Genomic DNA, 548661 nt, shown 5'->3' on the forward strand with positions numbered 1-548661 from the left:
TCTAGATTTAGATTCCTTATTTTCGTACGCAGCGCAAGTTTGCCCACGAACCGCACAAAACTGTGGCCCCTACAGCTTTAGAGCTAGAAAAAAATTGTTACTGAAATGAATAGTTCTCGTCAATACCTATCGATCGACTTAAAAAAATGTTCCCACGCCCAATCTTACACCATAAGCTGGCCAAGACTGTGGCGCCCACAGTTTTCCTGCTACACCAATTTTTTTAGCCAAAATGTATTTGTTTCGTTAATACCTATGGTTAATCAAAAAAAAAATTTGCCACTCCCACTTTAACGTCCACAAACGTTTCAGTCTGTCTGCCGCCCACATAACCCTTTATTGAGATCGCGAGTAGGTGGCGCTTTAAAATCTCGCATTGCTGCTTGTACATCTCCATCAAACAATAGAACCAAAAACAGCAACTTTGGATACTTACCCGCCATCCTCATGTTCTAAAAGTTGTACTTCAGTAACCTTCGGAAAAGCCCGGCAAATGCATCAACCTTTCTCAAAGCTTTGAGGAGCTTTTAACACCCTTTGAAAGAGTATATTGGTATTATAGTCAAGCTTATATTTCGATTTATAAATGGTAAGCTTAAATTTATTTTGAATTTTTTTATTTCAACCTATTCTCTAATTTTAAACGCTATCAGAGTATTAAAACTTTTGATAAGCACAGCAGTTAAATGGCAAACACCACAGAGCGCCAATAAAAATGGCAAAAATTGCAATGGCCTAGGGGTGCGATGAAAACCAAAAGAGCAAAACAGTAAAAAACACACAAAACAAGGCGAGGGGTGAAATCTACAGAGGGTAAAAGTTTGAACTTTGGACGACCAAACAGAACCAGCAAACTTTAATTTGAATTGAAATAACATAAAAAAAGCACATTTATACGCGAAAACAAGTGGGGGGGGGGGGGGGGAAATGGCGAAGGAGGAAGTAAAAGTTGGGGGTAAAAACTGGTAACACGAAAAGTGAAACTGACAACGATGGAAAAGTTCCGGCTTGTTGTTCTTGCTGTTGACGCTTATGGGCGACGCAATGGCGACGGAAAGTTCAAGGTCAGGTCAAAAGGGGGTTGATGGTCCTAGTATTGCGACCATACCCTTTTGGGGCATCCTTAAAGCCCTACAATTGGCCAACAGGCATGGGTCAATGGCCCACATTAATTAAAGGCACATCTTTTGACGTTTTTCGGGCTGATTTGATTAATGTTGGCGGTCTATCCAATAAGTGTCAATTACAGAAAAGTTTTGGAAAGGGATTTTGGAAATATTAGCTACTTTGCGGTTCACTTTGCCATATACGTGACAGCGTATCCTTCAATAACCATGCTGTTACTGTAATTTTCCTGGAAACGACAACTGACAGGGCCAACACACCCACAATCCCGAGACCTTAAAATGAACTCCCAACAAAATCATTCGGTTGTCTGATGTCTAGCCTGTCTTGTCTTCATTTTTTAATTTATCAGTTCAATTTGCAAGTGGTTGTATGTGGGTGGATTTTTCCCAGGGGACTTGCTATTTTTAACAGCGAGCTAACGAGATTTTTGATTATTCTCATTTTGAGCTTGAAAATTTCGAAGAACTCCTATCATTGGTTGGCTTTAAGAGGAATAGATTAAAGCATTTTGCAAATGCAAACATACACTCCTCTTCAATAAACATTGACACAAGCTCTCATAAACCTAATTAATATTCTTGTCCCACTACTAAAAATTATTAGGGCGTAAAATTTGTTTAATTTACATGTATATACAATCCTGCAAGCCAAATAAATGCTTTTCTCGGCTTTCTCTTTATTGTTATGAACACAGGAAATCCAAATGAGAAATGTAACTCGAAATGGAAGGTCACTGCCACCACTTGACTTCTTTTGATTGCCTTTCAATCATCATAAACCAGAAGATGACTGTTGTCCCCCGTAAAATATCCAAGCCACTCAATGTTATCATTATGGCAGATTAGGGTGGCCCATCATCCTCGAACATTATTAAAGAAAAATGAAGGCATTTTGTTTTTGTACGTATTTTCATTACCACCGCGCGTGTAATTATTAATATTTTATGCACTCTTCCTTTTCCGCAAAGGACACCCCCTTCCATGGTCCTTAAAAGGGGGCAGACGTCTCATCAGCACAATGGAGCAGACAGGAAGTAAGCGACAGACAAGTGCTGAATGGCACGGGAAATGGGGTGGGACTTTCCCTTCCTTTCAGCCCCTGGACACCTGTTCATCCCCTCTAAGCGGGGCGTTCAAAGCTTCAGTAAAGCGAAGATAAACACATGTTAAATGGGAAAAAACAGGAAAGAACGCTTTAGACGAGTGCTATAAATGTGAAGTACCCTTTACTACAAAAAACACTGTTTTTAGCTGTGAATAGTTGCATCCTTAAAATATTTAATGGTTCCGAAATGGAACATAAAAAATTCTCAAAGAAAGGGTTTTAGTTCAGAAAATACTTGGTAAATCTATTGGATTTAAACAATATAATAATCATATATATGATTTTTATTAATCAAGTATTGTTAAGCACTTACCCATCAGTTATAGTTATACTTTTTATCATATCTCTATAATCGTTAAGTACTTAAAAGTGAAAGCGATATACCCTTAAAAAACAATTACCGTGTAAGGTAAAACAAAGGAAAAATGGAAGAATGGGGAACGGCATAAGCAGAGCTATGAGGAATTTGCAAGAGACGTGCAAGAAATTATTACAAGAAACATTTATTTTTATTAAAGCCAGGACATGGCAGGTGGTTCTGAGGAGAGGAGGTGGTAAAAGGATCTGCTTTCCCAGCACGTCACACACAAAGTGATCTCATAATCATCTGCCGTGTGTATTTTGCTTGGCAGCGATGCCAAAACGCCAAACAAGGCGCATAATTTTAACACAAGACATCCTGCACCCCGAAACCCTCTGTCCCTTGATTCTACCATATTTTCCCCTGCTTTTATTTCCCTTTTCTTGGTTGCAACCGGAAAAGTAGGAAAATGCCGCGCTGCCTTTGCTGTTAAGTTTAAGCGCGTGTCTGTGTGCAGATTAAATGTTTGTCGTATTCTTTTGGTAAAAGAAAGGCGGGTATTAGCCCAGATGGAAGGATTTGATATGGGGAGATGGGTGGTGCACGAGCAGCCCAAAGGACATCAGTTTATTACGGTTTATTAGTGAGGATGGCAGGAATTTCTATCAGCCCCTTTCCGCAACGATGTTGCAGGTTGAACAGGAATGTTGCAAGTAAAACGGAGTAGGAAATCTACCTTTTGGCTTGCAGCCAATAGATATCAAGTCCACAGAGATATAAAGATAAACAAAAACATAGACATAGACCCAACTACAAGTGCACATACAAGTGACTACACCCTACAAACCATTTAAAATAAAATCTGGGAATAAAGAAAACTTTAATTCTAGTAATAGGATTGTATTCCCTGACAATATGTTTCAAATTTGTTTTATAAACTTAGCAATATCAAAAAAGAATAGGTCTTTGAAATATTTCTAACGCATTTGTACTTTGATAATTCAAGCCATTCTAGTGTTGTTCTATGAATAAATCGAACAACAGAAAATGTAATATGTTCTTATTGTCCACCAAAATTACCCTAAGTACTTACTTCAACTACAGCCAACCCTTTCCACTTCGATGTTCTTTCCTGTGTCTTTCACAATCTGAATTCGTAGAGCGTTCGGATCTCAATAATTGGTGCAACATTGGGCACCACGTTGCGGCCATTATGCTGCATAGTTAAACATACAACTGGCTTAAGTAATTAGAAGTCGATTACCCAGTCCGTGGGAGGCATTTTTGCTGACAGAAGAAAGAGGTGGTTACGGATTTTGCCAACCAACTTGCCAACAAGTCGGGCGCATTCAAATGCGAACTAGAATTGCAGCTGCAAGTCAACTTCAACTTCAAGCAGAAAACTGCGAAATGCAAAAATCCAGGCAATTAAAAAAAGGGACTAAGAAAAAAGCCAAGTGGAGAGACGGCGAGTCGGCGCCAAGGCAAACACACAAAAAAAATGAAAATAAAGTCACTCTGACAGTTGGAAAATGGCGGATAAACCAGGAGGTTGAACCAAAAAGGTGCAAACAGTACTGCTGAGCAGAAAAAATGCCTCGAGCTCTGCAACAATTAGCCAAAGTCCGTACCCCCATATGACCCCAAAGAGCCCGGGAAAGTTGAAATATTTGCACACACATGATGGTGCGGGGTTTTTTCTTTATCACGTTCAGAGACCACGACAAATTGCCCACAAATCCTGCCCAAATTTAGCTGACAACTTTTTGTAGGGCTACGTCTGTTTTCCAAAAATTTAAGGCTTGGCTTTAAAAATCGTTTTGGAACAAAATTCCTTTGGCAAGCATTCTGGACTGCACTTTGCCTAATTGAATGCGTGATGGCATCGCAGACTGCGTGGAATGTTCCCGGTTTTTTGGTTCCTCAAAGCCTCACGACAGCCAAAGAAATCGCTGAAAAACGTAGACGGTGAGTACATTTCGTTCTTCGAGAAAATCTTTCCGCATTTTTCCTCTTTTTGCCATGAACATGACAGACATTTCACAGTTCAAGCAACTTTTTGTCAGCCAGTCAGGTTAATCAAATTTTGGTGGACGAAAGAAGGGGTTCTGCAATAGAAATTCGTAGTTGTTGCCGTCTATTACTGCATGTTCAGAATTTTATTTAAATAGTAAATACTTTAAACTCAAATAACCATTTCAAGCTACACGAAATTTAAATTAATTATTAAGCATAAAGTGTGTACATTAAAGTTCGTTTAACGTGGAATATAATATAATATAATATAATATAATATAATATAATATAATATAATATAATATAATATAATATAATATAATATAATATAAATTAAATAGTATAATATTATATATATATATATATTATTTCAACTATTATATTATTAATATAAATTCAATATTTAATTCTTTAGTGTACATTTCAATTTTCATTAAGTTATAAAAACTGTGAATAAGCTCAACAAATATTTTAGTCTAGTGCGAGAAAATTTAAAACTTATTGTAAAACACTTACATCATGCGTTCAATATGTAAAAGTTTTAAAAAAAATATTTATTGACTCACTGTTCAATAAGCAAATCAATGATTCTAAAAACAGTAAATAAATAAGATTAATTTTAAACTTTCTTCAAACCACTTTAGGCAATTAATGTCATTTATCAAATCAATTAGATCAAGTGGCATTCTATGCCCCAGAATTCTGGGCCCCATGGAAACTCTCATTTTTAATGCAATTACCCCACCGAAAAAAAATACAAATATGCATTCACAATGATACCACTGCATGAAAAATATTGTCTTTATATGTGCAAAATGGAATTTTTAGCAAAGTGCCCGGCGGCCGATTTCATAGAAATTGAATCCCCGATGCGAAATGCTTTTATCAGACAACACAAGCCAATCAAACAAATAGGCAAACAAATCTGCAAGCTAAATAAATTCAACTTCCCTCCACTCACACTTTTTAGTTTGGGCCATTCATGGGGCGGTAAAAACAACACAGCGCTCGGAAAATGACCAAGGGCGATTGGGAAAACTGTGAAGAACTCCAGCTCGAAAATTGAAAATCCAACCAAAATAAAACCAGAACCAACTTTGAACTAAAAACGTTTCCTGTTGACTTTTGCAAACGGACACCCACACACACGCACAAGAAAACACATCAAAGGATTGTATCTTTGGGTATTCGTGATTGTAGATTTGATTGTGGGCGTGGTAGGGTCAATCAACGCGATTGAAAAGTTTTTCAATTAGATTTATGTTATAAATAAACCGATGTCAGTCGCGCTTCAGATGGCCGAATTGACCCTACTAAGCGGGGAAATTAGTTTGAAAATTCAATCCCAACTACTTTTCCGCAAATGCAAAACTGAATGACAGTGGCTAGATTGTCGATTTTTTACCTGTCAGCTACTTGCATTCAAATTGACAAATGTCACTCAATGCAGACATCGTAACTGGAGCGTGGTTTGGTTGAGGTGAATGCCATTCGAAACTTTCTGAGCGTTTTGGGAGGGACAACATCTAGAAGTGGGGTTGTGGGTGGTTCGGCATCCCACATGACATCATTAAAATGCAAAACGCAAATTGCATCCATGGCAGTGAAATTGGCAATGCAAACAAACTTTGCGGAATGTCAGAAAAGGGCTTTCGATGGGATTTTGAACAGAGATCTGCGGCGACATGGTTGCAAATGGAAATCGAACCACGGCATTTCCATTCACATTTTGGCTTGTTTTGTTAGAGTTTCTGAAATGTTGATATTTTTAATCTGTTTCAAAGTGCTTTATATAGATGTGATTACCGATCAGTCATCATGTGTAAGTGTGGCCTTTTTGGGTGTATTGACTATGTAATAACAGCTTGAATTTTGAAAAAGTAATGGAAAATTAAAAATGTCTGTTTAGTTTTATATATAAATTTATAAAATGTGGTAAGGGTGGTCACTTTTCACTGGGTTGACATGACCTTTATAAATGAAACATAAATATTTCTCTAAATTTAATTTAGATTATAAGCCCATAAATTAGGTTTGTAATTATCTTTTATCATTTACATAAAAAACAAGAAAGAACTCCTCATCTATTAGATACCCTTTACTCAGTTAAGGAAGTGCGGAGGAGATGGAGATATGCATGCAGCAAATTCGGCTGTTTCCAAAATTGAACACTCTATTTGCTTATAACTTTTTAATGAATGGTCCAATTTTAAACATTTTTATATGTATATGGCTAACATACAAAATTACATTTATACTTTCACAAAATATTGGGCGCTAAACAGGTTTTAGCGGTATGAGGTACGCAAGAACCTCAAGAACCTGGATGACAAATCCTCTCATTGTAGTTTTTAGTTTCAGAGTTCGTTTCGGCTAGAATATACATACTTTATAGTGTCGGAAATGCTTTCTACTACCTGTTACATACTTTCCGACGAATTTAGTATACCCTTTAATCAGTGGCAGATCCAGAATTTTGGTTGGGGGGATACAAAAACATTTGTTGAGTATAAATCTAAATTTTTATTACATATACTTTTTAACCCGAGTGGGGGATCTGTCTTGTATAATCCCGCCGTGTATTCGAGCAGGCCTTTAACTCGTCGAGTAGCGGGTATAAAAATAATTTTCAATCACTTAAACTACGATTATCACATATGTACCTGTATTTACATACCTTTCAATAGGTTTATTGTCTGTACCGGCCATTTAGTTTACTCTCGCATCATGTTCATAACTATTGTGTAATTGATGTATTGCGGTTATTACTCATTTCTTTGCACTGAGGCACTCGACCATTTGTTTATTATTTCGCAAGCACTTTCATCAAACCACTTCAATACAGCCACAGCCACAAACACGTACCAAAAAGCATTGTCCAAGTCGCAGGTCTTTAGTGATTAGCATGGTCAATAAACCGAAACCGAATCAGAACCACAACTTGACGCCTTTTCAAAGCAACAACACATCAACATCAAGGGCTTAATGAGAGGGACAACCAACCGCGGGAGCCTCTTCTGACCCTATTTAATTTATGCGGGCCCAATCGGCCAACAGCGGCAGATGGGAGATGGAACACGAAGTGGCTTAGAGTCGGTCTGGGACTCGATAATACATACTACCAAAGGCGATTACACTAATGGTGATTGGCTTTATGCTTTACGAGGGACAGCCAGAGTGCAGAGACAACTTAATGGTGACAAGTTTGGCCTAACTGTTGATCACCAGTCAAGTTCTGTCGGGCCCTAACAAATCTTTCTCTTTTTTTTTTATTTTTTCCGCCATCTGAACTACTTACAAAGTCGTGACAAAGTCATTGACTGTATGGTATTTGCATAGAAATGCAATTTTCGGCCAAACATACACACATTCATGCACATACAACGGAAACCGGGGAAGCCGTCGCCAAAGTTCTTCCTACCATTTTAGCCACATAATTTCTGGCTTAGAAAGTTGTCGCGCGCGTAAATGGGGCTTAACCCCCCGAAATCGATTTCCCCAGGACCGCTTAACAGTTTATCTGTATCTCTATCTCTGGCTTCCCGAAAATTGCTCGGCTAATAGTTGGTCCCGGCATATTGACAACTTGTTTAATCATAAATTCCATAACCTAAGCTCGCCGGCTACAAAATATGGCCAGGAGGAAAAGACAATTCCTTTATTTTTCTCGCTGGCCTGGAGGAGGAAAAGTCGGAAAATGGTTGGGCAAATTGGAGGATATTGGCCAGCTTACAGATTACCATGTTAAATATTAAAGTTGGAAATGGATGCTGATTCTTTGGTCTCTGTGGATTTAAGGTTGGCTGTAATATTTTCGCATCGAGTTAAGTTTATCCTCAATTACTCAAAATGTCACGAACATAAATGCAGTTGAACTTCAATATTTTTTGTATGTCTTTAATATACTCGTTAAATGCAATGGCTTTTATCACTTCACAAAAGTACTGTATAAATGGCATACACACAAAAACAGGCAACATAAAGAAAACAATTTACAAGTTTTTTGTCGAAAAAAGTTCAATAAAGCTGGAAAAAAATATGAAAAAGGAACCTTTTAATTAAATGGGGATTGGAAACTAACATTTTGGACAAATATAGCCACAAACGTGGCCAGTAAACTAATGGAAATATTTAATATTTTACTAAAACAATAAATTTCTTACAGTACAAAAACAGTGTTCATTTTATTGCAATATATATAAAATTCAAACAGAATATTTGAACTTCGCCCATTGCTTTAATAGTAAATATCTGGGTACAATTTGCAGTAGTTTTGGCATTCGTAACAACAGCATATGTTGTATAGCCAGGAAAATTAACACACTCGTAACAAAAACCCAACCACAGAGGGAATAAAAATGGGAAAAAAGGGTGGAAAACGTTCACAAAATCACGTTGCTGATTTTTGGCCAATTGAACGAAACGCTCGCTTGACTATTGAGATAAAAACCATTCGGATTCATTCATTATTTCCACAACGATACGCGAAACAATTCGGTCCCCGTGGAAATTTAAAACCGAAAACCCAACAATTTTGGGGCTTTTAGAATAGCATTATTTTTCGCTTATTTTTTGAATTTTTTGCTGTCGTCTGCTGATTGGCACAGAACTTTACCCCAATGGAACTGCACTCGACATTTGACTTTTGAAATGACCGCAGCAAGCCCACGGCGGAATGGGAAATGTGGATAACTTGCAGGAGTGCGCACTCCCCAATTTTGCCACATTGACACAATGAGGCCAAAACTGAAGCTGCAATTCGGATAAGAACAACGGAGCGGCGAACTGGCTGCTAACTCTATTTTAACCATTGCATTTTTAATGGCTGCGAAATAGAGCCAAGTAGCATTTCCATTCACTGAAACCCATCCACCATTCAGAGAGAAAGCCTCCCTGGAGCAACAAAATCGATTGCATTTTTGACTTTCTGCTCAACGGCTTTATTGTTTGCCCATTTAAATTCGTTCCGTGACCCAATTTTTAACCAAAAGTTTGCGGTTAAATTCAATATAGTATGCAAACTACTTTGAATATGCAAAATATTTCGGACATTCGTTCTTACAAAAATAAGCAACAGCATGCTCTGAGAGGTGTTACATTTAACGATCGATATAGTTCAAAAATAAATATTTATTTGATTCGTCGGAATATTCAAACAGGTAAAACAAAAGCGTTTCCGACTCAATATAGTAAATATAATATATTCTTGATCAGGATGACCAGTGGAGTTGAACTAATCATGTCTTTCGTCTGTCCGTCCGTCCATCTGAACGCTGAGATCTAGAAAACTATAAAACCTATAAAACGCATGCAGGTTCTAGAGATTCTTGCGCAGCTCAAGTTTATTTTAACGGGATGCCACACCTATTCTTACAAAGGCTCATAACGCTATCTAGCGCCCACATTTTTGAAGATTTTGTAAAAGTGTAACTGAGATTTTGTTTTGATTATCATTACCTATCTACATGCCAAAGATTGTTCAAATCGGTCCGTCTATTAAAATGTTATAAACAAATTAAGGAATTGCTAGGTGCAATCTTGGGAACAATTCACACCTTAGCTGAGTAACTGGTAACGTTCTCTGTTGGTACTTATCAAGAAGATTTCCATTTGAATTCAGAACTACATTTTCCTACATTTTATCAAACACCTGAATCCGTTTATCGGCATAATTTATGTTCTACATGTAACCCATTTTCGTAATATCAACGCATCAAACTGCGTTGCATTTTCTTGAGTCGCTTGACATCACAAAAAGTAAGTAAAATTGGCAAAGAAATAAGTAGACTGAGGTGAAAATTCAGTAAAAACAACAGAGGGATTTCGGCACACCTCAAACCCTTTTCCCACAACATCGAACTCCACTTTTGCCCAAGACCTAAGCGCCGACATAACTTAATGACGTCGTTTTATGTTTCACTTTGGCAGCGATGGCAATAAATTTCCCGGTCTTTGGTTCTTACATCAGTGCTTCAGTGTTTTTGTGGGCCTGTTGTGCAATGCAATTTCACCCTGACTTACGAACCCACACTCCGCCAAAAAAGAAGGGAAAAATCCGGAAAATTCATTGCGTTCGGTGCTGGGATTACCGGAGTCGACTTCAGTGTCTGCTGTGAAAGTGAAATTCCTGGGGCCTGGAGAAACAGCATAGTGCATAGAGAAGGTGATTCAACACCTGGGCAAATATTTCACATGACAAGCCAAGGTGAGAAGGTATGTTAAAGTGGAGGGCCAACGGGCTGTCGTTAGTCTGATTTGCACTGTGGTCGCTTGAAATATTTGGTAATTTCTGTTTGCCCAGAAACGCTTTAATTGGCTTTAAGACCCACTTAGGTAAGAATATTAAAGAATATTTACAATTTTGCTTTGAAATCAAGGGCTTAACTACACAGATCGACAGATTATGACTCTACATTACGTCATAGTCTTAAGTAAATCTTTGTCAAAGTAACAAATTTAGTAACAGCTAAATCATTCGAATCCCAGAACAAGAGAATAGCTGAAAAGGTTCATTGAACCTTGATTCAAAAGGAGGCGTTCAACTATTAAATAACTATACAAATATTATTTATTGAAATAAAACATATATTTATGCTTATTGCGTGATTACCGAAGGGCCATTAGTCAATGAAAATGGGAAGAACAATGCAACCACTTTTCCAACAATGCATAAATGGCGGCTGTCAGTTGCATTTGCAAAGAGTAGAGTGTATTGTTTTTTTAATTTCATTGGCACTGCAGAAATAAGCTCGAAACTTGCCTGCACTTCCTGATATGCCAGACACTGAAAGTGACAGAAACAGGGAAAAACAACGCCAAGTTGAGTGGAGGTGGTTGCATTTTAACACCTGAATGTTTTGCCAGTGGCAAGTTGAGCTTAACTAGACAGACAGTTGGTTTATCCAAAAAGCGTCAAAGAATTCTCGGCCTCATTGTGGATAAACTGTTTTTCACCTGGCTTTCACTGCTCAAACTTCTCTGGAATTAGATCTCATCACAAGGGCTTTTCATTGAAATACCTTTTATATATGTACTAGAATATGCTTAGATGGCAGAAAATTTTGTAAATATTCCAGGTAGATTTTCCACACAAACTATTTCAGGAAATTTGTTTAAACACTCACAGGCACTTGGGTAAAATGCTCACGTAGCCACCGCAAAAAGAGGTAAAAACTTGAGGTAAACTATCAGAAGTAAAAAGAGCCACATTACACGGCCAATTGGGAACTGATTGGGTCTGATTCTGATCCACTGAGGCGGATACGAGTGCAGCTCGACCAGATTGATTGCTGTCTGCAGAGCTGGCGAAAAACCCGCCAGGCTTAAAACCCCCAGCCCCACCCAAAACTCAACCCCATCACCTCAAAACCCGTCTCGAAATCCTGCCTGCTCTTGAAGTGAAGAGCATTTTGCCGCTGGGCCGCCGCAAAGTATGCAGTGAGTTTGCAGCGAGCTTGCTACTACTGTGTCGTGTAATCTGAGCGTTATAAATAAGTAATTAGCACATAGTGAGCAGGTGCATGACACGTCAAACATTCTGCATCGCACACACACTCCTGCGATCGTACATACACGTATTTCCCTCATCATTGCACCGCATTTAATGGCCTCCGTGAAGCGCAATTTAGTTTTCAGGACCTTTGTTCTTGCATAATGATGCCACAACCGTATCTTTCACACGTGCTAAACATTGCATCCTTTCTTCATGTTTTCGGTTTTCCTCACAGCTGAGGAGGAGCGACCTTCGGAGGCCTGAACAAAAAAATGTGAGACTCAACTCAAATGTAAACTTGCCTTGATCATATAGAATGCATGAGGGTTTAATAGCTCTTAAGACTTTAAAAGACATCTTTTAGGTGCATTCAAAGTAACCCTGAGCAAGCAGTAACCCTTCAATAGAAAATTACATTTTCAATCACTGAGGGAAAAATCATAACTATCAGGTATTAAAATCATGTTTTCGTTCTCATCTGAGTTGAGAATGTTCTTAAAAATAGAACGAAATTTGTAAAGTTGAAAATGCTTTCATTGTGCTTGAACCAAGTTGAAGTTGCGGTATTTTCATTGTATATCCTGTAAACTATAGTTTTTACTTGTTAAAAATATGTTCAATAAACTCTATTTAACTTTATTCTTCTCACCACTTCGTTCTAATATTGAGAACATTGATACCATAATGCACTTACACGGTTTTCAAGAACGAATGATCTCAACTCAAGAACAATGTACTTTAATATTTCTCGCTGTATACCATTTATTTTGAAGGAAAATATTAGAATATTAAAAGAATTTTTAATTGTATAATTTAAAAAATGTGTTGAAAAAGTCAAATTAAAGACTCAGCTAAAGGAGATCAATTTTCCGAAATTAAGCCAGGCGCAATATGTCTTAATAAGATTGCCGGCAATGCATCCCCGGACAAGGACACCTGAAATGGACCGAAAAGGAAGCTGTCACTCCGGCGACTTAATATGAAAACGGAAATGAAATAATGGCGGCAAAGTGGAGTTTCAATGGCGCTCGAAATTGGGATTGTCGTTGGCATATATGGCCTACCATTCAATCAGGCAATTAACATTAATTATGATATATGTACGCTCGCCAGCTCATTTTCCTTCGGCCAGTCATCCCGTATACTTCAACGCATTCGATTCGCATTAAAAGCATTTTTGCGGCAACTGGTCCCGAAATTCAATTTCGGTTTCCTTTCTTCCATGGTTTTCATTACATTTTGCCTGCGACAATTTGCGCTGCTGATTTCCCCACAGGCAATCGGTGGGGGCTTGTAATTAATGCGGATTCCATCGAGAAGTCGGGGGAACATGTGAGTCGAGCCATCAGCCATCAGCCATCAAATATGTGAATATGGCAATCGATGTGACAATTTGGTGCATCCATTTTCAGCAACTAATTGGAAGGCAAAATCTCTGGAGAGGTGGAAACCAGTTGGTATGGTAAATATTATGTTTTGATTGCCGCCATTGTGAACTAACATTGAATATGCAAAAATGTTCACATAAAAATTAGGTGAAAAAGTGCTATTAATTTGCCCAACATTTTAATAGATTTACTCCTAAATTTGTATATCATTTTATAAAGATAAAATGTCTGTCACACTTTGTCATTCCAAATTGAAATTTGTACCTTAAACGAGATATTGTATATCATTTTGCCTTCAATTTATTTCCATTCAATTACCATGAAACGTTCCTAGGCAAAGTAACCTTGTATTTTTTCCGTATCTATGAGAAATGTTTTGTTTCTTTTTGGTTTGCCTAGCAAGAAGTTTCATCTCTGATAACTCATTTCATTTGGATGCCAACTGCAAACGCATTTTTTCCCTTTGAAAGTGAATATGGCGTGGAAAATGTACATATAGTACATGTGTATATAAGACTTCTGCACATTTTCAAACTGTTTTTTATGCTCGCTCTGTGTCACAACGCGAACTGGACTCGTTACCTTTTACAGTCAATTAGTTTAATTAATTTGACATAGTGCCATATCTTTGTAACCAGAAAAACAAAACTGGGTAAATTCTTTGCAACTTGTCGCTCTCTGTGATATTTCAACTCACATTTTTTAGGCGTTGTGATTTAAATTGATCACCTGGTAGGGCTTTAAGACAGGTTCCAGTTTTGATACAATTTACCTTATTCATTCTTCGTCATTTTGACTTAAAATCCAGCTATTCTTTCTCCATTTACTTCGATCCAACACCAATAAGTGGATTAGACTTTTAGTTGAGTGGCTTATAGACAAAAAAGGGGAAAAAACTGAAAAGTCTGAAGAATCTCCCTGCTTTCGCTAAGCCCCTGTTAAGCGGCAAATGTGGTACGGCTAATGTGTGTATTATTGGATTTATTATTTCACGGCAACTAAACAGAGAATTTAACCCCCTTACGGTTAAATAAAGAACGCTGTGCTAAAAGTTCACGAGACAATTAAGTGCAGTACAAAAGAAAGTCTCTCTCAAATTCCCTTTTGAAAGACTAAATGCTGCAATCAGACGGCCACTTAAGCAACTTCCTGAATCAATTGGCTTTTCTGTTCCCTCAGTTTTTTCTTTATTTATGCAAATGGTTTTCAACTTTAAATTAAAAAAAAAAAACTAAAGGGAACTCGCCGTTCAGGGTCTTATTACTGCGGGATAAACTCCCTTTTAATTATACAGCTTTAAAATTAAATTAAGCGTACAATTTTTAATCACATTTTGATTTAGGTACATCACAATTAATAGTTATTTGTTTACCGGGACACGGGATCGTATTTGTATGTTCTGACAGTATTTTCAAGCTTTGCTGAATATATTAAGTAAACTTAGTATCACTTACCTGAAATAGGTAAACAAAGTCCACAAATTAGTTACAGATTATGGATTAACCGTTTTATGAACCATATATAAGTGATATATAATTTGTATTTCACAAAAACAGCATCCAGAGCGGGGGCAATACTATATTCAATGCCATGATAAAGTGGATTTGGCTGCTGTCCCTTGTCTTGAATATCTATAATATCAAGGCTTCAACAGATTGGTGCGCAACTGATCTCTGCAATGGACAACATGTCCTTTGCAAAAACAATAAGGTGAGTGGAAGATTAGATATCCAAGAAATAAAGGATCTGTTTAACTTGTTGTCCAGAAATTTCATTCACCTTGTCCGAACCACGCCACAGCGATGGTGATGATGAAAAAGGATATGATTAACCTAATCCTGGAGAAACACAATGATTATCGCAATAAATTTGCCGCCGGAATAGATAATCATGCGAAGGCAGCTAGAATGGCCACAATTCAATGGGATTGGGAACTGGCCAAAGTTGCTGATGGCCTGGTACGTCGATGTGAGCCCCTCAGAGATGAGTGCGTTAGAACCCCGAATAACCTTTACGCAGAAGTGAGCTACTCCCTCGAAAAGTACTACTGCATGACCTCTAAAAAGGATGCTCTGAGAAAACAACTAGACTACTGGTTCGATCCGAAAAGAAAAGATGAATCGCATAAGCTATTTTTCTCTATCAAGGAAAATGAACAGTAAGCCCAATCTATATACTATACTAATACAATAAGATATTCTATATTTTAATTAATGATCTCTCTAGGGAACTTTCGTTGAACTATTTTCAGGTACTTAGGGATCGAGCAAACCGCGTGGGTTGCGCCATAGTTGAATATATTCGCCCAGCACTCGTCCATCAACTACTAAAATGTGTTTACAACTGTGGCGTAACTCTCTGTGAGGACGATCATAATCCTGTCTACGAGGACACCGAATATGATGCAGCTGAAGAATGTGTGATGGGATCACATTCTAAATATAAAAATCTTTGCCACGAAGATGAGCAAGTTAAAAGCTGCGATGGCGGAGATCTCCTCGTGGAAAATGAAAATAATAATGAACCTCCTCTCACTGCAACTACGATTCCACTTCCATCTTATAATATAAGTGAGTTCTTACCAGCAATACCGGATAATCCCGATCCGTTCCTTAGTTTTGGTGAACTTCCGGACAACCCCGACATATCATTCAGAACAAACAGAAATCATTCACTCTTTGCCAAACATGGAAAGAACCTTGAATATAAGCACTGGTTAACTAAGTTAATACCAACGAGACCGCTCAACCCTTATAAAGTAACCAAAAGAATTAAATAACTAGCATTTTGTTAATTAATATTATTAAATATAAATTAATATGTATTAAATATTGGTGGAAATTACTTGACTGTTTATTTAAGAAAGTATTATAAGACTGTTTTTTATATTTAATATATACAGAAGTTTACTGGTGATATCACGAGATAAAATCCCTAAGATTGACATTCAAAACTGCATACGATTTTTAGGTATTAAAAAACAATTTAGTTGGTCTGTTTACATCAGTAGATCAGAAAGCAATAATCTGTTAATTTGAAACCACTCTAGCATGGGTAACTAGAAAGTAAGCTCAAAAACCGAAACCAAATCGGATTCATATCCGATTTACAAACAGAGGCCGATGCCAACTGCACTTTTCCAGCTTCTTTGGTTTTGATGTGTGTTATCTGTGGGAAATGAGGATTTTAGAGAAGGGCACATGGAACGGTCAGACAAAAATATGAAAATATACGAAATGCAGGCTCTCATATGAACATGGTTTTCTGGCAAGTGGGATCCTTGGCCACCGTATATGGCACCTGGGGAAATCAAGCAGCCAGGACTCTCTCGTTCCGCCACTTCAACTGCAACTGTAAATGAAATGAAAACGACCACAGACAAATAACAAAACATGACAACACGTTGGTTTTTCCCCCTTTTTCCTGTGCTTAGGCGCATTTCCCATGAAAAGAGTTGCTTTTGACAGTCCACTAAAGTCCTGGAATTTATCAAGAGAGAAAACTGCAAGGGGGGGAAAATTCCTTAGTTCGTAGAATTTTCAGTCTCCTAGTTTTCATTTCGATTGGGTGCAAATGAAAACTAAAACCAATCAATTTTAGTAAATAAAAGTCCTACTCCATTACGCATTTCAACAGAAATATTTTCAGTTATAGTTTTTTCCTCAGTTTTTTGGACAAATAAAGGGTAAGGTGCAGAACGTGCCTGCTTTAAGGTTAAAATACGGGACACAACTTGCATAGTTTTTTGTGGTTTCTGATTTAGTGAAATAAAATAAAGTACAAAGATACAACTGTTTAAATACTGGCTTATCTATAACTTGTCTATACTACCATAGACAGTAGTTATAGATAAACCTGTATAAAAACCATTGTGGTACTTCTTATACTTCATAAAATCAGAAACCCCTTAGACAGCAGTTTAGATTAACCCGTATTTAAACAATTGTACCCTATACACCTCAAAACATTATGATTCAAGTTTAGTTAACTTTTATTGCAGACATGCTCTTTAATACCAGGTTAACCCGTGCGACTAAAATGTCAAAACTGTGGAGCAGCCAAGCTGACTTCTAATTCCAATTTCTGGTGCCAAGTTTCCCCACCAAGATGTGGGTGGTGTTCTTAACTCCAAGGAAAGCCCCTCCTGAATAGCTGTCGCAACGCATTAAAATGGCCAACACGGCTTTTGGGGGAGGGAGTGGATGGGCAGACGACTAGCTCCAACCACAATTTATGTCGACTTCACTTCCGGTCTGTGGGAAATAACTCTTGTTAGGCGTTCAGGAGCCAGAAGTCCTGCCCTGTTGTACACTGTGTGTGTGTGTGTGGGTGCGGTATTTCTTGTCATCATTTTCAGGCAGCTGCAAATTAACTTGCATAATTTAAGCGTCAGTCGGAAAATGTGGTCTTCAGTTCATCGGCGCATTTAAAGCCTGGCCAAGACTATTATGGCCTTTTGGCCTTGGCTCTTAAATCATGAGCGCACTGGGCGCATAAATCAACACAATGCTCTGTTCCGTTCTTTGGCTCAATTAATAAGAAATTTCCATAAATGAGCCTTAATTAGATTGGGCGGTTAATTGAAATTGGTTAACTTGTATGAAGGAACCTGTGTAGGGATGTTTCACACATTTTGATAAGGACAATTTGTACTTATAGAAAATTAAATTTTTTATTTTTTGGTAAGAAAAATATAGGTAAAAGGTTATTTTACTAACACTTGAATATGTAAGGAACCACAGAAATCACTACATGGGCGTCTAAGAGTATGCAATGGAACAGGACTGTGAACTATTGTATTTAAAATATTTTGTAGCATACTTACAGACACCTCTATAAGTGATTTCAAAACCGTAGTATTTTCCTTTGGCATTGTAAATATAAAGAAATATTGTAGATTATTTCAAAATATTTCCAAGCTGTAGGAATTACTTCTCATTATGCGTAGTCAGTATAGAAATGACGACAGACTCTTTGTCCTTGGCTGTGGCGCCAGAAAAATGTCAAGTTTCGGCAATCACATAAATTCTATGGCGCGTGCGGTTTTCGGGACTCTAGTTCTGGTAGCAGTAAATCTGCACATTTTTAAGCGCTATCCGAAAATCGGGAAGGCACTGCAAAAGCCAATGACTGCCACTTGGCTACATTGGGAATTGAGAGCAGAGGAAACGGAACAAAAAATTGAAGAAAGGGAAATAAAACATAAAATGTGAATGCGAATGCGAATGCCAGTGCTGGCGGCTTGTTGCCGGCATTGGAAATTTACGAGTGACACAAATGGCCTTCCTGCTGCATTGCAGTCGGTTGGTAGTGGAAATGGTAATGGAAATAGGAGAAGCTGCTTTAATGACATGACAAATTATGAAATTTTTAAGATGTTTAACTTTCCTGGCAAGCTTTCAGATCGAAAATGAGTTTATGGGAACAAGAACAAGTAGAAGACAGTAATAGGCATCAAAGATTTATATTATTTATTTTATGGCTTTGTCTTATGGGTCAAAGTGTTCTATATTTCAATGAAATAGTTTTAAAAAGGGTACCAATAATAAAAGAGGTCTCAATTGTTTAATTCTGGGTAAATAAAAGAAGATTAAACAACTAAGGGAATTTTTAAAAGACCTATTTTTAACCATGGTTTTAATGGTTGGGATAATTTAAACTTCAAATTGAATAAATTTTACAGTGGTCACCTGGAAAGCAAAACTTCCCATGTCGACAAGTGCAATCCAAAAGTTTTTCAAATGTAGCGCAAACTTTAAAGGCAATGCAATCTCTCGGAAATCCGCAAACAAAGCCGCCTGTCGTTCATAGAACTTGGTCCTGACTCAAATCATGGCATAACAATAAAGCACAAAAAACAAAAAACAAGGCAAAAACCACACAAGAAAGCGCCAAGAAGCGACCAAGTTAAAGACAAAGGCTCTTGCCACATATTGTCTCCTGAAGGAAGATGAAATGGAGACGAAGATGGAGCAACTGGGACAGTTCGAGTTCCCAATTCACGTACATATGGCCGTGTCAGCAGAAAGATTAACAACAATAAGATATATCTCGACCTATCGAAATTGAAGTGACAAAGTGTGCGGCGGCAGGGTCTTGCCAACCAGAATCTTCCTTCATTCAGTTAAATTCAGTGTGTTGGGTACCCCAAATCTCAGGACCCGACTATTGTTACCAAGTAGGATATTGTGGCTGACAGGAGACGACAGCGTTTGGCCAAAATTGATGTGGGTGATGCCTACGGATATTTGTATTTGCCACTCGAAACAATAAATCCACTCGGGGCAAACCCAAAACTGAATCAACCATAATAACCCAAAGGCAAAGATCGCAAAAAGTGAAAGAACCCGACGACCAGAAAGAACCAAAGTATAAGAATTATGGCCAAAGTTCGACAAGGTGGACCAATTGATTTGGGTTTATTGTGTTACAATTGAGCAAGTGACCTACACATAAAGAAATATTCAAGTACATTGTTCTTGAACTGAGAGCATTCGTTCTTAAAAACCGTGTAAGTACATTTTGGTATCAAAATGGTGAGAAGAGAAAAGGTAAAATGAGTATACACTTCTGACTGGAATAGTAGTTTAGTTGTTAAGATATACAATGTAAATAACGCCAATTCAACTTAATTCAAGCAGAATAAAAACATTTTTAACTTCAGATGAGAACGTCAGAATTCTCTCTGCGTATGGATCGAGATTATTTCCATGACTAAATTACTTCGCTAATACTTTTTAAGTACATTATAATTACACATTGGACATTACAAATTATTGGTATATAGCGCAAATCCAGATAATCCTTAAAAAAATATTACGTTTCTTTCCCATTCCCATTAGGAATCACTCTACACTCAACTGGTATTAAGTTATTCAAAACCAATTAATGCATTGGCAATGAAATCCAATTAATCAATCTGCTTGCATACAACAGAAACCAACTTATTTGGTACTTTGATTAATTGCTCAAACTGGGAGAGGCGAATAAAAATGCATTTCAAGACTGGACGAAGCTGTCCAAAAGTAAAATCAATCTTCGTTTCAGAAAGTTTTCGTGCTTTTGCTTTTGACACTTGCTCGGTCGTATTTTCTGGCCAAAGCAAAAGGTTGGCCATAATTGTCAGGGGCAGATTTTAGTTGGGCCTAAGATTGGGTAAAAAAGTGGAGAAGGGTTGACCTCAAGCCGTGATTTGTCTTGTAAGATGACTTACAAGTATACATAATATAAGGTATCAATATTAATAATTGTCAAATGACCAAACATTTATTTTTATTAGTTATGAAAACAATGTAAAATTCATACATTCCCTTGTTGATTATCCTAGCTTAATGCTTTATTAATTAAATATAAATTTTAAATGCATCCTTGTACCCAAAACAATTATGTTCTGTATGAGTTTCTTTGTATCTCATTTGAATTCCTGCTTTAATATGAAGAAAGTACAAAAACAATAAGGCAGTGTGAATGTCGCATTCAAGCCTGTCGCAATGTTTTTGTTATTGTCTGGCAAAGGCTCTTGAGACTGACATATAAAACATGTCTAGCTCGAAGTGCGTGAGTTGCTGTTCCTGCCTGAATACTGTTAGCACAGGAATCACCCGGGTAGCCATATTTTCCCATCCCCATCCATGAACCCGCCCATCCATCCCCATTTCCAGTCCATTCCGATGGCCAAGCTCTCTTATTGTCACAGGCAATTTGATGAATGATATTTGTACCATTTAGTTCAATCAATTTGTCACAATTTCCGGCAGTGGTTGATAAAAAAGGAGAACGCCGAATAAGCGCCCTGAGCCAGAACCTATTGAAATCTAATGGGACACACAGCTCGGTTTCAGGGAAAGACGATAATGGTGGTGGGTGGACGTGGTCGTGGATTGCTCGCAGGTCATTGATCAGATCTACGCGACAAACATAACAATGTGGGCTGGACCCAACCGAAACTGGCACGTACTCCGAAAATTTGTAACTTGTTGAAATAATTTCCTTCTGCTTAACCCCACAATGCTCAAAATGTGGTTGTCCCCCGATACTAAAGATGGTAAATGTCAGTAAATAACAATAAAAATGTTAGGCTTATGGAAAGGAATTTTATATGGTAGATGTTAAGATAATAACAAAAATGTTTGTAAAAAATATTTCTTCATAAATATATTTTATTATTCTAGTTCAACATTATATTTTAACGATAAATAAATGAACCAGGGATATTCTTATATTATGCAAAATAAACCAACACATATGGTAAAATAATCCTCCAGTAAAGATGGTAGGTTTATGTTATAAGTAGGGGTTAATATTCTATATATATTTTTAATGTATGTCCCATTGGTTTCAACTGCGCTTTTCTCTATATCCCAGCTTTTTTATTCTCCGCTTCTTTTGGTATATTATTTCGTAACGCCGAAAAACTGCAGAGCGTTGCATACCTGCAGGCGCATTCGTGAGTTATGACATAATGGCAACACACATTTTGGCGCCTTACCCTCCTCATCCGACCCCTTCAATCTCGAGCTCTCCTGGCTGCTGCAGTTTCTATTAAAATTCAAGTGCGCTGCACCACAGCACAAGTGAGTAAGGAGGTTTCGTGTCCCCTATGCGGAAATTACATAGTAAATTTTACCACAAAGTCCAGGCTAGGCCAGGCCAAAAATGGTACAACTAAAAAAGAGCCAAGCAATTTAATTAAAAACCGAGGGGCAAGGACAGAGGCAAACAAGTTTTCGGCTTTGTTTGGTGTTTTGGAGTTCCATATTGTGACCCCTAATTAGTTAACAATCCATAAAGGTCAAGAGGGCAAAAAGTATTTCGTGCTATTCAATCAAATAAAAACTTGCTAGATTTATTTTAAGCAACTTAATATTAATAATTTACAACACTAATACATTTAAAATTCTAGTCACTACACAAAGAGAATTCTAACGTTCTTATAGAATCTTTCAAGACGATAATGTTCTCATTGTGCTTAAATCAAGATGAATTGGCGGTATTGTATATCTCAACAACTAAACTATTAGTCCAGTCAGTAATGTATACTTATTGAAAAGTTGTTTAGAAAACTCAATTTATCTTTTGTCTTCTCACCATGTCGCTTTAATGTTGAGATAATTGATACCAAAATGTCCCTACAAGGTTTTTAAGAACGAATGTTCTCAAATCAAGAACAATGTATCTAATTATATCTGTCTGTGTACTTCCTTTGCTTTAAATTCGATCTAAAATTATGAAATTATATTTTTTTATTATAATTTTCTTTTGATATTTAGAAGAAAACTCTCATACACTCGTTGTAAAACACCTTAAAAGTGTAAGGTTAGTATACAAGTAGATAACCATCCCTAACGCACTCTGCATTTGTCGTTTTCCCGTGTTAAGCCGCCACCTTTTTTTATTGAGCACTTAAAACCTTGATAATGGGTCAGAGTAAAACCCCGAGGATGGGGTAATTTAGATCCGTGTCTAGCAGCAGCTTTGGAAGGGGTTAAGTAAAGTGTTTTGTCGGCCGCCCCATAGCATGTGACCATCGCGTTTAGGTCGACTTTACAGGCTTAAAAGTCCATAAAAAATCTATGACAGGGAATCCATGGCATTCGTCACGCGATTTTAGCAAATTTTCACTTCATTCACTTGCCAGTTGCGTTTTGTGCTTTTAATTTTTTTTACTTATTGCCATTTTAAATTCACTTTCACTGTGGCTCTACATTGTTCTACATAAGTTCAAGTATCCAATTACTTTGTGATGAAACTTTCACTCTTTGTTGCAGTCAAATGCAGATATGTATTCGCTTAGGTGCAAATTATAATAAAAACATTGAAACTAATAAAATGTAAATTAATTACAGCTCTTAAAAGTTGGTTTAAAGCAAAATGGGTTAAAAAATAAATGAAAACACGAAGAAGCCACAACACAACGAAGAGTTACCAACAAAATATTCACGTCACTTTGATAAACATTTTCGAGCAATAAATAGCTGGCTTTTACAACTTTATTATGGACCACACAAAGAACCGGGAAGCACAAAAACAAAAGCCAATTTAAACGTAAAAGAAAAATTTCGGAAAATAAAAATAAAAGCAAGTCAACCTGGCGTTTGTGCGGTGTTAAACTTTTTATGACTTCCCTTGGGTTCTTCATTCCCCCTCTGAGCTATACTTTCGTTTGGCTTTAACCTACTTTGTAGAATATAAATATTTCTGTCTCGCCAACTTTATCGTTATGGGTCCATTATCAATTGTATCATTATTATGGGCAAGCCCAAGCCGTTAGACTTTAGAGAACAGCTTGTTCCAATTAGAAATGGACGATTACAAATTTGCAGTCACTGTTATTTACCTTTTATAATTGAAGACAATTTGGCCCTGCCTTCTTATTGCGACTCTTTCAAATGAAGCTTCTTAAAATATTGAAGAAGTCCTTACTTTTTACCTTTCTCCTATATATATATTGGTGAACCATTTTAGGAGCTGACAAAAAAATTTTAGATGCACTTTTCTTCCACTTATGATATTAGCGATGGTATCAGGTCAAAATATTTTATTTCTTGTTTAGTTCCTGGCAGGAAAAGCCAATTTAAGTACTTCAAGAAAAATGAACTTGAAAATGGAATATAACTTTTTTACAAATTATGATAGTGATGTTATAGGGTGAAAATATTATATTTCTTGTTCAGTTCCTCGCAAGAAAATGTGTAGAAACTTATTCCCCCCATGTAATGTCATCCATTATGTTCCTTTACTGGATTTCAACTTTTGTGCCCTCTTATTAATTGTATCCACATTCATACATCCAAAAGGCAAGGACACGCAAGGATGCTTGATTACAGGCGATGCTTGGCCAGGCCAAGAACTAGTTGCAGATACCACGAGTGCCAGCTTTAAGAAAAGCCCAAGGGGAACTGAGGTGCAGCCCAGAATATTGCGTATACACAAAAGTAAAAGTAGTTCTCAAGTGCCGCACACTTCCGCACAATGCGACAAAGTGAAAAAAGGACACCGGGCGCTGCTGCAGGCAGGAAAAGACGGATCTTACGGCGAAACAAAAAGTTGCAAGTCGGAGACAAAGTGGGGCACAGGTCCAATAAAAAGCCAAAGGATGCGAAAACATCAACATCGGGGTGGCACAAACGAAAGGAAGAGGGAAATCGAGCCAGATACAGACAGCAACCGAAACCGATGTGCGTTTTCCACACTCTTTGGAAACTGAGATGCATGAGACACACTACAAATATGTGAGCCGCTCCTTGTGTCCTTGTGTCCTTTTGTCCTCCTGTCTGTGTGCTTGCTGACAGCAGGATGGCAGAAATTCAAGTCAACACTCACAAGTGGAAATTAAAATAAATCCAAAAAAATAATGTGCACATACGACTGCATACGAGGAGCATATGTAGCGCATATGAATTACCGGTGTACTTCATAGAAATCCAATAGCCTTGTTAAGCTTAAGGTGCTAATATTTAAAAAATCATAAATTCAAAAAATGCAAAGGATACTCCTAAAAATGTTCTTATAAAAGCTAATAATAATGAAGAAGTTTATTTTGAATATTTAATTAATAATTTGACTTTTCATCTTAAAAACAAGGAAGAACGCTATAGTCGAGTACCTCGACTATCAGATACCCGTTACTCAGCTATATGGAGATATGCAAGCAGCAAAGTATACAGATTTAAGCGTTATGGGCGTTAGAGTGGGCGTGGCAATCTTTTTTTTGGGTCAATCGATAGGTATTGATGAGAACAATACACTTCAGTTAAAATTTTTATTCTAGCATCAAAACTGTAGGAGCCACAGTTTTGGGCGGTTTGTGGGCGTTAGAGTGGGCGTGGCACTGTGCCGAAACAAACTTGCGCTGCGTAAGAAGCTCAGGAATCTTTACTCCAAATCTCAATAGCCTAGCTCCCATAGTTTCCGAGATCTCAGCGTTCATCCGGACGGACAGACAGACGGACAGACGGACAGACGGACAGACGGACATGGCTAGATCGACTCGGCTAGTGATCCTGATCAAGAATATATATACTTTGTGGGGTCGGAAACGCTTCCTTCTGCCTGTTACATACTTTCCGACGAATCTAGTATACCCTTTTACTCTACGAGTAACGGGTATAATAATAAGCTGTCTATAAACTGTACTTATCAACTGGTTATACGGAAACAAAAGGGCTGACTGTACATTAAACAAAATAAAATTGAACAAAAATCATTTATCCTAAAAATATAAGATCTTTATTGTATTCAAATATTTAAGACAAATATATATTACCAAAAACAAAATATATTTTTAATGGTTAATCGTGGTAGCCTTCGTTATTTTAAAAGTTTTCAAGGTATTTCATCTTTGTAATTGGTTGAAATTCGTATAATTTGTTAATCGCCAGGTTCTACTGTAATTTGCGATGGTTATGTATTACAGCAAGGACATAACTTGGTCGCAGCAGCTTGTGTGCAATGCGTATGCAAGTTTGCTCGTTTCTCCACAGAAGAAGCCACTTGCAGCCGACGAATGTCACGCTCACACAGATACACACGCACACAGGAGCAGCTTGTAAGAGGAAGCAGTCGATCCTTGAGTTTTCATATAAATCTATAGCAGCTTAAGACCGAGAAATGCGTATATATAAAGGCAATCCATATACATGTATGTATCTTAAGCACTAGTGCACACTTAGGCAGCCGAGACAACTTAAGGGATTTTTATAGCTGAATAGCCTCGATTCATCTCCATTTCCATATCGGGACTGTCTGACTGCAGTGTCCTTTGATTGAAAATAACTGTGTGAAAAAGGTTTAAAAAGAACTGAGAAATACAAAAGAAGACTTGGAAAGAAAATTACTTTAGCCTAATTTATACAAATGAAAATAGAACTTAACCTTGTCTTTTCTATCCATAACTTTTTGTTTTAAGCCCAAAAACAAAGCAAATCGGAAGACTTTTTTATATTGTTCAAGATATTGTAATAAATACGTTTACAGTGCGCGCCTGATATTGTAAGCAAACCAGTTCGAATAAAACAGGAACTGTAAGACCGTTTTGAAGTTGCGTGCTTATAAAATTTATTGGGACTTTTTCCACAATAAGATGCTGCTGCAAAAGAAGCAGTTATCATGAATAAAAAAGGTTACCCGGTATAGTACTTGGACTCACCTCAAAGGGACAAGATACATTCATATTGGAATTACTTTTAAAGAAACTGTGAATATAAGCTGCAGTTGGATTGGATTTAGGGTTCTTAAGAAATCTGCAGGCTTCTACTGATAAGTTGTAGAGAAACGCTTTATAGCCATTATATCTTCTCATACTTGTCATGTTACCCTGAAGCGAAAACAATTTAATGGGAGTAAAGAGTAATAATTTGAAAATATACCAAATTTTACTCTGGTAACCGGACCTTTTACCAACTGCAATTTTAGAGAGCACTGTTTATATGTTCTATTCTTAGATTATAGAAACCTATAGTCGAAGTAAGCAAAATCAATGTCGTAAGAAGTGCATTTAATCTTTGTAAACTCCACTTTAGTTGTTATCTGAAACATTGTTTAAGTCCGTTATAATAATGATTTCACTTATCAGCAAATATTCTTACTTGTTTAACTAAGAATAGGAAAAAAATAAGTTGAGCCAGATGAATACAAGATGCCATTTTTGACAACAACGTCGAACAGCTCGACATTAATGAGAAATAACCACATGCTTTTGGCAATATATTTCAAATAGTACTTAAAATCATCAGTAATCCAAACAATCTAATTACATTCAATAATACCCGTAAAAAGCTGAAAATCAGATTATTGAATTTTTTAAATTGCCGTTTTAAAACGCAGTTTAACCATCCTCTTATGCCCAAGTGGTTGGTTGAACTTAATTTAAACACTGCCATTTTAAGGCCATTGTTCCCACTGCCTTAAAATATGTAATATCAAAAAAAGGGTTTTGCTCTTTTTTCAGTTCCGAGCGATTTCACACCCGATTTCTTATAATGTGGAAATACATTTAGCTTTTTTTATTATTATATTTCTAGATTAAATATATGAAAATGAGATCTACCTTACTGCTCAATTTTTTAGCTGCACATATCCATAGCCGGGACATGGATAACCCAATTTAATAAGCACATATGGATATATAAGGAGTGCACTTCCCATCCCCGATAAACTAAATCAAAATTCCTCCAACTGTCGCTCGGTGTAAGCAACAGAAGCAACAGAAAGTAGTCAAAAGTTATAATTTAAATTTCGGCAACAACTGAAAACTTTTGGTAGCTCGTTGGTGACTCTTGGCCAAAACATCTAACAAATAATTAAATAAGAAAAAAGTCGCCAAGGGATCCAACAGGACGAGAAGCCAGAGTTAAATGCTAAACGGGTCTCAAGTGAATCGCGACAAGCAAGCCAAAATGAAAAAAGAGAAATAATAATAATAAGAGAAACTGCAATTGCAACTGCAAGGACCAACAATTGCATATGCACTTGTATCCATTCGTGGCACTCCAAGATCCGCAGGACCCTCCGGTCCTGGTAAAAATCTGACCGTTGGCATTGGAGAAGGGGAACGGAAAAGTTTTTCAATTAAATTTGTTTAGAATTTAACTTGGCAATTGGCTTGAGCTCTGAGTCCTTCAAGGAAGTTTGCAAGGAATACATTTGGACATTGGGTTGGAGGCCAAAGTGGAGCTCAAGTGTTTTTTACCAGGCAAAGTAAGGGACAAAAAATGTTGCCAATAAATAATTAATCCATTTAGTATTTCATCGAAATGTTTGTTTGCCAATCTGTTGGGTGTGCGCAATTAAAAATTGATACGTTCATTGTGGCATTAATTGGTATCGAACGTGAGTGGCATATCAAAGTGCCTTGTTTCAATTAGGTCTGATTGATGGCTGATCCGTGCATTTCAAAGTACACTGCCTGAAAGTAAACAAACATGCAGTAATGCTATCACTTAATTACACGCGTGATTACAAAGGAAATCAGGAATGTATATAATGTTGACATAACCTAGTTATGGCCTAAAATAAATAACTTTAAGACTATAATTGATGGATATTCAAATATATTATCATCCAATAAAATATATTAAATATTATTTTTATAAAGCCCACTAAACATGTTCCCTTTTCTTGTTCATGTCAATTTGCTTTTCAGTTCGTTGCGTGTCTCTTGAATATTATATCAACATGAAGGATTAATGTGGGAAAAGTCGAGAATCAGGTCATGTATGCTCAGTTTTAATTAGTCGCCCAATGTGCTAACTATTGTTGTTTGTAGATGGTTAAAGCCAATCCTTGTTCATGTCCAGTCATCTGTCGCCTTGTACATATATACAAGCCCTTATCTTTCCCTCACCTCTCCAATAGTCAGCCTTATCAGGGCGTTAAATCCATTTTACATGCTTCATGAAACAAATTGTGCCGCACACACGGCATTAATAAATTACATGGAATAATTTTGATTGTGTGTCTGTCTGAGTGTCATTAAGAATTCCCATTGAATTTACATTTCGCAAGCCAAACTTTATATTACATGAATGTGTGCTATTGTTGGTATTGACAGCATGAAGCTTCCTGGCTTCGACATAAGGCAAAAAGGAATTATAATTAATAAATAAGTTTAAGTTATTGATGTACTTTCTTAAACAATATGCTATGTTCATGCTGTGCTTATTTCATGAAATCATTTGACGAAGTGAGCAAAATCGAGTGTTGACTTTGAATTCAGTCTCAATGACTGAAATGCTGAGAAATGCTCAACCATATACATATATATATTCTATAAAAAAATTTTAAATATCCCTGATAATATTATTTCATGAATTTGGCTGTGCTATATAAACAGGAAATTCAAAGCATAAACATATTAAATAATACAAAGAATAATAATTCCTAAAAATTATAGCCGAGTACATAATTTAAAGTGTGCTGATATGGTGTAGAAAATAAATTATCAAATCATAAATAATGCTTTCCAACTATAAGGGTAGGAACTAATGATTGATAAATTATTTCTGATAATTTTACTTTTATATGATCTGACTTCAATCCTTTTAAAATCCTTTAAACAATATGTGTTTTAGTAAGAAAACTCCAAGCTAAAAACAAAATCCAATTCTTTTAAACCGCAATTAAACTTTACAAGACTTTCCCGTATACTCCGTTTTGAATACCACTTTAGAGTTCTTTCATTGCTACCTAATTCATAAATATTTACATATTTTTATGCAAAATTAGGCAATGCGGGCCAAAAACTGAAGAAAGAAACTAATGCCCTAAGCGAGTACCATTCAGTTGATTGGCCAGCACGACACCCAACACTCAGAAAAAAGCGCATCCTACATTTAGTACTAATTTTTGTGGGTTTTATTTTAAGAATATGCTGCTCGTTCTTGAATCAAGAATATCTCATTCTTAAACACAAATTCATCCAAAAATGTGCTTGATTCAAGAACATTATTCAATAAACAGGGCAAAACCAGTACGTATCAACAATAAACCTAAAAGAATATATATTCAAGAAAAAGAATTTACCTTGGTAAGGGCAAACATTTTTCAATTAGTCACTAAAAGTACTTGATTAAAGAAAAAAAGTATTTAATATAAAAATATAAAATATTTAATATTTAGTATTAAGATAGAAAGGACGAAGAAATTGCACTTAACTAAGGTACAGAAATATCAAGAAACTTTTAAGAATTCTAAAAACGAGTACTTTTTGTACTTAAATTAACTATGAAATTAGGTATGCAGTCCGTGAACTTGAGGGATCGAGTCCTACTAATCCTTATACATTTATCAGTTATTTTGTGTAAAATTAATTCAGGCTTGGTTTAAGAAGAAATCATACTTAATTTAAGCATAATAAATTTTAAGTTGAAGAACACTTCATAAATGTTTTCTCACAAAAGTGTTCTTAAATTAAGAAGGCTGGGTTAAAAATGAAACGTTCTTGATATGAAAATTTATTTACCTGTGGCATTTAAAAGCTCATTTGGGCTTGTTTCAAGCCTTTGTTTTTTTCTGAGTGAAGATATTACAAACAAAATGCAAAAAGACAGCAAACAATGTTGCAAAAAGTTAACCCAGCAGAGGCGGCAGCAGAAAATAAAAAAGTACACAAAAGTGGAGGAGGAAGAAGGAACTTTATGCTAATTTCAGTTTTCTTGAACGAAGGATAACCCAATTTCTCCCTCTGGTTGTCTCCGTTTTTTTCTTATTTCCATCCAGACCCGCCAGATAAATGGCGCCAGAAGCCGAGAAGTGTGTAACTTGAGGTGCGGGAGAAGGCCGAAATGATAATTTCCCACATTGAAGGCCATGCAAGGATGCGACAGGATCCGAGTCGAACATGAACCAAGAAACGAAAGTGATGGCTCCAGGGATGCAATCAAGTTTGAAATGTAAACTTTAGTTTTCCATTCAAGATAACAATGCTTTTGGAAGATTTGGTTGGCTCAAAAAACTTTATGTGTCATAGGTCAAATTGTAAATTACAATTATTTATTCAAATATTTCACCAATATTAAAAAAAATACACCAAAATTTTCAAAGATTTCGGTTGAGAATGAATATAAAGAGAAATCTTCAACTACACTAAAAAAAAAGATGGAAAAACTAAAGTCAGCATCTGGATATTGAATTTTACGTTTCGTATTACCAATTTGAATAAAATAAAAAAACCATAACTTTTTATCATATTAAACTGCTTTATTTTATTTGAAAATATTTAAGTCAAGTCAAAAAATATTTGATATGGTGTTATTCAAATTTACTTTAAATTTTTTCTGTCAACTAATCAATGTTTTAAATATTTTAGCTATCTACGATTACTAAATTTAACATTTTCTTTATGAATTCTTGAAATTCCATATGCAGATAAATAAAGTTAAATCAGAATTTTTTAATTTCACAACCTATATATTTTGTATTCCATTTATAAAAATGCTTTTAAATACAAATGTTATATTTATTTTGCTTAATTTATGTGACAGATCTTTCCCAAATATATAGGCTATTTTTACCCCTTCAATGTATACTTTGACGATAATGGGTCAACTTAAAATTTTGCTGAGTAGTTGATTTGGTGGGAAGGGCCAAATACAAAATGAATAACTAATTAAGAAGCTGCAAAGGAGCTGTGTTTAGTAGCGGGAAGCAAACAAATACGGCTAATTAACATTTCTGCTGTATTTGAAACGTCATCAGTCAGTCTCTTAGAGCCTATTCTTATGAAATTCTCGTGAAGGATCCAACATTAAACTTGACGACAGTCCAAACACAGGACGACTGTTCCATCCAATTGCAGTTGAATACGAAAACCCACAGGACTCGGTTTATTTTCACATGCGCAGATTCAAGCTCCGCTTATAAACAACTGGCAACATGGCTCATCAACATTGCTGCGATTTTCCCCTTCGGTTTGAGTGAAAAGTAAAGAACACGTTGCGTGGTGAGGTGAATGTATAGAATGCTTCCCCCTTCGGTTTGAGTGAAGCTCGTAACTGTCCGTCGGCGACAAAAGTTGCTAGAAACGCAAAAGTTGCAACACAAGTTGCTTGCAACACCATGCTCCAACAAGCCCCGAGTTTTGAAAACTTTTATAAACGACAACCTTTTCAAAATAAATTACAGTTCTAAAGTGTAATTTTTTTATATTTATCGTTTGAAAAAATTTTAAACAAAAATAAAATTAAAGAGTTTACCGAACTTATAAGCCATTTACCCTTATAATTTGATAATTTTTCGAAGATGAAGCACTCCGCTTTTCTAAACGAGATTTCCAATCAACTCCTTCGTCTCGAGAACTATAGTTCCGGTATGGAAATGATTTTTCTTGAATGCATTATAAAAGTAAACCAAACAAAAAAAATATTTTCATAGCACATGAGAAAATTTTAGCGCTGGATCCTAACCTCGTTCTTGATAAACAAACACCAAGAGAAGGATTTCGAAAGTTTCTCCTTGAGAGTCGAAAAATTGTGTTTTAAATTTTTTTTGAACCCCTATAAGTTCAAGAAAAACCAGAAACACAATTTTTTGATTCTGAAAAGGAAATTTTATAAAATCCTTTTCTTGGAGACCGTTTTCCTAGTCGAATTCGTGATTATTGCATCAAAATATATAAAGAATCTAAGCATTCATTTAAGCATTCTTGTATTTAACAACAAAAGGGAAATAAATTTAAAAAAATTTTCCAATTTCTTGAATTTTTATATATTTTGTTTGTTAAAGCAACGTATTAAGGGTACTGTGCGCTGTGAATTTTAAATGAGCATCCTGTTATATCCTCTCCCATTAAAAATTTAAATATATTTAAAATATCATCGATTAATCGATTTTTTAAATTGATAATTTCAAATATAATTATGACATTTTTTTTAAAAACCAAATATCATCGATACGATATTTTTAAAAAATTCGAAAACCCACATGTTCTGGCTCCACCTATTGAGATATTTACATTGGTGGCTCCTCCTATTGCCATTTTGTAGTGACGGTGGCTCCACCTGCCAGTAGATTGAGACTTTGGTGGCTCCGCCTAGCGAAATAGCGTGTAGGTGTGTATGTAAAACGTATTGTAAATTTACGTTGGGGCGATTTCCGAAGTAGACGGCGAATTCGAACGAGGCAGGACGAATTGAAAAACAAGTTCTACCTCTTGTTTTCTTTTCTTTGCTTTGTACCTCCTCCTCATCAAGCTAAAAAATGCTAATAATAATTTTCAATTCAAAATGTGGCGCGCAGGAACTGCCAGGAATCGCGTAGTAACGCCAGAAAAATAGCCCGTATATAGACATTTTAAACTCTCTTTAAGGGTTGTCATTATTTTGAAATAATATAATTTTAATTGCCAGGACTTATTTAGGCAGATTATTTATTTATTCGCCAACAGTTGATACTTTTACTGGCTACTCAACTATTGTTTAACTAAATACTACACAGAAAAAAAACCGAGCCAGGATCAATTTGATATGCGCATGGTAAATTTGTGTTTTTTAGACACATATCATTTTTACCATCAAATAATGTCAAATTGATACCAAAAAATGTCAAATTGTCGATTTCTCTCTTTTCGGAAATTTCTTGACATCGAAAAAGAGAGGATGTAGCAATATGGCGACATCAATCACGTGAGTGGAAGCGAAAAGGATATATTCGAAATTCGAATTGGGCTAATTCGAACATGTTGTCTCGCTTGCACTAGGATGCGTTTTAGTGGATTTTTTGCCACTTGAATTTTATTTTGATGCAGGTCGGACGTGCATGGTCAGTGTAGAGTTTCTCCAAGTTGAAAAAAACAGGTAAGTAAACTTCATATATAATGTGTATACGTATAAAGTGTTATAAGAACATAATAAGTGGAAAAAAATAAAATCGTGTGCGGTTTTCTGAGTGGCTTTTACTATACGACTGCCCTACGACAAGAAAAACACGTGCAACTATGTGTGTACATACATACATACGTACGTATGTAAGCGTGCGTATATGTAGAGGCTGCGCCGGCGTGAAAACAAATTTAACAAGTAACATAACATAATTGCATTTAAAAATTAATTTTTATTTCTACGCCGTCCTGCAAAGTCGCTTCTCATACACACTTATGTATGTATGGACAGATGCACGTACTTTTCATTGTCGTAAGAATGTGCGTGTGGGTAGTTTAAAAAAATGCATAAGTGAAATTTATATATCGAGAGTTTATTTAATTTCACTTGTGCATTTTTTTGCTTCTCACACGCACATTCTTACGACAATGAAAAGCACGTGCATCTGTCCATACATACATATGTATGTGCATGCGTAACTATGTGTGTATGACAATGTGTGTCTTGATTTAGCGAAAATTTAGTTAGTTTCACTTGCGCATTTTTAGTTTCTCACACGCACATTCATTCGTATGAATAAAAATTTACAGTGTTTTTGCGCTCAAACACGTACACACAAATGTAAATATTGGCCCTTTTTTTTTTAGAAAAAATGACGGAGTCTGAAAAGGAAGGACTATTAAGTTTCTTGACTGATCAGGACCTACCAATGTCCTGTTACGACTGTCTTATTGGTAAATATAAAACAAATATAGTGTATTAATTTACAATTTTGGTTTTCAGATTGTTGTTTTACTTTCCAAAGGCTCAAATATATAAACGATAGCGACTTGCTGCATATATTCCCAAAAAGAGAGCAGTGCGGGATTCTGGATATTCTGGAAAGTTTTTGAAAAACAATTTTTGTTATTACCCAGTTAATTGAAGTTTCCAATTTTAGCGAGCATTATCAAGCTTATGTGGTGGGTGCTGAATTGGAAAATTATAAGATTGATAATATAGAAAACTTTGAGGGCCCGCCGATTCATTTGTACATAAACTCTAGTAATAAGCTAATAAGAATAAAGAAATTTTAGTTAATAAGTATATATAAGTACAAAAATAAAGATTCAACGTAAATATAAAAAAAAGTGTAGATATGAAATATATATTTAAGTACAAAAATAAAGACTCAATGTAAATATAAAAGAGGTGTAAATATGAAATACAAATTCTTTGTAAAAACTGTAATAGGTAATAAAAACGTATAATCAAAAAGATTTGGCATATTATTATTTATTTAAATTTGTGTTTGACATTATAATATCAAATTTACAATAATATCATTTTGGTATTTTTAATATCCAATCTACTACAATGTAGATTTGAAATTATAATATCAAATTTACAATAATATCAATTTGATATTTTTAATATCTATTCTACTACAATGTACATTTGAAATTACAATATCAAATTTACAACAAAAACATTTCAAAAAATTGATACGCTATAATGTAAAAATGATATTACCGAAATATCGTTTTTACAATTTCGAACATATCAAATTGATATGTGCCGTATCTAGGCCGAATTGATACTGGATTTCATCAAGTTGACCATCATATCATATCAATTTTTTTTTCTGTGTAGGGGACGAAAGGTAATTGTGGAGGGTTTTCTTAGTTAAGGTGTAATACTGTTAAAAAATCGTTTTTTTTTTTTAATGCCAATTTTCAATCTATAACATTTAAAAAAACCTTGTGTAAAAGGATTTGTGTGAAACCAGCTTAGTTTGTTAGCTGCTGGGCCAGGAAGCGTTAGCGTCCGGTTTGGCCACCCACCGCTATTCCATTGAAAAGAAGTGATGACCGTCATGAAATGACAGTTTCGTGTCCAATTTTTGTGTGACGATTGTGACTGTGGTCCACTGGTTTTAGATGCTTTATGGTCCTGGAATCGCAGATTGAATGTAAGTTCATAAAAATGATTATACATCACATCCGTAAACTTTAAATGCGTTTTTCTCGAAACCGTGTTTTTCAAGGTGGTGTACAGGATTGCGCAAAATCTATTCGATGAATCAAGCTGAAATTTTGTGGGGTATATATATAATATATATAATATATGTATAACCCGATGTACTGACGTAGGGGTTTCTTATAAAATTTTTTTCACATTGTTTTTCACACTTTTATATCTTATAAAAAATGTGAAAAACGAATTTTTTCTTCCCAAAGTACGCCATTTTGACAATTTTCAAAAATTTACGAAATCCCTACGTCAGTACCTCGGCAACTTGATTACGAGTAACGGAGTATTTATGCCCGTTACTTATGAACAAATTTTGCTATTGTATATTTTATTATTAGTATTATTATTATTTTTTATATTATTTTTTAATTTATTTTTATTTATAATTATTAGTATAAGCTTATTAACTAAATTAAAAGGGTTAAAGAAGATGAATTTTATTTATTATGCTTGTTAATGAAATTCCAATTGTTTATGCAGTTTATTATTATTGTTGTTATTATTATTATTCATGCTATTAATATTCTTGTTATTATTATTATTTGTGTTGTAGTTATTATTCCGAAGAAAAATGTATATTATTATATATTTGTCCGCCATTTATTTTGACACTTTTCTCATTTTGTTCACCGTACATTGACATTTTTATACCCCTGCAGAAGGTATATTGATTTAAGTCAGAAGTTTGCAACGCAGTGAAGGCGACGTTTCCGACCCCACAAAGTATATATATTCTTGATCAGCATGACTAGACGAGTCGATCTAGCCATGTCCGTCTGTCCGTCCGTTTCTACGCAAACTAGTCTCTCAGTTTTAAAGCTATCGGGCTGAAACTTTTCCAAAAGTCTTATATCTTTTGCAGGTAGTATATAAGTCGGAACCAGCCGGATCGGACAACTATATCTTATAGCTCCCATAGGAATAATAGGAAAAACAAATTAAAAAAAATTATATCTTTGGTGTTTTTAGCATATAACCTCTTAAGCTTGGAAATAACATTTTTTAATTAGTTTTGAATTTCGAATTTAATTTTATCAAAATCGGAAGACTATATCATACAGCTGCCATAGGAACGGTCGTAAAGTTGGTGGAAAAATAATATGAAACAAATTATAGCTTCGGTGTTTTTCAACATATAACCTCCTACGCTTGGAAATAACATTTTTTAATTAGTTCTGAATTTCGAATTTAATTTTATCAAAATCGGACGACTATATCACATAGCTGCCATAGGAACGATCGGAAAATTGGTAGGAAAATAATATGAAACAAATTATAGCTTCGGTGTTTTTTGACATATTATCTTATACTATTGGGAATATAATTTTTTGTTTTTTTTTAATTTAATAATTATAGCTGCAAGGGTATATAAGCTTCGGCTTGCCGAAGCTAACTTCCTTTCTTGTTATATTTCGCACACATACATTTTGTCCTCCGAAGACTGCTTCTGAATCAAAAACAGAACGCGTTCATGGCCAACAGTTCTTTATTGTTTCAGCCACATTCGTGGCCACGAACAACTTTAATAATTATAATTGTCAAATTTTAGTAGGCGATAACTATAAAGTAAGTTTTTTAAGGTTGTAAGTTTTAGATTTAGCAACTAAGCTTAATATAATATTGGATTAGATTAGATTAGATTGTTTCGCTCTGAAACTAGGACATTTCTTAGTTTGGCGAAAAATTTGGCTTGTAAAACAAACAAGCAAAGAGAAAATTGGTAGTATCGCAGTCTAATGTGCTTTTATTTTAATAATTTTTAATAAGTTATTATTTTAAAAACAAGAAAGAACGCTATAGTCGAATACCTTGACGATCAAGTACCCGTTTCTTAGCTAAAGGAACCAAAGAGAAATGGAGATATGCAAGCAGCAAAGAGAGATTGAAATGCGCAACCTACCCGCTACCTCAATATATGGTTATGTGGGCGGCAGACAGATTTAAGCGTTATGGGCATTTGGGTCAATCGATAGGTGTTGACGAGACTAATACATTTCAGTCAACACTTTTTTCTAGTACGCAAATTGTAGGTGCCACAGGCTTAGGCAGTTTGTGGGCGTTAGAGTGGGCGTGGCATATTCTCGTAACAAACTTCCGATGCGTACAAGGCTACGGAACCTAAATCTGAAACCCCAATTCTCTGTCTTTGATAGTTTCCGAGATATCCGCGTTCATATTTACGATTTAAGTTTGTGGGCGTTTAAGTGGGCGTGGCAAACTTTTTTTTGCTGAAACAACCACACGCTGCGCAAGAAGCTCAGGAATCTGCATGGCAATGCCGAATAGCGTAGCTCTTATAGTTTCCGAGATATCAGCGTTCATACGGACAGACGGAAATGGCTAGATCGATTCGTCTAGTGATCCTAATCAAGAATATATACACTTTTCGACGAATCTATTATACCCTTTTACTTTACAAGTAACGGCTATAACAAACGAAATATCTGTTTTTGTTTTTTTCTTACTTCCGACCGGTTTTTTATTCCCGGTCGAGATTTCTACCGGGAACAAAAATGAACCGGGTGGGAAAAAATACGGGCAAAAAAAATGTATGGCAACGCTGATTTCGGAAGTTATTTTCAAAAGGCACTGAAAATAGCGCTATATGGCAACGCTGTTACAGCAACAACGACGAAAACAATATTCAAAACGAAATAGCAAAGATGCAGTTCACAAACATCAATTTGTAAAAAAACGGAAACAATGCCATGAAAGCGGCATTTGGGAATGCTAAAAATCATCAGGGGGACCTTAAGAAGGGCTCCCTGATGATGACCAGTCAGTTCAGCCCACTTTTGAAAAACCCGCGCCCGTTCTTCATAATCTTCGACGAGTTCCACCTTAAGAAAATACCTGCGTGGAGATTCGAATCCTGGAAGGTCATGGTGGTGGCCATTGCCACCTTCGACGGCAACTTTTTGAAGATCGTCCACATCCAAATGGTAAGTTTAAATTTATGTGAATGTTTATTTTAGTCTTAGCTTTTGCATTTAGACGGCCGCGCGCGCACTGTTCTGTTAGAGATGCCATCGGATATCGTATATCGTAGATATATCGGCACCGTGGCAGTGCAGTGAAATCTACTGCCAAATGTAAACAAATTTGAAAAAAGGCGTTATTTTTTTTTAATGCTATTTTTAATGCTATTTATTATTTTCATATTTTATATATATACATTATATTATAATTTTTTCATTCATTATATATATATGTTATATATTATTATTCTTTATTTTTTTTTAATATTTATATTTTTTCATAGATGTCTCCAGAGATCAGCAAATTGGGGAAGGTGGAGATAAAGGACGGAGTGAGGGAAGTCTATTACTTCGCAAAACGAAACGGGCTGCAGCACCACCTGGTAGGAGCCGTGAGCGACGGAAATGCGGCGAACCAGGACGCCATCCAGTGGCTCCTGGGGAAAAATGTTCCCAGCATGTACGACCACCGGCACTTGTGCGGGCGCCTTGTTCGGTTGGGGGTGGCTGACGGTTTGCTCAGGCACACATATAGGCACCTCAAATTCCGCAAAGGTACCTATATGCGTGTCCTGGGCGAGATGGCAGCCAAAGCCACAACCTCCATCTCCAACCACACGGCGCTCGCGCACTACAAGGACGAGTTCGGGAGGATGGAGTACTTGCTGCGGAACATCTACCAGGTGGTGCCGGAGGAGGAGGAGGTGTCCCTCACCAGCATCAATTCTGACCTCTTGGAGGACATCGGCCAGAAATGGGCCTTCTTGTTGGACGAGGCGGTCAAGGAAGCCCTGTCGGTGTTCCCGGAGGTCAGGGAGGATGAGGAGCAGGCCCTCCTCCTCGTCGGAGTTTTGGTGACGGTGATGGCGATCTCCGAGGAGCCTTCAAATTTGTAAAAAATAATAATAATAAAATTTAAAAAAATCAAACACTTTAGTCGTATTTTTAATTTTATGTAATATTAGAAAATTTACTTTACAGTAAAGTAGTCTTTAATTTTAAAGTAATAAAAAAATATTGATCAAAGCTCTTAAAGCTTTCGATCATGGAAATGTTAAGTTTTTAACAGGAGGGAACGGGCCAGCAGCATACAATTTAGAGCGAGACGACTATGTAAAGCATAGAATGGTTATTGCGGTAAATTTGTTTTTTAAATTTCTTAAGAAGAAGAAAGTGACGGTGAAGACAAGGAAGGTTCAGTGAAAAGTTAAATCAAAGAAATTAAGGAAATATGGATAGAAGACAAATTAATGAGGGTAAGTAAAAAATCTTTCTAATGAATGTTTTTTATGAAAACGTTTATATTCTTTTTTTTATTTGCACAATTTAGCAATCCAGGCGATGATGACAGCGATGGCCAATGGAATGGCGGCGGCGTCTGCTGGTATGGCGGCGGCGGTGCAGCTTATGAACATGGATAATCCGCCGCCACCACCACAGGCGGCCATACAGCAGGCTCAGAATCCGCCGCCACCACCACAGGCGGCCATGCAGCAGGCTCCTCCGACGCCACCACCAGCGCCGGCGCCACGTCCGGAAGGAAAATGGACGTGGACGCCAGCGCAACAAGAGCCAACACCACCTCCACCTCCGGCAGGAAAGTGGACGTGGACGCCAGCAGAACAGATGCCGCCACCACCACCACCACCACCACTTCAGGCGCCACCGCCAAAAAAGGGGGTGTTGGAGAAGGTGTTGGTGGAGCCGGAGGAGCAGCCGGAGGAGGCCCAGGCTGCCAATCCCCCGTTGGTGGAGCAGGAGGCCCAGGCTGCCAATCCCCCGTTGGCCCCCCTAATTCTGTCGCCGCCGGGGCCATCAGCAGGGCGTAGGCGTCCTGTCGCTCCTCAGGAGCGGCCAGGGCGTAGGCGTCCTGTCGCTCCTCAGGAGCGGCCAGGGCGCCCATATCCAGCACTGGGAACGCCCCGTCTTTCGTTGCCTCCCATTGCCATCGAAGTCTCTAAGTGGCCACAGCTCCCCACGAAGGAGATGCAGACTCACTTCGATGGCAATGGAAGGCAATGGACGTCGGCGCCTTACCAGTGCTGGCAGAAATGCGGTCATCCATTTAGAGCCAGGCGCCACTCCTGCTTGGCCTCGTCCTTTACGTATTCTTGCCCATATTGCCCCTTCAGTTCCACTTCGAAGAACCCTAGTGGGCACAGGGCAAAGTGCGAAGGGGACGGGGTCACGGTTTACTTGCCGGATGGCCCACATGCCACCCTGCGGGAACACTGGGCGGAGGTTAACAACGGGGTGATGCAGCCTGCTTCGAGGGAGTCGTCGATGTCCCCCCAGTCGCGGCAAATGACGGTTATCCTGGCAATGACCAATATTCATCTCCAGCAGATTAAAAAAAATTAAACGCAGATAATTTCCCTAAATGTACAAAAACTGTCTTCAATGGACGAAATCAAATCCAAAAATTAGCAGTACTTCAAGACAAAAATTTCTAGTTCCTTAGAGAAAACCCACAACCGACCCACATGCGGTCAAGAAACAAAATGATTCTCTTCTTGATGAATCCCGAAATCGACAAGGGTCTATCGATTTTCTTGAACAACGGCTATCGATGTATGGCCAACGTTGCCATTATTTCAAATGGAATACTCACCTCTGAAAAATGGCAGGCTCAGTGGCAGCCTCGAAGGGTGGCAACGTTGGCCACACATCGATAGCCGATATTCAGGAAAATCGATAGACCCTTGTCGTTTTCGGGACTCGTCAACAAGACAACCATTTTGCTTTTATCACCGCAAGCGGGTCTAACCGCAAAAAATTAAAAATTTAAAAAAATATACACCTTTCAGACTGATGTGTAAAGTACAACGCGCAAGCACATTAGGACGCTAAGCTACCAATTTTAGACTTGCTTGTTCGTTTTTTTAGCCGAAATTTTGCGCCGGGACATGTCCTAGTTTCACAGCGAAATTTTTAATAATCTAATCTAATATTTAGCTTCTATTATAATTAATTTATTCAATTATCTAAGACTTAAAATATTTTAAAACACTTCATAATAGTTCCCTGGCCTGGAAGCGCACAGTGGTCGGTCTTGTATGGAGCCGCGGCCATAAATACTTCTAGACGTGCTATCGGCATGAAACTTTCACCAAAAATCTATAAAAATATAAATATATTGTAAAAGAATTGACCGGATCGTACCACTATATCTTGTCGCTTCCATGGCGCAGTGGTCGGGCATGTATGGAGCATGTATGAAAAGCTCCTATAAATTAAATAAAGTATAATATAAATTTAAATTATAAGTTTGTATAACATATAAACTCAAATGACAATCACAAAACAACACAACAAAACGCACGAAGACGAAGACAGAGACAGAGATAGACGCCACAAAAAGCACAGTTACACAAACGAAAAAAATGCTCGAGAACGGCGAGACCACGTGGTTCTTTTCAAGCTTACGCAGCGGCTAGCAAAAACTAGCAGCTGAAATTTTCTCTAAATAATCTGTAAATATTCGTTTATATTTTATTATAAGTTTGATCATTAACTTCGATTAACTTCACAACTAAAAGTCTTAGTGAAACTTTAACTTACAAACAAATTTTATACAAAAGTGGCCTTTCTTCCGCTTCAGGAGCGGCGACGATGAGTCAGCACTATCTTTCGGAGAACATGACAGCTGGCGATGTGGCATTGGACGAGGCGGGCCGCGGCTAGTGGAAGCATTTACCTGGCTGTAGATCGTACCCCTCCCGGCGAAAGAATGGGTGCGACTTGTCCCGAAGAACGGTAACGAGGACCTGGGATCAGCTCCTTGCTCTACTTCCTCTTGCCCTGCTCCCCATGAGTCTCTGCCACATCGCAATTGACGGCGTTTTTAAAAACAAGCTTTTTTGAAAAAATACAAAAGTTTTGATATGTCCCTTGGGCGGTGTGTTGGCTTTTTAATTCTTGTTTTTTTCTGCTTTGTACATAGGGCTGCACTGACCCACCCACGACTCCACGCTAAAAAATGATAAATAATTTGTTACATTTTCATTTTATTGCTATTAGCTACAAAAGTAGAAAACAACTTTTCATAAAGTTCCTTTTTTATAACAACGAAAAATATCACCCGGTAATGTAACACAAATGCATGCCAAATGGTACCCATATGTAAGTGAGCAGCTCGTGCAGACGATTGTTGTTGTCATTATTCTTAGTTAATATCATTTGAATTGCCAGGATGATGCCTATTTAGGCACATTATTATTATTGTTGTTCTTATTACTAATGTTGTTATTATTATTATTTTGAATCAATTTCATTATTATGCTTATTAATTTGCCAAATTGTAAGTTTTACATTTAGCAATTAAGCTTAATATACTATTAGATTAGATAAGATTGAAACACTGTGGATGCGGAATCCATAAAGCTTGCCAAAGAGCTCATTAAAAATCCTCAGCATTATCGGGATTTTATATTTATAAAATCAAAATTTCAGAGAGTGGCCGGAATTATAACTTCCTTGGAAGCGGGGGGTTACCATTGGCAAAATCAATGAATTTATTTAGGAAAGCCGAAAATATTGTTAAAAGTATTTCAAGGGATTTTGGAAGAGTTAAACCAAAAATTTTAAATGATTTTGAACAGAAACCCACACTTTCAAATTATATCGGAAATCAAAAATATTTTACAGTTTAATGGTGAAATGTCTGAACTTGGACAAGTAAAAAATCAAAACTTTGCAAAATATAAAATTGCTCCAACTACACCGTGTGACATTGAATGACGCTTTTCGGCCTACAAGATGGTTTTTAGTGATAATCGTCAATGCCTTACAAATTATAATTAAAAAGAAAATGATGATCGTTTATTGTAATGCATATTATTTTAAGTAATTTAATACATGTATTTACAAATATTAAAGACAAAAAAGTTAACAATTATTAATTAAAATACAATCTATTTACACCCACAAGAATCGCTTTAACTACATTTTTTGAGTTGTGATTATCATAGGCATATTGTGCATATATTTTACATATTTGCATATATTTTGTATATCTTATGCATATGCATATTATGCAAATATGCAAAAAAAAATATGTATGGCGTTTTTGACTCTCTATTTATTGATGTGAATTTTGGTGTTATCGGAGTTGAAATAACTTAATTCCATAAAAATTGAGTTATCATGTCAACCGGCCAAGTTATCGCTTTGAGAAAAACTCGATTGAAATGCGAAAGGTAGGCTAAAGGTCCAGAAGAATATAACATTCAAAGACTATATCCAAAGTTATTGGTCTGATCGAATTGAAGTGCTAAAAAGAGATGGGAAAAGTCGGTACAACTCTCTTTAGCGGAAAATGGGACTACACACGCAAATCGATTTAGTATTCCAGTGTTTTTAAGTACTTTTTACGAGTTTGGTCGATTTTTGTACCTGGCGTTTCGGGATTTCTTTGAGAAGGAAATGCTTTTGAACTCCAATGGCGCCGTCATAAGGAAGTGATTGTTGGTGCAGGCCCAAGAAGCTTTTCAACGGTTCGAAACTCAGCATTTATTTCATCTTAAAAAAAATGTTCCCAATGCTTTTATTTATGGCTTATGTCCTTCTTGGCAAGAATTGACGCCATTCGCATCAAAACGTGCATTATTTTTTTAAAGAAAAAATTATTTGATTATCTACCTCCATAAATGGTTTTAAAAAAAGTATATGTTCAAAGAACCGTATGCGAGGAAGGTGTCCAAACGTCACTTTCACTTCCTACTTGTGAAAAATCCGGTAGCGTCACTATTGGCTTACAAAGTTTACACAAAGCTTGCATAAATGGAAATCTCATCATTGATTAATTTGCTAATAGTAATGAAATAATCATTTGGTGAGCGCTACAATTGTATTTAGTTTTGCGTGTTGCTGTTTTGTATTTTTTTTCGGTATTTGCACGTCCTTTCCCTTCCGATACGATTCGCTTCAGCGATTTTCTGTGTGAACAAAATCGGATGTCTGCAGAGGCTATTACCAAACATAATACAGAAATATTTTAAAGTCTTTGCTATCACCTATCAAAATAAAAAATGGTGAATTAGACTAGTGGTGTGCGAAAAAAATTATTCTTGGGCAAGTCTTTGGTATTTTTGCGATAACAACCGTATATTTCGATTACTCCGGGCTATCGTCGGCCATCCATCTCTAGGCAACACACAACAACTGATGGAACACACGAGTCTTGTCTATGGTCAATGTGGTGTTGCTTCAGCCAACAAGGCGATCATCCCCTCGATGATTTAAACCAAAAGAAAAAATCTGGTCTTGATTGGAGTCGTCGCGTCTCTTTCGGACCAAGTCCGAAGTCGAATAACAGAATGCAATTTTTCATTAACAAACATATTTTATTTTAGAGATAATGACCACGTAAACGAATGGTCAGCCAGTTGGGCCCCCTCAGCGTCCTTCAACATTTCTCCCATCTGTGGTTCGTTCATTAGTTTGGTCCGAAATTTGTCCGGCTTGTCCGCCACCTCCACTGGTTATTCCTTCAGGTCTTATGACCCCAATCTTAAAGATAAATAGTTTTACTAGTTATTATTTATTAATTCGGCCAACAACGAATGTACCTAGGTCATGGACCCCAGGCCGTACCGTCGCTAGCTGCCTGGTCAATTGCCTAGGCTCTATCGATCAGGGTCAAGCTCGTTGTCTATTTCTGGACTTTTGTGTTTAGAATGACGGTGCAGAAGATCGTGGCTTTGATAAAATACCTAGGGATGGCTTGCCTGTGTGAAGCCCACGTCTCCAGTTCACCAAACCAGTAGGCATAAGATTTGATTCCCCAAGGCATTATTCAATTATTTTATGGCAATTATCAAATCTTTCATATCAATAAAATAGGAATTCATCCCTTGTAGCTCTGTACTCTAGGATGGCTATTTCGCCATGCAATTTGTTTTTTGTGAACTTATATTTTGCCAAAACTATGTTCAATTAATTTTTCCCCATTTCAGGGGAAATATTTTGTGGAGACCAATCTTTTATAGTCTCTTTTAAGGAGTAATTTTATTTAAAGAGCGGCTCTGAAGTGGATTCCCAACATTTTACTTGACTATCTAAATGTTCATTTTTCTTCATAAGCGATGGAATCTCGTTTTTAAGGAGTTTTTTGTTCGGTTTTATATCAACGCTTTCTTTTTAGGCATTTGCACAAGGCGTTGCACTATTTCAACAACTTCATTTTTTTTATTTTGCCTATCGGGACTTACTACATTTTGACAAATTTCCACAAAGTGCGTTTCAGCACCACTCTCAAGCTGCACTTTTTCATGAATTCCTCCTTCTCCTCTTCTAGTTGCACCATTTCGGCAAGTCCATCATCAAGTATTAGAGTTTTGGCCGCTTTATCTTCTAATTGCACTATTTCAGCAAATCTATATACTTTTTTTTCGTAATCAGCAACTCTTTCATAAATATCACCATAATAATACCAGCAACTTTGGCACTGCTCCTATACGCAGAAAGTTGCTTAAAGTGGAATTTACTTTGGCTTACCAAGTCATTTTAACCAAGCCAAATTAAAATTCTGCTGTATAAAGAAAGGAGAGTCCAATTCAACTACTTTTACATCTCCTATAGCCGTGTCCATTCCCTTACATTTCTGCATGGAACACATAATGGGCTTTGATAGCCAAAAGAAATCGGGGAGTGAATCAACGGGCTCATATCCTAGTTCTTCAGTTGGTATACTGGTTTTCCTAAGGCTAGAGCCCGTTAGGCACTCGGGCTTAAAGTGCCTCTTGCACACACGAACATTAATAGATACATGTTGTAATTTTAAATTTGCTTTCCTTGCTTAACCGGAGTGGCCATGATCAGGTCCATGGCCCTCGCAATTCTTTACAACACAGTTGCCAACAAAAATAAATAATTAATAAGTATAATAAATAATTGAAAAATATAAATATATATTAGCTGAACCGGTTCTCACTTTCGACTAGTTTAATCGAATTCAAAACAAAATATCCATAAAAGAGAGTCAGAACAGGCCGCTTGTGTTATAAACTTAAACGTTAAAATTAAAAAATTAGATTTAAACTTAAAGGACAATTAACTTTAAATTGTAGTTAATTATCATAAATAATATTAACATATATATTATTTTCCAGCCGAAACTGTCTCTATAATGAGCTTATACTCAAAGTGTCATACCCGTCTGGTCTTCCAAGACGGACACCTTTAAGTGCCTCATGCCTTTTAAATGTGTTTTGAATACTACCATTGAACGAAGTGTTTTTGTAAACTAGATTATTATTATTATTATTATTATTATTTTTAGCATGGACAAAAAGTATTTTTGTGGTATTTTTGGCACATTTTCATGTTAAAAAACACCTAATAGTCTATTCAGACTGAATTCTTATGGTGTCACTGTTGGCCCACAATAGTTTCTGTAAAATTCTCACTTTATGGAACTCTTATTCTTGACTCATAAGCTAATATCAATAAAGAAATTTTTAGCCAAGACAAACATTTTACATGCTAGCAATGAAACCCATTTTAATTTCAAAAAAACTAAATCCGCTTTGAAACAATATTAAGTAGCTTTGTCTAGAGGCTATTAGGCAAAAAAATAGAGATTGGTTAAGTTTTACAGTGCAGTCGACAAATTCTTTCGGTATTTTCTAAACTGTTGAATTTTCAACAAACCAAATTGGAGCAATCGAGGGAACGACCCAAAATTCTTAGCGTTGAATTTTCAAACAGATGTGACCAGTTTTCAAGAAACTAAAATGTTAGAGTTGCCTTGGCTTATAAATTAAATAAGCAACTAGCAATTCAACAGATACGAGTTTGTTAAATTGCTGAAAATTCTGAAAATGGAGTTTGTATAGAGCAGGTGTTAGCGGCTGAGCAAACTCACACAATTCAGCGATACAACAGTTTAGGGAATACCCTAATTATATCCAGAGGCCGTTATGCTCTCGTTTTTTTAAAGGTCTACTTCGATTTTTAATTTTTAACGTCAAAAATAACGCCGTTCTACTCTTGACGACAATGTATAAAACAATTAGCAAATTTGGAAAAAAAGACCTTAGTTACGCTTGACTCTAATTGTAAAAAAATAAAATAATAAACTGCCAGTTCTAAAAAATTTTGTCAGGTTATTTCTAAAAAGGGGTCAATCATTCCAAGAGAATTATATAATCATTTACCAACATTTAATATTTAAAAAACCGTTACAGTAATTCGTTGGCAGAATCTGTTAAGTTAACAGTTAACTGTTAATAAATCAGTGTGACCTGCTGGCAAAGGTATTCCAACCTACTACTGCCAAAAATACCCTATCGCCACAGCAATTTTCATAATATTTACCGTCGCATCGCATTAAACTAGTTCATCAATTACTTAAGCAAATCGTCAAATTAAAGCACAAGAAGCACTTCACAAAATCACCCAAAGCCGGAGAATGTAAATATGTTAAATTACATCAAGAGGCAAGCCAGTGAGTGCACAATTTTCAACGATTTCCGCTGCTGTTTTCACCCAACTCCCCCGCCCACCTTCTCTTCTTCGCCCTTTTTGTTGACACCAATAACTTTGTTTTCTTTTATTTAGGCCGCCGTCGCAGCAGCCAAGATGCCACGGATGCCAATTGTGGGCAAACAGCCGATGATGTGGACACCACCGATGGAGTTATGGCCCACAAGCGCCACTCCCTGCGCTCGACAACCAGTTTCTGCGACGAGGTGTTCCTAGAGGCGGAGGAGGTGGGAGGAGAGGGGGTCGTGGGACCCGGCGGAGGAGTGGGTGCCCTCTCCGATGGTATCAGTCTCTCCAGCAACGATGGTAATTACCTCACCGTTCATTGTTCAATTGCTCATCACGTTCTGTTCAGGGTGGGAATCCCACTAAGATTGGCAAATCACTTGAGTAACATTTCAAAATCAGATACTACAACATGTTATCCTAACTTACATGTATTGCAAGAGTGTTTTAAGGGCTAAAAAGAAAGCTAAGTGGTGAATAGAGGGAATAGGAATCTGTTCCTGGTGCATATAAAGTATCAAGGATATTTATGTCATATGCCAAGGAATATATTTCTGTACATCCTTTGTTGGCATTCTTAAAAAATGTCTTATAGTTCCTAAGAATTACTCATACTATCTCTATAATTACAATTTCGTAAAAGGCTCAACGAATTCGTGATTCACAATTTACGATACTTTATGAACAAAAATGTTTTTGTTTGCTGTTAAGAGTGAACATTTGATTATGTGAATGGAAAACACAATATTATAAAACAAAAAACCGAAAGTTAAAACAACTCAAATGGAAGAAAACATTATAACATTATAATTCTCTTTTTTCCCCAGACATTTTCACCTACAACTCTCGCCTTTCCATGAACCTGACTTCCATTGTCAACGATCCCAACTGCCTAAGCTTTTTTGTGCAGTATCTGGACACCCGACAGGCCCTGCCCCTGATTAAATTTTACTTGGACATCAAGAACTTTAAGCGGGCGGCGCTCTCACAGGAGAGAGATGAACCGGAGGAGCCTCCTAGGAAGGCGGAACCGTCTTCTCCGCACAAAGATGACAAAGATGTACCTGAACTGAAGACGCTATGCGATCTGTCCATGCGGAAACCCCTCACGGACGACGAGAAGAGCCGCATTTATGCGGAGACCAACAAGCAGATCAATAGACAGAAGTCTGGAACGAATTCCGAACTTTCCCGGGCCAGCATCAGTGATGCCATTGCCATTTACCAAAAGTATCTGATAGTGAACGCAAGCTTGCAGGTGGACCTTCCCATCGTCATACTAGCGCACATATCTCTTCTCCTTTGCGGGAGAGATAAATCAGAGTGTAGTAAACCAATTCCAGCCAGCTGCTTTGATGAAGGCATGGAGTTTGTGCTGGAGCAATTGGAGCGGGATCATGTGCAGGGATTTCTGCAGAGTGGCTATTATTCAACCTACTGTTTGGAGCTGATCGAAGGCGGTTCGATTAATATTTACGACGTTTTGAACAGCGAACTGGCTTTATTTTACTTCACCGAGTACCTGGAACAGCGGCAAGAGCGGGAATGTCTGGAGTTCTGGATCACGGGCATAAACTTTCGCAAGAGTTTTGCGTCTGGCGAAGAGAAGGAGGAGGATAGCAAGGCGGCCCAGAGCGATGCCATGATCATATACGACAAATACTTCTCCCTGCAATCCGAGTGTCGTCTCTGGATGTCCCAGAAGCTGCGCTTGCGGGTGGAGCAAGCCATCTGTGCTCCAGGTGAACAGTGGCAAGCTTTCGATTTGGCCCTCTTAGTTACGGCCAAGTATCTAGAGCAAAAGTACTTTGCTGACTTTTTGAAGTCGCATATTTTTGACAACTATGTAAACGAACTTAAGGTTAAACGAGGTTTGTCTTGGAATTTAAACTTGTGTACAAAATTGTGTTAACTTAAGGTAATTTTTTATAGATAACTCTACTCCTCACGCGAATCTTCAACAAAAACTAAGCCTGCGAAGACCTGGAAAAACTACGAGTGCCCAGCAGCGCCATAGAAAAACACTATCCATGTCAGACTGCACACACATTTCGCAGCACAATACTTTGCTGGCTTCCATGGATCAGATGCCATCAAAAACATCGATTAATCATCAGTCTGGAAACCTCAACATCGATGCCAGGCAGTTGACGAACCCCCAGCTTCTTTGGCAGCGTCCTGTGGGAGCACTTAAATTCGGGTTTGTTAACTCCCTGGGACGTTATGAGCGGGACTTTGAGGCTGTGGATGCAGTGGCTATCAAATCGCAACCATGGTCACTAAGTGTCAGCGGGAACAAAATCAAAAATGCAATGCGAAAGCTTGTGAATCTGCCAGAGGATAATGTGCAAGAGGAGATCGCCTGGCAGGTGGCCGAGATGATTGTCAAGGATGTTACGAGTGTCACACTCAGTGGCAAGATTCCGCCGCTGGCCTAATGCGCTTCACTATTATGGAATTTATTTCTGATCTAATTCTATTTAAAAATTATTATTTTTATGCTCAAATGAAAGCGAGAATCTCCCCGAAGCGTGCACAACTTGAAGTCGCAACAGAAGCTCTCTACCACTACTCTATCTTATGTACAAAATATGTTGAACAAATCAAAAATATTATCTTAACTTATTTTCGTTAATGCTGTGGGCTTTGAAAGCTTATTATTAACTAAACTGTCGCTCGCTCATTTGTTATTTATCGCAACAAAACCCAATTCTCAAATATAAAGCAGAAGCTAAATCGCTCTCCAGTCTTTACTTCATTCCGTTTTAATATAATTAATAATTTGTAATATATAATGTATATGAATATTTTTGCATACTGATGGTAACTACAAAGGAAAATTTATTGTTATTAATAAACTTTTTCTATAACCGACGTACTTTTTTATTGGGATTATTCCCAAAGAAAAAATTTGTAAATTACAAAAAACTTTGTTTCAATGATCATAACAGTTTGAGCATTCAAACTGTCACTGCCCACTATTATAACACAAAATGTCGTCAGCGGAGCAAGTCTTTGAATTGCTGGAACAACTGGAGAAACATGAGGAGGAGTTAGAGCGTTTGGAGCAGGAGCCGACGGAGGAGTCTATTGACAGTCCGGAAGAGCAAGTACGCAAGCTAAAGGAGCAACATTCGCAGATGATGCAGCTCAGCACTCAACGTCGTCACATTTTTGACCAGTTGCAGCTCGAGATTACCCGGTGGTCCCGCTCACAGCAGCCCTCGTTCTTCGGCGAGCACCGCCTCCTCACAGAACTGCGCACAATAAGTCATCGACTAGACAGACTCACCGAAGACTCCACCTGTTCGATTTGCCTGTCTCCCTGGACAGCCGAGAATGGTCATCACCTAGTTGCCCTGCGGTGTGGGCATTTGTTTGGCAGAAACTGCATCCACACGGCCATTAGAAGGTTCCATCGTTGCCCCATCTGCAGGCGCCGGGCCTATCATACCGACGTACGCAGAATCTACGGAAGAGGTTCTGCGACCCAATAACTAAAGAATCCATATTGCCCTGTTTGTTAACGCTTTCCTATGAGTTCGTCTAGATTTTTTTATAACACTATGTTAATTGAAATTTTGAGTAAACATAAAACACATTAAACAACCAATTGGTTCTTGGAATTTAGTGTCAGCGATGGACAAACTATAAATTATTATACTAACAAAAACGCGACAGCGTTTTGGGAAAATTAATTTCCATTTTATTTTCCATAAAATCGGAAACGCAAACGCCAAAAATGTTTATTTCAAACGCATTAGCACCTTTACCGAAAACGAAACTAACTTTTTACTTCCTCATTTCACTCTCCTTATATTTATTGAAGCCAAACTTATACAACTAAGCCACTTCCTCCATGGGTACTTCCCCCGTTTCACTGAACCACCGCAGGATGCGCAACATCGTTTTGGCGGAGTAAAGGCAAAAGGGATACTCGGTAAAGCAGAGCTCCGGGGAACCCCTCAGTGCCAATCCCCGACTGAAGGCCCGGCCTATCTTAACCGGAGCCATCTCCACCGATGATTCCAGATAATCCATGAGCAGCTCAGCCTCCGGAACTTTCGCTTCAGCTCCGGACATAAGCTGACAGATCAGGGACTGAAGGCACTCGAAGGGATCCCTTGACAGGATCCTTTTCCAATCGATGGCGGGATGCGGTCTATGAACCACTCCTCCTGCAGCACCAACCTTTCCACTTCCTCCTCCCGAATCCTGAGTCCTTCGCACCCAACCAAGTTCATGATTTAAATTCGCCTCTCTTCTGCTTCGAAATAGATTCAGAGCTCCACTGGCTTGTTGGATGGGAGCAATAACCTGCTGAATTGGTTGGGCGGCCATCCCGGCAAGTTGGGTTATTCCCCGGATGGGTCGGATCTTAACCCAATCCTGGGCCAAAAGATGCATCATGTACATGGCTCCCAGGCCGGTGGCAGCTAATAGCACGATTCTAAAGATTACAAACGGGTTTAACATGAAACTATATTAGCATTTATGGAAACTCTCTAACTTAAAATGCAAGAAAATTTGAAACCGATACTTAGGGTCCTAAAATTCTCACTCTATTTCAAATACAGAAATTCAACTTTTTTTTGGGTTGAGCTCTTTGTCAGTTTATCCTATGGATATGCTCACCTGAAACCCATTTTTTGGACTAAACTGTTGTCCTGTCACGTCTTTGCAGCTCGGGTGCCAGCCTTCAAATGGGCGATCCGCGAGTGTGGCCCCATGTTAAAGCCCCAATTGGATGCCAAAAATCGATGTTAGCTCCACTTTGATCGCATGAAACGGCAAAATCCCAAACCAAACCGGAACCAGCGGAGTTATCATCAAAACAAAGTCCATCCCACCGCTTTCCGCAATGGCGATGGCGATGCCGATGACATAATAGCCTCATCCAGACGAGTTGTCCAGTCAGCTCCTCCTCCTGCTTTGCCTCTTTCCCAACATCTCCATTTGTTTTCCCTTTCATTTGGAGCAAACGGGTTTTTTCTATTTGCGTTTTCGCGGTTTTCTTAACGCAACAAGTTTTCCTTGACTTTGGCTGTGATCCAGTGGATTTGGCGTTGTCCATGACCATTAAAGTCGCTGGTTAGCGGCGATTAAACGCAGAGGAAAATGTGGTTGAACTATCCACAAGGCAGTGGGTCAGACGGGTGAAGATTTGGGTCTTTGAGGCTGGAAGGAAATGGTTCGAGTTAAGGTTGTTGCATAATAATGCCTTTGGGAATTCTCAAAAAAGAGATATAAAACTTACCTTGCTTGGAACTTACAAAATGTTGGCATTGAAAAAGACAAAATTTTCTATTTAATGAAATATTTAAACAAAAATATTTAGATATTTATTTAATAGCATAAATTTAATTCAATACTCAAATTTCATAAAGAATTCGACGCTTAAAAAAATAATTACAATTCTAAACACACTCGATTTCGAAAAAACAATATGTTAAACTCAATGATTTCACTTATTTTACTTAAAATGTCCGAAGTTTTTAGTTAGAATTTATATTCTAAACTAATCTTAAAACACTTGATTACTACAATTACATCAGTATTATAAAAGTTCAAGATCAATAGCGAAATTCTCTTATAATTTTCTTAGCTGGTAGCATAGAACATACCGAAATTCCAACTCAGTTACCTTCCGACTTCCATTTCCCAAACTCCCAACTCTTGCAAAAACTTTAATGGCCAAAAGAAAAATCAAACAAGAGGAAAAGCTTTTTTTGCACGACGTCTATAAAAGAAAGACCCAACTAACCGAGCGGATTCAGTCGATTTGGGTGAACGTCAGGTGCGGGATCGAACTCTGGACTGGATCACCAGGAAACTGAGGATAACATAGCCACTCCAAACTCCAGCTCAAAAGCAAGCCAATATTGCGTAATTGGGAAAAGTGAAAGCAAAGGCAAAAACATGTTTTATGCTGTCATCTGGATTTTTTGCGCCACTCTCTTGGCCATCTTTTTTGGAGGAGTGCGAAAACCGAGGCGTTTTCCGCCAGGACCTCGTTGGTATCCGATAGTAGGAAGTGCCCTCCAGGTTTCCCAGCTGCGATGTCGTCTTGGGATGTTTTGCAAAGTGATCGATGTATTCGCCAAGCAATACGTGAACCCCTATGGCTTCTTTGGCCTAAAGATTGGCAAGGATAAGGTGGTCATAGCCTATACAAACGACGCGATTAGCGAAATGATGACAAATGAGGACATTGATGGCCGACCAGATGGCATATTTTATCGCCTGAGGACCTTCAATTCCCGATTGGGAGTGCTTTTAACCGATGGCGAAATGTGGGTAGAGCAGCGTAGGTTTATCCTGAGACACTTGAAGAATTTCGGATTTGCCAGAAGTGGCATGATGGATATTGTCCACAATGAGGCCACCTGTTTGTTGCAGGATCTTAAGGATCAAGTGGCGAAGTCTGGAGGCAAGCAGGCGCGGATTGAAATGCACGATCTGACGGGTGTTTATGTCTTGAATACCCTCTGGTGCATGCTGAGTGGTAGGAGATACGAACCAGGATCTCCGGAGATCACGGAGCTACTGGAGACCTTTTTTGAGCTTTTCAAGAACATCGATATGGTGGGTGCTCTCTTCAGTCACTTCCCGCTTCTTCGATTCATAGCTCCGGACTACTCTGGCTACAATGGATTCGTGGAAAGTCATCGTTCCTTGTATTCCTTTATGAGCAAGGAGATCGAGCTGCATCGCTTGACCTACAAGAACTACGATGAGCCCAGAGATCTGATGGACTCTTATCTCCGTGCCCGGGAGGAGGGAAATGATGAAAAGGGAATGTTCAGTGATGAGAGCCTGCTGGCCATTTGCTTGGATATGTTTCTGGCTGGTTCGGAGACGACCAACAAGAGTCTGGGTTTCTGTTTCATGCACTTGGTGCTGCAGCCGGAAATCCAGGAACGGGCCTTCCAGGAAATTAAGGAGGTGGTGGGCCTGGAGCGCATACCTGAGTGGTCCAGGGATCGCTCCAAGCTGCCATATTGTGAGGCCATCACATTGGAAGCAGTCAGGATGTTTATGGTGCACACTTTTGGCATACCGCATCGAGCAGTCTGCGATACTCGATTGTCGGGCTATGAAATTCCCAAGGACACCATGGTAGTGGCTTGTTTCAGGGGAATGCTGATGAACCCAGTGGACTTTCCCGATCCGGAGGCATTTGATCCCGAGAGATTTCTGTTCGAAGGTCATTTGAAGCTACCCGAAGCCTTCAATCCCTTCGGATTTGGTCGTCATCGCTGCATGGGCGATTTGTTGGGGAGGCAGAATCTGTTTATGTTCACAACCACAGTGCTGCAGAACTTTAAAATGGTGGCCATTCCTGGTCAGGTGCCGGAGGAGATTCCACTCGAAGGAGCCACTGCTGCCGTAAAGCCATACGACATCATGTTGGTAACTAGGGAGCAATAATAGGATTACATTATTTTTTCTTGTACGTTTCAATTTGAATTATACTTACCTCGTCATGGATTAAGGTGTACAAAGACAAGAATATATATATATATGCTTTCCGTTTGGATTAAAAAAAAATATATAAAACACCTTGCTTTTTAATTTGTAAAGCAGATCTCCACTGTTTTAATGCGTTGCGCGATTGAGTACCTATTTATCCTCGAAACCCCTCTCACTTTCTTCACATTCAATAAAATATATATCAGTGTATATTATACAAATCATGTTTACATTCTCTAATTAAACATTTAATTATCAATATCATTATAATTATTATTGTTCATTTGTTGTTGAATTGTAGTTTACAAAGTTTTCACTTAGGTCAATTCAACTTGGCTGCTGAGCAATTCCAACAGAAGCATTTATCTATGCGGTATACAAAAGAATGAATGAATATACAAAAAACTAGCGTACAAATAAATATTGCCACACAAATGTTCAGTTACACAATGAATTATAATGCGAATGGGTTTTGGCTTTATCCTCTTCTGTTTGTTATTTAAAGCTATTTGTTTATATGCATACGCTATTGTTAATGGAAAACAATGTTTGCTCCTTCGCCTCGACATCTACGTATATAGTTATTTAAAAATTTAACTTTGTGTTGTTTTCGTTTTACATAGGTTTTTCTTCATTTTTCCTTTGATATTTTCTCACTCTGAGCCTGCCGCTAGACACTGGGCTTACATGATCTAGATGTGTATATAAATATATGCTCGTGTTCGTGTATATAATATATGTAAAAACTCTAACATTCGTTACACAAAAAGCAAGCCAGCCAATTGCCAAAAAACTTTCAACTAAGCTGCATTTCCAAGCACTTCTATTTGTAAAGTAAATCTGCATTTTGATTCGCGAAACTTAAGTATCTGCACCCTTATGAACGTGGTGAACATTTGGGGCTGCATTAGCATTACTGGTTACTGTTGCACATAACTTTCTTGGTCCGTAATTCCCAACGCGCGAGAGGAAGAGTATGATTATTTATTACATTGAGTGGTAGTTGATTGATTAAGGTTGTGACGATGTGAAATAAATATAAACGAGTGGGATAGGTAAGGGTCGATATTGTAGGTAGTGAACAAATCTTTGGACAATTTAAATAACTTTTGACAGAGAAACTAAAGGTCTAATATCAAACTTCTTGTTTAATGCGCTCAAAAATAAAAATAATTTTCTAAAAATTATTATGTCAATACAAAAAAATATGTTCAATGTTAAGTTTCTTTTAGACTTGATAGCTTTATAAATCGGCTAATCTGGAAAAATGCCAGACCATTTATTCTTAAATATTGTTTCTGGATTATCTTTGGATTTGACGTTGTAAACTTTTTAAGCTGATATTGGGCCTGTAGTCTCTATTGCACAATGCCATATATTTTTCCCTAGATTTTCTGTGAAATAAATCGACCCACTTGGGCTAGGATATGTTCAGTTCAAAAGTTTAGACTCTAACGGGCGACTAGCAGCCATTCGAAATTTGCGCAACATCAAACTGTGGGAAACTGACACAGCTTCGTACTCCCTCCTCATTACACACATTGACTAAAACCTAATGAAATTCCCTAAAACATTGCACCAGTTTGTCTCTGGTTGTTTTCTGCCAGATCCGTAACTTCTCCCCGTCTATCAATGTTTCCGGAATCCAAAAGTGGGCAACTGCTGGGCACAACAGCAGGCCACGATGTACAAGATGCCAAAGAAGAAGTTCAGCTTTGCTGTTTGTCGTGGCACCAAGTGCATCGTCTGCTCGTTGCGGAAACGTTTCTCTATCTGGAAGGCTTGTGGCAGGGTCACCAATGGTAGCAGAAACCAGAGGGAGTACTTTAAACCGAAGATGAAGAACAGCGAGTAGGGTGCGAAGAGCAGCATTGCGTACAAAACATGGGAGGCAGTGCGTCCTATTAAAATTGCCAGGGTTACGATTCCAGCCCGGCGATCGTTGTCCGCATCTCTGGTATTATTGCTGTGCAGGATGGCCTCCGTATTGAGGGCCAGTGGAATCGCATAGCCCATAGTCGTCCAGTCCACGTGACCTGTTTGTGACATGAAGGCAAAAAGCACTGAGATGGGTCCAAAGAGTATCAGTATCACCAGATCTCCCAGGGCGATGTATTTGAAACCAATGCCTCCTGTATACAGAAAACTCGAAGACAATCCACCAAAGTAGATCAGCGCAAGGTGTTCCATTTTGGCGGGACTGAGCACAGCCAGCAAAACGAAACCCCCGCAGCCGGCCATGTACAGTATTGCGCCCAGCGAGACCACCTGAAAAATAACAAAAATGTTGTGTTAAACGATCGAAATAATTTAATTGCCAGACATTTAACTTCTGAATGCCCAGTTCTATACTCTAGACGTATATAAAATCCAAAGAGACCGATTTTAAGAAATATAAATTGGAAATAACCTTTCATATTATATTACATTGTTCTTGTTATTCGTTTTCAAACTCCACATATAATGGTTTAAAATCTCAAGACTTATATTTCTGCCCTTGACTTAAATTAGTACTTTGCTAATTGCCTAAAGAATGTGATATTTAGTATCAACTGTCTTCACAAAATGTTTTATGACCTCAACACGATCTTTCTCAGCGCAGTTCTAAAGAATTTAATTTATAGTAAAATTCATTTCAATACAAAAGAAATATACTTTCATTGCCTCACTTTTTAAGTGTTTACTTTTTATAAATGAAGATCGAAGAATCCACAAAGAAATTATTTTAGAAATTTCCTAACTTATGCACCACCATGCCAATATCTTAGTTCTTTAGCTGTGATTTGAGAAATCACGTTTTGCATTAATGATGAAGAATTATTTGAAAAACCTACTTCATAGTTTATACCTTTTAGCCTCTCCGCATGCGAGGTGATTAAGTAAATCGTTTTGTTAATAAAGTACATGCAAATGGAGAATTCTTGAACGTGTGATTTAGGCAAATCGATAAATATATGGGAATAATTTAGTTTGTGTGTGACTACGAAATATTTGAGGCTAATTAAAAAATAATTGTAAATCTATAATTACTTTATATTTTAGGAATTTCAATAAAATTCAAACTGTTGATTTTGAAATACTTTCAACTTATAATACTTTGTATTGTAAATTGTACAATATACAAGTAATATCACGCTGCTGCAGAAAGCACAGGATTTCTGGGACCCTATATCTACTAAGATACATTTTAGTGCAAGACCTGGTCACTATTAACCGATCCAATCGATTGGCTCACCTCATCCTTGGTGAGTATGTGGTCCACCAGCGTGCGGTCATCGGCCTTCTGCTTGTCGATTCCCTTGATGAAGTCGAAGTAGGTGTTCACCACGTTCCCGGCGCAGTGGACGGTGACCACGGTGAAGGCGGTGAGGAAGAAGGTGGCCAGCGAGAACTCCGCCGCCCACTGGGAGCGGTGGGCCAGCGCCGAGCCGAGGAGCGTGGGCACCAGACTGGCGGACAGCGACCAGGGACGAAGAGCTAGGAGATAGGTTTTCAGTTTCATAAAGGTGCCGGATGTGGATGTGGATGGGTGTCCTGTTAGTCCTGTTAGTCCCGTTAGTGTATCCCTTCCAGCACCTGCACTAGTTCCAGATCCCACTTCCACCTCCTCCTCCTCATCCTCCCTTTTGGTCTTGCCATTCCTGGACAGATTGCCATTGGGCAACAGCTGGCTTGTTGTGGCCATTGCAAGTTGCACGGGACTACTGGCACTTTGGGGCGAAACGAAACGAAACCTATTCACCAGGTATTCGTATTCGTCGGCTTGTTTGACCTTGGTCTCCGCTCCACAATTTGTTTACAAAAGCTTAGATATTAAATAGTGTTTTTCGGATGCCGGCACATGCGCTGCCTGCTTTCGATAATCGCTAATATTGTATACACAGCATCTAGCCAGTGGGTAACGGATATATTGTGGGGGGCTGCGGTCGAGGGGGTCCCGAAACCACGAAATTTCACTCGCTCTCTCTCTTTCCCTGGTCCGCTCCGCCGACCGATCTTCCTGGATTATACTCTTCTCTTTTGCGCACTCAGTCTTCTTTTCCGGCTACCGATTCCGGTATAATTTGGTTCCGTCACAAATCAGTTTATCTGTGATTTTTCTCTTATTTATTTTAATCAAACAAATCAACTGTCACGTCACGTCAGCGCAAAAACGGAAGAAGGTCACACCGTTTCGCCAGGGGTGGCAGCAGGTCTGCATTTGTGCAGCCCTGGTTATAGTTGCGGTTTCAATTTAATTTTTTTAAATTAAAGTAGTCAAGAAATTATGTAATGCAAATTTAAATATGGCTTTAATGAGTTACTTAATATATGTGCAATTTAGTTGAATTAATAAAAGCCCGTTTCGAAATCTATAAATATTTATCGATATCTAAGGGACAGGTCGGACAGGGCACATCGGCTACAATGAACATCAAAATAACAATTCGTCACAATACCAACTTGTGAAAACATATGCATACATGGTACTTAAGCCTATTTAATTTTAAGGCAATTAAATATTAATTAAAATCAATAAATAACATCCAAAATAGTTCATCGCAATGGTGCGTTGACTGTTCTCTTGCAGCCCTGGTCACAATCAGCTGTTGATAAAAAACTCGAACACTGATTGTTTATTTCTGTTAAATTGCTTAATAAAAAGATGGATTATAATATACATAAAATATGTCGTGTTTGCCTGGAGGAGCTACATCCGGTGACATCGATTTATAGCACAGACTTTGCCATGATGCCCTCAGTGATGCTGATGCAGTGTGCCAAAATTAGAGTGGGTTTTAAATGAGCAACTTAAAAATAAGAAATAATATATTCAAATATTGTAGGTGCTTAAAACCGATGGCTTGCCTTCGGTCATCTGCAACAATTGCATTTACCGGCTGGGAGTAGCTTTCCACTTCAAACAGGAATGCGAGAACAACGATCTGCGGCTCCGCCAATACTTGGGCATCTTGGAGTCCTGGCGCCAAGATGCGGCAACCAACACAGACTTTGTGGAGAAGCCATCGCTTCCGCAGCGCGACAGCGACGAGGAGGAGCCGGTGGAAACCAAGGGAAGCAAGAGGCGATCCCGGTACCAAAGGAAGCCGCCGGAGGAGCACAAGAAACGGGGTCCCAAACCGGTGCCAAAGATGCCTCACACCTGCTACGAATGCCACAAGAGTTTTAAGTGCATCGCCCAACTGACGCAGCACATAAGAACTCATACGGGAGAGAAACCCTATCAATGCAGCTTTTGCATCCAAAGATTTGCCCAAAAGTACAACTTAAAAGTCCATGAACGGACTCACACGGGCGACAAGCCATTTCAGTGTGAGATATGCTCCAAACAGTTCTCCGCATTGGGCAACTTTCAAGCGCATCAAAAGATTCACTTGGGAGTGCGGGATCAGATATGCTCGCTCTGTCCAAAGGCCTTCTACACAGCCGGCGATCTCTCCAAGCATATGATAACCCATACTGGTATTAAAAACCACCATTGCGATGTTTGCGGCAAGGCTTTCAGCAGGCGGAGAGATATGCGATCTCATAAACTGAAGCTTCATCCTTTGGAGTCTAGTACGAATCATGACATAGTGGACGATGATGATGACGAGCCCATAGACACGGATCCCGTGGGTCTGGACACCCTGGATCACGCACACTTTAAGTGCCCGGACTGCGACAAGGCTTTCGATACGGCGGACAGTCTTAGTTTGCATTTCCGCACACATGCGGTCAACAATAATCTGCTTAACTTGCCACTTCCACCTGCGCCACCCATGTCACATCACTACCATCACGATGCCCTGCATCATCTGGGACCACCAAATCCGGCCACCCAAATGGGAATGGCTGCCATGGCTCATATGTTGGCTCCGCCGCCTCCTCCACCGCCCACGCCGAGCGAAGGACGCTACACGATGCTGCACCACACGGCGGCTCAGAGATTGCATTACTAAAGTATTACAGAATTAAGATGATATACAAAAGAAGTACTTTAAAACCTAAGCTAGTTTAGTTGATAATATAATAATAGTTTGTACCTTGAAACAAGGTATTGCTATTTTGGTCAGACGTTTTTTACAAACAGTCCTGATCAACAACGATTTTTTAATATTGAACACTTTTATTTAGTTTGTCTATATAAAATGGAATATTCTTGTCATGTTTGCTTCAACATCTTTACAATAAATACATGTAGAAATTTGGCAAGCACAGCTTCTTTTAAGATTATTACTTAAATGCAAAACTAAAATCACTAAGAACTTCTCACGCATACTTGTCGCATGCTATCGTCTATATAAAATTGTCATTACGTTGTATAAACTTAGCTTGATTTGTGTTTTCTGTAGGTAAAAATTGTCGTATCTCAATATTGGTTTGTTTGGTATTGGTATGCATCGTTGGTATCGGCTTGATCCAGTTTGAATATGTCTATAAAAAGCTCCAAAATAAATCGAAGAACAATCATAAAATATTGCTTTTGACAACGGCCCGGAATGGTTATCCCAGAGAAGGTAGAAACCTCTCTACTTGAGCTTGGCTTTCAGCCACTCCTCGGTGAGTTCGTCCAGCTCGCGAATTTCGTAGACGCGAGTGAGATCCACTTGGCGCTGAAGGGCGCTCTTTGTGCAGGCGTACATCATCTGCAGTTCGATCTAAAATCAAATAAAAGTTCTTCATTCAAATAATTTTTAGAAGTGGTTGTTTACTGACATTTAATATTAAGGAATAATATCTCTTACTAAATTTAATTTTTTAAATAATTTAAATGAAATATCAAAGAAAGTTCCCTCACCTGACTATCCCTTGGTGTGTAAAAGATAAAGCACATCGGGTAGGAAACGCGCTGATCGTCGTGCACCATCTTATAAGTATAGATCACATATCGGGGCTGGTGTCCTGGCAGTGTTTCCTGCAGTTCGTCAACGGAAATATCGTCGATAAACTCATCCAGAACCACAGACTGCTTCTCCCGGTCAACTTTCACTGGAATGTTTTAAATGAACCCTAGGTTATAGAACCTGTGTTTCCATGGCAATAATTACTTACATATCAAAGCGGCATTATTTTTGCTCTTGCTGAATCGAAACTTCTTCAGTTCCTCCAGAACTTCGTTGCTAATATCGCATATATTGTTATCACCCTGCAAATACCGATTTAATTGATTAATGAACTGGAATCATCAAAGTTATCTGGGGACAACAATCGGCGATCGAAAAACACAAACAAAAACACGCCCACTCTCCTATATTAGTCATGTTTTCAATTTGGTAATTGATTGTTTTTCGACATGTCTTAAATCTCTTACCATAGCTTAGTTCTTTAGTATTCTGGGGTATCTGGGAAGGGGCCTGCGTATTCTTTGGCAGTTGTCGTAAGGATTATGTATCACTTTTCTTTTAGTAAATGTTCAATGTATTTTTCCTGTCCTTTTATTTTTGGTTTTTTTGTTGTCTTTCCTGCAGTGCGACCGTTCACTGAACGCCAAAAATTATCACGAGTTAACCAAAAATATCGCGTAGTTTTACGAGGCGATTGTTCCATATAACAATCGTATAGAATAATTAAATAAATATTTTGTATTTTATCACACACAGGTTTATTCATATTGGTTTCTTAAAATGTTGGAAACTTTTTATTCATAATTTTAAAAGAACTTTAATTTTGATTTTCCTTGAACGTCAATGTTTGGATTTTAAAATACCGATACGATATTTTGATCATTTCTGTCACCTCTAGTCTCTTTAGGGCTGCCAAATAGAAAGTACCGTTAGCTGAGGGCTACTACGTACTACGCCGCCATTTTAAAAGTTCAACTTTTTTGGTAATATCTTTTTAAATACCCTTTTTGGGTACTGTTTAAGTGTTTAATGTAGTAGATACGATGGCGATTCCAAAGCTGGACTTAGATTTATTTGAGGGAAACATCCTCGATTCGTGTTGGAAAGTGGGAGGCCGAGGCCGCAAGTCCCATTCATCGGCCTTTGCACAATTCGATCGGAATGAGATCGCCGCTGTGGATATTGTCGCTTGTTGGTAAATAAAGCTGTACTTAGCTAATCATTTCAATTTCCCAACTAAATTTTAAACTTTTAAGCAAGCAAATCACTAATTTAATAGAAGAAAACTCATTTAGAGCCCGCCGATCAAATCTATTGGCAACAAGGAAGAAGCGAAATGTTAGTTTCAAGGATCTTTCGCGCTTGGCATACGGCGCTACCAATATTTATAGATGCCAGGTGGACATACTTTTAGGTAGGCGTTAGTTTGAATATTAGGGAACCGCTTACACATATTTAATTCATCATGCTCCTAGGGGATACCATGCTTTTGATGGAGCAAATGAAACGTACCAACATGGATTTGGTTGTTACAACCACGAAATCTGTAATGGTTAAGGAATCTGGGATTGGAACCCAACGCAAACGGAAGCGCGTGATTACCAAGAAATCAAAGGTCACCGTCTCCAAACGTCCCAGATTGCAGGAGTCGGAGCTTCTGAACAAATCCACTCAGGAGTATTACGAAAATATACTATCAGAATGTCAGTTGTGGCAAACAGAGTACACACAGCAGGTGAAAGAGGACTTAGACGAGGTGGGCCGCCAATTAAAATCTTAAACACTTTCCTTCCTAATATACTTAATTTGTATACCAAAAGTCCATTGAACCAACCAGAAGCTGTACGCAATCGAACTCATATCATGCCATTACCATTACTGAAGAAATTCAAATTCACGAAGATCAGAGCCATATTATGCCATCTGATGGTTTTGGCGACGGAGAAGACTTGGATTTAACCATTTTCCAAGAACTTTTTCCCAAAGGCGATCAAACGAGAACCTGTAAGCGATCCTCCAGTTAAAAATGATTCATCTAATTTTCATCTATTATTTCATCTAATTTTTCTTTATTTATAGTAAAGCGGCGCTCAGTAACCCAAGATTCAACTGACATTTTACCAGATAAAATGCCGAGATTGGATGAAATGGACGTTTTCCAAGCTGACAATGCTATTATGACCCAAATCTTTCCGCATAACATTGAGCCAGCCGACATATCTCAAATATGCTGCGAACCATCGGTCCAGTATGTTTTGGAGAATTTTGAAGAAATCACATACAGCAAGCCCAAAAATCCTCGCAAAAGAAAACTGATAGTAGATAAGCGTATTGAATACACTAGAGAACAACTGGCAAAGCAAAGACTTAAATATATGAATGATTATTCGTCTAGAGAGGTTATTGTAAAAAAGCCATCCAAACAACTAAAATCACCGAACGAACTTTTATGTAAACTAAATAACAAGTAAGTCATTCTTGAATAACAATTTGAATACCCTTGCAGAGCGTATTGTGGTTTCAGTCGGACGTTTTTAAAGCAGTATAGGAGACATTTTCGACATTTCACTAGACGAATCAATCTACCCGCGCCTGCCTGTTCGTCCGTCTGTCTGTTTCTAAGCGAACTAGGCAGACAAGACAACTGTATACTACATCGTTGTTTTTGATCATATTCTCTTCTACTTTGGGTACATCCTATTTACCGATTCTAGTATTTTTAATAAAATGATTTTATAATAAGTCGACTATATCATACAGCTGCCATTGGAACGTTTTAAAAATTAATGATAAAATAATCTAAACTAAATTATAGCTTTGGTTTTAATCATATGCTCTTCTACTCTGGAGCAACAACAATACATTTTAAGATTTCTGAGTTTCCAATTTTGTTTGTACATTTCTGACAAAAAATCTGTAATAGGAACTATCGGTATATTTACTTTCAAATCGTTTGAATATGCGATTTCAGTAACATATACGTGAGTAGTCATAATATGCACAGTTTGAGCTGCAAGGATACATTAATTCGGCTTGCCGATTTTAACTCTTAAATTTTTCTGTTTAGTTTATTTTGTTCAGCTATTAATAATTACATCGGCATTAACTCAAGTGAAGATCAAATGCAAGACGAGTCTGAAAATACATTGAGAACCATATTTGGCAGCGAATTTACAGAGACGCTTTCCAAGAAAATCTTTGCTCAGCTAGCTGGCAAGATAAGTTCAAGAAATATAGACGCATATATAAATCAACCTATTCCCCTCGAAATGGATGACATCTTACTAACTCCTGAGCCACCTAGCAACGTAATTGGTAACGATCTACCAATCAATAATAACAATTTCTACGAACACAGTATATTATGTCAGAGTAATATTTTTGGTGAGATTAACTCATACAAGATACATGTATATATAACTAAAAATTTTAATTTTCCACAGATACTTATAGCGTAATGATGGATCTTTTAAACATTTGGCGTAATAGTCCAGAAATCACTGGAATCAATGCCAATGATTTCATCAAATCTTTTGTTGATCGCATCAAGGCTTCGCTAGCTTTTCTTCATTTGTTGTGTAGGCTAAAATTATCTATAATTATCAATTTTAATACGAAATAACACAGAAATTTAATTTCAGATCTAATCCGCGGCAGGTTCATAGAGATTTCAAAGCGAGCTAACTCCCTTGAAATGGACCAAATTACTCTGGGCAAAGAGTCCGCAAAGCTCATAGAAAATCTTACGCAAGGCGAGACTTTCTAAACATTTTTTAAGAGTCTACAAGACTTTAAACTATGGTTTTCATGGCTATCGCCACAATTTTGTAGTTGTTAGTTCAGTCAATAGTGCCTTCAAAATGTAGCATTCTGTTATCGTTATGAGTATAAGCTAAAATGAGCAAGTGGCAATCCTTTAAGAAGCGGTCTTAAACTATTCATTACCATCTTGTTATTGTTAAATCGGGCAAGGATGCCCAAGTCAAATCGTTTATCTTTTCCTTGTCGATGAAATACTGTCCAGTTTCACTGTACTCATTAAAACTCGTGTAAATATTTTTGTTACTATTACGTTATCGTAGCTATAATTCATTAACATTTGGGGTAATTCTCTAAACCGTAATTGTTGTCTTCGTTACAAAATCTCATTCTCTCTGTGACAACATCAAAAATAAACAAATTACAAAACAAAAAGGACACAAAGAGTGTGGCACAATCATTTAAATTCCGATCTGCTGGGCCAGACCCGAGTAGATGTGCAGCGTGCAGAATCCAATTATGGCAGCCACTAACGCTTTCACAGCCACCGTCAGCCAGGGTCCAAGGGTCAGGATGTGGAGCATGCCCTCCAGCCAGACGCCTTTGAAGACAGTCACCGCCAGCAACAGGCTAACCAGCGGTTTCAGCGCCTTGTTCAGATCGTGACGGGTGAACAGCCAGATCAGAGTGGCCGTGGTTATGTGCTGCACCAGGAGCACATTCGACTCCAGACACTTGAGTATGTAGATCCAGCTGAACTCAGTTCCTCGGGCTCCTACCCACAGCATAATGCCTCGGGAGAGAATCACCTCGGCTGTGGCCCCTGCAAAAAAGTAGTATATCTTTAGTTTTAAGTGATCTTGGGTTTCAGCGGTAGAAAACCTTGAGAAAATATTTCTAAGGCAATGTAAGTAAAATGATAAAACAAATGTTGATTGGCTAATTCCATTTTTCAATATTTTATCAAAGGTAAAATACCATTAGTATCGGTTGAGTGAAGTTCTTAAGGAACCGAAAACTTGAGAGTAAATAACACAATTTGAAAAAATGTCGACGAAGAGAGGAACTCTGAACTATGCTAGCTGAGGATCTAATAGTATGTATAAGATAATGGGATACAAAAGTAAAACTACCCTCATCATCGGTTAATTAAATTATTTGGTTCAACCTACATCCAAGTCCAGCGGTAATAAGTTTGGAGTGTCCCTTGCCGGGAATGCGACTCAGGATAAGAGCGAACCCTAGCAGATCGGCGATGTCCACGCTGCACCTGAAGATCTCCTAAAACCAGAAAGCAGACAGCTTAACCTCAGCAATTGGACAAAGGTAAATAATGATAAGCACACGCACCGCGAAGAAGTTGAACTCGCCGCTGGAGGAAGGTGCGTCCGAGTAGAAGAATGTGGCCAGCACGAGCATCTTGACGAGCTGTGTGAATATGTAAATGCCGCCGGCCTGCACGCACTTCCAAAAGGCTCCATATTCTGATCTGTGAAAAACATAAAAACCGGGACAATTCATAAATGTTTTCATTGACCTGGCGGACCTGGCAGTTTGCAGAGGATAAACAGCGGGAAACTCACAGGCCGGAGTATTTGTAGGTGAAGTAGTACGGCGTCAGCAGGGCCACGCAATTTCCAAAGTGATACAGTGTCATTTTCTTTGATAAACTATGGCTATTTTGGTTGGCTTAATTAAGAGAAGAATTAAAAGTTGAAAAGAAAAAAACTAGCGTTGCTCGCCGTTGGTTATCGATATGTGTATGTCAGTGTTGTCGTGGCTTATAGCTGTTTTTATGGTTAAAATCAAATAAATTAAAAGCTTAAATGACGACAAAATTAGTTAGTTATTCTGAAAAAAGAAATTAAAATAAGGGCATTCCAGTTATCATTGTGTTGAATTTTAGGTATTGGTTTTCATATATCAAATAGCCAATTCAATGGTTTATTACTTATAGCCCAAAATAACTTATATTAGGTACTGTTACTTTAAATAAAAGATTTTTCCTAACTGTAAAAATATTTGCAGAATACTTAACATGCAAAAATGGAAATCGTTGAGCTAAAACATAGTTTTAATTGTTTGTTATAGTTCTCAAAATAGCTAAATCTGACGGGAAAACCGAACAGCCGCGAACTCTAGGGCCTATCGATAGTTGCTTAGATATCAACACGTCATCGTCATCTGTCATCTGTGAGGTGTGCTCGTGTGTGTGAAATGAGTGTGTGTGTTGGTGCGTGTGAGTGAGTTTTCTGCAATCTTCAACAATTATTATGAATTTTAGGCAAAACCCAGGAAAAATGCTTAAACAAAACCAAAATTATATTTTGTCTAGGACACACAGGACTGCCAACTAAGTGCCGAGCGGGAAAACGAACGAAAGGAACAGTGCTTTAAAAAGGAAAACAAAGGGGGAAAATTTCGCCAATCGCAGGAAAGTCCAACAGATCAGATCGTTTTTGTGTGCATATGAGAAAACGGCAACGTCAACTCCCCGGGACAAGCTGCAATCTGAAATGAGATGCAAACCCGAAGACGCCTTCATCAAACGGACCAGCAGGATTACAGCAGCAGTACCTATACCATTCAAGAGGATCAGCAGGGAGGAGCAGGCGCAGGATCTGGGGGAACGGGAGCAGCTGGCGGATCGGTAGGACTCTTAGCACAGTCCCTGGTTCAACCACCGTCTGCTCACGAGGCGGCCATCCAGATAGGAGACGCCAACCAGTCGGGGCAATCCCTTGCAGCAGTCGACTACTCCGACGACAAGTACGGCAAGGCTGCTCGCCAGTGGAACCTTCGAGCCTTCTCTGGCCAGGCACTGCGCACCTTGACTGCCGCTGCCGCCGTGGTCACCGGCAATCAACCGGGCACTAACGACAATAGCCAAAGCAGCTACAGCTACCAAGCTTCCATTCCGACCAGTTCGCAGTTTTACCAACCGAGGGAGGAGCACCAGGAATCGGAACCCGAGCCGGAGATCTTCGTCATGGCTGCCCGCGACCGGACGGGCGAGTTCGCCAACGCGATTCGATCGCTGCAGGCACGCAACATCACCAGGGCAGTCAACATCCGCGATCCCCGCAAAGCCAAGCAGGTGCAGAGCTATTCGGAGTTCATGATGGTGGCCAGGTTCATCGGCAAGAACATAGCCAGCACCTACGCCAAGCTAGAGAAGCTCACCATGTGTAAGTATGTGGTTTCTCAGGAAACCGATTAATGTTACACATTCAAATTGAAAAAATATTGCCTAATATTGGTGGTGACACAGAAGTCACCGGGTGTCTAAAAGGATGCTACAAAGTATTTTAAGCTGAAAAGTACAATGAAATCATTTAGAAAGAGTACTATGTATATCCTTTATTTACTCCATACTTTTAGACACCTAAAATTACAATTACATTTCTGTGGATCCCTCCCTTAATTAGATTTCTGTTGGTTTTATGTCCTTAAATTATAGATGTTCCTCAAATGTTTTCAACAATAAATAATCTTATAATCTTTATAATACTGTTAATTTCAGTGGCCAAAAAGAAGAGTCTATTCGACGACAGACCGCAAGAGATCCAGGAGCTGACCTACATCATCAAAGGCGACCTTAACGCGTTGAACCAACAGATCGCCCGACTGCAGGACATCTCCAAGGACCAGCGGCGTCACACGAACGGCAAACACTTGGTGTCACATTCCTCCAACATGGTACTGGCCCTGCAATCCAAGCTGGCCAGCATGAGCACGGACTTCAAGCAGATTTTGGAGGTGCGCACAGAGAACCTCAAACAGCAGAAGACGCGTCGTGATCAGTTTAGCCAGGGACCAGGTCCATTGGCTGCCCACACCGTCTCGCCGTCGACGGCTAAGCAGGGGTCGCTGCTCCTCAGCGAGGAAAACCAAGCAGTGAGCATAGACATGGGAAGCAGCGATACAACACCACTGCTGTCAACCCAGACACAGATGGCAATCTACGATGACTCGGATAATTACGTCCAGCAGCGGGCGGAAACTATGCAAAACATAGAATCTACCATCGTTGAGTTGGGTGGCATATTCCAGCAGCTGGCGCATATGGTCAAGGAGCAGGAAGAGATCGTGGAGCGTATTGACACGAATGTGGCGGATGCGGAATTAAATATTGAGGCGGCCCATGGCGAGATCCTGAAATACTTTCAGTCCGTCTCCAAGAACCGCTGGTTGATGATCAAGATATTCGGCGTTCTTATATTCTTCTTCCTGTTCTTCGTTGTTTTTATGTCGTAATCAAACGCCAGTTGCCCATTAAACGCCCCATGTACCTACCCATGTATACAGCATTTTAATTTAATCAAGATTTAATCACAATATTGTTTATTCCAAGCTGTGGCCTCCCGGAACGATTGTAAAATAAAGTTATAAATACGTACGAAAGCTAAGGGGATTTATTTGGGGAACTAGAGGGTGACTTTGGATGAGCAGCAACATATGTATATGAGTAATTTTCAAAATATGGTTTATGCTTTCACAGTAGTCTAAAGTATTTGTTTCATCAGCAATCATACAACTTTTATTTATTTTAAATATTTCCGTTAAATCTAGATATATAATTCAATGGGATACCATATTTGTTATTTAAATGAGGAAAATGTTTACATCGTATGATGCGTATATCTGAATAAATTTTTTTTGTTGATGTTGACTAACAAATTATGTACATGAAAAGTGCTTACTAATCATTAGCACCTAACTATTTTAAATACTGGGGCTATTTCTATGTTGGCCCTGCTGATAAGGTTAAGCACCTTTCGCAATCTTTATTATCTAAAGTTTTGCTCCACGTTCCTCGTGTTCAGTCAAAAACTCCGCTATCCCTTAAGCTAAACAGGAAAAATAAAAATTGGTTACTTCGATTTGATTTTTATTTAATGCTTAAAATCCAACTACACCAAGTATGCGAAATGCAAAAATCAAAATAAAAACACGTTACAATCTCTTACTGCACACAATAGATTAAATATTATAAAAAAACAAAGCTGTAAGATGTTTGTATGGATTTACACTAGAATTTACAAGTGAAGTATTGTTCGCGGTTGATGGAGAGTCTCCCCTAAAAAGGGAGTCTCTTCCCGAGTTATGACAACTAATACACGATGCGGATGCACTGGCGCCAACAATGAGATCCCCAGGCAGCTGCCTCAATGCCCTCTATGTCGAGATGAGCGAATAAACCATGCTAAAATTAGCGAGAAACGTTAGACAAACGAGGACCCGGCCACCCAGAAATCAATTATAATTACCCGTATATGTAGTAGAAGAAGCTGATCAAGTAGACGGCCAGTTTAATCCAACCCTCTCGCATATTCCGGGATAAAGTGTCGGTTTTTAGGACCGTGGTGGGATCGTACAGTCCGGGTCCAGACATCACGGGGCGATTTTTGTAGCTGAAAATTACAGAAACATTAGTAACACACAGAGTTTATAGTTTTCCTTTTGGTGTCCCATTTCTGCCTCGTAAAATGAGTCACTTACCGCCAAATATGATAGGCTATGAGGGGTATGTTGATGCATAGTGAAAACCATTCACCGCAGAACAAGAACAACAAATTCAGGAAAATGTGCAGCAAGTACTCCGGTAAAACCAGCTGAAATATAATAATAACAATTAAATGACTAACTTTAAGTGGAAGCACCAGGTTTACTGACCGGGTTGAGGCTATTGCACTGATCAATTGGATTTTTGTAATCAGTTTTCAACTCGTCGAACGCAATAACATGAAATATTGCAAAAAATATTAAAAATGCATCACCGATCAGGGCCACAATATACGTGAAGGCGGTGAAGTTGAAGGCCATCTTGTAATATGGCTGGAACACGTCTTTCAGGCGCTAAACAAAGTGACTTGCTAATTATTTACGTAAAATTCGGCTTCCAATTGTACGAAAAGACTCACTTGTTTTTTACAAGGGCGGCGATGATGACAGCTGTGCGTCAGGGATGCATAAAATTAGAGGGACATGATAAAAGGGGCACACTAAAAAATTAGATAGTTAAAGATAATTATAAAACCTAATTAAATATTTTAAAAAGTAATCCATGAAAATGAAATATTTGTTTTATTTGAATATTTAAACAAAAATTCTTTAAAAAAACTTTTACATTTTGTTTTATTATTTAAGTACAAATGATCACAAAGAAATTTAAATTTTTTATTCATCAGTTTTTATGTTTAAATAAGGATAAATAAACTTATTTAGCACCACTAAATTTTTAGAAATGAAACATTTTAAAAATGGGTTACAACACCATTCTTTTTTAATTGTTCTTTCTGGTATATTTGGCAGCCATTAAAAAATACCACTTGCAGGTAGGCAGCCTGCGGTCACATTGCAATTCCAAAACGAACCGCCATTTATGTTGCATCCCGGAAAACCGAAGAAAAATCTGATCTGAGTGATCTATGAAGTTCAAACGACTCTCGTGCAATTAATAGACAATTGTGTTATAAATACAGAAGCTACCTGACACCCTAAAACATCGGAAAACCATGTCGCAGTTCAATTTTGTGAGCGACTTGCAGAATGCCTTGATCATGGATGGGGAGACGCGCGGACCTCCGCCCCGGTGGAAGAAGAAGCTGGAGGCGTCTCTTAATGGAAGTGCCAGTACCACCCGATCGGTTCTGTCCGTCTCGTACAACACCAGCTTCTCAGGGGTCCAGGCGCCCGCGAAGACCCCTGGAAAAAGCAGCGAGGGCAAGGCCAAGAAGTCCACAACCACGCCGACCAAGACTCCTGGCGGCGGAGATCGCTTCATCCCAAATCGGGCGGCCACCAACTTTGAGTTGGCGCACTTTCTGGTAAGGATATATGCATATAATCCGGTCATAAATGTTAATTTGTAGTAAACTTTGAGCTACATATATTATTTAAGTCATTAACGAACTGGTTTTTTAAATCTCCAGTGGGTCAATTATATTTTATTTTGCGAGGAATTTTGTCATATAAATGATATTATATTATTTCCGATCTTAGGTAAACAAGGAGTCTGACGAGGAGAACGAAAAGGCCACCTCAAGTAACAGCAACGAGAGCAATGTCCAGGCTTCTGCTCACAAGGGCGAACGGCAAAAACTCATCTCCGAGGTGGCCCAGATCGGCGACTCCAAAGGTGGCCGCATCTTATGCTACCAAAACAAGGCTCCAGCTGCTCCGGAAACGCACACTAATCCTCTGAAGGTGGTGTACTCTATTAAAACGCCCATATCGACGAAAAGTGGCTCACGCTATATACCCACTACATCCGAGAGAATTCTGGATGCCCCTGATTTTATCAACGATTACTGTAGGTTTATATTAGATGTATTTATTTGTTACAATAGCTTATCTATATTTCTTCGTGATCAGAAATCTGAGTATAGGGAGACAAATCTTTAGATGATGCTTAAGTTAATAATCTAATGTTTATAATTAATCATTTATTTATTTATTTAATATTAATAATTCTAAAATGTTCGTAACAAATTATTGAATGCAAGATGTCTCATAAATTATCCCTTTCAGATCTCAATCTTATGGATTGGAGTGCTGACAACATCGTGGCCGTCGCCTTGGGCAGTTGCGTCTATTTGTGGAATGCTCAGTCTGGAAATATCGAGCAGCTCGCGGAATTTGAGGAGGGCGACTATGCAGGGTCTCTATCGTGGATTCAAGAGGGTCAGATCCTGGCCATTGGTAACAGCACTGGTGCCGTGGAGCTGTGGGACTGCGCCAAGGTGAAGAGACTGCGAGTGATGGATGGTCACAGCGCCCGAGTGGGGTCCCTGGCCTGGAACTCGTTCCTGGTATCGTCTGGCAGTCGGGACGGTACCATTGTCCACCACGACGTCCGTTCGCGGGAGCACAAGCTGTCGTCCTTGGCCGGTCACACGCAGGAGGTTTGCGGCCTGAAGTGGTCCACGGATTTCAAGTATCTGGCTAGCGGAGGCAATGACAATCTGGTAAATGTGTGGTCTGCGGCCAGCAGTGGAGTGGGAACTGCCAGCGATCCTCTGCACAAATTCAGCGATCATCAGGCAGCGGTGCGTGCTTTGGCCTGGTGTCCCTGGCAACCGAGCACTTTGGCCTCTGGCGGTGGTACCGCCGATCGCTGCATCAAGTTCTGGAATGTCAACAACGGCACCCTGATGAAATCTGTGGACTCCAAGTCACAGGTATGCTCGCTGCTGTTCTCGCGGCACTACAGGGAACTAATCTCCGCCCATGGATTTGCCAACAATCAACTGACAATTTGGAAGTATCCCACAATGGTAAAGCAAGCCGATTTGACTGGGCATACATCGCGTGTCCTGCAGATGGCCATGTCCCCGGATGGCAGCACCGTAATCAGTGCTGGAGCCGACGAAACCCTGCGCCTGTGGAACTGTTTTGCCCCCGATCCTTTGGCGGCCAAAAAATCTGTTTCGAACAGCAAGGTTAAACAGAGCGTCTTCCGGCAGAGCATCCGTTAAAGGGGATTTATCCGACTAGAACTGTTTAGCCCTTTATTGAATTAAGAAGTTATGTTTAACGGGTGGAGCTGTTTTCCCCCCTCCTTTCCAGACTAGACAATTATATTTCGAATGCATTGCCTTTTTATTAGTTCCCGTTCCATGTTTCGTAATCTTGTAATTATGGATAGTTCTTTCAATATGTGCCCCCACCGACGATATATGGATAATACAATTTTGTCAATTACTTTTATTTCTTAGAGTTAAGTTTGTGTGCGTATAAATAAAATGCTTGACATTCTGCATCCTTGTATGCTTTATTTCGCTCTAAATACTATCGTTAACACAAGCAATTCAATTCGTTTCGGGCTTCCACTTGCTGGGATAGTAAGTACATTATGTTCCAGTTCCTGAATCTGTTTGTGAACGTGTGTCAATGTGCAAACATGTCTGGGCAGGAAAGGCGTGCTTTTGGGAACAGCAATTAAACCAGGTCGGGAATTCGGGTTGTGTTAATCATAACGTGTATGTTTAGTCTAAGTCGTATGTACAGATTGGGTGGGGCATTCAGGCAACTGTCATGGGATTGCCACCGTTGTAGCTGACAAAGTAGCGCGGATCGCCAAAGCGATCGTACATCTGTAAGTACAAAAGGGTCGCAAAAAGCAGGTTAAAATTAAGTTAACAAATATGTGTTAGGTAAAACTTTAATCTCTTAAACAAAAGCCACAACAAGCCACAGAATAAGCAAACAACATAACAAGAACAAGTAAATTATAAAGTATGAAAAGTTTCAAATCTAGACAGAATTACAAACCTTTTAGACCCACACAACATCAAATTCAATTTAAATTACCAATTTATTTGCAAATTTTTTGTAGAGTAAAATATTTATTTTGCAACATCATTTCAGTCAGAACATGAAAACATCAATTAGATTTAGCTAACTTAGTACTACGATTTATGATTCCATTTTTAAATGATAAAATATTAGTTTGTTGATTCACGCACACTCGCACGCACATACAAAATTACAAACACTCAGACACAGGCACACAAATACATAGAAGTAGGTGAAGAGAAATAGCAACAAACATCGTGTTTTACATTGGACAACTTATTATAATATAAAATGTTACAGTGCATTTCCCTTACGAGTATAGAAGAATTTCAAATTTAGAACGCACACAAGATGACCTGACAATAAGTATTTAGCTACGGTTGGTAGAGCTAGTTGCAAACGGCGTTTACAACCAGCATTATTGGTTCGATTTGTTTTAAATGGGCTCTACTAAAACATAGATCCCCTAATCAAATATGTGCGGATATATTCTTTACTTGCTGCCCTTCTGCTGTTTGCTTTTCTTTTGTTTTTCTTTGTTAATTTTTTTTTGGTTAACAATACATAAGTGTTACAATAGTTCTTTGCTCAAGTGTAACAATTTGTTTTCCAACTGAATACCAGTTCAGCTTGGGACTTCTTTCTTATTTAGATTTGAACATTTTGGAAGCTGGTGGTGGCCCATTTCAAATTGTGTCTTACGCTCTACGATCCCAATGATCTTTTCTTGGTACATTTTCTTAAGCAGTGACGCTCACCTTCGTATCGTCTAGATCTTCGATATCGCTACTGTCGTAGTCACTGTCTGGAGGCGTTACGGTCTCCGCTCCGCGTTTCTCTAGGATGTTTTGCATGCGCGACTTGTTCATGATGCACGCGAACTGGTAGGCCGTCAATCCGGCGAAGGTTGCCGTCTCCAGGTTGAGCTTCTCGCACTCGTCGAGCAGGAAGTTGGCCAGATCCTCGTTGCAGCCCTCGATCGCAATGTGCAGAGGTGTGCGGCCCGATTTGCCCTCCTGTAAAAACGATAGTTGGTCATTAGTATGCTTATTCGGGAATATGTGTTAAATTTTAAACTTACCCTAGCGTTAATGTCGGCTCCATGGGATACCAAAATGCGTAAGATATCGATGTGTCCCGCCTCGGCAGCCAGATGAACACAGCGCTCTCCTGGAATAAAAAAAGATAGATTTTGGTTAGCAAACTGGCTCAAAAGGTTTTATATTTGGTACTACGGTTATTAAAATATAGAAGCAAACGTCATAGATTGTAAATAATTCAAACCTTAAGTTCATCACACCTTTTGCACCACAGGGCGACATAAAAATGCTTATTGATACTCGTCATACGAATGACCAAGAGTGGAACGATAGTTACTCATTATAAAAAAGCTTAAATGTGTTTAAAAATATGAGTGTATCAATCAATACTTTCAGTTTGCATACTATAACCACTATTGTGGATCGAAAAAGCTGTATTTATGAATGAAACTCGATCCCTGTCCCGAAGCTTTACCTCAGTGCAAAAAAACAGCTTTCTGTTGTAAAACAAGTAGCGTTTTATAATACGAACAAAAAAGCTTTGATTACGACAATGGCCGGCTGGGTGGCAAAAGGGGGTTTTCGCCAAAAGGGGGGACTGGGTGCCAAGTGGAGGCTTTTGCCTTATAAGACAATATGACAACCCGTTGACTTCGCATGCGAGTATCTGTGTGCCCGATCGCCAGGCATTGGTGTGCGTTGAAAAACCCAAGAAATTCCCACAATAAAACAGCAGCAATAACACACCAGTAAGCAACAACAACAACAAAGGCGAGTGACGAGGTAAAGCGGGAAAAAAACAATAAAATAAAATACAAAAAAGTCCAACAGTTGGCGTTAAGTTAAGTTAACAAACCAAATACAAAGTTGGCTTTTGGGTTTCTGCTTCGGCAACAAGTTTGCTCAAGTTCAAATTGGTTTGAGCATATAGAAATCTGATATATGGATGGATACACCAACACAAGTGCTTGAAAATAATAATAAAAAATGTGCAATAATTCAAATGACATTTTGGGAAGAGAAACGAGGCGAATTCTAATCATGTTTCATTCAGTTTCTATCTTGGTTACTTTTTGCAATTGCTTTCGGCTTTATCAGAGTATAGTATAACAAAGAAACTACATGTTTATATGATTCTTTGAGAAATCGTTTCTAAATAGTATGACCCATACCCATCTTTCTACAACATAAATTTTAATTAATATAAACTGAAGTAAATAAATAAAGCGAGTTAGGTTTTATCTCTTTCATTCTAATCTGTTTTCGGCTGCTTCTACAGATTCTTCCTCAATGTATTCTCGTATTTTCATATCGAGTTGTTGTTCGCATACAGATCAAACGACTAAGAAACTAAAAAAAGACCGAAAACAAAGGTGAATTGTTTAGTTTCTGTTTGTTTTTGTATCCCATGCCTTCGCTTTTATGGCTTTATGATTAGTGGACGTAGTGGTTGTTGCTGTTACTGCTTTTGCCATATTTTTGCCCGGTTTTTTGTAGTTTTTTTTTGCGGCTGGGCTACACGTGCTGTTGATTGACTTTCACACACAAACAGTTGGCACATTTGCATGAATCGCACACATTTACATGGCCAGTCAGAGATTTCCGCTAAGATACTGTTGTTGTCTTTAAGCCGAGAACTATCTGTGGTAATACACTGAAAATTCCACCCGTGAGTCATTTGAAAGGAGAGATAACCTCAGGGGAACTCTGGAAAAACAATAAAACGATTGAGGTTATCGTACAATGATTAAAAAACCTAAGTACTCACGGGATTTTGAAAACCCAAATCTGTTTTTGCAAAAGAAAGCGGCCCAAGAAAGCCGGCAGTCCAGTTTTTTGTGTTTTTTTTTTTGTTAATCTCGGACTTGACAGCTTACAAAAGCAACAATTGTGTCACAAGATAAAAATAACGATGACCACATGGAGATTTTTAAGCTCGACTAACTAAAAGAGAAGCCGATGAGCTAGTAAAAGACAATCCTCATTGTTGTTGCCTTTCAGCACAGCAACGTGCCAATCGTTAGCATACGATTAAAGACCCTTGTATACACAACGATATTAGATATTAATAGACGAACGGCCAGTGCCAGTATAAAACATGAAATATGAAACACAAAAGTTTGTTTCAAACTTTGTTTTGCTCTCGGGAATTCCCCATCGCGGGACAAAAGGCTGCGTCACAAGATCCCAAGTTTATAATCCGTTCTCTTAGCCAGCAAGTCTGAGGCGAAGACACGTCTACAGAAAGCAGTTAGACCAGAAATGAACGCGGCGATTGCTCAATAATTAGATATAACCGATTTTAGCATGTTTTGTACCGGTCGAAAAACGTATAAAATCTGAGCGTTTCGTTTCAATTTATACAAGCAATTGATATTTTAATGGGTTCAATTGTCACAAATATTTTTAGCTTTATACTTTTATTGGGGCATAACTTTTCTGACAAAATCACAAAAATATTATCTCCTTGGGAATATTTTTAAGCTTGATGTCACGCCTCGAAAAAGGCAAGCTCGAACTAGAAAAAACAGCTCGCATTTGAGATAACAAAAAGTAGAATAGATTAGATCTTTTTGACAAAGAAAATCAAATTGTCAACTGCCTGCCTTTGGAAAACAATGCGATTTTGAAAGTATTTGTTTTTGCAGTGGTTATAACTGCAATCGGATTCGGGCTTTGGCAACTAATGATCGTTATGAAATCGTTTATAACTGCGCACTATGGGAAATTCTATTTGCCCGCCACTTAACCACCTAAACACTTTCACAAACGGCACCACCACCGCCCACTTGATCCGATCGCCCCTCCAACCGCCCCTTGCAGCACCCCAATATCACACACCCATTAACCTGTACGACGATATGATGTCGTTACTATTTACACAGGCGGCAAAAAGGCAACGATATCGACAACGACCTTATGAGAAAAACCCAACGGCGCAGTTGAGAGTACTCCACAAGTCACCCGAAGTCGCAAAGTTCATAAATTTATTGACAGCGCAAATATTAAACGCAACGCTGTCTTTGCTTAATTTTAATTAATTGAGTTTATTGTCGGAGCAGAGTTTTGGTATTTCTACAACGGGTTTTTCGCGTATGGCTTTTGTTTCCGTTTTTTTTTTTATTTCCAATATTTATCTCTTGTATTCCCTTATTTGTCCTTCAGTTTGGGTCACCGATTCATAATTATACAATTACAAACAGTATTGGAGTGGGAATATCTGAAAGCTGTTTCCAGTTCTCCCCACAAACGCGTGCCAAAAGAAGTTACCAGGCCATTGGGGAAATACCTGGCCCAAAACCCACAAAGGCCCACAAGATATAGACATGGTCGATCAAAACACACGGCAACTGTCCAAATACGACTGACTGGCAAATACTCCCAAAATATATATACAAACAGACAAAGGCGGGGAGAAAAGACAATATCAAATTAAAAGTTGTTTACCCCCAAGACTTCTGGGCGCCGTTGGGTTATTTATTTGCTAATATGAAAGTACACACATATATTTATGTGTTCGAACTTTCCCAATGTGGAAATTAGCTAAAGTGAAGTGAAAAACCCAGGTGGCGGGCTGCAGCCGGCCGCCAAATGAAGCGAAAACAAACAGCACAATTTAGCACAATTAAAGCCATGGATTTTCCATGCCATGACTACGACGACGACGACGACGACGACTGACTTGGCAATGAAAGTGTTTTGAAAGCAGCTCGAGCTCGGCTCAGCTCAGTCCGCCCCCCATGATCGCCCTCCTGGCCAGTCCTCCACATATCACTCGATCGTTATGTCAGCGGATTCGCCTTGTTGACTTTCTTTCGAGCTATGAATGCGAATGCAAATAACACCCGACCCAACCAAAATCGACCGGGGATCGTCAGCCACGTGTGGGACTGAATGAAAAAATCAAATAAAAGAAATATGTAAGTAAAAAAGAAAACACAACACTCAATTTGTGGAGAATCCCCAAAGGGGTCAGCATTGTTGGAAGGAGATCAGTTGTAGGTTTTTCTGTTTGTCAACTCGGTTGCAGTTAGGATTTTCCTTTAACGTAAGGTATTATTCATTGCGTTACTTCACTTCCGTCACTTTGTTTTTATTTTTTGCATTAGCATGAGCTCATTGTAAGTTTCTGGTATTATTCTTAAAGTGCACACAGTACTCACAATTATTCAATGAGGAAGTATTATGTTTAATAGCTTTAAATCTATTAGATCTCTAATTTTTTAAAAGTTGTTGAGGAATATTAGAATACGGCTATTTCAATCACTTTAAAGTCAATAAACTGATTGAGATCCCTTAGATTATTTAAAGCTGACAGTGGATTATTGGCCAAATGATCAAAGCCAAAAAAGGGAAGTACACATTTCCGTTTAAAAAACGTAGTTAACCTTGTTCGCTGCCCGTTAAAGTGAATAAACTTTGAGATCTTCAAGCTACAGTTGCAAAACTCGCAATCTAAGCTGATTCTTTAAAAGTCCCCAGTCAAAGGTTTATCAAAACCAAAGAGAATGACATCCGCTTTCCGTTAAGGTTGGATCTTTTGGAGGTGAGATATGGGATCTTTTCAGTTTCAGTCAGTCGTCTGCTTCAAGACAGCTGCGAAAACGGGAGAGTCCCGATTTAACCTTGTGTCTCTGTCAATTGTCATGACTAATTTGTTGTTGTTTATGGGCACTATATGCATCGATGTAAAGCTCATTAATAGTCGACAGATTCCAGAATGTCGTAGATCTGAGATGTCAATAAATAGCGAACACTCAATTAATACCAAAAACGGGTTTTCGATGGTGTAAGGCTGAGTAAACTTGGCCCATTTGGTAGGTCTCCAGTCGATATTCTAGTACCAGGTGCAGTCGAAAGTTCAAGTTGTTTGCCTGTAGAATCCCAGTGACGCTCGTTGTGCACTTATTTCTTCCCCATTCATCATATTGCTGTTTTTATGTAGTAATTTGAAAGGTGCACAAAGTTCTGTTTAGGTTTTTCAGAATTTCTGTCTACTCATCATTTAACAGCGGGTTTCTACGGTTCTCATTTTTTTAGAGCACGAGACCTTTACTACACATATGGCTAAAATCCCTGACAATAGCGTAATATTCGAGCGGTAAAACCTGCACCCTGATAAAATGGCCAGTTATCTTCTTTAATGCGAAAGGGGGCCAGGGCATTAGAAAGCGCTGAATGTGGAGGGTACCAAATAATCGCACAGTAAACGACCACCTATGGGGTTTTCCTCGGTTCAGTGCTGATAACGCACGATTTCCAGTTAGCAATGTCTGCTGACGATCGAACACCGCTGGACATATCTCATTTGCTTTTTGCCAGCTTATCAGCCGGGGAAGTACGGGAATAACTGCTCTTAGTTGTGATTTCAGTTGCCAGGCCACAGATTCCATGGGTTCTTCGCTTAAATAAAGATATGTACTAGTACCAAACGCCACACATGCAGGACAAATGTGTGGTTCTGAAATTCCCTGGTTCGGTTTACCCGGCATTTGTTTATTGATCACCAGGAGACCGATAAGACCAGAAGTTTTTGTGTCTTCCCCATGCCCCGCGGGAAATTTCTACGTTATTTATTGGAATTAATGCAGAGTCCACAGTAGGATTTTCTTCGAAATTTATAAAACCCGGCTTGATAGGCGCCAAACCGTCACGAAATTCGTACCGCGACAATAGTTTATTTTTACAGATAACCGAGTCACAATCATGTTTACTATCAACAGTGGGAATTTCTGGCATTCTTGGTTTTCCAAAGAACAGGGCAAACAAAGTTGTCAAGCGAACTAGGGAAGGAAGTCCTATACTATTTATAGAGCCCGTCCTAGAGAGCCTTGCGTGCGTTTATTTATATAATAGCAGTCCATTTCCCAGTTGCGTGCCAGGCGCGTTAATGAGGCCCAAAAATGGATTACGGCCCAGTTACGGCCGGTTGGTCGGCCCCATAATTACTATAGTGGGGATTTCCAGAAAGTACAGAAATATTATTTCGGAGGTGGCCTCTGTGCCTTTGATAACGAACCTTTCCCAATTTCCGTTTTTGTCTGCGCCTTTAATCGGCTTATTGCTATCATTATTTCATTGGTATTATTTGTTTTTCTTTGCTGCATTATTTAAAAGTCTGCTCTTGCTTGGCTCTCGGCCAAAATGGAAAATGTGGCCTATTTTTGTCGCAAACGCTAAAGTTTTCTGTAGCATTTTATCTAATTTAGAAGGGAATGTCTAGCTTTTTTAAATTCGGATTGGAATGACTTTAGATTTAGCATGGCAACACTAGAATTCCTTAGTTGTAAAAAAATGATGGTTATTGTCCCACAGGGAGCACTGACGCAAAACTATAAATACATTTTTATAAATACATATATCATAGGTTCTTTGCCAAATAAATACTAGAACGTTATCCTAAAAACCGTATTCTATAGGGACCCAACCCCTCATGTATTTGTATTCCCGAGGTGTATTGATTAAGGCACTTTAAAAAGGATGGATGTTGCCGGAGAGAACTAGAACAATCTGTTGAGATCTGGGGGTGTGTTTATACCTCAGGGACAGAGATGCTGACGTCAATGCTGGAGTAGATTGGAAATTGGACCACATATTGCTAGGTTCTGGTGTTTACATAGTAATCTGCCTTGTGTACACTGAGAGCTGCCCCCAAAGTCCCGCCCCGAATAATTTAAATTGCTTTCGAATTTAATGCTGTGGCAGTGGGAAAACCCAGAGATTTCAAAAAGGCGAAATGCTCAAAAGCGTCCGACCGTCTCGTTTCTTTTTGCTTTGTCGGTTTTTAATAGTTTTTGTCGGAAATGTCTGCGCTGTTGCTTTTGGCTAGCCGAAATACATTATGTGTCTTGTATGAGCAGGTTATATATAGCATCTATATATCCACAATATGCGGAGCAGCTGTTTTGTGAAGCTTCAAACCGGTTGGCACTGCTTAAAGCTGGCCGATGGTTACAAAAAAAAATGTTTGTTCACCAAATGTTTGCCACTCACGAGTTCGGATTTTATTTTTGGCAAGGTTATACATAGCAAAAAACCTAAGAGGCAAAAGGCCAATAGAAATCGATTAAACAAACGAAAGGTTAAAAGCAAATAACTTTGATTTTGCAACACTTTCTGACAAGTTTATTAACCTCACTGGAGGAGTTCCAACGATAATTACAAAACTTTTACTTTCCCTTGAATTCAAATTGAAATACGAATATTTTTTAAATCCTATTTTTAGAAAATAATTAGAATTATGTCATATTAAGTAATTTACTAGTTCAAACTAGCGTTCAGTGTGCTACAAAGCATGCATTATTAATGAAAATTCAAATTTAGAACCCTTTTCGATTACCCCCACATATGATATACAATTTGTGTGGGTGGCACCTCCACATTTGTACCAGTAGCTTTCAAATCGATAATTCGATTTCTGGTCCGCGAATACAGAGCAAAAACAAATAAGGAAACAAATGTTAATGATGGGACACGCCTGCCTTTACGCATGGAAAATAAATTTCATTTCAGATTATTTCCTCGATGCAATGCATTCGGAATTAAGTCGGGAGATTGAAACAAAGCAAATCAATGAATTTCCATTTCGAAAAGAGCCTTACGTAAATTAGTTTCAGATTCTCCATCCGCCAAACAGATAAATATTTACCTATCCTTGTATAAAATCGTTTTTATTATACTTTGCTGACGTCTGAAACTTTGCCAATGTTCTTTGCGTTTTTCGTTTATTTTGGTTAATCAATAACGCAAATGGGAATCGCAATGGGAAGGGGGTGGAGGGAGGTTGTTGCTTTAACCATTTGATGAGCGAAAAATTCAGGCGCAATGTGTTGGGGAGGCCAATGTATTTTTGGCATCTGCTCAAAGGCGTCCATAGCCTACAGCCATATGTAAGCACGTCTATAACGTATATACATTCTATATGGCAGACGACAATGTCTCGCATTGTGGCTAGCCGTTGGCGGGACACCAGTTATATATAGAGCTATATAATGTGTACACTTTTGGCACAGATTCATAATTCCCATGATAAATGGCGGAAAATGCTGGGCCAAAAATAATCAATTCACTAGAACGAACAAATTCCTACATTTTTGGAACGCATATAACTTTGCCTTGCTAATAAATATAACAGATACATATTTGACTTATCTTACCATCATAGTTGCGAATCTCCAGATCGGCGGGGAGTCGGGCGTAGCTCAGGGAGCTCACCGCCTTGTCGTTGGAACGATGTCCGTATTGTCGGTGGGCTTCGTGGATTTCCGTGGCTCCAAACTTCTCTGTCAAGGCCCGGACGCACTGTTTCTCCCCGGCGATACAGGAAAGATGCAGGGCTGTGTTTCCATGACGATCCCGCACCGTGGGCTATTCAAATGAGTAATTATGACGAAGGAGTTGTAGTATTTCGGGATTGAAATGGTTGATAAAGTTTAAATGTTGATGTAAAGAGAATTATGAATGAATTTCCGCTTTTATCGTTAAAATATTAAACTTGGACTTAGGAATGCAATTATATGTTATATAAAAGTATTGCCAGTTTATCAGAAGAAAGCATATCTTAGCTTTCTTTGATGAAATGTTAGTAATGGTTATGAATTAACAAGCATACAACTCGACACAAATCTTCAGATGCTTAAGATATTCAAAACGGTATACATTTTATAAAAGATGAGTGTTTTTAGCGCTTTCTTTAAGATTTCTTCTGAATATTACCTCAGCTCCAGCCAGTAGCAGTATCCTCATGATATTCGGCTGGGCCGTGAGGGCGGCCAGGTGAAGGGGTGTTTGGGCCACATCGTTCTGGATGTTCAGCAGACACGGATGCGGGGCCATGCGAATTAGGGCTGCCACCACGTCCACGGATCCCGAAATACAGGCCAGGTGCAGAGGTCTGAAACAAGAGACAGAGCAAAAGATACAACATGAATTTGTGGGTTTATTTACCTGCCGCTCGGCACCCGCACATTCTTCCCTTCCTGTACACTTGTCGTCTGCCATGTGGCGGCGTAAAAACCCAAGTAAGTTAAGTTGAGGCAAAGTAATGTGAAGAAAGAAGAGGTGCCCCGAAAAACCTGTTCCCGTACCTGCCCACATACCAGGAAAACCCCGAAGCCTGACTAAAACACATGTGTCAGTCGCGTTTCTCGCCTCAGACAATGGTCTTTGAGTGATTCACGAAACTCTCCCCTTAGCTCGCTTGGTGGTCAGTGCAATTTCGCGGTGTCTCTGTTATTTTGGGAAATTTTGAGATTCTCATCGGAAATACAGCACGTATAGGTTCAAAGAAACTTGATTCAACAATGATTCAAAGGTTGTGCCAATAGTCTATAATCGCATTCATCACGTGAACTTTCCCAAAATGAAATTTATACTTTAATTGCCATTAGCCGACTAATTTTAGAGCTTATCATTGAAAAAATTTACAAAATTTATTTATATTCGCTATACCAATTAAGAAGCAATTCTCGTTCAATGACTATTTGCATAATGTTTATTCAAAGATTATTCGCTTTTAATGGCTGCTTATATATAGACGATTTGTTATTCCCAAATCTGAAGAAAAAAAAAACTTGACTAGGGTTGATAACATATTTAAAATTCATGTTATAGAACTTGGCATTGATAATTCCTAGGCATAAAGTTAAGCTGTTATAAGGTTAAATCCTGGGAAGTTCCCAAAATTGAAAAAAACCTCAGTAAATCCGCTTTGATGTTATCTATAGGTCACATTGTGCATATGTTGAAGAATAGGAAATATTTCTGTTTTTCTGTTCCAAAAGTCCAGTGCCCTTGGGAAAATACCCAAATAATTAAAGTTATCTATAAGTTAGTTTGTAATTGGAAGAATCAGCAGTACTTCTGTATTGATTTAAAAATAAAATTGGTATTTATAAGTCCAGTGACCTTTATAAAACAGAATATAATTTTTTAGATTTGGGATTGTGCCGATTTCCGATTATGTTATGGTTTATTTTTCATTTAAATTCAAATAGAAACCTATTTATAACATGGGCAGATTTAATTATGTTTTATACTAAACCTAACGATAACTTTTTCTGACTATTTGCTTTGAAAGCGGGTTTCCCATTTAGTTTACTTACGTGTCGCCGTCGTCGTTTTGCTGATAGAACTGCTCCCAGGCGTTCAGATTGTTGATGCTGCTGGGCGGAGCGGATGAGGTGGCTCCTGGTCCCGAGGGATTCTGATTCGCGGTGGTGCTGGCTGTGGAGGATTGGACCTTGCTGCGACCGGAGATCTGGGTGCTGCTCTGGCCGAGATTGTTGAGCTGTTCGCCGCGGCTGACCAGGTGGCTTTCGACGGTCCATTGTGGGATGCCTGTGTCCGCGCTGTGTTTGAGTCGCATTGGATCGGCGCTGGTGTCCTGGTGCTCCTCCTCCTCCTCTTTGTTGTCCTGTTCCTCCTCCTGGTCCTCCTCTTCGTCGATAATGCCGGAATCGAGGACGACGGGCTGCACTTTTCGGGGGTCCTCCTGGTCCTGTTTCGGATCCTTCTGCTGATCCTTCTGCTCCTCCGAGTCGGGGCCTATCTCCTCGCTGAAGATCTGCGAGGACTGGGGGCCGGAAATAAAGCCCGAGTCGCTGGTCTCGTTTGGCACGCAAAATTCCTTTTGCTTGTTAATGGCGGCCGCTGTTTGATCTTGTGTTTTGCCGCCAAATTTACCGCTAGTGGGTAGTGAGGGTGAGGGGTTAGCTGCGTTTGCGGGGGCACGCTGCTCAACACTGGCAGCGCTGCAGCTGCAGTCACTTGTTGCTTTTGCCTTTGTTGCTGCCTCCGCTGCTTTTGTTGGGCTCGGCATTTTCGTGCTTTTCCGGGCTCTCTCAGTTGGGCTGTAAATATATATATATATATGTTATATATACACACACATATATATATTTTCTTTTTTCGTTTTGAACTTTGCTTTTGAGCTCAGTCTTGAGCGCTCTGTCGCTCTTTCTCTCCTTCACATGCACACGCACACTAAGCGCTCAACTGCTCGCTCCAAGTGCGAGTGAAACAAACATATGGACTTCAACGAACAAGTGAAAACGCAATAATTTTGTAGATTAAAAATAATAATTTTACATACAAGTGTAGCCACAGAAACATAAAAATTACGGTTTCACTATGGTTGGTTATTTTTGATTTTGCAGTTTGATTAACGTTTTTATTGCCTCTTCACGTTTGTTTCACCCGCACACCACACACATGCACACAGGGGGAGATTTTTATCTCTCCTTTAACACAGCTTCCTTTTTCAATTTCTTTTTAATTGCAGCTTCTTTGTTTTAAGTTTGGGCACTATTTTCTATATTTTTCTCACTACCTTGCTGTTTAATTGTCTTGCAAAAATTGCCTTTACACGCGGTTATTCTGTATTTAACTCAAATGAATTTGTAATCTACAGTTCGCATAGTACCCGTGCGACGTCTGCTTTCTTTCACGTTGCGAATTTGATTGGCATCGGATCGAGAGCGAGTTTTAGACTATATGGCATCAAATCGGGGAGCGCTATATATGTATACGTCTCTTTATATAGTATCAAAACAAAACGAGAGAGCCAAAGAGAGTACCGTTGCGCTTGGGTTTTTTAGAGCTGTTTCTGTGTGGGTGTGTTGAGTGAAGCCCACGGAGTTGCCGGATCAGCGGCAGAGCGCCAATTTCAAATTTAGCAGCAGCAAAAACAACAACAAAAGTAGCTCAAGCAACTACAGCTGCGATATGTGTGTTTATTTATACTTTACTTGCCGATCGGATTGGCGAGTTCTAGAAAGCGTTCCGATGTTCAGTGCTCTGTGGACGAAATGCGTATGACGTATGACCGATCGGAAATCGTTTCGCTTTGGCCTGCCGCGCAGGATCTATGTCTATATATGTATATATATATACCTGCTGCTGTTCTTCACAGCTGATGTACTTCACAGCATCTGGGGTATTCTCTGCGCTTGATTTGTCATGCCTCCTTTTTGGGTTTTTTTTTCATATTTAAACAAACGTAAGTGCTTAAGGGTGAAGTACCTTTTTTTCCTTAAATATAGGAGGTCTAAAAGGTCGTGCTAATAGTATGATTCCAAGAATCTCATTCTTAGATTAAGATTAATTCAATTACTATGAATTTTGGGAGTTTTCAGTGTTTTTTTTCTTGGGGTAGCGCTTTTAAGTTAACTTGATTGAGTGGGAAATATAATTAGACTATGTGTATATACTTGTGTTTTTTAAACAAAAATGTATGTCTTTGGTATTTTTGCGATAACAACCGTATATTTCGATTACTTCGGGCTATCGTCGGCCATCCATCCCTAGGCAACACACAACCACTGATGAAACACTCAAGTCTTGTCTGTGGTCAATGTGGTGTCTACAGCCAACAAGGCGATCATGCCCTCGATGATTTAAGCCAAAAGAAAAACTCTGGTCTTGATTGGAGTCGTCGCGTCTCTTTCGGACTAAGTCCGAAGTCGAATAAGAGAATGCAATTTTTCATTAACAAAAATATTTTATTTTAGAGATAATGACTACATAAACGAATGGTCAGCCAGTTGGGCCCCCTCAGCGTCCTTCAACATTTATCCCATCTGTGGTTCGTTTATTAGTTGGGTCCGGAACTTGTCCGGCTTGTCCGCCACCGCCAGTTATTTCTTCAGGTCTTATGACAACCCATCTTAAAGATAAATAATTTTACTTGTTATTATTTTTATTTATTAAATCGGCCAATGGCGCATGTAGGTCGGGACCCACAGGAAGTGGCTTAAGACGTGGTTCCTCAACTTGGTTTTGTTTCCAGTTCCAATTCCACAGATTGGACACATCGCTTTTACTTTCGAACTAAAAAAATTTTCAATTTCCTTTTCCTGGACGTGGTCGTCCGACTTCTCGAGATCAGCTAGGGCTTTGTAGCTCTGAAGGATGACGCCTCACTCCAAGCAATCATGTATCTTCTCTGTCCTGATATAGCTTTCGGATCTCATCCACGTTCAGTTTCCAGGTCTTGGCTTCGGGGAACCATGAGACCTCGCCGTTTGCTTTTAGGTCCTCGGTGTTTCGTACTGAAAAATAAGGAAGACTGTACATACTGTACGTACTCATGCAGTAGGAGCAATATGAATGTTCTTACTCAGGCCCAGGGGCTGCAAGGGCGACGAGTGGGCGAGGGTCTCTGTATCGGGTGAGCCGGTCTCCAGCTCCTCGAATGAGTGGTCAGGATAAGGTGGTGACTGGCTGGAGCCACTGTCCTCCAGGTCCTCGAATGAGTGGTCAGGATGAGGTGGTGACTGGCTGGAGCCACTGACCTCCAGCTCCTCGAATGAGTGGTCAGGATGGAGTGGTGACTGGTTGGAGCCACTGGCCTCCAGGTCCTCAAACAGGTGGTGCGGATGAGCTGCTGACTGCTTGGAGCCCACGTCGTCGAAACTTAGTTTCCGCCTCGGGTGTCCTTTTTTTCGGGTGTCTTGGGCTGCAAAGCAATCAAATATTTATGTAAAATTAAATATATATAAAAAAATACTCTATAACAAGAAAGGAAGTTAACTTCGGCAAGCCGAAGTTTGTATACCCTTGCAGTTATAATTAGATTTAATTCAAAATTCTTAAAAATTCAAAAAGTTTTATTCCCAATAATATAAGATAATATGTCAAAAAACACCGAAGCTATAATTTGTTTCATATTATTTTCCCACCAATTTTCCGATCGGTCCTATGGCAGCTATATGATGTAGTCGCCCGATTTTGATAAAATTATATTCGAAATTCAGAACTAATTAAAAAATGTTGTTTCCAAGCGGAGGAGGTTATATGACGCTGATCAGGAATATATATACTTTATGGGGTCGGAAACGTCTCCTTCACTGCGTTGCAAACTTCTGACTGAAATCATAATACCCTCTGAAAGGGTACAATAAGTGGCTCTACCTCTTCTTCTTCCCTCCGCCGCTTCGGGACATGGCCAGAATTTGCATCTCCGGCTGGCTCGGACAATTCCTTGAGGGACTTCAAGATGTCCAAAATGAAGGTGTTTTGAAAGAGCGCGCCCGATCCCATGATCTCGAGCACAACGTCTAATAACAGCTCAATAATTCGCAAATTTCAAATTAGTTTTGCACACTGGTTTTATTCTTTTCTATCGGTATCGACTTTAACTTTTCGAGCCTATCATTGGCGATTCACCATCAACTGATTCGCTTGTTTCGCAAAAGTCAATGGAAAAAATAAAATATTTAAAAGAATTCATTATTTTTGCAGAATAGAATGGAAATGCTATTGTTCACTTGTTCTGCAAATTCAAAGTCGATTTCCGATAGGTATTTTAGCAAAATAAACGGTAATTTTCTATCATCCTTCCCAACACTGGCGATGGCTTTTTTTTGTTTATAATTTGCAAGCGGGACGAGAACGTGAACGTGATGGACGTGGATGAAGCTATCGAGCTCCTAGAATCTGATAATGTTGATGTTCCATGGTAATGGTAATGTTGATGTTCAGCCGCCTGGTCGAAGAGCTATGGTTTCCGAAGGTAAGTTATTTAAATGCATGTATTGTGTGTGGGGTGCCTTTAATTTTGTATTTGTTTTAAGAAAAAAGTGTATTTATACCACTTTACTCGTAGAGTAAAAGGGTACAAGATAGAAAGGTTAGTCATCTCTTGATGGGGGTTATTTCTGACAACAAACCAGTTAATGCTAAAAAGGTAGATTCTCAAATCCCAAGACTTTAGGACTATATTCATTTAAAGGCAATTACAAATGTTTCGTTTACAGAGGTCTTGTTAGAAGACTTGTATACGAAACCACTACTCAAAAATAATTTCAGACGTTTTAAAAAATTTTTTTCATTTGAATGAGAACAACGCCACCTTTTTTTAAAGAGACTTTCAAAACAAAAATTTCTAATCTTCAGATAGACACCTAGATTTTTTAAAGTCTCGCCTGGGCCTGATGTTTTATTCCTATTCTATATATTTGAAAAACAATATCCTCGAGTCTGTAGGCCAGAGAAAGAGGCCACAAATCAGCTTTGGAGGACCTTAAAATACCGAGAAATCAACTCGAGTCCCATAGTGCGGAATTTTACACACGGATCTGGGCGTCCTTTGCGGCATTGGAATTTCGAGTTGACGTATTCAAGGAAGTCAAAGATGAAACTGAACCAACTAGGAAAGACCAGAGCACGCAAACGGAGGGAATATTTATAGTATAGTTAAATATATATTTCATATACTACCAATTGTATTTTAGTTTAGAAATGAAACTAACATTTTTATTTTATTTTTTTCTAAATGTAAATATGTTACAAAGTCGATTAGGCCCAGTCGTATCCCCAGACTATAAAAGAACGCGCCTACAGCTCTACCTCCACGGTGGTGTGGAGAAGAGCATATTTATATCCTTTCTATTCACGATCAATGTATGATAGAGGTGCCAGGATCACTACAGTGTCCCGTCTACAGATTTGATTTACACTTGTGGCCGCTTTACTACAATTTTCAAGATATTAGATTTTCTTTTTCAGTTCAAGATGTCCGAGTTTTTGCTTACTTTCTTGGCCTACGTCTGCTACCACATGTGAGCAAAGTTTTTAAGCTTTAATTGGATGTAACTCATTCACTTCTAGCACTTAAACTTTTTATAATACAAAAAGAACACAAAATGGCCTAAATTTGCATCAGAAGAAGAATGCGTACAAATGCATCTGTAATGCATTATGACTTTAGTTTTCCCTCCAAAAAGATTTCGTCATTTGTCCTCAATATTGACTGAGACACGAGAGTTGACAAAGTTGTGGAGGGGAAATCAATTTTTTTTTTTTAAAGTTATGTCTGGTTTGCATGGTCGTACGAGTAATTTGTAAAGAAACTTTGAGGCCGTTTCGCAATGTTTAAAACACAATCAATAAAATGTTAGTTCTTGAATACACACTTTGCACACTTTAATCAAACATGTGAAGTGGTGAGAACCAGATTTAATTTTTTGTACCGTTCGACACGTTTTAGGGGTTTTCTGTTTTGTCATTTCCTGTTGGGATTTTTGCTAATTTTATTTGTTTTAAGAATTTTCTGCGTGTCATGAATTCTCCAAAGCTTGTTAAGAAAAATGGTAGTACACGTGTGAGGAGTTAGTACTTTGGGTTGCCAAGTGAAAAAGCTCAATAGATAACATCTTTTTGGACTGTGACGTCCGCTTCCTCGCTGCCGCTGAGGTCGCCGTCGTCTTCGTCCGCCGGATTCATCGCCTGCATCCCTCTGCTTAGCGACGCGTCGGTTGAGTAGCCATCTTCCGGTTGATGTTAACTAAGAATAATGACAGCAACAATCGTCTGCACGAGCTGCTCACTTACATATGGGTACCATTTGGCATGCATTTGTGTTACATTATCGGGTGATATTTTTCGTTGTTATATAAATGGAACTTTATGAAAAGTTGTTTTCTACTTTTGTAGCTAATAGCAATAAAATGAAAATATAACAAATTATTTATAATTTTTTGCGTGGAGTCGTGGGTGGGTCAGTGCAGCCCTATGTACAAAGCAGAAAAAAACAAGAATTAAAAAGCCAACACACCGCCCAATGGACATATCAAAACTTTTGTATTTTTTCAAAAAAGCTTGTTTTTAAAAACGCCGTCAATTGCGATGTGGCAGAGACTCATGGGGAGCAGGGCAAGAGGAAGTAAAGCAAGGAGCTGATCCCAGGTCCTCGTTACCGTTCTTCGGGACAAGTCGCACCCATTCTTTCGCCGGGAGTGGTACGATCTACAGCCAGGTAAATGCTTCCACTAGCCGCGGCCCGTCTCGTCCACTGCCACATCGCCAGCTGTCATGTTCTCCGAAAGATAGTGCTGACTCATCGTCGCCGCTCCTGAAGCGGAAGAATGGCCACTTTTGTATAAAATTTGTTTGTAAGTTAAAGTTTCACTAAGACTTTTAGTTGTGAAGTTAATCGAAGTTAATGATCAAACTTATAATAAAATATAAACGAATATTTACAGATTATTTAGAGAAAATTTCAGCTGCTAGTTTTTGCTAGCCGCTGCGTAAGCTTGAAAAGAACCACGTGGTCTCGCCGTTCTCGAGCATTTTTTTCGTTTGTGTAACTGTGCTTTTTGTGGCGTCTATCTCTGTCTCTGTCTTCGTCTTCGTGCGTTTTGTTGTGTTGTTTTGTGATTGTCATTTGAGTTTATATGTTATACAAATTTATAATTTAAATTTATACTATACTTTATTTAATTTATAGGAGCTTTTCATACATGCTCCATACATGCCCGACCACTGCGCTATGGAAGCGACAAGATATAGTGGTACGATCCGGTCAATTCTTTTACAATATATTTATATTTTTATAGATTTTTGGTGAAAGTTTCATGCCGATAGCACGTCTAGAAGTATTTATGGCCGCGGCTCCATACAAGCCCGACCACTGTGCAACGGTGAGGTGGCAAGACTGGACTAACGCACCGCTTCCAGGCCAGGGAACTATTATGAAGTGTTTTAAAATATTTTAAGTCTTAGATAATTGAATAAATTAATTATAATAGAAGCTAAATATTAGATTAGATTATTAAAAATTTCGCTGTGAAAATAAGACATGTCCCGGCGCAAAATTTCGGCTAATAAAACGAACAAGCAAGTCTAAAATTGGTAGCTTAGCGTCCTAATGTGCTCGGGCGTTGTACTTTGCACATCAGTCTGAAAGGTATATATTGTTTTAAATTTTTAATTTTTGCTGTAAGACCCGCTCGCGGTGATAAAAGCAAAATGATTGTCTTGTTAATGAATCCCGAAAACGACAAGGGTCTATCGATTTTTCTGAATATCGGCTATCGATGTGTGGCCAACGTTGCCACCCTTCGAGGCTGCCACTGAGCCTGCCACTTTTCAGAGGTGAGTATTCCATTTGAAATAATGGCAACGTTGGCCATACATCGATAGCCGTTGTTCAAGAAAATCGATAGACCCTTGTCGATTTCGGGATTCATCAAGAAGAGAATCATTTTGTTTCTTGACCGCATGTGGCTCGGTTGTGGGTTTGCTCTAAGGAACTAGAAATTTTTGTCTTGAAGTACTGCTAATTTTTGGATTTGATTTCGTCCATTGAAGACAGTTTTTGTACATTTAGGGAAATTATCTGCGTTTAATTTTTTTTAATCTGCTGGAGATGAATATTGGTCATTGCCAGGATAACCGTCATTTGCCGCGACTGGGGGGACATCGACGACTCCCTCCCTCCCGTTGTTAACCTCCGCCCAGTGTTCCCGCAGGGTGGCATTTGGGCCATCCGGCAAGTAAGCCGTGACCCCGTCCCCTTCGCACTTACCCCTATGCCCACTAAGGTTCTTCACCACTGAGCTGAAGGGGCAGTAGGGGCACGAATAGGTGAGGGACGAGGCCAAGCAGGTGTGGCGCCTGGCTTTAAACGGATAACCGCATCTCTGCCAGCACATCCAGCACTGGTAAGGCGCCGTCGTCCATTGCCTTCCATTGCCATCGAAGTGACTCTGCAGCTCCTTCGTGGGGAGCTGTGGCCACTGAGAGACTTCGATGGCATTGGGAGGCAACGAAAGACGGGGCGTTCCCAGTGCTGGATGCGCCCTGCTGATGGCCGCGGCGACAGAATTATGGGGGCCAACGGGGGGATGGCAGCCTGGGCCTCCGGCTCCTCCTCCTGCTCCTCCTCCACCGCCTTCTCCAACACCACCTCCTGCGGGTGTGGGTGTGGTGGAGTTTGTAGCGGAGGTTTTACCGCCTGCGCTTGATGCATCGCCTGCGCTTGTGGCATCGCCTGCGCTTGTGGCGCCTGATGTTGTGGTGGCGCCACGTATCCCTGCGCAGGATGCCACCCTTGCGCAGGGTACCACAGTGGCGGTGGTGCTCCAAATACTTGTGCAGGATACGGATACCACTGTGGCTGTGGCGCCACATATGTCTGCGCCGGCTGATACCACCACTGACCAGGTGGTGCCGGCGCGACATATCCCTGCGGCGCAGGACCCCCCCACCATTGCCCAGGTGGTGGTGGTGGTGGCATCATCTGGGGGGTCGCCGCACTTGTTGCTGGTGGCGGCATCTGCGTCGCCGCCGCACGTGTGGCTTCTGCCACAACCGCCAAACCAGCAGCCTGCACTGCTGCCACCGCTGCCTTTATTGCTAAATTAATTAAATAAAATAAATAGCTCTAAATAGCTTTAGCTCTTTGCTTAGTGTAAATGCAAACTAAGCAAATACTTAGTAAACACTAAGCAAAGAGCTAAAAAAGTGCTGTCAAATAGCAAAAAAAAAACATTTGGCTGCCGTGTGAATGTATGTTTGCGACCCGGCCATAAGAAGTACACACTGGTCGGGTCGGCAAAGCTATACAGCGGTGTTCATTCAAAATAACACTTTTCACTTACCTTCGTTGATTTGGTTGTCCATTATGTTGTTATTTATAATTTTCTTGCCTTCTGGTTTTTTTGGTGCTGTTGCTTCTTTCTTCGAATTCGCCGAATGTTTTTAAAAAAACAGTTTACCGCTGTTCTATGCTTTACATAGTCGTCTCGCTCTAAATTGTATGCTTGCCCCGTTCCCTCCTGTTATAAACTTAACATTTTATCGATAATAATAATCAAAAGCCTTAAAGCTTTTATCAATATTTTTTTATTATTTTAAAAATAAAGATTTTAAAGTAAATTTCCTAAGATAAATTAAAATTAAAAATAAGCCCCTGTAAATAAAATTTTATAAAATTATATAAAATTATGTAAAATTAAAAATAAGAAAAATGTTTGAAGTATTTTATAATATATTTTATTTATTTATTTTTACGGACCGTACGGGTCCTCGGTGATCGCCATCACCGCCACCAAGTTACCGACGAGGAGGAGGGCCTGCTCCTCATCCTCCCTGACCTCCGGGAACACCGACAGGGCTTCCACCATCGCCTCCTCCAACGCGATTGCCCATTTTTGGCCAATGTCCTCCAGGAGGTCAGCATTCAAGCTGGTGAGGGACACCTCCTCCTCCTCTGGCACCACCTGGTAGATGTTCCGCAGCAAGTACTCCATCCTCCCGAACTCGTGCTTGTAGTGCGCGAGCGCCGTGTGGTTGGAGATGGAGCTTGTGGCTTTGGCTGCCATCTCGCCCAGGACACGCATATAGGTACCTTTGCGGAATTTCAGGTGCCTATATGCGTGCCTGAGCATACCATCCGCCACCCCCAACCGAACAAGGCGCCCGCACAAGTGCCGGTGGTCGTACATGCTGGGAACATTTTTCCCAAGGAGCCACTGGATGGCGTCCTGGTTCGCCGCATTTCCGTCGCTCACGGCTCCTACCAGGTGGTGCTGCAGCCCGTTTTGCTTGGCGAAGTAAAAAACTTCCCTCACTCCGTCCTTTATCTCCACCTTCCCCAATTTGCTGATCTCTGGAGACATCTATGAAAAAATAGAAATATAAAATAAAAATAATGAATAATAATATATAACATATATATATAATAAATGAAAAAATTATAATATAATGTATATACATAAAATATGAAAATAATAAATAGCATTAAAAATAGCATTAAAAAAAAATACCGCCTCTTTTCAAATTTGTTTACATTTGGCAGTAGATTTCACTGCACTGCCACGGTGCCGATATATCTACGATATACGATATCCGATGGCATCTCTAACAGAACAGCGCGCGCGCGGCCGTCTAAATGCAAAAGCTAAGACTAAAATAAACATTTACATAAATTTAAACTTACCATTTGGATGTGGACGATCTTCAGAAATTGACCGTCGAAGGTGGCAATGGCCACCACCATAGCCTTCCATGACTCAAACCGCCAATTTGGAATTTTCTTCATGTGAATCTCGTCGAAGATAATGAAAAACGGGCGCGGGTTATTCAAAAGTTGGCTGAATTGGCTGGTCATCAACAGGGAGCCCTTCTTAAGGTCCCCGTGATGACCAGCAGCATAACCAAATGCCGCTTTCATGGCATTGTTTCCGTTTTTGTACAAATTGATGTTTGTGAAGTTCATGTTTCCTATTTCGTTTTGAATATTGTTTTCGTCGTTGTTGCTGTAACAGCAACAAGCGTTGCCATACATATATTTTCATTGCCCAAATTCCAAAAGCAGCGTAGCGTTGCCATACATTTTTTTTTTAATTCCCGGTCGCTTTTTCCCGGTTGCGACCAGGAATAAAAAACAAAAACAAGAACAAAAACAATAACAGACATTTTTTTCGTGTGAAATTATAGCTGTTATCGAATATTATTTGAACTACGTTTCGATTTGTATTCTGTAAGTGGTTTTAGGACTCCCCAAGAAACTCCAAACATTATATAAGTATTTCATCTATGTAGTTCCTAGCAAAACACATTCTTCACGCCAAAACATACTCATTTCTCGAATGTCATTTTGAATAGCGAACATTTTTGGTGAAAATACACAAATTCATATATAGTACAGGATTAAATACCATGTGGACCAATGGATAAAGACGTTGTCCGTCTCAGAATTGTTGGAAATTGTTTAACTGTTGTCAAAAAGTAGTTGATATATACATATAGGACGTTTGAATTGAAAATATCGGTTCTACCCACTCTTAATGTATTGAAATTTGATGAATAAAAGTTTTTGGGAAAAGCCGTTGATATCAAATGTAATTTTTATATTTTTAGAAAATTTACAAATTAGGTTAAATACCCTTGCCTTCTAAAATATACAATAAAATATACAATATTCAAATTTTTAATTCTAAATAGATTAATAAATTAAACAGATTTGTCCGCTTACAATATTTAATTGTAAAATACAATGTATTTTCCTAGGTCTTTTATATCTTTTCAAAAAGAAAACAAATTGATGACAAAAGTTTTTAATAGGCCTGGCAAGGGTATTTACAACTTCGGACCACCGATGTTGTGTCTCTCCTTCCAATTTTTTGTCTAGTTTCCAAGCTCCTTTTTCCCAAAGTTGGACATCAAATAATGTAAGTTGATATTGTCTGCTTGATGTTGTAATTTGCTTTTGTCCTTTTTGAGTTTCCCCAAATTGCTTTAGTTTCACCTCAGTTTCGCCTCCATTATGTTAATGCTTTATGTGGTTTACTGTTGCGTTTAATTAACGTTTAATTTGTTAACATTTAAATCATACGGCTAACACGGTTTTATACAATTTTTCTAGGCCAGTATGCGGTTCCAGCTAGGCGTCCTCAGAACCATCTCACCATCCTTGGACCAAAATATTTTCTTTGTAGATTTTTTCATAAATAGCCTTTCTTGAAATAAGAAAATATTTCTTAACTTTGGGCGATATCATTTTTATGGCGACTTTTCCTGTACTTAGAAAAATAATTTTTTGAGTGTATCCTTGAATCTTAAACCATATCATGCCTTTAAAATCGTACGTATATTACAGAAACCGAAGATTTCTATATCAACTTACCGATAGTTCCTACGACAGCTATTTAACATAGTCGTCCGATTCTAACAATAAAAAATTCAAAAATTTGATTTTTAAAATAATTCTATATCCCAGAGTGTAAGAAAGTATGATCATACATATATTTTAATACCCGTTACTGGTAGAGTAAAAGGGTATACTAGATTCGTCGGAAAATATGTAACAGGCAGAAGGAAGCGTTTCCGACCCCATAAAGTATATATATTCTTGATCAGGATCACTAGCCGAGTCGATCTAGCCATGTCCGTCTGTCCGTCTGTCTGTCTGTCCGGATGAACGCTGAGATCTCGGAAACTATAGGAGCTAGGCTATTAAGATTTGGCGTGCAGATTCCTGAGCTTCTTACGCAGCGCAAGTTTGTTTCAGCAAAGTGCCACGCCCACTCTAACGCCCACAAAGCGCCCAAAACTGTGGCTCCTACAGTTTTGATGGTAGATTAAAATTTTTAAATGAAATGTATTGTTCTCATCAATACCTATCGACTGACCCAAAACAAAGTTTGCCACGCCCACGTAAACGCCCACAAACCGCCCACAAACTTAAATAAATCGTAAGTGTGAACGCGGATATCACGGAAACTATCAAAGACAGAGAATTGGGATTTCAGATTTAGGTTCCGTAGCCTTGTACGCAGCGGAAGTTTGTTACGAGAATATGCCACGCCCACTCTAACGCCCACAAACTGCCTAAGCCTGTGGCACCTACAATTTGCGTACTAGAAAAAAGTGTTGACTGAAATGTATTAGTCTCGTCAACACCTATCGATTGACCCAAATGCCCATAACGCTTAAATCTGTCTGCCGCCCACATAACCATATATTGAGATAGCGGGTAGGTTGCGCATTTCAATCTCTCTTTGCTGCTTGCATATCTCCATTTCTCTTTGGTTCCTTTAGCTAAGAAACGGGTACTTGATCGTCAAGGTATTCGACTATAGCGTTCTTTCTTGTTTTTAAAATAATAACTTATTAAAAATTATTAAAATAAAAGCACATTAGACTGCGATACTACCAATTTTCTCTTTGCTTGTTTGTTTTACAAGCCAAATTTTTCGCCAAACTAAGAAATGTCCTAGTTTCAGAGCGAAACAATCTAATCTAATCTAATCCAATATTATATTAAGCTTAGTTGCTAAATCTAAAACTTACAACCTTAAAAAACTTACTTTATAGTAATCGCCTACTAAAATTTGACAATTATAATTATTAAAGTTGTTCGTGGCCACGAATGTGGCTGAAACATTAAAGAACTGTTGGCCATGAACGCGTTCTGTTTTTGATTCAGAAGCAGTCTTCGGAGGACAAAATGTATGTGCGCGAAACTTAAAAATGTCAATGTACGGTGAACAAAATGAGAAAAGTGTCAAAATAAACGGCGGACAAAATACGCATAACATTAAAAAGGCACAATAATAACTTTTCTTAATGATATAAATTCAGAGTAATATAAATCAAACAAAAACACCTCTTAACGAGGTAAAATGTAGTGGCGAAAGCGCTTTTAACAAAAATTACTGATACCAACAATTGTGACGAAAAATGATATTACATTCGATAAAATAAATAAACTATATTAAATTTAGGATTTACCGTTTGAAAAATCTAATAAGAATTTTATCATCAAATTGGTTTTTTTCTTGTTTATTCCAATAAGTATGAAATATTTCGTATATGGAGCTGAAACGAGTTGCACTTTTTATCGCTTAATATCTTCCAAACGGTAATTTTTAGGGTAAAAAGTGATATATATCAAAAGTTGAGGAATCTTAAGGGCTAAATGATTTGATTATTTGAAAAATAAAAAGAAATCGTTCGACTCAATTTTGAGAAAATAGTCAAAAAGTGGTTTTAAAAAATAACTTTTTGTCATAACTCTAAATCTACTATACTCAGACAATTTTACTTTATGAAGAGTATTTAGCAAAGTTAATTATCTTTTCAGAGATATATAGCACGTTTCTGTAGCTTTAGTTGTTTAGATACTATAAGCATTTTAAATCTGCTTTTTTTTTTCGCTAAACTAGCGGGTTTTTCCAAAAGTCGTAGAACAAACGTTTTCAATTTCAAGCTGCTTTATACACCCATAGAGTTTCCAAAACCCTAAAACTAAGATGGGATGCATACAAACCCACAAACAAAGGGACAAACATTTTCATTTTGGGAATAAGAAGAAAATCTTGTTTTTTGAATTACTTTTGAACGGAACATCGGATTTCAACAAATGAGGTGTCATTCGACGCGTATTCTTTGTAAAAATAAAATTAGCAAAACAGCCGGGGGCTTTTATCCCCACCGTATACAGCAGCTCCAATTTTCTACATTTTTACTTTTACACTTTCACCGCTTTTTCTCCCAAACAAATCTATATTTTGAAAGTCTTGTATGCAATCTTCTTAGTTGGTGCGATACCTTTCGATTGGTGTATCACTCGTTAGGATCGGACCATAACTGCAGATTTTCAATTCTGCGGCCATATATAGTAGTTGTCTTCGCACGCTCTCTTGCGCGTGATAATAATATAAATAATAATAGAAATCTTCCTTCGGAATAATAACAACAGCAACACTAATAATAATGACAATATTATTAATCTCCATAAACAATTGGAATTTAATTAATAAGCGTAATAATTAAAATTCATCTTCTTTAACCCTTTTAATTTAGTTAATAAGCTTATACTAATAATTATAAATAATAAAAACAATACTAATAATAATAATAATTCATAAGCATAATAGACGCATTACAATGTTGTTGATTAAAAATAATAATAATAACAATACTAATAATAAGAACAACAATAATAATAATTATTACTTGAACAAACCTCCATCGCACCTGCGGCTGCGGCTAATTAAGAACACCCTCCACAATTATCTTTCGTCCCTTAGTATTTAGTTCAACAATAGTTAAGTAGCCAGTAAAAGTATCAACTGTTGGCGAATAATTGAATAATCTGCATAAATAAGTCCTGGCAATTTAAATTATATTAATTCAGAGTAATGGCAACCCTTAAAGGGAGTTGAAAATTTCTATATACGGTCAATTTTTATGGCGTTCCGACGCGATCCCTGCAGTTCCTGCCCGCCACTATTGCGCGTTTGTTTTAAGAATTGAATTAATACACATTTTGAATTGAAAATTATTTGTTTGGCCAATAGAAATTTCGTGGTTAATAAAAATGCAACTTTTGAAAAATAAAAAATAAAATGAAAATTAAACAAATTATTTAGCATTTTTAGCTTGATATTCGTGAAGTCTTGGGTACAAAGCAAAAAAAGGAAAACAAGAAGATTTTTTGATTTTTAATTCGTCCCGCCTCGTTCGAATTCGCCGTCTACTTCGGAAATCGCCCGAACGGCCTCTGGATATAATTAGGGTATTCCCTAAACTGTTGCATTGCTAACACGTGCTCTATACAAACTCCATTTTCAGAATTTTCCGCAGTTTAACAAACTCGTATCTGTTGAATTGCTAGTTGCTTATTTAATTTTAAAGCCAAGGCAACTCTAACATTTTAGTTTCTTGAAAACTGGTCACATCTGTTTGAAAATTCAACGCTAAGCATTTTGGGTCGTTCCCTCGATTGCTCCAATTTGGTTTGTTGAAAATTCAACAGTTTAGAAAATACCGAAAGAATTTGCCGACTGCACTGTATAACTTAACCAATCTCTATTTTTTTGCCTAATAGCCTCTAGACAAAGCTACTTAATATTGTTTCAAAGCGGATTTAGTTTTTTGAAATTAAAATGGGTTTCATTGCTAGCATGTAAAATGTTTGTCTTGGCTAAAAATTTCTTTATTGATATTAGCTTATGAGTCAAGAATAAGAGTTCCATAAAGTGAGAATTTTATAGAAACTATTGTGGGCCAACAGTGACAACATAAGAATTCAGTCTGAATAGACTATTAGGTGTTTTTTAACATGAAAATGTGCCAAAAATACCACAAAAATACTTTTTGTCCATGCTAAAAAATGTTGTCCATTCATTCGCATGACTGGAAAATATACTTTTCATCTAAATAACTAAAGCATCGACTGACATTTCATGATCAAATTTATTATCAAATTGAATAGACTATTAGGTGTTTTTTAACATGAAAATGTGCCAAAAATACCACAAAAATACTTTTTGTCCATGCTAAAAAATGTTGTCCAATCATTCGCATGACTGGAAAATATACTTTTCATCTAAATAACTGAAGCATCGACTGACATTTCATGATTATCAATAACGGCTATTAGGGCTTTGTCTTACAATTTTACGTGCGATCAAGAACTTATTTCCTGTCTGCAAAACACATAATTTCGAGTTCAATAATCTAGTTTACAAAAACACTTCGTTCAATGGTAGTACTCAAAATACATTTAAAAGGCATGAGGAACTTAAAGGTGTCCGTCTTGGAAGACCAGACGTGTATGACACTTTGAGTATAAGCTCATTATGGAGACAGTTTCGGCTGGAAAATAATATATATGTTAATATTATTTATGGTAATTAACTACAATTTAAAGTTAATTGTCCTTTAAATTTAAATCTAATTTTTTAATTTTAACGTTTAAGTTTATAGCACAAGCGGCTCTGACTCTCTTTTATGGATAATTTGTTTTGAACTCGATTAAACTAGTCAAAAGTGAGAACCGGTTCAGCTAATATATATTTATATTTTTCAATTACTTATTATACTTATTAATTATTCATTTTGGCCACTCCGATTAAGCAAGGAAAGCAAATTTAAAATTACAACATGTATCTATTAATGATCGTGTGTGCAAGAGGCACTTTAAGCCCGAGTACCTTACGGGCTCTAGCCTTAGGAAAACCAGTATACCAACTGAAGAACTAGGATATGAGCCCGTTGATTCACTCCCCGATTCCCTTTGGCTATCAAAGCCCATTATGTGTTCCATGCAGAAATGTAAAAGAATGGACACGGCTATAGGAGATGCAAAAGTAGTTGAATTGGACTCTCCTTTCTTTATACAGCAGAATTTTAATTTGGCTTGGTTAAAATGACTTGGTAAGCCAAAGTAAATTCCACTTTTAGCAACATTCTGCGTATAGGAGCAGTGCCAAAGTTGCTGGTATTATTATGGTGATATTTATGAAAGAGTTGCTGATTACGAAAAAAAAGTATATAGATTTGCTGAAATAGTGCAATTAGAAGATAAAGCGGCCAAAACTCTAATACTAGATGATGGACTTGCCGAAATGGTGCAACTAGAAGAGGAAAAGGAGGCATTCATGAAAAAGTGCAGCTTGAGAGTGATGCTGAAACGCATTTTGTGGAAATTTGTCAAAATGTAGTAAGTCCCGATAGGCAAAATAAAGAAAATGAAGTTGTTGAAATAGTGCAACGCCTTGTGCAAATGCCTAAAAAGAAAGCGTTGATATAAAACCGAACAAAAAACTCCTTAAAAACGAGATTCCATCGCTTATGAAGCAAAATGAACATTTAGCTAGTCAAGTAAAATGTTGGGAATCCACATCAGAGCCGCTCTTTAAATAAAATTACTCCTTAAAAAAGACTATAAAAGATTGGTCTCCACAAAATATTTCCCCTGAAATGGGGAAAAATTTATTGAACATACTATTGGCAAAATATAAGTTCATAAAAAACAAATTGCATGGCGAAATAGCCATCCTAGAGTACAGAGCTATTTTATTGATATAAAAGATTTGATAATTGCCATAAAATAATTGAATAATGCCTTGGGGAATCAAATCTTATGCCTACTGGTTTGGTGAACTGGAGACGTGGGCTTCACACAGGCAAGCCATCCCTAGGTATTTTATCAAAGCCACGATCTTCTGCACCGTCATTCTAAACACAAAAGTCCAGAAATAGACAACGAGCTTGACCCTGATCGATAGAGCCTAGGCAATTGACCAGGCAGCTAGCGACGGTACGGCCTGGGGTCCCCGACCTATGTACATTCGCCATTGGCCGAATTAATAAATAATAATTAGTAAAATTATTTATCTTTAAGATGTGTGGTCATAAGACCTGAAGGAATAACCAGTGGAGGTGGCGGACAAACCGGACAAATTTCGGACCAAACTAATGAACGAACCACAGATGGGAGAAATGTTGAAGGACGCTGAGGGGGCCCAACTGGCTGACCATTCGTTTACGTGGTCATTATCTCTAAAATAAAATATGTTTGTTAATGAAAAATTGCATTCTGTTATTCGACTTCGGACTTGGTCCGAAAGAGACGCGACGACTCCAATCAAGACCAGATTTTTTCTTTTGGTTTAAATCATCGAGGGGATGATCGCCTTGTTGGCTGAAGCAACACCACATTGACCATACACAACACTCGTGTGTTTCATCAGTTGTTGTGTGTTGCCTAGGGATGGATGGCCGACGATAGCCCGGAGTAATCGAAATATACGGTTGTTATCGCAAAAATACCAAAGACTTGCCCAAGAATAATTTTTTTCGCACACCACTAGTCTAATTCACCATTTTTTATTTTGATAGGTGATAGCAAAGACTTTGAAATATTTCTGTATTATGTTTGGTAATAGCCTCTGCAGACATCCGATTTTGTTCACACAGAAAATCGCTGAAGCGAATCGTATCGGTATGCAAATACCGAAAAAAAATACAAAACAGCAACACGCAAAACTAAATACAATTGTAGCGCTCACCAAATGATTATTTCATTGCTATTAGCAAATTAATCAATGGTGAGATTTCCATTTATGCAAGCTTTGTGTAAACTTACTTTGTAGGCCAATAGTGAAGCAACCGGATTTTTCACAAGTAGGAAGTGAATGTGACGTTTGGAGTCCTTCTTCGCATACGGTTCTTTGAACATATACTTTTTTTAAAACCATTTATGGAGGTGGAAGCTCCTTCAAATAATTTTTTCTTTAAAAAAATAATGCACGTTTTGATGCGAATGGCGTCAATTCTTGCCAAGAAGGACAAAAGCATTGGGAACATTTTTTTAAGATGAAATAAATGCTGAGTTTCGAACCGTTGAAAAGCTTCTTGGGCCTGCACCAACAATCACTTCCTTATGACGGCGCCATTGGAGTTCAAAAGCATTTTCTTCTCAAACAAATCCCGAAACGCCAGGTACAAAAAATCGCCCAAACTCGTAAAAAGTACTTAAAAACACTGGAATACCATTCGATTTGCGTGTGTAGTCCCATTTTCCGCTAAAGCAAGTTGTACCGACTTTTCCCATCTCTTTCTAGCACTTCAATTCGATCAGACCAATAACTTTGGATATAGTCTTTGAATGTTATATCCTTCTGGAACTTTAGCCGACCTTTCGCATTTCAATCGCGTTTTTCTCAAAGCGATAACTTGGCCGGTTGACATGATAACTCAATTTTTATGGAATTAAGATATTTCAACTCCGATAACACCAAAATTCACATCAATAAATAGAGAGTCAAAAACGCCATTCGTATTTTTTTTTTGCATATTTGCATAATATGCATATGCATAAGATATACAAAATATATGCAAATATGTAAAATATATGCACAACATGCCTATGATAAACACAACTCAAAAAATGTAGTTAAAGCGATTCTTGTGGGTGTAAAAAATACAATCTTTTTAATTAATAATTGTTAACTTTTTTGTCTTTAATATTTGTAAATACATGTATTAAATTACTTAAAATAATATGCATTACAATAAACGATCATCATTTTCTTTTTAATTACAATTTGTAAGGCATTGACGATTATCACTAAAAACCATCTTGTAGGCCGAAAAGCGTCATTCAATGTCACACGGTGTAGTTGGAGCAAATTTATATTTTGCAAAGTTTTGATTTTTTACTTGTCCAAGTTCAGACATTTCACCATTAAACTGTAAAATGTTTTTGATTTTCGATATAATTTGAAAGTGTGGGTTTCTGTTCAAAATCATTTCAAATTTTTGGTTTAACTCTTTTCCAAAATCTCTTGAAATACTTTTAACAATATTTTCGGCTTCCCTAAATAAATTCATTGATTTTGCCAATGGTAACCCCCCGCTTCCAAGGAAGTTATAATTCCGGCCACTCTCTGAAATTTTGATTTTATAAATATAAAATCCCGATAATGCTGAGGATTTTTAATGAGCTCTTTGGCAAGCTTTATGGATTCCGCATCCACAGTGTTTCAATCTTATCTAATCTAATAGTATATTAAACTTAATTGCTATATGTAAAACTTACAATTTGGCAAATTAATAAGCATAATAATGAAATTTTTTCAAAATAATAATAATAACAACACTAGTAATAAGAACAACAATAATAATAATGAGCCTAAATAGGCATCATCCTGGCAATTCAAATGATGTTAACTAAGAATAATGACAACAACAATCGTCTGCACGAGCTGCTCACTTACATATGGGTACCATTTGGCATGCATTTGTGTTACATTACCGGGTGATATTTTTCGTTGTTATAAAAATGGAACTTTATGAAAAGTTGTTTTCTACTTTTGTAGCTAATAGCAATAAAATGAAAATATAACAAATTATTTATCATTTTTTAGCGTGGAGTCGTGGGTGGGTCAGTGCAGCCCTATGTACAAAGCAGAAAAAAACAAGAATTAAAAAGCCAACACACCGCCCAATGGACATATCAAAACTTTTGTATTTTTTCAAAAAAGCTTGTTTTTAAAAAAGCCGTCATTGGCGATGTGGCAGAGACTCATGGGGAGCAGGGCAAGAGGAAGTAGAGCAAGGAGCTGATCCCAGGTCCTCGTTACCGTTCTTCGGGACAAGTCGCACCCATTCTTTCGCCGGGAGGGGTACGATCTACAGCCAGGTAAATGCTTCCACTAGCCGCGGCCCGTCTCGTCCACTGCCACATCGCCAGCTGTCATGTTCTCCGAAAGATAGTGCTGACTCATCGTCGCCGCTCCTGAAGCGGAAGAATGGCCACTTTTGTATAAAATTTGTTTGTAAGTTAAAGTTTCACTAAGGCTTTTAGTTGTGAAGTTAATCGAAGTTAATGATCAAACTTATAATAAAATATAAACGAATATTTACAGATTATTTAGAGAAAATTTCAGCTGCTAGTTTTTGCTAGCCGCTGCGTAAGCTTGAAAAGAACCACGTGGTCTCGCCGTTCTCGAGCATTTTTTTCGTTTGTGTAACTGTGCTTTTTGTGGCGTCTATCTCTGTCTCTGTCTTCGTCTTCGTGCGTTTTGTTGTGTTGTTTTGTGATTGTCATTTGAGTTTATGTTATACAAATTTATAATTTAAATTTATATTATACTTTATTTAATTTATATGAGCTTTTCATACATGCTCCATACATGCCCGACCACTGCGCTATGGAATATATTTATAATATTTTTATAGATTTTTGGTGAAAGTTTCATGCCGATAGCACGTCTAGAAGTATTTATGGCCGCGGCTCCATACAAGACCGACCACTGTGCGCTTCCAGGCCAGGGAACTATTATGAAGTGTTTTTAAATATTTTAAGTCTTAGATAATTGAATAAATTAATTATAATAGAAGCTAAATATTAGATTAGATTATTGAAAATTTCGGTGTAAAAATATGACATGTCCCGGCGCAAAATTTCGGCTAATAAAACGAACAAGCAAGTCAAAAATTGGTAGCTTAGCGTCCTAATGTGCTTGCGCGTTGTACTTTACACATCAGTCTGAAAGGTGTATATTTTTTTAAATTTTTAATTTTTTGCGGTTAGACCCGCTTGCGGTGATAAAAGCAAAATGGTTGTCTTGTTGACGAGTCCCGAAAACGACAAGGGTCTATCGATTTTCCTGAATATCGGCTATCGATGTGTGGCCAACGTTGCCACCCTTCGAGGCTGCCACTGAGCCTGCCATTTTTCAGAGGTGAGTATTCCATTTGAAATAATGGCAACGTTGGCCATACATCGATAGCCGTTGTTCAAGAAAATCGATAGACCCTTGTCGATTTCGGGATTCATCAAGAAGAGAATCATTTTGTTTCTTGACCGCATGTGGGTCGGTTGTGGGTTTTCTCTAAGGAACTAGAAATTTTTGTCTTGAAGTACTGCTAATTTTTGGATTTGATTTCGTCCATTGAAGACAGTTTTTGTACATTTAGGGAAATTATCTGCGTTTAATTTTTTTTAATCTGCTGGAGATGAATATTGGTCATTGCCAGGATAACCGTCATTTGCCGCGACTGGGGGGACATCGACGACTCCCTCGAAGCAGGCTGCATCACCCCGTTGTTAACCTCCGCCCAGTGGCATTTGGGCCATCCGGCACGTACGCCGTGACCCCGTCCCCTTCGCACTTACCCCTATGCCCACTAGGGTTCTTCACCACGGAGCTGAAGGGGCAGTAGGGGCAAGAATACGTCAGGGACGAGGCCAAGCAGGTGTGGCGCCTGGCTTTAAACGGATAACCGCATCTCTGCCAGCACTGGTAACGCACCGACGTCCATTGCCTTCCATTGCCATCGAAGTGACTCTGCATCTCCTTCGTGGGGAGCTGTGGCCACTTAGAGACTTCGATGGCAATGGGAGGCAACGAAAGACGGGGCGTTCCCAATGCTGGATATGGGCGCCCTGGCCGCTCCTGAGGAGCGACAGGACGCCTACGCCCCCCTGCTGATGGCCCCGGCGGCGACAGAATTAGGGGGGCCAACGGGGGATTGGCAGCCTGGGCCTCCTCCGGCTGCTCCTCCAACACCACCTCCTGTGGTGAAGTTTGCTCCTCCAACACCACCTCCTGTGGTGGAGTTTGCTCCTTCAACACCACCTCCTGTGGTGGAGTTTGCTCCTTCAACACCACCTCCTGTGGTGGAGTTTGCTCCTTCAACACCACCTCCTGTGGTGGAGTTTGCTCCTTCAACACCACCTCCTGTGGTGGAGTTTGCTCCTTCAACACCACCTCCTGTGGCGGAGTTTGTAGCGGAGGTGGTGGCGCCTGCGCTTGTGGCATCATCGCCTGCGCTTGTGGCGCCACGTATCCCTGCGCAGGATGCCACCCTTGCGCAGGGTACCACAGTGGCGGTGGTGCTCCAAATCCTTGTGCAGGACACGGATACCACTGTGGCTGTGGCGCCACATATGTCTGCGCCGGCTGATACCACCACTGACCAGGTGGTGCCGGCGCGACATATCCCTGCGGCGCAGGACCCCCCCACCATTGCCCAGGTGGTGGTGGTGGTGGCATCATCTGGGGGGTCGCCGCACTTGTTGCTGGTAGCTCTTTGCTTAGTGTAAATGCAAACTAAGCAAATACTTAGTAAACACTAATCAAAGAGCTAAAAAAGTGCTGTCAAATAGCAAAAAAAAAACATTTGGCTGCCGTGTGAATGTATGTTTGCGACCCGGCCATAAGAAGTACACACTGGTCGGGTCGGCAAAGCTATACAGCGGTGTTCATTCAAAATAACACTTTTCACTTACCTTCGTTGATTTGGTTGTCCATTATGTTGTTATTTATAATTTTCTTGCCTTCCGGTTTTTTTGGTGCTGTTGCTTCTTTCTTCGAATTCGCCGAATGTTTTTAAAAAAACAGTTTACCGCTGTTCTATGCTTTACATAGTCGTCTCGCTCTAAATTGTATGCTTGCCCCGTTCCCTCCTGTTATAAACTTAACATTTTATCGATAATAATAATTAAAAGCCTTAAAGCTTTTATCAATATTTTTTTATTATTTTAAAAATAAAGATTTTAAAGTAAATTTCCTAAGATAAATTAAAATTAAAAATAAGCCCCTGTAAATAAAATTTTATAAAATTATATAAAATTATGTAAAATTAAAAATAAGAAAAATGTTTGAAGTATTTTATAATATATTTTATTTATTTATTTTTACGGACCGTACGGGTCCTCGGTGATCGCCATCACCGCCACCAAGTTACCGACGAGGAGGAGGGCCTGCTCCTCATCCTCCCTGACCTCCGGGAACACCGACAGGGCTTCCACCATCGCCTCCTCCAACGCGATTGCCCATTTTTGGCCAATGTCCTCCAGGAGGTCAGCATTCAAGCTGGTGAGGGACACCTCCTCCTCCTCTGGCACCACCTGGTAGATGTTCCGCAGCAAGTACTCCATCCTCCCGAACTCGTGCTTGTAGTGCGCGAGCGCCGTGTGGTTGGAGATGGAGCTTGTGGCTTTGGCTGCCATCTCGCCCAGGACACGCATATAGGTACCTTTGCGGAATTTCAGGTGCCTATATGCGTGCCTGAGCATACCATCCGCCACCCCCAACCGAACAAGGCGCCCGCACAAGTGCCGGTGGTCGTACATGCTGGGAACATTTTTCCCAAGGAGCCACTGGATGGCGTCCTGGTTCGCCGCATTTCCGTCGCTCACGGCTCCTACCAGGTGGTGCTGCAGCCCGTTTTGCTTGGCGAAGTAAAAAACTTCCCTCACTCCGTCCTTTATCTCCACCTTCCCCAATTTGCTGATCTCTGGAGACATCTATGAAAAAATAGAAATATAAAATAAAAATAATGAATAATAATATATAACATATATATATAATAAATGAAAAAATTATAATATAATGTATATACATAAAATATGAAAATAATAAATAGCATTAAAAATAGCATTAAAAAAAAATACCGCCTCTTTTCAAATTTGTTTACATTTGGCAGTAGATTTCACTGCACTGCCACGGTGCCGATATATCTACGATATACGATATCCGATGGCATCTCTAACAGAACAGCGCGCGCGCGGCCGTCTAAATGCAAAAGCTAAGACTAAAATAAACATTTACATAAATTTAAACTTACCATTTGGATGTGGACGATCTTCAGAAATTGACCGTCGAAGGTGGCAATGGCCACCACCATAGCCTTCCATGACTCAAACCGCCAATTTGGAATTTTCTTCATGTGAATCTCGTCGAAGATAATGAAAAACGGGCGCGGGTTATTCAAAAGTTGGCTGAATTGGCTGGTCATCAACAGGGAGCCCTTCTTAAGGTCCCCGTGATGACCACCAGCATACCCAAATGCCGCTTTCATGGCATTGTTACCGCTTTTATACAAATTGATGTTTGTGAAGTTCATGTTTCCTATTTCGTTTTGAATATTGTTTTCGTCGTTGTTGCTGTAACAGCAACAAGCGTTGCCATACATATATTTTCATTGCCCAAATTCCAAAAGCAGCGTAGCGTTGCCATACATTTTTTTTTTAATTCCCGGTCGCTTTTTCCCGGTTGCGACCAGGAATAAAAAACAAAAACAAGAACAAAAACAATAACAGACATTTTTTTCGTGTGAAATTATAGCTGTTATCGAATATTATTTGAACTACGTTTCGATTTGTATACTGTAAGTGGTTTTAGGACTCCCCAAGAAACTCCAAACATTATATAAGCATTTCATCTATGTAGTTCCTAGCAAAACACATTCTTCACGCCAAAACATACTCATTTCTCGAATGTCATTTTGAATAGCGAAAATTTTTGGTGAAAATACACAAATTCATATATAGTACAGGATTAAATACCATGTGGACCAATGGATAAAGACGTTGTCCGTCTCAGAATTGTTGGAAATTGATTAACTGTTGTCAAAAAGTAGTTGATATATACATATAGGACGTTTGAATTGAAAATATCTGTTCTACCCACTCTTAATGTATTGAAATTTGATGAATAAAAGTTTTTGGGAAAAGCCGTTGATATCAAATGTAATTTTTATATTTTTAGAAAACTTACAAATTAGGTTAAATACCCTTGCCTTCTAAAATATACAATAAAATATCAGTACCAATCTAGACTCCGAAGAGTAAAGACGTGCTATAGGCAAATCCACGCAAGTGTAATCTGCAACTATTACCTACCAATTTTGTCAAAACAAATAAGACCTCAAAGCAAACTCGCCAACTAAAGCAAAAACAATTACTGCATCTGAACAGTTACAAAAGTGCAAGTGCATCGGGCAGCAGCCCATCAACAACAACCATGACACGACCACCAGACATAAACCAAACCACACCGCGAGAAAAACCTCCTTTCCAAACTCCCAAATTCATCGTCATTAAAAGAAAAGACAACAATGCATCCTTTGAAAAAGTTAGTCCATTCATTATCAAAAAAGTTATTGACTATACATGCTGCGGGGAAGTAGCGTCAGTTTCAAAAACCAAAGCAGGTACTCTGCTTGTCAAAACCAAAGACCTACTCCAAGCTCAATGGCTAATGAAACTCACCAAATTCCACGACTTTGAAGTTGAAGCATCTGAACACAAAACACTCAATTTTTCAAAAGGAGTCATCTATTCCAATGACCTCCGATACATAAACAACGAAGATATTCTCAATGAACTCAAGACGCAAAACGTCACTGAAGTAAATAAAATACTCAGAAAGAAAGACAACAATCTTGAAGAAACCGGACTCATCATTCTCACCTCCGCCACCACCACCTTACCCGAAACCATAAATATTGGATATGAACGTGTCAAAATTCGACCACACATTCCTCGACCTCTTAAATGCCGAAACTGCCAAAAAGTTAATCACCCCACCAAAGCCTGCAACAACGAGAAAACTTGCTCAAACTGCTCTGAAGTTCACTCCCCCGACGACGAGGACTGCACCAAGCCGAAATTCTGCATCAACTGCAAACACCTCGACAACCCTCATCATAGCCCATTGGACAATAAGTGCCCAACATTTATTAAACAAAAAGAAATAATGGCTATAAAAACAATAGAAAATGTTGACTTCAAAAGCGCATCAAAAATCTACATCCAACGTCACTTCCACAAGGCCACTCCTTACTCCCAAGTTGCAGCACAAGCCCCATCAAATTCTATCGCCCCAGTTCTGGATAAATCGGTTACTCGGTAGATCACGACGACATCATGGAACCTACCCCACAAACTCCAAGCGAGGACGACATCGAAATGGATACAACCGAATCTATCAGAACCAGTAAAAACACTACAACCTTAGACCGCACTCTCAGAAGCTACAACAAAGAAAAAACCAACCCTCTGGCTATACCCCTAAAGGCTAAAACCAAAGCAGACAAATCGAAAACAGTAAATACAAACCAACTAAAACACTCGAAGTAACCCAAACAACACTCCCAAGGAACTTTATTAATTAATCACTCAAATTAGTACTAAGTAATACACCTTCTCTTTACATTTAATGCTTAAAATTATTCAATGGAACATCCATGGATATAGAAATAACTACATTGAACTCCAAACCCTGATCAAGACCTTTAACCCCATAATTCTTGCCCTACAAGAAACACACATAACCAACTTTAACTCTCTACCCATTCCCATTAACTACACACTATACCAACAATGCTGCACCAACTCTTACGGGGGCGCAGCTCTACTGATACATAACTCAATATCGCAAAGACAAATCTCAATCGCCCAAGACTTCGAAGCTACTGGAGTCTCAATAGATACAAAATTAAACTAAACCTAATATCAGTCTACATTTCACCAACTAAGTCCTTTAACAGAAGTAACCTAGAAAACGTCCTCTGCTTCGACAACACACCCACTTTAGTCCTCGGAGACTTTAATAGTTGGCACCCCTACTGGGGCTCTCCTAGCCCTAATACCAGAGGCAATATTATTGCCAAATTCCTAGACCGTTCAGATTACATTTTATTAAACGACAAAAGCCCCACCCACTTCTCCACTCACAACTCTTTCACACATATAGACTTATCCTTTTCTTCATCCACTATAGCCCCAGAATTTCTGTGGGAAACAATAGACGACCTCTACGGAAGTGATCACCTCCCTATCTTAATCTCAATGAACCTTAATGCCTCCCCCTCATCCTACACCTCCAAACCCTCCTTTAACTTAAAGAAAGCAAACTGGGAAGCATACAAAAAATCTTTTCGTAACAATTCTACTGACAAGCCACCGAGCGAAAATGTCAATAAAGAAGCAGCTTTGTTAAGAAAAATTATTATCCACAGCGCGCACCAATCAATCCCCCAGAACTCTACTTTTCAATTCCCTAGAACAGTCCCGTGGTGGAATCAAAACTTATCAATTTTGAAGAATGCCAAATCGTCTAAATGGTCAATACTAAAACGTAACATTACTACGTATAATATAATAGAATACAAAGGAGCCAACGCTAAACTAAAGAAAGTGAAATCGCTAACACTTTTGGACTTGCCTGGTCCAAAGAAGCCGACGACGGTAACTTTTCTCCAACTTTTCGCACTAACAAATTCCTCTTAAACCACACATTAGACTACCAACCCTCCAAAACTGCACTAGAAATAGAAAAGGACATTTCGTTCATCGAATTTAGCAGCGCACTCAACTCCTTGAAAGGCAAAACTCCAGGCTTAGATCGCATCTCATACATTATGATCAACAACTCCCCCATATCATTCAAACACAGAGTCCTTAACCATTTTAACTCAATCCTAGATTCCTCAATCCCTCAAGCCTACAAACATAGCCTTGTACTTCCCATTCTAAAACCCCAAAAACCCAAAACAGACATTAAATCGTACCGCCCGATATCCCTAAATTCATGCCTAGCCAAAACACTTGATAAGATTATCGCAAAGAGACTGTGGTGGTTTGTTTTAAATAACAACCTAATCAACAGCAATCAGATTGGATTTAGAAGGGGAAGATCTGTTATAGACAGTCTACTCTTAGTAGACCACATAGCAACAAGATCCCTTTCCCTCAAGAAGCACGTCACATTGATCTCTCTTGATTTCAACAAGGCATTTGACAAAATAGGCATCCACTCTGTAATTAACCAGCTGAAGGAATGGAAAATAGGCAAACGCATATTAAATTACGTCCTTAACTTTATGACAAACAGAAAAATAATCATAAAATCCGGCAACAACCTTTCAAACATTTTCCCACTTAACAATGGCATACCCCAGGGGTCTCCAATCTCAGTAATTCTCTTTCTCATAGCTTACAACACTCTCTCCCATATTATCTCCTTACACAAAGAAATAAAACTAACAGCATACGCCGATGACTTCCATCTTATAATCGAACACAATAAACAAAAAAACCCCACTACCAACCTCCAAACCCTATTTACTCAAATAGACGACTGGTGTACGTACTCTGGATCAATTCTATCAAAAGAAAAATGTCAAGTCCTTCACATATGCAGAAAACATAACTGCTCTGCCAAGATCCTTACAGGCGACACAAATCTTCCCAGTACCAACTCCCTCAGAATACTATGACTTACTATTAACAACAAATACACCTGGAACACCCATATTACAAAATTAAAATCAGAACTATCAAAAACTCTAAATATTATTAAACATCTCTCTTCCCTTAAATATAACAGTAACACAACCACTCTTATCAATACTATTAAATCTATCCTCATTTCAAAAATCGATTTTTGCCTACCTATCTACGGATATTCTCCTAAATCGAAATTAAACTGTTTAAAAACAACAATAAACGCAGCTCTAAGAGCAGCCCTAGGAGCCTACCGAACCACACCAGTAAACAACTTACTACTAGAAACTAAAACAAACACATTAGAACAAAAACGAAACTTCCTTACAGCCAAATTAAGTAAAAATATCCTTTTCGCCCACGGCACCCATATAACAAAACTAATAAAGCCACATAAAAGAAAATACAGATACCCTAGTACCATAGACAGAATAATCCAAGCATGCAACCACCTATCCCTCCCCGTTTCTCCTATCCGAATCAGTAACTGTAAAAAATTTAATATGACTACCATACATAAAGCTATCGATACCAGTCTGTCATCTCATAATAAACAAAATACCCCTGCAACAACTTACCAACAACTTTTCAGGTCCTTACAATCCTCATACCCACAACACAAATTTGTATATACTGACGGTTCTAAGGCTGATGGCATATCTGGATTCAGTATTACTGATGAAAATAACCATTTAAAATCCGGTCTACTACCAATGTACTCTTCCTCCTATACGAGCGAGACCACTGCCATCCTAGAAGCCACAAAACTTTGTCAAGGAAAGTCTGGAAAACACGCAATCTGCACCGACTCCCTCTCCTCCCTTAACTCGATTAAAAACCTCAATAAACACTCCTACTACATTACATCAATAAGAAACATCATAACCAAAAACTTCCCAAAAATAAGCCTTATTTGGATTCCTAGCCACATAGGAATTAAAGGCAACGAAACTGCTGACTCATTTGCCAAACTTAGCCTTCAATCCCCCCTTATATACACCCCTAACTACAATTTTACTGACATCGCTCGCCACCTAAAACAATGCTTAGATAATGAACTGTTAAAAACCTTGGAAACAGCATCTCCTTGGTACCAACTTATAAAACCCCTAACATTCCCACACAAACACGAAATGAATAGAAGACAACAAGTTATTATTAACAGAATACGACTTGGACACACCAAGTTCACCAATGCGCATTACATTGATAGAAACCTTTCCTCTATCTGCCCCCTGTGCAACATCAGCCCAATAAGCCTAACCCATATTATTTCCTCATGCCCCGCCCTTACTCTCCAAAGAACTGCATCGTTCAACTCCCAAAACCCTTTCCACATTATATCAAATCCTACTTTAATCAATACCCAGAAAATCTTACTCTTTCTTAATAATTCGAACATATTATATAAGATATAATAAATTGTAAAATATAATAAAAATAATAATCATCACTACTAAATTACCAGAAGCGAGCTTAAGGCCTTTTGCTGCTATAGCTCTAGAATAAACCCACTGTTAGCTTAAAGTTTTAACTATAAGTTAGCATTAGATAATAATAATAATAATAATAATAACAATAAAATATACAATATTCAAATTTTTAATTCTAAATAGATTAATAAATTAAACAGATTTGTCCGCTTACAATATTTAATTGTAAAATACAATGTATTTTCCTAGGTCTTTTATATCTTTTCAAAAAGAAAACAAATTGATGACAAAAGTTTTTAATAGGCCTGGCAAGGGTATTTACAACTTCGGACCACCGATGTTGTGTCTCTCCTTCCAATTTTTTGTCTAGTTTCCAAGCTCCTTTTTCCCAAAGTTGGACATCAAATAATGTAAGTTGATATTGCCTGCTTGATGTTGTGGTTTGCTTTTGTCCTTTTTGAGTTTCCGCAAATTGCTTTAGTTTCACCTCAGTTTCGCCTCCATTATGTAAATGCTTTATGTGGTTTACTGTTGCGTTTAATTAACGTTTAATTTGTTAATATTTAAATCATACGGCTAACACGGTTTTATACAATTTTTCTAGGCCAGTATGCGGTTCCAGCTAGGCGTCCTCGGAACCATCTCACCATCCTTGGACCAAAATATTTTCTTTGTAGATTTTTTCATAAATAGCCTTTCTTGAAATAAGAAAATATTTCTTAACTTTGGGCGATATCATTTTTATGGCGACTTTTCCTGTACTTAGAAAAATAATTTTTTGAGTGTATCCTTGAATCTTAAGCCATATCATGCCCTTAAAATCGTACTATATTACAGAAACCGAAGATTTCTATATCAACTTACCGATAGTTCCTACGACAGCTATTTAACATAGTCGTCCGATTCTTACAATAAAAAATTCAATAATTTGATTTTTAAAATAATTCTATATCCCAGAGTGTAAGAAAGTATGATCATACATATATTTTAATACCCGTTACTGGTAGAGTAAAAGGGTATACTAGATTCGTCGGAAAATATGTAACAGGCAGAAGGAAGCGTTTCCGACCCCATAAAGTATATATATTCTTGATCAGGATCACTAGCCGAGTCGATCTAGCCATGTCCGTCTGTCCGTCTGTCTGTCTGTCCGGATGAACGCTGAGATCTCGGAAACTATAGGAGCTAGGCTATTAAGATTTGGCGTGCAGATTCCTGAGCTTCTTACGCAGCGCAAGTTTGTTTCAGCAAAGTGCCACGCCCACTCTAACGCCCACAAGCCGCCCAAAACTGTGGCTCCTACAGTTTTGATGCTAGAATAAATATTTTAACTGAAATGTATTGTTCTTATCAATACCTATCGATTGATAAAAAAAAGTTTGCCACGCCCCCTTTAACGCCCACAAACCGCCCAAACCTGTGACGCCCACAATTTTCATGCTAGATTAAAAATTCTAACTGAAATGTATTGGTCTCGTCAATACCTATCGATTGATAGAAAGTTTGCCACGCCCACTCTAACGCCCATAACGCTTAAATCTGTCTACCGCCGGTAGGTGGCGCATCGCTTTGCTGCTTGCATAGCTGCATTTCTCTTTGGTCCCTTTAGCTGAGTAACGGGTATCTGATAGTCGAGGTACTCGACTATAGAGTTCTCCCTTGTTTCCTATTAATTTTCCGATTGGTCCTTTGACAGTTATGTAATATAGCCTTCCGAGAGTGGACTAGAATACGATCATTATTTACTTATTATAGATGCAAGATATTTATCGTCATGGATCTAAAGCTAAGAACTTAGCAAAACCATTTAGCTTTACAAAACGTAAATGTATTGTTTCTGCAAGTGGGTCGCCATTCAAAAAAGGGCATTGCAAACAACGCAATGGCGCCAGTTCGTAAACGTAACAGCTGTTACGTTAGCAACGACGTAACAGCAACAGAAATTAAGTTGGCAGCACAATACGATTATTTGCACAACTCTAAATGTTTTATATATTTTTAATATTTAATTAACAAGAGGACAAAAAGGCATGCTAAGAAGGATGAGCACTTATAGTGGTCAAAAACTGGCGACAGTGGTCAAGGAGCTGGAGAGCTTTGCGCCGATTTCGTGGGCTGAGAAGTGGGACAACGTAGGGCTCCTGATTGAACCGCACCGGGAGAAGCAAATCAAGAGAATTCTATTAACCAATGATTTAACCGAGCCCGTGATGAGCGAGGCACTGGCGAAGGACGTGCAGCTCATAATCAGCTATCATCCACCGATTTTCAAGCCGCTGACAAGGATTACGCAGTCGAACTGGAAGGAGCGCGTGGTGGCAGCCTGCTTGGCCAATGATATAGCTTTGTATTCGCCCCACACGGCGTGGGATAAAACGCTCGGCGGTGTAAACGATTGGCTATCGCAGGCAGTGAACAGGATCATCAGTATCCGCCCCCTGGAACCGGAGCTGGGAGCTCCACCGGGCACCGGATCTGGCAGATATATAGAAACCAATTTGGAGATCTCCCATCTGGTGGAATCCCTGCAGAAGCACATCGAAAGCAGCGTCCACATTGCCTTGGCTGTGAGCCACCAGCCAAAGACCATCATCCAATCTGTGGGCATTTGTGCCGGCTCCGGAGGATCCCTGCTCAAGGGCACTAAAGCGGATCTCATCATCACCGGCGAAATGTCACATCACGAACTGCTGGACTTCACCCACAATAACACCACCGTGCTGCTCTGCAATCACAGCAATTCGGAAAGGGGATTCCTTAAGGATTTCTCTCCTAAACTTGGCGAATCCCTGAAAGGAGCTTGTGAGATCTTGGTGTCTGAAACGGACAAGGATCCTTTGGTCACCGTGGCAAAGGATGTAAATGAGGAACAAAACATTTTTGTTGACTGCTACAAACAATAAACTAAAGCATTTAAATTGCGGGCAAGCAATGTTGATTTTTAAACATTAACATCTGATGGATAATAAAGCAACTGAATAATTTAAATTGTACAGCTTGAGGATCTTTACAAGACATTTTATTAGGTTTTAGGTTTATCAAGTTGATCAGCTTGGGAACCAAGTACATTTCATACCCGTTTATACTGTTTATCATAATCACCTTCGCCGATGCTTGATCACGAATGGTAATAACTTTTAACTACAAAACAGTGCGGTCGAATAAATGAGCCCACCATTTATAAATAAACCAAGTTGGGTTTGTGCAGTAGTTTCGTTTACCAATATGTTTATTATTTAAAATGAAAAAAGGTACTCGCATTTGCAAATGTTTTATACCAAATCTTAAACATTTCAGTAAAATATTTAATGCATTCTAAAATTGATTCTATTGTAGGGGAGGCTTGGTTCAGAGTTCAAACCTGCTTTGGGGTACATCAAATTCTCAAATCACTTAGTTCACTTAAGTTATTTATAATAATGTTGAGGAAAATGTATATTTATTTTTTGGCAGGTTCGGTTTGCTGATTTTGTTTTACTTTTGAGCTCCCTCAGCTGCCGTAGATGGAACTGGCAGTTCCATGTTTATAGCGTTTTGAAAGGGCATTGGCTGCAGCTGAACAAATTGGAATGGAAAGGAGAAAGGGAGTCCACGAAAAGCGTTAACCGATTCCTGCGGACTTAGGTCTACGTTTGAGCTATTAACAAACTCTGGAGCTGAGTTGGCGGTCTCCAAATCTTTTCCAGTTATATTGAAATGAGTTGGGGGGCCCACAAGCTTAAGAGAAACCGAATCACGTCCAGAAGAAGTTGCTTCAATATTACCTTTGGTTATGTATTCGTGCTTAAACTGCGGTTCAGTACTACTTTTAGTTATGTATTCGTGTTTAAACTGCGGTTCAATGCTACTTTTCGTTACATATTCGTGGTTATACTGCGGCTCAGGACTACTTTTTGTTACATATTCGTGATTATACTGCGGCGGAATTGAATTTTGATAATCTTCTAACCGCGGAGGATGGTCTAGTTCCCTTGATTTGTATATCCGATTATAGTAATTCGACGATGGTAGCGAAGAAGGCTCATGTTCTCTATGTTCTCTAGGTGGCGGATGATTCATTTCCCCACTGAATTTTAACTCTTCAGCATGGGGATAGTTTTCGAAAGGTGATGGCTCGAATTTATATGGCTCGCTTGATCGAATGTAAACGGGAACCTTCCTTTCAACCTCCACCTTGTAGGGGACTGGCACTTTATGGGGGACTTTGATTTCCACTGGATAGGGCACAGTCCGAAGAACGGGATACGGTTTTGGGACATGCACTATTTTCTCAACGATTTTTTCGACTACATAAGGTTTTGGAACTTGGACAGGTTTGGGGATGTGTATCACTTTCTCCACAATTTTTTCAATTGGCACGTGTATTATTTTCTCAACTGTAACATTTACAAGCTTGGGGACGTGCACGATCTTCTCCACAATTTTCTCAATGGGGACATGCACAACTTTTTCCACGGGATAGGGTTGAGGTACGGTTTTTATCATTTCCTTTATATGGTTATGATGATGGTGGTGATGATGATGCTTGATCTTGACTTTCATCCGCTTGTTATCCTTCTTACTTGAGTGTTCTTCCACGTGTTCACTTAGGATGGATTGCGTTCCTATTTGCTCAGATGCTTGGTACTGTCCATCATCCTCATCTATGTGTTCATGAATTTCTTCAAAAGTATGGTAATGCTTATTTTCCGAACTGTCATCCGTGTAATGGGGACTGACATTTTTCCTTAAAGCACTTGACGGCCTGTATTTGTTTTTATGTCTCGTTATTTTTTCGGATGGTTTTTGATAATTTCTCACACCGCGTTTTAATGTCACGTTTCGATCAGCCTCTCGGTTATAATGTTGTATCGCCAGTTTGTCCGGTCGTCTTCCGGTATTATGAATAGATTCTTTTCCAAAATCAGGATAGCTCCATTCGTTGCTTTCAACATTTCTGCTTTTATTCACAGCATAGGAGTCACTGTGCGCCGAACTTCCAAAAATGATTAATGGTATAAATAAATATCCAGGAAAGAAAGTTATCTAAAATTGAAAAATCGTATTTTATTAAATCAGTGGGTTTGAATTTATGATTACTAGAGGTTTTTGAAAAACAAATGTGGAGTGTAACTTACCATAGGATTCATTCTTATAAATGTATTTGGTATGGTCTCGCTTGGGTTTGTTGATGTGGTTTGTTCAACGCCTTTAACAGAAATGATTTTTTCGCCATTCCAAGAAACTATTTATATGAACATGAAACATAATTAAAAATGTATTAAATTTTATTTCTTGAACCGACTATTAAATGCCCTATATTTTTGTAAATTTTTAAGTAATTGTGTTGTTTTTAGTTTTTTCATTCGAGCTGTTTCATTTAAAGTCAAAAATCCATTTAGATAAAAGAAGTTTTTGTATGCTAATAATAAAATAATGCTAGGTTTGGCGATGGCAAACATCTTGAGAGGTTTAACTTGCATATATAAAGTGTATAGCACTGCAAAAGTTTACCTTTATTTTTTACGATTGAGAGCCCGCGGTCGCGTGACGCAGGTTTAATATGTATCTGTACGAGTGTACAAGAGCAATATTTTTATAAATGTTTGAAATTTCTCTAGGTGAATATTTCAAAGAAGCTCGTATATGTAGTAATTAAAGTGCATTGAGCTCCCAGTTACGGAAATGCTATGAATTGTGTAATTTCCTGCAGTATCTATTGCAGATTTCAAGTGTACATAGATTGCATTTTCCGGATGCCCATGTTTTGATAATAGAACAGGGTTAAGTTATAGGCGGAAAACCTTTTCGATACACCAACAACCTTTACCATAATGGTAAGCACATCTCCTTAGAGATCCTCTTGAAAGACAAATAAACAAGCTTATAAGATCTATTTAAGTTTTTTGATATATTGAAAAAATGAATTAAACAACAATGGAACTTAGTCTAACTCGATTCTATTCTCTAAAAATAGACTTCCCGTGTGCATCTTGGACTCCTTAATTTTTAAGTGTGAGCCTAGCAAATCATCCATATTGATGCTGACGTTATTTCGATCGAGAGCTGCACCCGATGGGTCACTAGACGTGATGAGCTGCCTCATCCTGTAAACTGATGCATTCCGGCACATTTCCCGAAGGTCAGAGCCGGAAAAGCCATTTGTAAGCTTGGCCAACCGATTCAGGTCGACATCTTGGTTTATTTCCTCCGACTGCAATATCAGTTTAAGGATGTCGTTTCGCTGAGTCTCGGTAGGAAGGCCAATGTGGAACTGAGCTGGCATCCGGCGGACAATGGCCTTGTCCAGGTCCTGAGGTCTGTTTGTGGCGCCCATTACAATCACCGTCGAGTTGGAGTTTGTGCTGAGACCATCCCACAGCATCATAAACTGGGTCTTCATCATGGCGGTGGCCTCGTGGTCGTTCAAGTTGCGGGATCGCAGGAAGGAATCAATTTCGTCAATGAATATAATGCATGGTTCGATTTTCGCAGCCAGTGAAAACACGGCTGATGTCAATTTCTGGGATTCCCCGTACCACTTGTCGGTCAGAATGGCGACGTCCAAGTTGATAAAGCGCATTCCCGCCTCCTTTGCCGTCGCCTTCGCTATCAGTGTTTTTCCGCAACCCGGAGGCCCGTGCAGAAGCACGCCTTTCGGCGCCTGCCAAAGCTTCGAGCGCTTGAAGAGATCTTTGTGCTGGACCGGCAGAACCACCGATTCCCGGAGCTCCTGAATGACACTATCTAGTCCGGCTATATCTGACCAACTGACTGTTATATCGGCCGGTACAACAAGATGTGACGCAATCATCAGCTCATAGTCGTTAAATTCCTGCGCATTCAGCTTGAACCCATCTTTCTCGGCCAGCCTGCAAGACAAGAAGTCAGGTTAGTGCCATAGGTAACGTTATTCTCTATTTAAAAGATATAGAAACCTCTTCAACTGCTCTTCAGCCAGGATTTTGGCTTTTTTCTTGTTTTTACTAGTCGGGTCCATCTGGTTCATCATCCATTTCACCGAATAAAACGTTATCAGCGAAGCTACCGAAAGACGTATCAGCACTTGGAACATTTGTCCTTTGCTGAGCTCGACTCCTCCAAAGCCGAAATTATCCATGTCCGAGCAGATATTCTATTCAATGCAGAAGTTTTGATTTGACAAATCAGATTTTTTTTATGCATGCACATGAAGTGTGGCTGTATGCTGGTAATGCAATAATCGTTATTGAAAAAAGGTATTAACAATGTATGGGGTGTTCAAAGTAGTGTGGCCGCTGAATTATTTTCTATTTCTTTCCCACTGTTCCTATTTCAAGTGTTCGCTTATATTTTAAAACAAGGAAGAACGCTATAGCATATACCCGCTAAATTTAAAGTAGATTAAGATACGCGACTGTTTCCGAGATTGCAGAGAGCCACCTAGCGGCGATCTCAACATATATTCTTGAACAGTGTAGATAGTTACTGACAACCAAAAGAAAATACCATTGACAAAATCTTTAAAACTGTGGGCGCCAGACAGGTTTTAGCGTCAATCGATATGTGTTGACAAAACCAATGCAATTCTGTTAAAATTGTTGTTCTAGCATCAAAACTGTGGGCGCCACATTTTTAGGCGGCTAGTGAGCGAGTGGGCGTGAAAAATGTGGGATAATCGATAGGTATTGACTAAACCAAAACACTTCAGTTAAAATTTTGATTCTATCACTAATACTGTAGTAGCTACAGTTTTGGGCGGTAATTGGGCGTTAGCGTGGCAGCGGCACTCTGCTGGAATAAGAATCTCTAGAATCTGATTGCTTAATCCCAACTTTGTAGCCCTTATAGCTTCCAAGATTTCTCCGTTCCTACGGACGGACAGACATGGCTAGTTCGACTCGGCTGGTGATCCTGATTAAGAATATTTATACTCATAGGTTCAGAAGCAAACATAACGCCAAAGTGTGTCTAGCGCCCAAAAGTGAAAACAAAATAAAAATAAAGTACATTTATAAATTATTTAAAGTTAAAAAATCTTCAAAGTAATTCAAGAAAATTTTGCCAGCGGTAGCACCGAACCCGGTCGAAAGGTTGATCGGACTTCAAATAGAAAATCAGCATTTTAATCTACTGTAGATAAATGTAGTTTTTCGTATAAACTAAAACAACAAAACAAGAAGAAACGCGAAAGCCGATGGCCTATTAGATACCCGTTACTCAGCTAAAGGGTGTGCGAGGGAGATGCAGACATGTATGCAGCAAATCGGCTGTATCCGAGATTGCACACTTTATTTGCTTATAACTTTTAAATTAATGGTGCGATTTGGACCAATTTTGGAATGTAGGTGGGTATTGATAATCAGATAATCCCATTTACACATTTTCAAAATATTAAACTTGATAGGCTTTAGCCTTATAAGCGTTTGTGGATGTTAGAGTGGAATAAACTTGCGCTCGCGATATTCTTAGGAATCTGAATGGCAAATATAAACTCTGTAGTTATACCCGTTACTCGTAGAGTAAAAGGGTATACTAGATTCGTCGGAAAGTATGTAACAGGCAGAAGGAAGCGTTTCCGACCCCACAAAGTATATACATATATTCTTGATCAGGATCACTAGCCGAGTCGATCTAGCCATGTCCGTCTGTCCGTCTGTCTGTCCGTCCGGATGAACGCTGAGATCTCGGAAACTATGGGAGCTAGGCTATTGAGATTTGGCGTGCAGATTCCTGAGCTTCTTACGCAGCGCTTCTACAGGCTAGAATACAAATTTTAACTGAAATGTATTGTTCTCATCAATACCTATCGATTGACCCAAAAAAAATGTTTGCCACGCCCACTTAAACGCCCACAAACCGCGAAAACCTGTGACGCCCACAATTTGCATGCTAGATAAAAAATTTTAACTGAAATGTATTGGTCTCGTCGATACCTATCGATTGATCCAAAAAAAATTTTCCACGCCCACTATAACGCCCATAACGCTTAAATCTGTATACCGCCGGTAGGTGGCGCATTTTAATCTCGCTTTGCTGCTTGCATATCTCCATATAGCTGAGTAACGGGTATCTGATAGTCGAGGTACTCGACTATAGCGTTCTTCCTTGTTTTTATATACTATGTTTATGCTAAGGGTTTCATGATTTCTTAAAAGCGTGAAATAAAATTTGATTCTGTTTATGCGACACAGCCGAACTCATGCTTTTTATCAATCTCAGCTGACAGAGATGCCGGACCGGTGGAAAAAGGTGTTAGCGATTATAACACCCAATATATTTTTTCGATTCGCATGAAATAATCTTGCTTATATTAAAGATAAAGTGTGTGCAAGCCAGAATAACATTTATTTACTGTCCAAATAAAAGATTATAACTAGTTTCCATTGGCACTGAATGAACAAAAAATTTGTTACATGTAAGGTGTATTTATGTATTTGTATCGATCTGGCAACTCCGATAATTATATAGAGTTACCGGAGTTTAATTGTGACCATTTCACTCTTTCAGGTTGAATTCATAGTCAACTTTCGTGTGTTGCCGAATTCACGAAATGGCGTTTATGCACACACGAATCGGCTGAAATCGCGAAATGAAAGCGTGAATTCTGCATCGCATAAACACAGTAATAGTTTCCGAGATCTCAGCGCTTATTCGGAAGCACAGACAGACGGACTATATACATGGCTAGTTCGATTCGGCAAGCGATCTTGATCAATATGTGTTGTTTATAGGGTCTGAAAAGCTTCCTTGTACCTGATACATACTTTTCGACGAATCCTGTTACCCTTATACTCTACAAGTAACGGGTATATTTCGATTTTTAAAGCCGAGACATGGGTGATTCCCCTTAATCCGCATCGATTTTCCTTCGATAAGAAATCCGCATCTTTTTGGCAAACTCCTAAATTTAAGAAGTGCATTGGGTCAAGGAAAACCTAGCACGCATATCAATATTAAACTATTCTATACCTGATGGAGTTTTTTTTTTTAAAACGACAAGTTATGGTTCAGGCAAGCCCGATTTCTAAAATCAGAGTTAATACTTAATGTACCGACTTGGGTCATTACAAATAAATGCATTAATTTTGACTCGTATTTCTTTGTCACATACTTCTTGAGGATAACAGGTTAATAGTAGTGAACATTAATGGTTTAGAAGTCCCGATTATAAAAAATCAGCATGTTTAAGTTTTTCGAAGAATCCTAAAGTTGGACAAAGGGGCAGCCCATCTACATTGCAATCTAAAATAAGCTCTCTTCCATATATAATGGGATCCTAGTTTTCTCTGTGTATTACCATGAGTCTCGAACTATAAAAAAATCCCATAACTATATGGAATACCCCGGCCTCATGTCGTGGAACAAATTTTAAGTAACGCTGTGTTATTTTTATAAGGGAATTGCGAAATTCAATGCTCTAGTACATGCGAGGCAGACAAATGTGGGCGTTAGACAGGTTTTTAGCGTTATGTGCGTCTGTGGGCGTTAGAGTGGGCGTGCTTAATTCCAACTTTTTAGCTTTAATAGTTTCCAAAATTTTAGCGTTCATATGGACGGACGGTGTCTTTGTGCACGACCACCTTTCTAAATTAAATCTAAGGGTGTGCCTACCACTAGAAAAAATGATCAAAGTACCTTGCATAGTTCAGGAGTTATTAATTTATGTCAAACAAACAGGACAAAGGCTTTGCTCCTGCCGGACGTCTCCTAGCAAAAAAAGTATGTTCTGGCCAACAGAATTTGGTTTGTACTAATACAATTTTTTTAGCTACTTGGCTAGTTTTATGGAATAGGCAAGACCTGGCAAGATTCATTATTTATTCAAAGAACCCATTTGAAGGCGCTTCCATATTACAAAATTGGAAACAATTTTTTTTTCTAGAAAAAAACTGCTTTTAATGTAGTAATTATTTGTTTATATTTTTGGTCAATTCTAATAATTCAAGTTTGTTGAGTGTAGTAAGTTTTTAATTAATTATATATTGTATAATTCGCCAACGCACTCCTAGAAGCATTTGGAGCTGTCCTGAGCAGTTGCACACTTGGCCCCACAGGATTTGTAATGTTCAAATTGGCACTGATTACTAAAGAGGAAATCAAACAAATCCTAGCCCTTCCAAAACCAGAAAAGCGTTACTAACAAACGATTATTAATTACATTTTTTTCCAGATACTTTTATTATATTAATAAAAAACTGCAAAAAATCTTGGTTCGTACCGATTCGTATGCTCCACGCTGCCAGGCTATTGAGTCACTTCAACGGGACCTGATATTCTTGACCCAAGTAGATATTTTTGGCCTCGTGGCATTGATGGCCGACATCCAGAGCCTTTTTTGCTCATAGGCGAAGGCCAGACTCAACCAGATATCGATCCATATCCTGGCAAAGGTAGCTGGTTTTTAGGTAGTAAATCCCGGAGACATCGAATTCTCTAGCTGCATGGAGACTCCTGGTTATCCTTTTGCAATTATAACAAACTCGAGGCTGTTAATTTGCTGATTGCTTATTTCATTTAAGAGCCACGGCAATGACCTACTTTAAAATCAATAAAAATAAGTGTAATTTTGGTCCTTGTTATCTAATTAATATTTTAAGGCCTACACTTATAACGAAAAATAATGTAATAAATAAATAAAGTATTAGAATTTTTTTAAAGAAATCTTGAAAACTGGTCACATTTCTTTGAAAATTCAACGCTAAGAATTTTGGGTTGTTCCCTCAATTGCTCAAATTTGAACTAGCCTCTGAACAGAGCTACTTATTTTTTTGTCAAAGCGGATTTTGTTTTTTTAAATTAAAATGGGTTACAGCGCAAAACAATTTCTTCGCTAGCATGTAAAATTTTTCCTTGGCTAAAAATTTCTGTATTGATATTAGCTTATGTGTCAAGAATAAGAGTTCTATAAAGTGAAAATATAATAGAAACTATTGTGGGCCAACAGTGACACCATAAGAATTCAGTCTGAATAGATTATTAGGTGTTTTTATACCCGTTACTCGCAGAGTAAAAGGGTATACTAGATCTCGGAAGTTATAAGAGCTATGCTATTGGTTTGGCGTGCAGATTCCTGAGCTTCTTATTCAGCGCAAGTTTGTTTCAGCAGAGTGCCACGCCCACTCTTACGCCCACAAACCGCCCAAAACTGTGGCTCCTACAGTTTTGATGCTAGAATAAAAATTTTAACTGAAATGTATTGTTCTCATCAATACCCATCGATTGATCTAAAAATTTGCCACGCCCACTTTAACGCCCATAGCGCTTAAATCTGTCTACCGCCGGTAGGTGGCGCATTTTGATCTCTCTTTGCTGCTTGCATATCTCCATTTCTCTTTGGACCCTTTAGCTGAGTCTGATAGTCGAGGTACTCGACTATAGCGTTCTTCCTTGTTTAACATGAAAATGTTCCCAAAATTCCACAAAAATACTTTTTGTCCATACTAAAAAATGTTGTGCCTCAGATTTAATTTTAAATTAACTGTCCAATCATTCGCATGACTGGAAAATATACTTTTCATCTAGTTAACAGGGTTACAATTTTTTATTTATTATCAAGCATCGACTGATTTTTCATGATTATCAACAACGGCTATTAAGGGAATGTTTTACAATTTGACGTGCGATCAATAACTAATTTCCTGTCTGCTAATCACATAATTTCGAGTTCAATAATCTAGTGTTCAAAATACATTTAAAAGGTATGAAGCACATGAAGGCGATATTCGAGTCTTAAGACGGTGAACACGTGGCCCGGAAGTACTCCAATTGAATCATACTGCCTAAGGGTGCGATAGTCACTTTAAGCCCGAGTGCCTTACGGGCTCTAGCCTTAGAAAAACCAGTATACCATACATACATATACTGAAGAACTAGGATATGAGCCCGTTGATTCACTCCCCGATTCCTTTTGGCTATCAAAGCCCATTCTGTGTTCCATACAGAAAAAAAGCGGCTAAAACACTTATTATAGATGATAGATGATGATGATGAGAGTGATGCTGAAATGCATTTTGTGGAAATTTGTCAAAATGTAGTAAATCCCAGTAAGCAAAATAAAGAAAATGAAGTTGTTGAAATAATGCAACGCCTTCATGTGCAAATGCCTAAAACAGAAAGCGTTGATTGCATCGCTTATGAAGCAAAATGTCAAGAAAAATGTTGGAAATCCAATTCAGAGCCGCTCTTTAAATAAAATTACTCTTTAAAAAAGACTATAAAAGATTGGTCTCCACAAAATATTTCCCCTGAAATGGGGAAAAATTAAATGAACATAGTATTGGCAAAATATAAGTTCATGAAAAACAAATTGGATGGCGAAATAGCCATCCTAGAGTACAGAGCTACAAGGGATGAATTCCTATTGTATTGATATAAAAGATTTGATAATTGCCATAAAATAATTGAATAATGCCTTGGGGAATCAAATCTTATGCCTACTGGTTTGGTAAACTGGAGCCGTGGGATTCACACAGGAAAGCCATTCTTAGGTATTTTATCAAAGTCACGATCTTCTGCACCGTCATTCTAAATACAAAATTCCAGAAACAGACAACGAGCTTGACCCTGATCGATAGAGCCTAGGCCATTGACCAGGCAGTTAGCGACGGTACTTCCTCGCGTCACCGACCTTTGTACACTCGCCATTGGCCGAATTAATAAATAATAATTAGTAAAATTATTTATCTTTAAGATGTGTGGTCATAAGACCTGAAGGAATAACCAGTGGCGGTGGCGGACAAGCCGGACAAATTTCGGACCAAACTAATGAACGAACCACAGATGGGAGAAATGTTGAAGGACGCTGAGGGGGCCCAACTGGCTAACCATTCGTTTACGTGGTCATTATGTCTAAAATAAAATATGTTTGTTAATGAATAATTGCATTATCTTATTCGACTTCGGACTTGGTCCTAAAAGGAGGCCGCGATTCCAATAAAGACCATATTTTTTTTTTGGCTTTAATCATCGAGGGCATGATCGCCTTGTTGGCTGTAGACACCACATTGACCACAGACAAGGCTCGAGTGTTTCATCAGTTGTTGTGTGTTGCCTAAAGATGGATGGCCGACGATAGCCAAAAGCTATCGTATATTTCGATTTCGTGTTATCGCAAAAATACCAGAGACGCGACCAAGACTTTTTTTGCACATCTTAAGTCCGATTCATCATTTTTGGTTTTGATAGGTAATAGCCTCTGCACACGGCCGATTCTTGTTCACATAGAGAATCGCTGAAGCGAACAGGTGATTTTGCAAAATGTGTTCCAACGTCCAAAATTGGGATTGTTTTTGTAAAATGTAAAAATTCCAATTGGATAAATTTTTATTTATGAAATGAGTTACAAAATCTTTGATTTCTAGTGTGCTCTGAACAGCAATAAGTCAATAAAAATGAAGTTTAACTAAAATCGAAAAACACAAAACTAAAATGAAAACCATAAGCCCCTTGATAGTTTTATTTATATTATGATCCATTGTATAAAAATAAGATACTCAATGATTTCATTTCAGTTATAAGATCTTGGTTTAGGGTGAATAATATTTGGGGTCAATGTTCCAAAGTTTCAATTTTTCGTCAATCCATTGACGAAGTTTGGCCACGCTAGCATAAACTCCGGGTATGTTTTCTTGTCCACAGCTTACCCCCCAGGCAACAATACCGGCTAACACAAAACGATTCTTCTGGCCCTTTATAGGACACACTAAGGGGGAACCTCCGTCGCCCTTGCAAGTATCCTTGCCCTTTTCACCTCCAGCGCAAATGAAGCTGTCATGCAAAATAAAGTGCCTTCCAAGGCGAGTTTCGCGCAGGTTTGTCTGACACTGTTGTGCTGGTACCACTGGCATATCCACCTTTTTCAGGATAACTTGGTACTCCCCGTCCTTGCCAAACTTGTTCTTACCCCAACCGGTAGCAAAACAACGATCATAGTCAAAGTTTAGACCAACGTCGGGCAGGCAAACAGTTTGTATGTTCGGTTGGAAGGTGAATGGGCTTTCCAACAACATAACAGCAATATCGTTGAAAAGGGCTCCCTTATTAAACTGTTCATGATACACTACTTCCTTCACATACTGGTCCTCATGTGATAAAACTTCTAGTTCTATTTGCGTATCCCATTCCCCTGCTCTCACTGAAATCAACAGTTTCACATAAGTTATCTCATTAACAGCACTTACATACTTACCAACAATAGATCTTGAATGTTTGTTATGAACGCAGTGGGCTGCAGTAAGCACCACATTCGGAGCTATTAAAGCTCCCCCACATTCGTACACGTTACGTGGTCCCTCTTCTAGAAGAATAGCTAACATCCAAGGGAATTCCCCGAACTCGGCCTCTTGGTTCTCAGCTCCAGTAATTTTAAAGCCAACGCCGTTTTTATTCTGGTATCCGCAACCTTCAGGAATTTCAGGGGTAAGAGGAAATATAGAGTCGGCTCTCTATATTACAAAATTGGTTAAAAATCGGAGTATTAGCATTTTGTAAATAGGTTACCTTGCTTAGAAGATCACAGCACTTATCCAAATAGCTTTGGCATTCTGAGCCCGTATCAATTCGAACATCAATCAAATTATATCCATCGGTGTTAATCGTGCTATTTTCACACAGCCAACGGGGTACACATTCTTTTTGATCGCCACAAGACTGGTATTGGGCTGATCCAGTTCCTGATGAATCTTTTGGACTGAAAACTGGAGTGCTTCTGGTGGTGGGTGCTTTATTGTTTTCAAAAGTTTTTGCAATTAAGTAAGTCAAGGAATTGTCTTGCGCTCTACAAGTGAATATGCAGGCGCATATCATAAGGCCCTTTAGTAATATCATGTTACTGAAGAAAAACATAAGGAAATAATAATAATATGTTGATTAGTGTACTATAAATTGTTTCTTAATACCAAGTTAAAAAAAACAAGGAAGAACGCTATAGTCGAGTACCTCGGCTATCAGATACCCGTTACTCAGCTATATGGAGATATGCAAGCAGCAAAGCGAGATTAAAATGCGCCACCTACCGGCGGTATACAGATTTAAGCGTTATGGGCGTTAGAGTGGGCGTGGCAAATTTTTTTTTGGATCAATCGATAGGTATCGACGAGACCAATACATTTCAGTTAAAATTTGTTATCTAGCATGAAAATTGTGGGCGTCACAGGTTTTCGCGGTTTGTGGGCGTTAAAGTGGGCGTGGCACTGTGCTGAAACAAACTTGCGCTGCGTAAGAAGCTCAGGAATCTGCACGCCAAATCTCCATAGCCTAGCAATAGACAGACAGACGGACAGACGGACAGACGGACATGGCTAGATCGACTCGGCTAGTGATCCTGATCAAGAATATATATACTTTGTGGGGTCGGAAACGCTTCCTTCTGCCTGTTACATACTTTCCGACGAATCTAGTATACCCTTTTACTCTACGAGTAACGGGTATAACAATATCTCTTACACTGCTTAAAATATTTGACATAAAGTTGGTATTTTTAACACTTTTTTCTTTAAAATAAACTATAACCGCACTGACAATTATTTATTTATATACAAAAGGTAATAAACGAAAACATCATGCGTTTAAACTAGACAAATAACTGGTATTGGCTTCAATGTAACTTATGAATTATACAATTCATACATTGTATTTGGTCATAAATGTACGTTAGGCAGAGCTATTCTGTCCACTTTATTCATTGAACTTTAACATCTGACAGATTGATTGCTCTTGCTATGGATATTTTTTAAACATCGCTTGCAAAGCTTATACCATTGCCTACCACGACTTTATATTATTTTTTAAATGTTTCGTTTTAATTTTAAGGAACAGTTTGCTCGGAAAAAGGGTTTAAATCATATTGAAGTAAAGTGAAATGGTTTGACTTGTTGGAAAGTACCAGTTTGAACAGTTGGTTCCCGGGATTTTTGTCAACCCAGCTGAGGAGCAGGAAAATGACCTTAAATAATTTCCCTTTAGCAGCTCTTAAATTAAGTAAAGCATTTTAGAGCACAAATATTCTTAAATTTCCAAAAGATTCAATTTTTCTGCAAGGATATAACATAGTTACAGAAATGTTAAATATTTAGCTTTGTAACCTATTATCAAAATTGAGTGCACACAGTTACATAATGTCAACCTTAACATAATACAGTACTTACTCTTTTACTCAGGCTCCTTTAGTTTGATAACTTAGGGAAACGTTCGGCATGCGATGAATAAAAAATTAAACTGAGTGGATTTTAAATTCAACCTTATGCTTAAGCCAGCTATCTTTGCTTCTGACATTACGACAAGAAGCTTTAAAGCTGACTTAAAATAAAGTTCCCAGCAATTATTTTACACAGTGAAAATCTGTTTGCATTTGGTAGAAAACTACATTTTCTATGTTAAGCTATGGCCTATGAATAAACGTGTGTGCTAAGTAATCCAAAAAAAATGATGTCTGATCTCCTGGGTTGCTTTCTAAGTGATATTAAAGAAAAGTCGTCCTATCTTAATTATGCAGAAAAATTATTTTCGCATTAAAATGTACATTTTTGAACATCTCGGCGATAGGTTTAATGACTGTTAAATAAAATTTCGGTATGTCACAGAAACCTGTACGGGAAAAATTCGGTTGAAATGTACATACCTTATACGTAAGCATCAATACAAGTTTTGACGAATTTCTGTGACATTCCCAAGAATAAGACATATCTATCAGGATGCAACAGAAATCACATCAGCGCTAAGTCTTGTATACATGTATTATATTGATGAACTTAAGAAACTCACCGCCATTAAAATTTCTGTGCCACCCCTGAAAGTTTGAATTTCTTGGCGGGACGAATTAGAGATGTACTAAGGCCTACGCCGCAATCGATAGTCCATAGGTGAATGATGCTATCGATGGTATGAACAAATAGGGTATTCTCTAAAATATTGAATGTCAGTCAGCTGCTAATCAGCTGTTCCAACAAATTCAGTAGCCAGAAATGTCTCACTTTAAAAACCTCGCACTTCGCATTTTTTTACTGTAAAAACCAATACTGGAATTTATTTTCAGGTTCGCTTAACTCAATTAAAATACAGTCACTGAGAACAAATTATAAAATAATTTCATAAATGTGACATCTATTCACAGCGTCTTGAAAATTAAAATAGTTTTTCACGGCTATTCACTCTATGGTGAATTTTTCTGATGAATTTTTAAGAACTAATCTATTTAACATAACAAAATTATTTTTTAATATTTTCATATAGCTTGACTTTTATCCAAACGTATGCAAAGGAACAAATGGAACTGAAACCATTTTTCGATAACGCTGCGTTACAATCGAAAGCATCAATGTGCCTACGGGTTTTGCTTCTAAACGTGTGTGCGTAATATTCGATGCGGTTACACATACATATGATGAACAGGAATTCTCATTTTATTCATCAAATGAACACAACTTTGTAACTCCAAACAAAACGCCGATTTCAATTGTTAAGTACTTACAGAAACATGGAATCGTTTAAGCAGACTGACGGCAATCGTGACGAGTTGATAATTCAACAGCAACGGGACATTGAGAAGGAGGTGAGTGTGCAGAAAGACATTTGTATAAAGAATGTATAGGGGAATAATGCTAGATTTTAATAACTACAGATCAGCGATACCACTCCCTTGGTAAGCGAGCAGTTGCCGCTAACTTGTTTGTGGGCGGAATACAACGGCGACGAAATCTTCACTGCTAAGATCCAGGACCTCTCCAAAAAGTACAAGTTCATTCGCCGCACCCGCCCCGATGGCAATTGTTTCTTCAGAGCCTTCGCTTATTCGTACTTGGAGTACTTGATCTCAAACAGCAGTGCCTATCAGGAGTTTCGAAAGCTGGCCGAAGAGTCCAAGGAAAAGCTCGTTCAGCTGGGATTTCCCAGCTTTACATTAGAGGACTTCCATGAAACCGTAAGTCCGTCCAAACAAATGGGATTAATGTATGCTTATGTCTTTTTGAATTTCTAGTTTATGGAGGTCATCAAGCGTGTTAGTCCCGACAATCCCGGCGGACTCAGCCAAGTTCAGAGCGAATTGCACAAAATCTTCAATGAGCAGGGATATTCAGACTACGTGGTGGTTTACCTCCGCTTGATTACCTCGGGAAAACTGCAGGAAGAGGCCGACTTTTACCAGAATTTCATAGAGGGGGACCTAACCATTGAAACCTTCCGACATCTTGAAGTAGAACCGATGTATAAAGAGTCAGATCACATCCACATCATCGCACTTTGCACCGCCCTCGGGGCAGGGGTCCGTGTTGAGTACTTGGATCGAGGAGAAGGCGGCACTGTCAAGGCCCACGATTTCCCCGAGGGAACTGAGCCCAGAATTTACCTGATATATAGACCAGGCCACTACGATATACTGTATCCAAATTAAATTGCTCTTAATAGATTATGGAACGTTTTATGTATATAAGATGTAAAATAAATTACCATTTATTTGCATGTAAATTAAAATGGGCTAATTCTTATAACACCCTCCAGAACATCATGTGGATTCTTTGAAATGGAAGGCAGTCATCCCACGGACTAACCCCAGAAATTCGAAACGCACTTTTTACACATATCGTAGATGTTAATTTATTTAAACACTAATCTTTATTATTTGATTTGAACGATTGTGATAGTGACATAATGAAATTGTCTAATGTTTTATAAAATATTAAGTTTTATTAACGGTATTTCGCCATCATTTCTTCGGGAAATTTCTGGCGATGCGCAGACAATGAGAGGTTGACAATAATCTCCCGGTCGTCCATCCGTCAGGCGCCTCCACAGTATGATTTAAGTGTAGGATGATATTGACCACAAGATTTCAGCTCAGTAAAGACTTCCGTAAAAAATCCAGGCTCAGCATTGATTTTAAGCATTTTATCACTTAGCTTGTTTACAATGACGAGGCACCTGTAATAAAAGTACAAAACAATGTAAGATTAAATTTTATGAAGGTGAAAGATATTTTCGATGCTTAATAAATAAAGATATAATTCAGGAAGTGTTAAGGAAACCATCTTACCTGTCCCAAAACTTCTCCTTCGAGTCTTCAACCAAAAATGGTTTGAGAGGATAGCTGATTTCATTGCCCATGTACGAGTAAGACAGATACAAACAGGTGAGTACTGAAGCCTGAAGATCTGATTCCTTGCTTTCTTCTCCGCTAACAAGTTCGCGAACAAGCATGTAGACAAATACCACGTTTGCCGGGTTTATAAACGCTACATCCTGGAAATTAGGAAACATATTTGTTATAAAAAAAATTTGTAAAAATTGTATTTTAAATTCGTAGTATTGGGATCATATTACCTGCCATCCTTGGAGCAAAAGGCTGCGATCCACAGCTCTGAGCCACATAACAGCATCTCCGGCATCGAAATTGTTTAGTCTTTGACAACGACAGTGCAAAAACATTCCCAAGCACTTAAGCAATTCTGAAGTAGATGCCTGCAAACAAGTTGGTCGAGTTCCGGTTATACAGAATTTCAATAACAACTAAGACTTTTATTAAAATATAACAAACAAAAATAAAAAATTTAAAAAAATTTGTATACTTGTATCTTTAAAATCATTTAATAAGTACTTAAACTTATTGATGTAGCAAGATTTTTACAAAACTAATTAAAAAAGATTGTAGTTGCGACGACTTTTCTTAAAAACTTTTAAAATTTTTTTTGCCTTAAAGAATAAAAAGAAAGTAGTTTTAACACGACTATGCTAGAAATATAATTTAAAATAAATATTTACCATGTTATATTGGGGCTATAAGAATGTTCAATATATACACGACTATATTTAAAAGTAATACAAATATATTTACTCGAGACCTTCTTTCTGAACTAAGTATGTATGTATGTTTACTGAAAAATTGGTTCCAGTTCCAAAATGATCTAAACTTGCAAAGTAAAACAAGTATTTTTGTATTAAATTTAAAAATAGGTTTGACCTTTCTTAGAAAAAACATAGACGTCTATAATCAACCGACAAAAAGTGTAAAGCCCTTGTTGTACCAGGGGGTAAGACGATGATTCAGTTAAAGGGTTGAAACAATTCTTAAGTGTAAGCCATTTTAGGCTCTCCCAAAAAAATCAGTTAGGATTTGTACCTTAAGTCCTGCAAAGTTACTCACCTGAATGACGGTTTTGCGAGGGATCTGGTTGGTATTTTTGATTTGAATGGACGATGCCTGGACTTGCTGGGGCAGGCTGAGCGTCAAGGGCTGCTTTTGGATCAGCTTGTTGTGGTTGGATATCGAGTTCTTGTTGTTGACCTTGACGGGGTCTTTCGCCTTGGAAGGGTTCTGCGATTTGCTGGATGGTCCGGTGATGACCTCCTCCCGGATGTCCTGGGCCTGATTCTGGTGCTGATGCTGGTTGCAGTGCTGCTGGTTGTGCTCCTCGATGCGGTTGCAGTGCAGCTGGATGTTTCGATTCTTGTCCGATGAGGAGGCGAAGGAGGAGGACTCCAGGAGCTGGGCCTTGAAGCAGGCCGTGGGCAGATTTGCACACTTGTTCTTGTTCTCGATCTTCTTCTTGTTATGCGATGTGGAGAGCTTCTTCCAGGAGAGGGCGTTTATGAAGATCGAATGCTTCTTCAGGTTCTTCTCGAAGGAGCTCTTCTCCGCCTTCAGGACCGAGTTTTCGTTATGCGTGTCCAGGACATTGGTAATGGTATCCTTCGAGGCATTTGACAAGTTGTTCAAGTTGTGCGAACTCAGCTGAGTTTGTGTCTGTAGGTTTATGTGCACTCCTCCACAAGAACCAGGCTGCCCTATTACGTTCTTGGACATCTGGTGGCAGGCCGACTTCTTGTTTTCCCTGTTCTTCGCGTTATTTAATTGCTCGTACGAAAAGTTATTCAGATGTGAATCAATTGAACCTGTACTGTCGTTTTCGTTTCGAATATCGGTCGAGTGATTATATTGAAAATTTGGCTGAGATGAGTATATGGGATGCCGATCCCGCGGATTAAAACTCAACACCGTTCCCATGGTGGCTGGAATTAAGGTTTAAATCAATAAGACCCTCGAACGCCCTTCCTTGCTCTTGTTGGTAAGGTTATTTTAGAATATTGATTTTTAATCAAAGTACTCATGCTCATATGCATACTCTGCATAGAGGCAGGAATGTGCAAGAAAAATCACATTAACAAAAACTCTTTGCTCAAAAATAATATCTCAAAGTTATTTTATGGATACTACAGGCCAGTTTTTACCTTATTAGTTATATTTAACTCGGGGGAAAAATTCTGCCAAGACGGTTTAAGAACGCGAATATCCTTTTGTAGAAGCACGATGTTATGCCATTTTCAACGGCTGCATAATTGTACTTATCTATGGACTCTGTTTCCACCAATCATATATTTTTTAGCACAGATTTCAGCGTAGCACTTGTTTATGAAAACATCTTTTCGCTACAAGCTTATGAAATAAGTACACAGTCTTAAAATCGATACAAAGTATGCGCAGGCCCAAAAGCGAGGGTGGGCACTTTTCCTTTTTTACATTTCTGAGCATGCCCAGTAAAGGTGTTTTGTACCACTATTTGAATATTGCTAGGACTCAAGCTTACAATGCCCAAACCCTAATTAAAATCGGTAATATTTTTTATGTTTGGATTTTCAATGTTAGATACATTTTTTTAGAAAGTGTATTCAGCTTTAAAGTTTTAATATTACATTTTATATTACTCTTATATTATTTTAATTAGTAATTATTAGTTATAATTTAATTGAAATATTTAGATCCCGTTTTCAGACAACGGCTTTAAAGTTTTAAGACAAATGTACATACTCATGTACAAATAGTGTTGTGTAACTTTTAATGTCTCTGGCAGTGCTGAAAACGCATTGCGGCTGTTTATGCTTTTTTGATTGAAGTCTTTAAATATATGAGGACAATTTCTGTTGCAAATTATATTAATAGCAAGCTATAGGAAATCGAACTATAAAACTTTAGAAATTAAAAAAATTGAGCAAAATGATTCAAGCAAAGTAGACGGTCAAGTTTTATTGGTTTCCTCGTGAAACAATCACGGAACAGTCCCAGAAGGAAGGATATTAATAATAATAATCTAAATTCTTGAATTAAATGACAAACTTCATAAATATATTCTTTATTTCAAAACGGTAACAAATTCAGAGTTAATATTTAATAACAACAAGCTTCCTGAGCAAACCACACAGACGGTGATCGCAAGATCTCCCAAAAGGGATTGAAGGATGAAAAATATACTGCTGAATTGCTTAATTTTGCTGGTAATATTTGGATTGATGAACATAAGCAACATTGGTCCCACGCTGGGCGGTAAATGGTCGCGTTTATGATACTGCAGAAACGCAAGTTCTAAAATCACAAAGAGCAGAACAGGAAAGAAAACGCTGCTATTGGTGTATAGCGCCAACACGAATCCGACGCAAGCCGCCAAAATAATGTGAGCTCGGCTTTTCAGCAACACACTTGGAGGACTGACTTTTGGAGGTGCAGACTGTTCCGGTAAAAATGAGCGTTTAATGGGAACATCCGGCTCTACCTCTGGATCAGAATATTGGGTGTTCGTAGGTCCATCGACTGAAATAATAAAAGATTAGCATATGTGGTTGTTATTATATGAAAGGAAAATATTTCAAAACGCTTATGTATGTCAATAGTTTCTGGAACTATCACAAGACTTTATTTATTTACATATGAATGATGTATGAAAGTAAGTACAATGTACATACAATGTGCATAAAATATCATGTGTTACCAATGTTTTCTTTCTGTATTGCTGAAGCTCTGCCATTTAATTTGTCGAGTCGTGACTTAGAGGCTTCCAATATCTTCTTTCTGCGTAATTCTCGCCTCAAAGCAATAGACTGCTGAGCGGAATTTTCATCCGCTACCAAATCACTATTATCCATATTTATAAACACACGAATAATTTAAAAATGGATAGATTTTGTATGACCGTTTCGAAGTGAAATATGTCAAGATACCGTCGATGGCCAGGGCTAACTTGAACCAACGGAATGCTTACAAGATAGATCCCGTTTCCAGCATTCCATATTTTCATCCTTTTTCCGTTTGAGGTGCGTTCAACCCATACAAAACCAAGTCAGTTTTTCGGAGATTACAAACTATTCGATTATAATTTTTTGTTTTCTAGCGGAAAAGTTTTTATTTATGCTATGCTCTGTTATGAGTCGATTTTTGTTATGCGATTTTTAGAAAATAGTTTGCAGCGCGAATGCAATAAAACAGATTCAGCTACTCTGATAATTTTTTGTACAAAAACCCAAATATTCGAAAAAAAGCTATTTATAGCACTTGTACCACATCTAGGCCAAATATCTGGCGGTTCTCTAGTAAAAAAATAAACGCCTGAGAAATATTTGGTTGATATAGAAAATAAAAGTTTTTTTCAATTTAGCTTTAAACGTTTTGTATCGGAACATTTGTTCTTATCGTTTTGGTAATGTGTCTACTTTGTCCTTAATTAACTAGTTTAACATGTATATACGAAAAATTCTTTTTAAGTGTATTGATAGGTTTTGATAGGCTTCGTTGACTTTCTACCGCAAATGCCCATATTGATTTTTTTGATTACAAATACAATTTTTTTTTCATCTGTAGGACCCAGAAACAACTGAGTGGAGCTAGTCATGAACGGCTTTATTGTGTTTCTATAGCTAACTATTTCAAGATAATTTACAGAAGCAGGGCATACACGGATTCAGATTTTAATTCGACTGTACTCCTGTCTTCGGTGTACAACAACTTAGGTATTAAACTTTCGATCCATTAAATGTAAAACATTTTTTACCGTGTAAAACGTAAGCTGGGGGCTTCATTTTGCACCAGCTTTAAAGCTTCTCGCCGTCTCGTGGGAAGCAAAGATCACCTCACATTTGAGGTTGAATCAGAAATCAAATCAGTTGAGTGGATGGTTCATTACTTGACGAACGTTTAGCTTCCTTATCAAACTAAAAAATTAAGGTAATAGTGTACGTATTGTATTAAATTAAAAAACATTAAGATTAAGATTAATAAAATGCCATTAAGGACACACTCTTTTGCTTCATACTATCTGGATATAATACTCTACATGTTTGTTCTATGTAAACCATCTGCAATGAATATACATATATGAATGCATGTGTATTTAATTGAAATCAATCTGTGGGATGTTAAAGTTCAATGAAAACAAGAAAGGAAGACAACTTCGGCAAGCCAAAGTTTGTATACCCTTGCACTTCTAATTATTAAATTTAAAAATACAAAAAATTATAATCCCAATAGTATAAGATAATATGTCAAAAAACACCGAAGCTATAATTTGTTTCATATTATTTTCCCACTAATTTTCCGATCGTTCCTATGGCAGCTATCTGATATAGTCTTCCGATTTTGATAAAATTAAATTCCAAAATCAGAACTAATTAAAAAATGTTATTTCCAAGCGTAGGAGGTTATATGTAAAAAAACACCGAAGCTATAATTTGTTTCATAGTATTTTCCGATCGTTCCTATGGCAGCTATATGATATAGTCGTCCGATTTTGATAAAATTTAATTACAATTCAAAATTAATTAAAAAATGTTGTTTCCAAGCTTAGGAGGTTATATGTTAAACAACACCAAAGATATAATTTAAAAATAAAATTTTTTACGATTATTCCTATGAGAGCTATAAGATGTAGTTGTCCGTTCCGGCTGGTTCCGACTTATATACTACCTGCAAAAGAAATAAGACTTTTGGGAAAGTTTATGCCCGATAGCTTTAAAACAGACGGACATGGCTAGATCGACTCGTCTAGTCATGCTGATCAAGAATATATATACTTTATGGGGTCGGAAACGACTCCTTCACTGCGTTGTAAACTTCTGGCTGAAATCAATATACCCTCTGCAAGGGTATAAAAATGTAAAATAGCTCCCTGTATTTTTATGAGTAAAAATCAGAGACAATGGTTGATATATAGTGTATGTACAACCATTAATTTATATGAATTGTATAATGCACACGTTAACTTGATCCAAAACCGGTTTGTCTATTTCATTCGCAAATAAATTTCTGTTTTCTTCTAAAGAGAAGAGGTTTAATTGCTATTTCAACCAGCATCGTTAGGTGATAAAAATTATAAATAAAAGTAGGGTTAAGCAAATAGGCATGATTGCAAACTGTACTTATTTATGTAATAATTGTGTATTTTATAATTTATAAGGTTGTATTAATTAAAATCTTTTAAATTGATGGGGAGAAAGATTTAATGGATCCCAGCTTAAAGCCTAGTACTCACATCGATGAAAACCGGGAGCTAACCATAGAAGGACCAAATACGCGGCTAACGCTCAGATAAGCTAAGGAAATACCAGAAAAAATACCAGAATTAGCGAGTGAATTTCGATGAACGCCGTTAGCTGCGGCCCAAAAAATAAGAAGTGTAATCTTTGGCGGTTTTCGTGCAAAGGCGGTATGAAAACTAAAAAATAACAATTTAAGGAAAATCCAATCGACTGCAGGAGGTCAGTGCAGATAAAAAATAACTCGTATTCCAAGCTGTTGTCCAAATTTTGTTTCTTAAAAGTAATTTTTTTTTTATTACTGCCCTAAACCAATTTTTCAGTAACAGAATATTTATTTTTCTTTTACAGTAAAATGATATTACTTAATTGCCTTATAATATGCGCCTGCATATTCACTGGTGGGGCTCAAGATCGTACTCTGGACAACTTGATTGCAGACATTTTCAAAGCCGATGAAACACCCAGCTCCTCCACAACAATCACTCCAGTTGTCAATCCCAAAGATCCGTCAAGCAACTCAGGAACAGGAACAGACAAAGGAACAGAAACTGGAACAGGATCAGCCCAATACCAATCCTGTGGCGATCAAAAAGTGTGCGTACCCCGTCGGCTCTGTGCAAATGATACGATCAATAACAGCGGTGATGGTATAATTGACATTCAGCTCGGTACGGGCTCACAATGCAAAAACTATCTGGATGTGTGCTGTGATCTTCCAAACAAGGATATCGTCGATGGACAGGGTTAACTTGAACCAATGGAATGCTTACAGAATAGATCCCGTTCTCAGCATTCCACATTTCCATCCATTTTCCGTTGGAGCTACGTTCAACCCATACAAAATGCTCTGCAAACGGTGTTATGCGATTTTAAAAAATTGTTTACAGCGAGAATGTAATAAAACAGAACAGCTGATTTCCCTTATACTTTTCTGTAAAAAAAGACAAATAATCAACAAAAAAATAAATTTATACCACATGTAGCACACCTAGGACCAACATCTGGCGGCTCCTTTATATAAAAATAAACGCCTGACCATTACATACGCAATGTACATTGTGCTTACTTTAAAAAAACACGTTATATTAAACCTAATTTTTCATTGGGACTTTCGATCAGATGTAAAATGCAAAATAAAAACGATTTTATTTTTTATAATAGGCATTACATTGCACGTTTCCCTTGTAAAATGTTGAATTTCTCCAACTTTTGGTTCTCAAGCCATTTGACATGCGGATAATTATTCAACATACGATTTCTGCGTATTTTTATGGAATATTTAAATGCAATTTTTTAGAATGTTATTTCGCTTTTAACTTTTTGGCTTGGGACATTTATTTTTTCCATTTCGGTAAAGTGTTTTCTTTGCCGTTAATAAAATAGTTTAACATGTAAATACTAAAAATACCTTTTAAGTATATTGATTGGATTTGACATAAAAATTAATTAAATTATATACAAATTGATTTGCTTAATTGAGATACCACCTACTTATGAGCTAATAACGAGTGAAATCATACAGAAATATGTTTTTAAAATATGTATGTAAAGCTTTTTGGCTCGGTTGACTTCCTAGCGCAAAGCAGCCATCGGCGGGATGGCTACCTCATCCACTTCTATCCAAGCTCTACACAAAAACCATCAGGAACAAATGAAAGACCTTATTAACCCTTGAAATGCTCTATGTTAATAACGATCAACTGGAAACTGGGCTCAAATGGGTGACCCATCACAATATCGAGAATCTGGACCGACATATTACATATGAATAAACACGGCATATTTATTTATTCAGATTATATTTCGACTACACACCTGGCTTCGGTTTGTAAAAAATTACAAATAGGTATTAAACTTTCGATCCATTAAATGGAAACAATTTTTTACTGTGTAAAACGTAAGCTGGGAACTTCATTTTGCACCAGCTTTAAAGCTTCTCGCCGTCTCGTGGGAAACAAAGATCACTTCACATTTGAGATTGAATCAGAAATCAAATCAGTTGAGTGGATGGTTCATTACTTGCCGAACGTTTAGCTCCCTTATCACATTAAAAAAGTCAAAGTAATAGTGTACGTATTGTGTTAAATTAATTAACAAAAAGATTAAGATTAAGATTAATAAATGCCATTAAGGGCACACTCTTTTGCTTCATAATATCTGGATATAATACTCTACCTGTGCGTCTTATGTTCTATGTAGACCATCTGCAATGAATATATGTATATGAATGCATGTGTATTTAATTGAAATCAATCTGTGGGATGTTAAAGTTCAATGAAAAAAATGTAAAATAGCTCTCTGTATACTTATGAGTAAAAATCAGAGACAATGGTTAATATATAATGTGTGTACATTGTACATCCATACCTTAATATGAATTGTATAATGCACATGTTAACTCGATACCAAAACCAGTTATTTGTCTATTTCATTCGCAAATAAATTTGTGTTTTCTTCAGAAGACATCATTAGTTGAGTCGTGTGTCTTTTGTATGTAAATAAAAATAAGTATATGTATATTGGAGACAAAAAAGGTTTAATTTATATTTCAAGCAGCATCGTAGGGTGTTAAAAATTATAAGTAAATGTAGAGTTTAAACTCTAAATTTTCATAAGTTTTTTAGGTTCAAGCCAGCCTTTAGTTGTCCATAAGGACGAGAATACTGTATTTGGATTGCCTAACGCACTCCTTTTTTGTGTATTGTATTGTTCTTTTGCAATATGACATAAAAAGTTGACCCACCCTAACACATGTCCATTTGTAGGCCCGTAAATACATGAATTTCTTATCGCACGAACTTATATTTAAACCTAAAAGCAAATAGGCATGATTGCAAACTGTACTTATTTATGTAGTAACTGTGTATTTCATAAAGAATAATATATTGAAATAATGTATTGAAATTCAAGAAGAAAACAGGACCAAACTGAAAACAAAATAATCTTTTAAATTTATGGGGAGAAAGCTTTAATGGATCCCAGCTTAAGCACATAAAGGTATCCGTATCCGCTTGTTTTGGCCGAATAAGATGTGTCATTCTTTCTGGGGGATTTACATTTACCTCGTTAAGTGCGAAGTTCCAGCCAAAACATAAGTCGTTAGTCACCAATACCTTGTTCACCTTGTGCTGGCGATTTTTCGATTAAATCAACTCTTTTGACCCAAATTTGGTTTCCTAAAAGTAATTATTTTTTATATTAGTACCATAAACTTACTTTTCAGTAACAGAATAATTATTTTCACTTTTCAGTAAAATGATATTACTTAATTGCCTTATAATATGCGCCTGCATATTCACTGGGGGGGCTCAAGATACTTCTCTGGACAACTTGATTGCAGACATTTTCAAAACCGATGAAACAACCAGCACTTCCACAACAAGCGCTCCAGTTGTCAATCCCAAAGATTCGTCAAGTAACCCAGGAACAGGGACAGACAAAGGAACTGACAAAGGAACAGGAAATGGAACAGGATCAACCCAATATCAATCCTGTGGCGATCAAAAAGAGTGCGTACCCCGTTGGCTCTGTGCAAATGATACGATCAACACCAGCGGCGATGGTATAATTGACATTCGAATCGATACGGGCTCACAATGCAAAAACTACTTGGATCTGTGCTGTGATCTTCCAAACAAGGTATCCTATTTTAATACATTTTTACTTGCCTTTGTTTAACCTCATTTTATATAAAGAGAGAAGTCCCCATATTCCCAACTGACCCTGAAAATCCCGAAGGCTGCGGATACCAGAATCCCAACGGAGTTGGCTTTAAAATCACTGGAGCGGTAAACCAGGAGGCCGAGTTCGGGGAATTCCCTTGGATGTTGGCTATTCTTCGAGAAGAGGGATCACTCAACTTGTACGAATGCGGCGGAGCTTTGATAGCTCCGAATGTGGTTCTGACTGCGGCTCATTGTGTCCACAACAAACAACCAAGTACCATTGTTGGTAAGAAAGTGCCGTCATAGATATTTCTTATATTTATCTTAAACTGCTGATTTCAGTGAGAGCTGGAGAATGGGATACGCAGACAAAAACTGAAATCATTGCCCATGAGGACCGATACGTTAAGGAAATAGTATATCATGAACAGTTTAACAAGGGAGCTCTTTACAACGATGTTGCTGTTATGTTGTTGGAAAGCCCATTCACCTTCCAAGCGAACATTCAAACTGTTTGCCTGCCCGAGGTTGGTGATAATTTCGATTATGATCGTTGTTTTGCTACCGGTTGGGGTAAGAACAAGTTTGGCAAGGACGGGGAGTACCAAGTTATCCTGAAAAAGGTGGATATGCCCGTGGTGTCGGAGCAACAGTGCCAGACGAACCTGCGCGAGACTCGTCTCGGAAGGCACTTTATTTTGCATGACAGCTTCATTTGCGCTGGAGGTGAAAAGGGCAAGGATACTTGCAAGGGCGACGGAGGTTCCCCCTTAGTATGTCCCATTAAGGGCCAGAAGGGACGCTTTAAGTCTGCCGGTATTGTGGCCTGGGGAATCGGCTGTGGAGAAGAAAACATCCCCGGAGTGTATGCCAGCGTGGCCAAACTTCGTCCGTGGATAGACGCAAAATTGAAAATTTGGAATATTGATCCCAAATATTATACACCCTAGACAATCTTTCCACAGGGTTAATTGTTTGAGAGAACAGAAGAGCAAAAAATAAATATGTACTAAAATTATGTACGTCACTTGATTAAAAAATATACAAATTGTTTAATTTTATAAAAACTATGGGGTGATACGGACATTTGGAATCCATTTATTATACCCGTTACTCGTAGAGTAAAAGGGTATACTAGATTCGTCGGAAAGTATGTAACAGGCAGAAGGAAGCGTTTCCGACCCCACAAAGTATATATATTCTTGATCAGGATCACTAGCCGAGTCGATCTAGCCATGTCCGTCTGTCCGTCTGTCCGTCTGTCCGGATGAACGCTGAGATCTCGGAAACTATGGGAGCTAGGCTATTGAGATTTGGCGTGCAGATTCCTGAGCTTCTTACGCAGCGCAAGTTTGTTTCAGCACAGTGCCACGCCCACTCTAACGCCCACAAACCGCCCAAAACTGTGGCTCCTACAGTTTTGATGCTAGAATAAAAATTTTAACTGAAATGTATTGTTCTCATCAATACCTATCGATTGACCCAAAAAAAAGTTTGCCACGCCCACTTTAACGCCCACAAACCGCGAAAACCTGTGACGCCCACAATTTTCATGCTAAATAAAAAATTTTAACTGAAATGTATTGGTCTCGTCGATACCTATCGATTGATCCAAAAAAAAATTTGCCACGCCCACTCTAACGCCCATAACGCTTAAATCTGTATACCGCCGGTAGGTGGCGCATTTTAATCTCTCTTTGCTGCTTGCATATCTCCATATAGCTGAGTAACGGGTATCTGATAGTCGAGGCACTCGACTATAGCGTTCTTCCTTGTTTTCATATCATTTTAGCTAGCGGCAATGTTAAATTTAACAGTGTGGCATAAGCCTCACAAACACTAGTCGTTCGCATTGATAATTGAATAATTTGTTGTTTGTTACAAATTGTTAACATTACCAAAAGGTCGTATAAACGTACGTTAATTTTGGATAACTGGGACATTTTTGGAACAGCAAAACCTTTTGGACAATCCTGCAAAGAAATGGTGGTGCTCTGTTGGAATAGGCTGCTATTCAATTATTTTTTTTATTGTTTTGTAGATGGAATAAAGGACGGTTTACAGATGTACCCTTTAGATACATTCTGTTTTGACTTCTAACGTTAGATGGAATAAATATTTTGCGAAGATTTTTATAAGATGAAATGGTAACACATTGTTGCTTCGATACATTTATCGGATTCCTAAATGATTTTTCGCCATTAAGGTTTTGGTTATTTATTCAGAATTATTATATTAACAATACAAATGTAATGACGTTAACACAATTATTTATAGTTTCTCCAAACGTCTGGGTGCATATAAAAGAACGTATGCGCAATGCCAGTCTCCACCTCCGGACAGCCGCAAGATCTCTTCTGTAGCCACAGCAGATACCTCATCGTCGTCGAATTTAAACCATACATCGCCACTGGAACGAACCCAAGCCACATAATGTCCCGAGGAACTCGAGCGACCTTTGTGCGTCAGAACGGCTTGCAATGTATAGAATCCAGAGTTGTTGCTGCCCAGGTCGTCATCGAACCAGAACTGCTCGTATTTAATGTCCTTGTTCTCTTCTTTTGCTTCGTTGGGCTTGACAACGTCAACTTCCATCTTCTTGTCCTCCAGATCCTTGAACTTCGAACGCATGGGGCACAGCTTGTTTTGCAATTCGGGAGTACACAACTCGAAGGCATCAAACTCAATGGGAAATTTAATATCCTTCAACACCTTAGCATTTATGCCTTCCTTTCCTTTGTATTGGAAGCGCACAAATTGTACGGTAAGATAGGCTGGTAGTCGGCTCACCAAGTACTTAAAAAAGAAATTAGTTAGTTTTCCAACCCAAAAGTGAGCCTAGAGATCTTACAGTTCGAATGTACTTTGCATCGCGTCCCAGAGTTTCCGATTTTTTCACCAATTGCTCTTTCATTTTCTGAAAGCGAATATTAAAGTTAATGCAGCTCAACGTTTTTGTTGATTTTACTTACGGATTTAAGTCCGCTCTGCATGTACTTTACATCCATTGAAATAAAGCAACTCAACTGCAGGAAGTTCTCAGTTGTTACGGTTGAGGGTTCATCGGGAAGCTCTTCTGAACTCATCTTAACTTCAAAAGTGCCACCGAAGAATTGGTCAATAAACGAGCTTAAAGAAAACGTAATATATATGTGTATGTTATAGTATGGTATTTTTAGGGTAAAACCAAAAGAATGCCTCACCTGTGTCTTTTCTGGATAGCATTCGATGGATCCTGGTTTGTTGGCCGAAGCTTTTGCTGCAACATTTTCAGGATTTCTGCCCAGCACTCGTTGGCGTCCTGCTGTCTGTAAGTGCCATTTTCGCCGGTCTGGGCGAATTGCGGCGATGCCCGGTGCAATGCCTGCAGCAGAACAATTGGCGTCACGGTTGTGCCCTTCTCCATTTGAGCAAATATGGACTTCATGGCGGACGATATGGAAAATGCAGTCGACATGGTGTCAGTTCCATCGTTACTGAAAGTGGACAAGGCAGTGCGAAGCTCAGGCACTGCATTCAAGCACTGAACAGTGGCATTCATGTAGCACGTATTGCCCAGATTTGTGAGCCCGGCCGGTAAACGCATCTGCAAAGAAGATAATCTCATTTTAGAACGTTAAAGAGATATTTCAAGAACCTAACTAAAATAAACCTACATTCCTAAAACTATTTCGCAAATAAATAAAGTACTTGTACCGAAGAAAGCATTGCGATTCCATTAAGTTAATGCTTAGTGAGCATTAAAAACTTAATTTTATTTTGCTTAATTTAAAAAGTCATTAAAATTCATCTGCAGAGCTGAATCGTAAATACATTAGCGGTTACTGTGTGCTCCATATTTACAATTGAGGGTTTAATCAATACAAGTGTTTATGGCATACTGAATTGAAAAAATGCACTTTGTAAATAAACAGAAATATTTGCCATTGAAACATTTATGTTTTACACAAAACAATATAAAATTGGTCGGATTTTTTTTAGTTTTTTGTATGATAACATGGTGACTCAGCAAATTTGGTATAAACGAGAATTTATAAATTAAGATACTTAAAAGGGGTAAAAATATAAGTTTTCTCGTTTTACATACACATTTTGGTGGCTTACAACCAGAAATTTTCCGAACCGAAATAGTTAATAGCCCGGGTAGCATTACACCGTACTTAAATACCTACATGCATCTTAAATCAACCAAGATACATACCGCTGTGGCGGCTTCCGCTTCATTCATGTCCTCAATAAATTTGACCGGTGTAGCAGGCACCTCTGGAACACTCTCCTTGCTGCCCAGCAACAAGACCACTGCGCCCTGAAGAAATGAAGACTCTGGTTAGGATCAGACACCGGAAACACTTCAGAGGCCGACTTACGTCCTTGATCTGCAAGTTCCACTGATCATCCTTGAGAATGCCACCCTTGCACATAACTTTCTGGCGATCCGGTTGAACGCCAGTAAGGGCAAACAACTGGGCCTTAAACAATATCGGCTCCTCATCGGTGTTTACATCGATATCTGTGTAGAGCTCCCGGCCCCACTTCACCTTAACTGAAAGTAATACGATCAAGTTTTGTAAAAACAACAGCCGTAAAACACTAGATACCTTTAAATGCGGGCATGGCTAAATTTTTCGTTAATAAAAGTTGTTCTTTCTGTAAAATTCAAAGTCATACTAGCCGAAGCAGAGATGCGCAAAAATACGATATTTTTTTGCATTGCTAACTAGATCAACTGCACGAAAGATGTGTCACGTTTGGAACGCTGGAAATGGTACAATTTGGCATAGGTCTAGAAAAATGAAATCATTTTGGAGAAATTTTAGTTTTTGAATAAAAAAGAAGTGGAAGAGATATACGATATATATCTACAGACTTATACCAAACGCTTAACCTTTTTTGATGATGTTTAAATTTTACTTTTTTATTCTGTTGAGTTGCTAAATTGTTTAAAATTATATTGAAACTTTAAACAAGAAATGGACCTTAAATGGATCTTGTTGAATTTTCAATCAGTTAGTTTTCTATGAAAATATGATGATCCTCAGTAAAATTCCATACAAACTTATCTTCCATCACCTATAAGTTCCGTGGTAAAGCCAAGAATACAAAAATCCCATGTCTGCCAATTTTGTGGCTTACAATTATTATATATCTTAAATATGTTCGCTAAAAAATAGTCTCTATCTTGAACCATCAGAGAAAATGTGAAAGACTAAGAAATTTCGACTTTGTCTTCAAATTCCAAAGACATGGGCAATGGCTTACTATTTTTAGCGAAGCCGTCATGTATTTAGAGTGTGTTTCAGCGAAAATGTTTAAAATAAGTCGGATTATGTAGGCCACATAATTCAACATGTGGGCAAACCTGTAGTTGATATTAAACAAGTTAGTACAGGGCTTATACTCATGAGCACTCAAATGTCATGGAAAACTAAAAATGGTTTGTGGAAATTTCACAAAGTTCCAATTTGTGTTCCTGTGTTGTTTGTAAAACTTCTGGGTACTAAATACATAATCAATTTGGCATTTCATTGTTAGTAAACGGTTTAAATAATTAACAAGGTTAAAAGAACTAGAAATATACCTTCTAAAATTATTTTAATGTATATTATCCGGACTACAATGATTAAGGCAACAACTCTGGCTTTTAAGGACTTAACAGACTCAAAACAAATGCCCAAAAATTGTGAAAATTGAATTTGTATAGAACAGCTGACCAAAATTAAACAATTCAGCAATGCAAGTTGAGGAAAAAGCAAACACTTTCGATAAGAGTTTAATAAGTACAATTTGATCTATAGGTCGTTGTGCAACTGCATATAGTTTTTTCATTCATTCCTTTAAATATAAGGTTTATTAATACATAGGGTACAAATTGTAAATGTTCAAAGCATTCTCACTGTTCCCGTGCGTTAAATAGCAAGTGTGTTTCGATTCCATCCTTCTGGTAAAGACGAAAATGACATGGTCCGATTACCATAATTTTCAACCACCCTTATTATCGATAAAACAGCTGATACTTTTCCAAATTCTTTCTTATAATTAGTTAATTGCCCACATCGGCAGATTTATTAGAAAATAATCCTATTAAAAAGATAAAAGATGAATGAAGCGGACAGTCTTGCGGAAATTTTTAGAGGCGGCTTACCTCACTGCCTTATCATTGTTTTTTCTATGTTGTTAATATGCTCACCGGTAATGCCAAGCGAATTCGAGGTTATTTCCATGTCCAAATACGATCTAAATGGGCAACATTATGGTAAGTAAATAAAGGAAAAGATAAATATTAATTATGTAAGTTTTTTGTAAGGAATGCCTCGGACGTTTGTACCCAAATGTGGATTACATTTTCGGCGGTGCTTCTGACCTAAATGTTTATGAACGTTGACCAGGTCTTTTCTCCTTTATTTAATTAGTAAATTTGAATCTCATTAACATAAGCAAACGTATACCTCTTTTATTTTTTCTTCTGTTTTACTTTTTGAAGAAGAAGCTTCTCTTTGGACTAGCCTTTGTAACTAATTATTATTCATATCCGGTATTTTTGGAGCAGAAGCTTAAACTAACACATACATTAATGAATTATTCTTAATAATTCAACATTTACTTTCTTTATACTTTAAGGAAGCCGGGTAGCTGCAATATCTCTTGAAGCGAGATCTTTGTATTCATGGAACACCTCTAGGCACTGTGTTCTCACACGGTAAGGAGACATTTTAATCTATAAAATAATAAAACGTAACATCTGCAATTAAAATCTATTACTTACAGGTTAACCGACTTGTCTATTCACGATTTTGACAAATTAAGGCAAAGTGCTGGAGGACTAGTCCTTATGTTGCCGTCGAACATCTTGGATCTAGATCTAGAAACCAAAGAACTTATAACTATTTTAGAGCAATCCATGCTGACACATACAGCTGCGGTGCCCATATACTTTGCACCGTACAATAAGGATTTGGAAAAGATCATCGATGACATTACCTATACGACCACGGATAACGCGGGTCAAAATCAAACGGCTCTGGGGCAGTTGATTGTAACAGTTTCGGCCAACAGATACCATGTGAATGTTGGGGGAGGAAGTATTGTGGCCAATAAGAACAGCAAAGTTCCTATTATCCACGGCGAACTGATTCCAAATCAGTTGGCCCTAAAACCCACAGAAGCAGTTGGCGATGTGCAGAAACTTCCAGTCATCTTGATAACCGCAAATCTAAAAACCTTTGGAATATATAATGTAAGTAATTTGCATATATTTATACATCAAATGTTGTACTTTTTTTTAATAGTAAAAGCATCTTGGCTGCTTAATAAGAATCTACAAAAATCATCTAAAATCTTTAAAAAATTCGGCAAGTCACTTAAAATGTATACATGTATACAAAATATTTTACAATAACGATTTACACGTGGTAGTAATACCTTAACAAAATTCAAGTTATGCATGTGTGAGCCTCCGAGATAAGAGCTCCCTATCTAAAAGTTTATGATCTTTATCTGAGTTTTTCTGAGTAGTTTCATGTTTCTACGCAATTATTTAAAAGGTAACAACTGCTAATCTATAGTAGGTGTAATCAAATATATCTAAAAACAAAATTAATTCTTTTTTGTAATGCAATTTTTTTTCCCCTGATATCATTTAGGATTATCCAGTGAATGCTGATGCTGCTGTTCTACTGGTGCTAATGGAACTGTTTAGCAAATTGCACTACACATCAAGTATGGCACCGAAGTATCGCCTCCGATTTCTGCTTTCGGACGCTGGCGTCCTACTAAACTTCCAGGGCTCAAAGAAGTGGCTCGAGGTTGATGATAATGCACTACAGGTTTGAATAACTAAATAAAACGAGACATATACAGATTTTAATTTAAATTTAATATTCTTCTAGAACGTTGAGTTTGTTCTCTGTTTGGACACCATAACCGAAAGTTTATCTTACTCTGCAGACAATGCTTTGTACATGCATGTTTCTAAGCCACCCAAGGATAAGACTTCTATCAGTAATTTCTTCAAGCTCTTGAAATCATCAGCTGAGAAGTATTCGAATGGACTAACGGTGGAGGGTGTCCATAAGAAGATCAACCTAGCTGACACCAAACTTGCATGGGAGCATGAGCGCTTCAGCATCAAACGCTACCCTTCATTTACCTTGTCGTCCGTAAAGAGTCCGAGAAGCCCCATCCGGACCACGATATTCAAAAACGATGAGAGCAGCATTGTGGAACACACTCTGAACACGTCGCGAATTATTGCGGAAGCTCTGGCTAGTTTTATGTACAAAGTGGATCCGATTTCCAGCATTTTCGATGGGCAACTGGTAAGTTACATAATATTTTGATTGATGACTATTGTGATTAACATATTCTCTTTCGATTTGGTAGGCTATTAAAGAAGAAAACATCTTGCCATACTTTGGAGTTAAATCCATACTGCATAATAACGACGTAAAGGATGCTTTCGAAAAATACCTTAACAATGTTAAAATCATTTACGATAAGCCTGATGGTAGAGATCCGGAATTTATGTTCTATAATGAGAACGATGTGAAACTGAATGTTTATAGAGTTAAGCCGGCGATCTTCGATCTCTTCCTAACCATTGTTATTGGCGTTTATCTATTGGCTGTATTCCTCGCTATACAATACTTTCCCCGTTTCTACGACGAAGTATCGAAGTTAACAAAAGAGGATCCCGTGGGACAACTCAATGGACACTCTTCTGAACGACTTAAAATGAAATCCCATTAGTAACAAAATGGTATTGAGTAATATAATATTTGCAAGTAGGAAAATTTAAGTCAAAATTATTTTTCAAAACTTTACTAATGATAATTGAACACTTGTTACTTTAAAGATAATAAATTCTATAAAACTGTAGAAGTCTGTCCACGGTTGATGTGGCGATCATAACTGACCCTGCGTATCTCCATGTTTGCAATTAAAATATTTTCTCTTTTAAATAAGTACATTTTTTTATTTTATTGCGTATAGATTTGGTTTTGGTGTAATATTATTACAGTAATATAAATATGTTTGTTTAGCGCATAATTAATTTAACTCGTTAACACGAGCCGTTGTTGAAACTAGAACTAGCTGAATTATGAGCTCGACTTGGTTTAGGCAATGGGTTCCAGTCCAAGTTTGATGAAGTAGGAGATGACTCCCTGAACTGACCCTTGAATTTGCTTATCTTGCTTATAAACAAATTATTTTGGGATGGTAATTCATTGGTATCCGAGGTACTAACAGAAATATTGGTAGACGTCACTTCCTTGGAAGATCTATTATTAACGTTATTTAACTCATTGGGATAGTTGTATCTATTTTCCGCATAGGAGGGTGTTAAATAAACTTTTGTGCCCTTGGCTGCGCTTTCACTTAAAATCTTCTGATTTCGGCTTATAGATTCTAGCACTTCCTTAATGGACTTCTTCTTCCTCATCCGCGGTGTTGGTGTAGCATTTGATTCCCGTTCAGCTGAGATTGAAGACCGGAAGCGATCGTTTCTAAACCTTTCTCCAATTCTTAAATCACTTTCCAGATCAAACTCTTCTCTTATTTGTAAAACTTCGGTAGTTTCAGCTGGGTTTGGTTGAACTACATTTGAAACAAAGTGGTTTTCATCAATCTTTGATTTTGAACCGTTTACGTTTGGTATTTCTTCCACATTTCTTTTTGGAAGACTGATAGGACCACTGGAACTAATGTTCTCTTCAAAGATCTGAGAAATTTGCTTGACCGTGCCAAATGAATTCGTTTTTCTATCTTCTACATATGGGCTATCACTTGGCTCCAGATCTGCGCTCGCATTTTCAGAATCATTGGTTGGTTTGACATTATTATAGGCAACAGACTGTTGTGTTTTGGAAGTGCTAGGGCTAATAGAGTCTTTAGAATCTACCAAAATGACTGATTGCTTCAAAATTTCTGTATTATTTGGAATATCTGCCTCATTTGTAATGTCCTTAATTACTAAGGGCTCCTCTCTGATATAAACAGGTATGGTGCCGTTTTGCTTTTTGTTAACTTTCTTTTCATCGAGTTGAATGACAAAATCGTTATTTGGTTTTTGTTCGGAGCATACTGTTATGTGTTCAGAGGATTGGTTAATATGAATGCTGGCAACACACTCAGGTGTTTTGGAAGTGCTGGGTTTGATTTGGCTATCTTTGTTAGAGAAAGTGACCTTTTGCCCCTCAGTGGATGTGCACGGTATTTTAGGTTCATTGGACTGTATTATGTGTACTGTGCCATTGCATTCTGGTTTTGGGGAAGTGCGGGTATTAATTTTGGTTTTAGAGTCAGAGGTAGTGACCTTTTCCTTTTCAATGATTGTGATTATTCCATTGGATTGCTTTATATCAATGCTTTGTGGTGCTTTGGACGTGCTGGGGCTAAGTTCGCTATCGGAGATCGTTGCAGGTTGATTTGCTTTCGGTAGTTCCTCTCGAACTTCTTGTTTTATTAAAGATTCTTTTCTGTTGTTAACAAACTCGTCAATTTCAGAGGCAAGAGACTCGATGTCTTTGGTAGCTAGGTAGTCCTGGACCTACGAGCGAATTTAAGGTTAAATTTAAGTAAGCCTTGGGGAAATATAATTGTATTACCACTAGTTTTGGCGGCGGCGGAGCTCTCCTCTTCTTCCGATATCTTCTACTACTCATCGGGGAGCTAGGACACGAATCCGGTTGCGATTCGAAAGGATTTGAGCTTGCAAGACTAGATTGGGATAGCCTACAAATAACATTCGTTACATTTTTTTATAGGGACTTTTGAATGTTTGGACTTACCTTAGGTTCTGTTGATTTGGCGAGGAATATCCAGAAAACTGCGTTGTGCTTCTGTACCGATCATTGCGATTAAAGAATGTCGCATTGGAGATTGAATCAGACTAAATTTACCAAGAGTAGTAATCATTAAAGCTTTTATTTTCTGTAAATACGTTTTCAGATATTAATATTTACCTCTCTTCTAGCACCGATATCTTGAAGGGATGTGTGGCGGTCACCTCGAAAAACTCTAGAATTCAAATAGGAACTATATGAGTGTTTATAAACAGCCCTTAAATGCAGGTCGTAGTGTTACACACTTATCATTTAAATCTCGTCTTAGGGTCGGCGGGCTCTCTGATGTTTTATTTATTCCTAGTGTTGAAGACTTCTTTTTACGAAAAGAATATGATTTCCTAAAACAAAGAAGTGAAATACAAATGCATTTAATTTCTTTAATTAAAATAAGATTTTTTGTTATAATTGTAAATTGTCTATAAATCCATCTCAAGCGTACAAAATTGGGGCATAGGATAAGTTATTTTTACATTTTACTGATCGAGATAAATAAAATAAAATAAACTCACCACAACTCTTGCAAGTTTCCGATAGACAAACTATGCCTGCCATTTTCGTTCTTTTTTTTGCTAAACCCCCAAAATCGAAGGCGCTTGTGGTTATCATCTTCGTAGAAGGGATTTAAATGTTCCGGATAGTTGTAAATTGATATGTGACTAGTATTTCGCTTATTCCAACTCATTGTTGATCAGTATTTATGCCCGCGTTAAATAAATCTGAAAGAAATAATTACTTATTAGGAAGAAAATAAGAAATACGGTTTTAACCAAGTGTACCGACTCCAAAATAAGATGCCTATACATCAACTCAAAGGCTAAAATGGTCAAGTTCACACACACATGAGTTTAAAGGATTCCAAAGTGTTTCTCTAGTTGATTTATAAATTTGTCCGAATGCAATGTACCCTTGATCTGAGTGATTATCGAGTATAAATATAATCACCGGTATGACGACATTACTATACATATGGGATGGGTGCAGTACGTTTCTATCTACAAACCGGGTTTGGTGGCCTTCGAAATTGGTTATATGAACTATAAAGTATAAGTATATTTTGTCAATCAATCTATTAGATGATCATTATATATAAAATATTTATTAAATTAGCACTGCTTCGAAATATCAAGCGATAGGATCTTATAGCTCAAACAACTATATGCTAGGCACACCCTACAAATTCACCATAACTTCCCCAGAATTGATTTCGATTACGTATTTCCGTAACCATGCTCTTATCGGATAATTATCTGTTATAATTATACAATTACTGCGGACTTTCTTTCGGTTTCGCGATGCAATTTTAAATTCACCGCGGATGACGGATTAAGGTGACGATTAATTTTTAAGTTTAGACTATGATTGATCCGAGGCTATATAATATGCATTCCTCTTAATTAATATAAAATATTGTTTCATGAGTAATAACATTCAGTGACTGAATTTCAGTCAACGTTTTTTCTTAGCACAGAAGAAATAACTTATTTAAATGATATTTTTAGTGCTGTTATCAAAAGTTTAAATTTGCTTCTCAGTGCTGCATTAATATTATCTTTTTTTAAGTAAATAATAACTTCATATCAAATACTGGGAATTCCAAATGATTTTGGTTTTGATCGGTTCAGATTGGTTCAGTTGGGCATCCCTGGAAATTTTTCAGATACGCGGCTAAACAAATGAGCTAGAGATCGGCGCGTGCTGAACACGATCGGTTGGGATGACCACATATGCACACATCACATCGAAATCTATAACATCAATATTATGATAGCTCACTATAGACACTTTCAATGGTATTTTTGGTTAATCTAGAATCATATGATCGAACGCACTGAACTTTGTGTTGATTTCTACGGGTCTTATATTTATTTAGTAATATCAACTTATAAACAAGGGATTAAATTGTTTTAGATACTTCGGAGCTTTCTGCTTTCGCCAATTTAACAGGTACAAAATGGTCACGCACGAAGTTTTATTATGACACACGCGCACGTCACTAATGTGAGATCATTTAGATTATTTTAAACACAAACAAATAGACCCTTTTCAATCTACACACATTTTTGTGTACATGCACATATATCAGGGGTATAAACATTAGCGTTATATAAAGAATTTTCACATTCGGCTATCACTTTTGTATCCATTTACAGATTAACTATCGCATATAAGCTTTGGGTACACATAAGTACAAATGTAGATAAAAATATACACAGGTATGGCCAAGGAAAAGGTAATGTGTTCCAGGTGACCTCAAATATTTACGGCAAGCTTTTCGCGATACTCACCCACCGAGTTGTACTTTAAGACTAAATGAACGTGATGAACTTTATATACATAGATAGAAAGCTTTGAAATGTTTCGAGGGCTTTTTAAAAGTTATAGTATGGTTGCACATGAACAAATACAGAAGCGAATGAATGTGACGATTCTATTATGATCGCTGAAGTCGATGAAGGAAAAAAAGAACCTATGAGAATAAATCTAGAAATTTAAACTTAAGGAGGGATCGTGTTGCTCCAATCGAGTTATTCTTAAAAAAAGAAAATAATTACAAAGTTATCAGCAAAAAATAAGTAAATATGAGTAATTTTAAAGGAAATATTTTCGCTGTAAAACTTGAAAAGGTGTGTTCAAGTTTTTTTATTATATCCATTATGTTTCTGTATTTTTTAGGTAGACGTTGCAAGAACGGAAGTGGAGAAATATTTTACAGACAATAATTGTGATTTAAATTAGTAAACCTAATATACAAATTATAATAAATATTACTAATAATAATTTGTTATTATTTAATAAAAAACGTACTGTATTCTGCAGTTTTTAATGTAAAATGATTTCAATTTATTATTGATCAATTAATTTGATTAGCTTAATTGGGGGTGCAAATGTAAGGCAAGTATCTTGTTGAAAACAAAGTCGGCTTTTTCCTTTAATGCATACATATTCATTGACAAAATTATTTACTTTTTTTAACATAATATGGGAAGAAATGAATGTTTATTACCCTTTTGGTAAGTAATAAAGTCATAGAACAACTTTCGCAGAATTGAATGGAATTAAGGCTTGTGTATTGAAATCTATCTTCATATATGGAATGCATCCACACCTTTTATTTTAACTGGTATAATAATTTTAAGGTTGAACACATTAACTTCATTAAAAAAATCTTTGTTTTGGTGAGAAGGCGGCCTCTTTATTAACTGAAACACAAAATTAGGACAGTCGTAAAATAATTATAATTATAATTATATTAAGATAACCTTTATAAGTCGATCATTGTAAAAAATATAAAATATTTATTTCCTTTTTTCAGCATAACAAACACTGGTGGCTCAAAATTTATGTCGGTCCTGTGTAATATGTGAAAACACACAAACTGCAAGATGCATCCTATTTCACTTATATTTCGTGTTAGCAATGGAAAGGTAAAAAATTTTAATTGCCTATGCATTCATTTCAATTTGTTCTATGCATGTCTTTCATTTTTTATTTTCTTTAAAAATTCCTTTGTTTTTAAATGAGCATTATTTACCGTTTTTTTTGGTAAAATATATATTTATATATTAAAACACGTTTTCTTCTCTCGATTCAGAAAGACTTTCTCGAATAAAATATACTCTTGCTCTCATCGAGTTCAAGAAGTATACAATTTTAAAGATCTTACTCACATTTTATTTACAAGTGTTCCAAGAAAAGAATATTTATTGGAACGTTTTTAAAAATATTAAAATTTGTTATATTCATAATTTTGCCAAAACACTTTTATTTAATTTACAAAGTCGTTGATGCCCAAAGCGATTAGATGTCTGAGAGGTCACAATGACATTTTATTTTTAATCTATAACACAAAGAACGCGACAACTGTGAAAATGTCCAAGCTCAGCTTTGTTACATAATATAGAATACAAATTGATTATATATAATACACAAACCTAAAAGTATCGACTATGGAATACCTAAAAGGTAATTATAAATCGTAAGGTTGGCGAACCAAAATCAGGATGTCATACATTTGTTATCTTTTCTTATATTAACACAACATAAGACCTTAAGTCAATGAATTAAATGTAAAACAAATGTATAATAGGTGGTGTTCCTTAGTCGTAATATAAGCGCCCACCTTTGGTTTGAATTGAATGTTTTGAATTAAAGCATTTAAAGCGCGTTATCAGTTCCTCTAACCTCCGCCAATGAAAAATTCATCTCGACAAGTGAAACATTTGTTAAAGACACACGCGACAAATTATTTCACCGAGTAATAGTAAAGTATTTGCCATTTTTACTGCCTAATTTAATTTTATTAATTTCATTTTTTAGGATCCATCTTCCTATAGCGGTCCAGAGACCGGGGATATACTACTGAAGGCTACCTCTGAGACTTTATCGCCAAAAATGGTTGTGGATTTTGTCGCCGGGCTGATCGGAGGTAAGCCTGCTTGAAAATATGTACCATATATCTGGCACCTTATATCAGATATTTCGTTTTCGAACTCCAGGTGCGGCTGGGGTTCTTGTTGGCCACCCCTTCGATACCGTGAAAGTCCATTTGCAAACCGATGATCCTCGTAACCCCAAATACAAAGGCACATTCCACTGCTTTCGGACGATACTGCAAAGAGACAGCTTCAGAGGATTGTATCGAGGAATTAGCAGCCCCATGGGTGGAATTGGATTGGTGAACGCCATCGTTTTCGGAGTGTACGGAAATGTTCAGCGATTGTCCAGCGACCCCAATTCGCTGACGTCGCACTTCTACGCGGGCTCTATCGCTGGCATAGCCCAAGCTTTCGTCTGTGCACCCATGGAGCTGGCCAAAACGAGACTCCAATTGTCGTCGCAGATTGACAGCGGAATAAAATTTACTGGACCCATACACTGCCTTAAACACATTCTGAAAACCGAGGGTATTAGAGGGACTTTTAAGGGGCTAACTGCCACCATTCTAAGAGATATTCCAGGTAAGTTCCATTACTTTTAATATATGAAATATAGTGTCATGTAAATCTAAAGAGGTTTCTCACCACATTGTCGTTTAAAATATACTGTAGCAAGATTTAGAAAGGTTTTTAAAATGTTAATGATCCACAGGGAAATCCGTAAAACTTCATTTTGTTTGAATACTATAACTGACTGAATGAACTTAGAATTAACAACATATATTTAAGTATTTGCTAGAAAATATTCAATATATTGAGTGTCATCGTCTTCGCAAATTTAGAAACATTTTCGAAACGACATCGATGCACAGAAATCTGCGTAAACTTACATTTTATGTTAAAAACTAAGTTATAAGACGAAAAGAAATATGAGATTATATCAGATTTTGCACCGTCTTGAATGGCTTTTGTATATTACATTAAATTAATAAATGTTTAGAATAGAAATAGGATAGAAATCAAAGTCCTTATTCTAATAATGCTTACCTCTAATTTCTTTTAGGCTTTGCTAGCTACTTTGTTTCCTTCGAGTATCTCATGCGCCAAGTGGAAACTGCGAGTATTCCGTACACTCTAATGGCCGGAGGATGTGCGGGGATGTCTTCCTGGTTGGCCTGCTATCCCATCGACGTGGTCAAAACCCACATGCAAGCAGATGCCCTGGGCTCGCAGGCCAAATATAATGGATTCATCGACTGTGCAATAAAAGGCTTTAAAAACGAGGGCCCGCAATTTTTTTTTCGCGGGTTAAACTCGACTTTGATCAGAGCATTTCCGATGAACGCCGCCTGCTTCTTTGTGGTGTCCTGGATACTGGACTTTTTCAATGCCAAGAATGGCGTGGATTCCGTAATGCACGCTGATCAGCCACTAACCCTTGTGAACTTGGACAATAGGACTCAAGCGGATTTGGAGACGACGTCGCCAACGGTGGAGGAAGTTGTGCGGAAAATAATAACGGACAATGCCATAGCTCATCAGTATGTTCCCAAGCCTCAGGACGTCGTTCACAACCAATTTGCAAGTAGCACAATTAACCTTTCCAAGGAATCAAAATCCCGTTTAGCATCCGATTGTAATTTAAAATAAATCAAATTTGTTAGTGCTTACCTTTTTAAATGCTCTAACTTGTGAATTACTCAATGGGTTGACCAAAAACAATATTATTTGGGAAAATATCTCCAATTTTAAATCATATCTAAAGATTTCGCATTAGCGATCCATAATTTATGTTTATTTCAACGTTGTGATTACATAATACAATTAAATAATTTTAAACTAAGGTGCATGCTCTTAGGAGCCGCAGGACATGCAAGCGTCCTTATTTTCAAGAGAACAAACCATATCGGCCATTTTTCGTTCTCTGTCCGATTCGTATTTTTGGGGGCTATCCTCAGAAGTGCCATTTTGGCCATTTACCTTTAACGCGCCCTGATTCTTGTCTACGGTGAACTGAATAGCGTTTGCAGCTGGCTTTGTGCGCAGGTAATACATTCCAGTTTTTAGACCAGCTTTCCAGGAATAAAAGTGTATGGAAGTAAGTTTTCCGTAGTTTGGCTCTGCCACATGAATATTGAACGACTGACTCTGGTCTATAAACGCACCTCGATCTGCGGCCATCTTAATAGTGGACTTTACTGAGATTTCCCACACAGTTTTGTACAGATCGCGAACCTTCTGGGGGATGGCCTCAATATTTTGGATTGAGCCCCTGCTGGAAATGATTTGGTTCTTCATGTCGTCGTCCCACAAGTCCAGCTCCGTTAGGTCCCTTAACAAATGATGGTTAACCACTTGGAATTCGCCAGACAGAACTCGCCTGGTATAAATATTCGTTGTGTAAGGCTCGAAGGATTCGTTGTTGCCCATAATTTGAGCAGTAGAAGCAGTGGGCATAGGAGCAACTAACAGGGAGTTGCGGACACCGTGCTTCTTGATAGACTCCTTCAGTTTCTGCCAGTCCCAAAGGTTGGTTGGCTCTTTGTCCCACATGTCGTACTGCAAAATTCCTTTGCTCACGGGGCTTCCCTCGTAGGTTTCATATGGACCTTCGATCTGGGCCAGTTCACAACTGGCTTCCAAAGCGCCGTAGTAGATAGTTTCGAATATCTGCTGATTCAAGAGGCCGGCTTCATCACTTTCATAGGGGAACCGCATGAGAATTAAGGCGTCAGCGAATCCCTGGACACCGATGCCCACGGGGCGATGCCTCAAATTGGATTTCTTGGCCTCTGGCAGGGGGTAGAAGTTAATATCGATTATCTTGTTAAGATTCTTGGTAACCGTCTTGGTAACTTCCTTAAGTTTCTTGAAATCGTATGTCTTCTCGGGAGTGACAAACATGTTGAGGGCGATGGATGCCAAGTTGCACACTGCAATCTCATCCGGAGCGGAATACTCTACGATTTCTGTGCACAAATTGCTACACTTGATGGTGCCGACATTCTGCTGGTTGCTCTTCCTGTTGCAGGCATCCTTAAACAACATGTAGGGGTTTCCAGTTTCGACTTGTGCTTCAATAATGGCAAACCACAAGGATTGAGCCTTAACCGTTCGGTTGGCACGACCCTCTTGCTCATATTTCTCATACAACTTTTCGAATTCATCGCCCCACACATCGTGAAGCCCAGGGCATTTATGTGGGCACATTAGCGACCAATCTCCATTGGCCTCGACGCGTTTCATAAAGAGATCGGGTATCCACAGGGCATAAAACAGATCGCGGGCCCGATTCTCCTCCTTGCCGGTGTTTTTCTTAAGTTCCAGGAACTCAAAGACATCCGAGTGCCAGGGCTCCAGGTAAATGGCAAAGGCACCGGGACGCTTGCCACCTCCTTGATCCACATAGCGCGCCACATTGTTGAAGACCCTCAACATGGGAACCAAGCCATTGGATGTGCCATTCGTTCCGCAAATCGAGGTGCCCTTTGCCCGGATGCAATGGACGTTAAGTCCAATGCCGCCGGCCGATTTCGAAATCAAGGCGCACTGTTCCACGGACTTAAAAATGCCCTCGATAGAGTCGGCCGTCATGGTCAAGAGGAAGCAAGACGACAGCTGCGGGCGATTTGTGGCAGCGGCAAAAAGTGTTGGCGACGCATGAGTGAAGTATCGCTCCGACAAGAGATTATAAGTTTCCACGGCCGCATCTATGTCCTCCCCATGGATTCCGATCGCCACGCGCATCAACATATGTTGCGGACGCTCTGCAATTTTTCCGTTTCTCTTCAGCAGATAGGAACGTTCTAGGGTCTTAAACCCAAAGTAGTTATACCCAAAGTCGCGGTCGTAGATTATAGAAGAGTTCAAGCGAGTGGCGTTCTTTTTCACCACATTGTAGTGGAATTCCGATACTAAGGGCACTTTCTGATTCGTTTCCTTATTCTCATGATTGTACAGATCATCGAAGACATCTGATTGAAACATTTGTTTAATTATTCTGACTTAAATATTCCTAGGGACGCAGTTAACTTACCAGAAAAAACCTTCTTTGTTTCCTTGTGCAAATTGGAGACTGCGATGCGAGCAGCCAAAATTGCATAGTCGGCGTGATTACAGGTTAATCCAGCTGCGATTTCTGCAGCCAAGTTGTCCAGTTCCTGAGTAGTGACGCCGCAATACAGACCATTGATGACTTGCAGGGTAATGGAAACCTATAAAGGCAATGCATACCTTAGCTTTAAAAAGTTTTGAAACTTATTGCTAGCTGGCTTTTTTAAGATCTCTATATTACTAATGATTTTCCAACTATAGATGTATAATTTAATTCCTATAAGTACTTTGCATTTGGAGGTGTCTCACATGGGTCCGTCACCAAAAGCGTTTACCGCATCTATTGCAGGAGTTTTAAAATCTCGTGTAATAAATTAATGAAACCTATAAGACCTGCATACATATTTACAGAAAAGAATTCAACTTACAGGATCAACAAAATCCATGTTCAAGTTATAACAAAGCTTCTGGATTCTTGAGGTTATTTTGTCAAAATGTACTTCCTCCTGCCTGCCATCTGAAATGAATATATTTAGAACAGTTACAGCTATACTACAAGCTAACTTACCTCTTTTAATGACATATAACTTGGATGTTTTCATAGACTTATTCTTCAACATGTTGGTTGCTAAGTTTCACAAGAGGCGGAAAATTGCTTGTTGCAAACACAAAAAGGCGCCAATTTAATGTCAATTATAGTGTTACCGTTTAACGAGATCACCAAATGCTTCAGATCTTGAGCATATTTTTGAAACGATCCAGAATAAGTTTTATTCCACTTTGTTCCATTTGATAAAATTAATATTTTTATTTAGTTGCTTAATATATAGAATATTTATACAAAAGTTGAAGCAAATCAAATCATTTTATATGCGAAAATATATTACAATTATTTAAATTCCGATGTATGTTCAAAATTCGTAGTAGCCCAACTGAACAAACACGATTAATTCTTTTTTGGTAATAATAAATAATTTGTTTTTGCTTTTATTTATATAGTATTAAATGATTACATAAATATAACAGTGTTTAAAGAACATTTTTTGAGTATGTGTTTTATAAACGGTCTCGGTAGATTGTTATCAATTATACAAGTGATTATAATATTTTTAAACAAATTTTTAATAAAACTTGCAACTTTAGAGCGATTAATTAAGAAGGCCGTGTCTAACTATTTTATTGACTTGATGTCCAGATTGCTGTTGAAAAACACTGGAAAGAAAGAAAATGTTTAAAACTGTTAGCTTTCAAAATTAGACATGTATTTAGAAATGGTGTTTTTCCCCTAACGCATTTCCATATGTTATAAAACCATTATAATACTTACAAAAAGTTATTTATTTTTTCGAGATCGTGTAATATATCATCTTGGTCCGAATTGAGATCGTCTCGTTCCTTAAGGCTTTCTAGTAGAGTGACATTTAGGTTTTCAATATATTTCTGAAGATTATTGACCAATAACTGTAGAATCGGAACGTGAATTCCAGTGAGCAATTGTCTTGATATCCACCGATGATTTGAATCCATTTTTATTCCAACATCATACAGCATGGTACGAATTACTTCCACAATTGGTGTTACACCATGCTTCTTTGCCTAAAAGATAATGAATGAATGAATAAAGCATTACAAATGAATTAAGAATATTTCAGAAATATACCTTAACTTTCATTTGGGCTATTTCTTTCGATTGAGCTAGGGCTATTCTAACCTCTATTTGGAGCTTTGATTGATTTGCAAAGAAGAACAAGTTTTCTGTTGATGGAAAATCCTGTTTTTCAATAATGTTACCATTAACCAGTTGATTAATTGTTTTTTCTTGGTTAATTTGGTTTCTTTGAAAGATTTTATCGTTTTCAAATTCCTTATTGCGTTTTGTTTCACAGAAATCAGATTGCTTGCGAGGTGCTCCACTTGATAACTTGGGACATGTTTCAGAATCGGAACTTTCATTGTCGGAACCGGTAAGAAATTCCTCTTTTTTTATGTCTGGAAACGAAATTAAGATCAATATTAATATTAATATTGGGAAAAAGATGGCTGCGTTGCACAAGCCTACCATTATTTAAAGGATCTTTATCTCCTGTCGCCAATCTTTTACGTATTTCGTCTCGATTAAAGCGACGCTGTAACAAGAAAAATGTAAATAAATAAATTTTATATACTTGATATGCTTTATTATAATAATTACCTTTTTTTCTATTTGCTTAACCTTTTTAAAATGATTTTGTAATGTTTCCACGTCCATATCATTAGCTACTTTGTATGCATCAAATTGTTCTGTGTACATAACAAGCAGGTTAGAAACAATATTCTGAATAACAAAATATTAAATAAATGTTATTAAATTACCTAAAACCATTGTAGCAGATGGATCTTTGGAATATTTTGTGGGATTTTCCAAGTATTGTGACCAGCATGCTTGATTTAAATACCTTCGGTTCGCCACCTTTTTATTGTCTTCCTCGATAAGTTGCTGGCTTTGACCGATTTCTAAATTGCTCAAATTCGGTATTTCACCCTGATTGATACTTCGAAAATCATTTTTGTTTTTCTCCGAAACCGACGAACAACTTTCAGAATCACAAATGATATATTTTCGTTGGGTACATGTTTTGTAATCGAAGGTGTCTGGTGGTAGCTGTCGTTCATCATGTGATGGTTTTTGGTGCTTAGTTTTTATCAACTCATGCCCATATGGAGTATTTTTCTTTTTATTTTTGCGAATGCTATTTCCAGACAATCGCGTCGCGGCTGTATGCTTTAAAGCTTCTGTACCATTTGATAGTTCTGCATCGCAAACCTGTAAATAAAAATTCATTTGTGGCACATGTCGATTTTGATTTATGATTAACTTACCTTCGTCAAATTTGATCCCTGTAACCCATTTGGTGTTTTCTTGTTCTTATATCCAGTGATAAGGAGTTCGAATTCCCGCTCCACTTCGCCACCAAAATCTCCAACTATATCAATCGGACTTTGTCCTTGTAGCTGGCCCTCATATTTAGAATTAATTGTACATGACCAGGGAGAGAATTCGTTCGTATAGTTCTGACTCAGGTTATAAATAAGGTCAGGCTTATTTAATGTTCGCATAGAGTTTTCTGAGTTCCCACTATAATTCTTATTTACAATGTCCGGTATGTTGGGGGATGATGATCTGTTTTTAGTTTGCTCAAATGAACTTGTGTTTCCATTGTCAAAAGCAATCTTGCCGCAGTTACTCAAAGTCACATCTTGGATATTTTCAAACGTTTTTGGAGCTGATTTGTCGACCACCTTATTTTGGAACGTGTTTTGGTCATCCTCCCTGTCACTATCCGTTAAATCACTTTCATTACATTCCATGTCAGAGTACTGAATGTAGTCATCAGAAAGAGTATGGGCAAATTTTTGAAATCCAGGATAGTTGGGGTTGGTAATTCCCTTTGTAATATAAATATCCATTCTTGAGCTTGGCATTTGAGTAAGTTACCTAGAAAGAAAAAATACAGTCAGTAAACGTAAATATTTCTGTAATATAACTATAAAATTATATTTAGGGAAATTTATTAAATGTATGTACATTATGTTGATTATATATAACTCATAATCGTTTGCCTACACATACATTTACCACATTTGTTTTTCTTTTTAGTTATGTCTTGTAAAAAACCCTTGCTACCGCACTGCTCTTTTATTACACTTTTTTTTGCATTCATTCATATGTACATGTTTGTAGAAACTTAAAAACGAAACCACAGGTTATTTATTATATGTCATGATGATGCCGAAAAATGTACATATTGTCTTTTCTACTGATACATTATTTAACTAAATAATATGTTTATACTTTAAATTAAATAAATTTAAGCAGAGTCCAAACATGTTGGTATAGGTAGAGTTTTTTATTTCAAATTGTTCAAAAATGTTTATAGTTGCCGTTATTTATAAAATATGTTCTTAATATGATCGAAATACTTAAGCAATTACTCTTACTTTTTATCTTTTTACTATAAAATATGTATTTTATGGAGAACAACAGGAAATTTCAATTATTGAATCGATGAAGACTTACAAGGACTTAGGCCTTCCTTCATTCAGATGTAAAAATTACTCCCACACACAGAGGCCTAATTACATGTTTAGCGCATGCGTGGATAGCAAGACCCTTGTCTATAGTGCTTATAATAACACCAATATAGTTTGAGAATTCATTTATCGAATGTGATTTTACAAAACACTACAACTTTACGTTGAAATCAATAAAGAAAAATACAAAAAGTCTAATAAAGTACTCTGTACATACGTATAAACTTTTTATGTTTCTAGTCTAAACCGAAAAAACAATTACCATGTCAGCATAAATAAACAAATAAACAGCGCAAAAAAATTGAAAACGTCATCTAATAAAATTGTTGAATTATTTTATTTTTACTCCATCCCAACAATAGATTTTAAAAAGTGTACGAGTGTGAATGCCCCTTTCAATTGGCACTTGGCATTTTCTTTTCCTTAAAATATGGTAACACTTAGCACAATGTGATTTTAAAAAACCATAATATTGATGTATAAAAATAGTAGGAACTAAAACACGACTAGAAAAATGGAATAACCGTAGGCCTTACTTATTAGAGAATAATTATGATATTATTCAAAGGAATTCGAAGGGTTCAAACCCAGTTAAAAACGCCGGTTGACTTGGTGCTGATTCGGGTGAGGTTCTTGGCCATTACGCAATATGTAACAAACTATATCATTCACAATTATTCTAGTACTCCACTGCTGCAACAATATCTCCCCAAGATGACAGAGGTGTCAATCCATTGCCGCCAGCTACGCAGTCGGGAAAGGTGCAGCATTTACCCGAAAGTCAAGTTTCTTGGATGCCCAGTCCGTACACCCTCCCCGGAAAAACCTTCAGTCAATACAAGAAGCTGGCCAAATTCCGGCTGACTTGTGAGTGAGATGGATTGCGATTTATAGGGCATCGAAATAACGTTTATCCGTTTCTGTTGTAGCTCTGGTGGTCATTACAACTATGGGAGGCTATGCCATGGCTCCGGCTGCCTTCGATCCCACCACGTTTGTGATGTGCTCCTTGGGCACAGGGCTCGTTTCGGCTGCGGCGAATGCCATTAACCAGTATCACGAAGTTCCTTTCGACTCGCAGATGTCGAGGACGAAGAACAGGGTGCTTGTCACAGGACAAATGACTCCTCTGCATGCAGTCACCTTCGCCGCCGTGTCGGCAACTGCTGGGCTGAGCATGCTGTATTTCGGCGCAAATGGATTGACGGCGGCGCTGGGAGCGGGAAACCTCTTCCTCTACACGACGATATACACGCCCATGAAGCGAGTCAGCATACTTAACACCTGGGTGGGATCGATAGTAGGAGCCATTCCCCCTCTGATGGGCTGGGCAGGATGTGCCGGCACCCTAGACGCCGGAGCCATGATCCTGGCCGGAGTCCTGTACGCATGGCAGTTTCCTCACTTCAACGCCCTGTCGTGGAATCTTCGACCTGACTACTCCCGAGCCGGCTATCGGATGATGGCCGTTACCAATCCGGGACTTTGTCGCCGCACCGCCTTGCGATATTCTGTAGCCATTGTCGGTCTTTCGGCGATGGCACCGGTCCTGGACGTCACCAACTACTGGTTTGCTTTGGAAACACTACCTCTGAACGCGTACTTCGCATACCTTGGTAAATATCTTGCTTTACCCTGCACCTTGGCACTATGGCTAATATTTTCTGTTTGCAGCGTATAAGTTTAATGAAAAGTCGGATAGTGGGAGTTCGCGGAAGCTATTCCGATTTTCACTAATACACCTGCCCGCCCTGATGTTGCTATTTCTGGCCAATAAAAAGGAATGGGTTTTCAGCAAACCGACCGGAGAGGAGAAAAAGAAGGATTCCACCTACATCGCACTAAAGCAGTCTGCTAGCAGTCTTGGAAATGTCCTGCCCGTCGCCGTAGCCGAAGGTCCTAGATCGTAACATTAACATTCATACGAAAAATGTTAAGCATCGTTACACAAATATACTTAAGGAAAATCGTACCTCTGTGGGGCAAATATTTCTTGCTTCAAAGAATAAATGACACCGCTTCCTTGATAAATATTTATGTACATAATGGAGGTCCTGCAACTTAAGCTTGGCAATTTATAAACGTAAGGATTTGATATTTCAGATTGAATACGAAAATATTTAAATTGTCAAAATCAAGTGTGACCAAGTGATTGGAAGTCAGAGTAACCTCATTATTTACTTCTTGGGGGATTACTTTTCACCGCGTTTCATTTGAAAAGCATTTCGATAGAAGATGCCTTTAGGGAACATCTGGGAACATGAAACCCCAATTCCAATCGTTTTCCATCACACAACAGCTGACAAGACATTTAGCAACAGCAGAGTTTAACTAAAATGCTATTGTTAAAAAACGATGAAAAATTATTGTGTACAGCTCACCAAAATGTACATACATAAATGAAAGCAACACTCCCAAAAAATAATTTACTATTATCATAAATTTGAGATTATATTAAAATTATGAAGAATTTGTTTATTTATCGAATTGTTTTGGCTGGCCATAACCTAATTCTCATAATTCAATAATATGAGTAATCAAATATTGACATTAATTCAAAAATGTGTCTTACCTCCAAGTTAAGCACCTATTATAAATTGAATTGGTTTTTAATGAAATTTTTAAGGTGATGATGCATTTAAAAATTCATTTTTAAATAAATAGAAATTAAAACTTACGATTATTATGTTTTGTTAGCGTTTTAGTTTATTTTAAAACAAGATTCCAGCTTAAAATAAATAAAAATAACTATTTATAGCTGAACATGTTTCTTTTATCGATAACCAAAATACTGAAATACGTTTTTTTCAGTATTTTTACTAGTTCATTTGACAAATTGCTTGGTCTTACAACCAAAAGAACTTTATTTTTTTATTGCGTTGCACTAGCCTTGATACTTTATCACCGGAATACATTAAGTTAATTGTCTATTTACCGCGACACCAAGATGAATCATGCTGCTGATGCGAGAATCGATGGAGCCCTCGTTTGGTAATTTGAACGGGAAACTAGATCAAATGAACGCAAAATCTGTGGCGAACCACTGGAGTGAATTATTTTTAGTGAGCTGAACGTGGATTGTGACAATGAAAAATTGAGGAATAGTGTTTACATTCATTTTATAATTTATTTTAAAGTTATCTTTTTTATCTCGATAAAGGAGAGGCGTATGAAAGTTTCTTTACACAGTGCAACACATATAAATTTCTAATTATGTATAATGTACCACATAAGTTTCGTCAAGTTTGTCGATTGTGCCTCACATTGGTTAACGAGTGCGATGTTGCAGAACTACAAATTTACGATGTTTCGTCGCATAATAGTGCTCAAGACAGGAATACGGCCGAATTCCGCAGAGACGAGAAGCGTGCCAACTGCTATTGCAGTGCTTTGAGCCACAATCTGTGCAGCTGCATCGGTGATAACTCGCTATCAGTATCCGCAGTGACCAATAATGAAACGGGAACGGGTCCAAGCCAACTCCAACCCAAGTCGCAGTCCCAAATGCAAACCCTTCACCTTCACCAAAACCAAACGACAACCCATTACACGCCAAGTGTGCCTTCTGCTGCGGACACAAAATCGAGTGAACGCGAACGCCAATTGGAGTCGGACATCGCCGAAAGATCAGTATTCAAAAGTCAGTCATCGTCGACCCACGAACAGCATATAGCACGCGGGGAGGTCCGGTCCCATACCCATTCCCAATCAAAATCGGAACTCCCGCGGGAGGAGCGTAATCATAATCAGCACCAGCATCAGCATCAGCGCGAGGAGACAAGTGTGGATGTAGATATAACAAAAATAAGCGGAACCGATAACTACGGCAAAGAGCACGGCAGAGATGATTCATCACCACATCTTACATTTCAGATATTCAACTGTCTCTCTATTAAGGTAAGCAGATTTCCATCCAACACATTTGCAAAGAAACGAATTTACATTAATTACGCACACACACTGGCGTGGATATACGGTGTGTGTGGTGGATATATCGCGTATATGTACACGGTAATGCCCGCACACCGTCGCACATTTGCGAGTGCTCGCCGTGTGGTGGTGTGCGTTATCTATGTGATTACGACACCACACGTCAAAATAATAGGAAATGATTGGGCCGCTTTTATCCCATGGCCTATTAACAATCGGTATCAATTGTTTGGTATTTTTTCGATGAACCATTTCGAGCCAATGCCCAACGCACACCACTCCACTCGTACATCAGCACACGAACGTAAATATTGATATGTACATGTGCATGTACTGTGTACATATGTACGAACACGTTAGAGACCTACATTAATCCACGCCAGAGATAACATTCGTCTCCCTGCAATTTGATTGTTTTCGTACCGATATGCGGACGTTTGCTCACCTTATATGGTTCAAATATATGGGAGAATTTAATTATAATATTTTTACTTTCAATAGTTTCATTTGTTTATGCTGTTGTTGGTTTCAATTATAACATACTTATTTTTAAAATTTATGTATGTTATCTCTTTGGAAGTCTATAATTAGAAGAACTAAAAATAATCATTTTAGTTTTGTTGCTATTCCTTTGTAATTTAGAAATTTCTTAAAATGAAAGTGCATTTTTTGTAACTGAACCAACTTTAAATTTGTATTATTTTGATAAACAAAGTCTATAACATACTTAAGACGATTAAATCTGTTATCGTAAGATTTTAAACTGTAAAATACGAGTTTGTTACCCTGTACTAGATTTCAAAATTTCTTATCATACTGTGTCATTGCTTTAAAATTATGTGCGTGATGGCACAAATACCTAGATATATTAGCTAGCTAGTCCTCACGTTTAGCTATCCAAACAGTCCATCAAGCTTATCGATTGATTTCAGTACCGCCAGACCTATTAGTCATTGCATCATTCGGATTTCGTTATAGCTTAATATTAAAAGTGGGCACTACATTTTAAATAAATTTATTTCTTCCAGGCACTGCCTAACGATGGATTACCCAACGTGATTTGTGGTGATTGCAGACAAAAATTGGATTCTTTCGAAAAGTTTCGTACCATGGCGCACAACTCACAAATAGCTTTGCAAGAATTTTTAAATATATCAAAACATTTGAAACTAGTAAGTATTGATAATAACTATTTAAGGGTCACCAGCCTCGATTAAACATGATGTCACGATGGATATCTCAGAAATCTCTTCTAACCCATTAAAAACAATAAGGTGCCGGAAAAGAATTTCAAAATCCATTGACATTAAGGTTTCTAGAGATTTCTGTGAAATAACCACTATAAATTTAGTAATGACTCATGAGAGAAGTAAGCTTGAAACAAGTAATAAAATGATTTTTTCTTTTCCAGGACTCAAATGATTTGGAAATTAAGCTTGATGCAATTTTAAAGGCTTCATCAGAGGCTATAGCGGCAAAGGCTCTGACGGAGCTAAGCACGTTTTCTAAAGTTAAGTACGAACACAGTAAAATAGATTCCACCATCCAGCATGGCTTGGATAGGAAAATGGAGATTAGCAATCAAGATATGCCAGCACATAGCTTATATCCAAGTTTATTCAAATCAATTAATATGAAAAGCGATCAAAAGAAGGTAATGTCTGGATCCTCACATAGCCAGTTTGAATCAAAGCTGCAAAAGGACTCGGAAACCGAGAAATATGAAAATCTGCAGCAGCAGCTAGAAACGGCTGCCGTTCTAATGGATATAAGCAAAAAAATTGTAATTTCCCCTCCATGCTCGAATCCCCAATCTCCGTGTTTCTCTGCAGCTGTAGATACAAGTATTAAAAGTTCTGTGATAAAATCAAAACGTCCATTAAACCAAAATGAAATTCAGGACGGAGTTGAAATTGACTTATCCGTCAAAAAACAAAAGAACGATTACTCTAATCAACGGAACTCGGCCCCAATACACCATTTTTGCCAAACTCCAATGCTTGATATTCAGTCACACTTAAGAAGTGAAGAGGATTTTCAAAACTACAGTATTACCATTAACCAAGTTGGTGGGTCCGACTACAAATCAAAGGCACCGAAAGCCAGTACCGGCTCCTTACTAGACTCTGGCGACAGCTCCGACTCTCACAAACTGGAGATGGACATCGCGTCGTCAATTAATGATAGAAAGACCCCGGATAGTCTAAGCTCGGATCACGCAACGGATGCGGCAACTACTCAACTCTGGCAAGCTCTGGCCCGATCAGCCGGTAAGTACTTAGCTTTACTATGATTTCAACAGTTAAATAGAATACTGATCTTTATATTTCTCAAAATTTTTAGCTAAAAGCAAAGAGGAAAATCAGGCAACACAAATAATCCGGAGCATGATGAGCCAGTCTTTCGTGTTTCCGGCTCCGTCGACAGTATCATTTACAAAAGTACCTGAAGAACCCATAGCACTATTAAAGGTAAGTGACGGATGTCACACTAAGAGTTGTAGAAAGTCCTAAGTAAACGTTTTAATTGACAGGATCTATCAGAGGCTCAATCCAGCAAATCAAAACCCTGTAGAAGAAAACAAAGTTTTCCTACCAAAACTGATTGCATCGATGTAGTTAATGAGAATGTGACTGATACTTATACCACTTCAGAAGCAGCTCCAGAGGAAAAGAAAGATAAAAGGGTACGTTATTAAAGCCCACAACGTTGACACACCTATTGACTAACCTATTTATTTTATTTTAATTCGGTCCTGTAGAACATTAACCTTTTTAATGCCATACCTGGTGCTCAAAAAGATATGTCATGTTCCAACTGCGGCACCCTCACTACTACAATCTGGAGACGAAGTGTTCGAGGAGAAATGGTTTGCAACGCGTGCGGGTTGTATTTCAAGTTGCACGGGGTCAACAGGCCGCATTCAATGAGACGCGATACCATACACACCAGACGCAGGCGTCCTAAAGAATTGGAGCGATCTAAAAAAAGTAAGTGTTTCTTTCATCTATATTTCTTTAAAAAAAATTTGTTTGGTCTTAATTAGTCCCCTGTCTTGTCTTGAATGAAATGAATAGATGACTACTAGGGCGGTCAAAAAAATTAATTCTTGTTCTCACTCCCCCAAAAAAAATTCTTTTTAATAAGATTCTCTCTAATTTCCCCCCCCCCCCCCCCACCATATAGCTCCTATAATATATTTCGAATACAATTGCAAAATGAGTTATTATTTAAAGTTGTTTCGCACAGTCTAATAGCTAATCCTATTTTTTGAGATCAGGGCGATGTGACGTCTAGATCCAATAACTTTCATAGGACTGTTGGTAAGAACATACAGAATCTGTCAGATTTTAAGGAAATTTGAGCAGTTTTTAAGCTGGTAACAGAAAGCATTAGATTTATCAACTTTTAAAGACGAATTTGGCTTCCTACTTGCAAACGGGAAGTACCAACACTTAACATATTGCTGATTATATTATATTAGGTGGCACCAGAATTCCCAGTCTATGTTCCAAAATATGACCTAGAATTTATATAAATTGATTCGAATGGTCTGCTAGCATCAATATTCTGTTTTTGAGTTTTTAATCGGTCAATTTTCTCTTGCCTTATATTGATGGTGGTAACGATTCCAGGATTACACATTTATTTATCTAAAAATCTAATTTATCTATCCAATAACAAAAATATTCTACAACCTGCTACGATCTGATCTGATCTGGATAGCATTTACTGTATAAATATAGCTTTAAATTATTAATATTAAATTTGAAAATTACCTAAAATGTTCTATTCCTTTTACAGAACACAAGCAAATGTCATCATGTTCTTCAATGGAACCAGCGAAACCAGATTTCTTGACGTCTAGGGAACACCTTGATATTTCTGGGTTGGTTTTAAATGTAAGTAAATGAATTTTTATATATATTTATATTTACACATAACAGCATAACAGGTATTATTTTTACGCTCGATAATTAGATTTTAATATTTTTAAACACACCACAAGAAAGAGGGCTTACGTCAGTTCCTTAAATGTGTTTAATAAATGATTACCGAGTGTTTTGAGATCGACCTTAACAAAATGTAATTACTACTTCAAACTAATATTTTCTTTTAATTTTAGAAATACAAAAAGGAAATCGATGAATCCGACACCGCAGCAGCACTTAAAGATATTTTATTAAGGCGGAAGAAGTCAAATTCTTTGCCGGCGTTTAATGATACCTGTGAAAGTGCGGATCATTCCGCACCGCTTAACCTTGTTTCCAGTGAAAATAATGCAAAGTTAACATAAAACGCCAAATATATTCCCCTACTCACTTTTCGAAATCAAACCTTTAACACACATTTTGTTTATTTATGAGGTCGCATAAGAAAAACAAAAGGTATAGGATTAAAAATAAGTATAGATTATTAATAAAATTTTTCATTCTTTAAAACTAAATTTTATTCATTTGTATCTTTAAAAACTAATACCAAAATACTTATTAGTGTAAAAGAGGTATAAAAATTGAACCAGTATGTCAAACCTTTTAAATAATATCACACTAAATATAGACCTTAAGAAAGGACATCAATACTTAATGCAATTAAATTAAAAATAAAATTTATTATATTTATATTTATTAAAACCATTTTACAGTATTTTTAATTTTTTAATAACACAAATTGCTTCTATTAAAATGGAAAGTTCAGTTTTAACAATGATTTTTTCAGCTGTCTTTGCAATTGAACAACTTCTAAAGCTATAAATAAATAATGTTTTAAATCTCTTGCCTATACGAAAATCATGTGATAATATAATAATCTCCACAAAACATTTTAATAGTAAAACTATGCAAAAAGCAATAATCACGCAATGCAAACTTTTCAAGGAAATATTTAAATTATATACAATTATAAGAAACTAAAAACTTAATGCTGTTTTCGAATCTACATAAATCGTCTAAATAAAATAAGGACTTCATAATAGGCTAAGATACAAAAATATTACTCATTTATTTTTTCAAATAAAATACTCTATACAATTTTTAACAATCACAATAAACTGGTTAATGTAAAATGTAAAACAAAAACGTTCTGTGTTTTTTTGAAGCTCGTTTAGGGCTGAAAGATTTCTGTTGTGGGTTGAGTAGGTAAAAATGACTTGGGTTGTCTACATATATGTCTTAAAGTTTTACATAGTTAAATAATGACGTTTTTTCCCAAGCTAGTATTCAATTTAAATTATGAAACAAAAATAAACTAACATTTTTTGGACCGGGAACTCAAATATATTTTCAAAACCTGGAAGCTATCTAAATTTTAGTGAGTGTATCGATGGACCCGGGCTATAAGTCCGATTCAAGAAATATCGATAGAGTGCAACGACCGCCTTCCATCGATAGTGCCATCGTTTATTTTACATCACCAAGCGTTGTTTTGTTATCAGATCTGTTATTGTCAAGCAGCATGTTCGAAAGCGGTGAACATTATTTTGAGGGGGTTGAGAAACTACTTGAAATCTGGTTTGAGGAAAGCTCCAATAGCGAGAGTGATCTGCGTAACATTACCAGGTAAGTCCTACGAAACTTGCCAATTCGTAATACTTGACATATTCTCAGTCGTGCAAGGCTGCATGCACAGTCACGCACAAAAGTAAACTTATACATCCCAAAATGTGTCTTTTGATTTGTGAAAAAAAAACAATTACTACCAGCTTATCAAATATGAAACACGCAATCGTTGGAATATGACAAAATGGCCACCTAGGTTTATGTAGGTGTACAAATTATAACCCTTAAACATTTTTTTCCAAAATTTTTACTTTAAAGTCAATCAAGCTTGCCAAAAGCTTGACACAAATGTGATCTCGCCGTCGTCCGAAGACGTTACATGTTATATAATTTGGTAATCCGGAAACGTTTCTTTCTTACTTTATACCCTGACCTTTGTTGTTGATAATGATGCTCTAATCAAGCACGGTTAATAATCTCAAAATTAGTTCTGAATGAAGCTCCACCATACGAGTTTTCTTAGGCAGTGACCCCTGAACTTCTAACAAATGTAAGTGTTATTGTTTCAGATCTGATTGGGAAAACGTGCTTAGCAATGTCAACTGTGAAATTATAAGCACATCCAAAAACGATACTATAGATGCTTTTGTATTGAGGTAACATTTTTATTTTTGATCGTATCGTAACATTTATCTATACTTTCCTGACAACATCTTAACTTAGCTGAAATCCTAATTCCCTTTAGCGAAAGCAGTATGTTCGTTTCCAAGCGTCGATGGATTCTTAAAACTTGTGGAACAACAACTCCTCTTAAATGCTTAGGCCTTTTGTTAAAATTAGCGGAGGCCAACGGATTCGATATAGTCGCAGATTTGTTCTACTCGCGAAAGAATTTTACTAGACCAGAAGCACAGGTTTGTAATTTTTTAAAAATAATTATATTTTTATATGTAAAAATTTTCGTTTTTCAGATAGCTCCTCATCAAGGCTTTACGGAAGAAGTTACTTATCTTGACTCAATTTTTCCGAATGGAAGATCCTATTGTCTGGGCTCTATGAATCTGGAGTGTTGGTACCTCTATACCTTTAGTCGTTCTGATATTAAAATTTCTCCTCAACAAATAACGAATGAGAAAGAAATTGACTCCGAACCAGATCAAACTATTGAAATTCTTATGCAAGATCTTGATCCGGATACCATGTCGATCTTTTACAAAAACAAATTTGATAATGCCCATGGGGCTACTGTGGTAAGTAGGAATCTTTAATCTAAGAAAAGCAATATTTTAGTTTACTTTATTTAGAAATCTGGAATTGATACAATATTGCCAAGTATGCACATTGATGATTTTTTGTTTGATCCTTGCGGATATTCTATGAACGGAATTAATGACAAGGTAACAAGTTTATTTCCCCCGATACTTTTTATATTTTTATTTGACTAATTTATTTTACAGGGAGAGTACATGACCATTCACATTACTCCGGAAAATAAGTTTTCGTATGTTAGCTTTGAAACCAATGTTGCGCTGAGTAACTACAGGAAACTTATTAATCAAGTTATTAATACCTTTAAGCCTGGCAAATTTATTGTGACGATATTTGCTAATAAGGTAAGTGGTTGAGTTAATTTAGAATTTGTTTACTTAGACGTTACAAAAAATAGATCGGATAATAAACAAAACTATTTCTATTTTGTTCAACAGTGCTCTTTGGCTTATGAAACCATGAAGGAGCTGGAAGTGGAATACTCCAAAGGATCGCACTGGAAACGAACGGACATGCAATGTTGCAATTTCCCATCCTACAACCTTCTGTTTGCACAATATTCTTATAATGAACAAAATGTTGATAATTTATGAAGTTTGCTCTCCAATGGTAATTACGGTTGTTTTACGTGTGTCTAACAAAACTTATTGTTCGTTTGTTAATAATTAATCAGAACAAAACGTCGAATAAACATTAGAGCTATAAAATACTAGATTAAATATTTGGTATTTTCGTTTATAGAATTCGTTTTTCAAGAATTGCCAATTCAATTTTTAAATTAACGCGTACATTAACTTTTTAAGTCAACTTTATATTTAATGCCCTAAAAAATACCAAAAAACTGGATAACTGTGAATTCCAAACATGGCAAAATCATCGGAACTGGACAAGTGTCATACCCAAAGACCATCTCTAGCAGTATTTGACAAGTCGAGCCAAAAGAAAAATAAAAATGAGTGCAATTTCCAATGAAAACATTATTTGGACCATAAAAAACGGGGAGTTCGACGCTGTACAAGCCGCTTTTCAGAACGATGTGCGTTTGCCAACTTATAAAATGATTTTGATTTAATTAAATATACCTGTATACAGGCACAAAAGGTGAATGAAGAAATTAAGGGCCGATTCCCAGTACACTATGCGGCAGATTTTGGTCAGCTTAACGTTCTTCAGTTTCTGATTAATATAGGAGCCGACGTTGATGTAAGTATTTTTTGTTGTCGGATTTCATAATTGTGAATCATTAATATTAGGTCAGTTAAAAGCCAGTTACACACCAATATATGTATACATATACACGTCTGCACCTCCTACATTTGTTTAGTCATAGTCTACAGATATATGAACCAGGTGTCCCCTGAACAAACGCCGGTTTACAACAATATATCATTATAGAAACTATTTAATTATTTTGTATTGCAGAGAAAAGACAAGCATGGTATTACCCCTATTCTTGCTGCCATTTGGGAAGGACATACGAGCTGTGTGGAATTTCTTCTAAAAAAGGTTTTCTCAATTTTACCATTTAAACTTTTAATAAATTATTTAATATAAATATATTTTCAGGGAGCGAATAAAAATGGTTCCACTCCAGATGGCCAAAGCTACCTTGAGGCAGCGGAAAAAGACGAAATTAAAAAACTACTTGCATAAATTTTATATGTAACTTTAGGATACAAACCTTATGTTTCAGTATCAGACACACTTTTAAATACAGTCATGTATAGCTTTTAAAAAACCTGAAATATTTATTTCCGACACAAAAATTCCCAAATTTTAATTAAAAATGTTTTTCTTTGACTTTTTTACTTATTTTTTTGGTTGTTGGAATAAACAAATAAGTACGGGTATTGCTAAACGTTGATTATTTTGCTGAAGACAGCTGATTTTCATAAACATTGAAACGGAATCTCCCTTCTGCAAGGCTGAAAATATCGATAAATCTAAAACTAATTACTATCATCGCTAGCCGAGCTTTAATCATTCAGCTGTTCTACAGTTTATAGCCAAGAAACACAATGTTTCGACCCGAATTGCATGGGCTTTCGCCCGACTTTCAGTTAACGAAATTTACCACCCACACTGGGTGAAGTTGCAAAATCCCCCAAAAAGTACTTGAGAAGTATTTAAGGGGAACAGAAATAGCAAGTAAGAACAACGATGGATACCTTATCGGTAAGATATACTATTTTTAGTTAATTGTAGGATTATCTCTAATTAAACACTTTATCAAGGCTCTGGAATGGACTGCGCAGTTATACCTCTGAAGCGGCACAAAGAATATTTACTTGTTCAAACCGTTGACTTCTTTTATCCTATGGTGAATGATCCGGAACTATTGGGACGTATTGCACTTGCTAATGTCTTAAGTGATGTGTATGCGGTTGGTGTGACGGCTTTTGATACCGTAGAAATGATCGTCAGTACATCGACAAGCTTTACTGACAAAGAACGAGACACTGTAATTTCCTTAATCATAAAGGGGTTCCAGAACTCTTTGAAGGCAAATGGCTATCATAAAACCCCCCTTGTAATTAGACAGCTTAAGATCAATCCTTGGTGCATTACTGGTGGCATAGCAACATCTATCTGCCGTAGCGGGGAAATAATTTTGTAAGTATTTAGTTACTGAAGTATGCTTAAACTTTAAAGTATTATCTCACCCTAGACCATCTAATGCTCAGCCCGGCGACGTTTTGGTCCTTACAAAACCCTTGGGAGGACAGATGGCGATGGATGCTCACCTGTGGCAACTTAACCAGACTGAAAAGTATAAAACACTCCTGTCTGAATTCAGCGACGATGATATAAGGGAAACTTTTGAAATAGCAGTTAAGTCTATGACTTATTTGAACAAAAATGGTAAAATCCATATTAAGTACTCGGTATTTATAAAACTAACACCTGTTATTTTCAGCCGCACTTTTAATGCACAAGTATCAGGCGCATTGCGCCACGGATATTACAGGATTTGGTTTATTGGGTCACGCCAACAATCTCGCCCAATTCCAAAAGGAAAACGTTTCGTTCAAAATTAATAAGTTGCCAATTATTAAAAATGTACTTAAGTTTAGCGCTTTAGTTGGCCAAAGCACAAAGTTTCGTTCTGGCAGGTCAGTGGAAACCTCTGGAGGGCTCTTAATTTGTCTTACCCCCGATGCCGCCGATCAATTCTGCCGGGAGTTTGAAGAAGTTACTAATGGAGAGCAAAAATCATTTAAAATTGGATACGTTGAAGCCGCCCAGGAGTCAGATGCAGTTCTGTGTGATGAAGTTGAGCTCGTTGAAGTCAGCCTATAATAAAATGGTACAAATTAATTATTCAACATATGACGATTATTTCATAAAGGCCTTTCGGCTTGGAAATGATCTAAACTTTATTGTACATGCAAGGTGTATAATAAATTTGATGATTAATTAACCCATTTCAGGTGTTTTACTAAAATTGGTTATCGCGAGGGTAAAAATACTATCGATAAACAAATATTATATCGATGCTTATGATCGATGTTTGACTCGAGCTCCAATCCTTGACTTCTAAATTATTTATTATATTTATATTTTATTTATTTTGTCTATACACAAATGTATTCTGGTATATTGCACCCATGGGCTACAATATACTAATAGTCACATCTGTACAAACATATGATATGGGGTCCTTCGCCGCGCAGGCAGTTGTCCTTATTTGGTGCTTTTTATTGTTAGTAACCTCCCCACACGAAAAACACCCTTAACGGGAACAACTAAAGGACGGCAAAGGACACGGGCATAGCCGATATATTTGGCTGGAAAAATAACGAATAAAATGCCAAGCAATCAGAATTTGGCTTTAAAATAAACTCCACAACTTAATCCGCCCAATTCAGTGACTTTTGCAATTGTAAAAGTAGCCACAAGAGTGTAACAGTTCATTCAATCCAATCAACAAAATGTTCAGGAGCAAAAATGAAGGGAATATTGTGTACAAATGCACGGTTCGACTCCTCGACGATTCCGACGTCCTGGAATGTGAATTTCAGGTTTGTGATGCTCTTGAACTTTGCCTTTTTCAACTAAATTGGACTAGATTGTTGGGTGAATCAACTGCCGACCTCTAAGGCAGTCAACATCTGAAACTGATGAGACTTTCGTTTTTATCCTGCAAATGTGCTACAAATAAATATACTGTTAGAAACGAAAATACGCAGGACTCACTGCTAAATAAAAAGAAAAATCTGCTTCTGGTAGTGGGTTTACTTGCCCACAGATTGGAATTAATATATAATACTGAAATACCTAATTTGCATTTTCTGTCCTATAAGACTGGTGCCATAAACAGATGGGTGGCTAACGCCCTTTCTGCTTGCCGGCATAAGTTTGATTTGATGTAAATGTTGTTGACCGTTAAGGCATTGAAATACTTTTGAGGGTGATTAACGGTTGACGGACGGAACATTTAAAACGTTGAGAATATTTGTCGAAATTAAAAAACCCGTCCTTAAACCTTGGTATAAAATAATATTATTATATTTTTAATATGAAAACAAAATCTTTAAAAGATTCATTCTTTTGTAACTAAAATATCGCATCTTATATTGCCAATAACTTACTTTCTTACAGCCGCTTCATAAAGGAATATACCTATTGGAGTATTTGTGCGGTGAATTAGAGATAAAAGAGAAGGATTACTTCGGATTGCGATATGTTGACTCCTCGAAACAAAGAGTAAGTTGAAGCTATTATAAATATGGCTAAAAATATTAATAGTTTTATGTGCCTATATTTGGTTATTTATGAACAGCATTGGCTTGACCTGTCCAAGTCCATTATAAAGCAATGTAAAGGTAAGAAGTCTTCTGACTGAAGTACGCACTATTTAATGAAAATACGTTCATTTGTTCAGAAATGGACCCCCTGCTATTTTCGCTGCGAGTGAAGTTTTACCCAGCGGATCCATTTCGACTGACTGGAAATGCAAGGATTATGCTATATCAGCAATTAAAAAGGGACCTTCGACATGGTCGCTTGTATTGCTCTTTGGGAGAAGCGGCAGCACTGGGAGCTTTAATTGTGCAAGGTAAAAATCAAGATTTCGAGGGTTTGTGTTATTTTGGTAATACCCTATGTAAATTTGGCTTTGCAGAAGAGCTTGGCGATTATAACGAAGACGTGCACATAGGAGGTTATGTATCTTCCATAGAATTAGCCTTACGACAGACGGAGTATCTGGAGAAAAAGATAATCGAGCTGCATAAAAAGCGAGAGCCCGGACAGGATCTCTCCCTAGCTATGGACGAGTTCCTAGGCATAGCACGCGGCTTGGAGACCTACGGCATTGACCCGCATCCGGTGAAAGATCATCGGGGATCGCAGCAGTATATCGGAATAAATAATTCGGGTATTAGCACATTCGTTACCGGCAAACGATCTCAACATTTTCGCTGGAATGAAATACATAAAATCAATTTTGAAGGCAAAATGTTTATAGCACATCTAAGTTATACCGACGCAAGCCGAGAACCTGTAAGTTTTAATAATTTTAATTATATTAATTTATTGAAAATGATTTTTAATATATATTTTGTAGAAAAAACACACAGTGGGGTTCAAGTGTCCAACCGGAGCTGCTTGTCGATATTTATGGAGATGTGCCATTGAACAAATGCTGTTCTTTACGTAAGAAGCTATTTAACTAATCGTGACTCTTTTATTTAACTCAATGAAAACAACCTTTAGATTGCCCAATAGCCAAAGTGCCGCTGTGATTTCAGGCGGAGGATTTTTCTCCTGGGGTACGAAATTCCGGTACACTGGAAGAACTGAGCGTGAAATTTTGACTGAAAACATAAATGCATTGCGGGAACAAAAAATAAATAATTCGAACTCAAGCAAGCGAAAGGCGAGCAGTGTGCCAGCCACGCCCTCCAGCCCACAAGGCGATTTAGCACAAATACGTAAGATTTTTTTAATAGATACCTGCACCAGTAAATCTTTGGCCATTCAAATTCCTCCTAAAGAATTCGCGGTCTTACAAATTATGAAAACAGCGTCGTATTGTTATGTTTTGTACTCGTGCTGGTATCAAATAAGTTCTTACTTTTTTATCAGACCGGTAACTAATGCATCTTAAATATTTAACCAGGATACAGCAGTTTACCGAGATCAACGATGTCGGAGCCCTTGGGATACGGCATGCCAAATGGCCATTTCTACGGGCAGGATCACGGAATGAGTGATGCCAACGGGGGCATTCAGATTTCCAGCCTGGAGCCCGTCTGCGAAGAGGCCCGGCTAAGGTCGTCGAACATCGAGGGTGTAAACTACTTAGCGACCCAAATCGGGGGCTACACATACCGGGATTCCGTCGAACATTCTTCCACTGAGAGCGGGCTGACCGTGAATGGATACGACCATCCGAGAAAACATAACGAATCGAAGCAACACGGATCCTACTCCCCCAATCTGTACTACGGACAGTCCGATGCCTTGAACTCCAGTTCGCCTGCCGATAACTTCCTGCATGCGGATCAATCCGTTCGTAAAGTGAAGAAGTTTCGCAAATTCCACCTACTACACGCCTTTGTTCCGTCCGTTATTTTTGTGGCTTTTGCGATGGCCGGAACTGCTGTGTTTATTATGGAATCCGAGTCGGAAGCTTTCGAACAGTTGCGGAACTCCCCCGAAATGCTTTGTTTGCGCTATCAATACTATCAGCCTTTGAAAGAGTTTGTTTTGGAAAAGTTGGGTCGGAGAAAATAAGAGTTTTTAATTATGTAGACGCATGTTCAATTCCACTAGCAACAGCTGTATCGGGTATTTTAAAATGTATTTAAGTGAATTCTTTATTATTATGCTATAATGATTCCATATTAAAAACGAAAGCCTGAAATTTAATTTTAACAATAAAATAATTCGTTCTAATTGGGTAAGCTATTGGCCTAAGCTTTTTGGGTAAATTCTTATGAATTCTTTCCAGGTTCGGAAATCAGTTAAAACGCACCAACGTCGCGGAACCAGACTCGGTACTTACAAACATAATGCTATAGAAGTCCAAATAGTTTAAAAAAACTCATCAAAAAGTGTATACAGTTTCTAGATTTCTATATATTTTTAGCTCAAAGTGAATAGCTTCTGCCCGCTTAATAAAGTTCGTACCACCCTGTGCTTATTCCAGAGAATAATGAAAATAACAATCATAACATTAGTCCCAAGACACGTTCAAAAAACAGTTCTTTTATTTGTCGATAATTTTTTTAAATCAATCTTATTCGTTAGATTTAAGAAGTAAAACTTTTATTAAATAAATAAATGTGGCTATCCATTTTTTATTACGATGACAGACGGAATATTACCATACCATCAAGTGAATGTACATTTTTATAATCTATGTGAAGCTGTTTACTAAAGAACCATATCAGCTTGAAGTCCCAATGATTCCGAGTGTTTTTTGGCTTTCATTCTAAGGTCTGCTATTGAAGAACTCTTGCTATGAGCGGCGGCGAAAGCAGCCAGATTTATCGAATATTGGGGCACAGAAAAAAGTCCAGCCGGCACGGTTCCATTGGTAATAGCCGCAGCATACTGCAATTGACAAAATATTACAAATTATTCTATTATGTTTTACCATTTAAAATATTCAAGATTAATGGTCAAACTATTCAGGGCGTAAGGAATTTACCTTCTTTTATTTATATTATTTTAACCTTTTTATACCCTTGCAACTTTATCCTATAGTTCCTATAGGAATGATCGGAAAAATAATGAGAACAAAGTCTTTTATAATAGCTTCGGTGCTCTTGACATATTACCTTCTACTCTTAGGAATATCCTTTTACAAATATTTCAGAATATCTTATTGAATTGGACGACTATATCATAGACAAAAGGAAGGATCTGATAATTGGATAATAATTATAGCTTCATTATTATTGTTCATATTCTCTTCTACTTCGGTATATGAAGATTTTCTACCGGTCACTAGTAGAGTAAATGGGTATACTTCATGTATGTAACAGGTAGAATGAAGCGTTTCCGACCCTAGCCCGTTCGTATGAACGCTGAGATCTCGTAAACTATAAAGGCAAGAAAGTTCGGATTTGGCATGCAGATTCTTGAGGTTCTTGCGCAGCGCGAGTTTGTTTCAGCAGGGTGCCACGCCCATTCTAACGCCCATAAAGCCCGGGCTATCAATATCTATCCACATGCCAAATATTATTTAAGCAGGACTCTCCATTATAAGCAAATAAAGAAATCGACACTAGTTGGCACTGTTGCGGCCATATCCACATCTCCATAGGCTATAGCATTCTCTCTTGTTTCTGTCTCGAAAATTCGTACTTGGAAGGGGTATTTTCATTTCGAGATTGGAATTTTCGATGCTTGGCGAAGTTTTGACACTGGAAATGCTTGATTCAAGCACGAAATTCTTGTTTTTTTTGAGTGTACCCCTCGCTTGCCAAAAATTTATTTCGAACGAATAATTGCAATCTTTAATGATCTAGAATTTTACCTGATGAGCCGCAACCGAAATAATCGCTGGATCGAACGCGGAAAAGGCGGCGGCTGCTGCAACTGTGCTGGAAAACTGTTTGATGGCCGAGCGCGATATCGCCGGAGTGTGTGGCGAATTGACATTGACCCCTTTGCCGGAGCCCGTACCACTAGGTGCTTGGGGATTCGAGCTTGTCGCAGTAGCGGGATGGGATGGAACAGAAGAGCTTCGAAGGGCGGCCAAGCTGACGTAGGGTGCCACGCGGCAGGGTTCCAGCGGAGTTGCAATTGGGGGACTGCGACTGCCCACCAAGAATCCTTGAAAATATACGTTTATTAAAAAGGGTGTGTTTAAATGTAGTATGTTGTGTATGATTTATAACTAAGAAATCAAAGCCTTTTCAAATTTTTAAAATGTATGTATAAATACTACTTATTTATTAGCTATATCATAAAAAATAAGTTGAATAATGATGTAAAAGTCAGTTAAACTAGTTTAAAAAAATTAACACAAAAAGTAAAGGCTGAACAATATATTTATCCCACTGCTGCATTCAACATATATGCATTTTTAAGAGTAATCCTTTAATTTCTTATCCGCCAACTACCCGGTATAAATGCGGATTTTGAGTGTGCATACCCATGGATATACCCGTACTTTCGAGATTGGCAAATCGTTTTAAGATTCAGTGACAAGTAATTGAATTCATTTTGTAATTTATTGCTCGGAAAACGCCCCAAAACCCGGAGGCTGCGTCATTCAACCACAGGGACGTGTTTTAGACCTGGAGCACATACAAATGGCTCTCCGGGGACCGAAGGCCAGGTTAACGTCTTGTTTATGGTGGTTCACCGGCGCAAAAAGCCTGAGAATTGATATGAACCCATAAAGTGCTGCCCATTCGTTGTGTTGTGTCTGCCGTGCTTTTTATGCCAAATTTCAATTTGATTACATTTCCGAAACTTTTTTATGCTCCGAGGTCCGGTATTGAAATACGGCTGCATTAGGCGGGAATTTGATAAATGAGATTATATCTTTTAATCCAATTACGTAAGGCCTTTTAATAGCAAATGTGAAGCATGAGCTTAGCCTAATTCAGATTTATTTTTATGTGAGCAAAACTTACGGCTCACTTTAGCAACTAAATGGATTGATTTGCGCTTGGCTAAATTCAGAATATACTTTCGCGCATTTCGTACACCTCGCCATTTACTCCGACTGTTTGCCTTCCGTATTATAATCAATTCTCACAATCCCATCTGCTCAGATTTTTCCCAACGAAACAAGGCAAATCCCTTCGGCAATATACATAAAATAAAAACGTTTTTTAGCGACAGCAACACAAATCATTGCTAACTTCATCAAATTAAATATTCGAGCAATAAAACGGAGAATACAAATTCTATTGAGTGAGCCGGGGAGTTGACAGGATGGATGGGATAGGATGGCATAGGATAAGTCCTTGGAAACGAGGGTTGAAAGCCAGGCCAAATGAATTAATGAAGAGACATTTAAATAACTGTGAAACCGTAACATATTGGCTCGACGAGTTGATAAGCCAGAAAATGAACAGCATTCCGAAATGTAAATGGTCTTGCCTGATTTTTGTGTACTTAACTAATTGCGATTTACACTTTAATTAAGCTTAATTGAGGAAAACTTGGCTAGAGCGTGGTTGATGGGCACGCTTAAAAATGAAACTAATGCTTTTCACTGCTACAAAAAAAGTGTACTTTTTAGTATTCTAGGTTTGCCAATATGAAATTGTGAACTTTTCTGTGTTGTGTTACTTAATTATTCTGTATATGCTCACCTTTGTGCATTTGGTTTTCATGCTTTCTACACTTCGCCCTTCTATTTTGAAACCAAACCTGAAAGTACATTGATACATGGTTACTTGGGCTTCGATAGCTTTATTATATTTATCATAAACATAAAGATGGTCATTTGTTCTTGGAACACTAGAACATTAAATTATCACTGTTTATTTCCCATTAATTACGGCAGATGCGTGCTTCTTGGAGAGTTTAGCCAGCTCAGAGTTCCGAAAAGTGAAGCAATTTATTACGGGCCATAAAAAAAGTGACACTCCTGCTGGTACTCGCATCTGTATCTACATATTTCATGACCACATAGTGTCTATTGCCGGCGCCCTGATTGAGCATTTAATCTTTAACCGGCCCCCTGATGCTTAAACAATTTTCTACTTGTATCCCAGACGGCAAGGGGTGGCGTAAACCACTTAACACCCCATATTTTCACAGCGACGGTGGTTGAAAAATCAAAGTCAATGCTTTCCATTCGCCCAGAAAAACGGGGAGACAATGTCTGTGTATCCGGTTGTCATTAGTACAAGTGTAATGAATATCCATTGAAAATCAATTTGTGTGCCTGGCAGTGTCCAAAGGGGCGTCCTCGGGCATTTTCATTGTCAAGTTGCGATTTGGGGAATATTTATGGGGCATAATTACCTGCACTCTAGCCTCGCTGAGGCCCAATCTCTGACTCAGTTCCTCGCGCATGAAGGCATCCGGATAGTGCGTTTCCTCGAAGAGTCGCTCCAGTTCGTTCAGCTGGTCCAGCGTGAAGTTGGTCCGCGATCTCCGCTGCTTGGTGCTCACCACCGAGGAGTCCAGATGGTCGCAGTGCTCCCGGATTCGACTTGGTTCCGGCGAGACGGACTTTTCGGGCAATACCGATTTATCGGGCGCCAGTTTCGGCGTGCTACTGTCATCCGTGGACTCGCCTGCGTTAGTGGTAGCCACAACAGAAATTTTAGGATCTGAAAGTTGTACGGTTTGAAAGAATGAGACGTATATATCAATATAAAACAAGGAAGAACGCTATAGTCGAGTACCTCGACTATCAGATACCCGTTACTCAGCTAAATGGAGATATGCAAGCAGCAAAGCGAGATTAAAATGCGCCACCTACCGGCGGTATACAGATTTAAGCGTTATGGGCGTTAGAGTGGGCGTGGCAAATTTTTTTTTTGGACCAATCGATAGGTATTGTCGAGACCAATACATTTCAGTTAAAATTTTTTATCTAGCATAACAATTTTGGGCGTCACAGGTTTTCGCGGTTTGTGGGAGTTAGAGTGGGCGTGGCAAACTTTTTTTTGGATCAATCGATAGGTATTGATGAGAACAATACATTTCAGCTAAAATTTTTATTCTAGTATCAAAACTGTAGGAGCCACAGTTTTGGGCGGTTTGTGGGCGTTAGAGTGGGCGTGGCACTGTGCTGAAACAAACTTGCGCTGCGTAAGAAGCTCAGGAATCTGCACGCCAAATCTCAATAGCCTAGCTCCCATAGTTTCCGAGATCTCAGCGTTCATCCGGACGGACAGACAGACGGACAGACGGACATGGCTAGATCGACTCGGCTAGTGATCCTGATCAAGAATATATATACTTTATGGGGTCGGAAACGCTTCCTTCTGCCTGTTACATACTTTCCGACGAATCTAGTATACCCTTTTACTCTACGAGTAACGGGTATAAAAACCCCTCTTAGCAAGGTAAAAATAAGGTTAATTTACTGACGTGCGTTCGTCACTATGTATTTGGGACTTACAATTATATTTTTTAGGTTAACTAATGCTAACTTATCGTCAAAAATTTAATAATCGTTGATAATTAGGTTTAGTCAAGCAAAAAATTGTTCATATTTTGAGCGCTTTTTATGTGCAAATTGCTTTTTTAGATAAACCACTTCAATTAAAAATAGCAAGAAAAAAGTATTTCAGAAACACAATCACAACCTTAGCCTCCAAAATGTATCGGTTAAAGGTATATAAATCCTGCATTGCTCGATTTTAAGTAATTCCCTAGTAGAATCATACAAAAACCTTAAGATACAGGCATGCTCAACCGCTGATCGTGTGAACACTATTTTCTAGGTAACATCCCTCCGGAACTTAAAGAACAGCTGTTATCACAGATCTGTATATCCCCACACCAAATCTAACCGATAAATAAACTGTAGACTGCAACTCTAAGGGATATTTTCATTTTAATATATATATATACCCACGGGGCCATTAACTCTAACGGCGAACGACAATTTTAAAGAAAATTGGCTTGAACTACATTTGTAATTTAAGTATTGCTGTTCAAAATACTCATGGTTACTCAGGTGGATGTTAAATACTAAATATAGGTCCCGAAATCGATCATCGAAATTGATCAATGATATTAAAAATGGGAAAATACGATAACTGATCTTTTTAAAATAGCAGTTTTTATTTAATTTGGACCACTCTTAGAGAGAATATCTTAAAAAGTTTTACGTTTATTAATAAATAGTTGCTTTTCGCTTCTCTTGGTTAATCCCGATTTTTCCATATTTATTTTTTTTGGTGGTAAGCAATAACGATTCAAATAATCTTCTTGCTATTTGGAAAGTTTTCTTCCGATTGCGTCTGTAAGAGACAAACAAATTTAAAAAGACATGTGTACAGAATATCCAATATCCACGGAAATCCGTTATGTATTAATTTGATTGTTCCTTTGGCAGCTATATGATATACACTCAGAAAAAAATAGTACGAAATTTTAAGACAGAAAATACTCGATTCTGGAACCTTTAGGTCTTGTATCTAGTTTAAACTATTCTTCAACCCAGTCAAATTTGTACTAAAAACATTAACGATTTATTAATAAAGTAAGGAAGTGGCAGGTATTTAAGGAAGAATTATTCTTAAACCAGTATACATATGTTGTAAATTTAAATTGGGTTTTACTTATGCGCTAGTAAGAAAGATAAGAATTGGATACAGAAAATTTATAATTTTGATATGTATAACTTACAATAATCTTAAAAGTCTACTCACGATTTGCTTGTCTCGGGCATTAACACAGTGTATTTTTTTATATACTGAGCACTTTCAGAATAAAGCGTGGGGAATTATTAGAGTTTATCGTTATTTATTCCAAAGCGGTGCTCAATTTAAAACCTTTGCAGAACGAACGTTCTTAAAATTTTAAGCATGAAATCGTTTTGAGTGCAACATCACATTTTCTGTATATCGAAAATAAAAAGTGTATTAACCAAAATATTTAAGGAACGATCTCAAAAAAAGAAACAAGAAAAAAAGTTGACTTCGGCAAACTGTTTTGCAGTTATAAGAAACCGTCAATGTTTGTTACATCATTTTTAATTATAAAATAATTTTATATCTCGATGAGTATTGCAGTGGCGGAACCTGTATTTGGTAGTGGTAAAACGGGGGTATGCTCAGAATAAGTTTTTGGTTCCATACCTATAGAATTCCACAATTCCCTTCATTTTTCACCAGAGAGCGGAGATCTATCCCCTTAACCCCGCGTGGATCCGCACTTGGAGGATTTATTCAAATAAATAAAATTGAATTCCGATTGACTTTTTGTATTATTTTGACATACATTTTCCGATCATTTCTTTGGCAGCTGTATGATAAAGTAGTCCGATATTTGTAAAATTTAATTCTTAATTCTAAAATATTAACAAGAGGGAACGCCATAACTGACTGACTCGACCATTAGGTACCCGTTACTCAGGTAAGGGGAGTGCAAGGGAGACGAAGATATGCAAGCATCAAAGCGACCGATCCCAAGATTGTACACCCCGCAACAGCGCCACCTAGTGTAGATTTCTTTATTTATTTATTTTTAGTTGATAGTCGGATTTAGGTAATGTTTTGCATGTTGATATATATGGATAGTCAAAACAAAATCCCATTTACAAGTTTACAAAATCTATAATTGAGTTTGTGTAAAGCAGCTGATTAACAAGTAAGTATTCAATTTCTTTTGACAGTACCTATAAAATTTTATTTTGCTGACATTTTTTGATTTTAATGTACTAGAAAGATGTAGGTACATATTTAGAAACGATAGCGTTTAAATGTATCAATATTTTTTACCCAACGCCATTAGTGTGTTGAGTCAAGCAACAAATAGCAGGCTTTTAAAATACAAATAAAAAAAATTCAGGAGAGCTCTGGTATTTACTTTCACTTTTTTAATTTTTATACCCGTTACTCGTAGAGTAAAAGGGTATACTAGATTCGTCGGAAAGTATGTAACAGGCAGAAGGAAGCGTTTCCGACCCCATAAAGTATATATATTCTTGATCAGGATCACTAGCCGAGTCGATCTAGCCATGTCCGTCTGACCGTCTGTCCGTCCGGATGAACGCTGAGATCTCGGAAACTATAAGATCTAGGCTATTGAGATTTGGCGTGCATATTCCTGAGCTTCTTACGCAGCGCAAGTGCCACGCCCACTCTAACGCCCACAAGCCGCCCAAAGCTGTGGCTCCTACAGTTTTTATGCTAGAATAAAAATTTTAACTGAAATGTATTGTTCTCATCAATACCTATCGATTGACCTAAAAAAAGTTTGCCACGCCCACTTTAACGCCCACAAACCGCCCAAGACCTGTGACGCCCACAATTTTCATGCTAGATAAAAAACTTTAACTGAAATGTATTGGTCTCGTCAATGCCTATCGATTGATCCAAAAAAAATTTGCCACACCCACTCTAACGCCCATAACGCTTAAATCTATCTACCGCCGGTAGGTGACGCATTTTAATCTCGCTTTGCTGCTTGTAACGGTAGTAACGGGTATCTGATAGTCGAGGTACTCGACTATAGCGTTCTTCCTTGTTTTTTTTGGTTTCAAAACGCAGAAATGATATTCCGCTATTGCGGTCGTCCTTATTAGCGAAGCAAAAACAATATGACTCACTGGTTCAATAACTTGAAGTGCCACCATCCCAAGAGCAACTTAATTTTTTTTATATTTTCCTAGGCAACAACAACTTTTGTTTTATCTAAGGGTAATATACAAATAGAGCTGTCTAAGTAGGAAGAAACGTTCACACTATGAAACACTCTGATGACAAAAAGTTTTTTTAAAACAAACAAAAAACGCCGCTAGCTTTATTTTGGGGTTTTAATGCAATTATACAACATTTGAATTTAAATGTCTAAAAACAAAAAAGTTGTCTCACAAACCGACAAAAATACTTCAGATGGAACCTGTTTTAAGATTGGGATAACGATTTTTAAAGGAGGAGTTTTCTAGTATATTCTAAAAAAAACTTTAACATCCAGGCGCGTTTTACCACGGAATTTGTAGGCACTGTGCACTAGGTAATCTCCTTCCGGAACTGGAAGAACAGCTGTTGTTTGATACTTTAAAAAGCTGATAGGCAGCTTTTCTACTAATACATCGTGCTGCCATTAAGTAGTCAGTTATTATCAAACATTTATCCCGACTAAGTATTACTCACATTGTAAGGACAGGAATGGTTCAAGTTGGAGTAGGAGGCAAACAGTTCGTAAAAGAATATGACCAATGGAGTTCGCCTTCCATTCAGGAACTGACAAGCATCGATCGTAAAGTTATAGAGAAACGGTTTGTAGCCACTTAACTTTTGTAGCACCTCGACCCTTATCTACAAATTGTTAGCACGAACTCATTGGGACACTTTAAATTACTACAAATTTTACCGAAAGATCATTAAACGGTAACTGGTGAAATTTGGTCCTAAAGGTTAAATATTTGTAGGTCCGATTTTTTGATTTCAAAAAGCAAGCTTCCATATCCATAAATTCCTTGTCCAAGGGTGTACATTTTATGTTAGTGAATTCGAATTGGCTGTTGGCCTAAAGAAAGCGATTAACCAATATATTGACTTCCCAATTCCTTGTCCAAGGGTGTACATTTTATGTTAGTGAATTCGAATTGGCTGTTGGCCTAAAGAAAGCGATTAACCAATATATTGACTTTCCCATATGATCCTTACACAAAATCCAAGTGAAAGCACGATCAGAATGATCAGCCTTGTCAATTTGAACGGTGCCATGTCTGCGTAATCAGAGAATCGCACGACTAATGTCTCTTTTAGATTCGGTATATATGTTTTATATGAACACAGAGCAATTAACTTAAAAACTTAGTAACTACTTTATAAAATTAAATTGACCATTTACTCCACGATTATCTGTGGCGAGCCATGATTTAAAAAGCATCAAGGTATTTTTAATAGTGACCGAATCATTATAGGTTTTAAAAACTCGTACTGTAATTATTATTAATGATTGTTTTATTTTTTTATTTTAATGTGAATTTTGTATTTTTATTATAAAACTCATGCAATAATTATTATTGATGAGTAGAAAAAAAAACATTAGAATTGCATGCTGAACCTTAAAAATTGTAATTGGGGACATTTGGGGATAAATGCTCCAGTTAATTAGGCTTCTGAAAATAAACGTCAAAGGACTCATTATTGGTATAAAACTTAAAGTTCTACCAATTTTGAAAAGACCGGCTAGTTCAGCTGGAAAACAGCTATAAATAACTACATTTTTAAAAGTCGTACAAGGGCACGCCATATAGAAGACAGAAGAAGCTTGTAGAAGCTTAAATATTTTGCTGAAGCGGGACGGATGAGTTAATTTTATATAGTGTATTTAGTTTGTCACGTGTAAAATAATTGTTCGGTACAAAAGTTGAGATTATAACTTCTGTATGTTTAAGGTGCGATCGTCACTATTCTTTTACCTCGTTAAGATGTGTCTTTGCACCATTATGGCATGGTCAGTAGTTATTTGCAATTTGAAACAGGTAACGGTTATCTGATAGTTGAGGCACTTTACTTTAGCGTTTCTTCTTGTTTTAAATTTATTTCTATCAGCGGAAGAAAAAATTATAGGTTTCTTATTGGTTCAATAACATTAAATTTCGTCATATACAAAAAGAGCCGTATAATTAAGAAGAATCGGTGACTAAATAAAACATGCCGATGACAAAACGTTTTTCTGATAACACAAAACGATGATTGCACCATTTTAGGGCTTAGACAAAAATAAAGTCTCACAAACCCACATCACATCTTGAATTGAGAACTTGAGATTGTATCGATATTGGATCAGATTTAAGATTGGGAGAACGTTTTTGAGAGGAGTTTTTGTTTTTGAGTCTACGTTCTCTTGCTTTAGGTAATTTCTTAGTATATTCTTACATAAACTTTAAGATCCAGGCGTGCTTTACCGCGGATCGTGTAAACACTGTGCACTTGGTAATCTCCTTCCGGAACTGGAAGAACAACGGTTGTCTGATACTTCAAAAAGCTGATAGGCAGCTTTTCCACGAATACATCGTGCTGCCATCAAGTAGTCGGTTATTATCAAACATTTATCACGACTAAGTATTACTCACATTGTAAGGACAGGAATGGTTCATGTTGGAGTAGGAGGCAAACAGTTCGTAAAAGAATTTGACCAAAGGATTTCGCCTTCCATTCAGGAACTGACAAACATTGGTCGTAAAGTTAATGAGAAACGGTTTGTAGCCACTTAACTTTTGTAACACCTCGACCCTTGCCTACAAATTGTTAGCGCTGACTCATTGGTACACTTTAAATTACAAAACATTCTACCGAAAGATCATTAATCGGCAACTGGTGAAATTTGGTCCTAACGGTTAAATATTTGTAGGTCCGATTTTTTGATTTCAAAAAGCAAGCTTCCATATCCATAAATTCCTTGTCCAAGGGGGTACATTTTATGTTAGTGAATTCAAATTCGCTGTTGGCCTAAAAAAGCGTTTAATTTGCCAACGGTTTCTCTTAACTTTCTCATATTATCCTTACACAAAATCCAAGTGAAAGCACGATCAGAAGTATCAGGCTGGTCAGTTCGAATGGTGCCATGTCTGCGTAATCAGCGATTCGCACGACTAATGTCTCTTTTAGATTCGGTATATATGTTTTATATGAACACAGAGCAATTAACTTAAAAACTTAGTGACTACTTTATAAAATTAAATTGACCATTTACTCCACGATTATCTGTGGCGAGCCATGATTTAAAAAGCATCAAGGTATTTTTAACAAGGACCGAAATCATTAAAGGTTTCAAAAACTCGCACTTTTTTGTCAAAAAATATTGATTAATTTTCGATTTTTATTAAAAACTCATGCACTAATAATAAAAAACAAAAATCATCAAAGGATGCCAGGACCGTAAATCATTTGCGGTAGATGAACATTTGTGTTGTATGTTTAAGGTGCGATCTTCACTATTTTTTTTAGCTCGTTCAGAGGTGTTTTTGCTTGATAAAGCCTAGTACTCAGATCGGCTAAGAGTTTCACTAGTCGAAAAATCTTATTCTTTGTAGTGTGACCGAAGTTTTCAAAGTTCACCCGCAATGCATGTAGCATGGTCTTACTGTCAAGCAGTTGGGTTTGAAATTTAAATTTAAAAAGGAGTAGTCTGCTGGTACACAAAGAAATTAAAATAAAAACAAGGAAGAACGCTATAGTCGAGTACCTCGACTATCAGATACCCGTTACTCAAAGGGAAATGGAGATATGCAAGCAGCAAAGCGAAATTAAAATGCGCCACCTACCGGCGGTAGACAGATTTAAGCGTTATGGGCGTTAGAGTGGGCGTGGCAGAATTATTTTTGGATCAATCGATAGGTATTGACGACACCAATACATTTCAGTTAAAATTTTTTATCTAGCATGCAAATTGTGGGCGTCACAGGTTTTCGCGGTTTGTGGGCGTTTAAGTGGGCGTGGCTAACTTTTTTTTAGGTCAATCGATAGGTTTTGATGAGAACAATACAATTTCAGTTAAAATTTTCTATCTAGCATCAAAGCTGTAGGAGTTACAGTTTTGGGCGGTTTGTGGGCGTTAGAGTGGGCGTGGCAGTCTACTGAAACAAACTTGCGCTGCGTAAGAAGCTCAGGAATCTGTACGCCAAATCTCAATAGCCTAGCTCTCATAGTTTCCGAGATCTCAGCGTTCATCCGGACGGACAGACAGACGGACAGACGGACAGACGGTCAGACGGACAGACGGACAGACGGACAGACGGACATGGCTAGATCGACTCGGCTAGTGATCCTGATCAAGAATATATATACTTTATGGGGTCGGAAACGCTTCCTTCTGCCTGTTACATACTTTCCGACGAATCTAGTATACCCTTTTACTCTACGAGTAACGGGTATAATAAATGGAATGTTCAACGAATGTTTTTATTTATGTAAATGAGTAGTTTAAAGCTTCCTTTTCGTCCCACGGATGCTTCGCCATCTTTCCCGCTCCACCGCAGTCCAGCTCCGAGTCTCAATGGGCATATTGGACCTTGAGGAAGTGGGAGCCGGATTGGGAACGGGGTTGATCCGCTGATGCTCCAAGAAGTCGCCCAGCATCCTGGCAGTGGCTGGCTATGGCTTCTCCAACTGTTCCTTAGCGGGCGCCCTATTTTCCTCCTCCCTATAGAAGCCAGCGGGTGTCCGGAGTCCTAATGGAGAGGTCGTCGGAGATCGTATTACTGGTGGTTCTGCTAAAAAGATACTTCTATTGGTACAACGCGACCAAATTCTTTTGGCCAGATTTTACTTTCTTTGCGAGGACACGCCCGGCAGGATGTCCATGTAGAGATCGAAGTTCCACTCGGCATGTTCCTTCCCACTGGGATTCTCTAGTGGATCTCCTCCAGCACTTCAACTACTCTGCGAATTTGCCCCTTTTGTGGAATTGCTTCCTGTCGGTGAAATCCCGCAATAAAGGGCATAAGCTTGGATTTGGCGTCCTATTTGATCTGCTCTGACCTTCTGGATTCGATTTTGGGGTTTTCCTTCCATTTTTAATTTTTAGTTTCCACATCGCCTTTGCACGAACACCGCCAAAGATTAAATTTCCTATTCTTTGGGCCGCGGCTAACGGCGTTCATCGAAAATTCACTCGCAAAATCTGGTATTTTTTTCTGGTATTTCCTTAGCTCATATGAGTCCCGCGCTGAAAAACAGACCCGACGAAAAGCGTTAGCCGCGTATTTGCCTCTCGCTCACTCCTATGGTTAGCTCGCGGTTTTCGTCGATCTGAGTACTAGGCCCAAATCACAACACTCAACAATGAATTTGCATACTATACAATAGTGTTGGGTAAATAATGTTCATTTGGTTGAACATGTTCACTTGTTCTTTTTTTTAATGAGTCAACTCACTCACTCACTTGCTCCGTTGTTCACTTGCTCTTTTGCTCACTTGCTTACCTGCTCACTTGTTGTACAGCCTATTGTTGTTTTGCAATATGTGCACTTGGCCTGGTGGTTTCCTAAATCCTCAAAATGACTCAAAATTTCGCATTACCTTCTAGATCAAATCAAAGATGAGCTCGCTTGTGCGCTCTGAGATAACAGTGAACACAGCTGATTGAGTAAAGAACCGTATGCAAAGATTCAGAAAATTCTTATTTGTGCCAAAATGAACAACTGAACAAAAAAGAGCAGAACTGAGGAAGTGAACAATAAAGAACAAGAGAGCAAAATTCAGCAAAACTGAGCACCGAGCAGGTGAACAAACAAGATCAAGAGAACCAAACTGAGGAAGTGAACAAAAAAGTGCAAGTGAGCAAAAATGAGCAAGAGAACAAAAAAGAACGAAAAAGAACAAAAAGGAAGGAACTTGTTTACTCACTTAGTTTAGTAAACAACTCTTTTTTGTTCACTCACTCATGAGCAACCCAACACTACTATACGTTTACCGATTCTGAGCTCTATGGTGTTCTTGATTTTATCTGTAAGAGGTGTCTAAATGAATAACTTTTTAGTCGAAAAAATATTAAATGAACTAAAAAATAGACATACTTATTTTAGTTTGTGTTGTTTTGCGCGTCATTTTTTACCCGCAGACGCAAAAAGTCTTTTTGGCGACCACATTTTTGACGATTTCGTTTTGATATAAATTAAAATAGACTTTTTATTTAAATTCTGAGAATTGTTTCAATCGCCTTCATATTTTACAAGCTATGAATAACTAAGGCATGGCCAAAAGTTATTTGGAATTTGAATTTGAAATTAAACGGGTATTTGATAGTTGAGGCACTCAAATCAAGCGTTTCTTTTTGTTTTAGCTTCGTTCATATCAGCAGAAGGAAAAATTATTGAATTCTTATTGGTTCAATAACATTAACTTTGGTCATATACAAAAAGAGCCGTATAAGTAAAAAGAAACGGTGACAAAATGAAACATCCCGATGACAAAAAGTTTTTCTGATAACACAAATCGTTGATTTTATTTTTTATTTTTACTTTGTTTTAGGGCTTCTATGCAATTATTTAACATTGAAGTTGGAATGTAAAAAAACAAAAAAAATAGTCTTACAAACCAACAATAATTCATCTTGAATTGAGAACTTCAGATTGTATCTTGGATCAGTTTTAAGATTGGGAGAACGGTTATGAGAGTTTTTATTTTTGAGTCTAGGCTCTCTTGCTTTAGGTAATTTCCTAGTATATTCTTCCATAAACTTTAAGATCCAGCCGTGCTTTACCGCGGACCGTGTAAACACTGTGCACTAGGTAATCTCCTTCCGGAACTGGAAGAACAACGGTTGTCTGATAATTCAAAAAGCTGATAGGCAGCTTTTCCACGTATACATCGTGCTGCCATCAAGTAGTCGGTTATTATCAAACATTATTATTATTATTACTCACATTGTAAGGACAGGAATGGTTCGCGTTGGAGTAGGAGGCAAACAGATTGTAAAAAAATCTAACCAAAGGATTTCGCCTTCCATTCAGGAACTGACAAGCATCGATCGTAAAGTTATAGAGAAACGGTTTGTAGCCACTTAACTTTTGTAACAGCTCGACCCTTACCTACAAATTGTTAGCACTCATTGGTACACTTTAAATTACAAAACATTGTACCGAAAGATCATTAATCGGCAACTGGTGAAATTTGGTCCTAAAGGTTAAATATTTGTAGGTCCGATTTTTTGATTTCAAAAAGCAAGCTTCCATATCCATAAATTCCTTGTCCAAGGGTGTACATTTTATGTTAGTGAATTCGAATTGGCTGTTGGCCTAAAGAAAGCGATTAACCAATATTTAACTTTCTCATATTATCCTTACACAAAATCCAAGTGAAAGCACGATCAGAAGTATCAGCCTGGTCAGTTCAAATGGTGCCATGTCTGCGTAATCAGAGAATCGCACGACTAATGTCTCTCTTAGATTCGGTATACATATATGTTTTATATGAACACAGAGCTATTAACTTTAAAACTTAGTGACTAGCTTACAAAATTAAATTGACCATTTACTCCACTATTATCTGTGGCCAGCCATGACTTAAAAATCATTAAGGTATTTTTACAGGGTCCCTAATGATTACAGGTTTTATAAAACTCACAGTCAGCCCACGGGCGTAACGAGAGTTAGTAGTAGCCTAATGCAAAAACTAACAGATTTTCAGCGCTGAAAAGATTTTACGCGCCAATTTTACGTGTACTTATTTTCGCTCTATTTACCGCCTTTTAGTGGCTTTTAACACTGCCTATACTATCCTCCATCTCCTTTTCGCGCATGTTAATGCACAGCAGGCAATGTTAGAAAGAGAGAGGAAATGCAAAAAGCGATTTGAGTTGAGGTACTACAGCATACATATTGACAAACTGCAATTTTGGTTACATTCTTTAACTTTTGATTCAACGCCAGTTTGCACAAGTGCACAAGAATTCCAAAACTGTGGCACTTACATTTTTATTGATACATTAAAAGTTGTAACTAAAATGTTGTAAAATTGACCCAAAAAAAGTTTGCCACGCCCACTCTAACGCCCATAACGCTTAAACCTGTCTACGGTTCACATAACCATATGTTGAGGTCACGGGTAGGTGGGTATAGCTGAGTAACAGGTATCTGATAGTCGAGGCACTCGACTATAGCGTTCTTTCTTGTTTTTTTTTTTTGGTACAAAATAATCAGTAATTTTCGATTTGTATTATAAAACTCATGCAATAATCATTATTGATGAGTAGAAAAAAAATAGAAATCATCAAAGAATTGCATACCAAAACCTAAAAAATTTTAATTGGGGATAAATGCTCCAGTTAATTAAGCTAGTTGTATTCTTTTTGAAAAAATAAACAGACAGCTCAACTTAACAAACTTTAGTTCTACAAAAGTTGAGATCATAACTTTTGTATGCTTAAGGTGCGATCGTCACTATTTTTTTACCTCGCTAAGATGTGTTTTTGTTTGATAAGTGACAAAACTCAACCAAAAATAATTTGCACCTTTGAGGCATGGTCAGTAGTTATTTTGAATTTGATCTGATAGTTGTGGCATTCAACTTTAGCGGTTTTTGTTTTAAATTCGTTCCTATCAGCAGAAAAAATAAATATAGATGTCTTATTGGTTCAATACCATTAAATTTCGTCATATCACTGTGGAGGGCAGTACACGTAGTGGCGAAGCGCGCAAGAGAGCGTGCGAAGACAACTACTATATATAGTCGCAGAAAAAATCTGCCATTATGGTCCGATCGTAACGAGTGATACACCAATCGAAAGGTATCGCAAAAACTAAGAAGATTGCATACCAAGACTTTCGAAATATAGATTTGTTTGGGAGAAAAAGCGACGAAAGTGTAAAATTAAAAATTTAGAAAATTGAAGCTGCTGGATACGGTGGGGATAAAAGCCGCCAGCTGTTTAGCTAGTTTTATTCTTACTGAGAATACGCGTCGAATGACACCTCATTTGTTGAAATCCGATGTCCCGCTCAAAAGTAATTCAAAAAACAAGATTTTCTTCTTCTTCCAAAAATGAAATTGTTTGTCCCTTTGTTTGTGGGTTTGTAAGCATCCCATCTTAGTTTTAGGGTTTTGGAATCCCTATAAGTGTATAAAGAAGCTTGAATTAGAAAACGTTTGTTCTACGACTTTTGGAAAAACCCGCTAGTTTAGCGGAAAATCCAAAGAAAAAGCCAGATTTAAAATGCTTATAGTATCTAAACAACTAGTGCTACAGAAACGTGCTATATCTCTGAAAAGATAATTTAATTTGCTGAATATAATAGATTTCGAGTTATGACAAAAAGTTATTTTTTAAAACCACTTTTTATACCCGTTACTCGTAGAGTAAAAGGGTATACTAGATTCGTCGGAAAGTATGTAACAGGCAGAAGGATGCGTTTCCGACCCCACAAAGTATATATATTCTTGATCAGGATCACTAGCCGAGTCGATCTAGCCATGTCCGTCTGTCCGTCTGTCTGTCCGGATGAACCCTGAGATCTCGGAAACTATGGAAGCTAGGCTATTGAGATTTGGCGTGCAGATTCCTGAGCTTCTTACGCAGCGCAAGTTTGTTTCAGTAGAGTGCCACGCCCACTCTAACGCCCACAAACCGCCCAAAACTGTGGCTCCTACAGTTTTGATGCTAGAATAAAAATTTTAACTGAAATGTAATGTTCTCATCAATACCTAACGATTGACCCAAAAATAACGCCCATAAACCGCCCACAAACTTCAAAAAATCGTAAATATGAACGTGGATATCTCGGAAACTATCAAAGATAGAGAATTGGGATTTCAGATTTAGATTCCGTAGCCTTATACGCAGCGCAAGTTTGCTACGCGAATATGCCACGCCCACTCTAACGCCCACAAACCGCGAAAACCTGTGACGCCCACAATTTTTTTTGTCAATACCTATCGATTGATTTGCCACGCCCACTCTAACGCCCATAACGCTTAAATCTGTATACCGCCGGTAGGTGGCGCATTTTAATCTCGCTTTGCTACTTGCTTATCTCTATTTAGCTGAGTAACGGGTATCTGATAGTCGAGGTACGCGACTATAGCGTTCTTCCTTGTTTAAAACCACTTTTTGACTATTTTCTCAAAATTGAGTCGAACGATTTTTTTTTAAATTTCAAATCACTTAGCCCTTGAGATATCTCAACTTTTGATTTATAACACTTTTTGCCCTAAAAATTACCGTTTGGAAGATATAAAGCGATAAAAAGTGCAACTCGTCTCAGCTCCATATACGAAATATTTCATACTTATTGGAATAAACAAGAAAAAAACCTGTTTGATGAAAAATATTCCTATTAGATTTTTTTCAAACGGAAAATCTGTTATGGTTTTAGGGTCTTTTACTTGCATGAAGCTAATCGAAATAGGAAACATGATATATTTGTTCTACCACTTTGGAATAACCCTCTAGTTCGGCGGGAAATGTAAGAAACGACAGATTTCTCTTGGAATTTGAAACTATGTAGCCCTTGAGATTCCCATACTGAACCCTCCTCGAGGGTGCCGACTGGTAATGACGGTACAGTGCCTAATTTAAGGTGGCGTTCAGCTAAGATTTGGGGTCGAATCTGTGTGTTTGGTTTTTCAATAGCCAAGTCATATGGGGATGACTCCTAGTCATGGTATTGGGGTACTTAAACTCTTGTGCAAAAAAAAACTTCTGATATCAAACAAAAGCCCCTCTTAACGAGGTAAAAAGTAGTGGCGAATGCGCCTTTAACAAAAATTTCGGATATCAACAATTGTGACGAAAAATGATATTACATTCGATAAAATAAATAAACTATATTAAATTTATGTATTCGGCACGCTACAACAAAAAATTTACGTGTACGTAAATAAATATTTACTGTTGCGGGTTCGGGTAATATAGTTTATTTATTTTATCGAATGTAATATCATTTTTCGTCACAATTGTTGATATCAGAAATTTTTGTTAAAGGCGGGTTCGCCACTACTTTTTACCTCGTTAAGAGGTGTTTTTGTTTGATACAAAAAGAGCCGTATAATTAAGAAGAATCGGTGACTAAACAAAACATCCCGATGACAAAAAAGTTTTACTGATAACACAAAACGTTGATTGCTTCATTTAAGGGCTTTTATGCAATTAATCAACATTGGAGTTGGAATGTCAAATAACAAAAAAGTAGTCCCACAAACCGATATCACATCTTGAGTTGAGAACTTAAGATTGTATCGATCTTGGATCAGTTTTAAGATTGAAAATTTTTTAGGTAATTTCTTAGTATATTCTTACATAAACTTTAAGATCCAGGCGTGCTTTACCGCGGATCGTGTAAACACTGTGCACTTGGTAATCTCCTTCCGGAACTGGAAGAACAACGGTTGTCTGATACTTCAAAAAGCTGATAGGCAGCTTTTCCACGAATATATCGTGCTGCCATCAAGTAGTCGGTTATTATCAAACATTTATCACTACTAAGTATAACTCACATTGTAAGGACAGGAATGGTTCATGTTGGAGTAGGAAATATAAAGTTCGTAAAAGAATCTAAAAAAAGGATTTCGCCTTCCATTCAGGAACTGACAAGCATCGGTCGTAAAGTTACAGAGAAACGGTTTGTAGCCACTTAACTTTTGTAGCACCTCGACCCTTATCTACAAAATGTTAGCACGAATTCATTGGTACACTTTAAATTACAAAACATTGTACCGAAAGATCATTAATCGGCAACTGGTGAAATTTGGTCCTAAAGGTTAAATATTTGTAGGTCCGATTTTTTGATTTCAAAAAGCAAGCTTCCATATCCATAAATTCCTTGTCCAAGGGTGTACATTTTATGTTAGTGAATTCGAATTGGCTGTTGGCCTAAAGGAAGCGATTAACCATTATTTAAACTTTCTCATATTATCCTTACACAAAATCCAATTGAAAGCACGATCAGAAGGATCAGCCTTGTCAATTCGAATGGTGACATGTCTGCGTAATCAGAGAATCGCACGACTAATGTCTCTTTTAATTTTGGTATATATGTTTTATATGAACACACAGCAATTAACTTCAAAACTTAGTGACTAGTTTATAAAATTAAATTGACCATTTACTCCACGATTATCTGTGGCGAGCCATGATTTAAAAAGCATCAAGGTATTTTTAACAGGTACCGTAATCATTATAGGTTTCAAAAACTCGCACTCTAATTATTATTATTCATAATTTTTTTTTATCAAAGAAAAAGTCATGCAATAATAAAAAAAACAAAAATCATCAAAGGATCTTAAATCATTTTTCGGTAGTTGAACTTTTGTATGTTGTATGTTAAGGGAGCGATCGTCACTATTTCTTTTTAGCTCGTTAAGAGGTGTTTTTGCATGATAAATCACAACACTCAACAATGAATTTGCATACTATACAATAGTGTTGGGTCAATAATCTTCCTTTGGTGTGAACACTATTTACTAGGTAACTTCCTTCCGGATCTTGAAGAACAGCTGTTAACGTATAATTCAGGAAGTAATTGGACAGCGAATATAACATGTGGCAATTACTAGGCAGCTATCAAATATTAAGGAAGAGTAAGTTTAACATACATTGTAAGGACACGTGTTTCATTAACTTCAATAAGCATAAGTGAACTTCATATCCAAGGATAAACAGATTATATTGGCAAACTGGAATCCGCCTTTGACCCAAAGAAAGCGTTTGTTAACCGGTGGTTCCCTTACGTTTATCACAGATCTGTCTATCTCCACACCAAATCCAACCGATAAATAAACTGTAGAGTGCACAGCTAAGGGATCTTTTCATTTATATATATATATATATTTCCTTGGCAGCTGTATGATATACACTCAGAAGAAAAATAGTACGAAATTTTAAGACAGAAAATACTCGATTTCACGTTTCTGGAACCTTTAGGTCTTGAATATAGTTTGAATTATTCTTCAACCCAGACGTATTTGTACTAAAAACATTAACGATTTAATAACAAAGTAAGGAAGTGGAAGGTATGGTTTAAGGAAGAATTTTTCTTAAACCAGTATACATATATTGTAAATTAAAATTGGGTTTTATTTATGCGCTAGTAACCACTAACCAGCCATGACTTGAAAATTATTAAGGTATTTTTACAGGGTCCGTAATGATACAGGTTTTATAAAGCTAACAGTCAGCACAAGTGCGCATACGAGAGTTAGTCGTAGACTCATGCAAAAACTGAACGATTTTCAGCGCTGAAAAGATCTTACGCTCCAATTTTACGTGTGCTGATTTTCGCTCTTTTTACTGCCTTATAGTGGCTTTTAACACTGCCTATACTATCCTCCGTCTCCTTTTCGCGTAATCCCAAACCAATTTTCTGTACTGGATCCACTTTTTGTCAGTTCGTTGGGAATACCCACGGTAAATGTGGGTAATTAAAATAAATATTATTCTACGGAATAGTATACTGTGCACACTACAGTATCATAGCTATTGACTTTACCTTCTGGTTGGGACTCCACCTCCAAATCATCTGAAATTAGCCAGTTTTTGGGCTTGGCCTCCACTGCCTTTCGAAAACTCGGGCTCAAGCTATACGTTTCCACAGCCTCCTCGGGATGGGATTGGGATTCTTCTGTGGGCTCCGGATCCGCCGCAAGAATCGTATTGCTCTCCGAAACGGATAGGTCGGTGATGTCTATATCCACGGACTCTTCACCACTCGCGCAAGTATCGGCGTAACTGCCGCCGGAACTAATGGAGTTTATGAATATGGTGTTTTTCACTTCCGAGTGCTTTTTAATTCGCGCGCCCGTCATCGAATTGAATAAAGCGTGAACACTGTTATTAGTTAGGTTGAACTCAAAGGATTTTGTTACAAACTGTGCCAACTGCTCCATGCTTTTTGGTAAATAAATGATACCCGCAGTTTTTTTATGCGTTCGAGCATAAGTTGCTGTAACGAAACTAAGTTGCCGACTATTTTATAGTCAACACCAATGGCATTCGGCGTGCCTAATCACCTCACTTGCTCTTTATTGCTGCGCATGTCATTCGGCTTATCCTTATTGAACTCTACTGGGTAAATTAGGCGGGAGAGGAGGATACACAAATTGGTAGATTTTTTTCTAAAATAAAATAAACGAGAAATCGACTGCCTGCTATAAGGGACAAATATAACTAGTTCAACATCTTGACTCCATTCAATTAACATTTTTATTGTTGATACACTTTGCTCTCCCTTTCCGATTTTGCTCTCTCGCGAGTCCTTTAAAAATCCACCCCCAAATCGGCAAGGCTTGTAAAGTTAAGTGGAGTCCTGCCTACGGTCCTTTAAATTGCTCTCATTGGTCTACAGAGGCAGCGCCGTAATTCCAAAGTGGTTGCACGCTGAGCGAGTCCACCTTACTTTCCTATTATTGGTTATAGCCATTATAGAATACAATTTATCCATTAAGCGGCAATGAAACACATTATAATTGCAATAAATGATTCAATGTGGGAGGAGTTTCTCCTTCGCTGAGGGACTTAATCAAAGGATTTAAGCTTTTAGCACTTCATAAATACTTTTAAACTCGGTGTGCTTAAAATGTAAATCTACATTTTTTTTTTTATTTCCCAAAGCTGTCGTGTGGGGAGCTCTTTTATTGATTGGGGGCGGGCCCAAAGCCATAAAATAACCATCTGATTTGGCGCTTTGCCACGCCCTGAATATTCATTACTTCAACTTTGTGTTAATGACACTGGGCAACAAAAGTGACATAGTTGCTTAATAAGTGTTAATAAAAAAGTTAAATCTTTCTATAGGTATATTATGTTCCTTTTCATTACAAGGTTAAGATATAGGTAATGTTATTGTGGTTTACTTAGATGGTCGTCTGCGAATTGTCATTCCTCACCCTTCTGATCGTGCTTTTGCTTGGATTTGACAGCATGAACCATTATTCTTCGTATAATTTACATAATACGTACTCTTCCCTAATATTTGATAATAACCTAGTAATTGCAGCATAATATAATCGCTGCCCATTTACTCCCTAAATCAAATGTAAACAGCAGTAAATAGTAATACCCCGATCCGCGGTAAAATCCATTTGCATACGAAAACGTTTGAAAAATAAAAAAATGGTTGCTGACTAAACACAATCATCTACGCTTTTTATTTTTTTAGCGAATTAGTTAGCATAACAAAAGTGTCACTAACTATCAAAGCTATCTATTATTCACTCAGGGTTAATACGAATTTAATAGGAACCAATAATCCCTTCAATTTATCCTTAAAATACACCAAATGGGATGGAGATAATGAACTTTAACAAATTACAACAATGTTTACCCACATCTTGAATATAGGTAAAAAATACCACAATTATAGATTTCCGGGGTAAAATTCAATGTGTCACGAATTCAGTAAAATTAAAATTTCAAATATATTTTTGACAATCTTGTCAGTTGCTAAGGTTTTTAAAATAGCTTTGTTATGATTATTTATTTATTATTTAAGCTATTGTTTAAATTGGCATTTATTTTATAATAATTAGATTAGGGTCCTGAAAAAATGTTTAATATTAAAAGAGTTTATGAATGGTCGTTATTTCAGGGTGTTACACCGTCCATGTGAAAGGGATTTATAAACGAAAATCGTTTACACTACCGCATAAGCTGCATAATTGGCAATTCCGCACATATTGACTCCTTTTCGAATTCTCATAAAGCCTGATTCGCCCCAACGTTCGCCCCACCAATTTTTTAATATCCAATAATCCTTCCCGAAACCAATAACCAACATCGCATGGTTTACAGAAGCTGATGAACACAAAGCATCATCGTAAATACCGTCGCTGAAAAAAATATTAAATGTATTAAAAAACAAATGTAGACTTCGATTTTTACCTATAGAGCTGAAACGTCTTTGGGGTTGCATTAATAGAAATGGCTACCGGTCCAATATGAGTAACTGCTGCTTGTATCGCTTGCTCATCGTGTACAGGAAGTATAGCCCAAGATGTTACATTTACTACAGACAGGTCGGGAACAAACTGGCAATGTCCTTTCTGCGAAATATTAGAAATAAACGGTTTTCAAGCCACCGAGTATATACACTTTTCAGTAATTGCTTTGGAAATCAATAAAAAGGGAAGAATAATGCAGCAAGTTTGATAGACAACATTTGTGTTTTTTAAAATGCGACCAATTACCTTTGCAACATATTTATAGTCGTCATCTCTCATTATGCCTCCAGTGCTCTGCAAATAGATCAATGTGTTTCGCAAGGACCCACCAACGCATCCTTGATTTCCATGTGAAACACTGCAATCTACGATTTGTTGCTTACTCAAACTTAATACCTTTCCGGTACGCTTGAAAACCTGTCCTCCGATGCTCTCCGCAATCGAAAAAGCATAACAGGAGCCGCAAGTTTGTTGGTTATATGATGGCGTAACAAATCCCTTATTCCGCCAATCCAAACTTTCTGGTAAGTTGGTCATCAGAGGAGAGCCTACTATTTCAGCCACATTGTTCGCGCTTTCTTCAACATTGCTCTTCAGAAGTCGCAAATATCCCTTAAGGTAGCCATCTGTACTCTGGATTTAATGTTAATAGTTTTTAAAAAAATATGAATATTTAATAAAAAAATACCATGTCAGCGAAAATATTTGGTTTCAATCTAAAGCTCTTCTGACCCTCCTTGTAATGTTGGTTATGTTCCTCAATAACTTTGTAGTTTTCTTCAAATGCCCTGAAGCTGCGCATTTCATCATAGTCGCGGAGATATTTACGATTATTATTATTCTAAAAAAAAGATTTCGTATAAGTTTTTATGAGGTGGAATACACGTAGGTTCTTACTTTAAACTTTTCGAATTCACTTTTGTAATCTAAAGCAGAAGAATTTCCTTCGTTCAAATTGGTTGTTACAATCTGATAATTAAAGCCAAGTATACAATTAAAAATAATTAATTTCCACATAGCTGCCCGATCTGTTAAGTTCAGTTACTGTCAATATACACACCAAAATCACAAACTATGCATTTTCCGTCAGAAATGCTTGGTAATCAAAAACCGAAAAGTTTGGTTTGGAAGATCGAAGCTTTAAACGCCCTAATAAATACCAAGTCTTAAACAATGATTAAACAATTTACAAAAAATGTTTAGAAATATTTGTAGTTTAACAACCTGTGGGCAAGGATACTGTATTTTTTTCAAACCGCAATCTCTGAGTGTGAGACACTTAAATGTCTTTAGTGGAAATGAAGATGGAAATTGTATTGATGTACATAAGAATTCCCCCCGAATTTCGCCCAAAAAGACTTCTGTTTCACCCCCAAATATACCCTTAACCATAACTATAACACTCTACCATAAACAGGTATTAAAAAGGTTAGAATAAATGCTTAATCCTTAAATTTCATTTAGGCGCATTATCTATAATTATCGCTTCTCGTTCTGGTTAATTTCCCTGTGTTGATGTACATTAGGGCGGTCCAAAAAGTGAAATCGTTTTCTCACCCAATAGGAATTTAAAAACATATATAAAGATAAAGTTTGTTCTTAGATTTTTGCGACTTTCAGTAATCGTAAAAACTTATAATTAGTCTGAAGAATGAGTTTTATTTTTAATTAGCAACAAACGGATCTGTAAATATTTGACCTTAAGAACTTATATTCACTAGTTTCCGTTCAAAAAAATGTCTAATGTGCATCCATGCGTGATCTCTTTGGCCCCTACCCCAACACAAACAATTATTCTCCTTATAATGTACATACAACCTAGTAATTAAATAATGATCACACGATCCTCGGTGAAGCACGCATCTAAAAAAATATGTGTATATGAAAAGCGTTAAAAAACAAAAAATGTATTTACCAGGAAATAAAATTAAGGTTGAACGGAGGAAATGGCTGGTGGTAAATGGTTGTTGTGGGGATCGAGTTTTATGGTTAAGCCCTCGGCTTTTAAATCAATAAAAAAAAATAACCAAATCAAAAAAGGAGAAAAACAGAACGTCAATACTCAGTTTTCCCCGCTAAAAATATATGAAACTAACTATAGTTTGCACACCAGTGGTGTAACATAATAATTCAGTAAAATATGCTAAAAATACTTAATACAGAGATGTTGTTGGTATATTTTTATTCACTTTTTCCTGAAGAGAGCTGTAGCGAGTTTACTCCGTCTCTTTCTAGCACTTGTATATTTTGGGGAAAAAGAAGAAGACATTTATTCGATATAGGTTTGCTGGCGCAGATGCGCTGCCTCTGTGAAATCGTTTCTTTGTAGAGACTTGCCCTCTATTGCTACTCTATACTATTAAATACTAAAACAAACAAATCTAGTATACCCACAGTATAGCAGCACACCACCTTTGTCATTTATGCCAGGCGAACTTCAGTGTTCCTTTTCATTTGTATCAGAAATGCTAAAAACTGTGTTGTCTTAGCCTTTTAAACAGCTGTCTCATATCATTGCGAATCCGGTTGATTTGCGTCAAAACAAAACCAGGATCATGCTAAAAACCGCTGTTAGCCGCTTATTACAAATTAATTCAGTAAGTTAAAGTTAGGCACAAGGTAGTACGATTAATAATCCACCGATTTGCAGGTGAAATGTGGCGGCCGGGCGAGTTCGGTTCGCAATATCAACCTGATTCCCATGGTAGTCGAGCAAACTGGCCGCGGTGAAAGGGCCTACGACATATTCTCGCGCCTGCTGAAGGAGCGGATAATCTGTCTGATGGGCAACATAACCGACGACATCAGTTCCACCGTGGTGGCGCAACTGCTATTCCTGCAATCGGAGAACGTCAACAAGCCGATCCATCTGTACATCAACTCTCCTGGCGGCGTTGTGACAGCGGGCCTCGCCATCTACGATACAATGCAGTACGTCAAGCCACCGATAGCGACATGGTGTGTGGGTCAGGCCTGCTCGATGGGATCCCTCCTGCTCGCGGCCGGTGCTCCAGGAATGCGATACTCTCTGCCCAACGCCCGGATCATGATACACCAGCCCTCTGGTGGCGCTCAAGTACGTTAAATCCCCGTCTTATAGTAGTAATCCAATAATCACGCGGTAATTTCTCCCAGGGTCAAGCTACAGACATCCTGATACACGCCGAGGAAATCATCAAAATCAAGCGCCAGCTCACCAAAATCTATGTGAAGCACGCGAAGAACTCGTACGAAGAGATGTGCGGTCGCATGGAGCGTGACCACTTCATGACCCCCGAAGAAGCCAAGGTACTGGGCATTATCGACCACGTCCTCGAACACCCGCCAGAGACGGTTTCCGAAACTGGTCCGGCATCGGATGGCGGTATCACCTCCGGCAAAACCGTGCCCGAGGAATGTGAGAAGAAGAGAAGCAAGCAGGCGGCCTAAAATTCTATCACGTGTATACCAAAATTGTATATCACGTCACCAAAATTCAATTCTAAGTTTAACACAGTTTGAATAATTCAGTTTTCTACAGAATGTACACTTTCTAATTACACCAAGTTTTTCCTGAAGCAGCAATTCCAATGCATTATAATTGTTAAAAAGTCGTTATGTAACCATTGCCCTCAAAGTAGGGAGATGATCTGGAATCGTCGATATCTGCCTTAAAAAGCTAGTCTCTTTTTAAAGGAGAACAAAACAACTATGATAGAAGTACATATTTGTTTGCCTGCTGGGGAACCGAACCCTTGGAAAACAATAAATTCTTGGTAAACTACAAAAACACTATACAGAGCAGTATTTCTTTGTGATGGTTGTCGGTCTTCTAAGCCTTATGCATGGTTTTATAATTAACTGATTCAAGTCGATCTGCATTTATTTCTTATTAGAAAATCTAAAAGCTATATCAGAAAAGAGATACTTGTTTGTGCGCACTCGCATATTCTTAATTAAGTAAAGGAATTAGAAACCAAGTTTCCCTTTTAGCTTTGATCCATTACGATAATATCTGAGCTACCGGTGATGGAATCCTTCTGTATGTACTCGTAGGTCTTGTTTAACTCTGGTGTTTCCTTGATCGACTTGAGGAAATCCACTAACTGCTGATTTTTGTCTGATGGGTAGAATTTCAGGTTAGTTTTTACAGAAACATAATGTTTGGGCGTCACCAACTCACTTGCTTTGGGTATTTGCGAAAGTGCCGACACTGCCCGAAGAGCAGAACGCTTCAGTTCGTCCTGCTTTTCGTACTCCTGTTTTACAGAATTTGCCTTCACTTTGTGGGTGCACGTATCACGTAGTTGCTGTATAAATTGATCAAGTCCTGGAAAAGATGTGGAAGAATTAATAGGTTTCCAACAAGCAAGACTTAGGCACTACTCACTTAAGAGGACCTTATCGGGACACAAGATAGCCAGACGTGCCGTCATCAGGTACGTCAGCATCTTGATGTCGTAGTGGTCGCAGAGACCAGCTTGCACATGGTCCAAGAACTGCATGACATCCACACGATCCAAGCCCTGCTCGAGAAGTGTGTACATGCACTCAAATGCCGCCTTGCGAATGTCTAAACCGTCGTCAACGGTGTGCTTGAAGGGACCCATCTCAACCTCCCTAATGAGTTCACTCTTCACTTTCGTTTCCGAGTACAGCCAAGGCAAGAGGGTGGGTAGCAAGTCGCGCACCAAGCTGGGTTTGTTGTGTACCGCCGAGTTAAAGGCCACGAGGGCGACTCGTCGCACCTGTGGCTCCGGATCTCGCAGGGCGAAAAGGAACTCGCCAATGTTCTGCTTGAGCAGTGCATCAATGGGCTGTGGCTGATCGGAGATGGTGAACTTTACGGACGAGACCACCACGGTGCGCATAGTGGCACTCTCGGACCGCAAAGCCTGCTGCAGTTGCGGCAACAGCTCGTCGGGATTAACCAGCACCAGTTTGCCCAGGCACTCGGCCACCACGTTGCGTGATCCTTCCTCTGAGCACTCGCAGTGTTTGAAGAGCTGGCTCCAAATGGATGGCACCGAGGGCAAGAGCTGGGCGAGTCCGCTGGGCGACACTGACAGTGATGAAATAACCTCCTTCAGCGAATGCAACAACAAGTACTGTCTCTTGGGCTGCACTTCGATCTCATTAAGAATCAGAGGTAGGTATGTTTGCAGGCTGCCCACGGACACCGCGCCGAGGGCATGTGAGGCGGCCGCCTTCACATCCTCGGAGGTGGCACCAAAACATTCGATAATGGTCTGTGGCAGCACCTGTATCGTGCTCAGATCAAAATGTCTGCCAATCTCTCCGATGGTCAGTAAACAGAAAATAATTTCCGTATCGTTGCGCTTCTGCAGATCCGTGATAAGCTTTGTAGCCAACGGGGTCGCCACCTGGGGACACTGTTGAGTGAGAGCCGCGATGCACTTGGCCGACGAGTGATAAGCCTGCTTGTGTAGCTGCACTACCTCACTGGGGGCCCCGGCTGTGGCCCTAGAATTGGTGTCGCCATTGCCACCCAGAACTGGTGCCATTAGCTTCGACACCAGCGAATGATAATCCAGGCCGGTCAGCTGTGTTTGCACCAGGGCCTGGAACAGCTCCAAAGTGCAATTCAAAGCAGACCCCTGTAAAAAAGGAATCAGTTATTACTTGTGCTTAAATGGAAATGAAAGTGGGAATAAAATGGGTAGCATATCTTGCCTACCAGCAAAGATTTGACTTTTTGTAATAATTATGCGACCCACCTGCAATAACGGGGAACGAACTAAAATGAGCACTGATCGCAAGAACTGCTCATGTATCCCGACCAACGCTTGGGGCTGCCTGCGGGCCACAGTACTCAATAGCGTCAGTGAGTACTGAGCAACGTGCAAATCGGAATCGGATATTAGCGGCGGAATCTCAACTATGGCTGTCTGCAGTAGGTTCGCCTCGAAGTTGCTCGAATAGTTTATGACGATTTTGTTGATCAGATCGAGAGAGTGCAACTTCAGGGCGCGGTGGTTCTTACGCAGGAATGTGCCCAAAGCGGGCAACACGTCGTGCAGGATGGGAGTTAGATCTATGCGCAGAGATGATGCTGCGATTAGGGTCAAAGCTTTCACGCTGCTCAGCCTGGTCACTTCATTCTTCAGACGCTCCATAAAGATCGGCAGACACACCGCCAGCTCGTTCTGCAGCATGTCGCCCATGTTAGCGATGATCTGACCCATGCACGCAATGGCTCGCTCCTTCACCTCCTGGTCGACATCCGTGACCTTTAGTTTCTGCAAGGTGCACGAGTAAACCTGACCCACGAAGGAAGGTGCATCAAAGTCGGACTTGGCAGCATTCGCTTCCAATGGTCGAATGACCTTCACCAACTGCTGGAGCACCAAAAGTGCCTCGGTAGCAATCTTATAAAACGGATCGAAAACAGAAGTCACCACAAGGGGTACCAGCGATGGTATATGTGGATGAAAAGCATGCGGCGGATGCCCCTGCAGCAGGGAGTACAGGAATCCCAGGGATTCGATCTTCATGTTGCTGGTCGAACTCTTGTCATTCAGCGAATAGCTTATGCCCGGTACAATGCTCTCCAAATACGGACCCAGGGCACCTGGCAGCGAATTTAGCAGCTCACGCAGCAAGAGGAAGCAATCTTGACGCGTTTTCATCGATTTTTCCCGCATTAACGGCTGTATGGCTTTCACGATAAGTGGTAGCTGTTCAATTAGCAGTGACGTCGGCCCCGACACCTGATCCATGGAGTCGGGGTCGTTGGCCACGTCGTCGCTCAGGCGAGTGTTCTTCAGCAGCGCCACATACGCGTGGAATATGTCGGACTTAACGTTCTCCTCTCGTTCCTTGAAACGCGCAATCAAAGCCGGACTCAAGCTGCGATAGAAGTCCTCAATAAGCTCCTGACGCGTGGAGATCAAAACCTCCAAGCACTTGGCAGCAGCACGGCGAACCTTCCAGCTCATGTCATCGTCGTCACTGTACTCCTCGCTGTCCACGTACTCATCATCCTCAGTGTCCATGGCGTTGCCAGTATCGCCGTCATCGGTCTCGTAGTTGTAGTTTGGATCATATGTAATATAGTTCAGGCACAATTCCAGGATCTATAAAGGAGATAGCTTTAGCGATGTATGCCTTGCACTCTTACTGCTTACCATGGGAATGTGCGGATTTATGGCATCTGGGCAACGCATAACAAATGCTTCGCAGGCCTGAAGACAAAACTCGCGCAGCTCATCGTCGTCTCGCTGGCTGTACTGGCTCAGCAAAAGCATAGAGCGATCAATGTGATTGCAAAGGCGATGGCCAGCCTGTCGACTAAAGAGCGAAGTTAAAGAATATAAAGATGTGAGCCATAGATCTAATAGTACTGGACAGCAGCAAACCCAACTTTTAGTTGCGCTCAGTCAAGTAAAAAACCCTTACCATATAGAAGCCAAGCATTGAATGTATGTTCGAATGGCAGCAGGATTTGGTGGGTTCTCGAGACCGTCGAGCAGGTGATCGATGACACCATTGTATGCATTGCTGTTGGCCTGTATCAGCAGAAAGGATAGGGCCACGATGGTACGTTTGCGAACAGCTTGGCGCGAGGAGGCTAACTGGGGCATTAGGGCCTTCAGGATGGTGCTGTGGAAGGGGACCAGGAACTCCCCGAAGCGCGAGAGCAAGTCGGCCAGTATGTCCAGCGACTCCAGTTTCACGGAGACGTCCTCCTGCAAATGACCGGCAGATTGAACCGCTGATGATATGACGACCTACATATAGAACTGCAGAAGTACCCACCTTTTCAATGGCTGTGCTCAGCTTGCCGGTGATCCTTTGACAGACATTTGGGGCCAAGGAGTTGGAGGACTGTGGCAGCTCGGCTATCACTGTCTTCAGGCCAATGCTCGATATGTCGCGCAGCTGCTCCGTGTTGGACATCATGTTGGCGCACAGCGAATCCACAATGGTCTCCACCTGGATCTCCTTCACCTTGTTCACCAGCGGACCCAGGCACTTGACTGCCAAGTTCTGGACCTCGCCGTTCTTGTCCTCCAGCAGTTTCAGCACCATTCGCACCACTTTTTTCTCCGACTCGTCGTCCAGAATAATGCTATCTTTCTGCAGCTCCGTCATTAGATCGTTTGTCGCCATAAAACGGAAATCCTTATCCGTCGACGTCATCTGCAGCGGGCCAAGGCTCCATTATAGTTTCATTACATTGCAAAAATAAAATTCTATACATACTTTTTCCAGCAAATTTGCAATTTGGTGGTACTGATGTGACGCCATAGCGAAGCCTTTGAAACGTGTATTGGTTACAGTTTAGTGATAAGTAAAATATTGTATATTGAGTTAAGACTGCGCTATTTTTGGCTTTGGAAAACTGGAAAGTCCACTGAATTTTTTTCCGGCAGAGTTCTCCAAGTTTTATATTCACTCAAAAGCAATTTTGTTATAAAGGCTGCTTTAATGGGGCCAGTTTCCAAAACGCCCCTTGACAAAACCCTAACGCGTTTGGATGCCGATAAGGAATTCGGCAAATTGGTTAGAGTTGAACGAAATATTTTAGGAACGAATGAAAATGAACTTACATTTTCTTAAATTTGTATTTTAAGTTTTAAGATTTAAATAAGATTTATTTAATAAATTTATGTAGCTGAATGGTATTTTTGGACCAGTTGACTTTCCTGGAATTGTAGGCATTAAATATAAAATAAATGGTGTTAAAAGTCATAAAACATCAGATGATAGGGCTTAAATATTTAAGTACAGACAAGTAAATTAAATTTAATAGGCTTTATAATATATTTATTATATTATTTTCACAATCTTGTAAATTTGGCTGTTCCTTTCCCATCGTTTCTGAACCATGACAAATGAATGATAAGGCTCTTGGAGTCTCCCATCTCTAAGATTATGCCGCTCGTTTTCATTGGGATTATTTTGAACCGCAGCACACTGCTAGAATTTAGTCAAATCTTTTACGTTTCTTTTAACTAAGGTATAAAATGGAACAGATCTTGAACAAGGAAAACACTGGCATTCAATGTAAGTGAACTTTAGTTGGTTTCTCATTGATGTTAGTTACTTTATAGTCATTTAATATTACAGTGCCGGCGAATCCCATAAAAAATGGAGTCCCTAGTAATTCTGTAATAAAAAAACCACTGGGGAAACTTGACAATGTGATGCACCAAACTCCTGGCATAACCCCATTTAAAAGCAGTTCCTTGAAACTCGAGGGCAGTATCGCCAAGTTGTCGATTCGTAAGGCTCCTTACCCCAAACAAAATGTGATAAACAAGGACCGAGAAGAGATTAGTTTTAAATCAACGAGCTGCTATTTGGGCTCCTACATGTTGAAGTGCGAAGCCAAAGTCATTAATTTGTTTGACTATACGGACTTTCCAAACGAGCAATGTTTGAAGAAGTGCAGCAAGCGTGAGTCCTATTAGTGATCCCCCAAAATATCGAACTACATTTCAGTACCCATTTTAGCAATCACGGAAACCTGGTCGGAGAATCAGCCTGGATTCGAAGCACTGTTCGATCAACTTTATTGTGACCTTCGCACATTGGAAAATCATTTTGAAAACGTGTGCTTCCCCCCATTCGATTCCGAATTTGATGATCTCCCATACACATATGACATAGAAAATCTCGAAATTGCAGAGGATGAATACGTTCTAAATTTATTTCCACCCTTGCCCAACTTGGAAAATATTGATATTCTGTTTTAAGTAATTGTTTTATAATTCGTGTTGTTTCTTAGTTTAGCATACCCTAAAATACCTTTGTAATACATTATTTATAATACAGTAAGCAAAACGATTTACCTAAATAATCAACTAACCAAATTAATGAATTAACGAAAACATATTTAAATGGATTTGTACTGTAACCGATTAACGAACAGTTACACAATTTTGGGCCTATCCGAGAGATTTCAAACTTGATCAAATATATACAAATGTATGCCAAAACTATAATGTAAATAAAGTTAAGTAAAATGGGATTAAACCGTTTTTAAGGGTCTAAACTCTATCAAACCTGGGTGTTTCCGGCTTTATTTTATAAGTCGGACGGATCTTGTCATAAAAGCGCAGTTAAAATCAAGTCTGATAATGCATGCCTAAACTGCGCTACAAACTGCTTTTCTATCCGATAAGTTAATTAAAAAATGGTCTGGTGTGGGCGCCACGCCATATAGTTCTCGTAACAGTACCTCTTTGGAAAATTTCCAAATGAACATTGACTGGAATGAGTCATTGATGTTTCTACCAGAGGTTAGTTATATCGCTAATAAATTTTATTTTGTATAGTCTTGTCATGGCTGCCGCAGTGACCTCTTGCAAGTCCTTCCTCTTCCGTGGGAATCGCATTGAAATTCTGGCCCATATATACACTGGTCAGCATAAGTATTTTGACGAAACAAAAGTTAAATTTACTCATAATTTGAAGTTACTTCTTGTATACTTTGGAATCAATGGAAAGGTAATTTAAATGCAGTTTGAATGATACAATACTTTTCTTAACCCGTTCAGTACTTATTAAAAAGACAAATTTGTGTGAAAATATATTTTTAAACTTTTTTCCTCGTCTTGAAAACTTACATTTTTTAAAGCAAAAAGTTTCTTCAAAAAAAAATAATAGTAACTGCAAAAAAAATTTTTTAAAAAATCATTTTGCTTATATATTTTATGATTTTTTGAAGGTGACAATGTCGGAAAAACTGTATATGAAAGAAAGAACAAATTGGCTCAAATGCATGTTCCTAAATATTTTCAAAAAATCATAAATAATATAAGCAAACTGATTTTTGAAAAATTGTTTTTGTAGTTAGTATTACTTTTGTTTGAAAAAACTTTTTGCGTGAACAAATTTAAATTTTCAGGAGGGGGAAAAAAGTATAAAAGTATTTTTACACAAAATCGTCCTTTTCAATAAGTACTGATTGGGTTAAGAAATGTATAGCGCACTTCTGCGCTGTCATTTATAATTTATATTATTGCACAGAAGAAACTTACTCTGAATATAAGCTCAGCGCGTTCTGGGGCACCCCGACATTGATGATGTGCCACCGTACATTGATGTACGTAAGAATCCTGCCGAATTCGCCGCTAAATGATTTCTGTGGCCCACTGTTCTGTTCGAAAAAAATGTTGTGTTATGGCATGCACTGGCCGTAAAAATAAAGTTCAGAAAAAGTAAAAATGTGTTAAAAATTAAAAAGGTATTATTGAAAATATAAAAGAATAAATTTAATTTAAGTAGAACTTGCTCAATCAATCTAAGCATAAAATTAAAAAAAAAATTTAAAGCACAATTTAAAAAAAAAATGTAATAGTTTTGAATCATTTTATTATGTTCTAGACATATATACAGAAATAAAATGATTACAATTTTAAATTTATTTACTTGTTAACAGAAATACTTTAAAATATTTGTTAATTTCTAAGTCTCATATGCATTTATTTAAAAACAATAGCTAACTGCAATTTATTTTATTAGTTACCTAAGGTATTTATCGTTTTCAAGCCAAATTCGGCGTGCAGCCTAGCTTTTTTTGGTAGCCAATACTTGGCAACACTGAAACACAGTAATGTATCCAGTTTTTTTTACATTACTGCAGAAAGGTTTCTCATCTCGTTGATGACCTTAGTGGCCCGTTCTTTTGGATAAAATAAAAGTGAAAATTTGTCATATAAATGTGTAAATTAAAATGTAAATTCAATAGCGGTATACACCTGACGAACGACAATACATATATGAAGCTAAAAAGGCGTACTTAATGTGTGCAGTTGTACATTTATATTTGTGTTTGTGTTTAAATTGTGTTCTATTACGGCAAACGGTATAAAAACACATATTTTAACGTACTAATTGACTGCACCAAATCAAAAGACTTAGGCGACAAACTCGCAATTACCTGTGGTTGGTGGAATGTACATATGTTTAAAGACGTGGCAGTGTCACCAGTGCAACAATACAACTCTTGTATATGTATGTAAACATATGCTGTTAATGTATAATATTTCCTGTCTGATGAAATCCAGGCTGAAATTAATTACCAACTCTTTAATTGGCAATCAGTAGTCGAATAAGTAACATAAAAACGTACTACTGGGCAATAAAGTATAAATATGTTAATTTTTGCAGCCTCTTTGAATGATATGCTGTTTTACTTGAGCTAAAAAAAACCATTTACCATTCTTTGTTCAACATATATTGAATAATCTTCAAAATGGTTTACCCCGAAGAACCTTTTTGGGTTTTACCAACGGTAACTGGATTTTACGAGGATAGAGATTATAGAGGTGATATTATTATGTGAAGTCCCAAATATACACGCATAAACCAAGCATATGTATGTATTTCAGTTAATGTGGTTGAAGCCCTTCAAGAGTTTTGGCAAATGAAGCAATCCCGCGGAGCCGAAATGAAAAACGGGGCTCTTGTAATTTACGAATCGATTCCAGCTAATAGCCAGCCATACATATGTTTCGTAACCCTTCCTGGCGGAAGCTGCTTTGGAAGTTTTCAGGTAAATATAAATCTCGAAGCAAATATATCCCCAAATAGATTAGTTTGGTAAAACATATCACCCTTTTCAGAACTGTCCAACCAAGGCAGAGGCCCGCCGCAGTTCGGCTAAGATTGCGCTGATGAACTCGGTGTTCAATGAGCATCCTTCGCGACGAATCAGCGATGAGTTCATTCAAAAAGCTGTTCAGGATGCTCGAACTTCATTTAAGGGCACATCGCAGATCAATGAGGGCTCAGAGTCTGGAATTGGAGCTTTTAGGTAAGAATTTTAACCATAATATGGCATAGGTCATTTCAGCACAAAGGGACATCCATTAAAATGTCTAAAATTCTTTAAATTGTATTATTTTTAATTTCTAAAAGCATGGAACAACATACAATTCATTCGTAATATGCTTAAAATCGTTTCGCTAACTATAACAGATATTAAAAACACTATATAATTAGGTTGAAATTATTCTACTCTTGAAAGTCCTAGTAATTTTATAGAATAAGTCGTGCTCACTTGCTCATAACCATTTTTTGGGTCTAGATTCATGCTGGAAGCAAATAAGGGAAGAACTATGCTGGAATTCCAAGAGCTGATGACGGTCTTTCAACTGCTTCACTGGAATGGTTCCTTGAAAGCAATGCGCGAACGCCACTGCTCCAGGCAGGAAGTCGTGGCCCATTACTCTAACCGGAGCCTGGACGACGAGATGCGGTCACAGATGGCATTGGACTGGATTGCCAGGGAACACGACAATCCCGGCGTTATCCGCAGGGAACTGGGGCTCGCCGAGAGAGAGCTGGAGACCTTCCGCATGGCTGGACGTGAACTGCGTTTTCCGAAGGAAAAAAAGGATATACTTATGATAGCTCATAATCAACTGGGCGGCAGTGCCCTTAACTCGGCTTCCATTGATGATTAATCGGGAAAACTAATAAGCATCTTACACGATCGAAATGACCCTTTTTTAGATAAATCATACAATTTCACTTTGAGTAACAATCACTATTTATTTAATTGGCATACCATATGATCTCCATGATGAAAAACAAGCGGAAAAATGATTCAACTTCCCACAATTACTTCAAAATTATAAAATTAATTTTAAAAATCTTTGAAAATGTGATTTTTAATACAGCTGCTAAAAAATAAGACTAAACCCAATAAAATAAATATATTATTTGAACATAATGGTTTTCAATATTTTGTTAAGGGATATTATTCCCATTTACGACCATATTTCGTGGTCGTAAAAGGGAATAATATGGTTTAAAAATGTATTTTATAAATTTCTATTATTTAGTTTCAGTTTATTTGGCTCTCCATGAAGAACTGAATAATGACAAGTTATGTTAATAACAATGGATTGGATTTTTCAAAGATGTGAAACTTGTATTTCTTTATTATCCAAGATCATCTTAGACATATGTTTGAAAAATACTAAGGGAAAATTTCAGCCCATAACGTCGGTTAATCAATAGTAAAAATCAGTTACATGGTCAATCGGATTTCTCCATTCAACTGGTCTTTCAATGTGAAATGGAATCTCTTTTCATGACGAAAAGAGGTTAGCCGAGATGTTCCGCATACAGACTTGGGAGTCCATGGTCCAATTGATATCAGCATCATAGCATTAAATACTTTTACTAAACCAACCATAGCGCTTTCGATTTGCAACCGATTTTTTGCAAAGTTGATCTTAACATTTAAAGGACAAACTAATCTATTGAACCAAGTGCTCAAAATAATTTATACAATTTTTCTTAAGGTAGTTAAACTCAAAAAAAACTTGTTTTGTGCGAATGTCTCAAGAACGATACTTTGGAAATTTTTTTTGTGATACCACCGTGTACAGGAAAGACATATTAACTGAACTCAAACAAAAATTTATTTTTTAAGTTAGTGCCAAAAATCCTTTGGCTGAAATACTTTTTTTAGACTAAAAATATGTTTTTGCGTGGTCATATTTGGCTTAATAAAATCCACAATTTTTCTCGACTCATGTAAATCGTTTCTTCCGTTCGCCAGATATAATAGTTTTAGTGTAAACTATCGAACGTGGATATTCCGCGAAAGAGTGGTTATAGTGTCGAAATAGATACGAGGGTAAGTCTTGGAAGCGATGCGATTTAATCTCAAGATGGTACTGTCCACTTTAAAAATAAAAAATAGAAACGTGGGTGGTCGAAAAGCCGTATGTCGCGTGGAATAACGACTTTTAAGGTAATGTTATATTTGTGAAGATTTGTTCGAAGAAGATTTATGTTTCCGTTCAGTTCAAAAAATTGTAGTTTCGAAAAAACACGGCAAGAACATGAATTCCATACATTTGTTTGTCAGACCGTAATGAAAATTCCTTTGAAAACACTCCAAAATATTATTTGTTATATTTCGTAAAACTAAGTAAACGTATTATAAAAATTTTCCATTCCATCGTTTCAAATAAACTTGTTTCACAACAGAGAAACAAAACTAGACTGTAGTGCATCCCTCGAAATCGAAAACATTTATGCCGCTACCTTGTCTGTTTTTCTGTGAATGTAACACATACATACAATTAAAATAAGAAGAAAAGAAGGAGAAAAAAGTGTTTTTAAGCTGCAAAACTGCACTCAACAACACAGCGCACAGATCAACTGAGTTAATATATCCGATAGCAACCTAGAAACACACGGATTTGGCTACGCAATGGCCTCTGAAGAGCTACCAGCTGATCTGGACAAGTTGAAAATAACACAGACTCATCCTCCAATCAAGTCTGTGGAACGGAACCCCTTTTACGATGCAGATAATGGATTCGATCCGTGTGATAACTCCGAGGCATCAACGAGCTCCAAGCCCCGATCACAACATCGCTGGAAGTGCAGACCCCGTCGAAGATCCGAGAGCTGCCTGCAGGACTGCAAGCAAGAAGACTCCTTTCTTCCAACCGAATCGTTTGAGATTGTTAGTCCCTTGAGCTGCTCCCACGGAGTCCAGAAGCATTCTCAAAAGCGAAACTACCATGCCCCAGCGAGGAAGAACATTCTTCGTCAGCCCATTTTAAGATCCTTGAACGGTTGCGAGCATGGCAAATGGATTGTGCGCAGTGGTCGGATTGTTCCCTGCAAGCCCAAGGAGGAATCCAGTGATATTGTTGGCCAGGTCAACGAAGAAATGAAGTCGAGCTGCTCATGTGCATTTCGCGATGTCATTGGCGAATGCAATGCCATGCTCGACGAATCGAAGAGAAGCACACTGGGAAACAGTTGGCACCTGTCGACTTCGAAGGCGCGCCGCTCAGAGAGTGCTATAGAAGAGCCAGGACCCTCAGGACTTCAAAGCCATAAGAGCGACTCCGCCATCTCCGCCGCCACGAGATCTCTATCAGCGGTTTCGCTGATGGGAGCAACGTGCTCGCAGCAGGCCAGTTACAATTCCACGAACCCCGGGAACTGCGATGATGTGACCATCGGTGAACTGGCCAGCTACTTCGACACCATTGTTCATATTCCTAAAAAGATGTCCTCAATGGCCGAGATGATGTATATATAATTTTCGAAGCGTAAACATTATTAATTCATACCCTTCTCTGAATATATTTGTAAGTTCAAGTGTACGATATGTATGTTATTTGTGAATTTAATTACAAAATTTCAGCACTTTTAAACTTCAGTTGGTTAATCTAAATATTTATACTGTATAATATGTACATAGTCATTGGTATATTCTGCGAATTACAGCATTTCTAAATACACCTAAACAAGATTTTTATTATAATCGAAAAAGGAACTTCGACCTTGTATTATTGCAAGTCATCATCGCACTTTTAGCTCCTCTTTATTTCAATAAGTCTTCGCACAGGGGCTTGACTAGAACTGTAGCTAAGATATGAAATGGTCATATTTTAACGTTTTCCAGAAATCTTTAGATTGCTTGTAGGATAACTGAAAATAAATATTAAAAATGTTAAATACTTACTTTTCCAAAAATGGAAAAGATAGGTTTTCCTTAAAATTTTCTCTTTGTCCTGTCCATTAAACTACAAAATCCATTAGAGTTCCATAACCCTTTTTCATAAAAAATGTAAACGAATGCAGCATCCAACTTTTTAATACTAATTATTCTTTATTCATTTGAAGTTCGGATTATACATACATAAATAGACATTTAATGCGTTATTCATATAATTGTTATCTATTTGTGCACTCAAACTTGTCAAATTGTTTTTGTCATGAATTGATTCGATTAATATGTAAAATATTAAAGGACGTTAAATTCAGTATTATTGATGTAACCTACATATTTCTGTTTATTTTCGGAGTGCACCGATGTTAATTCAGTCATAAGATTAGAGTGGTTGTTCTTGTTTGAGAATCTAATGGGTGAAGTGAACACTTGCTTAAGCTTTGATATATTTCCAATACTTTTTTTAATTCGATCACTATAGTTTGAAAGGTGATTAAACGAACGACTATACTCTACTTCCTGCCATTGTTGAGCGCTCGTTTTCCGCGGCGCAGCGGGATATAAAATGTGCTGTAATACAAAATATATTATTATATATGTATTTCGTTCTTATATTTATATTACCGAAACAAGAGCTTTTTCTGTAAATGTCACGCTCTTCCTTATAATGTCATCCGAGTGATGATGATAATAATATTGAGAGTTCTGCGTCTGTGAGTATCGAGTATTGCTGCTTACAACATCAACGCCATGATGATCGGTATTGGTGAAATTGTCGTATCCATTGTTATTACTAAACATATCTACAAAGCTAATGGAGTGGAATTCGCTGGGGTGAATGTAAAACGTCACAATCATTGCGGTGTACACAATGACGTGAAACAGTACGCAAGTCCAAATAAGATTTATCTGAAAATAAAGTCGGTTAGTTTAACATTAAAAAGCGGGCCAGCCAGTCTTACCTTTTTCTTACGACCGTATTTCGAGAACGTGGTGAATGGCACTAGGGACATGGTTAAAAGGCAGCCACAAATCACTCCAGCCAGCAATCCCAGGAAGTTGAGCTGATAAGGCAGTGTTCCTATTCCGACTAATACGCTGCACAGGAGCAACAGTTTAAACAGCGCGATGTGGGGCTTGTGCAGATACTTCCAGTGCATCCAAACCAGCAGGGCAATCAGCGAGGCCACCACCCCACTAAGCGATGCCGAGGGTCCAACCTGGTGTAATGTAAAGGGTAGGTAATCAAATTATTATAAATAAACCTACTCTAGGCTCCATGTTGTTCAGAAAGTGAAGGTAACAAATGAAAAACACCGCAAATTCTTTAGAATTTCTACGGTGTTTATTAAAGTCTCCATAGTTATACCTCTGGACGATGAGGCACAAGTATGGCGCTCGTTAGATTTCCAGCGAAGCCCGACATAATGTAGACAATCGCAGTACGAACGGTTCCAATCAACCTCTCCAAGTCGGCCAAGAACAAGTGCTGGAATATAAGGGTAATGGCAAGATGCAAGATGCCGGCGTGCATGCAGAGCGATGTGAGCAATCTGTACAACTGATCCGGAGTCTCCACGGATATGAATGGGAACATTCCGCACACATTGTTTAGGCACGATATCTGATCAAATTAAATGGGATATAACAACAAGGTAGCAATTTATAGTATTGAGAGCTTACCTGTGAACACAACGATGCCTCCTCATGAAAATATCCCTTTATAAAGTCGCAGTATTCGCGAGTCGTTATCCGGCACTCTCCATATAAACCCGTACAGCAGGGATGTCCAATCACCTCGCACACCATGTGCTCGGAGGTATGGTCCTTATACCGATATCGCTGAGTGAAAGAGTTGGTTTTCCGACATATTGGCCACTTCGTGATGTCGTCTGGCCATTCGTAAGGAGCAATCGATGCTGGAGCGTCGCAAAACTTGGGATCCAGTCCGCAGACGGACCCGGAGATTCTTCCTCCCGGTCCAGACTCACTGGGAGACCACTTCTTCCACGTAGATATTGATTTCTGGTCAATGAGGATAACAATCGGTTATATTTTCTTTCTATGTTAAAATACCTAATTTCTGATAGAAAGATGTATATTATAATTAAAATGTTATCTGAGAACATCGACCAAAATTCTTTTGAATTCAAATCTTCTACATCTTTCGATAATAAAACATTAGTGACGATCACAAAGGATCAATATGATGTTTATTACTCTAAATCAATTCAATTTTTAAAGGCTTTAAAATCAAATGTTTAGTTCAGATTTATTTGAAAGGGTTTAAAATGTAAGTCATCATAAATAAGCCAAGGAAAAAATCATAGTATTGAGGTAACCTTTAGCTTCCTTTTCCGTCAATAACAACTCACCGTAGGGTAGAGTCCTCGGATGGAGCACTCCGCCTGGGAGCTCTGGACACAGCCGGAGTCGTCGTTGCGGATGCAGCAGGCCGTTTCCCTCTCGTGCCGTCTCGTCTTAGTGACCACCTCGGTGATCTTGATGTCCCGTCGCATGCAAGCGGCGAACTTAGCTCCCATGTGCACCAGGTCGATGTTCCTCGGACCGATCCAGAGGTTCCTCTGCTCGACATGCTGGACCGTCTGCAGACTGAGGCTGGTCACCAGCACCTGTCCCGTCTTCTGCTCCGACCCGATGCCAATGGGAGCGATGCCGTAGCAGATGATCGACAGAATGAGCACCACCACCTGCACCGTGTTGATCCAGTAGGTGAAAAAGGGTCGATGGTCGGTACGGTCGTCCAGGTCGTTCACCGAGAAGTACTTGATGCAACGGAGCGGCGGTCGTCTGGAGTTCTCCAGGACTCCGTCGAGCAACTGGGCGGTTATACGATTGCCCCGATTGCAGGTGGAGGTGGTCGAATGGGAGCTCCGCATGGCAGGCTGCATTTGGCTGGAAACCGAGCTGCAGAGCGGTATGTGGGCTGCACCAGCCGGATGCGAGGACTGATCCCCGGTTAGATTAGTATCACTACTGGCATTACCGCCACTGTTGAGCGCGGAGGTACGCCACCCATTCTGTTGCCTCTCCGCCATGTAGACACTAACGCCCACGCCCGAGGGATCGGCACATGGGCGTGGTTTGGTGGTCTGTCTGCCAATCTCGGAGCTCTCGTCGTTCACCGACGAGGTTGTTATCTCGCACGGACTGTCAAAGAACACCTCGTCGTCTATTATGGCCTCCAGGCCGTCCGTCAAGCAGTCCGCATCCGCCTGTTGATTGTTGTGGGATGTGACATGAAGCGGAGCAAAGCTGCGGGACCATTGCCAGGGACACCGCACTCTATGCATCTGAATGGGCCGTCGCTTGTTGAACATGTGCACCAGATAGCTCACCATGGCCACGAACATGTAGCCCACCGATGCCTTGCGCTCCACGAACTCTCCGGCCAAGAAATCCCGATTGGTGTAGCACTTTTGCCGTCTACTATCGCCAGACATCGACATATCCATGCCAATGGCATCCTGAACAGGCAGGATGTCCGGTCGGTCCTGGGCATAGTTGCCATTGGATCCGTTGCCCTGGCCAACATCCTCGTTACCTGTCTGCTGCATGTGGTACTCCAGTTCTGTGTCGAACATGCCGAAGCAGCGGATCGCCAGGCGGCGATGACGTCCTTGCCACAGGGCACAATCCGCCACCTCTGTGCTCGGCTCCACGCCGAAGAACTGCGAGGTAGTGCGCCTCATGTATATGCTGATCCGCTTCTTGCAGGACAAATGGTGCATTTGCGGCTGCGGGAGCACCTGGAGCGACTGGTGCTGCTGCGTCTGGTGGTGGATGTGCTGCAGGCGCGGATTACTGGCCATCTGGCTGCGGTACATCTGGTGTTGGTTTGATCCCGGAGGCGCGGCCATGTTGCCACCGCTCTCGAGACGTTTGGCCTGCACGGACACCATGCTGGACTCCAGGGTCTGGCTGGGGATCTGCTCGTTCATGCCCGAGATCACTGGCATGGGCATGGGCACGGGAAGGGATATGGGAACCGGGCTAATGGGACCCGTGGTCTGGGTGGTCTGATGAACTCCCGTTGTGCGACGCACTGTGTTACAATGCAGGCAAGTTCCCGAAGGATTGTCCACTTCTATCTGGGCTATGGAGCCTCCTCCAGGAGCAACCACAATCACTGAGTCGCTGTCATCTCCCCTGTGGTTTCCCGATCTCGAGGAGCTGGTTGCTGTCATGATGGGCGAGCAGGAGCTGGCCGCCGAGAAGACCATCGACATGCTGGTGGAAGGAGCCGGCGAGGGCGAAGTGCAGGCCGGCGAACAGGTCGCGTACGTCTGCGAGGTGCGACTAAGGCTGCCGTGCGAGGCTTCATTGTGGCAGCATTTGGAGCGGTAGTTGTACGGCATGTTGGCGTACTGTGACTGCCCGCCGGATGAGGATGTGGAAGCGGTGCCAGTGGCGGGATTGGGCAGATTGCCCGCCGACGAGGAGGAGATGCTCAGGTCCGAGTAGAGATCCATAGCAGGAGGCGGGGTGGGCACATACCTCTTGACCGGCGTGTGCACCGTGGATCCCAGGTAGGCATTGTAGTTCTCGCACTGCGAGAGTGGCAAGGGTACATTGGAAGGCAGTAGGAGACGGGTGGAGGAGGCCGAGGGCACTGCCGAGGGGAGACCGCCCATGTTCTCCATCATCTTTGTCTGGGTGGTTGGCTGCGATTCGCGATAACGCTCCAAACGGTATCTGGAATTTGGCGAAACTCCGCGCTGATGATAGTTTCCGTTCCCACCCATTCCGTTCCCTCCCATTCCGCTTCCGACCATTCCGCTACCGACCATTCCGTTGCCACCCATTCCGTGCTTCTGCAGAACGGAAGAATCCGGCTTGAGGGACCCAACTGTGCACGACTGAGACGGCAACTGATTGGCCACACAGGTGGCAAAGCAATCGCTATTCGGAGCCGGCGAGGGCGGTGGCACGCCCCTATTGGCATCATCGTACTTCTCCAGCGGCGATAGCTTCAGCTTTCCCGCGTGAGGCGGGAAATTTTCGCCATTCGGAGCGCGAAAGCGACCCGAGGAAAGGCTGCAGTACATCACATCGCACTCATTCGACTCCAAGGCCAGTTGCAGCTGATTCTGGAAGTTAATGGACTTCCTGCGGGTGGAACTCATGCCGATGCCACCACTCGCACTCCCACGCATCGAGGCGTGAACATTGTCAGGATTACCCTTCTCGTTCCGCCTATTGTTCTGTCCCAGGTCACTGCCATTCGAGCTCATAATCGAAGCAATTTCCGATCTGGGAAAGAGAATCAATAAATCTGTTTTATGTTATTACCCTAAAACTGGTTTTCATTTGATATTTAGTATTAGTATTTATAATCATTAGCATAACCCAAGTAGTTCCCAATTTTAAAATTCTAAATTAAGATATTTGTGCACCAATACACAAGATCTTAAAAATATATTTAATCTATTAGATCGTCTGCACATAATTTTAAAAAAAAACAAGAATATCTGTTTGATTGCTAAAGACCAATGAAAAAAATATTTCGAATTTAAAAATTATTCATCAAAGCATTCCGCCACATCTCCATTTCAGATACAAACAATACAAAAGAGGGCCAAGGGCGCTCATGAGTAGTCCGAAATACTGGCACTGACATCATTAAAAGACTTTTATATTGCAGGTTCTGACGAAAATGGTGTCAGCACATCCGTTTTATACACATTTAAGCAATGTTTACTGTATAACCAGTAAAATAATGTAACAATAATAGGTATACTTTATAATAAACAAGTTGGTAAAATATCTTTAAAAACACATATTATTATTATACATGCAAACACAAATATTAAACTCACTTTGGCAGGTTCGATGGATTTATATTTATAAATGCAATATACTGTTTTTTCACTTCATCTTTATTTTTGTTTAAGCCTGTTTACAGACCGAAAATTGGTGTATCGATTTTCCACACACATCTCCATAACAAAAAGTACAAAAGTACATTGTGTCAAAATGTTCGATTTTAGCTTACTGTCCTTTATGTTTTTTATTGTATTTGTTTATTACTTAAGTTACTAAGTTCTTTGATTGATTAATCCATTTTTTCTAACAATTTTATAACCACTAATGCATATGTACACAGCACACTCGTCGAAAAAGTGCAAACCACTTAGAATAATTTTTCCTGTTTTCTTGCGCATGTGCAAAATACATTGCTTGAGATGACAGCAAATGTTCCACGGCTGATTTTAGGCATAAGTGCTGAGAAAGGTACATTTTATATTTTAAAAAATATATGGGGGTGTCACAGGAATCGCTGCCAATTTAATGTGTTCTTATGTTTTATACATTCCTGAACTCAAAATTTTAAAGTCAGAATGAGAAATGTTTATAACCTTGCAGATTTTATGAATTAAATTATGACTAAAATAAGATTAAAATAAAATGCTAACACTTAAAAACGAAATATAGGTTAATATCCAATTTGTACCTACTTCACCCTGCGGCACTCAAAAAATATATCCTATAGTCGCTCGATTGCCCAAATTTTAATCCTGCGGCACTCATGGTAGTAAAAAATATATCCTATAGCCGCTCGATTGCCCAAATTTTAATCCTGATCAGGGTATAGGAAAAATAATACGAATCACAAAGTTTTATGTTCCTTGCTTCTAGGCTCCTAAAAAGTCGTAAAAAACTTAGGTTTTACACTGCGCAAAATTCCATTAAGAGCACCGACATTATTCCAGTTTAAGCCGATCGTTTCTATGTGACCTATACTTGATCTGCGTGCACTGATTGTATGACGATGCGAAAGTTTTAAATCACTTTAAATGGTATTAAACAAACGTACAGACTGGTACGGATATATTGACTCGGTCGGAAACGTCTCCTCCACTGCGTTACACACTTCTAACTACAATTATAATACCGTCTGCAAGGGTTTTAATAATCAGAAAGGTATTAAATCAACATACTACTTTTGAAGTTCATTAAATTAATTAATAACTAATAGGAAATTTAAAATAATAATTATAAAACCTAAAAACAAATTTAAAGTCTATTAACCCATTTCAAAATAAATACTTATAACAAACATTTGTCAACTCTTGGAAATGTTAATAACCATTTTAAGTATCGACTAACTGGCCGAATTTTAAAATGTCATGTGGGAATTGTCGGAAACCATATGCGACAGTGACGTCATATTATGCCTCAACCTAAATCTTAATCAACAATTCATATTGAAAGTCCGGTTTAAGGATTGTATTCTTGCCACTAAGTGCAAGCTTTCATTTATTTCGTTTGGTTCTTGCAAAATATTATTTTAAATCCTTTTTATCGTTTTTTAGTGATGAGAATAATTAAGTTGGAAATTGTATGATTTACTTATTCTTTATGCGCGTGGGACGTAATTGAAAAGTCCAAACGTAAGAAGACAATAGTGGCCAAAAAAATGATATAAATAAAGCCGCTAACCAGCAGAGGTTCCTGCAGCATGGAAATCTTCGAGAAGCTATAGTACAGTGTGAAGTCAGAAATATGACTTTCGACCAAATTGGATTTGGAGAAAGATATCACCGGGCGACCAGTGGTGTCCAGATAGGTGTGCACCAGTTCGTTGGGCAGCCGGCTAATCGAGTAGGGCGTCGAGAGCTTAATGTCGCTGGATCCCTCGGGCAGAATAATCTTAATAGTGGCTTCATCGATGGCCATATTATCGTAGATGTGATCGATCAAGTTCATCTTCAGCTGGTACTTGTTGCCATCGCTGAACATGTACTCATACGAGGGAACATTATAACCGAGAGTGTACTGGGTTTTCCAGCCGCCAAAAAGCGGGAAGCGGGGACGCAACTCGAGTTCAATAAAGTCCCGCACAGAGTTCATGTTCGAGGTAGAAATGTTGCCATTTGTGTCGCGGTAGTAGACGCCAGATGCAGATGCTGGCAAGTAGGTCTTGTACGACTTAAGGGCCGCCAGTCCAGAGCGACCTTCCTTCTGGAAGTCGTAGCGCGAGAACGATCCCTTCAACTTGGCGCCGGTGTGGGTCATCTGAATGGACTCCTGGACGGCAATGTTGCCCCAATGGGAGATCTCCAGGGTGCGCTCCAAGTAATTGACGGTGACAAAAGGCGACGAGTTCTCATAGTGGATAACCAGAGCCTCCTGGCTGAAGGCTGATAAATACAAAAATAATAGTTAGTGGTCTAAGCCGCTATAAAGTGTCATTCATCCACATACCTTCAGCGTTTTCGTAGGGGCCCAGGGTGATCTTGTTGGAGGACACCGAAAAAGGCTTGACCTGGGTGTGCGACAAAATGTTCGAGGAGCTGAGCTTGACATTGGTTTTCTGGCTGTTGGTCTTGTACTTCGAATAGAGGTGCAGGTTGCCCGCATATTTCACAAACTGCTTGTCGTTCTGCTTGATTTCTTCGGGATGTGGGAGGATGCTCTTGGAGGCCACGGTCTCGACCACGAAGGTTTGCTTTGCGGAGGCCTTCGGGAAGGTGAACGTGAAGCTCTGCTCGCCCTTTACCGGCTCATTGGTCTTGATCTGGACGTTCCTGTCGGCATTATCTTTCACCGATATGTACGCAAGACTGGGCTCCGATGTGAAAAACACGTATTCGGCAATGGGTTTGCCGGCTGAGTCTTCCGCCGAAATCTTCGTTGTGGCTTTCACCAGCTGCGAAGTTAAGTCCAGCGTTCTCTCCACATTTGTGTTGACTATCTCCGCTTTTGCCGTAAATGCAAAAAGCAATGCGCTTAAGGCCAGATAAATAACATAATTTGTACCCATGCTCGTCTCGAATTTGGACACGTACTTTAGAAAATCTCAATGCGCTAAGGGATTTTTTAGTACTTTTCAACCGGCATCGCGGGACAGTGTGACCATTAAATGCGTGTATAAATATACCACCGCTTACAAAAAAAAATAATAGTGGTATTCTATTTAAGAAACAATTTTTTTAAAGAAACTTTTTAATTGTTTAGGTTTTCTTTGTAATCTGTTGAATTTTAATCAGCTGCCCCATACAAACTACATCTTCAGAAATGTTAGCAATGCAACAATCTTAAGGCTGTTGAATTGCAGAAACTTTCTTCACTTTACTTTCCTTTCTTTAAAATCAATTTAGAAAGTATATGTTTGTTCTTCTTTCCCTTATAATAATTTAAAACATTAGTTTATGATGAAAAAAAAAGTACATGCCTTAACGTCCTCATAATTATTCGACTGGTCACAGCTGTTTGAAAATGCAATGGAAAATGTTCTGTTACATTTTTAACTATTCACCAATTCAACAGTTCATGGAGTACTCAAGTGTTTTAAATATATTTAGGAAAATTGCGATTTTAATACCAAATTCTGAATAATGTACTTGCTGCATTGCTACAGATAAATGTTCACAAATAAAAAACGCTTTCACTTCTTTCCCCTGTTTAATAAAAATTACCTGACCTAACCTAACTACTGAGTTTTATTAGTCAGCTGTTCGTTTACCACTGCAATCGATTGTCCGTATTCGAAATAATGAAATTATGGAAAACTGTTCTTGATTGAACAACAACACTTTCGGCAGCTACCCCAGTTTCTATGCAACTAAAACGGTTTGTTTCCATATTACCGCCCTGCTTTAAATATGAATAATATTAAATAATTTCTGTCATCATCCCTTCGGCATGCGAGCTGAGTTGCCTTAAACACGCATATGCAATACATTTGAGAGACCCCCATAATGCGATTGCGTGAGTTATACAGACGGACGGGGCTTTTTGCCGACTTCAATTTAGTCTACGATTGGCACTTCGAAAAAGAAGTTGTATTCGCCGGGGTGTGAAACTGCACATTCTTGGGGAACCAAGTAAATTCGAATCAGAATTGTGCCATTTTCTCTAAACACACACACACACACCCATATAATGAAATTGCAGTGAGAAATCTGCACTTTTGATGGTCAATACATACAATTTTATATCTTTACCTGTGTATCTGAATTTTCGAAAATATGTAGCTATGAAAATATTCATATGTATGCTTTATGATTGCATAAACAATTAGAAACTAAATGTGTATATGCGCTTAAGGATTTGCCAAACCGTCATTGCAAAAAAAAGAAAAAAGTGAGTTTTCCTTCAATTTCTGTGTATGCATTTCCCCCATAAACTCACGTAAATATGTATCAGTGACATGTGTATTTTTAGCCAACTCATGAACATTAAATATAAGTGAAGGTGAATTTTCATACATAAAAGAGCCTCGATGTTATCAACGTTTTTCCGTCAGGAGAAAACAAGATTTAAGTTATTTGCGTGACCCATACATATAAATATCTTATATCTGAGAGATACAAATACATACGTACTTAAATGTAGGTGCATGCATCGGTATTCCTACAAATATTTTTAGAAATATATTTGCATACATACAAATACGGATATACTCTTAACCTAAAGTTCGTTGCAGAAGGAAAATGTTTCGGGTATAAAGTTTAACTGCAAAGTATACGAATTGTGGAGTCTCGAATTTGTGAATAATGGAACCGAAAAGATGGCACTTGCATTTATCATGTTTTTTGCTACTCCTTAGTTCAACATTTTCTGGTAAGTAAAGGTCGCAAACTTTAGTAAATGAATTGTTAATAGCTTTCGCGCAACATTGTATGCTATGAAAAATAGGAAGTTTTGAATTTTGATGTTTTGTTAAACTTTTTATAGAGTGCACTTGAAAATGATTGAAATAATTCAATCAACAGTATTGATTTGTTTTGTTTACTAAAATCTTAATAAAAATATTATTTGTTCCTTTTAAAAAGTTGTTAAATAATAAATATTTTTCAATAACAAATATTTGCTAACGAATTATTTAAAGTTAAATGAAAACTTGATTGCTCTAAGAAAGGATATGCTCTTAATAACATATCTATTATAACGTATCTTAAAGATACATATTTCACAATATGTTTTTTATTTAGTTCATTTAATACCATCGCAACTGTTTCAATGTTAAATAATAAACGACTTCTGTTTTATTACCCACGAAATACTTTTAGATGTCGGAAAAATCACGTCTTCTCAAAATCATTTTGGAAATCCTATACAAAGTCAATTTAATACAAAAAACAATACTCGTGTTATTGCACAAAAAGGAGGGCTTGCCATATTACCCTGTGTGGTCAAAGTTAACTCTCCAGCTACGGTAAGAAATAGTCTATCTCAAAATACGCTTATGTTACTACTTACATATATTGTTTTTATGGCTGTATATAAAATATATATAAAAATGTTTGACTTTAATATTTTAGGTTTCTTGGATACGTAGAAAGGATTTTCAGCTCCTGACAGTGGGACTCAGTACCCACAGTAGTGATAAACGATTTCTGGTCGAACATACACGGCACATGGGCCATTGGTCTCTTAGAATAAAATCTGTTAGAGAGGAAGATCGAGGATTTTACGAATGTCAACTGTCAATTTATCCAACTCAGTCAATAGTTATAGAATTAAAAATAGTCGGTAAGTAAGAAAACACTTTTTATTAATGATTGCAACATATAATAATCTCTTCACTAAATAGAAGCGGTAGCGGAAATTTCAAGTGCCCCGGAACTCCATATTGATGAGACTTCTACTTTACGTATGGAATGCAAACTGAAGCGAGCTACCGAAAACCCTGCATTTGTTTTTTGGTAAGGAAAACGTTAAGAACTTTAGATTCTAAGATAAAAACCTCAATAGCTTTTACTACAATTTAACCCCTTTCTGTTTAGTTTTTGGTTTGCTTGGTGTTCCCATAATCATGCTTTTATTAATTTTTGTATGGGATGCGTCTTAGTTATTACCTTTTAGAATACCCATGATGCTTACAGACAAATAAAAAGGAAATTTGTATATTTATACCCGTTACTCGTAGAGTAAAAGGGTATACTAGATTCGTCGGAAAGTATGTAACAGGCAGAAGGAAGCGTTTCCGACCCCATAAAGTATATATATTCTTGATCAGGATCACTAGCCGAGTCGATCTAGCCATGTCCGTCTGTCCGTCTGTCCGTCTGTCTGTCCGGATGAACGCTGAGATCTCGGAAACTATGAGAGCTAGGCTATTGAAATTTGGCGTACAGATTCCTGAGCTTCTTACGCAGCGCAAGTTTGTTTCAGTAGACTGCCACGCCCACTCTAACGCCCACAAACCGCCAAAAACTGTAACTCCTACAGTTTTGATGCTAGATAGAAAATTTTAACTGAAATGTATTGTTTTTATCAATACCTATCGATTGACCCAAAAAAAAGTTTGCCACGCCCACTTAAACGCCCACAAACCGCGAAAGCCTGTGACGCCCACAATTTGCATTCTAGATAAAAAATTTTAACTGAAATGTATTGGTGTCGTCAATACCTATCGATTGATCCAAAAATAAATTTGCCACGCCCACTCCAACGCCCATAACGCTTAAATCTGTCTACCGCCGGTAGGTGGCGCATTTTAATCTCGCTTTGTTGCTTGCATATCTCCATTTCCCTTTGAGTAACGGGTATCTGATAGTCGAGGTACTCGACTATAGCGTTCTTCCTTGTTTTTGTCTTACTTTACATTACATATATCAAAAAAATCATTTTGCAAATTGTAGATTTGCTTTTAAAAACGAATTAAAGGAAAGCATTGGATAAGAGTTCACTCTTAAAGATTGTATGATTATTGAAGAAGAAATACTGATCTTTCTAAAGTTTTTAAACTTCATTCATTGAATTATTTTCTCTTTGAAAATATATCAACATATCAAAAAGGAGACATATCTAATCTAATTAAAATCAATGCGATTCTTTTCTTTCAGGTATCATGATAGTAAAATGGTAAATTATGATTCACAAGGCGGATTCCTTGTGACATCGATTGTGCAAAATAACCTGCAAGGTGGTCCGATCTTTAGGAGCTCCCCAGCGAACAAATCGCGCGTTACCATGCCAATGGAGTCCAGCCACGGCGTCCTTAACAACATCCTTGGAAGCCCAGATAACATCAAAGCAGCCAACACGCCATCCTCAACTCCCTATATGCAACCACATCAATCCGCTTATCTTTCGAATCCTTCAGTAAGTGTGCTCACCGTGAAACAAGTCAATTTTCGGCATGCTGGCAACTACACATGCGCTCCATCAAACGCCCGTCCTGCTAGCATTACAGTGCATGTTTTAAGAGGTGAGAGCTACCCATAATATTTCAAGATTTTAAATACATATTTTATCTCTTTTAATAGGTGAGAAAACGGCGGCAATGCAACACGCCAATCGTAGTATTTTGGATACCGAAAACAACGGAAACGGCACTTTTGGATTAATCTCTTTGGGTGGACTGAACGGAACCTCTGGCGTAACTCTCACCGGAGGTCTTTTGTACTTCTCTGGCATGTTCCTGCTAATATCCGCGGTAGTATTAGATCGATTCTCGTTGGCGGGAACTCACAAGGTATTCTTAGCATTTATACTAGTCCTTTTGCATAGCTGAAACTTATAATTGACGGTTTTTGGAATGGAGCAACTTCAATCATTCGAAAAAGTAAAAATGATATTTGTTTTAAAATAGAAAATGTAAATAGATCATTGACATACCATATTGATAATGCGTAAGCATTGTAAGACATTTACGTACTCTAAGATTAAACTGTAAATAGACTTCCATAACATGCAATGTATTGAATTGAGAAATTCATGAACTTGTTACCACAAACTTATAAAATGCATACTTATGCCATAAGTCATAAGAGATTAAAATCTGCATTTTTTGATGGTTAAAAGTGGTACGATAAAATGTATGCTTAGATGTTCATATTTATTGACTGGTACTGACATTTTAATGTTACAAACAATGGAATTAGCATAAAATAACGATAAAGCCATAAAGATTTGTTACCTAATAACTCGAAAAATTTGATCGTCACCTTTAAACTGTTATTCTGCTCAGTGTTCGATATTTAGTATATAGATTGATTTATGTAAGCACCTTTAGAAGTATGCTAATTCATATACTGTATGTACAACTGTAAATAAATATTACTTTCGTGAGCGTTTACAAAGGCGCTGTCTTGATCCAATTGGGCAGAAGTGCCAGTCTCGTTTTGTTCACCTTGAAATATGGGTTGCAAAACAACTTTTAAATTTTGTTGCAGACATAAAAAGGTTTTAAATAAACAGATCAATTTTAAGAAACTATACATGCCTAATTATTTTATTTCTTTGAACTGTTTTATACATAAAATTCAATTTTAAATGGGAAGAATATAGTTGGTGAACGTTATTAATTTAAGTTCATTTGAGAAAGCTAATTAATCGGGGACCAAAGGAACCGTAGGGCACCCGATCAGCGAAAGTTTCTTATGTGCATCATATACATACATCAGGTAAGTAATTCCTAATGCTGACAATCGCATTATCCATAACCTATTTTTACGTCTCCTTGTTTGTTCCATGTTCCAACATTTTTTTACTGTTTTTATATTGTTTAAGATGTTTAAAAATTAATATAATTTCAAGAATTCATCGTATTTCAAAATCAGCGACGACTTCTCTTTTTTTTTATATATATTTAAAATTCTGCCAGTAACCGTATGGGAGTAGTGAACGTGAATTTAATTAAAGTATTTGAAATTAAAATATATTATCTTTTATAAAAATGCAGGAGTCAAACCCCTTTTGACGTCTCTTCGTTAATTCAAGGTACAAAATCATTATTTGCCTTTTAAAAGTCAAACCCCTTTTGACGTCTCTTCGTTAATTCAAGTTACAAAATCATTATTTGTCTTTTAAAAGACCCCTTTTTACGTCTCTTCGATAATTCAAGGTACAATATCATTATTTGTCTTTTAAAAGACATTTTAAAATTATTAAAAATTTTAAAACAAAAGTATTTAAAATGCTACCTTTTATTAAATTAAGTAAATACCATTTGGGAGTAGTGGTTTTAACAATAAAGCCTCTTTGAGTCGAATATTTTAAGTTTTTTTTATAAGTTTTTGGTTTTTTTAACCTGGGGACAACGATTTTTTAATTCCCTTTATTAAAACATCTTTGAATTGGGACGTCCAATTTGGGTTTCCTTATTTAAAATTTAAATGCAACCGTTTTTTCAAAATTCCTTGCGGTGTTATCTTTACTCTTCCATTTATTTGACAAAACTTATCGATAAGTTAAGCGATTCTACATCACCGCAGTACCTTCACTAGAAAATGATAGCAAAACAAAAAAGATGAAATCCGAAATTTTGGCAGCCGCCTTTTTGGGTTTGGCGGTTAGGTCGATAATATCGCTGTATCCTTACTCCGGACTCGACTCCCCGCCGATGCATGGCGACTACGAAGCCCAGCGGCACTGGCAGGAGGTCACCGTGAACCTGGAGGTCGGCGAGTGGTACACAAACAGCTCCGACAACGATTTGCTGTACTGGGGCCTGGACTATCCGCCTCTGACTGCTTACCACAGCTATTTGGTGGGTCGGGTGGCCAAGTCAATGGATCCCCGCTTCGTTAAGCTGCACCAAAGCAGGGGATTCCAGTCGAAGGAGCACAAACGCTTTATGCGCGCAACAGTTGTGACTGCTGACGTCCTCATCTATTTGCCGGCAATATTGTTCCTGGTCTATTGCATAGACAAAACCTTTAAAAGCGATGACAAGCTGTTCCTATTCACGCTGACTGTTGCCTATCCAGGCCAAATACTCATTGACAATGGACACTTTCAATACAATAACATATCACTTGGGTTTGCCGCCGTGGCAGTTGCAGCTATCCTGCGAAGAAGGTTCTACACGGCATCGTTTTTCTTCGCATTAGCCTTGAACTATAAGCAAATGGAGTTGTACCACAGCCTGCCGTTCTTTGCATTCCTTCTGGGAGAATGCGTGTCTCAAAAAAGGTGGGAGAGATTACTAATAAACATTCTTATTAACCTATGTAAATGACATCTCTATACCTATCGAGTTAAAGTCTCTATAAAACAATTGCACTGTTTCCTAAAATCTGCACGCTCTATATGAGTTGATCTACTTTTTAAAACATAATTCAAAAAGCCACTCAACTCTACTCACGCCAAATTTAAACGCAAGTAGTGTATTAATATCTCAACATTAAATAATCACCTAAATTTATCTTCTCTATAACTACAGGTTTGCATCTTTTGTCGCTAAAATTTCACGGATTGCAGCCATCGTCCTAACAACGTTTGCAATTTTGTGGTTTCCCTGGCTGAAGTCTCTTCAAGCGGCGCTTCAAGTATTGCACCGCCTTTTTCCGGTCGCCCGGGGAGTTTTTGAGGACAAGGTGGCGAACATTTGGTGCGCCGTAAACGTGATTTGGAAATTGAAGTAGGCGAGGTCTCATAAAATATGATTTTCGGTAATTATTAAAGTTATAAATTACAGGAAACATTTACTTAACGATCAAATGGCCCTCGTGTGCATTGGATGCACTCTACTTGCTGCCCTGCCCACAAATGTACTCCTCTTTCGACGGCGAACTAAAGTCGCCTTTTTACTGGCCCTTTTCAATACATCCCTAGCTTTCTTTTTGTTTTCATTTCAAGTAAGAGCATTGAATTTAACATTTAACATACATCTAATAAATAATTGTTTTTTAGGTCCACGAAAAGACAATTTTACTGGCCGCCTTACCATCCCTTTTCTTACTTAAATGGTGGCCCTACGAAATGGTTCTTTTTCTGGAGGTTTCCGTGTTCAGTATGTTGCCTCTTCTATCAAGAGATGAATTGTTGGTACCTGCAGTAGTATCAACTTTGACTTTTCATTTGTTGTTCAAATGTTTTTATTTAAATGGAAGGCAAAGCGACGAGTTCCCAGTGAGGTACCTTGCCAATATATCAAGCATTCTAATGACTTTGATTGTGGGAGCTTCTCTAACAATCCCAGCCCCGTCACGCTTTCCTGATCTGTGGCCCTTAGTTGTTTCTGTTATAAGTTGCGGCCATTTTGTGTTATTTTTCTTATGGGGAAATTTTCAACAATTTACCTGCAAGATAAGTTAGCATTTAAAGCAAATATCCTGTAAAAATACATGCAGTATAAACCAAAAAAATGTATCTAACTTGTTTCATTTAGCTCATTTTTCTTTTAGCTTTTAAATTAAAACGGAATTAAAAGTAAGTATAAGTAAATTATGCCTAAACTTAGTCACATCCAATACACTTATACCGCTTTTTTGATATCTTATCAGGGTTTAATCAATGGGTGCCTACACTATGCAAAAAAAGTTAAATTAAGCTTCAGACTGCTCAGATGGGTATTTTAAAAAATAAAAATATTTGTTAATAAATTGACATGACCTATATACAGTATAGTTATAGATTCTAGTAAGAAAGCATAATTGCGAAAGCATTTTGTCGTAACCACAAATAGAAAACTAACCCATAAAAGACACGCTTTTGTTGGATAGTGTTATCAATGCCTTGGATGAGATAAGATAAAAAATCGGAAAATATTAGGTGAATAATGCGTAGGGGTTTGTGCACTTGTTAGTCATGTTCATTTAATCGATCGGCGAACAAGCCTAAAATTTGGTCGCTTGTCGGAAGAGTTTTTGCAATTATGAATCGCACAAAATCAGTTTTTTTAGCTATAGCGATTTTATGCATCGTTGTGAGCCAAGTAAATTGCCAGTCGAATGACGATACTACAACAAAACCAGAAAAGCCAAAGGTATACACAAAATATTCCGTATGGATCTCGGTTTAACAGCCTTTAAGGGGCTTACAAAAATGTGATATTTGTTATAATACTGAATGAATCATACGTGGAAATAATAAGAATATGTTTAAGATGCGTCATTTGTGTGAGACCGCCATAACATTTATGCAAGTGTCATTTTATCAATAAAATCGCTGTATTGTGATGATAAGCTTATCGGCAGAAGTGAAAAAGTTCGACTAATTCTACCGTTGTGCTACTCAACAAAATTATAAAAATACTTCTAAGTGATTTAAAGTCTTTAACAAAATAAAAATTATTCATTATTTTAAACAGAAACCTATTAAATTCCACCTGTACGGACAGGAAATAACTTAAGATATTTGGCAAGACAGATAACATAAACATGACGAAAGTTATATGCCCTTAACGAGGGCGAGAAAGCTACTATCAAAAGGCGATAAGAAAACAGTATTGCAAAGGTGAAATGATAAGAATGAGTTAAACAAAAGCACACAAATTCACCATAAAGCTTAGCAACCTAATTCAAGAGAAATAAAAATAAAACGATTAATGCGACGAACAAATTTGTAAAGATTATTTCTTGTAATGTTTTGAAATGACGCTGCTTAAAGGAACTATAATTTTGGCCTGGCAAAATCATGGAATTTTCTTATAATCTCTATAATTATTAAAAAAATATATATAAATACAACACAGTCGAAAAGAACATGTCCAAAAAAATCAAAGGTAAAAAATGTTCCAATTTGCGTAGAAACGGATGGATAAACAAACATGGCTAGATGGACCCGGCTTTTAATGCTGATCCAGCATTTATATGTATCCTTTATGACTAAAATTATAATTTTTCTAAAATAGTGCCTGAAATTCGGTACTGTAGTATACATTTTACAGCTTTTTGTTGAGTTTTTTATGTTTAGCTTGTACGTTAAACCTTTTTAGGTATATAGTAAAAAGTAATTTACCCTTACTTGCAGGAAAAGATCAGCGTAAAAGACAGCAAGCTTTGCAGCAAATGCCATTGCAATTTAGAAACCTATTTGTTGGATTGCAGTGAAAAACTTCAGGATTTGCTGTCTGCAGAGGAATGGGAAGTTTTGATCAACGGAGACGTAGTGTTCAAAACGATCAACTTAGAGCACAACAACATAACTAGTATTCCGATTCTACCAAAATATGATGTGGAAAACTTATACTTGGCAAACAACCAAATAGATTCAATCACTGAGGGCGCCTTTCAGAACTTAACCGAGCTAACCACACTTGATTTGTCGCATAACCGCATAACGTCGAAAGTTTTGGTGCCAGATGTTTTCAAGGGTCCCTATTCAGAACACGATTTCTCAGCACTGGAAAAATTGAAGACTCTTAACTTGGGATACAATGACCTGCATACTTTGGATGCAGACTTGTTTGAGCACATTCCCAACATAGAGGAACTCGTCCTCTGCTCAAATGCATTCCACGTAATTGATCGACTTTCAGAAACGGCCATATCCGGATTATCATCATTGAAGGTATACGAATTGGTGTTGCTACTTATTTCCAAAGAACCCTAATAGCCTATTTTGTTTTGATATTAAAGACTTTGGACGTTTCGTACATGGAAATCGACGACTTACCAGAGACTATTCTTCATGGACCACGAGATCTTGAAACCCTAATAGCAGCTGGAAATCTCTTTCACCAATTACCAAAGGCCTTAAGTCGAGCGACGAACCTAACCAGTCTTGTTCTGAATCAAAACCCCATTGACAGCCTGATTGAAGACAAGTAAGTAGGATTTGTATTTTAAATGTTAAACGTACCATAACCAAGTAAATTCCTTAGTGTATTTCCCCCGCTGACCAAATTGACCCACCTGAGTATGACTTTTATGACAAAGTTGTACAAAATAGGACCAGGAGCATTTAGTGAGTTGCAAGGTAAGTAACATCTATGACATATAAGAAGGTACATTTAACTTCTAATAAAAATCACTGATAAAAAGGCCAACTTATCGATAAAATCAAAAAATCTATTATTCATTTCTGAAAACGTTTTTTTCAGGTTTAACCGAACTGATATTGTCCGACAACAAATTGCTAAACGAAATCGATGAGGAGGCTTTATCCAAAAACGTCACTCTAGGCCCATACTTGGACTATCCGCCATTGGAAAAAGTAACTAAACATCAAACATCCAAAAAGCATAAAATACAAAGTTTAATTTTCAGGTTTACTTGAATAATTGCAACCTTACTAGTCTTCCAAAAAATCTTCTTGTGCGATGGGATAAACTCAAAGCTCTCGACCTAAGGTACAATCCGTGGAACTGCGACGACTCCAACGATTATTTGATCAACGTCTTAATAGAACAAGTTAACAAAACCACACCGATTTTGGCTAAAAATGTCCAGTGTGCAACGCCAACTACGTTGAAAGACGTTGAAGTAGTAAGAGTTGCAAACGAACATTTGATGGAAAGTTCTTCTGGCAGCATTATATGGGTTGGACTCCTGGTTATTTTGCTAATCGCTGTGCCAACTATTGCAGGCGCCTATGTGATGAAAAGACGCAACTGCTTTGGCGTCTTTAGACGCAATGACAGCGTAGCTCGCAGTGCTCTCTATAATAGGACTAGTTTCAATGAAGACTTCCATATTTAAAATTTGTTTTGTCCCAATGTTCAATTAAATGTTATAATTAAAAACAAAAAACAACATCCCTTAGTTGATGCATGCTTACTATCCCCTTAAAAAAATGGATAGGACGAAAGTTTTTTGAACCAACCCTGCTTCAAAACTGTAAATAAATTTTCTAAAAAAAACAATATTTTTAATAACTCTTAAGAAATAGATTGTAAGGAAATAAAACAGGTCTGTGGTTGTTTATGCAAAATTTCAGGTTAAACCCATAAAGGGTACCACGGAGTCAGAAGTTTACTAAATTGGTTTTAAATTTAGCGTAAAAAGAGCTAATCCAAATTTCAAATTTAAACACACATACTTGACTTCATGGACAGAAATCTTTTGTCTGTATCCACATGGTAAATATCAGTACAAACTTAAATCGAACGTAATTCTTTGGTGCTAATCTATTTATTTAAAGGGATTGGAAAAAAACGAGTCTGGAATTCAACAAATATGTAAATTTTAAAAGGCATTTTTATTAAAACCACTGTTTTGCAATGGGACTACCGTCCTTAGTAATCATAGTAAGAGACAATGTTATGAGTCGAAACGCAGAACTTCTTGACACGCTAAGAAATTAACCCAACTCAGCTTGTTTTACACCCTTATGTTTATTTTACGGCTATTTTGCTTTAGTTTAGATACCAAGTTTTCTTGTTCATAAATTCTAAATTAAGTCAAACCAGAGTACTGAACGTTAATTTCGAACTAAGCCCGATTGAAAGCCATGGAAATAGGGGTGCTCCAAAATGTCCTTGGCAGAAATGCGATGAACCGGGTCATAGATTAACATACTTTGAATGAGATTAACGCCATTGGCATCAAGATTCTTCAACTGGTTGGTCAATTGGTTGGTGGACCAGCAGGGAAACGTGTTCTTGTAGTCGGGCAGCGAAGTGACCCCTGGCCAAATATCTTCGGTCGGCGTTTTGAGAATTCTGCCATCGGACAGAGCATTAATTTTATTTCGATCATGTAAGATATCAATTGTACTCACCTGAACATTCGGAACAACTGATCGATTTCCGAGTCACCCTGAAACAGCGGCTTTCTCGTTGCCATTTCGGCAAATATACACCCAATGGACCAGATATCGACGGGACAGGAATACCGGGGTGAGCCCAGTAACACTTCCGGGGCCCTGTACCACAAAGTCACGATCTCGTGGGTATAGATCCGTACTGGAATGCCGAAGGAACGACCAAGACCAAAGTCTGCCACTTTTATAAGGCCATTCTTGTCGATCAGTAAATTTTGGGGCTTCAGATCCCGGTGAAGAACTCGGCGACGATGGCAGAATAGAATGGCGCTGGTTATTTGGTACAAATAGCTTCGAACCAATTCACTCTCCATATGTTTATCAGCTGGCAGCGAATCCATGTATTTTTTTAGATCCATAGAAAGGAATTCAAAGATCAAGTATATGCGGTTCTCCTCCATTAGGACATCTTCCAAACACACAATGTTTTCATGCTTCAGCTCCTTGAGCAACGAAATTTCCCTATAATGATTATGTGGATAAAACGTTTTATTTTTTTATGGATCTAAAAAATATGAATTAAAGATCTGAATATCCTAGAAATATGGCAATCATAAAAAACTTTTCATAGCATCAAACATAATACAACATCTGTATAGAAAGTACGACCTACATGTGTACAATGTACATATGTACCTTTCTACAAGACCATACATTAATACATATGTATGTATGATACACATATGTACGTATGTATAATTATGCGGCATTTTTATCGTAAAACAAACAGTATAAATATTAATTCATTCTAAACATGGTAAATAAGCAATGGTTGTTGCTTGATCTGCATTGTTTATTCTGTTTATAGCTGTTCCTAATACTATTTTATAAAAAGGAAACATTGAGGCTTGGGCATCCAAGCCGGGGCATTTTACCTGATCGCGGTCGATGGAACGCCCTCATCGTCCGACTCCAAGCGAATTTTCTTCATCGCCACTATTTGGCCCGTTAGGCGATTGCGTCCTTTATACACCACTCCATATGTGCCCTCGCCAATCTTCTCAATTTTTTCAAAATCCTCCATGATTTGTAAAACTATTTGCAAGCCACCGAGTTTTAAATTAGCGCGTTTTTGACGTCTATGCCCAAGTATTACCAGACTGCTCAAAGTGAAACACAAGTAGCCAAGCTAACACCGTTTACGTTTCAATTGGAACGTGGTATTGCAACCTAAAATGAAGATCATAAACATATGTGTTTTATTATAATAAAAAATATCTTATATATATTTTAAATATTTGTAAAAAAAAAGTGACATAATACTTTGTACATTTCAATTGTTTCCATTTCAATTATTGATCATACATGAATAATGTACTGCTTAAAGAAGCAACATTTTGCAGCCAACAAAATTTAAAGAAACCAAAATGGCTGAACAGTAACAAAATTTTAAAGAGCTTTTTAATAAATTCGATCAATTTACAAATGCAAATAATTTCCACAAATACCAAAACTAAATCGTTTCGTTGTTCCATTATATATGTTCTCAAATATATAGAAATATGACAATATCTTGACTTACTTGCATGCTTGCCCCAAATGTGCATAGCATATATTAAACAAGAATAATATTTTTCACCGACATAACAGAAAATGTCAACATGTCTTTTTTAAGTAGAATTGCAGAGAAAGCTTCGAAGCTCAGGTAAGTGCTTATGTCTGTATAAAGAGGAATTACCAATCCATCGTTTTATTATTTCAGTGGTCTTCGGTTGATGTCGGTGTATCCTACACATTACGTCGAACCTATTGTACAAAAAGATAAACAACTTGAGCAAAAGAGTGATTTATCAAAGCTCTTTCATGTCCCAATTAAGGCAGCAGTCAACAAAGCTTCTGATACAGTCTTCCATGATGACACGAAAGAAAAAATGATAAATTATATAACGAAAAAGGGGAATAGTGCCCTGGCTAGAACACTTCTGTCAAAGACGCTTGAGTTAATAAAACGCACGCAGACGGAGCACATGAATCTGGCCAAAGGAGATAAGGACGCGATCAACACCAATGCCGAGACGCTCTTGAAACAAGCGGTCGAGAACTGTAGGCCGCTGCTTCAAGTAACCGCCATAAAACGCGGTGGAGTTACTTACCAAGTTCCCGTTCCCATCACGACAAAACGATCATATTTTCTGGCCATGAAGTGGCTCTTGGAGGCTGCCCGGGAAAAGGAGCGCAAAGTGTCTCTCCCGGAAAAACTAGCCTGGGAGATTCTGGACGCAGCCCACGGACAGGGAAGAGTGGTCAAGCGAAAGGACGATTTGCACAGGCAGTGCGAAAGCAACCGCGCCTACGCACATTATAGATGGAGCTAAATTTGCAATTCACTGCTTTTTATAATGCAATAAAGTTTTCAAATTTGTGTTAGATATGTGAGAGCCGGATGACATCTGTTTGTTTAGAGATGCGTATAACTAGAAAGTGTTTTTTTAGTGAGAATATTGATTTCTACTATAAATGATTTCTTTGATATGAATAGTATTGCTATTCAATGTCAATTTCAACCAACAACCACAATATTTATACTTCTATACAATTTAATAGCAATACTCGTCGTCCGCTCCTATAAGCAAACCATATCTTGCAATAGATAAATCTTCATATTTCAAGATTTGGACGAATACTTAAATAACCAAAAAGAAACCCACTTTACCCCATTTACCAGTTTACATTAGTCACCCAAATTCAAGCCAAAGCCCACCTAACAATACCTGCACCCTATCTTTCCTTTGATTTAAAACCTTTTTAAATTAAAATGCCTAAATGCCTTGTTGATTTCCCGAATTAGCTACATATTTTAATTACGAATCGCATCTATCCGATGATTCGTTATGATATCCAAAATGAATAACTTTTGTGAGCTGTTTGTAAACAATGGATGTTTTTCTCTGTGGCATTTCTGATTTTTCACTACGCAAACTTTGGTCCTGTTGTTCTAGATTTGTCGGAAATGGCAAAGTAACGTAAAAATGTGAACGAGGTGCTTCCAATTTGCATCCGGGACTCATTAAAACTTATTAAAACAAGATATAAAGGTCGAAAAGGCGGGAGGTTTTGCGATTTAAGCGAACATCGGATCCAATCACATGATCGGTTCGGTAAAAAGTATGTAAGTCACCCAGCCAGATGTTCGTTGGGGCTTAGCATCTGGGGTTGAAAAGAATTCCCCAAATAATACACAACCAGTTTTTAAAAACTGTTTCTTGGTGACATGATTTTTGAACAATTTGTTTCAAATCTTTAGGTCTTGTGGTTGAGACTGTGGGACAATGACGGAAATGGAACTTTATTCATTTATGAAATTGACATATTTTGTAATTGTTAGTGTTTTTAAAACAGCTGATCATGAACTTAAAAGTTTTTAATGCAGAAAAAGTTGTTTATTGTGTGACCACAATATAATATAATTTTTTTTCACTTTGGTGACACTTTATAATGGATTAAATATATTTCCTGCTAATGGCCGATTTCTCAAGTTGGGGCTAACATTTCGCAGTCAGATAAAGTCTCTGTTAAGAAAATTTTGACTTTTCGGGCGTCAGTGTGAGAGTTATTCTGACAGCGACTCAAACTCCCTGCGTATTTGCGGTTCGACTAAATGGCAGCTAATTTCACAAAACCCACTAAGATGAAATGTTCCAATCTCAAACATAAGCAGCTGATGCAGTAACTAAATCAAGCCATGTGTTAGAGCTTCACAGCTCAATTTTTTGATTAACTCTGACATTTTTTCTCGATCAATTTGCTTTTACGACAATTTTGTCTGGTCTTTAACTTTTTCTAACGGATATCTATTAGGGACTTGGTCAAGGACTCGAGAAACCCAAAGGCAAATATATTTCTATATTTTCGCAACTGGAAAACCAACTTCATAATTATACTAGTTGAATGAGATATCATTTCATGATACTTATTTATGTTTTCTTTCCAGCAGCAAATTCTATTACCAAAGACTCTTAAAATATGTTTTTCTCCCTGATATAAATATAGTATTAACATTCTTATATAAATAATGGGATGGCTTACACTTGTGCACTATTATTAAGTATAAAAAAACACCGTTCCGAAAATTTACGTTAAAAGATTTAAGTTTTTATTTAGTTTTAATATACAAAGTATTCTTCCAGAGCAATAGCTACTTGGCTTGTGTGTATATTTCCATGTTTTGCGAGCAGAACAAGAAAATGTTGTATGTATTCCTAGCACCTATTTTAAAAACGCGTGTGGGGGGAGCACTGCCTATAGCCCCAAAGTAGCTACGGCCCTGTGTTCTTAAAACTTTATACGAAAATAATAAAACAAAATTTTAATTTTTAGCGGGAAAAGCGTTTATAGTGTAAACGGTACGTTGCAGTTTTATGGATTTGTGTGGCAGCCCATCTATCGAAATGCCTATCGATTCTTATCGAATCGCAACGCTACAGATGACGCACGAAGAGAACAAAGATGGCGATCCCGAGCACACGAAAATTAAAACGAGCTGAATGATAAATAAAGAATTTTGTACTTATAGTTGAAATTCGCATGAGCGCAGTGAAATAAATGAATTAATAAAAGTGTACTGCATATTTACAATGTGTAAGAGAAAAGTTTATCACGAAACGGTTTATTTTAGCTGTGCATTTTAACAAAATCCCAAAACACATAATCTTACTAGTTGAAGTTGACTGGACGACATAAAAAAAAATTGGGTAAATTTACCAAGCGCTATACAATACATAAGGATTCTCGGTGTTAATCCAAAAAAGATATGTATATGTAATACATAGGCTGGTGGCTCAACGTCAACACTCGCTGCAACAAAAGGAATTGCATACATAGAATTAACAGTGGATATTAGGGTGAGTACTTTTCACGAAATGTATTTTAATCAGGTTCAGGGTATGTTTTACAGCCTTTTGCCTGCACTTTTTGTGGTGCGGATAGACCTGCTTACGTTTATTTGTTGAATGTGTGTATATACCAGTGGATATACATCGTTATGTACGAGTTAATTCCACTTAAATGTATGTGGATACCATTTTCATGATTCTGCATACATACACATGTATGTATGTATATGTCCGAATGCTCGTAAACAAAGTAACTTCTTATGTATAAGCGAGTAAATAGGTGTTTAGCGTAAGAATTAACTTTATATTTCGAGTGCTTGTTGATTCGCTTGCGAAGTAATTTTATTTTTAATTTTCCCGCAACCGATTCACGGTTTTAATATAGCATGTACGTGTATATTTCATGTAAGTACCATGTACATGTGTTCATGGAAAAATGTTGTGAATCAGGTGTAGAAAAAGTATAAGAATCTGTTAATGTGTATGTTTTTTAAAGCATTTTTTGTGATCTTTATTTGTCTTTTTTGTTCGGTGGTAGCTACAGCTTATTGTGATTAACATGTATTTTGTTATCATAGATCGCGCAACTTGTAAATACACATTTTAACCAAGTTATTATTGTAATGAGTAGGTTTCTTAGCTCTAAAAATTAGAAGTTTATGTCCAAAACATGTAATGGAAAGGTCAGGTGCAATTTATGTTTTCTAAAACAAATGAGGTAAATATTTAACTTTTTTACTTGAAATAAGTGAATTGTTTATTTAATAATATATCCTATTTGTTTTGATAATATATCTTATTTATGTACATATGTGCAGTTTGTACCATATTTGCCACGCCCTCTTTTTGGTCTTTACTCGAATTTACCTTGTGTTTCTTAAAAAAATGTAGAATCAATTCCTAGAAGTAGTATTGTTATTTTATACCTTTTCTAAATGTAACTTTAGTAAAAAAAAACGAGGCTGAGTTAGGCAAGCAATAGAAATTTGAATCAGTTTAAGCAAATAATTTAAAATATTTGATTCACGGCTTTACTTTTCCCGCTGAACACTTATTCCAGCGCTAAAACATTTAGGTCATTTTCATATTAAGGTAGGATGTTATCATGGTAGGCAAATATGCATTAGCTAAATATACAAGTCAAAAAACTAATAAACACTATTTTCTTACTGATTGCACATTACCTGTTGCATTACATTACTTTTTTATAGGTATTCATTTTAAAACTTCCAAAAGCAAAAACGCCAATGCGCTTTCCTTTTTAAGTTCTTGTAATAATAACATACCTTTATGAAACATGAACGGATAACTAGTTTATTAAGACCTGGGAATAATAACAAGTACATTTAGGATTAATTCTCACGGTTAATCTTTTATTTAAAAGGACATAACTTATAGTGACATTATATTTTATATGTTTGCGCACGGTAGATTTATGGGAAATATAAACCCACATTAAATAGGGTATTATAATTTTAGTCAAATGTTGGAAATTCTTCGGTGTAAACTACGTAAGCACATCATTCCGAGTCCCAACCAAAGATATTTTAAAGTCACCGTTTTTATGTTAAAATACTCGATGTTTTCACTTTAAACAGAAAAAAACATGTTCTCTAAACCTAAATTGATATATTGAGATAGGTCTTAAATTGCAAAAACAATTGCCTATTTTTTATACAATAATCTCGTAGAGAGTATCCTTTGGAAAGTATGTAACAAGCAGAAGATTCTTTATCAGGATCACTAGCCGAGTCGATCTAGTCATTTGCGTATGAAAGCTGAGACCTTGGAAACTATAAAAGATAAATAATTAGGATTGAGCTTATGGAATCTATGCATTCCTACGCAATGCAATTGTGTTTCAGTCAAGAACCACGCCCACTTCAACTCCCACAAACGTCCATAACTCTTTACTCTGTCTTGCGCAAATATTTTTAAAGATTTTCTAAATCTGTAAATGCAATTTTGTTTCGTTTATTAAAATGCTTATACAAATGTATCAAGTCTGATCATTTTAAAAGTTATAAGCAATTAAAGTTTTCCCGGCTAAGGTGGATCCAGTTCATGAAACCGCTTGAAGATCTCCATCTCCCTCACACTTTGAATGATTTCATTTGAACTAAACTGGCATTGTTTCTTAGCTTCGACCGATCTCTTTACTTTATACACTAAGGATTTAAGTAGACAAGGCAGCATAAATTTATGATACCCTGTTGTTTTGCAGATCTATTGCTGAAATGGCGACCAGTGACGACGAGCCGATGCACTTGTATGAGGTGTTCCAGAACTGCTTCAACAAGATAGCCAACAAGCAGCCCACGGGGACGGTTGGAGCGGATCGCGGCGGTGGCGGTGGCTACCATTCGCCGTACGGTAGCCTGGGCGTGGAGAACGGGATGTACCCCAGTGACTTCAACTCGATGCATGATGCCGCCAACGGCGGGAACAACCGATATGCCAACGCCTCGACCGTCGATCAGTATTTTGATTCAGCCGCCGCCGGCAGCGGAGGGGCGTGGTGCCAGTCGCAGATGGGCAGCGCCAATAGTTACATGGGTCAGGCGGCGTACCAGAACAGCGGACCGCTCTCGGGGCACTCCATGGACCAGCAGCAGGTGCACCAGCCGGACGGACTTGGCATGGGCGGAGGAGGCGGTGGCGGCGTCGCGGACGGGATGCACTGCCCGGTGTCAACGGCTCTGCCGCCGATGAGCTCTTTTCGCGCCACCACCGGCGGCATCGGAGGACCTGGCGCCGGGCAGCAGGCACCAGTGAACGTTAATGTGAATCCCCCAGCCGTGTTCAACTCGCCGCAGGCCCACAACCATAACCATACAGTACAAGCACAGCACAGTGCACTGTCCACGGCTGGACCGCTTGGCCATCACTCGCTCAACCACACGCCGCACGCACATTCCCACACACTCCCGCTCCCGCACGCCCTCCCCCATGGCCATCCCCATCCACACCCCCACCACAGTCAGCAGAACAGTCCTGCCGTGCAGAGTTCGGATGCGTTCAGTGGTGCCGGGGCCAGTGTGAAGGTGGCCGGAGCTGGTAATTCCTCGGCAGCGGCCCTGCGGCAACAGATGTACATGCCGGCGGATCAAAGTATTAGTAGTTTCGGCTCGAACCCCTCCACGCCCGTCAACTCGCCGCCGCCGCTGACACAGTCAGTAGTTGGCGGCGGAGAGCCGTCCGTGTCCGGCGGCGCTGGCTGGGGACACTCGGTGCTAAATGGCGGACCCAGCTCGAGTTACGCCAGCGAAATGGTTCCTGGGTCCAGCTTGCACACCATGGCCTCAGTGTTCCAGGGCGTTCGCATGGAAGAGCGACTGGACGACGCCCTGAACGTGCTGCGGAATCATTGCGAGCCCGAGATGCTGGCCGGCGTTAATCAGACGCTGGCCTCGATCGACAACATTGACGCATTGTCCTCTTTTGTGCCCAACTCGCCGTCGCATCTGGGAAGCGGTGGAAACGCTGGCTCAGTTAGCAACACGTCCAATGCAGCTTTGGTGCACGAGGTTCTGGCCTTGGGCGCAGCTGCCGCCGGAACTTCCGGCCAGTCTGTGGGCGGCGGGGCCGGAAGTCTGGCCAGTCTGAAACTGGATCGCAGTGCGTCCACGTCCTTGACCAAGCAAACGAAAAAGCGGAAAGAGCACACGGCCATCAGCAATTCCGTTCCGGCGGGAGTCTCTACCACCTCGAGTTTGACCAGCCTTGACATTTCGGACACGAAGCCAACCAGTTCCATTGAGTCGTCGAATTCGGGAATGCAGCAGCACTCGCAGGGCTCAAAAGGTTCGAAAAGACCGCGACGCTACTGCTCCTCGGCGGACGAGGACGACGACGCCGAGCCGGCGGTGAAGGCCATTCGCGAGAAAGAGAGGCGACAGGCGAACAACGCCCGCGAACGTATCCGCATTCGGGATATCAACGAGGCGCTGAAGGAGCTGGGACGCATGTGCATGACGCACCTGAAGTCTGACAAGCCGCAGACGAAGCTGGGCATCCTGAACATGGCCGTCGAGGTGATCATGACGCTGGAACAGCAGGTGCGCGAGCGCAATCTGAATCCGAAGGCGGCGTGCCTGAAGCGACGCGAGGAGGAGAAAGCCGAGGACGGCCCCAAGCTAAGTGCCCAGCATCACATGATACCGCAGCCGCAGCAGGTGGGCGGTGCGCCCGGGAGCAGCTATCACAGCCAGCCAACGCAACTTGTGCCGCCGGCGCAGACCATTAGCACCATGACCATATCCCTACCCGTTAACCAGGCCAACAGCGGCCTGCCACCCCACTTGCAGCAGCAGCAGCAGCAACAATCACAGCTCGGACACGCCCAGCTTCCGCAATAGCATGCACCACCCAGGAACCCCTTCTGGAAATCGTCGTCGTCCCTCTCTTCCATAAAAACCGAATGTATTGAAGGCTCCGCGGCCAAGTACTCAGATAACTTGGAACTGGAGAATCAGGTTTTAAGCAATATGTTCTGGCGTTGTCGTCCTCCCAAATTGCAACCACAACCCCTACAAAATGTACAACACTTTTAACACACAACAAAAGTAAATGAGATAAAACGAAAACAAACGCCCAAATGATTGCCAATCCACACACACAGAATTGCTCTTTTTAAAACGATTGTATATAGCTGTTCCATTATGTTTAACCTGGGAAGATCTTTTTCGTTTTTTAGAATGTTTGATTTAATAATTATTTGTTTTATTTTGTGCGATATCACCGTAGCCATATTTTTTATATACAAATACATGCATACATAACGACATAATTAAGTGAAAATAGTTTTATAATAAAAAAAACACAACACATAGACTTACTTCTATATATTCCCGAGAGCTAAGGAATAAATATGTCCATATTAATATTTTATATTGCGTTACAATGTTCTTCTTATGTGATTACAGAGAAAATTTGCACATAACGGTAACCACGGAATAAATCGTTATCTAAGATTAGCTGGTAATTGTTGTAGTATCTTAAGGCTTCAAAGAGACACGTTCACGTGTTGTATAATTTAGTTAATTATATTTTTCGCTAGGGTAGGGCAAACGGAATTAAAATAATGATGCCATTATAATCTTAACTGAAATTGAAGAGCGAAGCCAATGTAATTCCCCCGAATGTATGACATGGAGAAGTGTATTTTATTTTACAGCGACAACGCTAAAACTCAACAGCAGACTCTTTAAGGCACTGAATTCATTTAAAGCGAAACGAAAACTTTCTCGGTGGTTTTCAGTCTGTCTTTGCCCGATAATTTTTAGCTTTCGTATATTTTACACCGCTTACATACTTCATGAAACTATTTACCTGTACAATTTTAGACTTCTTGACTTCATTGATTTCGTTATGAATAAATGGTATAATATAATGTTTATACCTAATAATATATGGTTGAGCTGTCGATTTATTGGTTCATTGACTTCAAGGTTTCAACCAGATATAAAATATTGCAATGTCCAGCATCATTCCTGGGAGCTACAAAGAATGATAGTCGTCATCGAGTAAGCAAGGATCTTTAAGGCACGTTACAGAAGTGTCGTCCTTACTATATCTGGAATGCACTGCAATTTTAACCTATCTTACCAATACCTTAAAACTTCTTGAGGAAAATTTCTTGAGATTTGTATCAACGCTCTTCATCCTATTATTTTGTTAGGTGGTGCATGTCATTTTCAAAACTTGTCGAGTCTGCATCCTGCAGCTGCTATACCTAAAATTCGTCTAAAAAGACCAGAAGTATGGGCCACAACAACTCTTGGTTTTTGCATCACGATAATGTACTGACTTACATTTCACTTGTTCTACGTGACCATTTCGCCAAAAATTTGACGCACATTGTTCCGCGCTGATGGCTAGTAAATGAGGACCATTTGGCATGTACCGAGAATTGGAGAAAACGTTGGCATAAATGTATTTTATCGGGAGGAGATGTAGTTAATTTAGAAGAAAAAAAAAGGTTTTCCATTCACCTTACTGTTTTCCCACAGTAGTGAATAACATTACCTAGATTTGTATGTGGCCCTCGAAAATTAGTCTTTGTTTTATAATCTAGGTCAATAAATTGTTCTACTGCTTTTTGATGATCTTTGCGAAAGAACATCCGTAAATTAATTAGTAGCCCATTCCCACAGGCTCTGAAATACGAAACAGTGGTTCAGAAATCTTTTTTTATCGATCTCTACAATGTATTAAAATTATGTTTTCTATTTTGTACTGCTGATCAAGGAATTCTACATATGATATCCATGTAAAATACATGGACTGTACAAGTAAAAGTGCTCAAAAACCCTTCACAAATTTGCAGAAAAAGAGATCAGATGTAGTAGTCTCTCATTTATAAAACGTTTTGTCAGATCGGTTCAGACTTCTTTTTGATGATCGATGGGATTTTGAAACTTTTATTACAACGAAAAGTGCTTGCTTAAGAGGAAATTATTTTTTAAGTATATCCTTCACTCAGGTACATGATATTTCATTAAATCTATCCAAAGCAACCTTCGGAAAAATCCATTCCGAGATAATCGCCATCAAAGTCTGCAGCTTGAGTATCTTCTGTTCCAAAAATCTCCCATTTTCTAGCGGGTACTCGTGCAGGTTGTTAATTGATAACAATCACATTCGCTTTAATTAACTTTCCATCTTTCCAATTAATTAGTTGTCCCAAACAATATCCACTAAGTTATTTACAAATTTTTTTATTGCCATGAACTTGGTTCCTAAATGCACAACTATGAAGTTAGTAATTAACGTTTAATGTCGCATTACAAGTTGGACACACTCGAGTCCAGTACGGAAAGAGCCTCGTCCTTCTCCTCCTGGAGTTCCTTGCCGGTAACGCTTAACTTATTCTTAGCGAAATCGCTGAGGGTCAGGCCAGAGACGATTTTCCATTGCTTATTCTTGATCTCGACGGGGAACGAGAAGATCACGTCCTTGGGCGAGTCGTAGCTGCCGTCGGAGAAAACGCCCATGGAGACGAACTGGCCAGGAGCTGTGCCGTTCCACCAGTCGTGCATGTGGTCGCAGGCGGCCTTTGCTGCCGACATGGCAGAGGACATTTTGCGGGCCGCGATGACCGCTGCTCCGCGCTTTTGAACGGTTTCTACAAAGGATCCCTGCAGATATGCGGTGTCGTTAACCGCCTCCACCACGGACTTGGTGGCTCCATTGACGGTGACCTTGCCCTGGCCAGCATCGGGATACTGAGTGGAGGAGTGGTTGCCCCAGATGATGATGTTGCTAACAGCGGAAATGGGCACGCCCACCTTGGCGGCGATCTGGGAGGTGGCGCGATTCTGATCCAAGCGGGTCATGGCGGAGAAGTTCTCGCGCGGAATAGATGGCGCGTAGGAGGAGCAGACCAGGGCATTGGTGTTGGCAGGGTTGCCCACAACCAGCACCTTCACGTCCTTCTTGGCGAACTTATCCAGAGCCTCACCCTGGGTCCTGAAGATCTTCACGTTGGCGGAAAGCAAGTCCTTGCGCTCCATTCCCTCCTTGCGGGGCATGGCGCCCACGAGGAAGGCGGCAGACACATCCTTGAATCCAACAGCCGGGTCGGTGGTGGGCACCACCTCGACCAGCAGAGGCAGGGCACAGTCGGCCAGTTCCATAACCACGCCCTCGAGGACACCGACCATGGGCGGAATGTCGAGCAGGTGCAAAACAATGGGCTGGTCCTTGCCGAACACCTCGCCGCGCGCGATCATGTACAGCAGGGAGTAGGCGATTTGGCCAGCAGCTCCGGTCACCACAACTCGAATTGGTTCAGCCTGGAAATGGAGTTAAATGAGAATCATTTACTAGGTGCGTTTGCTTTCAATTTGGACTTATTTTTCTGGTTAATAAGGTGGCTCTCATGAGCAGTGTAATTTCTATATTTAAACTTAAAGTAGTTTTAAAGCCATTACCATTTTAAAATCCAAGTAAATAATTTATTAAATATTATAATAAATATGGCGATTTCTCAAATTGGGTACCACATCTTTGAAGATCTACGTATACTTGTATAAAACCTCTCTAGGTCCACAAATTGAAAATGCTATGTTTAGATGCAGCTAAGCTAATTATACTTTAATAGGGGGCGAATATTTCATCCAGCCTTTGCCTTTGGTTTTAAATTTTATTTTTAGACGCTTTGCACAACTTGAATATGCGAAAAGTTCAACCTTCACAAACATCCAGTTCGCAATTATTGAAAATTATCCCATATAAGTGCAAACTCGCAACTAGTTCAAATACGATGGTGATTAGCAAGCAAATACAACGCTATTTTAATCTTGCTTTTATTGTGAAGTGTGGGTATATCTCGTAGTTTACGAGAGATAAAGGCAACACTTTATACATTATTACAGGGAAAACCAAAGTTGACCATACATTTAAACTTGGGCTAAATGGTCTGGACTTAAATATTTTATGACACCGGTGCTTTCTTAATTATTCTTTGGTGCATTTCCCACCCACCCTTCTTACGCAATCTCAGTAAATCCTTTTCTAAGGGGGAACTAAAGTAGGGCACTTGTGACAATTGACCCCTATTCATGTTTTCCATTATTCAGAGGCAAGGAAGAAATGTCCTTGCTTAAAAGACGCTTAAAACTAACGTTTTAAGAATTGCTATTTTCTTACATATAACATATAATTCTATATTAACATCTTTAAACGCGTCACTGATAAATATACATGTGTATGTAGCAATTTGCTAATTACTGGAAGCGTAACCTCTGCAGTTCACTGTTTAGATAAGATAAGCCAAAAATTTGGGCTGCATGGACTTTGGGTTACAGTTTCAATCATCTCATAGTTTATATAAGCCGTATCTGCTCCGGGAAAAGCTAACATACATACATATAAAAACATTTTTATCTCTGTCAATTGCCAATTAGCCTGCACTGGAAAGCATTTGATGCTCTTTGGGACTTCTGGACATCATCCATTTGTGCATATGAACGTATTTACGTCACTGTGGGCTTCAAAGATTAGCATGGAGAGGTCGAATGAATGTTAAATTTCCAGAAAAAATATTGCCAACATTTACGCATACCTTCATGACTACACTTTCTTGTACATGGCGGCCTGCATGTATATGTACGTATGCATGTTTTTCACATTTGCCAATTATCGTAAATTATTAATAATAATTTGATACTATATGTTTTTTCACCAAAATTAATGCCGGCAAGCTTACCATTTTATAATTTCACAGGTGCAACGCTCCACGGACGAACTTCAAGTAAAAACGTAAATAGGGATCGCCAAGTGGTAACCTGTTACTTTTCACAATTATTTTCAAGTCACTACTTTCTTGTTAAAAGTAGCCGTGACGCTATCGCGGTACGAATAATGCATCACGTCTTTTGCGTCGTATATCGATAAATTTATTAAATATTAAAGTCGAAATAACTTTTAAAGTATTTGCCTTATATTTAAAACGCCTTTAAAATTTGATAATTGGATAATACAAAAATACGTTATTAATATAGATCTTTTTCACATCAGCTTATTGATTTATTGGTGCTCAGATGATTGTATCAAAAACCACTTGTTCCCAATCTAAAAAAAATGGTTAACCCTTTCCTAAATATATATTTCAACAACTATGTAACTAATATTTTTATGGTTCAGATATTAAACATAAATATTATAATAATAGTGTTAAGGGAAATAACTAATTTAGCAATATTAACATATTCGGTGGTGACACAACAATCTCTTTGAGAATTTGGGTAGAACACGTATTTCACCCGAATTTCGCTCCAAGAGATTTCTGTGTCACCACCGCCATTGAAGAAATGGTATTTTCGTGGACTGGGCTAACGATAGTTCTATTCGATTCCTGAACCTATATCGAATGTTTCGTGTGGAAAAAAATTGAAGTCTTTAATTTGACGAATTCATTCGTTTACTTTGCGTTTATTTTTAGCCTTAGTACTTTCGTTTGATACGTTTGCTACCAAGTATTTATACAAATTAAAGAGTGTTTAGAAACTCAATTTGAAATTGCGATTTCGATTCATCAAATATTCAGAGTGAATAAAGAAAAACCTACATCACACCTACAATCATACGTGTTACGTGTACATACATATGTGTATGTATATATACCCTTGCTTATGTACATTGTACATCCATCGTTTTTATTTCCTATTTGCCTTTTGTTATCCATGAAAATCGATGTATTTACCGATTTTGATACGTGTTAGTGAGTTACCATAACTAATAAACAAAAAAACCCAACTTTGTGTGTTCGTAAATAATTATAGCGTAAACGATGTACGCTTGAGTACATAAACGCTTGCATATGTGTGCATATACAGTGGATTAACAAATTGCTGATGTACAACTAATAAATGGTTTTTCAATGCATATGCGAATATCGATGCCAATTCTTTGAATTCTTCGTGAAATCTGCACAATTCATATGTCGCCATATTCACACAGATGTCCGGTTATTAAACTCTGTAAAATACTTTCTTTTTTTTTGTTTTTTGAAGAAAGCTTACATATTTAACATGAGAACTCGATAATGTGCGTATGTAAATTCGCAAATCTCATTGATGTCTGTTATGAAAACTTATCCATATTTAAAAATACATTTTTGTTTGTTTGTCTGCGTGAAGAGCCCGTCGGGCATGTGTGTGTCCCATTGTGTGTACACAGAAGAATTACCTGGCAGTAAACACCTTCTTCAGGTAGCATAGAATTGTCAATTCACGGGGGTTGCATAAAGTCAACAATGCCACGAATATAATTGGCCAATAGCAATATGTAAACAACTTGACAAAACCCCCAAACTATTAATTATAGCTTGAAATATGGATGTGATCGAAAGTCTAGCTACAGGTGCTAAATTCCGAAAACTTGTTTTCTTAGTGTGCAAAATATTGGCTATGTTTGGGTGATTCATACTACAAAGATATAAGTACGACGTAGACCTTAGTTCAATGGAATATCAGATGAAGCACATCCTGTACATGAAATAAAAAATTCTCGAGTAGTTTTTAGAGTATAGGGCTTAGTAAAAGATTTCCTTGACTTTTTAAACCAAGATACAAACGTCAGCTTAGTAAATAGTACTTTTTTTATTTACTTTGTACAGCTTGGTTCTCATCATTATCAACAGTTAATTAAAAAATTAATACTGCGAGCTCTTCACCACCAAAAATCACCTGAAAATGAACGGCCTGAGCAGCAATGATGACGCAGTCGAGTGCCCTTTGTGTATGGAGCCGCTGGAGGTGGACGATCTGACCTTCTTTCCCTGTACCTGCGGATATCAGGTAAATGCTTCCATCATAACCCTCAGATCAGTGGGGAATTCATGTGCATTTGCTTGCAGATTTGCCGCTTCTGTTGGCACAGGATCCGCACGGACGAGAACAAGTTGTGTCCAGCATGCCGAAAGGAATATCCAGAGAATCCAGCTGACTTTAAGCCTCTATCACAGGAAGAAGTAAGCTTGGGTTAACCCACAATGCATTTTTCATGTCATCGAGTAACCCGATTCGATTTCCCAAATCCCAGATGATTGCCTTCAAGTCCCAAAAACGCCAAAGGGACCAACAACGAAAACAAAAGATCACCGAGAACCGAAAACATTTGGCCAACGTTCGTGTGGTCCAAAAGAACTTGGTGTTCGTTGTGGGCTTACCACCTCGACTTGCTGACGCAGACGTATGTTGACTCCTCACCAACATTAACCGAAGACCCACTCACGATTGTTCTTTCAGATACTAAAGAAACACGAGTATTTTGGTAAATATGGGAAAATTCATAAAGTCGTTATAAATCCAAGTACCACGTATGCCGGGGTCCAGGTAAGAGTTGTAAGATTCAATTATTTATTACCTCTATACATTGATATGGCCAAGCGCCAATACCCGAGTTGCTCAGTCATTTTTAGGTGGTTTCTATGAAAACTTAAGTAATGGCACGTTTTCAATGAAACTGAACAGTTTAACGAATACCGAAATTTGTTTTCAATTAAAATGAATTTGAACCTTTTGTTATTAGCTGCTCTGGTAAGCGAACACCGTAGAAATATCGTTTTAATACAAATTTTTGAAAATTATTTTAAAGCCCTTATATTAATCTATTTTTTTAATTTTTTAGGCAAAATTGTGTGCAAAAGCAAAAACTTTTTGTTATATATTATTAATAGGGTTCAGAATTACGGTTCTGTTCCTGCGCTTTTGCCCATAGAAGAGTGGAATTGAGAATAACCCTAACAGGTGTTTTTAAAATCTAACATTTGCTCGTCGTGCTTCCTATAAAACTACGAGGGTATCCAAGTTTTCGGTCTTCCGAATCCTGCTGCTTTTTGTAATTTTTTGCTTATTCAAATTTTACACTTTAAAGGGTCCATCTGCTTCTGCCTATGTCACATATGTTAATAACTCGGATGCTTTGCGGGCCATTCAAAGCGTCAACAACATTATGATAGACGGGCGGCTCATAAAGACTAGCCTGGGGACTACTAAGTACTGCAGCCATTTCATGAAAAACCAGCAGTGTCCCAAGGGCGACTGTATGTACTTACATGAACTGGGAGATCCCGAGGCCAGTTTTACTAAGGAGGTAACTGCCGAAATCGCCTTTAATTGTCCCATAACCTAATGATATGTGTTTTTTTAGGAAATGCATCAGGGAAAACATCAAGAGTATGAGAAGCGTCTGCACGATACTCTAATTGCCTCATTCGGGCCGAATACAGCAGGTATTATAAATGGTAATGGAGCTTCTAAAGCAAATGGTAATTTCCGACCAAGCAACAACTTAATGACTTAATAATGTCTATCCCCAATCAGCCGCGATTCCATCGTCCTCGTCAGCGTCATCCTCGTCGTCTGGATCGGGTACGAATGCTTCGAGTGCAGCCAATGGCCAGCAAAAGGAGGCCTGGCCCAGTTTATCGGTCTCGCCCATCAATGGCAGGGAGGCGACTGCGAGTGCGAGCAATTCCAGTGGGAAGAGCAAACGGGAGAAGCTGCGCAACGAGAAAAGACACGAAAAGAACAAATCGAAGAACAAGAACAGCGGCAACACAAACTCCAATGCCTCGAACAAGGAGAACTATGTTCCCGAGTCGCGGGGCAGCACAAGTACTGAGACATTCGCAGAGGCCCCAGCGGATGCACCAGCTTCCACTAAGCCTGAGCCGCAGCAAAGCTCTAGCAATCGATCGAGGGCAGATCGCGGAAAAGATCGGGCCTCTAATCACGCAGCTAGTGCAAAGGAACAGAAAAAGGGCAAGGAGCCTGCTCCTGCACCCGCAGTAACTAAACAGGTGGAGAGAATTGAGCCGAGCGAGAGTACAATAACACAAAAGAAGACGGAAGTAATCGAAAGCTGTGAAGATAATTTACCACAAAAGAGATTAGCTGGAACAAACGTTCAAAGATCTGTGAGCTCCTGTAGCGAAAATAGTGAAGGCCACGTCTCGGAGAGTAGCTTAAGTGAAAAGAGTTTAGCTGATGATTATACGGATGAGAAGTGCAATAGTGTGAATTCTGAAAGCCACCAAGAAAGTGTGAAAACTCAGGAAGAAGCCGAGAAGAGCATCGAGGCTATTGTCGATGATGAACCGGTTCTGACAGTATCTAACTCCTCGGAGGACACTAGCCCCGCTGCAGTGGAGGCTAGCAATGAGAAAGATGGGGGATCCCTACCCGACGATCCAGTCGACCCCACGAGCCTGGCGGAGAATGGAAGTAGAGTGACTGGTACGTTAGCTAATGTTCTTACTCTGTCATCCCTTACTCAAACTTATAGTTGCAGATGCGCTGTCTAAGCTCAACATTTTCGCTGATACGCCCAGCTTCTTCACATCGTCATCATTCCAGCAAGTTCCCTTAATAAAGAATAAGCTAGATTTGGAAATGCGACAGTCTCATTTACCAGACTTGGTCAACGGTAAGTGGCGAATTATTACAAAATTGTGAACAAAGAGTGTGTTTTTAAACTTCCGCCAGGATAGCAACCGAATTCTTGATATTTATTTTCCGAAATTTCCGTTGATATCTCAATCTCAAACAATTGCTTTTTATATTTGCCAAGAACTAAAAATCTCTATTTTTTTTCGGTACCTGAAATATTCACGGGCGTGCACAGATATTGATGGAATCCAAAAGGCATCAAATACGAACGGTAATTATTTGTTTATTATAGAAATACTAATATTCGAAAATGTATCTGCATATAATAGAGGTAGAAACATCCATAGTTGGATGAATTTATTAATATATATGGTAAACAGTATCAATCAATCACTTTACTCACATGCTACCATTTTTCCATCTTTTTCGAAAACAGAGTGGGAAGAAGCTTTCAAAAATGTGATGATTCGCAACACTAGGCAAGTGGAGGAGCAACTACTTCAGCAGCAACATCTGCAACAGCAGCAGCAGCATCACCACCAGCAAGTTTTGCAACAACAAGAGGAGTTCCTTCGCATGCACGAACTACAAAAACGCAACAATTTTGCGACAAATGTTTCACAAATCAACGGTCCTGCAAATGGTAAGTTTAATTTTCGCAGTAATCTATAAGTTTTAATTTTTTGCATCATTCATTTCACTGCAATTGAAAGTAATTTAATTATTTAACCAAGTACTAAATATGTGAACTATATTTTTCAGATTTCCTTAGCCATTTCCAGGCAAACTCTATCGATTTAAATAGAGTTCAGGCCCAAGCACTTCTGCATCAACAGCTATTACAACAGCAGACCGGGGAAAATCTATTTGGAGGAAACATGTCGAAATTCTTTGATTTTCATAAAATTCAGCAGCAGTCACACCATCAGTATCTTAATGGACACCCGCCTCAAATCAATGGAAACAGTGCTGTGCCTGAGCCACAACGAGTGGCGGCCTTCTTGGAAAACAATCGACTGAATTCGCCTTTTGTTGAAAATGGTACGTTCTATAATCCAATTAACATTCCTGCTAACCGTCAGTAATGAAATGATTCTCGTAATTATCCCAGGACTTATTAATTCACAACAGCAACCTCAAAAGCCGAGGATGATGGGAATGTTTGAAAATCTGGTAAGATATCCCTCTTGCTTTGAGAGAAAAACTGCTAATAAGTTTTTATCCAACAAAATTTGTATATTATTTTTGTTTTTATTTTTGCAGCCTCCTAATTCGCAATCTCAGCAGAGTCGGTTCACCCAGAACTCCATAGTCGACGATGACTTAGGTAAGACGTGGTTAATATCGCTCTTTCAATGTCTTTAATCAAACATGTTTCTTTTAAAAGGTTTTGACCCCTTTATTGAGACCCAAAAAGGACTGGCCGAACTGATGGAAAATGAAGTTGTTCAACAACAGAGTATTAACAATGAAAACTCCGGGCCGAAGCTTCCACCACCGCCCCAAATTCCCCCACATCAGCAACTGGTGGACAATATGCAGCGAGCTCGCATGCCGCCGCCAGGCTTCAATCACATGAACACCCTGGGCTTGGGCGGATCATCCAGACTGCAGCACACTAGCAAAATGATGCCCTTCATGAACATGCCCGGCAACGGGGTGGGAAACAACGGCGCCCAGGGGCAGCACCAGTTGCCGATGGGTGCCAACTGGAATGCTCACTTGGCCATGCACCAAAACCCAGGTCAGCCCGTTGGCGACTCACAATTGCAGCATCCTATGGCTCACAACAAGGGTAAGTAATCGCTCAAACTAGGCCTTGTAATCAATAACTAGAAAGTATACATATTTAATATGGCAATTCATGTCCGTTTATCAGTTGCCTTGGGATTTTCTTTTCAAAAAAGAATTCTTAGTTTTTTTAATTGCAATATAAACTGTATTGTAGCTTTATGGTTTCCAATAGTATTTTTGTATTCTATCAGTTTTATCCTTAGTTGCATGTGTAGGCTTTTAATAAACATGTGAACTGTTCAGAATGGTTATAACCATTATTGAGCAGTATAAACATTAAAAATGCACTTTTAAATGTTGTAAGAAGTTACTAACGATATATTTACTATCCCCAACAGTTTACAACAACAGTGATTGGACTACAATGGATCCGGCTATACTTTCGTTTAGACAGTTTTCATCCTTCCCACAAAACCAAATTCCCCCACATCCTCAACAACAGCAGGATATGTTTTTGCAGCATTTGGCTCAACAGCAAAATTCCCAGAGTGGTAAGTTTGTTAAAGCTTTGGTGGATCAACAGCCGACTAAATACTCACCCATTCCCATTCCAGGTTTCAACAATCAGCCACAACTGCTTCCCATGGGGATGCCCAATAATTTGCTGAACGGACAACAGGCGCAGCCGCCACAGGTCAATGCCAATGTTCAGGGCATGCTTGAGTTTTTAAAAAGCCGTCAATTCGTTTAGCTACAATACATATAAATATTACATTTGTTTACCTGTACTCTTTATTAAATATTTCTTAAAGTAAAAATAGGCAAAATAAAATTCGAATATAATGAAACAACATGATACAAAAGACGGTCCAGTGAAATTTTGCATATTAAAGCATTTGTGGATCCAGAATAAGACTTGAATTTCCGACATTACGTGCCCCGATGTCCACATGAATGGTGATTAAAGTCCGAAAACCCCTTTCGGGGGTTTATCTGTTTGGCACTAATGCAAATCCCAGTGATTTTTCAAACTTCAAACCAAATCATTCCAATTGCGTGCTGGTTAAAAACAGATACCATGGCAATAAGTAGCAAAGAAAACCTCGTGATGTGAAATTATCGAGACTGTGTAAAAATGTCAACTTTTGAATAATAAATACGTGACTTTGAAAGGTTGAAAATAATTTATTACTACGGTCCAAGAAACTACTTTCTATTTTTGGCGGCGTGGGGCAGGCGATTCCCTTGACCAGCAGCTCCGCCTAGGCGCATCGCATTGTTTCCAGGACCTCCGTATCCCTGGCCAGGACGATTGCCGACGTTATTCCGGTTGCCACCAGGACGTCCGCCGCGTTGATTTTGCGACGCGTTGCCGCCGCGGTTTTTGTTCATCTCTGTGCGATTCCTCGACTTTGCCTGCGCATCTTCCTTGACCATGTCGATCACTTCATCGGGAATCCGCAGGTATTTGATGGTACTTCCTCGGATGTAGCACTCGGGCATACGCCAAAAGCGGTCGCCATCCTGCAATGATTAAATTATTGTAAGACTTGTGCTCCAATAATTTCATAGTCGTTTATCCACCATATGTACAATGTACATACATATGTTTGACATACATAGGCTTGTACACATTTTAGTGTTTGGCACGCCGGCATTTATCCGGATTGAAATATTACCTTGGAGGTGCAAATGACATCGCGCAGATTGATATTCATCCAGGAGTCGCAACTAACCAGGTGACCATTGTATGTTTCACCATTTTTCAGCTCCACCAACTAAATGCAAGTAAATTTGTAAATGGCTTAAAGTGTGAGCCAACTTTTAATGCACAAAATTACTCACCATAGGGTGGCTCTGCGCCGTTTTTAATAGTGACAGTGGTAACTAAAAATGGGTTAAAATTAAATCTTTATTTTATTTACCATAAAATAAATTTGCTTACCATTTTGTGAAAGTAATCGATTAATACGGCGATGACAAAAAATTGATAGAGATGAGCACCAGCTGGAATGAAGGAGTGTGGAACAAAAAACGGGGTGTTCTGAAAATTAACTTCTAGTTTTTGTTTCGTCCTTTTTCAACTTTGATTTTGTATACATTTTTTGCAGTTCGAGTTCAATTATTGTGGTCAAAATTGTTTTTAAAAATAGTGAATGTTTTACAATAAGCAAGTGTCTTTTAAAGGCTTCCTTAACACATATGTACATCCAGAAACCAATCAGAGGTCTGTATAAATGTTGGGAGATAGGGCTTTCCATCAGTTTATCCCTACAACATTAACTGTCGAAATTGGGTAATAATTTTTATTTTTATAAATTATCTTATATACACATACAAACTAATATCCTAAACATTTCATTTAACATCACTTGATTACCAAACATTTTAATTACTTTAAAGCGGCGCGGCTTTGCAATGATTGCAACTCATTCAGTAAAACTGCGATATTATAACGGACTTGTTGGAACATAGATAGTGGCAATTCTAGAGTACGATATTCTTTATTATGGAGTTTGAAGTGGAGGACTATTGTAGGTTTATCTATTTGCACAGTACTAAAAATAAAGGAATGATAAGTATAAATATCATAAAATATGAGTACACACATAATTACGTACTTTAAGGATAGGGAAATATTAATTCTCCACTGCAACTTAGTCATTTTAACCCGGTCCATTTTGGTTTCTGCAAAGTTCTTGCTGAGTATATCTCGATGGTTTAATAAAACTTTGCAAATGTCATCAACGTATTCTTCTGTAAAACTGCGGACAGAGTTATAAATTATTTTAACAAAGTTCATTAGTAGAAGCACAGCCATAATATGTATGTCAAATAAATGTACACATGCATATGAATACGTACTTTAAGTCATCCATTAAACACTTTCGCAACTCATGATGTTTTACAACGCCCTTTGGATATCTCAGAAAGATTTGCATCATTAAAAATATCATTGTAAAAAGTTCACAAAAGTTTGGTGGAATCTTATGCCCAGAATTTGTGAGCTTGTTCAGTGCCAGGGAGAGCACTTCCGAAGACGACTTTTTTGTTTCAATAAAATGCACAGATACTTGAATAAGGACTCGTAACATAGACTTGGTCAGTTGCGGGGCAAAAGGAGTGTATGGCTTAACACTCCTCAAAAGATTATATCTAAACGAAGACGACATGATTTTTACAATTTGTTTGGTAGAAAAGGTAAACAAACTAAAGATGTGTACATTTCGATAACTGGACTTTCGATATTGAAACCTTGGACATTCATCGTACAAATTTAAAAGATGGAATGAAATGGAATTACTATTCACTTCCTAAAGATTCACCCGGATTCTAGTTCCTCAGATCTGCTCCGAGACTTAATTTCGAAATAACTACACGGATTCGAATACTCCTTTGTTCTTACTCTGTTGGCTTCCAAAAAATTCTTGAAACTTTTCGCCAAGCAATCGGCTAGCGGGATTAAATCCGCTAAGACAATAATGAGTTGTTTAAAATTACTTTGCAACAACTTTACATGCATATGCTGTCATTATCAAATTCCTTGACGTTAAATGTTGATTATCGCGTTATAAGATTTTAAATTATTTGCAAATTTGATATTTAAAAATTTTTTCGTGGTTGCACCTTAAAAGTCGGTAAATTCTAACCTTTACAACAATTACAAATTTGTCGCACCTTTTCATAAAACGTTTTTGGCTTTAACGGGCCAGGGATTTTATGGTACGGATAAAATGTAAATAAGAACCAACAGCGGTCCAAAACTTAATCGGCCCTTTGGCTGAAAAACGCAGGCACAGTTGTCCAGAGACGGTTGGAGCAGTCAGCTGTTTTATTTGGCACCAAATGGGACTTTCCTTATGAAAATTACCGAACATGCAAGGGAAATTTTATTATGTTCAAGGGAAATCCGACAATGTTAACGATTGGTTGAAAGAACATTTAACATTTAAAATATATAATAAGGATGTTAAGGGGAACTGGGCACTTTTACCTTTTCTTGTTAGTTTTGATAAATTTTGCAGGTTTTTATACCCGTTACTCGTAGAGTAAAAGGGTATACTAGATTATACCATAAAGTATATATATTCTTGATCAGGATCACTAGCCGAGTCGATCTAGCCATGTCCGTCTGTCCGTCTGTCCGGATGAACGCTGAGATCTCGGAAACTATGAGAGCTAGGCTATTGAGATTTGGCGTACAGATTCCTGAGCTTCTTACGCAGCGCAAGTTTGTTTCAGTAGAGTGCCACCGCCCGAAACTGTAACTCCTACAGTTTTGATGCTAGAATAAAAATTTTTGCTGAAATGTAATGTTCTCATCAATACCTATCGATTGACCCAAAAAAAAGTTTGCCACGCCCACAAACCGCGAAAACCTGTGACGCCCACAATTTTCATGCTAGATGAAAAATATTAACTGAAATGTATTGGTCTCGTCAATACCTATCGATTGATCCAAAAAAAAATTTGCCACGCTCATAACGCTTAAATCTGTATACCGCCGGTAGGTGGCGCATTTTAATCTCGCTTTGCTGCTTGCATATCTCTATTTAGCTGAGTAACGGGTATCTGATAGTCGAGGTACTCGACTATAGCGTTCTTCCTTGTTTATTCTACTTAAGCACAAGGGTAGATTTTGTCCTCAGCGATAGAGTGAGATTATCAAGTCATCAATAGTTTAATAAGTTAGTTTCACTTATCAATTACGGCTGCACTTTGAACCCCCTTTCATTATATTATTTCATGTGGTTTAGTTCTGAATAAGGGTATAAAACCTCAACCAATTATTACAAATTATGGTCCGATTGAAATTACACTCGGCAATTACCACGTGCAATTCACGCTGTCAATCAAACAAAATCACTTACCATAAGAGGGTATAAAATGCTGAGCAGGACTTGAAATTGTAAAATGAAACTCTCAATCTGTTTGTTTATTTTACTACTTGCAGCAGGTGAAGTAATCCTGGATATGGAAATATCAGTTTTAACCCATTTTGTTGTAAATTTGGTTAAAACCACACATGCAGTCTTGTTTATATGTTCGCTCAAAGGTGAGGAATATAATAAGAATCTAATGGACTTTTCATAAATGTAATACAAGCTAAATTATTGCTAGATTTCGACGAACTGACTCTAGCACTGATGGAAAGAAATCAATTTGTGAGTGTCGTTCATTTCAATCAATCTTATTCGCTTTCATCTTTATTGACAAGAGAAAACCATGCTCGAACTTCTATTTTGGTAAATGCCAGATGTAGTGGAACAACTGAACTCCTTTTCGAAGCCTCTGAAAATAGGCTCTTTAACAAAACATATCAATGGTTCTTCTGGGGAGTTGACATAGAGGTTGAAACTTTATTTCCTTATAAACTGAAATATGTTGGTCCAAACGCTCAGATAACATATGTAAATAAAACCGACAACGGGTACGCATATTGGGACATTCATTCCAAGGGACGACATTTGAAATCGCGGTTGGAAATAAATTTGATAGCAACACTAACAAATGATACATTGAATATAGCTTGCGACATTTTTCATTTGCAAAGTATTGATTTTCGCGGACAGTTTAATGGAATTACCCTAAGAGGAGCGAGTGTTGTAAGCAGAATGAAATCATGCCGAAGCCTTTTGCTATTTACTTTCCATTTCAGATCGATAAAGAGGATATCATTTCAAATGAGCAAATTGAATCTATTCTGTCGCGACCCACAAAGGATGCTGGAGTGGCAGCTTTTATAAAGTATCACTACGAACTTTTGGGACTTTTAAGGGACCGTTTCAATTTCACCGTTAACTTTCGGAATTCTAGGGGATGGGCTGGACGGTTGGGGAATAGTACCTTTCGCCTTGGTCTATTGGGAATAATTATGCGAAACGAAGCAGATATTGCCGCATCCGGAGCGTTCAATCGAATCAATCGTTTCGCAGAGTTTGATATAATTCATCAAAGCTGGAAATTTGAAACTGCATTTTTATACCGCTATACTGCAGACTTAGATACTCATGGAAAAAGTGGAAACTTTCTATCGCCATTCAGCGACAGAGTATGGTCCTTTTCCCTATTAACCCTTGCTGCTTTCAGCATAATTTGGATCCTATTTGAAATTATAGACAGCAAGTTTTTACACAGAGGAAATAACTCCCAAAAACAAGAAGGTTCAAGTCAGAAAATTGAAGATGAACTCAATGCTAAGAAAGGTAAACCTTGCATTAAAACGACTTGCATTGAACGGATTCTGCAGACATTTGGAGCCTGTTGTCAACAGGGATTGGATCCGAATCCACAAGATCGTTCAGTGCGTTTTCTCGTAATGACATTATTTCTGTTCTCTCTTGTAATGTACAACTATTATACGTCCTCTGTGGTGGGAGGATTGCTCAGTTCTTCAGATCAAGGTCCAGCTACTGTTGATGAGATAACTGATAGTCCTTTAAAGATATCATTTGAAGACATTGGATACTACAAAGTTTTATTTCGAGTAAGTATTAACAAAAAGTAAGTAAATTACCTTTTTTAACCTTTTACATTTAAAAGGAAAGTCAAAATCGATCGATTACAAGGCTAATTGAGAAGAAACTGTCTTCTTTGAGAAGTACAAATGAATTACCAATTTTCAGTCATATTGAGGAAGCTGTTCCATATCTTAAAAACGGCGGATTCGCGTTTCACTGTGAAGTAGTTGACGCTTACCCGGTGATTGCAGAATATTTTGATGCTAATGAGATCTGTGATCTGCGAGAAGTCTCTGGTCTCATGGAAGTGGAAATAATGAATTGGATTTTACATAAAAACAGTCAGTATACGGAAATATTTCGAACAGCGTAAGAAACCATTTCGTTGGCTTGAATTTTTATTTATAAACTTAGGAATTTCAACTGAATTCACTGTAGTATTTTTTGAACGTTGGCGCGTATTTTCTAGTCACTATTGAAAGAAAATATTTAAATTGCTTGGCACACTTTAGTAACAAATTTAAATTTAAATGTAAGTGTAGATTGAAATCTTTTTTACTCAATAATCGTAGAGTCGGAGCCTTAAAATGGGAACTTTATTAACTTTTTATATTAGTGCGGGTGTAGACATTTTACAAGCGTTGCCACACATTCGTGGGTTTTCAATCTCTTTATTTTGAAAAAAGCTGATTCAATTTACAGTAAATTATGAATTTTTAAGTAATTGAAAGTCACCAAATTTAATCTAATAATAAAATCCTTACCGATTTATCTTTAATCTCTGTAAGATATCGTCGAATTGTCCGAAATCCAACCCCCTTTTTTCCAAATTATTTATACGTTTCGATTTTTCAAAAGCACGAAACTATTTGTTTTACGAAGGATTATTGTGCGACTTTTATCCAAAGTAAAGAAGTAAGTGTATTTTTTTAGTTAAACTAATTTGTAAATCAATTATTCTGGTAATTCAGCCATGGGTTGAGCTTCTAATAGCACTCCGATTCAATGCAATGCGAAGTTACAGTTTTATGATTTGGTGGCTAGGATCATATCATGATATTAATATTCTTTACAAAGAAATTTCTTTCCTTCAGACATTGTTTTAATTTTGTTTAATACTTGGTATAGGTCATCAGCTGTTACCATGACTGTTTTATGCCATTTTTGAATAATATTTCGACTAATTTTCGACAATTAGAGCTTTGATACACCATGTCGGGTAGCCTATCGAGCGAGCCTCTAAAAAGATTACTCGAAATAACTGTTTACACTGGGTCACCCCATTTATCAGGTTATGTCAGCTGATTTTTGCTTTGATTTTAACACAGAGGATAATCAATTGTTTTGTCAATGTTTTCCTTCCATATAAAAATACTTTCTCACCTTTTTCTTTCGACATTTTGACATTATATCATGACAAGGAAGCGCCGACTGAAATTTTTCAGGGATTTCCATTGATTTGTTTTTATTAAATTCTTATAACACATTTAATGCTATAATACCATTTAATACCATTAATAAAAATTAATTTTTAGAAACAATTTATCTCGTTATCCAAAATCAGAACAGCTGTTTTTGTTGATTTCTCTGGTGCGGACGGTCAACGATATGCAATCATTTCAAAAAATACCTAAAATACCAAACACCCGACAAAGACCCTACATTTGCCCATCTCTAGTTGCCCATGAAAAATATATGTAAAAAAACAGGGTTAAGCCGTAGAGTAAACTAAGGTTGTCATTTACTTGGAGTTTTGAAGGACGGACGGGAAATCAAAAACCAAAAACTGATAAAAAAGGCCCTTAATTGGAAAGCTGAGTATCTCGTGTATGATAATCTCTTTTTTAGTTATATCTACGTCAAAACTATACTATACAGTATCATAAAATTCCATAAATGATTTCTCTGAATCGCTTTACTATTTAGACCGTTTACAGTTGTCATATCAGCTGTTAATGTTCAGCTGTTTCGGAATTCCAAACCATTCCTTTAACAATATCGTTTTTATACCCGTTACTCGTAGAGTAAAAGGGTATACTAGATTCGTCGGAAAGTATGTAACAGGCAGAAGGAAGCGTTTCCGACCCCATAAAGTATATATATTCTTGATCAGGATCACTAGCCGAGTCGATCTAGCCATGTCCGTCTGTCCGTCTGTCCGTCTGTCCGGATGAACGCTGAGATCTCGGAAACTATGAGAGCTAGGCTATTGAGATTTGGCGTGCAGATTCCTGAGCTTCTTACGCAGCGCAAGTTTGTTTCAGTAGACTGCCACGCCCACTCTAACGCCCACAAACCGCCCAAAACTGTGGCTCCTACAGTTTTGATGCTAGAATAAAAATTTTAACTGAAATGTAATGTTCTCATCAATACCTATCGATTGATCTAAAAAAAAGTTTGCCACGCCCACTTTAACGCCCACAAACCGCAAAAACCTGTGACGCCCACAATTTTCATGCTAGATAAAAAATTGTAACTGAAATGTATTGGTCTCGTCGATACCTATCGATTGATCCAAAAAAAATTTGCCACGCCCACTCTAACGCCCATAACGCTTAAATCTGTATACCGCCGGTAGGTGGCGCATTTTAATCTCGCTTTGCTGCTTGCATATCTCCATTTAGCTGAGTAACGGGTATCTGATAGTCGAGGTACTCGACTATAGCGTTCTTCCTTGTTTTTACTCATACAGGCTAAAATTTTTCTTATTATTAACTGATCTTGCTCAAGGATGGCTGTTTTTGCCCAGTTTCAATCCACTGGCTAGAAGAGTTTCCTGTGTTATCCAGGGGACAACAATTTCTCAATTTTTGCTCAGGGATGTGCTCTTTGGTATTCAGCTTAAAAGCTAGTTCTGATTAATTTTATTTGTTAATGGGAGGGTAGATCATATTTTTTTTACAGCCGTACAATTATTGCTGCAAATAATATATTTTTTATAGAATGTGCAATGCTCAGGAAAAAGGATTTGTGGAACGCATCCTTCGACGGCGACAAATCAAAAAGCCAGCATGTCAATCATTATACACTGTTTATCCTGTAAGCCTAGCAGGTGTTCTACCAGCATTTGTTACCTTGATCTGTAAGCATGTTAAAAGTTATAGCTTAAAAAATATTATATTATATGATTTTAAATTATTCCATTATTCACGTAGGTGGGATCCTGTTTTCCCTGCTGCTTTTGGGTATGGAGAAATTGTATGCGTATCTTGGCTTGGAAAAATTATGGCGCTTTTAAATTTAACAATATTTATTTATATATTACGATATTATAAAAAAATACTTAAAATGTATTCCATTATCATATGGCAATGTTGTTTCATTCCACGCATTCCAATAATTTCAATAATTCGTAAAATAAATAAAATGCTTACTCCAAATGCAACTCTGCGCAAATTTTTCGACTTCCTGTCACGCTGTATATGTGGTTCTTTCTTTCCTTTGATTCTGTTGCCGAAGCAAGGTAAGTTTTTGGGGTTGCTTAGATTATCGTATCGGTTAAGTGAATTAAAACGCATAAATACAAAGCGAAAGTAGTCTTTTACACTTGTAAATTGTTACGAGTGCAATTCATGACTCTTTTTTATTGAAAAATATGAAAATAATTTCAGTGCACATGTAAATTTGTCTAGCTAAAATATAATTGTGAAGAAAAAAAAACATCTTGTGAAATTTAAATTTATACATTAAGGTAAGTGAATTTTCGCGTGATTGGTTTTCTGTGGATGGCCGGTAAAGGCTTCCCCAGGGAACATGTTTCGCACTACCTCTCTGTCCACATGATTTTAACCACATGAATACTTTCAGAACTCGGCTTCAGAACTAACAAGTAACCATGCCGCAGAATGAGTATATGGAACGCCATCGCAAGCTGTATGGCAGGCGATTGGATTACGAGGAGCGGAAGCGCAAGAAGGAAGCCCGTCTTCCCAAGGACCGCGCACGCAAGGCTCGCAAGTTACGCGGTATCAAGGCCAAACTCTTTAACAAGGAGCGACGCAATGAAAAGATTCAGATCAAGAAGAAGATCCAAGCCCACGAGGAGAAGAAGGTTAAGAAGCAGGAGGAGAAGGTTGAGGATGGAGCCCTGCCACACTACCTGCTCGACAGAGGCATCCAGTCCAGCGCCAAGGTCCTGTCCAATATGATCAAGCAGAAGCGCAAAGAGAAGGCTGGCAAGTGGGACGTGCCCATTCCCAAAGTACGCGCCCAATCGGATGCAGAGGTCTTCAAGGTGCTGAAGACAGGCAAAACAAAGCGGAAGGCGTGGAAGCGCATGGTCACAAAAGTAACCTTCGTCGGCGAGAACTTCACCCGCAAGCCACCAAAGTTTGAACGCTTCATCCGACCCATGGGTCTGCGTATGAAGAAGGCCCATGTGACACATCCAGAACTGAAAGCCACCTTCAATCTGCCCATCATCGGCGTCAAGAAGAACCCCAGCTCGCCCATGTTTACATCTTTGGGTGTCATCACCAAGGGTACTGTGATCGAAGTCAACATCTCCGAACTTGGATTGGTAACGCAAACTGGAAAAGTAGTCTGGGGCAAATACGCACAGGTTACGAATAATCCAGAGAACGACGGCGTCATCAATGCAGTGCTGCTTGTCTAACCAACAAATGTTGCTACCTACTTTAAGAGTTTGCTTTAATAAACAAACATATATAAATAACGCTAAACAATGTTTCATTTTCTTAGATATTTTTTATAGTATAAGCCTACCAATGTGCTACATGATTCTATATCTTCATTTTCTTATTTCTTGCAGTTTGGTGACTGGAACACAAGATGCAGATCTTCGTGAAGACCCTCACGGGCAAGACCATCACTCTTGAGGTCGAACCTTCGGATACTATCGAAAATGTCAAAGCCAAGATTCAGGACAAAGAAGGAATTCCTCCAGATCAGCAGCGTCTGATCTTCGCTGGCAAGCAGCTGGAAGATGGCCGCACCCTCTCTGACTATAACATTCAGAAGGAGTCCACTTTGCACTTGGTGCTGCGCCTGCGTGGTGGTGCCAAGAAGCGCAAGAAGAAGAACTACTCCACCCCCAAGAAGATCAAGCACAAGAGGAAGAAGGTCAAGCTAGCTGTCCTGAAATACTACAAGGTACACACAACAATCTACCGACAACCGAAAACATTCTGATCTGTTCTTGGAATTCTTGAGTCTTGGTCTTGCGCTCTTTGGCTTAAGATTTGGACCTCAGAGTGACTTCACCAGTGCCCTATATAGACAAGTCATGTATGAGCTGAACATTTAATAATCTCTTGTATTTCTCTCCAGGTTGACGAGAACGGCAAGATCCACCGTCTTCGTCGCGAGTGCCCCGGTGAGAACTGCGGCGCTGGCGTCTTCATGGCTGCCCACGAAGACCGTCACTACTGCGGCAAGTGCAACCTGACCTTTGTCTTCAGCAAACCAGAGGAAAAGTAATTCTGCTACATATAACACCATGTACGTTTCCAGAAATCAAATAAAGGTAGTAATTGAATAATAAATTCAATCACAGAAATTTAAATTGTTTTTTAATGGTCGTCAACAAAGTTTAAGCATCTCATCGGTGTCGCAAATGAATAATTAAGAATTTAAATCAATCAAAACATATAGAAAGCTAACTTTGGCAAGTCATCCATCCGTCTCATCCCAAGTTGTATGTTAACGATAAACCCTACATATTTAGTTAAGTCAACTGATTCAGAGAACCGATGATGTTTTATCCCCAATTTTTAGTTGGCAGCTACAAGTATGACTTCGTCCATCCGACTTTATCCCAAAATGATTCAGAGAACTGATCATGTTTTTTCCAATTTTGCCTTGTCAGCTATAAGTATGATGTCTTCCATCCGACTTTATCCAAAAGTGGACGTCAACGACCTCCACAACATATTTTCTTTAGCCAAGTGAATCAGAAAACTCTTGCCGTTCCTAACTTTTGAGCTCACAAGGAAAACCCCTCAAATGTTTTTTCACCATATTTCCGCTCCGTTCTTTCCTTATTTATTGTAAAAGTAAAGTAAACTATAAATCTCGTTCAGGTGTGAAGTTTATTGTGTAAATATTGAATACATTGTAAAAGCAATTTTTACTCGACCTTGAGAAATGCAATTTGTTTATGGTTAACCACTCAAACGTTGACTTTGTCGACATTCAGGCTCTTCGACAAGAATGTCAGAATGTCAGTGGCTTCTTCGATTCTCTTCGAGGTGGGCTTGCCGGCTCCATGGCCCGCCTTCTGATAGACCCGCAACAGGACCGGGTTGTTTTGGAACTCGGAGTCGCGAACAGCTTCCTGCAGGGCGGCGATAAATTTCAGCGAATGCAAGGGACTGACACGATCGTCGTGGTCGGCCGTCAGGATCAGAGTGGATGGGTATTCCGTCTCGGCGCCCTTCGGGGTGTGCACATTATGCAGCGGCGAAAACTTATACAGGTTGTCAAAGTGCTCCTTTTCGGATGGGTTTCCGTAATCCGAGCACCACGCATGTCCAATGGTGAATTTATGGAAACGCAACATATCCATTACTCTGTGGAGATCATATAGCTTATTAACAATCTAAGTTTTGTCCCAAAAAGGTCATATACGAACCCGACTTGTGCCACAGCAGCTCCAAACAAATCCGGACGTTGGTTAATACAAGAGCCGACCAGAAGTCCTCCATTGGAACCTCCCTGAATCGCCAATCGGTCCTTGGTCGTGTACTTATGATCGATCAAATACTCGGCAGCCGCTTGGAAGTCGTCGAATACGTTCTGCTTGTTCAGCAGGCGACCGCCGTTGTGCCATTTTTCGCCATATTCGCCGCCACCTCGCAGATTCGGGTAGGCGAGCACACCATCAAAAGTGTCTATAAACATAAGCCTGCAAAGGTTCAAGGATATAATCAAATCAAACCGAATTTCAGCAGATCAGGGCATACCCTGAGAGTCCGAAGGATGGCAGCATACTGATGTTGAAGCCTCCGTATCCGTAAAGGAGACATGGTCGCGGCTCAATGTTATCACGTTTCTTCCTAATTATAAACATGGGTACCTTGGTGCCATCTTTGCTCTTGTAGAATATCTGCTCAACAGCGTAGTCTTCCCGACGAAAACCTTCCAAGTTTAGCTTGATTTCGCGAAATACTGAAGGCGACTGATCGGGTGTCTTGAAATCATACTGGTAAATGGAGCCGGGGTTCAAAAAGGATGAAAAGTTGTAGAATATTTCGGAATATTTCTTTTCTCCGGAGGTCCCCACAATGGTGCCGATATCCAAATCAAATTCACGCAGTAGTTTTCCATCATTCAGCGAATTGACTTGCAGAACGCTCTACAAAAAACATCAGTTAGAACTCCTAAAAATATTCGATGGTTATTACTTACCTTCACGTCCCTAATGTAACAAACGAGCAATTTATCAGCATCAACACACTTAACCCAGTCCAAAACATCAGACTTGTGCTCCTATAAAAAGTAAATACATAATGAATAATCTTATCTGCAGATGAAAGCAAATAAAACTTACGGCTATAAGTGTTTCCCAGTTCTCCTCCTCTGGTTTATTGAAGTCTATGGCAATAACTTGATAATTTGGTGCATTTTTATTTGTACGGAAGAACACTTTTGAACCTTCGTTAGTTATGTACTGAAAGAAATAACAAATATATATTTAAAGGTATATAATCCAAGGAAAAGGACAGTTACGTACATCATAGTCTGCCTCGAATTTCTCCACAATCTTCTTAACACTTAGTTTGGAGTTTATTTCTGCGCCTGGCTTCAGGTCTGCGTAGAACACAATATTGTCTCGGCAATCCTTAACAATGGCCAGAATCAAGTATTTCCCGCAATCCGAGACTGTAGATTGGCTAAATACCAAATACAAACAATAATTCCACTCTCAATTGCCTTAACTATAGAGATTCTTACATTCGCCATGAAGGTTCTTCGGGAAACTCGACCACAAGTGTATCCTTGTCTTGACTTTCCCCCACGCGATGATAGTACAATTTCTGATTCTCATTTTGTTTAGTCTCAGATCCATCAGTTTTTCCATCTTGATCGGGGTATCTCTAAATAAAAAAAAAATTAATTAGCTCTACCGAAGAAAATCTGTTATACTTACACCGTAGAAGAAACCCTTATTGTCTTTTGTCCACGAAATCTCGGAGAACTTCACCTTCTCGAGGACTTCGTTTAAGTCTTTACCAGTCTCGGCGTCTCGAATGAGGATCTTAATCCAATCAGATCCACTTTCACTCAGTCCATAGGCCATATACTTGCCATCTTCGGAGAAGGCCTTTTGGGTCAGTGCAATCGTACCATCCTCAGACAAAGTGTTCGGATCCAGGAAAACTTTGCTTTCACTTTCATCGCCCAGCGATTTTTGCTGATACATGACACTTTGGTTTTGCAGCCCAGTGTTCATAAAGTAATAGTAGTAGTTGCCATAACGCATGGGGCATCCGTACTTGGGATAGTTCCACAGCTTGGTGAGTTTGGAATTCAGTTTTTTCCATTCGTCACCATTTTCGAGGAATGGCCGGCTTATGTTGTTCTGGGCGTTGACAAATTCCTCGGTCTCCGTCGAGTCGGGATCCTCTAGCCAGCGGTATACATCCTTTATCGGGGTGCCATGGAAGTCCTCCTCCACAGTTTCATCTTTCCGTGCAACTGGATACGCGAGCTTTTTGGACAAAGTGCTTGACATGATGGCTCTGGTATCTTGCAATATATGTATAGGTATACACGTATATAATTATTTATCATTGAAGCACATGTAATCCGACTGCGTAGGCTACTTAAATGTATACTCACAAGTCAAAGGCAATTCTCGATGAATGTAGCTTCTGGGCAGTGTTCTGGGTGCAACTATTTGGCAAAATCGGCGAAAAAGCAATGGGCCCCGAAAGATGGTATGCATTTGCGAAATTATCAATGCAAAAATTGAAATGTAATTTTCGACAGTCTCGATAAATAGTAGGGGTACTCTTTTCATATCGCTAGCGTAGTGCCATAACTATCGGCATTTGCTTACATCTAATATTAAAGGATGCTATTATTTTTAAAATGTTTACTAAAGAAAACCATCTTACTTATATTCTATGTAAATTCACGCTGACGTTGGTTAAAGTACAGACATTTCGCATAAAATTACTTATATTGCACTTTTCAGGTTGAATGTTCCAAGCTTATTCATAGAAGGTAATCTGTTGAATTGCTTAATTTTTAAGTTTCGGTCAGCTGTTTATAACCAGTTCCATTTAATTTCCATTTGCAGCACTTGAAGTCCGTTGAATTGTTCAAAGCCATAGATGTTACCATATTTGTAAAAAAAATGATTTCAAAATCTCTTACATTTTACCATAACTAGTACGAGTTATTTACATAAACTACATATTAAAAGTAATTCTAGTTCTTTTTAGCTTATTAATAGCTTTATCTAATAATGATTTTTAAAACTTATCATATTTTTAGTTCTAAAAATGTTGACAACTAATCACAGTTGTTTGAATATAAAAACATGAACCAATTAGAATTGTTTCTTTGTTGCCTAATTTTTCTGTTGAAATTTCAATAGTTTATGGAATACCCGTACTATTAACAATGCAATACCATGCAGGAACACCCTATTCAATATACCAAATAATGGCAGGTGTGAATGGCCAACTGTAACTTAAAATTAATCGGCCCGTGAACAGATTACCTCTGTTAGACCATATGTTATGTTATATGTTTGTGAGATGAGTCGAGTCGAAATATAAACACAGCCGAGCAGAACTGTCCGTGTCTTATGAATTGAATCGGAAATAGCCGCTTTTATTATTTCATTTGCTTTGTTAGAAAGGAGGAAGTGCTTTATTTGATTGGTATGTAGCTTTGTTTTTACTCTATGCACATCAATTACGTAGGAGAATTGCACTTTTCCTATATTTAATTTCCATATGTATGTTTTTCTTGGTCAGCAACTTGTAGGCACATACATATGTATGTATGAGCACATAAACAAACATTTTTTGCATTTGAATGTATTAACTTAACTGACTTGTTATTATAATACTCTAAAATTAAATGTAACAATTAAACTCTAAAATGCATGTAGGCACAGGAAGGAATTTGGTATAACAAGATTTATGGGTTATTGTTACGGATATCTATGAACTTATTTTTTGCTGAATTAACAGTTTTGGTAGTAGTGACCTTGTAATTAAATATTTTTTGAAAATATGAATTTATTAAGCTCGGAATTCCCTATAATTTAATTTATTATTATTATTTTAGATCAACCTTCATTATGATTTCCGAAGTAGACCTCATAAATAAGGACAGTACAGTACGAGTTGCTGTCAGGTAAGATATTTGTATTTTAAGCATGTTTATAGAGAAATTACTTACAAATCTTAAAGTAGTTAATAAAATCCTTTGCATTATTTATTTAAATTCGGGTACAAACAAAATATTAAATTATCTTTTTGAATTTTTAGAATCCGACCTCAAAACTCAAGAGAGCTGATAGATATGTGTCGCATTTGCACGACAGTAACCTTTGGAGAGCCTCAGATTTTTCTTGGGTCGGACAAAGCCTTTACTTTCGACTATGTCTTTGATACTAATTCCAATCAGGTAAAGTTTTAAATTTAAATTTTGTTCTACATTTTAATTAATTTCATCATGATTGGCAATTATAGTGTGATATATACTCGGAATGTGTGGAGCGGTTGGTGGATAGTACGCTGCATGGCTATAACGCCACCGTGCTAGCTTACGGACAAACCGGATCTGGCAAGACGTACACAATGGGCACTGGTTTCGACCATGAATCCGAATCATCCGAGTCCGTTCTGCTTGGCATTATTCCACGGGCCGTTCGCCACATATTTAGTGGTATCGAACACCTGGAAGGCTCTGGCTCTAGCTCAGAACTCCCAGCGGCTGGTGGAAGTCCGCAGTTCAGTCTGGCTGTTCAATATATCGAACTATACAACGAGGAAATATTTGATCTATTGGACCCATACAACAAAAATAGCAATTTTAAGATACACGAAGACGCCAGCGGACAAATAACAATATCTGGAGCTTCAATAAAGCCAATTTTCCAACCACAAGATGCCTTAAAGTATGCTAAATTCTTAAAACGTATTCCTAACTTGTAAATTTAATTTAAATTTGATTTTTAGATACCTTCAGCAAGGAGCTTTAGCTCGCACCACTGCTTCAACGAAAATGAACGATCAGTCGTCGCGATCTCACGCTTTATTTACTATTTTCGTGCGCAGACAACGTTTACTTGCCCCGAACGACAATGTTTCGGATAACGATTTGGAAACCCTAACTTCCAAGTTTCACTTTGTGGATCTGGCTGGTTCCGAAAGGCTCAAAAGGACTCAGGCCACCGGCGAACGTGCTCGCGAGGGCATATCCATCAATTGCGGGCTACTCGCCCTGGGTAATTGTATTTCGGCGCTCGGAGATAAATCTAAGAGAGCTTTGCACGTACCCTATCGAGACTCGAAATTGACCCGCCTTCTTCAGGACTCGTTGGGCGGCAATAGTCAGACTTTAATGATCGCCTGCGTGTCGCCAAGCGATCGAGACTTTATGGAAACATTGAATACCTTGAAGTACGCAAACCGCGCACGGAATATCAAAAACAAAGTTAAGCTTAACCAAGATCAGAGTTCTCGAACTATATCCCAGCTACGTAGGGAAATTGCAGCACTGCAGATGGAGTTATTAGAATACAAACAGGTTATATATTTAATTTGTTAGGGATCGAACTAATTTTGTAAATGAAAATATATTTATTTTCTGCAGGGTAAGCTAGTGGTGGATTGCGAAGGAAACACAACAATTTCGGATACATTTAATGAGAACACGTTGCTTCTTTCGCAAAACAAACGACTGCAACAACGGCTCAAGTTGTTACAAAACACCATTGCCACTTTGACTGAAAGGAATGCAGAACTGAAAATAAAATTGGATTCCAATAAGTGGACTAGTGACGATAGTTCTGATTTCGAAATAACGAAAGTGGTCGGACAATATATGCTGGAGATCGAACAACTCAAGACTCAACTAATTGAGTCTGAAGAACATCGAAAGCTAATGAAAATTTCAGCCGCACACTCACCCAAAAACACCAAGCCCGTATATGATGGTAAGTAATACGTGAGTAGCATATTTTCTCATGACTTAGTTAATTGTTTTTGCATTTCTGTGTCCCAAAACAAGGCGATATCATAACCAAGGCTAAACGGGATTTGGAAAGGGAAAGGGAGCTCTTAATGTCGCGTTCATTGCCAGGAGTTCAAAATCAAAACGTTAGCTCCGAAGAAGCAGAGGCTGGCAGTAGTGATTCGGAAGGTAATAATACTTAAATATATTAAACAATCTTAATAACTTAAAACATATTCGCAGCGGAAGGGGTAGTAAAAGACTTGGAAGCCATAGAAAACGATATCGAAATGAGAACCAAGCTAATTGAACAGTTGGAGCTGACCAATGAGAGATGCGAACTAATGCGAATGCAGTACGAAGAAAAACTATCCGTGTTGTATTGCAAAATCGAGAACACGCAAAAAGAACGAGACGATGTCTTGGCCAATATGGGTAAACATTTTTAATAAATAGAAGAGTTTTTTAACGTACAGCAATTCGCATTTCTTAGCTTCATCTGTATCAACCCCGTCAAAGGATACCTTGAAAAAAGTGAAGACAGATTATGAAGGCAAGATAAGCAACATGCAATTCGAGCTAAAGAAATTGCAGAACGCCCAGAGAGAACATCTTCGCCAGCAGCAAAAACTCAAGTCCCACGAAGTCAAAATAAACACGCTGCGCAGCGAGCTGAATGAGCTGAAATTCACAAAAGTAAGCCTATACGTTTTAGTTTTGTACAAATTTACAATGCCATTTGCTTTTTCCTTTGCAGGTAAAGTTAATGAAGAAGATGTCGCAACAATCAAGCCGCCATAAAGAAGAGGATAGTCGAAAATCCAAGGAAATTGCTCAGTTGCTAAAGGAACAGCGGCGCCAAAAAAATGCTGTAATATCTTTGGAAGCCAAAGTGAGTGCGAAGGAACAAATTCTGAAGCGAAAAACAGAGGAAGTGATAGCCCTTCGCAAGAGTCAAAGGGGCAAGTCAGGCCAAAGAGCCCCTCCTCATTTAGCTTCAAAAATAGCTACGTTGGATGGTTTCACATCTCGCGCCGCAAGACATCGATGGGAAAAACTATATCGCACAATATTGAACGCTGCCAGAAACAGACAGCTAATCACGCAATTGGAAAAGGAGCTGGAACGACTAATATTGGAGCGGGAAGATCTCTCCCGAGAGCTAAACATAATGGAAAATAGTTCAGGCGCCGAAAGGCGAACGGATGAGTTCAACGAAGTAGACAACCTAAAAACCAACATAAGCTATATTCAGGAGAACATAGAGCATGTACAGCAGGCTATAATGGAGTTCGAAGACACAAAAGACACTGTGCAGAGCGATCTAAATAAGATTCAGAGTCTGTTGGACGAGATCTCGACCGTGGCGGAAGCGAAATTCATTCTTCAGAAGTTTTCCGACAGTTCCGTAGTAATGTCGTGCAACTTGGCCATTGCCGAATCCCGTTCGCAGGAGCAGGAATCACTGCTTAAGGAAGCTAAGCAAGAAAATGGCATTCAGCAGCAAATATTGCAACACTTCCTGTCGCAAAATAGTAATGTGCATATAGCTGACATATTTGATTCCTTAAATCTCAAAGGCAGTAACCTCATAAGTAGTGTAAACCCGGGTTCTCAAAAGTCGTTAGTAAGCAATGCCACATATGACATCCCGCAAGAGGACAAAATTTCAGACTCCATGCATGTGGAAATGCGCAGGACGACGAGTAGAAGTCCTTCGCCGTTTGCAAACGCAGACCCGTGAGTACAATAAAATCACATTACCAAACCTATAATATTTAATTTCTCTGTTGAACATGTAATTTTAAATGCATTTGTTTTTTATTAGGTTTGACAAAAGCCCCAAAGTGCGCAGACGGACTGCCAAGCGACAAGATCTTCTTTTTGGTGACATGGAACTTCCAGAACAGGTAAACGCTACTTATTTCGAAATTCTTATTACCACTTAAAGCAAAATATGATTTCATCCACCAGACCAATGATAAGATGACGTGATCAAGCACTCGAAGATGAGGTCATTTAAAGCAAGCCGCAGTTGGAACTTATATTAATTATAAGCTCTAGCGAACAAATAATCAAAAGACAGGGCCATTATTTTCGAAGGTAACCTAAACTAAGTTACTTTGTCCCCATTTAAAATCAAAATGAACTTTGTAATAGTTCTATCCCTTGTACTGGCTTTCAAATTAAAAGAACTTTTAACACAAAAAAGTGGTGTTAAGGATAAGATGTATGGAAGATTAATTAAAGAGCTCGTGCAATTGGTGTCTTCCCAGTTAACACAATTAAAACATATAATAGAAAATATAACAATAATATATTATTAAATTATTTTATTAGACGTAGATCAATATTTTACTTAAAAAATATACAAATTAAACTTGACTTGCTCCTTTAAGGGAGAAAGCTGGATAAGTTAAAAAAAAAATATAGGGCCAAAAAACAAGCACAAAAAATAAAGGACTTATTAAAAATAATTTGGTAATTTTTGTGATTTCTAAGCTTAAAATGAAATTGGCACCTTTTACATTGTATTCAAAATAAATAAAATGTAGAATAAAATACAACAAAAAATCGTCACATATCCCTGCTGTCCCCCTCTTTGTACAACTACTAAAAAGCAACTGGAATTTGTCTAAATACATTCAGGTGCGAATTTCTAACTGGACAGGATGTAGACCACTTTTTAACAAAAATATTAAAATAATAAAATTTCAACTTCGATACATTGGAAATCCATGATGGTATTGGAGATACATACGTCTAGTTAACTGATCTGTCCCAGCAAGTATTTTTTTAGAACAAAAATGGTTTCCTGCTGGGATAAATCACGAACCGTAAATATTATAAATTGTAAAATAAATAAAATATTATTTTAAAAAATAATGAAATGTGTTGATTTTTCCGATTCTTATGGCAGATAAATGATATAGTCGTGCGGTTTTTTAAAAGTATCCATCAAAAATCTATTACTAAAAAAACTTTATTCTTAATAGTTGAAAGCAATATGTAAGAAAACACCAAAGCTATAATTTTTTTTACTTTATTTCTCATTTATTTTTCAAATTAACAAAGACTTTTTTATTTATTTTTAAATAGACAAAAATATTTAAAAAATTATTTATATTTAAAATTTTTATAAAAAAAAACAATTTCTCTTAATTCAATAACAAATTTAAGAAAATATTTTTTTCGCTCTCGGACGGTGTTTTTGTGCTTAAATTTTCAGTTATGCCGAGATGAATCGAATGCCCTTAATAATTTTCGATTTCGATTTACCATTATTTTCCCGCTATCTTGACATTAATCGAACTATCGCTTTTTGCCGGCATTTCTGCATCGAAATCGGCTTGTGTTTCGGGATCTTATTGAATTTTTAACGAAATAAACAATGACGGACACTAGTGGACCTGCAGTGCGCATGCCTTGGTAACTTGTAGTTATGTCTTAGAGGTTCACAACTGATTTCAGTAACTATTTCCAGGGTGGAGAAATATCGTCCAAGTGGCTTAGAAGATTTGATATCTCACGAGGAAATAATATCAACAAGTGAGCGCAAAAGCCTTGCCCATAACTCCATTTTGATAGTGCTTTAATTTACTTACAGTAACCCGCTTTATAAGCCGCAAGCAATTGCCCCATCTGCTTTTTTACGGTCCACCTGGCACAGGAAAAACGAGCACAATATTGGCGTGCGCCCGTCAACTTTACTCGCCGCAGCAGTTCAAGTCCATGGTTTTGGAGCTCAATGCCTCGGATGACCGAGGAATCGGAATTGTGCGAGGTCAGATCCTTAACTTTGCCTCTACGCGAACCATTTTCTGCGACACATTCAAACTGATCATTCTGGACGAGGCGGATGCCATGACCAACGATGCCCAGAACGCTCTGCGTCGTATCATTGAGAAATATACGGACAACGTGCGGTTCTGTGTGATTTGCAATTATCTGAGTAAAATCATCCCGGCCCTGCAGTCGCGTTGTACCCGCTTCCGATTCGCCCCATTATCTCAGGACCAGATGATGCCCCGCCTGGAAAAAATCATTGAAGCTGAAGCGTAAGTTCTTGGACTCGTAAAAGTTCGTTTTAATACTTTTCAATATTATTAGCGTTCAAATAACCGAGGATGGAAAAAGGGCTCTACTTACTCTGGCAAAAGGCGATATGCGAAAGGTCCTAAATGTTCTGCAAAGTACCGTGATGGCATTTGATACGGTCAACGAGGATAACGTCTACATGTGCGTGGGCTATCCCTTGAGGCAGGACATTGAACAGATCTTAAAGGCATTGCTATCTGGCAGCAGCTTGCAGGACTCGTTTAAAAGTATAGTTTACTCGGAATTTCAAAGCACTCAGCTTAAGTGTCTTTTCATTTTCCACAGCGGTCGAAAGTGCAAAGTATGCTAGAGGTCTCGCGTTGGAAGACATCATAACCGAACTGCATTTGTTTGTCATGAGACGTAAGTGTTTTACTACTTCATCCTAATTTCAAGTTATTTATGTATTTTCAACAGTTGAACTGCCAATGTCCGTCATGAACAAGCTTATTGTCAAGCTGGCACAAATCGAGGAACGATTGGCCAAAGGATGTACAGAAGTTGCCCAAACGGCTGCCCTGGTGGCCGCCTTCTTCATTTGCCGGGATATGGTATCAATGGAGAAGTAATGCAAATGTAGTTTACAACATTAGGGTATAAACATATTAACAAATACAAAAATAAATATTAATGTTCGTATGTTCATGAGCATTATGAGGATTGGTAATGAATAATTTTAGGATTGGATCATGTTTCTGAGGGTCTTACAGTTTTGGAGTAAGATAATATATAACTAAAATATGTATCCAGAAGGAGGGCAGATTGCCCGGCAAAGCGCTTTAGAGATAACTTGAATTTTGTATCCCCTTTTTCCCTTTTTACGATATGACTCAATAAAAAACACTTTAATTTAGATATTACATTTAATACAAAATTAAACAAACTTAATATTTTCAATACCTTTACATATATGATAAAGTATATGGCTTTAATAGGAAAATAAGTTATATAATGGCTGGCTTTTAACAATAATAACAATGTAACGTTTTGGCGTCTATTAGAACGTATAAGGAATTTCAGTTCTGTTCCGGTTTTGATTTAAGCATTTGGTGGAACTTATCGATCTGCCCGAAGATGCCTGTATCCTTGTCACGACACCACACATCGTCTGGTGTTATCTTCACGCGCTGCAATGCTTTCTGTGATTTGTCCTGGATGCGGGGGTCGTCGTCGTTGAATCGCAATACGCAGGAGCCAGTGCACTTTCCCACGCATGTGCCGTGTTCAAACTCGTAGATGACCAGGTAGAAGAAGGGCTCGTCGGCGAAGCGGAAGGACCTCTTTAGCACCAGTAAGGTATTGGGATCCTCTTCGAGCTCAGGTTCTGGAGAGACTGGAGTGTTGACTGCTGTCTGCGGCTGTGGCGAGTCGGGACTATTGATTTCTGTCTCCGATTGTGGCGAGTCAAGAAAGTTGGTTGCTAACTCTGGCAAGTCCGGACTCACAATTGGAGACTGTGACTGCGAGGAGTCCAGAATCTCGATTATCGACGGTTCGATATTTGGTGGTGGAGTCTCACTCGTGGCCTTGGTTTGCAACTGGCTGGCGATCACCGTGATGTTACTTGAATTACTAGTGGAACTCGTGTCGTAGTCGTCGTCGTCGGAAAAGATAGGAGCCTGGGTATCGGGGAGAGCCGGGATTTCTGGGCCAATTTTCTTCACATAAAAGGAGGAATTCACGTTGCCTTCGGCGCCAGCAATGGAAGCATTTGAACTGCGCGCCGGCCGTTCGGCGATATTCTTTTCCAGATCCAGGCACGTGGAGCACTTGAATTCGGTGGGTTGTGTTCCCTTGGACATTCGCATGGTGCCTGCTAGGCACTTGGTATGTGCGCCCATGCAGCCGCACAATTTGCAAGACAGAATCACCCAGGTGGACTTGTTATAAAACCTGCCATTAGGGCACAGACAGTTGCTCTCGCCGCACCGTAAGTTGCGGTCGTGGAGCTCCCTGTAGGCGTTCCGCTGCTTCTCCCACATGGCATCGCGATCCGGCACGAATACCGACTGCAGGCGTATTGAGTCCCGGAAACTCTTCGACCGACACCAAATGCAGCACAAGTAATATCCGGAGGTCAGAGCATAACGTCGCATGCACGACTTATGGGCGAATCCCCGGCGACAGCAGTCCCCGTAGGTAATTTGGAACATTTTGAATACTAGGATGGGAACTAAGCATATGTCGCACAGACGGTTCTGGGGCGGATTGGCCAATATTTCCCGCTTGTAGTCATCCATCGGTACGCAGGAGTCGCAGTAGCTGTGGTACATGCCAGTGAACTCGAAAGCACACTGATTGTTCAGTCCACACTTTAAGTGGAAGAACACCCGGCAGCCATGGCACTGGATACTGGCAGACATCTGCTGGCAGTAGTAGCACTTCCTCTTTCTTGCGGCGGCCGCCTCCTCGCGGATGTCGCGCATCAGGAAGCCCAGGATTCCGCTGGAATCACTGCCGCGCTGCGGCAAATTGGTTGAGAGGAGCTGGTGGAAACGAATCGGGGAACAAACATTACTGGGTGAACTTTTGACTGACAAATGGGGACCCTTACCAGGCAATAGTAGTGCACGTGCAGCTGCCTTGAGACCATCCACTCGCCGTAGAGCACCTCATCGTTGTCGTCAAATTGGCATATTTCGCACTTTGCCTGTTGTTTTCCCTCCATTTTAAAACTGACCGCTTATCCGGAGCTAGCCAGATTAGAGTGACCGAAATTCTACTATTAATATATTCCTCAATCAAAAACATGATTGAGGAAAATCTTTGTAGAGCTTCAATTTATGGAGAAAGCTTACGGAGGTTATTGACTGATCACAAATTTTTTCTGGCGTATACTATAGCAAAATTACTTTAAAAGTGTCTAAATAATCTTTTGTTTTTTGAGAAACTACATACTTTCTTATCCCAAAGTTGGAAAGAAATGTTATTATAATGAATACGAAATTTAAGGACCGGGAGAATTATAATTTCCTTAGTAATCACTAATAAAAACCACAAATATACAAATTAAAGTACTATTCCTGATTTGTAGGTCCCTTTTATTTTTAATAAATTTTCTGTTCTAAGCAAAAGGCTAGGCTTGTTTTACTTTTCAAGTAGTTTTTGTATAATGTTTTTTTCTATAAGTAGATAAATAACAACAAAATTAAACAAGCTTATATTTATTTAACAATTAACACCTAATTTTTTATAGTAACAATATTTACTTAGCACGTCATGTTCCTTGTTCCGATTCCTCTGTTCCGCAGGCAATCACAACTTGGCGTTGCTATCTGGACGAGCTTTACAAAAACAGTTTAGTATAGTATATTTTACATTAAACAAAATATCACTGTTTCGTTAATTGATTGTGAATCACGTATACCGATTCATATCTTCAAGCCCTGCAAATCTGTTGTTTTCACCAACATTAGCTCCGCGAGCGTAAAATTGGGCGTAGCAGGCAGGTTCCACCCAAGATAATATGGCTGCCGAAATAAAACCAGCGCAGCGGACCAACAATGATCGCTTTAACACATCCAAGAAGCCGGAATTGCTGAGTAAGCTGGAGGGCAGTAGCGATGATGTGAACGCGGCCATCCTAATTCCAGGCGAAAACGGCGTAATTAGCGTTTCAGATGACAAGTGCGTGGTCAAGCCTCTCAAATATGTATAGTTGTTTTGTGATTACCCCTACATATTAATGTTTTCTTGTTAGAACCGTTCGAGTTTGGCTGAAGCGCGACTCCGGCCAATATTGGCCCAGTATTTGCCAGTATATGCCTTCCGGCTGCACGGCCATCGAGTACGTCCCGGAATCCCGGCACCTGTACGTCGGCCAGGAGAACGGCACAGTCACCCAGTACGCCCTGTCCGAAGACTGCAATCGCCTGTCCTTCTTGAGGGATTACTTGTCCCATCAGGCCCGAGTGGTAGCCGTGGTCTTCTCGAGAACCCACAAGTGGGTCCTTTCCGCAGGCAAAGATAAGCAGTTCGCCTATCATTGCACAGAGAGCGGTAAACGGGTGGGCGGATACAACTTTGAGACACCATGTACAGCTCTCCAGTAAGTATGATAAATCGGGGGATGGACGTTTAATATAAGATAAGCGGGTCGTTTAATTTAATTAAACTGTCCCCTATCTCTAAGCTTCTCTTTCCAATTGTCTCTAAACTTGCTGTAGAATTCAACATTTGTGTTAATATTTATCAAATATGTTTGAAAATATTATTTATTTCAAATTTATTTAGCAAAATATATCCAAAATCAGTCATTTTATATCAAAAATGTAATCTGCCTTTAGGTTTGATGCATTAGCCAAGTATGCTTTCATTGGCGACCACGCTGGGCAAATCACAATGCTGCGGTGTGATGTTCAAGGAGTTCAGCTGATTACCACTTTCAAAGGACATACAGGTAAACAAACCCCAAAATAAATTTAATAATTACCTAAATGTATACAAATTGTACACGTTTTAGCGGAAATCCGGTGCCTGAGATGGGTTGAAGGACCCCAGCTCTTATTTAGTGGCGCTTGCGATCAGTCCGTAATAGTTTGGGATGTCGGTGGCAAACGTGGCACTATCTACGAGCTGCAGGGACATAGGTAGCTAAAAGCCTCAACAACATTCGAAAAAGCATTTACTTATCTGTACTTCCGTTCATGCAGCAACAAAGTTACTGCCCTGTCCTACGCCAACCAAACTCAACAACTGATAAGCTGTGGCGAAGACTCTGTAGTTGTTTTCTGGGAAATGAATGCGATGCGAAAAGAAGTTCCTGGCTGGGTGGAGTCCAACAACTGTCAGCTTTGTTCCAGGCCATTCTTCTGGAACTTCCGCTCCATGATGGATCAAAAGCAGCTAGGTAAGGCAAATTACAGACTATTGAGTTTCTGGATCTCCCAACATTAACCCCTCCCCCACAGGAATCCGGCAGCATCATTGTCGCCATTGCGGCAAAGCCGTGTGCGACAACTGTTCAACCAATCGTATTAACATACCCATTATGGGCTTCGAGTTTGATGTCCGTACCTGTGATCCGTGCTACAAACAACTTCAGACCGTTGAGCGCCCCTCGCTGGCCTCATTCAATGACGCCAAGCACTCTATTGTTTACATGGACCTCGACGAGGACCGCAAGCGCCTGTTGACAGTGGGCCAGGACAGGCTCATCAAGATCTGGGATCTTTCCAACATCTGGGCATAAAACAACCTGTACGCACACGCATTAGATCCAAGTCGACGTACCAAAGGTATAATCATTCACGAGGCGTTTCGGTAGTAACTGGAAACACCTAATAAAGGAGCGATGTGGTTGGCAACGAAAAAATCCAGCCCCTGCTAGGTTCTCATATATTCGATGTAAAGCAATAATCATTGTATGTACGTATGCTTACATTAAACACAGAAATACAAGAATCCATCGATACAAAATTTGGTGTTTTATTGTTTTCTAAGTGAGTTTTATTAGCTTGTACTGTATACCTAGTAACCACCCCTGCCCGGTGGTGGTGCTCCGCGGATCATGCTTGGCGGCGGCCCACGCATCGGTGGAGGAGCTCCGCGTCCCATATTTCCCGGCATCGAGGGCATGCCTCCGGGAATCATGCCCGGTGGCGGGGCGCCCATCATCGGAGCACGGGGCACTCCCCGTCCCATCGGAGCCATGTGCTGCTGGGCGGGTCCGCCCACGCCTCTCACAGGTCCTTGGAGACCCGCTGGCACAGCGGACATGTTGATGGGCACTCCTCGTCCGGCCACACGACCGATGCCCGGACCAGGAGCTGCTCCCGGAATGGGAACTCGGGGCAGACCCTCCTCCGGCGGCGGAGGACCTTCCACCGTCAGGGAAACTATGTTCTCGCCGCGCAGCAGTACGAAGCCCAAAACTCGCTTTTCCTCGCGCTCCGGCACTTTGGAATTCTTCGAACGGATCTTTCTGAACTCCTCGCAATCGCCGAGGATCAAATTCATGTGTTTGTCGAACGCCTTAAAGGTCCCGATGAAGGTCCGGGAATCCTGGAGGACGATTCGCACCCGATAATTCAGGTGCTGAATCATTTTGTTGTTCTTGCCGATGGTCTGAAATAAAAAATGGGTTTTTAGTTGTGATATCTTCGCAGCGCCATTTTTGTAAATTAATGTGGATCATTATAAGAAAGCCGGTGTATATTTTCAGTAATTAAGAGACACAACGATTTGTAAACTAAAAGTCTGAATGTATCTCAAATATTTGAAAACACGACTAATCAGTAATTTGCGAAACAATTTGTTTTATTTTTCGCATGCATGTGTGTATGCATGTATGAATCAATGTAAATACGGAACCCTAACCGCGAAAGTATTATACGAGAAACTTAAGAATCTTAAAAGAATTAAAGAATAACGAATAAACAGTTCGTAAAGCTTCTAATAATATTTTTACTCACCATTTTGTTTGATTTCTATAATAATTTAACCGCTGGTAAATAAAATAGATGCCGGAACCTCAGCACGACGTTTTTCGATAGGCATCAATAATAAATCGATAGTGAATGTGGTATTTCACATTTTCTAGTATATTTAAATTCAACCTATCGAATATGCGCATATCGAAGAAAACAAAAAATTTCTTATTTAAAATTAAGTATTACATAGAAAGCTTCTAATAGGTTCACGTTATGAATATTAAACAACCCCATGCCATTATACAAAAAATAAGTAAATGCATTACTTTCGTAAAAACACTCGACATTTATCTTAGATACTACAGAATCAAAAAGTGTTAATATAGATAAAATTTTGTGATTGTCTCAAGAACAAATTTTAAATTTAACAAAAAAATAAATAAAATATAAACCAAAAAATTAATTAAATTTTTGATTTTGTAACTGTTATTATGAAATTTAAAAAATGATTTTTGAGCAATTGAAACCAAGGGTTCTTGCCATTTTTATTTATAAGTGATAGCAAACCTTTGTTTTTTAAAACTTCATAGTACGTATAATCCATAAAAAGGTAACCTTTTTTACAGAAAATGTTGACAGTACAGCACCAAATCATCAAAAAGACAGCCAGCATTTACAATTTTTATACTCCATCCCATCACACCGAATGTTCTTAGGGGTTATCGAATACTCTTCCAGCACAGAACGAGTGCCAGCCCTGAATAAATGTGTAACGTCGGAACCACGACTCACTGTTCACATGCGGCCACGTCATTTGAACTCTCTTCGGTTCTCTCATTTATGCTGACATTCTGAGAAGTTTTTTGAGGAAGCGGCAAAGCGCTCCGTTTTTTACTCGTTGGCAAATTAGGCGAAAAGTAATTTTGGTAACGTATGCAGCCGCTACACCGCTGGAAAACACCCATTGTTATAGAATGCGTTCCGATTTCCACTTAGGGGTGCGTTCTGACACGCATCAAAGAGGCAGAAGGAAAAGGAAAAACGCCAAACAACCGACAAGTCGACGGATAAGATCAGGATGAATATTTTCCGATTTGCTGGGGACCTCTCGCATGTGTTTGCCATTATAATACTGCTGCTGAAGATATGGAAGACCCGCTCGTGCGCCGGCATATCGGGCAAGTCGCAGATCCTGTTCGCAGTGGTCTACCTGACGCGCTACCTGGACCTCTTCACCACCTACGTGAGCCTGTACAACTCGGTGATGAAGGTGCTCTTCTTGGCCACGTCCGGTGCCACGGTGTACCTGATGTACGTCAAGTTTAAGGCCACCTACGACCACAACCACGACTCCTTCCGCATCGAATTCCTGCTGGTGCCGTGCGCCCTGCTCTCGCTGGTGATCAACCACGAGTTTACGGTCATGGAGGTGCTCTGGACCTTCTCCATCTACCTGGAATCGGTGGCCATCCTGCCGCAGCTCTTCCTGGTCAGCAGAACCGGCGAGGCCGAGTCCATCACGAGCCACTACCTCTTCGCCCTGGGATCGTACCGCGCCCTCTACTTGCTCAACTGGGTCTACCGGTACATGGTCGAGTCGCACTACGACCTCATCGCGATCTTCGCCGGAGTGGTCCAGACCGTGTTGTACTGCGACTTCTTCTACTTATACATTACCAAAGTTCTTAAGGGCAAGAAGCTACAGCTGCCGGCATAAGTGCGTGAATGTGGGGCATTTGTTTATTGGTACACATCATCAGTCGAGGTCGAAGTAAACAAACGAAGAATCCACGGGCCGTTTGACAACGCGTATTTAGTTCATATTATACAGAAGATACAGATATCGAGAGAAGCGCTTAAGTTGTAATTATTTTATGAGAAATAAACCGAAAATCGGAAGTCAAACTATCTTGCAATACCGACAGCGTACATTTGAAATGTAACAAATGTACTAATCTCCGTTTTTCGGCCCTCACAAATTTTCAAATCCAAAAATATTAAAACAGTACTCCAGTACGAGATAACTTTATAATTAACCACTAAACATGTTTTCTCTTTTAAGCGGCGGGCTAATTGATACACAACAATATCACAAGAGGTCATAGATTTCTTTGTCTAATTTAGAATTAAATGATATCCATAAAATAGCTTCTAAGCCGACTGTATCCTAAAAATTCGTGTTAGTTTAAGTCTTATTGTTTCGCTGATCGTAAATTTAGTGATGAGCGATGTCAACATACAGTATACATATTTTGAATAGCTGGCCGCAGGATCGTAGGAACTCCGTCTGCTAGATATTTTGCACAATTTTATTGAATTCCAAATAGATGTATTTCATTTCTGCCACACCCTTTTCGCCTTGCACGCTTCGTAGCCATACCAACAAAACTGAAATTTAATTTAAAAGTTGATCCTTTACAAAACCAATACAAATATAATGTGGCATAACAATATTTTAAACATTTTTGCAGATATATTATAAACAAAGAAAATTTAATAAATGCATTTTCTTTTATTTATGAGGTGGAAACGTACTTTTAAATAAATTATGTAAAAAGAGTTCCATAAAAATTTATTTCGATATATTAAAAAATTTTTCAAATTCGCAATGTCAATAATTATTGGACATTTTGAATTTGGAAACTGTTTAACATTCCTATAAGTTGCTTTATTAGCTAATTACTTTATCACACATATGTTAGGGAATACCACTGATAATCAGCTGACTAAAACAAAAACATAAAAACGGTCACACTGCGGTTCATGTAATCAAAACAAAACAAAATGGGGAGAATGGCGCTATTTCACCGGTTAATGGCCCAAAAAACCAACGCCAGGAATTTTTTTCAATTCGGAAAAGCCAAGGGGTATGTGGCGGGTCTTGCTCTTCGAATCTGATTAAAAATGTATTTAAACCGGTTGCTCTTACAGAGATACAGGCAAATATGAACAGATTGTTTCACCCGGTCTGGTTTCCCCGGAACGCGGTGTTCCCGAAGACATTGAAAAGCCACCGTACTACTTTGAAAATATGCCTCCAGGCAACACCCTGGGATCCCCAGAAATCAAAACCCAAGCTCAGATAGATGCAATGCGAGTGAGCGGGAAACTGGCAGCCCGAATATTACGGGAATGCGGCAAATTGGCAACAGTTGGAAGAACCACAGACGAGATTGACGCCTTTGCGCACGGTAGAATTATTGAATCCAAGGCCTATCCCTCACCCCTGAGATACGCCGGATTCCCAAAGTCTATCTGCACTTCCATCAACAACATAGCCTGCCACGGAATCCCAGATGACCGCCAGTTGGCCAACGGAGATATTATTAATATCGATGTCACAGTCTTTTTGAACGGCTACCATGGCGACTGCTCGAAAACCTTTTTGGTGGGCGAGGTGGACGAACGGGGGAGCTTCCTTGTGGAGGCCACGAAATCCTGTTTGGATCAGTGCATTTCGCTGTGTGCCCCTGGCGTAGAATTCAATGAGATTGGAAAGTTTATACAGAGCTATTGCGATGAAAAAGGTCTCGAATCGATTGCTGCTTTCATAGGACACGGCATCGGAAGCTATTTCCATGGCCCCCCGGAGATATTTCACTATTGTAAGCTGGCTTCAACTAGAAATCTGGCTTTCCTTTGTTAATGTATAGTTCACAGACAACGAGTTCCCTGGAAAGATGCAGCCTGGCATGACCTTCACCATCGAACCCATTCTGTCCCTGGGCGGGCCAGATATAGGGGTACTGGAAGATGGCTGGACGGCGATTAGCTTGGATGGCGCGCGTAGCGCCCAGTTTGAGCACACCATTCTGATCACCGAGACCGGAACAGAGATACTTACAAGAGATGAATAGGATCGCTTTATGTACATGATGAATTTTTATTCGTGATTCCCATAAAGTGTTAAATGAGTGTTGGATGGCAGTCTTGTGCAATTTGTGCCGTTGTAATCGTCGACTCCGAAGGGTTAGGTGCTCTAATTGATTAAAGAAGCATTCAGCATCTAGCTACAAATAGCGTTGGACTTCTGCACCGGCTTCTGAATGGGGAGGAAGAGCTTAAACTCCGGCGGCAGCTCGTCCTCCGAGTAGAGGCGATCGGAGAAGTAGACGCGTCTGATGCGGCAGTTTGCATGGATCTGTACACGGAGTGTCTCCACATAGTTCGTGCCGTATGCGCGACGGGTGAAGTCGGACAAGTTGAACTGAATCTGGTTCCATCCCTCGTCCAATCGCATGGGCATGGTGCAAATGAATGGCTTGACACGAGTTGTCGACTGGTAGTTACTGGCCCTGAACCTTCGCCGCACGTTTTTGTCATCCAGAACCTATTTAGGGGAGGAAATCAAGGAGTTACTGGCTTCTGGAAGGTAGATCTCAGCATGTCAGAGCTTACCTGAACTTCAAAAGTAAAATACTTCTTCATGTTCTTGATGATCATAACTAGGAATGGCAGTTTGATGCCCAGCGTCTTCTTCGGATCCGCCGGACATGTTATAAACGTGGTGCTGACGTTGGTGCCGACTATCTCAAGAACGAGGCTCTGTATGTCGTTGTCGGTGATCCGCTTTATGTGCCCATTGCGCACTTTCTTGTCCCACAACTGCAGAGGCTTCGAGCCAATACTGTACAGAATCGATAGGAATCCTGATTGGAAAGTGTTCTTGAACATGTCGCGACTGCAGTGTTGTTGCCGGTTTGCCTTTGCCCACAGATATAATAGTCTCTTGGAAATTTATATAGGGCCAGTTAAGGTTGGCCAATAATTTGTGCACCGGAACTCGTACAAACTACGGACATCAATACAGAACTATACTATTTTTTCATGTCAATAATTTTGTTTAGCATGGCATGCTGTTGTTGCCATAACAATAAGCAATAGAATAGGGTTGGAAACTATCTAATTGTTTGAAAACGCCTGTACGTTTATGCGACGTTTGAAATTGCGAAAGAAGATACTTCGGGTTAGCATACCGCCGTTCGAGGTTTCTGTTGTGAAAAGTATCTTTTTGGAACGGTGGAAAGAAACGGTGTCATATCCAAACCATATTCCATATGGTTTTTTCGAATAGTTTAATATTTGTACGATTTCAACGAAATATAATGAAAACCAACTGAAATTGCTATTTTTTATAAATATTTTTTTTTATAAGTAGCACCATATGCTTTATGCAGTTTGCTTCGTGAATCTAAATTCACATTTATTCTTTGTATTGTTGATAAGTAGCATAATGGAGAGAACCCATTAAAAAAAATGGATAATGAAAAAATTTTATGATTTATCGTTTTAACACATATTTGGAACAGCGGACGATTCCGTTGTTTCGATTTCTCAAAGTTAAAAAGCAACGCAACAGTGAAATTTCACAATAAATATTAAGTTATCGATGTATCGGGCTAAGTCACATCACTAGTTGATGTGAGTATTAAAAAAATATACAGCTTACAGAGTACAAATGGCATCGACATCTAGGTAAAAACCAGATCCCCCAGCAATTTCTGGGCTCTTACTAATGCCTCCTGCTTGCAGACTGGACAATAACAAGGTGTGCTGCTACGCACACCCCGAATCTCCGCTCATCGAGGACTACAGGGCTGGCGACATGATTTGCTCGGAGTGCGGTCTGGTGGTTGGCGACCGCGTAATTGATGTGGGCTCCGAGTGGCGAACCTTCAGCAACGAGAAAAGCGGCGTAGATCCCAGTCGTGTGGGTGGCCCGGAGAATCCGCTGCTCAGCGGCGGAGACTTGTCCACTATAATTGGTCCTGGCACGGGGTCCGCATCCTTCGACGCCTTTGGGGCTCCCAAGTACCAAAACAGACGTACCATGAGCAGCTCAGACCGCTCCCTTATCTCAGCTTTTAAGGAAATATCATCGATGGCCGATCGCATTAATTTGCCAAAAACAATTGTTGATCGGGCCAACAACTTGTTCAAACAGGTTAAAGTCTATTTTTGGTAGAAGCGGCCAAGATCTGATGGAATTTTGTTTTAGGTTCATGACGGAAAGAACCTCAAGGGTCGATCCAACGATGCCAAGGCGTCTGCTTGTCTGTACATTGCTTGCCGTCAGGAAGGAGTTCCTCGCACATTCAAGGAAATATGTGCCGTCAGCAAGATCAGCAAAAAAGAAATCGGTCGATGCTTCAAGTTAACATTAAAGGCACTGGAAACCAGTGTAGATCTTATAACCACTGCGGACTTTATGTGCCGCTTTTGCGCCAACTTGGGTAAGTGTTTTTGAAAATATTCAGTATTTGAGAAACTGAAACATTTTCTGAATTATCAGACCTGCCGAATATGGTTCAACGCGCTGCCACGCACATTGCAAAGAAAGCCGTCGAGATGGATATTGTTCCGGGCCGTTCGCCAATTTCGGTGGCTGCAGCCGCGATCTATATGGCCTCACAAGCTTCTGAGCACAAGAGAAGTCAGAAGGAAATTGGTGATATAGCCGGAGTGGCCGATGTCACCATCCGGCAGTCCTACAAACTTATGTATCCGCACGCAGCTAAGCTCTTCCCCGAAGACTTTAAGTTTACCACTCCTATTGATCAGTTACCGCAAATGTAAATCTTTTCGTAGATCCGATGCTCAATACTAACGCTAACGTTAAGAGAAGAATTCTTAATTTAATCACAAAGTTTACGATTTTATTAAATAAAGTTAGCATAACTAATATTCAAATAGAACTGTTGGACCAATCAGAGCATAATTAGTTCATTGTTTAAAGTAGCTGAGTTATACCCATACAGTTTTTGAACTTTATTCCAATGTTTCATAATAACTCGCTTGTTTGTTTTATTTTTACACTTTATAGCTGGCTTATATGTATCATGGGTATAGGCAATTATAAAGAAGCTAATAATCACAAACAATAATTGCGAAATTCATTATTTTACAAACAATATACTCTGTGTATCCATAAGCTTTAAGTTTTTAGTAATAATATGAATGGTTAAAATATTCGCAAATAAGAAGAAAGGGAAACCTGTAACAGTCAACATTTTCAATTGCAAATAAAGCGGGCGTTTAAACGTAGGAGGCCAAGGTGATTTGGAGAGCTAAGCACGCCAGCAAAATAGTCAATACAAAGCAAAATATGTGCTAATAGTAAATGACGAATTATCAGTCGCCAACAATAGTTATTGCTGAGTTTAAACAGTGTCAATTTAGATAACTAGTCAATAGAGAGCGAGCACTTTTCATCATCGCTGTGGCCCACGCATTCCAGCGCAGGACGATGCTCGGAGTCCCACATCCCGGGGCCGCACCGCTTGCACAGGCCACTCAGGGTGCACGGGATCTTCGGCAGCTGGCGGTATTGGTGGAGCAGGCCGCGCGCCTTGCGCAGGATCAACTGCCCGTCCATGTACATGGCCAGCGAACTGAAGTGGAGCAGCATCTCGTCCGGGCGCAGATTCTGGGCCACCACATCGTCCGCATAGACAGCGATGATGGCCAGGCAGAGGAACAGATGAAAGTAGTCTGTCAAGTAGTTCGACCAGCAGGCCTCCCACATCCGGATGACCACCGCCTCGGTAAACTCGCGCTTGAAGCAGAGGAGCAGCCAACGGTGGCAGAAGAGCAGCTCCATGGAGTCGTTGTGCTGCTCCAGGTGCTCGTAGAACCGCGGCAACATCACCCGGATCAGTTCCCGCAGGTAGCTCAGGTTGTGGTCCACGTCCCTGTCGGTGGGAGTGCATACGAAGAACGCCCGCTGCATCAGACCCACGAAGCACCAGAAGGTCTCCGATTCGTTTTGCACTTCGCACAGAACAGGTGCCAGGAGATCACTCATACCCTGAAATATATCGAAACGTTGAAGGATTAATTTTGATTTGTACGTATCCTATCTGCTGGATTATTACGAATATATTTCTGGAATACCAAGCCGAAGCAGGCCCATCATTTCGAAATAGGAAAAGATCTTTCAGGAAACCTCAGCTAACTGCTAAATAGTAATAGACTCACCTGAGAATAGGACATCCCAGTGTTGTATACAGCGAAGTTGAGCAGAATGTTTTTCATGACCTCGGTGTTGGGGTTATCCTCGCCGCAGAAGAAGGGATTAGTGCGGTCCGTTCGCACCACGTCCTTTTCAACCACATTTTGCACAGTTTTCCAGAAATGTATCTGCTGTTCCGGGGACATGGAGTACAGCCGTTTTCGCGTTATTTCCTCGTACTCCTGCCGCTTGATGTCCATAAGAACTGCGCGATCCTCGAATGTCGATGAGAATGAATAGCACTTGAGGAGAAAAGGCCACACCGTCTTTCTCAGGCTTTTCTCTAGACCGCCAAAGAAAACGCATTTCCTAAGAAGCAAGTCATCCTCGATCTGCCCCTTCTCGTTGAGCAGTGTGCCGTAGAAGAAGTTCGTGGTTATCTTCTTGACATCTCCCTCATCCGGATGCATCTCGGATTTCTTAACCTCCGGCCGACAGACCATGAAGTGCCTATACGGCAGGTCGAACTTATCCTGACCCGTTTCCGACGTGATGTTGTGCAGAAAGCAGTGCCACTGATGCAAAACCTGGGCCAAATGGTCCAGTCCGCCGTAATGAAAGTGGAGTATCTTGTACTGAGACTCCCGCGAGGCAATAACCAGCTGACCGGAAGTACAGTTGTCGTCGTTGAAGAAGAGGCGAAGCGATCGCATTTGACTCAAATCAACGGAAAAATGGCGACATTTCATTACCGATTTCTGGCGATCGGCCGGCGTCGAATTACCGCTATCCGGAAACTCAAGGTTGTGCTTGAAGGCCAAGAGTTCCGGAGTCGTCCACTTCGGGTTATCGGATGCTGGACCATCCGAAACACCTGGTCCACTAGAGCATTCGGAGCAGTTGTTTCCATCGGTCCGTATAGTAATACAGTTGAAAGATTGCGAAATATTGCTGTTTTCGATTTGCGGATTGGAAATCGTTATGTTCACCGATGTGATGGGGTTATTCTTCAGCAAGGCCGTTAGATCGTCTATAGATGCGGTTTGACCCCCCAGCAGTGGCTGGAGTTCGTTCTTCAGCTCCTGCATCTCCGCCGCGTTGTCATCCTCCTCCCGGATGTCCCGTTCCTGGATCGTCTGGGGTATGGTCACGTGACAGTAGCCGTTCCGGGAGTCCGGAGACCTGGTCCTCGGATTGCACTGACCCCGGCAATCCTCGGTGTTCAGGTTGGTGTATTTACATAGTGAAGAGTTCGGTATCCAAGTGAGCAGAAGCGTTGGCCTCTTGGCGCTGTTGTACTGATCCACAAAGGTCTTCGTCGTGCACGTAAGATACCCGGGGTTGTGTAAAATATCAGATTCATCCCTTGCGATTGTGGGCGGATGAATGCAAACGTTATTCTTGCAGAAGAGGATTTCGTTGTCTTCGTAAGAAATATCGATTTTTTTGTCCAATCTTTCGTCACCTAGTATGAAGCTAGATGCCTTTTTGATAATGCTTCCTATGGGCATGTTTGAACGTAATATTGTTGAGCGGGTGGCTATAACGCGATTTAAGTTTTCTTTACGGATAATTCAGAGTGTTTTCTAACAGGGTAGGTAGGGAAATTTTCCTCTGGTTAGCTTTTGGTTTGGTCAATTTTGGATTGGCAATGGTCGGTGGTTACCATAATTCTTGCGATTTTAAGTGTGACGCATTGACGTGGCGGTTGATTTTAACACAATGGATTAAATAAAAGAAAACTATTAACTTTGATCTATGTAGGGACCTCTCACAAGCAGGATGACATTGGAGGAAAAGAATTTGAGTGCACAACTAGCGCAGGCGCGTTTTAGAGCTTGGTTTTAAAAATAGTTTCGATATATAAGCTCTATGGTTTTTACGGATTCAAATATTGATACTTTCTTTTGATCATGCATACAATTGCTAATGCCATTCATTTTTTAAAACAACTAACTCAATAAAATTAAATGCATTTTTAAATTGTTCAGTTAAAATAATCTTAAAAATTCGGACTGAATAATATGTATAGATTTTTTTTTTTTTATTCATAGATATATTTAATATACAACACAAACAATTATAATTTATTTTAAAATGTATATTTTAGATAATACCTGCAGGAATTTTGAAATTGACACAGAAATGTTTTTACTGGCCATGTATCGATATATTTATTTTTACCATCCCTAATTTAATCAATAAACGCGTGAAAATATTTACATTATTGTTGAGTTTGTTTTGAGTTGTTAATACAATGGCAAGCAAAAGAAAGCACCCGGCATCTAAGAAAGCTCAGGAAGAGAACTTTAAGAAACATACACTTGACTCAGATGAAGAGGATTCCGACGACTACGAGAGGTAAGGTTGCAAATCTAACATCACTATGGTTTGTTTTGATTTGAGTATCGTGTCTTTGCAGGGAGTATCTTAATGATAGTGACATCGAAGGAGGCGAGGAGGGCGTCGCAAAAGTCGAGGACGATGTAAAGGTAACTCCGTTCAATATGAAGGAAGAACTGGAGGAAGGCCACTTCGACAAAGATGGCCACTATCATTGGAACAAGGAGTCGGAAGCAAAAGACAATTGGTTGGACAACATCGACTGGGTTAAGGTAGGATCCCATCATTATAAGTACTATATGGGATATAACCAATATTCGTGTTACAGATTGGCAAGCAGAAAAACGCTTTCGACCCAGCAAAAGACGATCAGAATTCCAACTCCTCGGATGATGATAAGATCGAACCTGCGGGAAAGGCCTTCAACTTGTCCATGAATCTGATGAAAATGCTCGAGTTCATGAAAGAGGGAGAGACTGTAAAGATGACCCTGCAGCGACTGGGGAGCCAGCGTCCCGTTCTAACAACTCTACAAAGAATTAAGCAGAAGAAAGCCGGCATTGTTGACACAAAGACTCAGGAAATCTCCCAACTCACCGAGCTGGCCAATGAGATCCTTTCGAAGACGGGCAACATGGACATATATCAAGAGACCTATGAAAGCATCAAGTCCAAGATCGCCGACTTGCCAGGCACTAGCAAGCCCAAAGCAGCCGATGATATAGACATGTATGCGGATGATTTCGAAACAAAAGAGTTGGAGAGGTCGAAAACCTCGGACCCAACTGCGAAACCAACGATGACTACATCGGAGGTGACCTGGGAGTTCAAATGGTCGCAAAATGAGACTGAAATCCAGGGCCCTTTTACCACTGAGAAAATGTTGAAATGGTCACAAGAAAACTACTTCAAAACCGGAGTCTACGTCCGAAAGTGCGGCGAAAACACCAATTTCTATACCAGCAACCGCATAGATTTCGATTTATACTTGTAAGCCATAGGTAACAAATATTGTAGTTATCTTTTTCAAGTTAGTTTGTTCTTTTGCACTAGACTTTGTTTTACGTCAGGTAATTCAAAGCTAAAAGAAAAAAGCATTATATATAACCAATTGATTAAGTTATTATCATCAATACGCATTATAATATTCTAGTTTTTTTCAACTGGGTGAGCAATTTTAAAAATATATCTTATTTGATTGATTTGAATTTTATTGTATCAAAGATTTAAAGTTAATAAAAAAAGCCAGTTAACACTTAAACCTCAACTACAAATAAAGTAATTTAGTTAAAGGTCCAGGTCTATTATGTTTCTGGGCCACGAATGGTTTAGGCTTTACTAAGCCGTAAAAAGGAAAGTTTGTAAAGCTTCGGGTCGTAACCTACAGGTAAAATCATTTCAACATTTGTAGCCAGGGTCTGGATTTGGTCGACCTGTCTAATTTGTAACCTCTTTAAAATACTAGGCATGATTTTATATTTAGACATTTCATTTTGTTTTTTCATTTTTTACCTGTAAAGATGACAAGTTTAAAATGTGCCAACGATAGTATGAAAAATATTCGATTACCAATATACAATCGATGATTCTGGAGCTTTGATTTAGGTTCGGGAGCTTCGACAACCCTGGGAAACACATCGATTAACGCAGCTGAAAATTGTTTTATGTTTAATTAAATACCAGCAGATAAGCAGAGTACTAATTGGTGTTATGGGCGTTAAGTAGTCGCCACCGTTTCCCACATAAGACTTTGGTTACTGTTGATTTCTTGCACCAGTTACCTACTCCTAGAAAAGAAATCAAATTTGTTAGTGCTTCTGTGTTGTTGGACACTCACTTGTCATCGGGGCTTCGAAGAAAATAAAATTCTGGACCAGCCGCAACAATTGTCAGAATGACGACCAAACACATATATTCCACGACCAATTTATCGGACCTGCAGCTGAAGGAGCAGGGCAATTGCCTGTTTGCAGCCCGAAAATATGACGACGCAATAAACTGCTACTCAAAGGCCATCGTGAGTATCATACATACTTATTGTATTATTGCAATGTTTACAGTGCCATGTTTATGCTACCGTATACAGATAAAAAACCCCACAAACGCCACCTACTTCACGAATCGAGCCCTCTGCAACCTGAAACTGAAGCGATGGGAACTGTGCTGCCAGGATTGTCGGCGCGCCCTGGACATCGATGGGAACCTGCTGAAAGGACACTTCTTCCTGGGCCAAGGACTCATGGAAATCGACAGCTTTGACGAGGCCATAAAGCACCTCCAACGCGGTTAGATCTCTGCGAACACGATTGACCCATGCTCTAACTATATTCAAATTCCAGCTTACGATCTCTCCAAGGAACAAAAGCAAAACTTTGGGGATGATATTACCCTGCAATTGCGACTAGCTCGCAAAAAACGTTGGAACGTCATGGAGGAGAAGCGAATACAGCAGGAAATTGAATTGCAAAGCTATTTGAATCGGTAAGATACCCTCATTAGTAAACGGTGCAAAAAAGGATTATATAGCGGGGTGCCACAGAAATCCCATCATATTGGGATGTACATAAGAATCGATGTTCGATTTCTGTGCTACCTCCGATAGTAATACTAGGAATCATTCCAAAAAAGTAACAATTCTTATGTTGCAATATTGTGGATTTGTAACAGCATTTTTGAGCCGATCCTTAAATGATACCACATAAAAACTTGAATTCACAACCGTCCGGCATAAAAGTGAAACCAAAAAGCCAAATGTGATATTTTTACAAAAAGCATATATATGATGTTGCTCGTTAATCTATATGTCTCAGGGCATATGTATATGCAAATTGTTTGAACATGGAAAAGATAGATAGAGTTGTAACAATGGTGTTTTCTTCAGAAAAGTAATTATAAGTATTTTTCAGTTTAATTAAAGGAGACATGGAAAGCCGTTTGGCAAATTTACAACTTAATGAAAGTACACACGAAGAACAGCTAAAAGACAAACAACAAGAGATTGAACAAGAGTGTGTAAGTTTTTTCCTCAATTTTCTAAGCGGAGTTTACCTACCAAATAATTTAAATGTACAAATTAATAATAATTTTATTTATTTTATTAGGACGACCATATAAAAGAACTAAACAACATATTTTCTAAAGTTGATGAACGCCGAAGGGTAAGTAGCATAGCAAATCAACCAAAAGTCAAACTTAAATTGTATTTTTAACTTTACAGAAGCGCGACGTTCCCGATTTTCTATGTGGCAAAATTAGTTTTGAAATATTAACGGACCCTGTGATAACTCCGTCTGGAATTACCTATGAACGCAAAGATATAGAAGAGCATTTACAGCGGGTTGGACATTTTGATCCTGTTACACGTGTGAAGCTCACTCAGGATCAACTAATACCAAATTTTTCGATGAAGGAAGTGGTTGACTCATTTATTGCAGAGAACGAATGGTCTTTAGATTATTGAGTTATGTATTATGGAATAAACATTGTAATTGATTAGATGTTAGAACCCAGTTCACATTGTCTAAAAACCAGAATAGTGATAATAAATGTGGATCTGCAACTGACTTAGGTAGTATTATACAAATGAGAGGGTAAATCAAGCCCAAGATCCTTTTCAATACTAACACATTTCTTTAACAAAACATTTTTACATGTTTTTTTTACACAAACAGTTACGGTTTAAACATGTTTATTTGGATTTAGGTGTGAAAACATTTAAACCACCGTACCAAAAAAACAGCTGATGCAAGACGCGAAAGATGCATTTGTGTGCATTTTCAAGTAATCGAAAATTGTAAAATTTTTGTTTCGATACACCGGTTCCAATTGTATCGTTTCAAATGCAAGAGCCGCCAATACCTTGACAGTAGCTAAACATCGATAGACATTTGTTTACAGAAATCATTTTCAAAGGAACGGTGATGTCCATTCCTAATTGTTTTTGATTTGACTTGGATTTCAGTAATATAAATTTTGTAAGCCATGGATTCGTCTGAAAGCCAGTCGCAAACTTCGGCGGAGGGCTCAGCTCAAGATGTTCGGATCTTGTGTTTGCAAAACCTGATTGAGAAGAACATTGAGATAGGTAAGTGCCAGAGCATCGCATTATAATGGCTTTAATATAACACCTTAAATTTATTTTAATGCAGAGCAACAGATTGAAAGCAAGACATTTGACCAATCCATCGCGGCAATCGAAGAAATCATTCGAACAGCGAACGATATAAACAAGGGTCATGAAGACCGGCGTACAAACTCCACGGAACTTGTTCTGGACACTGAATTATTGAGACGCAATCACGAAGTTGTGGGCAAAGCTATACAGTACAACACTAACTTTACTGACAGGATGGTGATCACGGCGATCGTAAGTACTCACTGCAGGATTTTAATGTTTTCACTATAATGTCCAAACATCCAACAGAACGAATTGGTTTTCAAAGAACAAGAAGAGGATTGGGACGCTGTCTGCGCACTGGCTGTTCAATTTGGGAGACCGCTCTTCTCGAATGACAGTATGCTTCCCTTCATAGATGTTGCTCCAAAGGAGGTCATTCCCAAACAGCGGGCTCAACGCAAACAGAAATCTCAAGTAAGTATACTTGTCCGACCCCTTAAAATATGTACAATGTACAATGAATGCACATCCTTCACCGGTTGCATGCCCTGAGCTATGCGTAGCCTGATCACGTCGAAAACCGATTGTTCAATCCCTTCTGACAATATCCTGCAGCCAATATCACTGTGGACGGCAGTCCACGTAGTGACGAAGCGAAGCATGAGAGTGTGCGAAGTCGACTACTATATATAGCCGCAGAATTTAGGGATTATCGAGTCAACTTTGATACTTGTAAATATACTTGCGACTTTTATTAAAATTAGATTACTTTATACCATATCTTCTTACAGATCTACTAAAACTGCTCCTAGAATAAACGCTAGATGACTTAACAAATAGGCTCTTTTGTAATATACCCAACAGTCGTGGACCATTTAGCAACAATACTTAGTTAAGGACAATTAACAATATCTAAAATATTAGTTCAGTTTTTAGTTAAATTACTTCTTCATTACAATTGTTTCTTTCAGGTGGAGGAAAAGCGTCCAACGAAAAGTGATAAATTGGATCGGAAGGACGAAGGAGCAGCCTCCGTTACCCACATGTTAAAACAAATCAGACAAATATATAGAGAAGGAGGTCATCAGCCGATACCGTATTTCAAATTAATTTGTAATCCGAATAACTTCATGGACACGGTTCAGAATGCCTTGCAACTTTCGTTTCTTGTCAAAGAGAACATCATTTCCATTGAAAACGGTGACGATGGTTTGCCTTTGGTTCGCGTTGTGAATTCAAAAAATGCAGACGGAAATGAGTCTGCTCAGGCTATTTGCTCTATCGATGTGTCTTTTTGTGAGGTAAGAACCGAATGTAATGTTTAAAGGATTTCCATCTTAAGAATTTCATTACAGAAAATGGCAAAGCACTACAATCTACGTGAGCCAATGTTGAAAAGACTTCCAGCTAACGAAAGTTAGATTTATCACTTTATTTCTATTATTAGTTTTTAATGTTACAAATAAAAGCAAGAGACAAATCGTTGAAAGATAATCTTCGCCTCTATTTAACAGTATTTGCATAATAAAAATTACTCTAATTTTTAGGGTTGACTGAATGGTATCGCATTCTTTTTGACAAACCATAAAAAAAGTAGTACTGAAGAGATTTTGATATTCTAATTTTTTTAGGGTCGGGATTCATAGGCTTAATAGAAGAAGTATTTCCCCCAAAAATAAATTACTGTAATAGCAACACAAAATCATTAAATTAATTTTATTATTCAAACAGTTACTCCACGGTCCAACAAGTTCCCCCAAAATTCTACCATGAATACGCCCCTGACATTATGACAAATTTTATGTCCGCCTACAATTTAGGAAATAGATGGGGCACTTGTGAAGACAAAACAGTAGCGACGCTGGTGAAGGTACGTTAGGTGGAACTTTAAAATATAGTTCAAAAGCGAACTTTAGAATACAAGGAATCCATTTTAGAATCCATATACTGATTGAATGATTGCCCAAGTTTTTTTTTGCAAATATCTGCACAAAAAAAATGCATATCTGTATATGCACTACTTGGGTAAATATAAAAATATGTTATAAATTGCTTTACCCAGTAGCTTCACTAATTAAAAAATCACTCCTAAGCTTGAAATACGAGTACTTTTGCCTGCACTGTGCTATTAATTGAATTCCGTTAACTTAATTCTACAAAGAAGAAATTAAGATTAATTAAGATTTATTACGCAACGAAACTTAGGGTTAATTGCATTTGTGTGGTCGGTGGAGTTTAAAAGGCTTGGCGTAAAATAAAGGCTTGATAATAGGGCAGCGCTCCTATACAAACTTGATAGGGCACATGAAATTATCAGAGACACTATTGTCCGAGATTTTGAGCTTTCTACCTCATATCGTCAAGAAGAGTTGACCTAAGTGTATAAAACTGAGTCAATGTTTAATTATATATAAAACCAAAATGAAGATTTATTACTCCATATCAGCATAGCAACGATCGACCTAATTAATGGTCGCCCAATCTTGAAAATACAAAATTAATGATGCACAAGCGCAGTTTAAATAAGTTTGCCAAGATGGCGATTGTCTTAGAAAAACTGTCTCAAAATTACTCACAATGTAATTTAAGAAAGAGCAGACAAATATATAAGCATTCTTTATTTGCGAATTCATTATCAATTGTACTTTATGAAAATTTGAACTAACCGTTACTTCTCATTGGTCTTATTATTTAAATTATTAATTATTTAAAAGTACAATAGATTTTATAGAAATCAATTTAAAGAATTCAAATATATTTGTCTTGCAATTAACTATCTTAGGTAAGACAATACTAATTTATGATTTACCTGCTCAATATTTACATCAAACTTCTTTCCTTTTTCCTATTTTCAGGACCCTAGATATTTTTCATCCAATGTGGGAAGCTTAACTCCAAAACGAGCTGTGCTAAATTACAACCAAATTCGGCTCCATAAATTTCTTTGGATTACTTTCGCATTAAGCGTTTGCGTAAGGTTCGAATGTACATTTGTTCTCGCATTGATATTCCGCTGAAAGCTACATAAAGTTAAATGCATACATATGCAGAGACATCACCCACATTATTGTAACTCACCCGTGGTCACACGTACAGCTGCGGTCAGCGTAATAGCATCACGGATACAAGGTGAAGTGGGATATTCAATTTATTTATTTATTTCTCCTTTCATTCGGCCGGTATAAGACATCATCCCACTTTTGTTTAAGCTTCAAAGGTCTAGTCTTAATATGATAACTTAGATATTAATACAAGTAGTTTTTTTTTTTATATTTCATGTTTGACGTTATGTTCAAGATATGATATTTTAATGGAAAATTGAGTTTAATTTAAATTCTTTTGTTAATATTTATAATTATGTGCTTCTATTTCTTCTCGAACTGTGCATATGCACTTATCTGTATGTACGCACGTTTGGCTCCAGACTTTTGGGTGGCGCTGGCAATCGACTCTATGCCCATGCGAGTGGTGGGGCCCCACTCCTCCAGGGAAATCGGGGAGCTCCGGGTGCTGTTGTTAGCACTACTCGATCGCTGGAGCTTCGCTGATGCTCGCGCGCTCTGCCTCCAACACTTTTGTTCCCAAAGCCGCTTTCCCGAAAATTCAGTTCGGATTTCAGTTCGGATTTGAGTACCACGCGATGAAGACGGCGGCTTCAATTAATCCAGAATTAAGAGTGCAGTGATACGGGGTGTTTTATTTTTTGCAAATAGTTAATCGAAATAATGAAGGAAAGCCTAAGAATAAATAACGTTTGCTCTCTTAAAACTTAGTTATCTATGTGATTGTGCAAATTAAATTCAAGCTGAGATCCTTCAATGATTTAATGGTTACATTTTAAATTGTAAAACTAATGTTGTATCCATCAACCGTCTTTAAAATATAATTAAAATTTTCTAGTGATCTTAACGGAACCTGTTTCCATAATGTATTCCGATAAATGATAGTTTTAAAAGTCTTAAAAAAATAATTAAAATTTTCTAGTGATCTAAACGGAATCTGATTCAAAAAGGTATTCCGATAAATGATAGTTTAAAAGTAATGCATATCCTTTTGTTTTTCTGTAGGCTTTTCAATGAATCCAAATATCTACAATTGTTCGCTTTGTTAACTTTTGGCCTCTTCAATGCCCCGAAGACATGTTCAATACGGTCTTAATTGCTTTTTCGGAAATGTGTGTAATCGATTCGGGCTTTCTTGAAATGCGTTTTGGGACAAACCAATTTACCTCACTCATATTGAACCGTTATCTTCTCGATGACAGTAATCACTCAAGTACTGAATGCATAATGAAAGAAAGCCCTCTGTCGATGGAGGTTTCAATACCCATAACACTACATTATTTTGCATGCCTAAAATGTAGGAACGTAATTGCAGTCATTAAGTTTTAGGATTGAGCGGATAATAACACAGTAAGCCAGAAAAGTAGTTGTCCAAATCCGAAAGCGAAATCAAATGTATCCACTGGTGACGGACACTAAAATTTTTCACATAATGTGGTTCGGTTATCTTCTTCGGCGAGCTATTTAAACAATCCCATCTGCTCGCATACAGATGTTTCAAAACTATTTCCCGTTTTGCTTTTGCTAATTGCGGAAGTTTCACATAATGTGTGCGAGTGAGAATGACGAAATACAAGAATGCGAGAATATGACATATGTATCAAAATATTTTGGGCAGACGTAATTGGGGTTCTATGGACGGCCGATTGAAGATTTTCTAAACACTTCAGTTTAATGCAAGTTCTTCATAATATCCGCGCACTCTTCGAATTGAGTGTTTCTGAGTTCAGTGGCATGGTGAAGTGCTAATGCCATTGCAACACTGCCTTGGGGCTGTGCATACATGGGCAAATGCAGTTTCACTGCATGATAGGCCCAATATGGGCCTATTGACACAGATAAGTATGAAAAGTACATTGTGACATTAAGAATTCGTATACCCGGTACTCGTACAGTTCTAGGGTATATCTTCACTTTCAGAATGTGTGTCACTGGCGGAAAGAGCACTTTCAACCTCATTGGTTTTACTCCTTAAGGGGATGAAGTCTATACTTTGAAACTCCTGAAAACAGTTCTTAAAACTGGCGAATTGGGATTCGATTATATGATCTCTAGCTTCTTTGATCAATGTACTAAGCATCCTGTCCAATTTTTTATATTTATTTGATTCCCAGTATTTTATGATCCTTTCAAAGAGTTTTTATAAACCGAAAACCTAGATTATAGGGTATTCTTAAGCTCTAGCTTGAAGCGTATTGATTTATATAATTATATAACATATTTTATGTGCGTATTTGTAGTATACGCAATAGATGTGTGCTCATACATAGCTCTAAAATGTTGAGTGGGTGTGGAGGCTTCTAATGAAATACGCCCTTCCCATTTTTGTTCACGGATTTTTGTAGTGTATGCTGCCGAAAGTATATCCATTCCAGTCGAATAGTCACGGTCGGTTTATTCGTAATCAATGAAAATAATGGAACTTGAGTTCCTCTGTGCGAGTTGCTAATACAAAGCATCGATATGCGTACAGGCGAGCATTGAAGATCGCTTAAAACGATACTGAATTTATATATAATGTATCCAAATATACGTAGTTCCTGGGCTAAAAGCTTTTTGGGATTAGAGAATTTCGAATGTCTGTGGTCACGGCCTTAGATTTTTTAATATGTTTTATGCTTTCTCTAAAAAATAAGTTTTAGTTATCAAAATTAATTAATCACTTCAAATATATTTAATTTCATTTTCTCTTTCAGGCTTAAAAATGGCAAGGCTATTTTTAATATTCAGGTAAGAAAATAATATCTGGAGACCCTATTTTGATCAATTTTTTTCTGAAGTTGAACAAAATGGATTTCTGTTCGATAGAAACGAATTTGATAGCCAAAATGAAGGCGGGGTGAACATCTTCCTCAGCTGCATTTAATCAAGATTTGTTTACCCTTGCCGCCGAACAGTGGCTCGTTTTCACAGAATACTTTATGAAAAGTGTAGCTATCAGACACATCTTGATGCCCCAAAGAACTTTTTTTGAAAGCAACAAAAAATAAATCTTCACAAACTGCCAATGCATTTTTTGCCTTTGAAATTGTCTTGATTCATCAGTGTCCAATCGGAAGTAGAAAAGTGATTGACTCATTTGATAAGCAACTCAATATCCGTTCCAATTCTATTTAACACTTTACAAGTGGAGCTTTCCAACTTATTTAAATACCATTGCACAAATTTTTTTTTTTTTTTATTTTCAGTATTCTTACGATTCTCGCATCTATACCCGACACCAGTTTCGTAATAGCGGAATTAACAACAAAAGAGCGAATAAAGGTACGTTTTCAATAGACTTTTTAAGATTAAGTACTTGGAATACGTTTTATTTTACTACTTTATTATTATTTAATTACATATTAAGAATACTTAATTATTTACTACGGACAGCCTTTCTATAAATCATATTAATCGCTGCCGGGAAAATTTTGGAATAAAAGGCTTGGGACAGAAGGGATCTAGCACTATTTAATAAAATTTTTGTGGCGCTTTATTGGCGTTGATAAGCTAGGAGCTCAAAAAGTACATTAAATGACGCACTTCTTTTAATAGCAAGCTAATCTGACTTTTAAGTCGTTAATTCTTTTTTAATGCCTTCATAATTCCTCATGTAATTGCTATAAATGTCGAGAACATCGTTCTGTTCGTTTATGTGAAACGTTTATGTTTAACTTTGGCTGGCGTTTGTGTTGTCTGAAGTATTGTTCTTAGTTTCTCTCAATCACACGATAACATTGCCAAATTGCCGGGGAAAAGTTTGTAAAAGGCAGGAGTAAGCGTTTCTGATCGCCTAAAACTGTTGGCGTCCATTGTTTTAGTGCTAGAATATAAATATTAACTGCATTTTATAAGTTTCGTCAATACCTTTTAATTGACCCAAAAAAGGTTTGCCACGCCCAATCTAAGGCCCGTTGCTTGCATATCCCTATCTCCTCAATGGGTATCTGTTAGTTCTCCCTTGTTATACCTGTTACTCGTATGTTAAAGGGTATACTAAACTCGTCGGAAAGTATGTAATAGGTAAAAGGAAGTGTTTGCGACCATATAAAGTATACATGTTCTTGATCAGGATCACTAGCTGAGTCGATCTAGCCATGTCCGTCTGTCCGTATGATAGCTGAGATCTCGGAAACTATAAGATTAAGAATGTTGGCTATTAAGCATGCAGATTCTTGGACTTTTTAGGTAGCGCAAGTTTGAATCAGCCGGGAATCGCGCCCACTCTAACGCCCACATTCTTACATTTTTTGCAAATACGAGAGATAAAATGAGATTTTGTTCTTATTATCAACACCACCCTACATGCCAAAATTATTCAAATCGGACCATTTGTTAAAAAGTTATAGCGCTTTCTCTGTTTTATTTTAAATATATAGGTTACTAGTATCAGATTATTTGTATTATAAGTATTACATTTTTTTCTTTATGATTAGAAACATCAAGAATGGCTGAGAGAGCATCGAAAACCCAAGACGAAAAAAATTCATTCGAACAACTCATATTTTGAGCTCGCCAATTTGTGGCATACGAGAAAAGATTTATCGCTTAAGCAAAAGCCAAATAACAAAGAAGAATATTTGGAGAACGAGACCACTAGTAAAATATCTAACAAATCCGATGAAAAAGTATTAAAGCCAACGAGTATACTAATAAATATCACAAGTCAAAGTACATCGACATCCAAACTTGAACTGGAAACAACTACATCAGCAAGTTTGTTTACTAGAGGTCTAGTCGAAAATGGCGAAGTTGCAACAACAATGCAAACCTTAAAAGTCGACGATGTTTTCTCTTCTCCAAATCCACCAAAAGAAATAACTACAAAAAAGATGAAAAAGAAAGTGTACCCATATCCAAGATGGGATAAATGGAGTAACTGGAGCGCTTGTTCGCGAAGTTGCGGCGGAGGCGTTAGGTATCAAACTCGAAAATGCATTAACCGGTGAGTTAAAATGTACTATTTTGAGGATATGATTCTTCGATTCTAGAGATTCAGTAATCTAGTCCTGTAACTTTTGCAGTTTTTCAGTACTTTGTGTACTCTTTGCCAATTGATATTCACCTCCAATTAGCCAGTGTAAGCAAGATATTTTTGTATTATTTTCAGAAACCTATTAACGAATAATCAGCTTACGAGTAATGCATGTGTTGGTTACTTCAAACGCTATGAGCTCTGCAATGATGTTCCATGCGACGCCCAATCCCCGGATTTTCGAGCCTCTCAATGTAGTGCTTACAACGATAAAGAGTTTCATGGTCATCGATATAGGTGGGAACCATACGTAAAGGGTACGCATTACCGCGATCTATAATAAGATATTAAAAAGAGCATTAAAAGTATTAGTTGACATAGACACTTTATTTGAAATCTTAAAAATTGGTTTTCATTTTATTTGACTTTATTTAACCTTGGTTAATATTTGAATGTCAACATAAAGTTCTAATTATTTTTTTGCGAAATGAGAATATGAAAACCAGAAATGTATATTTTTATTAGATGATGCTGAATGTGAGCTCAACTGCATGCCTCTGGGAATTAATTCTTTTGCCACACTTAACGAGTCCGTAATTGATGGTACGCCTTGTCAACACCCCGCTGAATACTATCGATCGCAACTTTGGAACCGAGCTGTTTGTGTTGATGGTGCTTGTAAGGCAAGTAAAATTTGAATAAATTATTATAATTACAGTGCGTTGGAATCCTTGAAGTCGAGCATCAAAAATATTAAACACATACATTATTTGTTTTTGTTTCAACCTATAATTTAAAAATAAGGTATTCAGTTCCATCACCAGCAGCAAGGCAACGATCGGACATTAAAAGCACTAGCTTTGTGCTCTTTCCTTGATACTAAAGCTTTTTATATTACAAGAATCGCATTGAATGCTTAGTATTGGTTGTACATTGAATCATAAAGCACATACAATTTGTAGTGATCCGTAAAGAATTTATTACGATAAATTTAAGGATTTAATTTTATTTATTATTATATTATTTTACGTGTTACGTTAATGTGTCAACTTGAAATTTCTTTTTAAAATATCTTTTTTAATTTTTTGTTGAGTCGAAAGTTTTGTTGAAGGATGGCACATTGAAATTTTATTGTTACCCCAAAATAAAATAAACGAAAGCGTGTCTAATGTGAAAATTATGAATACATTTCACTTCCTATCATTCGGGATAGCTTCCTTTATTTCAAACTAAATTTAACCGGCTATTTACATTGATAAAGCTTTTGACCTTGCTTCACATTTTTTGTCTTCTATACCGTTCCTCAATCGTTTGAAACCCTTTGTAATTTTAAATTTTGAATTGGTTCTTGAGAATCGGAATAGGTCAGCAAATCAAATCAAAGTAGAAAAAATTTCGTGAAAGCAAAAACTGGAATGGGTCCAATGAGCTTAATTTCAATGAATTATTTTAGTAAACACATTGCCGCAGTTGTGCGTACAGAAAGTCCATCGAAAAAGCAATTGCTTATAGAACATATGCCCCTTAATAAGACCGACTGAATGTATTTTGTACTCGTTTATTTTTTGTTTATCTTGTACTCTCATGAAGTGGCCAATAAATTATGTTTTTGCAAATCCCACAATTTCCACTCGTATTACCCTGAACTTACTATATATAAGAAGTATTTTAAATATTCTTGTGTAGAAGCGAAACATAGTTCTTGGAGAGTGGTTCGAATTAAAGAATATATTACTTTTTTAAAATATATATTATGAAACAGGTATTCAGTTTGTGAGTGGTAGGACTATTTTAAAACAGTATTATCCTCTGTGGTGGATTGATAATAAGTGAATAATTATAATTTACAAGAAATGAAAACGTTGATAGCACTGCTATTGTTGGTGAGTGGAAATGGTTGTTTGGATTAAGACTGTTAAATGGATTAATAATTTATAAGGCGAGTTCTAATGATCAATATAATTTTATACATTTTTAGGCGGTACACGCCAGTGGCGAGATTGACGGATTGTATGCTCACAGCGGGTCCGTCAGTTGCGGAGGTTTACTATGTCGGCCTGTCACCGGGATCTTTACTCGGGATCCTCTTCCGGAACTAGCTTATATACATGTTGCTACCTTACCAGTGGGTGCCTCCAATATTTCGATAACGGAACTCAAGAACAGCATAAACTTGCTAGGTAACTCATTTCTTGATATTGCATAATATTTTTGATAACCTTTTTCGTTTTGCATCCCAGTCCTGCGTACGTCTAAAGAAATATCTATTTTTAATGGCGACAATGCTGTGTCGGAAAGTGGATCCTACGAAGCGGTTGGTGCTGTATTCGACTATCACCGAATCGATGGAACTCAGGATAGTAATGGAGTGACCGAGTGGATCACAAGTGTTGGGCCCATCAGGGACTCATTGCAACTTATGGTATAGGACTTTTAGAACATAACTTCCCAACTCTTCATATTATATTTGGTACTTAAGGTTTTCACCAAGACTCCGAATAATACTGGCATAAAGTACGAGTACATGCTGCCGATAATATCCGAATCCGAGGAAAACGAGATGTCCTTGGAGAGTAGCGATGGTCTGTTGAGGTCCGGAATTGAGGATACCAGTTCATCCAGTAGCTCGAGGCCTGGACGAAAGCGTATCTTTAATTGGAAAGTAATTGGGTTCAGTGCCTGCACGAAATCCTGTGGAGGCGGCACTCAGGCACCCATTATACGTTGCATTCGCAAGAATCCACTGCGGTATTACTCGCAACGCCGTTGCACGCATTCCGTGAAACCGGTCCTCAATGAGAACCTACTGCACTGCAACACGCAACCCTGTCCGGCGTATTGGAGATTCGAGGATTGGGGCGAGTGCCGCTGTTTGGCCAGCGGAGGCTTCCGGCGGAGAGAGGTCAGTTGCGTTCAGGAACTGGCCTCCGGGCTGGTCATCCACGTCGATAAGGCCGCCTGTTTGGAGGATCAACCGCCCACCCAGAAACAGTGCGAATGTCCCAAGACCCGGCGTCGCAACTTGTCCCGATATCGCCTGCAAGGCGGTTCGGAGTCCTCGAATAGTACTCAGGTCAAGAGGAGCAAAACCGACGGGTCCGAGTTAAATGCCATCTGGTTGATGTCCGAGTGGAATCAGTATTGCTCGGCCACTTGTGGCTCGGGCGTTGAGTATCGAACAGTATTTTGTGATCGCTCCAAGGCCGGCGAGCAGCGATGTGATCCCAGCACCACTCCCGAAAGTCGTCGACCCTGCAAAAAGCCCATTTGCGAGGTGGGCGACTGGTTCACAGGTCCTTGGTCCTCGTGCAACGGCGACTGCTTCGACTTGACCCGCAGCCGGGAGGTGCTGTGCATCCAAAACCAGCTGATCACAGAGCCCAAGGAGTGCACGCCAGAGCTAAAGCCGCAAACTGTCGAGAAGTGCTCCCACGAGGAGGTGGAGTATTGCGCTGCCCGTTGGCATTATTCGGATTGGTCGGAGGTAACTATATGGGGGGTATTATGGAAATCTCTGCCATCTAAATTCCAGTAGATAGAAAACCAATTGAAAATCATTAGATGTTTGTCTAAAACTTTCGAGATAAAGGCAATTTCTAAATTCTCTAAACTAAAAAAATACTTTGATCTCAAAAGATCTGTCCATTTTCTGGGTTTAGAAGTTTCTAGGACCATAGTTCCAATTGAAAATAACTTTTAAGTTATTATTTAATTTTCTTTTAAATTCGAATCTTTATTATCTTATATGTTGGAAACTGAATTGCAACCAAAATTTTTTACAGTGTACAAAACCATGTGGGGGTGGTACCCAGCGACGCAGTGTAAAATGTTTGGAATACGATATAAAGATGAACGCCTTACGGGAATCAACGCAATGTCGGTACACCACCAGAGAACCCATATATCGTACCTGCAACACCGAAAAGTGTGAAGGTGGGTTTTCATATTCACTGGCATCGCAAAAGCTGACTATATATTTTGTATTTTACAGAAGAACAGAAAAGTGAAGCTACTCCGACTTGCGCTGATAAATTCGCCAATTGTCAATGGGCTTCGCAAGCCAAGCTTTGTAGCTACGATTATTATCGCGAGAACTGTTGTGTTTCTTGTACTGGTGGCATTTAAAGTATTTAGCTTGTAAGAATCTTACTTAACTTATAAACCGACTCTTTATAACGCCGTGCAGAATAGCTACCAAATTGCAATTAACCTTTACTTAGAATATATCATCTTGATAGATTAAACAAGTAGTACTTCTGACACTAAAGCTCAAAAGAAAGCTTGCAGGGAAGCGCAAAATTATATTATCGGTCAAGTAAAATGTTTAACGCCATTAAATAACACATACTAAAATAAACTAGATTCTGACTATAACATCATCATTAGTAAAATTATACTTAATATTTAATTAAGCAATAAGAAACGAAAAGCAATGTTAATTTATGTGCAACCACATGAATGTTAATAAACCTGAGATTAAAAAAATACGTTAGCTCTTTTGGTATAAGAATAAATTAAATATTTAATTAATTAAATATTTAATTAGTAATGGTTATCCAATTACATCTTTTTAATGTATCAAGCTTCTTAAAAATCGTTAGTAACTTAGGAAATATTTTTGAGATTGAGCATTTTGAATATTAGTTAGTGTTTGCCTTGCTTTAAAGGGAGTAACCTAATATTTGCCAGATTAATCTTATTGTGAAGAAGTATAAAACTTCAACAAAGCCCAAAACGCTGAATCCAAGAAAAAGTCCGGCTGTTCCACCGATTGAAACTAAAACAGATGTTAGAGATTATAAGTAAATATATAAAAGACAGTAGGGAAGTGACGTTACCCAATAGATCGGTCAATGAAAATATAACTTGGCGTTTTAGACGAGTCTGGGGCCAAGTTTTGACTGTTAGCTGACTTCCAATACCTTGCAGTAAATGTTTGGCATTTGCCATTGGCTGAAAAATGTAGAAAGAATTAGTTTTAAACTTATTTTATATATAATTATTTAGACTTACGTCTATGGATTTGATTGTAACTACAGCATCTAGGCAGTTCTGTTCGCAATAACATCCAGAGTGCTTCTCTTCGTTGCCATTTTCCTCGTACAGCTTGAGAAAAAATTCTATGCAGGGTATATATTAAAAATAAAGTAAGTCTTAGTAGTCCTTTTTAAAATTTAAATTTTTCTTTATTATCTGTACTTACTTGCGTGGCGAGGAAAGCACGATCTTAAAGTTTTATAATCGCACACTTTTTTGGGATTTGCGACTAAAACAAAGTTTTAAGTTTTCTTATGATAATATCATATTTTTTAACTTACTGCGATTCGGGTAAAAGTGGGGAATACATTTACATATTCGATATGCCAAATTTATACGGCACTCTTGCTGACAAATATTTCTCGAATAGAACGGATAATGGGTTAGATTAGACTCGTGGTAAAACCGGCACTTTCTCATGGCAATTGTGGTTTCACTGCGGGATATTCAAATATTCGATACTTTTCGTTGAAGATTTATTTGAGATACTTACTGTTCCAGGTTTTCCTCAGCCACAATTTCTTCAGTGCTCAAGTCGTACATTATGCCGTCTTCAGCGTAATTAGAATTGGAGTCCACCTTACTCACTTCGAAAGCAGAATGGGCGAAAGCCTTTGGAGGTTTTAATACTTAAATTCAAGCAATCCTCTCTATTTCATTTCATTTGAACTAACTCACAATTATAGCTGGTCCCGAAAAGCCCCTTAATGTGAATTGCGTGTCCCTTTGAAAAAACGAACCGACCTGACATTGAATTAGGGAAAGTTCCTGCTCGTATTTGTTGGGCTTCGGTGACTCTCCAAATATAAAGTACCTGGAGCTGTACTGGTCGGTTAGCATGGAGTTCCCCAAATAGCACAATCCCCACTCAGTGAGAACCTGTCGCACATGAATGTAAGTCGAACCATCCACACAGCGGATGCGCTCATTGATGTTTGGCTCGTAGGTTTTATCATAGGTGAGATTGTAAATTAACTGCATGTAGTTTTCCGCCTTCAGGCCTATGTCTTTAATCACTTGATCGATCTGATCGCTCTCGGGAATGTTTTGGAAATTAATGTAGGTGGAATTGGCGAGGTTCTCTAGGAAGTCCCAAAGAATATCTTTTTGTGATCCTTTAACGCCGTTTTTCCTTAAAATAGTAAATTGTGGGCGATGGCAGAAATTGAATTATTGATTATAGTGATTACCGACAATATTCAGCGAAGATGCTAATGTTGAGGCGATCCATTGGGCACACTGTTAGACTCGGTAATGTGGTATTCCAGAAGATATAATTTCGCTATAAATTCAATGTATAAATGGTAAACAATCAGAGTTTTATTATAGTGTTAGGTGCTTCACAGTACCTCCAATCCGATATGTGTGCTTTTCGTATAGTAACGATCAATAGATGATAAGCATACAACGATACAGAAATATATTGAGACAACCAGCAAGGTGAACCAAAGGAATCTAAAATGCAAGCAAATGGTTCAGTTTTTCGAAGTAAATAAGCTAAATTGAATCACATTTTCCCATGCAGAGATTAATAGAAACAGTACGACTATGAAAAATTATGAAAATTAATATGGCGACTGTATACATGGTAATGCAATTTTTTCTTGCTATAACTTACTTTTCAAAGAACATAAGCATTGCTCTGGTGAGGTAGCGGAAGCCATGTATGCAACAATTGTTGAAATATAAAACCATAAAATGTATAACAGTTCTTGGCCCCTTTCGATTTTTGAAGGTCTTGAGGGACTCCATTTTGCAGTAAATTGTTTGGAATTTTCTTTTGATTTATTATTTTTTAATAGATAAGTTATAACATTTTATTTGTAGGACACTACGTAGACGACTATATAGAGGCTTTCAGTATCAAAAATATTTATAGCATTAAATTCGTTAGCGTGACTAAATGGCTTTATGTGATGAAGTGGCACTTCATTACTTATTTAAGATTATTTGACTTTGCACTTCGCGTGCTTTCACAATCAAAAAACCGATATGTTGTATGGTAGTTTCGAGAGTAGGAAGCAATTCCGGTTATTCTTAAAGTTTACATAATAAAAAAAATTCCTAATAATTTATTTCCATTATAAGACCAAAAATCGGGAAATAAAAGTAGTTCAAAGTTTAACGAAGAAAAAAAGGGTACTCTGCGCAGAACAAAACAACGAAGTATCGTTCCAAGTAGAATCCCTTTTCCCCACTTTTAAATAGAAAAAAGGTTTTATACCCTTTAAAAATCTTCACAATGTTTTAAGCTTTTAAGCCATTTGAGCTTGCAAATAGCTTCATTTTTATTTTCGTTGGATTATGAATGTACGAATTTGCATTGGGATCAGAGTAACTACGAATTCGTGAGCGCTCATTGTAGAATCAGATGACATGGGATTATGAGGAGCGTAGTAATATTCAACGGAGGAAGGAATAACACCGGAGCCATCTTGACTGAATTTGAACCTCTTCATATCGCTCAACTGCATATTCCCGTCCAAAGTTGTTTCCCAAATCCTATCTCCGTTTAAGGACTCAAAGAGGGGTTGCATGTTAAAGCTAACCACGTTTCCTTCCGTGTTTAAGTTCTCCACTCTTATCAATATTTGGTCATTGGAATATTGTTCAAAAGAGAGTAGTTCGACAGATTTAGGAAAGGCGGTGAAATCGGGAATCATGTGCTTGTTTACAGAGGGAACACTATTGGATTTGCTGAAAAACCTCCAAAAGTGTTGGTCCAACTCGTGCTGTAGCAGTCGCTCTGCGTGATTTGGTTTCTCCGAAGCAGCATCGAGAATTAAATATATTTTTCCTCTCGCGATCAAACCAGTTCCATACTGAGTCTCATTGAGGGCTTCACCAACTCCGAATGCGTCGTCACTTAAGAGGCGACGATGCAGCATTAGCTCCAATTCCCCGTCTTTCAAGCTCGCTCCTCCCTGAGCTCGATCGTTTAGCAGGGTGATTCGCTTTACGTCGTCTTGCAGAGAAATTTGCCCTGTTACAGGGTAATAGTTTCCGCTAATACCTTCCGACATATTTGGATCGAAGTTTTCCCGCTGGTTTCTCTTACGTTCTAGCATTTCACGGCCATTTGAGTCGGTATAGAATTTGCCCTTCGAGGCTATGTTGCTTGAAAAGCGAGTGATTATCTCTTTTCCAACTTCGTCATCCACCGGAATTGGTCCCACCAACCATTCGAACTCTACGTGATTTACCTCATCATAAATGCGGATAACCTGGGAAATCCACTCGTTTACATGTTGATGGACTTCTTTAACTCTGGTGCCGTTATAGAACGTAAGCTCCACTTTGTTATTGTTCAGTACTTCAATATCTCCGTCCGGTCGGAAAACGTATGCTCCGGAAGACCGGTTTTTGGCTTCATCATTATTGCCTCGAAATCCTTTGTATATTTCAAAGCTTTGTTGAATAGTTTCCGCTATGCCGTTCATTTCAATGGTTTTCAAGCCACCCGTAGTGGTATCAAAACTCAGTTTGACGAGCTGAAATGTAATGATAAGGCTAATAGTTTTATATTGAAAGACTTTTCCATAATTATATTCTTACCGAATTCTCCACAATTAGTTCATCGTCCCCATTCTGGACTTTTTCCTCAAGGAAATCCCTATGGTTTTCTTCAATATTTTTTGGGGTTGGAAGTACGCGAATTAAAAAGTTGGCGATCTTCTCAACACTGGCCTTAAAGACCAACTCGTGTTGCGTGCCATTCGATCGATGTTCCAGAGCCAAGACTTCCCAGGGAACGGGAATAACTTCCGAGGGTATTTCACGACCTATTACGATTTTTTAAAAATATACAAGCTTAAAGTATTAATGAATATATATTACCTTTTTCATCAGTGACTATATACTTTTCGTTCTTCACCGGAACTCGCACATATTGCGTTGAAGAATGAGCCAGTGGATTTACTAGGGTCACAACCACATTGTTGGCTGTATTCTGGGTGAAAGCACATACACTTATATTCAGTTCCAGGCAACTTTCAAACTCCCCAGAAGTCAAATTCGTTAGGGATCGAAGGGCATCGCGAGCATTATTCTCGGCACCAACGATCGCCTTGAACAACATACGGTCGTAATCGCGGGCAACGGCCTGTTTTTCGGTACCTGTCACAGCATCATGATGCTGCATGATTCCCATCGCCTGGCTCAGACTTTCAAGATTTTCCAGGTGCTGAGTATCGGTCAAATTGGCCAAAACACTCAGTTGCTTAACTGTCTGGAAGAAGTGATTTCCATCCCGATGAAAGCGCTTCTGGGTGGGACGGGAGGTGAAATATCCTGTCCAATAAGAGTGGGAGTCACTGGAGTACGGGAAGAAATCTTCGGTTTTGTTCGGCCAAGTTTGGTGCAACTGATGCAGCTCGTAAAGATAGCAGGATGGTGTTGAGTAGAAAACGTTGACTTGTGATCCCGCTAATTGCCGATCGTTGACGTACCTGATTAAAATTAGAATCACCATAGATAAGGAACCAAATACGTAATACCTTAATATAGCTTATCACCTACTTAATCAGTTTGTCCATGTTTTTAAAATTAACTCCCGCGTCTTCATATTGGAAATCGTCTCCCATGGGTACCATTATGTGAGTGGATCGATAGGACTCTGCCATTGTCTTAACATAGTCGATAAAGTCACTCACTCTTTTGTCAACATTATTGTCATAGCTCTCGCCATCGATAATTGGAGCATCCTGGCAATTAATATCAAAGCAAAATCCGGGAGGAGCGGAATAGTGATTGTAAAGCATTCCAGTAAATATGTTAGAATTCTTGAGGTATTCGCTTGATTGCCAAATCATCTCCATCTCTTGGTCTATAAGACGTTGCAATTTATCCAAGTAATCCATGCGAGCAAAAAATTGGCCATTATATCCCATTTGCGCAAATATAGAGGCCATTTCCCGGGAGTGGCCGAATGGATCGATCTGCCAACCGACTGTCGGACGGCCACAGTCACCGAAGGTGTCTTTTAAGTATCTGTAATATAATTAAGTGAAGAATAGACTTTTGTTTTTATTAGGTTTTTAGGAGTACTCACTTCAGACCCAACTTAAATTGATCGATCACACTTTGGTAGTGAACTGTGGCCTCATCGTTCATACTCCAAGCTCCTCCTGCGAATTCCAACCTTCCTTCTGATACCAATTTTTGTACCGCTCGCTGGACAGCTTCGGTTTGTTCAGAGTACCATTTCGAAAAGAAGAAAGTTTCCACCTGAATGAAACGCCGTTTCGAGTCCTTCAGGAGCTCCTCGACCACTGTATCCAAAATATACTGCACTCCTGCGTGCTGAATGCTATTCTGACTTCCGTAGTAATACTGATCAACCGTTTTCAGCCAACCGACATCGTCGTGCGAATGGGGGACCAAATGAACATTGATCATGTTTAGTTTTGTGTTGGGGCATGCCTAAAATAGAAATATATTTAAATAGAAATAATATTTTAGGATGCACTTGATATTTTAAGTTTGAAAATACTTTGTTTAAAATCAACCAAATTAAAGATCACAGGTCGAAAATGCAGTGTACGTCCAGCCACAAAGTGTATTTCGAACTAACTAATACTGGGAACGTTACCTTAAACCCACAGGTTGCCTCAGATACCACTGGGTTCAGTAAAAAGAGGGTGATAAAAACCAGTACACCACTGAAATATTCCATTTCGGTGAACGCTAAGCTCCACCGAGAGGTCTTATCGCGGCGGTTGAGTCGAATAAAATGAAACGAGAAATAAAGCAGCTCCTTAGACCCCAGCAATGTGCCACTTGAGGCGATAAACCTTGTACTGCGATCGTATAAACTTGAGTGTGATTATGAATTAAAATCCATTTAGGAGCTCTGGTGATAACTTGTACACCCTCAATTGAGGGAAATACACAATAATGCACATGGTATTCATCAATTGTATTTGCTTATAACAAGAAACCATCGATTTCTTTTACAACACAATAATTATAATTCTATTGGAATGAACTTCAAGTTGGGGCTTATCAAAATAAGCATACATATTCGTATTTGTTTATGTTTGAGTTCTTTATTTTGCATTAAAATTCTTATCTCTGTTGCAATCATTTTAAGTAATTAATTATTCAGATTACGATGGGTAATCGAATGGCTTTATGAATTTGAACTTAAATAAGTGGTATATAAGCCCGCGGTCTTGTAAACAAAAACTTTTCATTATTTTTATTACCACCTCTTGAAGACCACATGCGAGTTAATCGGCAATGATTACTCTCTCTGTTATACTTATAGTAGTGATGCAAATGTGTTTAGTTTTTCTTTAAAAATGCTTATATTATCCATCCACTAATTTTAAAGAATTAAAAGATTTTACTGGGTAAAGTTGCCCAGAGTGTTTATAACAAACATACACATTTGTTAATGCTTTTCTGAAATGTGCTAAATAATGGCCTTGACTTAAGTGAAAAGCTATACTCCTACTATAGAAAAACATTTGTATTTTTAATTGGCTTGGTCAATATTATGACTTCCGGTAGATATTTGAAATGTGTACACAGATCTGTAAATATTTAAACTTTGCTCCTCTGAACAAATTTGTAATTACGCCGGGTATATCTTTCGTCTTCGGCTTTTAATTATGTTTACAAATGATCAGTGAGATAGAGTTACTAGGTGAAATAAATATATATATTTTTCAAAAGTTTTCTATAAGTTTCCTTCCACCACTATCTTTTTTCGGCTTAAGAATTTAGATTTTAATTAAGAAACTTACTCATTTTTGTTTAAAGTAAGCAAAGAGAAATGTCTAAATAAAGCTAGCGGTAGTCGCCAAAATATCAGGGACCGAAAAAAGTTTTATTTTTAAAAGTCTACTGTGATTTTCAGCCAGTTGTAGGGTCTTTAAAATAAAAATCACAGATAATGGTTGTTTACGTTCTTTACTGTTCTTTAAGATTCGCTTGGTCTCGGAATTTTCCCAGGTATTTAATCAATGTAATCAGGGTTATCAATGTTCTATTAATCACCTCTCGTTTTAATCGATTTTAGACGTTTTTCGATCCCATTAACAGACATCTGAAGATGTGCATACTTAGGACTTACGTAATCTAATTAGCGCGGATTAAATTAGTTAATTTTTAATGACAATCTGTAAGTGAATACTGGGTAACTGTAGTCTGAAACAGTTGTACCTAATTTTATTACCTCCGGTTTTAAAAGTGTACCACTTACACCCTTTTCGAGTTTTCGATAACAACGACAATTACTTCACTGCTATCATAATTGGTTTTCAAAAACCAATTGACCACTCCACAAATTTTTAGTATGGGAACGATTAAATGGATCAAGCTAAAGCCACTTTAGTAGTCTTCGCAGGAACACTTTAAAGCGCGCATGTACGAACTTTATAAAGCCCTATCAGTATACTCCAAGCACTGTACCCGGCGAATTCATCCATGTGTACATAGTAGTGTTCCCAAGTCCAAGTGTATGTAAGAATACTTGCTCACTTTCTCAGTGTTTGTATGTAGAAAGCAATATAGAATCATTCTCAAGTAGGTCTCGAGCTGAGTTTGCGGTCTCTGGTTGAGCAGTCCGCTTTGAGAACCCGATGAGATCGGTTGGGACGGCAACTTTTTGAAGATTCGAAGTGATTTCCAGAGCCTGTGTGTGTATATGATAAAATACTGGCAAAGTGTACGCTGTGAAAACAAAGTAATTGGATGCAAACTCACCAAACGTAAATAATATAAACACTGCAATGTCCGCAAAGACTTCTGGGTGGCTTGCATTCCTTTGCGCCCTTGGCTGCCTAATTCACGATGCCGATTTGCGGAGTATTCAACAAAAGGCATCTCAGTGCGGCTATCAGGTAAATTTTCCTTCTAGGAAATACGATCTATTGTGGTATAACTTGCAACATGTTGATTGATATTCGGCTTAACATACACACAAAATTCTTACAGGCCGAGTTTGAAAAGAGAGAATGATCTGATTACGGTTATATGTATACCTAGAATTTGCATTTGGGCACATATATACACATTGCCGGCAATCTTTGCTTTGTATATTCATTCTCAACAAAGTATTTACCATTCATAGGTTATAGTTTTTAGTACTTTTAATACATGTTTTTATATAAGCAACGGCCTGACAATGATATTTATAGAAAAGTTATGCGTAATCATCATAATCATGAAAAGAAAAGAGGCTTTATTATGTTGAAGAGAAATGTATTTATTTATGTATTGTATTATTAGTTCTCAAGATCTCTGAGAGACAAGATCAGCTAGGTCCTGTATATTGTATAGACCATTCACTTGCAACAACTTCTTGGTACTGCTAAATCCCGTAAGGTAATATAATACATAAATGTTCTTAACTTTTTCCTTAATTTTTCCATAATTGCTTAATTATAAAAAGTGAAATTTGCAATTTTCAGACTTCTATGTAATATGAAAAACCTTTATTAAATCCCAATTCATTTCAGAGCTGCCATGCAACAAAACCGAACATGCTGAACGTTCATCTCGTGGCACATACGCATGATGATGTCGGATGGCTGAAAACCGTTGACCAATACTACTATGGCAGCGAAACTAGGATTCAGAAAGCTGGAGTGCAATACATAATCGATTCGGTTGTAGAGGCCTTGCTGAGAGACCCAGAGAAACGATTCATCTATGTCGAATCTGCATTCTTTTTCAAATGGTGGAAGGAGCAGACCACCAAAGTCCAGGATGCTGTGAAAATGTTGGTGCAGCAAGGTAGACTTGAATTCATTGGCGGCGCTTGGAGCATGAATGACGAGGCAACCACCCACTATCAAAGTGTGATTGATCAATTTTCTTGGGGATTAAGGTGCGTACAAGTTGAAATCCTAGTGACAAACCCTATTAACTTACTAATATATTTGCAGACTTTTGAATGATACCTTTGGAGAGTGTGGACGTCCGCGAGTTGGATGGCAAATAGATCCCTTCGGTCACTCCAGGGAAATGGCCTCCATGTTCGCGCAAATGGGTTTCGATGGAATGTTCTTCGGACGATTGGACTACCAAGATAAGGACGAACGCCTCATGACCAAAAATGCTGAAATGATATGGCATGGATCTGCGAATCTGGGTAAGTGGCACCCTCTCATCTTGAAACTTTTCCATTACTAATCCAAATTTTTAGGAGAGGAATCGGATCTGTTTAGTGGCGCTCTATATAATAACTACCAGGCACCAGATGGTTTCTGTTTCGATATTCTATGCAGCGATGCCCCCATAATTGATGGCAAACACAGCCCCGATAACAATGTGAAAGAGCGCGTAAGAACTGATACCATATGTAGTGTTTTTAGTGTTATGCTTTTGGCATTGGTTCAACATTTGTTTTGTCTTACTTACTTGTTTGTGTCCCCCACCACATCAGATCGATACGTTTTTGGATTTCGCAAAGACCCAATCCCAATACTACCGCACCAACAACATCATTATCACAATGGGTGGTGATTTCACATACCAGGCTGCCCAGGTGTATTACAAGAACCTTGACAAATTGATACGGTAATAATGTTTTGTCCTCCCTAAGCTAACTGTTAATGAAAGCCCCTAAATTCAAAATTGTACTGTCCAAAAGCAACAAAAATGTGCCGTCGTTTTTATAAAAATAGCACTTAATTGAATGTCGTACCTATGTGTGAATAATAGGTGGATACCTTCTTGGAGTATGTTACAAAAATGGCCACACAGTTCCGCACTCCTAACGTAATCCTTACCATGGGTGAAGATTTCCACTACCAAAACGCCGATATGTGGTACAAGAACCTGGATAAATTGATTAAGTAAGTAGGGGCTTTCCTTAGCAGAGCTTAGCGGAGAGGGGAGGAGAAGCTACTATATAGTCCCTGTATTTACCGACTTACAGATATGCCAATGAGCGTCAGGCGAATGGTTCGAATATAAACCTACTCTACTCGACCCCATCGTGTTATCTGAAATCACTGCACGATGCTGGTATTACTTGGCCCACCAAGAGCGATGACTTCTTCCCATACGCATCCGATCCCCATGCCTACTGGACGGGGTACTTCACATCGCGTCCAACTTTGAAGCGGTACGAACGGGATGGTAATCATTTCCTGCAAGTTTGCAAGCAATTGAGTGCTCTAGCCCCCAACAAGTCCGGAGAATTCGGTCCTCACTTGACCTTCATGCGCGAAACCCTTGGAATAATGCAGCACCATGATGCCATAACTGGAACGGAAAAGGAGAAGGTTGCCCTGGACTATGCCAAGCGAATGAGCGTTGCCTTCCGAGCCTGTGGTGCCACCACTCGAAATGTGTTGAATCAATTGACGGTGAAATCGAAGGAGAACGTCAAGGATAAGACTGCCAAATACGTGTTTGATTTCAAAACCTGTCCCTCGCTTAACATCACTGCCTGTCCCGTATCCGAGGTGAACGACAGATTTGCGCTAACCCTTTACAATCCTCTGGCTCACACTGTCAATGAGTATGTGAGGATTCCCGTGCCAGATCCCAGTTACAAGATCATCGATAACAAGGGTAGGTTACAAGGAACTAAATCTTAAGAGAATCGGAATAATACGGAATGTTATTTATTTTCAGGTGTGACTTTGGAAACTCAAGCTGTTCCGATCCCCCAAGTACTTATCGACATTAAGCACAGAAACTCCACTGCCAAATATGAACTAGTTTTCCTAGCCACCAACATTCCGCCTCTGGGATATCGAACATATTATATTGAAAGACAAGAAAGCACTGAAACTTCCAAAAAGCCAAAGGCTTTGCCGAAGAGAACTTCTAGTGTTTTCCAAATTGGAAACAGTGTAAGTTTTCTGGTTATATGTAGCCCTTGTAGTATAAAATATAACTAACATTTTATTTATTCACTATCCCTAGCACGTTAAACTTGGGTTCGACACCAATGGTTTCCTCTACGACGTAACAGCTGATGGTCTTACCCGATTGGTCAGTCAAGAGTTTTTGTTCTACGAAGGTGCTGTTGGAAATAACGCCGAATTCCTCAATCGGTCATCTGGGGCCTACATCTTCCGGCCCAACGAAAACAAGATTCACTTTGCCACTGACCAAGTAGAAATTGAAGTCTACAAGGGCGATTTGGTTCACGAAGTCCATCAGAAGTTCAACGATTGGATTAGCCAGGTGGTGCGTGTCTATAACAAGGATTCCTTTGCGGAGTTTGAGTGGTTGGTTGGACCGATTCCCATCGACGACGGCATTGGCAAGGAAGTCATAACTCGCTTTAACTCCGACATTGAGTCAGAGGGCATTTTCCGCACCGATTCAAATGGTAAAAGTTTGGTCTTCTGGAATATCACACTTTGCTAATTAACCTATTTTGATTGTTATCCAGGTCGCGAAATGATTAAGAGAAAACTTAACCACCGTGACACGTGGAGCGTGAAAATCAACGAGGAAGTGGCAGGCAATTATTACCCCATTACGACTAAAATAGATCTGGAGGACGATACTGCCCGCATGGCAATCCTGACGGACAGAGCCCAGGGAGGCAGCTCCTTGAAGGAAGGATCCTTGGAACTGATGGTTCACCGTCGTCTTTTAAAGGACGACGCCTTTGGAGTGGGCGAGGCTCTGAATGAAACTGAGTTTGGTGATGGACTGATCGCTCGAGGAAAGCACCATCTTTTCTTTGGAAAATCTACTGATCGGGAAGGTGTTTCTCTCAAGGGAATTGAGAGATTAACCCAACTGGAGAAACTGCTGCCCACATGGAAGTTCTTTAGCAATATGGAGGCTTATAGTGCCGATGAGTGGCAGACTTCCTTTACCAATTCTGTAAGCATCAAAAATGCTGATATAACGATTTTATTTAAATCTAATCAACCCCTAATCACAGTTCACAGGGATTTCACTGGTTTTGCCAAAGCCCGTACATCTTCTTACCTTGGAACCTTGGCATGAGAACCAACTGCTGGTGCGATTTGAGCACATAATGGAGAATGGAGAGGATGCTTCGTACTCACAACCCGTTCAGTTCAATGTCAAGAACGTCCTAAGTGCCTTCGACATCGAGGGGATCCGTGAAACAACTTTGGATGGTAACGCCTGGTTGGACGAATCTCGACGACTGCAATTCGTTCCGGATCCCGAGGAAGCCGCATTCAACACATATGCAACATTCTCGCAACCGGCGAAGTCTGTTCACCTCCTAAGTGCCGAGAAACCTTTGCTGGGTGTTAAGTACGCTGAGGAAGCTCTACCAACCGGACAATTGGGGGCCCAGAGTAACCGAATTAAGCGCGAAGTTGATGGACGATCCTCTAAGTCCACGGAAGGTGCCTATAATTCTTTCAAGGCAGATAGCGGCAATCAGGAATACATTATCGAACTGAGCCCCATGGAGATCCGAACATTTATTGTATACTTGGCAGTAGCCTAAGCTTCTTATTTGTGTGAAGAATCAAAATGTGTTTAATTAAATTGGGAAAGTAATGTAATACCGTATGTGTTTAAAGGTGGACCTGTTCTAGGCATTACTTCCTTTCAGTAAGTATATATACATATATGTTTTGTATTATTTTCTTCCTGAAGCTTCCTTATAAAACTTTCAAATATGTAAAACCAGATATTGAGCCGTAAACCTATTTGTTGTTTATAATTTGACTAGCTGACTGGAAATATTTAAAGAAGTCGTGGCAGCCTCTTTACCTTTAGGTATTTCTGAAATAAATCTAGTGTCGCAATTTAAACAAGTGTCATAGGGCCATTATGCTTTTGTATTAGACTGCCAAACAACGTCATTTTGAAGGGAAGAACATATTTTGTCCTTCGGGGATGAGACGGCCTCTACGCACTTGATTTATTTGCTTGAGTTTTCTTAAGTCTGTAGGTTGAAATTGCGGTCAGAAAATATTTTGTGAGTTTATCACCCATACTTCAAAAAGAACAACACCAGGAATGAAGTACATGCATGTATGTTAAATTTTGTATTATACTGCAGTGGGTAAATGAGACCAACTAATTTCGAGGGGGTCACACATAGTCAGCTTTAACTCTTCACTGGAATTACAATGCAGATGTATTAATATTTTTCGTCCATTCATATTAAATTAATAAAATTGCTGGCCTAGCCAAACTTTGTAGAAGGGACTCATACTTACTTTGTTAAATATAAATGTGCTTTGAGGGAGATGCAGTCATGACAATCTTAGGTTCCCTGCAGTAATACTTTTCATGCCGACCATTTTGCTCATTCACAGAAATAATACTTTTCCCTATACCCACTATGCGAGGGGTAACACAAGTCCGTTTAGTACATACAAGGGTAAAAATGCCTGTATGTTTACCCTCTTTAATAAAAAATTCAACTATTAGTTTTGAAGGAGAAAGAAGTAGTAGAATGCGAAAGTGTATTTTAATGAAAAAAGTTGAAACTTGCAAAGCGAAGGGGTAAGTAGTTTTGTTTCATTTGTTTTTATTCTAGCATTATGTATATGCGACTAGAGCTCTCATTCGTGGTGCTTTTAGGGGCTTTTCTCACCATGAAGGAAATATGACTTACAGAGAATGAAACATCCTTCATGATCCAAAATATTTTGTATTTCAAAACAAATAAATCAATATTATAATATTTTCTAAGAAACATTTGTAAAATTTTATTTATATTCACTTTTCAGTATATGATCTTGCTTTACACTCATACAAACTAATTTCTATAAAGTTTTCTATTCCGATTATAATATATATATTGCCTTTCACATATCATTAATTCAGATAAGTGCATGTCTTGTATACATATAAATATACCTATTAATTTGTAATAAAAGCTTCGAATTTATTTGCACGTCTTTTCAGCTCAAGCATTAGCCTATTTGTGTTTGATTGTGAATTTTATAGGATTCTAGAATGCGTATGTAATATTACAATCGATTAAAACGCATTGTCTACGCCTTTGTGTACATAAATATTATTGTATAACGCATTAACAGAAGCGTACGCATGCTATCCAATCTTAAAGGCACATGTTTTATTTATGATATATATAACTTTGTTGATTTTGGTCTGTTTGGTTGCTAATATACGTAGTATTGTGTACTCATACAGAGTCTAAGTGGTCCCAATCGTTGCGGGCCCAATTGGGTAACTCCGTTTCATACTCCCATCCAGGGCCCTAAAAAGAATATAATATCCAGATATTGGTATCTTTACTGAACATTGAAAATAGAATTACAAACCTTGTACTTCCAAGCGTGCAGATACATTATAAGGTCCTTTGATTTTGGATCACGATAGTGCACTTTGCACTCATAGCAGTGCTCATCTACTGAAACCTTGTTCACGTTACATCCACCTCCACTCAATGGAACCTCCATTGTATCCAGCAGAGCTGGGGAAATTTCCGTGGAAGACTTCTGTACAGTAACTGGATACTCCTTGGCTATACTGGTGCGTTCTATATTTTTACCGCTACTTTCTGGTTGCTGGGCTTCAGTGCATGGAGGTGTTGTTTCCCGTGAATTTACGCCCCCATCATCATCGCTGTGATGCACGACTGGAAAATGACACATGATAATATATTAACAAATTGAAATCGGAAGTTGTAGGTGTACCCACCGGAAGTGTGCTCACTGCTGAGACTTTCCCGATCTGCCTCGTCCTTGGTGGTCTTAAACATAGATATGTCCGAATCACAATCAATTCCCAGCCAGTTCTCAGCATTGTGTATATTTATGAGATCTCGTATAAGCTCATCGTCTGTCTTTCCACCAATATCTCCGGATCGTCCCTTTTGCGGACCGAAGACTTCGTGATTATAGAGTGGATCGTTGAGAATAGGATAACCTTTAGAGTAGAGCATTTGGCTTAAGTATCAGGATTAAGAAACAGACATTTCAAGACCCTCTTACCTAGGTATTGCAAATGCACTCTTATCTGATGCATTCTTCCAGTAAGTGGTTTGCAAAGTACCACACTAGTTGTGCCATTTTGGGAAAGCTTTTGAAACGTCGTCGTACAATCTTTACCCTTTGGAGATACTTTGCAAACGCCAATCTTGTAGCTAACCACTTCAATGGGTTCCTTACATTCCACAATACCCCTGTAAACGAACAATTTTTGATTACAACGTTTTCACAGTTTTTTGATATATTTAACTTACTCTGGAAATACGCCCTCAACCCTGCAGATATATTCCTTTTCAACCTGTCTATTGCGAATTTGCTGCTCCATTTGGCGCGCCTTCTTTGGACTACGTCCAAATAACAAAAGCCCGGATGTCAATCGGTCAAGTCTGTGAATCGTGCGAAGGTTCTTGAGATTAAACTCCTTAGCAAGTATGAAGACTACGGTGTTGTGCCGATACCGTCCACATGGGTGTACCTGTAAAACAGCAGCACAGAAAACTCTTAGGGAACTCTAATAAAAGCTAGGCATTAAAATCGACAGATGTTCAGGAAGTAGGTTTTTGACAGTGATAACATTAAAATACAGACTCAAGTGGAAGTATTTAACTATTTCTGTATTATATGTGTAAAATGGCGGTCGTTTAAGCCACTTACAGGTATCGATGCTGGCTTATTTACAACTACAATGTCCTCATCCATATGCACAATTTTAATTGGTTGACAAGTCACTGGAACTTCGTGTCTGTAAAGATAGCCATGAAACTCGGGTTAGTTTGATATATCATCTCCGTCGGTTGTTTCATTAGAGATCGGAAAGATAACTAAAATTTTCTAAACGCTAGCCTACTTTAATGAGACCTTTACACTTTTCATGGCCTATTAAAGCAAGATTTGATGGGATACATTTTAAAGAGGGTACATCTTTCGGCGTGTGCCATTTTATGATATTGTAAAAAGTTTATGAACACTTTGATTGCCATTTTGTAAGAGTACGAGTATATGAAAGATATTAGAAAGTCATTCATTGTGTTAATTTTTATGGGTTCATTATGATTTGGCGAATATGCATAGTGTTCTATGCATTGTATTATTATTTATTTTTAGTGCTTATCTTGAAAATTATAAAATCAATTAAAACGATGATTCTGGAGTGTAAGGAAGCAGTTATTACCTATAGGTTGTCGTTTGATAAATAATGATATTGGGACAATACAATTTAATATCTCTCGGCAAAAAGGCCATATTTTATTTTTGAGATGCACTTGCATGCTGCGAGCGCTAGTTTGCTTTATTAGGTGGAAACACATTGAAAATAAGCAAAATATGTAGAAATTACACGGAACACAATTGCAATGACTTGAATCTGTTTACTGGCAATTTATGCGCCCTGTAAAAGTTTAGATTACCTGTGAACAATATTAGCGAGCAGATCGTTATGTTTCAACCGGTAGTCAATGGGTACCTTCTCGAAGTTGACTGTCAGAGTGCCCGTTTGAATGCATCGCTCGTATTCCTCGGCAGGATGTGCTCGGAACTCCCGAGAAAATATATCCAAAATCTTTTCGCCAACCCAGCGGCCTTTCGTGAAGGTTGTGAATGTAAAGTAGTATGGGTATACCTTGCGAAGTCCTATTTATAAACGCATTCTTTATAACATTACTACTCGGGAAACCAAAGCGCTCACCATTTTCCATATAGTAGGAAGTTTCTTGATATCTTTCATCCGTAAATCCCGGTCTCTTAGCCTTCAACGCTTTTGTCTCCAGCTTGGCCTTGAAGAAAATGACATTTATTTGTATTAAATAACAATGTTATGAGAAATGGATATCAGAAATATATTTTCCATATAATTGTATTAAAGCTTGCTTTCACTTACTTTTTTCAATTCTTTTATTTGATCATTATCGTCTGTTTTCCGCTTTTCTGGTATCTTAATTTTAAGACTTTCGGAGTCCCTTGGAGAGGTTGTCTGTAAAATAAACAAAAAGCGGAGGATTAAAAGATTTGTGAAGATTAACGAATGTATGTAAAAGAAAATGTAACATAGATGTTCTAAACAAGGTGCTCAAATAAAGTAGAAAGAAATATTAACTTGGCCTTAGCTCTTTGTTTTATTAACTGCAATTTTAGTCGAATCTATTTTCATCGTTTCCTTCTTTTTAAGTATTATTGTTTGTTCTTCCTAATTAATTTTTGGTAGTCCCACTCTACTGGAGTCAAAGTGAGATGTTCTGGGTGGGCAAGTCAGCTATACTTGGGTTACATTATGTTTTATATTACGTAAGTTCATACAGATACCTAAATATTGTTCTCACAACACATATATTTATAAACAATTTGGGATATGTACTTGGCTTCGACGCTTATATGTCTGGTGCCTTCACAGAGCTACTATTGGCTGACGTTTGTCTTTTATGCGCGGTACTTGGAGGTAAAAGAGTATATTGAACAGGTTTAGGTGGATGTAACAGAATTAAGGAAGCATAGTCGACCTTCTATATATATGTAGTACCTTGTGAGGTCTACAATTGGATATGACGAAGTTAACAAAGTTAAAGCATTTGAGACCGTGAGTGGTATTTTATGGTATTTCATACATTTCATATACTCTTGAGATAAACTACTTGATCTATTTATAACAGCAATCAATCTAAATTCCGAAAAGATGCTTATTTAGCTTTCGCTTTTTGGAGAAACCAATTTATAACAAACGCCCCCACAAAAAGGGGAATCAATCTTAAGTACCCGGTATCGGCTAGTCGTATTACTCCATTATGGCGTTCCTCTGCTCGTTGCTTTCCTTGGCAGTGCGCCCAACGGGCGATGGAAACATGTTGCATGCCCAAAAGTCGCGCGGGAGAGCTACGGGAGATACCTCGAGATGAAGATGAGATGCCGTCCGGCACAGCTTCGAGTCTCAGCGAAATCCCCCAAGTTACAATGGGTCTAATACGCGTGGATACACATATGCATGACCATGTACATATTTGAAAAAGAGTCTCAACCTAGAACAATGCACAGAAGATACACTCGAAATATATGAATACGTTTTAAATTTAGATCGTTATGAACAGCAGAATATATACTAGCAATGCTGTACTAACACAAAATACACCTCAAACCATCGTGAAAGCTAACTGCAAGTATTTTTGGCTATGTTTATAATACCTAATATACTATGATTTCTGCCGAAACTTTATTTTCTCAAAATCATAACATGTCAAAAAGATGATTTGTTTCAGCTTAAATTGCAAACATATTGTGTTCTTAAAAATAGAGCGAACAGTTCCATATTTATGATTTATGCACGGAAGTAATCTGAATATCCTAGGAAATTAAACGTTCAATTTACATTTTCCAAAACTTTTTCTTTAGTTTGTTACGTATTAGTTGAATTTAAACTTATGTCTTGTACGTCACATCTTTGCAGCTCATCTGGTATTCCGTTTAAAATACGATTCAGATCCTACAAATCCGGTCTTTACGTTCATCTCGCGCCACTTTATGTAATTACCACTTTTGATTCAACGGATGAAGGAGATCAACTTAAGATTAGTCTAGCAGATAATTGTTTGTTTTGTTTAATTTTGCAGTAAACACCTGCTAGCAACGTGTTTGAGTTTATACAAGGCAACTAAAGTGATATACAAACACGCCAGCAGTAAATATTTGTTAGGACTACATTAGTGTATGTCCTCCACTAAAAATAAATCATCTTTGATTGACAGAAATTTTAGAACACATCAACTAACAAAAACTAATGCCATTTCGGTGTTTTTTCCTTGGCACATGTGAAATATATTGAAATATTCCCCTTTTTAAGTTTTCTTATGAAACGAGAAATCCGGCTGTGGTCTCCCGAAATTCTGGAACCAAAATTAGTTCCGTCGGATTTAATCGGGCAAAAAATGCGTTTGTATTGCCCAATTACCGGTGATGATTTCCATTGAACACAAATGAATGAAGACCTCCTACACGCTTTTTACGTCTATTCATCCATGAGAGCTGAGTATAAACGAAGATGATCAATTAATTGAATCATTCAACAGCGGAGACCTGTTGCCAGCGATCTTGGCGTACGGCGGCCCCCATCCCACATGGCACTCTCACAGCGACACGATCATCGTTAATGTATTTAAGATTCTATAAATATATAGGTAGACATCTGCATATATTCATAAGCACATATCTATATGTGCATAATGCAAATTCAATTATACTTGGACGCGTGGAGCTCGGAGTATATTGGTCCTACACAAAACAATCATGAAAATCTCTTTTTCAAAATTACTATTTCGCTAAGAAAACCTGTTTGCAAATTTTTGATCAAAGCCCAGAATCCGGTTCATGTTGGTTGCATTTCCAAGGTGACTCCGAGGTATTTTCCTGTCGAGAAATTTATGCGAAATATCTTTTCTTTTTTCTTTTTGATATAATTTCGATGCGAATGCCGGCTGATGCCGGCTGCGTGGTGCTAGAAAATTGTGTCTCATTCTAGCACCCGGAATATATTTATGAGTCCGCCCACCCCAAGGCTGTTCATGGAGAAGAAGAGCAAGTGGCGACCGGGGCGAAGTACAAATCGCGGTCGGCACGCTTTTATCGCCTGCACACCAATATGTTGCGCAAGGTGCGAGGAGACCGGCGGATGTCAGCCCCCGTCTGGAAAACGAAAACTAAAATCGAAAACTACACGTGACCACTACCCACGGCTCTATTAATTATCAGTTTTCAAGAGCACTCATTCTGGAATGTTTGTTTCGCCCACTGTTATCGCGAATCCTTATTTATAATCAATTTTGAACACCGCTCATTAAGGTGCTTACGTACTTTATGTATCGTCGGCTAGATATGTATTTATATTTACACTATATGCTAAAATTTTTGTAAACAGCAAAATGCTTTTATAATTCAAAACTACGTCATATATATGTACTATGCTCGTGAGATACCAAGATCTTGAGATGAAAAATTGAACACAATTGTTTTTGAATGAATAAAAACTTCAAAATTCTTCAGGTTTCCAGGGAATACTATATGTATTTGAAAAAATAATTTTTAAAAATTGAAAGCTTGCTTTTATTATGTTAGGTACAATGGTATTCCGACGAAGTTAACTGTCCATTTTCCACCCATTAAGTTAGTAAATCAACTTCTGTATTTTCCGGATCGACTTGACATCAATTCTTACACATTCGAAGAATTGTGACAGTGTACTTGTGCTTGCAATTAAAGTATCTAAGCGATTTATATCTGCTCTAACTGTTTAGACCTCAGCCAGTTTTTGATTGGATAAACTAGATTGAAGTAAGTTCATTCCAAATACGGCATGTGGTTGACGAATGCATCTAACTGTACAAGTGTAGGATTTTAGACGAGCTGGTTGCAGGAATGGTCCAGTGACATTCTCTTCAAGTCGTCTTATAACGGAGCTTCTTGCCTACTTAGCCATAAATGATGCGATTTTCCTGTTCTTTGCGAATGTGAAAAGCTTTTCACAAAACCAAGATCTCATAGAAATTCTATACATCTTACATCCGCATCAGGTGCAGGCGAATACATTTTGAAAGGGGTTTCAGCTATGTGGTTATTAATAACTTCACATTTTAAGATCATAATAACTTTTATGTGTAGGGAGATGGGTGGATAAAGCAAACACCTTTATGAAAAATTGATGAGTGTACAGTTTGTTTATATCATAAGAATAAAGTACTTTGTGTGGAATGAATTCCATTATTAATTTGAGGAATCTTAACCCCTTGGACCCCTGGAAACTTCCCCTACTCGCTGCCTATTTACAAACGCGAGTTGTTATGTGCCTTCAGATGCAACTTACTTGATTTTCATGGTCATACGCTTGCAAGTGTAAAGCTATAGACATCGCGCTGTGTAAATTACCTGTGTGCATTAAACAATGGAAAACATCTCGGAGCGGCTACTAGTATGTTTGGAGTAAGGCTATAACTGAGACCTTGACCAACTCATTCAGCCGGCTGCCCGCTCACCATTTGGCTTATGAAATCATCGGGTTTCAAAAGATAGCCACTGAGGCACTGCAAACAGCGGCTAAGTAGTGTATTATAAGGCGTCTTTAGCGATGCGGAAAATCTAAGAGCCAAAGCCTCATGTTCAAGTCGAAAACGTAACTAGACGTGAGACAAACACCGATTGAGAAGATTTCATTGTAAAATAATGCAGACCGTTAGAGTCCGTGTTGGGCAAGAAACTTTCAAATGTGAAATAATCTGTTATTAATTTTGACATCGCCGTCGGTATAAATTGAGTAACACCTTGTTATGGAGTAACATCAACACCTGAAGACCAATTAGTGGTTAGGTTTTTATTTGTTCACTTGCGGATTACATTTTAATAGCGTGATATAGAAAGGAAATCGAATGTACTTTGAGCTTTAATTGCTAAATGGTAGATAACTAGCTGGTAATTTAGATCAATGACTGCTTGGTCCCAGGTTAAGATATAAATATATTAAGTTTATAATGTAATATCCGCAAAATGAAAATGCATATTGGTCCCAGGTTAAGATAGAAATATATTGAGTTTATAATGTATTATCCGAAAAATGAAAATGCATTTTGACATATGTAGTAAATCTTTCATTAGGATATTCGAACTGATTTCTGAATATGTATCATCTATGTATTAAAAAGAAACCGCTCTCTATCGAATTAAAAATTTACAATACGACTTTCTATCTTTAAAAAATAATAAAGATATTTAAAAGGAATCACCAAGTTTAGCAAACAAATCGAAAATTATGATATAAAACAAGTGAGTGCGATGGAGAAAAAGATATACAAGTAGCAAAGCGTCAGTTCCCAGGAATGCACAATTCAATTGCTTATAACGTTTTAATGAACAAAATCTCATTTAAAATTTTCAAAAATAATAAAAAAATGTGACTTCTAGACGGGTTTTAGAGTTATAGGCGTTAAAGTGGGGGTGGAACTCTACTAAATCAAACGTTCGCTGCGCAAGACACTCAAGAATCTACATGCCAAGTCCCAACTTTCTAGCTTTTATAGTTTTCGAGATCTAAGCGTTCATACGGACAGACTGACAGACGGCCCTATATACATTATAGGGTCGGAAACGCTTTCTACTATTTGCTACATACTTTTCAACGAATCTAGTATACCCTTTTACTTTACGAGTAACGGGTATAAAAAGTGGAGTTTTCATATGTCCTAGAGGTCACAACTTTTGAATAAATCCCCTAGTTAAAATCCCTCAATTGAATTATATTCATATTCTTTTAATAAGATGCCAAACATAGAGGAAATGTGTGTGAACTTTTTCAAAACTATTGTTTTATAAGTAAATCTCCCAGTGTACCCAAAGACGTAACTTAAGTGCTGGCCCTGGTTCGAGTGCGAATAGTGCCTATCATTACAAGTACTAAGTAAACTGTAGCTCACCTTTTTATTAATCGGCACCTCGGCACTTGGCAAGACCTGGATGGCTGGGAGCGAGGACGCTGGGCTCCGCAGCAGGTTGAGATTGATGGACGACAGGTGATTCAGTTCCTGGTGGGGCAGGCAGTTGAGTGGCTGGACCATGGAGCAGGCGGAAGGATTGGGCCGCGGGGCCATTTGCACTGGCATCTGGACCGGCACGTGGGCAGGTGTTTGCTGGGCACCCATGTGGGCACCAGGTGCTCCTCCGGTGGCCGCCATTAGGGACTGCTGGGCAGCCGGAGTCAGGGGAACTCCACCATAGGCCGCGTGACCTCCGCCGGCTGCCGGGGCATAGTAGGCTCCGAGTGGCAGGGAAGAGAACATGGCGGAGTGCATCATGTGGGATTGGTTGGCCAGTGCATTCTGGTTCAGCTGTCCGGCATTCAGGAGCTGGGGAGCCAAGTGATTGTACGGCGATCCCATGTGGAAGTGGGCTCCAGGGGCGGCACTTGGGTGCAGAGCGGGCTGCTGGTAGTTGGCCGGAGGAGCTGCCGCCGTGTTGGGCGACAGTTGCTGCTGCATCTGCGGCTGGGCGGCGAAGATCCCGCCCACCGAGGGGGCCCCCATCTTGTCCAGAAACGGCGACTGCATCTGCAACATCTTCTGCTGGTGCTGCTGGGCGGCCAGAGACCAGGGCAAGTACCAGGCACACGGAGCCGGGGAGTTCTGCATTGTTTTGGCGCTCCTTTAGCTATTCACTTTCCAAGGCAAGACTGCAGATTGGATTGGTTTTTCGAAAATTACATTAATATCGATTGGGTAACGGTCAGGAAAACTACGCGGAAACACAGATCCATTCCCGAGTTATACGATCAGTTGTTTACTTTCATTGCGCAGTATATTTTCGAGTCCATACTATTGCATTAAAGCTTTTAAAGTCAATTACAAATCGATGTGTTCGTGTTTACAAATTGTCTTGGCTGTAGATGCTGCTTCGACTGTTTTATTTGAAAATTCAACCCGATTTTAGGGTTGTATAATGCGAATCAAAAATCTAAACAAACGATTATTTATTTTTTTTAGTGTTCATGAACACCTCTACACCTGTATGTATAAAAGCTGGCTATTGGCTTTTGCCTATGCGTTAATTTGTGGTTCCTATTAGCAGATTGCCGTTAAAAAATTGCCCATCGCACACAAAAAAAGTCGGAACAATATGTTGATTAGTTTTGCACTGCTTCAACTTTGTCTATGAAGCGATCATGTGCTTGGTAATACATCTCGAAAAATGTAATATTTTTATTGCTTAGAAGGGGTAAATCGTTCAGCACAAAGAGTTTTTTATAGAGAACACTCAAAAGACTCCATGATTTTCATTCCAAATAGAAAGCCGAACGATTACTGGAACTTGGAAAATACATTTAGAATACATGCTGGGGCCATCTGCTCTTTTCGACTCTAATTGCACGAGACAACGTCTAATATATCCTCTAAAATACGTATAAACCTATATTCAGACGTGTACATGCGTCCGTCATAGTTTTGCCAAGAAGAAATGCGTATGCGTGCTTATATATCGGGGTAGGTGAGTGTGTAATGGAATAATACGTATACGACACAACGCATTAGGATATCGGCTCACGATATAATGTTCAGAAAACATCACCAGGTATATACAGACGGGCCAAATGTGCCTCACCACCTACTGAGACAAATGGCACAAATGCGCACGTGTAAACATTTTTATTTACGCTAGGAGCTTGTGCTAAATTAAGTCTTGTGTATTACTGGGTCTGCTCGGTTTCGACAAGATACCAGAAAAATTATTCAAAAATTTTCAGTTCCTTAATACGCAAGAATGTACATAAACACACAGACATAGCCAAACTCATTTTTGTCATCACTCTTCTTTTGTCTTAGTTCCATTTTATAAACCACAATTGTGTATCTTGCGAGTGGTTTTAGTACATTTTTCAAACAAAATTCTTGCATAACTATATTATGTAGACAATGGGAAGAAAGAATTTTTAAAATAAAATAAATTTATATACCCGCGTCTGAACGTCCATGTGTAAGTCCCCAGATCGCGAAATCAGCAGGATGACAATAGATCATGGGCTTAAAGCAAGAACAACATTTTAGTGAGCGCTACCTTCTATATTTATAAGCAAATATATATGCCAAAATTTTCGCTAGCAGAAGGTGCCGGCCAAAGTAAATTCAATTCTGAACTGTTAGTAAAAATATTAAAAACGGATCAAAGAATTTCATGGCCCACAACACAACATTTTCAATGGACCGTTTTGTGCGTCGATGGAGAAGATTATGAGTTATGGTATTTCAGTGAAAAGGGGTACAATAAGATGTCTATGAAGCGATCACTGATACTGTGGGGGCAATTATTTAGAAGTGCCTAAAACATTCCATTTTAATTTCTACGATTCCCAAGTGCCCATAAAATAGTCTTTTGATGAAAATCGTGTTATAAAATGTCATAATATTGAAACGATGCGGTTATGGCCAATTATCATTTCAATTATGTGAATGTTTGGTCGGGCATATATCTTAGCTATAAACTTTCGGCACTTTTGATCATTCGCATAGAGGTAATATGTTCTTCATAAAAAAGAATATGTTTAAATTTTCTTATTTTCAGTTTACTTTTTGTGATTATTATTACACATTTATTTAGTTTCAAAAAATATTAAACCGTCACTTTCACATTGATTTGTTCTTTGTAATGTTTGCAATCCCATCCATAAAGTTTGCCAACTTAATGATGGCAATTTGAATGTTCTTTGATGTAAAAGCACAAATTAAAGGCCTTTAAAGTTGGGGGAATCACACGCGAATGTATTTTCAAATGTCTGCGGTGCACGTTTTAATACCTGTCCGACGATGGCATTCACGCGGCAGCATCTACCAAATCCAAAACACCGAATGAAAACTTGGCCGCAACGAAAACAAACTTAAGTTGCCGTTCGCAGCCGTGGTGAATTTCTCGAGTGCACAGTGGGCATGTCAGCAGTTTTACGTGTTCAAATTTTATTCTGGTAATTTATTCTATGTGACAAAGCAAATAAGATATATGACGAATAATAATAATAATCATAGTAATTACGATGTACAATCTAGTTTTTATTAGGTATTTTACTAAGGTGGTAAAAATGCTAAAAGTTATCTGGACTTTAAAAACATTATAAATTTACGTTATTTGTTAAGATCAATATCCTTTGAAAGCCGAGTAACACAGGTCGACAAAAAAAAGCCAAAGACTATTCAATGCTAAATCTGAGAGGATTCAACTTGTAGATTACGACCTCAAAACTTAGAAACTTTCCTTCTTCTTCTAGTTCTTAAGTAAAATGGTTTTTTGTCACTTTTCCATCTATTGTAGCCTGGTATATTTCTTGTGTTGTATATGTCCGGGTTCAGTTTTAATAAAGAAATTATGAGGCTACTGTAAATGACAAAAAAGTAAAAAAATTAGTTTAGTAAAATGCACTTAGGAAGGAGAAGACACAAAAAAGCTATGATTGTTTACTGTTGAAGTCAAAGGTGCAAAGTACAATTTCAGTATTATTGTGGTTCTGGGGTTCGAATAGTTTAGCTGTTACTAAACGGTAAAAAATTGTCTAAAAAACGAAGATTTGTTACTTTAATCACGATTTTTACAAACTGTGAGGTGATTTAAAGTTTCTAAGCTTGTGGTTGTAATCAATAAGTAAAATGCTTTTATATGATGTAGCGTTTAGTCTTGGGCCAAGAAAAAGTTCGGATTTTGTCGACCTGAGTAATTTGTGCTTTAAATAAAGTTAAGTTTAATTTTATCCTGAAGGATGTTTTTGTCTATAAAGCTAATTTTTTGCCCACCGTTGTGAGGTGTAATTGGTGGCGGTTTCGAATTTTCGAACAGTTTGTTGCAGCGTCGATTAAGTTTTGACACGAAATAAATTATATCCCTTTATGTAAATAAACAACGATACATTACAATCGTAATTTTGTGTTTTTTAAATCTGGCAATTACACTAAATGCCAAAGAGTTAAATAAATTATTAACATTAAGGAAAATGCTTTTAGCTAACATACCGTGTAGTTTTATTAAGATGTGTTAATAACATATACTTTTTACCATAAACACGTCGTAATATACTGATTTGTTTTAATTTTATTCATTTTTGAAAGCCTTTAGACTTCGAAAATTCACCATTCGGATACAACATGGTTGAGGGAGTGGTTGCATTGCACTTGGAACTTTAACGTGCAACAAATATTTTCTTGTTTCCAACATATTTGAATATGACTTGATTAGCATTTCAAGCAAACAAGGAATTTATGTATATGATTAATATAAAGTTTAAATTATAAATGCAGGAGCTAATGTTTCTCTGGCGAACATACATCATATTTTATCACTTTAAAACCGATGTCGGAGTTGAGTGCGGATAGAATTTCTTCGAAAGGAACTAATTCTCTAATGGTCAATCGAATTTTGCGGGTTTGCTTAAGTCGCGCTTGAATTGTTGTATCAATTTGCTGATGTGCATGCAAAACTACAGGGACCATTTGACACACTTTCTTCGAACAAATGGAGAATGTCCACTCGCACACCCCACATTTACTCATATAAATTCGACTTTATTACTGGAATGCTTCAAGCATTTTCATATTTTAAATCAAGCTACAAGGGTTTCTACCACAACCTTCTAGTATTTGTTGCACTAAATCAACGTACAAAACCATTCATAAAGAAATACAAACATGCCAACATGTAGGTATGGAAAACAATAAGACGCCTTTTCTGATTGACACAGATAAAATGAATAAAATCACATTGACGATGGTGACATGGATACAGGGTTTTCAATGTGAAACATCAAGTTAAAAGATATGATTCACCAATTAATAATAAGAGGCTTATATTAAAGAGCAGTTTATAATAATGCGGGTACAAAAATGTTTTATATATCAAGTACACGACGTTCATATAAATAAAAAAATATTTTTTTTAGTGAAAACAGTATTACGCAGAATTGTTCAGTTGAGCTTACAAAATAAACACAAGAAAAGACAAAATTGGAATACAAATTTGAGCCAATAATTTTGTTGCGCAGCTCCAAAAAGTATGCCATTACTTTATTTACTTTTATATCCTGATGTTTAGGTAGCATTATCGAAACTTATAGAAATTAAGAAGGTCAAGACTATATTGCGATGACAATACCAATGTAGACAACTATCAAAAAACCTGTAAAACAAGTCCATGATAGTGGCATACTTCTTTCTAATTTTCCAATTAGCCGAGGCCGCAGTTTTTCGTTTTTAGTGCCAAAACTGAAAGCATTATGTTGATAAAATTTGGGCTGAGGCTCCTGGAATTGCGTGTATGACTGCGTGACTTTTTTCGAAACTCACCCACTTTCACACGGACGTTTTCCATCCAGACGTTATGGAGCATAGAGTATAGAGGTCTCCTTGAAACGCGGTTGGTCACGAAAGCGAACAACAAAGAAAAGGCTTGCCCGTCATTTAAGGCAACATTTAATGGCCACTGGCTATAAGGCTATAAGGCTATAAGGCTATGGGGCTCATCCTGAATAAACAGGGGATGGTGGGTGCGTGTGTATGGGAGCTGGAGTTGACGTTCGTTTGTGAAAACGAAGAAAGTGATTAAATCAGCACGATATTTTGTAGGTGTGCGCGAGTTCACCCATTAAATTTCTCCCCTCTGCGGTGGTATGTGTGCTCGGACACGTAGGTGTGCACACCCACACACCCACACCCGCACACCTGCACATTGAGCTACTGTTCTAAATTGACTTTTCGCCTGGACAAAACTAAAAATGACGACATCGCGTTTTTTTCGTAGAAAAGCTTTGCCTCTAAACATGCCCATCAACCGCGTGTTTATAAACAACACAGATCTTTTACCTACCTACATATAAGCATGGTATATATGCGGAATATATAGAAAGGTGTGCTGGGCCTCATATTACACTCCCACATGCATGTTCGCACATATGTATGCAGTTACCAAATATATGAACACGTTAATGTAATTAAACCTTAAGGCTGGATAAAAGTAACCCGGGTGATATATTATTTGCGATATTACTAGGCAGTTATAAATCAACTTCTTTATGACTGTAACTTATCGAGATTATTTTGAATTTAATTTATTATGAATAAATACTTCACAAGAACTGAATGGAATAAACGACAAGCGGTAAAGGATTTAAAACTAAAGGGTTTTCGTAAGACAATAAGACAATTTGGGAGGATTGTCAAATAAACACTTTAACTAGAAAGAAATCATCTTTTTTATGACTATAACTTATCAAGATTATTTTAAATTTAATTTATTATGATTAAATACTTCTCAAGAAGTGAATAGAATAAACGACAAATAGCGTAACTCTGAAAACTAAAGTGTTTTTGTAAGACGACAAGACATTTTGGTAAGATTGTCCAATAAAGACTTCACAATTTTCAAAAACCAACGTTTAATTTTGTTACCATCCAATCACTGTAATTTTGACTCAATTGAACTTTAACAATATATGGAATTAACCATGGCAGGTTAAAGTTTATGTATTCAAATGTACATAGGTACATCGCAGTCAAGACCTGCTTTATAAAATACTCACACAAAACCAATATCGAGGGGATGTTTACATACATTCTACTCGAATTTCGCCCAAAGAAATTTCCGTGTCCCGCCCGGGATCTACATAGATTATAGAACTATACTCTGCAGTACCACTCATTGCAAAAAAACATCAACAAATGCTTTTTCAATAGTGATTTTGTACGAAAAGTGGTGATGATTTTAACATAAGCATGTCCTAAGATTCGTCATTCCACAAAACTGACACAAATTTATCACCTCACCTAAGCTCCTTTTTAGCAATGAAAAAGAGCTTCTTTAATTTTTGTGGTTTATAAAAAGCTACATGTAAAAGTTACAAATTTTGTGGTTAGATAAACCGTCAACTATTTTATAATAATAAACACCAATTGCTAAGAAAAAATAACTTAGTTATTGAAAAACCTATAACATTTCACTTATATATGTAATATTTTAATGAAATCTTCTCGATTATTAAACTTTTCGGAATGTAACATTAAAAGGAATACCCTTAAGAAAATGGTGGTGCATAGTGGAAGCTTACTTTTAGAAACACTACTAAGAGGTTTTAAACCTCTATAGATATATGTGGCATCCCCCATAAGTTCAGGAAGACTACCCCTATTGTGACTCAAAATTCAGTTCAATGTTCGCGAGTCACTGGTTCGCGCGTTTATCGATAGGCAATGTTTTGGTTCCGTTTGTCTTCGGCATAAAATAACATACTTTTCATGCGGATTTTACGACAATTTAAAAGCATTTTACGTTTGGCAAGTTGTGAATGTTATAAGTTAGTGGATTATTAAACTAATGCAATTGAAAGAACAATCTGAAAAACAGTGTATTTGTAATAAGTGATACAGTGGGCGCACGTGTTGATTTACTTGTTGTTGTTACACTTTTAGCGGTGCGTAGACTTACCAAGTAGGCAGCAAATCAGCGGTTGTAAACAATTCTCGTGGTTGTCGAAAATGCAAAGCCCCAAACGCCTGCGAAATGCACAGACCCAGCACGGAGACGCCTTATCGGTGGATGTGGAGAACATATTTCTGCACCGGTTCATGCTGTCCACAAACTCAACCTTAGGATCTAATACAAACGAACAAGATCAGCCCTCCAAATGTGTGTGGTTTCCAGATGATACGACTGCAGATCCTACAGACCACACAGATCCCCCGGTAAGTAGGGTTTTCAACACATATATTTGTAGCCCCTTGACCATATGAGCATATTAAAAATGTATCCCTTGACAAAAAAGTTAAAATAGTTAATGGTTCAACATAGTATACATTTTGTATCTTTTATATTCCACTGATCAGTTTATTCAAACCCTTCATGTTTTATAATTGTGATCCAGGTGCGTATAACATCATTAGACATAGGAATACATATAAGCGAAAACCTGTTCTAGACAATCGAACCCAAGCAATCTTGGATTAAAGTTAAATTCGTTGGCTAAATTCATAGTAAAAAGCAATGATTACTGAAATTCTTTTTATTCTGACCAAAGTTAGTTAGATTTAACTATACGGAATCCGTTGTGCATTTGATCCGATGTCTATTAACCACCATGATCTGATAATTACATATATCAAGTAAATTGTACATGACAAACTTAATAGTTGTACCTTTGTATATATAACATTAGTTTAAAAGTTGTACCTTTGTATATATCACATTAGTTTACAACAAATTTATTTGGAAATGCCCCAAGAAGAATGATGTTAGTTTCTGGTAAAGTTGGACCTCTAGATCACAAAAAAAAAAGTAAAACTAAGTTCTTTAAAGATTTTTTTTTATATATCCGTGTTGTTAATTTTTTTGATTACAAGAAGCGCCTTAAATCACTATATTGTTATAAACTTAAGTTGTAAACTTAAAAAAAACATTACCTAAATTGGTTAGGCACAACTCGAGATATAATTAAAAACACTGCGATATTAAACCATTTTTTTTTTAATCTTTTTAAAAAACGTATCCTAAAAAAAAACAGGGTTCCAACCCTAAGAGGAACTACCATCATACTTCTTGGAGCGTTGTGGCTGTAACCTAGTGTAGTTTTAGACTTAATATTTAGCTGTTTAATTCTGTGGTTACAAATGCCATATTTAAAACCATTCTTTCGTTTCACCCGATACTTGAAACATTCAAATCGTGTATGTTTACCGTGGCTCCCACTCCATTATTAATTCCCATTTGTTTACCAGTTTTATCGCGCTCAGTCAGCGAGGAAACCGCACTAGCGACCAACTCTCTAGCTTTGACCGATTCGCAGCTAGTAAAAGGGCATATTTATCTTGGGGGAATCGAATACCCAGCACAATTTAGACGGGTCTGTTCGCAAATGTGTGGATTCCTGTCCTAACTTATGCAGTATTATTGGTGTCTGGGGAAATTTCAGTGCAGCAGCTTCAATCGCACACTTAAAACTTAATTAAAAATCTAATCAGGGACTCGCCAATGCAATTTGGTGCATTAATTTAAACAATTAAATTCAAATTAATTAGGGGTCAATTTCAGGCACCAATGAAATAATTGGATTTAGTTTAAGGTTAACGTGCATTCTTGACTTCCGTAACTAACAGCGTTGAAATTGTATATAATTTATTAAACATGTTTGCCCGCAACTAAAAGAGTTACTGTCGGATTTAAAAGTGGTGGGTTGAAATGAAAATAACTCTATGCGTAATGCAAAGAATATAAAAAACCCTTAGGTCAAATTCCAAGTAGTTACCGATTACCAATAATTAGTGGACAAATAAGCTACAAAACTTTTAATTTGACTTTGTGACACTATCTTAAGCATTGTTGCGGACCTGCCACATATTCGTGAGCCAAAATAGGTTTATTTCAGTTTCATTCTATTATCTTAAAGTTTCAAAGTCGTAAACATGGGTATAAACATGTGGTGGAAGAAAAAGCAGGCGGGTACCTGGAGATTTAAACTTCTTTTACGAGACTTTGAGTCACAAATGCCCCAATAAACGAGACTGCAGTGGCTGCAGAGTCAACGTTCTGGCTGCATAGAAATTTAAAGCCACCCTTAGGCGTCAGGACATTCTTAAAAATTTAGGGCTCTGCTAAGATGTGCAACAAAAACCAGATTTTAGACAAAACCCTTAATGGCCCACAAAAACCAAGCATACAAGTTTCGGGCCCTTTGTTTGTTGGCTTTTACCTAACCGTACGTGACAGTGGCAAATGGCCTTAAATATGCCGGCGATTATTTAGCTTTAGTTTACGCTTGAAGCAAGCCCATTTTTATTTCACTCGCTAATTAAACAATCAATAAACCAAACTCCGGGGGTCTATGGATCCGTGTTGTTCAGATTTACATAGTGTACACAAGGCATTAAAGACCATGTGCGATGGAGGATGGCGAGGGTGGGTTGAGATACAGTCGTTTGCTCACGCAAGGAGTTAAGTTATGTGTGGGACCAAGTGGACGGACGGCGGGACTCGTTTCACTTACCTTCCGTATATTTCACCACGGATTTGTCATAATTAGTTCTCTCTCCCGACGACACGGCCTTTTCGGGGGGCCTCTGCGGGTTTCTAGTGTCCCGCCATCGCAGTGGTTTCCTAACGAGCTACTTTTGTCAAGTTGGTCTGCAGCTAGATGGTCGTGATGTTTCCGCAATTATTAGTGTCAGTGCCTTCTGCTTTCAGGCGGGTATCTAAGTGTGGTCCTCATTGTTTCCGCGATGCGCCTTTTGGGCCAGTCGTTTTTATAATTCTTACAATACCACGTAAACACACATTACAAAAACCGCCGTTGAAAAAGGATACTAGATGCATTAAAAAGGAAATCCCTCTAAGACTTGGTCTGGTGCAGTCCCTTTTCCATTCCACTGGCTGAAGAATTAAAAAGAAAGAGGGCTGTTTTTGGGTAAGTGGCTTAGTGGATCAGGCGCACACACATTACCATTTACTACATCTTACTTGTATATACATGATATCCCTGAAAACATGAGTTGCTGGTTCGTGAACATTACGAAATGAAATAACTTTTATATTCTCCGGAGATTTGAATTAAATGGTTGTTTAAATTTAAGTTAAAAATCATTAAAAGTCAGTTTCATTGTTATTTAGCGGACCACAACAAAGGTCATAAGCAAATTAAAAATTTAAAAAACATATTAGTGGTTTGAAAATGCCAAAACTCTAGTGAAATAGCGCCAAACCAACCGAATAACAAGGTTGCCACCTAGTGAATTAACGCTAGTGTGGCAAGGTAGCATGTTCTATCAACACGAGTGAATGTGGACAAGAAGAAGAAGTAGTTTGCTTACAAAAAGCGGCTAGCAAAATGTGAGTAGAATGAAATTTCTCTTGATTGTTTATTTATTCCGGCAATTGTTTTGCAGGGGAAAGCATAGGACAGTACAGCAGGATGCGATTTTCCTGAAGTTTATGCAAAGTCACAAGGATATCGCAAGGGCATCCTCTCGTGCCAACAGACTGGAGACTAGTTTGGCCTGGGCAGGTCTTTCTCAGGCTCTCAATGCAGTTGGCCCGCCATGTAAATCTGACGAGGACTGGCGCCGGGTGAGTGATGTCACAGCCATGACTAATACCCGGTTCCTAAGATCATGCTCCCCTTACAGGTCTGGAAGGACTGGAAGTGCACAATCAAGAAGAAGACGGTCGATAGGGGCTGGCCACACAAACATGAACCAATGTCTTCTACGGAAGAAGCCCTCGCCTCTATCCTCCAGTTTGATAAGTTCGCAGAGGATGAGTCACAAAACAATTCATTTGGTCCAGCCTTGAAAGAGGGCTCTAGCTCACAGTTCGACTTGCGGGAAATGTGGGAGGAAGATCCCGACGATCTCTACATCTCAGCAAGACACAGGAAGAAGATTAAAATGGAGTCCAGATGTAGTTCTAGCTCCGGTGAGGCTACGGGCTACAGGGAGCTAAGCTATAGGGCTTCAGGGAGCACCAAGAAGGTTAAGGTCAAAAAGGATGAATTGCAAGAAGGGGAACATGCCAACGACCCTTTATTAGAAAGACCACCAAGGAAGAGTAAAATCGTTCCAAAAATCAGTCAAAGACCCACCAAAGAAGAGACCTCGTCTGACAGTTTTGAGAATAGTGCAACCCTTAAGGAAATTGCCGGGGAGCTACGTGCACTCAATGAAACTACAAAGGCTGCAACAAAATCAATTATGTCTATAGCAGCTAAAATGTGCGAGTTGATGGAAAGAGGACTGGAGGAGCGACAACAGCACAATGCGTTGCTTAAGAAATTGTTGAATAACAGAAAATGAAAAAAATTAGTTTTATACGTTTTACTTTACTACCTCTGTAAACTATAGACCACCTTAATATAATTATGTTGCGTCACAACGGATCATAAAAAAAACGCCCACATCAACCCTATATCCAATCTGTTTTATTTTGAACTTCAGTCTATGTTTGCGACCTGACTGGAGCCTATTTGCTGGTAGACCAGTAACTAACAGAATACTGCTGGTTCGAAGCCAATTTTGCATTTTTTTGTTCTTTTCCTTTGCAACAAGGAAAAATACACAGACTGTGTGAAAATTATGCTAAGGCAGCAGAAAGAAAAGAAGAAATTGTTTGCACAAACAAGGCTCGTATGTGCTAAGAGCTGATAAGAGTTTGGTCTACATGATGGCTTAAGCAATTAATGCTTTCGAATATTGTGCATCTTTACGTGATGGTCATTGAACCCCTGCCATCGACCATGTTTATTTATTTGTGGTAAAATTATTGGAGATATTTGTACAAAAGGAAGGTTTTTTTAATACACATTAGGATTAATTATTAAATTCGTTCGATTTTTTAGTATCTAAAATGGTACACAAAGAACTCATTTTTAATCAGGAATTAAATTTCTTTACAGATTTTGTTATTAGAAGAACCGCTTGAGGTAGCACATTTACCGGAAAAACGAAAGGCTAAAAACTCAGAAGACGAAAGCAATGCGAAAAAAGTAAAATTAGATTCAAATGGGCTCAAAACCAAACGTCCTGGATTTAATGAAGAAAGATACGAAGAAACTTCGTATTATTTTGAGAATGGTACTCCACACTTTTTAGAATATTGTTGTATTTCTTTAATTTGTTTTAAATATTGCACAGGTCTTAGAAAGGTGTATCCATATTTTTTCACATTCACTACATTCGCCAAAGGGCGTTGGGTTGACGAGAAAATTCTGGATGTGTTTGTCCGTGAGTTTCGGGCTGCTCCTCCCGAAGAATACGAGCGCAGCCTGGAAGCTGGAAAATTGACTGTTAATTACGAAAAGGTGCCCAAGGACTATAAAATCAAACACAACGATTTGCTGGCCAATGTCGTGCATAGGTACGTATTTTTAGGAAACTTTCATTTAAATATGCACACATTTGTATTATAGACACGAAGTCCCTGTTACTTCACAGCCCATCAAGGTAGTGTACATGGACAAGGATATTGTGGTTGTGAATAAGCCGGCGTCAATACCAGTAGGTATTATATAGATAAAGAAAGCTAAATTATAATAAATCAAATTTAAGGTACATCCATGTGGGCGATATAGACATAATACCGTGGTTTTTATTCTGGCCAAGGAGCACAATTTAAAAAACCTGAGAACAATTCACAGACTGGATCGACTGACATCTGGTCTTCTTTTGTTCGGGCGCACTGCTGAAAAAGCCCGCGAATTGGAATTGCAAATCAGAACTAGACAAGTGCAGAAGGAATACGTGTGTCGCGTGGAAGGGCGTTTTCCGGAGTGAGTAAAACAAATTATACATTTGTTTTCATCCAATTTTATTAATTATTTGTATCTTGCATATCTTTACAGTGAAATAGTTGAGTGCAATGAGAAAATAGACGTTGTGAGCTACAAAATCGGTGTTTGCAAGGTTTCACCAAAGGGCAAGGACTGTAAAACTACGTTTCAAAGAATTGGTGAAGTGGGAGATGACAGCATTGTTTTATGCAAACCCCTTACAGGACGTATGCACCAAATAAGAGTACACCTACAGTATTTGGGTAGGCCAGCAAGTCACAATCTTTTGCCGTCTTAATTTTCTTATTTCCTTTCTGTAGGTTATCCTATTTCAAATGATCCTTTGTACAACCACGAAGTTTTTGGTCCTTTAAAAGGTCGAGGAGGAGACATCGGTGGTATAACTGAAGAACAGTTGATCAATAACCTAATTACCATTCATAACGCCGAAAATTGGTTGGGTCTTGAAGGAGAACAAGTCGTGAAAACGGAAATCAAAAGTGAATTAAAAACTACTTTAGCAGTGGAGGTACCAATAGATACTAAATCTCCGGAACCCGTAATTCCAGCAACAAACGAATCAATCAATGAAGTAAGACCGTAGAAATTTTAGTATATGACCGGATAAACACATAATTATTCTCAATTGACAGGCTGCCACCCAAACTTGCTATGAAGAACCAGACAGGTCTTTTGACTCACAAAAGACAACTTCGGATCCGCATTGTTCTGAGTGCAAAGTCAACTACAGAGACCCCGGCCCAAAGGATCTTATAATGTTCCTTCATGCATGGAAATATAGGGTCAGTTGCAAACTCTTCTATTTTGTACTGCGCTAATTTAAAACCTTAACTCATTTACAGGGTGTCGGTTGGGAATACGAAACAGAACTACCGGAATGGGCTTGTAAAACTACTATAAATTATGATCAGTTGTGAATCAATAAACTTGATTGACTTTTTAAACAATAAGTTGTTCTATTATATTCTTAGGGCTCGACAAAAAAACGCAATAATGTTACTGGCAGTAAATATATTTTTATTGGTAATCTATCTTTGCCTTTTTTGACAAAATTTAAGTTGTTTAAAATGTTAGTATTATTGTGCGTTTTGTTATCTTTACCGCTATCCTTTTCAAATCCTCACTTGCAAATGATCTTTGATATTAACCCTATATTTCTGGACCTTTATTTGGAACACGAAGATGTCCTCGTTGAATATTATTTGGCTTTGTGCAATACTTGTCCAAGAATGCCAACTGTTCTGGATTATTTGGTGCGAGAACTTAATCTGAGCTCGCTGCTTACAATTGTTTCAGTTGATTGCAGAAAATATTCAACACAATGCCTCAGGAATAACATTACGCAATATCCGAAATGGGTTCGCATTGAACAAAGTGGACAGTTGACTGCTATTATGAACCCTGAAAGTCTAATTCAAGCATTAACTAAATATAACATTTCAGAAAACAATATAACGTTAGCCAGTCAAATGTTTAATGAGACTTTATTACAATACGTAGAAGAGGATGTCTGCATACCTGGACAGGTTCTAAAACTAAAGTCAAATAATTTTTATTCCCTAATAAACAATGGAACCTTCTTTATAAAATTATATTCTCCAAGTTGTCCGTCGTGCATTGTGATGTTCGCAATTTGGAAAGAGCTCGCTTCGGAGTTGGTAAATGAAACTAAAGTTTGCATTGCAGAGTACGATTGCTCAACTGGAATGCAAATTTGCAAGGACTTGCAAATTGCACGGATCCCTTCTTTAATATGGTTTAAAAACGGAAAACGAGTTGAAAAATACAAAGGAAATCGAGAGAAAGAAGGGTTGAGAAATTTTGTGTCTGATATGATGACTGCTAAGAGCTCTCATTCTTCTGCTCATCAAAAAACATTTTTGAATATTGCCAAACTAACGATGTTACTAAATTCATTGAGGTTTTATTTGCTACGAGAAAAATAAATTGTAATTTTAAAAGAGTTAAATTTTAGAAACTGTAGCACAAGTGGATATTTTAAAATGTAAAAGTGATAACTAACGTTCGCGGGAGCGCCTCTTATGCCTATCGATAAATCGATTTTTATCGGGAGACCATTAAGTAGGAGCTGTGTCATCTCTTTCGGACATCTGGCGCAAATAAATACGAAGAAGCGCAGGGATTTGGCTGGGAACAATGATACACGATTTGGTTATGGCTTGTTTGAGCCATAGTTCCAAGGGGCTGGGTATAAAGGCCTTCACGGTAAGTACAGTGGTTCATGAGAGATAAATCTCTAGCTTTAAACACCCATTTCCCAGGACACCACAGTTATCGAGCAGTTTATACATCCTTGCGAGAGGCAGATATTCTTGGATATTTTAAAAATTATAAAGGTCTACCATGAAGTGGCTCAGTTTACACAGTCCCTGGGACCGCAGAAGAATACACTTGGCGAACTTCCAGGTATGTCTGAAAACATAAAATGGCCTATCCTATACAAGCTCTTAAAACTTTTGCGGTAGATCTTTCGCATGGCTATTACTTGATAAACTTGGCCAAGGGCATCGAGATTGCTCTCGAGGAGTACTATGCGGAGATCAATAGCCTGGAGCAGTATTGCTCCGAGAACGAGCGCACTTCGCTCTCATATGTCTACAATGCTCTGCAACTCAAGTTGCCCGTTCTGGTTTTTCTGAGGAACCTCATCATGGAGATCCAGGTGCGAAAACTGCAAGGATGCGCCATGCTCCACAACCTCCATCAGCAGTCTGAGCACGGAGACCTTCAACTGGAAAGAGTGATCAGGAAGCAAGTTTACATTCGTATCTTTCTTTTTATAGTCCTAACTGTATGCCTCTTTCAGAATTATGAAGCCTGTTAAGTACGCATTTTTCTCGAGCCTGGCTCATTGGCTTTTGTTCGGGGTGATCGACGATGTCCACTCGGAATTCTTTATTAAATTCACCCCAAATGATTCGGCTGATAGTACCTCATGCAGCAAATCAGCTAGTAGCTCTGTAATGGTAAGGACATTGTTATAATAATGTATTGCTTTTATTACACTCCCCATTGCCAGAGTGCCGACAAAACCCCCGAGGACTATATATGGCAGTACGAGATCAATATGGATCAGCTGCCAGGATTTCTCTCCATCATCGTGGCTGAAAAAGTGCTGTTTGTGGGACAAACTGTGCTGGTCTTTAAAATGCGCCGAAACGGTACAGCGAAAAGCAAAACAGATCAACTGGCAGTGAAGCTGGCTGAATTGTCGCGGGATGATATTTACGAGCTGTGGAACGGCAGAGAATCCGAGTTCTTTAAAATGGTTCTAGACCTCAGCAACGATGAAACAATCAATGTCTTCCGCATCGAAAATGTTATAAACGATATCAAGAAATACGTTAGCATGCGACTCTCGGAAATAGCTGTTAACGAAGTGGATCTAGAAAGCCAAATGGGACTCATCAAAGACTTTTATTTGTTGGGCAGAGGAGAGTTTTACTTGGAGTTCTGCTGCCAAATGATAGGAACCATGGAAACGTATCGTGAAGAGAGATTTAAAAACATCACCAGATCATTTGAGGTAGTGGAAATACTATGCTTCGTATAAACATGTATTGTAATTTTGATTTTTTTTTTTTAAATTTCAGCTTGCAGCCACCGTCATGGGAATCTCAGATGACTTGGATCTCTTTTCACTCAGTTGCCAAAGGAGCACTGGTGAGCCAGATGAAAGTTCGGATTTTCATATCTTGCAGGGTCTTAGCCTGAAATACACTTATGAGTGGCCGTTGAATCTGTTGTTTTCGCCTAAGGCAATTGAGCGATATAACAAGATATTTAGATTCCTTCTGATTATTAGAACTTTTCAGTACGAAATACAAAGAGTCTGGGCCAAGCAAACTTGGAAGGCAAAAAGTCTGCCTGCGCCTTTGGATAACAAAATCATAAATCTTCGCAATCATCTTATGTTCTTCCTGAACAACATGCAGTACTACATTCAAGTGGATGTTCTTGAAAGTGAGTTTTCTGAACTAAATACCATGCTGCCCATTAACTACTTAAATTTGTTACAGGTCAATTTAGTGTTTTTATGAATGTAATTAAAAGCAAGGCTGATTTTGAGGAAATACAAAGAGCTCATACCATATTTCTGGCAAATGTTCTTTCACAATGCTTCTTGCTTTCCGATTCGAAGGAGGGCCAAGCTAATATCACCGGATGCCAAACCCAAAACCCCATTTATGGAACACTTCTAAAACTCTTCAGTATTTGTGACAAGTTTGCTCACATAACCCAAACAAAAGATCCGCCTGATGACTTTATGGGGGAAATCGACAGTCTTAATGAAAGGTAGGTCATAAGCTGTTGTTAAACTTTTGAAATATAAGTGTAAAAAAGAATTATTTTAATTTCAGAAGGCTTTATGTCAATCATTAATACATATATTTCTCCAATTATTGCAAGTAATAATAATAAAACTTTGTTTTTTTTTACAGATTTGGTGTTCAAATTGCGAGCCTTATCCAACTATTAGTTGATGTTAAGTCAGCATCTTGCTTGGGTCCGCTTTCTCAACTCCTTTTGCGACTGGATTTTAATCATTGGTTTAGCGGCAAACAAAATGTGTCGGCATCTAGCAAATAAATGAATGATGTGCCTTTACCTAAAGCTGTAATCGTTTGATATCTTCTATACGAAAGTCGTTCCTGAAAATCATGAATTGCATTTGAGAAGATGTTGTATCTTAAATAGTCTTCACTGTTACCTTAGGGTTAAAAATGTGCGAACTTCGTTGGGCGTTAAGTGCCAAGATGACATTTCTTTGTTATTCTCGGGATTCCAGTACTCGGATAGCTCCGAAATCTTATCCAGATTAAGAAGAGTAGCAATTTGGGAGATCCGTGTCATCTTGTCTCTCACCGACCAGGATGTGGCTCCTGTTAGGTAACTGCCCAAGGCACGGACTTCCTGATCAAGCACCAGACCACCGAGCTGTTATAGGAAATATAGGAATTATAATAATGTATGTTAACAGTGCTAAAAAGGCGTTTGAAAAACGTACCCTGTTAAAGGTGATTTTTTTAATAGCCCGTTCCAATTGCATGGTTACTTCGGTTGCAAGAATGCTGACCAGAGCATCGTAGTTTCGCGGACTCAATGAGTTCTTAAAGGAGTTCAGAAGCCCATCCAACTGAACTATGAAAAACTGAACAAACGTTTCTCCAGCCTCGTAAGCAGCGAGCTCCTCCTATAACGAAATATTAACATGAGCTTTTATACACCTTTTAGTTTCAGCCCTTACCTCATTTAAATTGTGGCTGTAATTTAAGAACTGATTAATCCACGGATTGAGGCGTGGCTTTATAACACTGGATCTCAGCTGCTGCATTCCAAAATCAACAGTGGCTTTAAGCGCATCCCGCACAGCTTTGAGTTCTGTGAGGCAGCTGTCCAGCAGTTGACGCTCCACTGGCGTCGTTTGGGGAAACGTGCCAGCAATTTCCTGTTCCATAGTCTGCCACAGTGTCTCAATATACTCTGTCGATACGTCGGCATTGTTCAACTGGACCAGGAAATTGGCTCGACCTCGATCGGCATCGCTGGAATGTAGTTTTCCCTGCTGCAGGGTCGTTTGAATAGCATTGTATGCCTGGGCCAAGTCGATGTAGCCCGACGGATAACCGCTTTTCAAGGGGGCTTTGAGTGCAGATACAAAGTCGCCATCTAGGCAGGCTGCCACGTTGTTGATCACAGCACATGTTCCGTTTATCGACTGAGTTGTCAAAGCCCTTCGAATGGATTTGCGAAGAATGAAGAATACATCGTCCACCATGGACGAGCATTGCTGTCCAGACTCGAAAGTATCCAGACCGATGGCTTTAAGAACGCTTTCCTCCATGAAATATCTGAAAGATTTAATACAATAAAAACCATTTTAAGAATCACTCCAAAATCTACCTCTCCAGAAGCAAATAAGTGCTAAGAATTTCTTGCATTTGACGGCGCAAGTCTGAGTTTTTCATGATTTTTTCATAGCGTTCCAATATATCCGCCTGCTCTTTTTCTGGCACACACGTCTCTACGTGAACCTGCAATATGAAGATTTAGGTAATGACTACATAAGATGATTTTCCTCATGCCTGCAAGCGTCGTCGCATAAAGCGGAAGTACAACTCGACTCTGGCGTGCATCACAGTTATTTCAGCTATAATGGCATCGATTTCCTTAGGGTTTAGTTTGTCCACCGATCCGCCAGATGGCTTCCGATAATGTCCTAGTGCCTGAATACTGTTGCTCCCGACATTTCCCCCAGTCGAACGCTGGGTGGATTCGTTGACTTGCTTGCTGCGGTACTGAATCTGCCGGTTCTTGTTGAACTCCATCAGGAGGTTCTTTACTTCAGCATCGCATTCATGCTGCAGAATAGCTACCATGTCAATCAGAGACGAAGATCTGTGGGATAATCATATAAAATTAAAGAGTTTGTTCAGATGTATCTCTGCAACTTACGCTTGTCCGTAAAATGCTTCGATTATCGGCTGATTGACCTCTACCACCCGCGCAAAGTTCTCTAAAATGGCAGTCAATCGATCTGCGTAGGCCAGTTGTAGGCGTGACTCAGCCTTGGCTATGTCCTGGGCATTTCGCAGTTCCTTTTGCGCCTTGTTCGCCAGCTTCTGGCAAATGTAGACGGAGAACTTTTCGATGCCGATGCGATGGCAACCGACAAGTGGAAAGATTTTGAAGAACCTCTCGACAGAGGCCAAATCATCGGCTTTGACCGCCTCATCGAAGCGCTTGGCAATGAGGACGCGTGTTTTCTCTGTGGCATCCTCCAGTGTCTTGACCGCATCGCTCACCGACGTTATGGAGCCCTGAACATCATCGGCCGTGCGACGCAGAAGTTGCTGATCCATCGCGAGGAAACGGGCAATGTGTGTGGCGCTCTTTTCGTAGTCCTCCTCGCTGATGGCCTTGACAACGCCCTGGCTGCACAGGTGCAAGTCGATCAGGTCGTGCACCCGCTGCTGGCACTCGGAGGCCCGGCACCTGGCCAAATCCAGGCGGCGCACCTTGGCACTCACGGATTCGGCCAACTGGGCAGTGTTTACAATCTGGTCGTTCAGCTTGTTGGAATCGCTGTCCACTGTGTGCAGCAGGGCCAAAGACCTCCCAATGCCACTCATTTTGGCCTCTATCTGGCACTGCTTGGCCAGCAGGGACTCCAGCTTCTCGTTGACTTTCTCCTGGAACAGAGTGAAAACATGAAAACCAACCGGAACATTATTGACTTGGCACGCACCTCCTCCTCGGCAATTCGCTGCAGAGCTTCGTCCACCTCTCCATTTGTGCCGATGTCCAGTGCGCACAGCTGCTCGAGAACACTCATCCTGTTGTCGTCGGTCCGGATTTCCGGATCTATTTTATGTATTGTCCTATTTAATTCAATTGGATGAATAATCTGATACGTGGAAAAATAAATTGTTTTGCCCTCAATAGCGATGGGACATCTGTGGTTCTAGGACAATATGTATCGGAATTCAGTATATCGATAATTTGAAACGGCTGGCAGCGCTGTTTAGTGGAAGAAGTTACTAGGGGAATTCAAGCATCAGCTGTTTAAGGCGCATAACAAATTTGTTTTAATTTTTTAAGCTTACAGTAGTAAAATTACAGCTCTACAAAAATTGTAATGCCGTCTTTGCTTTTCTGTTTATTTAAATAACTATGCAAGTGAAATCAATATTTTCTTAACTTCCCGCCGTAATAAAAATGATATGTCATAGGACCAAATTTTCTTTTAATTTAAGCTTACAGAAATGTTTTAACTTATTGATAAATGAAAATGTACCTGATTTTAAAAGCCGCGTTAAGTTTTTAAAAGTACTTGCAGTAAGAATAAACTTCAATAGAGCACGGGCACTCTTGTTTTCACAGCTGATGCAAAATTCAAAGCCCAACAAAAGTATTGATTTGCAATAACCGTAGAATTAGCTTAGCGTAGCATTCCGATAGATAAGCGTAGGCGTAGTAATGGATTTCACGGGCTTTGAAGTGCGCAAGGTGGGTTGATTGGCTGGTGAAGATCAAGTGGAAACCAGGGTACATCCTTCCATATCCTTTCCAGTGCCCACCGACTGCCATGTACATTCCGAACTTCATCACTTCCGAGGAGGAGCAGCGCATCCTGAGCCACATCGAGCGGACTCCGAAGCCCCGATGGACGCAGCTACTCAACCGCCGGCTGGTCAACTACGGCGGTGTGCCGCATCCCAACGGGATGATTGCCGAGGAGATTCCCGAGTGGCTGCAGAGCTATGTAGACAAGGTGAACAACCTGGGTGTGTTTGAGTCGCAGAACGCCAACCACGTCCTGGTCAACGAGTATCTGCCGGGCCAGGGGATTCTGCCGCACACGGACGGACCTCTGTTCTTCCCCATCATCTCGACCATCTCTTGTGGGGCCCACACCGTGTTGGAGTTTGCCAAGCGGGAGGACACCTCCGCAGAACCAGAAGCTGGCGAGGATCAGTCACCGGCGCCCCGCGAGGTGCGTTTTAAGCTGCTCCTGGAGCCGCGCAGCCTGCTCATCCTGAAGGACACGCTGTACAGCGACTACCTACACGCCATTGGCGAGACCAGCGAGGATGTGCTCTGCGACCGCATCTGCAACTACGATCTGTGCGAGAACACCTACAAGATCGGCGACCACCTGGTCCGTCGATCGCCCCGCATCTCCCTCACCATCCGCAACGTTCCCAAGACCAGCAAGATGAAGCTCAAGTTCTGCTAGGCCCACTCCGCACTTGCATAGATGTTGTTTGCCATTGAATACAGATTACACAGATGTTGAATAACCGCACGTTAAACGAACCCACTGAAGGGATCCATGGGGTCCAAGGACTAGGATATTCCGCCACCTGAATCTTCCGCTAGATGTTTAAGCACTCGCACTAGCACACTAGCTCGCAAGCAATCAACGTTGGCCCACACAAAAGTGCTTTATTTATACCGTTGGCATTGTGTACATATATAAAAATGTTTGTATTACGTATTACGGAGCAATAAGTTGGCCCGATCGGCGAACAGGCTCGAGCCGTATCCTTGGATGCCACCTGAACGCCGGCGGCTTTTAGATTTAGTTACGCGAGCAATTGATGGGAGCAATACGTGGTCTAGATTTGTTAAATATGAAGTTAACTATATTCGTATTTCGTCAACTAATTTTGATTACGAAGTGCTAGAAGTTTTCAAGATTTCATAGAAATCTAGTTGATCTAAGCCCGAAATTCAAAGAAATTACTGTCGTAAGATTAGGGCAGACTGATAAGATATTTTCTTCAAATTATCCAACATGATTGCTTTAATTTATCATACATTTTCTTCAAAAGAACATTGTACTCAAATGGTTTTTCAGTCTGGTGTGTAAGGAAATTCAATTAATATTCGACTGACGAAAGCAAATCATAATGATTATCAGTTGACGAAATACCACTTATATGTATGTTGAATGGAGCACACGCAGCACATCGAGTTCCATATTCGTTTGCTCCATGCTCCGGGCTCCCGGGTCCAAGTGTATTTTTGTAACCGTTTTTTCCACCGCGCACCGCAAAAAGAGCGAAGAGTTGCCAATAAACGTTACTGTCCACCCACTGATCCTGTAATCCCTCTCATCCGTTAGGCCTCCGCCTCCTGCCACTCCAGCCGGAACTCCCGCTCGAAGACCAGGCGGTCGTAGAGCCTCACCTCGCTGATCCGCGCCGAGATGTCCAGCCGCAATTCGCTGACCGCCAGGTGGAAGTTCTGACGCACGGTCCGCTGTTTGTCCGGCGTCAACTGGTTGAGCGGTTTCCTGAAGATGCTTATTATGCGTTGCAGATGGTACTCCACGCTGGCGCAGCGACCGATGCAGACCCACAGGTTCTCCGGATCGTGTATGTTGCCTGGGAAACGGGTGCGCTGGTCGAAGGGCGCCTTCCCGGATAGCAAGGCTCTCACCTCGGCCACAATCTCCTGATGCGTCTTCAGATCCCGAGTGCTGAGTGTGGTGAACTCGTACTTGTCGCAGAAGTACATCAACTCGGAGATGGCCACCCAGGCCTGGGAGCAGAGTGTGGCATGGTGATTGGACCAGTTGGAGTAGCCAGCCGGACTGGAGGACTTGGAGGCCGAAGCAGCAGTGGTGGCCGATGAGGAACTGGCATTTGGAGTCGGAGAAGTGCTCGGGGGACTTCCTGTCTTGGATTTGGGCGCATCCAAGCCATTTGTGGACTTTCTCTCCGTGCGCTGTAGCTGCTCCATTTCCCGCTCGTGCTCCTTGGCCCTCAGATAGGCCTCTTTCTTCTGCTGCAGCTCCTGCAACTTGGTCAGCTTCGGTGGTGAATAGGACCTTGTGAAGATCGAGGACGGAGCCGGCGGATGAGCAGCCGGCTCGCCATCTGTGTGAGCAACAGAAGACCCGTTTGTGTCCAGCGATGCACTGCGTCCGTACTTGGCCCGATAGCGCTCCAGCGTGTCCAGCGAGAAGCTGAGCTCCTTCTTGATGGCCCTCTGCATGGTTTGGTTTTCTGGCTTTATGTAATCACCTTGGGTGTTTCGGTGCTTCGAAATGCACGCGTTCCCTTCGAGAATTTACAAGCGAATGCGAGCGAACATTCCGCTTGAAGAGAGACCGATCTCTTTATTTTTATCTTTTATCAATCGGTGGCGAGCCATGTGCACTTTATTTCGGTCTCTGCCAATACATTTTGATTCGCACACACATGCGTATGGATATGTTTGGATTTGAAGCACCATTTGCAAGACCCACAGATGCAGATACGAAAATACCGAACGCACATTTTGAGGAACTTATGCCGAAGTGACCGAAATGTTCAATCGGTTTAAATGGGATCAAGGTTGTGATCAACTAAGGGATTTAAAAGTCCTTTTGCCACAGAAATTTAAAATAGTTTTTTAAATTGTATGTACTCATCAGAATTTTGCGAACCCAATCACTTTGAAGTACAGTTAATCAAAGGTAAAAAAAGAGATTTGGAATTAGTAATAAAAGATCCCTTAGATCTTCCAGGCTATCACCGCTCTTCAAGTACAAAGTTTACAATTTTTATTTTGTATATTATTTAAATAATATGTATTAATTGCAAATGGCACACATATGTTCGTGAATTTTTTTTAAGTACAAACTTTTGTTTCGCTGATCATTACAAAAGGTTTTTGTGTGCTGTGAATCATATTTGAAGAAATGCACAGAGTACATTTAATACTTTCGTTATGTTGTCTGCCAGCTCAACCGGCGGAGGTGGTCCTCTCACATGGATGGTAAATAAATATCGCCTTAACACATACGTAATAGAAAAATGTACAAAATTATAATCAAATTGTCGATTAAACACACAGAACAGATAGTACTAACTAGAAGACGTTTTAAAAACTACAAAGCGAGTGTTAGCGGAAGGCACGGTATACACAGAGTTGACTTGTCCGGTTGGACAAACGGGTCACAAGTAGAAAAAAAGGGCTGGTGCGCCCCGTCTTATAACTAAGTTCCATAATTTACAACACACTTGGGGAGGAAAGAAGCTCCCCCTAAACGCAATACGCCGCTGGCACCTCGAAGATGATATTGCCCTCTTTGTGATGGAAGTTTGGAATCTCCACATTTGACGCCGCCTCCACCGTAATAGTACGGGCTTTGTCCTCCAGGCGGCAGGCAATATTATTGCTCACGTTCACACGCAACTCGGTTCCGGTGAGGCTGGAAAGGAATAATTTAAATATCTGCACTTTGTAGCATAAGGCGTTATACTCACTCATGGTACTTCTTGCAGACAATGCCCACAAGCTCGCCAATGCGATCTTCCTTGAGGGGAGTGTACTCTCCCTGCAGGGAGAACACCAGATCCTTGTTCTTGGGAGAGTGGAAGACGATCAGTTGATCTCGGCCAGGTGTTACGCTTATGGAAGTCAACTGTAATAAAAGAATTGGAGTAAGTTGATTTTAACGTGTAGATAAATGTGTAGGTACACTTTTATATAAAGTTTAAAAACCACTCTGGTTAAATTTTCTAATATTTTGAAATACTATAAAAAACTATGGTCATTAGATACAAGCTTCAGCACAAATTTTCCTTATAACTATCATACTACACTTTTGAAGCATTAGAAACTTTTTAAGTAGGTGAAGAAAGTACAATAGATTTGGCAACGAGAAAAACTTCATAGGAACAATATGCCTTTAATCAAAAACTATTTGACCGCATATTTTTGTATATTCTAATATGCATATTCTAAATATAATATACCGATAACAACATCTGTTATAAGGGCTTTAAAGTTTAAGCTTTAGGAAAGTTAAACCAAAAATGACATATATTGTTAATCAGGAATGATAATATTTTGTACCCACCTCCCTAATTCCAATGTGGCGCTTCATATCCTTGAACTTCTTCTTGACGCCTTCCAGTTTGTAGATGGTGGAATCTGTGACGATGAAGGCGCGATCCGACTGTTTGTTGTGATGGTTGAACTTCTTGGCAAAGGCGGAGAAGAGCACTTGGCGGAAGGACTCCGCGCCGGCGACTCCTGTTAGGTTGTTCCTTATATTCCGCACGCTGGTGTTGTAGGCTTCGTAACCGCTGTTGTCCAGCGAGTTGGCCAGGTAGTCGCCCAGCCAGCGGCGCGTTTGTCCCCAGTAGGGTCGTCTTCCGGCCAGAGCGGTGGCGGCGATGATCTGGAGCCGCAACTGGGGCCACTCGTTGCGAGGATACTTGCGCAGGATCATGCAGGCCCGCCAGAAGTCGAAGACTCGGTGCAATTTGGCCTCCGCCTTTCGTCCGGCGAGAGGGGGCTGTGGCCACTGGATGCTCTTGCCGTAGTCCCGCATCTGCTTGGCGTTCCGGAAGCGGTTGGCCAGCTCCTGGACATAGCTGCGCAGCTTGTAGGTCTTGTAGGCCCTCATGATCGTAATGGCCGCCTTCATCTTCTTGAAGTTCCTCCTCACAATCCATCCGCGCACCTGCTTCTGCAGCAGGGTCACGATGTTCGGGATCATCTCGTTCCGCTGCTGCTCCAGGGCAAACAGGGTGCGCGGCGAGCGGATGAAGATCTTCGTGTGGCCGTACTTCACATCCTGCGCGAAGCCCTTCTCCTCAATCAGCACCCGGACTCCATCCCGATCACTTCCGGCCCGGAAATTGGGCCACGTGTACTGCGAGATCATCTTGTAGCGCAGCAGGAACTTGTCGTAGCGCTGGCGATGCACGAATCCGGCTCGACGGACACGCAAGTTCTCCAGGAGTCCGAGGTACCGCACCTGGTGCTCCACACGCTCCTCATCGAAAACAGTGGAGCTCTTGATGTCATTGGGCTTGATGCAACGCACGTAGAAGGGCTCCTTCTTCAGCAGAGTGACCACAAGATCGGCCATGGATCGCTGGAACAGAGTGCCGGCTGTCAGTGGCCTCTTGGTGGTTTTCTTGATGTCCTGGGCTCCCTCGGGCCACATCTCACTGAGGTTAGCATCCTTGGAGTTGTGCAGCAGGCGCTTAAAGTCCTGGTACAGCGTGTCCTTGTTCTTCTCGATGAATCCGTTGATGTTGTAGATCACATCGCCGGCATAGTGGGTGATGCGGAAATCCTGGCGATGCTTCAGCTCCTTGTCCGTGGGCTTCAGCTGGCGACTCGTGTAGTGGGGATGCTTGCTGAGGTTCTTGTCCATAGCCCCCAGGAGCGTGTCATCCGTCACATTGCCCACGCTGAGACAGGCCTCGTCCATGATGGCAATGATGCCCTTGTGGGGTTGCTCTACGAGATCGCAAATGATCTGGAATGAAGGAGAAACACTCCTGGTTTAAAAATACATTCCATATCCATATTAAGCTAGAACTCACCTTGTTGTTGAAGTAGTCAATGTTGGTCCATTCGATGCCCTCCCGCTGGTACTCCTCCTGCTCCTGCTTCAGCACCAGTTCTGTAAGGGATTAGCCATGTGGTCAGGACATTCCACCAATTAAACATCCATATCACTCACCTATGAATAACTGCTGCAGCTTCTCGTTGCAGTAGTTGATGCAGAACTGCTCAAAGCTGTTCGAGTCGAAGATCTCGAAGCCGTAGATGTCCAGCACTCCGATGACCGAATTGAACCTCGCCTGCGTTTTGCTGCCCCGGAAGAGGATCGCCCTGTTGATACGGGAGATGATCCAGGTGAAGAGCCGGTCGTAGATGGCCTTGGCAAGGGCATCCTTTCCGTACTCCGCTTGCGTGGCGTTGTGATCCTTCTGCATCACATTTCCGCCGGCGGCGATGACCCTCTTGGTCAGTGCCGTGGAAAGCTCGGATTCGGTGACATGGAGCAGCTTGGCCGTGGACTTCAAGTGCTGCTTGTTGCTGATCACCAGCTCATCCTCAATGGCTGCAATTTATAACCGCAAAATTAATCAATGTTCTTGGGAGAGTTAAATTCCCTTTTAGAACTCACTTTGGAACTCTACATTTCCCAGATGCAGGACGGCTGCAATCGTCCGCCAAATGGTCTGCACCTCATCCGTGGAGAAGCCCAGGGTCTTGAAGGCGTTGCAGGTGCCCTTGTAGTCGGACTTCTCCGTCAGGATGTCCATGCTGCCCTGGTTCAAGTAGTGGTACTTGCCCGTCTCCTTCTGCAGTTCATATTGTCGCAGCTCGTTGTCGCTGGCACCGCGAAGTAGCTAAAATGGATGAGTCGGTTGGTTGGGGGTTTTAATTAAGCCATTCCAACTATTCTAAATTAATTCAGCCTGGTCTGTGCCACATGTCCGTATCCATGTCCCAAGAATTTAGCACAGCAGACAATTAGCAGACGTGTTAACCATAATTGAACTTCCGTTTCCTATTGTGTATTCGGAATTATAATTTCTGCAGTCTAGTTTGAAAAGTGTTTCCTACAGAGCTTCCATGTAACTATCATTTTGTATAACTAAACTATTTAAATTATTGTACTCAGCGTATATTATTGTCGATTATATCATCTTAGATAGCTGCCTTATCACTTGAGTAATAGGGTCCTCACAACTTTTATAGATCTTTAACGTTGGGAAAGGCGTAAGCTAAATAATCAATAAAAATCTACATGGTTATCAGCGTTTTTACAGGTGTGAGTAAGGTTGAGTATTGTTTTTTAAACGAAAAAGTACCCTAGGTAGTCGTAAATTATATCTTGGCCAAGTGGGGAATTTATGACCGGTGCAGTCGGGGTGCTAAAACATTTTATTTCGTCGTTCCTTAAGCAAGCATTCCATAATACGGCCCAATATTTATTTTGACTCAATTCGAAAATAAACAACATTCTCAGTTCCGATAAACCCAAATAGCAAACTGTTAGACTCTAACAAAAACCAGATCAAATATTCAATTTGATTAAGTGTTTCCAGATGATAAATGCGCTAAATGTGTTTCACATTGATCGAATACTTAGGAAATCGCGATCAATTATCACCTCAACAGGTTAAATTGCCCAGATCACTGGGTGGGTTTATATATAGTAGGTGGGTGCCGCCTTGAACAATGAACAAGCGATTGAATTGTGACGTGATGGTTTTTCTGCTTTATTGGATGAGTCCTGGTGTGGCGAATGCTATCATTCTTAAGTGATATCATCAATTCCGAAGCGCCAAGACAGTGGGTAATACAAACTAGCTTGCCAGCTGTCAGCGAGCTTAATTAAATTTATGAAAAGTTTTCGTCTTTAAGATAATTGACACAAGAATTTGTTGTTTTATGAGCCCTGGTAAAATTATCAAAACCAAATAACTTCGACATGTGTCATAAACATAGAGAAATATAAGGCCAATCAACACAAGTACATTTAAATCTTTTTAATAAAACAGAACTTTAAAAAGTCGACCTCCTTTTCCATTGTTGTATGTGGTTTTTCCTGTCAATGTTTTATCAGTTACAAAATGTCTTACTCATCGAACTTGCAAATAATAACGTAATATTAATAGCAAGGCGTATATTACGTATGTTCCCCCTCATAAAATCGTATCAAATGGCCTCAACGCTCATTTAAAATACCCACAATTGTTTACACTAAATGGGGAAGGGCCGCACCTACAAAAACCAGCGACAATAACTGTCTAACCAGCCGAAAAAAGCATCATCACGGCACAACCTGACACCCCCAAGTAATTGACGCCCCACAGCAGGCCCCATCCCCTTTTGGAAACCACCTCCCGAACACCTATCGTCACCTGGCACGCGTCACGCTGACTCACTTGGTAAATAATCATGTACCCAATGCCACACACGAATAGTTCACCTGGTCGTCCCACTCACCCACTCACCTGGTAGAAACTGTGGAAGTTCCGCTCGCCCGGCTGCTGCTGCACCACTCGCGACTTCTCCAGCAGGTAGTTGGTGATGATACCTCCCACGGGATCCGCCTTGTAGTCGAACTCAATGTCCATGTACTTTCCAAAACGACTGGAGTTGTCGTTGCGATTAGTTTTAGCGTTGCCGAAGGTTTCCAGGATCGCATTGCTCTGGATCAGGACGTTTTTAACCCTGGAATTGTGAGGGGATAGTTTTTATTATAACCTTCCATTTCTACGGGGTCTCATCTCTGGGTTTTATAAATCTTTTTTTTTTTAACTAACCACCGATTCCCGTTTATTATTAATCTCTCATTTCTAATTTATATCTCCTTTTTTACTAACCACCGATTCCCGTTTATTATTAATAAACTTAATGAACTTTGGATATCTTGTAATGGGTTTCTTTTGAATTGGATGATTAAATTTATCAAAATACGTCCAAATAAACTTGAATATTTTTAAGAAGTGTTTTTTTATTGAGGGCAAGATTATAATAATAGCCTCGTTAAAACTAAACCGACATAGTTAAAAACGCAATCATGCACAATAAATACCTTCTTAATGCTTCATAAATTCCCCTTTGTTCCCTAAGCAAAGTAATTTGGAAAATGGCACTCGCCCTAATCCCCCAAACTATAGTAAATGTCGGTTTAAATTTCACTCGAGGCACTAAAAATTGGCAATTTAGTTTGCCATTGTGTTTTGGGCTTGGTCGTGGAGGTCTCGGCGTTTTATGGAGCGCCTTAAACCTTAACCTACGCCCAAGTGATAAAAGCTCCTTGGACAAAGTGGTTGGCCGGGGTGGGCAATTAGTGGGGCAATTAATTTGGCAACTTAAGCTGCAGTCCGGCACTGATGTCATCCGGGGTCATGGGTCACGCGATGACCATGTCAGCGATTATAACCCATCTGGGGAATGCTTAATTACCAGGCGCCCTGTACCCAGGCTCCCTGAGAGAGAATTCCGTAGCGCATTTGCATGCAACACAATGGCAAATGTGAGTAGTTTTCTCTGGTACCGACATTTTATAGATTGAGGTTCGGTTCGGTTCCCATTGTGTGGTTCACAGTATTGTGATAAGGCCGAAAGCGTTCCGTCAACCTATGCATGCATATATGCTGCCCCGGCTTGGTGTCTAAATTGATAAACTAATTTACTATGTAATCAGTGCAAACTGCTTGGGAAGCGCTGAACTAGTTAAACATATTCGCTTTACCTAGTAATTAGGGCTATTAATTTAATTTCGCCTGACATTTAGCAATTAAAAAAGAACGGAGCTTTTTCCATCTTGCTGGCGTTTCCTAATAGGGCTTTGCATTTGCGGTAGTTATATGAAGACTAATTAAAAATGTTCGCTGGTTCATTAAATGGTTTCTTATTGTTCAAGCTCAGTATAATAAGTTCCTATAATAACATCTATTACTTACCTTTCGATTTCGTTCTGACCCTGGGCATTCGTCACCGCCGCAATGTACTTCATGATGATCTTGGAGGCCTCGGTTTTACCGGCACCGGACTCGCCGGATATCAGGATACAGGTGTCCTGCTGACGCTGCTTGAGGACCCTATAGGCGGCATCGGCGATCGCAAACAGATGGGGGGCATTCTCGAACAGTTCCCGGCCCTTGTACTTCCGAATAGTCTCCGGGCCGTAGATGTTCATCTGTTTATAGGGATTCATCGAGACGCACACCTCGCCGATGTATGTGTAGATGGACCCAACTTGGAATCTGGAGGAGAGAGTAATGGATGGTCGCTCATTAGTTGATGCAGTGTGTGTTAGGAAACGCATTTCCCGCAGATTACGAAATAGATTTCGACGGGTTGGAACTAACTAAAAGAAATGCTGCGCGGGGAAAGTGAGTGGGAGTGACAGGTGGGAAGCCACCCCCCGTCGATGGCGCCTGTAGCTTTCAATTCGAAAATTGCTTTTTCAACATACGCGGAGATTCGGGTTTATATGAGATACCTGCTCCGCATGACGTCGGCGATCAATTTAATTGACCGATGTGGATCAAATTTTTGATCTCTTTTCCGACGTTTTTGATTGACTGAAATAGGGTGCATATGTGGATGCATTTATAGTGTTCTCAATTTGTAAGGCGCCAAAAGATTGGGTATAAAACTTTGCTGTGTTAATAAAATGCATTCGGTTCGGTAAGTGGGTCACTTTGAATAGATAAACAATGAGATACATTCAAGTGTATCGAGAACTGAAATAGTCTTTTTGGAGAATCTTTTAAATAGTAAAGGAAAGTTCTCGACAAACAAAAATATATAGGTGCTCGGTGTAAAAGAATTACATTCTAAAGTATTTAACAAAATACTTATGGAGTTATCAGTCGACAAAATAAGATAAAGATAGTGATTTTTTGTACTTGAGAATATCTATTAAACTATATTATTCTAGATATGTGTTTGTTGTAATAGCTTTATAACTTTCATTATAATTGATAAAACATTCTTACTCCCATAACAATAAGGTTAAGTATAATGGGAAATTTTAAAGTTAACAAGGTTATTATCTAACTTTGATTATACGGTTGTGAATGGTCTTGATTTCACTTAATTCCAGTGCTGTCTCAGTGAACTCTTTTAAAGAAAAAGTGAAGCGAATTGGATGCAAATTAGTTGTTACAGTTCCCGAGAAAATTACCCAGACTGCCCCGAAAGTAAGAGTTACACCATTACCGGACTGCAAATTACCCCAGATGAGCCACATAACCAAAGTCCAGTCCAGACTGTGCAACAAGTATTACAAAACCCATGGACAGAGTGTTTTCCCAAAACGAAAAGCAGAAATGCGGAGACCCGAAATGAAGCACCTAATTACCAGACAAAGAAACGGAGAAATGGTTAAAACCAAAGACCAACTCAAACTAAGCCGAAACAAAACAGCCAACAGTTTTCGTTAGCCCGAAATGAGGGAATGAAAACGATTAAAACAATACACTTAATACGCGCATTTGTTTGTATTTATGTTTTGGCTGCTGGTTGGGGTTTTTGGTGCCCAGTTCCCCCGAACACATGTTTTTACTTAACTTTTCAGTGCTTATTTATAGATGGGGGGCTGGCTTTTCTGCTTTCCTACTTTCCGTTTCGTTTTGTGGACTGTGTGCTGCCACTTCTGTTACTTTTGCCGCCCAGACATCTGGGTCAAAAGTGTGACAGGCGACAAATGACTAAACGCCGAACCACTGAACTCCAGCCAATGTCCAAGAAAGCGTTTAGCACGCTTTTTAACTTTGTTTTGCTTTTTGGGGCCATCATTATGAGTTGCACTCAGCGGCAAAAGGGCAGGCAGCAAATGGCAAGCCTCTTAGCGAAAAGAAACCCAATCCGAAAAGATTCCATCGGCGTGATTTCTATGATTTCTATTTCCCCCAGAACCATATTGACACCATGTGAAAGGGCGGCAGTGAGAGAGTGGGGGTGGCAAGTCGCCCACGGGGCGCATGATTGACATATCGTCAAAATTTGTTTTTGGCCCGCATGACCAACCACTCGCCTTTTGCGGAGGAGGGCCTAAATGAGGCTATAGAAATTGTCAGGCATTGTCAGGTATGTGGTATGTAATTGTCAAAAACTCGTCTAGGAATAGTAAAGCTGTTCGAAATGGAATCTGTCTTAGGTTCAAATGATCGGGGTCATTGGTCCGGAGGTGTATTCATTATAATAATGAAAAACATTTGAACACTTCGTTTAAATTCCACTTCCATTAAATTATTCATATATTAACAGGCCTTGTTGCTTTACAAAGGAATCGAATATTATATTTAATATTTTACAGACAACTTTCTTTTCTAGAATTATAATACAATAAATGTGTTATCTTTCAAAGTTCTGACTCATAGCAGTCAAAAAAACCCAAACTCGCTTATCATTCCAGAACTCCTCGCTGCACCCCATTTGTCATATGTACAATATAGTTATCTCCTTCTGTTCTGGCCCTCCAAAATACAACAAAATATTTTTATGTTATTTATTTACTCAAGTGCCAACACATGATTCTTCCCCCTTTTTGGATTCTCCATCCAAAAAACATACATAAATTAAATATTCTCGCTGGCTTCGCACATTTTCATGTTCATTCTTTCGCGCACTTCATAAACTTGACTTGGTTATATTCATTATAACGATTGTCGCTGACTGTGAGTGTCTTTCTTTATTCAGAGCCAAATGACGTAATCAAGATAGAGGCAAAAAAAGAAAACAAATATATCGAAAGTCGTCTATACGAAATTCCAATACACAGCAACAGTTTGTTTTGATGCATTGTACAGTGTTTGACAATTTTGTTTTACACCGATACTTCGACTATAATTACTGACTCATCTTCCTGAAACTGAGCACATGGCATTGGCATCCAATATTATTCAATTTAAACATGTACCAGTAAACAAATTGTTGGCTTAGAGCGCTAACAAGTTGACTCAGCGTCGGCTACTCTAAGTGAGATTTGCATATAGCCATTAATAATTTGCAACGCCTTCTCGCGCCTCCCGATGAATCATTTGATTCTGAAAATCCTACTCCACCCCAGACGGAAAATCAATAGACCAACAGTGCATTTTTCATGGGCAGAGCAGACGGCGTTCGGAAAATGTTTGGTCTGAGCTGACGTCATAAATTGGTCAACAAACTTGGCTTTTAGTGGGTCAATGTTTTTATTTGCCTTAATAGGGGTTTGTTTATTTTGTTATCTAATTGAATTTAGCCGATTTATTGGCTGTTGTATGAAAAGCACTTGGAGATAATGGGATTGTAATGGAGAAGGGAGAAATAAATATAACTATATATCTTTCTGCAATTAAAAGTCGTTCTAAAAGGGAAGTGGTATAGGAAATAAAGAATTTCATTTTAATTTTTCTGATTCTTTTCTTATCTTTCCATTATATAAATAAAACAAGAAAGAACGCTACAGTCGACGGCCTCGACTTTTAGATACCCGTTACTTAGCTAAAAGGAATCGAGGGAGATGGATATATGCATGCAGCAAAACGCTGTTTCCGAGATTGCACTATTTGCTTAAAATTAACTTTATGAATTTTGGGCAAGCCGAGTGCCAATGATAATTAGAACAAAATCCCATTTACACTTTTACACAGTTTTGAGCCCTGCATAAATAAACTAGCGATGTGCGAGAACCTCAAGAATCTGCAACGAGTCCTAACCTTCTAGCTTTCATAATTTCCGAGATATCAGCATTCATACGGACGGACAGACGCTTTCTTCTACCTGTTTCATATGTAGTTTCCGCCGAAACTAGTATACCCTTTTACTCTGCCAGTAACGGGTATAAACATTAAAGAATAATGGAAACGACTTTCCGCAGATTAAGAATCGTGTGCGATGATAGGTCAAATCCCCTCGCCCATTTTTGAAATGCTGCCAATAATCGCATTCATGGGAACCACATCAGAGACCCGACCAGAAGAACTGTTCCATCTCATTATTAAAATCATTTTCCCTGCGCCGATTCGCTCCTGTCTACTGACCATCTGCAGAATTTTCCCGAGAGACTTTTCAACGGCGCTCCTCTTTTTCCTACGCCTCGTCTGCTATTTGCCCCTCAATTTGCGCATTGCACAATTGCATCTGGGCCATGCCTTGGAATTAACTTCAATTTACACCAGGCCAATCAATTAACAGGAGCAGAACTCTGAAAAGTCTGGACGGCGGGCCGCTAAAGATTTGTGTAAACGAAATGCAGATGCCACTGCATTTTCCCTGGACTGCTCCTCCAAGCAGAAGTTATTGCAATGTGAATGACAAACATTGCCGGGCTCTGGGTAAACAAACAGAGCAGGAATTCTACGGCGTCGTCTAGACGGATAATTCTACGCTTGCTCTAAGACGCTGCCCCTTTTCCACTTTGGAGGAGGTTCAATGGTTTATGCTCTTCTTCCGAGAATTTGCACATTAACCAAGTTTATGGCATGGTAGAGAGGAAAACACCGGCAGAAAACTGGCCATCAAATCGCAGCGGTTATGTTGGGTAAATGATTTGATTTCCGTTCCGCTATCAGAAGTGCTTATCTTGGGGAATGGGCTGCTTTGATAGACCCTTATCGGCTGAAAGCCCTCGCAAGGTGAAAAAGAGGGTGAGGACTGGGTGAGTGTTTACCCCGGGGCAGATGAAAGACTCTCTTTGAACTAGGAGATCCAAGACAATGCAACGGCTCCTCTACAAATAAACAGACAATTTCTGATTGCAGTCGGAAATCCAAGGAGCGTTCTTCAACAGGCTTTAATAGCTTTCTTCCCCATGGAAAGACTGTGAATTGTTTACGTTTTCCGGGCTCTTTAATATTTTTCCTCATAACAAGGGCAGGGGAATATCACACGGCTATCAGCTGAAAATGTATAAATAAATACTCGATATACAATTGGCAAGAAAAAATATTGACGGGTATAATGGGAACCTAATCCAATGGAAGGTCTCGCCGCGACAATTGCGTAACCAAAAGTTCGCTTATCACCTTGGCAGTAAGTATTAGCCATGGCTATCGAACTATACTATAGGGACCTATATGGAAACGGTTTTCTGCGACAACTTCTGGCACTTTGGTGGAATTGTGCAATCTTATCGGGCCTTTGGCGCTGCTCAAGACCCCAGTATATAAGTAAATATAAAAGAAGGTATGTATATTATGTAGCGCCAAAGTCGTTTTCAGTAAATGGAAATCTATAAAAAGTGGGAATTTTTTCGATCTTGATAAATAGGCAGTATCAATTTTGGCTAGCCGATAACACCGTTCGAGTGTCGCCTTTCAGTAATTCTTCAAGTGAAGGTACCGCACAATTTTAAAGTTACTGACTAAGCTGCAGCTCTCTTTGGACCCATTATTTGTAGTTTAAGTAAAATTGTGCCTATGGGATTTTTGTTAGTCCATAAAAACAATCTTAACTCTTTATACTCAAGCTGAAAGCATTTTGTTAAGTGCAGTATTTATTGCCGCCTGTGGAATACTAAAATCTAAGCCTTGGCCAAGCCAAAAAGCCAATAAAATAAAATCAGTAGAAGTATGAGCACAGTGAGAAGCATTTAAATGAAAATGAAATGCAGTTTGTCGTTAGCATTGAAAGTGGATATCGTCATGTCTATGAATCATCAGCTTGTTGGCTGGAACTGCTGATATTTTATCACACAATTTTTGAAGTAGCTAATGGGAAGACCCACTTTGAACTCTCAAGAACATTGGTTGAGTGGGTGTTCTTTGATAAGCTTTGAACACTGATACAGATTAAACTAGTCCCAACACTTTTGATTATAATTTTATAAGACAAGAGACTAGAGGTCACTAGGCTTTCTTTGTCAAAAAAAATATATATAATCTCTCAAATGTATACCTAATTTTCCTATAGCTGCTATAGCTCATGACCACTGTTAGCATTTAGTTTACAATTACTTGTTAGCATTATATAAATAAATAAATAAATAAATATTTTGTTGTTAAAACAAACTCATGAGATCCTTTACCTTGTCACAAAAATAGCACTTTTCTTGATGTCAAAAAAACCAATCTCTTATTAAGCCCAAAAATATTATTAAAAATTTATAGCCCCAATAAAAGTTTCCCCGGAGAGAAAAGTTCAACGGCAGTTCATGGAAACACCAGTGCTGTATACACTTGATCCACCCGAAATATATATAGTAGGCCAAATAAATGCGTAAACAAGTGGGGAAAATGAAAACAAAACTTATCAGGCAAATAGGCACGAAATGGGGCACTCGAAAGTGATGCATGGGAGCCAAAGGGTCAAAGGGCAATCAATCAGGGATTTTATGGGGCTGTAGGCCCTCCCGTGAGGACACTCGACTTAATGACAGTCGTAAAACGTCTCCTTAGCCGAATGCCGCGAACTTGGATTGCGGCAAACAAAGATCTGGTTTGTTTGGGGATCGGATCGAGGAAGCATTTCGGTCGATTCGGGGCAAGTGAAACAAGTTTTCTTCCAAACACATTTTTTTCGTCTTCTATTTTGTGGGTGAGTCTCGGCCAAACTGACGCCATCAACCGGTTCGTATTTTGGCTACGCCACGGAATTTTTTTTTTCAGATTTCTCATTGTGGACTTGAGTATCTGCAAGATACACAGAGTGAGTCAGAGCAAATGCGGTGGGATTAATTATATTTAATTTTTGAATAAAATATAGTATTCATAGGGTGCCAAATAAAGTGTGTTGTCATCCGCCAGTGCAAAACAAGTATCCAAGTAGAGTACAAAATGCAGCCATTTCCCATTTGATTGATTTACCCGCACGATGCCAAATGAAAGTGAGTTTATTTTACTGGATTTCATTTATTTCTTTCACGTTTTAGCGCATTTTCCAACTGCGTGTTCGCTTTTCTCGGGTTTTGGCGCGTTTTTGACCCTCAATTCGTTGGGGGTTTCCTCATCTTGGTTGGCTCTGAGTTTTCCGGCTTTCCTGATAAATATTTATTAATGCGCAGCAAAATGATTTGAGTTATGTTATGATTATGCCGAGTTGTAAGGCATGAAAATCGTGTTTGATATTACAGGCATTACTGCGATTATGTAATTAATCCAATTTACACAGGTTTATTTGCTTGCGATGCTTTGGTAAGTGGGTTAACGCATCTTTGACAGTAACTTTAATTACGGTCTACAAATGGCTTATGCAACCGACCAATCAACCAGGGGGTTTACCATCTGTGCGTAGACATCCGATTTTCCGTCAGCTCGCTCATCAATTTCCTTTTCTAATTTCAACTGACAGCTCATTCAAGACGAACACATTTTTTGGCTTATCAAAGCCAACCAATCGTAATTGTGATATATTGTCTGACTGTGCTGAACAATTAAATATATTTACTTATAAAATGAATCAGTGCTGGATTCGTACCACCATTTATTTTTAGGCATTGCAAAATATTTAGGAACAGAGAAACCGAAACAATCATTAAAATATCTGTGGTTATTTAGAGCCAAACAGTGCCACCGAACTCATTATCATAAAAGTCCAAGCGAAACATCATATTTCCACAGATTTGTAAACCCCTGCTTATCAGTTGAATAAATATGTGGACTCGACAATGCTGTGGCGAGAACTTTTCCCGATAATGATCGCTTTTACATGAAAGTTAGCGAGCCATGCGAACCAGCGACCCGGGGAAATAGATGGGGAGATACTCCAAAGGAAGCGGTTGCAACAAGTTGTTGACACTCGGAGTGAAATGAAATGATATACGGTCCATGTGGGTTGTACTGCGTGGCTGTCGGGGGGTTAAGGAACTTTACATAATGGTCATGTAGACCACGAAGTAACCACCTGGAACCACAATGCCGGCCACACAAATATTGACACTCGAATGGAAGTTGATTTGGAGTGGGGCAGTGAGACAAGCATTTCACTTTCATAAATGTTTAACTTAGATAAAGGTAGTTGATCTAAAGAAGATCTGTTCTTATGAGCACTTCAATAAGAATGTGGTATTTGTTTTACTAGTAACTTTATAAAATAAAGCATTTACATTTATCTCCTTTCTCTAAAAGACCTCCCCCATTCCCAAAATACATCTCACTCCATTCTCAAACTGAATTAAAAGGCCGCTAATGAATGCATTAAAAACCGAAAGTCATGGCACAAAAAGAAGTGTTTAACACTCTAAATGGGCATGCAAATGGGTCCATTGAGTGCGCTCTGGAGTGGAACCGAAAAGCGGTCGGAGTGGGTTAAATGGGGGAGATAAAGTCGGAGACGTAGAGCTCGGGTTTAATTGAAACGCCGATAAGCAAATCCAGTTTAATCAAGTCGGAAAAGCCAAGAACAACCGCAACCAGTTTTTCTGCGTGGCAATCGATCAAAACAGAAGCCTTGAACTAGACCAACAACTTGTGGAAAAGTGGTTATTAAAAGGGGAGGAGTTCGGGCCATGATGGGGGGTATTCGGAGAAGTAAACAGAGGACAAGGCCACCAGAGGAATCAATAAGAATGGTGGACAGCGCCAGTTGGCAATATTTTGCTTTTACTTGGAGTGCTTACACTTTTTATGAGAATGTTTTTTTATGGGAAGTATTGCTAGAACTTGGATCATATAGGCGGAAGTCCCTTGACGCGATGAAAGAGTTTTTAGCTGAGTAACAAAACACGATGAATCATTATCAGCTTTATTTATAAAAATATCCAAGGTCAGACATTTTTATTTTGATATACACAATGTATATATTTTAAAACGTAAACATTTTTGTTTAAAGTCTAGCAAAAAAACATTCCGTAGTTAAAGCACTCTTTATTATTATATTTTAATGTTTAAAAAGAAATACTTGGGGTCTTTGGATCTATATTTTTAAGTGGAATATACTTTCGGAAAATGTATGAAAATCATTTTATTTATTTAGAAGATTTCGATCTTATTGAGCAATTTAATGAGAGGTGATTCTGCTAATATATTTTTCCCGGTTTATGAAGATTTGTATCTTTAGAGAGTTTCTTACCGTTTTCGCAGGTTATCCATGAACTTCTCCATGGACACATGATCCAGGAGGACGAAGTCCTGCACTCCTGCTTCCCGTTGCAACGCCATGGTGTCCTTTGGTCCTTTTTACTTTGCTCACGAGCGGAGAATTGAGAGTTCGGCGATCGAGAGGGGTTGCTTATTGCCGGCTGCAAGGGCAAAGGTGAGAGTTAAAACTCAGGTAAGAACGAAAGGAACATCGCGCAGAGACAACACACACCGAAAAAGAAGCCGCGTTCACTTGGTTTTTGTTTTGCTTTTTATATTTTACTTTTCTGTTTGCCTCGCCTTTCGCGTCTCGCTTCGAATTTTAAATATATATTCGTCTATATATTTTTTTCGTGTTGTTGCTGCCAAGCGATTTTTATGTTTTATGAGCCAAATTTGGCCGCTTTTGCTGATGCGACGAATAATTTTCGCTCTGACAACACACACGGCGACGAAATCGGAATCGGGGTCCAACGAAGAGCCCGAGATCAATAAAGAATATTTCTGGGCCGATCGATCGCTCCCAATTGGAATGGAGCAGGAAGGGGGAAAGATCGGAAACAACAAAAATAACGAGAACTCGATCAGGAACCACTCTCCACCTCTCTGAAAACCGCAAGTTTCGCGACGTCTCCCGATATAAACATTTATTTTAGGATCTCCAGCTAACGATTTGCTGCGATCAAAAAAGATCTCTGATCGGTGTGAATAGTCCGGAATGCAGCCGATAAGTAAGCTTGCCCACCTGGATTCAGTTTCGGCTTTTTAATAATAACAAACGGCCGTCGGACAACCGCGTTCGACCGGATCCAATGAAATTTGAAGAGGGACTGCGGGTAAACTTTTGAAATATACTTGGCGTAACTTCTCGTCTGAGAAATTGCCTAAAGTGTGCACTGCACCAGTGGTTCATAACTTTGATAGCGGCCTAGCGAGGACTACAACCGAGGGTCCCATGCTCTTGTCCGTTACTTACATTTCACACTGCGTCTTAAAATTTAAACAGTGGGAGTCCGCTGTTGCGTGGATGTGAAAGAATATATGCAAGCTAAAGCGTTACAGAAAATGATTTACTATTATTATCTAAGTTATTACTATGAATCTGAAGTGATTTCAAGGAAGATTGAAGTCATCCAGCCTCCAGAAATTAAAGGATCACTAGCTGAGTCTAAGTAGCCATGTTCGTCTATCCGACGTCCGTATAAACGCAGAGATTTTCTAAACTATAAAAGCTTGAAAGTTTGGAATAGGCATGCAGAATCTAGAGAACGACAAACGCCACCACAAATAATTTTAGAATTTATAAACAAATGTCATTTCTATACTAAAGTCTGGAAACAAGAAAAATATTTTTATTTACAAGCCAGATTTGTTCAAGTAAAAGTAACGGAAAAAAATTAGTTGAGAATACTTGAAAATATTTTGTTAAAAAAATAATGCAAGTTGAACAACTAACTTTTTATATTTAATAAATGAAGAGACTAACCCCCGAAATTGGCGAAAAAATGATCATCAATGCAACGCGAATTCTTAAGAAATTACATGTAAAAAAGTCTTGGCGGTAAGCCATGGTTCTCTTGTAATTGAATTTTAAAGTTCCCGGTTTTCTAAAACAGTACGCTGCAAATGACAATCAAAGCATAAATAATATTAAAAAGAGTTTTTGATAAATTGAAATCAAGAAACATATTTCGTGGCTTACAAGTTGTTATTTCTCCCGCTAATTTCGGCATATTCAAAAACCGCCGAGCGGTCACACTTTTCCTAACTCACCGCAAACAGCTGTTTTATGGTGAAAACAACCGTCGCCCTCGTAACATTTGATTTGTCTGAAATCGGGATAAAATGAATAAAATCACGCGTGCCTTCATCAGCGTCCTGCGTCAGAGTAGCTCCTCCGGCGGCACCAACACCCTCCTGGGCCGTCAACTCTCCTACAAGAGTGATTTATCCCTGGACAAGCTCTATCCCAGTTCGCGGCTGCAGATCTACACGCCGCCCCCGCCGGTAAGTGGATGCAGTGACTCTGGGGATCACCTAATTTGACCTATCTAACCCCCAGCCCCCTGCAAGCGGCGACAAGTTCAACGGCTTCATTCCCATGGATAGACTGGAGGTCACCTACAGCCGGAGCTCGGGACCTGGAGGCCAACACGTGAACACCGTAAACACCAAGGTTGACGTGCGTTTTAAGGTGGCTCAGGCTGACTGGATACCCGAACAGACGCGTCAGAAGCTGCTCAAGGTGCTGGCCAACCGCATTACCAAGGAGGGCTACTTCTACATCAAGAGCGACCTCACGCGCTCCCAGCAAATGAACTTGGCCGACGCCCTGGAGAAGCTGCGCACCATCATTCGTTCCCAGGAGCCCTCAGAAGCGGCTCCGCCCAGTGAGGAGACTCTGGAGAAGCTTCGACGGCGTCACGAGCGAGCGGCCCGCGAACGCCTCCAGCTGAAACGAGGTCGCGCCCAGGTCAAAGCGGATCGCCAAGGACCCAGCGGAATAGACTTGTAGTTATTATTGAAATTTGTTGCACAGAGATTCACATTACACATAAACACATAACTAAGTAATGAAGTCCATTTCGGGTGTTCACTATTACCGATTTGTAAAGGATTCGACTTGTTATACCCTCTGCTAGAGTATAACAACTAGTTAATTGGCACTAATAATATTTTAGTTTATACAAAATCTGTGAAGGAGAAACCCGGAGGGATCTAATAGTATTCTAGGGCAGCTGCTCGTCCACGCGAGCCGGCGTGACTGTAAATCGCTTGGAGCTGGGCACTTGGATAACTGTTTCCTTCGCTGGATCGTTCTTTCCCACTTGCGAGGGCATGCTGGCAAATCGAGGACGCTGCAATGCAAGAATTAAGCCACTAAGAAGGATAGAGCTCCGACTGTGTGATCCTTACCGGTTGTGTTACCGGACTCAACTGAATGGAGACTTCGTGACTCCTTTGCGATGGTCTGCTCACAATGCTGTGGCGCTGGCGTCGTTCTGCTGGAGGTTGACCACTCCCTGCTCTCGACGCGTACAGCTGCTCCAGGCGGTGAATGGTGGAAAAGCCGGCGCCGGGCGGCTGCATTGAGAAACTGTGTCGGTTGCTAAGCGGCGACCATGTGTGCTGGTAGTTCGCCTCGTCCAGGCGGCGCAGGAACTGGCGATTAAGCGAGCCCAACGCCTGTTGATCCTCGGTGGGCAAATTGGCCATTAGCTCGTCCAAAATCTCGGACTCTGTCTCCACTTTTCCATGCCGCGCCAGCTTTATATCGTGCTTCCAGAACTGTTTGTTCTTTCGCCCAATCACCGGGGCGATCTCCTTGATCTTCAGCACTAGGATGCCCATAAGATAGACGCACAAGACGTTGGATAGTGTCAGGCACATGCTAATGCCGCCAAGCACGGCCAGTTCCTTGGCCTGGTTGTCCGAGTAGCGTCGCGTCTTGATCACATCCACGTAAAGGGAGTCGTCGTTCTCGAAGAACTTGTAGATGCATGCAACCGCCCACAGGAGTCCTGAGTTAACTGCCGGCGGCAGCAGAGATGCGGATATGGCCACGCCCACTAATGAACCGATGTTGCCACCCAGGATTCCTATAGCAGCTGCCGCTCCCGATGGGATTGCCGTGAAAACCCCAACGATCAGAGAGTGCAGATCGCAGCGGGAAAGCATCTCCTCCGTGAGCCCTTCGCCGATTCCGTACTTGTGGTCCGTGGTGCACACGACCAGTCCAAAGAGGAAGCCCACCAGGGTGGCGGTCAGAATGCCGATCAGTTCGTTTAGCATGCCCAACCGACGAAGCGATCGGTCCTGAATCACAGTTCCGAAAATAGCAGCGATTATCGGTCCCATTAGTGGAGAAATAAGCATGCTGGAGGCCAGAAAAATCGTGCTATTTTCCACCAGACCAAAGCTCGCCAGAACTCTGAAATGGATAGTTGATATGACAGGTGGATTGTAAAGTATTGCATATCAGAAAAGGGTAGACCGCAGATCTTAAACAAATGTTGTACAAGCTTTCAAGTTATAAGTAAAGTTTGTAAGCAAGATTATTGAATTTGAAAAAAGAAAATTTATATGTTTAACATAAACAGGCAGTAAAACTGAAGTTTAAATTTGGTTAGTTCCAATTTATAATGAATTTAGTCTTCATTACATTTTTAAGAAAGAAAAAAAATGATTGGTTTAAAAAATTGAATCTAAAGTACGCCTTTTAAAAATATTTTAAAATTATTCTTTTAAAATCGGACTAAAAAATCAAGCTTTCTTTGTAATGATATAAACTTGTTTAGATTGGCATTATACCATAGAAAGTCTTTTTCGAAAGCCCTAATTTAATGTCATGTTGGTTAAAGATAATTCTTACGCTGCTGATACGAGTAGTATACAAAAATCAAAGGTAATGGCCGCATCCTGACGAACATCTCTCAATATCTGGGCCACATTCAACCGGGATCGCACAGAGTTCATAAACCGATTCCAGATGCCCTGCTTCTGGGCATTGAGGTACCTAGAGAATGTAAGCTCTTTAGATTTGCATGGATTAAATTTCCACATTTTAAAATATTTTACTCGGTGCTAGAAGGCTGGTCTCCCTGCTCCTCCGAAGCCTCGCGCTGCATGAAGGATCTGTGGGCCAGGCAGCCGACCACGGACACGGCGGATCCCTCCCGATCGCCGATGCCCCATTCCTGCAGAGCCTCGTACAGATTCTCGTAGCGCTCGTCAAAGTCCATGGAGAAGCTGATGTGATAGGCATTCCCCTCCAGACTGGGCAGCCAAACGGCATTGGGTATGTGATATTTCTTCAGGATCTGGCGCAGCACCTGCTCCTGGGCCGTGTCCAGAGGTAGGTCGAGGAGCTGATCATGGGACGACTGAATTTGGATCCTTGGCAGGGGATTCTGTGGCTTGTGGCTTTTTCTCTCCGGGGATTCCCCGATCCGAATGGTGGAGAGGCTCTCGATCGTCGAAGATCTGCTAGCACTTTCGGTGGGCGTGGCTACCTCTCCGTTGACCACCTGGACGTAGACCTTCTTCAGGCGCTCCTCCTCCGCCTTCGTGGGAATCGTAATTGTGAGGAGCACGGCGGCTGTTCCCGTCATCGTTGCGGTAGGAAATGACTTTCTGGGGCTTGTGTTTACCTCACACTTTGTATGAAATCGATCTACTGCATGATCACCCGCACTCACACGTGGACAAATGGACGGACCCGGCGATGCAACTGCACTAATCTTCTTTATACTGGAAGTGGGTGAAGCGGCGCTTGTTATTGCCGCCACTGATAACGGTTCTTGGCTGGGTGCTGCTTCTCGCCGATCTGCCAGTCACCCGGAAGAAAGCCCACTGGCCATACTTAGGATCTTGGTGGAATGGAGCTTTTGCGACTTCCCGCTCTGATGCTCATTTTGAAATCGAAGTGGCCCGTTTTTATATTAATTAGTTCGTGATCGGATTATTCTTTTTAAAATTCTTGAAAGGATAAGTATTAAAAAACTTTTTTATTTCAACTTTGTTCTCTATATGTATACTGTGAAAATATAAACATAAGCAGACCTGTTCTGATTTTAAATTTCAAACATTTTTTGGAATTTCAATAGACTTTAAAATCGGTTTTATGGAACTGGAAATACTTTCATCTGCACTGTTACATAAATAAGATGAATTAAAAAACACTTTTCTCAAAGCAAAATGTGAAACTCGAGTTTAAGTAATACAGGCCTGAAGAGTCGAATTTATCTCCATTATTCCTTGACTAAGAATTCGCAGTCTATTGAATTAAGTATGTATTTATACGAGTATAACCGCAAATATAACCGATTTATGTTTTTACTAACTTTGATTATGTTAATATATCTAAGAATTATATTACCAAAAGCAAATTTTTTAAAGCAGTCATTTTATATATTTTAAAAATCTTTTATAGAGCTCTCCCAAAATGTTAAAATGTTATACTAAATTACCGATGCTAGGAACTCTTTTTTGTTTTCAGCCCGTCCAATTTTCCGGTTAAACAGCTATCCAAATGATAGGCTCTGGTTAAAAGTAAGCCAGATGACGGATTATAATTAAGCATTTATTGTCGCTAATTAAGTCGTGAGTTCTAGTCGCATAATAATAGGTGAGAAAGCAGTAATTATAAATATACTCAAGTTATCGAAGATGCTACAGAATAGATTCCACATATTACAACATCCCATATATTTAAGTTATAGGGCGCATCTTCTACATTGCGTTATTGTCGTAAAATAATTCACTCGCATGAAAAGATTATATAATCTTATTAAACATTAATTTCGTGCCTTCGGTTGCACTTGAACGTCGGCGAGGTTCAAGTTTGGCTAATTGAATGCTCACGGCACGCGTGTATCTGTGTGCATTTCTATAGATTCGAGAGTCGCAGCCAATTGATAGATCATTTGTATGCAGGTGAGATGGTGTCATTCTCCAGCACGACAAACAGAGAATTTAAATACATCCAGTGGCGAAGAAACAAACTTTATTTGATACAAAAACATCAGAGCTTCTCATATGTACAGGCAAACGCAGCGAGAATGGAAGTGTGTATGCCACTAAAACTGACTAAACAATAGCTGAAATTGCACTTAACAAGGTTTTTTAGCAGGCTAAAAACAATTAAAATGCGTATAAGAGGCTATCAACTACACAAATGCAGATGCAACTACGTTTGCGATATATATGCTTACGGTGTACAAAAGTGCAATGCTGACATGGAATGTGCTTCGGAAGGATCTCCTAGGCTGTATGATCTCTGGTGCCGATTATCCCCGGTTTCTTCCTCTCCTAGACTAAGTCGACTCGTGATTGTCTTACAAACTAATTAACAGCATATTGGGCAAAAGGCAAGGCTCAAACACAACTCCGTTGCAGCTCCTAGAAGCGGATCTCGTTGCGCTGCACCTGGTCGTACACCTGCGGCGTGAGCAGTTCGTATCGCCCCTTGGAAGTCTGGTAGTACAGCGAGTCCTTGATCACGTTAGGATCGTAACCCTCCTTCTGCAGGTCCACCTTGCGCAGTTTGAAGGTGCCTGTGAGGTCCACCTTGGTGAGCAGTCGAATGATCTGGGGACGTGCGTAGGCGGGCAACACCTTGGCCAAGTTACCGGCGAAGACGTCGAGGTCCAGCTCCCGTTCAGGATCGTAGATGGCGGCCATGCCGGCCCTTCCCTCGGTGTGCGGAATTGTCACGCCGTAAACCACGGTATCCTTGTACCCAGCCACATTGCTGACCTGGGCTTCCACCTCGCTGGTGGACACGTTCTCGCCCTTCCAACGGAAAGTGTCTCCAGTGCGGTCCTTGAAGTACAGATATCCCTTCTCGTCGGCCACGAGCAAATCTCCGGAGAGGAAAGCCATATCACCGTGCTTGAATACATCCTTTACAATCTTCTTGGCAGATGCCTTTTCGTCAACGTAGCCAAGGAACTCGCGAGATGGATTTCCCTTCACTATCTTGCCGATGAATACGCCTGGCTCGTTGGGAGCGCACAGCTGGCACAGGCCATTCTTGTCCCTAATGGGCTCACCAGAGTCCGGATCGGCGCGAATGATCGAGATCGGGTAGATCTTTGGCAGGATGCGCGACACGAAGCCAATGGCGCCCACCGTGTTGTCGTGGTTCATGATGTTGGCATTGCCCTCTGTGGCGCCATAGAACTCGCCCACCTTGGCGATGTTGAAGCGCTTTACGAACTGCGGCCAAATCTGCGGACGCAGCCCGTTTCCAAAGACTAGGCGCACTCGGTGCTTCTGGTCATATTCCGATGGCTTAGTAGCTAAAATGTAGCGGGCCATTTCTCCGATATACTGACCAATCTGGAAATCACAAAGGCCGAGTTAAAACGTGATTTAGCAGGCAATAAATCCCACTTACTGTTGCATTGTACTTGGCGCAGTCGGCGAAATAGTTGGATGCCGAGAACTTCTTTCGAATGGAAACCGTAGAGCCGAAGAGCACCGACTGACCCATGCACATTATGCCTCCAGCGGTGTGATACAGAGGCAGGGGCGTGTAGAAGACGTCGTCCTCCTGGAAACCCATGGTGTAGTGGATTCCAGCAGCAATAAACAGATACCTGAGAATAACCATGGTATTGATACATAATGAGCAATAATAAAGATAATACCCACCGGGAGTGAGATATGACGGCAGCCTTGGGCAATCCCGTAGTACCAGAGGTGTAGATGTAGACGAGTTTGTCGTGGTGGTTAACCTGCGTCTTGTTGGGCTTCTCACTGCTGGCAGTGGTGAGCAGGGCGTTCAGGTTCTTGGCCTGCGGGATGTTCTTCTCAGTCTGGGTGTTGTTGTTCTCATTATTGAACTGGAACAGGGTAAGGCTTTCGGGCAGATCCTTGGCCACATCGGAAATCGCTTCGAGGAAGTCCTCGCCGTAGATTAGGGCCGAGCAGTGCGCCACAGTGATGCTGTGCAGCAAGGAAGGACCACGCAGGTTCGTGTTGATCAACGGAGTAATCACGCCGATCTTGGAGAGACCCAACCAGGTGGCCACGTACTCGGCGCGATTTTCCAGCAGAAGGGCTACCACATCGCCCTTCTTGTAGCCTTGCGCTTGCAGCACATTTGCCACCTTGTTGGAGTGATCGTTAACCTGGCGGAAGGTCCAGCGCTGAGTCTCGCTGACTACAGCCACCTTTTCCGGGTGGATTCGAACATTACGCTCAAAGACTTCCGCTACGGTGTAGTTGAGCCGCTCATGACGTTTCGTGTACCTCAAGAGCTTGATATAGGCCCAAAGAGCCCTGAGCAAAGAAAGAAATTAAAATTTGGTAATCAGTAAGATTCTTTTAAAAACTCGGTACTTCTTATGAGATTAAACAAATTAAATAGTCATTTCAAAGTTAATTGAGTAGTTTTCTTAAAATGGAAATATAGATAAATAAGTTGTATTAACAAGGGGCATTACTATGGGGCATGTCTACTTAAAATTAAAAATCCCTTTTAATTATAACTGTTACAAAATTACTGGTAACTAATAATATTGGTCCAAATATTGGTATTCCAATTTTATATGTCTAAAAATCCACATATAGATAATAAATCCAACGAATATGTTATTTTGTGTTGAAGGGAAAGTGGTTGATAAGGTACAAGTCGAGGGTAGTACCAGTACCGGCAGTATCTGCTCTCATCGATCGCGTGTTTTATGGTTAGTGGTTGGGGCCTGTAAAAACAGACCACAGAAATCGAAGCTCAACAAGCGCAACAGCCGTGATGCGATAAAGCCAGAGATAAAACCGCCTGAAGTGGCTGCAATCGAATCCGAACGTGGTAACCTAGTCCGACCAAGCGAACCACAAATTAATGACGTTGCTAAATACAAGCTGAGTAATGAAAAGTTCACGAGAAGGTCGATGGTGTAAAAAATCGTATATGTTTTGCAAGGCCTCTCAGATTTTGTGGAAGAAAGCTTCAACTGAGAAAATGAATAATAAATGAAATGAATAATCGGACTACATATAGCTGTACGATTGAAATTTTCCAACGTTGGCCATCTCCTATTATATCTTATCTCTAAAGAGGATTATTGGATTTACTTGAAACATTTTCACTTGAACAATTACTAGTGTTTGACCTAGGTATCAATATTGAAGAAGCTATCAGCCAAGTGAACAAATATATGTACATACTGACCCAAGTCAGATAATGTTTATCACTGCGTTTATGGTTATCGAATGAGAACTATGAAACTTTAATTCTTTGTTATATCATGTAAAATAATATTATATTAATCATGCGTATATGAGTAGTGTTACGCAGACCATGTAAAATGCAATTCAGGTATTTACGGGTGTCGATCGACCTACGAGTAATCGTACTGCGGCAAAGTGCAGCAGTCGGCCATTGACTCTCAAGATATGGGATCCATTTGACACACGACGTAGCATATGCCGACAAAAATGGTGCCTGAACATTAGGACCCGGGCACTAATATGCCCATATAAGAGTAGGTCAATTTGTCTAATTTGTTTATCCCTGACAATATTTTTGTAATTATTTGATAATAATTGAAATTTGCAACCATTTCTACTTGCAAATTTAGAAGAGGAGTTCCGGTCTGAAAGCCTTTTTAAAGCACTCAAGGTACAGAGAGATTTGATACGGTAAGTATGTGTGAGGTATAACAAATACAAATCGTTCGTTTCCCCGTGGCAAACATAGGCCGCAATAGTTCGATGGGCCGTATATTAGAAAGGGGAAAAAACTTGCACTCGACTTGGGACTCGACCACATCGACGATCTCAATTTGAATTCGCTTTGCACCCGTGCGTACTTTGCACCGCGGGCAGGGCAGTGAAGTGTCGATAAGATTGCCGGCTAAGCAGTTTGCTAGCTTAGCCGTGTATTTATAGGGGTTTAATCAGGCCTTATGACCCCCATCGAGTGGTTTGTTTGGTATTTTTGGAAAATCTGCACATGTTTGCTCCGAGATAAGTCTGCTGCCGGAGCCAAAACTTCAATACGTGGCCAAGGTTGACTGGTCAGACTTAAAATTGATCTTAAGAATCTGTTGTGAACGCATATACACGAAAGAGTACATATGTATATACGAAGCAAGTAAAGTCGAAACCAGTGTTGGCCTTGGCATGGAACTTGATCTGCTGTGTGAGACTCACTAAAGCACAAAATGCTTAGCAAATTAAATTTTGCCTTCTTCTGCTGAGAAAAACTTGGGGTTTTTAGCGTTAAGCTTAAGTTTTTAGGCAAGTTTAATAGTCCAGAAATATTTACGAAAATTGATTGTTATACGTGAAGCATTGTATTAAAGCTCTTAAAAGATATAGAGGTATACAAAAATAAGTCTTTAAACGCTTAAGGGGAAAACATTTAAAATAAAATATATTTTTTATAACCATATACGGCAGTAAACCTAGTGAAGAATCGCAATAACAGTGCAGTGTTTAACTTTTTTTTTAAATTTTTCCCTTGAAGGAAACTGAAACTTCCGACAATATGAATGCAGAAGAGTTGTGGCTTCCGCTATTTTATTTAAATCGCAAGGTATTGTATTCCTGCTTCCGATATTTATATTTAAAGTTTTTTTCTTAGCCTACAAGTAAAAAATTAAAAGATGGGTTTAAAATTAGACTGGTCCTTAAAAATACTGTGCTTTGGAAATTTTCCCTTGTACAAAACAGCAAATAATGCCCTGACAACCCTAGAAAACTCGAAAATTAGAGACGGAGACGACACTTCCGCCATTTTAATTGCTCAAGCTTCGTCTTTTTGGCGTACGTTTTCAAGAACAGATCGGTTAGTGTGCCAGTAGTCTTCCGCCTGACGCACTCGATCGCATCGATTAGTATGCGCGGAGGGTTTCGCTGGGCGACGATCGTACGAAGTCAATGGTAAATAAAAATAAAAGCGAGTTTGTTTTGGTTTTTTGGGCTGGGCGACCTTGAACCTGAAGAAGTCAATAAACCTCGTAATCGAGTGGCAGAAACTAATAATTTCCGCAGACAATTCGTCATAATTGTTATCATTTCCCCATGAAGTTTTCTCTTTTCAGTTTTCCTCCAACAACTGGAAATGGCTGCAGCAGATGGCGACCTAAATAGATGGAAAACGAGTTTCTCTGTGGTTGAGGTTTTGAAACCAAGGGGCGAAATGCGGGGAACAAAGTACTAGTCTCGTACTCGTATACTCGGCTGATTTTCAGTTCTCTGATACTCTAATTGGACTCACAAAAGAAAAGCCCAGAAATGTTGTATTGAAATGCACACCCCTAGGGGGCGGTATTGTAAACTTATCACCGACTGTTTCGGGTACAGTGGGCCCTCGCTAAGGATCCCCCCCACTCACGTCAGATCGCGGGTAGAGGTGGCACCCGCTATGTAGAACCAACGCCATCCGGGTTTCGTCAGCAGCAGGGCGACCAGTGCGACGAGCATAGCAAAAATCCAGCCCATTGTGTGGAGCGTGTAGATGACGCAGGCGATTGCCAAGCCGAAAGCGACCGTTGCGCAGAAAAACCGAAATATGACTAAAAACCGCTGGCGTCGTCTTCGCTGTCGATCGTGCGATCCGTAAGTTATCGACTTTCGATCGGCCGGGCGCTGCGCGTTGCCAGATCGCCGGAAAGGGAACTCTGTTAGTACAATGGGTCAAATCATTAAAATCACTCCTTACATTGGTGCTGTAGAGCGCGCAGTTGTCTATGTTTATTATCACATTGCTGTTCACATAGTTGTCCAATAAGCTGTTATGCTGCAAGAAACAAACAAATTTTAAGCCATCGGAATAACAAAGGAAGGTATAGTTAAATATAGTTACAACTTATAAGTTTTCTCAGATTAATGGACACTGTATTGCTCCATATGCTGAACCTAGATATTACTTACTGTAAGCTCGGGCCTCGCATGACCAATGCCGGAGCTATTGTAACGCAAACGCTGATAACGTTCGTTGCGCTGTCACAAGAAGCCATTGAACATATAGAACGGCAGAAAGTGTCGGCGAGCCTTGCGAAATAGCATTTTCCGGTGTTTTTATTCGAATAGCTGCTCACTTTTCAAACAATTGCAGGTGACTTGTTTTGGTTTTGTAACTAGTCCTGCGCTGTATGATTTTTAATGAAAGCTTTTTATGCTGCAGTTCGGAACCAGATCCGGAACTATCGGCTTATGTTCCACCACTAGCTCTTGGATGGCCGCGCCATTCTATCAGCTGACTTTATCACGAGGTGGCAACGCTCTACGTCACTGCAAATGTTTTGTTTTATTTAGCGGGTTTTTTGGTACTGTCTAAAAACCGCCCCGCCATGAAAATCCTTTGCGAGGTCCAGGTGGTGAACCGCACCACCCAGGCAAACAGGACGCCGCGACCATTGAAATCGACCCTGGCTATCGGCTACAAGCAGAGCGCCAGAGACTCAAATGGGAACACCAAGAAGGAGCTGGAAATGGTCCTCTTCAGCGGGCAAAACAAGACGGGCAACCGCTACAAGGTTAAGGACAACATCCACGCCGTCCACACCAAGTTTGTGCTCGACGGCAAGGCCACCATTGGCTTCCTACAGCCGGCGGAGAACCTGCTTATCAAGTGCGATCCCATTCAGCTGAAGGGATTCCTACAGACCCTCAAGCTGGGCATGGATGGCAAGGACGCCATCAATCTGAGACTGAACATCGCCTCCGCCACGGCCATTCCCCAGAAGGCACAGCCCCAGGTGCGCATGGTGGTCAGCAAGCGGAGCGAGTACCCCATCAAGGGATTCCCGCGCACCCTCAAGTCGCTGACCATCAACAACAGCCAGCTGGTGAAGCTCAGCTTCGAGGTGTGCTCCCTGCGCAACCTCACAAAGCTGGATGTCGGCGGCAACAAGCTGACCAAGGTGGATTGGCCAACATTCCACGATCATTTAATAATCCTTTCTACTTTTTAGATTCCCTCGGAGTTGGGTCGTTTGGCCCTGACGTCCCTAAACCTGAGCAGCAACAGCCTGGGTGAACTCAACGACTGGTGCTGGCTGCGGGGCACTAAGCTTAGACAAACTCTCGGCGAGCTGGATCTCTCGAGCAACGGACTGACTTACTTTCCTCCTCCGTTGGTAAAGTTTGAGAGCCTAGTCTCGTTGAACCTCAACCACAATCAGCTTAGTCGTCTGCCCTTCGGCATCCGTCGGCTGCAGGCACTGCGAAAACTGCACGTGTGCAGCAACAAACTAGAGTCCCTGCCGGCAGCCATCGAGGATCTGCACGTAGACCTCTTGGATGTGTGGGGTAATTGCTTTAAGTCCTTCAATGCAGAGGCCGACCAGCAGTTGTCTCGTCAAAAGGCGACCGCAAACTCACCACATCCCTTGTGGCTACAGGCCGCCCGAGCCGTGGACAACTATAAGCTTCCTTTGCCGGCGGGCTCCGTGCCCGCTATACTCATCGAACTGATCTGTGAGGCACCCAAGTGCCTGTGCGGCAAGCTCTGCTACGCTCTTAACAAGGAGGATATTTTCCAGCGAGTCACCATGCCGAAATTCACCAACATAAAGAACCTCACATACAGCCGCGAGCACCAGATATACGCGGATGTTGTCCTTTGCAGCCCCAGTTGCAGTGTTTCGGTGCACCGGTGCATCGGCATTTTCAGCAACAAGTTTCCTTGATTGATTGATTAGGACTAAGTCATGTTAAGCCAACGTTTTATTTATATTGTTTGCGTATTCCTTTATTACTGGGTTACTTAATCTTATTTAAGTTTACTAATTTATATAAATTTGAAACATGGTGATGTTTTATCATATACAATTATGTTTTCATTCCCCCATAAATTATCTTGTTACACTTAAACTGCCAATAAAAGCGAATTTAAAATAGTTAAGAAATGTATATACAAATTTGCTTTTGGGATTACACATTTGGGCGGAAAACTTTAACAAAATACACGGAAAAATCCGAGAGTATCACATTTACTTTGTCGTCATTATACAAATATTTAATTATTTCTCCCTGCGCTACAAAATCAACATAAAAATAAATGGAAACGAATTAAATCGTAAATTAACAATTGTTCTTAGTTGATTTTAACAACATTATTTTGTGTGCAGAACAAGAGCTATTCAATATTGACAGAGTGTTTTTAAGATAATGATAACCTATTGGACCAATAAAATTTCTTGATAAAATAGAAATAAAAAGATCAAATAAGCTTATTAACATGATTATTTGAAGACACTATATAATATAAAGTCAGCTAATGTTTTCTATATCAGTGCTTTATAAAGTTTCAACTTACGTGGTCGTACAAATGGTGAAGTCAAAGATATTTATCCTGCTGGCATTTACTGCGTTGGATATTATAGGATCTCTGGCAGGAGACCAAAATGCTAGGCGTTTTGTATGTCTGTTATCGGACCCTCCCAATCAATGCAGTGCGTACTGTGTTTCAGCACTGCAGCCAGTGATCAATCACATTACAAAAAAACAGCAGGACTCAAATACCTGCGAATTAAAACTTAATGAAACCCAGGCCAAACTAAATCAAATAGGAAACCAGTTGACGGCGACGCAGTTCCAAATGAAAGACCAGCAGACCTACCTTCAGACAAATTTGACCCAGACTATCCCACAGGACCTCAAGGAAAGACTGGATAGAATAGAAGGCAATCAGACAGTCCTAGCAGGCAAACTTCAAGAAATTAAGAGCAATACGAAAAGTCAACTGACCGCCATGCAGGATACACTATCCAAAGTTGATCGGAGAACCATGCTGCAGAACTATCAACGGATAGGAACCAGATTATTTTACATAGAGCACAACATATATGTGAATTGGTGGACAGCAAATTCAATCTGTGCTGAGATCGGTGGCCATTTGGCGGCATTCAAAAATGATCAAGAGTTTAACGCCATAGCTAAGCAACTTAAGCAAGAAAACTACTGGTTGGGCATATCGGATCCCAAAGAAAAGGGCGACTTTAGGACTGTGGCCACCGGCAAGCAAGCTCCCTATTTTAAATGGCGTTCAAACGAACCAAATTATCGCAAGTTTGGTCGCAGCGATGAGCACTGTGTTTACGTGTATGGAGTCAGGAACTATATGATAGTTTTATCTTGTACCACAGATCTTATGCATTTCATTTGCCAAGCAGACAATGATGTGTAGTGTTACAAAAAGAAAATCATTTACCATTGGCACATAAAGTGGAATACCAGATTTGATTTGTATAATTACACGGCATTAATAAAAATGTTTTTCATAGCAAAAGTACAAAAAACTATGAAATACCGCTTTGGATTGATTTATAAATAATAATTGGATTTTTAAAAAATAAATGTTCCATTTTTTGTTTAAAGTTTGGGCTTGGATTTTGTTTGTACATTGGGTTTGGGTTTGTGTTTCGCTTTCGCTTCGGGTTAGGCAAAGAGGTAAGCAAACATTTTTATTTTGGTAAGAGTTGAACATTTTCTTTTTAAACTACTATAATGGAGTATCCGATTCTGCTAATTTTCGAGGTATATCAGGGTGTGCAACAATTTGTTCTTAACCGTTTCGTAACGGTGCCAAAGTTCTCTAAAAAATGAATCATACGACATGTATGCCAGTTATAATACTTTACAAAAATACCGTTTTTTTGCTTCCCAACTTTGTCATCTTTCCGATTCCGTTCCATAAGAGTATAAATATGTACGAAAAAACTATTTTTGGAAACCCAAAGTTTGAATTTGACACTATAGACATTTCAACTAAGTCTATGCTACCTACATATATGAAACACTCTTCCAGCAAATAGCATATTAAAAATTGTGTAAAAGCCTTTTTAGCACGACCAAATTATAAAAAAAATTTAGAAATTTAATATATCCATGGAATAGCTTACATATAGACTGCATTGATTTCTTCTTATTTGGGTCACAGCCTGTAGGTTGGATACGCTTTGGATGCAGTGAATCTCCTTCCTTTTCGATGGTATAAAGACATTCACACGCACGCTTGGTTGCTTACTTTTGTTGTATTACAGAAGCTCGTTGTTTTTATTATTAAAAGCTTCGTGCGTATGTGACTTGCATAAACGATTTTTTATCAGCCGGCTCACCTACTCATCCCACTGTGCGCCTTCTTACTTTTCCACCACATAGGCCCATCCCTTTGATACCCTCTCTGACGGTCCTATCATATCATGGTACACTTTAATAAAAGGTAAATACATTTTAAATATTTTTATAATACTTTTTTAAAAAAGGTTATCCTTCTGTGAGGATATAAGCAAAACAAAAAATCAAATGAGAGATCATACTCGTATTGGAAAACCCTCAATCAAAATAAAATAAATAGTAGGACTTAGTTTTTTCATTTAAAATAAAATCAAATTAAATACAATTTGAACTTGCTATGAAAAGGCAGTAATCCTTGTAGTATTTATCCACCTGAAGCATGAAAAGTTAAATAGTACCTAAGTTTGAAAGGGTATCCAAGAATTACCAGGGAGACTTTTCTAGGCCTTTTCCTTATCGTTTGTCGTTCTTTGCTTTTCTTTTGCTTTATCAAATCAAAACTTCGAAGCGATGCCACTTTTTTAAATAAGCATAAACAGGGACACAGCCTCGCAGGACTCACCCACTCGATTGCCAGGCTTTAATGTGCAGCTGGGGAATAAGGCGACGAAGGCCGAGATCCTTTCAGAGGGAAAAGCGAAAAGGATGAGCCATGACTTGTGGCAAACTCGAGCCTAACTATAAAAATGTTTATCAGCATTTGGCTGGAGCAGGGGGGGAGGACACTGGGACTCGGGAATTTCTCTAAGCTGCCCCAAATCCAATTTTGAGCAGCGTTTAAGTGTCCTGGCTCCGCTTCCGCTTCCTGTTCCCCATCCCCATCCCCATCCTTGTCCCCATCCCTTTTGCAGACTTTCCTTTTTGTTTGCTATGCAGATGCGTGAGTGTGTGGGTGGTTGTCATTTCGTGTGTGGGTGTGTTTGCCGAACGATGTCCTTTTTGCTTTTCGGCCCTGACTTTGTCGCCTTGTGTGGGCAAATATTTGGCATGACTTTACATTTGCAGTAAGCCGGAAAGTAGGCAATAGAATCGCCTAATGGGAGAAAATCTCTGCCTCCATGTGCATATGGAATGTTGGTTTTGGGGGTGCAATTTGTTCGTTTCATTAGAAAGACATATTTGAATTTTACACAGAAAACTAGCAAAAATAGTTTATAATAAGTATTAATAAATAATACTACATCTAATAGACGATAGATCATTTAAATACGTATCAATAAAAACAAAAACAATTGTATTTATGTATAACTGTTTGGTATATATAGAATTCCTATCTTCAGGAGTTTAAATATCAAAAAAATTATTCCTTCTTAAAGTTTTCTTTATAAAAGAAAAGATTGTATTTAACTTTTTCATACATTCAAACTCTTACTTTTTCCTAAAATTTAAGGCTCTTAAGAGTGAGCTATGCAAACCATTTTGATCTCGCCGTCTCAGGCCACTGAAAATGTTGTTAGCTCACAAATTTGTACATTTTATACACCCATAAATGGAAAAAATCCTTATAAACCATCCAGACCATATAAAAACGTTTCGAAATTTGGTCTGTCTGGACCCCTGCTCCCGATAAATCCAACCAACCCCGAATCATTTGCACTGCCCCAGCCTAAAACGAAAAGCAAAAACCAAGGAAAAAAAAACAAAACAGCAAAAGCCAACATCAAAATGTGCCAAGTCAGCTGAGGGAATGGAAATTTAGCAGGTCCCCCAAAAATGCCCCCATAAAGTCCACGCTCGGAGACAGTAAAAACTCCATTAACTGTCATCAAAAATGCATTTCGCATGCATCAAACCGAAATGGTAATGGCCAGGGGATCATCAAATAGAATAGAATGAAATGGCGCAAATCAAAACACATTGGCATAAATCAAAGGGCAGGGAAAAATTGGGAGACCGAGGCCACTTTTATGGCTAATCCTCGAAGGAGGCCACAGTCAGAGCCGGACAGATGACTCCCCTGGCAACATTTTTATGCGCAAATTAACTTTGCAATTGCCGGGAGTCGGGGAGTTCGGAGTTCGGAGTCAACTCCGTGGATCTGGGGTGGATGTCTGGGTGTTTTGGGCGCCGTGTCACTCCCCCTGCATTACATAAAATTTATCCCCAATTTGCGTGCAGCGGGTAAACATTTTATTTGACTCGTCTGGCGCTGCTCCACTTTGGCTTATCAAATTTTATTAGCAGGACGGCAAATTGTGCAACAACAACAGCACAGAACATCAGCCACCACATTACGGGCCAAATAAGCCGTGGAGCCACAAGCCACCCCAAAAAAAAAACCGAGTGCAGCCCCAGTTTTTCGACCTCCTCACAAGGTATGATTTGTCGCCCGCTATCAATTTCTTTAACACAATACCAACATCCCTCGAAAACGAAGGAAAAGCAGGCGGAAAAGTGCAAACACACGCGAAACTGTCGGCGACCCCCTCGGATTTTCCTCACTTTTTGGGGGGCTTGTCGCACAGACGCGTGCAGGGATCTAATAAAAACGTTTTGATAGGCTTATGACCGCCTTCTATAGAGCCAAGTCTCATTCCTCCAGACCCTGTATATTTGTCTTAATAATATTTCAAATTTAGCAGCTAACTGTTACAGCAAATTTAGATAAGACCCACAGAAAATCAATAAACTCACTTAAAGACTTGTGCAGAGGGGTGGAAAAAGTGTTTACCTTGAGGAATGACTGGAAGAATGCGCATATACTGGGGTCTTACGTTTAAAGTATGGTCAAAAAGTTTTTATGTAATATTCGAGATTTGTAAAATATTAGCACACCAATAAGTATTGAATATTTCAACTATTGAAACTAGTTTATATATCTAAATATTTTTTTAAAAGGAGCTTTACCTTTACCATTCCTTGGAAAGGAATGTTTATAAATTGTAAATTTACCTATTTTTTAAAAATCCTTAACCGTTTGCTAAGAGTGCTCTGATATGAAATGCAATCTGTACCGAATTAGTCAAAGCAAAAGCCGCCCACTTTAGGGATATCATATACCTTACACTTTCCATATCTACGATTCCCGGAAAAAACATCTAGGAATGTAAAGCACATTGATGGGGAATCCTTGAATATAGAATTGAAAGTCACTGAGGCACACTTATGTTGGCAAATGTTCCATTCTCGACCCCTCAACCTACACTTTTTTTTTTATCGAAAACACGCTTTCCTGCAGGGAATTTGCTTCCATCTGACCGCGGGCATAGGACGAATCAATCTCAAAAAATTGACCAACCGTCACAGCAAGCAGCAAATTCTAGATAAACAACAAAGCAATGCGAGCACTCGACGAGCATTGGGAAAAATCAATTTTCAATTTAAAATTTAGATGCTCATCCCCTCGATTCCATTCAGCTTGCCATAAAAGATAAAGATAAAATGCGTTCGAGCGCAAAATGTAAATAGAACTCCCGTTTAAGCGAAACTCAGGCAGGCGAATGAATGCTACAGGTTGTATTTGTGTTTGTCTTTGTGCTCCGATGGGTTGTGGGTGGCGGTGGGCGGTGGGTGTTGGGAGGTGGGTGCTGGCCACGAAGCGATTTCAAAGCAAAATATTGCCGCATAAATCTGACGCAAAAAGTTTGGCTTTGCGGTCAGCAGAGGCGAGTTCTCTTACAGGGAATTCCGGAAGTCAAAGGGGTATATCGTTTATAGAACCATTGAAAAAATATTATTTAAGATTTATTTTGCAATGTTTTTGAATTCAAATATCGTATTTTTGAATATTTTGAAGTTAAATGTTTTTGAGTTTAATTTAAAGTTTATAATTTAAATCTGAATATTAGACGTCTCCACTTTATTTAAAAATTTTAAACACATATTTACAAAGGCTTTTCGAATAAAACACAAAGCTTTCTGAGTTTTTACTACTTAGGTTTCAGCCAAGTTTCCAAAAAAATTATCCTACTGATTTTCACATCTTTGATAATAAGTCATTTTTGACGGAGAAGTGGGGATATTATACTCTATACCCTTCAATACTCTCTATTTCCGACTGATCGAAAATAAATAACACTAGGTATCCCTTGAACGAGTCCAGTTCTCCCCACATCGTATTGAATTTCTGTTGGCAGATATTTCCCTTTGATTTTTATCGTGTGGCGAGTTTTTTTTACGAGCTCTTAGGCGGTTCGGCAGTGGTCCTTATTGTTGTTCCCGCTCCAGAGTTGATTATTTGCCCAGTTTTCCCGGTCCCCGTCCCGCAACAGCCCACTTCTACAGAACGTGCATTTCATTAGCCGAATGTATCTCACAGATATTTCTGGGCGCTTTGGCATTTGGCAAACGATTTTATGCCGCACCGCTTCGGCAAACAAAATCAAATCTGTGACTAGGAAATTGCTTTTGCCTACTTCCGACTCTCTACTTCCTCCCCAAAGGGAGTGGCTCCCATCCGAATTATTTGTTTAATGCAACTATTTAGGGAACGTTTTCAATTCGAAATGCTCCCTTGTGTAAACAGGGCCGGGAGATGATTAAAATTTAACTACATCAAATATTTGCAGCCGACTTTGATGGGTTAGTAAAATGTTTAATAATAATATTAAAAGCATAATTCATTTCGGAGCTCCGAGTTAATAAGAGTTCGTTAAATTTAATGCACTCGCCGGAGTGTCTTTGGGCCAACGTAAATGTTAAATATCAGGAGCAGTTAAGAGCAAAATGGCAGGGGGAAGTCACTTTATTGCAAGGTTCCTGCGAAAATTAATTCATTAGCATTTTATTACATTGGCATAGTGACGACAGCAGCCTGGATGTTCCTGGTTCCCAGTTCCTGGTTTTCCACCTTCATGGGTAAGACGACGGAGCTCTCCCTATAGAAGCATTGATTGCCAACCCACTCCCCACACCCTATCGCCCATCTTCACCATGTACCACCCTTCGAGATCTTCTTTGGTGCTTTGATGTGTAATTAAATCAATAATCACTTTGCAGTCGCTGTCGGCTTCGGGGAGTTTATTAGTTGATTGAACCAGCAGGTGGCCCAGGTGGAAAGACGAAGCTCTTGGGTTGGGAAATTACTTTCAGGCGGTGGTCCATGCATGCAAGTGGAGTTTGGGTGACTATTAACTGTCAATTTATTCAACTTTAAGCTAGAAATATATATAATAGTTTATTTAATAAGAAATTAAAACATTAGGTACAGTTATATTGATAATGATCATTAATGATTCATTATCGACTTTAAAATTCTTTCTGTTGATGAAAAGTATAAACATAATAATTCTTTAAATAGCTTTATCTCTGTCTTTCTTGTAAATTTGTAAATCTTTCTGTTGATGTAAAATATAAACATAATAATTCTTTAAATAGCTTGTTCTCTGTCTTTCTTGTGAATTGGTAAAAAAATGGATAATGTTATACAATATAATTAACAGATTTATAAGAAACTTCTTAAGGCTAAGTAAAACTACAAACGATGTTAGAATCCTCATAAAAAAGACAGAAATGTTAATAAGTATTTTGTCAATAAAATATAAAGAAATGCTAGTAAATAAAAAAATGAGTGACTGACTTTGACTTACTTTCTTGTTAAGAATGTGAAATAATTGGAAAATATATATAACTAATATTGAAAAAAAAAGTTTATTCCAATTTTAAATTTTAAAGCAGTATCGATTTTATTTATGAGTGCATATTATGTCAGCATATTATTGACTAATAAATATTGACAAATTGGTGATTTGACCCTTTTAAAGGTTGGCATAAAAAATAGTTATTATGTAACTATGAGAAAATGAGTAATACAAAACTAATTTTGACAAAAAATATGATACATAAAATTATTTTAAAAAATCATAGATTCGTCACTTGGGTACTGCGCTTGTAAGTAAAATAAAAATAAAGTAATTTTTACATTACCGTTTTTAAATAGGATTTTTCAAAGGACTAACTCCTACACTTTTTACATAAATACTCACATCACGTGAACATAACTACGTTAATAGTAATTGCACTATTATATAGTAAACAAATCAAAACCAAATACATATACAACTATTGTAATTATTAAAGTACTGTTTGTAGTTTCCCAATCTGTATCTTGACTATTTGCATAGTCAATTTGAACAAGACCATTTGTTTGTGTGTACTTTCTTCAAGTGATATGAGTTAATCGCCTCATTCAGGTGGCGTGGGACGCACCGCTATATGTTTCTTACGCTCACGAAAAATCAGTTGCCATTCAACCTTATCAAAAAGCTTTGATAAGACCTGTTTTTGGGTTAATGGGGGGTGGGATCCGGGAGGCAAATTCTCCGCGAGTCTGGGCGGAGAAACCTACATTCGTTAAAAGCTTAGAATACCGCGGGCAAGCTCACTGTATGTTTGAGGTCATATACAATAAGTTAATTGAGCTAAATTTCTCTCAGTCGCAGTCCGCGAGTGAGAAACTTGGGAAGATGTCAGCGATCGTTATACGCGCCATGAATATGGAGGATTTCGAGGAGGTGGAGGCCTTTCTCGCAAAGCACTTCTTCAAGCACGAGCCGCTGATGCAGATCCCCCAGGAGGACCCGACCCAGGCCGCAGTGATTCCGGAGGAGGAGGAGCTGCACCGCTCGCTCATCCCGCAGAACCTCTCCTTGGTGGCCGTCGACGTCGACGAGAATCGCATTGTGGGTGTGGTACTGGCTGGTGAGCTGACTCCCGAGGATCTGGAGAGGGAGTTCCGGGAGACGGAGCAGAAGAAAGTATCGTGCCTGCTGGACAAGATTCACAAGTTCCTGGCCGGAGTCGAGAGGGAGGCCAACGTCTTTGAGCACTTCGGAGTGCAGCGAGCCCTCTACCTCTACATGCTCGGCGTGGACACCTCCGTTCGTCGCCAGAGAATAGGTACCCGCCTTGTGGCCGCCACCATCGAGCTGGGTCGCCAGCAGGGCTTCCCCGTACTGACCTCCACCTGCACCAGCCTGCACTCCACGCGTCTCATGACCGGTCTTCAAATGGAGGTCGTCCTCTCGAAGGATTACGCGGACTACAAGGACGAAAATGGGGAGGTCATTCTTCCAGCAGCCGATCCCCATACCTCAGCCAGTGTTGTGGGCATCCGACTGTAGTGCCATTAAATTAACTCATCAAAGGATATACTACAGTATACTATAGTATTTTTAAACAAACATATTCGGTACATTTTCCGAAAAACCCGCCACCCAAAACAGAATTTGGATGCAATATTATTCGTAATATTTAAGTGATAGTGTACATCAAAGCAAACAAAAAAGGTGTTATCTGAGGGTTGTCGCATGTAGGGCTGTAGCCCTATAAAAAGCTAGAGTTTTTCGGCCGAATATGTTTGAGAATGAGTCAACCGATTTTAATGCAATACCTTATGTGAAGAACATTACAAATTTTAGGAAAATAAAAAATACATTTTACAAAATAATATTTCAATTTATGCTCCTATTGATTTTTTTTTTTAAAAATCTTTAAACTATCCATACTTCATTCACTAACTATGCTGTGAAGAAAATCTTGGGACAGACATATTTGTAAGAGTTAAGAACCAAGAAAATGGTTTTTACTTAAAAAAAATTCAACCATGTATATCTTCAATTTTTTACCAGATCAAAAATCTTTTTGCGTTTCCATCGTTTCTTATCCTGCATTTTTAAGACAAAATAGTTATTTTTAAATTCTTATAAAAAAAATTAAATTCAAGAAAATAATTAAACATAAGTATTAAATTTAAAACTACTAGATACAACTAAGTACTATTTTTGATTGTTGCGTAACCATCTGTACTGGTCCATTTGCCCAAAAAAAATTTATATGTAGAAACCACTTAAAGGCATAAGAAACACCCAAAAAACACACCCCTCCCCAACAGTTTTCCATTTAATGCCCAATTAACGCATTTTCCACTTGGAATTCACCGAAGCGAGAGATTTGTATACCTTTAACGGCAAAAGGCAGAAAAACAAAACGCAAAAGGGAATCGTGAACGTGCCACAAAGCAGAAAAGGCCACAGAGTCGGAGCCCCCGTAAGTCCCAGATCCAGATCCAGAACCCCGGATCCCAACTCCTCCAGTTTCCCGGGTGGGGTCTCCACTTCCCCGCCGCAAATGGGAATGCGCGGCATTTGTCGCTTGGCTGCAATTGCAAGCTGGGAAAAAGGAAGTGGGGGTCGTGAAAACAGGAGCTGCACTTCATTAAAAAAGGATGCCGAGGCAGAGGCAACTTGGTCGTTAGGAAACTCCCGACTTACAATCACAAACACAAGCACAGTCGCAAGGACAAGCGCACGGGCTGCTTCAAAATGAGTGATGTAATGTGCCTAACAAGGACCTCCCGTTCTCCTGCCATCCCGACTTGCTCATTGTTGCTTGTTGACATAACGAATGCCTTAACATTTTTCGAGTTGCCTCTACCTCAGCCACGCCCATAGGCCCCCCGCCCATACGCCCACTGTGTGCGAGTGTGTGTGAGGGTGCACTTCCGCTCCACTTACACATAACTCGCCTCTGCCGACGTCTCTGCCGGCGTCACGCCTGGAGATGGGAAATACTTTATAAGAAGATAGAAGTTTTATTATCTTAAATAACACCAGTTTACAAAAGAAAATTGATGAAATACGCCTTTCAGGAAACCTTTGTTTTCCGGTAAGATACATCTCCCTGATTAAGAAAAGGGCACTTAAAATTTTTTCTATGGTACCAATTTTTTTTAAAGTGTAAAAAACGTTTTTAGCACTTTTTTATTTTCTAACTCGAGTTGCGATAAACCGAATTCGGTCATTAAGGACTCATTTTACAGGTAATAGAATGCCCTTTAACTTTCTTATACACATCATTAAGTTCCATTCATTAGTTCAAAAGCTACACTTCGTCAAAGTTGAAAAATTTGGAAAAAAATCAAAAACGCTGGCATAAATGGCTTCTTTAAAAATACACGCGTAAAAACCGAAATTAGTTTTATGTTTTTTTCTTGATGGCTGAACCATAACGGAGAATATGCGCCATAGATCACGACAATCCGTTGGTAAATCGATTTTTAACAGATTTTTAAACGTATATACCCAAGTTCATTATTCGGGAGCAGCGGCCGTTAAACGTTATTTTAAATTTTCAGTGTTGGGGAACGTAAGAATTTGGTGCAAGTTGTTATGCATAACGTCAGTTTCTTTGCTATAGCGCTGGGCAAGCTAAAGAGTATGCGATTGCAGTTACGAGGAAACCATTTTCATATATTTTTAGCAAGGAAACTGACGTTATGCATAACAACTTGCACCAAATTCTTACGTTCCCCAACACTGAAAATTTAAAATAACGTTTAACGGCCGCTGCTCCCGAATAATGAGCTTGGGTATATACGTTTAAAAATCTGTTAAAAATCGATTTACCAACGGATTGTCGTGATCTATGGCGCATATTCTCCGTTATGGTTCAGCCATCAAGAAAAAAACATAAAACTAATTTCGGTTTTTACGCGTGTATTTTTAAAGAAGCCATTTATGCCAGCGTTTTTGATTTTTTTCCAAATTTTTCAACTTTGACGAAGTGTAGCTTTTGAACTAATGAATGGAACTTAATGATGTGTATAAGAAAGTTAAAGGGCATTCTATTACCTGTAAAATGAGTCCTTAATGACCGAATTCGGTTTATCACAACTCAAGTTATAAAATAAAAAAGTGCAAAAAACGTTTTTTACACTTTAAAAAAAATTGGTACCATAGAAAAAATTTTAAGTGCCCTTTTCTTAATCAGGGAGATGTATCTTACCGGAAAACAAAGGTTTCCTGAAAGGCGTATTTCATCAATTTTTTTTTGTAAACTGGTGTAATCAAGATCTGGTTGTAGTTCCTCAACGGATATCATTTTTTTATTTTCGAGTCAATTATTTTAAAGAAGCTTTAAAAATTTTTGTATATAAAAAAATAAGCAAACTAAGAGATAACAATTTTTAAATGATTTACGGTACTTTTCCTAAACATAAATAAATAAAATATTTTTACTCATACTAAAACTTCAAATTGTTGAAAAAGAAAACTTAGATCATCTGTGAAAAGCTCTAATTTGAATTCTTTCAATTTAAAAATATGGTCACACTAAAGAAGAAAACAAAATCGACATTTTTACTAATTATTGTTAATCCTTTTTATGATGATCATATTCTAGACGGCAAGTAAACTCTCCCAAATTTAACTCTCCCATACTAAAACTTCAAAGTGTTGAAAAAGAAAACTTAGATCATCTGTGAAAAGCTCTAATTTGAATTCTTTCAATTTAAAAATATGGTCGCACTAAAGAAGTATTATATATCACAATTAAGAACCATTTTCTAATTTTCACAACCGGATTATTAAGGAAAACGAAACAGACATTATTAATAATTATTGTAAACCCTTTTATATGATGATCATTTTTTAGATAGCAAATAATCTCGTCTGTAAAGGGATTAATAAACCTCAGACCTATTTCAAAGCACTCTTTAAAATCCCTTTCAAACATTTCTATATCCCATCTCTAGCTGTTCGCTTGACGTTGGCGGTTTGTCGAGTTAATGACTTTGGCAGCTGAGAGGAGCAGTAGTGGATGACGAGCCAGGGGCTGATGGCTGATGTTTGGGCCTGTCAGCGGCTCCGAGGCGTGCAAAAATCATTTTTCTCGCACATTTTTATAAATCACCCTGCCTCCTTGCCGCCGATCACCCCACGGATGCCAAACAATCATCAACATTTATTTACATTTTTCATTTCTCACATTTTCCGAAAAGCCAGCAGAATTGCCTATAATTTTCAGTGTAGGGGCGCTGATCCCTCAAGGTGTCGCTTAGCAGGAAGGGGAAAGGAAAGCGGGAAATTCCGACGACTGCTGCCTGCAGTTGACAGTTAATTATTTGTATAAATCGGTGCAGATGTTGCGGGCATTGAAGGGTTAAATTCGGAGGCATTGAATTAAATGAATTTGAATATCATATGTGCAAGTGTGGATAGCGAAAACTTTGAACTTCAAGCAATTTTATAAAATATATTCCTTAAAGGAATAGTTGTGGGTATATTAATGACACAATCCATTTTTGATTTGTGCATTGTATTCTAGTTAAGTTAATTGCAATACACCCCAAGGAATGCTCTTTTACAATTGGAATTGATTTCTGGGCCCTCATCTAGCCCCTATTCTCATTTAAATTTCTATTTCAGCATGAATATAAATTTCTATTTAAAGGTAATATATCAAGCCTTGCCCCCCGCTCATCCAACTGGTATCGCATTACAGGATAAGGATAAGAATTGTTCCTGTTGCTCTTTGTTCTGTTATCCTTGAGCCAGCCCACTCTTATCCTGGCAGCCCCAGGATAGCTACTTTTTCTGCCGCTTATCATGGCCATGCAACTTGAAAACAATAAATATTTTATGGCCCCTTTTTGGCGAGCGCATAAATCTTTTTCTGGAAATTGATCCGAGCAACGAGCTGAGTACGTATGTTCGTGTTTCGGAGGTGCAGATACAAAAAGATACAGTGATGCGAGATACAGATACATTTGCCACATTGACACACTGAGCACTTACGGGCTCAGCCTCGCACTCGGGTATTTGCGAAATTTGTCTTCTGGCGGGGGAATTCCCATCCTACCCGCTCCCAAAGGTCCCAAAAAGCCCGCATCTTATGAGATTTGCACATTGATTTCACCCCCTTTCGCATCGGAGTGTTTAGTAGGTCGCAGATTCAATGCTTCATCGGATTTCTTGTGTGCTCTCAAGTGGTAGATTTTCTGGTATTTTCGGGGGCCCTTTTGAAGTTAAAGTATTCAACATTAAAGAAGAGGAATTTAACTTGTTGCCGCAGGCAAATGAAAAGTCATTTTAAAAGCATAAATGATGTTAGGTCCATACAATATTGCTTTAAATTAAAAAGTTTGAAGCTTTTAAATAATAAAAGACTTGCAACTAAACTTCACCATTTAATTACTAAGAAAGTTAAGGTATTCTCTTAACATGTCCAGACAATCAACAAAAAAAAAATATACTTTCACTGATTTGAGATTCCTTGGCGACCTATTTAAAATAGCACATACTTTCTTATCTTGGGTTTCCCCATAAATATTTATATAGCTGACTTTAGACATTAGCTATCTTCAAGTACTAAGTATTTTTTCAGCTTAGTCATGTTTAAATCTTTTATCGCCTGCGAACAAATATTTGTCATTGGATTTCAATCGACTCGCTTAGAATCTACTGCTTTTCTCTCACCAACTCTTTGGCCTCCTCTTTGGGAACTATTAAAAGTTTGAATATAACTTTTTGAGCCAATCGGCCGCACTTTGTGTCAGTCAAAATTGTTTGCGGCTAGTGGCTTGGATAACCGAATGCCCGAGAGGGATATTAAAATGGCCGAAAATACCATGAATTGAGGGAGTCAGCTGGGGAATTTCTATATTTGCATCCACAAAAATCGAACCGCACAGTAAATAATGTGAGAATCAGCTTTAAATGTCATTGAATTGGTTAAAATTTCGATTAGTGATGGTTTCGATTTGTTTGCCGAAACGAAAGAAACGAGTTTTGAGTCGGAAAGCTTTTCATATGATAATGCAGTTTGTAGCTGACATTGCAAATGCTGATAGGGTAGCTCAAGGGGCGGGATGGGACGATAATAACATGCATAAATTTATATATTTATGCTCAACAGCTCGTTTAATGAACTGCGCATTGTTCGTGCTGATTTGCATAGCAAGTATCTGCGTAGCTGTCGCCCCAAATGTAGCTGTATCTGTGTATGTGCACTGAGAAAAAGTCGAACCATTGAAGTTAAAGCAAAAACAAAATGTTTTAATTGTTGCAAAGTCTATTTCAACTTCTTTTTTAATACAATACGATATATAACATCGAATTTGAAAAAAAAATATTATAAATAAGAATTGAAATGTAATAAATTGAAAGAAAGAAAGACCTAGCACTAAAAAAGCTATTTTTATTTTATTATAATAAATATATTTTAAATTTTTAATAGTGTTTCTCAAATGCTTTTCTCAGTGTGTCCGAGTATCTGTGTGTCGAACTGTCTTTGTGTGCGAGTGCGTGTTTGTTTGCTCGTTAAATGCAGAATAAGCTACACTTAACAATTGAATAACACTCGGTTCTACTTAACTCCCGCAACTGGTCAGTGAGATAAGCAGACACATTTTCTACCCCTTAGTTCATCTCCATCACAGCATTCGTGTGTAAATACTAAATTTCTAAAATTAATTTCAGTTCGTGTGTCCGATTTGGAGTCGGTTATCATGCCCTTGCCACTCCCTCCGCCAAAGTGCGATAAATTTATAAATGTGTATTAATAGCAGAAATAACACTCATATCCCAGTCTGCCGGCGTTGATTGCACTTTGATCGGTAAATAATTAATAAGTTATCGCTTATTTTGTTGCTGTGGTCCCATGAGTAATTTGTTGACCAAAAGTGCGGAAGGTTATTTTTTGTTAATGGGTTAATGAACAAGAATGAAAATATCGAAGCACAACCGGTTTTTGACTTTACAATGTAAAAATAGTAATAGTGAAATAAATTAGTAAAAATCAATGCATATTAATGTGATTATTTCAATTACGGGTAATAACTATAAATCGATTGGACGAAGCGGAATTAATCCAATGTTATTGTAAACAATGCAAACATTCTATAAACAAGATACAATTATTTTTAACAAATGTTTATTCAGGTAAGCTTTAAGGCTAATATGAATCTTACATATTACAACTTTTATTTAGGTACCATATTGATTTCAAATTTGTCTTTTAGGTTGTTTCGGTTGCTTGAGCTTATTTTATAATTTGTGATTGATTGCGTGAAACGAATTTTCCCTTGAATGATTAGTATTACCCCATAATATGTAAAATAAAACCTTCATAAAAACATATTGTAAACATGAATATTAAATGGAAAAAGCGACAAAAATGAACTTAGCAATGAAGCATTGTTGAAGAATGTTCAATTCAAAGTATAATTTCAGATAAATTCTGGTTCTGGGCTACAAATGATTAAGCTGTTATTACATCAACGTTAACATAAAGTTTTATTATAAAGGGGTTATCAATATAATTGCTGATTTAGATCAAGGCTATAGGTTTTTCAACCCAAGTAAAGCATTCAAAGGTCTGCTAGGCCAGTTTGAAAAACATTACATTTCGTTGATAATTTAATTATTTATAGCCTCAATAGTGGACTTTGTTTTCTTCCAATACTATTCGAAATAGTGTTAACCGCTTACAGTGACTATAATCTTGTTCGAATTTGAGTTTTCAAGATTACGATTATTAGGTCACAGGGGTTCTATTCTCAAAAATATATTAGCTAGAATTGTTTGCATGCATCTGGAAAATGAACCAGCCATGACTCACAGATTTTTAAAGCGTGTCTGTAATTAATAATATGTAATATTTTTCTCTTTCCGGCTGAGCAGAGCAACAACCAGTTGTTATTTTTGATGGGGAGAGTTCAGAAAAGAGCCGAGCTTAAGCGATTCAATTGGCCTGGCAACATGTTGGGTTGTTTGTTTTTGCTGGCCGAGCGAATGTTGCCCGGGAGCCCCGTGTGGTATCGGAATCGGAATCCGAATAACGACAAAACATCTTCAGTAGCCGCTGGGGGCCGGTGGCTTTGACATCTCGTGCGTAAGTGGATCCAAAGTCAAGACCATTCCAAGCCGGACCCACCGCTTATCAGCCGTTGGCCAGTGACGAAGGCAGGCAGGTTATCGCCGGGTTTAGCTAACACTGTGCCCCAGTGATTCAATTCAATCGAAAGTATTATTCGTGGACGGTCGAGTGCTGATTATTCGAATGTAACTCGTGTGGGGAAGTGTCGAATTTCTCGCGCTCACAGAAGGTTTCTTTGTTGCCGCCAATCGGGACTGTCATCAGTCAACAATTGTGCCTCGCACCGATCGCATCCACAGAGCTAGACCCTGTATCTATCTATATTCATTGTATATTATACACATTGAGCTGAGCAGCAAAATTGGTGAAATGTCGGCAAATTTGCTAATATTTGCCCTAAGTCTGTGCCTGCTGCAATCGGGAATCGTTGAGGGTTTATCTCTGACGTTCGGAAACCTCACCTTATTCAACGTAAATTTCAAAACGCCTGCCATCTTGGGTCGATCAGTAGCATTGGACAGCAATCTGCGGATCGAGAACGATGTGGATCCCAATATACAGGAAGACTCTCATTTGAATACGGTAAGTTAAGAGCTTAGTCGAAATATATTTACCAGTAACAAGGTAGTAACTGCATGTAGCATTTGTAATACTAATTAGCTTCAGTAATTTTGATTTATTACTTCAATTCTATTATCATTTCTCATGAAAAAATAATTAAAATCCTCAATCATTAATATGTTTGCGTTTACATTCGCGACATCTAATATATCCCCTAAGATTAATTCTACGAACTTTGGAATTAGTGATTGTATCGTTTCTAATTAATTTGCTGCTATGGTGTAAGCTGTTATGATTATCAGTAGCTATTACAATGCTATGGAACAAATCAGATCGGTTCAAATAATTAAATCATATAGATCGATCTGGGTAAATATATTCGAGCGTGATGAGATTAAACTCATTACAGGGCTCAGTGTCATAGTTGTTATTGAAAAGAAAAACAATAACGAGATTACAAACAAATTGCTATTATTATTTTTAACAGAATAAGTCTAGCAATAAAATAACAAGTTGATTACCAAGCAATGGCTGCAGTGGCCGTCGACTTCGAATTGTTATTAAACTATAACCATAAAATATAGGTAGTATTAAAATTAGTCATATTAAGATAATAGCTTCGAAGACCTTTACCTTTAATTGAAAATCTATAAAAAATGGATTTTATTTATTAATTAAGCTCTTCTTTCTCGTTTTCCCCCACTACAGTATAACCTTATAAACAAATATGGATACCCAGCGGAGAATCACACCGTGGAGACTGATGACGGATATATACTCACCCTGCACAGGATCGCTCGACCAGGAGCAACTCCAGTTCTTCTGGTGCACGGACTGCTGGATAGCTCAGCCACTTGGGTGATGATGGGACCGAACAAGGGACTTGGTAAGATCATAGGCTATCTTTTAACGGCCCATACTGATTGCGTTGTGTTGTTCTAAAGGTTACCTGCTCTACGATCAGGGGTACGATGTCTGGATGGCCAATGTTCGGGGCAATACGTATTCGCGAAAGCACGTGAAATACAGCACACACCATGCCAAGTTCTGGGATTTTACATTTCACGAGATGGGAAAGCATGATATCCCCAGCACGATCGACTATGTACTAAACTCAACCGGAGTCCGTCAGCTGCACTATATTGGTCACTCGCAGGGAACAGTTGTGTTCTGGATTATGGCTAGTGAAAGACCCGAATACATGGACAAGATCCATCTGATGCAGGGCTTGGCCCCAGTGGCCTTCCTAAAGCACTGCCGCAGTCCGGTGGTCAACTTCCTGGCCGAGTGGCATTTATCGGTGAGCGTAAGTTACCCCATCCTACTCATCCTATCCTTTCGAAGAGTGTTTTTGCATTGGAAAGTAACCATAATGTTTTACTTCTGGCTTGCAATTGATAAAAGTGTTAATATCAAAGACCCTAAGGACTATATCCAATTCAAAACATCTTCCTCCTTTGCCTTTTCCCTCAAACTGCTCCATACTAACGAATGTTATTCCTCCTTATTTTAGCTGGTGCTCAAGCTGATTGGTGTCCACGAGTTCCTGCCCAAGAACGAGTTCATCAGCATGTTCAATCGGATCATTTGCGACGAGACAACCATTACCAAGGAGATCTGCTCGAACGTGATCTTCCTGACCACCGGATTCGACAAGCTGCAGTTGAACGAGACGATGCTTCCGGTGATCGTGGGCCATTCTCCGGCCGGAGCCTCCACCAAGCAGATGCAGCACTACGGTCAGCTCAACAGGTCGGGGGCTTTCCGGCAGTACGACTTCGGATGGCTGCGGAACCACTGGCGTTACGGGACCATCGAGCCACCATCTTACCATCTTGAGAATGTCCGTGCCAAGGTGGCCCTATATTACGGCCAAAACGACTGGCTGGCGCCCCCCGAGGATGTGGAAATGCTGCACAGGGAACTGCCAAATGTGGTGGAAAAATATCTGGTGAAAGACAAGGAATTCAACCACTTAGATTTTATCTGGGGCATCGATGCCAGGGAATTGCTGTGGGACCGGATGCTAGAAAACATGAGAAATCATGAAAACTCAGTTATATAAGGGGGTAGACTAAATGAATATGGTTATAGTTTAATTATTCACAGTATATTGTATTTTACGGCTATTCATAGATTTATTTATTATTTAATGGTAATAAAACTGATAAAGATGAATTTTATAAGTTGAGTAAAACTGGGTTGTTAATTATTGATACATAAAATATTTTCAGAAGTGCTCAGCCTTAGGATTTTCCCAACAGAAAAATTCTTGCAAGAACAGTCTTCGCCTAAGAAATGTTAGAATTGTGAAAGCTTTATCCTTAGCAACGCAGCTTATACTTAGTAAAAGCATTGTATTCATTCATAGGATAAAATGTCGAATTTGTATTGGCTACTTTACAAATTCGGTAAGGGCATTAAAATATTCTCTCACGCAGTATATGTAATTTGTATTCATAGGTTAAAATGTTAAATTGTTATTGTCTATAGTTATTATTCTGTTAAAACGCAACCGTTAATCACTTCAGTTACCAAATTGATCTTGTAGTGGTCGGACCAAAATAACTAGCCTCGTAGAAAGTCCGAAAATAAACATGTCACAGAAAATGTTTATAGTTTCCTGACATCTAATTATTGTTCAGCGGGTAAGTAATACTCTGTTTAACCCTTTTAAACTAGTTAAACATCTAAACGATCTTGAAGATGCATTGTTAGACACGGTTAGCAGAATTGAGAAATTTTTAATTGCACCGAACCTTTATAAAAGTGTTTAAGAGCTCAAAAAAATATAAATCCAAAAAAATTTTTGAAATCATAATATATTTACGGATATTTTGGTATATATACTTTTGGGTTGGGTCTGTTTAGGATCGCTCGACCTGGACCGATTTCTGTGCAGATGGTGCTTGGATTGTTTGATAGCTTAGCCAAAAATGTATTTTCTTCCAAGGGATACTTGCTATATGATCAGATCTACGATGTCTGGGTGACCAATTTGCGGGGTAATATCGTATGCATTCGAGACACCATTTCCGGTACACAACTGACGATTCTGAGTTTTAAAACTTTTCGATCCTTGAGATGGGCGTATATGATCTGCCAACATAATTGAATTTGTACAGATTAGTTACTTGCGATTTTTTTTTGGATTCTGGCCAGTGAGAAACCCGAGTACACGGATAAGGTCAATATGATGCAGGCTTTGTCCCAAGAGTCTTTTTTGACGCACTGCCACGGTCCGGTTGTGAATTTTTCGGCTGCTTGAGATGCTTTTGTTGCGGTACGTTCATTTATTTTCACCATTAGAACTTCAATGCACCCATGTCTAATTTAACTAATGTTCAATTTCTTCTTGGATCGACTGGATTCAATGAAATCCTGCACTAACATTATCTTTTAGAAAAATCAACTCAATCTATTTGTATCTATCGTAATAGGTTTAGTTAAATATATACCGCCTAAGAAGTCCCATTCATGGGTTTTAATTTAATTAATTTATTTAAAATTCTTTAATCATGTCAATTAAGACCGTGCTGGTTAAGTAGTTACATTTTGCCTCGGAACCGGTTTCAATCAACTTCCAGTTCTATGACTGTTAAGAATTATGTACGATTAGTTTATCAATGCACTATTCAGCTTTCACATCAATTTTACACGACCTTATCCAACTGGCAACTTGTTGCTATTCCCACTTCCATATCCACTTACCGTGCTATGGAAACTCGTTTAATATATTATAAAAAAGTAGAGGTTACGATTTTGTGCATATTAATTGCCCTGATTCACGTGAGATGCAATCGGGTCAAGGAGCGGAGCGACTTAACTAGCTTCGCCAACTAAAATTAGCTGCTCGGATCAAAAATGGCACACGAGCTAGTTTTATTGCTCAGTGGCAATTGATCGCGCACCGGGAACAGTTCTAGTTCTAGAAACTTTACTACTTCCGATAAATTGTAGAAGGCTATGATCTGAGGCAGGATTAGCAAGGATATCGAAATAGAATAAAATCAAGCAGCACTTAAAATTCATTTAAAATTATCATTTTAAAAACTAAAATTAAAAAAAAATCAGAAATGAATTATGTCTTACAATAAAAAAGTAATATAAAAATGCATTTATATAAGAAATGCCGGATTACCCAGAAATTAAAAATAAAATAATACAATTGTGTTGTAAAAACATACTTTGAAATTAAAAAAGAATACGCGAAAAAAATTATCATGATACGTACGAATTAATATTTTAAAGCTTGTTTCTGTGAGGGATAAATTGATAAAACACCAAAGTTTATAATGGTGAAGAAAATATTAATACGTTGATTTAACATCATCTAAAATGCAATAATTAAATTTTGTTGTAAAAATGTTTGATAAATGTCGGATTTATAGTTTGTTAGATAAAAAATAATTAATAAGTAAAGAAAAAAATATTGTAGGGTTAACGTTTGTGCTGAAACCTTTTTAACACCGATTTACTGCCACTTAAAACAGTTTTGCTACATGCACTATTAACAGAAATGGATCTTGCCTGAAGCACTTTATTGGCCAATTTCGCTTGTTTAAATTAATTCTAGCCATATCTAAGTGCATGTTACAAATTGCTGCAATCGAAGTTAAGATATAGGAGGTCAACATGTTTAGAATCTGTAATATAAAGTACTTGTGTGGCAGTTTGATCTGCCTTTTGTTTTCTTGTAATATGGTTTCTTGCAACTTGATTGAGGTCGACAAAAACATTTTAGAGGATGCCAATCTAATCACGGTAAATAGGTGAAAAAGCGTCTGAAATTTACCAAAGATGTTAGTTTTGAAAAAAGGGTTATACAAAAATTGTTGCATATAATTTTAGCCTGATCTAATCAAAAAGTATGGATATCCGGCGGAAACCCATAAGATACAAGCAAAGGATGGCTTTGTCCTCACGGCCCATCGAATTCCAAAGCCCGGCGGACAACCAGTTTTGATGGTACATGGCCTACTGGATAGTTCAATTGCATATGTGATTTTGGGACCGGAAAGGTCCTTGGGCTTTATGCTCAGCGATTTGGGGTACGATATTTGGCTGCTCAACACCCGGGGAAATCGATATTCGCGCAAGCACAAGCGATTCCATCGATACCAGCCGCAGTTCTGGGATTTCTCGTTTCACGAGCTCGGGATCTACGATCTTCCTGCTGCTGTGGATTATGTCCTTGCGAGGAGCAAGGGTTTCGAGCAGATCCACTACGTCGGTCACTCGCAGGGCACAACATCCTTCTTTGTGATGGGCAGTGAGCGACCTGCCTACATGAAAAAGATCAAATCAATGCAGGCCCTGGCTCCGGTGGCATATTGGGACTACATCGACTCACCCATTATCCTAACTTTTGTAAAATACCTACGGCCCTTCACAGTAAGTATAATAAAAAGGTATAAAATAATATATACATATATTATTATATATGTTCCTCTTATTTTATATTAATTATTTAATTTTATTATGATTAATTTTCAGCTTATTGCTAAATTGTTTGGCATCTACGAATTTCTACCGGAAAACGATGTTTGGCGAAGACTTGGTAATAAGCTTTGCAGCTTTGTGTTTCAAAACACTTGCGCCTACTTCATCCAGGAGGTTATGGGCGTGGATTTCAAACAGTTCAACACCAGCCTGGTGCCGCTTTTCACGGGACACGCATCTTCGGGATCATCTGTAAAGTCCCTGTGGCACTATGGTCAACAGATCCACAGTGGTGGGTTCTTCAAGTACGATTACTACAACTCCTGGGAGAATCGAAGAAGACACGGCGCCGACACTCCGCCACAGTACAAAGTGGCTAACGTTGATTGCAAAGTGGCACTGTACTACAGTAAAAACGATCGCCTGACCTCCGATATAGATGTGGTGAGGTTACGCGACACTCTGCCAAATGTGGTGCTTGATTACCTGATACCGGATCCCCTTTATAACCACGTTAATTTCATTTGGGGAAACGACGTGAAAACAGTGATAAATGATCGTATGGTGGAAATCATGCGGAAAGTGGATAACGGCGAGTTGTAGGTTGATTTTTGACGTGAAAACAGTGATAGATGATCGTATGGTGGAAATCATGCGGAAAGTGGACAACGTGATTGATTTTTTAAAATTATTAGAATGTGCCAAAAAGAAATCCAAATTTATTTTACGTAAATAAAGAAAAAACCACCTAACAAATATAAATTTAAAAAAAAATTAAAAAATTATATTATTAAAGTTTTTAGGGGTAACGATAAAAAGGAAAAATACGTATTTTTAAAGCAAGTCCTTATTTACAACTTTTCTATTTACTTAGCAACACAAAAGTGCGTCGTTACCATTTTACAAATCAATCCGATGTACTGATTGCAATGTGTATGCCGATGAATAACAAGACAGCACCCTATAAATTGTTTTGTTTAAATCGTATTGTATTTATAAAAGCTTAACTAGTACAAGTAATTATATAACATTCTCAGATTGATGGCTGAATAGAAAGAAAAACACTTTCAATAATTAAAATGCAAGCAACTTTCGCATTGAAATTCGAAGATAAATTGTTTAGTCGAGCAATATAACAAGACTTTTTAAGCCGCAATCGTGAAGCTCACGTGGTTGAAATACTTTACTTACTTCAAATTTACTTTGCCATAATTCTTAGGCCATAAATAAGCTCATCCTCAGACCAATTGATTGTTTAAAGTTATTATTTTGGGCCCAATTAAAACAGAATTGCAGAACGTCGCTTGAATATGTTTTTAGGAAGCAAGGACTCCTTTAAGCATATTTGAAAGTTTCTTGTTTTCTTTGTTAGATTCTCACTCAACGGCAGACTTATTGTAAATTACCATGAAACGCATCGAAACATGAAATCAGATTAAATATTTAAATCGGACAAGAGGCTTGTGGCTTGCCAAAAAACAGGAGGAGCTGCCAGCATATGCTGATAATATATTTCCATAGAGCTGGCGGAAATTTATTGCAAGTACATTTTATTTAAAACTCCATTGCATCTGACACTTCGAAGTGGGGGAATCCCCTCCAGTGCAGTGCAGCTGCCAAAAAACTGAAATTGCCACTGACACTGGCGCGTACATACATTTGTATGTGAGTCTCTTTTTTCGGGTGTGCCTGGAAACCACAAGAAAATAAAAGTGTCACTCTATAGATGCAAACTTAATTGTTTGCAGTCTGAGTCCGAGACCCATAGAACAAACAAAAGCATTTGATATTGTGCCACAGAGGACGGGGCTGCCACAAGTTTCAATTTCTAAAATAAAGGCCGAACAAACTGTCCACAAAAATATATAGAATACGTTTTGATTGCACAAAAGTGAGGTCTATGTGGGAAATCATTTTAAAGTGCAAATCAAAACAGCTAACTTTGAGATGGCTGCGTGAGCAACAAGTTTAATGGAAACTTCAACTGGGGTAATTTAAGTTAGATTTTTTAATTCTGGTTTATACAATCTAAGAACGTTGGACAAAATGTATTTCTTACATTGACTTAAGAACATGCTAAACTTAGGAATTGGAATTGTAAATTGTGAACAAGTCATTTAAAGTGAATGTAATACCAAATATTTTGGGAATGAAAAACTATATAGTATAATCATACTAATCATAATCATAATCATATACCTTACATACGAAATATCAACATTTGGTGATATTTTTCTAAGTTATTAGGGTATTAATTATACAATTTCTAAATCATAAATATGGAAATCAAAGGTTCTTTTATGGCTTAGCTATAATATATATAATAGAACTGCATTTTTGTACCCGGTTTTACGCCCCGTCTCTGGTTGAATGTCACACACTATTATCTTACCCCCACAGTTAAATTCCGGGAACTTCTCCATCGAAGACTAAACCATTCGCAAGCTTACAAACTAGCTGTCATCACTGGGCACAAAAATCATTTTACACAACTTTGTAAGCTGCAACGGGTCGGCTACTTGATGTGGTGCACTGCTCGTCACCCCTCCAGTGCATTGTTCTCCGTCTGTCCGGATGTCTGTCCGTCTGAGGACTCCGCCCGTGTGTCGCCACCGCCTGCTGGACATGTCCGGACATGTCAAAGCCCCGGGTGTTGTTTTTACGCCCGCAGGCAACAGGCGAGGCAAGGACACTCCCAGTGCCAATCCCAATCCCAGTCCCAGACCCAGCTCCAATCCCCAGGAATCATTCAGACGCCTGGCGCCCGGGAGTATCAATCATGTCACTTGACCGAGCGGAAATCGAGTTCTCACAGAAATGCAAATGGGTCTTGGCCTCATAAAGTTTTGAAAACAGAGAGCGACCCTAGTACGGGGCACTGAGAACAACGCTCAGCAGCAAATTAAATTGTCAATTCGGTTTGGAAAATTCGTTAAAATTCTGTGGCCACCATTGTTTAATGCATTTACATGTCCGGAGTGTGGAGTGCGATTAGAAGTGCCCAAAGACAGCAGGTCCTTTGTCCAGGACCTGCCTCCGTGGCACAGATCGCAGGCAGAAACAAAAGCCGAGGCCAGAAAACCAATCGAAGTCATTTGAAGATTTGCGCACCGATTTGCATTTGAATGGGCCAAATGGGTAAAGTTTGAGTGTTTGGCTTTCTTTTCTCTTCTGGCCAGGCTTAGGTCAAGGACCAGCTGCTGTGGCTGGAAGGGGCGTGGCTACGCCCACAGCATTGTTTTGCGATTGTTTTGGGGAAATAGCCCCCAGCTCTTTGGCTTGTCAGCTGCAACAATGGGATAGGCCTTGAGAGTGTTGTCTACTTTTGGGGGCTCGACTCTGGAAAATTTGAGGAAAGTTAGAATTAAACAAACATCCACTCCCACATTTAAATCTGGTCATGATGTTTAATTGAACTTTGTAAGCAACAATAAAAATAACAATTATTTGGTAATTATTTATTTATCATTCAACTGTCTGTCACTGCTAAACATATTTAACACTTTTGGCAACCGCATGCGATTTATGCATAAATCGATTCAGACTATAAAATTATGAGCTGTCATAGAAAAAACATTCAATTAGCTTTGTTTTCATATGCACATATAAAAAATATGCGCATAATTTGTTAAAATAACGCAGAGAATATTGTTATCTAGGGTCTTTAAATAAAACTAAATATTTAATAAAATATATTCTATAACCCCGTGGTAGGTATGTCAATTTTAAGTTGAAGTAGGTACGAATTATTACTGAGAGCCAATATCTTTTCTGCCATAACCAGCTGACATACCCGTTAATTCAATTAGTGATTGGTTTACCATTTTAACCACCCTCTGCTCTCGAATCCCTGGCATTCTGAAGGGAAATAAGGAAAGTGGAAATACCATGGCAGAGTTCGAGTATCGAAATAACGAAATAACGAAAACGAAAACTGTGGCCCATCCATTTTCCTGTTCGGCAGTTGTGTAGCTGTAGCTGGCTAATTGAAAATAATTTTTACTAACGATAGCCAGTGAAAAGAAACGCTGGAAACTTAATGAAAAATCAAACCAGGACGTGCGAGGAGGTGAGAATGTGGGGATCTGTCAGAAGCCAAGAGGTGCAAGTGCAGGTCGAAGCCACAGAGGTTTCCCCTTCCCGAGAATACCCCCCCCCCCCCCCATGCGGTGGGAAACGCATGTCAGGTGAGCAGTCGAGCAGCCAACCGGAAGTGGAAGTGCTTAACACCAACACGTGCACGAACGTGGCCATTTTAAACCCACATGCACACACACACAGACTGACTCATTGGAAAACAAAATGAAAAACAGAGCTCAAGAAGAGTGAAGAAGAGCATTCTTCGGGTTAGTTTCACTTGGCCAACTAGCTGCAGAACTAAAATAAACTTAAATAATTTTTGTAAATACACTTCCAGCCATGAAAGGTGCTTATGTCTGTGTGTAAATGCCCACCCACCTGTGCAACTGCTGTTCTGTTGAAGTGCCTGAAAGCCAAGTTAATACTTGGAAATAATTTATCGAGTGCATTTATAATTGATGTTATGTGGTCTTTCCCTGGACCATCAGAGCTCAACCATTGTTTGCTGTTGCAGTATGAAGTTCAGTTCAGTGGGACGCTGGGAAAATGTACTTTCAATTACTGCTGGAAATAAAAGTCAATTTATATCCTTTCAATTGAGTTTTATGGTTTATTGGAATTTCCAGTTAATCTTGAAAGAATGAGAATGAATGTTTGAAAAAGTTTTCAATATTGTTCTTCAGGGAAGTTAAATTTGACTACCTTTAAAGAATAGCTTCAATGGCAAATCACAACATAAAACACACCCCAAAGCAATTAACGAATTTTAATTAACGTTTTGTCCGTGAAAACTGCATACCAAAAAGTATCTGATTTCATAATCAAATGCGCAATTTGATTTCCACCCAATTTGGCTTAGCACGAACCACCAAAAAACCACCCTGGCCAGGAACATTTACATTGTGTTGCGGGTACTACTAGTATTCCCATATCATAGACACTCGTCTCATGTTTTCCTAGCCAAACAACTTTTCTGGCCATCACTTTTCGGACTACAAAGGATAAAACGCAGGGGGAGCTTTACATGCTGCAAGTACATCGACATGTCTAAAATTTCATAATTGCAATGAAGCTCCAGACGGAGATTCTCCTTGGGTTTCCCTGGGTTGGGCTGTCTCCCCCGCAATAGAATACCCACAGCGTATTTAATTATATGTGCTCTGTTTTTGTTTATTCTGAGGTTTGGGGTAGAACTTTGAGCAGCTGTTTTCGGTTTTACTCTGCGGTTGAGTTTTTTTGAGCGCTCAGATACAAGGGATAAGCTTTTATGTTGCGTTATAAAATTGCATTTTAATTAATCTAATTGCAAGTGCTGAAAAAGTCCCCTTGTTTTCATAAAAACATACGAAATCGTATTTAAAAAAAGTTGTAAGACATTTCATTATTTAATGAGAATTGTGAAAATACAACTTAGTCGCCCTTTTGCAAATTGTTCCTCTATGTTATCACGCAACTTTTCAACTTTTCCAACAATGTGAAACCGCGAAAAGAAATTAAAGTTTCACTTGCCGTAATTTAGAAAGCATCGTTGCCCCCAGAAAATGAACATCGAACGATTTGTCATGGCTCATAACTTCCGCTTTATCTTCGCTTTAACTCGTTAACAAATGTGTCCAAGGACTCCACCCCCCAAAACACTGGAGAACCCAATTTAAGGAGAGTGTCAGTCGGTGGCACACAGAAAACAAAACCTCGGGCGGTGGAAACCAAAAAATTGCCCTGAAAATGACAGAAAAAAAATCAAAAAATCTAATTAAAAATTTGCTGCAATTCGAGATAGTCCTGGGCCCACCCAAAAGCCCCCTTGCCTCGCAGGGACAAACAAAAAAGCAATTACAATGCCCCAAACTGTTGCAACTTCCTGCAATGACAACAGAGGCGCTAAGCATGGTACACAATATTAGCAGTCAGACCTCCTCGATTCCCCTGTTGAACATTTTCCCAAAAAAAAAGAGTGGAAAACCCCACAGAATGGATCCCCACCAGCAGTCCTGCCAGGGAGAGTATAGTCCGGCGAACAGGCAGTCAGGATATCCTACTGGTTACCCGTTGCCCTCTGCGCTTCCCCCTCAGCCCTCCTTTTGGGTAGCAGTTTCAGCGTCCGTCTGTGTTAAATACGCGAATGTCCTTCCTAATCTCATTTGGTGATGTTATCCTGAACGAGCGAGCGGAGCAAGGACTCCACGGAGCAACAACTGTGCGCCAGGCTCCTCCTGTCTCTCCACTTCATCCCCGCCTCCTGCTCCTCCTGGCTTTGGAAACTCCACTCGGAATTTTTTGGTTAAACTTTTTACATATTGTTCGCCAAAGTTGAATAAAAGAATCCTGTCGTGATACCCTGCCGATATTAACCACATTCCCAGTCTGTATACACATATTTAGTCAGGTTTAAATTGCCTTTACTAGATTAAGATTTGGGAATTTCTTTCTATATACCGTTTTAAAATAATAGTAAGTAAAATATCGTGTCTTCAAAGCCAAATATAACAGCATGTTACAACATTTATCTCACAAAATGTTTTGTAACTCTACTAATCGGAAATCGTATTATACAATCTGTTACTAATAAATACAGTTTCAAACAAAAAAATAATATTATTTTAATAATAGTATACCATTGGTTGATACTATGAGTTTGTAAGACTCCATAATTTAATATTTGGGAACTTCTTTCTATATACCATTTTAAAATAAAAGTAGTCATGTACGATATCTTCAAAGTCAAATATAACAGCATGTTACAACATTTAACTCACAAAATGTTTTGTTACTCTACTAATCGGAAGTAGTATTATACAATCTGTTACTAATAAATACAGATTTATACAAAAATGTAATATTTTAATATTAATATAGCATTGTTTGATACTAAGAGTTTGTAAGACTCAATAATTTAATATTTACGAAATTATTTCTATATATCATTTTAAAATAACAGTAGGTATGTAAAATATCTTCAAAAAGGTAATGTTACTCTGGTGATCGGTAATAGTACTTAAAATCTATTAGTAATAGGTTTAATACAGATTTTATATATAAATGTAATAACAATATACCATTTGTTGATACTATAAGTTCATAAGACTCAACGATTCCTCATTCTAGGGGCTATTCAGACAGTCAACAATGGCTTCTATTTGGATATGGGTATTATTGCCAAAGTATTTTTTGCTGTTTGCGTTACTGTACTGATCGGAAATTGTGTAATAAATACAGATTTAATAGATCAATTTAATATTTTAGTTATAATATACCATTTGCTGATACTATGAGTTCGTAAGACTCAAGGATTCCCCGTTTTAAAGGGTATTCAGAGACTCAATGATGGCTTCCATTTGGTTATGGTTATTATAACCAAAGTATTTTTTGCTGTTTGCGTTGCTACCCGCGTACGTGTGTGGGGCTGTGTGGGTGTGTTTGTTAACCCGACAATGACGACGGATAGCGAATCCTGCCCGCTCCTGTGGCCGCTGCAACCGCTGTCTCCGCTCGGCGCACGACAAAACGCATGAAAGAGTCGAAAGAGGAGGGCGATGGTGTATGGGGGTGTATGGAACTGGGCTTATAAAGGAAGTCAGGGGGCGGGGCTGTTGGAGTGGGTCTGCAGAGACACGTACACAGTCGCACAGCAAAAGCCAGGCTAAAACGCCGCCAGTCAAAAAATTTGCTGCCTTTCTTTTCGCTTCTTTTTTACTTTTTTTTTCCTGTCCAGCAGCTTTCCCCGAAAAAGCAGGAAGAGTGCAAAAAATGTTTCGCACCCGCGGTGGCCAAAGTATTCCTGCTATTTGGAATGGCGCCCGAACAGGAACGGCGGGACGTGTGTTGGGGGCCCTGTTATTATTGCGTTTTTATGCATGCTCGCATATGGCGAATGTCCTTGGCCATGGTTACACCACATGATATACGGCATTAAAGTGGACCAAAAAGGCGCGAGGATGGGGCGGGGATTTGGGGTGCGAAAGTGGTTTTCCCTGCGATGTGTTCCGGCAGTCTTAGTGGCCAGCGAGCGTGCTAAAAGTTTTTAAATATTTTAAGCTGCAGTGAATTATAGGCGTTGTCGGTGGGTTACAGTCGATCCCCGGAATTCTTTAAGCTCCAAACTAGAAGTATCTGTGAAGTTAATTTTTGGGTTGCATTGTATGTTTTACAGAATTTAATGCAGGTTTAGGTTATCTAACAGAATTATATTTACTTATTTTTTTTTTACATATGGTAAGCTCATTAACAAAATTTCTAGAGCAGCTTCTTGTCTTCAGTAGATCTTTTAATGTTGACATTAGATAGCGGTGGAAATTTAAGGATTATTGGAATGGTCAAGTTAAGATTTACCTATCATAAACTGGACTCCTCATATTTTGGGGCTGCTTCAGTCAAAATAGCTCCCTACTTCTAATGAATTCCCTTTTTGGGTTTATCCCACTGTATCTGGACTTTAGCCATCATTCCTGAACTGTACATGTGTTCATCATTAGGATCATCAATCCCGCTTAAGGTCACCGTTTCCCACTGCGATAACTAAGATACATATGTATACTTCTCCTTGGCGCCATACTCTTCCCCAAATTCACACTTGGGTCAGAAAAATATAAAAATCAATACTCTGGCAATTAGGCGCCCAACCCTTCCCTCGGTTCGTCACTTGCTGTCCGATTTTGTGATTTATTAGTGAGCCAGAAAAAGAATACTTGATGGTGAGTTAAGGACCTGCGTGGAAAAAGAAAATAAACAACAATAAATTGAGGAAAATTAAGCATACGAATGCGGTGCCTGTCAATATTTGCATTGACAATTGAGACGTTCGTTTGGAGGGGGGAAGCACTTAACACCTCCCGATTCCAAATCCCGATCAAATACTCCAATAGGAACGTGGCTTATTAAGTCGAACGGATTACCCACTGCTCTGGGTGGGTCTATAGGTAATGGGTAAAGGGGGAAAGGGCAGTTAGACACTTTCCACGGTGCACGATTCTGATGTTCTGTCCGCAACCCTTTCACCTTAACCGTTCTATAAAAATACACTTTAATAAATTATCACCAACATTTTACCCACAATACTATCACATAACTTTTAACATTGAAAATTTAAATTCGAAATAAAGGGGGTCTCATGGAATTATTCAAAATCTTAAATATTAAAAAGCTTAATTTATATTATATATCATAACTCTCAGATTTTTACGATTCTACGTACCACAGTTCCACAGTTCAGCACAAGATCATCACGGAGCGACGTCGGCAGAGCAGCCAGCGCTCTCAGTCGGAACCGCAAAGAGAACGCACAAAAAGTACTTTCTTCTCTCTCCCATTCTCGCCATGTCTCCGCTGGAAAAAAAAGCGGTTAAAGGCACAGGCCCAGCAATTAAAATAGCTAGAATTTGGTGCACCCTTGCATTTCGAATAATGCGATAATTTTTCGTAAATGTAAATATAACCAATTCAAATAATTTGTGTTGGTTTTTAAATACTTGTTTTTCTTGTGTATTATTAAAAATATATTAGATTCCCAGATAAGTCTCTCACATATCAATAATTTTTTAAACAGTGAAACAAGGCCTATGTACTTTAACAAAAAGAGAAATACAAGGTTCCCAAAAAAAATCAGCCTATGTACATTAACAAAAAGAGAAATACAAGGTTCCCAAAAAAAATCAGTGGCGGAAACAAATAGCAGTGAAACGTATTCGTCTTTGAAGTCAAAAACAATTAATGGTGCATTTAAATAAACAAATGAAATTAATCCAAATTGATAGTGACCAAAAATATGAGGTTTTTGTAGTAACTAATATTTTTAATATTAGGTGGAATCGTTCAAGTGGAGACCTTGGAGCCGCCGAAGAAGGCAATGCAGTTTATTAAAAACCTGGACCTTTTAATGTGCTATGCTAAAACGGGTGCTTAAATACCCATTTTCTTACAAATTGAGCGCTCGGTGATGAGTTTTTTGCAGTGATTGAGTGCTCAATAAGTCCTGAATGGTACTGCAGGGTTTGCTAACATAGTCCGGTTAGCGGATCGATTTGGTTAACACTATGGATCTAAACTTTTTCCCTGTGTAGATAAACATCTAAAGCAGGTCACCTATTTGTATTTGGCTTTCAGATATCGAATGTCAGTTACGATGGGGCATTCTTCATCATCCTCAATCGCCGGCTCTCGATTTCCTGCCCGGTTGGCCGCTTCGGTGTCAAAACAAACTCGAAAACAGCCTGAGACAGAGTCTGATTCGGAATCAGTCAAACAAACAGCGTGGTCTAATAATATTTGTAGATCGTAGAATCGTGGACGCTGACACCTCAGTTGAGGAATGGGGAATACGTACGCATATAGAACTACATAGGAATGTCGCCATGTGCACGAGTGGGTCGGTGGCCGGGCTTATCAGTCGTGTAGTGGTGCAGTGTTGGCACCGACATTACCTGTTCACTTACCTGAGCTCCCCACAGTGGTACTTTAAGTAATAGCCCAAGGCACTCTCAAAGTTTGGTGGCCTTCTTTATACTTTGAAATTAGTTAAAAATAATATGTTGATGTTAAATAATACAAACAATATTATAACTTTCTTATAACATTTTTTTAGTGTATATATTTATAATTAGTTTTAAATTAAAATCTTTTAATCAAAAATTTGTGGTTCAAATCTAATTTCTTGTATTAAAGTATTAAATGTTTCAATTCTATAATTTATACAGCTGTTGCACAGGTGTGCAAGCCAGCTCTTTGCCCTCTTATCAGTTCGCCATGTTCAATGAGTTTAGTTTAGTTTGCCGATAAGGCCGATAAAGTGCAATTTGTGCAGAGTTTTTTTGTTTAAAGAACATTTTTATGTCTTCCGTAGGTAAATATTATTAGATCGACTATAAGGCTTAGTTAAGCATATATAATTGCTCAGTTTTAATCGGTAATACGTTCATTATGTTAATAAAAGATTAAACTGCATATTTCAGAAACTATACAATGCATTGCAGTTATTGAAATACCGTCAAATCAAAGGGGTTTGTAACTTGTGTTTCCGACCTTGATATACTTTTTAATTGCGGTGATCGTATAATTTTGTGTAATTTCTAACAATTAAAGTGATTTCAGCTCTTTCCACATCTGAAACCTTTTTATCGTGTAGAGTATTTAATTCTCATTATATTCAGTAAGATAAAAAAATTTCACTTTTGCGCACATTCCCTAAAATTTGGCTTTTAAGACCACTACCTAATACTGTATATTTCCTGCGATTTTGTCTGGTAAATGTCAGTTTCGATGTTATCTTAAAAAAAACAGTGTGCTCAAAATTGAACTTTGGGAAATTTCCACAAACCATTTATATTTTTTCGCGATATTTGGGTGCTTCTGAACAAAAGTCCCGTATAAACACTTTTTTTCATCACCTTCAGGTTCCGCTGTATAGTTAAGTATACAAAAAACCGATGTTTGCTGACATTTTAAACTCTATGGCCCATGGTTATGGTTATGGTTATGGTTAATATTTTAGCTGAAACTTAGTCTCAATACAGAACGGCATCGCTAAAAAATAGTTCTTACTCAGAAGGAGAAAAGTAGAAGTGGCTCGTGGAAAATCTTGGCAGTGCATCGGTTTTACCTTTGTTATTAAATGATACATTTTTAAAAGTATTGTACATCACTTCACTTACTAACTACTTCACTTTACTTAACTTACGTTAATATAAAGGTTTTTAGTATTTAAGTTAAGATTTATAACAATAAAAATACGATTTCAAAATTAAAAATAAAAAGCACAAATATTTATTTTAAGTTAAGTGGGGTCTTTTTATTACAAAAATTTAAGAAACAATTTTTTTTGTTTGACCTTATATTGTTAATTAAAAAAGAAAACTTTTAAAGGCCGCTTCGTTTGTAAGTTATTTATTAATGTCACAAAAAGTGGTCAAATTGCCCACAGTGCGTCGCTCTCTCATTTTCTGGCTGGTGACTCTGCCACTGTTACTTAACATTTCTGTTGAATGGAGAGCAGAGCAGAGGCAGAGAGAGCGAGTTTGAGAGAGCGAAGGTTTGCAGTGCCATTCAAACCACCTCCTATAGTAAAAATATTTTCTTCTCGGAACAATTTGAAATTCGACGGGTTCGGGTTCGGTAGTGGTTGTTCGCGACGCGGATGAATTTTGTTTAAATGTGAATTCTACGTAATTCGAAAATCTCTTTCAAATCGGTCGTATGCCGGATGGTAAAACTGTTTTCGAAACAAAAGGGACATTTTAAAAATATTTGTAGTCGACCAAAGTGAATGTTATAAAAACAAAAAACATTTAAAAAAACGTTCTAAGTGAACTTGATTTGAAAAACATTCAGTGATTGCCAAAAAGTGGTGTGCTGTTAAGGCTTAAAATTAATTGTCAGTGAATAATTAAAACAAGAAAACGTTTGAAAAACTTTTTAAAAAGGAACTACAGAATATTCAACACAACGGAATAAATATAATAATATATATATAATACATTAAATATTAAATATTAAAAAAATTTCAAAAGGTGTCAAAAAGTGAGAAACAAAAGGATTTCGAAACATCTTGCATATTGGTTTTGAGTGAGGACAAAAAGAAACAGAAGTGAGTGTTTTAAAAACAGATAGTAAAAAGTGACAAGTTTAGGGATTGTTAAAGCCATGTTGTCCCGAAGTGTGCGACCAAACTAAAGCAAGGATAAAACCGACTCAACCAGGACCTCCAAATCAGCAATCTCAATTCGAATCGCGGAATTCCTTTGCGGATTTAAATCACCAGAAATGGAGGACGAACTGCGCTGCCCCACGTGCAAGCAGCTGTACGCCAATCCGGTGCTGCTGCCCTGTTTCCACGCCCTCTGCTTGGGCTGTGCCCTGGACATCCAGACGCCCTACAGTCCGGGATCCGCTCTTCCGGGGGCGGTCAATGGATCGGGGGGATCCTCTGCAGGGGTACACAATGGGATGCACGGCAACGGAGGAGGTGCCGGCGGGGGAGGAGGAGGACCTGCCTCCGGAACAAATCCCGGTGGGCCCGGCACTCGGCACAGCTCACACAGCTCCGCCGCCAGCACGGCCAGCTCGAACACCGGAAGCGAGAGCGTCACCTCCGACCAGGACCAGTCGGACAAGGTGAGCATCTTCAGCGAGGCGGACTCCGGCGTGGTCTGCTGCTCGAACACATCGCGACCGGTGTCCTACGCCGGCACAGGACTCCTTCCTGGAGTGGGCAACGTGGTGGCTCCGCCCGGAGCCGCCTACTGCCTCACCTGTCCGCTCTGCCGCAAGCTCGTTTTCTTCGACGACGGGGGCGTTAGGAACCTGCCCACCTACCGCGCCATGGAAGCCATCGTGGACCGCTTCTGCGCCCGCGAGGCGCTCCGCTGCCAGATGTGCGAGACAGACCCCAAGGTCGCGTCCTTGGTGTGCGAGCAGTGCGAGATCCGCTACTGCGACGCCTGCCGGGAGCTGACCCACCCAGCACGCGGACCGCTGGCCAAGCACACACTGGTCAAGCCGCGCGGCGCCGCCCAGCAGCGGGAGTCCGTCTGCGGGGAGCACGAGGAGACCCTCTCCCAGTACTGCCTCAGCTGCAAGGCCCCCGCCTGCGGACTCTGCATCGGGGAGCTGCGCCACCAGGCCCACGACGTCCAGTCCATCAACGTCACCTGCAAGGCCCAAAAGGTGAGTGCTTTATGATTATTATGATATGATGTTTAATCCTGGTATGGTAGGGGTACCTTTGTTCGGTACAAAATCAGGACATTACTTTATAGGTTGTATAAAAATTGAATTTCCACTGAATTCATTAAAACTATGCAGAAATTAAACAGTTTTTATTAAAATATGGGTTTAGGTATGATCTTTTTCGCCTTAGAATATAAAATACAGAATAGTAGTACAGGATTTTTAATTGCTGGTAATAACTAAATATTAAGCAGATAGTAGTTTCTTATTCGAGTTTAACAGAATATATATTAATATGTTGTTCAAGATAGTACTTTCTTATGAGTACAACAGAATTCTTTTTTATATATTTCTTAAAAAACAATGTCTACTTTACCAAATGGTTGGTTGACATTTGTCAAATAACAAACTTGTTGTGATATGAAGTCTATAATTCAGACTAATAACTATAAACGCAAATAACATGACAGTGGTGTCCGGAAATTCACTGCCAGTCATCAAAAGACTCTTCTCGAAAGGAAGAAAAATACGGTACTAAGACAAACTAATTAAGGGCGAAAGTAAGGACCTCGGGAAATAAATATGTATTTACTTGCGAAGGCACCGCATATCCTGACCACATCCTGACTCGCTTCCTCCTTTCAACTTGCTTATATTTCGAGTTCTCCCTTTGCCTTTCGTCTGCCTTTTTGTGGAAAATTTATGGCTTGTCTGCTGGCCCCTAACATTTTTCATGCTACATTGTTTTAGTGCAAGTATTTGGGGATGTTGGAATAGAGGGTTCGGTAGAGTTTTGAGACCCATAAAGTAAAGGTAAAATATTAAATAAAGATAATAGTATATAATATCATGATATACTTCAAGTTATGATCCATTTGCATTTTATAAAGTCTCTTAGTCCTCGCGAAGACTCATTGCCTTTTAGTTATGCAAACTATTTCATTCAACAAAATTCCTTTACAATCGGGGCGAACCTCACCTTCGTCAGCTTTTTGTTTTGACGGGACTTCCCAAGTGCCACAATCTCCCAACTTTGGCACGCTAATTCAGCGATAAGTTTTCCATCCCTTACCTTTAGGAATTTAATTTCACAGAATTTTACTTCCATTTGTCGTAGCCCTCTCACCTGTCGTTTGGTAGTTGAATTCATGAATTTCCCGGCTGTCGTCGAATCACTGGCAATTGTCAGTGGCAACAATTTTAATATGGCAAATGTTTCAAGTGCCTGCACATCCTGTCATCCAAGGACAACACACCGACAGGATCCGAAAAAGGACGAGCTGTGTCCAGGACAGTCGAAAGTGCGAAAAGTGACAAATTGCGAGGCTGCCAAAACAAAGGACGACAACGGAGAAAGGAATCAACTGTCGAGTCAGGTCAAGAAGGATATTGCCCGAAAGGAAATAAGGCAGAAGGAATAGAAAGCATTTCTGTTTTATAGAAATAAATGCGAAAGAATATTTCACAGTTTTATTGGAGAGACGGAGAAAGTGCCTAAATGTCAGGATGACAAATTTATTATTATAAGCCAACTAAAATGTCACTTTTTTGGAACTGTAGCTAAACAGTATAAACATACTTCTGTTCTATAAAAAATAATACCAATATAAATTTAGCGCTGTATATAATGCAAATTTTTAAAAGGCTTTAAGGCAACAGTATTAAACAATATCAACTCCAATATTCGTACAGACACATTTCGTCTATTTTCCCCAGTTTTCATAATTGAAGAGCAAACTGTTCGATAACAGTATCTAGAACGTATTTCGCCCTATTTGTATATCTATTTGGGTTGCATGTTTCCCCATCAAATTACGCATTCCAGAGCCTTATCAGTTTTATCATTGCCGCAAATGAGCCTCATTTGTGACCCCGAATTTCGGCAGCCTCTCCATATGCCCGTATTTTTCCTCACCTGGAGCACATTTTGATCGACCTTTGGGAGTATATGTTCCTAGATTTCAGATTTGCCATTTCCTGTCGGCTTATCTGGTCGCATATCTCCACTCTGACGCATCTTTCCGTCGTCCGGGGGCCTGCAACTGATTTTTCAATTTCCATTGTTCGGCATCTTCGCCTGCAGGCGCAAAGTCAAAATTTCTGGCGAACAATACCGAATGGCAAAATGAATCCCTGTCCTCGGGCAGCTGATTCGGGGCAGCTGCTAACCGCATAATGGCACAAGCCAGGTGAGGTTCTACCTCCAAATTCCCGCTCAGCTCAGCTCGGCCCCGCATGAATGACACACGCACGCAATCCGGAGTGACGCCTCCACCTTTCCCCAAAAGAGTTGATAAGATAACCGAGTGGTAGTCATGCAGCGAGTCATATGGTCACTTGGCAAAATATTAGATCGGTTTAAACAACATTTTTACAGGTCAAAATTGGATAGCTGTAACTACTCTGTTAGTACAAAGACATCATAAATACATGACTAACTTTTTAAATCTAAATTAATTTTAAGTCCTCAAAAGATTTATCTAAGGACCTAAACTTTTGTTACCGTGTTAAAGATTTATTGGCAGAGAGGTTTCCGTGTACTGTGCCATTTTTCTCACCCAATTGTAGGCGACCTCTCTCTACCTGTCATTTCGGGACCAGGTAATATGGACTGTTCTTGGGTCGCGTACTTTCCCAACTTGTTGTAGGGCCTCCGTAAATCATTAATTTCTGTGTTTATTATGCAGTTGCTTATTTTGTACCATATCCTGTCGGTTTATCCTTGGCCTGCTTTCTACACCTCGACATTCCTCATTCTTGTTTATACCTTTTTTCCTTTTCGCTCTTGTTCCAGCTCCTTTGAGATTTATGACACCATCAAAGTGCAGTTGTCCGTTGGCTGTGAAAAACATTCTGAAATATTTTGCAACATGTTTCGTGTTGTACCCACCACCATCACCACCCGATCCACCCCTCATCCCTCGGTTTTCAGGTCCTGTCAGATGATTGCACTGCATTTGTTCCGTTTAATATGGCACCATTCCATTGTTTTTCCCTCCACCAACCCTGGGGCAACGTTCTTTGGATAGATGTGTGTCGAATCCATCGGAAACAGCATAGAGTTCAGGTTATAGTTCTCTGCAGATCTTTTAGGGGCTCAACAATGATGGCTTTAAATAGGTTATCCTATACGTTATTAAGGGAGGCGAAACAATGGTAATGGTTCTTGTACGAAGAAGGAAAGCTCGAAAAATATTTGATCGGGGGTGCCACAAAAAAATTATTTAAATAATATAGTAGATCACAAAAATTTGGTTCTGACTACTCTTAATTGTTAAGAATTTAACCTAAACCAAATTTATTTTCATTCTATAAAATCCAACGATGTTTTTTCCACTCCACCGAATTTACTTCTGTTGAATTCTGAATTTTTTTTTGGTAGCATACACCCAAATTCCCTTTAGCAAGAAGAACCTGGCGGGAATACTTCCTTGAGGCCCCCACTCCCACGTCAGGCAGTTCAGTTAATTACAGTCCAATTACAGGAATTTTATGTGTAGATACATTTGGATTTCTGACGTTGGCAGCAGGCTTGCCTGTCTCTCTCTCAATATAATTAAGCGGAAAAATGAATTACATAATTAATAAACAACATTCAACGCCGGGCTAATTAACAGACCAGCGAGTGAGTTGGGGGATTCCAAGGAAATTAAAGCTGGCTTGAAAGGAAGCTCAGTCACATGAGAATAGCACATCCCTAAAAATGCCAGGATAATGCGTGTTGGGCAAATGCCAGCAGAAAAACATGTTGTGGAAAGCCAAGTTAATTGCTGAAAGGAAAGGAAGGGAAAAAGGGCGCCCAACATAAAAAATAAATAGAAGAAAATTCGTGGCAATAAAATGAAATGAAAACACAACCGGCTGGTGATGAAAATTCCTCTCTACCAAAAATAAGCAGGAGATGTACTTTCCCTAATTCATATAAAATTGCCGTTTGGCCTTTTTTGCGCAACTCTGAAATTATTTTGTCACGAGTAAATTTCAACAGTGCTTGTTCACTAAATAATAACAAACCTCGCAAAAGGGACTCCACCCTGCAAATGGGTTGTAATTTTTACCTGTCTCTCCACCCACCCTTTAGGCCGTTGTTTTTCCAAAGTTGGTCAAAAAAGAAGGAAAACAGAAAGGAATTCGTTTTCCCCAGCGCATAATTTTCGGGCATTTTTCAACGTTTGCCTGGGTGTGTCCCATTCCCCAAAGGGGGTAACTGGAGTAAAAATAGGGAGTATTACTAAAAAAAGGGGGTGAGTGGGTGCCAGTAGCTAAGCTAAGTGGCAGTAAATGTTTACCAGACTTGCAGACATATGCGTTATGGAGTCACGTGTCCTGCTCCATCTACACGGGTTTAATGACCAAAAGTCCTTACCAGTTTGACGGGGGATATGTGCCATAGATATTCCCCGGGGTATTACATTTGGACAACTTGTCCTCGGACCGTCATCATGGCTTTAATTGGCACCCATTCGTCGTTTACTTTGCGATGAACAGATAAAGCTTGGGGTAATTGATATTTTCAGATCTTGATAAGCCTTGCAATGGGGTTGTTATGCCGGTATACCTTTTTTGTTGGCGGGAAATCGGTTTAAATGGAGATCCAAAGTCAAGTTTAATGTGCAGCTATGTAACCTTACTAAGTGAAAAAGAAGAAACTTAACAAACTTAAAAAATATAAAATTCTATATTCCGTATCTTTATTATATAAAACGGAATAAAAATGTGACATAAAAACATTCCTCAACTTTTAAGGCCAGGGTACATATAAAATAAGTATGTTATTTATTAATTTCATTTATTATCATAATCCATTAAGGTACTTTTAAGGAAGAATTTAATTCAAAATGAACATCACCTTTATGTTTATTGTATGCAGCTTATGCAAAACCACAGAGCCAATAAGTAAAACGATCTGCAAATATGGTAATAACGTTAAGGACCTTTGTTGCTTTAGGCTAATCCGAAACCACAAGCCAATCGCGTAAATATATGTTTATTCATATACTTACCCCTACACATATTTTCCATTAACATTCTGAAGCCTTACTTCACTTTCACGCTCCATGTGGAGTTTCCCCCTCCCCCGAGAAAGTGCCCGCTGTGAAAGCTTATAATTATTTCCACCATAAATGTCAAACCGGATGGGTGGCTGTGGGAGTGGGTCAGAGGTCGAGGGCGTGACCCCACCCACTCGTTGTTGTTGTTGTGGTGATTTTCGACGGGCAGAGTCGCTTATCTGAAAATTGCTTTTCGCGAGCCTTTTCAACGCTAAATGCGAAATTACAAAAGTTGGAAAAAATACTTCTCCCCCTCGAATGTGGCTGCTCTCACTGTAATTTATGCGCGTTTTGCATGTCCCAGCGCAATTGTCAAGGTTTTTTGTAAATGCTTTTTTTGCGATATAATTACTTTTGTTTGTTCACCCGACGACCCCGCGACCCGGCAAACATAGAGCAACTTTGACCACAAAACTTTTTCGGTTTGGCCACCAAGGAAGCCGGCAGGCAATGAAAATTGCGTTAGCAATTATTGGATTTTGTGGCTCATTTTTTGTGTCAGCATAATTCTGAGGGCATGACCACCGAGCTCCCTCATCCCGTATCACGCCCTTAGATTGCAGCGTCCATTATTGATTTAATTTAATTAGTTTCCATCCGCCGCTGACCATCTCACTGATTTCCGAACTTTGTTTGCCCGTCTGCGTTTTTAGTTTTTAAGACTCTGTTTTGATTGCAGTGTTTGCGATGAGCGATGAGGGTTTGGTGACCCCGCACAGTGACCCGGCCGAAAAAGTTATTAAAATTTTATGGCCATCACATCGAATTTTCCCATTTTCAAGAGTCGTTTTTATTGTTTTTCCTTTCGGTGTGTGTGGTTTTTCTCCGTCTTTGAATGCATTTTCAAGTTCTAGATTTTATTTGGACTGAGTGCAAGTAAAATACTCGAAATTCACGTAATTGGCTTTTATTTGATTTTTTAGGAAGGCTTAGTTTGTTTAATTGTGAAAATTGGTTTAGCCTGAGACTGCCTTACTGCCCTTCGCATATTTTACACCGGATTTTACTTGTTTTCCATATATTATTCAAGTATTTTCACTATCAGCGTGAACTATGCAAATATTTAGAAATAAATATCTTCCACAATAAACAACAAAGTGGCAACATATTGCTCACTCGACAAGCCATAAATAAACTGGACAAAAAAAACCTGAAACCGGCTGCGAACTGCACTTAATTTATGTAAATTCCATTTGTGCACTCCAATAAAGAGCACATTTTTGCAGTGTTTAATTGCAGAAAAATGTTTGTTTTTATATTTGCTTAAGCGCTAATTTAAATGGTAAATAAATAAATAATGTTGCCGTCCAGTGCGGTCCGCTGTTGCTTTATTTAAATAAATAAATTATCGCCTGGTTGAAAATTATTCTGTGCAATTGCGGTTGGCAGTGAGAGATGACTGCATTATTCATGATTTGCTAACATTAGCTAAATAAATAAAGTGAAAATTTAGGCAACAAATAGTTGGAACACCTGTCTTATGTTTCACAAAGTGAAAAGCCCACCACTTATTTTGTATTGGCTATATATTTCAAAAGCAGATGGTTTTCAAGTGGTAAATGCCTAGTAAATCATAGCTCGTTTTTGTATGTAATAGACTAGACTAATTAAATAATTAGTACTTAAATCAATTGGCAAGGACGAATCTTATTTCAATGCTTTAAACTGCAACTGTATCGCTATCGCCCAGCAATTAGCCATCGCAATACAAGTACTTTGAATGGGTTTGTCTTCGCTATCAGGAATACATATTTGCCGATAAGGCCTTAAACTCAAGACCCCTCGCTTGGTATTTACCTCCGAGCTTCGGTTCATGTCAATGCCTCCAGAACATACAGACGATTGTGGGCTGTGTATCTGTGTTTGATTTACCGATTCGTGAGGTGAGACCCAATTTGTTGATTGATTTGCTGGATTGCCAGACACACAAACCGAGGAGAAGCAATTTGTCGAAGCACAGGCTTAAAAGCAAATTAGGGAATTTCACAAGAATCCATGGCTGTGTAGGTAGAATAATATTATTAACTTAATTAGAAAAAATTTTTGTATTCAATTAACAGTTAAAAATGAGATTTATAGCTGAATCGGGTCATAAATAAAATTCAGTTAAGGCCCTTTACTTACAATTGATTTAACAATAATATAATGCAACCATTCTCACTCGTTTGCCCATATGCACATTAACGGCAATCAAATTCAAACAATTTACAACCGCCGTCTGAACGAAAAATCGAAATTGGAAATTGTTTTAAATTATGCGTTAAAAATAAATACGAAAATCAATGCAACATTTTTGCGAAACGGTTTCTGTTGTTCCTTCGAGTGTCAAAACGGAAGTTTTAATTTACATGCATATGCAAATTTTCCAACTAAATGAACTGCACGACAAACAAAGGATTTAATACGAAAAAAGCGTAATGAATGAAAATTCAATGTGGAAATTATATAAAGTTCTTTGTTTGCGAATGCATTAAATATCTGTGTGGCATTAAATTTGTGGTTGGGAGGCGCTTTTATGACTGTTAAACGTTTGACGCCCGCTCTCATTGCCGCATTTAATGGGCCCGTAAAAAATATTGCCGCTGTTCTTTTGTCCTTTATTTTTTGTCCGTCTCTCATTTTTTAATTAGCCGCCGCATAAAAAGTCACCCCGCAGAATCAGCCAGCATGCCACATGTGGCACGAGCGACATGAGCAGCAGTTGTAAGGTGTCGTTAAAAACTACAATGTGCACACTCGAGTGTGGCTATACGTATCCGTATCCCAATCCCTATCGCTATCCCTACATATATACGGCATCCCCAGCCAAGTGGCGGCGTTTTTTACGAGTCCTGCACAGCGCCAACTGTCAACGGGCTTGTTGACGTTTTAAATTTCTTTGCTGGCTGCGTGTGCGGCATGTGAATGTGGGCCAAAGGGTGGGGGTATGGATGGGGAAAGGGCTATCGCCGGGGTTATTATGTGTCCCGATCCCGGCTCCCGGTTCCCAGCTCCTCCGCTCGGCCTGGTCAAGTGTTAATGGCGTAGTTAGGTGAGGAATTACAGGGGATTTGGTGAGAGGAGCAATTTGCGAGCAGGAAGGAGCCTGTGGAATGCAGGGGAATCTTTCGAGGAGCTATTTAAAGCTGAGCATACCGAGGGAAATTCTCGGATCTAAAAGGGTATAACAGCAACTTCAAGCTGACTTAAGCTAACGACAATTATACGGATTTTTTTGACATTTAACGAACTTGTATACATCTTTTATTTACAAAATTGGGAAAGTGCGTGAAATATTTAGTTCAAGACTACATGGGCCTAGTGAAAATTGTTCTTCAATAATAATAAAGACTCAACCGTTAAGTATATATTACAATTTTAAATGAATTTTCATAAGCTATTCAAACCGTTTTTTGTTGATAAGAGAGCTATAAATTAAAGAAGAATAATTAGGAATATTAAAATTATAATCTTGCCTATTTAAAAAGTCACAATAAGACATTAAATATGACTAAAACGAAATAGTAAATTTCAGTAATAAACCCAATAATATGAAATTATTTTAATCGTTGCTCTTATCTTTTTCCATTACAATGTCTGGTCATAAAAATACATTATAAAACGGTCGACTGCTCCACTAAGCCACATAATCAAACGTATCTGAAAATCTCCAAATTTAATGGCTCGTATGTGGATTAACCTCCGGTGGGTTCCCTCACCTAGAAGTTGAGCTCGTTATGGATCAGCTACTTGAACATTCAGCGCCGCATGAGGGTGCAATTACATGCAGCACGTAAGCCATAAAAATACTTTGGAGTGGAGGGACGAGGGCCCCGTACCCGTCCCTAAATCGACCCACTCGCTGACAGACTGACAGATGTTTATCAACAGCGAAGTTTATTGCATTTCACAAGAATCACACTATAAAACTGATAAAGTGACTAGCGGGCCAAGGAGTGCAATCGAGAAGGCGGGGAAGGGAAATCAAAGCACATAACTGGAATCGATAACGAATAAACTAACGATCTACATTTGCTTTTATGGCCACTGAAATTATTAAGGTTGACTCCCAATTATCATATATCGCAGATAATTTAATGTTTCTCGATTTGTATCGTGAGACAAAATATCTTCATCGAATTTCGAGCACGTAGAAGGGGTTCCAGAAGGGGTTACCTTAGCACGTAGAAGGGGTTCCAGAAGGGGTTACCTTGGACGGTGTCTATCACAGTGTCAATCGATTGGGTTTGGTTGGGGGAACTTGTTGTAGGGACTTAGGTTGACTGCTGTTGGACAAATGGCTTTAAGGCTTTGCAAGGAGTACAGCTGCGTCTGTCACTGTTGGCAAAAAAAATCAGAAATGTTTCTCGGCAACAATGGCAAAAAGTAGGAGAACAGTGGAATATGATATACAAATATAAAAATAAATATTCATAAACATTTTTTTAACTCTTAAGTACCTGTGATACCCTAAAACTAAACTACTTTAAGACTTTAAGGACTTCTTTTGTTATAAATTGACAATGCTACGATGTTACTTCACTTTACATTAGTGCTATAAATCTTCATCTCCTTAGTAAACCCCCTTTTCCCGGCACAAAGGACCACTGTATGGTGTCTGGGCTGCTACACTCTACAAAGTGACAACTTCATGAAGTATTCAAAATGCCTGCGACTGTCTCTGCTCAGGTGGCCTTCCCGGGTGGGGACCTCCGTTGGTCGTACTCCTCGTATCCTGGTCTTTGGCATGTCCTGTGGTCAGGGCGCGTGAAGTGCCCTGCCCCTGGTTACTTTATAGTTGTCCCACTCTGGTGGGGGAATCCGCTTCCTATCTCTGCGGATTGCGGCTTGTCAGCTGTCAGCGTTTTGCCCACTGCCACTGGACTTTGGTCGGAGCTGATTTAAGCCCGCTTTTGGTCAAGATATCTCCATTCCATTAGCATGTTCCATTTGTGCCGAAAGGCAGGCGGCATTAATAATGCAATGCTGCTGATTCCAAATGCAATAACAATTTGATTTATTTACAGATAGCACAGTAGTAACTTGGGGTGTCCAAGGGCCTGGGCGTTGACTTGACTTGATTACCTAATGGTTTTGTTAGGGGAATAAACCAAAGACGTAATTTATTGTGATTATTATCAGCTGTATCAAAACTTAAATTAATTAAGTGTTGTTTATCCTGTTCGTTTATTGACTATCTTATCTGATGCAATTTTATTTGTAGTGCATTGTTTTAATAGTTAATTAAAAAACCAATTTCAGTTATAATAATATACTCTCCTTTTTTCAGGTATGTAAATCCCCCATCCTGTCAGCATCCTCCACTTTGATTTTTCGAGCGCAAGTAAGTCCCTATTTGCCTTTTGGTCATTTTGCTTAATGGAAACCAGAATCAAAGCATTCGAGTGTCATTATAATCAGATTTTCAACACGTGGCCAAGGACTTAAAAAAAGCTTGTTAATCTCAACAAAAAGAGCCGCAAAATAATTTTTATTAATTAAATTTCCATGGCTTGCCTCAGTTCTTCTCATCCGCGCTGCTGTCCGCTGGAAAAGCCGCTTAAAATCACAATTTTGTAAAGTTTTCGCAGTGCCCTTTGAACTGAAATTATGACCGCGGGCGTAAGGCTGTCAACAAGTGCATGTGACCCCGGCCACCCCCCAATTTCCTCCCCCATTTCCCGGCTGTCTGGCGCTTGTCGAAATTTTTTAATCAATACACGACCTGCGGCCATTGTTGATAAACATTATGACGTGCCCCCTACAGCAGATATGAATTTATATCATTCCATTTGCCCGTGGCATTTTGTGATGGAATCAGTTTTTCTGAATATTCAATAAGGGGAGGATGGCGAAAACAGTCGTCATGTGGTTCAATATGAAAAAGTATACATTTTTTGATATCGGTACACATTTTGATACATACACTAAAGTATCCTTAAAGTCGAGTCATTTTTTGGCCCAACTCATTTTGTTCCAATTTGCAGCCCTTTACACAAGTCCAATATAATGAAGCCATTGGTTGGGGCTGACTTTTCGGTCGAAAAAAGTAAACACGGAAAACCTTTTTGGCCAACACCTGCCCAAATGACCCCAAATACCTTTCCTCTTCCAACCACGCCCGCAACTCAAACAATTTTTAATTTGTTGACTTTTCGTGCGGACCTTTGACAAACATTTATTTTAATTTGTTTGGCCCGACTAACGAAATAATTTAGATAAATGCGGACACCCTTTGGAGGATGGCAAACTTTCCAAGAACATGAGATCTAATTAAGCGAATCCAAAAAATACTCAAGCCTGTCCACCAGAATTGATTACTTGGCCCGTTTCGTCTTGACGTTTTCTCGAGAATTGCCCAACACATTTCAACAGTTTTTCACAATTTTATCAGGCTCTTTTCAGGCCCATTTCCCCCCGCCACTCGGGTTTCTTTTGGGAATTCGCCTTTTCTCTCCTCTTTTATTTTGCTTAATGTGCCAAAATGTAGTAACATTTTTTATTTATGTCAACCGCTTGGCACATCCAGCTCGGAAAAAGGTCAATGCGGATCTGGGGGAACTTTCCCTTATTAAATTATTTATCATTTTTTCCATCTAGCCTTTTGCTCGTTGTCGTTTTATCTCTGGCACATAAAGTGACCGGAATAATGTAGGAGATTTCAAGGCTTGGGATATTATGGAAGTAATGATAGAGGAATAAGGGAGTAGGGAATTTCATTAACACAATATACCTAATCTATTGGGCATTTCTTGGAGCAATTAAAGTTCCACTTGAATGTTTCCCAACTTTGTAAACCAAATTTGGGTAAACTCTGCTCACAAGTTTTTATTTGACTAGTACTTTCCATTCACTTTCTGCTGACGGGACTAACTTTTCTCAGCCACAGAAACACACAATTAGCCGCAGAAGAAATTGCATCTAGCGATTTGTGGATGGGAAATGCAAATAAATGCGCATAATAAACGAACCCGGGCCAAAGACAAACCGCGTGCAATTCAATTAAAAACTGCTGACCCGCCCGAATCGACAGGAAGTCAAAGTAGCAGAAGGATAAGACAAAGGAGGTCCTGGGAGAAGTGCGTGCTGATGGAATGACAGGCATTAGACATTAGACGCAGGCCAGGAAGGCCAGGAAGCTCTGCCTCCAAGTGCTCGGCAATTCCTATCTAATTATAATAAAAAGCCGTCGAGGCTCAGGGCAGGGCGAAAATGGCAAAGGCCGTAAGAACAAATGGGTCTCGAGATGATTAGGCTGCGATAGCTGGAAGAGAAGCTCCTTTTGCCACGCAGGACACAAATTACACAAATGGCATGCTGATTAGGACGAGAGTACGTCGAAGATATCGGCCTAGGACTCAGTCCTTATTATGCAATTTTAATTAAAGCACGGCATGGTGGCAGTGAGAAAATAAAACAAGTCCTCGACATGTTGATGTTTATGGCTGCCAAATCTAGAATACATATTCTGACTTTCTTCTGCATCCACTTTTAATTCAATTACGCTTTTCGTGTTATCAAACAGAATGGTAGAGCTAGAAATTAATGAGCGCTAAATTAGTGAAGATTATGCCATTAGGGGTTGACTTTCCTCCGAGGCTTCAATGTCCTTTTCCCCGGCTTTATCGAGCTGCCGAGTGCTCATCAAGTCTCAGCGTTGTCTGATGATTTTTATTGTTTGCCTGACCTAATTTTCCTTTTCTTTGCATTGACCATTTCTGTTTGGCCTATCTTGGATGTCTGAATTGCCCACAAAAGAGGAAAGAAAGGCATTCCAGAGGGCTCCCATCTGGCCATTTCCCCACTCCCTTCTGGCACACACAAAAATGTTTATGAACAAAAAGCTTTGGCATCCCTTTGTGGCTTTCCTCCTCTCTGGCCGGATGTATGGCTGGCTATCAAAATTTAATATGAACAATGGCCAAGAACTAAAACATCATAGATGGCTCTTGTGCGTCTCGAAAAGTGCCTGGAACCCTGCGTAAATATTTTTAATTTAATGCATTTTTCAACCTGGCGCATAGGTAAAATTGAAATAGAATATTTGTGTGTGCACCAGCGAAGGGAAAAATATGGAAAAACAAAGACAATGTGGAGAGCTTGTTAAGAGTAACTCTCTGCTGTAATTTTACCGAAATGAATAGCTATTTGTAATAATAAATAGCTTCTCATAAATGATTTTGGTTGATTTTGAAAACCCATATTTGTTTTGAATGTCTGCTACTCCTTAAACTCATCAATTCCCCTCGCTCCATTTCCCAGTTTCCCTAAGCCCATTTATCAAGCTCAAAACTCAGATTGCTCTGCCTGCAACTTTACATATGAAGTTCATTGACAAAGTTCATGTTTTGATCTCTCCAAGGGGGCCTGCATTTCCTGGCTACAGCCAACCCTCCGGCAACAACAATGACAGGCAGCCAAACCCTTAACCCATTGTTCTCATCCAAAGTCGCATTTAACATTTTAACCTTTCATTTTCGAAACAATTGCGTCTGCTTATAAAAAATAGATGCGAAACGAAACGAAACGAGGCGAAATACCCAGAGAGATGGCCGAGTTGAAGGGAGTAGAGACTACGGATGAGATGGGACTGGGATGATATGGGGGCAGGCGAGTTCGGGCTCTGCGGTGAATGGCAGCAGGACTGAGCCCCATGCGGGGATCCTGGCAGCCAGGACCCGCTCACTCAAATTAAAATGTATAAAACAGAAGTAGACTGATTCGAGCTGCGGCATGCAAATGGAAATAGGACTGGGAGCGGGTGTTCGGCATGCCGTGCATATTCCCAAAAGCAATAACGATGGCAGCCGTGAAGGAAGTAAGGCTCCGCATGGCCGTCGACTCGTATACATGGCTAAAAACATGTTTAAACCTCGGATGTGTATATAGATTAATGGTAGGATGCATGAATTTGTAGGATAAGTGGAGTTTTCATTACAAACTTAACATTAACAGAGCAGAAACTCAAACAGACCAAAGGAAACAAAATGATATTATATAAATCCTGAGGTGCTGTAGCTCATGCCCATTGCTATCATTTAGTTTACATTTGATGGTTAACAATATATAAATAAATAAATAAAAGAGCAGAAGGGAAGAAGGAGAGTTTTATTAGTAGTAGGAGTATTATTTTAGGGATTTTTATTTAAGGACCGACTTCTCCCAGTGCAGCGAGCATTCGGTTTGCTCCTTATCAACCTTTGACTGGCGATTCGGATTCTCCGAGTGGGTTATGCATGCCATAGCTCTGTGGCTAACATTTCAATGCATTTCATTCCAAGGCAGATGTGCAAATTTGATTCAGAGTCGCAGTTGACTCGCAGCTGTTGTCTCAGGCTCGAGCTCGTACTTATTACTCATACGCCCCATACGCCCGGTGTGTTGACATATTTCCAGCTGGATCCTTGGGTCCTTGGTATGCCTTTGTAGGCATCTCTCTCTCACCTGCATACCTGTGCAGGATTACAATCCCCTCACCATAAATGTATCTCTGCCTTCCCCGTGTAACTTTGTGTATCGCTTTCTGTTTTCATTTGCGCTTTGGCATAAAAACTTTGCATACTTTGTGGCGTCTGTTGCAGCTTGTGGAATGTTCATCTGAGATACAGATAATTGCGAGTGTGTGAGTGTGTCTCTGTGTGTGTGGGGGGGGGGGGGGATCTGACAAGTGCAGTAATATCATAAGCACAACAGCAGCAACAACACGTTCTTCCCCTGCTCTACGGCTGGTGTTTTATGCATTGTTTGTTTTTTGAGCTGTTTTTTGCCCCAGGCTGTTTGGTCCCACAAGTTCACAAAACCCACAAGTGCAGAAATCTCCTGTTACCCACTCAAACCCATGTCCTTGTCCTCCCCAAGCCTGAGCATCTGCGTTATGTGATTAGGGACTGCAATTTTTCCGACCAAGAAAGAGCAAATTAGGGATAGGACATGGTATATGCATTAGCAAGTTATGTTCTAGCTTAAAAAAAATATTAAACAGGAAAATAATGTTAACAGGGAAATATATTAAACTTAAGATTAAGGCCTTGATTGATTCATCTCACCAGATTGTCATTAAAGACACACAATTTAAACTTGCAACATTTAAAATGAATTTTATAGCACTATCCTGCAGCACAGAATATTTCTTAGCTGTAAGGAAAATTGATTTACAGTTTGAAACTAAAAAGTAAACCAGTTAGTTGCTGGGGGAAAGGAGGCATGATGTTTTAATTGAATTTACTCGTGTCACAGTAAATTTGAATATCATCATTGTCGTCGTCATCATAGTCGTTGTTTGCAACTGAAACCGAAGCTCCGAAGGCAAATGTTGTCAAGTCACCTTCCGACATGGTAAATTGCAGATGGGCCACGCCCCAACCGCCCCTTTTAAGCGCTTTTAAATTTATTTACTAGCAACTTGGTTTGCCTCGAATGCGGAGGCAAAAAAGTCCAGACCCAGACGACACATAAATTGCCGGCATACGTGTGTGATGACAGGCGAACGAATGGATGAATGAATGGACGGACGGATGGGAAAGCGGTACAAACGGACGGACAGACGGACGGACAGACGGTACTACGGACGGAATGCAGACATAACATACATATATACAGAGGGCCTTGTAGCGGGGTCGACATCACCAACACCAGGGCACAGACGTTGACAAATTGATTGCATTCTTTTATTTCCTATGCCGACGACATCGCTGCACCACATGGCGTATGCGTTATGTGCCTGCCCTTTGCCATCACCTTTCCCTGGGCTGCTTTTAATATGGTTAGATGCAGTTGATTGAGTTTTAAGTGCCGTTCTATGACAACGTTTGCCGTTGCCTTCAATTAGAGTGCAAAAAACCAAACACTATAAAATGTTTGGAAGGATAAAATCAAGTTAAGGCCCTGCTGCCAGGCAAAGGACAATTTTATTGGAAAATATTGATTTGTTTACATAGCCAGGGGATGCAACAATAATAGAATTATGCTGCAATTTTGTTGAGCTACCAATTCAGGGGCCATATTTAAAAATATTAAATTCCATTAATCACACTGTTCCAATCCTCCATCAAGCCTCATTTGTAAAAAAGCCTCCTTATGTTTTTGACAAGTCTTCAGACGCAAAAAGAGATTCAAAGCAAACAGCGATTTTTTTAATATATCATTAATAATTTATAAATGAGTGCACATCTTGGAACTCAAGGACTTCTTTCAGCTGAACTCACAATTGAAAAGTCCTGGAAAAGTACTCCGCTAAACTGTATGATTAATACATTATTTATTTATGACATTTACAGACGGCGTGTAAAAATAGAAAGCGAATGCCTGATGAATGTATATCGGGTCCTTGTAGGCGTAAGGCTTCCAAGGCGAATGAAGATGTCAGAAACGCCCTCTGTCAAAGAAAGAAAGAAAGCGTAATTTTCTCGGCCTTGCACGCATCATCAGACAGGGGGGAGGGGGTGGGGGATCACCACCCACCACCCCCTTGTTCGTGTTAATGTTATGCAAGCGGAGAGGACCTGACCCCCCTGAAAACACCCCACATAAATATGCATAGAAAATGCCTAAAAGTTAATTACCGTCAACATTCTGAGTGGCGGCTGTTCGGAGAGGAGGTGAAAGTCGGGCGGAAGGGGCGTGTTCCATGGGCGTTGATTTTAATTTATGGCAGACAAACTTTTCCCCACCCACAAACGCTGCGGCATCTATGTGTGAGCTGGTAATTTAATATTCATGACCGTGTCAAAATCAATGCAAAAGACGGAGACGCAGCAGTTGATGCCACTGGTCCGGGTCTATTCCAATCTAATTAGCAATATTTTATAGTAACGGCCTGGCTGCTAATTTTAATTGAAATTCTATGCTTCCGCCTATCTTAATTTTTTTGCGCCCCTCCGCTTCGCAGCCATATCGGGCATAAATCTCGGTTTACCCCTTTTCCGAAACAGCCCCGAGGAGTCTGCCAATAATTACCCTCATCAAAATTTGTGTACTTCAACTTTAAAGAGCAAAAAATTATTCTGCTTGTGCGGGTGTTTGGGTCTTGCTAGGGCCCTTATAAAACATATGAGGGATTCTGGGGAATTTCTCTGGAAAGGGGTTAAATTTGTATATGGGATACCCTTCACAGAAATATATCGTTAGGGAACCTTACAGTAAGCTTGATATTGAGAGATTATATTAGAAATGTCCTTACTCTAGAATTTAAGTTGGAGAGCCTTAAAAAATTATCCACATTCATATTCACTTTTTTTTAATATTTGAATATTTCTATGGATTTAATAGAGAATCCCGTTTTTATCGTAACACCCTTGTTTTCCTTATGAGAAACCTTGAAATATCATCCATAAATTTAAATCAATTTTATAAATTTAATTCATATTATTTTTAGTATTCGAATATTTCTATGGATTTAATAGGGCATCCCATTTTTATCGTACAACCCTTGTTTTCCTTATCCTGATTCCTTGCTCTTTTGGCTTGCTTAATTCCTCCACACACATATTATCCCTCGTTCACACACTCACATATTACCATTATGCCGTTTGACATTTGCATTTCAAATGATTCTGCTTGTTGACTTTAATTAGCTGAGATTTGTTGCTGCTTCCTCACACCGCCCCCAAATCTTGCCCACATGCTAATAGCTTTTCCCCCCATCCCTCGGAAAACCGAACGGGGAGCTTTTCCAGTTTCTTTTACCAGTAATTGAACCAAAGGACTAAGCTCTGTTATTTACCTTCCATTTGCATAGTTGCGAATTCCCCGAAACGAGCTGGAAAAAAACATTGGAAAATTGTGCTCTTTCCCTTTTGGCGTTTTCCGCTTTGGTCATGGAAAGTCTCATTACCAGAGCAACAACCACAACGAATCGATTTCCTGGGCTGGCTTACCCCCAAACCGCTTTTCCCGGCGGCGAGCTCATACAGGTGGAAAATGCGCAAAAATTCATTGTGCAGAAAAAGTTTTCCTTTAAATGGAAAAAAAAACCAAACAACTGTGGAATGGGCGGACTTCACCTGCCATCGGCTGTTGCTTTTTGCTCTTCCATGGGGGCGTGTTCGGTGGAAAAGTGTATTAAAATGTTGGGAAACGCTGTCTTCGTTTTCCCTACCACTTTTCCAGCTGTGTTCAGCTGCTTGGAAACAAACAAGGGGGACTCCTGGCCCCCAGCTTCCCCCTTTCCACCCAATAGCCCGGGGACTTTCCCCCTTTTTCTCCGTTCTGCGGTTTTCAGCTCGGCAATAAAATTCTTTAAAATTAAGCATAAAATATTTAAATTCAAATTGTTTTAGCCAAACATAGAATGTACATTTTCGGTGGGCTTTAATGCACAGCCAGAATTTATGTATGCTTTTCTGTTTCTATTTAAATTTGCATTTTATTGCAATTTGTTTGATATTTGCCATTGCTCGGCTAAAGCACATAAATTCCAGTTTCACTTTATGTTATTTTATGCATTTGCCTTTTATTACCCTCCCCCCGGCTATTTTCCGGGCAAAGACGGCTCCTTCAGCCAGTCGAAGGTATATCTCTGCCCATCCTGGCTTTTTGTTCTGGCTCACCAAATGATAATTTATGCAAATGTCTGTAGTCCCGTGGAAGAAGACAAAAAATCGCTGAGGGTTGCAACAAAAAGCCTCCCAATTTCGAGGAGCGGATCCATTTTCCATTTCCATTCTAGTTTGCTTTTCCTTTCGGCTGCCTCTTTGTGCTGACATGCTTTTGTCATTTATTTTGTTTATCTCCTTTTTGCACTGTGCTCTTTGCATGTAACAAATTATTATTATGTTTCGGCCATTTTTGGCTGATCCAAGCGGTTCCCGGGGCCAGTAAATCACAAAAAGTCTGGGTTTTGCCCCTGACCTTTTTCGGGGCTTTCTTTTCTGCACTTGAGTAATGAGCTGCTTATCGAGAGGCCAAAAGGTAAAACTTAGCTGGTTGGTAAATGATATGGCTTCATCTTGTTTCGAAATGGTTAATGCTGAGCTCAGGGATCTTAAGATAACTTTTTGACCAAAATTGGAACACTTTAAGGTTCACAAATATCCCTGTTTTATTTAAATGTGCAGATATTTATTAAGTTCCAGATACTTTGCAGAATTCTATCTCACAAATACTCATGTGCTTGCACTCGCATTTTTCCCTCCATTACATGAAAACCTTTGCCGGAAAGTATTTAGGGGGCCTTTCACTTTCGCCCAGCATACCAGCATCTATCAATGGCACTTTGCCAAATTCCTGCATTAGTTTCGTTTACTTTTCAATTGCCTCGGCATTTCCCTTTTGCCGTTTCCATGGGAGACATTTCAACTGCACTAAGTAGCCAATTGACAACTACAAATTGAACATTTATTTTCCAGCTGCAGCTCAAAGTGCAAGTGCTCCGGGTAAAGGGGAGTTGAGAGTAAAATGCTTTACATAGCCGTGTAGTGGGCCCAAAGGACTGAAGTGGCCGGTCATCAGGCTGGCGAAGTGAACAACTAACTGCAGGAACTTTGAGAAGATGTTTGAGCAGCTAAAATAATAGAATTTTCCCCTAAATTTGGCCAAAGATGCCTCACTAAGGCAAATAGAAGAGGAGACGCAGCTCCGGGTCCGTATGCAAATGTTTTAGACATGGGTGGATGACTATCACAGTCACCGTCGTCATCGTTCTTGAAGTTTCCCCCATATAACGAGGGGACTGGGATACAGCCCGATCCCATTTGTTTATTTGTTTACTTTTTGCCATTTGCCTGCATGCGAGTTTTCCTCCACTTTGTCAGGGTTTTCCCCTATTCTTTCTAGTATTTCTGTAGTCGTCATTATTTTCTTGGTTTTTTTCCCTCTTCTGCCATGAATATTTTCATATTTTCATGTGACCACTTTGGGCTTCTGCCTGCGACTGCTTATTCCACTGGCTCCTTTCCTTATCCTGGCAATTGTGAGCAAAACTTTCGGCTGCTGGCTGCTTCCTTCCTCGGAGGTCGCATGTGTAGGACCGTGTTATTTAATAGGCTTTTGTGACTTGGAAGACGAGCACCAAATGGCTGGATGTTCGGCACAGTGGAACAGGCTCATAAGATATAAATATTTTTTGAAATATCTATAAAGACTATACTTAGTATAATTATGTAAGTTTATGTAAGAATTTAAGTTATTATTAAGTAATAATCGTAAAGTAAGGAAAACATTGGTATTTACTTAGACTAAATGACTGCATTTATTTAAAAATGTCATGACAACCTGGAAAAAAAGAGCTACAGCAGAACAAAATGTATTAAATTTATATATTAAATTAAAACGTACATGACTTTTTAATAAGTCTTTTTTAATATCAGTCGGTTGAGATTGTAGCCATTGTTCAATTCGATTTACAAATTCTAAACTGTTAAAAGTGGTAAGGAATTATGTTTTGGTTTGTCAGGCGAAAACTGATCTTACTAAGGATCAAAGCACTTAAGTAATGGAATTTCATTTTTATATATTTATATTTTTTGATTAGGCAATGGGTTTAATTAATCAATTCGACATACAAATTCTAGATTGTCAGGAGTGGTAAGGAATTATGTTTTGGTTTGTCAGGTGAATACTGATCATACTAAGGATCAAAACAATTAAATAACACAAGTTCTTTTTATACCTTTACATTTTTTGTAAAGTGATCCTACTAAGGATCAAAGCACTTAAGAAATTTAATTTCTATTTTATATATTTTTATTTTTCCATCAGGGGTCTTCTAATAAATGGGCTTGCAATAAAGAATGTCACATTCTACTGTCCCAAAACATCCTCTTTGGTATCAGAGGTCTCCTTTTCCCTCCCCGCCTCTCCTGAAATATTTCCATCTCACCCCGGTGTTTGTTTTGTCTGTCTGGAGTCCTCTGCCTTTTGGAGTCGTCTACATGTGTTTGCCCCTTCCCGGTTTCCTTGCAACCCCTTGTGGAGCCCCGACCACAACCGCTTTCCTTTTTGCTTCCGTTTGTTTGCATAGTGGCTGCTGTTTTGGTAATGCGTTCAGATTATTAAACATATTTTCTGATGCCTGACAAATGGCAGGACAAACGGTGGCAAAACTTTCGACGTGAGTGGCAGAAGAACGTAGTCTAGAGTAGAATTCGGGCAATTAAAAGAAACGCTAGTTACTTTAAGTGTTCAATAAAAAGCAGGAACAGGAGCTGGCTATAATCGTAAGTAGGTCAGGCCATTAAAATTGCCACACCAGGCGAAACACACACACACTCTGGATACACCCCGAAGGAGATTTATGGGGGTGTTCGGAGGAGGAGGGCAGAAATACGGTATCGTATATGGTTTCCTGCTCCTTGTTTAATCGTTAAAGGAATTCATGGTTTGTTTCTGGTTTTTCCCTCCGCTGGCAGCTCAAGTTTTCCTATGCGTTGACATACGGAAAAGGGGAACCCCACACATCCATGGATCGGAAACACACGAACTTGCAACTCTGGTCGATAGAGGAAGCCACCTGCCGTCGACGAGCACACACACTTTGGTTAACTCCCTCGACTCTCGCTTTCAGAAGTTGCTGCTAAATGCTTTCTGATTGTTATTTTTCGTGTTTTCCTCGGCTCCTCCTCCAGGACTGCGAAATTACAATTATTACACGGACCCAAACCCAAGTTTTCCACTTCTTGCAGTTCACTTCTTCTGCCTCAGCTGCTTTCCCTAAACTTTGGTTTTTGCCGCTCCAAATGCAAAATCTGGTAATGTAGGCGTGTTTAACACAAACTTAAGTTGTTCGTAATGACTTTGTAGCAAATTCGGTGGGGATGGAATCGGATGGAGTGGAAGGCGGATGTAGATCTTGGGAGAAACGGCAACTTAAGATGGTACTCTTAAAGCTCGCAGCTGGAATTTAATGAAAAAAGTTTGAAAAGGACATCTTGATGTAGAGGGACAAATTACAAAGTGATGCGGCAGTTTTGCAATAGACCATAAGAGCAATAAAATATTTAAAATGTAATTTATATAAAATCAAAAAAATAATGTTCAATCATCTTATAAAAGATTAGGCATTACAAAAACTTAAATCACATTTAAAATCTTCAAAATCAAAATACAACAAGGCAGGGATAAAAAATAATACATTTTTTGAGATGTTCTTTTTAAAAGGGCTAGTGTTAAACCTTAAACTTTGTAAATAGGATATAAAAATATTAAAACAAAATGAGTAAAATATGCCTTTCAAAATATATAAAATAAAGTTAATTGTTCCAAAATTTGTTGGGTAGCTTTGCTTTTCTCCTCGACAGCCCAGAAATCATTTTTACCAAATTTCTAAATTCAAATATAGGGTTGAACACAATCAGTTACTTCTTTAATCCTCTGGCGTTCGTTCAAAAAATTTTGACTGTAAAAAACGCGATGGAGGAGGACCTGGAATTCCTTATCAACGCCCTGTCGGTGCCAAATACTCCATTGACCGAGCCGTACGACGAGGCACAGTTGCTGGAGATGCGTGAAGCCTTCAAGACACTGCAGAAACTCCTTCACCGCAGTTCCTTGCCCGTGGAGGCGAGTCTGCGCTCCATGCCGAGGTCAAAGGCCGGAGAACATACAAACAGGTTCGAGGAACGAGATCTGCCTTCCGTGCTTGCTCTCGTGGGCAACGATTACGAGAGGATCAGCGATCAAAACAGTGGTACTCAAGGCTGGAACTCGGCGGAAAGTGGAGTCCGAACGTCGCCCATAATTTTGGAATGTGGGCTAAGGGAAAGTCCCCTATGCAGCAGTTCCTGGAGCGTCAGCGAGAGTCCCGATGTTGAAGACATGGCGCTGGTGCCCTACGAGGAACTCTGCAACGAGCGAAGCAGCTCGGAGACCACGCTAACCGGCCAGTCCTACTCATCGTCGGGCATCTCGATCAGCATTCCCGTCAACTTGGTCTGGAACAACAAGGAGTACAACGAGTCGCAGAGCACGGACAGTGAAACCACACTAAAAGCGGACGGTCGCCGGTACTCTGTCCTAAATTAGGGTTCTATAACTCCTGATCATCAAAAGTAGTCCCCGAAATTCTAAAGGCCATTCTCAATAAGTATCGGTAGTTTCATTTATTTTTTAGTAAACCGTAAATTAAACGTAAATGCTCCCAGTCTACCGAACCCATGATAATTATTTGGACATTTTTCATATCCATTGAAGCTTTTAGAAGCTTTCCGCTTAGTGAAGCCTGCTTCAACATACCCACTTCAGCAGTGAAGCGCCTCTCTATGCGATTCTCAACAAGTTTATCTGAGTGTGGATAGTACCGAGAGATCAGGGATCCACATCATCAAATTAGAACGCATGACCTGACCCCAGACACAGTTTTAATGAGTAAGCATACCAACATGTGCCTGTGACCCCTTGCTTAACCCTTGCCGGCCACTTTCGACGGTTGCAGTGAAACTTGTAAAAGTGATTAAAACGGAAATTTAATTGAAATGCGCACATTTGCGTAGGCATTTGCCCATTTCCGTTTGACTGGGCACGCAAACCACTCTCGGATGCTCAGATACCGGCATATAGAATGCCAAATGTTTGTCTACAAACAAATGGCCTGCGGTTATTTTGCATTGCATTGAAGTCCTGCGTGGTGTGGATGGTTCGAGGTCGGGAGATATATTTTTGAATTCTGCGTTCCTCGGTGTAATTTCAATATTTTCTGGTGTTTGCGTGCGTGCGGCAATTTCCTCTACTACCGAAAAATCTAATTTAATTTCGTATGAAATTTACTTTCTGTCCGTTTCCATTGCCGTTTTCATTTGTATTGAAATGTTTGCCCGGTTTGAACAGGTGAGGCCTTCGAGCAATTTGCTTTCGCTTTTCCTGCGTTTGATTTTTCCATATTGCCATCACTTTGAGAGTTCGTTTGTGTGTATTATTTGAGTGTTTCCCTGACTTTTTGTCGAAATCATGGTTGGGTCACCCAGCCTCTAACCTGAGCTCGTATATGACCATTTATTGTTATGCATATTAAGCGTCGGCATGTACGGAATGGAATGCTGGAAAAGGAGTCGGCAAATGCAATAAAAATGTTGTATGCCAGCAATTAGTTTAATGGTCGATCTGAAGGAGGGATACGAATTCCCTGTGGGAGAGGATATTTAACGATTTCAAGAATGAATGCTTTTGGTTTTCTGTGCATTTTATGGTTTTCTATTGATTAAGGGATTTGCGCCGTTCTATGCGCTTCTCAATCAGTTTACTTCGCGTTGTTGTCTTAATCAGCGTTCCTTCAGTTATTGTGCTCTTTTCAAGTGAACTTTCATTCAATATCAGACCCCGTACTCCGCCTTTCATCCGTTTAGTCAGCTCTTTCATTCAATTCACCATATTCTGGTACATTCCCGCTTTAACCCACCACTGCCCGATGTGTCTGCAGTTTGTTAGTCTCGCTCTTGTGGGGCGTGTAATTGCAAATCCAATTAATTTACGAACTAGTCACAGCAAATGTGCTACTAAGTAAGACATAAATAGCACAAGACTCCCCACTTTACACTCGCATCGGAGCAAATGTCTGGGCTTCTGTTCCAGAATTTAAAGTGTCTCGTGTTGGACTCAAGTGTGGATCTTCCATCGGTCTGGGATGGAGAGGATCGAGTGCTTGACGCCGTAGGTTTTTGGAAGTGCTTCGTGTGCTCAGGTTGACAAATGCACAACAATTAAGAGAGTAGTTCTTGGGAATTTATGCTGACGAAGATGATGCCCGGGGCTGCCAGGGAAATTGAAAAGCCAGAGCTGGAGTGGGCTTCCTCACTCCCCTGGATCATTTCGGGTAGATGAACATCCATTTCGCCTTAATGCTTCCGTGGCGAGCATTGAAAAACCTGAGGAAGAGAAATTATGCTAATAAATCGCGGCGACACGTGTCGTTGTACTCCTGTTTCAGTCCCTTTCCCTACTAATGGACATGCGCCACGAAATATTATGCATTGAGTATTTTTCAAACTGCCACATTGTTGCACTGCTCCGGATTATTATGAACTTGGGCCCGGCACTCCTGCACGTGGTGTTTACACATCATTTACATAAATCGAGCAACAACTTTTTTGCAATTTCTTAACGAACAACGAAAGAAAAGCCGGCCCAACAAAGTTGTTAATTATACTTGACTGGACGAACAGAGCCCCGTCTTTATTTTTTCCATTCCTTTTTAGGAAAATGTAAAAAAAGGTATTCGGTGCTCTGCTCACTCAGCCTTTGATAACGAACTGAGGGGTTGGGATTCGCCAGGACCTGCCCGCTTATGACGTGCTGGAAGAAACCATTAATCAAAGCTGCATCGCCTGGGCGAGTCTAGCACGGCAGTTTTACATACATTTCTCCATTTCTTTTTTACTTACCATCCAAAAGAGCCCGCTCTTTTAACGACTCCAAATGGAAAGCCGTTTTTACCAATGTCGATTTCGGTGGGTCGGCTCTTCGGTCGCGTGCGTACCATTTAGCAGGGAACACGGCCCTGAAACGGTTGCCAGATTAAACAATTTGAGGCCGAGCGGAAAAAATGTGTATTACCTAATTGTAGTAATTAATGAGCTTAGTTTACAGTTCTGATGGGCTATGACAAACGAATTGTGGGGCTGGCAAAATTATTCGATGATTAATAGTGTTTTTGGACGAAAAAATGAAACAATAAATGAAACGGAAATAATTTATTAAATAAACAGAAACGGAAACAGAAAAATTGCAGAAAATACTATACAATTTCAAAAACATTCAAGCAAAGAGGAATAACTCAGAAATAGAGGTAGAACTTCAAAAGTGTAAAGTCCCCCAAAAGTCCAGGATATAATACTCCCACGTCCTTTGACCTGTCTGTGCAGAGCTTCCTGCTGAAAAGGTGCAATCCAAAAATTTAATTACATGCCCCAGCGAATCGTAAATAAAGCCAGTTGACGCAACCTGAGAGCCCACAGACAATGCCCAGTTGCAGATGTGGTACTACAAACAAATATTTTTAATAAGTGGAAGGCCCGAAGGGTTTCCGTCATCCACGTGCGTCATAGTAGTCCCGGCAACCTTGGGATTCATGGGGTATTTTTCAGAAATTGCAATAAAACGTATGGCTGCGCAATTGTGCTGCGGACGAGTAATTTATAAATACTTCGCCCGTCCTACGAACTGCCACTAAACAGAAAATCCTTTATTTTCCAATGATGCTGCTGTTGAGCCAAACTAATTTCCCGGACAAACATGAAACAGCCCCGGTTGCATCCCCTGAACAAACACACCCCTCGGAAAATGACAGAAAACAGGGAAACCAGGGATGCGGAATGTCGGAGGTGTGTGTACGTGGATCGTGGACTTTTATTTTGCTATCCGTCTGCGAGATTTTCGGTGGTGGCTGCGTTGCCATGGTGGGTGCTTTCCCACTGACTTTTCCCTATTGACGAAGTCGCCTTTTTTCCAGGTCGCTTAGTTAATTTCCACTGCAGTGCAATGCGAAGCGGTGCATTCAAAATTAAATCCTCGACGGGCTATTTGTCATTTCTGACAGTTCAAACTGCTTTTGAGGGAGGGGTAGATCGACTTTTGCGCAAAAATTACGGCTTATGGCGGGACATTTATTTTCGTCCTTTATCCCTGAACTTTATATTCCCTGAGCGCCGCAACTTCTGTTGTCATCGCGATCCGCTGTTGTTGTTGGTAATTAGAGCTATCAGAAAATACTCAAGTAGCTGGATGGAAAATGTTCGGAAGTTTTGAAGTGAAATTTGAGAAAGTTCTGGAGCAAGAACCAAAAATGTGGGGGCAATTAATAAGCTAGGTGATTTCACTCCTTCCTTCTTGGGCTGCTAGAATATTTGACTGACACTTTTATATTCGTTTGGCTATTGATTTTTAATGTTATTAATTATTTAGATTCCTTTCTTGTCACAAACTTTTCTCAGCCACATAAATCTCTTATAATCCGCTTTACTTATAAATATTTGCTTTTTAATCTGCTCACATCACCAAATCAGCAGAAACAAAATACGCATTTCGAAAATTCCCAGGGGGCGGAAAAAGATTAAAATCAAATCATCTCGTAAATTGCCACAACTCTTTTCTGCCCAATCCGCCACCAAGGATATTAACGCCTTAGTCCGCTTAATGTTTCCCCTGCCTAGATCACACAAAACATAAATCATGAAATATAATAGACCAGGCACAGCCATAAAAAACGAAATTGAATGCGAAATTTGCATTCAGCGCACATGACGAAATTCGCCTTTAAGTACATAGCAATCAGAAATTATGGTTTTATGGGGCCGAGTGAAGGGAAGCCTGGCAACAGTTGCGAATCGAATCGAATGGGGGCCACAAATGCCATTGTCGGTCCTTGAGTGGGGTGACTTCCCCCCATTAAAAAGTTTTGTCAAGTTAAATTACCAAAAATTGCAAATTGCTTGGATTAAACACGACGGCGAACAGGGACAAGGACATGGCCACTTTCACTTCCTGCCATTGGCCATTGTGTGGCCAAAGGATTTCATACACTCAATATAATTAAGGGCTCGAGCCTTGGGCCTCCTCCTGGCCGAAAACTTTGTGTCCAGGCAACAATTTTGGCAGTGCGGCCATTGTGTGGCCCTAGTTGCTGGCCAGAGAATTTGTCGCCGGGCATTCTGAATTGTATGTTAAATTAAATTTTACCACAGAGACCAGTCTGGTCGAGTCATTGAGCTCCTGCCCCTGTGGCTGGGTGGGATTGCTTGGTCGGCTTGTGGCATTAAGTTGTCAGTTTGTTGAGCCTGACAGATTTTTCATTCCCACGTTGGGGGGGGAGAAGCCGAAGTTTGTTTGCTCTGTGTGTTCGAGGTCACAGATAGGCATATGTAGTTAATGGAACAATATATCACTTGGTTTTACATAAATAAATATAAACTTTTGTACATTTTGTGTATACCAACTCAGAGCCCATTCTAATAGTATTATTTTCTTCTATTCCAGGTAATTTCCCGACTATTCCATCCTTTCAAAACCCAAATTAAGTGCGTAAGTTAAACTGTCTCAAGTGGCACAATCCACTGCAATCAGCCTGCTGCTGCTGTTACTTTCCTATAAATCAATAAAACAATGACAGAGCCTCTGAGAAGAGTCTTCTTGATTCTTGGGTCTTCGGCGGCTGAAAGTGCTCTGCAATATATCACTTGGCCATTCGGCTGATTGTCATCGCCTAAACGGCCAGCGGAGCATTTCATTTAACTGCCCTCCCGACCATCCCTGCGTATACGTATTGCGTACATCCCGCACTCCCTCCACGGCACTCACTTACTTATGGTAGTTGTGATACTGGCGTATGTGGAATTGATGTCGAGTGCGGTCGCCAAGGAATAGGAGGCAGCGTTTCCATTTAATAGGCGCACATGAGACTCCCGACACATAAAAACCAATTTCGCGTAAGTGATAAAAATGCAATGAGCACTCGCCTCCAAGTCCCACACGATTGGGATTCTGATTGCGATTGGGATGATGATGATCATTATGATGATGACAATCATCGGCTGGTGACGCAGACGCCTATGAATTAAATTTACGATGGCACAGAAGTAGTTTTGACACATATATCTTAAAGAACATCGTGGCGCCATAAAAATCTGTGGCCAGCCTTAAATGGGAGCCATGGAATGGGATGGGGGCTGGGGGCTTGTGTTGTGGGGATATAACATAGCCTGTTTTCCTTTTAATTGTTTAATTCGTATGCCGACATCAGCAAGAGGCTGCTGGCACAATATTGAAACTATGAGATAGTGATGAGCCAGTGTTCTAGATACATATATGTAGGATGACTCGAATGTGGGGAAAAATCTGAAGAGAAATAGTTTTCAACCATCGAAAAGATTAAAATCGTTTTATAACGCTATAGATCATATAATCGTATCCTTTCGTGTCTCTTTTCTTTAATGTTCACCCGTCATGTTAATAATAACCTATAGTTTTTCTTACATATTCCATTTTCTTTATTAAGTTTGGGTTTGTAAGCGTATTTTTTTAGTTCGGAAATATTTCTATGGCACCATTTCCAAAGTCAAATATTGAACTATATTGAAGCTAAGTTCTATTCGTTTTATAATCTTACCACTTCTTTAAAATAACATTTTTTTTAAATTTTCAACAGAATATGTTTTATAAATGGCCAAGACCTTCCACCCTTTATCGATGTATTATCCCCGATTGTCGTGAGTATCACGCTGTCATGTCTAGGAATGCCTGGCTTTCCCATCCGATGCAGCTTTCAATCATCATCAATTTCACATAAAAGTGTCGCCCACACGACGCAACTTGCAGACGTCTTCCCTGCAGTCCCCATTCCCATCTCCAGCCCCATCCCGCTGCAATAGTCTGCCTTTGGCGACATAATGACGAGATCATATCGACAACAGGGAGTCGGAGTCCCGGAGTCGTGGCATTTTATTTTCAGCCTCTGCTTCTGTGTAGTCGTGAGAGCCTTGTCATTGTCATTGCGATGTGCCTGTCTGCTGTGCACTTTTCAAGTTCAATTTCAATCCCGGCTCTGGGCCCCATCCACTTGCAAATCAATCTGGGGGACAGAGGACATATAGATGGTCAGTCAGCCAGTCATCCAGTCAGCCAGCAGTCTTCTCAGTTAGACATGGCAAATGACCGGCAGCTCGTTTTATTGTGCAGAGCCCTGTCATATTTCCTGTCTGCAAAGTGTTGGGCGAAAGTTTTATGGCCTTTTGATAGTTCCCATTTGATAAGGCCCTGTGCAGCAGGAGTTTATATTACAGGAAATCTCACGGCAGAGCTGAGAAATTGATGAGTCTCGCGCAAAGTTTTCAAAGTGATGTGCGCAAAGTTTCGCACATGCTGCTTATGTTTCCGGTTATATCAGACTGTTTGTAACTAATTTATCATTTACACCACACCGTTTAGTAATAAACAAATTATTGTAATAATTTTTTAATAATCAAACAAAATAGTACATTTTTATTTTCTTTTGACTCTTACTATAGAGTAAGTATATTCAATATTTTTTAAAATTAATATCTTAAAACACGGATTAGATGAAGTTATTGAAACTACTTTTATACTACTAAAAGTTAATACAAAATGCAATATTTGAGTGTTAGGTATAGAAATAATTAAAATATATCATTATAATTGGAATAATATATTTTGCATAAAAACCATTACATTTTATCAGTACTTTGATGAAAAGTGGTAGGAACCTTAACTGAATAAGCTTCTGCTAAGAGCACTTGATTTATTGGCAAACTGGGTGTTTTATCGTTGCCCAAACCAAAATAGTATTATTTTTTTTCGCTTTAAACCACTCATTTTCTTGAGGTTCTTAAAATTTCTATTATAGAAAGTGGCATTTAAACATGTATTTATTTCCTTTTTAATTTTTTAAAATGTTAAAGCTGTGGTAGCAAAAAGAACTAGCCTACTCAATCAATATGAACTACGTAACTGAATAAGCTGGTTATATTTTATTTCGCTTTAAAACCACTAATTTACTTGGGTTTATTACAATTTCTATTTTAGAAAATGGTATTTAAACAAGTATTTATTTCTGTTTTAATTTTTAAAAATGTTTAAGCCGTGTTAGCAAAAAGAATCAGCCTACTTCATCAATCAGAACTACGTAACTGAATAAGCTGCCGCTAAGAACATTCGATTTATTGGCAAACTGGATATTTTTTACTTCGCTTTAAAACCACTCGGTTTCTTGAGTTTCTTACAATTTCTATGTTGGAAAGTGGTATTTAAAAAAGTATTTATTTCCTTTTCAATTTTTAAAAATGTTTAAGCTGTGTTAGCAAAGAGAACCAGCCTACTTAATCAATCTGAACTACGTAACTGAATAAGCTGCCGCTAAGAACATTCGATTTATTGGCAAACTGGGTGTTTTATCGTTGCGCCATCCACGCCTCGGGCTGCAGACAACTGTCAGCAAATTCCGGGCCAACATGAGCCCTAACAACTATAATTACCCGGCCGACAATCAGCCCCCCGGTTGATGATGGCTCAATCGAAGGCGATTCAAGGCGTTGCCAATTCTGCAATCGATAGAGCTTTACAGGAAAATTGACACATTTGGTGAAACGTTGAAATAGATTCGGGTTCGAGTACTTTTTTGGCCCGCGGCGAGGGGCGTGTGTTTTACCCTGGCATAATTGAAATTGACATATTTCATTGTCGGCACGCTGCTGCAATCCAAATTGCCAAAGTAAATTTTCAATTTTCATCAAATTTGGTTTGTTTTCTTTGGAGCGGGAGAGAAGCGTTCGCATCGTCATTGATTTGCTTTGATTTCGGGATGGGACTCGGATTTTGATTTCCATTTCAACGCCCGCTGTCAGTGCTTTTGGCCTTTATTTACCATTTTGCTTTGTTGTAAGCCGCCGCAGGGGGCGGCTGGGGAGAAAGGGGGCGTGGGCTTAGGCCTGCAGCTTTGTCTGTCTGTTGCTAAGCGCCTGCCACGAGTGTCCGTCCGTCACTTTCCAACCTTTCTCCCCCACGAATGGGCCATCAGCTTTTTGTGCGTCACACGGATCCAAAAACGCCGGAGATTTTTGGCAGCTTTGAACGGATTAGCCGCCCGTGGAGCGATTCTCACCCACGATAATGGTGATCAACGGCCCCGGAAAGCTTAAGGTTTTTCTAAATCGGAGAAATAATTCAAGTTACTTTTAAAGCAAAGTATACCTAAAATTCTAAATTTAAAAGCTACGTTTTAGTGCCACCATAAAATGTTCCAATTTAAAGCCTGCGAAACAATCTGAACTATATATCAACGGGCACCTTTTGTTCACTTCACTGCTCTACTTTTCCCCGCCGGCTGCGACCCCAAAAAGCCCCACCCCATCACTTTCGCAGTCCATAAATTACAATAGCAAAGGAGGAGAATTACAATAGAGCCAGGTATTTGGGTCAATTTTCATTGTCTTTGCTGTGAGCTGTTTTTATTTCGACATGCAAAACAGAAGTGGCGCAAATTTAAGGTTGCTGGGCATACAACAAAACTGTTGCATACCGAGGGGCGTACAGAGCGAGCGGTGACTGTACCATTAAAACACAGTTAATGAGATACAGATGCACTCCTTCAAGATGCAAAAAAGCAAGTGCACAAAATGAATGCAAGAGGTACAGTCCCATGATATCCTGCTTTCGGCAGGATGTTCCACTTTTTTAGCGTAGATTTCGGAGCCCTGGTTCTAGGTACTGTTATCTTAGTACCTTGAAGCCCATTGTCTGCGCCACTTGTGGGAACTTTTTCAGATATAGCGTGTATAAATTACTACAGATTTTGAGGTCCTGGTATCTTCTCCTATCCTACTTTCGACTCCCTTGTTCCTTAAAGGTGGTGAAAATTAGAGGTACAGGAGGTAAAGTCCTTATCCTAGTTTCGGCTGCTGGTTACACGTTTATAGTAGTTCATATATGGTTCCTTAAAGTCAGTGAAAAGTAAAGGTCAAGAGGTAAGTCCTATCTAGTGTTTCTAGTGTTTTCTGTATTCCTTGTTGCGTATAGATGGTGAACGGCAAAGTAGGTATTTTCCTAATCTTTTCTTCGGCTGGTGGTTACACTTATCTAGTATTTTCTGTATTCCTTGTTACTTAAAGATGGCGAATAGTAGAGGTGCAAAAGGTATAGTCCTTATCTTATTTTTGGCCGGTGGTTCGTCTTTTCTAGATTTGATCTTAGGGTCTTAATATTTCTGAATAAAGTCCTTGTTCCCAAGAAGATCGCTAGACATCGTGGCTATTGTTCGGCATGGAATAAACTGTATGCATATCGCTTAAAGTGGGTTGATTCTGAGTCTGGTTCTTGATGGAGTGGTAGTCGCAATAGAGTTGCTGGGCCTCGTTCTTAAAGTTGTTTTTCATGTCGTGTTTGAGCTGCTTGATCAGCCCCAGGCGATAGTTGAAGTTGTCCTTGAGGATGGTCATTTTCCTCTTGTACTCGGCCTTGGCAGTACGCTGCAGGATGGCTATGACTACGGATCGGGGCGGTCTTCCCGAAGATGTGCTGTGACTAATAAAGGATTTAAAATAAGTACGTAAAATGTTATAAAAATATTTTTCTTACGTAGAAGTGGATAAGGAAGTGGCTTTGCCGACCTCTGAGAGCATTTCCTTCCAGGTTTTCCTTCGCTGCTCCTCCTTTAGAATAGCTTGGGCTTCCTTTGCGTTCATGTCATCGGTTAGTTTCTTCCTCACCTCCAGGGCCTGTATACCACTGAAATATTCTTCCATATCCTTTTTGATTTTGTCCCTCGGCTGGGTCCTTATATCCTTTTTAGTAGGCTTTACTGCAGTTCTTATCGAGTTGGTTGCAGTTCTTGTTTCATTCGCGTTTTCCATTTTCTCCTGAGACGCCAAAGAAGTGCTTGCCATCGCTTCATCTGGTTTTTCGTTACTCAAGGTTTGGAAGATTGGTTCAGGCTTCGGAATGGATTCCTGTTTCCTTGGTTCATTAGATTCGTTAAGAGCTCTTTTTTCGGGCTTTTCTGGAATAGTCTTCAAAATTTCCCCGCTTTTTAGATTTTCTTTCTTGGGATTCTTCTCGTCTTCCTTAGTTTCTTCTTTGGGATTTCTCTGTGATTCTTCTGCAAGGAACTGGCTAGATGGAAAGGCTTTTTGTGACTTCTCTTCAACTTTTAACTTTCTACTCGATGCCGCGTCCCTTAACTTTTCTTGACTTTGTACCTTGGGTTTCTTCGGAATAATCTTACTAGAGGCTTTGCTTACTACGACACTATCTTCCATTTTTGCAGATACTTCCGTTTTTGCTTCTTGACTTAGTTCCTTTGAATCCATCGAATTAGTTTTATCGGTTTCCTTGTTCATTTTGATGTTTCCTTCCTTGGCTGCAGGAACTTTAACCGTTTCTTCAGCTTTACTTAAGTTCTTTGATTCCTTAGATTCGATTTTCTCAGTATCGTGTAGTTCTATATCTTTGTGTGTTACTTCCGGTGATTTTTCTTTAGCTTGGTTTTGTTCCAAATTGTCCATATGTGATTGCTTCTTAGAGTTCTTGAACCCATTTAACTTTTTCTTGTCAAGATTCATTTGTTCAAGTGAATCCTCAGAGTCTGAAACATTCAACAAATACACCTCCTTGTGTTCACCATGTGCACTTGCTGGTTTCATCTTGTCTGCTTGTGTTACGTTTTGATTTTCCAAAATTTCAGTCTCTTCCATTTTGCAGGTCGAAAATTTGTGTATTTCTGTGTTTTTTTATACAAAAAAGAGGACCCGACTGGTTTCACATTATTTGATGACTGACTGAAATTTTGGTTGGCAGTTTAAGTATAAGTTCAAAGGCTAATTTGACCCTTTACTTTTTTCGAACAGTAAAATAAAAGGCCTTCTGTGTTGAAATCTTCAAAGCTGAGACAACTTTTGTTTTTCAGCCCTAGGCATTTGGTATCTGAATCAGGGCACGAAAAACATTTGCCATCTACAAAAGTTTCCTTTCGAGCGCCTCTAGCTATTCCATAAATATATAAAAGGCAAAAGAAACATAAACATAAACAAAGCCGGACAGCATTCTTATCGCCTTCATTTATTATGCAAAGTTTGCTTGCCTCTGAAATTTTCCAGCTGCATGCAAAGGGCCTAAACCCGATTTAAGGCCCGGTTTGAGGTTTGACCTGGGATCAGGGTTAATCAAGGAACACATTCATCAAATTGGCACGCAACACGGACACGGCAAGCAAAGCCACAAAAATGTTTCAAATTTTTTTGTAAATAGTGAGAAAATGTTTTAAGCATGTTTTTTTAAACATAAGAAACATTTACAACTTACATCAATTAAATTTATACTTAAACATTGCATGAAATACTTGAGAAATTTTCATTTCTGACGGCATAAACTGGGGCTGTACAATTTTAATAAGTTTTCTTTCGAGGTAACGGCTGTTCCTATATCTAATTCTGAAACCCCTCGTACTCCACTGCCACATTTGCTTCCTCCATGACTCTCTAGTTTATAATGCAACATTTGCGCAACGAGAACTGTTTTTTTTTGGTGGCAAAGAAATGGGTTTTGCGTCTAGACAACTGAAGGGCAGGGAAATTGGGGGCTTGAACTGTTTCTGGTGATGCGGCAATTTCGCCCCACGTATCCGTCTGGAGCAATTGTGTGTGGTCTGAGATTTGGAATACAGTCAGCTGGCGGCTTTGGGGGCCTTATGTGGCTTAGAATGGCCCGAAGGAACATGGTCTGCATGGCTAATAAGCCGCTGCAGTCAGGATTGGAATACGGGCGAATACGTATTTCAATATACTGGGAAAAGGTAGGCCTTAACATTACCATAACCGATAAATTAAAGAATGGGTGCCATATAGATGGATAAATTATAAACCATAAGGTCCAGAATAATAAGAAACAAAATTAATATTATATAAAGATTAAAAAAAAACACAAATAAAGTCTTAAGTTTAAATGAAAATATAGAATAGGATGATTATAAAAGAATAATAGTATCTTAGACCCTTTTCAAAATGGTACTTTTTAATACATAAGAAGATTTTATTGCGCGAAAGTTTAAAAGTAAATAAGTTCTCCGCAGTACTTCCTCGTTGTACTTATATCATCCCTTTTTTGGAACTCCGGCATTCTCCTTTGCTCTGCGATTAGCTTGCACATTTTAGCCGCCACACTGACCGCATTTGGGGCCGTACCCCCAGGATTCTTGCTCCACCCAATCAATGGGAATCAATGTGCCAATGAACCCGTCAATGAACTCGTTATCAACGCTCAGTGGCGACTAATGGAGCGGGTTTTCCAACCGTTTTCGACATGCGAGCACGCGAACTGAAAGTTTCAATTGCCGTGCACCGCATGCCACGCCCCTTGCCTGTCGGCGCCTTTGCTTTTGCGGATCACGGAATTATTACAATTATTATTATTATTTTTCTTCTGCTGTTTATGCATATTTCGGGTCACGCACGATGCGGCAAACTGTCAGCCGGAAACGGAATTGATTATCGGCGCTACCGAATCCGGCTTTTAGCGGTTCCACTCCCTCAAAACTCCTTTTTTAGACCCTTGCTACAGGGTTTTTATCTGCTTGCGTGCCATGCTGTCGTTTATATGGTGCATTCGAAATTCGGCGGCATTTAATGACTTAATTTGGTCCGTTATTATGGTGGAAAATGTAGGAAATATCCTCTAGAGTTTCCCCATTCGACTTTTCTATTTAAGGAAAATATAATAGTGATTACATTATATATTATATATTTTTAAAATGTAAGATCTAGGAAGCTAGGAATCTGCTTTCCATACTTTTATAAGCCTCTCGGCAAAAGGTCTCATTTCAGTTTTCAAAATTCCCTCAAAATTATAACGTAAGCTCTTTGGCTGATCTTTTACAATATCAAAATGACTGACAATAAGGCGTAAGTTAAGATCAGGCAGAGAAGAACCAGAGTTAGGCATTTTGTGTCTTGGCCATGTATTCCCTTCCATTGGCCTTAACTCTGTCCTTTTTCGGCCAACGCGGCATCGAGCAACATCCTCTTTTCCTATCTTTTCTCTATTGGATTTATTTCTTTATGAAGATCGTCGTCCCGAGGCCATCAACCTGGGATCCAGTTCAGCACCGCCATAGGAACGCCGGAAACCAAGCGCAAGATGCTCCTATATAGACGTCTATTGAGCCGAGATTTGGCTCGGGATGGGAAAAACACCCAGGAAATCGCACGGGCAAGGAATCGGAGGCTTCAGGAGCAGGACCAAGGAAGGTTTCCAAAGTTCTAAGGGTACCCATATTTGGTTGTCATAAGAGTTTACGTTTACGCATTCAAGAAAAAGTCTTGTTCATTTCGGTCTATTTTTAGATAAATTTCAAAATAAATTGGTATTGATATTTTCGGTAGCTACCTTTTTTCGAATTTAAAGGGCAACTCCAATTCGAATAAACTTAATTTGTGTTACGTTCCATTCCTGCGACACTGGCAATCGGTGAGCGAAAACAATTTTGTTTAGCCAGTGCACTTTTTGCGGTTTCAACAGTTTATAATAAAGTGTTTGCCAGACACACAAAAACAATCCGAATAAATAACAGCAGCATCCAGTGGAGTAAGCTTGGAGCATCCCCTTGGTGGAAAAGATAAACACAATAAAAAACAAACCGTCGAGTGGCGCAGAGGCTTTTAATTGCCATCAGGCGCCAACTGTTACCATTTGTGAACTCAGTCAACTTTTATTTATTTATGTAAATTTGTTTTGCCTTTTTCGGAATGCACAATATTTGTCGCAAAATTGGCAGAAGTCGAAACTTCGACCATTTTTGAGTCGAAAACACCAACAGTTTGATGGCTGAAAAAACAAATTGAAATGGTTTTTGACAATTGGCGCGGCATCAGTGTAAAAACTGCGTTGGGAAAATGTTAGAAAGGCCATTTGCAATGGCTCATGGCCTAGCTAATTGGCAAGTCAGTATAGATCCCCGGAGAAGGGACAACTTTTGGCCATTTGCGGCATTCACTAAACACGACAGTTGTTTTGGGAGCCAGAACAGAATTTTTATTACGTGCTCTTAGTGATTCTCACGTTTTAGCTTTACAGCCTGACAAAGGGGTGTTATACGCTCAAAGGACATTGTAGTTTTAACTTTACGAAATTAATTACTGAACTTGTATATAGATAAAAACTTTAGCGACGTATTGAGAACACCTTGAAGTTGTTGATGGGCAAAGCTTCATTCTCGGAGAAAACCGCCTTCTCGATCACCGAACGAGGACTGCCCTTGTGCTGCAGCCAGTATTTCCTGGTAAAAAATGTATATTACAAATATGATATTAAATATTTAAATATCATTCTTACATGTCAGTCATTTGGTCCAAGGATCCTTCAAGCATTCCCTTGACTGTTCCTTGAATAGTGTTCATGCACCAACCAGTTATTCCCAACTCCTTGGCCTTCTTTTGAGTGTGCTAGATATTCAATAAATTCTAAATAAAAATAAGATACAAAATATTAAATCAAGAGCTTACCTTGCGAAAGAAGACACCTGAAAAGTTATGAATTTTAAATAAGTTTTTGGTTTAAGTAGTGAAAAATTATCTTACCCTGCACATGACCAAACACTTCAAACTGGCAACTAAAAATTTGCTCACCCTTCGCAGCTTGTGGAACACTTTTCGGCGATGATCTCACCAATTTTGGAGAGGTCAATTTTGACTTGGTAATTTTATTGTTCATTTTTAAACATGTACTTTTTAAGCTAAAGGAATCTTCTCAGTGACTTGTTTGATTTAGAGCTACCGGTTGATCGAAATTCCGAAGGTATATTGTGGATTGTTAAAGTTAATCCTAAGCTCACCATTCCTGCGAACTCGTCTTCCATTAAAATTAACAACAATTTTTCACGGCAATTTGACAGCGCTGATTCTCCATCATATCGCCGAGTACTCGAACACTTTTCCGCTGGAGGTGAAGATGCGCTTTCCATGAGCTTTTCCTTTTACCACTTCCGGTTCGTTAAGTTTAACGGCTGGCCACGGGGAGGACTCCGGAAAAATCCAAAAAGGTGGCCAGAGGAGCAGATGACGCACTGGGTTCGCCGAGTTCGCCGCCTCAGTGAAAACTTCAATAAAACGTTTGACGCCGGAGGCGAACTGACATTTTCCATTAAGTGCAGACAGCATCCGAAATACAAAAAAAAATGGAAACACCAGAATGCCGGCAGCTCATTTGTTAGGGGTATGGGGATGGGTTCGGGGGAAAAGTTTTATATTCCTGAGAGTTTTGTGGTGTAGTCACGTGTTGGTCGTTCTTTTTGTTGACTGTTGATTATGATGATGCCCCGTGTTCGGGTTGCTCCAGCCTCCAGTTTCTAATGCTGCCCAGTCACGGCAGGCGGGAGCGGAATCTATCCGAGAGGATCCGAGTAATTGAAGCTGACCAAGTTCTCCTCGGCTCGGCCATCATCAAAGTGCCGTCAACATCTCCCTCAAGGATGTGGCAGCTCCTCAGCTTCTTTCTTTATCAGTTGCAGCAACTTTTGCTACAATAACATTTACTTTGAAAATATTCGCAGAGCCCCGGCTTTCATCGCTTTTCCACTGCCGTCAGCTCTTTGGGGACATCTTGAAGTGTTGCCAATGTGGAAAAGTAATCAGAAAATATTTTGTCAGCTTCAGTTGCACTGGCTGGCGAAACTTTTCACTCGCCACTTAAAGTGCTCCAGCCGAAAGTTGAAACTGAAGAGCGGCACTCAAAAGGCCGCAGAGTTTTCCACCAACTTTAGCTCAAATATTGGATTAGCAAATTGACGTTTATGCAATTTGATTTACCTACCGCACCGGGCAAATTAAATTTCCAGCCTGCGGCGGCTTTTCGAGCCATTTCACAGCGCAAATTCGTTACAAATTGCTGACACAATGGAAATTTGCATAAAATTTCCATATGCATTTGCCGAAAGCGAAAGCGAAAGGACAAATTTGGCAGAGCTGTGATGGGTGGGAAAGGTGCAGGATTTATGAGCAGTCGGGCGGGAATTCCCTGGTGAGGCATAAATTTAATGGACAAAAAAAGCCAGGTGGGGTGGACCAGTCCGAGGTGTAAACAACGCTCTTAATTTGCATTCGCCGGGTTAGCAGTTAATTTATTTGCAAGTCGCTCTAAAAAAGCCGCAGTGAGCCGGCAAACTTCTTTCCGCCGCCCCCGAGTTCTCAACCAATTTTCATTAAATCTTATAAATTGTTGTTTATGACCCTCTCACGCCGCGGACATCCAAAGGCCCCAAAGGGAATCTCTCTGTCTGGGCCTTTGAGTTCATTTCATATTCATGGACGCGCCGAATTCACCGAAACTCCATCTTCCGATTTCTGCACTTGGTCCTTTGTCCCCGGTCCTTGTTTTTGCAACCGTTAATAAACTTTGGCAATTACCCATGGCTGCCTGATGCCGTAATTTACTGGGATTTGAGCCGGCAAATCGAGACAGCAAGAGAAAGGGAAAGATCCGAAGATAAGACCAAGTTTTCACTTTCGAAACGAGGCAGCTCTTTGATACCTCTATAAATTCCCCTATAGTTTCAATAGTTCCCTTAGCTTTTTCTGTTTACCTGTTCTTATCCATTAAGCCATCAGACTTCAATACCGTAAAGCGGAAAATATGTGCGGGAGAAGTGAAAAAGTTGTGACAGAAAACCTGCCTCAATATAATTGCATTACTCGTGGCTGTCGCAGGTGAAAAGACGAGAAAACAAAAATACAAGAAAAGGTATTCACACACACTTCTTTTTATATATATCGTAAGCCACGAGGACCGCAGGACCGCAGTGAGACCACAATCCTCACCTTGGCAGGAGATCCCAACTCGGTTTTCCCAGCAAGACGACTTTTCATATTTTCCCCAGCCTGTCAAGGCGTGAATAGAATGGGTAGCTTGGGGTTTTCTTTTCAGAGCTTTTACACAGAAAAAATAGTAATGGATACTTAAGGTTGTAAATAAAGAAATACATTGAAAAGTAATTTATGGTTATACTATAAAGAAATATTTCTGTAAATAAATTAAAAAATATTATAAAAGGTGTACCATTATTCTTATTACTATTTATTTATTTATTTCTTCTGTGTACCCACAAAAAATCGAGGCAGATCTTTTCCTCGGGGCTGGCAAATCCTTTTTCTTAACCCAAGCGTGCACATACTTCAAGTGTGCTTAACCCACACTTAGTCTCTGTCTGAGGAACTCCATCCCATTCCCGCCCGCTAACCCGTGAAAATCTCCCATGTTTGATGTGGTCCCAGCACCACAAATCACCAGGGCGGCAGTGTCTGGAATTTATGCGCCTTCTTGGGAAGCTCTGTTCTATAAGTATATATATATATACATTAGTAGAAGTGTGAGACTGGCGGTTATGTCTGTGATTTGGGCCCGGCCACGCCCTAATCTGACACTGATGTAAGCCATTCTGTTGGGCGGCGACTACGCATTCAGGCGAAACGCTCTGAGATGCGATGAGCTGGGCCACTTGGGAAACCCACTTGGTGGAGTGGAAACCTTGGCCAGTCGTCACCCGCGACAACCCAGCCAACTCGGTTCAGTCCACTAACTTTTCATATTTTCACATTTTCCCATTCATTTTTCATCTTTCACTGCCAACCTCACTTTCATATATTTTTGGTTTTTTCGGGTATTTTGAGTTGTGTAAATATTTTTACAAAATTATTTTACGCTTGATTGGAACGTGAAACGGAACAGGAAATCACTTATGACATTTTGCCCTTTTTTCTGGTGTGACTCTATTGATTTTTGATTTAGGGTTCAGTAATTTTGTGGGCGACAAAATGAAGTGAAAATGAAAAAGATCTACGAAGATTCAATTTTCTGTCATTTAAAGCTTGTGGGCTTAAAGTTTTTAGGTTAAATTACTCATGTATGGTTAAGTTTATAGTGATAACCATTTAAGCATTGATCAAAATTATTGTTAACGCCCATGATAAGCGATAAAAACTTACCCGAAATCGATTCTTACATTGTCAGACCATGTATGTCTAATGCCCCCAAAGTTTACTATATAAAGTTATAGAATTCACAAATTATCCGCTCTCAAGTGCCGACTTTGGCATCATCTTGTGCTGCTTGTTGCCGGCTACAAAGTCCTTTTTCCACTCTGCCCCCGCTGTTTGCCATGTTTCGAGTTGCTACCAGGATACAAGGTAAGTGAATGTGTGTCCAGGCGAATCTATCCTGCAGCAGGGCCGTAGAATAAACTGATTGTAACTGCAATCAGTTAGCAGACAAAGCAACAGAACTCGACTCGAGCCAACTACAAAGGCGACGACTGTTTGCCAAGTTGTAATAAAGTTTGGTAAACAAGTTGCCCCACACACTCCGCCAGTCGAACACACAATAAGCAGCCCGTAAACCGAGAAACCCAATCTAGGGTTTCCACTTTTCCCCAGCCCCACTGCCATTACTCACACTCCTGTTTCCTGGGCTTTCTCCGAACTTATCTTAAATTCTAATGCAATTGCAAGGGGGGAAAGTTCCAGGTGTGCCGCCCTGCAAAGATCTCATACTAATGCCCCCGGTATCCTTCCATTTCCTTGCAGGTACGTACCATCCACGTGGATCCGCCATTTCGCTTCCCTTTGTGTGTGTAAGTGGCAAACAAATGCATCCTTCTGGCCCGGCCCACTGCTATATGGATAATAAAGCACTCGGCAATCGGTTGGCCAGGCTTTCAGCTCTCAGTTTCCCACTCGCAGCTGAAAAATGGTATGGCATGGTTTCTGGCGTGTGCTACGTGACGCTTATCAAATGTATCAGATCCCAGGACCAAAGAACATTCTCAGGAAATGAAAAAAACATTCGAGAACTACATCCATGATGTGTGTGCTCGAATTTCCTCTTCAATGATTTAGGGACTTTCGATCGAGGGTTTTCGAAATGCTCTAGAAGTTGGTTTATGAATAATAAGGAATGTTTTTCCAATTACATTTTGGCGACTTTATAATTTTTTTAGGTAATTGCTTTTATTTTTTGAAGCTCTTTAATGCTTTATATTAAGGGTATTTTTCAGATGAATGTAAAAAAGAGTATCACCGCTTTCGCCTAGTTATTTTTACTTCCGATTTTTCCCCATTTTCTGCGCAGTGCATCAGTTTCGTAGCCTTTATTCCTGCAGGCTGTTGTTTGGCAGTTGTTGTGCTGTTCGCCAGTTTGTTTATTTAATGCTATTCACTTATCCTGCATGTGCAGCCCGAGTGACTAACTGACTGAATCACTACTCGCTATTCACGACTCACTGAGGTTGAAACGTGCCCGACTGCCAGTACAAGCTGCATCTCTTGGCTCCGAGTGAGCAATTTGGGCTCACTGCGGTAGCCGCATTCATTAGCCAACTTAACGCCTTTAATTAAATGCCTCAAGTCGCAGGACCCCCATCTGCCATTCATTCACCCATTCGACGATTACTCGTAATTACTCTCTGGCCTTTAATTCGATGTCCATACTTGCTAATGCAATTATTGCGCATAATTATGCGTTTATTGAACAAATGGAATCAGTTCAGTGGGTGTGGGGTAATGAATGGGGGAAAATTTGAAAGGGATAGAGTTCACAATAGACAGTGGCAGACAGTTAGTCAATCGGCGAAATTCCATTTAAAAGGCCCTCCAGGCAGCCTGTGTTTGCCACCGGGGGTTTCCCCTGTGTTTATCCCTTTCGGGTTTCGGCCATTGTGTGTTTGCACATATCGCCAGCTGCCTGCAAGTTTGCCGGCCACAACCGAAATTGCATTATTGGTTAAATATTTTCGGCCAGCTGGTGATTTTGTTGCCTGGCCAACTGCAGATCGGCGAATGAGTTTTAATGGCCCTGGCTTTTTTGCGGTCCAACTTGGCGGCTGCGGATGCGAAATCCGTTAATGAAGTGGCGCCCAAGTGGAGCAGCAATAATGATGTGGTGCAGAATATTTGGGGAAAATGTTTGGCTAGCGAATTGAAGTGCCGATAGAAGTAGAATGAAGACTAAACATTGTGGCGAAACTCAATGAGCTACTAATGAAATGGGTGAGTTATGCTCTACACTATTTTGTATTCCCAACTTTGCGGCTATGGGGATTGTTCAGCCAAAAAAGTTTGTAAAAGTTAAGAGATTGTTAGTTCAAAAATATAAGGAGTCTTAAAATATACACAGAGTATATAAACAGAAATATTAGACATGCAATGCATTCATTAAATTAAAGTATTCTGAAACATACCGAAGAAATCTTCAACTAAGGAGTTTATTAGCTTGCAGTTTTAAGAACTCACCGAAAGGAAAAAACTCCAATGATTTTGAAGTTTCTTTGTATTTTTGGTTTTTTGTGCCTTTTGGCCACATGTGGAGTCTTTTTCCCTGAGCGGAGAACATTAAACGGTCAATGGCAAAACGGAAGTTTACTCTGTGCATCAATCGAATAATTTGCTTGGAGGGGAGCTCATGTGGCCTGCACTCCAATTGACTCAGAAGCACACAAAAGAACAACACACATTCCGGGGGACGAAGTCTTCGGAGACAGATGGGGAAATTGTCTAATGGAGCAGCTGAATCTGGAGCCCCCTGGCTCCTTTTCTCCTTTCTCCTAGCTGCTATCTGGTATTCATGAAGTGCAAATTGTGAGCACAGGAAAAATCAACGCGAAAGGAGGATTAGTGGAGTGGAGCGGTAGGTGAGTGGTGTGAAACATGCGGAAATAACATGAATTTAAGTGAATTTAGTGAAAGAACACATCGGCAACAAATCAGTAGCAGCAGAGGACTAAGACCAAAAATAAGTCTGCATCAGGGAGACCTTCACTTAGTCTTTTCCCGTCTTCGGGTCTGGAAAATGGCCAATATAAATCTTTTCTGGCACAAATGCAGACGCAGACTGCCACTTTGGCATTGGGTTATTTTGTTGTTTTGCGTTTTAGAGCTCACTTATTAAAACTTGTTAATGGAGATGAGACAAATCGAATTGTTTCTGGGTGATTGAGTGAAAACAGAAACCATTAGACAAGATTTCTTTGTGTCAAAACGAAATTGTTATGCTTTTTAATTGGAAGTAGGAAATATTTTGTAGTATGATTACTTTCTAGATATTGAGATGGATTATGATGGATTATGAAAATCTCTTTTAAAGTTTTTGAATGTATATAGCTCAAAAAGGAACAAATATTCGTTGTAAGTACATTACAAAGATTTAAGAGTTAAGCAAATGGAATTCGTAAAAAATACATCTACGATAAAAGCATGTATATATGAATCAGAACCTGCTGCTTTTACTTCCCAACCAACCCAAAGCTGAAACCAATAACTGGGCTAGCATATTGGGCTTTTGCTACTGTCAATATAATATCTGTGCCCGTTCATGTTGGTCATATATCAAGAAAGTTCTCATTTCCACACATTAAAATAGCTGCTGGCGATAAATTTCACGGAGTGGCAAAGGGAGCAACTGAAACTAGTGGAAGAGGGGAAAGGGCTATGGCTATGGAAAATGTTTTTGGCAAACTGCAATTTACTGCACATATCGCCACGATACCCATCCACTGCCTATCCTCGACTATTGTCCATCCGCTTCATCGAAATTTACATATTTTTCCACTCAAAAGGCAATTGAAATGGAAAATTCAGAAAATTTCCATAAAAAATATATGTGGCTCAACAGGGCTCGTTATTTATTTACCACACTGAGTCAAATAAAGCAATGCAGCGGCAGAACTTCGCCCATTGCCAAACGAGAGACAAATGCCAGATTTGCCCAAATCCCCATGATTTTGCACTTTATGCTGCTGCAGATTCGGCATTGGGCAATCATCAGAAACTGATTCATGTGACCCACTGAAAAGCGCAATAAAAAGCGAACACTACCAACTATTGCTTATCACTGCGGCAACAAAGGAGTCAATTGCCGCATATCAGAGCCAAATTTATGAGCGGCGATTATTCATGCAAGTGTTTTGGACAAACGCTGTAAAAAGTTTGGAAGTGGGCTGGGTCCAGCTAGTGATGTGGAACAAATCCCCCGAATCGGTGGATCACAGACTGATTTGGTCTATTTTCAAAGTTAGTTTCTAGCTTAATATATGAGTACAATATATTTTTCACATTTCGCATCATAAAGTTCACATAAAACATGAGGTTTTTATATGCCTTTTTTAAACCATATGTTTCATCTAAAAATATTAGATATACAAATATTTAAAAGTTTATTTATATATTTAAATGGGAAAGTAAATTTATAAATACATTTGACCAGTTAGTAATATTTGTTTTCTAAAAGTAGTATTAGGGTATTTGATTTGTATAAATACAGTCTGACACCTCCCCATCCCTCTTTAAAATTAGAGGTGTGTCCAGTTTCCAGGTCTTTAGAGGTCTTGAGAGTGAGTGCCTCATCGACTTGGTCGTGAGGTGGGCTGGGTCTCGGGATTGTTGGGTTTTTGGATTGCTGGCTGGTTGGCACGCATGACTGGCCAAAGCTCTGCGTCGTCGTCAGCTGCAGTTAATGCATCCGTAGCAGCTGCAGTTCGGCACCCACTCCCCGAATACGACGAACATAACCGATATGTGTCGATACTCTCGTAGCAAATGTCATTAAAATTGCTCTTCATAAATCACACAGAAGGCACACACAACGGGCAGAAGTAACATGTTGCCATTGGAGTCGAGTCGAGTCGAAAGACGAGGCAGCAGCCCGAGCATAACCTCATTTTCCGGTCCATGAACTACGGAGCTTCCGGGACAGGGGGATCTAAGTACTAGTAGGAAGGAGAACGAACGATCCCAGACATTGACTATTTCCAGATTTTTTGGGTTTTGTCTGCGTCTGCAGTTTGCCATTGAAGTGCAGTTTGATTGTGCCACATGCCCAAAGTGCGTTATGATTTTTTTGAGGGCCTGCCAGTAGGTAGCAGCTGGTTAAACGGCAGCCAAGTCAAGAGGACTCTGCAAAGAAGCTTCGATGGACCACAAAGCGGCAGATTGAAGGGCCCGGTAAAGTTTGACTAAGCCCAATTGCTGAAGATGGCAGCCAGGGCCAACTACTTTTGTATTTTCCCAGAGCCCAAACTGATGCGTTCTAACGAGAAAATCTAACAGGCAAATATATGGATCGATCTGTTTACAAGCAATAATCGATTTTAGCCTGAGTAATTTTAAAGGCAGCTCTCTTAGTTTGTAGACACATTGACTCAACTCAAGGTAAAAAGACATTTAAAGCAATCAAACTTTAAAATTAAAACCGCAGATAAGGGGAGCCCTGAACAATAAATTACAATTCGATGTTCTTATCACCCAATATAGCCGCAGAGCCAAACCCATAAATCAAGTAGAAGTTCCGCCCTCCCTTTGCAGCCCGAAATATCCCTAACTTTTGGTATTGTTCTCCGAAGAGTGTGAAATCTTAGAGTTTTGCTGCGTGAATAATTAAAATGAATTGCTTTTGGGTTTTCTGCCAACCCTCCCCGAAAATATATCCCACATTATAGCTTTTTAAAGTTATCTATGGGGGAGATGTGAGGAAAGTTTTCTTTTTCTAATATTTTGATGGCCTGCGAGTCAAAGCAATAAATAAATTAACACCAGCAGAGCTGATGATGCCCATCTCCCCTCCAAAAAAAGAATAGAATAGAATAGAAGATGAATGAAGTGTGTGTGAAGGGGGCGCATTTAATAAGCTTTATGATCTCTAGATTTTGGTTCCCGGGACTTCCCATATTCCATCTATTTGTGTTCGACCCATCGATAGCCAAAGTGTGGCGGCAATTTGTTCTGTGATTGATTTTCGTTTTACCCGTTTTGTACACTCCTTTCATCTTCAGAGACCATTAATCAATGGTCACATTTTGTCTCGCTTTGCATACTGCAATTTGTTCCGGTTCTGGATCGGGGCTTGGTGGAAAAGAGATGGAGTCAATGGGTGAGGGAGAGAACAATGCTCGCACTCGGCGGTGCGTAGTTTTTTGGCTGCCACTGTTTGGGATTTATGACCCTTCAAAATGCAATTAAATTTAATTGAAGCGCGAACAAAAAAACTCACGCAATTGCTCGACTTTTTCACACTTGGCCACCACTTTCTGAATCGCGCATACGCCCCGCTGGCCATTTAATTAATGGGTTAAATGTGTTTTTGCAATTGAAGGCTAGCCAAGGGATGCAAACAAAAATTAAACAATAAAGTGAAATGCAAAAACACACAATAAACAAATTTATCTTGTTCCTGTTTTCTCCTACACTGATTTTTCAAGTGGTTTTCCCAAAGTTTGCAAAAGTTTTGTTTTGTTTGCCCACTTCAGCTTATCATTTATTCATCTGCTGTTCTTGTGGCAGGCCATGATTTATCGGCTGATTGTCCCAGTGCTGCACCTGCTTGGGGCATATTTAAGTGCAATTACCTTTTATTTGCATTTTGAGGTGCGAAAATTTGCATTTAATTATTTATTGTTGCTGCATTCGCAATGGTTATCATGTGCTGTTGGTTTATCCTTTCTGTGGTTGGTCGAGGTTGTTGCGGTTCGTCCTGTGCGGTTTTCCTGCTGGAATTATATCTTTAACCTTTTACTAAATTTAAGTTGCATTTAATAGGGCTGCAAGGAGTGAGGTAAATAATTTAAACATACAAGAAAATGTTGAGCGAAATTTAATCAGAGAAGATTTTTACTACAAAAACTAAGAATAATAAGCCCCCTTTGATCGATTTTAGCCAGGGATTTTTCAGTGGAATGATACAAGACCGCACTTTATCAGTTGCAATACCATGACCACCCAACCGAAAACCGCAAAAGCTGAAAAGTTCTATTCATATTTGCGTTATTCTCAGCCAGAAGGGCAAAAACGCGGCGAGAAATGCTCGCCACTCACTCACTTCATTTCATCATTCCATCAATTCATCAGCCAAACATTTCAGCAGAGCCATGAAGTCTTGTGTCAATATTGACGCACGAAATCCTTTTAATTTTTGAAAAAATATTCCCGTTTTTTGACCCTTGTTTGGGTATGGGGGGTACGGTGAAGGATTTTCCTAGGGGTAGAGCTGACCCAAGCGTTTTTGTTTAATTGAAGCTCTGCCCATATGCACTGGATATATAGAAAGCTATGGATGGGAGGTGGGGGTAAAAAGAACAGTGGCCTGTCTAAGCCTCTAAACTGATTAAGTTTTGATTGCAATTTGCAATTCGATTTTCAAAGAGCCAAAACTTTGCCGCCGGCCAAACGCTGTGGATGTGGCTGCCGCCTTTTTAATAATGCCGAAGGTCATTAATATTTCAATAATGCCGTCTGTAGTCTGAAGTCTGGAGTCTGCTCTGCAAATGGCAGTTTGAGTTTATTAAAGCATAACGCAGGACGCCTCGGCTTTGTGTTGCCTCTTCCTGTTGCCTGCATAATTGACTTTGTCGCTTTTTCCTACGCCATTATTTCTCATCAGGCTCTCTGCGTCTGCCCCTGGTCCTGTATTTATTTTAGTTGGTTTTTATGAAAAAAGCGAATGTCCTTCCCCGATTCCGGGTGCCTGCGCTGATCCTGGTCCGAGTAGTCAGACATGATTTATAATGCTGCCTTCGCCCCGCCTGCCCCGCTTTTCCATTTTCCCAGTTTCTATTAGCCCGGTTCCAGGTCCTTTTGCAGAGCACTTGGGTTCCTTGTTGCGGTCCTGGCCGCTTAACTTGTCCTTTTCAATTTTGCAGCTTTCTAACCCCGGCTGAACCATAGTTTCGCCCTCATATTTTTTGCCTTTCCTCAGTTTGTCGCCTCATAAACATTTCTCCTTGAACAATATACATTTGCTGTCCGCTTTTTACTTATTGAAAATATTATTGTTTTTTATATTCTCTATGGTTTATGCATGCTTCGGTTGGCGGTTCGCTTTCATTTGCAATTTATTGCTTATATTGACATACATAAATTATTCAAATTCAAGCACTTCAATCCTTGCGACTCATGAATAATGCTAATTGATTGTGGTGGGATTTCTGAAGTTATTGATAGAGTGGTCCTAGCCGCTGTTGACTTTTTCCAGAAACTTGGGTGAAAAGTATTACTTCCGATTTCATTGAGTTCTCCGAGATTAGGTGCTGTGATTCATGGCTTAATCAACTTAACATTACCCACGTGTACATTGCCCTTTTTCCCACTCAGTCGATGTTATTTTTCCCTTCATTGACACCTGTCAAGCCTTCGGCTTCTTGGAGAATTCACAAAATCCCCTTCAAAGCTGCCTGCGCAAATCTCTCACTAAATCGCATTTATCCAGCTGCCTCGAACGAGGGGAAAATGCCAGGGCCTGCTTCCCTTCGCCGCCAATAGACACAGACATTCGCTTTCGCAATAAATTTTCCACAACATTATTTACAAAAAACTTAAGCGACGTGATGCGATTTTTTAATATCAATATTTGCCGCCGGAGTTGGAGTTGAAAACGCAACAAAAGAAGCTAAGAGTATCTCAAACAAGCGAAGAATAAATGTCGAAGAAGGCCAATTCAGATGGAAAGTGAGGAGGCTCGTTAGGGGAGGGGCGTGGCACTGAGGGAGGAAAATAAGAAAGGAAAAGTCCCTCCGCGCTTTGACTCTGACGACACAACCGCCTAAATGAATCAACAGAAGTGGAGGCACACACATGTGGCGCTTGTCTCGCCTTCCAACGTCGTCGGCTGTCAAAGGAAAAAGTGTCGCGGGTTTTCCTAGTCGGTTTTCCTTTTTCCCAGCACGTATCCATCATGCCATACCGCCCATTGACTCACTCACACACTCACTCGTTTATTCATTCATTCATTCATTCTGGTCTCTTTTGGCTTTTGCGTGAGCCGCTTCAGTTCCGCTTTTGGCTCTTCGTTTATGGCTCGAATTTTATTTCATTTCCAGACATCGAACCCAAACAGTTATCCCCCCGAAAAGTTGCGTCTGTAACTTTTGGGTCATTTATCAAATTTTCAAAGTCACATTTGGTATTGTCACGCTCGTTTTTTGTTCCGTGGAAATCGAAAAGGCTTTTCCTTCCCCCCGCTTTAGTGTTTTTCCAACCATTCCTTTAAAACGTCTCGTATCCCTTGGTATCCTTGGAGGTGTGGCGAAATCGCCTTGCGTGCTGCCTTCGATAAAAGTGAGACGTAATGCATAAGGAAAGAAATTGGTTCGACGACGGAAGGACCTCGGCAGAGGGTCACATAATGAGTTTCCATTTTATTTCTATTTTTTTCCGGTTTTGATTAGGGTAAAAAGAATCGGAGAGGGCAAAGTAAGGAATATATATGAGGGAATATCGCGCCATGAAAAGAAAGTCAAAAGTCATAGTCAACCAGCTAATAGATTAACAGTTATCTGGGGTGACTTATAAAAACGCAAGTAGCTTTTTATGACTTTAAAAAATGATGAAAGAGTTTTAAGAAGAGTATAACAAGCTAAATAGTTAAAATTCCCAACATTTTCCTAAGAAACCTGAATTTAGGGAAACTACAACTTGATGGTGCCTAAATTATCTTGGTTGATTTAATTAATTCAAGGTGGCGGGCAAGCAAAGGCAATCTCTACTCAAGCTCACCTGGCTTCCCTCAAAGCATAAAGGCCCTGTTTAATCTCCCAAAGTCAGCGCCTTTGTCATCCTTCTACAAATAGGCTTTTCCTGAGCATCTGCAGCACTAAACATGTCCCTGCATAAATTGTTTGCCCCTCTTTTTGGGCACGGGGATACAGGTACACCTTGGACCTTCCACTTTGTTGGCGCTACAAAATGAGTAATGGACAAACTTTATCACCTGCGCGAATGGCAGACATTAACATAAAATGCTACAGAAAAGAATTAAGCTGCATAAGAACAAAGGCGGCGGGAGCAATAATTTTTAATTTATTGCGGAATTTTCATAAAAACGACAGGGAAAATGAGGTGGATGTGATGGAGGAACCAGAGCCTAAAACAAATTATGAACGCGTGTCTCCCTCTTGGTGGCGTTTTTATGATCTTCTCTGGCAGGATTTTTTTCACCTGCACGCGCATAAATGACACGCGTTAATTACCTGAGGAGGTTGGTCTGGAAAAAAGCAGGTCTACGGATATCCCGCCAGGAGACGGATGGACATAATATTGTAATTAGTTGACAAGTCACGTAAATGTGGCTGTCGCTAATTTTTTTACCAACCGTGGACGATTTTTCTTAGAACATTAAGGTATAATTGTTTTCTCTAATTTATGAGGTCGCTGTGGGGAAATATAAGTAAATACCAAGGCAATTATTTAATGGTAAAAATATATGGATAATAGTTTTTAGGGCTATCATTTAGCTGTAAAACATTTACAAAAAATAAGGCTAATGAACTAAATACAGTGACTTTCGCTTCTCCATTATTACACCACTTAAAATGCCAGTCACACTCACAAAAAGATGCCGCCTCGGGGGAAAAAATTAATTTCTTCTTCTTCAAGACCCCAAATGTCTTCTGTGCCGAACCCATCCTAATCAATATAATTACACTGGCTATTCGAAAATGTCGCACACGTAGCACAGCGAGGAGAAAGGAGAAATGGCCAGGACTAAGTGAGAGCACGTAGCCAAGAAATAATACACATACGCACTGTGGACCGTTGAGAAATTGTAGGCAAACAGAGCGTTTGAAAAAGGCAGCAAACGAAGAGGGTAACAGTTGAGCCAAGTAATTGACAAACATGCCACATGCTACTAAACACAAATTAGAGAGTTCGAGGGAGGACAGGGCAATCAATTGATTTTCCAGCTGGCACAGGGATCATTCACCGAGGCCCCGCCCGAAAATGGACCTGCCATCGAGTCAAAATGTCAATTAGGAAGCTGCATTTACATTTTTCGACCATTTTTTCTTTCAACTTGTGCGGAATGGGCAACCAAATGAATTTTATGCAAATTGTAATTCCTGTTTTCGTTGCGGCTGCTCTTTCCTCTGGAGTGCCATTTTATTTAAATGTGCTTAAATATTATTATTCGGCCAAATGGATGCCATTTTGTCGGTCCATAAAGACATTACGCGCCATAAAATAATTTCTTGTGCGTTGGTGGCGCCCTCTGTCGCCGGACACTTGGCAGGCTCCATCTGCTCCAGATATTTCCTATATGGTCGGTCCTATACAGCCTTTCCATTCAGTCCACATTTGTCAGTCTGGCCCGGCTTGTAGTTTTTATTATCGGCCTGGTCCTGCGACTGAGCGGCTCGTTTATCAAGGGCGCATTAAAGGGATCCTTCGGCTGGTGGGAGGGGGGTAATCGTCCTGCCATGTGGCGCCCTCCGCCGGCCGAAGTTGCCAAATTGCACTGTGCTGTTGTTGTCGCCTGCCTGCATATCCTGTCGGTTGACAAACGTGTTTGTTCGGCCAGCAACAAGAGAACCAGGAATAGGAACGGCGAAGGATTTCCAGATACGTATATATCGAATCAGTCGCGCCATATTTGTTGTGCTCCATGGCGGAAAGAGGGGTCAGGGGTCAGCGGTGTCTGCCAGACTGCAACTAATATCCGTTTCCGTTGTAGACAAAATGTGTTGCCATTTGTAGTGCCAAAGTGTTTCGACGGGGCAGGCAGCAGGGCCAAGTTTCTGAATGCGAGAGCAACAAGCACAAACAATTTGTTTGGCCCCAAATAAAGTGGAAAAGGAGAAACTAATTTGTTCTAATCGATTATACAGATAAGGATCGCAGAGGGGCTTAAATAAAATAAAGGTATACCACACTTTATTAGAGTTGTCAGCCTATATTTGAACTTAAACGTTTTAATAACATATACGTTCTGAATATACGTACCATGGGAAACAAAACTTGTGCAAAATATAAAATCAGAAAACAAAATATTTCTTCAATTTTAATCAATCAATCAATATAAAAATACAACAAATTTGGGTTTCTCAAAAATAACAAATAACAATAATTTGTAAATGACATTTTATGAGGATATGTTTTAGCTTTTTTTACTTCTCGTTTGCCCTAAAACCTCTCAAGAACTCAAGATGTTTTAATTTGGCCGTACCTGATATACGATATACGATATCCTTCCCACAAACTATTCATATTTCCCTCGTCGCAACAGACGCTTTGCTCATTTCCCAACATCTGTTTCCAAAGACAATTCGGGCATATCCAAAAAATCTGCCGGAGACAGAGACAAATGGAGTTATCGAAACCTCATTATAATGGCACAATAGCAAATGCTGCAAACGAGTCTGCTCCTCAAAGAAGTGGGAGGTTGGGCAGGGAAAACAAAACGAGGCGAGTGGAAATGCAGAGCAGAGAGTATGGAGCAATGCAATACATCAAATGTCAAAATGCACTCGAAAATCAACAGCCAAGATCTGGGCATTAATCACACCGTACAATTGACCAGTTGGAGCGGAAAAGCGGAGAAAAGCGGGGAAAAGCCCTTGTAAGCTGAGCGCAAGAACTTTAAAGAAGATGCGCTGCCGCCATTCATCCCGAACATTGGATCGCCGGCACTTTGCAGAACAATTTTTCAAAATTAGCCGAAGCATCGCGCCGACGCCGTCTTTTCTTAGCCATCTCAGACAAGATGTTACCGGTCTTTGGGGGAGGGGGTTGGGGATTGGGGGCTGGGGTCTTGGGAAGTGCCAAGTGGGAGGTGGAAAGTGGCCGGTGGGAGGGGCAACCAATCGAGCACGTCGAAAACTAATTTCTCTTGATTACGCGACGTCTGGAAAGCAGAAGGCAGCGCATCCAAATTGGCTTTGCCACTACCTATTCAACGGCTGGGCTCTTCAGCCGTTCGTCTTGCACTTCAGTTTTGGAAAACTACACTTTAAAAAATATATCAAAAGGGGAAACACTAAGATAATCAACTTGGAAGAAATGTCTAATGATCCGTTGGATTTTTAGAAATAAAAATCCAATATTTATTTAAATTATTGTATCTTGAAAAAATTTAAAAAAAAAGTTAGTTGTAAGAAAATCTTTAAGGTTATCTAACCTATCAAAAGGACGATTTGGGAATTATAGTCCTACACGTATTTACGTCCACCCTTAAAATCACACTTTAAAATTAAATAATATTAATATACAATTATAATAAGTTTGATATTTAAATTATACTGAAATGTGTTAAATTAAATACAGTTCTTTTGAATCTTTCGGAATTGAAATAAATTTTAAAAAGGACAACAGGGATGTTTAATAAACCTACGTATCTAATAATATATGATATAAATATGGTTTTTTAACTGTTGTATACTATTTGAAAGTGCTCAAACTTGAATTGTAAATTCAGTATATTTAAAAATAATATTATTGGATGTGCTAGTACCCGTACCCCCTCTCCTCAGGCATCAATCGTCGGTGGCTGCTTACTACGTAGTGTCACTTGTGGCCAAAGGCAGACACGCGTCTCTCACTTAGCGACTGTCGCCGACCCTTGGAAGCACTTTAAATGTATTACTGAATACCCATCCCTCAGCTGGGAAATATGAAATACCATCTCCATCGCCCTGCCCTCAGTGGATTTTCATCTTCAAGTGGCTGTCAAAATAATTAAATGGAATGGCCCCGGGACAAAATGCAGCCAAACGATAGCTCCCATCTCATCTAATCAAAGTCTTTGACTTGACTAATGTTGCATTTAGTTTCCGAGGAGTTGGGCTTGGTGCTTTGGAGGAGTGCGGAAATGCCAGTTAAATAGGCGTAAAAAACGAGGGAGTTCTGGGGGAGATGTAAGAATTTTTTATGACTTTGCCTTGATTAATGGAGAGTAACGTGATTTCTGGCATAGTTTGGCGATTAACTTTGGGTCTGGGATGCGGGAACTTTGCCCCTTCTCACTATACTGTTGTTGAGGTTTAATGAACTTTAAAGAGACCATAATGTGGGTGGGCAAGGGCTTTTAATAATAGTTATGCAGATGATGAGCATATGACAAAGTTGAGCATGCAGGGACTTAATTGAAAATTCTATGCCCTCATTGTGGGAAAATGCTGTGATTTCAGAGCTAGGCAACTTAATGATTTAATGAAAAGTTTAGATGACTTTGGTGTGGGAAATAGTCTAGAGGTATTTGCTCATATGTACGAACTTTGAGGATTTTATCCAAATTATTTAAATAAAGGTGACAACTTTTTCCATCAAGCCTATCAATTGCATTCACCACAATTTCCAATTATATATTTTACCCAGCACAAGTCAAACACAAACTTAACTCTAAACCTTTTCTCTTTTTTGCAGGTATGTTATCCAACATTCGGATAAACTTTAACCCCTGGCCCAAGGACCTGGCCTATCTGTCTGGCCTCTTGGGGTTGCCCCGGAAATTTAGTCCACCTGCAGTGCCAATATTTACACACACTCAGGGCACAACAACACAACACACCACCGAGATAGACAAACAGAACGAGACGAGCAGTGATGTGACATGGTCAACCCCGAATGGTTCGACCTCCGACCTGCCCTTCTGCTTTTGGCCAGCTGTTAAGCTGTGCGTTAAATTGCTAAAAGCCTTTTCGGGGCTTAAACTAAAAGCTCTCCCCGTGTGTGTGTGTGTGTGTGTGGCTGATACCCCATTTTTTGGGGATTCCCCCGCTTTTTTCACGTCGCTCTGTGGCTATTAATCAACTAAACGTTGCAACTATTTGAAAATGGTCAGCACAGACGCACACGTCCGCACACAAACAGTCTGGTCAAAGTTGAATGTAATCAAAATTTTAGACTGGCCAAGCTCGTTTAAGCCGAAAATAGAAACACCAACGAACAACAGCATGTCAACTGAATTTTTCATGCTTCCCGAAAAAAGGAACGAAAATAAAAGAGTTGCGGGAAAAAAGAGCAACCAAGCCCAAAATTCGTCGCACATGTTCATCAATCAAAGCTATAGCCTGTTGTTTTTATGGCCCACGCCTCGATTCTGCCCTTTTGACCCGTTGTCCCCTTGTCCCGTTCGAAATATGCAAATATTGTAGTATATTTTTTATTCTGTCGGTTTTTTTTGGACTGGATCTTTAACAGGGGATGCGATAGACAGGGATTTGCCAGCGATTTGTTTTCAAAGTTTGGCGATGGGGCGAGGGCAACTGTGCGAAAAAACCAACTGCGATGCGGAATGTCCGTTGAGAACTGGCCCAACAAAGGACGCTTGTTAAACCCCCCGCCACTTCCTGGGCCTCCGCCTCTGGTGATTTTAATGCTCCGCCGCGCTTTTGTGTCATTGTCACCGCACTCTAATTGCGCTAACCATCAGCACACCTCCATTTGCGACCTCCATTCCCCGTACCACTCCAATTCCCCCAGCAAAAAGTGTTGAAAAGCACTTGAGTACCCGAATAGTTCTCTTTTTTCAGTGGACAAAAGGCGAACAATGCACTCGTAATTGTATGCGGTTAGTGTGTGTTAGTTCCCATTGTACTTACCCTCGCTTTGTTTCTTGCCAGTCCCTCGGGCCTCCACCCCTTTTCTCTCAGTGTGAGGATATGTGAGAAGTTTATCGGCTATTAAATCGCTTTAATGGCTTTCGGTTCTCGAGCATCGCGAGTTTGAGATTGAGTGTCATTCCCATTGAACTAGATACGGGATGAACAGGAATTATAACCAAAAATTTAATTTAACTTGGATAATCACAAGCCACGTATATCTCAATTTAATTGTAATAGAACGTAGGAGCTTTTTCATATCTCCAAATAAATCCCTAACTACTTTAAGTAATTCTGAAAATTAAAAATATTTCTTAAGCCACCAACTTACAGGCAAAACCCCTTGCAAAGTTTAATCCCATCCAATCTCAGTCGTATGAATACCATATGCTACCGCCTCCATCCTGTTCTTTGCACCTTTTTGCTCTTATCCCAAAGTTTTCCTCCGTTTTTTGCCTCCCGCTTTTCCGAGTTTTCCCAGCACCACCACACCCGTAATCCCCTACAAATGTGCCTTATCTGTGTGTTCGGGATGTGCCGCAACTACGACGTGCAGAGGGGCACCCAAATATAATCCATGCGGCTCATCAGAACGCTCGGCAACAATAGACAAGAGCCAAGAAAAACACTGGGCCATGAGTGAGGAATTATGAAAAACACACATAATTCATAATTCGTTTTTAATAACACAGAAGCGAGGGGAGGCACTTCAGCACACACGTGCAGGAAGCCCTCGGAAAACACTTTGAAAACTTGAGGTGGCGGGGAAAATTCAGGTAATGGTACAGTCGTCTCAAATCCCTTATCTTGGGAGTGCTTTTTTTGGGTGACAAAGTTTCCCCATTCTGCTGCTTGATTTTCCAGCTTTCCCCGGCTAGACGCATTTGTCATTTTATTCACCCTGCCACCTCAGACGGCGTCAGTTGTTGTGTATTTCTGATTGCATTTTTTCCATCTCGCCGTATTTTGCATATGTTTTGCCGATTCCTTCGGCGTCAGTTGGTGTTTATGGCGTCGGGGAATTGTTTATGGGACCAAGACTAGCCGCAGCAGCATAAACTTTGTTTACAAGGAACACCCAGAATGCAGTGCTGCAGCCCGGAGTGATTAATCCCCAGCATAATCGAGTGAACGACTTCCCGGAGTCGCCAGGAAGTCCGAGTTGTGGCCTGGCAACCCCTGAGATTCGGATAAGCCCTCCGTAATCTTTCAATATCGTTAACTTCACAATGGGTCGCCCTGAAAGTGCTGCACTTTCACTCAACCCCTCGTCGGCAATTGGGCACTTTATGGATCGCTCAGTCCCCCCTCAATATTTGTAGTACACATAGTTCGGAATATATCGTAATCAATTTGGTAAACATCTGTCGATGACGAAGCCCCAGCACGCGTCTCCGCCGACGAGCGATGCACATTATCCCGCTTTGAAATGCACACGTCGCCGATTCCCAGATGTGGCCCGATTCTGGGCACCCAGGCTTCCGTTTTTCGATATTCTGTATTTTCAGGAGGGTTGATGACAAAACGCACGCCGCACATTTTTCAATACCTCTCCATCTTCCCTGCTTTTTGAAGATTCTCAGCTTCCTCTCACAGTTCTCGGCGTGTCCCATTAGCACTTCGCCTAACTACGTAGTTTCCTCCTAAAAATCAAGGGTGGTTTTGGAAACCCGAACTAATAGTATACCTTTCGGTTAGCAGAGCATTTCGGTTCTAGGTAAACATATTTAACGACCCTTCCTGTTATGAAATGTTTAATGAGGCCCGACATGTGTGAGCGCGGGGGAAGCAGTCCGGTAATAACTCGCTGCCAGTGAAAATTTTCAATTAGTTGAATTTATGGGACAGTTCCGTAAAATTATTCCTTCGGCTGCCGTATATGACTTGGATAATTTTCAAATATTTTTTTCCTTTTCTTTTGCCCTGACTCGTTAATTAGAAAGAATTGCTTGTGGTGGGGCGAGTTTTGTGTGACGGCGGTAGTAATTTGTAAAAATGTCTAAGTCGGTGAATTTAATTACTGATATCTGAAGTTATATATATCTCTGGGGACAACTGTCACAGCGAATATTTTAAATAATTATGTAGGTTTTTTTTTAGAAAATATTGGAAATGTAGTTGGTATTAAAAAGAATGTGGGGCGCTTTAGTTTGAGCATCAGCAGTGGAGAACCGCGAAAAAAAAACTTAATTCTTAAGCCAGTTCTGTGGGTATTAAGATATGTATAGTACTTGCAAGAATTGGTATTATATATGTATTTGCCCTATCACATAGGAATTATTATATATCGATTATCTTTGTGAAAAGATTCAACTACCAAAGTTTTAATCAAAATGTTTTGTTAATCTGGATGAAGCTTACATACAAATTGTTACAAAATTCACATATATTGAGTAAGAAATTCCTGACAAAAAAAAGTATATCTTCGAGGACTTGTAGTACTGGTAATTGAGTGATATACTTTAGATCTATTTGTTGATTTCTTTTAAAAGGTCCAGAGGCTATTTTCAATATGTTTGCCGTATCATATCAGGGTAACATCTCTGTGAGAGATTCAATTACCAATCGGAAGGCCTCCCCATCGATATCGGCTTACACACTTCGATCCCATTTGCCTGGCCATAAATCTAGCAACACGCGCCTGCAACCAAATCGCATTCATTGATCTGTTCGAAGGCCCAAATTCGGAATGACCCCGGTCACGTGGCGCACGAAATAAAATGCAACGATGAGGCATGAAAAATTGCACCATTCCGAGAATATCCAAAACAGCAGGCAGGCCGCAGGGTCCGGATTTTGGGTTCCAAATCATCATCTTGTCAGCCGGAAACCTTTCTGCCTCAGCTGCCTTATTCCCGGCGGCCGAAAGTTTTAATTAAAACTGTGCAAAAATCATAAATGAGCAGGCAGCAGGCGAACTGCAAACTGTCAGTTGCGGCTGTCAAAACGGTTTGTCAGTATCTGCACCTCCGACCGACGAATATATATCAGGCGGATAATTACCCCAGTCCTGGCCTAATGAATAATGTTGCGCACTGACACTTTGGCAGCATTTTCAATTAATTGGGGCCTGCTGGCCATCCATTGCACTGCAATGCGATGCGATGCCGTTTGTCATACGTCACTCAAATGGCTTTGGCCCAGTTCCCTGGCAAACGAGGTTCTTGTTCATCTCGAAACGTCTTCATTCATCGCTGATTTATGGCCTATTAAATTGCATTTGGCCCTGCGGCTTTCGGCTGCCCATTTGTCAGCTCGAATTTCGGAGTTCCCACGGAGCCAATGTGGCCAATTCAATGTCACGTTAACCGAGGGCCTTTAAAAATTCAGCAATCGAGCAAGGAGACTTTGCAACATTTCCTGCGGGTGCTAAAAACATAAGCCAAAAACCGCAACATTGTTGGCCTGGCTCGTTGTTCGTTGGTTTTTGTTGATGTTGATGTTGCCCACGCAACCGCAATGGAAACATAAGGCCTCCGATTCTGTCTGGGCCCCGAGTTTTCTGTTTGCTTTGGCCCTTTTCCCTTTTCGCCAACTCGAAACTGCCTTCCTGGTTCCCCCGACGATATTTATGCGCCCTGCCATTGCATAAAGTAATTTGCATTTCGCGTTAATTTTACATGCAAATAAATGTCGTATTTAAATGCAATTAAAAAAGTTTACTCGGCTGCATTCCGCCCAGCGATCCACAAAAAGCAGTACGTGTGGAAAGGTTCTTTCTCGCCGTCGCCATCGACATGCCTTCACATAAAGTTGCGAGTCCTCCTGGGACTTTCCCCCTCGAAAGGAGACCACGTGCAGCCATTAAAATGGGTTGCTTCTTAATTTATGAAGCCGCATAATGGAAAATCAACTTACCAGTAAAGCAATTCGCGGTTTTCAAGAGTTGTTAAGCTGGAATATTGAGCAGGGGTTTACTTTTGGACTCTCTGCAATGAGTTGATTGTCTCTTATTCAAGGTAAAGTATTAGAAAAACTGTAAGGAATAACCCCCAAAGATTTATTTCCACCTCACTGTAACTAATTTTAAAGATTTATTTTGATTACCAAACAACTTTTTTAACCAACAGCTTTCTTCTCTGACTCATTTCCCCAATTGAATCACAAAAAGCATCTTGGTGAGTCAGGTTCTCTGATCGGATTTCACCTCTTGATGACAAACTCCTTTGCCTCTTTTTGGGCCAACCTTTCCAGCGAAATCGATGCAACAAAATATTTATTTAGCAAATTTCCTTATCGAAATGAAATGCCATTAAAGCTTAAAAGGATTTCGGTTGCCAAAAGCTCCACACCATGACAACAACAACTTGTTGCTTTATATATATAGTTGATTCCATTGTTGTTGTTGTTGGTAGCATGTGTGAAACGACGGCACTCAAACAATTTTCGTCGCTCAACAAACAAATTTCGTTGTCGAAATACGTGAAATTTTTTCCAGCCACTTCACAAATTTGCCAGTCGTTGTTCGCAGCTTTGTTGTCGAGTGTGTGTCGGTGTCGGTACACTGTGCTACGTAGGTGGCATTGTCAGCGGATCGCAGCCGTCAGCTCTTTGCAACCGGAGGCCCGAGTATCCGACCACTTGACATTTCGGCAAATTAGTTGCGCCTTGATTTTCGATGCCCGGTTTCGGTTACTCAATTGAATTTTCGACTTAGTGGATGCCCATGGGAAATTGCGAGGGAGTTGGCCGGCGGGTAGTGTATCCATTTGCTGGGCACTTGGACGGAAAATGCCAACCTCGATGATGACATACTCACAGAAAATGAGAAAATCATTAAAAAAAGAATTTTAAATTGTTTAATATCAAAATAGGAAAAGTGAGAAAATAGTTAGGATTGTTTAAAATATTTTGTGATATTAAAAAAGTGACAATGATTAATAATATAAGAATTTTAACATTTTTAAATTTCAAAATATTCAGAACTACCTTAAAATATTTTTTGATATTTAAAAAAAAAAGTGAAATTCATTAATAATATTTTGTATTATTAATATTATTGTTATTATATATTTTTAAATTTTTGTTGAAGTATTTAGAACTACTTAAAAATATTTTGTGATTTTTATAATAATGGAATAATTCCCATTACACTTATTATTTGTTGGCATATATTTTCCTAAGTGCTCCCCAAATCGATACAGTTTAGTAACCACCTGCATAATCCATGTTTTGACACGCTCCATCGATGCTTTCGTGGCTTGTTTACACTCCCAATCTGCAGTATCCACTTCGATCCCGGTTCAATTAACATGTTTTCCCGCTTTATGGCCGGCAGAAAGAAATGCGAAACTGGCAGCATTTAGCCAGCACTTAACCCGTTGCTGAGACCTCGTCCAAATGGCCGCCGCTCCCCATAACACTTAAAGTCACATCTCGAAGTCGCAATCCCGACTCCGTACTCCGGCTGGAAGCCATGCCCAGACCACTTTGTGGGACATTTAGTGCAGAATGCGAGCAGGCAAATTATGGGAGCCATCAATATCGCAGTGGCGAGTCGGAGTGCCAGGGAAATCAGTGTAAATATTAATTTTTAAACGAGGCAGCCAGTCGGAGGAGGGAGATCATCGTTGGGTGGCAGGAAGAAAAAGAATCGTAGGGAAACTAAACACCTAAACACATCAAGAAAAGTACTGGGCTATTGCCCTTTCTCTGTAAATTACATGGAAAAGGGAGCTCCTTACTTATTTCGAAATATCTTGAAAAACAAAGATCCAAAGATGATTCGATTTAAGGCATATTTATTGGATAATTTGGTAGTTTAAAAAACATTAAGCAAACTTTTTTGAAGCTGGAGTAAATTGAAAAAATGTGGTATTATTCAGATACCTATATCATTGAACAATCTATTTTTCTCTTTAAACATTTTCTAATGACCTACTGTAAGGTGAATTGGATTTCGATGAGAATGATAACACTTTATAGTTTAAATTTACTGAAAATGTTTTCAACTGCCCAGGACCATGTGCAAAGGAATTCCTTTAAAGGAATGCCTGGCTAATTAGGGAGTCCACTCCCGTTTTAGCAGCAAATTGATGGGCTCTTGACATATTGGGTAAATTTATACAAATTAAATTATTAAGAAGGAGCGAATCCCGCCCCATTCCCAGTTGGCCGTCGGTTTGTCAGGCTGTCAACATTTTGCTGGCTGCTCTTGGTATGCGGCTTGTCACTGCCAGATCGTTTTGTGCCGCTGGATTCAGTTCGGTTCGGTTTGGTTCTGTTGGGTTTTCCCCCAAGCTCCAAATTCTGCAGCATTGTTGCTGCTACTGATGTTTTTTTTTGGTTTTTTTTGCCCCTTTTTGGGGGGCGAATTCTGCGGGCCGCAGCCACCAAAACTTATTTTTACTCGCATGATGCTGCAGGAGGGTTTGGGTTTTGGTACTGGGATTGGGTTCCAGAATAGGGGGACTTATCCCACGAGAGTCCGTGTCAAACATGTTTAACAGAGGACTACCGCAACAACAACAATGCATCCGACAGCAATAACAATAACAAACAAAATGAAACCAGTTTGGGTTGCCCTGCTGCTGTTGTGACAATCAGAATAAAAATAATAATACCCAACACAAACATCGCTGTCCCCGAAAAAAGAAGGCACTGAAAATGTTTGCAACTGTCACTGGAACAACGCAAAAAAAGTTTCCGAGTTCTGTTTTTGTTCCCGGTTTATTTTTCTATGGTTTTGAAAAAAAGAATATGCAGCGATTGGGTTGATAAAATAATGTTTTATTTCAAATCCATGCCGGTCTACGGTTTATGCATACATTTAAAGATTAGAAAAATGGTTTAAGAATTCAGTTGCGATATGAGGGGATTTCAAATACAATATGGAAAGAGATATGGAAATGCGGATTTTTTTATCGGATTATTGTTCCTTGTCAAACACATCCTAAAGATTAATATTGCCAGCCTTGAAAGAAATATTAGCTGACAGTAATGATCCCCTTTTTTCGTTGCTTTCATCATGTGTATAAACACATATGATTGTTTTTTGACATGACTGCGCGCCATGAAATCAACCCCTGATAATAAGTTCTTTTGCAACACAAGTTCCCCCATTTGCCTGAGCAATTTGCGCACTTTTATGACACTAAATGTCACTAATTTGACACGAAATGTCAGCGCGACTAATGCGAACATGGAATGTGTCAGAAAAATGCATATCTGGCGAGCTTTTTGGCAACTTTCAGTCCCATTAGTGGTATAAAAATGATAGGGGAACCTCGTTGGGGCTTGCAAATGTGTGTACGCTGAATATAACGATGCAAAATTAGGAAGAAAAACGAGATTGGCAATTGCTTCTTAGTTGGTCCCTTAGTGACCATCCGTATAAGGAGTGGAGTCGGCATACCCGAGAAGCAAATCCAAATAAGGTCAAAATTGCGAATATGATTTCTGCAGAACTGAGGCCCATTCCCCTGGCCACCACCATGTGTCTTGCCTTAATCCTAATTTATGCGCAAGTAATGATGAAGACTGGTTGTCCTTTCGGCGGAGAGAGTCCCCGACACTTTCTTCCGCCGCCGAGATTAAGTGGCTTTCAGTTTTGCCAAGCTGCAGTCAGCCAGCTGCCGTTGTGCATTCTGAGTTATCCGGACAATGGGGTTGTCAACCGGCGAATGTCTGGAAGTCAGCCTGAAATTGACTTTGGGTCAGCTCAAAGTCGGAAAGGGGCTTAGTTTCGAGGCGTTCGTAATGAATTGTAAACGCAGACACGTGTGACGCTACTTTGGTCGAGGGATTAGCAATATGGCAAAGGAAGGGGTCTACTTTGATGGATCGAAAGTTCCTCAAGGATTCACCCCTCTGCGGTCATGACTTGGCCACTTCCCGTCTCGAGGTTGCCCATTCTCATGTCTCATTCCGCTCGATTGGCTACTCCACACAGAAAACAATTCAACTACATAAGTTTTCTACGAAAGTCATTATCAGTATATTTATACCCGTTACTCGTAGAGTAAAAGGGTATACTAGATTCGTCGGAAAGTATGTAACAGGCAGAAGGAAGCGTTTCCGACCCCATAAAGTATATATATTCTTGATCAGGATCACTAGCCGAGTCGATCTAGCCATGTCCGTCTGTCCGTCTGTCCGTCTGTCCGTCTGTCCGTCTGTCTGTCCGGATGAACGCTGAGATCTCGGAAACTATGAGAGCTAGGCTATTGAGATTTGGCGTACAGATTCCTGAGCTTCTTACGCAGCGCAAGTTTGTTTCAGTAGACTGCCACGCCCACTCTAACGCCCACAAACCGCCCAAAACTGGAACACCTACAGTTTTGATGCTAGATAGAAAATTTTAACTGAAATGTAATGTTCTCATCAATACCTATCGATTGACCCAAAAAAAAGTTTGCCACGCCCACTTAAACGCCCACAAACCGCGAAAACCTGTGACGCCCACAATTTGCATGCTAGATAAAAAATTTTAACTGAAATGTATTGGTGTCGTCAATACCTATCGATTGATCCAAAAATAAATTTGCCACGCCCACTCTAACGCCCATAACGCTTAAATCTGTCTACCGCCGGTAGGTGGCGCATTTTAATCTCGCTTTGCTGCTTGCATATCTCCATTTCCCTTTGAGTAACGGGTATCTGATAGTCGAGGTACTCGACTATAGCGTTCTTCCTTGTTTTACTTTGTTTCAACTTTTCTTACTTCTTTTTTATAAAACCACATAGCTTAAGAAATAGGTAAATTCTAAGGAGTAAGTATCTTCGCATCTTCTTATCTAAAATTGTGTATTTCTTCCTGTGCACAACTTGTTTCTCATTTATGGCAAATGTGCCGCTGACCAAATGCTGGCAGCGTGTTCCACTTCATGGTTCTGTTGTTTTAAATTTGTCATGAAAATATTTTGATTGTTGCGCATTCATTCAGCCCCCTTCGCTGCCCTCACCTTTTCGGTTGGATTCCCCGACGAGTACTTCCAATATTGTTTCACACACCCCCGGGGCATTTGTTGACTATAGATCCGCTGCTTTGCCAGATGACTCCACATGCTCTACGAGTTCCACATACGTTTTCCAAATTAGATTCTGCGGTTTCCGAATGTCTGTCCGTCTGTCCGTCGGTCTGTGGTGTTGCCCACTAGGGGGCGCCACGCCGAATTGCAATCAATCGCCACCGGGGGAGTCCCCTTCGTTTGTTTATTTGCTCGTTGTTTTGCTTTCCTTTCCGTTGCCCGTCTATTTCCATGCTGATTCCGAATCTTGTTTACTTTTGCCATTTCGAATGATATTTGCCGGAGTCACTAATTAATTAGAGGAACCTGTAGCGCAATAAGCCGACATCTTGACTTCTTTTTAATCGCAAACTTGGCATGCAGGCCAGGCAGAAAACTCCGCAGACGGAGCCAGCGAGTCGTAATCCAATTTAAAAAACCATCTCCGTCAGACGCTTCCTTTGACTGCCACATAAATCAATGGGACGCGCGCTTAAAATTCATATCTTGTCAGAATGTAAGTTGTATTTTAAGCTTTTTATCGGGCCCCAAAAGGCGGCTGCAATGCGCCTCGCATTACTCATGCCCCAGCAGTTTGCAGCCAAGGAAGCAAAAGCGTCGGTTATGAATGGATAAACGCGGCGGTGGTGCGTGGGTGAAAGGGGAAACTGAGACGGCAAAAGGTGAAGCACAAGTCAAATTATTGGGCCAGCTGAGAGGCCCAAGCGAGACGGCTCTTCTCCACTTTAAAGGTTTTGACTAGGGTGGTTCACGACCGAGTTATTGGCTTTTGAAAATGAAGACCTTATAGTCTTTGAAAAAAAGACTAATGTCATTTATAAACATGTTTAAATAATCTAATATAAAACAAAATTTGGATATGGATCACTTAGCAGGTTTTGAAGAACTATGCTTTTTCATAATAATCGATTTTTGGATTATACATGATTATGTTATAAAAAACATTAAAACTGACGTTTTATTTCCGAAAATTTTATTTTCCATACTTTTTCTAGTAATAGATTACTGGATTTTAAATGGTACTAAAAGATAATGTTATAAACAAACAAGAAAATGACATAAATATTTTCGTTGGACTTAAATGGTCTTACTTTTTATCTCATGTTATTTATGATCCTCCAGGCCAGAAATTGTATTTCCGCAATTATTAGTTTCCGCACCTTTTGATAACGATAGATTATTGGATTATAAATGATTCTAAAAGATTATGTTATAAAAATAAACAAATGATATGATGATGAAATAATATAAGACCTATGACTTAAATGGCCTTTCTTTTTATCTCATCTTATTTATTATCATCCAGGCCAGCAATTTTATTTCCGCAATTATTTATTTCCATTAGCATTGGCTCACCCTGCTAGATCCCCTAGTAAGACGCCATAATTTTTGTGGCTAAATCTTTTGGCCATTTAGGCTGCATCAACAACTCAATCGCCAGGGCCACGTGTTGCATGTGCAACACGAAATGGCTGTAAATATTATTTATGTGCGTTAATGCCAAGCACCATATTCGGATCGGGCTTAAAGAGCGGCGAACATGTGTCCAGAGTGCCGGCAACACGAGCTACTTAAGCGGGTCTCGTATATCCGCGGCTTTATGGCTTAAGTGCGTTATAATTCAAACCCGAATGCCCGGCCACCTGTTCGTCGGATATTTGAGTCGTTGTCACGTCCCTGCCACTCCACTCCGCCATAAATATTGGCCACTATCCCATGACATGTATCATCGTCTCGCTGCTCAGATGATGAGCTCTCATTTCGGGAAATTCATCGCATTTTCAGCTCTGGCAAGTTATTTCCTTTTGTGGCTGGCCAGTATTGCACAATCCCAAGTTAATGGCCCCGGAGACTACGATCTCTCTGGCTAATTCCGAAACAAGCACGCAACTAATGAACCCCGGTCTGAGGCACGATCCGCGCACAATACAGTTTATTTATAGCACAGAACTGCGTCGTCGATGCAACTGAATTATGGGCAACATTATATTGCAACACTTGACTACAAAGTTCGAGCTTCGGGTTAGAATACAGTACTTCCAAAAAATGTATGTTAAATGGATTAGGTGCTTAAATGTTTAACCAAAAAACCAATTATATCAACTAAATGATTAAGAATTTCTTGTTCATTTCAGACATACAATTCAATATGTCTTGACTCAAAATACCGAATAAATTTTTGATGAAGTTGTTCATTTTATATATTTAAGTTCACTTCATAAGTAATAAGAATAATGAGAATAAGATTTAAGAGTTATTTTGAAGGCTCTTTAATCTTGATTCAAGAAATCGATTACATTTTTGAATTATTTATTAATTTTATATATTTAAGTTTTCTTCATAAGTAATACTTATGTTTGAGAATATGATATGAGACTTATTTTGAAGGTTCTTTAATCTATTCCTGAGATTTTCTTGTTACACAGTGTAATGCCACTGCACAGTAGCTGGCAACTTGTTGCCAATGGCGGCGCCAAGCAACATTCTGTTAAATTCACGACTGCAATGTCGCCACGAAGTCTGCGATTTTAATCTTTTGCTCTGGCCAGCCTATCCCCCTGTTAACTATACAAATTGTGCGATGTCGTGTGTTAGGTGAGTTGAAGTTGAAGTTGGGGAGGGAGAATGTTGTCAACGCTTGTGTTCTGTCTTTTGGCCTGCTGCCATTTGCAAGAGATGAAATCTGGCATCTTTATAGTACAGGACGCAGACTCATTTGGCTTTTATTTGAGGCGATAAGGGAATGGCATAAATGTTACAGAAATGGCTCTTCAGAATATCTTAATTTGTACAAAATATTAAAGATTTCATTGGATTCTTAAATGTTTTATACCAAAATTATAGCAATTGAGTGTCGCCAATTTAAAATCTGCTGTGGGTTAATAAAGAATACTGAAAAGTAATTCTCTTGATTTTTTATTTATGATTTACCATTAAGAAATCTTTTATCTCAAAGAGAGAATCAGAAATTTGTATTTCAAGGTATATGAAATGGCATATTTAATAGCTGCAATATTTCCTCATTTTGCCAAAGAACATTTAAATATTATTTACGGATATTTTAAAGGTAACTTTCCCTGTTTCCTGCAGCTCATAAGCAACTTAATGCTGGTAATTTAATGGGTAATTTCTTTTCACTCCTCATTCCTCGTCCCATCTGGCAGTGACTTTCCATTTTAAGTCGCCCATTCGGGCGCTCACTTAAAGCACAATGTTGCAGCGTTTATCATATTAATGTGAGCGACTGCCGTTGTTGTCCGGGTCTCTTAACAACTTAATAATTTATTTGTCTCCCCGCGGAACATGTGTCACGGCCACGTCAGTAGCTCCGAAGAAGAGGGTTCTTGAATTATTTACACGATTTGCATGCGTGGCAACTTTAAAGAGGTTGCGTCTGCGGAGCATAAACATGTCATATTATTATTATTTTTTACTGTCTGATAAAAGTTTCGCCTGGTGTACCATGGCGCTGCGTCATAAAAAATCACTAGGAAAAATGTTTTGAAAAGGACGTGGAGCAACAGGAGCGGGCAGCTTATCAATGCAAAACAGACGCTCGGCTTTGGTCCGTCCACTTCATATTCAAAATTACGCCCCCTTTCATTTCCCATCCCACCTCCATTTCCATCTGCATTGTGCATGAAGCGTTGAAGCAACCCTTGAGGGATTAAATTTCAACAGTTCGCCGCCCGCGTTGCGCATTCTTGGCCAGCACTTTCCCCCTGCCTCGGAAAATCCCTTTTCCCCGCACTATCAAACTTCAGCAGCTTTTCTCTCGCCGACTTTTCGACGCTTAGCCATCTGTCTGTTCTGTCTGTTTTCGGGAATGGAAAACGGGAAGCGCTTAAATGGGCTGGGGGCATTCAGCTAATGAATGTAATCGTCATAAGCTGCCCTTTTCTGCGGAAGAGCCAACTCATTACGAGGGCCTGTCTACAGAATATTTCCTTGTAATTGGGCTGATTTTGGGGGTTGTACTCGGATCTTTGGCGAATTATGAACGCAAATGCATTAAATCAGTTCCTGGGAGCTGTCTATCAAATTGGTTGTTTATGGGAGAAATGGGTGAGCTTCGGGATTATTAATATTCTGAGGGAGTTATTTCTAAAGAATTTGAAGAGATTTCATAGACCAAGCACAAAGCTACAAGTTTGAAAATACCATTTGCATTTCCTTGAGAAAGAAAGCTCTTGAATAAGAAGTACACCTTTAAAAGCAATCTGGAATTAAATAAAACTTTAATATTTAGGAGTTTCATTCAGCCGACATGACTAATTTTATCTAGCCGTAATAAAACCGGGAAAACAAAGCCAAACTCTGTTTTCCCGCCTGGTCGCAAGGCCATGATAATGGGGAACCTGCAGCTATTTTGATTTGATAAGCAAACAAAGGCGACAAACAGTGGCAGCAGTGCACAGAAAAGCAGAGCAAATAGAATAAAATAATCAGAAAACAAGCGCAGAAAGTGGTAATGAGTATACGCCGTGTCTGACAAAGGCGGAAAAAAGGGGAAACAGAAGCGGAACGTCGTTGCCGGTTTTTCTGTTTTGTCTGGGGAAAGTGAAAAGCATGTAAATGCCCAGGGCGGTTATTATGAGGGACCCATCTCCGAACCCTCCTCCAATTTCTGTATTTCTAGAGCCCGTCTGGCAGACACTTGAGCCAGCCAGCTCCTCGACATCCAGCTGGACAATAATTGTGCGAGGGTTTCATGCCAAAGTGTCCTGCGGGCAGGAAAGGCGGGGAAAGCCCGGAAAAGGGGGGAAATTCCGAACTGGAATGGCATTTCAAACAAAGATCCAGATCCCGGGGAGGGCCGAATGCTAATGAATTGAAATTGTTGGCGGCGCGGGGGCGTATGAGCAATTTAATTGCCGAGCAAATTGCGCGCTGATGAAAATTGAATTGTTCATTGGGTGGCGTGGCGTGTCATGTCACTGTCAAGTGCAAATGTTTCCAATGCCGCAACACCAACATTGTCTCCCCAAAAACATTCAACAAATGAGGTTTGCAAATGCCGGCAAATGGAAATGGAAGAGCTTGCGTGTTATTTATTATTATTCGCCTACAATTGGGCTCGGCGCTGTGTAAATGATTTTTCAAGCGATTTATTTGCGGTGTGGCTTGGTTGCTTTTTTAATGAATTTTCCCCTCGGAAAAGCCCTTCAATTCGACGTGTAACTATGAAAAAGAAATGATACGACCATCGCAAGCTGTCACCGCGGGCGTGACTAAAAGTTGCCATAAAAGAAACCGTAGCCAAAGCCGTAAACTTTTATTACTGCACACTGCATTCCGGCTCGGTTTTTCATTTTAATTTTCGCGCTGATGTCATTGTCCTCGGGAATAATTTTTTGTATTTCGTCCGGATTATTTGCAGACGGAGCTCTCGCACAATCTGCAACAATTGTCGGAGAAGGCACGTTCCACGACCGAGTTCATCCAGCGCCTCAAAGGCATGAGCGACAAAGTTACGGTAAGTGAGCACCCGGCGACCGAAATCCGCGATCCGGCTAAAATCTGACTCATCTGAAAACAGGAATCCTGCATGGAGTTCGAGCGCCTCGTCCACGCCCAGTGCGAGGCCCTCATCCAGGCCATCCACGACAGACGCGAATACCTGCTGGAGGCGATTCGCATGGACAAGGACACCAAGATCAGGATATTGAAGGTGGGTTTTTGGCCTCTTGTTCTAGAACATATAAATAATAGTTTATGATGCATACATAGCTGATTTCTCAAGGAACATTATTTCAAAACAGATACACATAAGCTTTTAGGTTCCGTACACAATAATTTCTGACGTTCTCGTCTGAGTTCAGAATGTTCTTAAAAACAGAAACAACATTTTTGAAAATGAAAATGTTTTCATTGTGCTTAAATCATCAACTAAACTATTAGTCCAGTCAGTAGCGTATACTTATTGAAAAGTTATTATATAAACTCAATTTAACTTTTCTCTTCGCACTATTTTGTTCTAATTGATAATTGATACCAAAAGTTACTTACACGGTTTTTAAGAACGAATGTTCTCAAATCAAGAACAGTGAACTTGAACTTGTGCACTTTGTATTAAGTTTTTAAGTTCTGTTCTGTGTATTAAGGATACGAAACATTTACTTAAATATAATTAGTAATAAATTATAACACAAAGAACATTTCTATGTATACATATAATAATACCATGTATATGTAATAAAAAATGTCTGTAAATTCTCCATAACGAATATCACTGTTATTCAAAGGACGTAACAAAAGAAAGCAATTTACTTTCAACAAAAATGATATTTCTAAAATAAAGTAATATATTTTTATTCACAGGACCAACAGTCAAACTGCACTGGCAAATTACAGCAGACCACTGGATTGATTCAGTTCTGCATCGAGGCTCTGAAAGAGACTGACAGCGCCGCCTTTCTACAGGTAGGTTTACTAATTGATTATGATTACTTACAGTAAATATATTAATGTAATCCTTTGTTTTCAGGTGGGTTCCATGCTTATAAATCGGGTGACCAACACGGACATGACCTGGCACCAGGAGGTCACCAATGCTGCCCCTCGGGTTTCGCCCATCGTGGATTTGACCCTAGATGATGCTGCTTTGACACGTGCCATAGATAACTTGAACTTTATCCAGATGAAAGGTAAGCAATGGATGATTAAATAAAAATATTTGCTGCTAATTACACTAATAGTTATGTTAGTCAGACCAAGTGTTCAGATGTAATAACTTAAGGGACTGAAGACCAATGTTAGAAGTATTTGAAACCATAAATGTGTTAGATCTCATAGGGTATTTAAGTGTAGAACAATTGAGCTCCGAAATTTAATGTTATATATGGTCGTGTTCTAACCACCGGTGAATTATTGAGCCCAACTGTATGTGCTAGGCAAACTCACCTCATAAATATTGTCACTAATTACGCACAAACACACACACCCTCCCACTTGGCCAAAGGTGTGACTTTGGGCCACCCTGCAAACACAAGCATAAGCATAAACATAAACAAAAACAGAGCCCACACTCGACTTGCCCTCGAAACAACAGCGGAAAGAGCCCTTCAATCGAGGGCCGTTGAAGAGTTGGGACCGAAGGGCTTCGAAAATAGTTGGGGAACTCCCAGGAGAAAGGGTTTCAAAATTAGAACTGGAAAAGTGCTGGGAAAATCGAATCGAGAGATGCACATCTCATGTGTGGAGTTGACAAATTTCGAGCGGAGGAGCCCAGAAATAGACCCCCGACAATTAAAGTGAAAGTGTTGAAATCGGATAGTGCACATTTGTTCGCCACACACAGACACCGAGATAACCATTAAAATAGATTATAAACCGTATGCATCTGATATGTCTAACATTTTGTGCTTTTCTTGCATCTTCCTTTCATTTTGAATGTGCCGCTTGCTCTCATTTAAATGAATACCCCCATAAAACCGAATAAAAACCATCTAAAGCCGTCAAAGATGGAGATGAAAGATGTCCGGCAGGTGAGCAACAACTAAAATCACTTGAATGCAAAAATATGAAATGAAAAATCAATACACAATTTAAGTTTTCGCACACAAGACAGAAACTCATGAAGTTTAATTTCGTCATATTCGTTCTGTTTTTGGGAAAAACTGATTTTTGGTGCTTTCGGACTATCACCCACACACACACACACACACACACTGACTCATTCACACACACACATCCATGCCTGCTCACCCACACATCTACTTGGTTCGTCGGCCATTTTGTTTTCATGGATTTTGGCCATTGCTTTCCGCCTTTGTTTTCCGTTCTTTTCCGTTTGACGGGCACACGCCTACGCATAATAATTTTTCATTTTCATTTAAGCCGCTAGCTGGGAATAAAAAAATAAGCAGAATGCCCGAAAATGCGTCCAAATATTTTCGGTTTCACTTCCGCTTCCTGGCGAATGTCAAAAAATGCCTTACCGCAGCCTGTCAGCCCGAGGGGGCGGCTTCGTGGTGGGCGTGGTCAGCGATGTCATTTCAAGTGACATCATTTTTTACGCCACTTTTTCCCCTTGCCTTCGACTGTCGCTTTTCATTTGACTCCCCTGTCCCTCCATCTTCATCATTTCCTGCTTAAGCTTTTATTTCACATTTTTCGTTTATATGGTTATTATTTTTATTATTTTTTTCGTACCTTAGCCTTTTCTGGTATTTTCGCTAGCAATTGACCCTCTTCAAGCCCTTTGCTTAGGCTTATCCCCTACACTTTTAGCCTGATTGCCGGGCCACCTTGATTTTAACTTGTTACTTTGTGACTCGCTTTTTGTTTCGGTGACATTTGACAGCTTTTGGCGCCTTTTTAATTCGATGCCAGGCCCAAGGGAGCGGAAATCCCGAAACAGAGGAAGAAGTGTCGTCATTTTTATGTTTATTTTGTGGCATAATTTTAGGCGCTTCACTTTGCCTCGCCATTTGTGTTGTGTCATGAATTTTTATTACGAGGCGTTGGTTTTATGCCCCGATTTTACGACTCGAAGGCGTGGCGCCCCTCCGGGCAATTAATAAAAAATGAAACCCCAACGAATGACAGAACCTCACGGTTGACAGGTTTGATTCGGTTCTTTAAGGGATCAATTGGTCCTTGGGATTTTATCTTATGAAACTATTTTATTGGTTGTGGTGCTTGTCTTGGTTATATTGATAATTTGACTTACTTTTATTTAACAACATCTTTTTTTCCCAATACTAACCTTTATTTTGGGTATTTTCTGGCGTTCTTGGTTTTAGTGCAGCAAAAACTAATAGGACTATTTTTATTTTTCAACAGCACCCATGACACCAACTATACTGCCATCGGATTGTTCAGCCGAAAATAATTCGGTTACCGTTGCGTGGCAGCCACCAAATCACTCATTTGTCGAGGGTTATGTTTTGGAATTGGATGATGGCAGCGGTGGAGAGTTCAGGGTAAGTTATGACTACCTTAAAAATATTAAATTATTAATATTAATTATGGGGAGAGCCACACAAATAAATAAGGTCATCGAAATTACGCTTGAATATGAAATATATGGTTGCATACTTTTAGACACCTTAATTTATATATAAAAGTGATTTCAACACCGTATTAATTTGTATGGCACCTATGTATATTTGTTTATTGTCATTCAAAATTTCTCATATTTAAAATTCAAATATGAAAAAACTTGTTGAAATGAAATTAGGTTTCATATCCAGAAACAACCTGTAAAATTTAATATTTTCCCCTCAATGAATAGTCTTTCCATACTATTCAATGCCCAATAAAGTAATGTGTGATCGAGTTAAGCCAACTGAATGCCAAAACAGCTAATGAATGGCCCAGTCCAACTGCTGATTGGCTGACTGAATAGCTGTCATCTTCCAATTTATTAACCCAGAACTTTAATTTGATTGCCCCCTCCACAGGAAGTCTACTGCGGCAAGGAAACAATTTGCACCGTGGACGGCCTGCACTTCAACTCGATGTACAACGCCCGGGTGAAGGCCTTCAATTCCGCCGGAGAGGGTGAATACTCGGAGCTGATTGGACTGCAGACTGCCGAAGGTGAGTCCCGCTTTTCACATTTTCACATTTCCACCTCTGCTGCTCTACTACTAGCTTTTTCAATTAAGCTCCTCCTGGATGGCTGGCTTGTGAGCTACTTTTCCAACTGTTTTATAATTTAATCCTTTTCGGTCATGCGCCACCACCCACTTTCCACTTCTCCTGGTTTCCCGTTCGTGCTTTGCATGTCAAACAGCCATTGACCCCTTTTACGCCTGCCGGGCAGGAAAAACCTGAATGGAAATGGTATTGGGAGGGGGCGAAGAAAGGGGATTTATCCAAAGGCGGGGGAGGATGTCTTCTGCAATCCAATTCTCACTTGATTGATGCATGCGCCACCTGACAGCAGCTCCTGTTCCTCCAGGAACCGAACCCCTACCCCATCCCACCCCACATCCACCGCAAAACCAAACGCCGCGTAAAGTTATTTAATTTATTAAATTCCCAGAACGCTCTAGGAAGCATTTTACTGCCCGTCGCTTTATTAGTTGGTCGCCATTAATTTGCAACTTTTAATTGATTATTTCTCGGCGCCTGCGAGTTGTCTTCGCGGAGTTCACAGGCGATTTAAGCGGACCATCCGACCCCGAAACAGAAACCGATCCCACTGCAAATTGCCATTTTATAAAGTGTTTACACCGAGCGCGTGTCCCTAAGTAATTAACGGAAAAACCAGTTAACAGTTTATGGCTCGTGACGTTTGCGGGCGGTCTGTGCTAATGGCTTAGCTCTGACACCTTATAGACATAAGAAAACAGTTAAGAAGACGCTGACCCAGGGAAACGAAAAGGGTTAAAGTGGTTTCAATTACTTAAGGCAACTAATTGGAGGTCGTTTGGTGGAAAAACCTGGATAGCTACAGGAATATTTATACCATAGCATTCTCACTAAAGATTCTTCATACTACATAACATACACTTAAAATCTTAGTAGATACCAGGACTTTTCCGTACAAAGAAGCCCTCGGATTATAGACCATTCCGGATCCATTTTAATAGACTCTTAATCCCAACTTCAGACGCAATCATTTGGCAAACAATTTAGCTCCGTCTCCCTCTTGGTCATCCAATTAAGAAACTGGGAACGGTTTATAACAACTAATTAAATGCCGGGATCCAGGGCTCTCGGTTTATAGTGCGTGCCTCAGATCCCTCATAGTTTTAATCGCAAAGTCATATCCCCGACATAAACAAAACAATGGCCGGCCAGAGTCCTCCTGGCCCAGATGCTTGCTTTGTGGCTCGTTTGGCCACACAATTGCCTTTGGTGGCCAATAAAACAGGCAACGTCATCATCGCCAGCAGACCGAGAAGTGGAGCTATGTACAAGGCAGGTCCCAGCTGATTGCAGACTAGCCTTGGCCACTTAATGCGGCCACAACAATAAAAAAGGAAATTTAATAAAGCACTCGACTCGACGCCACTCGTTGCCTACATTGCGGCGCATAACAGCATAAACTGCAGGGAACCGACTTGCACTTCGACCACGACTCCGAATCGCACTGGCCACTTGAGCTTTGACAATGGGGAAAATTGCACCAGTCTGACTTTGTTTTTCTTTCCACTTTGCACTTGTCCCTGCACTAAGAAAAACCATCTCCTTAAATTACCAAAATAATAAAAAGCTAATGGGATGGTATTGGATAAGGCGCTTATAATCAGTGGAAATTGCAAAGCTTCAGTCTGAAGAACCAAATGGGAATAGCTTGAGAAAACGTTTTGCTGCCAAGGAAAGGAAATCGCTTTATGTTTTATAGGACAAATACTTGTTAACTAGAAGGTTATATTTAATTTGGAACTATAAATATTTTTATCAGTTTCATCACTTTTCTGGGAGTTACTAAATTTAATATCCGAGACTGGAAAATAGGCGTCTGCTTGTATATTAAATCGCTTATTAAGCCTTTTTTCCTGATTTTTGACTAGCTTATACTTGTTTTAATGAAACCATTATGATATTTAATTTAAAATCAATTGGGAATTATTGAAGAAATATTGTATCTAATGTAGAGTTTCTTGAATCTCACTAGTAAATATATTTATGACTGGTAAATATCTTCCGGTTGTTCTAAAAATGCCTCTATAATGAATAAATATTTTTCTTTTTATAAATTTATTAAATAAAGTCATTAAACTAATCCCAATATTATCTCAAAGTGTACTTATCAGCTATATTTCCGCCTGTTCCATTGCAGTGGCCTGGTTCACGTTTGATCCCGTTTTGAGCGGCGGCGCCGGCTCGGGCTTAATCTTCAGCAAAAACAACGCCACCGTGAGCGTCGAGGGCTGGGAGCACCGGGTGGCCCTCGGCTCCGTGGGATTCTCCCGGGGCGTCCACTACTGGGAGTTCACCATCGACAACTACACGGCAGATACGGATCCGGCCTTCGGAGTGGCCCGCATCGACGTGGCCCGGAATAAAATGCTCGGTGAGTGCCCAACTCATTCACCTTTCAGTGGGTTACTGGTCGCATTCGCAATTCAATTAAAAATGCACAGCAGGCGCAGGGATAGAAAGTTTGATCGAAAATGGGGGAAACCAGAAGTGGGAAATGTGCACAACAAATGGATTCTGGCGTTGACAAAAGAGCCAATACGTATGCGGAAAGTTCGCAATTAATAGACAAGGATTCCGGCGGGGAGTTCAGCTGGGGGCTGGGGACTTAAAACTTTGCCATTTTGCCGCCTCGCAATGCGAAGCCAATAAAATCGAGTGCCAAGTAGGGGGGCGTATCGAAAACTTTTGCCATTTCTTGTTGCATGTGCGTGGAGCGGAACCTTAGGACGAACCGAGGACGAAGGATGAGGTCCTTTCCTCTGCCAGACAAACACAAATACAAACAGAGGATCCGGCGGAGGCGCCTTGAAGTATGCCTCGGCAAATTGATTGAAAATGTGCGTGGTTGGAAAGTGGGAGGAGAACGGCGACTTGGACTGCAGACAAAAGTAATTAAAAGTGCGGCACTTAAACTTTTGTCAAATGCAAAAGTTTATTTGCGGCAGCGCATCGCGCTCCTTTTTTTATTTTTAAGGAACCGCTGTGTATCCTTTTCACTTACACAATTTATTCCCCAAGCTGCTCACGCGCCATTTAACACGTGCCCGCCAGCATCGGTGGTCCCCGCTTTTGGAAAACTCAAGTTTTCGAATTAAATTTTCATATGCAAAAGCGCTGGCGCAACTCCGGAGCAGGTGGCGCCCCTAGCGACTGACATTGACACTAACAGTTGCAGTTTGCCAAGTTGTTTTACGACTCTCATGCGTTCTATATCCCGCCCCTCACCTTCCTGCTCCCGATACTCCTGGTGCCCCTGCATTTGTCAGTTATAATTCCGCAGGACCAGGACGACAGTCAGGAAACTGACAGGCCATGGATAGTGCGAGTCGGGGGAGTTATCATGCAGCCGGAGTTTAAAGTTCGCAACTCCAAGTTAAAACTGAGCTGAGGAAGTCAGCAAAGCGAAGAGCAAAGATTATTTGGGGTATTAAAATTATCAACGAGTTTAGCTAAACGATTTTTGGGGCTTAAGCGGGTAGAAATGAAGAACAGTCCTTCCTTTTCTTTTCTATATGTTTTCTGAGTCATTACAGTCTTTCGAACTTTATTTTTTACCTATAAATAATATTTAGGTATTTTTATTTGATTGATACGTAGGATTTATGTGGCTTATTCAACCGAAAGTAAAATAATCAAATCAAAATGAAATACTGAGGTACACAGAGAGAATTCTGAAGTTCCAATCTGAGTTTAGACTGTTCCTAAAAATAGAACAAAAATTATGTTGAATTGGCGGTACTTATGTACATAGTATATCTCAGTAGTGTATTCTTATTGACAACTTGTTAAATAAACAACATTTAACTTTTCTCGTCTCACCATTTTGTTCTATATTAAGATAACTGATGCCAAAATGTACTTACACTGTTTTTAAGAACAAATGTTCTCAAATCAAGAACAATGTACTTGAATATTTCTCTCTGTGAAGAATGTAATGGTAATTTCATGGGGTAAACAAATGTATTATATTCTTTTAAATGGGTATTAGGTTGGGTATTTTGTTTTATTGATCGATTAATAGCAATTAAGCTATAATTGTTCTTCCGAATAGAAGCTATCCACAATTTAGACTAATATATAATTTTGGTATTTGTTATTATTCTCCTCAGGCAAGGACGAGAAGTCATTCGCCATGTACATCGACCGTCAGCGATCCTGGTTCCAGCATAATTCAGTCCACGAGCGGCGGGTTGAGGGTGGAATCACCACCGGAAGTACGATTGGCGTACTCCTCGATCTGGAGAGGCACACGCTGAGCTTCCTGGTCAACGAGATGCCCCAGGGTTCGGTGGCTTTCCGGGATCTCTATGGAGTATTCTACCCGGCAGTCAGCATCAACAGGGGAGTCACCCTCACCATGCACACGGCCATGGACGCGCCCAAAATGGATTACTTCTAGGGAAGGCTGAGGCGGGTCAGAAGTAGCAAATTGTGTACATAGAGCTTGACATTTGGCAGTTATCGGTGTCTATATAGCATTACCTTAATACGAACAGTTTACTCAGACAGCTTACATATAGTATATATTGTGTGTACGTGTAGTTTCGGGCAAGGTTCAGCGACATATCTCCATTTAATCGTATCTCTATTCGTAGTTCTAGGCACTGTTTGTAAAACGCTGCGCCAATTCGGAGAGAAATTATTAAAAATAATTGAAAGCATTTAAAGGTAACTCGATGTAAAATATAATAACACAGCTCTGAATGTTTTTCAAAACAAATATAAAGCCAAAAATCAAGCACCGTGCAACATAAAAAGTTAAATCGCGAGCACCAAAAAAACAAATCTAATTTCAACGCAAGCGAATGAAAAACTAAGGTAAAATCCAATTAGCAATTAGTGTAGCTAAAAATCTGCATCTGTATGTCATCACACGTACGTGTGTTAAGGTTAATGTTTATGGGTAAAAAAACGCATTTGTTTGAGGCTAAAACAAAATCAAAATCATCGTGTTGGGGAAGTTTTTTTATTTTAAAGACTGAAATAGCATGTTTTTATAAGTACGATAGGAAAAACACGGAGGGGAACACAAGAAAAGCCTCCTTTAAATGTGCGAAAATACTCGCTGCACCCCCAACAAAATTGTTCCCCAAATTTCCCTAATCGTAGTATTTTTCAATATTCAAGAGCACTGCAAAATCTGCATTAATTAAATGTCCCCAAACACGGAAACCAATTTAAAGCCAAGAGTTTCGCTTATAAAATCAAATATGCATCAGAATATTAATATTTAATGTACAATTAGGTTCCCTGTAAATAATAATGTATTTTTTACTAAACATTCGGCTATTCTACTTTTTTTCTATTTAAGGTGTAATGCATACAATTAAATTCCAATGTGTGTACGGACTATTTATACTTTTCAACTTAAGCCTATCTACAGCGAAAAAAAACAATTAAAGTTAATTACCAGTACTATGCATGTTTAAATATTTATAATAGTAATAATATTAAAATCCAAACAAACCGAAGAGCAAAAAAATGTAATTGCATGGGCAACTACAGGCACACATATAAATGAGTTTATTAAACAAAAAAGCGGAAACAAAATAAATATGAAAAAAGGCATAATAAAATAAAAGCGCGTTTATTTTTCTACATTCTATTGGGTTAAAGTTAAAAGTTCAAATGGGTATATATTTTTTAAGGATTAACATTAATCAATCTGCAGAGTTCTAAAAGCCAGGTAATTTTCACTTTTTAATTACCGTTTAGTGGCGGCTCTCTGCCCAGAAACTTCACTTTCATAGCTTGCCACGCTTTTCATTTGGCGACGCATTAGTGGAAAAGCCCCACGAAAGCCGGAGTTCATTGTGCCAATTTCTGTGCGGATTCCTGTGTTTGTTCTGCAGTTTAGTTGTTTCGCTGTTTTTTGTTTTGCTGGGGACAGCATTTGAAGCGGGAAATGTGTCGCCGACAGTATGAATTCTGCTGTGTTGTGTTGTTTTGGCATCCATCCACCCGCCCACCTCACACTTTCGCAAATTACACACTTAACTTTAGCGCCACGATTGCTTAGAAAGCAGCATGTGTCAACTGCCAGAGTCGGCATTTCCAGAATGTTTGGTGCGAGTGTTTTATGGGGGGTCCGCCATTGTTTGGTGGGTTTGACAAAGGCGAAAATTTTAATGAGCACAGCGCTGAAAAAACCGCCAAAGCAACTTTTGTTATTTCGTCCCCGCATTGTTTGCACTACATACATCTGCGCCAGGAAAACGCATCAAAGTGCAATTTTTATATCCGGGTTGCAGTTGGGCAAGTGACAAGGGAAAGCGCTTAGCTGATCCCCCCCCCCCCAATAAACATCCGCATCCGCATCCTCATCCGCATCCGTCGTCCTAGACAGCAGACAAGCGATGGAAGACAGGACATGGGACACAGCACACAGGACACAGGACTTGCAGCAGCTGCTCCATCGTCGCCTGCTTCATAAATCATAAAAAACTTTCGCCGCACGTCGCCGAACAAGAACAACTCCCGACAAACCGCCGAACCCCCCCTCTTTTCCCAGCCCCCTCCTGGGAAAACTTGCCCCCACAAACTAACCAACAGCTGCTAAGTGTTGAGTAAATGTTTTCGCGCCTCGTTGCGCTCTAAAATTCCCAAAACGTTTCCAGTTGTTGGTATTAGTGTGGCTATATGGCGGATGTGGCACGTGATTGCTGCAGTATCCCCACCCCAACACCCCAACCCACCAAAACTCATAAATAGATGGAGGAGATGGGATGGCAAGCTTGAAGTTTTTAGGCGATAGCAGTAAGTATCCGGGTAGATAATTTTGGTATAGTTTACAAAATACATTTTCATTAAACAGGATAGCGAAGCTAAATCGACCGCCTAGTGTTAATATATATTCATAAATTACAATACTTGACTAATAGAATTTAAGGATCATTATTATTAATTTAAAATTCCATGACGTACCTGTGTCAGTCTCTTTAATCTTGACCAGAACTTTATTCGAACTTGAGAAATCCCCAAAAGATTTATTATGATTTTAGTGACAAGCTGATACTGAATCTGATTTTGAACGGCTTTTCTTAAAACAACAATTAAGAACTAATCAACATCTACGATTAGGATAACAACAAAGAGATCCTCTTTGGTCAATCTATCTATTATCTTACAGATGGTTTTATCAGTAAATACATCAGGTAAACTATAACTGTGTTTAGCCATATAACATTTATTAAGGACTTGTCACTTGTGCCATTGTACTTTGTTGTATATAAATTATTCAATCACCTAATGGACGTTACAACCAAAGATCAGATTTAAATCAAGTGCATTTCGCAAAAACAATAAATTATTTAACCTACAGCTCTGAAGTGGGATCAGTAGCTGCCTTTACCAGATCACCTTCAAGGTGATCTTGCGGGACCTTTTCTCGCTGCTCCTCATTTCCAGCGATGGTGCCAGCCGCCTCATCCTCTTCTAAGTTCTCATCAACCGGGGATCCCGTAGTCAACTGAGCCACCTCCTCCTCCACCGGTGTTACTGTGGTGACGTCCTTGGCTGCCCCGCCTGCTTCCCAGTACTGCATCACCTGCAGAATCCTGGGCTGAATCGAACGCCTGGCACTGATAGCCCAGATCAAGTCCATATGGTTCCACTTGCGATACATATGGTTCTCCACCACATTGGGCAACAACTTAGCCAGCCGTTGAACATCCTCCACCGCAGATAGATAGTCATTACTGCCGTAGTAGAGGGCCACCGGAGCAGTGATCCTTTCAAGGCGGTAATCCGGTGGAGTGAGACGTCCGTAAAGCCGTTGGTTCTCCTTCGGATCGTAGTCGTACTGGCAGAAGCGATCTGAGTTCTGCAGTTGGATGTAGTGAAGAGGTTGTCTGATATTGCAGCCGCCGGGAATATGACCCATCACCACCGGGAACATGGTCTGTAAAAGTGGGTATTACATAGGAGTCACAGAGGGAGTAATGATCTAGTACCAACCATATTTTGTTCCTCCCGATTCTTTCCCACAATCTGCCAGTAGAACCGCATACAGGTCTTCAGCAAGGGGGCGGAGGAAATACACTGGTTAAGATACAGGGACGAGTGGGGAAATAGCTCAAAGTTTTCACCAAACATGTTGATGCCCATGCGAGCCATTCCCAGGAGTGGAGCCTTCATATGCTTCATAAAGGCCACAGGGGCCAAAGCGCTCATCAAATGGATCTTGGAGTTGTACTGGGGTCTACTCGAAGCCATCACAAAGAACGAGGTTGTTCCCTGGGAGTGGCCAAAGTAGCTCAGCTTTTGGTATCCTGTTTTTTCCAAAACCCCATCGATCATGGCCGGCAGATCGTACATCCCTATCTCGTGCCACGAGAAGCTCCAGTAAGCCTTGTCCGTATTCGGATTGAGTTTAACATGGCCTTTAGAGTAGCGATTACCCCTGACATTGCCCATCCAGACATCGTATCCGTTGGCGTACAGAAAGTAACCCAGGCCACTGTGAGGGCCCATCACAATCCAGGTGGAAGAGGTGTCCTCCAGGCCGTGAACCAACAGCACTGGCTTGGCCCCAGGTCGGGGAATGCGATGGAGGGTCAGGACATATTTATCTTCCGTGGTCACCTGATGGGTTTCCGCTGGATGCTTGTACTTCTCCAGCAGTTGTATCTATAGAGAGTTGAATCAGCGAGATCCCCATAAAATACATCCATAACTAACCGTGTTCAGTTGGGCGTCCTCGATCACACTCGCTGGAAAGGTATCCTCCACGAATCCACCCAAAACCGTAGAGCCATAGAGCGAATAAGCCCCGAGCACTGCGAGAAACCAGATCGCGTGTCGCATGGCGTTCGATCCGTGACTAAATCGAACTCAGTCCGAACTCACTGCCCACTAAAGCGCTGTAATTAGTACGGACTGTTGGTTTTTGTTTTTTTTTTTTTTGGCTTATCGTATAATCGAATCTTGGCCAGCTCATTTTCAGTTTTATGTGACAGAAAATGTTCAATAGCTCCATCAAATTGGAGAAATTAAAAATGTTTTCGAGCAATATGGTCAAAGTTCAGTGTGATCAGTGGCGTTAATTGCAGCGATCTGCATTCATTTAATAAGCTATAAGTTACTAAGTTTTTATGACAATAAATCAGCTGGAACGAATAGATCAGATACCTTAATTGGCTTTTAATAACTCTATCAAAACGTAGTTTTAAAAACTTCCATTAATTATAGGCTTTGCTAATCTCTTTCAGCTTAAAAGCGACAAAATAAGTTATTAAATTGTAATTTAAAATACCTAAATATGTTCTAGCAAAATTAGAAATATTTAAATACTAAAAAAACTATGTATATGGATAATATGGATGAATATGAATAATGTTAGTTTCTGAGCCCAGAAATAATATATTTAAACTTTAAGTCCTTACTAACAACACTATTGTGTCAACCGGCACTGTGCGTCCTATTTTCAAGGCCCTTGATTCGAGTGCATCTATATTGCCCACCACGGAGCAAATCAAAGCGCTTTCCTTTTAATCAGATTTGCCTCGCCACTTCGAAAAGCGTATGATCCTAGAAATGTTTGCCGGCTTAATTGGAAAATTTAATTTTTAATTCAGTTGTGGAGTGGACCGTGTCCACTTGGCAAACATTTGAATCGTCCCTTTCATTGCCTACGTCATCGCTTTCTTTTTTCGCAATTGATTGGCAAAAATTGATTTCGGCTTCTGCATAAAATATTTGCCGCTCCTTTATTTGCAGCAACTGCTGTCACGGCGACGACTGACAGGCTGACAAAGCGGCGTGGACGGAGCGGAATCCTTTCCAGCCCCGGGCCGTGTCCGGATTTTCGATTCGGATTCGGATTCTGAATCGGATCCGTCGCCGATGCCGGGATAGGCCTGATGTGAATGCGACGGTGCCGGCCAACGTTTCGACATTTGACAAATAACTTAATTCGGCGTTGTCACCACATGTTGGCCATGTCGACATGGGCGGCGGGTGGATCAGACGGATCGGGATGGAGCTGGGTGGAGGTGGCTGCCTTGGCAACTTGACATCTCATGGCATGCGGGTCCATGTGGGCGTGGTGGTTCGGGGGGCAGAGATGTGGGGATGTGGGCGCACAGTAGGAGGGGCTGTGGCTCTGCACAAGTCAGTTGGAAGGATGTTCAACTTGAAGCCTCGGTTTTGTGCTCGACTGGCTAGAGCTTCAATGGTCTAAGCCTCGGGGCTGCCTTTAAAATTAATTTACTGAACTTATCAATTGGGATATTCTTTCACTAGGAAAGTGTTACAAAAATGTACTATACAAAATGTGAAATGCAGGAAAATGAATAATTTTTCAGTTAGTTATACCTGTTACTGGTAGACTAAAAGGGTATACTGTATTCGGGGAAAGTATGTAACAGGTAGAAGGAAGAGTTTCCGACCCTAAGTATTTATTTACAAGGAAACTTTATAAAAGGAAAAATAAGATCGATAACATCGCCCTATATATACTATCCATATACTACGGAAGCATTTGTTGTTAGGCAAAAGCTTACTGTTGTCAAACAAATACATTTCAAAAAGCGCCACAAAAGTTAATAGACAGCCTCTTAAGTAATCATAATTCTCACCTTTTTATACCCCCTTTTTCCCTCTACGTAGTCATTTAGTCATGTAGCCAAACGAAAAATATATTTATTTCAAAACAGTTGAATGACATCAAATGATTACTTAATTTAGGCAAGCCCCCTTAAGGGATTTTGGAAATGTAATATAAATTTAGGTTATTATTCCCTAAATATAAGGGCAGGGCAACTGTTTTAGGTAGTACTCCTCATATTAGTTATGTTTTCAAATAATGTTCGACTTCCAGTGTTATCTGAATTTCGATATGATAACATAAAACACCTTTTTGTATTAATTTTGAGTTTTTGTGACTCAAGATACTTCCCCCAGAGTCTTTAAGCGCTGCCAAAAATCGTTGCCCTTTTAACCCACTTTTCCCAGCACCAAAATTTAGCTGTCAGCTGTGTTACCCAATTTCCTGGTCTCACCTTAAAAGGTGGTCCAGTCGAGGAGGCGGTTCCTTTTAGTCCCGACGCGTGCCACGACAATTAGCCATTGGCCTGCTTGCCAATGGATTTGTGTTATTACTGTGCCAACTGCCAATCACACGACAATCAACAGGCCGAAAGCGTGTTGCAACTTGCAGTCCACCGAAGTGCAGGCCAGGAAACCCGCTTGGCCAACAATGAAAACGAGACCAATCAATTGGCCTGGGAGCCCTTAGTGGGAGCTGTGCTGAGACAATGGGAGCACAGCTCTCAGCCTTAAATGCCTAGAGCAACTAGCCGGCTACACTGGAAAAGTAAATTAGAAAGAAGCATAAAAAATAAACTAAATCAATTAAACTGATTGATACATTTTTCGTTTTTTAAAAATTTTAAGCAAAGATAGGTGACAATCGAAATGTCCTTAATACTCTTTCTTGCTGTCTTTAAGGCATTATTGACACTTGCTTGGATTTAGAACCACTGACTGGATTTATTTTATAAGGTCCTGCTTAAATAAACATGACTAAATATATATTTTCCTAAGGTTGCCATGTGTTTTTAAAAAAGGCTAGTGATACTTAAAAAACTATTTAGATAATTTAGTTGAATTACAATGGTATAATATGTAACATTTGATTATATGGTTCCTTGTAAGTAGGATTTAAATACTTACCTTCAAAATGTTCTATTTATTTTTTTTTTATTCTCTGTTTGCGTTTATTAAAAGTAGAGCAAATCTGTTTAAGTGTTCGATGGCCGAAGCTCGTTAGTGGCAGCATCTGGCGTGGCTGAGATTATGATCAGCATTGTTCGCCTGTCGTGGGCTCACATTAGCTGCAGCAGTTGCTCAAATCCACCTCAGTCGCCCCATCGAGGAACCCCTTTATGTTGGCCACGCACGTGACTTTTAATCACGCGCGCATAAAATTTCATGCGAAATCTTTGTCTTGGCCGAAAGCAGCAACTGCTTCCGAGTTTTTGGCTTATTACGGCGCCAGAGAAATAAAAGTGCGTGAAGCCTAAGTGAAATAGTGGCCGGGGCGAAAAAAGGTCAGCCTCTGAAACTTTACGACTTTAGCGAAGTTTTTGGACCTGAGCCAGAACAGGACTATATTCCTTTGGCCAGTCAAAGGAACAACTTCCGCTTTAGCAGAGGTTAAAGTCAAGTGTGGGCCAGACAAGTTGGGTCGGGGTCGCCATATTGCACTCACTTCCAAAAGGCTTCTGAATGGAGCACAGAAAGAAAAAAGGATGAACTTGAATATTCTACATTTTAAAACCAATTAAGATAGCATTGAGATATAAAATAAAATATTTTTTGTTTTTTAAAGCATTCATTTTGGTAATCTTTAAATTTCAGGTACATTTTTTAACCAAAACAAGTCCCTTTAGAAATATAAATAAATGTTTTCTGTGCGTCCGACTTGACTCTGGGCCAATTACAACTCGTTTTTTAGCTGTCAGCCCCACTCAACTGCCCCTGGCCACGCCCACTCGCTCTAAAAGGGGATCCCGCCCCCGTTTTGTCTGCGTTTTGTAATTACTTTTGTGCACGTGCCACAGTACATGGATCTGGATCTGCCTTTAAAATGTGTTTCTGCAGTGCGACAAGTTCAGGGTCAGAGTCTGTGAATCTCTGCCAGTCTCAGCCATTCGCCAGAGCTTAATATTTAAGTTTTGCAAAATAGCCCTGCACTTGTGGGGCAAATCAGTATAAATTAATATTAAAATTAAATGGGATTTATGGTTTCCTCACCTAAGAATTACATCAGAAAGCAAGGACATCGATTGTGCTGCTTCCCTATGATGTGTTAATTTCTGACAATAAAAAATATGACGCTCTTTTTATTAATTACGTCATTATTTGCGTATTGTCATGGGCCCAGAAATATCTGGAGCCGGAGAGTCCTGTCGCCGGCCATCAACAAACTGAACGAGTGATAAAGGATTACAGATGACAGCGGCAATGTTCGCGGAATTGATTAATTTATGGAAATCGAGAAGACTTTCAGCGGCGAGGCAAGGATGATTTTCCACACTGGCCAACAAGTTTGGGGTCGAAAGCAAGCAGGGTCATTGGGGTTGTGAATATCTGTGAACTGTTTACGACCAGTTGAAGCGCTTTCCTGCAGCTTTGTGTCACTTTTCAGCTTTGCAAAAGATGCATCGCTATTTAATTTAATGTGATTCGTAATTTGCAGCCATAAATTAATTGAATTAAGCCCATTTAATGAAAACTTGTTTGTGCGACTAATTGTGCCCAAAGGAGAGGGCACGAATCGAGCTGATGTCACGATTGATTTGGTTTGATTTGTGTGCAAATCCAAAGGGAAAGGGACACAAAATGATTGAGTTTCCTTATCAAAAAAGGACGGAGAAATATTGTAATGAATGTAATTTGTTTACAATATATGCTTGTAAATGTTGTTGTTGTTGTACTCCCAAACCATAGATCAATTTTCTATGAAAAAAATCAAACTTCAATTTTTAGGCATGACGAATGTGAAACTAATGATTTACCCCCAAAATTGCATCTCAACAATCATTAACCTGTCACTTGCCAAAACAGAAGAAACATGCTTTACTACAAATCCCTTGAGCTAAAGCAAAGGCATTGCAATTTATTTCTTTGCATGACCATTATGGAATATTCTATAAATATAAAACATGGCCAACGGTTTGCCCTTTTCGTTATCAGTATCTGGCAAGGACTCCATGCTGCGAAGGCAGCACGGAAAATAAATGTAATGTGCTGTAGTCCTTTTCATTACGATAATGAAATATTTCAAGAGCAGTTTATGGGGATTACTTACTTAAATGTGCGAGGCGCATGCAAAAAGTGGATACCGTAGTCCGGACAACCGTGAAAACACGGCGTAAAATCCACTGAGTAAATGGGGCGGGGAAGGGGAAGGGGCAGGATAGGCAGCGAAAAAGGACATGCGTGCAAATATAATCGACGAGGCAAAAGCCGCAACTATAACACGAGCCGTAGCGTCGAGCACGCCAAGGAAGGGGCATAATTATGGCATTATCACACATCCACATGCAAGACCCCCCTCCACGCGGGCCCACCCATGGAAAACTAACGATAATCAATTGAGAAATGGCTATAATGAAGTGGCGCAACCAAAGGGTTCGGCACCACAGCGCTTAGCTCTACACTTAAATAATACCGAAGGAAAAGGAATCAGTCATTTTATGGGTACCTAATATACCCCGTAGCATTTCTAGGATTTTATCAATCATTTTTTTAGGAGCCAACGTTTATCGATTAAATTCTTCAATAGGTTCTACAATAATATTTATAGTTGATTATAAAATTTCAGATCAATATTATTATATTATAAGATGTTCGACTATAATGTAAAATTTACAGGGGAACTTAAATTAAGCTATAGCTACGTGGATTTCAGATCATATTCATGAACATTTATATAAAAAACTATTAAGGTACTTAGCTATCTAAATAATCTTGTGGTAAAGAAATTGATCTAAATAGACTTGATCCCAGTTTATTGGGGCTATTTAAAAAAATGCATTGTCTCTTTAGAAGTTCTTGTATCTTTCCTATGCCTTTTTTCCTCCAGTGTATTTTCCGCGTGGTAGTGAGTAGCCTGGCGGTAAGCACTTCATTTCGCCTAGAGTCCCTCTTGAAGCCCTCTCCCCACTTTGGTGCGAGGGGCGTGTCGTACAAAAACGCCTAGCCAGCAATCTACTGATAGCGTGTGTGCCCGCCAAACGCTCATTGACCAGCCCCTAACCCACAACCTCTATCCGTATAGCCCCTGTCCCCCGATTCCCGACAAATGTGCTAAGTATACGTTGGCCAGAGAGATAAACATGGCCAACACACACGCACGGTCCAAAGCCACCGACCACAGAGGCGTTTGGATGTGTGAGTGCGACTCATTCATGACAACGTCCATCATAATTCATTGGGTATTGAGCTGGGTCCTGTGGCTGGGTTCGGCCCCTTAACTGCATTGTAATGAAATTAGCATACACAAGACAAAGTTGCCAGTCGCGCATTCAGCGATAATTGAGTTTAGAATTAAAGATACACTTTGAAAACATGGAAAATACTAGGATTCTTAATAAATTTGGAAGTGTTCCTTCATTGTCTTAATATATACGATTGCCATAACAAAGCTTAAAATAATTTAGATTTTTTGAAAAACGTTTGTAACAGACCAGACTAACGCTTACACCTTGTTAGGATAAAAAACGTTCCTTTTTTCATAAAAATAGTGAAACTATAGAAATTGGTTCTCTGTACAGCGGAGGTATTTAAAAAGGGCAGGGCATTGAAATGCAAATGCAGTCAGTCAGTCGGACTGATGGACAAAGAGACTGACAGGAAGCGGGTCGCAGCTTCGTGGGCTCAGCTGGGTTAATTTCAGCCCAGGTTAACCCATGATGACACCGCCACCGAAACAAAGACACGCCTCGGGCAGCAGGAACCAGGAACCTGGATCCAGAAGCCGTAAGCCAGGAGAGGGAGCCGCACAAATGGCAACCTATTTTCCAAAGCCGCTGCCGCATCTAATTTATGCCAAGAGCAATCGCAACTGCCAATGCCGCCTTATAAACGAGGTGAACTTTTCGCTCTGCCCAGAAGTTCAGAGGGCAATAAACTGCGCGGCTTGTTTATTGTTTAGTGGGTCCAACAAATAATCCCACGGAAGTTTGAGCCTGAAAGAGCTTAAAGCAGTGGTTGGTTTTATGTAGAACTATTTAAGGAACAGTTTAAAAGGGTAATAACAATTCAAGCAGTTTGTCTTTAAAATTTATTGGAGTTCCTTGGTTATATGTTAGATTATAAATTTAATAATAATTTAGTTATAGTTTAGAACAAAAATTATATTAATCTTAAAATATATAACGTTCACTCAGAGAAAAAATCAAGTATTTCGTGTTTGTATTCGCAAAGCTCGAAAAATCACAGTCTCGAGAGAATAGTACAGCTTTTAACGAGATTTTTAAGACAGCAAGTACTCGATTTTTAGAACCTTTCGGTCTACAATCAGGTATGAATAATTCTTAAATCTAGTTATATTTGTACTAAAAACAAATACGATTAATTAATATGCTAGTAAGTGTAAGAGAAATAAGTATGGGAAACTTAAAATGAATTAAACGAAATATATCTAAATTACATTAATATAATAAGTTTACTTACGACTTGCCGCTCACGGGCATAAAAATTGTGTATTTTATGCGCCTTATAAGCCGAGCACTTTCAGAATAAACAGTTGGGAATTTTTAGAGTTGACAGATATTAAAACCCACGAAATGCTCAATGTAAGACTTTTTTCAGTACGAACGGTTTAAAATGGTAAGCTTGAAATCGTTTTTAAATCAGGACTGTTTGCACCTGATTTAAGCACGGAGTTTTTCCTTGACTTTATGTATGTGGTTATTGTATCATCCAAGATTTAGTTTTTTTACTTACAATTTTCCGTTTTTGCAGGCATTATCTGATTCCTTTTCAATTGCGCTCTTTTTTCAGATTCCTCGCCCTTTTTCCTCTCCAAAATCAACATTCAAAACGTTCTGCCGACTGTTTTGGACAAAGCGTTTGTTAGGACAATCCCTCCATTCCAGCCAAAGGACTCCACCGTTCGGGAATACAAAACCTCCTGGCAAGTGTCACTTAAAGGCATATCGTTTGTTTTTTCTTCCCCGAATTCTTTTTAGCGAAACTGCAATTCGAGAAATGCAGCCAACTTTTTTCTGCCAGTACCAAAACACTTTTCTTTCGTTCATTTCGGCCCTCAGTCCTCCCCGCGCTTTCAATTTGTGTGTACATAAATTTCGAAATGGACTTCTCGTGTTGGGGCCCCCGACAGCAACAGAAAAGAAATGTTTAAAAAAATGCGAGCAAAAAGCGGAGAAAAATAAATAAAAATTGGGTGGACCGGCGTGGGGAAAGCCCGAAAGAAATGGCGTGCGGAAACAAGTGGCCATGACTGCAGGAACAACAACAACGACAGCTGGAGATAGTGTTCCACGAGAGAACTGCATAAATAACGCAACAAAGACCCTGGACAAACGCCAATCGAAAGTTGCGTTCTGGGTGTATGAAAAATTTACGAGGCTTGGTTCCAAAATGCCCGCCAAGAAATTTAGAAGTACGTAAATTGTGCCAAGGAATTTGAATATATTTAAAAGCGCTACAATTTCGACAATGTGGGCTAAATTCCTAGCATTCAACTCGATTGTAGGTATAACTTAAAGCGTTGACCAAAGGGGCGAAGCTTTTCCTTTGATTGTGTGGCGATTTCCTTGGCCAATGGAGCATGAAATTACAGAGGGAAGTGGCAATCGAAGGGGCTGTACTTGTGTGAACATGGAAATGCTCACATAACCATGCAACACACGACACTGGGAACTTAAGATTGCTTTCTAGCAATTTTTTGACATATGTAGTGAATTTCAAAACTTATTTTTTATCAAATGTCTATCCTCAAATGTTTTTTTCAGTTTCCTACACTTTTTGTTGAACAGTAATATAAATTGTTATAAGAGAATCCGAGAAGTATAATTATTATCAGGGGTGCCTCTCAAATCAGTCGGTTTTTTAAATCACTTTTAAATGTAATTGTATGTGTCTAAAAGTATGCAACAATATATTTTAAGAAGGACAATGAATTAAGACATAGAGACGACTACTCTTAATCATGTGTATGTATTCATGCTTTGATATATTACTTTAAAGTAATGGTGTAACAGTAAGGTTTATGCTTTTCTACCGAATATTTTTGCAAGTGCACTAAAGTTCAAATGTTAAAATCTTCATACCACTTAAGACTGCTTCGAGTTCCGCTTGAGTGGAAAAGGGTCCGGTTCAGAATTGACCTTAGCTCGGGAGCAACTGAGGCAGGCGGGAGTCACACCAATTGCGATTGACTGGGAAACCGGAAAGTGTCCATCAGGCGTGACTCGCGAGGTGGGGAGCACTGGGAATCCGAACGGAATGCCATAAAATCTAATAAAATAAAGAGCAATCATATCAAGGCAATGCGCGACTGACGTCGATTTCCACAGCTGAATCACTAATTGAAAATGCTCGTGACGGAATCCGATAGCCAACGGCATCCAAATTCAGGCCATAAAGGGTGAAATCGCTCGTTAGCCCTCCACACGACCGTTAAGTGTCTGGGCACAACCTGATTCCCGGGCACAACATATGCTTATATGGCCTGGCTGTGGGCTCCAGTGTCATCATTACCATGACTAGGATTACGATTACTGTCATCGTCATGTCATCACAAACACACGGAGACTTAGCGAGCGTCTTTATGGGTTTTGGCGCTGAAATGATAAGGAAAGTTTTTGCAGAACATTTCCCGGACGGGGCTTATGTCCATGCTGGAAACATATGGCATATTGCCAGGCGAAACATTTAATGGTCTGCAAAATGGCCGGGGCCGGGACATTAAAAGTTGCTTAACCTTCATTAGGCGCCCGATTCGGAGTCGGACTGACAGCGAGATGAAATTTAATATGTGTCAGGTCCTGTCGGGGGGCTTAATGCCCCATTTGTGCAGGGGCTCAGTGCATCCAAATGATATGCCTGGAAAAAATAAAACAAATCTCCGCCAGTTGGCGTGGAGCTTTAATCACGGAAAAGGGCCGAAAGGGGTGCGGCTTTAAGGGGGGGCGCAAGGACACTAGGCAGTCAAACTCAATTTTGCAGCTTGTTTCACGGTACAACGACCACGCCCTCCGCCCCCAGCCCATCAGAGGCGCTAATGCGGCGACATGGCATTATCCTTTTTCCTTTCGCGACTTCTTTCCCGACTTTTCCGACTTTTCCGACCGCGGCTGCACTCTCCTTGGGTATTTTGATAATCAAATTTGCGCAAACAAGCGAGTGGCGTGAATTTGCCAACGCCACCGGAACAAGGACGAAACAAGGAACAGGGATAATAACGGTTGCGCTTCGTGCACTCTTGCAATTAGATTGGCCAAACTTCAGGAACTCTTCCTTACCCAGTGTGCTTTAAGTTCCTTTAGCTACTTTCAATATTTTTTGAGTATTTATGGACTAAAGCCTTTACAAATAATTATAATTATTAAAGAGAACTAACCAACTAAATTTACTTAGCTTAAGAAGCAGAAGTCACATACAATTTATTTTTCCATGTTAAAGAAAAAATTATTGTAAGGCAAAAAAGGTTTTGGGTTGTTAGTCTTCTAACAAAATACTTTCTGATTCCGTAGTGTCTAGTCTCTTTGGATGTTAAGATCAGGTGAAGTCCTATGTACAAAATTTGTTTGAAAAGTATGCCCCACAAAGAAATTTAGAAGCTACACCACTGGTTCAGGAATTTAACCCCCGAAACGCAATCAAGGATCAGCCACTGTACATGAGGTATGGAAAAAGTGCATCATCAAACTTGTATTTCTTAATACACTTTGTTTCTGCTCGTTATGAAAGAACAAAATATAATAGACTTCGTTTTGGTAAAAATATCCATAACCTTTTAATTTCATGGTGTTTTATCTGCAAACCTATAAAATGGTGTGGTTCGCTCTTTTATTTAAAGTCGGTTTATCACCAAAATGCGGATTGGTTTCTATTACGTGTTTTTTGTGCTATTGGTGATTGGTAGAGTGGTGCAATCCCTCACCCACTATCCGGTTGAAAGTTTATTGGATATTCAGAGCGCCGTCAATAATTCAAAAACTATTTCTCTTAAAGATTCTATAACGGAGGCGGTTAAAAAAATGTCCCCAGAGGAAATACGTCAAATTATAGAAGATGAAGCCTTAGGGGCCCCAGGAGGAAAAACGCAGGCTCAATTATTAGAAGAAGCTTACACACAGATTGCATCGCAAGCAAATGAGGTGGCAAATCTCCAAGCGCGTTTGCAAGCGTTACTTAAATCACAGACTCAAGCAAAGGCTCAAGAACAGGCTCAATCACAGACTAAATCCCAAGCTCAATCACAAACCCAATCACAAACTCAAACGCAAACTCAAGCAGAAACTCAATCACAATCTCAATTACAAAGGCAAGCTCGAACGCAACATGAAGTGCTAGCTCAACTAGAGCTAGCTAAAGCACAAGCTCTATCGCAAGAGATAGCGCTAACTAAGCTTGAATCACAATTACTGGCTCAAGCTTTATCACTGACTAATTCAGGAGCAGGGTCACAGGCTCAGTCACAAGCTCAATCACAATCAGAAACTCAATCACAGGCCCAGTCACAGACTCAGTCACAAGCTCAACCACAGGCCGAGTTACAGGCTCCAACACAAGAGCAGGTTCAATCAAGCGAACAATTCCAACAAATAGAGGAAGCTCGAGTGCAGATTGAAAATGAACTGACAGAGCTGGGTGAGGCACAAAATCTAATTATGGAACAACTTAAATACCAAACAGGTGGAGAAGAGCAATTATCGGATCAATCAGCACTACCACAAGCGATTGCTATTGGGCCTCGAACATGTAATCGATGCCAGGAAACGCATAACTTTTCACAAAAGGACATCCAAATTGATTCCAAGTTGCAGACAGTAAGTAAACCCACTGATAGACTGCAGTAGCTATAACCAAAGTTTCCATTGTTCGATAGGATGCCTTGATCCAGAAGTATGGCTACCCATCAGAGACCCACTACGCAAACACAGAGGATAGATACAAAGTATGTTTGCATCGAATTCCCCGGCCCGGAGCCACGCCCATCATGTTGGTCCACGGCCTAATGGCCAGCTCAGCTTCTTGGGTGCAATTCGGTCCATCTTCTGGCCTGGCCTACATTCTCTACCGGAAGGGCTTCGACGTCTGGATGCTCAATACCAGGGGCAACGTATACTCGCAGGAGCGTGGGTGGGGTCGCGAGAGCGATCAGGCTTACTGGGACTTTTCCTTTCACCAGATCGGCCTCTACGACATACCCGCTGCCATCGATCTCATTCTCGGGCAGACCAACCAGCCTAACATTCAGTACATTGGTCACTCGCAGGGCTCCACTGTTTTCTTTGCGATGTGCAGCTTAAGACCCGAATACGCCGCCAAGGTGAAGCTCATGCAGTCCCTGTCCCCAACAGTCTTCTTGAAAGGACTCCGCAGCCCAGTACTTAAGTTTATGGGCATTTTTAAGGGTGGCTTTACGGTGAGTACACACAATATTATAACATAATGATCAATTTGATATTCCCAAATTATAAAGTATCATGGTTCTCTCCTTGCAAATTTGAATATGAGTAAGTACAAGACAGCAATATTCAATGCTCTCGGAAATAGAAAAAGGGGGAAAAAAGCTCGATGGCGGTCATATCAAAGTTATATGCCGGTATCTAGATAGAATATTTATTTAATTTAATTTAAATTATCAACACATCTCATAAATTTTTTAATTTGCATGTGATTTTAATAATAAAAGTAATAATAATAGATTTATTCCTTTCGTTTCATAACAGATGCTGTTGAATCTTATCGGCGGCTACAAGATCTCTCTGAAGAACAAGCTCATCGATCGGTTCCGTCAGCACATCTGTCCAGCCTCCGTACTCACCAGTCGCATCTGCGCCATCTTTGATTTCGTGGTCTGCGGCTTCAACTGGCAGAGTTTCAATCGGGTGGGGAATTGAAATATGTTTATTATAGATTCATTGAGGTAATAGAATTAATCTTTTTCTAGACTCTCAGCCCCATTGTGGAAGGCCACGCCTCGCAAGGTAGCTCCGCCAAGCAGCTCTATCACTTGGCCCAGATGCAGGGCAAAAATGTTTTCCAATACTATGACTATGGGCTTCTCAGGAATCGGGTGCACTATCAATCCTTTCGACCTCCCAGCTACAATCTTTCGCTTGTGACCAGCAAAGTGGCGCTCCACCACGGCGGAGGCGACTGGTTGGGATCCGAATCCGATGTGACCATGCTCCAGCACAGTTTGCCCAACTGCATCGAAAAGAGGAAGGTGGGAGTCGAGGGCTTTTCACACTTCGACTTTACCATCTCTCAGGACGTTCGACCTCTGGTCTATGATCGCGTCATTGATCTTTGTGGTACATACCGATAGATGTTGAAACAATAACTTACTACGGAAATAATAGAAATGCTGTTGGCTGTTTGGCTTTGTCACATCCTAAAACAATAAAAGATTTATTTGTTTCAATAATAAATTTACATTATCAGGCGTGCACCGGTTTTACTTTACTTTTGAGTTTTCAGAAAAACTTTTCGTTTTCGTTTTTACGTGCTCTGGGTTTCGGAAAGATTTTGTTTTAGAAAAATTGGTTGTTCCGTAAACCGAAGCAGGCATTGCCAGTAATTGGCCTGCATAAGTGCCCCGACTATTAAATACTCCTTACTTAGCTAAAGGGAGTGTGAGGGAGATGGAGACATGCAAGGAGCAAAGCGGCTGTTTCCGAGATTTCATCTAGCGGCGGTTACAATTTTTAAACAAAAAATTAAAAAGAACAAATGTATATAACGGAATGAATAAAACGAAAAAGATTGACACTTATTTTTAAGAGGACACAAAGCAGGACAAAAGGGTTTATTTCTCAAAACTTTAATTTATGTTAATATTTGGAAGATTTTTATATAAATAAATAATATAAATAAACAAATATTTTCTATTAAATAGTTGTCCGATACTTACACACTGGACTACATGGAATATAATGAAGACTTTGAGGAAAGTTGCATCCCTATAGCTTTACAACAGAAAGACCATGGCTAGATCGACTCGTCTAGTGATGCTGATCAAGAATATGACTGAAATTATAATACCCTCTACAAGCGTATCCAAATAATAGACGTGTCCTGAAAAAGCTAGTTGTGGCAGTCATGCGTAAGATCGTCTCGGCTAGTGATCCCGATCAAAAATAGGGACGGAAACGCTTTCATTTACCTGTTACATACTTTCCGACGAATTAAATATACCCTTTAATCTGCGTGTAAATTTTATAGTTTTAGTATAAGTATTAAACTTTCCGATCGGTCTGTGTAAAAAAGGATTTCAAATACTAACTCAGCTCTATTTCCGGAATGAATCCCAGGGTATGCGCAGGGTATAATGATTTTAGTCAGAACTTTGCAGTGCACTAAAGGAGATGTCTCCGATCCCATAAAGTGTATATATTCATAATCAACATTACTTTACGAGTCGATCTAGCCATGTCCATCTGTCCGTCGGCCCGTTTCTACCCAAACCAGTCTCTCAGTTTGAAAGCTATAGGGATGAAACCTTCCCAAAAGTCTTGGTTTTGTTACAGGTAGTATATAATTAGGAACGAGCCGGATCGGACAACTATATCCTATAGCTCCCACAGGAATGATCAAAAATATATATTAACAAAAAAGTAAAAACGTTTTAACTTCGGTGTCTTCTGACATATTAACTTCTGCTCTTGGGAAATTCATTCTTTTAATATTCCAGAACTTCCAATAAAATTTAAAACAAATCGGACGATTTTGTCATAAAGTTGCCATAGAAACGATGGGATAATTCATGGTAAAATAATACATACGGCGTTATATTATGTTTTTGGTTAACTTAAACGGTATTACATTAAAATGGAAACTTCTGCAAATAGTTTTAAGTTTTCTAAAAATCGGAAAGCTCTGTACATACAAAGCTCCCACGGGTCCCTTACTTTCTTGTTAATTTTGTACTGCTTCTACATGCTGTCAGTACTCGGCATCTTAACCGTAATACATAAACATACACATTAAATACGATGAAAAATATATTTACAGTCCGTTTCCAAGATATAACATCAGAATAGCAGAGTTTTTTAAGAGTTATACAAGGCTGTTTAGTGTGCTTGTACACTTTGTTGAATTCTTATTGAGTGATGCAACACAGGAATGTTAAGCAGTTTATCTGCGGATGGAAATTCTACTTCAAGCATGGTTATTTTAATTTCAAGGTTCTTTAACATCAAACCTATAAAAGGGGTCTGCTCGATTCGCCCTCTAAAGTGAGCTTAGCACCGGGATGACTATAGTTCTTAATCTCGCGATATGTGTCTTCCTTTTACTTGGTACTGTCGTACCCAGCAAGTGTGAGATGCAAAATCCAGATATAGACCTTCTGGTTCAACTGCATACTGGTACGGATGAACAGTCGCAGTCGCAGATTCAGGTAAAAACTATAATGCAAAAAGTTTCACTTCAACTGGACGCGCAATATTATCTGATAATTTAATATTAGAATATTCGAACTGACGGACCACATCTAGAAAGCTCTGCACAGTCACAATCGCAGTTGCAGGTAAAAACTATAATGCAAAAAGTTATATTTAATCTGGAGGCTCAATATTATCGAATAATTTAATATTAGAACATTGAAACTGGCGGTCCACATCTGGAAAGCACTGCACAGTCACAATCGCAATTGCAGGTAAAAACTATGATGCTAAAAGTTTTATTTAATCTGGAGGCTCAATATTATCCGGTAATTTAATATTAGAACATTGAAACTGGCGGTCCACATCTGGAAAGCTCTACACAGTCGCAATCGCAGTTGCAGGTAAATACTATAATGCAAAAAAGTATTATTTCAACTGGAGGCTCAATATAATCTGATAATTTAATATTAGAACATTGGAACTGGCGGTCCACATATAGAAAGCTCTGCACAGTCGCAATCGCAGTTGCAGGTAAAAACTATAATGCAAAAAGTTATATTAAATCTGGAGGCTCAATATTATCTAATAATTTAATATTAGAACATTGAAACTGGCGGTCCACATCTGGAAAGCTCTGCACAGTCACAATTGCAATCGCAGGTAAAAACTATGATGCTAAAAGTTTTTTTTAATCTGGAAGCTCAATATTATCTTATAATTTTATATTAGAATATTGGAACTGGCGGTCCACGTGTAGAAAGCTTTGCACAGTCGCAATCGCAGTTGCAGGTAAAAACTTTAATGAAAAAGATTAATTTTAACTAAAAACGTAATATTTTTTGATAATTTAATTAGAGCATTGAAACTGACGGTCCACATCTAGAAAGCTCTGCACAGTCGCAATCGCAGTTGCAGGTAAAAACTATAATGCAAAAAAGTATTATTTCAACTGGAGGCTCAATATTATCTGATAATTTAATATTAGAACATTGGAACTGGCGGTCCACATATAGAAAGAGCTGCACAGTCGCAATCGCAATTGCAGGTAAAAACTTTAATGAAAAAAAAATAACTTTTACTAAAAGCTTAATATTATATGATAATTTAATATTAGAACATTGGAACTGACGGGTCACATCTAGAAAGCTCTCCACAGTCACAATCGAAATTTCAGGTAAAAACTATATTGCAAAAATGTTATATTATATTATATTGATAATTTTATATTAGAACATTGGGACTGGCGGTCCACATCTGGAAAGCTCTGCACAGTCACAATCGCAGTTGCAGGTAAAAACTATAAAGCAAAAAAGTATTATTTTAACTAGAGGCTCAATATTGTCTGATAATTTAATATTAGAATATTGGAACTGGCAGTCCACTTCCAGAAAGCTCTGCACAGTCACAGTCCCAGTTGCAGGTAAAAACTATAATTGAAAAATGTCTTACTTAATCTGGAGGCTCAATATTATTTGATAATTTAATATCAGAACATTGGAACTGACGGTCCACATCTGGAAAGCTCTGCACAGTCACAATTGCAGTTGCAGGTAATAACTATAATGCAAAAAAGTATTGTTTCAACTACAGGCTCAATATTATCTGATAATTTAATGTTAGAAAAATGAAACTGACGCTCCACATCTAGAAAGCTCTGCACAGTCGCAATCACAGTTGCAGGTAAAAACTATAATGCAAATGGGCTCAATATTATCTGAACAATATACATTTCATATTAGGACATTGAAAGTGGCGGTGCCAATCTGGAAAGCTCTGCAAGGCAGATGCAATCGCAGTCGCAATCTCAGTCACAATCGCAGTCACCTATTGGGGCTCTAACTAATCTCCAAGAGCCAAATATTCGACCTCTGGTCCGGCAACCAAAGTTTCAACAGGACATAACACAAGAGATAGTACATGCAATTCCACAGGAGTCAAATCCTCAATTCAACATCATTGATTCTAAGCCAAACAAAAATCTACCCATCAACATTACCAACCAATTAATTAATTCGATTCAGTCGCAGTTACAGTCACAGATCAATTTACTAAAACAGTCCCTTCTACAGCAATCCGTTGTTGATCAAACTTCAAAGGACTCTAGCTCAACTAAGTATGTGATTGTTCCCTCCATGTACGAGATAAGAAGGCTGAATTCAGATCCCCAATATTTGATAATTCCTCGTTGGCTAAGAAGAAGACGCCGTAGAGCGTTAGTGATTTTTCCCAGAGCAGGCGGATTAGAGCAAACCAATGTAAAAACTTCACCTCAGTTAAATTTAAATCAATCAAATTCTGAACAGTTGCTTCTTGATGGTTCGCTAATACCACAATCCAAGTATTATATTTTAACTCCTTTTGAACCGAAAAAATATAACTCTAGTGTTGATATAATTGATCGAAACGATTTAAAGTCTGCATACTTGACTTACTTTCAAAAACAGACGGCCAATAGAATTGCTGAATTGGAAAGAAAGTTACAAGAACTAAAGACCAAAAACCTTATAAGCCTTATAAGTTCGGCGCCGGATACCCTGCCTCAGCCGACTCAGGGCAACGAACAGTCGTCAGATTTACTGACTAAACTAAATTCCCAGCTACAGTCCCAACGACAGTCTCTCTTACGGTCCCAGTTAAAGTCATTAAGATCTTTGCCCCAGAGACAGTCACAGTTACAGTCCCAATCGCAGTTATCAGGATCACTTTCCCAAACACAGTCCCAGTTGAATTCACTGTCCCGAATACAGTCACAGCTAGACTCACTTTCATCACGATCACTGTCCCAGAGACAGTCACAGTTACAGTCCCTATCGTTGTCACCAGGATCACTCTTCCAAGCACAGTCCCAGTTGAATTCACATTCTTCTGGACTACTGTCCCAAATACAGTCACAGTTAAACTCACATCCATCAGGATCCCTGTCCCAGAGACAGTCACAGTTGCAGTCCCTATCGCTGTCACCAGGATCACTTTCCCAAGCACAGTCCCAGTTGAATTCACATTCTTCTGGACTACTGTCCCAAATTCAGTCGCAGTTAAACTCACATTCATCAGGATCACTGTCCCAAAGACTGTCGCAGAAACAGTCCCTATCGCTGTCACGAGGATCACTTTCCCAAAGACAGTCCCAAGTGAACTCACAGTCTTCTGGACCACGGTCCCACGCACAGTCAGAGCTAAACTCACATTCACCAGGATCACTGTCCCAGAGACAGTCCCAGTTGAATTCACATTCTTCTGGACTACTGTCCCAAATACAGTCACAGTTAAACTCACTTTCATCACGATCACTGTCCCACAGACAGTCACAGTTTCAGTCCCTATCGCTGTCACCAGGATCACTTTCCCAAGCACAGTCCCAGTTGAATTCACATTCTTCTGGACTACTGTCCCAAATGCAGTCACAGTTAAACTCACATCCATCAGGATCCCTGTCCCAGAGACAGTCACAGTTGCAGTCCCTATCGCTGTCACCAGGATCACTTTCCCATGCACAGACCCAGTTGAATTCACTTTCTTCTGGACTACTGTCCCAAATTCAGTCACAGTTAAACTCACATTCATCAGGATCACTGTCCCAAAGACTGTCGCAGAAACAGTCCCTATCGCTGTCCCGAGGATCACTTTCCCAAAGACAGTCCCAAGTGAACTCACAGTCTTCTGGACCACTGTACCAAGCACAGTTACACTTAAACTCACATTCACCAGGATCACTGTCCCAGAGACAGTCCCAGTTGAATTCACATTCTTTTGGACTACTGTCCCAAATACAGTCACCGTTAAACTCACATCCATCAGGATCCCTGTCCCAGAGACAGTCACAGTTACAGTCTCTATCGCTATCACCAGGATCACCTTCAAAAACACAGTCCCAGTTGAATTCACATTCTTCTGGACTACTGTCCCAAATACAGTCACAGTTAAACTCACATCCATCAGGATCCCTGTCCCAGAGACAGTCACAGTTGCAGTCCCTATCGCTGTCACCAGGATCACTTTCCCATGCACAGACCCAGTTGAATTCACTTTCTTCTGGACTACTGTCCCAAATTCAGTCACAGTTAAACTCACTTTCATCACGATCACTGTCCCACAGACAGTCACAGTTTCAGTCCCTATCGCTGTCACCAGGATCACTTTCCCAAGCACAGTCCCAGTTGAATTCACATTCTTCTGGACTACTGTCCCAAATGCAGTCACAGTTAAACTCACATCCATCAGGATCCCTGTCCCAGAGACAGTCACAGTTGCAGTCCCTATCGCTGTCACCAGGATCACTTTCCCATGCACAGACCCAGTTGAATTCACTTTCTTCTGGACTACTGTCCCAAATTCAGTCACAGTTAAACTCACATTCATCAGGATCACTGTCCCAAAGACTGTCGCAGAAACAGTCCCTATCGCTGTCCCGAGGATCACTTTCCCAAAGACAGTCCCAAGTGAACTCACAGTCTTCTGGACCACTGTCCCAAGCACAGTCACAGTTAAACTCCCATTCACCAGGATCACTGTCCCAGAGACAGTCCCAGTTAAATTCACATTCTTCTGGATTACTGTCCCAAATACAGTCACAGTTAAACTCACATCCATCAGGATCCCTGTCCCAGAGACAGTCACAGTTACAGTCCCTATCGCTGTCACGAGGATCACTTTTCCAAAGACAGTCCCAAGTGAACTCACAGTCTTCTGGACCACTATCCCAAATTCAGTCACAGTATAGCTCACATTCATCAGGATCACTGTCCCAGAGACAGTCGCAGAAACAGTCCCTATCGCTGTTATCAGGATCACTTTCCCAAACACAGCCTCAGTTGAATTCACATTCTTCTGGACTACTGTCCAAAATGCAGTCGCACTTAAACTCGCAGTTATCAGACTCACTGTCCCAAATACAGTCACAGTTACAGACCCAATCGCAATCACATTTGAGAGCACAGAACCCTGCAGTTTCATTCATTCCATATGGCTCCCTGCTACCGCGACGTTCCCCTTTACCAGTCTTTCCGCCTAAACCAAAAGCAATTTTGCAAACAGATCTATTAAAAAATGCTAAAATCAGCGTGGTTACTTCTGAGTACAAATTCTACAGCCCACCGAAATACCACTCCCAGACGGACATCTTGGATGACTCCAAACTGACAACGGTCAGTAATTATTTTCCGTCCAATTCTTAGATGACTCATATACCTTTTAAAGCATAGGTGCACCTGATTGAAAAGTACGGCTATCCATCGGAGACCCACTTTGCGAACTCTGACGATGGGTACAAGCTCTGTGTGCATCGTATTCCCCGTCCTGGAGCTAAGCCTGTCCTACTGGTTCACGGTCTGATGTCCAGTTCCGCCTCGTGGGTGGAATTGGGACCCAAGAACGGACTGGCGTACATCCTGTACCGAAAGGGCTACGATGTCTGGATGCTGAATACCAGAGGCAACAAATACTCTAGGGAGCAAACTGGTCCCCGCAAGAAACCACGGAAGTACTGGAACTTTTCCTTCCATGAAATCGGCAAATATGATGTACCAGCTACAATTGATCTTATACTCAAGCGCACCAACGAGCCGATGCTCCAATACATTGGGCACTCACAGGGCTCCACCGTATTCTTTGTGATGTGCAGTGAAAAGCCAAAGTATGCCAATAAGGTGCAGCTCATGCAGGCCCTTTCCCCAACGGTTTACCTGCAGGAGAACCGTAGTCCTGTGCTTAAGTTCATCAGCATGTTCAAAGGAAAGTATTCGGTAAGTAGAATTTATCGCAAAGTATTTTATAACAGGGGTTGCGCTTTGTCGAGCTTTGATAACCCCGTCCAAGCTGCCGGAAAGTATGCTTTGAAAAATATAAATGGCATTGCATACTTTTAAGCAGTGTTTGTAGAGATTTCAGTGTGAACTCTGTAATTCTGTATAAAATATTTATTTATCCTATCTTCTGATTGTCTTTGTAGATGCTGTTGAACCTTCTAGGGGGCTATGAGATCTCGGCGAAAACGAAGCTCATAGAGCAGTTCCGCCAGCACATTTGCTCCACCTCGGAACTGGCCAGTCAAATCTGCGCCATCTTCGACTTTGTGCTCTGCGGATTCGACTGGAAGAGCTTTAATAAGGTGGGACTAGAGGTTCTTTACTGCGAGGTCTACAGAGCTGCGTTATCTTTCAGACGCTAACCCCCATTGTGGCGGCCCACGCCTCCCAAGGAGCCTCTGCCAAGCAGATCTACCACTACGCACAGCTGCAGGGTGACCAGAACTTCCAGCATTTCGATCACGGACCGGTCCTGAATCGGGTTCGATACGAGTCCAGCGCTCCACCAGCCTACAATCTCTCGCAGACGACCACCAAGGTGGTGATCCACCATGGCGAAGGAGACTGGCTGGGATCCGACTCGGATGTGAACCGGCTGCAGCAGAGCCTGCCCAATCTCGTCGAGAGCCGGAAGGTGAACTACGATGGCTTCTCCCACTTTGACTTTACGCTATCGAAGGATGTCCGTCCGCTGGTCTACAGTCACGTTCTTCGCCACTTGTCAGTTCAGCTGCCAGGATAGGCAAGTTGCCGGAATTAGTCTCCTGAAAAGGGACTGAAATCTGCAAACGGATAAAAAATGTAAAGTTTCAGTAAAGCGAAAATGTAAACGTTTTTGGGGACCTAGGTGATTATAAAATGGCTGAAAAAATAAGGAGATACATTTTTCCAACCATAACCGAAATAGTAATAAAAATCTTCCACATTTTTACCACAGGTAATAAAGGTTCCTCTGGGGATATCGCCATCAATTTACTTCCTCTGGGCCTTTTCCATTGGCATCACTCACCGTAGGAAAAGAAATCAATGCTTACGAGCAGCGACGGAAATTTGCATATTCCTGGCCCCAAGCGCTTCCATAAATATCACATCCTGAACGCATATTTACACGCCGCGAGGCCAAGTTTTCAAATTAAGTTTGCAATCGAAATGAGGCGAAAGAAAGCCAGGACCAAGCTTTAAATTGCTCACGTGTGTGACACATTTCTTTCGGCAGAGTCACGACAATGGCGAAAAGCGGAAGCGGAAACGCGAAATGTGAAAAATACGCAGAGCAAACAAAAGAGGGCTGAGGGGGTGCGACATCGGGGGTGGTGGAACGTGTCGCTTAACAGTCCCACGTACGCAGCCCTCGAGGCACAAGCCGCCCCGAATTCTCCACCACAACTGCCAGCCTAGCTATTTTGTATGTGCCTGGTTTTGTCTAGTTTCTATTTACATTTAGGTTGCTCATATTTAGTTGTCTTTTAGTATATACTAACACTAATACTAAAAAATATGCATACCGATTGGACCATTAAAACCAAAGATGTAGCACTTTTAAGGCTTAATATCTTTGGTTACCCAATTAGCCAACTTGAAACTTAAACGCTATTACCTGGGAATGCTGTTTTCCCGAAAATGGTTTTTGGATGGTAACGATTTATGGATATCTGTAGGTCCGAATAGATTAGGTGGCCCAAATTGTATTTAGTCGTGCTCGACAAAAAAGTGTTGGATAATTTCGATAACCAAAAGCGGTGACACCTCAGAAACAATTACAGAGCTTACTTATTTTTAATAGGATAATAAAATGATCCCTAAAAACCCTCTTATAAACAGCAGTAGGATTCTTTTAAATTTTTAACATATCAATGTTAAGACTTTTTTACTTTAAACAACATTTATGTGCGGGTAAATAGTACAGGTTAACTATTATAACAGTTTTAAGTTGACCATCAGTTCTAGTTCCAGTTTTTTATCTATTTATCCACCGTATATCTACGAATCTAGCTATTCCCAGTAATTTTTAGTTGGCAGCACTAATCCTCATATGGTAGGCCCTACTGGGTGGGGTCTGTCCCACCGTAAGCCCAAAAGACCCGGCGTACGTGTGTTATTTAATGCTTATCTTTATCCTTTTCCCATTAGTGTTATTGATGTTGGCAGCGGGGGCTCGTTGTCAACCTGCTCCCGAATCCTCCCCACAGGTGCCCCTCCCGATAAACTTGCCCTCCGGTTAAGCGCTGACAATTGATGCCATGGATACTCCAGCCAAATCACGCGCTAAACATTATTTTAATGTCCCCAGGCAGTCACATATGTATATTTGAGTCGGCAGCTTTCCCCTCTTTGTTTCACATGCTGCGAGTTTGCCGGGAATGCTTAAAGTCCTGCCAACTCGATTCCAGGAACTTGCGTGTGCGTGAAGAGGACCCTTGGGGGCAACCATTCTCACCGGGTCGAACAGGGTCGCGTCCTTGAAGGATTTAAGCTTCAAATATAAATGATTCTTAAATTTCCGCGTAAAGCTAAAGAAAATATGTAAATGCACAAATAGGATATGCATTGGTAAACAGTGGATACATTT

The 548661-nt window shown here is 39.3% G+C and overlaps 98 protein-coding genes and 2 long non-coding RNA genes across 138 annotated transcripts; 59 read left to right on the forward strand and 41 right to left on the reverse strand.

The window, feature by feature from the left end:
• Positions 1-14995: 14995 nt before the first annotated feature.
• On the forward strand, positions 14996-16273 carry LOC108017730 (antigen 5 like allergen Cul n 1). 2 transcript variants are annotated; one of them, XM_017084877.4, is made up of 3 exons: positions 14996-15139; positions 15196-15587; positions 15656-16273. In XM_017084877.4, exons 1-3 carry the CDS (start codon positions 15020-15022, stop codon positions 16206-16208), a joined length of 1065 nt encoding a protein of 354 aa, XP_016940366.3. In that variant the 5' UTR covers positions 14996-15019; the 3' UTR covers positions 16209-16273. The 2 variants fall into 2 exon arrangements, with proteins under 2 accessions (XP_016940366.3, XP_070853941.1); XM_070997840.1 differs by having other exon boundaries at positions 15681-15849.
• A 31747-nt stretch (positions 16274-48020) lies between these two features.
• On the forward strand, positions 48021-51101 carry pkaap (A-kinase anchoring protein pkaap). The gene is made up of 4 exons (XM_017090146.4): positions 48021-48183; positions 48297-48527; positions 49055-50098; positions 50160-51101. Exons 1-4 carry the CDS (start codon positions 48156-48158, stop codon positions 50663-50665), a joined length of 1809 nt encoding a protein of 602 aa, XP_016945635.3. The 5' UTR covers positions 48021-48155; the 3' UTR covers positions 50666-51101.
• A 60-nt stretch (positions 51102-51161) lies between these two features.
• LOC108012681 (E3 ubiquitin-protein ligase rnf8-A) lies at positions 51162-51840 on the forward strand. Its single transcript, XM_017078111.4, has one exon. The coding sequence runs from the start codon at positions 51221-51223 to the stop codon at positions 51722-51724; it is 504 nt and encodes a 167-aa protein (XP_016933600.3). The 5' UTR covers positions 51162-51220; the 3' UTR covers positions 51725-51840.
• A 138-nt stretch (positions 51841-51978) lies between these two features.
• Positions 51979-54025, reverse strand: LOC108021054 (uncharacterized). The gene is made up of 2 exons (XM_065869003.2): positions 52863-54025; positions 51979-52677 (listed from the first exon to the last, which is right to left on the reverse strand). The coding sequence occupies exons 1-2, from the start codon at positions 52871-52873 to the stop codon at positions 52071-52073; spliced, it is 618 nt and encodes a 205-aa protein (XP_065725075.1). The 5' UTR covers positions 52874-54025; the 3' UTR covers positions 51979-52070.
• A 121-nt stretch (positions 54026-54146) lies between these two features.
• On the forward strand, positions 54147-56560 carry Cyp303a1 (Probable cytochrome P450 303a1). The gene has a single exon (XM_017089558.4). It carries the CDS (start codon positions 54147-54149, stop codon positions 55656-55658), a length of 1512 nt encoding a protein of 503 aa, XP_016945047.3. The 3' UTR covers positions 55659-56560.
• heix (UbiA prenyltransferase domain-containing heix) lies at positions 55892-59859 on the reverse strand. Its single transcript, XM_017089559.4, has 2 exons — positions 58936-59859; positions 55892-57968 (listed from the first exon to the last, which is right to left on the reverse strand). Exons 1-2 carry the CDS (start codon positions 59383-59385, stop codon positions 57330-57332), a joined length of 1089 nt encoding a protein of 362 aa, XP_016945048.1. The 5' UTR covers positions 59386-59859; the 3' UTR covers positions 55892-57329.
• A 411-nt stretch (positions 59860-60270) lies between these two features.
• LOC108004918 (zinc finger protein OZF) lies at positions 60271-61900 on the forward strand. Its single transcript, XM_017068013.4, has 2 exons — positions 60271-60471; positions 60527-61900. Exons 1-2 carry the CDS (start codon positions 60346-60348, stop codon positions 61640-61642), a joined length of 1242 nt encoding a protein of 413 aa, XP_016923502.2. The 5' UTR covers positions 60271-60345; the 3' UTR covers positions 61643-61900.
• Positions 61790-62893, reverse strand: GMF (Glia maturation factor). The gene is made up of 3 exons (XM_070997873.1): positions 62736-62893; positions 62482-62672; positions 61790-62341 (listed from the first exon to the last, which is right to left on the reverse strand). The coding sequence occupies exons 2-3, from the start codon at positions 62548-62550 to the stop codon at positions 62213-62215; spliced, it is 198 nt and encodes a 65-aa protein (XP_070853974.1). The 5' UTR covers positions 62551-62672; positions 62736-62893; the 3' UTR covers positions 61790-62212.
• Positions 62894-63476: 583 nt separating this feature from the next.
• On the forward strand, positions 63477-66721 carry c(2)M (crossover suppressor on 2 of Manheim). The gene is made up of 8 exons (XM_017090387.4): positions 63477-63722; positions 63784-63941; positions 64003-64283; positions 64348-64531; positions 64607-64994; positions 65595-65911; positions 65971-66105; positions 66169-66721. The coding sequence occupies exons 1-8, from the start codon at positions 63571-63573 to the stop codon at positions 66291-66293; spliced, it is 1740 nt and encodes a 579-aa protein (XP_016945876.3). The 5' UTR covers positions 63477-63570; the 3' UTR covers positions 66294-66721.
• On the reverse strand, positions 66582-68044 carry LOC108021596 (BOS complex subunit TMEM147). The gene is made up of 4 exons (XM_017090389.4): positions 67870-68044; positions 67637-67775; positions 67459-67567; positions 66582-67109 (listed from the first exon to the last, which is right to left on the reverse strand). Exons 1-4 carry the CDS (start codon positions 67941-67943, stop codon positions 66748-66750), a joined length of 684 nt encoding a protein of 227 aa, XP_016945878.1. The 5' UTR covers positions 67944-68044; the 3' UTR covers positions 66582-66747.
• Positions 68045-68442: 398 nt separating this feature from the next.
• Positions 68443-70690, forward strand: Syx5 (syntaxin 5). Of its 3 annotated transcripts, none has more exons than XM_070997875.1 (3): positions 68443-68529; positions 68622-69474; positions 69810-70690. In XM_070997875.1, the coding sequence occupies exons 2-3, from the start codon at positions 68808-68810 to the stop codon at positions 70541-70543; spliced, it is 1401 nt and encodes a 466-aa protein (XP_070853976.1). In that variant the 5' UTR covers positions 68443-68529; positions 68622-68807; the 3' UTR covers positions 70544-70690. The 3 variants fall into 3 exon arrangements, with proteins under 3 accessions (XP_070853976.1, XP_070853980.1, XP_016945767.3); XM_070997879.1 differs by having other exon boundaries at positions 68508-68525; XM_017090278.4 differs by lacking the exon at positions 68443-68529 and having other exon boundaries at positions 68532-69474.
• cni (protein cornichon) lies at positions 70481-72294 on the reverse strand. 3 transcript variants are annotated; one of them, XM_017072251.4, is made up of 5 exons: positions 72211-72294; positions 71963-72145; positions 71789-71901; positions 71557-71700; positions 71157-71492 (listed from the first exon to the last, which is right to left on the reverse strand). In XM_017072251.4, the coding sequence occupies exons 2-5, from the start codon at positions 72110-72112 to the stop codon at positions 71465-71467; spliced, it is 435 nt and encodes a 144-aa protein (XP_016927740.1). In that variant the 5' UTR covers positions 72113-72145; positions 72211-72294; the 3' UTR covers positions 71157-71464. The 3 variants fall into 3 exon arrangements, with proteins under 3 accessions (XP_065725052.1, XP_016927740.1, XP_036676532.1); XM_065868980.2 differs by lacking the exons at positions 71157-71492; positions 72211-72294 and adding an exon at positions 70481-71136 and having other exon boundaries at positions 71963-72204; XM_036820637.3 differs by lacking the exon at positions 72211-72294 and having other exon boundaries at positions 71963-72204.
• A 341-nt stretch (positions 72295-72635) lies between these two features.
• fzy (cell division cycle 20 protein fzy) lies at positions 72636-75050 on the forward strand. Its single transcript, XM_036813495.3, has 3 exons — positions 72636-73116; positions 73292-73601; positions 73820-75050. The coding sequence occupies exons 1-3, from the start codon at positions 72805-72807 to the stop codon at positions 74764-74766; spliced, it is 1569 nt and encodes a 522-aa protein (XP_036669390.2). The 5' UTR covers positions 72636-72804; the 3' UTR covers positions 74767-75050.
• cact (NF-kappa-B inhibitor cactus) lies at positions 75044-88112 on the reverse strand. Its single transcript, XM_017087906.4, has 7 exons — positions 87956-88112; positions 86730-87476; positions 85342-85519; positions 84783-84993; positions 76668-76756; positions 76345-76602; positions 75044-75384 (listed from the first exon to the last, which is right to left on the reverse strand). Exons 2-7 carry the CDS (start codon positions 87443-87445, stop codon positions 75313-75315), a joined length of 1524 nt encoding a protein of 507 aa, XP_016943395.3. The 5' UTR covers positions 87446-87476; positions 87956-88112; the 3' UTR covers positions 75044-75312.
• A 31483-nt stretch (positions 88113-119595) lies between these two features.
• Positions 119596-120648, forward strand: LOC108006999 (NIF3-like protein 1). The gene has a single exon (XM_065864478.2). The coding sequence runs from the start codon at positions 119691-119693 to the stop codon at positions 120561-120563; it is 873 nt and encodes a 290-aa protein (XP_065720550.2). The 5' UTR covers positions 119596-119690; the 3' UTR covers positions 120564-120648.
• LOC108012598 (uncharacterized) lies at positions 119647-122922 on the reverse strand. Its single transcript, XM_017078020.4, has 2 exons — positions 122778-122922; positions 119647-122685 (listed from the first exon to the last, which is right to left on the reverse strand). The coding sequence occupies exons 1-2, from the start codon at positions 122787-122789 to the stop codon at positions 121135-121137; spliced, it is 1563 nt and encodes a 520-aa protein (XP_016933509.2). The 5' UTR covers positions 122790-122922; the 3' UTR covers positions 119647-121134.
• A 609-nt stretch (positions 122923-123531) lies between these two features.
• Positions 123532-124856, reverse strand: nmd (no mitochondrial derivative). Its single transcript, XM_017069696.4, has 2 exons — positions 124578-124856; positions 123532-124511 (listed from the first exon to the last, which is right to left on the reverse strand). Exons 1-2 carry the CDS (start codon positions 124757-124759, stop codon positions 123584-123586), a joined length of 1110 nt encoding a protein of 369 aa, XP_016925185.1. The 5' UTR covers positions 124760-124856; the 3' UTR covers positions 123532-123583.
• Positions 124857-132044: 7188 nt separating this feature from the next.
• LOC108017974 (phenoloxidase-activating factor 2) lies at positions 132045-134919 on the reverse strand. The gene is made up of 4 exons (XM_017085291.4): positions 134766-134919; positions 133120-133450; positions 132809-133064; positions 132045-132754 (listed from the first exon to the last, which is right to left on the reverse strand). The coding sequence occupies exons 2-4, from the start codon at positions 133444-133446 to the stop codon at positions 132147-132149; spliced, it is 1191 nt and encodes a 396-aa protein (XP_016940780.3). The 5' UTR covers positions 133447-133450; positions 134766-134919; the 3' UTR covers positions 132045-132146.
• Positions 134920-135947: 1028 nt separating this feature from the next.
• On the forward strand, positions 135948-137088 carry LOC108017977 (ubiquitin thioesterase otubain-like). The gene is made up of 3 exons (XM_017085306.4): positions 135948-136168; positions 136238-136537; positions 136595-137088. The coding sequence occupies exons 1-3, from the start codon at positions 136094-136096 to the stop codon at positions 137006-137008; spliced, it is 789 nt and encodes a 262-aa protein (XP_016940795.3). The 5' UTR covers positions 135948-136093; the 3' UTR covers positions 137009-137088.
• A 97-nt stretch (positions 137089-137185) lies between these two features.
• On the reverse strand, positions 137186-140074 carry Cdk5alpha (Cdk5 activator-like protein). Its single transcript, XM_017068860.4, has 5 exons — positions 139840-140074; positions 138755-139620; positions 137935-138072; positions 137648-137853; positions 137186-137535 (listed from the first exon to the last, which is right to left on the reverse strand). Exons 2-5 carry the CDS (start codon positions 139613-139615, stop codon positions 137394-137396), a joined length of 1347 nt encoding a protein of 448 aa, XP_016924349.1. The 5' UTR covers positions 139616-139620; positions 139840-140074; the 3' UTR covers positions 137186-137393.
• Positions 140075-140709: 635 nt separating this feature from the next.
• On the reverse strand, positions 140710-141572 carry l(2)SH0834 (lethal (2) SH0834). Its single transcript, XM_017085320.4, has 2 exons — positions 141372-141572; positions 140710-141193 (listed from the first exon to the last, which is right to left on the reverse strand). The coding sequence occupies exons 1-2, from the start codon at positions 141523-141525 to the stop codon at positions 140739-140741; spliced, it is 609 nt and encodes a 202-aa protein (XP_016940809.3). The 5' UTR covers positions 141526-141572; the 3' UTR covers positions 140710-140738.
• Positions 141573-145827: 4255 nt separating this feature from the next.
• LOC108017973 (phenoloxidase-activating factor 2) lies at positions 145828-148623 on the forward strand. Its single transcript, XM_017085275.4, has 4 exons — positions 145828-145979; positions 147162-147549; positions 147606-147861; positions 147918-148623. Exons 2-4 carry the CDS (start codon positions 147166-147168, stop codon positions 148523-148525), a joined length of 1248 nt encoding a protein of 415 aa, XP_016940764.3. The 5' UTR covers positions 145828-145979; positions 147162-147165; the 3' UTR covers positions 148526-148623.
• Positions 148624-149776: 1153 nt separating this feature from the next.
• Usp14 (ubiquitin specific protease 14) lies at positions 149777-152319 on the reverse strand. The gene is made up of 7 exons (XM_017068893.4): positions 152174-152319; positions 151943-152118; positions 151777-151881; positions 150779-151161; positions 150548-150704; positions 150427-150492; positions 149777-150371 (listed from the first exon to the last, which is right to left on the reverse strand). The coding sequence occupies exons 1-7, from the start codon at positions 152187-152189 to the stop codon at positions 149847-149849; spliced, it is 1428 nt and encodes a 475-aa protein (XP_016924382.2). The 5' UTR covers positions 152190-152319; the 3' UTR covers positions 149777-149846.
• Positions 152320-153576: 1257 nt separating this feature from the next.
• On the forward strand, positions 153577-156535 carry LOC108021000 (BOS complex subunit NCLN). The gene is made up of 6 exons (XM_017089467.4): positions 153577-153828; positions 154194-154272; positions 154341-154809; positions 155216-155398; positions 155462-155890; positions 155955-156535. Exons 1-6 carry the CDS (start codon positions 153672-153674, stop codon positions 156318-156320), a joined length of 1683 nt encoding a protein of 560 aa, XP_016944956.3. The 5' UTR covers positions 153577-153671; the 3' UTR covers positions 156321-156535.
• LOC108020999 (uncharacterized) lies at positions 156519-159135 on the reverse strand. 2 transcript variants are annotated; one of them, XM_065863336.2, is made up of 6 exons: positions 158929-159135; positions 158662-158757; positions 158537-158591; positions 158363-158463; positions 158180-158306; positions 156519-158121 (listed from the first exon to the last, which is right to left on the reverse strand). In XM_065863336.2, exons 1-6 carry the CDS (start codon positions 159099-159101, stop codon positions 156634-156636), a joined length of 2040 nt encoding a protein of 679 aa, XP_065719408.2. In that variant the 5' UTR covers positions 159102-159135; the 3' UTR covers positions 156519-156633. The 2 variants fall into 2 exon arrangements, with proteins under 2 accessions (XP_065719408.2, XP_016944955.3); XM_017089466.3 differs by having other exon boundaries at positions 158537-158609.
• Positions 159136-161325: 2190 nt separating this feature from the next.
• Positions 161326-166773, forward strand: LOC108021426 (mitochondrial basic amino acids transporter). Of its 4 annotated transcripts, XM_017090139.4 has the most exons (5): positions 161326-161430; positions 161733-161844; positions 162737-162845; positions 162916-163377; positions 163859-166773. In XM_017090139.4, exons 2-5 carry the CDS (start codon positions 161803-161805, stop codon positions 164443-164445), a joined length of 1200 nt encoding a protein of 399 aa, XP_016945628.2. In that variant the 5' UTR covers positions 161326-161430; positions 161733-161802; the 3' UTR covers positions 164446-166773. The 4 variants fall into 4 exon arrangements, with proteins under 4 accessions (XP_016945628.2, XP_036670046.1, XP_036670047.1 ...); XM_036814151.3 differs by lacking the exons at positions 161326-161430; positions 161733-161844 and adding an exon at positions 162578-162680; XM_036814152.3 differs by lacking the exons at positions 161326-161430; positions 161733-161844 and adding an exon at positions 162584-162674.
• Positions 164569-167573, reverse strand: RnrL (Ribonucleoside diphosphate reductase large subunit). The gene is made up of 4 exons (XM_017090137.4): positions 167417-167573; positions 167277-167365; positions 166832-167009; positions 164569-166769 (listed from the first exon to the last, which is right to left on the reverse strand). The coding sequence occupies exons 1-4, from the start codon at positions 167466-167468 to the stop codon at positions 164650-164652; spliced, it is 2439 nt and encodes an 812-aa protein (XP_016945626.1). The 5' UTR covers positions 167469-167573; the 3' UTR covers positions 164569-164649.
• A 310-nt stretch (positions 167574-167883) lies between these two features.
• Schip1 (Schwannomin interacting protein 1) lies at positions 167884-173048 on the reverse strand. 3 transcript variants are annotated; one of them, XM_036814146.3, is made up of 8 exons: positions 172893-173048; positions 169708-170323; positions 169201-169651; positions 169040-169128; positions 168908-168974; positions 168509-168837; positions 168176-168444; positions 167884-168060 (listed from the first exon to the last, which is right to left on the reverse strand). In XM_036814146.3, exons 2-8 carry the CDS (start codon positions 170308-170310, stop codon positions 167997-167999), a joined length of 1872 nt encoding a protein of 623 aa, XP_036670041.3. In that variant the 5' UTR covers positions 170311-170323; positions 172893-173048; the 3' UTR covers positions 167884-167996. The 3 variants fall into 3 exon arrangements, with proteins under 3 accessions (XP_036670041.3, XP_016945565.3, XP_016945566.3); XM_017090076.4 differs by lacking the exon at positions 172893-173048 and adding an exon at positions 170906-170999; XM_017090077.4 differs by lacking the exon at positions 172893-173048 and adding an exon at positions 170827-170945.
• On the forward strand, positions 171346-172950 carry Cox10 (Cytochrome c oxidase assembly factor 10). The gene is made up of 4 exons (XM_017090078.4): positions 171346-171543; positions 171603-171786; positions 171849-172535; positions 172594-172950. Exons 1-4 carry the CDS (start codon positions 171472-171474, stop codon positions 172827-172829), a joined length of 1179 nt encoding a protein of 392 aa, XP_016945567.3. The 5' UTR covers positions 171346-171471; the 3' UTR covers positions 172830-172950.
• A 914-nt stretch (positions 173049-173962) lies between the features above and the next one.
• On the forward strand, positions 173963-179296 carry GATAd (GATA zinc finger-domain containing protein GATAd). Its single transcript, XM_017089562.4, has 8 exons — positions 173963-174816; positions 175878-176021; positions 176261-177119; positions 177193-177320; positions 177383-177535; positions 177611-177839; positions 178654-178751; positions 178976-179296. Exons 1-8 carry the CDS (start codon positions 174133-174135, stop codon positions 179144-179146), a joined length of 2466 nt encoding a protein of 821 aa, XP_016945051.3. The 5' UTR covers positions 173963-174132; the 3' UTR covers positions 179147-179296.
• A 951-nt stretch (positions 179297-180247) lies between these two features.
• Positions 180248-182335, forward strand: SamDC (S-adenosylmethionine decarboxylase). Its single transcript, XM_017089563.4, has 7 exons — positions 180248-180407; positions 180917-181003; positions 181093-181261; positions 181319-181597; positions 181652-181744; positions 181805-181960; positions 182054-182335. Exons 1-7 carry the CDS (start codon positions 180304-180306, stop codon positions 182207-182209), a joined length of 1044 nt encoding a protein of 347 aa, XP_016945052.4. The 5' UTR covers positions 180248-180303; the 3' UTR covers positions 182210-182335.
• Positions 182336-182495: 160 nt separating this feature from the next.
• On the forward strand, positions 182496-183416 carry LOC108021057 (myotrophin). Its single transcript, XM_017089564.4, has 4 exons — positions 182496-182652; positions 182709-182819; positions 183039-183122; positions 183183-183416. The coding sequence occupies exons 1-4, from the start codon at positions 182569-182571 to the stop codon at positions 183267-183269; spliced, it is 366 nt and encodes a 121-aa protein (XP_016945053.1). The 5' UTR covers positions 182496-182568; the 3' UTR covers positions 183270-183416.
• Positions 183417-183585: 169 nt separating this feature from the next.
• On the forward strand, positions 183586-185041 carry Sps2 (Selenophosphate synthetase 2). Its single transcript, XM_017070587.4, has 4 exons — positions 183586-183791; positions 183851-184229; positions 184285-184478; positions 184534-185041. The coding sequence occupies exons 1-4, from the start codon at positions 183635-183637 to the stop codon at positions 184914-184916; spliced, it is 1113 nt and encodes a 370-aa protein (XP_016926076.3). The 5' UTR covers positions 183586-183634; the 3' UTR covers positions 184917-185041.
• A 141-nt stretch (positions 185042-185182) lies between these two features.
• Frmd5 (FERM domain containing) lies at positions 185183-188509 on the forward strand. The gene is made up of 8 exons (XM_017071432.4): positions 185183-185638; positions 186219-186323; positions 186400-186442; positions 186502-186675; positions 186742-187121; positions 187186-187274; positions 187335-187552; positions 187741-188509. The coding sequence occupies exons 1-8, from the start codon at positions 185549-185551 to the stop codon at positions 188355-188357; spliced, it is 1716 nt and encodes a 571-aa protein (XP_016926921.2). The 5' UTR covers positions 185183-185548; the 3' UTR covers positions 188358-188509.
• Positions 188510-188815: 306 nt separating this feature from the next.
• LOC136116936 (short stature homeobox protein 2) lies at positions 188816-211238 on the reverse strand. The gene is made up of 5 exons (XM_065864730.2): positions 210160-211238; positions 192561-192871; positions 191903-191960; positions 190108-190406; positions 188816-189179 (listed from the first exon to the last, which is right to left on the reverse strand). The coding sequence occupies exons 1-5, from the start codon at positions 210554-210556 to the stop codon at positions 189000-189002; spliced, it is 1245 nt and encodes a 414-aa protein (XP_065720802.2). The 5' UTR covers positions 210557-211238; the 3' UTR covers positions 188816-188999.
• LOC139352318 (uncharacterized) lies at positions 200761-202088 on the reverse strand. Its single transcript, XR_011603645.1, has 3 exons — positions 201716-202088; positions 201504-201648; positions 200761-201447 (listed from the first exon to the last, which is right to left on the reverse strand). It is a non-coding gene; the product is annotated as an uncharacterized lncRNA (long non-coding RNA).
• Positions 211239-212115: 877 nt separating the features above from the next.
• Positions 212116-213676, reverse strand: CtsL4 (Cathepsin L4). The gene is made up of 5 exons (XM_017074453.4): positions 213506-213676; positions 213297-213449; positions 212855-213241; positions 212550-212710; positions 212116-212497 (listed from the first exon to the last, which is right to left on the reverse strand). Exons 1-5 carry the CDS (start codon positions 213623-213625, stop codon positions 212302-212304), a joined length of 1017 nt encoding a protein of 338 aa, XP_016929942.3. The 5' UTR covers positions 213626-213676; the 3' UTR covers positions 212116-212301.
• Positions 213677-215050: 1374 nt separating this feature from the next.
• ClpP (Caseinolytic protease proteolytic subunit) lies at positions 215051-216055 on the forward strand. The gene is made up of 3 exons (XM_017089316.4): positions 215051-215205; positions 215259-215684; positions 215744-216055. The coding sequence occupies exons 1-3, from the start codon at positions 215164-215166 to the stop codon at positions 216035-216037; spliced, it is 762 nt and encodes a 253-aa protein (XP_016944805.3). The 5' UTR covers positions 215051-215163; the 3' UTR covers positions 216038-216055.
• Positions 216056-216452: 397 nt separating this feature from the next.
• Cand1 (Cullin-associated and neddylation-dissociated 1) lies at positions 216453-221071 on the reverse strand. Its single transcript, XM_017089315.4, has 8 exons — positions 220814-221071; positions 220367-220750; positions 220007-220296; positions 219736-219898; positions 218326-219684; positions 216978-218205; positions 216771-216917; positions 216453-216707 (listed from the first exon to the last, which is right to left on the reverse strand). Exons 1-8 carry the CDS (start codon positions 220856-220858, stop codon positions 216577-216579), a joined length of 3747 nt encoding a protein of 1248 aa, XP_016944804.2. The 5' UTR covers positions 220859-221071; the 3' UTR covers positions 216453-216576.
• Positions 221072-221474: 403 nt separating this feature from the next.
• Positions 221475-222581, forward strand: pim (pimples). Its single transcript, XM_017075261.4, has 3 exons — positions 221475-221617; positions 221681-222010; positions 222068-222581. Exons 1-3 carry the CDS (start codon positions 221578-221580, stop codon positions 222307-222309), a joined length of 612 nt encoding a protein of 203 aa, XP_016930750.3. The 5' UTR covers positions 221475-221577; the 3' UTR covers positions 222310-222581.
• Positions 222582-224168: 1587 nt separating this feature from the next.
• On the forward strand, positions 224169-226295 carry lft (Limb expression 1 family member lowfat). 3 transcript variants are annotated; one of them, XM_036822773.3, is made up of 5 exons: positions 224169-224293; positions 224729-224886; positions 224950-225113; positions 225184-225374; positions 225648-226295. In XM_036822773.3, the coding sequence occupies exons 2-5, from the start codon at positions 224814-224816 to the stop codon at positions 226024-226026; spliced, it is 807 nt and encodes a 268-aa protein (XP_036678668.1). In that variant the 5' UTR covers positions 224169-224293; positions 224729-224813; the 3' UTR covers positions 226027-226295. The 3 variants fall into 3 exon arrangements, with proteins under 3 accessions (XP_036678668.1, XP_016926596.1, XP_016926588.1); XM_017071107.4 differs by having other exon boundaries at positions 224188-224423; XM_017071099.4 differs by having other exon boundaries at positions 224189-224572.
• A 1319-nt stretch (positions 226296-227614) lies between these two features.
• On the forward strand, positions 227615-228758 carry LOC108006752 (uncharacterized). The gene has a single exon (XM_017070307.4). It carries the CDS (start codon positions 227793-227795, stop codon positions 228636-228638), a length of 846 nt encoding a protein of 281 aa, XP_016925796.3. The 5' UTR covers positions 227615-227792; the 3' UTR covers positions 228639-228758.
• Positions 228759-229185: 427 nt separating this feature from the next.
• Positions 229186-235235, reverse strand: rho-5 (rhomboid-5). Its single transcript, XM_017089903.4, has 7 exons — positions 234893-235235; positions 231428-234326; positions 230736-231077; positions 230422-230676; positions 230015-230272; positions 229677-229961; positions 229186-229622 (listed from the first exon to the last, which is right to left on the reverse strand). Exons 2-7 carry the CDS (start codon positions 234305-234307, stop codon positions 229347-229349), a joined length of 4296 nt encoding a protein of 1431 aa, XP_016945392.3. The 5' UTR covers positions 234308-234326; positions 234893-235235; the 3' UTR covers positions 229186-229346.
• A 1058-nt stretch (positions 235236-236293) lies between these two features.
• On the reverse strand, positions 236294-237902 carry LOC108021263 (dolichyl-diphosphooligosaccharide--protein glycosyltransferase subunit 1). The gene is made up of 2 exons (XM_017089888.4): positions 237282-237902; positions 236294-237217 (listed from the first exon to the last, which is right to left on the reverse strand). The coding sequence occupies exons 1-2, from the start codon at positions 237838-237840 to the stop codon at positions 236427-236429; spliced, it is 1350 nt and encodes a 449-aa protein (XP_016945377.3). The 5' UTR covers positions 237841-237902; the 3' UTR covers positions 236294-236426.
• A 923-nt stretch (positions 237903-238825) lies between these two features.
• Positions 238826-243242, forward strand: dpr19 (defective proboscis extension response 19). Of its 2 annotated transcripts, XM_017089890.4 has the most exons (8): positions 238886-238903; positions 239054-239162; positions 239506-239642; positions 240092-240237; positions 240344-240554; positions 240616-240727; positions 241871-242235; positions 242294-243242. In XM_017089890.4, the coding sequence occupies exons 3-8, from the start codon at positions 239576-239578 to the stop codon at positions 242539-242541; spliced, it is 1149 nt and encodes a 382-aa protein (XP_016945379.3). In that variant the 5' UTR covers positions 238886-238903; positions 239054-239162; positions 239506-239575; the 3' UTR covers positions 242542-243242. The 2 variants fall into 2 exon arrangements, with proteins under 2 accessions (XP_016945378.3, XP_016945379.3); XM_017089889.4 differs by having other exon boundaries at positions 238826-239162.
• Positions 243243-244238: 996 nt separating this feature from the next.
• On the forward strand, positions 244239-246122 carry gny (ALG6 alpha-1,3-glucosyltransferase garnysstan). The gene is made up of 4 exons (XM_017071276.4): positions 244239-244943; positions 245194-245391; positions 245449-245608; positions 245664-246122. Exons 1-4 carry the CDS (start codon positions 244279-244281, stop codon positions 246066-246068), a joined length of 1428 nt encoding a protein of 475 aa, XP_016926765.3. The 5' UTR covers positions 244239-244278; the 3' UTR covers positions 246069-246122.
• Positions 246123-246552: 430 nt separating this feature from the next.
• On the forward strand, positions 246553-249457 carry LOC108007355 (lumican). Its single transcript, XM_017071009.4, has 6 exons — positions 246553-246738; positions 247725-248264; positions 248333-248520; positions 248578-248672; positions 248797-248909; positions 248963-249457. The coding sequence occupies exons 1-6, from the start codon at positions 246628-246630 to the stop codon at positions 249392-249394; spliced, it is 1479 nt and encodes a 492-aa protein (XP_016926498.3). The 5' UTR covers positions 246553-246627; the 3' UTR covers positions 249395-249457.
• A 553-nt stretch (positions 249458-250010) lies between these two features.
• Positions 250011-251561, reverse strand: Cdk1 (Cyclin-dependent kinase 1). The gene is made up of 3 exons (XM_017070968.4): positions 251333-251561; positions 250416-250919; positions 250011-250356 (listed from the first exon to the last, which is right to left on the reverse strand). The coding sequence occupies exons 1-3, from the start codon at positions 251479-251481 to the stop codon at positions 250116-250118; spliced, it is 894 nt and encodes a 297-aa protein (XP_016926457.1). The 5' UTR covers positions 251482-251561; the 3' UTR covers positions 250011-250115.
• On the forward strand, positions 250227-282900 carry RpS27A (ribosomal protein S27A). Of its 3 annotated transcripts, none has more exons than XM_065863716.2 (3): positions 250227-250236; positions 282154-282494; positions 282672-282900. In XM_065863716.2, exons 2-3 carry the CDS (start codon positions 282174-282176, stop codon positions 282819-282821), a joined length of 471 nt encoding a protein of 156 aa, XP_065719788.1. In that variant the 5' UTR covers positions 250227-250236; positions 282154-282173; the 3' UTR covers positions 282822-282900. The 3 variants fall into 3 exon arrangements, with proteins under 3 accessions (XP_065719788.1, XP_065719782.1, XP_016945726.1); XM_065863710.2 differs by lacking the exon at positions 250227-250236 and adding an exon at positions 250251-250260; XM_017090237.4 differs by lacking the exon at positions 250227-250236 and adding an exon at positions 280828-280845.
• On the forward strand, positions 251943-252828 carry mRpS7 (mitochondrial ribosomal protein S7). The gene is made up of 2 exons (XM_017073141.4): positions 251943-252102; positions 252160-252828. Exons 1-2 carry the CDS (start codon positions 252059-252061, stop codon positions 252770-252772), a joined length of 657 nt encoding a protein of 218 aa, XP_016928630.3. The 5' UTR covers positions 251943-252058; the 3' UTR covers positions 252773-252828.
• Positions 255028-260179, forward strand: da (transcription factor daughterless). The gene is made up of 2 exons (XM_036818846.3): positions 255028-255298; positions 257514-260179. Exon 2 carries the CDS (start codon positions 257527-257529, stop codon positions 259645-259647), a length of 2121 nt encoding a protein of 706 aa, XP_036674741.2. The 5' UTR covers positions 255028-255298; positions 257514-257526; the 3' UTR covers positions 259648-260179.
• Mdh1 (malate dehydrogenase 1) lies at positions 261993-264656 on the reverse strand. Of its 3 annotated transcripts, none has more exons than XM_017090296.4 (2): positions 264501-264656; positions 261993-263085 (listed from the first exon to the last, which is right to left on the reverse strand). In XM_017090296.4, exons 1-2 carry the CDS (start codon positions 264501-264503, stop codon positions 262075-262077), a joined length of 1014 nt encoding a protein of 337 aa, XP_016945785.2. In that variant the 5' UTR covers positions 264504-264656; the 3' UTR covers positions 261993-262074. The 3 variants fall into 3 exon arrangements, with proteins under 3 accessions (XP_016945785.2, XP_065719759.1, XP_065719761.1); XM_065863687.2 differs by lacking the exon at positions 264501-264656 and adding an exon at positions 264357-264377; XM_065863689.2 differs by lacking the exon at positions 264501-264656 and adding an exon at positions 264161-264187.
• On the forward strand, positions 265153-271772 carry Cnot4 (CCR4-NOT transcription complex subunit 4). 6 transcript variants are annotated; one of them, XM_036814836.3, is made up of 16 exons: positions 265153-265403; positions 266412-266592; positions 266652-266765; positions 266837-266986; positions 267043-267138; positions 267671-267889; positions 267947-268064; positions 268120-269034; positions 269090-269224; positions 269423-269458; positions 269624-269830; positions 269950-270228; positions 270299-270360; positions 270451-270514; positions 270575-270982; positions 271320-271772. In XM_036814836.3, exons 2-16 carry the CDS (start codon positions 266488-266490, stop codon positions 271670-271672), a joined length of 3261 nt encoding a protein of 1086 aa, XP_036670731.3. In that variant the 5' UTR covers positions 265153-265403; positions 266412-266487; the 3' UTR covers positions 271673-271772. The 6 variants fall into 6 exon arrangements, with proteins under 6 accessions (XP_036670731.3, XP_036670744.3, XP_036670754.3 ...); XM_036814849.3 differs by having other exon boundaries at positions 267947-268040; XM_036814859.3 differs by having other exon boundaries at positions 267947-268028.
• Positions 272087-272963, reverse strand: LOC108020890 (U6 snRNA-associated Sm-like protein LSm4). Its single transcript, XM_017089298.4, has 4 exons — positions 272867-272963; positions 272767-272808; positions 272601-272699; positions 272087-272445 (listed from the first exon to the last, which is right to left on the reverse strand). Exons 1-4 carry the CDS (start codon positions 272867-272869, stop codon positions 272128-272130), a joined length of 462 nt encoding a protein of 153 aa, XP_016944787.1. The 5' UTR covers positions 272870-272963; the 3' UTR covers positions 272087-272127.
• LSm-4 (Like Sm protein 4) lies at positions 273186-274146 on the reverse strand. The gene is made up of 3 exons (XM_017074848.4): positions 273787-274146; positions 273543-273686; positions 273186-273479 (listed from the first exon to the last, which is right to left on the reverse strand). Exons 1-3 carry the CDS (start codon positions 274092-274094, stop codon positions 273314-273316), a joined length of 618 nt encoding a protein of 205 aa, XP_016930337.3. The 5' UTR covers positions 274095-274146; the 3' UTR covers positions 273186-273313.
• Ir31a (Ionotropic receptor 31a) lies at positions 275836-280767 on the forward strand. Of its 2 annotated transcripts, XM_017085265.4 has the most exons (6): positions 275836-275977; positions 276043-276527; positions 276581-277408; positions 277465-277751; positions 280325-280464; positions 280538-280767. In XM_017085265.4, exons 1-6 carry the CDS (start codon positions 275836-275838, stop codon positions 280618-280620), a joined length of 1965 nt encoding a protein of 654 aa, XP_016940754.4. In that variant the 3' UTR covers positions 280621-280767. The 2 variants fall into 2 exon arrangements, with proteins under 2 accessions (XP_016940754.4, XP_070854156.1); XM_070998055.1 differs by lacking the exon at positions 275836-275977 and having other exon boundaries at positions 276040-276527.
• Ip259 (NSA2 ribosome biogenesis factor-like IP259) lies at positions 280828-282057 on the forward strand. Of its 2 annotated transcripts, none has more exons than XM_017090236.4 (2): positions 280828-280845; positions 281190-282057. In XM_017090236.4, exon 2 carries the CDS (start codon positions 281218-281220, stop codon positions 281995-281997), a length of 780 nt encoding a protein of 259 aa, XP_016945725.1. In that variant the 5' UTR covers positions 280828-280845; positions 281190-281217; the 3' UTR covers positions 281998-282057. The 2 variants fall into 2 exon arrangements, with proteins under 2 accessions (XP_016945725.1, XP_036670340.1); XM_036814445.3 differs by lacking the exon at positions 280828-280845 and adding an exon at positions 280932-281073.
• A 513-nt stretch (positions 282901-283413) lies between the features above and the next one.
• LOC108020943 (prolyl endopeptidase) lies at positions 283414-286344 on the reverse strand. Of its 2 annotated transcripts, none has more exons than XM_017089381.4 (9): positions 286185-286344; positions 285493-286091; positions 285297-285439; positions 285076-285235; positions 284893-285012; positions 284751-284831; positions 284306-284697; positions 283975-284247; positions 283414-283912 (listed from the first exon to the last, which is right to left on the reverse strand). In XM_017089381.4, exons 1-9 carry the CDS (start codon positions 286288-286290, stop codon positions 283513-283515), a joined length of 2274 nt encoding a protein of 757 aa, XP_016944870.3. In that variant the 5' UTR covers positions 286291-286344; the 3' UTR covers positions 283414-283512. The 2 variants fall into 2 exon arrangements, with proteins under 2 accessions (XP_016944870.3, XP_016944871.3); XM_017089382.4 differs by having other exon boundaries at positions 285493-286084; positions 286185-286325.
• Positions 286345-287080: 736 nt separating this feature from the next.
• On the forward strand, positions 287081-291947 carry Klp31E (kinesin-like protein 31E). Its single transcript, XM_017089378.4, has 12 exons — positions 287081-287236; positions 287649-287717; positions 287852-287990; positions 288056-288483; positions 288545-289115; positions 289182-289524; positions 289599-289730; positions 289785-289976; positions 290035-290237; positions 290299-291281; positions 291370-291451; positions 291516-291947. The coding sequence occupies exons 2-12, from the start codon at positions 287662-287664 to the stop codon at positions 291534-291536; spliced, it is 3150 nt and encodes a 1049-aa protein (XP_016944867.3). The 5' UTR covers positions 287081-287236; positions 287649-287661; the 3' UTR covers positions 291537-291947.
• A 972-nt stretch (positions 291948-292919) lies between these two features.
• Positions 292920-294262, forward strand: RfC3 (replication factor C subunit RfC3). Its single transcript, XM_017073422.4, has 6 exons — positions 292920-292970; positions 293026-293090; positions 293149-293599; positions 293652-293866; positions 293925-294002; positions 294057-294262. The coding sequence occupies exons 1-6, from the start codon at positions 292933-292935 to the stop codon at positions 294206-294208; spliced, it is 999 nt and encodes a 332-aa protein (XP_016928911.2). The 5' UTR covers positions 292920-292932; the 3' UTR covers positions 294209-294262.
• A 351-nt stretch (positions 294263-294613) lies between these two features.
• Positions 294614-296354, reverse strand: pie (pineapple eye). Its single transcript, XM_017070845.4, has 2 exons — positions 296194-296354; positions 294614-296125 (listed from the first exon to the last, which is right to left on the reverse strand). The coding sequence occupies exons 1-2, from the start codon at positions 296305-296307 to the stop codon at positions 294656-294658; spliced, it is 1584 nt and encodes a 527-aa protein (XP_016926334.3). The 5' UTR covers positions 296308-296354; the 3' UTR covers positions 294614-294655.
• A 603-nt stretch (positions 296355-296957) lies between these two features.
• Positions 296958-299057, forward strand: Wdfy2 (WD repeat and FYVE domain containing 2). The gene is made up of 6 exons (XM_017089946.4): positions 296958-297266; positions 297340-297687; positions 297926-298038; positions 298102-298228; positions 298292-298488; positions 298550-299057. The coding sequence occupies exons 1-6, from the start codon at positions 297106-297108 to the stop codon at positions 298828-298830; spliced, it is 1227 nt and encodes a 408-aa protein (XP_016945435.1). The 5' UTR covers positions 296958-297105; the 3' UTR covers positions 298831-299057.
• SmB (small ribonucleoprotein particle protein SmB) lies at positions 299047-300183 on the reverse strand. The gene is made up of 2 exons (XM_017089958.4): positions 300053-300183; positions 299047-299705 (listed from the first exon to the last, which is right to left on the reverse strand). Exons 1-2 carry the CDS (start codon positions 300053-300055, stop codon positions 299109-299111), a joined length of 600 nt encoding a protein of 199 aa, XP_016945447.1. The 5' UTR covers positions 300056-300183; the 3' UTR covers positions 299047-299108.
• Positions 300184-300748: 565 nt separating this feature from the next.
• On the forward strand, positions 300749-302046 carry KdelR (ER lumen protein-retaining receptor). 2 transcript variants are annotated; one of them, XM_017067488.4, is made up of 2 exons: positions 300749-300941; positions 301007-302046. In XM_017067488.4, exon 2 carries the CDS (start codon positions 301089-301091, stop codon positions 301725-301727), a length of 639 nt encoding a protein of 212 aa, XP_016922977.1. In that variant the 5' UTR covers positions 300749-300941; positions 301007-301088; the 3' UTR covers positions 301728-302046. The 2 variants fall into 2 exon arrangements, with proteins under 2 accessions (XP_016922977.1, XP_016946129.1); XM_017090640.4 differs by having other exon boundaries at positions 300778-300936.
• Positions 302047-302717: 671 nt separating this feature from the next.
• LOC108005097 (methionine aminopeptidase 1D, mitochondrial) lies at positions 302718-303937 on the forward strand. Its single transcript, XM_017068275.4, has 3 exons — positions 302718-302877; positions 302942-303615; positions 303671-303937. Exons 1-3 carry the CDS (start codon positions 302795-302797, stop codon positions 303865-303867), a joined length of 954 nt encoding a protein of 317 aa, XP_016923764.3. The 5' UTR covers positions 302718-302794; the 3' UTR covers positions 303868-303937.
• Bug22 (cilia- and flagella-associated protein 20) lies at positions 303874-304957 on the reverse strand. The gene is made up of 2 exons (XM_017068285.4): positions 304409-304957; positions 303874-304340 (listed from the first exon to the last, which is right to left on the reverse strand). Exons 1-2 carry the CDS (start codon positions 304682-304684, stop codon positions 304017-304019), a joined length of 600 nt encoding a protein of 199 aa, XP_016923774.1. The 5' UTR covers positions 304685-304957; the 3' UTR covers positions 303874-304016.
• A 376-nt stretch (positions 304958-305333) lies between these two features.
• On the forward strand, positions 305334-306705 carry TfIIB (transcription factor IIB). Its single transcript, XM_017089776.4, has 4 exons — positions 305334-305485; positions 305543-305954; positions 306009-306243; positions 306303-306705. The coding sequence occupies exons 1-4, from the start codon at positions 305469-305471 to the stop codon at positions 306584-306586; spliced, it is 948 nt and encodes a 315-aa protein (XP_016945265.1). The 5' UTR covers positions 305334-305468; the 3' UTR covers positions 306587-306705.
• Positions 306706-306732: 27 nt separating this feature from the next.
• Positions 306733-309763, reverse strand: TBC1D16 (TBC1 domain family member 16). The gene is made up of 2 exons (XM_017089775.4): positions 307988-309763; positions 306733-307817 (listed from the first exon to the last, which is right to left on the reverse strand). The coding sequence occupies exons 1-2, from the start codon at positions 309470-309472 to the stop codon at positions 307194-307196; spliced, it is 2109 nt and encodes a 702-aa protein (XP_016945264.3). The 5' UTR covers positions 309473-309763; the 3' UTR covers positions 306733-307193.
• Positions 309764-310141: 378 nt separating this feature from the next.
• holn1 (CD2 antigen cytoplasmic tail-binding protein 2 homolog holn1) lies at positions 310142-311565 on the forward strand. The gene is made up of 3 exons (XM_017071191.4): positions 310142-310322; positions 310384-310576; positions 310633-311565. The coding sequence occupies exons 1-3, from the start codon at positions 310219-310221 to the stop codon at positions 311296-311298; spliced, it is 963 nt and encodes a 320-aa protein (XP_016926680.4). The 5' UTR covers positions 310142-310218; the 3' UTR covers positions 311299-311565.
• A 355-nt stretch (positions 311566-311920) lies between these two features.
• Positions 311921-313867, forward strand: STUB1 (STIP1 homology and U-box containing protein 1). The gene is made up of 6 exons (XM_017070205.4): positions 311921-312321; positions 312391-312589; positions 312644-312785; positions 313211-313316; positions 313406-313462; positions 313522-313867. The coding sequence occupies exons 1-6, from the start codon at positions 312199-312201 to the stop codon at positions 313762-313764; spliced, it is 870 nt and encodes a 289-aa protein (XP_016925694.1). The 5' UTR covers positions 311921-312198; the 3' UTR covers positions 313765-313867.
• Positions 313868-314195: 328 nt separating this feature from the next.
• On the forward strand, positions 314196-315915 carry Nse4 (Non-SMC element 4). Its single transcript, XM_017073254.4, has 5 exons — positions 314196-314388; positions 314453-314670; positions 314728-314895; positions 315393-315722; positions 315777-315915. Exons 1-5 carry the CDS (start codon positions 314286-314288, stop codon positions 315840-315842), a joined length of 885 nt encoding a protein of 294 aa, XP_016928743.2. The 5' UTR covers positions 314196-314285; the 3' UTR covers positions 315843-315915.
• Positions 315916-317905: 1990 nt separating this feature from the next.
• On the forward strand, positions 317906-326927 carry loh (lonely heart). Of its 3 annotated transcripts, none has more exons than XM_070998122.1 (11): positions 317906-318433; positions 320180-320213; positions 320672-320747; positions 321902-322410; positions 322576-322757; positions 322966-323123; positions 324419-324620; positions 324681-324862; positions 324920-325924; positions 326223-326373; positions 326435-326927. In XM_070998122.1, the coding sequence occupies exons 2-11, from the start codon at positions 320188-320190 to the stop codon at positions 326563-326565; spliced, it is 2622 nt and encodes an 873-aa protein (XP_070854223.1). In that variant the 5' UTR covers positions 317906-318433; positions 320180-320187; the 3' UTR covers positions 326566-326927. The 3 variants fall into 3 exon arrangements, with proteins under 3 accessions (XP_070854223.1, XP_070854221.1, XP_016926839.3); XM_070998120.1 differs by having other exon boundaries at positions 318000-318433; positions 326432-326927; XM_017071350.4 differs by lacking the exons at positions 317906-318433; positions 320180-320213; positions 320672-320747; ... (1 more) ...; positions 322576-322757; positions 322966-323123 and adding an exon at positions 324209-324323 and having other exon boundaries at positions 326432-326927.
• Positions 326928-326983: 56 nt separating this feature from the next.
• On the reverse strand, positions 326984-329621 carry ppk10 (pickpocket 10). The gene is made up of 10 exons (XM_017085401.4): positions 329096-329621; positions 328827-328932; positions 328668-328759; positions 328156-328609; positions 327971-328089; positions 327759-327913; positions 327644-327706; positions 327454-327560; positions 327279-327393; positions 326984-327217 (listed from the first exon to the last, which is right to left on the reverse strand). Exons 1-10 carry the CDS (start codon positions 329227-329229, stop codon positions 327102-327104), a joined length of 1461 nt encoding a protein of 486 aa, XP_016940890.3. The 5' UTR covers positions 329230-329621; the 3' UTR covers positions 326984-327101.
• Positions 329622-329722: 101 nt separating this feature from the next.
• Positions 329723-333250, reverse strand: LManI (Lysosomal alpha-mannosidase I). Its single transcript, XM_017090528.4, has 6 exons — positions 333068-333250; positions 332528-332898; positions 331996-332466; positions 331315-331925; positions 331033-331259; positions 329723-330968 (listed from the first exon to the last, which is right to left on the reverse strand). Exons 1-6 carry the CDS (start codon positions 333149-333151, stop codon positions 329766-329768), a joined length of 2967 nt encoding a protein of 988 aa, XP_016946017.3. The 5' UTR covers positions 333152-333250; the 3' UTR covers positions 329723-329765.
• Positions 333251-335042: 1792 nt separating this feature from the next.
• On the forward strand, positions 335043-339940 carry LManII (Lysosomal alpha-mannosidase II). 2 transcript variants are annotated; one of them, XM_017089955.4, is made up of 10 exons: positions 335043-335324; positions 335943-336313; positions 336372-336577; positions 336632-336768; positions 337150-337283; positions 337367-338007; positions 338071-338291; positions 338365-338776; positions 338840-339282; positions 339344-339940. In XM_017089955.4, exons 1-10 carry the CDS (start codon positions 335214-335216, stop codon positions 339884-339886), a joined length of 3219 nt encoding a protein of 1072 aa, XP_016945444.3. In that variant the 5' UTR covers positions 335043-335213; the 3' UTR covers positions 339887-339940. The 2 variants fall into 2 exon arrangements, with proteins under 2 accessions (XP_016945444.3, XP_016945443.3); XM_017089954.4 differs by lacking the exon at positions 337150-337283 and adding an exon at positions 336872-337005 and having other exon boundaries at positions 335044-335324.
• A 1135-nt stretch (positions 339941-341075) lies between these two features.
• On the reverse strand, positions 341076-352709 carry RluA-1 (RluA pseudouridine synthase 1). 2 transcript variants are annotated; one of them, XM_036820856.3, is made up of 11 exons: positions 352654-352709; positions 349787-350538; positions 344227-344319; positions 344035-344122; positions 343757-343979; positions 343005-343092; positions 342605-342825; positions 342354-342544; positions 342061-342288; positions 341682-341998; positions 341076-341617 (listed from the first exon to the last, which is right to left on the reverse strand). In XM_036820856.3, the coding sequence occupies exons 2-11, from the start codon at positions 350495-350497 to the stop codon at positions 341543-341545; spliced, it is 2235 nt and encodes a 744-aa protein (XP_036676751.3). In that variant the 5' UTR covers positions 350498-350538; positions 352654-352709; the 3' UTR covers positions 341076-341542. The 2 variants fall into 2 exon arrangements, with proteins under 2 accessions (XP_036676751.3, XP_070854260.1); XM_070998159.1 differs by lacking the exons at positions 341076-341617; positions 341682-341998; positions 342061-342288; positions 342354-342544; positions 343005-343092 and having other exon boundaries at positions 342645-342825.
• Positions 352710-357045: 4336 nt separating this feature from the next.
• On the forward strand, positions 357046-364109 carry RluA-2 (RluA pseudouridine synthase 2). Of its 4 annotated transcripts, XM_017068177.4 has the most exons (10): positions 357046-357183; positions 357299-357571; positions 362266-362443; positions 362504-362726; positions 362779-362866; positions 362918-363138; positions 363211-363401; positions 363459-363730; positions 363792-363941; positions 364002-364109. In XM_017068177.4, the coding sequence occupies exons 2-10, from the start codon at positions 357365-357367 to the stop codon at positions 364074-364076; spliced, it is 1605 nt and encodes a 534-aa protein (XP_016923666.3). In that variant the 5' UTR covers positions 357046-357183; positions 357299-357364; the 3' UTR covers positions 364077-364109. The 4 variants fall into 4 exon arrangements, 3 of the variants coding, with proteins under 3 accessions (XP_016923666.3, XP_070854283.1, XP_016923674.3); XM_070998182.1 differs by having other exon boundaries at positions 357074-357571; XM_017068185.4 differs by lacking the exons at positions 357046-357183; positions 357299-357571; positions 362266-362443 and having other exon boundaries at positions 362596-362726; positions 362804-362866.
• On the forward strand, positions 360735-361775 carry LOC108005056 (uncharacterized). The gene is made up of 2 exons (XM_017068199.4): positions 360735-360941; positions 361001-361775. Exons 1-2 carry the CDS (start codon positions 360807-360809, stop codon positions 361664-361666), a joined length of 801 nt encoding a protein of 266 aa, XP_016923688.3. The 5' UTR covers positions 360735-360806; the 3' UTR covers positions 361667-361775.
• Positions 364110-365229: 1120 nt separating the features above from the next.
• Positions 365230-367794, forward strand: Grip75 (gamma-tubulin complex component 4). The gene is made up of 8 exons (XM_017089921.4): positions 365230-365385; positions 365442-365586; positions 365646-365931; positions 365987-366146; positions 366200-366706; positions 366774-367143; positions 367200-367476; positions 367623-367794. The coding sequence occupies exons 1-8, from the start codon at positions 365317-365319 to the stop codon at positions 367768-367770; spliced, it is 1962 nt and encodes a 653-aa protein (XP_016945410.3). The 5' UTR covers positions 365230-365316; the 3' UTR covers positions 367771-367794.
• Positions 367511-370634, reverse strand: Cog4 (conserved oligomeric Golgi complex subunit 4). Its single transcript, XM_017089919.4, has 8 exons — positions 370430-370634; positions 369637-370373; positions 369267-369579; positions 369085-369215; positions 368429-369032; positions 368189-368374; positions 367892-368118; positions 367511-367832 (listed from the first exon to the last, which is right to left on the reverse strand). Exons 1-8 carry the CDS (start codon positions 370514-370516, stop codon positions 367790-367792), a joined length of 2328 nt encoding a protein of 775 aa, XP_016945408.3. The 5' UTR covers positions 370517-370634; the 3' UTR covers positions 367511-367789.
• A 382-nt stretch (positions 370635-371016) lies between these two features.
• Positions 371017-372786, forward strand: LOC108021590 (alpha-ketoglutarate-dependent dioxygenase alkB homolog 6). The gene is made up of 2 exons (XM_017090384.4): positions 371017-371190; positions 371255-372786. The coding sequence occupies exons 1-2, from the start codon at positions 371161-371163 to the stop codon at positions 371918-371920; spliced, it is 696 nt and encodes a 231-aa protein (XP_016945873.3). The 5' UTR covers positions 371017-371160; the 3' UTR covers positions 371921-372786.
• LOC108021582 (uncharacterized) lies at positions 372104-373998 on the reverse strand. Its single transcript, XM_017090371.4, has one exon. The coding sequence runs from the start codon at positions 373684-373686 to the stop codon at positions 372808-372810; it is 879 nt and encodes a 292-aa protein (XP_016945860.3). The 5' UTR covers positions 373687-373998; the 3' UTR covers positions 372104-372807.
• Positions 373999-374213: 215 nt separating this feature from the next.
• Myo31DF (Unconventional myosin ID) lies at positions 374214-390853 on the reverse strand. Of its 2 annotated transcripts, none has more exons than XM_017089815.4 (10): positions 390700-390853; positions 389947-390115; positions 380910-381212; positions 379452-379671; positions 377612-377837; positions 377162-377545; positions 377022-377101; positions 375539-376954; positions 374943-375100; positions 374214-374887 (listed from the first exon to the last, which is right to left on the reverse strand). In XM_017089815.4, exons 2-10 carry the CDS (start codon positions 390033-390035, stop codon positions 374719-374721), a joined length of 3045 nt encoding a protein of 1014 aa, XP_016945304.3. In that variant the 5' UTR covers positions 390036-390115; positions 390700-390853; the 3' UTR covers positions 374214-374718. The 2 variants fall into 2 exon arrangements, with proteins under 2 accessions (XP_016945304.3, XP_016945305.3); XM_017089816.4 differs by lacking the exon at positions 390700-390853 and adding an exon at positions 390187-390650.
• An 873-nt stretch (positions 390854-391726) lies between these two features.
• On the forward strand, positions 391727-392524 carry LOC108021613 (large ribosomal subunit protein mL62). The gene is made up of 2 exons (XM_017090412.4): positions 391727-391961; positions 392017-392524. The coding sequence occupies exons 1-2, from the start codon at positions 391800-391802 to the stop codon at positions 392467-392469; spliced, it is 615 nt and encodes a 204-aa protein (XP_016945901.3). The 5' UTR covers positions 391727-391799; the 3' UTR covers positions 392470-392524.
• LOC108021612 (uncharacterized) lies at positions 392459-395264 on the reverse strand. The gene is made up of 4 exons (XM_017090411.4): positions 394533-395264; positions 394327-394470; positions 392871-393885; positions 392459-392812 (listed from the first exon to the last, which is right to left on the reverse strand). The coding sequence occupies exons 1-4, from the start codon at positions 395063-395065 to the stop codon at positions 392684-392686; spliced, it is 1821 nt and encodes a 606-aa protein (XP_016945900.3). The 5' UTR covers positions 395066-395264; the 3' UTR covers positions 392459-392683.
• A 1173-nt stretch (positions 395265-396437) lies between these two features.
• On the reverse strand, positions 396438-402027 carry Fatp1 (Fatty acid transport protein 1). The gene is made up of 4 exons (XM_017089386.4): positions 401803-402027; positions 398112-398741; positions 397855-398056; positions 396438-397796 (listed from the first exon to the last, which is right to left on the reverse strand). The coding sequence occupies exons 1-4, from the start codon at positions 401907-401909 to the stop codon at positions 396855-396857; spliced, it is 1881 nt and encodes a 626-aa protein (XP_016944875.3). The 5' UTR covers positions 401910-402027; the 3' UTR covers positions 396438-396854.
• A 641-nt stretch (positions 402028-402668) lies between these two features.
• Positions 402669-404311, forward strand: Lrr47 (Leucine-rich repeat 47). The gene is made up of 2 exons (XM_017089387.4): positions 402669-403333; positions 403385-404311. The coding sequence occupies exons 1-2, from the start codon at positions 402761-402763 to the stop codon at positions 404099-404101; spliced, it is 1290 nt and encodes a 429-aa protein (XP_016944876.3). The 5' UTR covers positions 402669-402760; the 3' UTR covers positions 404102-404311.
• Positions 404312-404696: 385 nt separating this feature from the next.
• Positions 404697-405790, forward strand: LOC108018082 (accessory gland protein Acp29AB-like). Its single transcript, XM_017085524.3, has one exon. It carries the CDS (start codon positions 404743-404745, stop codon positions 405598-405600), a length of 858 nt encoding a protein of 285 aa, XP_016941013.3. The 5' UTR covers positions 404697-404742; the 3' UTR covers positions 405601-405790.
• A 7044-nt stretch (positions 405791-412834) lies between these two features.
• On the forward strand, positions 412835-413877 carry AANATL2 (Arylalkylamine N-acetyltransferase-like 2). The gene has a single exon (XM_017075371.4). The coding sequence runs from the start codon at positions 412895-412897 to the stop codon at positions 413549-413551; it is 657 nt and encodes a 218-aa protein (XP_016930860.3). The 5' UTR covers positions 412835-412894; the 3' UTR covers positions 413552-413877.
• Positions 413878-421077: 7200 nt separating this feature from the next.
• On the forward strand, positions 421078-423832 carry LOC108005294 (lipase 3). 2 transcript variants are annotated; one of them, XM_017068509.4, is made up of 4 exons: positions 421078-421667; positions 422355-422532; positions 422591-422946; positions 423160-423832. In XM_017068509.4, exons 1-4 carry the CDS (start codon positions 421455-421457, stop codon positions 423709-423711), a joined length of 1299 nt encoding a protein of 432 aa, XP_016923998.3. In that variant the 5' UTR covers positions 421078-421454; the 3' UTR covers positions 423712-423832. The 2 variants fall into 2 exon arrangements, with proteins under 2 accessions (XP_016923998.3, XP_016923988.3); XM_017068499.4 differs by having other exon boundaries at positions 421080-421667; positions 422591-422952.
• A 2240-nt stretch (positions 423833-426072) lies between these two features.
• LOC108007374 (lipase 3) lies at positions 426073-427691 on the forward strand. The gene is made up of 3 exons (XM_017071033.4): positions 426073-426410; positions 426498-427040; positions 427143-427691. Exons 1-3 carry the CDS (start codon positions 426282-426284, stop codon positions 427689-427691), a joined length of 1221 nt encoding a protein of 406 aa, XP_016926522.3. The 5' UTR covers positions 426073-426281.
• An 11546-nt stretch (positions 427692-439237) lies between these two features.
• On the forward strand, positions 439238-521774 carry Trim9 (E3 ubiquitin-protein ligase Trim9). Of its 2 annotated transcripts, XM_036820143.3 has the most exons (10): positions 439238-440822; positions 511971-512066; positions 512130-512261; positions 512912-513013; positions 513078-513237; positions 514045-514077; positions 515378-515517; positions 515998-516136; positions 518331-518564; positions 520303-521774. In XM_036820143.3, exons 1-10 carry the CDS (start codon positions 439920-439922, stop codon positions 520590-520592), a joined length of 2229 nt encoding a protein of 742 aa, XP_036676038.3. In that variant the 5' UTR covers positions 439238-439919; the 3' UTR covers positions 520593-521774. The 2 variants fall into 2 exon arrangements, with proteins under 2 accessions (XP_036676038.3, XP_036676043.3); XM_036820148.3 differs by lacking the exon at positions 514045-514077.
• On the forward strand, positions 463069-463854 carry LOC108021078 (uncharacterized). The gene has a single exon (XM_017089591.4). It carries the CDS (start codon positions 463202-463204, stop codon positions 463811-463813), a length of 612 nt encoding a protein of 203 aa, XP_016945080.2. The 5' UTR covers positions 463069-463201; the 3' UTR covers positions 463814-463854.
• w-cup (world cup) lies at positions 472700-475103 on the reverse strand. The gene is made up of 2 exons (XM_017089588.3): positions 473864-475103; positions 472700-473809 (listed from the first exon to the last, which is right to left on the reverse strand). Exons 1-2 carry the CDS (start codon positions 474976-474978, stop codon positions 473524-473526), a joined length of 1401 nt encoding a protein of 466 aa, XP_016945077.3. The 5' UTR covers positions 474979-475103; the 3' UTR covers positions 472700-473523.
• Positions 477028-477590, forward strand: LOC108021077 (uncharacterized). Its single transcript, XM_017089590.4, has 2 exons — positions 477028-477180; positions 477343-477590. Exons 1-2 carry the CDS (start codon positions 477164-477166, stop codon positions 477539-477541), a joined length of 216 nt encoding a protein of 71 aa, XP_016945079.2. The 5' UTR covers positions 477028-477163; the 3' UTR covers positions 477542-477590.
• On the reverse strand, positions 478284-479046 carry LOC108021076 (acylphosphatase-2). Its single transcript, XM_017089589.4, has 4 exons — positions 478855-479046; positions 478780-478796; positions 478610-478719; positions 478284-478553 (listed from the first exon to the last, which is right to left on the reverse strand). Exons 1-4 carry the CDS (start codon positions 478985-478987, stop codon positions 478439-478441), a joined length of 375 nt encoding a protein of 124 aa, XP_016945078.3. The 5' UTR covers positions 478988-479046; the 3' UTR covers positions 478284-478438.
• Positions 521775-523414: 1640 nt separating the features above from the next.
• LOC108009638 (lipase 1) lies at positions 523415-534149 on the reverse strand. Of its 2 annotated transcripts, XM_070998306.1 has the most exons (4): positions 533998-534149; positions 524873-525054; positions 524150-524821; positions 523415-524093 (listed from the first exon to the last, which is right to left on the reverse strand). In XM_070998306.1, the coding sequence occupies exons 2-4, from the start codon at positions 524996-524998 to the stop codon at positions 523509-523511; spliced, it is 1383 nt and encodes a 460-aa protein (XP_070854407.1). In that variant the 5' UTR covers positions 524999-525054; positions 533998-534149; the 3' UTR covers positions 523415-523508. The 2 variants fall into 2 exon arrangements, with proteins under 2 accessions (XP_070854407.1, XP_016929627.3); XM_017074138.4 differs by lacking the exon at positions 533998-534149 and having other exon boundaries at positions 524873-525101.
• Positions 534150-535759: 1610 nt separating this feature from the next.
• LOC108021565 (lipase 1) lies at positions 535760-538366 on the forward strand. Its single transcript, XM_017090340.4, has 4 exons — positions 535760-536721; positions 536781-537320; positions 537628-537786; positions 537849-538366. The coding sequence occupies exons 1-4, from the start codon at positions 535765-535767 to the stop codon at positions 538227-538229; spliced, it is 2037 nt and encodes a 678-aa protein (XP_016945829.3). The 5' UTR covers positions 535760-535764; the 3' UTR covers positions 538230-538366.
• Positions 538367-540154: 1788 nt separating this feature from the next.
• LOC108021564 (uro-adherence factor A) lies at positions 540155-546930 on the forward strand. Its single transcript, XM_070997784.1, has 9 exons — positions 540155-540302; positions 540372-540431; positions 540760-540819; positions 541144-541203; positions 541274-541333; positions 542733-545432; positions 545490-546029; positions 546236-546394; positions 546448-546930. Exons 1-9 carry the CDS (start codon positions 540156-540158, stop codon positions 546832-546834), a joined length of 4173 nt encoding a protein of 1390 aa, XP_070853885.1. The 5' UTR covers position 540155; the 3' UTR covers positions 546835-546930.
• On the forward strand, positions 541517-542186 carry LOC136117001 (uncharacterized). The gene is made up of 3 exons (XR_011605192.1): positions 541517-541578; positions 541649-541838; positions 542028-542186. It is a non-coding gene; the product is annotated as an uncharacterized lncRNA (long non-coding RNA).
• Positions 546931-548661: the final 1731 nt, after the last annotated feature.

Source organism: Drosophila suzukii, chromosome 2L (genome assembly GCF_043229965.1).
Source record: "Drosophila suzukii chromosome 2L, CBGP_Dsuzu_IsoJpt1.0, whole genome shotgun sequence".
In the NCBI taxonomy this organism is placed as follows: domain Eukaryota; kingdom Metazoa; phylum Arthropoda; class Insecta; order Diptera; family Drosophilidae; genus Drosophila; species Drosophila suzukii.

Coding starts and splice junctions, on each gene's coding strand:
- LOC108017730 (XM_017084877.4), top strand. CDS start 15,020: ATGATAAAGTGGATTTGGCTGCTGTCCCTTGTCTTGAATATCTATAAT. Junction 15,140..15,195: donor TCCTTTGCAAAAACAATAAG/GTGAGTGGAAGA, acceptor CTTGTTGTCCAG/AAATTTCATTCACCTTGTCC. Junction 15,588..15,655: donor TCTATCAAGGAAAATGAACA/GTAAGCCCAATC, acceptor TGATCTCTCTAG/GGAACTTTCGTTGAACTATT.
- pkaap (XM_017090146.4), top strand. CDS start 48,156: ATGTTAAATTACATCAAGAGGCAAGCCA. Junction 48,184..48,296: donor TTACATCAAGAGGCAAGCCA/GTGAGTGCACAA, acceptor TCTTTTATTTAG/GCCGCCGTCGCAGCAGCCAA. Junction 48,528..49,054: donor CAGTCTCTCCAGCAACGATG/GTAATTACCTCA, acceptor TTTTTTCCCCAG/ACATTTTCACCTACAACTCT.
- LOC108012681 (XM_017078111.4), top strand. CDS start 51,221: ATGTCGTCAGCGGAGCAAGTCTTTGAATTGCTGGAACAACTGGAGAAA.
- Cyp303a1 (XM_017089558.4), top strand. CDS start 54,147: ATGTTTTATGCTGTCATCTGGATTTTTTGCGCCACTCTCTTGGCCATC.
- heix (XM_017089559.4), bottom strand. CDS start 59,385: ATGGCCACAACAAGCCAGCTGTTGCCCAATGGCAATCTGTCCAGGAAT. Junction 57,969..58,935: donor ACATACTCACCAAGGATGAG/GTGAGCCAATCG, acceptor GTTATTTTTCAG/GTGGTCTCGCTGGGCGCAAT.
- LOC108004918 (XM_017068013.4), top strand. CDS start 60,346: ATGGATTATAATATACATAAAATATGTCGTGTTTGCCTGGAGGAGCTA. Junction 60,472..60,526: donor TGCAGTGTGCCAAAATTAGA/GTGGGTTTTAAA, acceptor CAAATATTGTAG/GTGCTTAAAACCGATGGCTT.
- GMF (XM_070997873.1), bottom strand. CDS start 62,550: ATGGTGCACGACGATCAGCGCGTTTCCTACCCGATGTGCTTTATCTTT. Junction 62,342..62,481: donor ACACACCAAGGGATAGTCAG/GTGAGGGAACTT, acceptor ATTTGATTTTAG/ATCGAACTGCAGATGATGTA.
- LOC108021596 (XM_017090389.4), bottom strand. CDS start 67,943: ATGACACTGTATCACTTTGGAAATTGCGTGGCCCTGCTGACGCCGTAC. Junction 67,776..67,869: donor ACCTACAAATACTCCGGCCT/GTGAGTTTCCCG, acceptor TGTTTTTCACAG/ATCAGAATATGGAGCCTTTT. Junction 67,568..67,636: donor GCGAGTTCAACTTCTTCGCG/GTGCGTGTGCTT, acceptor TTCTGGTTTTAG/GAGATCTTCAGGTGCAGCGT.
- Syx5 (XM_070997875.1), top strand. CDS start 68,808: ATGCAAACCCGAAGACGCCTTCATCAAACGGACCAGCAGGATTACAGC. Junction 69,475..69,809: donor GCTAGAGAAGCTCACCATGT/GTAAGTATGTGG, acceptor TGTTAATTTCAG/TGGCCAAAAAGAAGAGTCTA.
- cni (XM_065868980.2), bottom strand. CDS start 72,112: ATGGCCTTCAACTTCACCGCCTTCACGTATATTGTGGCCCTGATCGGT. Junction 71,902..71,962: donor AGTGCAATAGCCTCAACCCG/GTCAGTAAACCT, acceptor ATTATATTTCAG/CTGGTTTTACCGGAGTACTT. Junction 71,137..71,556: donor TTCTTCTACTACATATACGG/GTAATTATAATT, acceptor TTTCCTGTTTAG/CTTAAGGGATAGCGGAGTTT.
- fzy (XM_036813495.3), top strand. CDS start 72,805: ATGTCGCAGTTCAATTTTGTGAGCGACTTGCAGAATGCCTTGATCATG. Junction 73,117..73,291: donor TTGAGTTGGCGCACTTTCTG/GTAAGGATATAT, acceptor TTCCGATCTTAG/GTAAACAAGGAGTCTGACGA. Junction 73,602..73,819: donor TGATTTTATCAACGATTACT/GTAGGTTTATAT, acceptor TATCCCTTTCAG/ATCTCAATCTTATGGATTGG.
- cact (XM_017087906.4), bottom strand. CDS start 87,445: ATGCCGAGCCCAACAAAAGCAGCGGAGGCAGCAACAAAGGCAAAAGCA. Junction 84,994..85,341: donor TGCTACTGGCTGGAGCTGAG/GTAATATTCAGA, acceptor TCATTTGAATAG/CCCACGGTGCGGGATCGTCA. Junction 76,757..84,782: donor GGAGATTCGCAACTATGATG/GTAAGATAAGTC, acceptor TTTTTATTCCAG/GAGAGCGCTGTGTTCATCTG.
- LOC108006999 (XM_065864478.2), top strand. CDS start 119,691: ATGCTAAGAAGGATGAGCACTTATAGTGGTCAAAAACTGGCGACAGTG.
- nmd (XM_017069696.4), bottom strand. CDS start 124,759: ATGGATAATTTCGGCTTTGGAGGAGTCGAGCTCAGCAAAGGACAAATG. Junction 124,512..124,577: donor GCTGAAGAGCAGTTGAAGAG/GTTTCTATATCT, acceptor CTTGTCTTGCAG/GCTGGCCGAGAAAGATGGGT.
- LOC108017974 (XM_017085291.4), bottom strand. CDS start 133,446: ATGATATTACTAAAGGGCCTTATGATATGCGCCTGCATATTCACTTGT. Junction 133,065..133,119: donor GCTGTGATCTTCTAAGCAAG/GTAACCTATTTA, acceptor TTTGTAATATAG/AGAGCCGACTCTATATTTCC. Junction 132,755..132,808: donor ACATTCAAGATCTATTGTTG/GTAAGTATGTAA, acceptor TGTTGATTTCAG/TGAGAGCAGGGGAATGGGAT.
- LOC108017977 (XM_017085306.4), top strand. CDS start 136,094: ATGGAATCGTTTAAGCAGACTGACGGCAATCGTGACGAGTTGATAATT. Junction 136,169..136,237: donor AACGGGACATTGAGAAGGAG/GTGAGTGTGCAG, acceptor TAATAACTACAG/ATCAGCGATACCACTCCCTT. Junction 136,538..136,594: donor TAGAGGACTTCCATGAAACC/GTAAGTCCGTCC, acceptor TTGAATTTCTAG/TTTATGGAGGTCATCAAGCG.
- Cdk5alpha (XM_017068860.4), bottom strand. CDS start 139,615: ATGGGAACGGTGTTGAGTTTTAATCCGCGGGATCGGCATCCCATATAC. Junction 137,854..137,934: donor TTTTGCTCCAAGGATGGCAG/GTAATATGATCC, acceptor CCTAATTTCCAG/GATGTAGCGTTTATAAACCC. Junction 137,536..137,647: donor AAGGAGAAGTTTTGGGACAG/GTAAGATGGTTT, acceptor CTTTTATTACAG/GTGCCTCGTCATTGTAAACA.
- LOC108017973 (XM_017085275.4), top strand. CDS start 147,166: ATGATATTACTTAATTGCCTTATAATATGCGCCTGCATATTCACTGGG. Junction 147,550..147,605: donor GCTGTGATCTTCCAAACAAG/GTATCCTATTTT, acceptor TTTTATATAAAG/AGAGAAGTCCCCATATTCCC. Junction 147,862..147,917: donor ACAACCAAGTACCATTGTTG/GTAAGAAAGTGC, acceptor TGCTGATTTCAG/TGAGAGCTGGAGAATGGGAT.
- Usp14 (XM_017068893.4), bottom strand. Junction 151,162..151,776: donor AAGCGGAAGCCGCCACAGCG/GTATGTATCTTG, acceptor TCTTCTTTGCAG/ATGCGTTTACCGGCCGGGCT. Junction 150,705..150,778: donor GCTATCCAGAAAAGACACAG/GTGAGGCATTCT, acceptor GTTTTCTTTAAG/CTCGTTTATTGACCAATTCT.
- LOC108021000 (XM_017089467.4), top strand. CDS start 153,672: ATGAATGAAGCGGACAGTCTTGCGGAAATTTTTAGAGGCGGCTTACCT. Junction 154,273..154,340: donor AGGCACTGTGTTCTCACACG/GTAAGGAGACAT, acceptor TATTACTTACAG/GTTAACCGACTTGTCTATTC. Junction 155,891..155,954: donor GCATTTTCGATGGGCAACTG/GTAAGTTACATA, acceptor TCGATTTGGTAG/GCTATTAAAGAAGAAAACAT.
- LOC108020999 (XM_017089466.3), bottom strand. CDS start 159,101: ATGAGTTGGAATAAGCGAAATACTAGTCACATATCAATTTACAACTAT. Junction 158,758..158,928: donor GGAAACTTGCAAGAGTTGTG/GTGAGTTTATTT, acceptor TCTTTGTTTTAG/GAAATCATATTCTTTTCGTA. Junction 158,610..158,661: donor AGACGAGATTTAAATGATAA/GTGTGTAACACT, acceptor ACACTCATATAG/TTCCTATTTGAATTCTAGAG.
- LOC108021426 (XM_017090139.4), top strand. CDS start 161,803: ATGCATCCTATTTCACTTATATTTCGTGTTAGCAATGGAAAG. Junction 162,846..162,915: donor TGTCGCCGGGCTGATCGGAG/GTAAGCCTGCTT, acceptor TTCGAACTCCAG/GTGCGGCTGGGGTTCTTGTT. Junction 163,378..163,858: donor CATTCTAAGAGATATTCCAG/GTAAGTTCCATT, acceptor AATTTCTTTTAG/GCTTTGCTAGCTACTTTGTT.
- RnrL (XM_017090137.4), bottom strand. CDS start 167,468: ATGTTGAAGAATAAGTCTATGAAAACATCCAAGTTATATGTCATTAAA. Junction 167,010..167,276: donor ACATGGATTTTGTTGATCCT/GTAAGTTGAATT, acceptor TTGCCTTTATAG/GTTTCCATTACCCTGCAAGT. Junction 166,770..166,831: donor AACAAAGAAGGTTTTTTCTG/GTAAGTTAACTG, acceptor TGTTTCAATCAG/ATGTCTTCGATGATCTGTAC.
- Schip1 (XM_036814146.3), bottom strand. CDS start 170,310: ATGCCAAGCTCAAGAATGGATATTTATATTACAAAGGGAATTACCAAC. Junction 168,838..168,907: donor TAAAGATCCTTTAAATAATG/GTAGGCTTGTGC, acceptor TTTCGTTTCCAG/ACATAAAAAAAGAGGAATTT. Junction 168,061..168,175: donor GAAAAAATAAATAACTTTTT/GTAAGTATTATA, acceptor CTTTCTTTCCAG/TGTTTTTCAACAGCAATCTG.
- Cox10 (XM_017090078.4), top strand. CDS start 171,472: ATGATATTATTCAAAGGAATTCGAAGGGTTCAAACCCAGTTAAAAACG. Junction 171,544..171,602: donor TTGACTTGGTGCTGATTCGG/GTGAGGTTCTTG, acceptor CAATTATTCTAG/TACTCCACTGCTGCAACAAT. Junction 171,787..171,848: donor GGCCAAATTCCGGCTGACTT/GTGAGTGAGATG, acceptor TTTCTGTTGTAG/CTCTGGTGGTCATTACAACT.
- GATAd (XM_017089562.4), top strand. CDS start 174,133: ATGTATAATGTACCACATAAGTTTCGTCAAGTTTGTCGATTGTGCCTC. Junction 176,022..176,260: donor TATCAAAACATTTGAAACTA/GTAAGTATTGAT, acceptor TTTCTTTTCCAG/GACTCAAATGATTTGGAAAT. Junction 178,752..178,975: donor TTTCTGGGTTGGTTTTAAAT/GTAAGTAAATGA, acceptor TTTTAATTTTAG/AAATACAAAAAGGAAATCGA.
- SamDC (XM_017089563.4), top strand. CDS start 180,304: ATGTTCGAAAGCGGTGAACATTATTTTGAGGGGGTTGAGAAACTACTT. Junction 181,598..181,651: donor ATGCCCATGGGGCTACTGTG/GTAAGTAGGAAT, acceptor TACTTTATTTAG/AAATCTGGAATTGATACAAT. Junction 181,961..182,053: donor TGACGATATTTGCTAATAAG/GTAAGTGGTTGA, acceptor TTTGTTCAACAG/TGCTCTTTGGCTTATGAAAC.
- LOC108021057 (XM_017089564.4), top strand. CDS start 182,569: ATGAGTGCAATTTCCAATGAAAACATTATTTGGACCATAAAAAACGGG. Junction 182,653..182,708: donor AAGCCGCTTTTCAGAACGAT/GTGCGTTTGCCA, acceptor ACCTGTATACAG/GCACAAAAGGTGAATGAAGA. Junction 182,820..183,038: donor ATATAGGAGCCGACGTTGAT/GTAAGTATTTTT, acceptor TTTGTATTGCAG/AGAAAAGACAAGCATGGTAT.
- Frmd5 (XM_017071432.4), top strand. CDS start 185,549: ATGTTCAGGAGCAAAAATGAAGGGAATATTGTGTACAAATGCACGGTT. Junction 185,639..186,218: donor TCCTGGAATGTGAATTTCAG/GTTTGTGATGCT, acceptor ACTTTCTTACAG/CCGCTTCATAAAGGAATATA. Junction 187,122..187,185: donor CCGACGCAAGCCGAGAACCT/GTAAGTTTTAAT, acceptor TATATTTTGTAG/AAAAAACACACAGTGGGGTT.
- LOC136116936 (XM_065864730.2), bottom strand. CDS start 210,556: ATGGAGCAGTTGGCACAGTTTGTAACAAAATCCTTTGAGTTCAACCTA. Junction 191,961..192,560: donor TCAGCGAGGCTAGAGTGCAG/GTAATTATGCCC, acceptor ATGTACTTTCAG/GTTTGGTTTCAAAATAGAAG. Junction 189,180..190,107: donor TTTCGGTTGCGGCTCATCAG/GTAAAATTCTAG, acceptor TGTCAATTGCAG/TATGCTGCGGCTATTACCAA.
- CtsL4 (XM_017074453.4), bottom strand. CDS start 213,625: ATGTGGAAATTAATTATTTTTAATTGTATACTTGGCTTTAATTATCAG. Junction 213,450..213,505: donor GTGAATTCGAAAAGTTTAAA/GTAAGAACCTAC, acceptor TCTTTTTTTTAG/AATAATAATAATCGTAAATA. Junction 212,711..212,854: donor ACTATAAATATGTTGCAAAG/GTAATTGGTCGC, acceptor AATATTTCGCAG/AAAGGACATTGCCAGTTTGT.
- ClpP (XM_017089316.4), top strand. CDS start 215,164: ATGCTAAAAACCGCTGTTAGCCGCTTATTACAAATTAATTCA. Junction 215,206..215,258: donor GCTTATTACAAATTAATTCA/GTAAGTTAAAGT, acceptor ACCGATTTGCAG/GTGAAATGTGGCGGCCGGGC. Junction 215,685..215,743: donor AGCCCTCTGGTGGCGCTCAA/GTACGTTAAATC, acceptor AATTTCTCCCAG/GGTCAAGCTACAGACATCCT.
- Cand1 (XM_017089315.4), bottom strand. CDS start 220,858: ATGGCGTCACATCAGTACCACCAAATTGCAAATTTGCTGGAAAAA. Junction 220,751..220,813: donor TTGCAAATTTGCTGGAAAAA/GTATGTATAGAA, acceptor GGCCCGCTGCAG/ATGACGTCGACGGATAAGGA. Junction 216,918..216,977: donor TCCCGATAAGGTCCTCTTAA/GTGAGTAGTGCC, acceptor CATCTTTTCCAG/GACTTGATCAATTTATACAG.
- pim (XM_017075261.4), top strand. CDS start 221,578: ATGGAACAGATCTTGAACAAGGAAAACACTGGCATTCAAT. Junction 221,618..221,680: donor GGAAAACACTGGCATTCAAT/GTAAGTGAACTT, acceptor TTAATATTACAG/TGCCGGCGAATCCCATAAAA. Junction 222,011..222,067: donor TTTGAAGAAGTGCAGCAAGC/GTGAGTCCTATT, acceptor TACCCATTTTAG/CAATCACGGAAACCTGGTCG.
- lft (XM_036822773.3), top strand. CDS start 224,814: ATGGTTTACCCCGAAGAACCTTTTTGGGTTTTACCAACGGTAACTGGA. Junction 224,887..224,949: donor CGAGGATAGAGATTATAGAG/GTGATATTATTA, acceptor TATGTATTTCAG/TTAATGTGGTTGAAGCCCTT. Junction 225,114..225,183: donor GCTGCTTTGGAAGTTTTCAG/GTAAATATAAAT, acceptor CACCCTTTTCAG/AACTGTCCAACCAAGGCAGA.
- LOC108006752 (XM_017070307.4), top strand. CDS start 227,793: ATGGCCTCTGAAGAGCTACCAGCTGATCTGGACAAGTTGAAAATAACA.
- rho-5 (XM_017089903.4), bottom strand. CDS start 234,307: ATGAGCTCGAATGGCAGTGACCTGGGACAGAACAATAGGCGGAACGAG. Junction 231,078..231,427: donor TCCGAGGACTCTACCCTACG/GTGAGTTGTTAT, acceptor CTCATTGACCAG/AAATCAATATCTACGTGGAA. Junction 229,623..229,676: donor CAGAAAAAGCTCTTGTTTCG/GTAATATAAATA, acceptor TTTGTATTACAG/CACATTTTATATCCCGCTGC.
- LOC108021263 (XM_017089888.4), bottom strand. CDS start 237,840: ATGGGTACAAATTATGTTATTTATCTGGCCTTAAGCGCATTGCTTTTT. Junction 237,218..237,281: donor CCCCTACGAAAACGCTGAAG/GTATGTGGATGA, acceptor TGTATTTATCAG/CCTTCAGCCAGGAGGCTCTG.
- dpr19 (XM_017089889.4), top strand. CDS start 239,576: ATGGAACCGAAAAGATGGCACTTGCATTTATCATGTTTTTTGCTACTC. Junction 239,643..240,091: donor CCTTAGTTCAACATTTTCTG/GTAAGTAAAGGT, acceptor AAATACTTTTAG/ATGTCGGAAAAATCACGTCT. Junction 240,238..240,343: donor AAGTTAACTCTCCAGCTACG/GTAAGAAATAGT, acceptor TTAATATTTTAG/GTTTCTTGGATACGTAGAAA.
- gny (XM_017071276.4), top strand. CDS start 244,279: ATGAAATCCGAAATTTTGGCAGCCGCCTTTTTGGGTTTGGCGGTTAGG. Junction 244,944..245,193: donor GAATGCGTGTCTCAAAAAAG/GTGGGAGAGATT, acceptor CTATAACTACAG/GTTTGCATCTTTTGTCGCTA. Junction 245,609..245,663: donor TCTTTTTGTTTTCATTTCAA/GTAAGAGCATTG, acceptor ATTGTTTTTTAG/GTCCACGAAAAGACAATTTT.
- LOC108007355 (XM_017071009.4), top strand. CDS start 246,628: ATGAATCGCACAAAATCAGTTTTTTTAGCTATAGCGATTTTATGCATC. Junction 248,265..248,332: donor CCGGATTATCATCATTGAAG/GTATACGAATTG, acceptor TTGATATTAAAG/ACTTTGGACGTTTCGTACAT. Junction 248,521..248,577: donor GACAGCCTGATTGAAGACAA/GTAAGTAGGATT, acceptor TAAATTCCTTAG/TGTATTTCCCCCGCTGACCA.
- Cdk1 (XM_017070968.4), bottom strand. CDS start 251,481: ATGGAGGATTTTGAAAAAATTGAGAAGATTGGCGAGGGCACATATGGA. Junction 250,920..251,332: donor GTTCCATCGACCGCGATCAG/GTAAAATGCCCC, acceptor TAATCATTATAG/GGAAATTTCGTTGCTCAAGG. Junction 250,357..250,415: donor CAGTTGTTCCGAATGTTCAG/GTGAGTACAATT, acceptor GTCCGATGGCAG/AATTCTCAAAACGCCGACCG.
- mRpS7 (XM_017073141.4), top strand. CDS start 252,059: ATGTCTTTTTTAAGTAGAATTGCAGAGAAAGCTTCGAAGCTCAG. Junction 252,103..252,159: donor GAGAAAGCTTCGAAGCTCAG/GTAAGTGCTTAT, acceptor TTATTATTTCAG/TGGTCTTCGGTTGATGTCGG.
- da (XM_036818846.3), top strand. CDS start 257,527: ATGGCGACCAGTGACGACGAGCCGATGCACTTGTATGAGGTGTTCCAG.
- Cnot4 (XM_036814836.3), top strand. CDS start 266,488: ATGAACGGCCTGAGCAGCAATGATGACGCAGTCGAGTGCCCTTTGTGT. Junction 267,890..267,946: donor AGGCCAGTTTTACTAAGGAG/GTAACTGCCGAA, acceptor GTGTTTTTTTAG/GAAATGCATCAGGGAAAACA. Junction 270,229..270,298: donor TTCGCCTTTTGTTGAAAATG/GTACGTTCTATA, acceptor TAATTATCCCAG/GACTTATTAATTCACAACAG.
- LOC108020890 (XM_017089298.4), bottom strand. Junction 272,700..272,766: donor CGGCGCAGAGCCACCCTATG/GTGAGTAATTTT, acceptor ACTTGCATTTAG/TTGGTGGAGCTGAAAAATGG. Junction 272,446..272,600: donor ATGTCATTTGCACCTCCAAG/GTAATATTTCAA, acceptor TAATCATTGCAG/GATGGCGACCGCTTTTGGCG.
- LSm-4 (XM_017074848.4), bottom strand. CDS start 274,094: ATGTCGTCTTCGTTTAGATATAATCTTTTGAGGAGTGTTAAGCCATAC. Junction 273,687..273,786: donor TGTTTAATGGATGACTTAAA/GTACGTATTCAT, acceptor CTCTGTCCGCAG/TTTTACAGAAGAATACGTTG. Junction 273,480..273,542: donor AATATTTCCCTATCCTTAAA/GTACGTAATTAT, acceptor CTTTATTTTTAG/TACTGTGCAAATAGATAAAC.
- Ir31a (XM_017085265.4), top strand. CDS start 275,836: ATGAAACTCTCAATCTGTTTGTTTATTTTACTACTTGCAGCAGGTGAA. Junction 275,978..276,042: donor GTTTATATGTTCGCTCAAAG/GTGAGGAATATA, acceptor AATTATTGCTAG/ATTTCGACGAACTGACTCTA. Junction 277,409..277,464: donor ACTACAAAGTTTTATTTCGA/GTAAGTATTAAC, acceptor TACATTTAAAAG/GAAAGTCAAAATCGATCGAT.
- Ip259 (XM_017090236.4), top strand. CDS start 281,218: ATGCCGCAGAATGAGTATATGGAACGCCATCGCAAGCTGTATGGCAGG.
- RpS27A (XM_065863716.2), top strand. CDS start 282,174: ATGCAGATCTTCGTGAAGACCCTCACGGGCAAGACCATCACTCTTGAG. Junction 282,495..282,671: donor CTGTCCTGAAATACTACAAG/GTACACACAACA, acceptor ATTTCTCTCCAG/GTTGACGAGAACGGCAAGAT.
- LOC108020943 (XM_017089381.4), bottom strand. CDS start 286,290: ATGCATACCATCTTTCGGGGCCCATTGCTTTTTCGCCGATTTTGCCAA. Junction 284,832..284,892: donor ACTGGGAAACACTTATAGCC/GTAAGTTTTATT, acceptor TACTTTTTATAG/GAGCACAAGTCTGATGTTTT. Junction 284,248..284,305: donor CCATCCTTCGGACTCTCAGG/GTATGCCCTGAT, acceptor GAACCTTTGCAG/GCTTATGTTTATAGACACTT.
- Klp31E (XM_017089378.4), top strand. CDS start 287,662: ATGATTTCCGAAGTAGACCTCATAAATAAGGACAGTACAGTACGAGTT. Junction 287,991..288,055: donor TTGATACTAATTCCAATCAG/GTAAAGTTTTAA, acceptor TGGCAATTATAG/TGTGATATATACTCGGAATG. Junction 288,484..288,544: donor CAACCACAAGATGCCTTAAA/GTATGCTAAATT, acceptor TTTGATTTTTAG/ATACCTTCAGCAAGGAGCTT.
- RfC3 (XM_017073422.4), top strand. CDS start 292,933: ATGACGGACACTAGTGGACCTGCAGTGCGCATGCCTTG. Junction 292,971..293,025: donor CCTGCAGTGCGCATGCCTTG/GTAACTTGTAGT, acceptor AACTATTTCCAG/GGTGGAGAAATATCGTCCAA. Junction 293,091..293,148: donor CGAGGAAATAATATCAACAA/GTGAGCGCAAAA, acceptor ATTTACTTACAG/TAACCCGCTTTATAAGCCGC.
- pie (XM_017070845.4), bottom strand. CDS start 296,307: ATGGAGGGAAAACAACAGGCAAAGTGCGAAATATGCCAATTTGACGAC. Junction 296,126..296,193: donor ACGTGCACTACTATTGCCTG/GTAAGGGTCCCC, acceptor CGTTTCCACCAG/CTCCTCTCAACCAATTTGCC.
- Wdfy2 (XM_017089946.4), top strand. CDS start 297,106: ATGGCTGCCGAAATAAAACCAGCGCAGCGGACCAACAATGATCGCTTT. Junction 298,229..298,291: donor TACGAGCTGCAGGGACATAG/GTAGCTAAAAGC, acceptor CCGTTCATGCAG/CAACAAAGTTACTGCCCTGT. Junction 298,489..298,549: donor GATGGATCAAAAGCAGCTAG/GTAAGGCAAATT, acceptor CCTCCCCCACAG/GAATCCGGCAGCATCATTGT.
- KdelR (XM_017067488.4), top strand. CDS start 301,089: ATGAATATTTTCCGATTTGCTGGGGACCTCTCGCATGTGTTTGCCATT.
- LOC108005097 (XM_017068275.4), top strand. CDS start 302,795: ATGGGGAGAATGGCGCTATTTCACCGGTTAATGGCCCAAAAAACCAAC. Junction 302,878..302,941: donor CAATTCGGAAAAGCCAAGGG/GTATGTGGCGGG, acceptor TTGCTCTTACAG/AGATACAGGCAAATATGAAC. Junction 303,616..303,670: donor CCCGGAGATATTTCACTATT/GTAAGCTGGCTT, acceptor TATAGTTCACAG/ACAACGAGTTCCCTGGAAAG.
- Bug22 (XM_017068285.4), bottom strand. CDS start 304,684: ATGTTCAAGAACACTTTCCAATCAGGATTCCTATCGATTCTGTACAGT. Junction 304,341..304,408: donor ATTTTACTTTTGAAGTTCAG/GTAAGCTCTGAC, acceptor TCCCCTAAATAG/GTTCTGGATGACAAAAACGT.
- TfIIB (XM_017089776.4), top strand. Junction 305,955..306,008: donor CCAACAACTTGTTCAAACAG/GTTAAAGTCTAT, acceptor ATTTTGTTTTAG/GTTCATGACGGAAAGAACCT. Junction 306,244..306,302: donor CCGCTTTTGCGCCAACTTGG/GTAAGTGTTTTT, acceptor CTGAATTATCAG/ACCTGCCGAATATGGTTCAA.
- TBC1D16 (XM_017089775.4), bottom strand. CDS start 309,472: ATGCCCATAGGAAGCATTATCAAAAAGGCATCTAGCTTCATACTAGGT. Junction 307,818..307,987: donor CTGGGATGTCCTATTCTCAG/GTGAGTCTATTA, acceptor GATATATTTCAG/GGTATGAGTGATCTCCTGGC.
- holn1 (XM_017071191.4), top strand. CDS start 310,219: ATGGCAAGCAAAAGAAAGCACCCGGCATCTAAGAAAGCTCAGGAAGAG. Junction 310,323..310,383: donor GATTCCGACGACTACGAGAG/GTAAGGTTGCAA, acceptor GTGTCTTTGCAG/GGAGTATCTTAATGATAGTG. Junction 310,577..310,632: donor ACAACATCGACTGGGTTAAG/GTAGGATCCCAT, acceptor TTCGTGTTACAG/ATTGGCAAGCAGAAAAACGC.
- STUB1 (XM_017070205.4), top strand. CDS start 312,199: ATGACGACCAAACACATATATTCCACGACCAATTTATCGGACCTGCAG. Junction 312,786..313,210: donor TTGCAAAGCTATTTGAATCG/GTAAGATACCCT, acceptor AGTATTTTTCAG/TTTAATTAAAGGAGACATGG. Junction 313,317..313,405: donor AAGAGATTGAACAAGAGTGT/GTAAGTTTTTTC, acceptor TTATTTTATTAG/GACGACCATATAAAAGAACT.
- Nse4 (XM_017073254.4), top strand. CDS start 314,286: ATGGATTCGTCTGAAAGCCAGTCGCAAACTTCGGCGGAGGGCTCAGCT. Junction 314,389..314,452: donor TGAGAAGAACATTGAGATAG/GTAAGTGCCAGA, acceptor ATTTTAATGCAG/AGCAACAGATTGAAAGCAAG. Junction 314,896..315,392: donor AACGCAAACAGAAATCTCAA/GTAAGTATACTT, acceptor TGTTTCTTTCAG/GTGGAGGAAAAGCGTCCAAC.
- loh (XM_070998120.1), top strand. CDS start 320,188: ATGGCAAGGCTATTTTTAATATTCAG. Junction 323,124..324,418: donor GTGTTGATGGTGCTTGTAAG/GCAAGTAAAATT, acceptor ATACATTTTTAG/GCGGTACACGCCAGTGGCGA. Junction 326,374..326,431: donor CAACACCGAAAAGTGTGAAG/GTGGGTTTTCAT, acceptor TGTATTTTACAG/AAGAACAGAAAAGTGAAGCT.
- ppk10 (XM_017085401.4), bottom strand. CDS start 329,229: ATGGAGTCCCTCAAGACCTTCAAAAATCGAAAGGGGCCAAGAACTGTT. Junction 328,933..329,095: donor ATGCTTATGTTCTTTGAAAA/GTAAGTTATAGC, acceptor CTTGCATTTTAG/ATTCCTTTGGTTCACCTTGC. Junction 328,760..328,826: donor GCACACATATCGGATTGGAG/GTACTGTGAAGC, acceptor TTGAATTTATAG/CGAAATTATATCTTCTGGAA.
- LManI (XM_017090528.4), bottom strand. CDS start 333,151: ATGGAATATTTCAGTGGTGTACTGGTTTTTATCACCCTCTTTTTACTG. Junction 332,467..332,527: donor CAATTTAAGTTGGGTCTGAA/GTGAGTACTCCT, acceptor ATTATATTACAG/ATACTTAAAAGACACCTTCG. Junction 330,969..331,032: donor AACTAATTGTGGAGAATTCG/GTAAGAATATAA, acceptor ATTACATTTCAG/CTCGTCAAACTGAGTTTTGA.
- LManII (XM_017089955.4), top strand. CDS start 335,214: ATGTCCGCAAAGACTTCTGGGTGGCTTGCATTCCTTTGCGCCCTTGGC. Junction 337,284..337,366: donor AACCTGGATAAATTGATTAA/GTAAGTAGGGGC, acceptor ACCGACTTACAG/ATATGCCAATGAGCGTCAGG. Junction 338,008..338,070: donor CAAGATCATCGATAACAAGG/GTAGGTTACAAG, acceptor ATTTATTTTCAG/GTGTGACTTTGGAAACTCAA.
- RluA-1 (XM_036820856.3), bottom strand. CDS start 350,497: ATGCAGAACTCCCCGGCTCCGTGTGCCTGGTACTTGCCCTGGTCTCTG. Junction 343,980..344,034: donor TTCCTACTATATGGAAAATG/GTGAGCGCTTTG, acceptor GTTTATAAATAG/GACTTCGCAAGGTATACCCA. Junction 342,545..342,604: donor GTTGAGGGCGTATTTCCAGA/GTAAGTTAAATA, acceptor GTTCGTTTACAG/GGGTATTGTGGAATGTAAGG.
- RluA-2 (XM_017068177.4), top strand. CDS start 357,365: ATGCAAAGCCCCAAACGCCTGCGAAATGCACAGACCCAGCACGGAGAC. Junction 362,867..362,917: donor ATAAGCCGGCGTCAATACCA/GTAGGTATTATA, acceptor ATCAAATTTAAG/GTACATCCATGTGGGCGATA. Junction 363,402..363,458: donor AGTACACCTACAGTATTTGG/GTAGGCCAGCAA, acceptor TCCTTTCTGTAG/GTTATCCTATTTCAAATGAT.
- LOC108005056 (XM_017068199.4), top strand. CDS start 360,807: ATGCAAAGTCACAAGGATATCGCAAGGGCATCCTCTCGTGCCAACAGA. Junction 360,942..361,000: donor CTGACGAGGACTGGCGCCGG/GTGAGTGATGTC, acceptor CTCCCCTTACAG/GTCTGGAAGGACTGGAAGTG.
- Grip75 (XM_017089921.4), top strand. CDS start 365,317: ATGATACACGATTTGGTTATGGCTTGTTTGAGCCATAGTTCCAAGGGG. Junction 366,707..366,773: donor ACATCACCAGATCATTTGAG/GTAGTGGAAATA, acceptor TTTAAATTTCAG/CTTGCAGCCACCGTCATGGG. Junction 367,477..367,622: donor ATCGACAGTCTTAATGAAAG/GTAGGTCATAAG, acceptor TTTTTTTTACAG/ATTTGGTGTTCAAATTGCGA.
- Cog4 (XM_017089919.4), bottom strand. CDS start 370,516: ATGAGTGTTCTCGAGCAGCTGTGCGCACTGGACATCGGCACAAATGGA. Junction 370,374..370,429: donor AGCGAATTGCCGAGGAGGAG/GTGCGTGCCAAG, acceptor ACTCTGTTCCAG/GAGAAAGTCAACGAGAAGCT. Junction 368,119..368,188: donor AAAAAATCACCTTTAACAGG/GTACGTTTTTCA, acceptor TTCCTATAACAG/CTCGGTGGTCTGGTGCTTGA.
- LOC108021590 (XM_017090384.4), top strand. CDS start 371,161: ATGGATTTCACGGGCTTTGAAGTGCGCAAG. Junction 371,191..371,254: donor CGGGCTTTGAAGTGCGCAAG/GTGGGTTGATTG, acceptor TATCCTTTCCAG/TGCCCACCGACTGCCATGTA.
- LOC108021582 (XM_017090371.4), bottom strand. CDS start 373,686: ATGCAGAGGGCCATCAAGAAGGAGCTCAGCTTCTCGCTGGACACGCTG.
- Myo31DF (XM_017089815.4), bottom strand. CDS start 390,035: ATGGCGTTGCAACGGGAAGCAGGAGTGCAGGACTTCGTCCTCCTGGAT. Junction 381,213..389,946: donor ATGGATAACCTGCGAAAACG/GTAAGAAACTCT, acceptor TCTCTCCTCCAG/ATTCCAAGTTGGGTCCATCT. Junction 376,955..377,021: donor TTGACTACTTCAACAACAAG/GTGAGTTCTAGC, acceptor CCTTCATTCCAG/ATCATTTGCGATCTCGTAGA.
- LOC108021613 (XM_017090412.4), top strand. CDS start 391,800: ATGAATAAAATCACGCGTGCCTTCATCAGCGTCCTGCGTCAGAGTAGC. Junction 391,962..392,016: donor TCTACACGCCGCCCCCGCCG/GTAAGTGGATGC, acceptor TCTAACCCCCAG/CCCCCTGCAAGCGGCGACAA.
- LOC108021612 (XM_017090411.4), bottom strand. CDS start 395,065: ATGACGGGAACAGCCGCCGTGCTCCTCACAATTACGATTCCCACGAAG. Junction 394,471..394,532: donor GACCAGCCTTCTAGCACCGA/GTAAAATATTTT, acceptor TACATTCTCTAG/GTACCTCAATGCCCAGAAGC. Junction 393,886..394,326: donor ATACTACTCGTATCAGCAGC/GTAAGAATTATC, acceptor TATCCATTTCAG/AGTTCTGGCGAGCTTTGGTC.
- Fatp1 (XM_017089386.4), bottom strand. CDS start 401,909: ATGGGCTGGATTTTTGCTATGCTCGTCGCACTGGTCGCCCTGCTGCTG. Junction 398,742..401,802: donor ACCTCTACCCGCGATCTGAC/GTGAGTGGGGGG, acceptor TTCTTTGCTCAG/GGCTCTTTGGGCCTATATCA. Junction 397,797..397,854: donor GCGCCAAGTACAATGCAACA/GTAAGTGGGATT, acceptor TGTGATTTCCAG/ATTGGTCAGTATATCGGAGA.
- Lrr47 (XM_017089387.4), top strand. CDS start 402,761: ATGAAAATCCTTTGCGAGGTCCAGGTGGTGAACCGCACCACCCAGGCA. Junction 403,334..403,384: donor GCGGCAACAAGCTGACCAAG/GTGGATTGGCCA, acceptor TCTACTTTTTAG/ATTCCCTCGGAGTTGGGTCG.
- LOC108018082 (XM_017085524.3), top strand. CDS start 404,743: ATGGTGAAGTCAAAGATATTTATCCTGCTGGCATTTACTGCGTTGGAT.
- AANATL2 (XM_017075371.4), top strand. CDS start 412,895: ATGTCAGCGATCGTTATACGCGCCATGAATATGGAGGATTTCGAGGAG.
- LOC108005294 (XM_017068499.4), top strand. CDS start 421,455: ATGTCGGCAAATTTGCTAATATTTGCCCTAAGTCTGTGCCTGCTGCAA. Junction 422,533..422,590: donor GGGACCGAACAAGGGACTTG/GTAAGATCATAG, acceptor GTTGTTCTAAAG/GTTACCTGCTCTACGATCAG. Junction 422,953..423,159: donor AGTGGCATTTATCGGTGAGC/GTAAGTTACCCC, acceptor TCCTTATTTTAG/CTGGTGCTCAAGCTGATTGG.
- LOC108007374 (XM_017071033.4), top strand. CDS start 426,282: ATGTTTAGAATCTGTAATATAAAGTACTTGTGTGGCAGTTTGATCTGC. Junction 426,411..426,497: donor AGGATGCCAATCTAATCACG/GTAAATAGGTGA, acceptor ATATAATTTTAG/CCTGATCTAATCAAAAAGTA. Junction 427,041..427,142: donor AATACCTACGGCCCTTCACA/GTAAGTATAATA, acceptor ATTAATTTTCAG/CTTATTGCTAAATTGTTTGG.
- Trim9 (XM_036820143.3), top strand. CDS start 439,920: ATGGAGGACGAACTGCGCTGCCCCACGTGCAAGCAGCTGTACGCCAAT. Junction 513,238..514,044: donor GAACTTTATCCAGATGAAAG/GTAAGCAATGGA, acceptor AACCATCTAAAG/CCGTCAAAGATGGAGATGAA. Junction 514,078..515,377: donor AGATGAAAGATGTCCGGCAG/GTGAGCAACAAC, acceptor ATTTTTCAACAG/CACCCATGACACCAACTATA.
- LOC108021078 (XM_017089591.4), top strand. CDS start 463,202: ATGGAGGAGGACCTGGAATTCCTTATCAACGCCCTGTCGGTGCCAAAT.
- w-cup (XM_017089588.3), bottom strand. CDS start 474,978: ATGGAAGAGACTGAAATTTTGGAAAATCAAAACGTAACACAAGCAGAC. Junction 473,810..473,863: donor ACTTCCTTATCCACTTCTAC/GTAAGAAAAATA, acceptor ATCCTTTATTAG/TCACAGCACATCTTCGGGAA.
- LOC108021076 (XM_017089589.4), bottom strand. CDS start 478,987: ATGAACAATAAAATTACCAAGTCAAAATTGACCTCTCCAAAATTGGTG. Junction 478,554..478,609: donor TTGGACCAAATGACTGACAT/GTAAGAATGATA, acceptor ATTTTTTACCAG/GAAATACTGGCTGCAGCACA.
- LOC108009638 (XM_070998306.1), bottom strand. CDS start 524,998: ATGCGACACGCGATCTGGTTTCTCGCAGTGCTCGGGGCTTATTCGCTC. Junction 524,822..524,872: donor AGGACGCCCAACTGAACACG/GTTAGTTATGGA, acceptor AACTCTCTATAG/ATACAACTGCTGGAGAAGTA. Junction 524,094..524,149: donor ATCGGGAGGAACAAAATATG/GTTGGTACTAGA, acceptor CCACTTTTACAG/ACCATGTTCCCGGTGGTGAT.
- LOC108021565 (XM_017090340.4), top strand. CDS start 535,765: ATGCGGATTGGTTTCTATTACGTGTTTTTTGTGCTATTGGTGATTGGT. Junction 536,722..536,780: donor TTGATTCCAAGTTGCAGACA/GTAAGTAAACCC, acceptor ATTGTTCGATAG/GATGCCTTGATCCAGAAGTA. Junction 537,321..537,627: donor TTTTTAAGGGTGGCTTTACG/GTGAGTACACAC, acceptor GTTTCATAACAG/ATGCTGTTGAATCTTATCGG.
- LOC108021564 (XM_070997784.1), top strand. CDS start 540,156: ATGACTATAGTTCTTAATCTCGCGATATGTGTCTTCCTTTTACTTGGT. Junction 545,433..545,489: donor ATGACTCCAAACTGACAACG/GTCAGTAATTAT, acceptor TTTAAAGCATAG/GTGCACCTGATTGAAAAGTA. Junction 546,030..546,235: donor TGTTCAAAGGAAAGTATTCG/GTAAGTAGAATT, acceptor TTGTCTTTGTAG/ATGCTGTTGAACCTTCTAGG.